Genomic DNA, 576,716 nt, shown 5'->3' on the forward strand with positions numbered 1-576,716 from the left:
TAAGGGGTGGGAAGTTCAACGGGGATATTAGATAAGGTTTTTTACTCAGAGAGTGGTTGTTGTGTGGGATGCACTGCCTGAGTCAAAGGTGGAGGCAGATACACTAGTGAAGTTTAAGAGACTACTAGACATGTATATGGAGGAATTTAAGGTGGGGGTTTATATGGGAGGCAGGGTTTGAGGGTCAGCACAACATTGTGGGCCACAGGGCCTGTAATGTGCTGTACTATTCTATGTTCTATCTTGAGCCCAATGCATTGAGGAATTCATGAAAAAGGCACACCAGTGACTATATTCATCAGGAGTGTGAGGATATTTGGTATGTCACCAAAGACTCTAGTGGGTTTTATCAGACGTACCATGGAGAGCATTCTGACTGATTACGTCAGCGCCTGATATGGAGCCTCCAATGTGCAGAATGGAAAGAGGCTGCAGAAGCTTATAGACTCAGGCAGCTTCATCACGGGCACAACCTTCCCCACCATAGATGGCATCTTCAAAGGCAGTGCTTCAGGAAGGCTGCATCCATCATTAAGTACCCTCACCATGCAGCAAATGCTCTCTTCTTATTAATACCATCGGGGAGAAGGTTCAGGAGCTGGAAGACACTCCACATTTTAGAAGCAGCTTCTTCCCCTCTGCCATCAGATTTCTGAACACTTCACTATTCCTCTTTTGCAGTATTTATCTGTCTATCTATCAGTCTATGTAACATACAGTCATTTTTATACCTTGCACAGTACTGACACCATAAAACAATAAATGTCACATTATATATGTCAATGATAATAAATCTTGATTCTGATTCTGAATGAATAATGTTTTTACAAACCAGAGTTGAAAGGTGACAGATGAAAGGTAATTTTTTAAAATAGCTTGAATTTTACCGCTATATACTATGGTTTCATCTAAACTATGGAATCTGTAGTGTGTTGTGCAATATAGCGTATATAGGTACAACACACAGTTCCAACAGCCTGGGTTCAAGACCGACCTCAGGTGCTGACTGAGTTTGAACATTCACCCTGTGACTGCTTGGATTTCCTGCAGGTGCTCCAATTTCCTTCCACATCCCAAAGACAAACAGGTTTGTAACTTAATTGTCTACTGCAAATTGCCCCTAACTTGTAGATGAACAGTAAAATCTGTGGGGGGTGGGGGGGGGGGGGTTGGAGATGATTAGAATGTCAGCACTAATGGATTAAAATGGAATTAATGTAGAATTAATGTTAATGGGGGCTTTATCAACAGCATAGACTCAATGGTCTGAAAACTCTATCTCAGAATTTATGATTCTACAATCTATTTCCACACATTTTACCATAAGATATCCCAAAGGTTTAGATATTAAGCACCAAATAAAATTCGGTGGATGAGGGTGGCAACACAATGATTAAAGTTAGTAAGCAAGAAAACCATACCTGGACTCAAGATCAAATGGACAAATCAAATCCCCCCAGAAGATTTAAATACAATTGATTGATCTGGAATTTTTTGAAGTATTATTTCCTTGAAATAACTCAGTTGTCAATTTAAAAATATCTGTTCCATGTTAGAGAGCAAACTACTCGTTTAGCCAAAAGTAATTTTGTTAATTCTGAAATGCCATCCAAAACAGACTAACAAATTGCTTCATTCAAGAGTAATTAAGGATAGGCAAGAGATGCTGGCCTTGCAAGTGAAACCCACATGCTGTCTAAGAATAATAAAAATGTAGGTATCTGAATTTAGCAGAATGCCTGGTTTTTGACTCTGAAAACATGGCAGTGTAGTGGTGAGCATAAGGACTTTGTATGTTCTCCCCATGACTGTATGGATTTCCTCAGGTGCTCTGCTTTCTTTCCACATTACAAAGGGGTATAAATTGCTCACATGGGTGTAATTGGGCAGTGCAGGCTTGTGGGCCAGAAGAGCCTGTTACTGAGCTCTATCTCTAAATAAAATAAATAAAACTATACATATACACTCTACAATAGCAAATTGCGGCACAAAGGTCAGTCACATAATTCCTATATCTCATCTATTTTTGTTCTGTCTGAGCAGCTGCAGTTTAGAATACACATACAGTATATTAGAATTTAATTCAAGAATATAATTACTTTCAATGCAGAAACATTGCCATAAATCAAAATACTGATCTGAATGCAATTGGCTACCTTCTGAAAATGAAAAAATGTGAGAGGCATTCTGTAATAAAATTGCCACTGTTTTAAGAGATCTGAAGTTTATTAATTACTAACTTAAGTGTTTTAAGATAGGTAAATAAATGTATCCATTTGTAAAATATGCTTTTATAAATTCATTATTGATCTGCTTCATCATCTTCTGTTTAAAATCAATAGTTCTAATACAAGTTAGTTTGAAACTAGTCATGAGTGGGTTATTTTCTCTGTTTTCTAGTTAAAGAAACATATAGAATGTGTTTCATTTAAGGTTATTTCCCCTTGGAAACAGATGACAAGCTGTTTGATCTTTCACAAAATAAAGTTTCTGGAATCATTGACTTGGACAGCTTTTCAGATCAATAAATTTATTTTTCTTTATTTGTTGCAGCTGACTCAACCAACATAGATTAAGTTTTGGGACTACAGTTTTCTGCTTCCAATATGAAAATCCAATTACATACCAATGCTTTTTTTTAATTAAAAATTTAGATTCAGTAAATTCAATCTGACAAAATGCAAATTTTACAGAGAATGTAGGTCACATTAAATGCCGGTAGTATGTTAAAAACAATAAAACCATAAGAAATGTTATAAATACAGCTGTTAAATTATACATGGCACTGTCTGAGAGACTGAAATACAAAGATAATACTGCTTTTTTAAAAAATGTGTTTATTCATAAGAAATTATTTGAATGATGTTATTTCTTCTTGCAAACTTTTCAGAGTTTTAAGATCATTACTCTCAATATGTTTTGATTGCTGGCTGGGTAAAATTCCATTTTTATTTCAAGAGTATTGTTTTTTTTACTGGTGTTAAAGGATCAGTTTGTGCACGTGCTGCATATTCGGATTAAGGACATGACTGAATCACATGCCGTTTTTATTACATGGGATTATGGGATTTTCTGGAAATTTTAGTCAAGTCTAAGGGACTCACATTCCATCCTTCTTTATGTGAAAACCATAAACTAGTTGATCAAATTGATACTCGAGCTAGAATGTGGTTGCTTTTCCCTAAGGGGAGGAGCTGGAAGAATGATTGGAAAATGAAGTAATTCATGAATGTGCTTGCTAAAATGCCTAAGAGAAGTGCATATGATGTGATATTCATGAAAACACAAATATGTATTTACAAACATGGAACAACTCCATACATTAAGTGAAAAACTTACGCATGTACTTTTTGTTTCCATTCGCAGTTACATTTGTTACATGTTTTGAAACAGTAGTATTGGCAGAATACAATCCATGTAGCTGTTGAACTAAATTATACCAATTTCCTAACATTTTAGAAGATACAGTATATTACCTTAAAACAAATACCACTTGAGTAAAAACCCAAATGTGATAGCTTAGATTCCACATATGATATCCCCTGTTCAAAACGGCAGATTAATGTGCAAAGTCCTGAAATTTAAAGAGTGGCACATTCATAGTGATAATGTGGCTATTTTAAAATCACATAATCGATTTTTCCAAAATATCGTGCTTCATAGTTTTACCAAATTTCCTCAGAGATGTTCTGTACATGGTTCATGAAATGCTGACTAAAATAATATTTGATATATATTTTAAAGTACTTTGGTTTGAAATTTAAGTGAGAATTGAATTGCAGAAAATTATTGCATTGAGAATGAAACTTCTTTAGTAGACATTTAGAGCGTTTGACTTCGTTCTTTCTGCTTTATGGAATATACCTTCTCATGAATGCTTTTATTTCAATAATTACATTGGATAGTACATAGCATTTATGATGGATTATGAACACAGTTCAGTTTATCTTAATTAGTTCCCAGTTTTATTTTATTCAAATATATTTGACAAATAATTTACAAGTTTTCATTTAATATTCATTATACCATCATTCTTAATAGCATCAATTCCTGTGCCAATGATGTCTAATATTGCACTTAGCAGCCTCTGTCTGTAATTCAACCAGCCATTAAGTTGGGACATTTAAGTATGTTTCAGACAAATAACAGGTCTTAGTTTAAAAAAAATCTGCTTCAGGACTACTTTGTACAATCCATATTGGTGGTTCATTAAGGTTGTTTCCTCACATTTGGGACATCACCCAGCATGAAAATAGTGCAGATAGTGCTATGTGAGTGAAGCAGATGGTCACAGATGCTATAAAGTCTTTGCCTTCCAAGCTCATTCTCCATTTAAAGTTCCCTTCCTGAATCACATGCCAATACCTTGCTGAGAAAACTGACAGAGAGCCTGCTTCCAAACATCTGTCAATTCTATTCTATATTTGTCAGCTGAGACATGTCCAAGAATAGACTGGATTGAGCTGTCCTCTGATTGTCTTTGACAGTTTGCAAAAATTACTGGATTCTTTCTACCACTATTCCGCATTGCAAATCTTGAGATGTGGATATCATTACCCAAGAAAACATTATAAGTACAAGTATTGGGCTTCTTTTATTCAACAAAATTTATTTAATTATTAACATCCTAATGAAATTCCAACATAACCACAAAAAACTGTAAACTCATTTAACCTTACAGCAGATATTTTGTGTGGAGGTACTTAAGCTGTTGCTTGCAGGCATTTTATGAATGTTATGCATGAATGATCTAATTTATCACATATTGGTTTACATATTCTACAAACCCCAGTGGATCTTAAGATGGCCTAGTGAAAGATCAACTTGAAAGTTACATTCTGTCTTTTTTTTTGTTATCTTGTTTTTAATCTCTTTCTCAGTTCTAATAAAGCTTTTTTAACCAGAAACATTACTTCTTTCTTTTCATAGATGTTGCCCGACCAGTTGAGTACTTCCAATATTTTCTATTTTTATTTTGGATTTCCAGCATCCTACAACATTAGTCTTGAATGTAGTTGTTGTTTCAATAACTGCAGTGATTTGATTATGTTATCATTTCCATTTAAATGTTACCACAAAATAGTCCAATGTACGTAAAATTTTAGAGAATAAAAATGAATTATGAACCTGAAGTGACATCATTCATTCTGTAGAATATCTGCCTTATTTGTAAGTTAACATTTTAAACTAATAAAATAAACCAGAAACATGTGCAATGATTGCATGAATTGTCTTCTTGTCCATCTTATAATTGTGCTGGAAACTGGTTGGTGTCATAGTATTGCACATGGAGTGCTTAAGGATTGCTAATTCCTTTCACATCAAGTATTCATCAATCAGAATCAGTATCAGGTTTATTATTACTGACTATTATAATGTGAAATTTATTGTTTCAGGGCAGCAGAATGGTGCAAAGACATAAAAATTATTATAAGTTACAAAATACATAATAAGTGTCAAAAAGAAATAACAAGGTAGAAAATCAGAAAGCTGATGGTGATAGGGAAGACGCTGTTGTGAAATTGTTGAGTATGGGTCTTCAGGCACTGTTACCTCCTCCCCAATGATGGTGATGTTGGTTAATCCCATAATGGAGACGGTTGGTCCCATGATGAAGCTGGCTAAGTCTACAACCCTTTGTGGTGTCTTGCAATCGTATGCATTGGAGCCTCAAATTTCATATGCTGATTTTTTCAAATGTTGAAATAATACTTGCGTCACTTAGGTTAGAATTTCACAAGAACATGCCTAAAAAGAATATTTTACATAGTTGCATGTCCCTAGATGCTTCATGGCAGTAAAATCAAACAAATTTTAAAGCTGAGGCATGTTTGGAGACATTATGGATGCAATATTGTATTTTAAGGAGAGAGGTCGAAGTGGGGAAGTGTTTGGGGAGAGAGATGATGAAGGATATATAGCACGTGCTTGAATCGAGACGCTAATTGCATATGATGCCCAGTAAAAGGCAGAACAAGTACAAGGAGATGAAGGGTCTACTTTGGTTCCCAAACACAGTCATCGACTGGAGAACAATTAAAGTGGAGGAAATGTAGGAGGCCAGACTGAAATAATTTAATGTTCAGTGTTATCAGAGACTACTGAAATTGGGAAGGGTATGATCACAAAGTAATTTGTAAACAGAGATGAGATATTAAGTTTATGTCATGTCAGTTATAATCCTGTGCTCACTGTAGTCCATTTAGTGAAGTAAACCCTTCATCCAGCATTCCTATAGGCAGTTTAACATTTTTCATTACTCTGTTGTTAGACACAAAGAGAGAACTAGTTCTGACTAAACTTTTCACTGATGCTGCAGATTCCATTGGACTGCAGTTGAAAATCGTTGTACAATAATGAGAAATAGCAATAGTTCTGGAAAATGAGCAGGATTTTGCGAAATTGCTCTTGTGGTGAAAACATGGACATGACATCTGATTCAGAATCACTTTGATAGATTTTTTTTTTTGATGAAGTAACCCAGAAGACCGATGAAGGCAGGATGATGGACATTGCCTAAATGAACTTCAGTAAGACCCTTGACAATATTCCACATGGTTGCTTATCCAGAAGTTTAAGGGACATTGTATCCAAGGCAAGCTGGCTAATTGGACCTAAAATTGGTTCTGTGATAAGAGACAGAGGCTGGTGGTGGGAGCCTATAACCAGTGGTGTCATGCAAGGAATGGTGCTGAGGTTCTTGTTGCTTATGATATATATTAACAAACTGGATGTGAATGTAGGAGGAATGCTTAGTAGGTCTGCAAATGACATGAAATTGGTGATGTTGTGGAATGTGAGAAAGTTGACCTAAGGCTACAGCAGATCAGTTAGAAAGTTGGGCAGGGACTTGGCAGATGGAATTTAATCCTCACAGATGAAGTGAAATTAGGTTCAGAGGAAGAAACAAGAATTTGATATAATGGACCATTTTCAGAGATGGACCTAAATACAGTAGTATTGCCAATTAGATAACATCTATGCCATCGATTACCTTTGGTCTCATAATGAAATACTAACCAAAAGAGTTTGCTTCAGAATGAAATTGGACTATTGTGACAGCTTTATCCGGTATAATTATATTTACCATATTGGCATAAATGGGTTCCTGTGACTACACTCACTAAACACCATGTTGACCTCAAAGTCAAGGGTTTCAGTGGATGAAAATACTAAAAGTCAAGTAGTATAAGATTCCAATATTCTTATAAATCTAATAACCTAATAAATCTGATTCAGAAATCTAGTTTTTTGAAGACTGAGGTAACGAAGATTTAGATCAGGGACTTGGATGGCTGGTCTCCAATCAGCTTAAAAGGAATCCCTGTGTGAACGCAGAACAATGAGAATGTCCAACTGATAAAAAGACTAATTACAGATTTAGGAAGAGACGATATTATTTGCTTGAAATCTCATAATTTTCAACCAGAAATTTGCATTTCTGATGTGTGTCTGTATAAAGTGGACATACTTGCCAGGGAACAGCAGATGTGCAAAGATCAGGGTTGCTGATAATGCTTTTATGTTGCAACTACTATCAGTCAACCTAGGCAAGCTAATAACACGGCTTCCTTTATTGAAAACAGTCATTTGATCTAAACTGTATTATATGGTACAACAATATAAAAAGGTCATAGCACATGGTATCACCATTTCCAATGGGGCACAATACAACAGCAAAAAAAATTTCATCTTCTTATTCAGTATGATTGAGAAAGTGTAACCTGCTTAAGGCAGGCTGTGCAGGGAGACCAAACTGGTTTTGAGTGGGGCCCCTGGATGAACCTTGCACTTACGTGCATAATAAGGTTGTGCCTAATACCCAAGGTAAAATAGACAGTACAAATCAATCAACACACATCAAAGTTGCTGGTGAACGCAGCAGGCCAGGCAGCATCTGTAGGAAGAGGTGCAGTCGACATTTCAGGCCGAGACCCTTCGTCAGGACTAACTGAAGGAAGAGTGAGTAAGGGATTTGAAAGTAGGAGGGGGAGGGGGGAGATCCAAAATGATAGGAGAAGACAGGAGGGGGAGGGATGGAGCCAAGAGCTGGACAGGTGATAGGCAAAAGGGGATACGAGAGGATCATGGGACAGGAGGTCTGGGAAGAAGGACAAGGGGAGGGAGACCCAAAGGATGGGCAAGAGGTATATTAAAGGGGACAGAGGGAGAAAAAGGAGAGTGAGAGAAAGAATGTGTGCATAAAAATAAGTAACAGATGGGGTACGAGGGGGAGGTGGGGCCTTAGCGGAAGTTAGAGAAGTCGATGTTCATGCCATCAGGTTGGAGGCTACCCAGACGGAATATAAGGTGTTGTTCCTCCAACCTGAGTGTGGCTTCATCTTTACAGTAGAGGAGGCCATGGATAGACATGTCAGAATGGGAATGGGATGTGGAATTTAAATGTGTGGCCACTGGGAGATCCTGCTTTCTCTGGCGGACAGAGCGTAGATGTTCAGCAAAGCGGTCTCCCAGTCTGCGTCGGGTCTTGCCAATATATAAAAGGCCACATCAGGAGCACCGGACGCAGTATATCACCCCAGTCGACTCACAGGTGAAGTGTTGCCTCACCTGGAAGGACTGTTTAGAGCCCTGAATGGTGGTAAGGGAGGAAGTGTAAGGGCATGTGTAGCACTTTTTCCGCTTCCATGGATAAGTGCCAGGAGGGAAATCAGTGGGGAGGGATGGGGGGGACGAATGGACAAGGGAGTTGTGTAGGGAGCGATCCCTGCGGAATGCAGGGGGGGGGGAGGGAAAGATGTGCTTAGTGGTGGAATCCCGTTGGAGGTGGCGGAAGTTATGGAGAATAATATGTTGGACCTGGAGGCTGGTGGGGTGGTAGGTGAGGACCAGGGGAACCCTATTCCTAGTGGGGTGGTGGGAGGATGGAGTGAGAGCAGATGTACGTGAAATGGGGGAGATGCGTTTAAGAGCAGAGTTGATAGTGGAGGAAGGGAAGCCCCTATCTTTAAAAAAGGAAGACATCTCCCTCGTCCTAGAATGAAAGGCCTCATTCTGAGAGCAGATGTGGCGGAGACGGAGGAATTGCGAGAAGGGGATGGTGTTTTTGCAAGAGACAGGGTGAGAAGAGGAATAGTCCAGATAGCTGTGAGAGTCAGTAGGCTTATAGTAGACATTAGTGGATAAGCTGTCTCCAGAGACAGAGACAGAAAGATCTAGAAAGGGGAGGGAGGTGTCGGAAATGGACCAGGTAAACTTGAGGGCAGGGTGAAAGTTGGAGGCAAAGTTAATAAAGTCAACGAGTTCTGCATGCGTGCAGGAAGCAGCGCCAATGCAGTCGTCGATGTAGCGAAGGAAAGGTGGGGGACAGATACCAGAATAGGCACGGAACATAGATTGTTCCACAAACCCAACAAAAAGGCAGGCATAGCTAGGACCCACACGGGTGCCCATAGCTACACCTTTAGTTTGGAGGAAGTAGGAGGAGCCAAAGGAGAAATTATTAAGAGTAAGGACTAATTCCGCTAGACGGAGCAGAGTGGTGGTAGAGGGGAACTGATTAGTACAAATCAATGTTCGCACACACACAGACCCTATCCGCGTGTTCTCCAACATTCCAGCAAGTAGAGGGTAGAGGAAACTGAGGTCAGTTTGCAGAGGGAGCAAGGGGATGAGGTTCCTCAGGAAAAGAGAGGAATAAGGAAAGGATAAGGGGCATGGTGGGGCGCAGTACATTCCAGGAGGGAGAAATGGAAGGATAGCCATTTGGCAGGGGTAGGTGGCCCTGATGATTAAAGCAGCCTGCTAGTTCAGGATTGAGAGTTTCCATCATTCAAATAAAAGGCCTACCGCTGGAGATAGCGATTGGGTTCCATGAGCTATAGGTCCCACCTGTAGGGTTGGGATGTGGGAGGACTAGTCAACAGGAAAGTATTACTTCTAAACTAAGGGAGCTTAGTTGCCAGTTGTCATGAGACGACTTTAGAACCACAGACTCTTGCACTAATAGGGGAAAGGATATCTGACAGGTGAGAGGTTTGCGAGATGGTGCTCTCCTTCTGCCAGGGGTTCAGTGTGCTCCTGTGCACACTAATGCCTTAAGTGGAAAATCCTACAAAAGGTAGTGGACCAACCCAGTACATCATGGGTAAACCACTGAGCACATCTACATGAAACATTGAAATAGAAAAGCAGTATCCATCATCAAAATCCTCACCACCCAGGCCATGCTCTTTTTCCCGCTGCTGCCATCAGGTAGAAGGTACAGGTGCACAGGACTCACACCACCAGGTTCAAGAACAGTTACTACCACTCACCCATCAGGCTCTTGAACAAAAGGCGATAACTACACTCATTTAAGGATTCTTATCTTGTTATTTCATGCTCATTATTTATTGCTATTTATTTACATCTGCATTTTCACAGTTTGTTTACAGTTTACAGTTCCTGATGCTTTCAGTTTACAGATCCTGTTTAGAGTTACTGTTCTATAGGTTTGCTAAGTATGCCCACAGAAAAAGAATCTCAGGGTTGTATGGTGTCATGTATGTACTCTGATAATAAATTTTACTTTGAACTTTGGTGCATGGACTCAAGGCTCTCAATAACATCCTTTGAGTGGAAATGAGCCAGCAGCAATGAACAGAGGTCAGGGAGAATGTTGCATTTTCTCAGGGAAGCTTTGAACACACCCTTGAAACAACTTCTCTTTCCACCTGGTAATCTCTTCACAAGACAGAGCTTGGAATAGTATTTGTGAAGTCTTCCATGTTCTCTAGGGCCTATTTGTATCCTGACTGAAGCATCTTGAGTTTTGATTCTTGATGGCATGCTGACACAGCCATTAGAGTGCAAACTGAGAGTGGAAAAGGAGCAAACAAGAAGTGTCAGTGAAGTAAAACTGCTGTAGATATTGCTCCGGCAATCCGCAGTTTTTGAAGCTCCACCTAGTGGCTGGTGTTCATCTGTGCAACCGTGAAGGTTTGTGTTAATAAATTAGCAGATAAAGCAGCCAAGTACAATACTGTATATGTGTCTTAGGCACATGAAAGAAATCTGTTAAGCAAAGATGCTTTCAAAAATAATGAAATGAAACATTTCTGAATATCAAGAATTTACTATAAAAAGCAGTAAACAGTAAAAAAAAACTAAATCAAATCAAAAGCAGTAAAAGACTAAATCAAATCAAAATTTGGTGTGACAACCCTTTGCCTTTAAAGCTGCATCAAATCTCTTAGGTGCACCTTCATGTAGTTTTATAAGAAAATCGGCTGGTATGTTGTTCCAAGCATCTTGCAGAACTTGCCACAGTTCTTCTTTGGACTTTGGCTGTCTTGCTTGCTTCTGTCTCTCCAGGTAGTCTCGGACAGCCTTAGTGTTGTTGAGATCAGGGCTCTGTGGAGACCATACCATCTGAAACCATATAAAAAAAGTCTAGGGTGCGTAAGACTTTTACACAGTACTGTACATAGAGAACATAGCACCGTATGAAAAAGGCACAACATTATCTGTCCTACATGGCCATTAAGATTTTGGTGCATCTTCTACCTCTATGCTATTTTCCTGCATATTTCCCATAGTCCTTGACTCACTTAACATCCAGAAATCTACCTATCTTTGTTTTGAATTAACTGAATAACTGAACATCCAGAACATGCCAGGTTAGAACATTCCAAGGATTCACTATGCTCTGTATGAAGAATCCTGACCCAAAATGACCTGTCCCTTATTCTGAAATTTTGCATCCTATTTTCAGACTACTCAATCAGGAGAAACATCTACCATGCTACCAGCTTGTCAAACCCTGTATGAATTTTATAATGAGATCTCCTCTCATTCTTCTAAACTCAAGAGAATAAAGTTTCTTCTAGGGAAGGCAGTCATGGCAGGAATAAAAATGCCAAAGAGTAGAAAATGGTTTCTGTGAAACATGCGGAAGTCATGTAACAGACTGCAGAAATGAATTTCATGGACAGTATTAACTATTCTTGCATAGGGGAAATCAGAATAGACTGGAAATCCACTTCATTCCTTATCCATTTGAAAGTCAAAATCTGGCTCACTGGCCAACCTATTGTCATCTTATTTCTGCTTGGTGGATTTAGTTGCAATTACCAGAGTTCTCCAAAAATAGGCAAAGAAGTCCACTAAAATCAGGAAAGCTTAACCATGGGTAAAAAAATATGGGGAAAGCACCCTGGAAGATTTTTAGATGGAGTTAATGTCCTGGAAGGGCGGAAAGAGGTTCATACAGTATGTAGCAGTTGGGGAATAGTCTATGAATTCAGTCCCATTAAAATTTAACCTCAGTTGTGTGTGCTTAACATAAAATATGCTTCCTGCTCTATGAAACGTAAACACAGTATAGCTACTATATTGTACACTAAGAGCAAGTGATCAAGGATGAATTTATACCCTGATCTCTCTTGAGAGTGAGAAATAAAGACTTTCATATAATGTCTTCAATAACCTCTGAGCACTCCAATGTATTTTCCTGGCAAAGTGCAATCTTTAAAGTATAGTCACTATTGAAAAAGAAAAAAACACAGCATCAAATTTATGCACACGTCCCCAAAACAGCCCTGACATAAAATGAATAGATATTGTTTCTGATTAGTTATGTTGATTTAGGGATAAATATTTTCTGGATCAGCAGGAACAAAGACAGCTGCCCTTCAAAATTGTGCCAAGGGATGGTTTGTTTATGAGTTGTGACCAAGTACGAAGTCTTTTTTCCTTTTCACAGATGCAGCCTGACCTGTTGAATGTTTCATGTATTTTCTATTCTGCATTTCAACTTTCTTGCACCCGCCAATTTTTGATTTTTTTTAAAAATTTCTATTCTTTACCTATTCCATTGAGAACAGATTAGACCTGACGTAACACCTTCTCTATCATTATACTGGTGGTCTGTCCTTCCAGTCCCTTGCACAATCTACTATCAGTTCACAGATGTATCACCAGATTCACCATTGTCTTGCCAGTCATCAGTGCCCCTCGCTAAGTAAATTTTGTGGGCTGTCATCTTGTGCAAATCTAGACATTCTCCAAAAGTCCAACACGATCTCCTTTCTGCTGCTTTCCAAGCAGCAATCCCATTTGGAATGGTTTGTATTTCTTGCTTGCAACATTAACATCCAGCATATTATATTGGACCTATTTATGTTAACTTCATTCTTATCTCATTCATTCTGTTCTCCACTAGCTTCTTCAAGTTTCCCAGTGGAAGAAAGTCTCTTCCTTCTACCCAAACCCATTTCCAATTTTCATCAGGATATCTGAGAACAAAGTTCTTGCTGCTTCATGCGGTTTCCTTACTTCCGTCATTTTGACTACAGACAAATACATTATTGATCTCTCTCACATCCCACATCCCTCTGTCTTCCCCCCCCCACTCTCATTTCTTAGCTCCTCAATCAGACTTCATTCCTGCCACAGCAGTGAAACAGTTCTATCAAAGTAACAAGTGTATGCCTTCATGAAATACCTGCAGTTTAAAGGTTAATTCCAATGTAGCCAGAATATCCCAAGAACTGTCTTCCCTTCCTATTTGGACTACAACACATTGCAATTACTTTTAACACATACAAAAACCTGGATGAACTATGTAGGTCAGACAGCATCTATTGAGAGGAATAAAGATTTGATGTTTCAGGCCGAGACCCTTCATCAGTACTGGAAAGGAAGGGGGAAGAAGCCAGAATAAGAAAGTGGGCGAGGGAAAGGAGTATAAACTAGAAGGTGATAGGTGAAGCCAGGTAAGGGAGAAGGTAGGCGGATGGGGTAAGGGAGATGAATAAGAAGTTAGGAGGTGATAGGATGGAAAGGTAATGAAACGTTACAAAGCATTTATCAGCAATATTATCAGATGTTGAGTCACACAAGAAAATATTTGATAATGTGTGCAAAATCTTGGTCAAAGAGGTAGGCTTATAATACATCTGAAAATATGGGGCAAGGGTGAGAGGGGATCATGGTGCACCAGTACTTGTTCTTCAAGCTACACAGTTAACCAATTCTTAACAGGGCATATATAGCTTAGTTGGAGCTATGTTGTGTAAACACGTGGCAGGTACAATCACTTAAAAATATTTTAAGAATAGTAGTCTTCAAAATATCATCCTTATTTTCTCCCAATGCTCCGGTTTCCTCCCACAGTCCAAAGACATACCTGTTAGCAGGTCAATTGATCATTATAAATTGCCCAGTGATGAGGTTAGGTTTAAATTGAGGGTACTCGGGGGTTGCTGAACGGTGGGGTTCAAAGGGCTAGAATGGCTTATTCCATGCTGTATCTCTAAATAAAATAAAATGCCCAATTGTAGAAGAAGCAACTCTAAAGATTACCAACTCATGTAGCAAGTATTTTGTCCTAGTGACAAAATAAAAGCCAATACTAACATTGGGGACACTTGGTTTGATGGAGGAGCTCTGACTATAATAAAAGCAAGGCAATGGTTGTTTACAGTGCTTAAAGATCCTGTCAACTGTAGAAGATTTACAAATATGTCATATACTCATCAATCATTGAATTTATGCCCATATTTTTCAATTTAGTTAATTCAATAAAATTAGGCAAATCCTTTCTCTGCATCTGTAAGTAGCGCTGCCTTACTGTCAAGGTCAATTGGGAGATTTTTTTTTACAACCTCCACTTAATAGCACTCTTTATATTTCTCTGAACCCAAGAAGCATGCCTAGCCTGTGATCCTAAACTAGATTAGGCTTAAACTTCAAACCATCCCCTATAGTAAAAATGCAGAATAAAAGATTTCACTGCAATAATATTTTGTGAAAAAATTCCCTAAGCCTAATGCTTTATGATAATACAATTTTTGTCAGGAAGTAGAGGAAGTTTCACCCAAAAGCAGAGCAGCAGAGATGATTCAGCAGTGAACACCACTTTTAAGAATAGACTGCAAAATATCAAGGATGAGGGGGCACAAAACAAGAGAGAATTGAAACTAAATACACCAGGCAACAAGACAGACAAAATGTTGGAGGAACTCAGCAGGCCAGGCAGCATCTTTGGGAAAAAAGTACTGTCAACATTTCAGGCCAGAACCAACAGGATAAGCTTTAGGCAGAAGGAAGGAAAGTGCCAATCAACTAGCTAAGGCCAACTGCTATCATGAATGAACAAGGACTATGGAAGAAAACTGGGGTTAAATAGGCCGCAGGTGATGAGTCTGAACAAGTTGGGTGGAAACTGGGAGGTGCCTCCATGTGCAGGCTAGGAGGTGTTAGTGGGAGTAGACCTGCTAATGTTAGGGATTTTGGGAAGCTTGACAATAAGCTATGACACACAGTTAATCAATTCTTAACAAGAAAGATATGATTTAAATATAGATAAGACCCATCCATGTTCCCTAGCCTGTGATCCGAACTTGATGAGATGAGGTTTAACTTGCCTTTCTTAACAAAATTAACTCCATTTACTGAGACTGAATTTCATTGTTATTTTCTGTAAATAAAAACAAAAATAGTTTATTATATTAACTTTCAGTGGTTAGTAACTCAAATTCTAGTTGCTGTTGAAGGCACCTTATATTAGCACAGTTACGAAGGCATTAACAATATTCAGGAAATATGTGTAAATTGCAAATCAAAGTTTAAAGTAAATTTATTATCAAAGTACATATATGTTACCATATAATACCCTAAGATTCATTTTCTTGCGGACATACGCAATAGGTCCATAATAGAATAATAACAATAATGTTTGGGTTGAGTTATTCTTCAACCTTGGTAATTTACTTGCAGATGTTTCATCACTATGCGAGGAGTCTCCTTGTATAGTGACAAAACTTTTGCAAGTAATTTACCAAGATCAGAGAACAACTCAATCCAACCATCAACCACCTGAGCAACACATTTTCCAAATTATTTCCAGTAACCATAATAGAATCGATGAAAGACTGCACCAAACTGGGTGTTCAGCCAGTGTGGAAAAGACAACGAACTGTGCAAATGCAAAAATAAAAAATATTTATTATAAATAAATAGGCAATAAATATCAAGAACATGAGATGAAGACTCTTTGAAAGTGAGTCACTAGCCTGTGGGAACATTTCAGTGATGATGATTGAAGAGTAATAGCTGTTCCTGAACCAGGTGATGTGAGTCCTGAGGCTCCTGTACCTTCTTCCTGATGGCAGCAGTGAGAAGTCAGTATGTCCTGGGTGGTGGTGATCCCTGATAATGGATGCTGCTTTTCTGCGACAACAATTTGTCTAGATGTGCTCAGTAGTAAGGAGGGCTCTTCCCACGATGGACTGGGCCATATCCATTACTTTTTGGGGGATTTTCCGTTTAAGGGCATTGGTGTTTCCATACCTGGCTGTGATTCAGCCAGTCAATATATTCTCCACTACACAGCTCTAGAAGTTTATCAAAGTTTTAGATGTCATGCTGAATCTTCACAAACTCTTAAGGAAGTAGAGGCACTGATGTGCTTTCTTTGTAATTGCTCTTAGGTGATTGACCCAGGACAGGTCCTCCAAAATAATAACTTTTAAATTTGCTGACCCTCTTTCTCCTCTGATCCTCCATTAAGGGCTGGCTCATGAACCTCTGTATTCCACCTCCTGATGACAATAATCAGTTTCTTGGTCTTGCTGTTATTGAGTAAGAGGATGTTCTTATGGCGCCACTCAGCCAGATTTTCAATCTCCCTACTGTACGTTGATTCATTGCCATCTTTGATTCAGCCAGTGACAGTGGAGTTGTCAGCAAACGTGAAAGTGAGTAGAGCAGGGGGCTAAGCACACAGCGTTGTGGTGCACCATTGCTGTTGGAGATTGTGGAGATGTTGCTGAGCTGACTGGTGTCTGCAAGTGAAGCAATTGAACATCCAATTGTACAAGGAGGTATTGAGGCCAAGGTCTTGAAGCTTATTGATTAGTTTTGAGGGGATGATTGTATTGAATGCCACTGCAGTCAATAAAGGGCATATTGATGAATGCATCTTTGTTGTCCTGTTGTTACAGATTTGAGTGAAGTCAAAGAGATGGCATCTGCTATGGATCTGTTGCTCTGGCAGGCAAAATAGAGCAGATCCAAATTGCTTCTTAGGCAGGAGTTGATATGTTTCCTCACCAACCTCTCAAAACACTTCATCACTGTTGATGTTAGTGCTACTGGAGGATATTGGACCATGCGCATGTTAGATATGGCAGGTTTAAGGCAGATTACCACATTAATGCTAATCAGTTTTAACATATACCAATTGTGCATGTATTTCCACCTCCAGCACAACATTTGGTCTGATAATAATCAATGTATTATTAACCATTTATCTACTGTTAAGTCATTTGATGATCAACTGGACATTAATAGAATCAAAGGCACAATGTTTGAATCCTTACTTCATGTTTTTCCTCAATTACATGCTTATATTCAATTAGACTACACTTAACTTTAGCCTTAATATCAGACCCTACCACCCAGACCACCTGCATCTTTACCAACTCTTCCCTTTCTCATCTCTACCCCAAATTTCTGTTTTCTTATTATATACATACAGCTGTTCTTCAATCCCCTATGTATGATTCCCCAAATATGTATACAACATGTTTTGGGATTGCAGTACAACCTGGCTGTTGACCAGCAATTATAATGAAGCATCATATCCTACAAATGATATTGATTTGGAATGAGGCATTTGCAGTACCAAGATTCAAGATTGTATGATGTACACTAGTGTAAAGGGGAACAAAATAATTGTTACTGTAGATCAAGTGCGAAGATTGATTGGTTGCTGTGGAGGTGCTTCATCCAAATAATAATGGAAAGACAAGGAAATGATTTCAGTAATATGATACCAAAAAAAAGTTAAAGAACACAACAATAATAATAGAAATCACATAAGATATAATAAATACATAAGATAGCTTATAAACAGAGATTAATTGTATGTTCATAAAGTGACGCTAGGCACAGGAGAATCTGTCTGTACAAAAGGTGACTGACAGAAAATGATTAAGTAATGGACGCCGTAACCTACGCAAGTGGCTTATGTGCGTTGTGAGCATTTATACTTGTGCATTTGTGTGTCTGCGTCGCTCTGCAATTCGTGCATGTCGCACATGCGCACACACCTGCCCGTGCAAGGGTCATGGTCATGGTAGTCTTTCTTGGGGTAAACAAGTTTAATGCGAGCGTCTTTTTTCATAAAGTGAAATGTGTCCTCCATAATTTCGGAGGTCTGTAAAACTTTATGGAGAGCATTGCAGGCAGAGTTCCTTCCCTGCCCTTCAGTCGCCCAATGGGAAGCTATTGCAGCGTAGGAGGAAATGCGATGCTACCAAGCGGACCAATCACAGTTGTTGTGGTCTGAGTTGCCGCGACACGCAGCTACATTTTGGGAGAGGTGTGCGTCAGGCTATGGCGTAGGGATCTGCGTAGGCACTGCATAGGGTTCGCGGCTACGCCGTACCTACGGCGTCAATTTGACACACAAGTATGAATCAGCCTTTAGTGGGTGGAGGTGTTGATCGGCCTTACTGCTTAGGAAAGTAAATGTTTTTGAGCCTGGTGCTCCTGGCATCAATGCTACATAGCCTCCTCCCTGATGGGATTGGGACAAATAGCCATGAACACAGTGGGTGGAATCCTTCATGATGTTACTGGCCCTTTTCAGGCACCTTTCTGTATATATGTCCTTGATTGTGGGTAAGCTATGGCGGTGATGCATGGGCACTTTTACCTACCTGTCGTACAATCTTCCTGTCTGCCACAGTGCAGTCTCCATACCACGCAGTGATGCAGCTTGTTAGGATATTTCTGCAGAATGACGTGAGTATAAGATCTGCATAGACCAGCTTCTACAGCCTCGGCAGAATATAGAGGTGTTGGTGATCCTTCCCGTTTGTGTATAATGTGTTCTGGGACAATCAGAGGTACTGCAAGATGTGCACTCCCAGGAGAGTGAAACTACTCACGGTTTCCACTGCTGTGGTGCCTATATAAGGAGGAGTCCGAGTGATGCGAGTTCTCACTTTGAAAGAATTTGTAGACAAAACCCTCAAACCCTCTACTAATTCTTTCTCAACCTTGAAAATTAAGTATTTCTTGGTCCACCATGTACAAATGAAATCAGCGTCTGGAAGCAGAAGCTTATTATATTCAAGGTTCTTCTTAAGGGAAGTATCTTCCTATTTGGGAAGCAAAAAAGTTCCACTTCACTCAGTAGTTGCAGTAGAAAGTGCAGAGATCCTTTCAATCATCTGACTTCATAATATCTGGCATTGTGACAGCCCTATCCTCCCTCAGAGGTGCTGAAGAGGAATGGCCCATGGTGACACACTAACTAATTGCGATTTGATACCTCAGAAGCCAGTACAAAGCTGACTCCTTGCAGAAAGGATTCTGAGATACACCCTGCCGATGTGCTGGGACACATCATCAGTGACGTAACCTGGGGTCGCCAGGTGTTTCAGTTCTTTCAACATCATACACCCTCGCCCAGGCGACCCAGCCGGGGGTTGATCAGACCCTAGCTTGTGTCCCAGCAGCACTGGCCCACAGGTATCCCCTCCTGATCCATGGCCATCTGGAGTCTCTCTCAGCGGCCTCTGTGATGGTCCTGATAGCTTTCCTCTTGCCAGCTCCAGTGATGCCAAGTAGGGTATAGACTCTGCAGAGTGAGCGGCCGACAGAATCCCTGCACCCTACTTCAATGGGCTCGCAGTGAGCCTTCCAGCCTTGTCCCCAGCACTGCTCCACCAGCTCCTGGTACTTGGCCCACTTCCGCTCATTCGCCTCCTCAATGCCCTCCTCCCAGGGGACTGTCAACTCGATGAGGATAGCCTGCTTCGAGGACACTGAAGAAAGGACCACATCCGGCCTTAGTGAAGTTGTTGCTATTTGGTCGGGAAACCTCAACTGCCCCCCCCAGGTCAACTTGAAGCAGCCACTCTGCTGCGGTGCTAAGCAGGCCCGATGATGATGCTGGTCTGGGCTGACGTAGGGGCTGTGCTCCGGCTCTGACAAAGGAGATGTTCTTCCTCTGACCACTCTGTTTGCTGGTGGTCATGGCCATCGCAATGCTCTCTGCCACTGCCTTCAGCACCTAGTCATGACGCCACCAGTAGCGTCCTTCCCCCAGGGCTTTAGGGCAGCTGCTAAGGATGTGCTCCAATGATCCTCTTCCTGGACAGCGAGGACGTGCTGGTGTATTGCTCTTACCCCAGACATGGAGGTTTGCAGGGCCTGGCAAGACATCATAGACAGCCTGGATCCTAAATGCAAAGGTTGAATATTGCAATCTAAAGTAGAGATGTTCTCTCAAATAATAATGGAAACACAGAGAAATATTTGGGAATAACAAGATACTCATGTTGTTCAAACTTAAGACTGGAGGCAATTGATTCAACTGGTAGAGAATTTATTCAAAATATTTTTAGGTGCACTATTTATTTGGTCAAACAAAGTTTCAAGTTTAGTTGCCGATTTGTACAATAACGTGGCACTGCCTTCATACCAAGGGCCGTGAGACTTCAGCTAGGTGTCTCAGTCTTAGAGGAATCAAAATTATATCCATTTTCATTTGAGTCATTTACCACAAAATTGCACATTTCAAAGCTGTTTTAGCAAATGTTTTGACATCTAAACCCATTAAAAGGCTTGTTAGCAGCTTCAGAAGCATTGCTATGATGATTATAAATTCCTCATGATAGGATGTTGTTATTCATCATAGTAATGAAGTCACATTCATAAGAATTGCGAGTTTGAAGCTTATGTCTACATTCTTTTGTTAGCAATGTAAATTATGATGACATATATTCACAGCTACAATGAAAGATGGAGTATATCAATTACAAAATCTTTTATTTATTTTTCCTGCACTGATTTCCTTTTTCTCATGTGCTGCAAAGGTTGAAAGGTGGTAGCAAACTCAGTCCTGGAATTTGGGAAGACTGGGAAAGGATGGATTCTGATGGAGGAAGGAGATGAAAATAAGTGCTATGCCCAGCTACCTGCTGTGTACCTGGCCTCTCTCCACATGGTCAGCCCTTACCAACATTCCTGCTCATTATAGACTTTGCCTTTGTGCCCATCCCTCCCTTTGGATCCAGACCCTACCCTTGTCCAACTATTCTCTTTGCGCCCATTTCCTTCCTTCCACACATCTGGCCACTGCACTCCATTAACACTGCCACCAGCTACCTCAACTGGTGTCCAGGCAAGAACAAAACACCTCCCCCTCCACATCCCGCCACATGTCGGGTTTGTCCCATTATGCCCTATACCAGACGCTCCCTCAACCTGGAAATTTGCCATATCCCCACTGATCCTCACCAGTTACAGATGCACCAAGCAAAGCATCCTTTCTGAAGCTCCACAACTTGGTATGTTCTGCTCTGAAATTACAGAGTTGTGAACACAGCCCAGTCTATCATGAAAACCTGCCTCTCCTCCATTGACTCTGTCTACATTTTCCACTGCCTTGGGAAAGCAGTCAACATAATTAAAGGCTCTTCCCTACTTGATCTTTCATCCTCTTCCCCTTGCATTGGACAGAAGATACAAAAGCTTGAAAACACACACCACCAAGCACAAGACATCTAAGAGCTTTGCCGCCCTTGTCAGACCCTCCTTTTGTGCACATCCCACTCCCTTCTTGGTCAGTCTTAACTCTCAGCTGGAGCTGTATCATTTCCACACACCCTAACCTCTACTTGCTTACTTGGACCCTATGCTTGCTCAAACCCAACAGTACGAGCATGCCTGGCCCTCCCCTCACGCATACGCAGCCCAAATCTCGTGTCTTGTTTGTGTCTGTGCCAGGCTTCTCTGCTTATGCACAGCCCCACACATTCCTTATCTCCCCTCCTAACCACACCCTTCCAGTGTGCTATTTACCCTTCCTTGTGCCCAACTGCTCCATGCATGTCCATCCACTACCTTCCCATGAATCTGGTCATCTAGGCCAGTCACAACTTATAATCCTAGCCCTCTACCTGCCCCATTCCTACCTCCATTTCTATGTGTACAAAGCATACCTTTTTGCCCTGAACAACCCCACATATCTATTCTTTCCTTCAGATCCAGAATCTTGCATGCCTTGATTCACGGCGCTACCTACCAATTCCTTCTACAAATGTGCCGACACTTCCAGATGCCTGCCACCAAGTACCCGTGTTTGACAGCCCCCTTCTGCCCAGCTCCCTCCTCCATGCCCAGAATAACCCCTTAAATCCTCACCCCTTCTCCAGATCCTCCTGGTGTTTCACCACTCGCATGTGTGCAAACCCTCCTCGTGCACCAGCTCCAGCATCAGGCCAAGTCACCCAATATTCCCCCTCTTGCAGAGCATCCACCTTGCCAGAAATCCCTCACCACCCTGGCCCTAGCCTGCAGACCCAGTCCTTCCTCCTCCTGCCGATAGACATGCCCCTTATCTTGAGCCTGGTTTCTCCTCTTGTGTTCCTCCCCTCTCTGGGTGCCTCATACATATCCATCACTTCCCCAAGTGCTCAGTCTCTCCTATTGCATCAAGCCCTCACCATCCACTTTCTCCTTATTGAACCTTGTTCTACATCCACTGACTAACCAAGTTAGACATCCAATTCTCTTGTTCCCAGTGGCTCAACATGGGTCCAGCCCCAATTTGCATCTGCCTTGCCTCTCTCATGTACATTTTCTCCCTCTTTCCAGCTCTTTTGACTTTGTACAGCCACTTCCTAGCTTCCCATATCCCTGTGATCTTCCATTCATCACCACCTTTCCTGCTTTATATCCACCCTGCTTTGGTGCGAAGTCGTTTCCCTCCTTTGCCGCCCCCCAAGCTCACTGTTCACTTGACCCCTCCTCCTTCCCTCTTGTCTAGCTGTCCAGCACAATCCCTAACCATACTTGTTTGCTCCCCTTGTGATGGGTGCTCCCTTAATTTCTAGCTCCTCCTTTAGTTCTCCCACCACTGAACATGCCTAACACCAATAGCAAGGCCATGTGCCCACTCTCCCATGTAACTCACCCTGATGCTTCTGCTCAGCCCCATCTCTCTCTCTCTCTCTCTCACGTACAGCTCCTCCTGACCTGGCCAATGTCTCCCCTCCACGTGCTCCACCTATCCCCTACATCTGTGTCCATTCCTCCTCCTCGGTTTCAATCATTGCATCTTGCCACCCCCTTTCACGTCCAGCAGTTTCCCTCATGATCTGCTGTGCTTCATAGGCACATCATTGTGCCCACATTTTGCCCCTCATTTTCTGACTGTCTTTGGCACCCAACTCTTCACCTCATGCAACCCCCCACCCCACATGGCCCCTCCATTCCTTTTCCTTCAGCCCCTACTCCCTTGCCTAGCCATTTGCACATGGCACCTTCCCTCCTGCCATGTCCCTCTCTTAGTGCCCAGGTTTTTCACCCAGCCCCTTCCTCTCATACCCACCACTTTACACCGGGCCCTACCCCTCCTGTCCAGCCCTTTGCACTCAGCCCCTTCCTTTGTGCCCACCGCCTCGTACCCGACCCTTTGTGCCCAACCCCACCCCTCTTGCCCGCCCCCGCCTCCTCCTCGCGCACCCCGGATGTTCATCGTGTACACTCTGGGAAACATGGCGACTGCAGAATAATGGGAGAAGCACCGGGAGACCGGCGCCGTCCCGGAACAAGGTGCAAGTCTATGTCCACGGGCCAGAGGTAAAATTATAGCCGGTTGCCCGGCAGGGATGAGTTGGCCCTCCCCGGGAGGCGGCGCCAAGTGTTTGTGCCGCGGTTTGCTGGTACCCGGCCGGTTGTGCGGTGACGTGTGGCTGGGGTTTCGTCTGCTTGTGACAGGAGCATTGTTCGCACCAAACGTTTTTTAAAGCGAAGGGAAATTAATTTCCCGACCACCATTTGCAGACAAAGAGCGCCGTGAAGGATTAGTCCACTGACAACGTACATGTGCGTGGGCTTGAGATTTATTTGCCTGTATTTACCGTTGGAGAACAGGTGCAGTCCATTTGGGAGCTATTTGTTGGGCTTGATAATCTTATTTTAACCAGTGAGTCGCATTTCTCTTATCATTAAGTATCTTTGTATTTTAATTTGTACCGATGGACAAACGTATCTTTAAAAAATGATATGTTTCTTTATATTTTGCTATCTTGCTTTCTCCTCCTTTATATGTAGTAACCCTTTTTGATCGGGTCTGAATTGTTCTGAAATAAGCTTTATCCAGTGACCGCGGGCGTCATGCAGTTTGCTTATCACATAGTGCACTATAATTCATTTAATTTTACTGCTTAAAGTAGGAAAGTTTTTAATGTATAGTGAGAAGCATATGAATTTGTTTATCAAAGTTTCAAGAAAAGATTTCGAAAATTGGGTTGAAAATCAAAATTAGACATCAGATACTGGAAATCTGAAGCAAAAGTGGAAGGTGCTAGAAACACTCAGTGGCCAGGCAGTTAACATTTCAGATGAAGTCTTTTTTCACCTGTACTGCCTGACCTGCTGAGCTTTTTGAGCATTTTCCATAGAAAAAGTTTTTCTTTGCAGGATTGAGGTAACAAATGTAGAAGAAGGATGAATGCATCTTGTGAATAGATGCAGGATAATTCTTTTAATTTGCAATATCTTTGCCCAGGTTGTTTTATTTATACTGTATTAATTTCTGTCTTTTTCGCTGTGATTCTAGTTATGGTAGTTGAATTTGATATTGTCATCTGTAGTTAGAGTTTTGTATTACCACGTGTACTTTGAACATTAATCAAAATGACTTTAAATTACTTAAGCTTCAGGATTTCCTTATGCTTTTTGCATGGGAATGTGCTGCGGGTGTTTACAATATTAAAATTAACTTGTTAAACATTGTCAATTACTGTTTGTATTTGAGACTTGATTGTACACATTCTATTTCAATTAATATTAAAAATTGGACGCAATTTGAATCAGGGAAACAGAAGTTTTGTATTTCAGCAAGGATAATAGACACCTTGAAATGTAACTATGGAAATTCATAGGGCTAGGAGGATGGGGTCTACCCCATAGTTTACAAAGAATATTGTATATGGATCGATTTATTTGGTCTAGGAAAAACAGCAGTGTGTACTGTACTGTGGTTGGCACCAACCCATATTTCCCCTGAATATTAAGTGTCATGTGGCTTGTGATTATGTCATAGTTTGTATCTGAAAACATTGATGTTTTCGTGCTTCCATTGGCTTACTTAAAGTGATACCAATATATTGGATTTGCCCTGTCTAAAAGGTTATATTCTTGCCAAGTTTTCAAGAATGTTGAAGAAGGGAGGGTACCATTGTTCGTATCTGGAACTGGCTTATTATTGTCACGTGTGCTGAGGTACAGTGACGTGCTTGTCTCGCCTACTGTTCATACAGATCAAATCATTACAAAGCGCATACAAGGTAAAATAATCACAGAATGTGGAACAAAGTGCAGCAGCTATATAGAACGTGCAGTGCAGGTAGACAATAAGCCACAAGAACGTGAAGAGGTAGATTATGAATTCAAGAGTTTGTTCTAGGAACTGTTGAATAGTCTTATAATAGTGGGTTAGAAGCTGTCCTAGAGCCTGGTAGCAGGTGCTGTCAAGATTTTGTACTTTGTCCAATGGAAGAGGGTAGAAGAGAGAACGTCGAGGGTGGGTTTGGTCTTTGATTATTCTGGCTGCCTTACGGATGTAGTGAAAAATATAGATAGTCCAGGAAGAAAGGCTGAACAATAGAACATAGAAATTTACAGCACATTACAGGCCCTTCGGCCCACAATATTGTGCCGCCATGTAACTTACTCTAGAGACTGCCTAGAATGTCCCTAGAGCATAGCCCTCTATTTTTCTAAGCTCCATGTACCTATCAAAGAGGCTCTTAAAAGACCCTGTTGTATCCGCCAGCAGTGCATTCCACACACTCATCACTCTGTGTGGAAAAACTTACCCCTGACATCCCCTTGGTACCTATCTCCAAGCACCTTAAAACTATGCCCCCTCAGGTTAGCTATTTCAGCCCTGGGAAAAAGCCTCTGACTATCCACACGATCAATGCCCCTCATCATCTTGTACACCTCTATTAGGTCACCTCTCATCCTCGGTTGCTCCAAGGGGAACAGGCCAAGTAAACTGAACCTATTCTCATAAGGTACGCCCTCCAATTTGGGCAACATACTTGTAAATCTCCTCTGCACTCTGGTTTTGTGATGTGCTCAGCCGTCTCCACAACTCTCCAGTTTCTTTTGGTCACAAGCAGAACAGTCACCATATCAAGCTTTGATGTATCCAGATAGGATGCTTTCTATGGTGCATCAATAAAAGTGGGTATGGGTTGACAGGGATATACGGAATTTCTTCAACCTCCTGAGGAAGTCCAGGTGTTGGTGAACTTTCCTGCTTTGGCAAAGACAGGCTTTTTATGATGTTTAGTCAAAGGAACTTAAAACTCTCAACTTCAGCATTGTTGATGAAGACAGGAACATGTGCAGCACCTCACATCTTGAAGTCAATGACCTCTAAGATGGCATAATTTGCAATCTTACAGATGGAAAAAAAGTTTATAAATTAAGTAATTAAAGGAATCATCCAAGCAAATCTGATCAAAGTTTAAGGTTTGAGAAAATTAAGAGAGGCACATGCAAGGCAAAAACAGTGCAAGATACTAGTGGGAGATACAAATCACAGAAAATGAGAATGGAACTGGGAAATATAAATTGATAAAAATTATCAATTCATTAGAACAGCTCTTGAAATTATTTAAGAAAACCAATGAGTCAAAGACAAATGAATTCTGCCAAAGGCATAAACTAGGAAATAATGAATAAAGAGTTGGAGGCTAATTTGAAATTAAGGAATAGGCATGCACGGGGCCAATAAAGGAGAGGATGAGCAAAGGTGAAGTTTAGTAAAGAAGACAAAAAGGAACTATAACAATTGTGAAGGAATATAAAGAATAGAAAAACTACTTTGTACATGCATAGAGATATTGGACCATAAATGATTACAGAATTACCTCATTGGTAACAACAATTACTTCCCCTTGGAGTTATCAGGAGTACTCTTTGGTATAGTTGAAGTCAGAAGTTTACATACAACTTAGCCAAATACATTTAAACTCAGTTTTTCACAATTCCTGACATTTAATCCTAGAAAACATTCCCCGCCTTAGGTCAGTTAGGATCACTACTTTATTTTAAGAATGTGAAATGTCAGAATAATAGTAGAGAGAATGATTTATTTCAGCTTTTATTTCTTTCATCACTTTCCCACTGGGTCAGAAGTTTACATACACTTTGTTAGTATTTGGTAGCATTGCCTTTAAATTGTTTAACTTAGGTCAAACGTTTTGAGTAGCCTTCCACAAGCTTCTCACAGTAATTTGCTGGAATTTTGTTCCATTCCTCCAGACAGAATTGGTGTAACTGAGTCAGGTTTGTGGGCCTTCTTGCTCGCACATGCTTTTTCAGTTCCGCCCACAAATTTTCTATCAGATTGAGGTCAGGGCGTTGTGTTGGCCACTCCAATACCTTGACTTTGTTGCCCTTAAGCAATTTTGCTACAACTTTGGAGGTATGCTTGGGGTCATTGCCCATTTGGAAGACCCATTTGCGACCGAGCTTTAACTTCCTAGCTGATGTCTTCAGATGTTGCTTCAATATATCCGTATAATTTTCCTTCTTCATGATGCCATCTATTTTGTGAAGTGCACCAGTCCCTCCTGTAGCAAAGCACCCCCACAACATGATGCTGCCACCCCCATGCTTCACGGTTAGGATGGTGTTCTTCGGCTTGCAAGCCTCACCCTTTTTCCTCCAAGCATAACGATGGTCATTATGGCCAAACAATTCAATTTTTGTTTCATCAGACCAGAGGACATTTCTCCAAAATGTAAGATCTTTGTTCCCATGTGCACTTGCAAACTGTAGTCTGGCTTTTTAATGGCAATTTTGGAGCAGTGGCTTCTTCCTTGCTGAGCAGCCTTTCAGGTTATGTCGATATAGGAACACACACACAATGCTGGTAGAACACAGCAGGCCAGGCAGCATCTATAGGAAAAGGTACAGTCGACGTTTCGGCCTGAAACATCGACTGTACCTCTTCCTATAGATGCTGCCTGGCCTGCTGTGTTCTACTAGCATTTTGTGTGTGTTGCTTGAATTTCCAGCATCTGCAGATTTTCTCGTGATGTCGATATAGGACTCGTTTTACTGTGGATATGGATACTTGTCTACCTGTTTCCTCCAGTATCTTCACAAGGTCCTTTGCTGTTGTTCTGGGATTGATGTGCACTTTTTGTGCCAAAGTATGTTCATTTCTAGGAGACGGAATGCATCTCCTTCCTGAGCGGTATGAAGGCTGCGTAGTCCCATGGTGTTTATACTTGCGTACTATTGTTCGTACAGATGAAAGTAGTACCTTCAGGCATTTGAAAATTGCTCCCAAGGATGAACCAGACTTGTGGAGGTCCACAGTTTTTTTTTCTGAGGTCTTGGCTGATTTCTTTTGATTTTGCTTGTAAACTTCTGACCCACAGGAATTGTGATACAGTCAATTAAAAGTGAAATAATCTGTAAACAATTGTTGGAATTACTCATGTCAGGCACAAAGTAGATGTCCTCAATGTCTTGCCAAAACTATAGTTTGCTATATGAAATCTGTGGAGTGGTTGAACAATGAGTTTTAATGACTTCAACCTTAGTGTATGTAAACTTCTGACTACCAAGAAGATTAATAGGATAAATATAAGAAAATAATGAGAAAATTAAATAATTTTGCATTACTGTTTCACTGAAAGATTAATAGTTTTATTGTGGCTTGCACAGAAAATGAAACTCAACCTTTTTCTTTGGAATTACTGTACCTCTCATCTACCGCACTGCATCATCCAGAACTTGGATGCATGTAACTTAACTTGTACATCACCCCTTTATTTGCTGACCTTCATTGGCTAATCGTTGACCAGTGGCTGAGTTTTAAAATCTAAATTTTAAGGTAATATCTTGCCTTCTCCCATTATCTCGACAACTTCCTGCGGTGTCATAGTCCTCTGATGGGGGTACCTACAGTCAAGTCAGTCCTGTAATTTCCTCCCTTCCCTTTACTCGAAAGATATTCCTTAAAACTCTCTTGACCAAGCATTTGTCCATCTAGACAAATTTCAAATTTTGTTTGGTAGCACTCTTCTTCCACTAAAAGCAGTATATACACACTATCCTCGTTATATGCGTCTTCAGGTCAAATTTAACCAATTTCCCCTGGGATCAATAAAGTAGGACTACTACTACTACTACTACTACTTCAGACAATGCGGATTCACGGTTATGCAAGAAACCTATTTCTACCAATATCTCCTTATATGCGTCCAAAACTCAGTTATGCGAGGAGTACTGCTTTCCCGCCAATACAAGTCAGGTGCGCGCACCTCACAGTCTCACTCCCGCCAGTCTCACACTGGTTTTGGCAAGGTGTGGATGCGCGATCTTGCGCTCTTAAACTTTTGCTGGTTTTACCTACGGTGCAGTGACTTTGTGCTTGAAATATTTAACTATGCTTCCTAAGCGTCCGATGTCATGTCCTGGCCATCAGCCATGTGGCAGAGAACCACTTTTAACACTTGGAAAAAAAGTTGGAAATTATAAACAGCACGGCATCAGCTGAAGGTAACACAACTCTGGGACGCTATTGCCAGGAACAGAATCTTGCCTTTAAAGTTCTTTTGTTGCTTGACAATGCGCCAGCCCATCCTAAACATTTGGACGGCATTCATCCTAACATAGCAGTGCGCTTCCTGCTGCTTAACACAACATCGCTGATTCAACCACTCAACCAAGGTGTGATCCACATTCAAGGTGTACGTTTTTTTTACGGCGAACTATCTCTCAGATGCTGTAAGCAACAGACAATTTTGTAAATCCCGGGAGTTTACCAACAGTGAGGGAGTGGTGGAAGACAGAACACATGGCACAAATGGCAATGGACATGGACCCAAGTTTAGAACGGAGTCAACACTTCAGTCGTTCCCTGCCATCAACCCTTCTTCCCTACAAGGAAATTTATGCTGAAAAACAAAATGCTGCCAAGCAAACAACCCTCACCACTTTCTTCAAATTGGTGTCATCTCTTACTGCCGGCAGTTCTAAGAGTTCTGTGAGTCTTCCTTCACCCCTTGCTGTGCTTGATATTATCCTGACGACCACAACCATCCTCCTTATCCATGTAAAGTTGCCCGACACCACAACAACCACTCATCTCCCGGAGCGAACACACCTGCCACTGTTGGTGAGTACTGTATACCCTAAGATGTTAACTTTCTATGATTTATTACATTCAATATTACCTTAAATTGATGAAATATAATACAAATGTTGTCTTGTGGTACTGCTTTTGTGTTGTATTGGTATAAAAATGTGAATAAATTACAGATAAAACATATTTAGGAAGCCCTCTGGAACGCATCCCTATTTTCTCCATTTAAATAACTATTCACATTATGTGATTTCACATTATGCATCGACTGCGAGGAATGTATCCCCTGCATATAACGAGGATAGGGTGTAAATGAAAAATTGTAGCATTGGAGGTGAAAAGTAGGGAGATGTGGGAGCAGGATATTTGAATAGGCTACATAAGAAGCAGAAATGATTTATTTCTAAGGCTACTAAGAAGTAAAAATGATGTCTCCCATCCACTACATAATGTACTGGGTGGGCACAGGAGTACATTCAGCCAGAGACTCATTCCACCGAGATGCAACACAGAGCGTCATAGGAAGTCATTCCTGCCTATGGCCATCAAACGTTACAATTCCTCCCTTGGGAGGTCAGACACCCTGAGCCAATAGGCTGGTCCTGGACTTATTTCCTGGCATAATTTACATTTTACTATTTAACTAGTTATGGTTTTATTACTATTTATTATTTATGGTGCAACTGTAACGAAAACCAATTTCCCCCGGGAACAATAAAGTATGACTATGAAACACCATTATACTTTAATTAAGATATTCATCAGTGAAGGGTGGGGCTGAGTTAACTGAACTCTCCTGTCAGCTAATACTGGTCCGTTATCTTGAAAAGGAAGGGAGTTCTTTTTTTTTAAAAAAACAGAAAAACACTGGACAGTTAGCCTAATATCACTGATGGATGAAAGCAACCTTTATTGAAATATATAAAAGAAAGTGACCTACTGAATATGATGAAATCAGTCAAAATAAATTTCAAAAATGAAGAATATTCTTTGTTCACGATTCTAAGTAGTGAAAAGAAGATGGAACAAAACAGTATTTGTAAAATCAGCATATAGGACGGCAATTGAAAATCTGGCTGAATGGTGCCTCAACATCAACCTCTTACTCTATGTCGGCAAGACCAAGGAGCTGATTATTGACCTCAGGAGGAGGAGAAGGAGGATTAGAGCTGGAAAGGGCCAGGAACTTCAAATTCTTCGGTGGTATTATTTTGGAGGACCTGGCATGGGCCCAGCACCTAAGTGCAATTACAAAGAAAGCACGACAGCACCTCTATTTCCTTAGGAATTTGCAAAGATTTGGCATGACATCTAAAACTTTTACAAATTTCTATAAATGTGTAGTGGAGAGTATATTGACTGGCTATATCACAGCCTGGTATGGAAACACCAATGCCCTTGAATGGAAAAATCCTCCAAAAAGTAATGGATATGACCCAGTCCATTGTGGGTAAAGCCCTCCCCACTATTGAGCATATCTACATAAAATATTGTTGCAGGAGGCAGGAGGCAGCATCCATCATTAGGCACCCACACCACCCAGGACATGCTCTCTTCTCGCTGCTGCCATCAGGAAGAAGATACAGGAGTTCAGGACTCACTGCCATCATGTTCAGAAACTGCTGTTACCCCTCAACCATCTTGAACCAAAGGGGATAACTTGCATCAACTTCACTTGTGCCATCATTGAAATGTTCCCACAACCTATGGACTTGTCATCTCATGTTCTCAATATTTATTTAGTATTTGCAGTTTGTCATTTTTTGCACATTGGTTGAACGCCCAAGTTGGTGAGGGCTTTCGTTAATTTTTTTTATGGTTACTATTTTATTGTAGATTTATTGAGTGTGCCTGCAAGAAAATGAATCTCAGAGTTGTAGATGGTGACATATGTACTTTGATAATAAATTTACTTTGAACTTGAATTTTCAGAATGCTTTGACCTTTAATTCATGGTCTCAGCACCATCTCTTTGCCTCCACAAATGCTACTAGTCCCACAGAATACCTCCAGCTATTTATTTATTGCTTCAGATTCCAGCATTTGTAGTTTTTTCTGTCTCCGGAATATGTACAATAGGTTTGGGGTCAAAAGAATTTTAGTGACATACTCACAAATCAAGAAACAATGATACAGAGATGCTCTAAATTTGAAATAAGAACATATTGCTGAAACTACTCAGCAGGCCAGGCAGTATCTGTGGAGAGTGGAATGGAATGAACATTTTAGGTGAACTGTTCTTCTTCTTTGTTGAGTATCTCCAGTATTTTTATTTAAAGTAGTAAAACAGGATGGCAAATGCAAACAAGAAAATAAAAAGCTGAAACTGAACTTTGGTGGAATTGCATCAAAAATCAGACCCCTTAGAAACTTAGTGATAGAGCATATACAGTACGGATACAGGCACTTTCGCCCAATAAGCCCATGCTAACCACGGAGCCATGCAGCTGTACCCATCAACTGGCATTTGGCCCCTATCCCTCCAAGCTTTGCCCTTATCCAAGTGCTTGTTTAATGATACTATAGTATCTGCTCAACCCTTCCTTTAGCAGCTCACTCCATATATTCACCACACTCCGCGTGGAAAAAGTTGCCCCAGGCTCTTCGAAATTTTGCCCCCATGACCCTAAACTTATTTTCCCCTAGTTTTGGACTTGCTTACTCTGGGGGTGGTGGGAGAAGAGTACCCCTGTCCACCTTATCTATGCCTCTCATAATAGTAAACACTTGCATTGTTGCCCCTCATTCTCCTTCATTCCAAGGCATTAAGACCTAACCTGACCGACCTCTTCCTATTTCTCAGGCCTTTTAGTCTTGGTGACATCCTTGTACATCTTCTTTGCACTCTTTCCAGTTCAATCGTGTCTTTTTCTTATAATGAGGCAGCCAAAACTGTTCACAGTAATGCAAAGTGTGGCCTCGCCAATGACTTGTCCAACTACAACATAGTGTTCAAATTCCTATAGTCAGTGTCTGACTGATGAAGGCCAGTGTGCTAAGTGCCCTTTTCACCACCCTGTTCATGTTTGACATAGCTTTTAACAAAGCTCTGCACTTGTATTCCTGAATCCTCTTATTCCATTACACTCCCTCGTGCCCTGCCGTTAATGGTATCATTCCTGTGCTGGTTTGACTATCCAAAGTGCATCACCTCACATTTATCTGTATTGAAATTCCATTTGCTACTCCTCTGTCCATTTCCCTAATAGATCAAGATCCCCCTGTAATTTATGCTAACCTTCTTGAATATCACTAACAAACCCGTAATTTTATGTTGTCCACAAAATTGATTAAAGTGAGAATAGAACTTATGTCTTATCTCTGTATTAAAACAAAAATGGCTTAAATACATCCTGTAGATTAAAGTACAAAAACAAATCTTTGAAAAGTAATACCAAAGCAGAATGGTTGCAGTCATCAAGAACACGTGAAAAGGGTGACACTGTTTGATTTAGAAAAGACAATAGGAATAGTGAAAGATAATCAAATGGAAATCATTCAAATTTATAAAGAGGGTTGTTAGGCCAGAGTAAGGAAATTGCATGAGGACAGTCCAAGGTTAGAATCCTAAACTTAGTGCAGTAACTGGAGAAATGAGAGACTGCAGATGCTGGAAATCTTGAGTAACATACTCAATGCTGGAGGAACTCTGCAGGTCAGACAGGATCTATAGAGGGAAGTAAGCATTTAACATTTTGTGTTTTTGTCAGAACTGGAAAGGAAGAAGGGAGAAGCCAGAATAAAAGAGGAGGGGGAGAGGGGAATAGCACATGCCAGTAGATGATAGGTGACTCCAGATGAGAGGGGGAAGGCAGGAGGGGGGTGGTGGTGGAACAGTAAATAATGTGAGAAGTTGGGAAGCTGATAGGTGAGGGGGCAAAGGGCTGAACAGAAAGGAAATTGATAGAACAGTACATGATGGGATGAAGGGAAGCAGGTGGCGAACCAGAGAGAGGAAGGTGATGGACAATCCATGTGGTTCAAGTTAGGAGCACTATGAAATACTCTCCACTTGCCGAAGTGTATGAAGCTCCAGCACCATTCAAAAAGCATTCATCATTCAAGACGAAGCTGCCTGCTTTATTGGTACACCATCCACCATTCTAAACATTTGCTTGCACGAGAGATTAAGCAGATGCTGGAAATCTTTGAGCAACATACACAAAATGCGGGAGGATCTCAGCAAGTCAGGCAGCATCTATGGAGGGACATAGATAGATGATAATTTGGGCCAAGACCCTTCATCATGACTTCCATAGACGCTGCTTGATTAGCTGAGTTCCTCCTGTGTTTTGTGTGTGTTGCTAAACATTAATTTCTTACATCATTGGAACTCAGTGGCTCAAGTATGTACTATCTACATTATGCACTGTCATTGCACGTGTCTACTAATTCAAAGCACCTCACAAATCCACAGCTTCTACCACCGAGGAGGACAAAGGCTTCAGGCACATGGAAACACCACCACCTGTATGTTCCCCTCCCATTTGCGCACTATTCTGATGTGGGAATATATCATTCAGACTAAGTCCTATAACCTCCTACCCTATAGCACTGTTGGAATATCTACACCAGGATGACTACAGTAATTCAAGTAAGCAACATCTAAATCCTGAAAATGAGTGAAATAAAATGGTTAATACCCCCCCCATCCTAATTGGAGCACAAGAACTTGATAGTGTAAGGAGGTTAGCTGTAGAGAAAAGCACCAAGTCATACCTCTGGCTGCTCACCCTCCCCCTTGAGAACCTTCTGCAGCTGCTCTGAGACATCCTGGATCCGAACACCTGGGGTGCAACACACCTCCTGACTTCTCTTTTGCGGCCACAGAATCTCCTGCCGGACCCTCCTAACTATCATTGATTCATTATAGAGCCTAATGGCCGAGGGTAAGAATGACCTCATGGAGCACTCTTTGGAGCAGCGCAGTTGTCTTAGTCTATGACTAAAAGTGGTCTTCTGTTCATCCAAGGTGGCATGCAAAGGGTGGGAAACATTGTCCAGTGTTGCCAGGATTTTCTGTAGGGTACTACTACAGCTTTCAGTCTGTCCATTTTGACTCCTATAACAAGCCAGCCTTCCTAATCACTTTATTGAGCAATCTATTAAACAATAGATAGTAGGGGCTGGAGGGTTGACATACTCCCACAATAAAAAGGAGTGGGATTGCTAAATTTAGTGCCTTTAGAGCAAGATGCATAAAAACAAAAAAAAAAACAAGCTTATTTATGTTATAAAAACCTTAATGCAACAAAAATGTAGAAGTAAAATTCATATTTAAAAAAAACTGGTTAATAAACTCAAAAACATTCCTGGGTGCTTTCTAACTACATAAAAAGCAGGAATATGACTTGGAATATGACCTATTGGTGTCGATCTGCCTCTCTACCAGAGGACTTCAGGCTCAGACCCCGGGAATAATTGTTAAACACAGTTTACTTAAATTTATTGTTTATTGGCAAACTTGCATCTCAGTTGATACTACAGAGCCCCCGCTCATAGAGCCTGGAAAATCACTGTCCGGTGCTGCTTGTTAAACATTCGTTATCACACAGTACTCTGATTATTGCCAGACATCTTTGATTAGTGGTTACAGAAAAACAGCTTTCTTATGCAACAAGCACTCCTTTGTTCCTTGCAACATTGTTCTCACAGCGCAACTTAGTCAAGCTGCAAATGTCATTCAGGTTTTAGACTTTTTAATTCTGCAGATAATTCCTCATTGGGGCCAAAAGGGTGATCTATATGCTCATTGCTACATTTGATCTGTTTAACTCCATGGAAATATCTATTTTATTTATAGTTAAAAGTAAATGCCAATATGGAATGATAAGTGTAGTGTTAAGTATTTGCAGTTGTTTACAGGCCTTTGGTTTTCTGTTTTCAGAATTAAAACAAATCTCTTGGTACTAATGGCTTATTGCATCATTTGTTAATGTAATTTATTTTAATGAAAAAAAGCAAACATGCAAGGTGTTGCAAACATGTTTTGGTTATTTGTGCTCAGTGTTAAATTGGATATAAATAATTTCATTCAAGTGAGTGTAGTCATGAAATTGAGAAAACCAAATGATACTTTCCCAAATGTACACTTAAACAAAATATAACATTGTACGTAGGATTTGGATTCTATTATAGATTGCATTAAGTATATTAATGCACTGTTTAAAAGTCTGTAATAGCATCTTGGGTATTGCAAAATCCCACCAATGGAGATTGTTCTAGTGATTGCCCTGACTCATAACAATGAGAAAAATGCTTGCTGGTGATTTTAGCTGAGCTGTTACTGTTGATTATGCTTTCAGATTAACAATGAGGAAATTGTCAATGTGTCCACCAACATCCTTAAGCAGTCACTGTTGAAGAATCTGCCTGTTTGGATGGTTGTAAAGATAGCATAAGAGTTGTTCTTTATACCCCTATGAATACTTTACCAAAAGACTTACCAAGTAAAAATTGCATTTTTTTTTCCCAGTGTGATCCTGTTTTCAGTCCCTCTGTGCCTCTGAGAAGCTGCTAGACCTTTCTGAACTGCTGTGGATTATGTCTTATGTTGGCAATTGCTCCTCTAATGCTGCTTAAATTTAGGTGCATGAATTTCACTCATTGGCAAAGGAAACATTGTTAATTCATAACTATCAGGAGGTTGTGTGACTTGGAAAATTATCTTGATTTCTTGTGATTTTGCTATTGTCCATTGAGGTTCTAGAATTTAATGATTGCTGAAAAATTGTTGGCAGTTTATCATGGTGTGTACTTAAGGCCACAATACTCCGATGGTAAACATTAAATAGGTCCCAATGTAACAGAATGTCTCAACCCCCCCCCCCACCCTGACACACTGTAGATTTATGCTTTTGCAACATTGCTAAAACCGTGTTCTTCCAGACAATGGGGAGTAACTCATTACGGTTGCTGCCTTGTGTTTCCAATAAAGTGCTCGAATTGGAAACTGAGCAATCCGTTGTTGTAGTATCTTCAGTGCCTGAGCTGTTCTCAAATCTGTGGTATTTATGAGTAATTAGGAATGTAATTGAATTTTGTGGTTGGCAAATAGCTTTAAACTTGCCCTTTCAATTGAATAGGTTGTTGAAGAAGCAACCAGAGATGATTAGAATTAAGCTGCTGTTCTGAAGGATTTTAGAAGAGTTGTCCTTACCTGTGATAACTGTTGTCCATTAATAACAACAAGTTTCCTTCAACCCATGTATAAATCCAGCAACTGGAGAATATTCCCTTTTTACCCATTGCCACTAATTTTACTGGGTTCCTTTGTGCTACTTGCATTTGGAATTCTGCCTTGAAGTCTCAGTGGAATTCTACATTTCTGTTAATGTTTTTTTTTTAAAAAAATGTCTTGTGATCTGATTTGAGGTTGAATTTTCTAAGTGGAACCCAAATCGATGACATAATGATGGGTATTAATCATCATGATCAGTGACACCTGTCATAATTTTCCTGATAACTGAGAATTTTCCTGTTGATTGAGAGTAAACTACCACAGTGGTAATAGATTTCTTCCTTTTCATTTACAAGTTGTATCCAGATATTTTAAACCTTACTGGATGGATACAGTAGGCATGCCATCAGCTCAACTTCTTTAGAACTTTGAGGAGATTTGTAATGTTACCAAAGACTTGCAAATTTCTATAGATGTATGGGTGTATTCTGAATAGTTGCATTACTACCAGGAATGGAGACGCAGGAACATGAGAGGCTTATCTGATGATGCTTGGTTTTTGCTTGGCTCTGATCCATCTTTATGTTCTCCATGCATCACTTGATAGTCATGAGCATAATAGGAAGATATTGATATTCCTTTACCCATAATTTTTTCAACTATAGCATACTAATAAACTTTAAAATTTAAATTGTAATGCAATGCATTTGAGCACAAGTTAATTCATAACTAAATTTTTAAGGTTAATAAATATGATTAGCAGATTTGCATAACTCCATTAACGAATGAACCCAGAAGGAAAATCCCCTTCAGTACTTGGCCAATAAAATAAATATTGAAAAAAAGACAGATGTTTTATTAAAATAAAGGATATTAACTACTTCTTGATTATAATTGGACATTTGTTGCAAAGCCACTGTCTTAGTTATCAATCTTGTTTGGGTCAGACTGTTTGAAAGTACATTTCTCCACAAAGATGCTACATTTCCTGCACATATTATCCTTTGGCATGCAGTCTGATGTTGGGTACTGTAAGACACTTATTTATCTTTTCAAAAATGTTCATGCATCCCATGACCTTTAGGAAGTCAGTCCACTCGTATGAGTCAGTACTGATAGTCTTCAAAAGAAACTTCAAATGGAATTGTGCAATCAGCTGTTCTGTTATTAAAAATGAAGCCTAAACTTGCATTGCTATGCCAGCATTAATTCTTTATCCCTAATTGTCTCTGGACGGAACAGAGTAAGTGGGGCAAAACAAAAAGCCATATCTGGTAAGGGTGGCAGATTTCTTCCGTTTCTAATTGGGTTTTTAATAATAAGCCAGTCATTTTATAACTACCATTACTTAGAAAAGTTACTAAGAAGAACCTTTTCTGGCCATTACATATGTGAGTGTTGGATTCTGGCCCCAGCGTGTCAGTGATCATTAAATTCTGTGGTAAGTAATTGGAATACAGGAAGAATGAAATGAGATCAGTGTATGATCAGTGCTGATAGGTGCTTGATGGTTGGCTCAGACTTAGCAGCCAAAGGCTGTGCTGTACAACTCTTGACTCCAAGGCAATTTCTATTTAGAGTGTTACATTGGTGAAAGAGAACTGTACAAGCTGTTATTGTATACACAGTTGAAACAATTTTCTTTATGTTGATTTTCAAAATGCAGGACTTCAGTAAGTAACTGGAAATTAAATACCCAGCTTTATGAATTACAGTATTGGGAACATGAATGAGAGAAATGAAGGGTTAATTCAACAAATAGGAAATATTGCATGTAATTTAGCAATACCAAGTCTAGAAGTAATGTGCAACAAAGAATGTCTACTTGAGGTTATAGGAAATTATGTGGCTAAAATGTAATAAATAAAATAAAAATCGTACTGGTTGGCATGCTGATTAGAAATGTGAGCAAAAATAGTTTGAACAATTGAAAGATTTTCGTTGCTCTCTCAGAGGAAGAGGAAGAAATTAAGATTTCGTGTTTTAACTGTGTAGTCTGAGAGGCATGGGGTTTTTGCAAGAATGTGCCACCAACTATGTGTCTTTCCTCTTGCTCCTCTAGTGTTGCCATTTCAAGTAACTTAGTCTATTATGACTGTAACATACAGTGGATTCTGGTTAATTGGGACAGCTGCTTATTTTGGACAACTCTAAAAGAACAAAAACAAATTGAGAACTTTCAAATCCCTTACTCACTCTTCCTTCAGTTAGTCCTGACGAAGGGTCTCGGCCTGAAACGTCGACTGCACCTCTTCCTACAGATGCTGCCTGGCCTGCTGCGTTCACCAGCAACTTTGATGTGTGTTGCTTGAATTTCCAGCATCTGCAGAATTCCTGTTGTTTGAGAATTTAGCCAGGATTCCCTTTGTTTATTTGTGACACTATGCTATTTAATAGGGGCAGGAGACTGCTGCCAAACAGTTACTAACTAGCATCAGACGTGTGTACTTGTGCAGCTGTAGACGCTGCACCGTGCTTAGTCCAAACAATTTTTAAATAGAATCAGTTACACGCACGTCTGTTTAAAAAGCAGTGATTTTTGTCACTGATAGCTGGTGAGAAATAAGCAGTAAGGCAATTCAAAACTGATTTGCTCACTGTTTTTTCAAGCATTCAGGCTGGAGATGTCAGAAACAGCTAGGAGTGAAAATGAAATGATTTCACTACTTCAACAAGTTAGGAACTACAAAGAATTTGAAGGCATCAACAATCATCTTGAATGTTACAATGAAAATGAAGATTTGGAGGATGCAGTCACCGAAAGCATTGTATGAAGGCAGCACACTGGGTATCTGTGCTGATTTTGTTCATTTACAGTCAATCAAATGAACATGTACACTATACAAATTATTCTGTTGATAATTATTAGGAATTAATACAGAAAAAGGATCTGGTGCTTTCCCGGTTTATATGACAAATAAACTCTTCTCTGGCTTCTAGCGGGAGATCAATACCTGTACCTGGTAAAAGCTAATGTAGAGTTTGATAGTACTGTAGTAATATTAATAGTATTCTAATTTCTTATGTATTTCATTTAAATACACAATTTTTATACCTTTATAACAATTTCCATGAAACTTTGGCTAATTGGAGCAGCTACTTAATTGAGCCAAAATGTACTGGTCCGGATGTGTCCCAACTAACTAGAATCTATTGTGTTTTATTTTAAGCTGTTACCCTCCTGTTGAATTCAGATCAAATGCAGAACTGAGAGGCCTAAGGTCAAGGATCAGCACTAATAGTAAAAGCGAAGAGGAGAGCAGATTGTCAAACCTACTTTGATCTTTGCAGAGTACCTTGTGATATTTATTCAAGATACAAATGAGACATAAAACTTGATCAGTTATTGTGTATACTGTATATGCTCACAGAATGTTCACAGATTTGTTTGCACTACATTTTCTCCAGCCTGCCTCCTATAGTAATTCCATTCCATTCTCCCAGTTCCTTTTCAGAATCGGATTGTTTTTTTTAATTACTGCATACTGTATGTCATGAAATTTGTTTTTCATGGCAGGAGTAATATCCACTACATAAATATCTAAGTAAATAGTACAAAAAGAATGAAAAAATAGTGAGGTCGTGTTCATGGACGGTTCAGAAATCTGATGGTGGAGGGGAACAAGCTGTTCCTAAGATAATGTGAGTGTCTTCAGGTGCTAGTACCTCTTCCTTGATGATAGTGATGAGAAGAATGGCATGGTATGTGGGGCGCCACAGTAGTGTAGTGTTTAGCATAACACTATTACAGTGCAATGACCCGGGCTCAATTCCCGCAGCTCTCTGTAAGGAGTTTGTACGTTCTCCCCATGACCATGTGAGTTTCCTTCAGGTTCTCCAGTTTCCTCCCACATTCCAAAGACTTGTGAATCAGTAGGTTAATTGATATCATATGGGTACAATTGAGCAGTGCAGGTCTGTTGGGTGGAATGTCCTGTTACCGTGCTGTGTGTATCTAAATTAAATTTAAAATTTAAAGAGTGCACGTCCTGGATACTGAGGGTCCTCACTGATTTATGTTGCTACCTTGAGGCATTACCTTTTGAAAATATCCTCGATGCTAAAGAGGCTAGTGCCCATGATGGAGCTAGCTGAGTTTACAACCCTCTGGAGCATTGGTGCCTCCAAACCAGATGGTGATGCAACCAGTCAGAATGCTTTTCACAATATATCTATAGAAATTTTATAGAATCTGCTGATAAACCAAATTCCTCAAACTCATAATGAAATATAGTCACTAGTGTGCCTTCTTCGTAATTACATCAATATGTTGGCTCCAGGATAGATCTTCACAGATATTGAGACCCATGTATGTGAAATTGCTCATCTTCTCTCTTCTACAGACCCCTTGATGAGAACTGCTGTGTGTGCTCCCAGTTTCCCCTGTTCACACCCAAACAACAAGAACACGTTTTTCTTTTGTTTAAACAACTTTACTTTCAATGTCTCAGTTCAATACCTAAGGGCCACCACCTTTTCATCCCACAATTCCCTCTTCTCCTCCCACGCACACACGCATAACAGGAAGAGTGCACATACATACTAAATATTTACATAGTCCAAATGAACAGAACTCAACAATCTCTCATCCTTTTTATGTATATATTAAAAATTAAATGTGAAAAAATTTAAAGACAATTCAAATGTCCAAACAATTCAAATGACCATTAGGATATGAGAATTAGTTCTAACACTTGATGTTAATGCCATTCTTAAGGTAACAAATGTCTTCACTAAATGCCTTTAACATCACAAGCTCCCTCCTTTGTGAGGCAGTCAGCTAGTTGTTCCTTTGATGTTGACCATAGCACGTGATGAATTTTCTGTGCTTGGACAAGTTCTTTGATGCTGCTTATCTCTAGACGAACACTCTTCTCTGTAAGTGATTTGCTGGCATTAACCAAAGAGTAGTTGTCTGTGACACAAATTATTTGTAGATTGTTCTACCTTGAGTCACCATGGAAAAGCTCAGAATAGAGTGTGGCCAGAAAAACAGCATTGTCAATACCTTCAGACGTTGCAAGGGTTTCTCTCACCAGTGTACTCTGTACAACTCTTTGGATTATTTTTGATTGCCAATAGAGTGGTGAAAATTTATCCTCTTCTCCCATCAGTACAATAAAATGTCCCCCTTGAGTATCTCCATCAGGAAGATTTCTAAGTGGGGCATCACCGAAGACAATGAGACTCAGTGTACTATCTTTTCCAAGCTGTTGAAACTTCAAGACTACTTTTTCAGATTGAATTCTATGCAGCACAGGTGTCCCCCACTTTTTGAACGTTCGCTTTACGAAACCTCACTGTTACGAAAGACCTACATTAGTACCCTGTTTTCGCTTTCAGAAGATGTTTTCACTGTTACGAAAAAAAATCAGCGTGGCGTGTGATAAAAGGCAGCGCGTGCCCCGAGCAGCCACTCTCCCCTGGATTCGGAACAGCATTGCTTTAACACGTGCCTGTGAGCAGCCGTTAGCAAGATGAGTTCTATGGTATCGGAAAAGCCTCAAAGAGCTCGTAAGGGTATTACACTTAGCATAAAACTAGACATAATTAAGAGTTTCGATCGTGGTGAACGAAGTAAGGACTAAGTGGGTTTGGCTTGTGGAAGTTGACGAACATGATGTTGAAGAGGTTTTGGCGTCCCATGACCAAGAGCTGACAGATGAAGAGCTGATGCACTTGAACAGAAAAGGATAACAATCAAAACCAAATGCAGTAGTGAACTGAACGTGAAGCAACTGCGTGAGATTTTCACTGCAATGATAAAGTACGACTTTCATTTTGAAAGGGTACGTAGGTTTAGGGGATATTTGGAAGATGGTTTGAGTGTTTACAAAGAACTGTGTGATAGAAAAATACACGAGGCTCAGCAGTCAAGCAAGCCTTCCACATCAGCCACAGCAGACGACGAACCTCGACCTTCGACATCGAGGCGGGCAGAGATAGAAGAAGATGACCTGCCTGCCCTAATGGAAGCAGACGATGATGAGATGACACCCCAGTGTCCCACCACCCCAACCCCCAGGCCACGGACAGATACCGATACGTGGAGAATGCAGCAGTAGTCGGGAGGCACACAGCGCGTCTTTAAGAAAAAAGCTGAACTAAACATGCTAATTAATTAGGTGCTGCCCGACAGGTAATTGTGGACCCAGATCAGAGACGACGCAATCGGAAATCGGCACGAATCTGGGTCGACAATTACGTGCCAGGCGGCACCTAGTTAATTAGCATGTTTGTTTTGGCTTTTTTCTTAAAGATGTGCTGTGTGCCTCCCAGCTACCACTGTACCCCTGCATGCTTCGCAGATCGGTATCGGTTGGTGGCCTGGAGGTTGGGGGGCCACCACACCACCCCAACCTCCGACTCAGCCTAACACACCATCATCAGTGTGCTTGGCGCTGAACCAATTCCAGTAAGTGATACTACACTGTACATACCTTATTTCTACTTTATATCTGCTGTGTATTTTTATGTGTTATTTGGTATGATTTGGCAGCTTCATAGCTTAAAGGTTACTGGAGAGCGCTTGCGCCGTGTTTTTGCCAATAGCGCTTGCATGAGATTTTCGCTACAGAGATCAGTGCAGTAATGATTGTGGAAAAGTATTTCTACTTTATATAGGCTGTGTATTTATCATACCATTCCCGCTTTTACTATATGTTACTATTATTTTAGGTTTTATGTGTTGTTTGGCATGATTTCGTGGGTTATTTTTGGGTCTGTGAACGCTCATAAAATTTTCCCATATAAATAAATGGTAATTGCTTCTTCGCTTTATAACATTTCAGCTTACGAACCGTTTCATAGGAACGCTGTACCTTCGGATGGCGGGGGAAACTTGTATCTTGTTTGTCTCATGTAAGGTTTGTATTGTGGCATTTTTTGTTCTGGATGCCAATCTGCAGGAATCAAACATGATGTCAGGTCTGCTGTACCTTGCCACCCATAGAACCTGATCTATCTTTGACCCAAGTTGCTCAGCTTCAGCTTCAAGAGCTGAGGGGTGCATCCTGTAGTGTGGCACATGAGGATTCCATGCAGATTGTCTGAAGATTCCTGATGTCTTGGTGCAGTTGTACTATCCTATCAACAGCAAAGGTGTCTATCCCTACATAGCAGAATCTGTCATGTTCCTCCCATCCAACCTGAAAGGTTGACTTTTGCTGATGGATTACTGTTGTGGCAAAGTTTTGTGAACCTCTCCATATAAAGTCATCTACATGACAGGCAAGTACTCCAATCACATGATATCCTCAATCTTGCCAGTTAAAAACGGCTGAATGTACCTGTGACTTCTTTCCCCCTGTTTTGAATATTATTTCCTTGACTTTTTTATACCAGTAGAGTGATGCATCTGCTAGACCATACACATACTTTTGGAATTTCCACCCTATTCCTTCGCTTCTGGCTTCAGGAGGGGGTTTAATGTAAATGTCAGGTGACAGCTACATTCCCTGTAAGAATTTGGACTTTGTATGTCCATGCAATAGGGTTGCAAATGCTTTTGATGTATCACTGAGAGAAGTACTCAGAGAGACCCTGATGCACATGTTGGCGAATCTTTTTGGAGTTATTCTATGTTCAGTTCCTCAAAACCTCTAGCCACCAGGTGTGCTTTTGGTAAAATTCTTGTCTGGGTTCCTTTCAGGTTGCACACACATCTTGTAAAGACTGTCTTTAGGCCAATGTCTCTGGCTTCCTCAAACACTCCATTATTTCTCCAACTTCTGATTTCATCCCGTTTTGCAGATTTCAATTGACACCTATTTGAGTACTGGAACATCTTCATCTTAACATTTCTCAGAAGGTCCAGTGTGATCTACACCTGATTTTATATGAAGTCTGTCTACACATGCATGCCAACTGACCATGCAGTGTCAGCTACTGTAACTCGTTCCAGATAATTCAAGTTGTACCAACTTTTGTTTTTTCCAGGGGCTTTACCTACTTGTCCTAAGACTTCAGCTTTGTATGAGATACCAGTGTCTTTGTCTACTAATCTCACAGTTTGTCCTGTTTTAAGACTGAAACTTCCATGTTGTCTTTGCACGTAATAACTTCTGTTCAGGCAAGCCTGTTGAGCCCCCAACTGCACTGTCTTCTGCATTGTCTGTGCCACCATTGTGTGACTCTGTTGGGTCCTTAGCTGCACAGTTCTCGTCCCTGTCTGTTCTATGTGACCCTGTGCCAGGTAAGTGCTTTTTATTTTTTGAGTCATTCTTCATGGAGTTTTGATGGTCTCCAGTTTGTACTTTACATAGTCTGGATAGATATACTCTCACTTATGTACCTCCATGTCTCACAAATACCACAACTCCATCCTAACCAATGACAACTCCAGGGCCTTTGCATTTTGTACAGTCTGTTCTTTTGTAATACATTTTGTCCCCGGTGTCATTTCTGTCATTTGTAGGATGGACCTATGCCCTCAGTACTCTCCAAATTCTCTCTGAACACTCTGCTTCAGTGACTGCTTTCTTGGTGCAAGCAGTGCTGAAATATGTTTCCCAAACCGTTCACTCCTTGTAGTGCCCTCCAGAGCAGGTGGTTTGTCAACCAGTGCAGAGGGAGGGTTTGGATTATGGCCAAACACCACTTGATATGGACTGTAGCCACGTACATTATGCATGGTATTCTTCGCCATAAGAGCCCAGTCCAGGGCTGTGTTCCAATCACAGCCATTGCTTTTCTTTACCTTCAGCATTATTTCAGTAAGCATTTGATTGTGTTGCTCTGGGAGTCCACTACTGCAAGGACCTGTATGCCGCTGTTGTCTTTGTTTCAATGTTAAAGTTCTCTGCCATATCTCTGAATTCATCATTATTAAATTCATCACCATTACCACTAAATACTTTCTGAGATGGGCTATGCACACTTATCCAGGAATGGATGAAGTTTGTTACTGTCTCTGAGAGTCTCTTTGTATTTACAATGCTACCAGCGCTGAAATGTGTGAACTCTACACTGATCATTGATATAGAGATACCACATTCCTTGCTTTAGTTCATGTAGGTTGCAGCTACTGTTTCATTCTATTCAGATGCTAGTGGCAGACTAACCACAGGCTTGCTTGGGCTTTCTAAACTTTTGGCACATCTCACAGCTATTAATTATCTGCCTTAGAATGAAAAAATAATCTGCATCTTTGTTTCCTAAACTCCTGAGCGATTTTTGAAGTCGATATCAATTGAAGCATGTCCAAACAACTTGTGAAATTTGAGCAACACTTTGCATTTCTCATCTATGGTCATGTTTTGTGTGACAGTTAGTACTTCATTCTCACATTGGTTCTCAGTAATGTCTTTATCTAGAATGTTCTCACAATAATGTCCAGAGCTGTTGAACTCAAGAGACAATGGCCGTTGAAACATCACTGCTTTGTCATTCTTCATATCCAATACTGCCTCTGCTTTCTTAGGGAAGATTTACTCAAGAGTAATGGAATGTTCACTGGTACCACCTCCATTTCAATGTAACATTATGTCCACCCTATTTTTGTGGGAATTTTCACTCTTGGTGGAATGTACAATCTTTCTGTCTCCAAAATTGAATGCTTTGTTACTTGGTGTACCTGTGTTCATCAGTTTCTGTGCTTCATTATGGTTTAGTTCACTTCATAGCTTTCAAGCCATTTTTCTCCAAACACTGTATGTGTGCATGCTGTATCAATAACAGTAGATCCTTGAGATTCTATCATTAAAATCTCTGCCTCAGTTTTCTCTGCATTAGTAAGTGATTCCTTTGCAAACAAGGTGATATGGCACTCTTCAACATCTTCAAATTTGTTATTTTCTAGCTTCACTTGTTCAGTTCTGTGCAGATAGTTTCTTGCCCAGTGGTAAATACTTTGATATACCACACATTTTGATCTCCTACCGTACTTGTTTATTGGATTTGTGCCAGATAATGGTACCCTTGTCTGGTCCCTCTGTGACCTATGCTTGCTATACCCTTGTTTCTGTTCAGTGAAATATGCCGTTTCCTGACTCAAACTAATTCCCACTGTTGTCTTAGTGGCCTTTTCTCCAAAAATCATTTCCAGCGCTGATTTCATAAATGCAAATATAAGTTCTGTGCATGCAGTTAACAGTAGCTATCTGTCCTTTATGTCTAGCCATGCAGTATCCATCAATTTAAAAGCTAATCCAGTGTCAGGAAGTTCCATTTTGTATATACGCTTGCAACTGTACTTTTTTAAATCAATAATGTAATCAGCCTTATTTTTAGAATTGTCTCTGTAAATTTTGTCGAAGTCTGAATATGCCTCATAAATCAGATCCTTTTCTTCAAAAAAGTAGTCAAGTGTATTTATTAGCAAATTCATACCACAATCTTTGTTCACGTCTTCCACTGAAATTCCCATCACGGTCTCTCTCACTCTTCCCGAAAGGGACAACACAACAGCCAAGGCCTACGTTGTCTTCTCTAGTTCCGTATCACGAGTCCATATTCCAATTTCATTTTTCCAGTTTTCGTAAGGCTTGCTCTCGTCAAATGCCGGCAGGATCCTGTAATTGGAAACAACCCTCTGTTACCATTGTTAACGCCCAAACAACAAGGACATGTTTTTCTTTTGTTTAAACAACTTTACTTTCAATGTAACACACACAAAATGCTGGAGGAACTCAGCAGGCCAGGCAGCATCTATGGAAAAAAATATAGTTGACATTTTGGGCCAAAACCCTTCAGCAGGACTGGAGAAAAAAGCCAAAGAGTAGAGTTCCTCCAGCATTTTGTGTGTGTTGCTCGGACTTCCAGCATCTGCAGATTTTCTCTTGTTTACTTTCAATGTCTCAGTTGAATACATGAGGACCGCCAGCTTTACATCCCACAGTTCCCTCTTCTCCCGTGCGTACTAAATACTAATATAGTCCACATGAACAGAACTCAACAACCCTTTGTAAAATTCACAATCAGCTTCTTGGTATTACTGCTGTTGTGTACAAGGTTGTTCTTGTGACACCACTCAATTTGCTGATCTAAGTCGCTCCTGTATTCCTACACCTCTGCTCCTTGACAGAGAAAACTTTTCTTTGGTTCTTGACTACCGAATCATATTCAGTGGATCATTCTTCACAATTTCCACAGCACCAACAAGATTCAACCACAAGTTTGCGTGTTCTTCTTTCCTCTATTCATAGTATTTTGAAGTTACTGTTTCCTTTTGCGACTTCTTAGTTTTTCACCCTGACTAACAGCTCTCTAACTTGTACCACATTCCCATGCAACTGGAGGAGAAGCAACACCTGTACTTTCATTTCTTGCTTTTCCACCATGTAGGGTCCTAAACAGCCTAAACAGTCTTCAAGTGAATCAGCAATTCTTCCAGTCAGTGTGCTGTATTCAGTGTTCACAATATCTTTTCCTGTACTTTGGAGAAGCCAACTGCAGATTGCTCAAAGGCAACACCCTTGAGATTCTTGATGTTTGCTAGTGTATGTCAGCAAGTTAGACCGGTGGGGAAAAATTTAAAAGGAGAGCATTTTTCTTCAGCGGTTTGATCGAGGCACAACTGAGAAGGCACGTGGACGTCAGCGAGTTAGACCAGTGGGAAGAATTTAAAAAGAAGACAGCTTTATAGAGCGGGTGCCAGAGTATGGGGGGCTTTGGCTCAATGGGGCTTCAGCGATAATGGGTCGAGGTGAGGTAAGTTACTTGTGAAGAATAGGAATAGGGAGTATGTCTGCGAGGCCATTGTAGTGTACTGGGTGTCAGATATGGGATGTCTGGGAGACTCCCAGCCTCCCAGATGACCACATCTGCACCAGGTGCGTCGAGCTGCAGCTCCTTAGGGACCAGGTTAGGAGATGCAGCTTGATGACCTTTGTCTGGTCAAGGAAAGTGAGGAGGTGATAAGATAGGAGCTATTGGCAAGTCTTCACACCGGGACCTCAGGAGACAGAGAAGTGGGTAACAGTCAGGAGAGGGAAGGTTAAGAGTCAGATGCTAGAGAATACCCCTGTGGCTGTCCCCCTTAAAAATCAGTACTCCTGTTTGAGTACTGTTGGGGGAGATGGCCTACCTGGGGGAAGCAACAGTGGCTGGTCCTGTGGCTCAGAAGGGTAGGGAAAGGAAGAGGATGGCAGCAGTGAAAGGGGACTCTATAGTTAGGAACTCAGACAGGCAATTCTGTGGATGCAGGAAAGAAACATGGATGGTAGTTTGCCTCCCAGGTGCCAGAGTCTGAGATGTTTCTGATCATGTCCACAATATCCTGAAGTGGGAAGGTGAACAGCCAAAGGTCGTGGTACATAGCACCAATGACATTGGTAGGAAAAGGGAGGAGGTCCTGAAAACAGACTACAGGGAATTAGGAAAGAAGCTGAGAAGCAGGACCACAAGTGTAGTGATCACGGGATTACTGCCTGTGACATGTGACAGTAAGTATAGGAATAGAGTAAGCTGGAGGATAAATGCGTGGCTGAGAGATTGAAGTAGGGGGCAGGAATTCAGATTTCTGGATCATTGGGACCTCTTTTGAGGCAGGTGTGACCTGTACAATAAGAATGGGTTGCACTTGAATCTGAGGGGGACCAATATCCTGGCACTGAGGTTTGCTAAGGCTATTGGGTCAAGTTTAGACTATAATTGCCAGGGGGTGGGAACCCAATTGAAGAGATGGAGGAAGGGATGGTTGGCTTACAAATAGAGAAAGCTTTTAGGCAATGTGAGAGAGGGAGGATTGGCAGGTGATAAAGAAGGGATGCGTTCAGACTGATGGTTTGAGATGTGTCTATTTTAATGCAAGGAGTATCATGAACAAAGCAAATGAGCTTAGAGCGTGGATTAGTACTTGGAGCTATGATGTTGTGGCCATTACAGAGACTTGGATGGCTCAGGGGCGGGAATGGCTACTTAGAGTGCCAGGCTTTATGTTTCAGAAAGGACGGGGGGGGGGCAAAAGAGGTGGGGGCATGGCACTGTTGATCAGAAATAGTGTCACGGCCGTAGAAAAGGAGGAAGTCATGGAAGGATTGTCTGCTGAGTCTCTGTGGGTGGAATTTAGAAACAGGAAGGGGTCAATAACTCTACTGGGTGTTTTTATAGACCACCCAATAGTAACAGGGACATCGAGGAGCAGATAGGGAGACAAGCTCTGGGACAGTGCAATAATAACAGGATTGTTGTGATGGGAGATTTTAATTTCCCCAATATTGATTGTCATCTCCCTAGAACAAGGGGCTTAGATGGGGTGGAGTTTGTTAGGTGTGTTCAGGAAAGTTTCTTGACACAACGTATAGATAAGCCTACAAGAGGAGAGGCTGTACTTGATCTGGTATTGGTCAGGTGTCAGGTCTGTCAGTGGGGGAGCATTTTGGAGATAGTGATCACAATTCTATCTTCTTTACCATAGCTTTGGAGAGGGATAGGAGCAGACAAGTTAGGAAAGCGTTTAGTTGGAGTAAGGGGAAATATGAAGCTGTCAGGCAGGAATTTGGAAGTACAGTCGGCCCTCCGTATCCGCGGGGGTTTGGTTCCAGGACCCTCTGCGGATACCAAGTTCCGCAGATGCTCAAGTCGGGTATATAAAGTGGCGTAGTATTTGCATATGTAATGCTCAGTTCTATCAACCCACGTTCGTCTAGGGGAAACCGCCGTCTGCCTGCCAAACTGTGTCTCACATTTGCGTAGATGCTATGTATGCACCCCAGCACAAACCCACAATGTACGTTTAGACGATTACATTTTATAAATTCTTCTGTGACTATGGGGTTAGTCATAGTCATACTTTATTGATCCCGGGGGAAATTGGTTTTTGTTACAGTTGCACCATAAATAAATAGTAATAAAACCATAAATAGTTAAATAGTAATATGTAAATTATGTCAGTAAATTATGAAGTAAGTCCAGGACCAGCCTATTGGCTCAGGGTGTCTGACCCGCCAAGGGAAGAGTTGTAAAGTTTGATGGCCACAGGCAGGAATGACTTCCTATGACGCTCTGTGTTGCATCTTGGTGGAATGAGTCTCTGGCTGAATGTACTCCTGTGTTCACCCAGTACATTATGTAGTGGATGGGAGACATTTTCCAAGATGGCATGCAACTTAGACAGCATCCTCTTTTCAGTGAGAGAGTCCAGTTCCATCCCCACAACGTCACTGGCCTTACGAATGAGTTTGTTGATTCTATTGCTGTCTGCTACCCTCAGCCTGCTGCCCCAGCACACAACAGCAAACATGATAGCACTGGCCACCACAGACTCGTAGAACATCCTCAGCATCGTCTGGCAGATGTTAAAGGACCTCAGTCTCCTCAGGAAATAGAGAAGGCTCTAACCCTTCTTGTAGACAGCCTCAGTGTTCTTTGACCAGTTAGTAGAAAAACAAAAATATAAAATAAAAAGCATCAGGAATAGAGATTATACAGTTCGTGCACACGTTGGAGCTCAGGCAATATCCTCGGTCCACCATTCGATTTCCTTCGAACTTTATGACCCTCGGACTGGGACCAACCTCAGTGGTCTACCAGAGCACTTCCCGCACGTCCTCCCTCTTCGCTTCTCGCCGATCTTCCCGCGCACTCACTCAGGTTCCCACACATACAGATAGAATAACATAACTTCCATTGGTTAATTCCCAGTTATCTACAATTATAACCTAAACATTTCAGCTACAATGAACATTACCTCATCAGTCAACATTACAGAGAAGCCATTTCATTATAACACTTCAGAGAAGCCATTTTATTATTAGCAGTTAACAGTTAACATTACAGTTAATATTACTGAGAACCCTACATTCTCCTCCCACCGAATTTAGTCATGCCCTCATGACGTTCAGATAATTCGCCAACCCTTTTTGCAAAACACAGAGCCCAATCCAAGTGCAGAAAGCAGTGATATAACTCCCCAAAACAATAGAGATCACACCCTGCTCCCCAGGTGCTACAAAGGCCAACCTCTCCGGGGGGTTCCTAATCCTCTGAGACCTCCGTACCCCCTCTTCTAGCTCCTCCAGCTCATCCGCTACTGGGGACACTTTGGGGCTACCTGGCGAAACCTCCCGCGATCTGTCACTCAAACCCCTCTGCAACTCGGAGCCCCCTGCCTCGGGTTCGGGCCTCCCTCCCTCTCCTTCAGAGTCCTGCTGCATTCCCTGTTGCCCACCAATAGCACCCCTCACCTCACCTGATGCAGTGGGAGAAGGGCCTGGATTCTCTTCCTCCGTCATGGGGAAGTTAGCGAACGGCAGCATGTACTACTCATCCGAATCATCATCTTCCAAATCAGTATCCCTTTCCGGGACTGGGCCTGGCCCAGTCTCTTTCTCGGTGGGCCGTCTCTTCCATCGCCCCACGCTTCTGCAAAGTCCTCGTACTAGATGTAGACTCCAAGTTGGGTTCTAGGTTTACCTGCACCTTTTGTCCCAGGGGCAGCAGGTGGTTCCGATGGAGAATCTTGACAGGCCCCTTCCCATCCTCAGGCCTCACCCGGAAAACCAGTAGGTTTGGCATCTGACTTTCCACTACACAGGGTGCGGCCACCCAGCGGTCAGCCAACTTGTGCATTCCAGGTAAACCCAAATTCCTTATGAGGACTCGGTCTCCCGGCAGGAGTTGGTAGAACTTCACTTTCTGGTCATACCTCCTCTTATTTCCCCACAGGTATAGCACACCTCCTGCCACTCACATTCTCTCCGAAAGTGTCTCTCTTTCAGTTATAGTACACGCTACTGGCCCCCCCACCACTGGCAGCCCTGGGGGGGGGGGGCCTGCCTACCGAACCCTCAGTTCTCAGCTCAGCCACCACCTCCTTTATCAATTCCCGGGTGGAGCCGGCTCCACTCACTTCACCACCAGGGGCTACACCTGAGGATTTCACCCTACTGACGGAGTCCTCCCATGGCCTCAACGCGTTTTCATCCCCCCTCACATCTCTGATCAGCTGAATGAATGTTGGAGGAGGGAGCATTTTATAAGACTGCCAGAAACTCCAAGCAATCTTGTCCTCAGCCTGGACACTCCTGGTTACCTGATCCATCTGTTCAGCCCGAATGAACCACCGGCGCTGCAGCCCATTAAGCTGTCTCTCTAGCCGAAAAAGGTACACAGAGAGCTTCTCACCCTGCTCCTGACGCATGTTTTGAAACTCCCCGAGGAACTCCCTGAGGAGCTCCTGGTCAACCCAAAAGCACTTTCCAAGGCCTCCAGGTAGTCGTCCAGAGTGGCCAAAGGCTGGTTAGCCCTCACGCCTTGCACTACCCCAGCCGCCATTCCCCGCAAACTTTCAACCAATCTCTTTTCGCTTTTCCTCATCTGAGCACTGCCACTCACTTAACAACTGCAACGTCTGCCCATGTCTCATAATCCTCTTCACCGTCAGGCGTGGGTGTTATCCCCGAGAAAATTCTTAGCTTCTGGCGGGGCCCTCGCCAGGGAGGTAATTGCAGATGCCAACTCGGAACTCTTGCCTTTCGCTGGGAAACTGGAACTAACCCAATTTTCCCAATCTGACCACTCCTTCCCTTCATCCCTCAGTACCGAGAGAATTCGTTCCCTAAGATCCCCTCCCTCATCCGCTGACGACTCAGCTCGCTGAGCTCCGACCCCTCCCTCCCCAACAATTTGCAGGCGCCATGGTCCCACCTCCCCTGAGACGCCAATCTGCTCTGGCAACTCTGCCCCTCCTATGTCCTCGCTTGTCTGCACCAACACTATGTCTGTTCCTGCCTCAAAATCAAACTTCTGCAATACAATCTCCACTTTGCCAACATCTTTAACCCCACTCAAACCTCGAAGTAACACTTCATCCGATACACTAGCCTCCACCCCCCTCAACATGCATGCATTGCTCTCTGCCACCCTTGCACCCGCACAGCATCACCGAAATTCAGCTGTCGCCATCACAACTGTACTTTAAGCCGAGCGGCCACACAACATGTACAGAATTCAATCCCAGACGAGCCCCCCACAAATGTAACACTCAGCTGTATCAACCCATGTCCGTCTAGGAAAAACCGCCGTCTGCCCGCCAAAGTGTGTCTCACGTTGCGTAAATGCTGTGTATGCACCCCGGCACAAACCCACAACGTAAAATATCAGTCAGTACACAATGTACGTTTAAACGATTACACTTTATAAATTCTACTGACTATGGGGTTAGTAGAGAAACAAAAATATAAAATAAAAAGGCGCCAAGAATAGAGATTATGCAGTTCGTACACACGTTGGAGCTCATGCAACGACCTGGATGTGGAAGTGGAGGGATGGGTTAGTAAATTTGCCGATGACACAAAGGTTGGGGGTGTTGTGGATAGTGTGGACGGCTGTCAGGGGTTACAACGGGTCATCAATACAGTGTAATGGCTTTCATTAACCATGGAATTGAGTTCAAGAACTGAGAGGTAATGTTATAGCCATATAGGTCACTGGTCAGACCCCACTTTAGAGTCTGTGCTCAGTTCTTGTCATCTCACTACAGGAAGGATGTGGAAACTATAGAAAGGGTGCGGAGGAGATTTACAAGGATGTTGCCTGGATTGCAGAGCATGCCTTCTAAGAATAGTTTGAGCGAACTTGGCCTTTTCTCCTTGGAGCAACGGAGGATGAGAGGTGACCTGATAGAGGTTTATAAGATTATGAGAGGGATTGATCGTGTGGATAGTCAGAGGCTTTTTCCCAGGGCTGAAATGGCTAAAATCAGAGGGCACAGTTTTAAGGTGCTTGGAAGTAGGTACAGAGGAGGTGTCAGGGGTAAATTTTTTATGCAGAGGTTGGTGAGTGGGTGGAATGGCCTGCCAGTGACGATGGTGGAGCCGGATACAATAGGGTTGTTTAACCTTGGATAGGTACATGTAGCTTGGAAAAGTAGAGGGCTATGGGTAACCCAAGGTAACTTCTAAAGTAAATCGATGCTCGGCACAGCTTTGGGAGCCAAAGGGTTGTACTGTAGGTTTTCTATGTTTCTAGCTTCATTTCAATTCTGAACTGCCTGTGACCTCATGCAGTCCTACAATCAAATATAATGCAAGTCTGAGGTGCAACACCTCACCTTCCATCTGGTGCATTGCAGCTTCCTGCACAATTTTGTATTATTCAAATTTGGGTAACTTATTTTCTCTTCAAATCAGAACTTGCTCCTTTTGCTATCAGCCATTGTGATATTGGCTCCGTTTTTCTTCCATGTTATATGTGGATAACAGCTCTTCTGAACTGCCTCTATTAACCTATTTTACTCTTGACTCATCCCCATGGTAACTTCAGCCTCATTCTATTGCAGATATTCCCTCTGTCCTGTCTATCTCCCATGCCACTTTCTCTGCAAATTAAACCATCTGTTTACCTCTTACTAGTTCTAACAGAGGACCTTCATCTTGAAACTCTAACCATGCTCTTTACAGTTCTATTAAGTATTTCAAGTCTTCTGGCCAAATAACCCTATTTGCTGTGAGATAACAAGGGTACTTTACTGTAAAAGGCATTTCCTGTTAAACTGTTGCACCTTCCTGTCTAAGCTATAACCTAGCTTTCTTTATAGCATGCTGGCAGTTTAAAAAATTAAAAATGCAACAATGAATGTAATTGATTAGATTAGATTATGAGGACACGCAGTCCTCTTGTATTGTCATTTAGTAATGCATGCATTAAGAAATGATACAATATTCCTCCGGTGTGATATCACAGAACACAGGACAGACCAAGACTGAAAAACTGACAAAAACCACATAATTATAACATATAATTACAACAGTGCAAACAATACCATAACCTGATGAAGAACAGACCATGGGCACGGTAAAAAAATGTTCAAAGTCTCTCAAAAGTCCCACATCTCATGCAGACGGGAGAAGGAAGAAAACTCTTCCTGCCATGCCCGACCACAGTCGGACTCTGAGTCGTCTGAAAACTTCGAGTCTCTGACCAGCCCTCCGACTCCAAGCACCATTTCTGCCGAGTGCTTCGACCCCCAGCCCCGGCTGCCAGCAGCAGGCAAAGCCGAGGATTTTGGGGCCTTCCCTCCAAAGATTCTCAATCGCACAGTAGCAGCGGCAGCGAACCAGGCATTTCAGAAGTTTCTCCAGATGTTCCTCTGTGCTTCTCATGGCTGTCTCCATCAAATCAGAATTGTGCACGGTACCCTATTTAACAAATACGATATAATTTCACTGGAGAGGCTGCGCGCGCTGTGTTGCGCCGCCATCTTCTCCTCCTCCTCATACCTTGGTCTGTTGCTGTTGGGGTTGTCAATGAGGGAAGTGACTTTCAGATTCGAATCTGATTGAGAAGTGGAATTCATGGAAACATGCCTCCTTTTATCATGGTATAGTTGGGATGACCGAATTGATGGCTTTGTAGCCAAGTTTGTGTACGATACAAGGATACGTGGAAGGGCAAAGGTAGTGTTGAGGCAGCAGGGAGTCTGAAGAAAGACTTGGAGAGATTGGAAGAATGGGCAAAGAAGTGGCAGATAGAATGCAGTTTAGTTTTGTTATTGGTAGAAAGAATAAAGGTGTGGAATATTTTCTAAATAGGCAACGATTTCAGAAATCAGAGGTGCAAAGGGACTTGAGAATCCCTAAAGGTTAAGTTACAGGTTGAGTCAGTAGTAAGTAAGGTAAATACAATGTTAGAATTCATTTCCAGAGGACTAGATTATAAAATCAAGAATATACTCCTGAAACATTATAAATGTATTGGTTGGACTGCATTTGGCATATTGTGAGTAGTTTTGGTTCCAATATCTAAGAGGGAATATACTAGAGGAAGTTTACAAGAATGATCCAAGGAATGAAAGGGGTAATGTATGCTGAGTGTTTAATGCCTCTGGGCCTGCTTGTACTCACTGGAGTTCAGAAGAATGGTGGGGGGCAGGGAATCTCATTGAAACCTGCTGAATATTGTGCACTTGAAGAGAATGTTTTCAAAAGTGGGAGAGCCTAGGACTAGAAGGCCCAGCCTCAGAACCAAAACTGTCCTTTCAGAATAGAGATGAGGGATCATAAGGTGGTGGATCTTTAGAACTCATTGCCATAGACAGTTGTGGAGATCAAGTCGTTGAGTACATTTAGAGCAGAGGTTGATAGATCTTGATTAGTAAGGGTGTCAGAGGTTACAGGAAGAAGGCAGGAGAATGGTGTTAAGAGGGATAATAAATCAGCCAATGGAGCAGACCCTGGGCAAAGTGGCCTAATTCTGTTCCTGTGGTCTTCTAGTTATTAAACACTAACTACCAAACAGACTTATCAAAGAGGATTCAGGGGCAAGAGTGTCCAATGCACTTGTAAACTAATTTCTGCTCCAGGAACTTTGTGATTTAAACCTGTTGTCTGCCAACGTGTCTGCACTCCTGTGCGTGCACACGCACACACAAACCAGTGATACTTGAGACTTTGAAAGAATTATTGTCAATATAATGGTAGTTTTAAAAAATAAACACCCTAACCACCTTATGTAACATTATTGAAAGATGTTTCTGCACAGATTATTCTTAATTCTTTCTCTCTGAATTTGATTGAATTGAATTTACTTTATTACTTACATCCTTCATATACATGGAGTAAAAATCTTTACGTTATGTCTCCATTTAAATGTGCAATTTATAGTAATTTGTAATAAATAGTATGTACAACAGACAGTCAATATAACATATAAGTACAATTGTATCAGCATGAATTAATCAGTCTGATGGCCTGGTTGAAGAAGCTATCCTGGAACCTGCTGGTCCTGGCTTTTATGCTGCGGTACAATTTCCCGGATGGTAGCAGCTGGAAAAGTTTATGGTTGGGGTGACTTGGGTCCCCAATGATCCTTTGGGCCCTTTTCACACACCTGTCTTTGTAAATGTCCTGAATAGTGGGAAGTTCACATCTACAGATGCCCTGGGCTATCCGTGCCACTCTGCAGAGCCTTGCAATTAAGAGAAGTACAGTTCCCATAACAGGCAGTGATGCAGCCAGACAGGATGCTCTCATTTGTGTCCCTGTAGAAAGTTCTTCAGATTTGGGGGCCCGTACCAAACTAGTTCAACCATTTGAGGAGAAAGAGGCGCTGCTGTGCCTTTTTCACTACACAGCCGGTATGTACAGACCATGTGAGGTCCTAGGTGATGTGTATGCTGAGGAACTTAAAGCTGTTCACCCTCTCAACCCCAGATCCACTGATGTCAATAGGGGTTAGCCTGTCTCCATTCCTCCTGTAGTCCACAACCAGCTCCTTTGTTTTTGTGACATTGAGGGAGAGGTTGTTTTCTTGACACCACTGTGTCAGGGTGATGACTTCTTGTCTGTGGGCTGCCTCGTTACAATTTGAGATTAGGCCAATCAATACACATCAAAGCTGATTTCTTAGTTCATGCTGTGGTGATCGCGTGCAGGTGTCTTATCAGTGTAATATGTTATTGGGCTTGTTTGTAAGTACATAATGAACTGGCATGTTTTAAGTTATGGGGGGGGATGGTGGATGTTGGAGTGATGGAGGGAACAGAGTGGTACAGATGGTAAAGCTGCTGCCTCACAGTTCCAGTAAACCTGGTTCATTCTGACCTTCAGTGATATCTGTGTGAAGTTCCTATATTCTCATTATGATGGCATGGTTTTCCCCAGGTAGTATGGTTTGATCACACATCCCAAAGATATACATTTCTGTAAGTTCTCTGTATTGAGTGATAGAATCTGGAAGGGGGGTTAATGAATGAGTTTGGGAGAATAAAATGTGATTTAGTGTAAATGAGTGCCTGATGGTTGGTGTGGACTTGGTGAGCTGCAGAGTCTGTTTTGTTGCTCTATAAATAACAAAGGGAACTTCTGTGATGCTGTGGAAATCAAGTGGCACAGATCACTCATATGCCCTTAATTTTCTCAAATTGAGAGGTGTGGAAAATGTAAGATCTGGTCATCCAACACAAATTTTAAAGTAATGTTGGTTAATTGTACACTTAAGTGTTTGTAATATGTTGAGAGTCTGAAGAAGGATCTCGGCCTGAAATGTCGACTGTTTATTCATTTCCATTAACGTTACCTGGACCTCAGTTTCTCCAGCATTTTGTGTGTTGCTTTGGAATTACAGCATCTTCAGACATTCTTGTGTTTTTAACTTTTGTGTTTTAATCTATTTTTAAATTTTTACTTAATGCTTCAGTTTCTGTCATTTTAAATGTTTCAGAATGCGAGTGTCAGCCTTGAAAGGAACTAAAGCTCCGCCTGCACTTCACCTTCTGTCAAAGCCTGTCAGGAGAGTTTTCAGGTGGCAATATTGACAGAAATCACTGATTGTGAATGTACATTCACTTTAAAGAAAGAGCGAGGTTTTACAATTGAGTTTATTCTAGGATATATTGCCGGAATATATTCTCTTCCCAAAAGATTGTAAAAATGGACTGGGGGGTAGGGTGGTATTTATAATTTTTGACCAAATAGATTAAGTAATTTAGTTGTATTTTACAAATTACGGTGGGTTCTTAAATCTTTGGTGTAAATTTTGCTGTGATCGTTTTAACACATGCACGGTGGCCGTTAATATCGACATAGGTTTCCATTTTCTTTCTTTCTATCTTTTGCTTTTCCAGTAATTTTCTTAGACCTGGAATGTCATCTTCCTGTTTTTTGACATCAAGCATGATATTTCAGGTTTACTAATTTACATATGCATGGATTTGCAAATTTGTTTTCATAGCTCCCCCCCCCCCCCAAATGAACTTTGATATTTAATGATAGCAGTGAACAGGAAAAGGCCTGTCATCTGAAGATGTTGTGCCAAATGAAGCTAATAATAATTAAACAAATCCCTTCTGTCTTCATATGGTCATATTTTGCCCTGCACTTCTCCTTTGAACTTTTCCCCACTCACCTTAAATGCATGGCCTCTAAATATCAAATTCTAGAGCCTTGAAACTGATACCGGCTGTCAACTCCATCTGTTCCTCGCACAATTTTGTAGACTTCCATCAGGTCTCCCTTCAACCTCCTCTGCTCCAGAGAAAACAACCCTAGACTATTCAACCTTTCCTTTTAGCATATGCCCTTTAATTTAACTGGTAAACTTATTCTATACCCTTCCCAAAGCCTCCACATCTTTCCCCTCATGCACTGACCAGAAGAGTGCAATACTCCAGATATGGTTGAATCAGACTTCTACAAAGCTACAACATAACTTCATAGATCTTAAACTATCAACTTATGTGGCCACCTTCAGCGAACTATGAACTTGGACGCCAAGATCCTTCTCTGTATTAGCACTGTTAAGGATCCTGCCATTAACTTTGTTCTTCCCCTTTGTACTTATCTCTCCAAGTGCAACACTTCCTAATTGGAGTCATACAGCACAGAAACAGACCCATGGCCAGTTTAAAGTCAGACCACTTTTACTGCTGGCAATTTAAAAAAAATTGTTCTAAATAGTTAACCTTTCTGTTCATTGGTGCGGCTGAGGAAGGAGTATTCATTTGGCAAATATGAATTTTTATTGTTGAAGTTTTGATGTCTTCTAATGCTCAAGTTGTTATTGCTAATTTATATAGAAATTCTTATTTCTTGAATGTGCAAATTGAAATTGGTTTGATATCAAGCATTTGAATATCTTATCTAAACTAGACTGCTTGAATAAAATGAATCAAAATATGAACTTGTAAAATATCATTAGCATTAATTATCTGTTCAGGTGTTCATTAAGATGTATGGAATAACACTTGCATTGAATCCACTTTTAACCCATTGAAGACAAAGACATTTGCACATATCAAATGAGTTACTTAAATGTGTGTAATTCAACAGAGGATGCATTTCCAATTTAAATTTAGGTTGCACATTAATCATGTGTTGATTACTTGGTGTATAAGAGAAAAAACAACTGTAAATAAATCTAAATTAACAATATATGCCTAACATTGCCTTCACAAAAAGACACCTGTGCAATCATTGTGAACAACTTTTCCAGCTGTCTGGAAGTATGATTGGTAGATTTTAATAGTAGCAGTCATTCTAACTTGTGAAAGTTCCTCTGTAGCAATTGCAGATGATGATTCAAGCAAATGCCAACCTGGATGTGATGAAGCATGAATACAGAGAGGGCAAAGACAGTTGTTTCTGCTGTCAAAGAAAATATTGTAAATCTACTGATATTGAAAATAACAAAAGAATAGAACTGGAAAACCACAGTCTAAATATCCTGTGTACATTACATTTATCATTATTCTGTCTGAATGAGTATAATTGGAAATAGTTTATTATTGACTCATGTACCAAGATACAGTGAAAGTCTTGTCTTGCATACACTTCATAGAGATTATATCATTACACAGTGCATTTAGGTAGTACAAGGTCAAACAATCTGAGAATGCAACAGCTACTGAGAAAGCGCACTGCAGGTAGACAATAAAGTGCAAGAATATAATGAGGTAGGTTGTGATGTCAAGAATCTGTTTTATTATACTAGAGAACCATTTAATTATTCTTAAAATAGTGGGGTAGATGCTGCCCTTGAGCCTGGTGGTGCATGCTTTTGGGCTGTTGTACATTCTGCCTAATGGAAGAGGGCAAGAAGAGGGAATGTCCATGCAGGGCGGGGTCCTTGATCATATTGGCGGCTTTTCTGAGGCAGCAAGTAGTATAGACAGAGTCCAGAGTAACACATACATAATGCTGGAGGAACACAGTAGGTAAGGCAGCATCTATAAAGAGGAATAAACAGTAGGCATTTCAGGTTGAGACCATTTATTAGCACTAGAAAGGAAAGGGAAAGAAGCCAGAATAGGAAAATGTACTTCCCTGGTGCCCCTCCTTCCCTTTCTTCCATGGTCCACTCTCGTCTTATTTCAGATTCCTCCTCCTTCAGCCTTTTTTTTTTACCTTTTCTATCTATCACCTCCCAGCTTCTCAATTCATCTCCACTTCCCCACCCATCTACCATCCCCCTCATCTGGTTTCACCTAACACCTCCTAGCTTGTACTTCTTCCCCTCCATCCACCTTCTTATTCTCATTTCTTCCCCTTTTCTATCCAGTCCCAATGAAGAATCTCAGCCTGAAATGTCAACTGTTTATTCCTTTCCACAGGTGCTGCCTGACCTGCTGAGTTCCTCCACAATTTTGTGTGTTACTCTTCCTGCATCTGTGGAACCTCTTGTTTATAGACAGAGTTCATTGAGGAGTGGCTGGTTTCTGTGATCTGCTGAGCTATTCTGCAGTTTTGTGCGGTCACATGGAGAGCAGTTGCCTTACCAAGCTGCTAAGCATGGAGTTAGGTGGATCGAGAACATGAAATGAAGAGCCTTTGAAAGTTGGTCCATAGGTTGTGGGAACATTTCAGTAATGGGGCAAGTGAAGTTGATTGAAGTTATCCCTTTTAGTTCAAGAGCCTGATGGTCGAGGGGTAATAACTGTTCCTGAACCTAGTGTTGTGAATTCTGAGGTTCCTTTATCACCTTCTTGATGACTGGTTGATGGTGGTCCCTGAAGATGGACGCTACTTTCCTGCAACAGCATTCGGTGTAGATGTGCTGACTGGTGGGAAGGGCTTTACCCATGATGAACTGGGCCATATCAACTACTTTTTGTAGGAGAGCAGAGTGGGAGAAAGGAAAGGAGGAGGGGCACCAAGGGGAGGTGATAGGCAGGTTTGGAAAAGTGGTAAGAGGCAATTAACTGTGAATTGCACAGTAATGTCAACTGGTCATTCTTGTATTTTCCCCCTTAATAAAATTCTCCTGACTTGATTTGCTGGTCCTACTACGAGTATGTACAGTCTCACCTTGTGGCTGCAACAAAGGTAGTAAGTAGTTCCTTTTGGGTTAAAGTGGCAGGTGCCTAATGTTGATCATTTATAGTAGCTTCCTGTATGGCATATACAAGTGTAATTCTGTGGTGTGAGGACAGATGTTGATATAATTTGTTCTTCAAAGCTCAGTGATAGTAGAAGATTACCAGAGCTGGGTGTGAATCTTGGAGATGAAAGTAAGCCCATATGTTATACCAGTAAGAAATTAGATAACACAACCAGTAGAAACAGGTTGACTCAACATTGTTTGTGATGTGACCACATTGCTAAATACTGTAACTAATATTCATCACTGAGGAGTAGTGTTTCATAATGGAAACCAAGTGTTCTCGAGTGTCTTATCTTTCCCCTGCAGAGTACAGGTCTGCAGCAGTCTGTCATAGATGGCATTTTTGTCTGGCAGAACATCATCATTCATCAGCTCTAAGCTCATTGATATCTGCTATTCTTTGTCCAGTAGGACTTGATTATAAAGTTGGTGTTGGTATTGCAATTCCCTTCGTAATCTTGAGTCTCCTCATTTCCTGAGCTGCCTTTGAACCAAAATCCCTCAAATTTCTATTCTACTCCAAGTTTTGCCATTGTTTATCCATAAATGGAAATACAGTTGAGAGATAAATTACCAATAATCTAAAAAAATGGTAGAACAGTCTTAAGAGCTTGAATTGTTTACTTCTTTTCATGCATTCTTATCTGGATTCATTTGTCTGTAATCTTTGAACTATTTTGCATCATTGGGTTAACTAAAATGAGATGTGTGCTAATTAGAAGGAATGTGGAAAATCATTTAGCAGGAAACATTGAAATACTCTGTTAAGTGAGCAGACAGATGGGCTTAATTCAGTGGGGTATTGATCTGAGTGCTTGAATCCATATATGGGGAACCTTTTAAGGTCATGGCACAAAGGCTTGCTTGGAAGGGATAATTGATTTAATTTGGAATTTGTAAGTGATGTCAATCTACTGTACTAATTTTGCTTTGCAGAATTTATTTAAATTGTTTGATATACTTTCCATATTAATTAGTAATGTTTAATTTGTTCATACCAAATAAAGTGAAGATTAAAGTTTATTTATCTGAATTCATTTGAATCAGAACCAATAAACTCTAATTATCTTTAATTGCTATCAATGTTGCATATCACTTTGTTTTTATTAGCATTTGGTTGTGCAGTAGTCCATGACGTTCATTTTATGAAATGTTATAATACCAACTGTATTTATACTTATCTGTAAGATATGACCTATGTTTCTTCATCAAGGTTGTATTCAGTGGTTGGAATAGGGAGAGATTTATTATGCAGTGCAGATCATCAGATCCTCCTTTATGTTGTTAATATGTTTTTGATATCTTGTACATGGAGAAAGTCGTAGTACAGAAAATTCATATTTGTACAACAAGCAAAGTTGTTCTTTCATTCAGAGTTTTTCAACAGAAACCTTCAAGCTAAAAAAATGATATAAATATATCATTTAGCTATTTGAAGACCTTAAAGATAATTTTGCTCATCTGTAAACTAGAATATTATTTCAACCTGTAATTTCCAATTCAGCGAAGAGTAAATGAGCAATAAACAATTTATGATAAAGTGAAGTATGATAATGAGCACTTTTAGTTCATGTTTTATCATTCTGGACATACATGCTTATATGCCATGTGCAATTTGTATTAATTATTCATGGGGTGACAACATTCTTCCTTTGGGAGCATTGTGGGGAATACTTGACCAAGTTGTTCAACTATCCTTAATCCTTCTTGGGGAAAAACAATATAATAATACAATATTGGGTTGGGATACTTTATAGATGTTTCTGGAACTGCTGATTGTTTTGGCGTGTTCTGCTTTTATTATAGATAAGCAAAGAATTGTGTTTTACCTAACAGAGCTAGAATCAAATTTGGCCCACAGTAAATCACCTTTGATCATCAATTACTTCATGGTTTCATATGCCATCTATTCACAGGATTCTGTTCTCATTAAGAGGCACTGCCCATCTAGAGCTCCTATTTCTCCCTCCTCTCCATAATCTCCTTCCCACTTCCACCGCTTGACCTACCTCCAATTTAACCCAGTTGCCCCGACCTAAATATTCTTCTGTATCCAAAGTAGATTATAATTTTAAAAACGCAAACAACGGGAATTCTGCAGATGCTGGAAATTCACGCCACCTCCAACGGGATCCCACCACTAAGCACATCTTTCCCTCCCCCCCCCCCCCCCCCCGGCTTTCCACAGGGATCGCTCCCTCCGCGACTCCCTTGTTCATTCGTCCTCCCCATCCCCCCCCCCACTGATCTCCCTCCTGGCACTTATCCTTGTAAGCGGAACAAGTGCTACACATGCCCTTACACTTCCTCCCTTACCACCATTCAGGGCCCCAAACAGTCCTTCCAGGTGAGGCGACACTTCACCTGTGAGTCGGCTGGGGTGATATACTGCGTCCGGTGCTCCTGATGTGGCCTTCTATATATTGGTGAGACCCGACGCAGACTGGGAGACGGCTTTGCTGAACACCTACGCTCTGTCTGCCAGAGAAAGCAGGATCTCCAAGTGGCCACACATTTTAATTCCACATCCCGTTCCCATTCTGACATGTCTATCCACGGCCTCCTCTACTGTAAAGATGAAGCCACACTCAGGTTGGAGGAACAACACCTTATATTCCGTCTGGGTAGTCTCCAACCTGATGGCATGAACATCGACTTCTCCAACTTCCGCTAATGCCCCACCTCCCCCTCATACCCCATCCTTTATTTATTGTTATGCACACATTCTTTCTGTCACTCTCCTCTGTCCCTCTGACTATTCCCCTTGCCCATCCTCTGGTTCCCCCCCTCCCCCTTGTCTTTCTCCCCGGACTTCCTGTCCCATGATCCTCTCATATCCCCTTTGCCAATCACCTGTCCAGCTCTTGGCTCCATCCCTCCTCCTCCTGTCTTCTCGTATCATTTTGGATCTCCCCCTCCCCCTCCCACTTTCAAATCTCTTACTAACTCTTCCTTCAGTTAGTCCTGACGAAGGGTCTCGGCCTGAAACGTCAACTGTACCTCTTCCTAGAGATGCTGCCTGGCCTGCTGCGTTCACCAGCAACTTTGATGTGTGTTGCTAGATTATAATTTGCTCCTTTTGTCCAGAAACCTAATGTCCTCCATCATCATTCTCTTTCTAATTTTCCCTGTCCACCTCACCTCCAGCTGTCACCACTGAGTGGATCTGGTCTTGATCTCTGGTCTCAATGCAGTGCTCTTTCAGTAGCACCAAACAGAAACTTGTAGCTGTGAGCGTAAGGGTGCAAATTCGTTACTTCCAAGTCAGTCATCAATATCTCCTACTGTGGCCATCTGGTGTAACCGTTTGGGTGCATTACAATTTCTTGGCCTGGATACATTCTCCAAACTAAAGCACCAATTTTAGCTCTATGGATCTTTGAAATAGGGATTCTCACATGGAGAGTTTCTTGTTTCTCTTCTGAAAACGTAAGGAAAGAGACTGTTAATAACTTCAACAAAAAATGTAAGGGAGACTAAAAGCGTTATTTCAGAAATATTTTATTATGTCTTACTTTTCTCTCCACAGACGCTGCTTGAATGTTTTTACTCAAGCTGCATTTACTCAATAGAGCTCAATTAGTTTCAATGCTAAAATGCCATGGATGTTTGTGAAACTTTTAACACTTAATGTCGTCTGCGCACAATTACATAATTATAATCATGATATAAGCAATCTATAATTTGTTCAAATATTACTCAGTTGCTATAATTTTTGCTGTATTTCTACATATTATTGCAGAGTTCATTTTTTACCTTTGCACTGTAGTGCTATAATTCTCAGTATAAATTGCCTTTTTTCAGTCTTGGAAATACAAAAGCTCTCCATACATTGCAGGGATAGTAGATACTATGGCAGAAGCATAATAAATTTGAAAGTAACCTTGTGTGTGTAAAAAAAAATATGTAAGTACATAAATGTGGGTCTCAGTCACCTTGTTATCTGCAGCAAAGTACATTCGTTTATACTCATGGTAAATAAGAAATAATGAACTCATCTGTGATGAGTTGAGTTCCTACAGCATTTTGTTTGTATTACTCATCTATGATGCTGGCCAGAGTGAAAAAGATCTATCCCAGGAAATTTGGATTTACATGTGAAGCATGTGGAATGTTAGTCGATTAGTAATTATTTGCTTCAGTCAAGAGAGAGTTGCAAGTGTGCATGCATAACCATGGCAATTTAGCAGAACTAAAGTTCTGATTACTTAAGATTTTTTTTTACATAAAATATATCTTCTCTATCTTGTGAAGCTACTGTAAGATAAAAGACAACAAATTGTTTATGGATGTAGTGGGCATATGAAGCAATGAGTAAGATTAGCTCTGGGGAAATGTCATTAATTTCAAACATTATCTCTACTTCCCTCTTCCTGGATGCTGATTATTTCAAGCAATATCTGTCCAAACTTTTAACACAATTAAACTTCACTTTGGTTATTGCCTTTCATGCCACAAGGATTTCCTGATCACAATCAAGAGAAAATCTGCAGATGCTGGAAACAAATAGTTCCACCAACATTTTGTGTGTGTTACAAGGATTTCCCAGCTTGTTTCACAGACAATAACTTCTGTGAAGTGTTGTCTTTTGTAGACTACCACAAGAACCTAATTTGCATTAGCATGCAAATAGCAAGAGCAATCACAGATTAAACTAATGTTAATTAAAAGATGCATTTGTTTTTATTAAAACATACATACTTTATTCATATGCTGCAAATATAATTGGTTGATATTCATTTACCATAAAATTTAAAAATTCTCTTATATTGCGTTAATGCAACTTAATTTCCTCCTTAGATGATACACTTATTAAGTTTTTGAGAGTCCAGTGATGCAGGAAACTGGGTAGTTGTCTTGCACAAAGTTTCAGTGTGTCCTACATTTGTTCCTGCATCCTAGAATGTATCTGTGAGCATCATTCACTTTTGAACATTTGCTTTATACTGGAATCTTAACAAAATTCAGGCAGACCAGAGTATGTCTTTCACCAAGATGATGATCTTCCAGCAGCAGTGTGCATTCCCAGGAACCAACTGTAGATTGCCAAACCCTTTGTTACACAGCTGTTGGGATGAATGTTGGTAAGGACCCTTGCATCTTTTTCCAGACCATGACAAGTACATTCTACAGAGGCGGATGATTGCCTTGTGTCAAGTGCAACGTACACTGAGAGTAAGACTCCGAACAGTATTGGCAGGATCTGATGGGAGGCCATCTTTCAATCAACATTAGTTTAATCTGTGGTTGCTCTTGCTGTTTGCATGCTAATGCAATGTACAATTAGGTTCTTGTGGTAGTCTGCAAAAGACAGCACTTCATGGAAGTTATTGTCTATGAAACAAGCTGGAAAATCCTTGTAACACACACAAAATGCTGGTGGAACTATTTGTTTCCAGCATCTGCAGATTTTCTCTTGATTGTGATCGGGAAATCCTTGTGGCATGAAAGGCAATACCCAAAGTGAAGTTTAATTGTTTTAAAAGTTTGGACAGATATTGCTTGAAATACTCAGCATCCAGGAAGAGGGAAGTAGAGATAATGTTTGAAATTAATGACTTTTCCCCAGAACTAAATTTACTCATTGCTTCATATGCCCACTACATCCATTAGTCATAGCCAGGTGTGGTCTTAGTGCTTGTTAATGAGTTTTGACAATGAGTCATTCTGTCAAGTGTTTTTGATTGTGCACCTGAGAAACTTTCTTTCAGGATCCATTGTGCCCTTCTGGAGGCAGGTCTGTAGAATGTTCCAAGATGATCACTGCCTGATGGACCTGTGATCGAGGGTGTTCTTCCACAGAAACATTTTTGTGTACTGCAACTGAGAGCAATTAAATGGAAGATCATGTGGCAATGAGAGGAGGCACATTCTTCACCACAGTGAGAATGGGTAGGACCTCAGCATAAAGTGACACTATTCTGGCATCTTCCCCCTTCCATTTCAGTCCCAAAGAAGGGCCTTGGTCCAAAATGTTGACTGTTTATTCATTTCCATAGATGCTGCCTGGCCTGCTGTTTTCCTCCAGCATTTTGTATGCGTTGCTTTGTATTTCCAGCAACTGCAGACTTTCTCTCATGTTTATAAAGTGATAATTGATGTTTGTGTTGTTTTGGTTTTAAGCACAACTTGATGTAGTGGTATATAAAGGTGGCTGTCATGATGAGGGCAATGTTGTGTTTAATTTTCTCTTGTTCCCTGGAGGCTTGTGCATGGCAGCTAGTTGAGCATATGTCATCTTCCACCTGAGAACCGCAGCATGATGTCGGGCACTTCAGCCTAACTTGCCTATGCCTTGTAACCTATCCACTTCCTCCCAGTTATCAACATTTTAAATTGATAGATTTTGTTACTGACTTGCCTAACTGAAACTAAAGTGTTTTCCTCCTCAATTTAGCCAGCCCAGTTCTAATTCCAAGCACATCTTCAAAATTCTTTCTTGGTTTTTTTCTGTTGTAGAGGAAATAGTTGGAGTATTTTGAGTTTCTTTCTAACAATAGTTTTTTTTCCTCAGATACAAAATCTTCTCTATGCTAGGAATGTTTTTAGATGTTTATATGCTAATATTTTATTTGTTAGAACATCCATTTCATTGCAGCCAATTACTTTAAGTGTTACTCATGTTTCATCAGCAACTACAGGGGAAAAGCTTAGAAAGACTAATAGGAAAATCACCAGTTAACCTGCTGTGATATCTTGGTTGTTGAATATACAGTGGCATACAAAAGTTTGGGCACCCCTGGTCAAAATTTCTGTTACTGTGAATAGTTAAATGAGTAGAAGATGAACTGATCTCCAAAAGTCATAAAGTTAAAGATGAAACATTCTTTTCAACATTTTAAGCAAGATTAGTATATTATTTTTGTTTTGTACAATTTTAGAATGAAAAAAAGGAAAGGAACACCATGCAAAAGTTTGGGCACCCCAAGAGATTTGAGCTCTCAGATAACTTTTACCAAGGTCTCAGACCTTAATTAGCTTATTAGGGCTATGGCTTATTCAGTCATCGTTAGGAAAGGCCAGGTGATGCAAATTTCAAAGCTGACTCCTCAAACCTTGTCCCAACAATCAGCAGCCATGGGCTCCTCTAAGCAGCTGCCTAGCACTCTGAAAATTAAAATAAATGATGCCCACAAAGCAGCAGAAGGCTATAAGAAGATAGCAGAGCATTTTCAGGCAGCTGTTTCCTCAGTTCGTAATGTAATTAAGAAATGGCAGTTAACAGGAGCGGTGAAGGTCAAGTTGAGGTCTGGAAGACCAAGAACACTTTCCAAGAGAACTGCTCATAGGATTGCTAGAAAGGCAAATCAAAACACCTGTTTGACTGCAAAAGACCTTCAGGAAGACTTAGCAGACTCTGGAGTGGTGGTGCACTGTTGTACTGTGCAGCAACACCTGCGCAAATGTGACCTTCATGGAAGAGTCATCAGAAGAAAACCTTTCCTGTGTCCTCACCACAAAATTCAGCATCAGAAGTTTGCAAAGGAACATCTAAACAAGCCTGATGCATTTTGGGAACAAGTCCTGTGGACTGATGAAGTTAAAATAGAACTTTTTGGGTGCAATGAGCAAGGGTATGTTTGGAGAAAAAAGGGTGCAGAATTTCATGAAAAGAGCCCCTCTCCAACTGTTAAGCACGGGGGTGGATCGATCATGCTTTGGGCTTGTGTTGCAGCCAGTGGCATGGGGAACATTTCATTGATAGAGGGAAGAATGAATTCAATTAAATACCAGCAAATTCTGGAAGCAAGCATCACACCGTCTGTAAAAAAAAAAAGCTGAAGATGAAAAGAGGATGCCTTCTACAACAGGATAATGATCCTAAACACACCTCAAAATCCACAATGGACTACATCAAAAGGCGCAAGCTGAAGGTTTTGCCATGGCCCTCACTGCCCCCCAACCTAAACATCTTCGAAAATCTGTGGATAAACTTCAAAAGAGCAGTGCATGCAAGACGGCCCAAGAATCTCATAGAACTAGAGGCCTTTTGCAAGGAAGAATGGGCTAAAATCCCCCCAAACAAGAATTGAAAGACTCTTAGCTGGCTACAGAAAGCGTTTACAAGCTGTGATACTTGCCAAAGGAGGTGTTACTAAGTACTGACCGTGCAGGGTGCCCAAACTTTTGCTTCGGGCCCTTTTCCTTTTTTGATTTTTGAAACTGTAAAAGATGGAAATAAAAAAGTAATCTTAAAATATTAAAGAAATGTGTCATCTTTAACTTTATGCCTTTTGGAAATCAGGTCATCTTTTACTTGCTTAGCTATTTATAGTAACAGAAATTTTGACCAGTGGTGCCCAAACTTTTGCATACCACTGTAGGTTGGTTAGAATATGCCAATGTAGTTGAATTTGGACTTTAAGTGATTTAATAACTTTTCAAATACCTTCCCCCTAATTCTGAATTTCAAAAAAATTATTGTTAAAAAGTCTTTTTCCCCATGAGGTTCTCTTCAAGTAATTACGTATTTGAACTCTTCAGTCAGAGTGAAGTCACACCCTTTATATCATTAAAATGTTCTATCAATTGACTTTATCCCCCACTTAAATTTGCATTATGTCCTCTTTGAATAAAGTTGCACTTGTTAAACGACTGTTCATTTTCCTGACTTATCATAATCAACCAGTGTATTTCATTGCTCTCCACACCGTCAAAACTAGCTTGTTATTAACAAAAAAATAGTATTGTGCTCCTACACTGTTAAATCTCGGGAATAAAAAATGTATCTGCCTTTGACATTTCATATACCCCGCTTCTAGTAATTCTGAAGAAACATTGTGGATAGATGTGACTGCAATAGTGTAACAAGGTGGTAGTGATTGTGCAAGAATAGGTTTACTCTTAATGAAGTCAGCGAAAATATCAAGTGGTATAAAACTACCTGAATATATTACTTACGAATTACATGCAAATTTACCCCATAATAAAGGAAAAGAGATTTGGTCTTCACGAAAGCAGTATTTGCAGTATCTGATACCTGTGGAATCTATGTTGTTTTCAAATTCTCACACTGCCAAAGTGTGGCTGACTGCTATGATGCAAAGTAATATATAATCTTCCCCCAAAAACAAGTGTTATATTTTAAACAAATGTTATTTAAAGTTGGGTTAGTTTGAACAAATGAAGAAACTTGAATTATGGTGGTTATTTCATACACCTTCATGTTTCTTTGGCAGTTGGAGGTTATAAATCATGTAGGCTACACATTATCACTTATTGTTGAAAGTATGATGATTAACAAAGTGTCTTTTTCATTGTTTTAATATGCCTAGTCAACACTGTAAACAAATGGGAAGAATATCAGTCTATTCTGAACTTGGATCTTTTTCCTGTCTCAGTGTTATCAGATAAAGCACAAACTGTATACATTTTGATTAAATTTCATGTTATTTGATAAGACTGAATCAAGTACAGAAATGCATTAAACTTCCCCTGCAGTAATGTTGGGTAGTTTTAAAACTCTTGGACTTAACCCACTGTTAATCATTATGACTTCATCAACAGTTTAGACACTTCTGTGTTGTTGCAGCATCTATGGAAAAGAATAAACAGAACTGGAGAAAAAAGATGAGTTAAAAGTAAGAAGGTGGGGGAGGGGAGGAAGAAATACAAGATACTGCAGGTGATAGGTGAAACCGGAAAGGGTGAAGTAAAGAGCTGGGAAGTCGAGTGGTGTAAAAGATACAGGGCTGGAGAAGGGGGAATCTGACAGGAGAGGACAGAAGGCCATGAAGAAAGGGAAGGGGGAGGAGACCAGAGAGAGGTGACGGGCAGGTAAGGAGATGGGGGGAGAAAGGAAACTGGGAATGAGGAATGGTGAGGGAGGGTGGGGCATTACCGGAAGTTCAAGAAATTAATGTTCATGCCACTAGGTTGGAGGCTACCCAGACAAAATAAGGTGTTGCTCCTCCAACCTGAGTGTGGCCTCATCATGGCAATAGAGGAGGCAATGGACTGACATATCGGAGTGGGAAGTGGAATTAAAGTGGGTGGCCACTGGGGATCCTGTTTTTTCTGGCAGATGGAGTGTAGGTGCTTGGCGAAGCAGTCTCCCAATCTACGCCAGGTCTCACTGATATAGTGGAGGTCACCCCAGGAGCATGGGATACAGTAAATGACCCCAACAGACTTGCAGGTGAAGTGGTCGCCTCATCTGGAAGGACTGTTTGAGGCCCTGAATGGTAGTAAGGGAGGAGGTGTTGGGGCAGGTGAGGCACTTGCTCCGCTTGCAAAAATAAGTGCCAGGAGGGAGATTAGTGGGAGGGATGAATGGACAAGAGAGTTGCATAGGGAGCAATCCCTGCGGAAAGCAGAAAGTGGGGGGAGGGGAAGATGTGTTTAGTGGTGGGATCCAATTGGAGATGCTGGAAGTTATGGAGAATTATGTGATGGATATGGAGCTGGTGGAGTGGTAGGTAAGGACTTTATCCCTAGTGAGGTGGTGGAAGGATGGAGTGAAGGCAGGCATGTGCGAAATGGAAGAGATATGGTGAGGGCAGTGTTGATGGTGGAGGAAAGGAAGCCTCTTTTTTTTGAAGGAGGACATCTCCTTAGTTCTGGAATGAAAAGCCTCATCCTGAGAGAAGAGGCGGCGGAGTTGGAGGAATTGAGAAAAAGGGATGGCATGAGTGATAAGAGGTATAGTCCAGGTAACTGCGAGAGTCGGTGGGATTATAAAAGACATCAGTAGATAAGCTGTCTCCAGAGATAGAGATAAAGAGATCGAGGAAGGGGAGGGAGGTGTCAGAAATGAACCAGCTAAATTTGAGGACAGGGTGGAAGTTGGAGGCAAAGTTGATGAAGTCGACGAGCTCCCCATGGGTGCAGAAAGCAGCACCAATGTAGTCATTGACATAGTGTAGAAAAAGTTGGGGAGTGATACCAGTGTAGGCTTAGAACCAAGACTGTTCCACGTAGCTGACAAAAAGGCAGGCATATCTGAGACCCATCTGAGTCCCTTTTGTTTGAAGGAAGTGGGAGGGGCCGAAAATTATTGAGAGTGAGGTCCAGTTCCGCCAGATGGAAGAGAGTGGTGGTGGAGGGGAACTGCTTGTGCCTGGTGTCCAGAAAGAACCAAACAGCTTTGAGGCCTTCCTGGTGGGGGATAGAGGTGTATAGGAACTGAACATCCATAGAGAAAATAAGATGATTGGGTCCAGAGAACTTGAATTCTTTGAAAAGATCAAGAGTGTGTGAAGTGTCATGGATATAGGGAGGAAGGGACTGATCCAGGGAGATTAAACTGAGTGGAGGTATGCAGATGTAAGTTCAGTGGGGCAGGAACAAACAGAATCAATGGGCCTACCTGGACAGGCAAGTTCGTGGATCTTGGGTAGGAGGTGGAAACGGGAGGTACGGGTTGAGGGAACTATGAGCTTGGTGGTAGTGGATGGGAGATCCCCAGAGTTAATAAAATCGATGGTGTGGGAGACGTTGGCCTGCTACCTCTTAGTGGGGTCCTGTTTGAGGGGTAAGTAAGAGGAGGTGTCTGACAATTGTTGCCTGGCCTCAGGAAGGTAGGGGTCAGTCTGCCAGACTACTACAGCAACTCTCTTTGATGGTGTGGTTAGGTTTAGAGTGGAGAGCAGTGCATTTGGAAGGAGTAAGGTTGGAATTGGGGAGAGAAGTGGTGAAGTCAAGATAGTTGATGTCTCATTGGCAGTTAACAATGAAAAGATCCAGAACAGGCAGAAGACCAGAGTAAGGTGCCCAGGAAGAGGAGGTTTGAAGACTGGAGAAGGGGTCATCGGTGCAAGGTAGAGAATCCCCGCCAAAGAAGTAGGCAGGGAGAAGAGGCGACAGAAAAAGAGCTCTGCGTCAAGGCGGGCACAGAACTCAGTGAGGTGTGGGCACAGGGGGACAAAGGTGAGGCTCTTAATTAGGACAGAACATTCTGCCTGAGAGAGGGAAAGGTCAGAGGGGATGGTAATGGCCTGGCACAGATGAGAGCTGGGATCAGGGGATGGGGGGTGGGTTGGGGGAAGGGGTTTTGTAGTATCAAAGGAGCAGGGAGAGTTGGGGTTTTCAGGAAAGGTGGAGTGAAAGTGAGATGGACCATGCAAGAGCTGGTAGTGGGACCTGAGAGACATGGGATTATAGAGTGGTGGTAAGAGAAGGAAGGATGGTGGTTCCAGCGGCAGCGTGTAAAGTCCCGGCCTGGAGGTGCCATCGGTCAGGACTGGAGTTGTTCCATCCTCCCACTTTTTACTTTCTGCAGGGATTGCTGTCTATGCACCTCCCTTGTGCATTCGTCCCACCCCACTGATCTCCTTCTTGGCACTTATCCTTGCAAGCAGAACAAGTGCTACCTCTGTCCCTACACCACCTCCTTCACTACAATTCAGGGCCCCAAACAGTCCTTCCAGATGAGGTGACACTTCACCTTTGAGTCTTTTGGGATCATCTACTGTATCTGGTGCTCCCGGTATGGCCTCCTGTATACCAATGAGACCCAACGTAGATTAGGAGACCAGTTCGGCGAAAACCCACACTGCATCCACCAGAAAAAGTAGGATCTCCCACTGGCTACCCACTTTAATTCCACTTTCCATTCCCATTCCTACATGTCAGACCATGACCTACACTCAGGTTGGAGGAGCCACACCTTGTATTCTGTCCAGGCAAAGTGGTCTCCTAATCTACGTCGGCTTGAAGTGCCTCCAACCTGACAGCATGAACATTGATTTCTCAAACTCCCAGTAATGGCCCCCCCCTGCCCCAACATTCCCCATTCCTATTTTCCTCTCTTACCTTATCCCCTTACTCCTATCACCTCTCTCTGGTGCTCCTCTCTCTTCCCTTTCTTCCATGGCCTTCTGTAATCTCCTATCAGATTCTCCCTTCTCCAGCCCTTTATCTCTTTCACCAATCAACTTCCCAGCTCTTTACTTCACTCTCTTCCCCCACACCCCCCGGTTTCAACTAACACTTACTACCTTGTATTTCTTCCTTCCTCTCCCCCCCCCCCCCACCATCTTATTCTGACTTCTCTTCTTTTTTTCTCGAGCGGTCTTGGCCCGAAACGTTGACTGTTTACTCTTTTCCATAGATGCTGCTTGGCCTGATGAATTCCTCTAGCATTTTATGTGAGTTTCTTGTCATGGTTTGGAGGTTTGCATACCTCAATGACCCGGAGAACTATGCTGGGGTCTGGGCCTTATTCGTTGGCTCTTGGTAGGACTACCCATGCCAAACAGTTCAAAGGATAGAAGCCAGACTAAGAGTGGTCCATTGGTCCTCCAAGTTCGGTCGTTCAGCCTAAGGCTGGTCAGACTGGTCAAACAGAACTATTATGGAAATAACAATGAAGAATCCTTCTACGTCTGTGATGTAGAACCTTCATTGCTGCCCTAAACGCCAGCAGGCATACCAAGCAGTAAGTAAGTAATTAGTTAAAATTTAAAGTGCAGTGCTCTATATTTCCTTAGTAACTGTGTAGAATGCTTATCCCACTCAAACTGCGAGAGAGTTAGAAGCAGTAGGTTTCACTTGGTGATGAGCTACTACTAATTTTCATTTTTATTTACTGAATATTTGGAATTACTGTACTTATTTTAGCAAAGGAGCAATAACAGGGAAGGGCTGCTCATGATATTGCACACCTGTCGGGTATGCAAAATATTGACACTGTGCTGTAGCAAGTTGCATATAAGAAGTATTGCCACCTCTAATGACAGTGAAGCTAGCTTTAAGAAGACGTGGAAAATACAGGATTAGAGAATCCTATGCTTGAAAATATGCACAAAAAAGTCATTTTTTCAAGGGTCATGTGCCAGTTAGCCTGAGTCTGCTGAGATTGATTTTCTTATATATATGATTGGCAAGCATTAGATGCTGAAATATCCTAATCCTTTTGCACAATCACATGCAATGTTGTGCAAAAAGTGGAAACTTCAAAGTTCCATGCTCTTGAATTATTGATTTTTTGCAGGATCTGCTGTTTTGAGTCTTGCATGGATTTGGGCCATTTTGGTTGAGGCATGGGAGTAAATTGCCATGTGAATATTGTACTAACAGATGTAGACATCAGATATGAAGGATGTTGCACCAGCCTTATTTATTGATCACTTTTTTAGACAAAATTCATTTGTCTGATATACCAAATCATTGTAAAAGAATTCTCAGCCCAAGTTCCATTACATTTATTGAAGCCTATACATTAGCAATAGTAATTATTCTAGCTCTTATTTGTGCTCCATCTTCAGTTCTCAATCTTGTGGTTTTCTGGCAGTTATTTTGCTGAAGAATTATTGTATTTATTTGAGACATTATAATGCTTTGTCCAGAGAGGTAATACTCATCTGGAATCTCCTTCTAGATAAATGTACTGTACTTCCCAAGATGTTAATATCAGCAGATAGCATTGCTTAGATTTTTCTTTCTGAGGAAAATATATCCATTAAATAACAGCTTTATGTCTGCTTGTGTTTAGTTGATGTGAGCACAAAGAATTAAATTGTGTGATGCACCTTTCTTTTTTATGATCCTGTCATGCTATTTTTTGTTGTTGAAGGATAATGGTAGATTGCAATGAATACGTATTTCAGTCTCTGAAAGAAATACCTTTTGTATGTGCATCAGTCTCCTGCAATGTGAAATGACTGAATTGAATATAACTTCATTTCTCATGTTTATCCCTGCATTAACTGTTTGATCTCCATAAAAAGCAATGAAAAGAATAATCTTTTAATTTTGAGAAAGAAATTGCTCTAAGAAATTACTTTGAATATAAAAAGTCAAAATGCAGGTAAAACTTAGCGGATCAGGCACCGTCTGTGAAGGGAAATGGGTAGTAGACATATCGATTTGAGATCTTTTATCTTTTAATACAAATTAGATTGTAGATTTAAGAAGTTAACAAATTGAGAATGAAACATGAGGATATCTTTAAGATTATCCAGTTGAATTGGGTCATTATTACATACTGTGAATTCTGGTTAATTGTGTTGTCAGTTAATTGGGGCAGCTGCTATTTGAGACAACTCTTTAAGAACAAAAACTAATTGAAAAAATTGTGGTGGTTCCCTTCGTTTATTTGGAACATTATGCTGCTTAATAGGGGCAGGAAACTGTTGCCAAAGAGCTTCTAACTCGCGACAGTTGCATGCACTTTTGTGACTGTTAAACACCACACCGTGCTTTGAGCAAACAGTTTTTAAATAGAATTAGTTGTACATTGTGTTCAAAATGGAGTGATTTTTGTCACTGATAGTTGGCAAGAAATAAGCAGTGAGACAATTCAGAACTGTTTATCTCACTGCAGTTTCAAGCATTCGGGCGTGGAGATGCCAGAAACAGGTGGGAGTGAAAATGAAATAATTTGACTACTTCAAGTTAGGAACTAAAATAATTTGAAGGTATTGACAATTATCTTGAATGTTACAATGAAAATGAAGATTTGGAGGATACAATTGTAAAAAGCATTGTATGAAGGCAGTCCATTTTCTGCACTAAGTGTCTGTGCTGGTTTTGTTAATTTACAGTAAATCAAAAGAACATTGATGTGTACCCTGGATGAATTCCCCTGCCAATAACTTTTAGAAACTATAGTTTTATAGTACTGTAGGAGTATTGGTAGTCTTTTCTAATTTATTCTGTATTTTATTTAAATACATGATTTGTGACTCATGTTTTTTAATACCTTTTTAATTATTTCCATGCAACTCTGATTAATTGGGACAACTGCTTAACTGAGCCAAAATGTACTGGTCCTGATATGTCCCAATTAACTGAACCCACTGTAGTTCAAATCTATGCTGAATATGCCCTCTTGATTTTAACAGAAAAGAGTGAGTGGATGGGCTAATAGACCTTCTGCAGGCAACAGATTGGTATTTAAATATTATAGTGAAACTATAATTAAAGACTATATTAGAATCAGAATCAGGTTTATTATCACTTGCATGTGTTGTGAAATTTGTTAACTTAGCAGTAGTTCAATACGATACATAATATAGAAGAAAAAATAAGTAAATCAATTACAGTATATGTATATTGAAAGATTAAAATCATGCAAAAACCAGAAATAATATATATTAAAAAAAATGAGGTAGTGTTCAAGGTTTCAATGTCCATTTAAGAATCGAGTGGCAGAGGGGAAGAAGCTGTTCCTGAATCACTGAGTGTGTGCCTTCAGGCTTCTGTACCTCCTACTTGATGGTAACAGTGAGAAAAGAGCATGCCCCGGGTGCTGGAGGTCCTTAATATTGGACGCTGCCTTTCTGAGACACCGCTCCTTGAAGATATCCTGCGTACTTTGTAGGCCAGTACCCAAGATGGAGCCGACTAAGTTTACAACCCTCTGCAGCTTCTTCCGGTCTTGTGCAGTAGCCCCCCCCCAATACCAGACAGTGATGCAGCCTGTCAGAATGCTCTCCATAGTACATCAAGTTTTTGAGTGTATTTGTTGACAATACCATCTCTTCAAACTCCTAATGAAGTATACACTGTCATGCCTTCTTTATAACTGCATTGCTATGTTGTGATCAGGTTAGGTCATCAGGGATCTTGACATCCAGGAACTTGAAACTGCTCACTCTCCCTGCTTCTGATCCCTCTGAGGATTGGTATGTGCTCCTTCGTCTTACCCTTCCGGAAGTCCACAATCAGCTCTTTCGTCTTACTGATGTTGAGTGCCAGGTTGCTGCTGTATCACCACTCTACTAGTTGGCATATCTTGCTCCTGTATGCCCTCTCATCACCATCTGTGATTCTACCAGCAATGGTTGTATCATCAGCAAATTTATAGATGGTATTTCAGCTATGCTTAGCGACACAGTCATGAGTATAGAGCGAGTAGAGCAGTGGGCTAAGCACACACCCCTGAGGTGCATCAGTGTTGATCCTCAGTGTGAAGGAGATGTTATCACCAATCCGCACAGATTGTGGTCTTCCCGTTAGGAAGTCGAAGTTCCAATTGCAGAGGGAGATACAGAGGCCCAGGTTCTGTAAATTCTCAATCAGGATTGTGGGAATGATGGTATTAAATGCTGAGCTATAGGCGATGAACAGCATCCTGATGTAGGTTTTTTTTTGTTGTCCAGATGGTCTAAATCTGTGTGAAGAGCCATTGAGATTCATCTGCCATTGACCCACTGTGGCAATAGGCAAATTGCAATGGGTCCAGGTTCTTGCTAAGGCAGGAATTCAGTCTAGTCATGACAACTCTCAAAGCATTTAGTCACTGTAGATGTGAGTGCTACTGGGCGATAGTCATTAAGGCAGCTCACATTATTCTTAGGCATTGGTATAATTGTTGCCTTTTTGAAGCAAGTGGAAACTACCGCCCGTAGCAGTGAGAGGTTGAAAATGTCCTTGAAGACACCCGCCAGTTGGTTGGCACAAGTTTCGGAGCCTTACCAGGTACTCCATCGGGACCTTGCGAGGGTTCACCCGCTTTAAAGACAGCCTAACATCGGCCTCTGAGGCAGAGATCACAAGGTCAGCAGGAGGAATCTTCACAGTAGTTTTATTCTCCCTTTCAAAGCGGGCATAGAAGGCATTGAGTTCATCTGGTAGTGAAGCATTGCTTCCATTCATGCTATTGGATTTCACTTTGTAGGAAGTAATGTCTTGCGAGCCCTGCCAGAGTTGTTGTACATCCGATTTCCCCTCCAACCTTGTTCAGAATTGTCTCTTCACCCTTGAAATAAATAGCCCTCCACGAATGATACCTTGGTTTTTGGTACAGGCCTGGGTCGCCAGACTTGAATGCCACAAATCCAGCATTCAGCAGATAATGTACCTCCTGGTTCATCCACAGCTTTTGGTTTGGGAATGTGCAGTATGTCTTTGTAGGCACACACTCATCCACACAGGTTTTAATGCAGTCAGTAAAAACTGCAGAATACTCATCCAGGTTCGAAAATGAATTATATTCAACTCTTGTTTAAAAACTTCAAATAACCAGGTTTGAAGATGAATTGTATTCGACTCCTGTCAAAAACTTCAAATAACCATGTGGTTAAGCACTGATTCAGTTTATCTCCTTCATCCACTTCATTCTTGCCAGGTGTGTCCATTAGTATTTTTAGAGTTTGAATGCTATCTTTCACTTATTAAACATGGTTTAGTATGGATTGTTGTTTAGCTTTGGATACAAGCAGATAGAGACTGCATTGTTTGCTGAGGAGTTGCAAATTAAACTAAATGTTGTTCAATGTTCAGAGAACATCCCCAATCCTGACCTTTTGAAGCATTTGAAGAATGTGTTGGACACTCCAAGGAAGTCTTGTACTGATATCTTATGGCTGGGATGTTTGATCTACAACAGCCACGACCATCTGTTAGTTTTGCTAGCTAAGTCTTCAACTGTTGGAGGGTTTGCTCCATGGTTCCCGTTGACTTTATGTTCATTTAGGTTTCTTAATCTCGCACTTGGTCAAATGCCGTTATGATGAGAAAGGGCAGTCACTCTCATCTCGTGTTCTGAATCCAGATCTTTAATCTACGTTTGTATCAAGGCTTAGATAATGTTTGCTTTCGAGTGGTCTTGGCAAAACCCAAACTAGGCATCAGTGAGTGGTTATTGGCTATTAAGTACTACATGATACTATGGATGATAATACCTTCCATCACTTTGCTGTTGATTGGAGATTAATTAGGCTGAATATGTCCTAGTTGTTGTGGTCGGGATAAATCTGGGCTATTTTTGTCCTTGTCAGGTAGGTGCCATTGTTGTATTAATACTGGGAGAGTTTGATTTGATATGTTCTGGAGTGCAATTTCTCAGTTCTTCCGCTGAGTTATTTTCTGATCCTATAACCTTTGGTGTCAACCTCGAAATAGTCATCAACATCATAAAGCTAGTAGTAGTACTTGAAGATTTTTAATTTAGTACAATATTTTATATGTCAATTTAAATGGATATGGAATATTTTGTGATCCCACAATAGACCCATCTGTTCAAATAAAGAACAAATATTATAATCAGTTCTGGCCTCCCCATTATAGGAAGAATGTGGATGTTTGAGAGAAGATGCAGAGGAGATTTACCAGGATGCTGCCTGGATTAGAGAACATGTATAATGAGGAAAGGTTGAGCGAGGTAGGGTTTATCTGCTTGGAGCAAAGGAGGATGAGCGGTGACTTGATAGGGGTGTGTAAGGTTATAAGAAGCATAGATAGAGTGGATGATCAGCACCATTTTTCCTAGGTGGCATGGTTAATACCAGAGGATATCCTGTTAATGTGAGTGGAGGAAAGTTTAATGGAAATGTCAGAGGTAAGGTTTTTTTTAAACACAGAGATTGGTAGGTGCCTGGAACACACTGCTGAATATGGTGGTAGAGGCTCATATGTTAAAGACACTTAAGAGACTTTTTGATAGGCACATAGATGAAAGAAAAATGCAGTATTATGGGCCATATATGAGGGAAGGATTAGATTGATTGCAAAGTCGATTAAAAGTTCAGGTGAAGGGCCCATACTGTGCTATAATTTTTTTATGTTCACTTAATAGCATTAAACACAACCATTTTCATCTTTTCACTAATACTGATAGATATGTTGTGTATTTATTGTAAACCTAACCTTAATTTTAAATTAGCACTTATATTGCCCATAGTGGATTGCTGGGCTACTCTATTGGCACCCCACAAGAAGTTGATAAACCCAGCAATAATTACTGATTGCAAGATTCACCAAATTTGGTGATTAGAAAAGCAGTAAAGATTGGTCACTTAGAGTCATATAGTCAAAGAAAAGTTCAGCATAGAAACAGGCCCTTCTGGTCAATAACAAACAACAGAAATTCTGCAGATGCTGGAAATTCAAGCAACACACATCAAAGTTGCTGGTGAACGCAGCAGGCCAGGCAGCACCTCTAGGAAGAGGTGCAGTTGACGTTTCAGGCCGAGACCCTTCGTCAGGACTAACTGAAGGAAGAGTGAGTAAGGGATTTGAAAGTTGGAGGGGGAGGGGGAGATCCAAAATGATAGGAGAAGACAGGAGGGGGAGGGATGGAGCCAAGAGCTGGACAGGTGATTGGCAAAAGGGGATACGAGAGGATCATGGGACAGGAGGTCCGGGAAGAAAGACAAGGGGGGGGGGACCCAGAGGATGGGCAAGAGGTATATTCAGAGGGACAGAGGGAGAAAAAGGAGAGTGAGAGAAAGAATGTGTGCATAAAAATAAGTAACAGATGGGGTACGAGGGGGCGGTGGGGCCTAGCGGAAGTTAGAGAAGTCGATGTTCATGCCATCAGGTTGGAGGCTACCCAGACGGAATATAAGGTGTTGTTCCTCCAACCTGAGTGTGGCTTCATCTTTACAGTAGAGGAGGTCGTGGATAGACATGTCAGAATGAGAATGGGATGTGGAATTAAAATGTGTGGCCACTGGGAGATCCTGCTTTCTCTGGCGGACAGAGCGTAGATGTTCAGCAGAGCGGTCTCCCAGTCTGCGTCGGGTCTCACCAATATATAAAAGGCCACATTGGGAGCACCGGACGCAGTGTATCACCCCAGTCGACTCACAGGTGAAGTGTTGCCTCACCTCAGCGAGTTCCGTGTTCGCCACGATGCGGAACTTTTCTTAGGCCGTCTCCGTCTCCGAGCCTACTTCTTCGGCAAGGACTCTTCCACCCCCACCGATGACCCCTTCTCCCATCTTCAACCCTCCTCTTCTTCATGGACACCCCGCTCTGGTCTTCTGCCTGCTCTGGATCTCTTTATCGCTAATTGCTGACGGGACATCAACCGTCTCGACTTCACCGCACCTTGTCCCCATTCCAACCTCACTCCTTCCGAACACTCTGCTCTCCACTCCCTCCGCACTAATCCTAACCTTATTATTAAACCCGCCGATAACGGGGGTGCTGTTGTAGTCTGGCGTACTGACCTCTACCTTGCCGAGGCACAGCGACAACTCGCGGATACCTCCTCTTATTTACCCCTCGATCGTGACCCCACTAAGGAGCACCAGGCCATTGTCTCCCACACCATCACCGACTTTATCCGCTCAGGGGATCTCCCATCCACTGCTACCAACCTTATAGTTCCCACACCCCGCACTTCCCGTTTCTACCTCCTACCCAAGATCCACAAACCTGCCTGTCCTGGCCGACCTATTGTCTCAGCTTGCTCCTGCCCCACCGAACTCATTTCTGCATACCTCGACACTGTTTTATCACCCCTTGTTCAATCCCTTCCGACCTATGTTCGTGACACTTCTCACGCTCTTAAACTTTTCGATGATTTTAAGTTCCCTGGCCCTCACCGCTTTATTTTCACCATGGATGTCCAGTCCTTATATACTTCCATCCCCCATCAGGAAGGTCTCAAAGCTGTACGCTTCTTTTTGGATTCCAGACCTAATCAGTTCCCCTCTACCACCACTCTGCTCCGTCTAGCGGAATTAGTCCTTACTCTTAATAATTTCTCCTTTGGCTCCTCCCACTTCCTCCAAACTAAAGGTGTAGCTATGGGCACCCGTATGGGTCCTAGCTATGCCTGCCTTTTTGTTGGGTTTGTGGAACAATCTATGTTCCGTGCCTATTCTGGTATCTGTCCCCCACTTTTCCTTCGCTACATCGACGACTGCATTGGCGCTGCTTCCTGCATGCATGCAGAACTCGTTGACTTTATTAACTTTGCCTCCAACTCTCACCCTGCCCTCAAGTTTACCTGGTCCATTTCCGACACCTCCCTCCCCTTTCTAGATCTTTCTGTCTCTGTCTCTGGAGACAGCTTATCCACGGATGTCTACTAGAAGCCTACTGACTCTCACAGTTATCTGGACTATTCCTCTTCTCACCCTGTCTCTTGCAAAAACGCCATCCCCTTCTCGCAATTCCTCCGTCTCCGCCGCATCTGCTCTCAGGATGAGGCTTTTCATTCTAGGACGAGGGAGATGTCTTCCTTTTTTAAAGAAAGGGGCTTCCCTTCCTCCACTATCAACTCTGCTCTTAAACGCATCTCCCCCATTTCACGTACATCTGCTCTCACTCCATCTTCCCGCCACCCCACTAGGAATAGGGTTACCCTGGTCCTCACCTACCACCCCACCAACCTCTGGGTCCAACATATTATTCTCCGTAACTTCCGCCACCTCCAACGGGATCCCACCACTAAGCACATCTTTCCCTCCCCCCCGCTCTCTGCATTCCGCAGGGATCGCTCCCTACACAACTCCCTTGTCCATTCGTCCCCCCCATCCCTCCCCACTGATCTCCCTCCTGGCACTTATCCGTGTAAGCGGAACAAGTGCTACACATGCCCTTACACTTCCTCCCTTACCACCATTCAGGGCCCCAAACAGTCCTTCCAGGTGAGGCAACACTTCACCTGTGAGTCGACTGGGGTGATATACTGCGTCCGGTGCTCCCGATGTGGCCTTTTATATATTGGCAAGACCCGACGCAGACTGGGAGACCGCTTTGCTGAACATCTACGCTCTGTCCGCCAGAGAAAGCAGGATCTCCCAGTGGCCACACATTTTAATTCCACATCCCATTCCCATTCTGACATGTCTATCCACGGCCTCCTCTACTGTAAAGATGAAGCCACACTCAGGTTGGAGGAACAACACCTTATATTCCGTCTGGGTAGCCTCCAACCTGATGGCATGAACATCGACTTCTCTAACTTCCGCTAGGCCCCACCTTCCCCTCGTACCCCATCTGTTACTTATTTTTATGCACACATTCTTTCTCTCACTCTCCTTTTTCTCCCTCTGTCCCTCTGAATATACCTCTTGCCCATCCTCTGGGTACACCCCCCCTTGTCTTTCTTCCCAGACCTCCTGTCCCATGATCCTCTTGTATCCCCTTTTGCCTATCACCTGTCCAGCTCTTGGCTCCATCCCTCCCCCTCCTGTCTTATCTTATCATTTTGGATTTCCCCCTTCCCCTCCAACTTTCAAATCCCTTACTCACTCTTCCTTCAGTTAGTCCTGACGAAGGGTCTCGGCCTGAAACGTCGACTGCACCTCTTCCTAGAGATGCTGCCTGGCCTGCTGCGTTCACCAGCAACTTTGATGCGTGTTCCTTCTGGTCAATGCTGAGCCATTTCAATTGCCTACTCCCATCAGCCTGCACTGGGTCCATAGCTCTCCATACTCCTACTATCCATGTACCTATCCAAACTTCTCTTAAATGTTGAAATCAATTTTGCATGCACCACTTGTGCTGGCAGCTCACGGCCCTCTAAGTGAAGACGTTTCCCCTCATGTTCCCCTTAAACATTTCACCCTTAACCCATGACCCCTAGTTGTCCCACCCAACCTCAGTGGGGGGAAAAAATTGCTTGCGTTTACCCTATCTATACCCCTGATAATTGATTATACCTCTGTCAAATCTCCTCTCAATCTTCTACTTTACAAAAAATGAAGTCCTAACCAATTCAATTTTTCCATATAACTCAGGCCCTCCAGACTCAGCAAGATCCTTGTAAATTTTCTCTGTACTTTTTCAACCTTCTTTACATCTGTCCTGTAGGTAGGTGACCAAAACGGCAAATAATACTCCAAATTAGGCCTCACCAATGCCCTGTACAACTTCAACATAACATTCCTTCTCCTGTACTTAATACTTTGATTTATAAAGGCTGATGATAAATGCTTTCTTTATGACCCTATTTACCCGTGATGTCACTGTCATTTCAATGAATTATGGATCTGTATTCCCAGATCCCTTTGTTCTACCACACTCTTCAGTGCCCTACCATTCACTGTGTAAGACCTACCCTGGTTGCTCCTACCAAAGTGCAACACCTCACACTTATCTGCATTAAGTTCCATCTGCCATTTCTCAGCCCAATTTTCCAGCTGGTCCAGATTCCACTGCAAGCCATGATAGTCTTCCTCGCTGACGACTATACCCCCAATCTTGGGTGTCATCTGTAAATTTGCTGATTCAGTTAACCACATTATCATCTAGATTGTTGATATAGATGACAATCAACAATGAACCTAGTACCAATCCCTGCGGCACTCCAGTCACAGGCCTCCAGTCAGAGAGGCAACCATCTACTACCACTCTCTGGCTTCTCCCACAAACTCCACGTCTAATCCAATTTATTGCCTCATGTTGAATGCCAAGCGATTGAACCTTTTTGACCAATTCCCATGTGGGCCCTTGTCAGATGCCCTACTAAAGTCCATGGAGCCAACTTCACTGCCTTACCTTCATCAACTTTCCTAGCAACTTCTTCAAAAAATCTAAGATTGCTTAGACATGACCTATGACACATGAAGCCATGCTGACTGTCCTTAATCAGTCCATGTCTATCCAAATACTCATATATCCTGTCCCTTAGAATAACTTCTAATAACTTCACACTACTGATGGAAGGCTCATCAGCCTATAATTTCCTGTTTTATTTTTAGAGCCTTTCCTAAACCGTGGAACAACATTAGCTTTCCTCCTCTATTTTACCTGTCACTAAGGATGATTTAAATATCTCTGCTACGGCCCAGGAAATTTCCGCACTTGCCTATCATAGGGCCCGAGGAAACAGGCTTATAGAGTCCTGGTTTGCCTTAAAACAGCAAACACCTTCTCCTCTGTAATCTGTACAGAATCCATGAAGTTGATGCTGTTTTGCCTTACTTCTATAGAATCTGTGTCCATCTCTTGAGTAAATACGGATGCACAAAAATGCATTTAAGATCCTCCCTGTCTCATTTGGATCCATGGATGGATTACCATTCTGATCTTCCAAAGACAACACACACAAAATGCTGGAGGAACTCAGCAGGCCAAACAGCATCTATGGAAAAGGGTAGAGCCGACATTTCAGGCCAGACTTTTCAGCAGGACTGGAGAAAAAAAGATGAGGGGTAGAGTTAAAAAGTAGGGAGAAACACAAGAGGACAGGTGAAACTTGGAGGGGGATGGTTGATGTAGAGAGCTGGGAAGTTGATTGGTGAAAGGGATACAAAGTTGGAGAAGAGGGAATCTAATAGAAGGCAGAAGGCCATGGAAGAAAGAAAAACGGGGAGGAGCATCAGAGGGAGATGATGGGCGGTCAAGGATATAAGATGAGAGATGGAAAAAGGGGTGGAGAATGGTGAAGGAGGGGTAGGGGCATGACTGGAAGTTTGAGAAATTGATGTTCATGCAATCAGGTTGGAGGCTACCCAGACGAAATATAAGATGTTGTTCCTCCAACCAGATTGTGGCCTCATCACGACAGTGGAGGAGGCCATGGATAGACATATCGGAATGAGAATGGGAAATGGAATTAAAATAGGTGGCCACTGGGCGATCTCACTTTTTTTGGTGGACGAAGCATCAGTGCTTGGTGAAGGGGTCTCCCAATTTATGTCGGGTCTCACTGATATACAGGAGGCCACAACAGGAGCAAAGAACACAGTATATGACCCCAACAGATTCACAGTTGAAGTGTCGTCTCACTTGGAAAGACTGTTTGGGGTGGTGAATGGTAGTGAGGTAGGAGGTGTAGGGGCAAGTGTGCACTTGCTCCGCTTTCAAGGATAAGTACCAGGAGGGAGATCAGTGGGGAGGGACAAATGGACAAGGGAGTCATGTAGGGAGAGGGAGTGAAAGCAGAAAGTGGGTGGGGGGAGAAAGATTTGCTTGGTGGTGGGATCTCATTGAAGGTGGTGGAAGTTGCAGAGAACTATGTGCTGGATGCGGACGCTGGTGGGGTAGTAACCTACCCCTGATAGGGTGGCGGGAGGATGGGGTGGGAACAGATGTGCGTGAAATGGAAGAGATGCAGTGGGGGGGCAGCATTGATGGTGGAGGAAGGGAAGCTGCTTTCTTTGAAGAAGAAAGAAATCTCCTTTGCTCTGGAATGAAAAACCTCATCCTAGGAGCAGGTGCAGCAGAGATGGTGGAACTAAGAGAAGGAGATGGATCTTTTACAAACAAGAGTGGGAGGAGGTATACTCCAGGTAGCCATGAGGGTCCTTGGGTTTGTAATGGACATCAGTAGATAAGCTGTCTCTATAGATAGAGACAGAGAGATTGAGAAAGGGGAGGGAGGTATTGAAAATGGATCAGGTAAACTTGAGGGCAGGGTGGAAGTTGGAAGTGAAGTGAGTGAAACAGATGAGTTCCGCATGAGTGCAGGAAGCAGCACCGATATAGTCATCCCCCAACCCCAACTCCAACCCTGTGCTACATCAACAATCGCACCTCTCCCCCTCCCGGTTTCACCTATCACTTCGGATTTCTCCCACATTTTTGCTCTACCCTCATCTTTTTTTCTCCAGTCCTGCTGAAGGGTCTCGGCCTGAAACATCAACTGTACTCTTTTTCCATAGATGCTGCTTGGCCTGCCGAGTTCCTCCAGCATTTTGTGTGTGTTGCTTGAATTTCCAGCATCTGTAGATTTTTTTCTTGTTCGATCTTCCAAAGGACCAATTTTCTTCCTTGCAGTTCTTTTGCTCTTAACGTGTCTGTAGAATTCCTTAGGATTCTCCTTCATTTTGTCTGCTAAGGCAAATTCATACATTCTTTTAGCCCTCCTGACTTTCTTAAAGGTTCATTTCCATTTCTTGTACTCCATCAGCCCCTCATTTATTTCTACTTGCCTATACTTGCAATGCATCTCCATTTTTCTTCTTAACCAGGGTTTCAATATTTCTTGAAATCCAAGGTTTCCTACACCTGTTATCTTTAATTTTTATTCTGACAGGGTGCATACAAGCTTTGATTTTCAAAATTTTACTTTTGAAGACCTCCCACTTACTAAGTACATCTTTGCCAGAAAACAGCCTGCCCCAATCTATACTTGCCAGATCCTTTCTGATACCATCAAAATTGTCCTTTCTCCAATTCTGGATCTCAACCCACAGACCAGACCCTTTTTTTGCATATTTAATTTGAAACTAATGGCATTGTTATCACTAGATACAAAGTGTTCACTCACACAAACTACTGTCACCTGTCCTGTCTCAGTTCCCAATAGCAGATCAAGTATTGCACATACTCTTGTCGGGACTTCTATGTACTGATTAAGAAAACTTTACTGAAACATTTGACAAACTCTATCCCATCTAGTCCTTTTACAACATGGGAGTCCCAGTCAATATGTGAAAAGTTAAAATCACCTAACATAACAACCTTATGTTTCTTGCAATAGTCTACAGCTAATCTCAGAAAATCTTAACAGTTTTTTTCACTTTAGTTTTACAGTTGGCTTTTTGATATGTGAAATCTTGTAAACTTGGACATTGGTAATACAATTTTCTCTACCTTCTAGACTCTGCTAAACACCTCTCCTGGCTCTGCTCCTTCAAAATACCTATTTGTTTTAGTTTACATTGTAAAGTACTGAATTACAGTAAAAATAATTGAAGGATATGTTTCCCATGTTCGTGTGCAGTGAGGCATGGACTCTGTTCAGAAATGGGCCAATAAGTAGCTGGAAGCAACATCACCATAAAAATGCTGGTCATTCCAGCAAGAGAGGGTCCATCTACTCGACCTGCCATTGACAAGGTTTATCATTGCTAAATTTTCCATCATTAATGTTCTTTAGGTTTGGTGGGTGTGGGGGAAAATACCATTGACCAGGAACTCAAGTGACCAGCCACAAATTTTGTGGCAGCAAGAGCTGCCCAAGTATCCAGTGACAAGTGATTCTCCTCATGCCATTCTAAGGACTTTTCACCATTTTCAAAGTACTGATCAGGAGCATGATGCAAAATTCTCCACGTTTCTGGAAGCGAGCAACATCAACAACCCTTCAGACACAGAAATAGGACTCTTGATTGGCATTCCATCAACCATCATAAACATCTATTCCTTCCAACATTAGTGCACATTATTTGTAGTTTGTAACACTGACAAAAGGGAATGTATTTACTCTCAGGTTATTTCAATTGCACTTCCCAAACCTGCAACCTCAACTACCAAAAAGGACTAGGGCAGTAAATGCATAGAAACAGCTACTAGTTCCCCTCCAAGTGGCACACTATCTTAGCTTTGAAATATAACAGAGTTCCTTGAATGTTATTTGTAAATTGTGGAATAGCATACTGTGGCATAGCAGTCAGCGTAATGGTATTACAGCGCCGGTGTCCAGGGCTCAATTCCCATTGCTAGCTGTAAGGAGCTTGTACATTCTCCCCATAACCACATAAGTTTTCTCCGGAGACTCAGCTTTCCTTCCACATTCAAAAGACATATGGGTTAGTAGGTTAATTGATCACATGGGTGTAATTAGGCAGCGTGAGCTTGTTGGGCTAGAAGTGCAGTATCTCTAAATTACAATAAATATACTCAACAACAGTTGACTGCCTTTACCAGAGAGGCTACAGTGGTTCATGAAGAATGCTTGCCACCACTTTCTTGAGGGCAATTAGAGATGGGAAATAAATGTTACCCTTGCCAAAGATATCCAGTCCTTACTTGCTATCCGCACTGGTCCCATCCCTGCACTTTTTTAAAACTCCTTTGTGGATTCATAATTCTGCTCATAAAACTATGGCCCTACTATGAAGTGGAGCAACTCTCAAGTAGCAACAAGACTACTGGCAAAACTTCCAAGGGTTTGCCTCCAGATCACCCAAATGACTTTGTGGCAATTGATGATGTTACAAGCCCTCTGAATTAAATGCCTCTGGGCAATTCAGAAAGATTTAAAATACTTTAAACTTTATAAAATAAAATTAAAAGCATGTTAAAGTGATATAAATTAATTAAAATTATTTAAATTGCATAAAGTAATCTAAAGTTCTTGCCTGCATTTCCTCTTTCAATTAAATTTAGAGCCCTTATTCAAATTAACAATGTAGCACTACCTCTATGGCAAGCATGAAGTGAGCAAAGTGCATCTGATGTTTGTGCTCTATGGATGATGAGCCAAGATATGAACTTCTGTTTGTCATAGGGTAATACTGCATGTGCAGACACAGAGGTCAGGGACAAACGAACCCGGAGTCTGCATTTATATGATGGCTGTCTACGGAATTACCAAATAATGAGTGGTAGAATTCAGCCCATGGAATATTTTCATTTATATTCCACCTTTCTCTACCTTTTGTAGTGAAATGTGATTTGTAGTCACAACTATAATGCTGAAAACATAGCAAGCAATTTATACACAATCATGTTCTGACAAAATCCAATGTGATAATAGCTAATAAAAGATATAATTTGTCTATCAGTGCTGATCACCCCATCCTTGACTAAGCTGTTCCACCATGAACACAATCCGTTATGAGTCAGTGTGATGCTTTCAGATCAGGTCATGCATACCACATGCCTCCGCCGCATTGCTCAGGTGTGTTTCTGGGGTACAGGGGCCAACGACCCTTGTGCCTATTCTCTTAAGCAGCAGTAAACCATCTGATTGGCCTATCAGAGTTCTCTTTGGGAACTAGTTGGCTTAATCAGCATTTCTGATCTGGCTATTGTTCACGATTGCACTTAATTTTAAAAAAATGTTATAGTACCTGTGCCAGCTTGAGAGAATAGGCAAATAGTGGCTTTAACATTCTATCTGTAAGACTACACCTCCAACAGCTCAGTGCACCTGAATTTTAAGGCCTGCATCTCCTGAACTGATACCCTCTGACTCAGAGGTAACAGAAGTGCTACCCACTGGGGAAATTAATGATGTGTTATTTACTTTGTTCTTGCATTCATTATACTTTTATAAGGCATGAACTAGTGACTAAGTACAGCTGTTTCTGGTTGACAGGCGTTTATGTGCTTGCAGCATCCATTTAAAAATTGACATTAATACAAGTGTATAGCAGTCACGACTTTTGGCAACGTTAAGTAACTGTTGGTTTTAAAAGTGCTCATTTTAAATGACACAGACTACAAAAGAATGCTTGCTTCAGGAACATCAGAAACAGGAGGAGAAGTATGGCTCTTCAACCCTTCTCTGCCATTTAGTAAGACCACCACTGATTTAATCTGGCATCAGCTGCATTTTTCTACCCTTTTTTAAAGCACTCTATACCAGCGGTCCCCAACCACAGGGCCACAAAGCATGTGCTACCGGGCCGCGAGGAAATGATATGAGTCAGCTGCACCTTTCCTCATTCCCTGTCACACACTATTGAACTTGAGGGTTGCCAACTGTCCCGTATTTGCCGGGACATCCCGTATATTGGGCTAAATTGGTTTGTCCCGTATTTCCCCCGCTAAGGTAAAGCGTTCCTGTGAAACCTTTCGTGTCGAAATGGCGTGAAGCAAAGAAGCAATTACCATTAATTTATATGGGAAAAATTTTTGAGCGCTCCCAGAACCAAAAAATAACCTAACAAATCATACCAAATAACACATAAAACCGAAAATAAATAACACTAACATATAGTAAAAGCAGGAATGATATGATAAATACACAGCCTATATAAAGTAGAAATAATGTATGTACAGTATAGTCGGGAAAATGAAGGCAAAACCGATTTGTGAGGAAAAAAATCGGCACGTACGCGCATGCACACATCACACGCGCATGTCACTCATGCTCACACAGGTGCCTGCGCAAGGCTTCATGGTCATGGAAGGCTTTCCTGGGATAAAGTGTCCCAGGATTTGACTACTACTTTTGTCCCTTATTTGGAAGTGGAACACCGCAGCCCCCCCCCCCCCCTGCGGTCGGTCAGTCTGCAAGAATATTGTCAATATTAAACTGGTCCGCGGTGCAAGAAAGGTTGGGTGACTCCTGCTTTATACCCATGTCTATCTCAGAATTAAATTTATTGTTTTTTTTCCACAGTTCCCTTGGGTAGAGAATAAAAAAATATGAGACTCTGGATAAAGAAGTTCTATTTCATTTCCTTATTATGTGGGAACCCCTAATTATAAATCTGTACCACTTGCTGAATCTTTATATTTCAGCAAGATTATTATGCATTTTTCTAACTCTCAATGAGTATGTACACAATCTGCTCAACCTTTCCAAATGAGGCATTCCCTTTATCCCAGGTATTTACCCAGTAAACCTTCTGTAAGCTAGCTTCATTGCAAGTTTATACTTTTAAAAAGGAAATAAAAACTATATACATTCCTCCAGGTGTGGTCAAAAGCAGACTCTTTACATTTGTAACAAGACGTGCCAATCTTTACACTCCATTCTGTTTGCAATAAATGCTCGTATTTTATTTGTCTGTACTGACAGTACATGTTAACTTTATGATTTGTGTATAAGGGCACCTAGATCCCCCTCTGTTCAGGCAATCTGTTCTTTTTTCATTTAAGCAATCTTCTGCTCTGCTGTTCCTCCTACCAGATTTGATAGTTTTGCATTACCTGAGATTGAATTCCATCTGCAAGAATGGGTCCCAGCTATGCCTGCCTGTTGTTGGCTACGTGGAACAGTCTATATCCCAAGTCTACACTAGTGATCATCCTGCACTTTTCCAATGTTACGTTGACTACTGCATTGGTGCTACTTCCTGCACTCATGCTGAACTCATTGACTTCATCCACTTTGCCTCCAACTTCCACCCTGCCCTCAAATTTAACTTGACCATTTCTGACACCCTCCTCCCCTTTCTCGATCTCACTGTCTCTGTCTCCAGAGACGGCCTATCCACTGATGTCTATTGTAAACCCACAGACTCTCACAGCTACCTGCACTATACATCTTCCCACCCTGTTACTTGTAAAACCGCCATCCCCTTCCCTCAATTCCTCCGCCTCCGCTGCATCTGCTCTCAGGATGAGGCTTTTCATTCTAGAATAAAGGAGATGTCCTCCTTTTTCAATGAAAGCAGCTTTCCTTCCTCCACCATCAATGCTGCCCTCACCACATCTCTTCCATTTCATGCACGTATGCTCCTACTCCATCCTCCCACCACTCTACCATGGAGAGGTTTGCTGTTGTCCTCACCTGCCACCCCACCCTCCGTATCGAGCACATAATTTACTGAAACTTCCGCCATCTCCAATGGGATCCCACCACTAAGCACATCTTTCCTTCCTTCTCCCCGCCCCCCACCCACACTTTCTGGTTTCCACAGAGATCCCTCCCTACATGACTTCCTTGTCCCTTCCCACTGATCTCCCTCCTGGCACTTATCCTTGCAAGTGGAACAAGTGCTACACCTGCCCCTACACCTCCTCCCTCATTACCATTCAGAGGAGACCATTTCACCAAGCACCTGCGCTCTTTCTGCCTGAAAAAACGGGATTTCCCAGTGGCCACCCATTTTAATTCCACTTCCCATTCCCATTCTGATACGTCTATCCAAGGCCACCTCCACTGTCATGGTGAGGCCACACTTAGGTTGAAGGAACAACACCTGGTATTTCGTTTGGGTAACCTCCAGCATGATGGCATGAACATCGATTTCTCTAACTTCTGGTAATGCCCCCCACCCCCTTCACTATTTCCCATCCCCTTTTCCCTCTCTCACTTTATCCCCTTGCCCGCCCATCGCATCCCTGTGGTGCTCCTCCCCCTCTTCTGCCTCTTTTACCAATTTACTTCCCAGCTCGTTATTTCATCCCCACCCCCTTCAGGTTTCACCTATCATTTTGTGTTTCTCTCTCCCCTCTCCCCCCCGCCTCCCCACCTTTTAAATCTACTCCTCAGCTTTTTTCTCCAGTCCTGCTGAAGGGTTTTGGCTGGAAACTTTGACTGCTCTTTTCCTAGATGCTGCACATTTTTCTGTTTGCACAAGAATTTTTTTTCCCACATTGTGCCACGTAGCATAGACATGGAACTATAAGTCCACCATGTCAATGTTAACCATCAACTACTGTATCTATCTATACTTAGCCCATTTATTTATTCAACCAATGTGTATTCCTTTGCAGACTCTGTCTTCCATATAGCTTGCATTTCCATCTATGTTTGTATTATCAGCAAATGTGGCTGCAACATACTAAATTCCCTTCTGCCATTAGTACAAGATTGTAAGCAGTTGACACCCTAATGCTGATCCACGCATTCCACTAATTACAGCTCGCCAACCTAAAGATGACTCACTTATCCTTGTCCCTTTTTATTAGCTAGCCAAACCTCTTATCTTAGCTGAAATATTATTACCCCAGTGCTATAAGTTCTTAGCTTGTTTACTGCTCCTCTGTACTAGTAACCTAACCCAGGTATTCTGGATGTACATATGCATTACATCTGTTGGTTCCTCTTCATCCATTATGTTCTCAAAGAACTCTGAAAAATGTGTTGGATATTGTGATTTTCTGAGCGTCCTGCCAATATTTCCTTTCATAATCATTTCTAGCACTTTCTTCCAGGTTGTAGCTCAGATTTGTTTTTTTTTAAGGTTTGTAGCAATGGTTTTGGGGGCAGAGAGTGGAGGTAGAGGTTACGTTAGGGTTCAGGGATGTGGGCAGTTGGATGTCAAGACATAGTTTGTATGTTCTTGTCAGAATAAGAGGAAAGGCTAACAGGTTAAGGGAACCTTGCTTTTCAAGGAATATTGAGGCCCTGGTTAAGAACAAGAAAGTGGTGTAGAGCAGGTTTAGGCAGCAAGAAACAAATGAGTTGCTTGACAGGTGTGAGAAATGTAACAGAATGCTTAAGAAGGAAATCAGGGCTAAAAGAAAGCATGAGGTTGCTCTGGCAGACAAGGTGAAGGAGAATCCAAGGGTTTCTACAGATATATTAAGGCAAAAAGATAACAAGAGACAAAATTGGAATTGTTACTCTTGAAGGTGAGCACGGCGATCTACATATGGAGCTGAAAGAAATGGGGGGGGGTGTCTTAAATGGGTGTTTTGCATCTTTATTTACTTGGGAGATGGGTACAGAGTCAAGAGAACGGAGGCAAAACAACACTGGGTAGATGGGCCATATATGGATTACAAAAGAGGTGTTTACTGTGTTGAGGGAAATTTGGGTGGATGAATCCCCAGGGGCTGAGCAGGTGTTCCCTCAGACCTTGTGGGAACCAAGTACAGAAATGACAGGGCCCTGACAGAGGATTTGAAATGTCCTTAGCCATGGGTGAACTGCCGACGGATTGGGAGATAGCTAATGTAGTTTCATTGTTTAAGAATGGCTCTCAGTATAAGCCAGAAATGTGGGGGTGTTAGTGGCTGAGACAACTGCAACTTGATTGAGATACATCCACTATTGGCATGCCACATCCCCTCCAAGAGAGTAAACTGAAAGTGAATTAAGAAAGGTACTGGATGATGCCACTGAAGTTTTCAAGGTTAGAATGCATGGAGACTGAAGGAATTTTTTCCAAGGTTGAATGGAGCCCTTGATCAAAACCAGTGGTCGCAGGAGCCAAGAAGAATGGGTCTGTCAGGATCGGTGCTGATTTTAAGGTTACCATCAACCCAGTGCTGAAAGTAGATCAATACCCTCTACCCAGGATAGAGGATAGTTTTGCAAACTTTTCTGGAGGAAAACACTTCAGCAAAGTAGACTTACCTAATGCCTACCTAGAGATATTGATAGAAGAGGAGTCCAAAGTGGTTCTCACCATAAACGCTCACAAGGGGCTTTATCACTATAATAGACTTATTTTTGGAATAGCATCTGCACCTGCACTCTGGCAGAAAACTATGGACCAGGAGCTGCAAGGCTGTCCAGGCACACAGTTTAACCTGTTAAGAGATTATTGTTACTGGTAAGGGTAACAAAGACCTTTGCAAATGGAACAAGTGCCACACCTGCCCCTAGACCTCCTTCCTCACTACCATTCAGGGCCCCAAACAGCTCTTCCAGGTGAGGTGACACTTCACCTGCGAGCCCATCTACTGTGTCTGGTGCTACTGGTGTAAACTCCTGTATATCAGTGAGACCTGACATAGATTGGAAGACTGCTTCGTCAAGCACCTTTGCTCTGACCACCACAAAAAGCAGGATTTCCCTGTGGCCATCCATTTCAAATCTACTTCCTATCCCTATTCTGATATGTCAGTCTATTGTCTTCTTTACTGCCACGATGAGGCCACACTCAGATTGGAGGAACCACACCTTATGATCCGTCTGGGTAGCCTCCAAACTGATGGCATGAACATTGATTTCTGGAACTTCAGTAATTACCCTCCCTTCTCTCCTTCACCATTCCCCATTCTTGTTTCCCTCTCATGCTTTCTCTTCTTACCTGCCCATCACCTCCCTCTGGTGCTCCTCCCCCTTCCCCTTCTTTCCATGGTCTTCTGTCGTCTCCTATCAGATTCCCCCTTTCTCCAGGTCTTTATCTCTTTTACCAATGAACTTTCCAGCTCTTTACTTCACCCTCTCCCCCTAAACTGGTTTCACCTGTAAAGCGCTGTAAGGTTTCACTGCTAATGTAATGGTTTCTGTGTAGCAGCAATGTTTGGGTTGTGACTGGAGATAATGGGGCTTTGGAATGTGGGGCTATCCAATGAGAGGGATGTTGTTCTTTCTTGTGGGTCCGGGAGCAGGGATTTGGTGGTCTTTTGCTGGGGAGAGATGAGGAGAGAAGACGTGAATGGAGAGAGTTAGTAGACTACCGAACGGAGTGGACTTGGAGCGAGGGTCCGAAGGTCAGCGACATTTGAAGGAGGTCGATTGTGGACGAACGGCCTTATCAGTGAGCTCCAATGTTGCATATTAGACTGTTTCTTGAGAAAGGGCCCTTTTTTGTTTGCTTCTTTACTAACCATATAGTCAAATTAAGAATTATAAAGCATAATTGTTTAATCATATATTGTGTACTGTTTGTTATTTCGCAGTGCTGATTTGTGACAGGGGACACATCACACAGCATCCACCCAAACAAGATTTCTTAAGTTTGGCCAGGCTGAGGGCTGTCTTCCCCTAGATTAAGCCGCTAGCCGAACCGAGAGTTACACACCTATCACCTGCCACCTTGTACTACTTCCTCCCCTCCCACATCTTCTTATTCTGACTTCTTCCTCCTTTTTTCCCAGTCCTGATGGAGTCACAGCCCGACTGTTTACTCTTTTCTATTGATGCTGCTTGGTCGCTGAGTTCCTCCAGCATTTTGTGTGTGTGATCCTTCTCATAAAGTCTTTATTTTTCATTTGAGGTTTTTAATTAATTTTAATTTTAATAAAATCCGTTTTAAAAGTAAATGAGAAACAGTTAACCTGCATCAAAGGTTAAAACAGGTATTTTCATTCTCCTTTTAGAAAGCGAGTTATGTTTTTTGCACTCAGTTTTAAAATTCAGTCAGGGATTATACATGCTTGTAGATATTCTTTGACTTGAGCAGTGCTTTTAAAATTTTGAAAATTAATAACAAGTGACTTATGGAATGTGATTACTGGTTCCAAAATAATGTGCAACTATTTATTATTTTCTGAAGCTTTTAAATAACACACAAAACTAGAGGAACTCAGTGGGTTAGGCAGCAGTAAATGGAGAGAAAATGCGGACTTTCCATTTCCTTACATCGATGCTGCCAGACTGGCTGAGTTCCTGCAGGTTTAGTACGTTACTTCAAATTCCAGCAGCTGCAGTATCTAGTGTGTAGTTGTTAAATAATTTGTTAACATAATGGCTACTTCTGGTGCACACACTTTGGAAGAATAAGGCCAGAGATCCTACTAACCCTAATGGTGCCTTTCACCCATATCTGAATCTTCTGGAAGCCAGGTTGTGGATTTTAAAAACAGAATTGCTAACAAAAGATCTAGGTGATATATAGACAGAAAAGGTTGTATTTTGTATAATACATGTTAGGTGCTCCACATTGTGTCCTTAAGTAGAAGATAGAATGGTACAATGTCCACACAAATCATTTGACCAAACCAGATCAACCCTATCTTCATGCCCATGGCCCATAATCACCCCATTCCCTGATCATCCATGTGCCTATCTAAATAACTCCCAAATATTGCTATCCTTTCTGCTTCCACCTCCTGTGGCAGCTGCTTCCAGGCAGCTATCATTCCGTGTAGGAAAAAAATGCCTTGCAAATCTCATTTAAACTTTCACCCTGTCACATTAAATCTATGTACTATTAACCTTTGACATTATTTCCCTGGGAAATAGACTCTGACCACCTACCCTATCTATGCCTTTCATAACCATTCCATTTCCATCTGTATTTTACCGATGAGTATACTGGGATGTGCTTCTGCAACTCTTAATTGTTAATGCTTGGAAGATTTTCCTGTATTTTTTTGTCATGACAACTAATAGCAACTGGAATTTTGACTGGCCAGGCACTGTAGAATAATATTCCTAGTAATTGCCCATGTGTGTGAAACTGGAAAATATAGAATTTGTGGCAGGTATCTTACATCCTTGGAACCATATCACAGTCAGTGTGTTTGAAGAGGAAAGAGTAATAATTTGGCAGGAAGAAACTTCAATTCTCAGTCCTACAGTTATTGGTAATTACTTTTTTACTTGGATAAAGTACAAATGAACTGAGTGCTGCTTAATGCATTTCATTAGCAATTCCAGCAGTAAATTTGTATAGATTGTGATCTTGGCAAGATACGTTGCTCCACACTTTATTTTTAATCACACAAAGACAAATTTATTGGACTAGATTAAATTACTGTGCATTTAGATACTCTCAGGTGGTTTTAACCACATCAAAATTCATAACGTAATTTTAATACTTAGGACTCTGCCATCGATTAGCTTGCAGCTTATAGTAGCAATTTAAAAAAGGTTTAAGTTTTACAATATACATTTTTGATCACATTTGATTATTTTACTTTTTTGGGAGGGACAGAGGGGGGGAATGGAGAAATGTAAGGTGTCAAGAAAAATTGCATTTTCATAAATTTTATTGTGACTGTTACAAAAAGTATTGCAGCAGGAAATTCCTATGTGAGATTTCAAAATGTGTTTAATAAAGATGTTAATTCTGTACTTAATAATGAATGTATAATGTAGTTTAAATTGTAATTAATTATCCTACTATTAAGCTGTATGTATTTGTACCTTTTTTAGCCTGTAAAGTGCAATTAACAAATAATATTGAGTGGCTAGATGATGCAGATCAGAATCCTGGCTTTAGCACAGATATTTTGGCTTTGGCATTGTCTGTTACATATTTTTTATTCTGTATTTAAACACTGAGTCCTGATATATTTACCCTAATAATTTTGTAAGTGTGTGGAATGCAAATAATGGATGTAAAAGATCAAAATGAAAGTGGAGTTATTGACAAACTTAACAGCAGGATACGGATTCTTGAAAAGCCAGTTCCTACCAGGCGTTCAGACATATTGACAGGCTGATGGTAAGGTGTGAGGATACAACAGCAGCAAAGGCTGTGGATCTTTGGGTATAATCTTCAGGAATCTGGATGCAGAAGGAGAGGTTGACCATCAAGTCACATAGCAAAGTTACACCTTGTGTAGAGGGTGAGTGAGATTAACAATTTCAAAGCAAAAATTTGACACTGTCAGAATGAGGAGACAGGGGGCAATGTGCATGAAGAGAGTGTAGTATGATAGAAGAAAGCAAAATAGGGTCTTGTGACAGAGGGATACTTGGTGACGTATTATAGCAGGCTTTGAGCCCTAGTTTGAGTTCTTGACTAAGCTTTTCATTTTATGATATCCTGGATCCTGGAAACTTATGGAACAGTTATTAGTTTTAAATGGATCATTCCCTTATGTTGTGAGAGCCCAACTTCAAGATTGTATAATATTATATTCTGTACATATGTGTAAAGACAATGAAATGTTACTCTGGAGTTAATGCTGCAGAAAAAAGCACAAAAAATATATAACTCAATAATAATAAACTGATTTGGAAAATTCACAAAGAAAAATAAGAACTGAAATGACAAATTTCAGAAAACATTATGTACATTGAAATGCGCTTAGATTAACACTACTTAGGGCAGAAGGGGGAAGAGGAATAAGAGACATTAAGAATCTACACAGCAATCAGATAAAACTTCTAAAAATATAATTTCATCAACGAAAACAGGAATCAGCACTCCACAGAAGCATGTGTGATTTTGAGAACAAGTATACACCACTAAACTTAAATGAGACCACAACCCAGAAAAATGTAATACACTATCACTATTGAAGAAAAAGTCAACTAGTGGAAGAGCATGACCCTTCGTGGAAGATATCCCCACGATCTGAGCTGATATGATAATCCATAATAACCATCAGGATATAATTATACCGAATAAATAAGCAAGACAACTTGTTTAATAGATATAGCCTTTCCAAACACACACAACTTACAGAAATTAATAAGTGAAAAACACCAGAAATATGCTGAATTAAAAGAGGAAATTGGAAGACTTTGGAACATGAGCAAGGATTATATTGTCCCGATAGTAATATCTACAACTGGTGTCACCCCAAAGGCGCTTTACAATAGCATTGAACAATTAGAGCTACATAGGTCTATGTAAATATCTAGAAAACCACAATACTAGACACTACTAGAATAGTCCAAAAGTTCCTAGCAATTGACAAATGAGTGTGTTTGGCTACGTCCGTACCTCAGGTCTTATCAACTTGAGCTGAGAAAAAAATAAATAATAAAAATAGCAATAAATATAAATACATAAGATAACTTGTATAAATAAATTAATTGAATGTCCATAAAGTGATGCTAGGCTATATGTAAGGTGACTGATATGAAATAAAAGTGGTGGAGTTGGTGGGTGGAGGTGTTGATCAGCCTTACTACTTGGGGAAAGTAAAGGTTTTTGAGTCTAGTGGGGCTGGTGAGATTGCTACGTAGCCTCATCCCTGATGGGAATAGGACAAATAGTCCATGAGCAGCGTGTGTGGGATCCTTCATGATGTTACTGGCTATTTTTTGATACCTTTCAGTATATGTCCTTGATGGCAGGTAGTCTGGTGCCAGTGATGTGTTGGGCAGTTTTGACTGCTCATTGTAGAGTCTTCGTGTCACCGTGTGTTTCTGTATCAAGCAGTGATGCAATTTGTTAGGATGCTCTTTACTATGCATATCATAGTAAATTTTACTTGCCTCTTTATTTTGAAGTAATTTGCTTCTTCAGCATCTTTACTGATACAAAGTTGGTCGATATGTGATATGTAACTATAAGTCTATAAATTAACAACTTTGTTCAATTAAACTTTCTCCTGCCCATCATATTAGCATTAATATTAAAGCTAAAATTGTTAAACAATTAAGAAATAATAGGATGCACAGTTTGAATCAAATATACCATATTTCTTGATCATATGCAATTCAAGATTTATATTAGCAGTGCACTTTTGATTTCCAGCTGGTAATGCCAATGCATGTTCAAAATCCAAGTCTTTAAACTGTTTAACATCTGAAAATTTTACTCTTCCAAAGGCCTTACAAGAACTTAATTCACTTATCTCTTTCTTGGATTTCTTTTCCCTGAACTAATATGAAAATATTTTGATCATCAAGCTGGTATTAATGAAATACAGATTCACATTAGATTGAGTGGTGGGCTATTAAAGGAGTCCCTCAGCATTCTGGGAGGATGAAACATCTTTAGTCCTTTTCACAGAGATGAGATGTTACACTTTGTACTTCAGACTATGTCCTGAATGATTGAATTTAATTTGCTTTGATGTTAGTTTGTAATAAATATTCATAATCTAAAAGAGCAATATATTAAGATTTTTCTTAATCCTTGTAGCTTGGTAATGTATTGAAATGTATTTTAGTAGTTCAAAAATAAAAATACTTATGCTTTTTGTCGATTTGTTGTTTTATGAAGCCTTAAAATTACTTACAAATCCATAATTCTGTGAGTAATTAATTGCATTTTTGTGTCTAAGATATTTTGACAAAACTTCTTTTGGCAGTTTGGTAATTCAGTACCCTTGGGACCTTGGACTAAAAAATGTTCTGCATTAGTGGACATTACTCTTATTAATGCCTAAACACATTTTTCTTTTTCTTTTTAACTACTGCACAGTATAATTTCCAGTGAATTTGGTGAGATTAAAGGAAGCAGGAAATATACAGCCATTCTGAATCCCAGCTATTTATATTTTTGAGCCCTGGTGTTATGAGCCTCAATACGAGCTCCAGCCCATAGTGAGGGCCCAGCCACACTTCAGATACCTGGTTGTGGTCCCTTGCAGTCTAGATTCCCAGCCCCATGAATGAGCCAGATATGGAACCATTGGAATTTCTAAATAATCTACTGCTAGATAATCAGACATTTACTGCGTAACTAATTACTTAATTTTTGGATTTATTTTCTCTTGTAAATCTTTCATTGTAATCAGTGCTATTGATGGCAATCATAGAAAAGTAACCATGTGCATGTTTGTATTTTTAATGATTTTCCAAATGGAATATTTGATACCTGAATACTGTACTTATCACATGAAAGATTTTTTTTGACAAAACATGACAACTTTATTGTGGCTGCAAACTAGCTTTTGTAGGAAATTACTTTTGTTTTCAGTCTTCCTACTAATGAAGTCATTTTGCCACTGTGTTTTGAAGAAAGGTTAAGGTTCCTTTGATTTACTGAGCTAAAGTTTCTTTAAGGTAATGGGAATGTAATTGTCATGGGTAATGTTGATTTATCTAGTACTATTGAGTCATGTACTATTGAGTCACACACTATTACTGGTGAACCAGAATCAAAATCAAGTTTATTAGCACTGTGAAATTTGTTGTTTTGAGGCAGCCATACCATGCAAAGGCATAAATTTACAATAAACTATGAAATAAATAGTTCAGAAGAAAAGGAATAATATGACAGTATTCACAGATCATTCAGAAATTTGATGATGGAAGGGAAGAAACTATTGTTGAGTGTGGGTCTTGAGGCTACTGTACCACCTCCCTGATGCTCGTAAGAAGAAAAGGACGTGTCTGGGATGGTAAGGGTCCGTAATGTTGGATACTTGAGGCAACACCACTGAAAGATGTCCATAATGGTAGGAAGAGTTGTGCCGGTGGTGGAACTGGCTTAGGTTGCAACCTTCTGCAGTTTCTTCTGATCCTGTGCATTGGAGTCTCCATACCAGGCTATGGCGCTATAAATCAGAATACTCTCCATTGTGTAATTATAGATATTTGAAAGTCTGTGGTGATATACCAAATCTCTTCAAATTTCTAATAAATTAGAGCCACTGGAGTGCCTTCATGATTGTACCATTGTGACAGATCCTTTGAGGTGCTGAGATCCAGGAACTTGAAGCTGTTCACCCTTTCCCCCACTGTCCCCTCAATGAAGACTGGTGTATGTCCTCCCAACTTTCTCTTTCTGAAGTCCACACTCAATTCCTTGGTCTTGCTATGTTGCCTGCAAAGTTGTTGTTTGTGATTTAGCTCAACCAGTTGTACACCTTGTTGCCATCTGAGGTTTTTAGCAGCAACAGTAGTCTTCTTCTTCTTCATGTGCCTTGTGCATTACATGCTTGGGCGATCATGGCTCTCCACATCGAACAATCCCTCGCAGCGTCAATGATATCTCGCACACCTAGCTCTGTTAGTTCTTTCACAGTGTCCATATATTTTCTTCTTTGTCTTCCTCTACCGTGTTTCCCAGGCATGCAGCCTTGTAATGTAAGGTAAACACGAGGAAATCTGCAGATGCTGGAATTTCAAGCAACACACATAAAAGTTGCTGGTGAACGCAGCGGGCCAGGCAGCATCTCTAGGAAGAGGTACAGTCGATGTTTCGGGCCGAGACCCTTCGTCAGGACTAACTGAAAGAAGAACTTGTAAGAGATTTGAAAATGGGAGGGGGAGATCCGAAATGATAGGAGAAGACAGGAGGGGGAGGGATGGTGCCAAGAGCTGGACAGTTGATTGGCAAAAAGGATATGCAAGGATCATGGGACGGGAGGCCTAGGGAGAAAGAAAGGGGGAGGGGGGAAGCCCAGAGGATGGGCAAAGAGTATAGTGAGAGGGACAGAGGGAGAAAAAGGAGAGAGAGAAAAAGAATATATATATTCAGGAACATTGGAGTACTGTCTCATTAGTTACCCTATCTCTATATGATGGTTTCGGCATTCTTCTAAGAAACCACATTTTTGTTGCTTCTAAGTTTCTTTGGAGTTCTGGTGTTATAGTCTATGTTTCGGAAGCATACAGCAAAATTGACCAGATGTAACATTTTAGTAACCTAAGCCTTGTTGTCATAGAAATGTGTCTGTTGGTAAAAATGGGTTTCATTTTTTGGAAGTTGGTTTTGGCAATGGCAATTCTTCTTTTTATTTCTACTTTACTTCTAGCATCTTGTGATATAAAGCTACCAAGGTAATTAAAGCTGGTCTTTTGTTCAGTCTCTTAGTTACTGATGTACAATTGGCAGATGGGAGTATCCTGCTGTTTTGATATTACCGTACATTTGGTTTTTTTATGGTTGATGGTTAGATCAAAATCTGCCCTTGTTTGTACTACTTTGTCTAGGAGGATTTGTAGGTCTTCTGCAGCACTTGCTGTTAGGGTGGTATCGTCTGCATATCTTAGATTGTTGATGTTAACACCTCCAATTTTTATCCCATCTAGGTCTATTTCTCTGAGAATCATTTCACTATAGATATTAAATAATTCTGGTGAGGCAACGCATCCCTGTCTAACTCCTTTTTGAATTTTAATCCAGCTGCTTATGTTATCATCAATTTTTACGTCTGCCGTTTTTGATTCCAATATAAATTGAAGCAGTTGTTGGTCCCTTCTGTCAATGTTTAGTTTAGCGAGAATTTGAAATAATTTTTCATGTTGCACTTCGTTGAATGCTTAGTGAAATTAGTAAAACATAAAAAGACATCATTTTGATATTCAATTACCCTTTCTGAAAGCATTCGCAGTATGAAAATTGTGTTCGTAGTTCCTCTATCCTCAATAAACCCATATTGCAGTTTAGAAGTTTCTGGGCTTAACTTGTTTTTAATTTGACTCAGAACAATTCTCAACAAAATCTTTATTATGTGACTCATAAGACTGATTGTTCTATAATTTTCACAGTCAATAGTTCCAAGAATTTTTGGCAGTTATAAATACTGATATCAAGAGATGTCAGGCAATACACCAGACTCATACATGCCATTAAACAGTTCAAAAAGAATACCTATGCCCAGATCTTCTAGGGCTTGTATCATTTCCACTGAAATTCCATCAGGTCCAGTGGCTTTACCATGTTTCATGCTTTTCATTGTTTTAGTTATTTCTTCTCTGGTAATAGGTGGGCCAGAATTAGGGCGTTTAATATCTGGGGGTTCCCCTCTATTATCTTCAAAAAGCTGCTCTATATACTGAATCCACTTCTCACATACTTTATCTGGGTTGTTAGTATGGATCCGTCTGCTGATCTTATGCATCCTGTAGAGGAGTTTTCTTAATTCCAGTAATTTCCTTAATTTTCTTGCGCATTTCTTTGCTGTTGTTAATATGGCCTTCTACTTCATTGCATTTTTAATTCAGCCACTCTTCCTTTGCAATATTGCACAATTGTCTGGTCTGTCTGTCCAGCTCTCTGTATTGCACTTCATTATTCTTCACTAACCTTCTTTGTTCCATCAGATCTAGAATTTCTTGGGTTATCCACCCCTTGTTGGTGTGTTGGATTTCTTGTACTGGGATTATCTCCTCTGCTGATTGCTGTATAGCATATTTAAATCTGTCCCAAATCGGTGTTGTTATGTTTTCGTTGAGGTGTTCTTCTACGGTTGTTTTGAATTGTTGCTTAAGTATGCTATCATTTTTAAGTTCTCCCAACATATACTTTCTCTTTTTTCCACATTTCAGTTTCTTTAATTTTGTTTTAATGGTAGCTATTACTGGATGGTGATCTGAACCTCAGTCTGCTCCTGGGTAGGCTTTAGAATTTGTGATAGTATTTCTAAAGTGTTCATTGATGGTAATGAAATCTATCTGATTCCTTGTTCTATCTCCAGGGCTAATCCAAGTACACAGTCTATGTGGATGGTTTTTATACCAAGTATTGGTGATCACTTGGTTGTTTCTGACACACCAATCAGTGAACCTTTCTCCATTTTCATTTTTCTCCCCTAATCCAAAATGTCCTATGATATTATCAACCGTTTCCTGTCCAACTTTGGAGTTGAAATCTCCCATGACTAATTTTATATCTTGAGATTTACATTGCTCATAAGCACTGTCGAAATCTTCATAAAACTTGTTGATATCTTCTTCTTCCACATCATTTGTTGGCGCATAGGCTTGGATTATGCTACTGTTAAAAGGGTTACCCCTTAATTTAACTAAAAGCGGCCAATCGGATATCGCCCAATATCCCATAAGACATTTTGATACTTGTTTATTTAAAATAATTCCAACTCCATACATATGCTGTTGACCTCTAGAATACATTATCAGAGAACTATTCTTAGTGAATTTGCTACCGTTGGTCCATCTAATTTCTGACAGGCCGAAGATATCAACTTCCAACCTTTTCATTTCATTTAATGTGTTGTCCAACTCTCCTTTCTGGTAAAGTGTACGGATATTCCATGTTGCTACCCTTAGCCTTTCCCTATTGCTTACAGTCTCTGGATGACACCTAACCTTTGCTGTTGTTGTACAAAGGCAATCCTCCACCAAAGCTTGGAATCCATCTTCCTGCTGCCGAAGACTTCAGTGATTTTAGGTGACACCACCACCATTGGTCTGATTATTTTTCCGGTGCCAAGCACTTACCATAGACAGAGCTCCTTCAGCAAGACAGGGTGCACCCGGACCCAAGTCCTACATGAAGGTGGAGTTGTCTTTGGTGGTAGAAGCTCTATAATCGCTATTGGTTTTTCCTGATATTTAGTCAGGACCCAACCACCCCATACACTCCCAACAGTAGTATAATTGGCAAATTTATAAATGGTGTTTGAGCTGTGCTAAACCCACAGTCATGAGTATGGACAGAGTAGATCAGTGGGTTAAGCACGATTCATTGAGATGTGTCTTTCTTGATTATCAGCAGGGATATGATGTTATCACCAATTTGTATTGATCATGGTTTTCTGATGAGGAAGTTGAGGATCCAGTTGCAAAGTGAGGTACCGAGGCCTCAGGTTTAGAAGCTTGGTGACTAATACTGAGGAGTGATGGTATTGAGCCATAGTAGTCGTGCATCAGATTGTATCTCTAACTTCACAAAGAATTTCCCTTTTGCTTTCATGTAGCACAGGACTGCTTTGAATTGGTGGACTGGACTGTATTCAGGGATTCATATTTGAATCTGGATGAGTCTGCTGCATTTGGTACCGATTTCACTAAAACCTGTGTGGATGAGTATGTGCCTGCAAAAACTTACTGTACGTTCCCAAACCAAAAGCTGTGGATGAACCAGGAAGTTCATCGCCTGCTGAAGGCTAGATCTGTGGCAGTTAATTCTGGCAACAGAGGCCTGTACCAGAAAACCAGATATGATTTGTGGAGGGCTATTTCAAGGGCGAAAAGACAATTTCGAACAAGGATGGAGACGATATCAGATGCACGGCAACTCTGGCAGGGTCTGCAAGACATTACTTCCTACAAAGCGAAACCCAATAGTATGAATGGCAGTGATGCTTCGCTACCAGATGAACTCAACACCTTCTATGCACGCTTTGAAAGAGAGAACACAATTACTGCTGTGAAGATCCCTGCTGCACCTGATAACCCTTTGATCTCTGTCTCAGAAGCCAATGTTAGACTGTCTTTAAAGAGAGTGAACCCTCGCAAGGCAGAGGGTTCCTAGTAAGGCTCTGAAAACCTGTGCCAGCCAACCAGCGGGAGTATTCAAGGACATTTTCAACTTCTCACTGCTACGGGCAGAAGTTACCATTTGCTTCAAAAAGGCAACAATTATACCAGTGCCTCAGAAGAATAATGTGAGCTGCCTTAATGACATTCGCCCGGTAGCACTCACATCGACAGTGATGAAATGCTTTGAGAGGTTGGTCATAACTAGACTGAACTCCTGCCTCAGCAAGAACCTGGACCCATTGCAATTTTCCTATCACCACAATAGGTCAATGGTACACACAATCTCAATGGCTCTCCACACGGCTTTAGATCACCTGGACAACACAAACACCTACGTCAGGATGCTGTTCATCAACTATAGCTCAGCATTTAATACCATCGTTCCCACAATCATGATTGAGAAGTTGCAGGACCTGGGCCTCTGTACCTCCCTCTGCAATTGAATCCTCAACTTCCAAACAGGAAGACTACAGTCTGCAGATCGGTGATATCATATCCTCCTTGCTGACAATCAACACTGCGCACCTCAGGGGTGTGTGCTTAGCCCACTGCTCTACTCTCTATATACACATGACTGTGTGGCTAGGTACAGCTCAAATACCATTCACAAATTTGCTGATGATACAGCCATTGTTGGTAGAATCTCAGGTGGTGATGAGAGGGCATACAGGAGTGAGATATGCCAGCTAGTGGAGTGGTCCCACAGCAACAACCTGGCACTCAATGTCTGTAAGACAAAAGAGCTGATTGTGGGCTTCAGGAAGGGTAAGACGAAGGAACACATACCAATCCTCATAGAATGATCAGAAGTGGAGAGAATGAGCAGCTCCAAGTTCCTGGGTGTCAACATCTCTGAGAATCTAACCTGGTCCCAACATATTGATGTAGTTTTAAAGAAGGCAAGGCAGTGGCTATACTTTATTAGGAGTTTTACAAGATTTGGCATGTCAACAAATACACTCCAAAACTTCTATAGTTATACTGTGGAGAGCATGCTGACAGGCTGCATCACTGTCTGGTATGGAAGGGCTACTGCACAGGACTGAAAGAAGCTGCAGTAGGTTGTAAATCCAGTCAGCTGTATCTTGGGCACTAGCCTACAAAGTACCCAGGACACCTTTAGGGAGTGGTGTTTCAAAAAAGCAGCGTCCATTATTAAAGGACCTCCAGCACCCAGGGCATGCCCTTTTCTCACTGTTACCATCAGGTAGGAGGTACAGAAGCCTGAAGGCACACACTCAGCAATTCAGGAACAGTTTCTTCCTCTCTGCCATCCGATTCCTAAGTGGACATTGAAGCTTTGGACCCTACCTCACTTTCTTTTTTAATGCACAATATTTCTGTTTTTGCACATTTTTAAAATCTTTTCAATATACGTAATTGATTTACTTGTTTATTATTATGTTTTGTTTTATTTATTATTTTTTATCTCTTTGCTATTATGTATTGCATTGAACTGCTGCTGCTAAGTTAACAAATTGCAGGTCATATGCTGGTGATAATAAACCTGATCCTGATGGCCTTCTGTAGGACATTGCTGGATGACTTGTAGGATTCTGGTTTGTTGGTTTGAATGCTGTAGAACTAGCCTTCAGCATCTGTGAATCTCCTTGTCCATCCAGGACTTCTGGCTTGGGGGAATATTAGTATGTTCTTGAAAGCATGCAGGTCAAGTCTGATGGCCATGACAAGTTCGTTCAGGTCCCTGCCTGTGGCCCAGTCCACTGGTTTAAAGCAGTTCTGTAAATACTGCCGTGCCTTCCTTGGCCGTACCCTCACAGTCCTCAACACTGATGCTGCAGTCTTCAGTGTCTGCTTATATGCCAGGAGTAGAGGTGCAGGGCAGCCAAGTGATTGCAGAATGACAGAGTAGGTGCTGTCCCCTTACCTTCACCATCTTACAGTTGTGTCATCTAATGTATCTGCCGGAGGAGATCTCTGCAATCATTCTGGTGATAAATCTGAACAGGAATGTAACAGAAATTTATTAATCTTGTATGTGATTTGAAATGTATGCCATGCGGTTTTAAGTCATTTTATCCCTTTGTTTTCATTTTGAAATGTGCTATTTCTTTGCAGTGAGAGTAGCAAATGCTGGAAATATTGAGTGGGTAAAGGAGTATTGATTGAGAGAGACAAATAATGTTTTTGGTTGATGGTCTTCCATAACTTATTGAGTGTTCCTAATCTGATGCATGGTAGTGCACAACCGAAATTTTTTTTTCCCAGTGAATCTATTTGCATAAAGGAAAAAAATATATCTATTGTATCTGTGTGGATATCCTGCTGCTTGAAAGGATTTTGTTTAGAGAGGAACTACTGCATTGAGAAATTTGCTGTAACCTCCTGTTAAAGGCGTTTACTAAGTAATCAGGTAACAGTGATTTAAGAGTGAGCTTTGGCCACTATACTGTGATTTTAGAATCCTTCTGCTGATGGTCTGGAACAGTATTAGAACACAGAACGATACAGGACTGCTTTGGCGTTTGGCCCACGATGTTGTGCTTACCTTTTAATATACTCCAAGATCAATTTAGGGCGTCCCTCCCACACACAGCTTTAGTGCCATATTTGTGTTTGCTGATGACACCACTGGCCAAAGATGGTGACGAATAAGCATGTAGGATAGACATTGAAAATCTGGCTGAGTGGTGCCACAACAACCTCTCACTCAATGTTTGGAAGACCATGGAGCTGATTGTTGGCTTCAGGAGGAGGAAACAGGAGGTCCATGAGCCAGTCTTCATCAGAGGTAAAGAGGGTCAGCAACTTCAGATCTCAGATGATCTGTCCTGGGTGCAGCACCATTATGAAGAAAGCATGGCAGTGCCTCTATTTTCTTAGTAGTTTGCAAAAGATTTGGCATGACATCTAAAACTTAACAAACTTCTGTGGATGTGTGGTGGAGAGTATATTGACTGATTACCTCACAGCCTGGTATGGAAACAGCAGTGCCCTTGAACGGAAAATCCTACATGAAGTAGTAGATACACCCCAATCCATCACAGGTAAAGCCCTCCTCACCAGTGCACACATCTACACGAGGTGTTGTTGCAGGAAAGCAGCATGTGTCATCAAGGACCCCACCATCCAGGCCACACTCTTTTCTTGCTGATGCCATCAGGAAGAAAGTACAGGATCCTCAGGACCCTCACCACCAAGTTCAGGAACAGTCAACCATCTGACTCTTGAATCAAAGGAGATAACTTCACTTGCCCCATCGCTAAACTGTTCCCACAGCCCATGAACTCACTTTCAAGGATTTTTTATCTCATGGTTTCGGTATTTATTGCTGATCCGTTTATTTATTATTATTATTTTCTTTTGTATTTGCAGAGTTTGTTGTCTTTTGCACAGGGGTTGTTTGCCTGACCTGTTGGATGTGATCTTTTATTGATTCTGTTGTGCTTCTTGTATTTACTGTGAATGCTCAAAAAAATTAATCTTAGTGTTATATAGGGTGGCATATATGTACTTTGATAATAAATTTACTTTGAACTTTTCTTTCATCCCTGTGCCTATGTAAGAGTCTGTTAAATATCTCTGTTGTATCAGCCTCTGTCACTAACCCTGACAGCACGTTCCACATCAGCCCTCTACAATTTCCTCCAATCACCTTAAAGTCACACCTTCTCATATTAGCTATTTCTGCCTTGGGATAAAGACAAGAATATTTTTGAATAAAGATCTTACTGAAGCAACTTAAGTACAGTCACAATGTGTGTTTTGATTAACCATTTTTACTTAAATACTGTCTAGCTCAAGATGTTAATGATTACAGTTCAAGATTTAAGGTTGTTTAATGTCATTTCCACTGCACAAGTGTAAAGGAGAATGAAATAATTGTTACTCTGGATCTAATGCAGCACAAGCAAACACAAAAGATAAAGAATACAATAATAATAAAACAGAATAAATAAAAAAAACATGCCTTATATACATTAATTCTGTGTCCATAAGTGATGCTGGGCTATATGTGAGATGACTGACAGAAAATAGTAACACAGTGGTGGAGTTAGTGGGTGGGTGGAGGTATTGAGCCTTACTGCTTGGTGAAAGTAACTGCTTTTCAGTCTGATAGGCCTGGCATGGATACTCCCTGACAGGAGTAGGGCAAACAGTCCATGAGCAGACTGTGTGGGATCCTTCATGATGATACTGCTCTTTTTCCAGCACCTTTCTACATATATGTCCTTGATGACGGATAGGCCTATACTGGTGATGCATCGAGCAGTTTTGACTACCCATTATAGAGCTTTCCTGTCTGCTGTAGTGTGCAATTTCCAGAACAAACGGTGATACAGCTTGTCAGGATGTTCTGTACTGTACATCTGTAGAATTAATCCTCAAAATCAGGATCAGCCTGAAGACTTAAAGTTGTGGTCTTCCATTATGGGAATAGTATTTTGTTAATGCACAGCACTTTCTGTGTGAAACTGAACTTAGATTTGGGAGAACAAAATAGCTATAAGCAAACAAGAATGTCAGTGAATTAGTATTGAGATGAAGGTGCAGATTTCCATTTGGGGAATAAAGTAATGAGTAAGTTTGTAGCCAGTGGACTGAATTTATTTACCAAAATGAGATACCCTTAAACCTTCAACCAGAATGTAAAAAAATTGCTGTGATACTGATGTGTTAATTGGAGATGAAACTGTACATGGTTGGTAGCACAAAATGGGAAAACAAATTGGCAGTTTATTTTATGGCTTCCCTGGTATAATTCTTGTTGACTTCACAGAAGAGGTGGCCAGGCATAGAGTAAGGGCAGGCTGCTTATTAGCCTTTACCTACTTTGATCCACCAGATCCAAGCTCTGAGTGAAACTGGCCTTGCTGTGCATTATTAAAACACCAAATGTGTGGGTGGCAGTGCAGTGCATGAATCTGCATTTATCAAGATAATAACACACTTGAAATTTCAAATCAGGAAATAAAAGTGTTGACAAGATTGAGGAAAAATTACTCGTGGTTTTTGTTAGTCTGCAATGTGTTTTGATATTCATAAATTGTAGTTTGCTTTTGTGCGCTACTCTTGTATTCTGGAAAACGATGTTGGAGAGATAGCTTTGGGGGACAAGGAAATGGCAGATGAACTGAATAAGTATTTTGCATCAGTCTTCACTGTGAAAGACACTAGCAGTATGGTAGAAATTAGCAGTATGGTAGTAGGTGTCAGGGGTCATGAAGTGTGTGAAGTTACCAATAGCAGAGAGAAGATTCTTGGTAAACTGAAAGGTCTGAAGGTAGAAAAGTCATCTGGACCAGATGGTGTACACCCCAGAGTTCTGAAAGAGGTGGCTGAAGAGATTGTGGAGGTATTAGTAATGATCCTTCAAGAATCTCGAGATTGTGGAATGGTTCTGGAAGCTTAAAAGATTGCAAATGTCACTCCACTCTTCAAGAAGGGAGAGAGACAGAAGAAAGGAAACTATAGACCAGTTAGTCTGACCTCAGTGGTTGGGAAGATGTTGGAGTTGATTATCGAGGATGAGGTCTTGGGCTACTTGGAGGCACATAGTAAAACAGGCTGTGGTCAGCATGGTGTCCTCAAGAGAAAAATCTTGCCTGACAAATCTTTTGGAATCGTTTGAAGAAATAATAAGCTGTATAGACAAAGGAGAATCAGTTGGTGTTGTGTACTTGGATTTTCAGAAGGCCTTTGACAAGGTAATGCACATGAGGCTGCTAAACTAGCTACAAGGCCGTAGTATTACAGGGAAGATTCTAGCATGGATAAAGCAGTGGATAATTAGCAGGAGGCAAAGAATAGGAATAAAGGGAGTCTTTTCTAGTTGGTTGCTGGTGACCAATGGTGTTCCACAGGGGCCTGTGTTGGGACCAATTCTTTTTATGTTATATGTCAATGATTTGGGTGATGGAATTGACGGCTTTGTTGCAGAGTTTGCAGACAATATGAACATATGTGGCCGGACAGGTGATTTTTAGGAAGTAGAGAGGCTACAAGAGAACTTAGATTAGGAGAATGACAAAGAAGTGGCAGTATCGGGAAGTGTATGGTCATGCACTAGGCAGCAGAAATGAAAGGGTTGACTGTTTTCTAAATGGAGAGAAAATACGAAAAACTGAGTTGCAAAGGGATTTGGGAGTCCTTTTGCAAGATTCCATAAAAGTTAATTTTCAGGTTGAGTCTGTGATGAGAAAGGCAAATGCAATTTTAGCATTCATTGCAAGAGGAGTAGCATATAAAATCAAAGATATAACACTGAAACTTTATAAGGCATACGTGAGGCCTCACTTGGAGTATTTGGAGCAGTTTTGGGCCTCTTTGAAAGGATATGCTGAAATTGGAGAAGGTTCAAAGGAGGTTGATGAAAATTATACCAAGATTGAATAGCTTGTCATGTGAAGAATGTTTGATGGCTCTTCGCATGTACTCACTAGAATTCGGGGGGGGGGGGGGTGACCTCAGTGAAACTTATCACATGGTGAAAGGCCTTGGTAGAGTGGATGTGGAGAGGATGTTTCCTGTGGTGGGAGAGTCTGAGACCAGAGGACATAGCCTCAGAATAGAGGGGTGTCCTTTTTAGTAAAGAGGTGAGGAGAAAACCCTTTAGCCAGAGAGTGGCGAATCTGTGGAATTTTTTGGCACAGCTAACTGTGGAGCCAAGTTAGAGAATTATGTTGAGTGGCAAATGGATATCAAATCAGTGGTGATGCATTTTTAGAAAGTCAAATCAGCATGGGACTTATACTATGAATGGTAGTGCCCTAGAGAGACAATGAAACAAAAGGATCGTACATAGCTGATTCAAAGCTGTGTCACATGTAGACAGGTCGTTGCAAAAGGTGTTTAATATGCTGGCCTTAATCAGAGCACTGAATATAGAAGTTGGGACATAATGTTGCAGTGGGACAAGTTTGAAGCCATACTTGGAGTACTGTGTACAATTTTGGTTGCCTTATTATAGAAAAGACATGGTTAAAATGGAAAGAGTGCATATAAAATTTATTAGGACCAGAGGGCTTGAATTATAGGAAGAGGTTGACTAGCCTAGGTCTTTATTCCTTGAAACACAGAGGAATAAGGGGCAAACCTAAAGAAGTGTTTAAATTATGTGAGGCATAGATAAGTCTTTTCCCTAGGATAGGTGACTACAAAGTAAGGGCATAGATTAGGGTTGGAGGGGAAATATTTTTAAAAAACACCTAGGAAGCAACTTTTCATGCAGAAAGTGGTGAGTATATGGAATAAGATGCCAGAAAGTGGTCGATGCATGTAAGAGATGCTTGGGAAATTGGGAGAAGCTTGGTGGATGCCATGATCCACTAAGATTATGGTGGGTCTTGGTGGATCTTTTGGACTTGTTGAGCCAAAGGGACTGTATCCATACTGTATTGCTCTATGACTTGAAGTGACAATACTTCTCAATTTTTTTAAAAAGTCAGAGATAGTTCATTCCGTTCTAAGTTATAAATCTTTATTACTGCTAAACAAGACCTCTGGTACTCAAAATTAACTGTTTTAAATGAGGTACCTCATTTCTTGACATTTTAACTGTTGTTTGAAACTTAAATTTTCTGACTTCTATTCCCACCTACTATATCCTTTGTAACCTCTCTTTATTTGATTTCTGTTGATACTGAATTAAATATTCAAAATTCTGCTTCCTGGTTAGGGTCCCTTATTCAATGAGGATTCCTCAGCTTGATTGGTTGTTACCCAGTTCTCCCAGGTCCTAGATCCTTTTGAAGGAGTCTTGCCATTTTAGATCTTTCCATGATGTAAGATTTCAGGTAATAAAACCTGAATCTGAAGTCTCAGAATTAAGAGCATTATTAGTTAAATTGAACTAACTCTTAACTACTCCTTACATTAATTTTATTACTTAATATTGCAAAGTCTCTTGTGTCTACACTTTGAATGTAATTTAGGTTTCATTGTGACCCAAATGCAGAAATTGCCTTACAGATGTGGATGTGATTTCTATAAATTAAATTTTGTGAAGGTAGAAACAATGTTTTAAAACCATGCAGAAACAGGAAAATAATATATCTGTGTAATACATTTACCTTCATACAAGAAAATCAGCCATAAACATGCTGTGTTGATTGTTCTTTGTATAGTTCTTAGAACTTGAAATTCAACATTGATGCACCCATTAATGATGCTGATAGGCCAACACCAGAGCTAGAATGTTAAAATACCATTAAATATTTACTGAAACTGAGTATATGATTAATTTCTCCATTAATGCTGATTGGGTTATTTTTCTTTCATCTGTTGGGATGATGGTTACAAGGAAATATGCAAGGCCTAGTAGAATTTGCTGTCAGCAGTTGTCAATTACTGTAAATTGTGTAGTAAGCCTGAACTTGTATTTTGTACATTTGCATTGTCAACTTGAATTCTCAATACTTGACAGCAAGATTGAGTGAGGCATCAGACTTTTTCAGATATCCCTCCAAATCCACAGGTGGATGTGGTGAACATGCCTCACCTGTAAAACAGTTGGAACAAAAAATTTGACAACAGATAAACCACATCCCCAGATAAGCTTGGCTGCCAAAAACATTGAATGCCCCTGATATTCAAAACCTTCAGAAGCTATTAAAAATCGATTACTTAAATGTTCAAAAGTTTTTAAAATTCTAAGTAAACTAAAGCACTTGAAACACATGAATAATTTTAAACAACTAAATTCACTGTAGATTATTTAATGCTGGTCTTAGTCCTTCTCTCCATTTAGTTGAATTGCTTTTACAGATCATTGGTAGGAAATTTCCAGAGTTTGCATTTGGGTTTCATGAGGAATCTAGTGCCGGTGCATAGTCAAGTAAAAGCTGACGAGAAGCATCATCTTCCCCATAATCTTTGGCTCATCTCATCCTTCAGAAACATGACAAAGATTTTCTCATTCAATTATTGGATGTTTAGAATATTAATAATACATTTATAGTTGTAAACAGCAGGCGGTTACTTTTTCTTTGTTCTAAAGTCATGTACTGTTTATGTTCATTGAGGCATTCGGATAAAATGGCAGAGGTAACAAAAGAATTCATTGTGTAGAATGATCCCAGTGATTTTAATAAATAACATTACATCAGCACAAACTCTAGCACAGTGAAATCTGAGCAGAATTAGCTCTCCATGTTGCCAGTTCTCAGTTACTAACTGTAACAGATGTACAGTACTGCCAAACATCTAGAATTGATAATAAAATGATAGCTCCTCTCTTGAGGAAACAAAGTTGCCATTCTGTCACTCAGTGCTTTTCATTTGCATGTTAAGCTGCTTCAGACTTCAGAAATCTCTGAAGTATGATCTTGCATATCAGCTTGAAGACCTTGACAGTTGATAGGGGTTTATTACTTTCAATATCAGCTTAAATGCATACTTCTGGTTACTTCTGATAGATATTTGTACCTCTACATAGCTAACTCTGGGAGGAACTGTAAAAGCCAAATGCTGACAGGAGCATTCTATTCATGATGCCAAGCCAACTGAAACTTGCATCATGTACTCCATACAGAGTGACAATGTCAGATGGCAAAGCAAGAAGACAGTAGTTTGTTTTGTTTGTCAGTTGCTGGAATCTGCAGATTTGGATGAGTGTCATTCTGAAATGATCGGATTGGTTAACATCGAAGATGCTGTCTGGAAGTATAATGCAGATATTTTTGAAATTCAGCACATGTGAATTTTATTGATTAATCCTGCAGTGTCCTGTCGCAGAGTGTAGAACTGGCTTTCCTGCAAAAACATTATTCAGGGGGATTTTATGGAGGGTACTGTAGGTTTTTAAAAAAACTTACATTATTTCCCAGGTGAGTAATCTTTAATGTAAAGTTGGTAATTAATTTTGCTTGAGAATTGTATATGCTTGGCAGAAGAGATTCACTAGGATTTTGCCTGGATTGGTGGACTTCAATTATGGGGCAAGATTGTTTTCCTTGGAGCAAAGGAAGCTGAGACCGTGAGAAACATTGTTAGGATAGAGTTAAAATCTTTCCCCATTGTAAGGGTGTATATATAAAAAAACAAATGGCCTGGGGGAGGGGGGGGGTGGAGATTTAAGGTGAGAGAAAGAAGTTTTATTTTTACACAATCTGCTGGAGGAGGTGGTAGAATCAATTACTATGATTAACAGGCATTTAAACAGACATTTAAAATGGCAAGGCATGGAGGGATACATCCTTTTGCAGGCAAATGGGATGAGTGTTGGTGTTAAAAAAGTTGGTATGGATGTGGTAGACCAAAGGGCCTGATTTTGCACTGTATGGTGCTGTGACTCAGTATTACGAGAAGATACTGGTGATGTTTCGGATGGATCTTAATTAAATTAATGTTTCAAAGACTTTCTTTTGTAGTAAATTTGTCAACAAGAGCTGAACTACACAATATTGAAAGAGATCAGTTAGTGACTGGATCAAAGCATAAAAATCCAGACAATGAAGTTCTGCAACTTTAGAATTCCATTCCTGAAAATTTAATTGTCTGAAAAATCTTACCGTGTCAATATTACCGGTATTTTCATTGGTATGTTCATGTGAGTTACTGTATTCAGTGATGAACTTGTTCAAGTGGACTTATTGATAAAACTAGTCCTATGTGTATTGCTCTCAAAATATCAAATACAAGCAGAACATACAAATATAAAATATTTGTCATCATTAGTGTGACAACAAAAGTCTCACTGAGAGTAAAGTTGGTATGTTTATTTTCCTTTCCTTGAACTGTTATGAATACACACCAAAGTTTATAATTTCACTTGCACATTTCTTCAGTTATATGATCTACAATAACAATACCATTTAGAAATTGTTATTTTAAAACTTTTAAAATATTAATATTAATATTTTTTGTTTTTCTGAAATGCTTCATTTATTTCAATCTGTCTGTTACACTTTCATTAATAGTAAACCAATGAATGCACATAAATAAGCAACAGGTCTCGTCCTTTATTCTTAAAGTCCAAAATTACGGTTACCAATTTACTTATCAGTGATAATCCCTGCTCAAAATGACCATGGCACACAAAAGGATTTTTCAGATTATTGCTAATTAGGGCAGAGGAGAAGTTTGCCACCCTGCCCTATACACTGTGTGGCTGGGTTTTGCTGTAACTCCATTTACACGTTTACAGATGAACAACTTTTATAGGCCATATGTCAAATAACAGTGAGTCAGTGTCCAGGAAGGGTATGACATAGACAACAATCTTTCCCTTAATGTCAGCAAAACATAGCAATTGGTCAAGTTCAGGAAAGTAGCAGTGCACATGTTCCTGTTTACATCAATGGTGCTGAGGGCAGGAGAGTTGAGAACTTCAGGTTCCTAGGAATGAAAATCACCAACAGCCTATCCTGCTCCAACCATGTAGAGACCACAGCCAAAAAAGCTCACTAGTGGCTGTACTTGCTCAGGCTAAAAAAGAATTTGGCATGTCCTCTTTGACCCTTTCCATGTTTTTTCAATGCATCAGAGAAAGCATCCTTGGTGTACCAACTGCTCTGCCCATCACTGCAAGAAACTGCAGAGAGTTGTGGACACAACTCAGCATGTGAAGGAAATCAGCATCCCCTCCTTGGACTAGGTCTGCACTTCTGACTGCCTTGGTAAAGCAGGGGGTAAAACTCAAAGAGCCACCCACCCACCCCAGATGTTCTCTCTTCTCTTCAATCGCAACAAGTGGAAGATACAAAAGCAACATGTCAGCAGGATCAAGGGCAACTTCTATACCACTGTTGAGACTATTGAACAGTTCCCTAGCACAATAAGAAGGAATCTGCCTCATTTTGGCCTTGCACCTTATGCTGCACCTTCACTGTAACTGTAATAATTTATTCTGCATCCTGTTATTAGTCATAGTCATACTTTATTGATCCCGAGGGAGATTGGGTTTCGTTACAGTTGCACCAACCAAGAATAGAGTATAGATATAGCAATATAAAACTATAAATAATTAAATAATAATATGTAAATTATGCCAAGAAATAAGTCCAGAACCAGCCTATTGGCTCAGGGTGTCTGACCCTCCAAGGGAGGAGTTGTAAAGTTTGATGGCCACAGGCAGGAATGATTTCCTATGACGCTCAGTGCTGCATCTCGTTGGAGTGAGTCTCTGGCTAAATGTACTGCTGTGCCCAACCAGTACATTATGTAGTGGATGGGAGACATTGTCCAAAATGGCATGCAACTTGGACAACATCCTCTTTTCAGACACCTTTAACCTTTAACCTTTCACTATTTCAATGAAATGTTGTTATGAAGTTACCTGTATGAATCTTTCCCTTAAGACAATTGTCTTTCTGTATAAGACAATTTTTCACTTTTCCTTAATACATGTGCCAATAGTAAAACAATTTACTATTAAACGAATAGTACCAAAAGCACATAAAACTGATAAGTAAGAACAATTAGTACAAGTGGAGCAAGAAGAAATTATTTCTGCCATTCATAAGATTGAATGACTGTATGTATATCAGATTTTGAATTTAATAATATTATGGGAGCTCATTCTTGGGTAGTTGTTGTTCGTAAGTCAGGTGCCCTGACTATTCTGTTATCATTATAATGTCCACTAACCAATTTATGAAACAAAGTTTCCAGTTTGATATCCCCTTCATGAATCCAAGCTAACTCTGTCCAGTACTTAGCATCCTATAACAGTTTCCATAAACTAGTTTTCTTAAGCATGATCCCTAATACTGACATCAGGCTATTTGGTTCCTGCTATCCTGTTGTTTCTCTCCCTTGTTTCTTGAGTTGTTAAATTGCATTAGTAATCTATGGAAACTGTTCTAGAATTGACGGAATTGTGGAAGGTGGCAATTAGTGTGTTTACTGTCTCTGTAGACACCTTTCTTGAAACTTTAGGATGTGGGCCATCTGCTCTTGTGGATTTATTGATTTTCGGTCCCATTGTTTTTTAATGAAAAACTATGGGGAAGATATCTTTAAACGCAAACAACAGGAATTCTGCAGATGCTGGAAATTCAAGCAACACATCAAAGTTGCTGGTGAACGCAGCAGGCCAGGCAGCATCTGTAGGAAGAGGTGCGGTCGACGTTTCAGGCTGAGACCTTTCGTCAGGACTAATGAAGTTATAATGAAGCGCAATAGGCCTTCATGGCAATATAGATCAAAATTCCATTTTCATATGTGAAATGACTGCAGAATTTAGCTTCGCTTGTTTTTTTTTATAAGTATCTTGAGAAAAGGTCTTTGGGGGGGAGAATATGGTGTTGACCTTTAGCAAAGCTTATGAAATAGCTGTGACATTTCATGGAAGGATGTTTGGAACAAGATTGTTCACTATGCAATTACAATGCCCTCCTACCTAATTTCAGTGACTAACAGCAAACAGTTATTTTCTCGAAATACCCAAGAAACTTCTACCCATTATTGACCAAAGCATTTTCATCGTAGAACTGTATTTCAGTTGAAACATTATAAAAGCTTTAATATTGTTGATTGTCTGTGTAGGGTGATGTAATGGGTGACAGATGACACATCATATTCTTCATGATGGAAATTGTTGTGCATAATTCACAAACACTATCATTCAGTTGACGTGACGTAATGATGTCAGTGTATGGTGACTGTATTTGTTTTTTTCATAATAGAGGTAAAGGGCTGCGTCTTTTGCTGAGCACACAAAATGACTCTCACATGTTTTATTTACAAAATCCTCCTTGGTACTTTTGATGCTGTCGGATGATTCCAGAGTTACTCAATGAAATGTCAGCCAATACAGTCGCTCTGAAGCTGCCAGAGTTCTGGGAGCAGCGCACTACCGCATAGTTTGCACAAGCAGAAGCCCAGTTCGCACTGCGAAAAATCACCAATAGCAAGTTTTCCTATGTCGTAGCATCGCTAAGTAGTTCCATTGCAGCCAGAGTGGTGAGTCTACCAGAAGACCCTCCTGCACATGATAAATGTGTCACTCTGACTCTCGGACTGTCTGAATCTGAGAGAGTCAAACAGTTGCTCCCCTTGCCTGCCTTGGGTAACGCTCAGCCTTCAAACTAATGGAGCACATGCTATCTTTCCTAGGCAAATACCATCCTTGTTTTAATTTTAAAGAATTCTTTATGCAACAACTACCTGATCAAGTTCACACAGCCCTCGCTAATATGCCCATGAAGTTCTATGGGGAGCTTGCTAAAATGGCTGATAATCTACACTCAGCTAGTCAAAGGTCCATCATTCCTCCTTTTCCTATCTCAATAAGCCCTGTCAGCAGAGCCTCCAGCAGACTCACACCCGTGACTCTGAACCAGACAATGTTTTTACCACACACATCTTAGCACGAGTGCCAGGAAGTGCCGATTGCCATGCAGCTTTGACAGTACTAATGCGTCAGGATATCGCAGAACTGTAAACATCTTGCGTTCCAGCTGCCGTGGTAGTCTGTTGTTCATTACGGGCCCCCTATCAGGGTGATACTTCATGTGTGGCACAAGTGCACAAGAGAGTGTGTTGCCAGTATCGCCTGCTGAGAGAGTAACGGACCTTCATTAGAGGCCACCAATGGCAGTAGGATAGGGACTTCTGGGGCATGACACATAATACTTTTGTTAGCTCCGCACAATGACTTTGTCTAGTGCACACAATTCATTTGCCTGCTGAGCAAAATCCCAAACCTCACCAAGCCCACATTTTCCATTTCAGTCACAAACAATGGGGTTGAGCACCACAATTGGCTCACCAGTCTACGTTCATGTATGTAGTCTAGACTCTGAAAAGCTGGCCAGTGTGAAAGTTGAGTGAAAATGGAAACGCTTGTCATTGTATGCAGGTTGAATAGCCCTTTGGCTTCACCCCTCTACGTGGTCCCTAAGCCCGATGGTGGATGCTGTCCATGCAACTATTACTGCTGCCTTAATAAGGCCACCACCCCTAATCATCACTCAGTCCTGCGTATTCAAGACTTTTCGGCACGTTTAACTGGAACAGTAATTTTTTTCTGAAGTGGTCTTAGTCAGGGGCTACCATCAGTTTGGCCTGCATGCACAGGCAATGTTCTCAAAACTGCTGTTATAGCCCTGTTTAGCTTATTTGAGTTTCTGCACATGTGCATGCTGTTTGGGCTGAAAAATTTCGACTTTCCAGTGACTAGTGTACTGTGTGTTAGAAGACTCAGATTTTCTTTTTGTTTATCTGGAAGTCATATTTCCAAGTCCGAACACTTATCACATCTCAACACACTTCTTGTGCTTGAGCCAACTGGGCTAGTTATTAACCTTGCTAAATGCCAGTTCAGGTAGTCCACTATTGACTTTCTTGGCCACCACATCTCCACAGAAGGTGCAACACCCTGCTGTCAAGTCATCATGATTATAGACTTTCCAATGCCCCACACTACCAAAGCATTGCAAGAGTTTTTAGGTATGGTGAATTCATTACGCAAGTTGTTGAACTAATGCTTCCCTTGTATATTGCCCTTAAACACAGTGCCCCTAATCACATGCTTGCATAGTCAGCGGACATGATCAGCATTTGACAACACCAAACGAGCTGTTTTGAACATGACTCTTTTGTTCCCCAACGCACTTATAGCCTTCGCTACAGACACCTCAGACTATGCTGTGGGTTCTGTGGTTGGTTGGAGGTGTCTGGCAGCCACTCACCTTCTTTAGCTGGCAGCCTCCCCTACCCCCCACCCCCACCGGCGAGGAAATCAATGTGTTTGACCATGAGTTTCTCAGTCTCTGTCTGGTTTTCCAATATTTTAATTTTCTTTTGGAGGGTCTGCATTTCATGGCCTTCATTGACCACATCCCATTTTGCACACAGTGACCAAAGCATCAGATCCTTGGTCTGCACCGACCCAGAGATCTGGGCTTGTAGGACAGCAGTTACAGGCCTGCAGTTGACTGACATCAAGTTCAGGAATGCAGGACTTTCTCTCTTGTGCAATATCTTTATCAGTTACCCTTGCCCCACAGTACCTGCAAATTGGAGACATACTGTTTTTAATTCTATTAATGTTCTCTTGCATCTGGGCAGGAAGGCTTCACAGAAACTGGTTGCTTTAAAGTTTATATGGCATAGCCTTAGGAAGAACATGCAAAACTGGTGTGCAGCCTGTGTTAAGTGTCAACAAGCAAAAATTAACTATCACATTCAGGCACCTTTTGAGGTCCCTGAGCGATGGTTTGATCATGTCAATGTGGAAGTGGTTGACCCTCTCCACCACTCTCCACCCCACGGCTTCACACATCTCCTTACCGTGGTGGATCGTACGACCAAGTGGCCTGAGGTCGTCCCTCCAGCATGGACGTTGGCTGAGGTGTTCAGTTCAGCACCCTATCTGATATTTCTTTCAACCGCAGTCCCCAATTCATGTTCAGACCTTAAACTGCATCACACCACAGCGAATCACCGGCACTCCAATAACCTGTGTGAAGCAAGCAGTTTCACTGTTGCTTAAAAGCTGTTCTGAGAGCCTCCCTGATGATGAATGTTGGCTGATCATTTCCCATGGGTCCTGCTGGGACCCAGAATGGCTCCAAAAGAGGACCTGCAGTCCTCCACAGTTGAGTTTGTGTATGGCAGCTGCTACAGGTACCAGGTGAATTTATTCCTGATGCCACAACTGCCTGGTCAGTGTCTCAGCAGCCTTCTGCTCTCCTCAGTAAACTCAATTCTTTTACACCTTTTCCTACTTCCCATCATGGCATACAGCACTTGTGGGTTCCAGTTGACCTACATTCTATTTTGTTCCTATTTGTCCACCATGATGCATGTCAATATCCCCTTAAACCCTCTAAGATGGCTTGTTTTGCATTTTGGGACAGAGCAAAAAGACTCTTATTGTAGGTAGGAAGGGTAAACCTGAATGGTATATCTGTGAATCATTTACACTTTGAGACTATACTGTCAATTCTTTCATAATTTAGATCTCCAGTTTGTCAATAACACCTTCCCATTTTAATGTGTATGCATCTGAATCTTTATTCTTAAATGACAGAAAACAAAAACTGAACTGCCATTTTTTGGATATATTGGCCATTTTTGCTTCAAAATGAATAATTATTTTGTATATTGAAGCTTTTATATACATTCACCTAAGGAAAGATGATTAAAATGCTAATAAGCTGGGCGTTGTGTAGTTCTCTAAGATTGTAAGCTATAAGTAGTTCATTATTGGGTTAAGGAGGTTGGTGGGCTTGGACACTCAGCAGGAATTGACTGGCATAAGCCTCTTCCTTGGCCTGTGAACAAAAAGCAGAAGAACTCTTAAAGGTTCATAAACAGAAAGTTATAAGCTTTTCTCAAGTGCCAAAGATCAAAATGTAAAGGATCTAATGCAATTTATTTTGTATAGCAACTCAGATCATTGTAGCTGGGAATCATTGCATATTTTATATTATTATATGAAGAGAAGGAGCTTTGAGCAACAGCCAGTCAGAGGGACGAGAAGCTTGAGAGAACGTAATTCACTCAGGTTCACTGATCTGAGTATTAAAAGCAGCGACTTGTGGCACTTTTTTTGAGCTTTGAGCAGTGGCTTTAGAGGCTTTAGCTCTTTGAGGCTTCAGTGAGCTTCAGGCAGAGAAGGCAAAAACGAAAAGCTGTAGGTAGAGTTCTTCTTTCCCTCCCCCATCTCTTTACATTTGCTCAGTTACAACAGTAGAGATGTCAGGCAGGTCAGTAGAATGCTCCTCTTGTGGAATGTGGGAAGGCAGGGAAACCTCCAGTCCGCTTTAAGGAGTTGGAGTTGGAACTGGAACTGGGTGAACTCCGGATCATTTAGGAGACTGAAGATGTGATAGATAGGACAGAATGAGAGACAGTCCAAGGTTCAGGACAAAGGAAAATGGGTGACAGTCAGTGGTTATAGAGCCAGTGCAGAATACCCCTGTGGCCTTCCCCCTTAACAACAGGTATATCACTTTGTTAGGGGTATGACCTACCAGAGGAAAGTCACAGCAGTCAGGTCTCTCACACTGAGTCTGACTCTGACTGTGACTCAGGGAAGTGGGGAGAAGAGGTGAGATGCAGTGGTAGAAGATTCCTTAGGGGAGCAGAAAGGATATTCTGTGGGCGAAAACGAGATTCTCAGAGAGTATGTTGCCTCCCAAGTGCCAGAGTCTGGGACATCTTGGATCAAGCCCTCAGCGTTCTTAAGTGGGAGGGTGAACAGCCAGAGGTTACGATCCATGTAGGTACCAATGATATTTGTAGGAAGAGTGATGAGGTTCTGCAAAGGGAGTTCAGGGAGTTAGGTGCTAAGTAAAAGGGTAGCACCTCCAGGGTTGTGATCTCAGGATTGCTACCTGTGCCACATGCTTGTAAAGCCAGAAATAGGAAGATTATACAGTTTAACTCATGGCTAAGTATTTGCTGTAGGAGGGAGGAGAGGATATAAGATTTTTGGAACTTTGGGCTACCTTCCAGGAAAGGTGGGACCTGTACATAAGAGACGGTTTGCACCTGAACTGGAAGGGGACTAATATCCTAGCGAGAAGGTTTGCTAATGCTGCACAGGAATGGGGACCAGAGTGCCAGAATAGTTAGTAGAGAGGTTGTGGAGCGAGGTGCTGTTAAGATTTCAGACAGTCAGGAATCAGAAGATTGGGCGACCATTGTCCGGAGATGCGTATATTTCAATGCAAGAAATATCTTAGCAAAGGCAGATGAGCTCAGGCATAGATCAAGACCTGAAATTATGATATTGTAGCCATTAGTGAGACTTGGTTGCAGGAGGGGCAGGACTGGCAGCTCAGTATTCTGAGGTTCAGTTGTTATAGACATGACAGAATGGGAGGGATTAAAGGAGGAGGGGTGGGGGTACTAGTCACAATAGTGCTCTGTCAGGACAGACTGGAGAACCCTTCTAGTGAGATGTCGTGGGTGAAACTGAGAAATAGGAAAAGAACAATCACATTAATGGGGCTATATCACAGACCACCCAACAGTAGGTTCAGAGGAGCACATTTATATAAGAGAGATCAGAGACTGTTGCAAGAAACATAAGGTTGCTACAGGAGGTGATTTTAACTTTGCACGTATTGACTGGGACTCCCATTCTGTAAAAGGATTAGATGGGACAGAGTTTGTTAAATGTGTTCAGGAAAGTTTCCTTAATCAGTGCATAGATTGTCCCAACAAGAGAGTGTGCAATGCTTCATCTGCTATTAAGGAATGGAACAGGACAGGTGACAGAAGTCTGTATAGGGGTACACTTTACATCTAGTGACCACAATGCCATTAATTTTAAAGTAAGTATACAAAAATATAGGTCTGTTCTGTGGATTGAGACTTTAACTTGGAGAAAGGCCAATTTTGATTTTATTAGAAATGATCTGGCAAGTGTGGATCAGGACAGGCTGTTTTCAGGCAGTGGTGTACTTGGTAAGTGGGAGGCCTTTGAAAATGAAATTTTGAGAGTACAATGCTGGTATGTGCCTGTCAGAATAAAAGGTAAAGTGTAGGAACCCTGGTTTTCAAGAGGTATTGAAGGCCTGGTTAAGAGAAAAAAGGAGGTGCATAGCAGTATAGGCAGGTAGGAACAAATGAAGTGCTTATGGAGTATAAGAAATGCAGATGACACTTAAGAAAGGAATCAGGAGGGCTAAAAGAAGACAAGTTGTTCTAGCAGACAGGTGAAGGAGAATCCTAAGGGATTCTGCAGATATGTTAAGAGCAAAAGAATTGCAAGGGACAGAATGTGCCCACTGGAAGATCAGAATGGTAATCCATGTGTGGAGCCAAAAGAGATGGGAGAGATCTTAAATGGATCATTTGCGTTTATATTTACTCGAGAGATGGATGCAGAGTCTTTAGAAGTGAGGCAAAGCAGCAGCAAGGTCATAGACTCTGTACAGATTACAGAGGAAAAGCTGTCCTGAGGCAAATCAGGTCGATAAATCCCCAGGGCCTGACAAGGCGTTCCCTTGGACGCTACAGGAGGCAAGTGCAGAAATTGTAGAGGCCCTAGCAGATATATTTAAATCACCCTTAGTGACAGGAGAAGTACCGGAGGATTGGAGGATAGCCTGTGTTGTTCCGCATTTTAAAAAGGGCTCCAAACATAAATCAGGAAATTGTAGGCCAGAGAGTCTGACATCATTTGTGGGAAAGTTATTGGAAGGTAGTCTAAGGCCAGGATATATAAGCATTTGGATAGACGTGGACTGATTAAGGACAGTCAGCATGGCTTCATGTGTCGTAGGTCACGTCTAACCAATCTTAGAGTTTTTCAAGGAAGTTACCAGGAAAATGGATGAAGGCAAAGCAGTGGATGTTTTCTACATGGACTTCAGCAAAGCATTTGACAAGGTCTTGCAAGGGAGGTTGTTCAAGAAGATTCAGTCGCTTGGCATTCAGGAGAAGGTAATAAATTGGATTAGACATTGACCTTGTTGGAGAAGCCAGAAAGTGATAGTAGTTGTTTGCCTCTCTGACTGGAGGCCTGTGATGAGTGGAGTGCCTCAGGGATCGGTGCTGGGTCCATTCTTGTTTGTCATCTATGTTAATGATTTGGATGATAATATGGTTAACTAGATAAGCAGATTTGCAGATGACACCAAGATTGGGGGTGTAGTGGGCAACAAGGAAGGCTATCATGGCTTGTAGAGGGATCTGGATCAGCTGGAAAAATGGGCTGAAAAATGACGTGGAATTTAATGCAGACAAGTGCAAGGTGTTGCACTTCGATAGGACCAACCAGGGTAGGCCTTACACAGTGAACGTAGGGCACTGAGGTGTGTGGTAGAATAAAGGGATCTGGGAATACAGATCAATAATTTCTTTGGCAGGGACTCGGCCTGAAACGTTGACTGTACATTTTTTCCATGGATGCTGCCTGGCCTGCCGAGTTCCTCCAGCACTTTGTGTGTGTGTGTGTGTGTGTGTGTGTGTTGCTCCATCTGTCCTATTGCCTATTTATTTCCTTGTACCCATTTTTTCAAACAAGCTATTAAAAATCCCAGCCAGATTCTGCTATCCAAATGTACTGACTAATGTGACAATCAGAATTATTGACAGTGATTAAAATTTACCAGTTTAACAAAAAACTGTAATAAAGCATTATTTCAAAACATTCTTGACTTCCATTTTCTTTCATGCTAGTTGTTGTATGCATTTTCTTTCATCAAATGTGTGCGTTCAATGGCCTATATTTAAGGCTTTGAATAAATAAAAGGTTACATATAGACAATTTTTTTTCACTGACTTACTTTGTAAATGGAGATTGTTTATTCAAAACAATAGAAGTCTACTCCTGCATGTTACAAGTGCATATCAAGAAGATGTGTGTCGTCAACCCATGAGATTCTGGTCTTTTTCATGTGTCCTTTGCCATTCTGACGGTGGCTTTGCCAGGACCGATCAGCCAGTCTGCTTGGACTGATACCAGCTTGGTAAAGTGATGCTGATCACAGCTGATTGTTCTATGTCCAGAGCTGATCATGCTCTGCAGCCTGTTCCATTGATAGTTAGCGACCTTCCGTCGGTTATGCTATAACTACTGTGGAAGCACAAGAACACGCAAGGATGCATAAAAGGTAACCCATTGATTTTTGAACATGACATAACAATTTATAATTTTGTTGTAGGCTTCATCATTGTATTGCAGCCAAGCAATCATAGGATCATAGTGCCATACAACATATAAATAGATCCCTTAGCCTAGCTCTTCCATGATGACCAGTTCCTACCCAAGTTGGTCACATTTACCTATGTTCAGTCCATATCCCTCTAAATCTTTTTTATCCATGAACCTGCCCAAATGTCTTTTAAACATTGTGATTGTTCCTGCCTCTACCACAGTCATAGTCATACTTTATTGATCCCTGGGGAAATTGGTTTTCATTACAATTGCACCATAAATAATTAAATAGTAATAAACCATAAATAATTAAATAGTAATATGTAAATTATGCCAGGAAATAAGTCCAGGACCAGCCTATTGGCTCAGGGTGTCTGATCTCCAAAGGAGGAGTTGTAAAGTTTGATGGCAACAGGCAGGAATGACTTCCTATGTCGCTCTGTGTTGCATCTCGGTGGAATGAGTCTCTGGCTGAATGTACCCCTGTGCCCAACTAGTACATTATGTAGTGGATGGGAGACATTGTCCAAGATGGCATGCAACTTGGACAGCATCCTCTTTTCAGATGCCACTGTCAGAGAGTCCAGTTCCATCCCCACAACATCACTGGCCTTATGAATGAGTTTGTTGATTCTGTTGGTGTCTGCTACCCTCAGCCTGCTGCCCCAGCACACAACAACAAACATGATCGCACTGGCCACCACAGACTCGTAGAACATCCTCAGCATCGTCCGGCAGATGTTAAAGGACCTCAGTCTCCTCAGGAAATAGAGATGGCTCTGACCCTTATAGACAGCCTCAGTTTTCCTTGACCAGTCCAGTTTATTGTCAATTCGTATCCACAGGTATTTGTCATCCTCCACCATGTCCACACTGACTCCCTGGATGGAAACAGGGGTCACCAGTGCCTTAGCTCTCCTCAGGTCTACCACCAGCTCCTTAATCTTTTTCACATTAAGCTGCAGATAATTCTGCTCACACCATGTGACAAAGTTTCCTACTGTACTCAGCCCCATCTCCCTTGCTGATGCATCCAACTATGGCAGTCATCAGACAACTTCTGAAGATGACAAGACTCTGTGCAGTAGTTGAAGTCCGAGGTGTAAATGGTGAAGAGAAAGGGAGACAAGACAGTCCCCTGTGGAGCCCCAGTGCTGCTGATCACTCTGTTGGACACACAGTGTTTCAAGCACACGTACTGTGGTCTGCCAGTCAGGTAATCAAGAATCCATGACACCAGGAAAGCATCCACCTGCATCACTGTCAGCTTCTCCCCCAGCAGAGCAGGGCTTCTTCTAGCAGCTCATTTCATACACCCACCACCCTCTAATTGGAAAACTCTGATCCCCTGTAAATCTGCTCCATCTCACCTTAAATCTCTACCCTGATTTCCCAACCCTGGGGAAAGGACTCTGAACTTTGATCCTGCCTATGCCCCTCTTGATTTTATACACCTCTCTATGATGTGTGATCTGTGTGTTGATACCTCTGTTTCTCATATGATGTAAAGAAGGTTTCCATGCAACTTGCTCTATGCATTGTTAAATCCTCTTTCTATACCAGCTAAAATTCTAAAGATCCTGAATCAACAGTTGACAGTAATCAGATTTAGCTAGCTACCTAATAAACTATATATCTACTGTTAACCACAATTTGAAAGGACTTGTAAGTAAAAGGCAAACTTATATAAAATGCAAGCTGCAAAATTTAATTCAGCCCAGAAAGCAATCAAACCCTAAACCTTAAAATAGCTGTACTCACTGAAATCCCAAATTTTCTACTCTGAACAAGGGGTACTATGTCTACTTATTAGAATTAGATCCTGCAGTTTTTAGAATTTCATTCTAACTTAGCCTCCCGTCTATTACTATTGATAGATGGAGATTTCATTTGAAGATTTCACCCTGAAATATATTTCTTAATAAGTTGTGTTTGGGTATCTTACTGCGATGAAATTGCAACTGGGAATTTTGAAAATATTTTCTGAAATTATCAATACTACCTGATTTACTGATTTACTGTAATAAATAATTAATACAAGAAATAATGGTTAAGCTTAATTTAAAGACCAAGTGAGCATTGCATACGGTGGATATGTTAGTACTCCTGATCACCCACACTGAAAAATCTTTTAAAAAGGAACACTCATTTTCCTACCACCTACTTAACTGAGATCTGTATGAAAATTGCCTTGTATGGAATTTGTCATAATCTGTGTATCTGAATGATCAGCCTATATAGAATTGTTCATTTACTCTGCATCTGCCTAAAGCTTAATTCTGAACCAGATATCCCATCATCGTAGAGATGAGGGAAATTCTGTGGGGAAATCACCTGAGAAGGGAAAGTTAATTACTTCAATTTAAATTGGATTACCTTGGACCTCTTGTCATATTTCTATTCATGTATTTAAATACATGTAAAATAAAGTGAAAACATCATGATTTATGAAGAAATTATTACTGGTTGTTTGTCCTCCCTTGAACTGCTTTGTGCATATTGGTTTGATGCAGCCAGCAGGTGTTGCAGATTCCCTTTTTTCCATGGCTCCCTGACAAGGCTATGGAACTAACTGTTCTATTTAAAACAAAACTGGGGAGAGGGAAACAGATATATGTGAGATGTTTCCTTGCATCTTGTTCAGTTCTTCAACTGTTAGGTTTGATTGGTGCTTCATCTGAAGCTTCTGTTTAATTGATGGATTACTTGAAGCTGCTGTCTGGAAATGCCCAGCACTGCTATAGTGTTGCCAAAAGGAAATATTTTTGGCTATGAGCAAGATATTGTGTTCTGTAGTATCATGTGATGCATAGATTATCAAGATAAATGGCCCACAACACAATATATTTTGCACTATCTCACACATAGAATACCTTGTTTTTTTTTGCAGATGGAATGCAGTCCAGATGAGCAGTATAAGTTCTTTTGTTGATATTGGTTTTCTAGCATTTTGAAGGTAAGTGTTTTATATGAAATCTAATTTACAGTAAGAATTTTAAGTATTTTGTAATTGTTTGCAATATTTTCACTTAAAACAGCATTTTACCTGGGATAAGCTTCCTATTTTGTATTAATTCATAATGAATTTTATAATACACATGTTTTATCAATGTAGTCATTGAAATTTTTAATGCTTTGACTCTACCCTGCTTGTCTAGAAAGTGAAGATTCATGGCAGAATATTTCACACCCTCCCTGTGTTTTCTTAGCTTTAAGTTTTAGATGTGAATATTATATATATCCATACCAACTCTTGGAATCTAATTATTGCTCTGGACTTGAGTGAAGAAGTTTTATTGTAGCATAAAAGATATTGACAAATTTTCGAAAACAAAATGTAATTAATTTTATTTCATGTGCTTCTCATCTTCATTTGATTTGTATAGTTTTTAAAATGTGTCAGCATAATTTCTAGACCATTCATAAGTGAAGTAATTAATGCATAATAGTTGGCAAAAGTACCAAAAAAATACAACCGCAGACAAAACCAAATTTAAAAGAATCGTTTTCATTCCCCTTGGGATGTCCACAATTGCAGAAAACTCTAATTTATCACAGTGAGTACAATAGAATCTTGGAGATTCCTCATGGGTATTTCCAGAAATATGGATCACAACCAGCTTGCGAATGTATGTGACAATACTGTAAAATAGTACTTTATCAATGTCTTTAGCGCTGTTCCCTTATAAACAGATCTGCTAGAGTAAAAGCACTTTTCATCTTGTGTTGCATCTTGCAGACAATGGTGACAATCCAAATTGAATTTTTATGACCTTTATTGATATAGTTGGGCTCATTACAAGAGAGAAAGACTTGCATTTATAAAGCAATTTTCAAGATCTCAGAATATAAGGCCATAAGACATAGGATCAGAATTCGGCACATTGAGTCTGTTCTGCCATTCCATTATAACTGATATATTATCCCTCTCAAGACCACTCTCTGCCTTCCCTTTGTAATTTTTGACTCCCTTACTAATCAAGAATTTATCAAGCTCTGCTTTAATATGCCAAATATTTGGCCTCCACAACCATCTATGGCAATTAATTCCATATATTCACCACCTCTGACTAAAGAAGTTCCTCCTCATCTCTGTTCTGAGGCTGTGCCCTCTGGTCCTAGACTCCCCCCTATAGGAAACATTGTCCGCATATCCACTCTATCTAGTCCTTCCAAGATGTGATAGGTTTCAATGAGAACCAACCTCTCCTATTCTTCTAAACTCCTGCAAGTACAGGTCCAGAGCTCAAACACTTGTCATGAGTTAACCCTTACATTCTCAGGATAATTCTCATGAAACTCATCTGGACACACTCTAATGCCAGCACATCTTTTCTTAGATAAGTGGCCCAAAGCTGCTCACAATTCTCCAAGTGCAGTCTGATCAATGTCTTAAAACCTCAGAATTACATCTTTGCTTTTATAATTCTAGTCCTCTCAAAATAAGTGCTAACATTGCATTTGCCTTCCTTACCACTGACTCAACTTGCAAGTTAATCTTTAGGAAATCCTGCACTAGGACTTGCAAATCCATTTGCACCTCTGATTTCTGAATTTACTCACCATTTGGAAAACAGTCTACACCTCTATTCCTTTTACCAAAGTACATGACCATGCACTTTCCAACATCATATTCCATCTGCCTCTTCTTTGCCCATTTTCCTAATCTGTCTTAAGTCCTGCTACAGACTCGCTGCTTCTTCAATATCTTTGTATTGTCTGCAAATGTGACCACCAAGCCGTCATTGACATCATCCAAATCATTGACATATACTGTAACATGAAAAGAAGCAGTCCCAACTCCACTCACTCCAGAGCACTATTAGTCACCAGCAGCCGACCAGCAAAGGCCCCCTTTGTTCCTAGTCTTTACCTCCTTCCAGTCAACTAATTTTCTAGCCATGCTAGTATCATTCCTGTAATACCATGGGCTCTTGTTTAGCGGTGTCATATGCCAGCGATCCCCAACCACCAGGCTGCAAAGCATGTGCTACCGGGCCGTGAGGAAACAATATGAGTCAGCTGCAGCTTTCCTCATTCCCTGTCACACACTTTTGAACTTGACCATGGGGCTGCCAACTGTCCCGTATTTGCCGGGACATCCAGTATATTGGGCTAAATTGGTTTGTCCCATATGGGACCGGCCTTGACCCGTATTTCCCCCGCTAAGGTAGAGCTTTCCTATGAAACCTTTCACGCTGAAATGGCGTAAAGCGAAGAAACAGTTACCATTAATTTATATGGGAAAAATTTTTGAGCATTCCCAGACCCAAAAAAAACCTACCAAATCATACCAAGTAACACATAAAACCAAAAATAACACTAACATATAGTAAAAGCAGGAATGATATGATAATTACACAGCCTATATAAAGTAGAAATAATGTATGTACCGTGTAGTCGGGAAGATTAAGCCAAAACCGATTTGTGGAAAAAAACTGGCACGTACACACATGCGCATGTCACGTATGCGCACGTCACGCATGTGCACACAGGTGCCCGTGCAAGGCTTCATGGTCATGGTAGTCTTTCCTGGGGTAAACACAAGTGTCCCGGGATTTGACTGCTACTTTTGTCCCTTATTTGGAAGAGAGAAAATTGGCAACTCTAACTGTAAAAGTCATGTTGAGGTGAGTTTATCCCTACTTGAACACCCCCCCACCCCCTCGTTGGGCTGGTCCGCAAGAATATTGTCAATATTAAACCGGTCCGTGGTACAAAAAAGGTTGGGGACCCCTGTCATATACGACACTTTGTCAAAGGGATTCTGAAAGTCCAAATAAACAACATCCACTGACTGTCCTTTCTCGCAGTTCTACACTGTACACTGATGCACACTGAATCAACGTGTGTACAGACTGACCCATCCACAGGCCTATCACTCTGCTTCCCATCCCCTTGCTAAGTTGATTAAACCCTCCCTAACAGCTCTAGCAAACCTGTCTGCAAGGATATTGGTCCCTTTTGAGTTCAGGTATAACCTTTCTTTTTTTGTACCTTAGACTGTTTTACACCTAATAAGGAATGTGATTCCTATTGCATTAACAGCAAGTATGTTGACCAGTTTGTGTACAATAAGCTCTAATAATTACAAGTACAGAGATGCAAAAGATGCTCAATCTTGAGCAACACACACAAAATGCTGAGGAACTCAGCAGGATATGAAAAGTTGACTTTTCACGTCAAGGCACCGCATCAGGAGTCACATAGTAAAGGTCTCTGCCTGACATATCAAATATTCACTTCCCGCCCATAGATGCTGTCTGATCTACTGAGTTCCTCCAGCAATTGGTGTGTATTGTTCATGAAAAGTAGACACAATTTAGTGATATTAAATGAGGGACGAATGTTGCCCAGCCTTATTCAAAATATGTCCAATAAGAATTTTTTTGCCCATGTGAAACTCCAGGCAGGCCTGCTTTAAGCATCTCATCTGAAAGTACATCTCCAATACAACACTGAAATCTCGCCAGAGATGTTTGTGCTCCAGTATCTGGAATGGAACTTGAACCCACAACCATTCAGAGTCATAGAGCTGTACGGCACAGAAATGGATACTTCAACCCACCATGTCCAAGCTAGTCATTTTTGTCTATTTATGCTTATATAATTTTCCCACATTAGGTCCATGTCCTTCTATGTCTTGCTTATTTAGGTATCAAATGTCCCTTAAATATAGTGATTGTATCTGACTCCATCGCCTCCTTGAGCAGAGAGTTCCAGATATCAAACACTTTTAAACTCCATCTTACCATAAACCTCTACCTTCTGCTGAAAAGCTATACATTAAACCATAGGTTAACCTAAAAATCTGTAGATATAAACATGGGTTTTATACCATTGAAGATATGCATAACATTATTAAGGTAATCATGGATCCTAAATTCTAGATGTGCAAAATGGCAAACAAAAAATGAGTTTGAATAAAATGTTTGATATTCCCATATTGATCTTGAAGTATGTAGTTAACACTGAGCTATTGCGATAACTGTAACCATCTAGACTGTATTCATTAACTAGCAGCACATTATTCCCATGTATTGTTCTAGATAATATCCTAAAATATTCTTAAATTGTTATTTAAGTCTTGCTGCTGGTCTTTGGCTTGTTTTAAATACTACTCTGCCACTTTTTATAGCTTCTATTCCAAATGATGTTAGTTCTGCAGATGGGAAAATCTACTGATCACAAGCCTACAGACAAATCACAAGCTAGCAAGCTTACCTTGTACATTCCCTCACCCTCCATTTCCTTCCTAATAAGGAAAAAAACACAGAATGTGAGCCAAGTGCGGGAAGATGGGACTAGCATAAATGGATAAATTTATGTTCCTCAATTCCCGAGGAAACATTGGATTGCGTAGAGGGAGAGACAAGCAAGCAGGGGCAGTTGGCTCATTTTTCACGCTACAGTTTCCGTGGAGACATTGGATTGCATAGAGGGGGAGAGAGTTTTAAGAAAAGGTGAGTGGGGCATTTCACAAGGAAGCATAGATTTTCACGTAATTAGCACTTGGCAAGGTCCAATAAAAAGAAGTTGGGTTTAAGCGGAGTGCCCATTGAGTGAGATGGCCAATGTTGGAGTGGGGAGCTGAAGCTTTGCTCATCAAGGCTTCGAAGCAGAACCATAGGCCACAGGTAGATTTTTTTCATTACTTATTCTTTCTTTCTTTGTTCTTACACATTTAGGGCAGTAGGAATGCCAAGCAGGGTAGGGGAATGCTACTCTTATGGGATGTAAGAAAGCAGAGAGATCTCCCGTGTCCCTGACAACTACACCTGCTGGAAGTGGAAGATCTCTGGATCATTCAGGAGGCTGAGGGGATGATGGACAGGACATACAGGGAGATAGTTATACCCAAAGTGCAGGACACAGGTGACTGGGTGAATGTCAGGAAGGGTACCCCTGTGGCTGTTCCCCTCTACAGCAAGTATACCACTTTGAATACTGTTGGGGGGAATGAGCTAGCAGTGGAAAGACACAGCGTTTAGGTCTCTGGCACTGAGTCTGGTTCTGTGGCACTGAAGGGAAGGGGGCAAAGAGGAGAGTTGTAATGATAGGAGATCCATTAGTTAGGGGAAACAGAAAGGAAGATCTATGAACAAGAATGAGATTCCCGGATGGTGTGTTGCCTCCTGGGTGCCAGGGTCATGGACATCTCAGATTAAGAGGACAGCATTCTTAAGCAGGAAGTTCAGTAGCCTGAGGTCGTGGTCCACATCGGTACCAATGACTTGGGTAGGAGGAGTGATGAGGTCCTATAAAGTGAGTTCAGGGAGTTCAGTGATGTTAAAGAACAGGATCTTCAGGGCTGTGATCACAGTGTTGCTACCTGTGCTATTGTAAACATAACTTTGCTGGATCAAATAACGACAGCACAGAAAGATCGTTACTTAACTTTTCACTCATTTATTTCTTCGAGCTCAGCCGGCGAGTGAATTTGGACCCGACATCTGGGAGAGAATCGTTCTCATCTCCCTGGTGGTTCAACAAGTTCACTGCCTGATGTCAGAGTTGTCAGAAGTTATAAGGCCATCGATACAAAAGAGCAATCAATTTGATAAGCATTCCAGCCATGTCAATAGACTATTGATACAAAGAACAATCAGTTTGATAACCATTCCGGCTAAGTCAATGGACTATTGATACAAAAGAACAATTAGTTTGATAGACACTCCAGCCACCTTAATTAAAGAAAGGAATGTCCTACCTGGTTTGTTGGAGCCACAGCTTAATTATAAAGATAAGAACATACATCAAATTTATGCTTTAATTAAGAAAGGAATGTTCTGTCTAATTTCCATCAGGTACTGCCTTTTGTCAAAATTAAAAGGTGTGAAAAGCCCAGAGACATCTTATGTGGATCTGGGTGAACTTTAACCCTTATCTTGCTCCAAAGAAAGCAGCTGTGAGACATTATTCAAATACATTGCAGTCACAGACATAGTCAGTACTTAATCCATTGTGTGCAGGAATCGAGAATCCCCCATTCCCTTAAACTTTATCACTTTGTACTAGTGAGGCCGGAAATAGGAAGATCATACAGTTGAACATGTGGCTAAGGAGGTGGTACAGGAGGGAGGGCTTCAGATTTTTGGATCATTGAGCTGTCTTCCAGGGAAGGTGAGAGCTGTAAAGAGGGAACGGTTTGCAGCTGAACTGGAGAGGAACTAATATCCTAGCATCATACATCAAAGTTGCTGGTGAACGCAGCAGGCCAGGCAGCATCTGTAGGAAGAGGTGCAGTCGACGTTTCAGGCCGAGACCCTTCGTCAGGACTAACTGAAGGAAGAGTGAGTAAGGGATTTGAAAGTTGGAGGGGGAGGGGGAGATCCAAAATGATAGGAGAAGACAGGAGGGGGAGGGATAGAGCCAAGAGCTGGACAGGTGATAGGCAAAAGGGGATACGAGAGGATCATGGGACAGGAGGTCCGGGAAGAAAGACAAGGGGGGGGTCCCAGAGGATGGGCAAGAGGTATATTCAGAGGGACAGAGGGAGAAAAAGGAGAGTGAGAGAAAGAATGTGTGCATAAAAATAAATAACAGATGGGGTACGAGGGGGAGGTGGGGCCTTAGCAGAAGTTAGAGAAGTCGATGTTCATGCCATCAGGTTGGAGGCTACCCAGACGGAATATAAGGTGTTGTTCCTCCAACCTGAGTGTGGCTTCATGTTTACAGTAGAGGAGGCCGTGGATAGACATGTCAGAATGGGAATGGGATGTGGAATTAAAATGTGTGGCCACTGGGAGATCCTGCTTTCTCTGGCGGACAGAGCGTAGATGTTCAGCAAAGCGGTCTCCCAGTCTGCGTCAGGTCTCACCAATATATAAAAGGCCACATCGGACATGCTTTGTCTGTGCTAGAATCTTTCCTGTAATACCATGGGCTCGTAACTGTTAAGACGGAGGTGTAACGTAAAGATTTTTACTCCTCATGTATGTGAAGGATGTAAGAAATAAAAGTCAATTCAATTCAATTCAAGCAGGCTCATGTCTGGCACCTTGTCAAAGGCCTTCTGAAAATTCAAGTACACAACATCAACTGATTCTCCTTTGTTTATCCTGCTTGTTATTTCTTCAAAGAATTCCAACGGATTTGTCAGGGAAGATTTTCCATACTGTCTGGGACATATTTTATCATGTGCTTCCAAGTACCCTAAGACCTCATCCTTAACTGAGGCTGAGGCTGTCTACAAGAAAGGACAGAGCCGTCTCTATTTCCTGAGGAGACTGAGGTCCTTTAACATCTGCCGGACGATGCTGAGGATGTTCTACGAGTCTGTGGTGGCCAGTGCTATCATCTTTGCTGTTGTGTGCTGGGGCAGCAGGCTGAGGGTAGCAGACACCAACAGAATCAACAAACTCACTCGTAAGGCCAGTGATGTTGTGGGGATAGAACTGGACTCTCTCACAGTGGTGTCTGAAAAGGGGATGCTGTCTAACTTGCATGCCATCTTGGTCAATGTCTCCCATCCACTACATAATGTACTGTGTGGGCACTGGAAGTACATTCAGCCAGAGACTCATTGCACCGAGATGCAACACAGAGCGTCATAGGAAGTCATTCCTGCCTGTTGCCGTCAAACTTTACAACTCCTCCCTTGGAGGGTCAGACACCCTGAGCCGATAGGCTGGTCTGGACTTATTTCATAATTTACTGGCATAATTTACATATTGCTATTTAACTATTTATGGTTCTTTTATTATTTATGGTGCAACTGTAACGAACACCAATTTCCCCTGGGATCAATAAAGTATGACTATGACTAATAATTGACTCCAACATCTTCCCAACCACTGAGGTCAAACTAACTGGCCTATAGTTTCCTTTTTTCTGACTCTTTCCCTTCTTGAAAAGTGGAGTGACATTTTCAGTTTTCCAGTCTTCAGGAACCATTCCAGAATCTAGTGATTCTTGAAAGATCAGTACTAATGCCACCAAGATCTCTTCAGTTACCTCTTTCAGAACTCTCGTGTGTGCACCATCTGGTCGAAGTGACTTACTACCTTCAGACCTTTCACTTTTCTAAGAACCGTGTTTCTAGTTATGGTTACTTCTCTTACTTCATGACCTCTGACACCTGCAACTTCCACCATTCTGCTAGTATCTTCCACCCTGAAGACTGGTGCAAAATATCTGTTCAGTTCATCTGCTATTTCCTTGTCCTCCATTAGTACCTCTCCAGCATCATTTTCCAGTGGTCCAATATCCACTCTTGCCTCTCTTTTACAATTTATGTATCTGAAGAAACTTCTGGAATCCTGTTTAATATTATTGGCTAACTTACTTTCGTATTCCAACTTTACCTTAATTATGCTTTAGTTGCCTTCTGTTGGTTTTTAAAAGTTTCCCAATCTGTTAACTTCCCACTAATTTTTGTTCTGTTATTTGCCCTCTCTTTGGCTTTTATATTGGCGTTGACTTCTCTTGTTAGTGAGGGTTGTGTCATCTTTGCTTTAGAATTTAAGCTGGACTTTGATAGGCTCTTGATAAGTCAGGATATGAAAGGTTATGGGAAGAAAGCTGGAGAATAGGGTTGGTAGGGAAATGAATTAGCCATAATGAAATGGTGGAAAGACTTGATGGGCTGAATGGCCTGTTACATGCTTCATGGATATCTTGTGACTGTCTTATGAGGATGATGTAATGGTCTTGCAGAGGTCACATGACCTGTTCTCAACAGGTATATAAAAGGGAGACCCCTGGTGTCGCAGGTTTTTTTTCAGTTTAGTTTTGTGTTAGATACTCTGTTTTGCTGCGTATTCGGCTGATGACTCAGTTTTGTTTTAAAGTGTAGTTCTACTTTCTATCGTAAATAGTATTGGAGAGTGAAGACCTTACCAAAATACAGGAATTCGCCAAATCGAGTAAAGCCGATATCGTTTGGTGGTTTTGGGGAGGATCGACCTTTATTGAATCTTTGTTCCAGTAAAAGTGACCTGCAACTGAGATATCTCCTGCAAAGGTAGAAAGGATAGTGCAGTGTCTATTCGTCAGAGGAAAAGGTCAGTTCCTTTAAACCGTTTTATTTCCGTCGTCGTGAATCCTGCAGACAAGGCAGGTTCTGGCTGGGATCAGCAGTAACGTGACGTCTTCAAGGAGTTCTTCAGGAAAGTTTCTCTTAATTGACTGTATAAATCTCTTGGACTTTCGAATTCACCATTCTAAGAACTGTGTTCGAATTTACCACTTTAAGAACTGTTTTCGCATTTACCCTTTTAAGAACTGTTCCAGAGTTTGAAGGTGTCCTCAGTGCTGGGGAGGCTAGTGCTCATGATGGAGCTAGCTGAGTTTACAACTTCTGGTAGCCTTTTCTGATCCTGTACAGTGGCCCCTCCATACCAGACGGTAATGCATCCAGTTAGATTTCTCTCCATGGTACATATCTAGAAATTTGTGAGCATCTTTGGTGGCATACAAAGTCTCCTCAAAATCCGAAAGAAATATAGCTTCTGTTTTGCTTTCCTTGTGTTTGCATCAATACGTTGGGCTCAGGATAGATCTTCAGAGAAGTTGACACCCAGGAACTGAGACTACGCACCCTTTCCACTGCTGATCTCTCGATGAAGATCCCCTTGGTGGGTGTTCCTTCAATCTACCCTTCCTGAAGTCCATAATCAATTCCTTGGTCTTACTTGCATCCATAATGGATGAGAGGGATGATTCTATGTGACTCCTGTCCAAACTTTCTGCAGATTTTTCTAAGTGGGGGCTGGAATCACTACCTGAAAGAGTTGTAGAGGCAGAAATGTATTTGGACAGGTACTTTCAGTACTACGAGCCTGTGAGGGCACCAGGATTGATCATTGGCAAGGAGGAGATGTTATTTCTGCTCGCATAGACTATGGTCTCCCAGTGAGGAAGGCAAGGTTCCAGTTGCAGAGGGAGGTAGAAAGGCCCAGAATTTAGAACTTGTTGATTAGAACTGAGGTGTGATGGTGTTGAATGATGAGCTGTAATTAATAAACAGAAACCTGAGGTCAGTATTGCTATTGTCCAAGTAATGCAAGGCTAAGTATAGAGCCAGTAAGACTGCATCTGCTGTAGACCTATTGTGGTGAAAGGCAAATTGCTACTTGCCCGAGTCCTTGCTTAGGCTGCAGTTAATTCTAGTCACGACCAACCTCTCAAAGCACTTTTTCACAGTAGATGTGAGTATTACTGGGCGATAGTCGTTGAGCCACCTCACCCTGCTCTTTTTGGGCACTGTCACGCAAGATTGTCAGCCTTTTGAAGCAGATGGGAACCTCTGACTGCAGCAGTGAGAGATTGAAGTTATCCTTGAATACTCACACCAGTAGGTTGGCAGAGATTTTCAGAGCCCTACCTGATACAGCATCAGTGTCTGATGCTTTACAAGGATTCAACCTCGAATGATGTTCTGACATCTGCCATCGAGATGGAGATCAGAGGGTCAACAGATGCTGCAATAATTTGCACAGGTATAGTTTATTCTTCTTTTCAAAGTGTGCATAAAAGGCATGAGCTCGACTGGGAGTGAAGCAACACAGCCATTCATGATGTTAGGTGTTGATTTGTAGGCAGTAATGGCCTGCAAATCCTGCCAGAGCTGACGTGCATCAGGATGCCATCTCTAACCTCAGTTGGAATTGTTTGTTTGCTCTTAAAATTGCCTTTCACAGGTCGTAGCTGGACTTCTTGTATAGTTCTGGATCACCCGTCTTCAGTGCCATAGGTCTAGCCGCAGCAAACTAGAATTCTCTTGGTTTATCCACAGCTTTTGGTTTGAGTAGGCCCTGTTTGTTCTCAATGGCACACACTCATCCACACAGGTCTTATTGAAGTCAGTGACAACTCTGGTGTAGTCATTCAGGTATGAAGATGAACCCCTGAATATTGTCCAGTCCACTGATTCAAATCAGTCCTATAAGTGCTCTTCCGTCTCCCTTGACCATACCTTCCTGGTCCTCACCAATCGGTCTTTAGCCTCTTCCTTTTAGCTGGAACTAGAAGTACAGCCAGGTTATTGAACTTTTCTGAAATGTGGTTATTCTAAGATGCAGCTACATCAAGAGCAGGGAACATAATCATGTCAGAAACTAACAAAGTGGCTGGAGATTATCTCTATGCCAATTAAAATGTTTAGAGGTATTCAAAAATAAGTAGAGGGATGGTGCAGTGTACCAGTGCAACTTTCAGGAAAAAAAATGGAGCTGTGTTTTCAGTACTTATTGCAAACAAGCTCAGAGGTTATACTTTCTCTAAATTGGATGCTATGCTTGTGTTTAAAAATTATTGTAACTGATCTGACAGTTTGTTTGGTGTGGGCCAAAGGCCTCTTACCTGCAGTCACTGTCCATAATCAGTTCTCACTCAGATATACTAGGTCTGATGCAAAGATATGATTATACTGATCTGAAGCATTCTGTGCTCCATTGGCATAATCTGGTTTGCAACATAGTCTACGGTGGTGAACTGAACCAGTATCCCAAAATGTTCCTGAAAGCGTCAACAATTAGTAAAGCCCTGTCCCACCTATGCTAGTTGTCAATGTTGTGAGGACTCTTCAATTTTATTCAACATGCAGTAATTATATTTTTTGAAACATGAGAAGATTATTAAAAAGTAAATCTTTCTAATTAATAATTTAAAGCATTAAGCCATATTGAACAAAGAAGACGTTTCTTTCCCTTTGCATTGTTCTCTCCAGCCCTACCTTCTCTGATCAGATGAATAGGATTTCAGATCCTCTGCTATATACCGGCATCCAATTACTATGGCAGAACTTCTCATTGATTACAGCATCCATCATTGTTGAACAAGATTAAGATTTCCATGTTGTTCATGCCTTTAGAATTTTAGGCATTCAACATAAAGTCTGGTCCTGTTTTCCTGTACTTTTTGTTTTCTGGATGATGTGGATTAAAAAAAAACATCAATGCAACAATTCACAATTTTAAAGTTCCAAGTAAATTTATTATCAAAGTTTGTCAATGTCACCATATATTACCCTGAGATTTATTTTCTTGTGGGTATTCACAGCAAATACAAAGAAACACAATAGAATCAATGAAAAACTGCATGCAACAAAGACAAGCAGCTAATGTGCAAAGGACAACAAATTGTGTAAATAGAAAAAAAACACAAAATAATAATAAATAAATCAATAATATCAAAAAATATGTTGTAGAGTCCTTAGGTTGTGGAATTAGTTCATTGTTGGGGTGAGTGAAGCTATTCTCTCCAGTCTAAGAGCCTTATGGTTGACGGGTAATAACTGTTTCTGAGCCTGGTGGTGTGGGTCCTGAGGCTCCTGTACCTCCTTGCTGATGGCAACAGTGATTGACTGGTTGGTGGGGGTCCCTAATGATGGACGCTCCGTTCCTGTGACAGTGCTCCCTGTAAATGTGCTCAATGATGGGGAGTGCATTACCCATGATAGACTGGGCTTTATTCACTACTTTCTGTAGGCTTTTCCATTCATTGGCATTGGTGTTTCCATACAGGCTGTGATGCAACCTGTCACTATACTGCCCAATGCACACCTATAGAGGTTTACCAGAGTTTTAGATGATGTGCTGAAACTTCACAAACTTATAAGAAAGTTGAGGCACTGCTGTGATTTCTTTGTAATAACACTTGTGTACTGGGGCCCAGGACAGATCTTCTGAAATAGTAACACTAAGGAATTTTAAATTACTGATCCTCTTCATGTATGATCCCTGCTGAGGACTGGTTTATGGACCTCTGGTTTGTTCCTCCTGTTGTCAATAATCAGCTACTTGGTGTTGCTGGCATTGAGTGAGAAGTTGTTGTGGCACCATTCTGCCAGATTTCAATCTTCCTCCTCTATGCTGATCCACCAGTGATCTGGCCAACAACAGTAGTGTCATCAGCAAACTTAAATGTGCTTCAACTGTGTCTCACAGCCCTAAGTATAAAGCAGGTAGAGCAGGGAGTAAGCACACAGTCATGTGGTGTATCTGTGTTGATGGAGGTTGTGGAGGAGATATTGTTGCCAATCCAGAATGACTGGGATCCTCAAGTGAGGAAATTGAGGATCCAAATGCACAAGGAGGTATTGAGGTCAAGGTCTTGGAGCTAATTGATTTGTTTTGACAGGATAATAGTAATGAATACAAAGCTGTAGTCAATGAAGTCCTGATGTGTGCATCTTCGCTCTCCGGATGTTCCAGGGTTGAGTGAAGAGCCAGTGAAATGGCATCTGCTGTCGATTTATGGGGCCGATAAGCAAATGGGAGTGAATCCATGTCACTCCTTGGGCAAGAGTTGATATGTTTCATCACCAACCTCTCAAAACACTTCATCGCTGTGGATGTAAGAGCTACTGGGTGAAAGTCTTTGAGGCAGGTTACCATGTTATTCTTGGGCACTGGTATAATTGAAGCCTACTGGAAGCAGGTGGGTACCTCAGACTGCTGAAGCAAGGGGCTAAATGTATTAGTGAACACTCCAGCGGATTGATTAGTATTGGTCTTCAGTACTCAGTGTCTGAGCCAGGTGCTTTCCGTGGGTTCACTGTCCAAAAGGATGCTCTCACTTCAACTTTAGAGACAGAAAATAAAAGGTTGTCAGGGGCTGTAGGAATTTGTGAAGGTGCATCCATGTTTTGTCAGTCAAAGTGAACATGAAAGGCATGAGCTCATCTGTGAGTGAAACCTTGTTGTCACATATGTTGCTTGGTTTTGTATTGTAGGAGGTGATAGCATTTAAATCTTGCCACAGCTGTTGAACGTCCTTCTATGGTTCAAGTTTGGTCTGGAATTGCCACTTCGCATGTGAGCTGAATTTGCGGAGGTCGTACCTAGTCTAGACTTTATGTAATTTTTCTCTTATTACAAAATGATGGATATATATATTATAATTCATATCTTAATACATTTGTTTTTTCAAAAGAAATTTGGTTCTGAATATGAATGGTTAAATGTATTTTACTGTTTAATGAAAACAGTAATTTTACACGGCACCAAAGGCCATTTCATTAATGTAAAACTGCGGCAATTACTGTGTAATTCAATAACTGTAACATTTCACTTAAAAGTAGATATTATGGACACTTAAAAAGTTTGCAGAATTAGCTTAAGTAAATGTGGATTTGTAAAAAGTAAATAACATTTTGTTTTAATACAATTGGTAAAGAAGAGCCAATAGGTGTGGTTTACTTGTCCAAAGTCACAAGTAACAGGTTAGTGTGCAAAATTGAGCTATGTGCATTGGGGTAATGTAATGGCATAGGGATAGGAAACAGTGAATAGGATTCAAGGAAGCCATAACTGGTGGGAGTTGCAGGAAACTGTGCTTCAGTGCCAGCCATTTATGTTTCTTATCAATAATTTGGATGATGGAACTAAATGTATTTCATTTTGTCCATGAAACTAAAATGGGTGGATTATGAATTGTGAAGGACTTTAAAGCTTCTAAGAGGCTGGGCACAAACACGACTGATGCAATTTATAAACTGAATAAATAGATGTTATTACATTATTAAGAAAAGCTATTAGATTTAGTTAAGCGATTAAAAGATAAGCTAATACAATGTAATAACGAGGGACTAAATGATTTAAGAATACTTTTGAACAATGTAACATTTGACTAAACACAGATAATTCAAGCTGTTTGTCTTTTGTCCTAGAATCTCTTGTTTTCCTTTCAAATGAATGGAAATGTTTGTACATCAGGTCCAACCCAGCATATAGATAGATATGTTTAAAAGCAGATTTTCCTATCTTTAAGTGCTGAGCAATTGGCATAGCTTGTTGCAAAGTACTGATCCCCATGAGGTTTTCATTTTGGAGCACAGTCAAGAAATGGAGAGAGGGAAGTACTAGCAAGTTCTGGGTTTCTGCACTTGTGTGCCTGGATATGGGAACATGAGGTATACCATCTACTACAGCTGTTTCCCCACTAGGTGCATATTGTTGAGGACCTGATATACAGTGAGAACTCACTATTTATAATGCTCTTTGGATTATCTGACACATCTTAAGCTTGTAATCTCAAATATTACCTTATGTCTATCATGGGCATGAATTGTGATAAGCAAAGCTTATGCAGCTTGTACCTGTAGATCTTGTTATGTGCACTTATTAACAAAGCTGAATGAAAATATATTTTATCAGCCAGTCTATCTGATTTGGTGTCATTTCCCTGATCAGAGGTAGACATTTTGATTATTGCTGTAGGGCCATCTAGACCTCATTAAGAGACAAAATAGTCAAGCATCTTAATTGGTTTTGATTGACAGAACTTTTCAGCACCTGTTTAGATATATTCTGATTTAGTTTTTGTGATGGCCTAATCCAGGTCCAAGGGAAATGTCTGTTCTGCAAGGATGATGCAGACATTCCACCCTGCAAAAACTCATTTCAGGGAGTTAGCACCCCTGCCCCCTACAACCACATATCCCCCCCCCCCCCCCCCCGGTTGACCTCCAAGGGTGTATGTAATACTTTGTTTAGTGATTTTGTTTAATCTGTAAACCAAGTTGGGTATATGCAGAAAATGTGACATTAAAATATGTACTTAAATTATATTATATTATCATGTTTATTCTATTACAACTTTAAGCAAGTCTACAGGGAGTTTGACCTCATCACGTAGGACATCAATAGAGTAGCTCCTTAGCAGCTAGCCAGCTAGTTTAAATAACGTTAGCTATGCTAATGAATGAATGATACCTGTTAAACTCACCTCAACATGTCTTTTACATTTTAACCCACCATAGGCAATAGAAAAGTCATTGTTGTAAACAGTGCAGCGAGCAACACTGTCATTATTTTTGAGGTCGACTGTAAAGCCCGCCCATAGAGAAAACTGATAGGTCTACTTAGCATGAAGAGAGATCAATCAGGATGCTAGCACTTCCACTCCCTCTCAGAAAAATCAATTTCCAGGATATTGTATATAACTTCCGGGCATGAGGGAGCTGCTCTCAATATGCAGGAGACTCCCGAAACTTCTGGGAGAGGTGGGATGTCTGCTGATGTGTACACAGTTTATTTTGAAGTTCAAAGTACATTTATTATCTAAGTATATATTATATACAACCTTGAGATTCATCTCCCAACAGGCAACCACAACACAAAGAAGCCCAGTAGAACCCATTTTAAAAAAAGATCATTAAACACCCAATCTGCAGGAAAAAAAAACAAATCGTGCAAACAATAAAAGTAAGGAAATAACATTCAGAACTGAAGTTCATGAAAGTGAGTCCACGGCCACAAAGCCAGCCATCACTGCAGCCAATCCAGGAGGCCATTAGTTGCAGGCCACAGCCTTAGTTCTGCATAAAGATGAGTAAACCTCAAGGAGCAGTGAGCTGATCACTGGCCCAGCCCTCGCCTCTGACCCCAACACCCTGACCTTTTCAATCTGGCCCAGCAGCAAACTCGGGTCATTCCTTGCTTTCAGATCTGGGCCTAGGACCTGCCACTTCGACTCTCTCTCGCCTCGATTCTGCTGCATCAAATTGCCTCTGAGTCCAAACATTGACTCATTCCATGCTCTTGTGTCCAGGCTCCACCACCTCAATTTGGCATGTACGCACCATGCTGCAACTGTCCCGCAACTTCGAGACTTCATTTCACACTGCCAGAATGACAGGTGGTACATGCACTTCAAAAGCTCAACTCCGGAAGGGAATTACAAGCTATTCATTGATTGTATCTGGAAAAAAGTGTGTTTAATGCAGTAATTGGTAGTTTTGTTTGCTACCAGCAAGTTGTCACTGTGTTTCACCATTATACATTAATGATCTGGAAGAGGGGACTGAATGTAGTGTATCTAAGTTTGCTGATAATACTAAATTGAGTGGAAAAGCAAAATTGTGCAGAAGATACGGAGAGTCTGCAGAGGGATATAGATGGGTTAAGTGAGTGGGCAAGGGTCTGGCGGATGGAGTACAATGTTGGTAAATGCGAGGTCATCCACTGTGGAAGGAAAAATGAAAGAACAGATTATTATTTAAATAGTAAATTAAATAATAATGCTTGTGCATAAATCACAAAAGGTTGGTTTGCAGGTGCAGCGGGAAGCTATCAAGAAGGCAAATGGAATGTTGGCCTTCATTGCTAGAGGGATTGAAGTTAAGAGCAGGGAGGTCATGCTGCAACTGTACAGGGTACTGGTGAGGCCACATCTGGAGTATTACATGCAGTTCTGGTCTCCTTACTTGAGGAAGGATATACTGACTTCGGAGGCAGTGCAGAGGAGGTTCAGTAGGTTGATTTCAGAGATGAGGGGGTTAGACTATTAGGAGAGATTGAGTCACTTGGGACTGTACTTGCTGGAATTCAGAAGAACGAGAAGAGATCTTATGGAAACAGATGAAATTATGATAGGGATAGATAAGATAGAGGCAGAAAAGATGTTTCCACTAGTAGGTGAGACTAGAACTAGGGGACATAGCCTCAAGATTTGGGGGAGTAAATTTAGGACGGAGATGAGGAGGAACTGCTTTTCCCAGAGAGTGTTGTATCTGTGGAATTCTCTGCCCTATGAAGCAGTGGAGGCTACAAATATATTTAAGACAAATTTGGGTAGAATTTGCATAGTAGGGGAATTAAGGGTTATGGGTGAAAGGCTGGTAGGTGGAGATGAGTCCATGGCCAAATCAGCCATGATCTTATTGAATAGTGGCACAGGCTCAAAGGGCCAAATGGCCTACTCCTGCTCCTATTTCTTATGTTCTTATGTAAGTACAAAATATTTATAATTAGTGATTTAAGTGCATTTATGATTGGCTTGTAACACTTGTAGCAGTTTTACTATTCTTGTTTGGTTCTATTTTGTTATTGGAAATACATTTTACCTTTGTTTATCCAACATCACCACTTTGTTGTTTGTATTTTGACTTTGATGACCTGTAGTCTCCATCTCTTAATATTGTTACTTATCTAGCATCAAGTCATTCTAGATGTATCAGAATTTTTGCCAAATAAAATCAAGCAGACTGAAAATATTGTTTTTGGTCAATAGGATAAACTTGGCACTCTTAACACAAACCTTAATTCCCTTCTCTCCACACCATTGAGATTGAATGAGATGGTGGAAAATACTGGGATTCTGTTAATCAGCAAGGCTAGTTGAATCCACCTGTATATAATAACCACATCTGATCTTGCTTCATACTATAAAACACTTGATCTTTATCTTTTACCAGACTTCTATCCGCATTTTTCTGTTAACTCCAATATATATGCATACTGTATAAATCTTTCCTGTCCTCACTGGTTCCACATTTGTCGATGTAGTCATTAAGTGACGTTTCCCTCACACTATGTATTCCTATTTGGCTTTATTGCATTCTAACTGTGCAACTGTCTTAATTTAAGATTCATCCACCCTTCAGTTCATAGACTCCAATCCTTTGTGAATCCTTAACAAAAAAAAACAGAATTCTGGAAGATCTCAGCATCTATGCAGGCAAAACCATTTCATGTCGAGACCCTGCATCAGGACTGAAAGAGAAGAGAAAGTATTGCCAATATATAGCAGCACAAGTGGGGATGGGATACAGATGTGGAGAGTGCAGGGATGTTGGGTAGAGATGAGTGAGTGGTAAGTGGAACCAGGTGAGGAAGGGAATTACGGAGGTGAGTAAAGGGGGAAAGAAACTATGTGGATGGATGAATTTGTTGGCTGGTGGAAAGGAGGGAGAGCATATAGTGTGTATGTTTCCTTTTCCTTCTTTTCCCTTTTCCTTCTCCCAGGGCCTCCTGTCCCTTGATCCTCTCATATCCCTTTTGCCAATCAACTGTCCAGCTCTTGGCTCCATCCCTCCCCCTCCTGTATTCTCCTATCATTTTGGATCTCCCCCTCCCCCTCCCACTTTCAAATCTCTTACTAGCTCTTCCTTCAGTTAGTCCTGACGAAGGGTCTCGGCCCGAAACGTCGACTGTACCTCTTCCTAGAGATGCTGCCTGGCCTGCTGCGTTCATCAGCAACTTTGATGTGTGTTGCTTGAATTTCCAGCATCTGCAGAATTCCTCGAGTGTGTTACCTTTAACTGGAATATTCAATGTTCATACCTTGTTTTCCAAATTGTGTTTAGCCTCTCCATAGTAATGGAAAATGTTAATGACATACAGATCAGTCTGGGAGTGGGAAGGGGAGTGAAAATAATAATGAACCGGAAGCTCAAGATGTCCGTTGAGGACAGAATGCTGGTGCTCCACAAAATAGTCCTCTTGTCTAGTCCATTTGTTTCAGCAACATAGAGGAGATCCAATTACAGTATGTGCATTGAATGTAGTAAACCAGGATGGGAGAGGTGCAGGTGAAGCTTTGCTTCATTTGGAAAGTGCCAGAGAAGGTATGGATTAGATTAGGATAGATGAGTGCATGAGAAGGAGAATGGTCCCTGTGGGTGGAGCTGGGAGAGAGGAGATCAGGGTAATGGAATAATGCTGGCACTGACAAATAACAGAAGATGCTGTGTTAAATCATCCTCAAAGGGTGATGGAATGAAAGATGAGAACCAAGGAGACTCTTTGCTGTTCTATATTAAGTGGGAGGGGAGAGAATATGAACAGATATGCAAGAAATAGATGAGGTAGAAGTTGGAGACTCACCATCATTGATGACAAAGGTGAATCTACTTCTCATTATCCATGCTTTCTGAGTATTCTTATCCATGTTCTTTTTCATTTTCAGCTAAAAGAAAACCTTCCCAGCATATATTTTAAACAAGCTTTTAGTTTTCTTTCAAATTCTGCTCATTGTGAACTTCATTGTCACTGTAATCTTTTTATCTACCATTGAATCTGTAACATAATAAATACTGCAGATGCTGAAAAAATCCAGAGCAACACACACACACACACACACACACACACACACACACACACACACACACACACACACACACCATGCTGGAGGAACTCAGCAGGTCAGGCAGCATCTATGGAAATGAAAGAATAGTCGACATTTTGGGCTGTTTATTTATTTCTGTAGAATTTGTATGTTGCAGTGGATCTTCAGATTTTTTTCTCCATTAAATAAAATTAAAGTAAGTATTATTTGTTAACCAATATTTACTGAAGTAATTGCTAACCAATTTTCAGGAATAATTCAGTTTTTATGCATGAAGTTAAAATGTTAGCTACCACCTTCTAGTTGTTACTATGCAGTTCAGAAATAAACTTGGATATGGTTATATGCATTGTTAAAGAGCATTTTCATGCAGTAATTGTTTTATCTGCTCAAGTTTTGCAGCATATACTAAATGCAAACCTATCTAATTCATAATTCATCTGTTTTAGGATGAGTTTTTGGTTTTGTACTTGTTAAAGCATACAAGCAAGAACTGAAATATGTAAAAATATTAAGGCAATATACTATAGATTCTGGAAACCCAAAATTGCAGTAGATTTTGGGTACGTTCAGACTTTTATCTATGAAAAGTGAAGGAATTACTAGACTGGACTTCATTACCTGATATCACCCATCATGAACCTTGTTGAGCTGCAGCTTAAAATGATGAACACACAACTATTTTATATTAACTAACCTGAAATAGTCTCTGTGTAATTCACCAATTATCAGAGGGAGAGGGGCTTCATTTTGAGCAGCAATTAGCACTGAACTCCTTGGTGATGTGCCTTACCTCGGTTCTATTGTTTGGGATGATGCGACTTCATACTCACCTTCCACCCTCAGAAAAAGATGCAGCTGAACCAGTCGTATTTTGAGTGAAAGCATAAATATGAGCACAGAGAATTCCACTGCATTTCTGGGCAGAATTGATGGAAGTAGCATAAAGAATTAGGGAATTTATTACATGAATTGGATTATATCCAAAACTATGTCCACTTGAGTATTTCATGATTTATTATGGTGGTTCAGGATTCGATTCAGAATCAGAATCAAGTTTAATATCGCAGACATATGTCATGAAATTTCTTGTTTTGAGGCAGAAGTACATTGCAATATATAATAATTTTACAGATCTATAAATTGCAAAAGAAATTTACAATACTTTGCGAAAGTCTTAGGGACGTATATATAGCTAGGGTGCCTAAGACTTTTGCACAGCACTTCAGTGATTTTATGTATTGCACTGTACCGCTGCCACTAAAAAAATCATGAAATATGTGAGTGATGATAAACCTGATTCTGATATAGGTCTCTGTTGTGGACTGAGAGTGGGAAGGGAACAAGGAGAGGGGAATGAATCATGTTTGAGAAAAGGGAAAGGGAGAGGGGAGGGAGTGGGAATCACCAGAGAGACATTCTGTAAAGATAAATAAACCAGTTGCTTGGAATCAAGTGACTTTGCCTGGTGTCTCAGGGCTGGATATGTCTCCACCCTCAACCCCCCTCCCCCCGCCACAGTACTACTCTGCCACCTGTCCCACACCCCTCCCCTGGCACACTGCCCTCGCCAATCCCAACAAACTTTGCTCCTGCCAGGTGAACAATCTCGCTCCACGTTGACAAATACAGTACTGTACAAAGGTCTTAGACACCCTAGCTGTATATATGTGCTGAAGACTTTTGTACAGTACTGTATACAGAATATAAAATAAATTAAATCTGCAGTGCAAAACGTGAGCAAAAAAGAAAATAAAATAGTAAGGTAGTATACATGAGTTCGTTGTCCATTCAGAATCTGGCAGAAGGGCAGAAGCTGATGCTAAAATGTTCAGTGTGTCTTCAGACTCCTGCACCACCTTCTTGATAGTAGCAATGAGAAGAAAGCATGTCCTGGGTGACTGGGATCCTTATTGATAGATGCTGCCTTTTTGAGGCATTGCTTTTTGAAGATGTCCTCATTGCCGAGGAGGCTAGTGCCCATGATGGAGATGGCTAAGTTTCCAACTTTCTGCAGGTTCTTGCAGTTCTGTGCTGAGACCCCTCCATACCAAATGGTAATGCAACCAGCTAGAATGTTTTCCGCAGTAGGCTGTAGAAATTTGCATGAGTCTTTAGTAACATACCAAATCTCCTCAGACTCCTAATGAAATATAGCTGCTGTCATGCCTTTTTTCTAATTGCATCGGTATGTTAGGACCAGGATAGATCTTCAAAGCTGTTGACTCCCAGCAACCTGGAACTGTTCCCCCTTTCCACTTGCTGATCACTCAGTGACGACTGGTATGTTTTATTTTGACTTCCCCTTCCTAAAATCCACAGTCCATTCCTTGGCCGTAATGATGTTGAGTGAAGGTTGTTGTTGCAACACCACTTAACCAGCTGATCTATTTCACTTCTGAATCCTCATCACCATCTGAAATTCTGCCATCAATAGTTGTGTCATCAGTGAATTTATAGATGGAGCATGAGCTGTGCCCAGCCACACGTGTGTGTTTAGAGAGAGTAGAGCAGTGGGCTCAGCATGCATCCTTGAGGTGCACCAGTGTTGATTCTGAATTGCAAGAGGTAGAGGTCCTTGCTAAGGCATGAGCTGGTTCTGGCCATGATCAGCTTCTCAAAGCACTTCATCACAGTATATGTGATTGCTTTTGGGCGATAGTTGCTGAGGCAGCTCACCCTTTTATTGGGCACTGCTATTATTGTCGCACCTTTGAAGCAAGTGGGGACATCCAGCTACAGCAGTGAAGGATTGACGATGTCTTTGAACACTCCTGCCAGTTGGTTTGCATAGGTTTTCAATGCCCTATGAGATACACCATCAGAGCCTGAATCCTTGTGAGGGTTCATTCTCTTGAAAGATGTTCTGATGTCAACCTCTAAGACAGAAGTCACAAGGTTACACAAGGTAAATTGAATTCATGTTCAATATGAAATACCGACATTCCCTACATTCATTAGTGGTATGGTTCTACCGAACACATGCTGTAGAAAGAGGTTTTCAAATATCATTCAATTTTTTAGACAATCAGTTATTGAAAGGAGCATTTGAAAATGATTTGAAATGAACATTTCATCTCCCATCAGGTAGACCTTAAGCCTCTGTTTCTTTCTTTGATAACAGACCCAACTATTTTCCCTTCACCACTACCACCCTCCTACATTTGAGAGAACTGATATTCTCCCTTAACAATTGTTCTTTCAGCTGTTCCCATTTTTTTCAGACTAAAGGTATATGAGCATTCACATGGGCCCAAGTGATCTGATTTTTCATTGGCTATGTGAGTCAATCTCTGTTCCAAACCTATGCTGGTAATGATCCCCAACTCTTTCTCTGTTACATTGACAACTTCACCACTAACTTCTACCCCACCCTTAAATTCACTTGGTTCATCTCTGACACCTCTCTCTCCCCTTTCTTGATCTGTCTCTACATCCAGAACAGATTATCCACCAACATCTGGTACAAATTCACAACGACGTCCATAATTACTTAGACTACATCTCTTCTCATCCTGTCTTTTGCAAGAATACTCTTCTCTTTTAGTTTTTCCGTCTCCACTGCATCTGCTCTTGCAATGAGTCTTTCATTTCAAGAACATCCATGATACTCTCTCTTTGTCAGAAAACTGCTATCAATGAAGCCCTCAAACACATTTCCACCATTTCCTGCATGTCCGCTCTCACCTCATTCCTATCCCCAATGTAACACGGATGGGGCTCTTCTTGTCCTTGCCTAACACCTCACTAGTCTCCATACAACACATCATTCTCCACAACCATATCTCCATCACAATCCCATCACTAGGCATATCTTCCCCTTTCTGTTTTCCACAGGGATCACTCTCTCCACAATTCCCTTCTCCACTTGTCCCTCCCTACTGATCCTCCAGTAGGTACTTATCGCTGCTTTTGTACTAAGTGTTACACCTGTCCCTGCACCTCCTACTTCAGCACCATTCAGGGTACTAAACAGTCCTTTCAGGTGAATCTACACTTCACACACTGGGATCATTTATTATATTTAGTGCTCCCAGTGTGGTCTCTTCTACATTGGTGAGACCTGACATACAGTAGATTGGGGGATTGCTTTGTCAATTAACCATGCTGCATCCGTCATAAAAGCCAGTTTAATTCCACTTCCTATTCCCACGCTGAGAAGTCTGTCCATGGCTTCCTCTACTGTCATGTTGAGACCAAAAGCAGATGGGAGGAGCAACACCTCATATTCCATCTTGATATTTTCCAATCCAATGGCAACAATGTTGATTTCTCTAACTTCCGATAATCATGCCCCTGTGTTTTCACCCTCCCTCTTTGTTTTCCTTTATCCCTCTGGCCTACTTACCTCTTCTCTTTCCATCTCATGAACTGCCCAAAACCAACAACAGTCAGCCCTCTTTATCCATGGGGGATTGGTTCTGGGACCCCCCCCCCACACACACAGATAGCAACAAACGCGGATGCTCAAGTCCTTTAATAATCTATCTCAGTGCAGGTGGACTTTAGGACCCGGGGGAGCTCTGGACCTGCCGCCTGCAGCTGCTGCTGAATCCGCAGCTTTTCTGTTCTGTTGACGGAAAACGATCACAATTGAAAATAAAGTGGAAATAATAAAGCGATCGGAAATAGGTGAAGCGTCATTGCAAAAGCATTAGGCTACAGTCAGTCAACGATCGGAACAATTTTAAAGGATAAAGTGAGAATAATGGAGCATGTGAAAGGTCCTGCCCTGATGGAAGCTACAGTTATTACTGAGCAATGCAGTGGTTTAATTATTGAAATACATATGTTTCTTAAGTGTTTTATATGCATAGAATGGTAAAATATTTACTACATACTAAGACAAACATTTGACTAACTGACGCTAAATAATACCGGATGTACCTGTTTGGACTTGCGTACAAATCCGACTTAAAGACTGCCTGTACTTTAAATCATCTCTAGATTACTTATAGTACCTAATACAATGTAAATGCTATGTAAATAGTTGTTATACTGTATTGTTTAGGGAATAATAACAAGAAAAAAAGTCTGTACATGCTCAAAGAACGAGTGCTGGAGACAGAACTTCTGGGTTTTCCCAATCCGCGGTTGGTTGAATCTGTGCATGCGGAACCCACGGATAAGGAGGGCCGACTGTACTTCTTTTTTGCCCCCCACCTCCTTCCTTTTATTCCATCGTCTACTGTCTTCTCTTATCATATTCCTCCTCCTTCATCTATCCCCTTCCGGTTTCTCACATTACTCTCTGCCCTCCTATCTTCCCCTTCTCACTTGGATTCACGTATCACTCAAGGGTTCATGCTCCCCACCTTCCTCCCACACTCTTATTCTGATTTTTGCCTGCTTTCTTCCCTTCCTGGCAAAGGGTCTCATCCTGAAATGTCTTTCTCATTATTCCCCTCTATGGAGAAAATGAATAAAATCCATGTACTGCATTCAGGGTTCATGATGTGTTCTCCTTTATTTGGAAAAGCACCTTCATTCTCTCTGCAGGGCTGACACAGATCTCCATGTCATCTGTCACTTTAGTTTTGCATCCCATTCCCACCCTGAGCTATATACTTGTGGGCTCCCATACTTGTGTAATCTGCTCAACATAAATTTGATGAACTATGCCTTATCTTTGACTTGTTGCACCTTCCTTTTTCAATATCAAATTCTTAAATCACAATCAAGTCATTTTCCCTATCTTTATCAGAACTGACTGACCATTTCTTCTGTAGGTGATCTTTCTGTGATATTAGTTAAGGTTTATTTACCCCCTCTCCATTAATATCCTTGACCTGCTGAGCATTTTCTGCAGCCCTGCATTTTGCACCTTTTCACATTCCTTTGTATTTTCACTAACTGCACTGATAAATGTTGTTCATATTCTCTCTTTTTTTTAAGCTGGCTCATTAACTGGATAACCTCCGGAATTTATTCCCAAAGCAAACATCTCACTCTGTCTGACGTGTTTCCTTTTCCTATCCATCCCCCTGTCCACTTTTCGTGCAGCACAAATCTAACTTGCTTTTTTTTTTCTCTGCCTCAGTTCTGAGGAAGGGTTTTTGAACTGAGATATTAACTTCAGCTCTTTCCAAAGATGCTCTCTGTCCTTCTTTGTGTTTCCAGCATTTTCTGTATGTTTTTATTTCAGTGATTTGCTTTGAGGTTAGCTTGGTTAATGTTTTCTATACTCACCTGCAAATCCAATGATACCAAAGGTCTGTTCTCATCATAATGTATGAGATATGTATGCATTTAATATTTTTTGTATTTCATATATTCTGCTTGCATTGCCCTATTTTAAATATAAATGTATTACATCCTAAAAGTTCCCTATTATATTTTTGATTTACACTAATATGATGCAGATGTCCTCTTTTTCATGGTAAGATGATTGATGGACAGCTTTTCATATTCTGACCCCCAATATTTTTGTAGGTCTATTAGAATGGTCCAGTATGTTTGGAAAGAAGAAGAAGCGCCTTGAAATCTCTGCACCCTCTAACTTTGAACATCGGGTTCATACTGGATTTGACCATCATGAGCAGAAATTCACAGGACTTCCTCAGCAATGGCAGAGCTTGCTCGCAGATACAGCAAATCGGCCAAAACCTATGGTTGACCCATCATGTATCACACCTATACAGCTAGCACCTATGAAGGTACAATGTTTTGTTCATTATCATGTAGTATCTGTTTAGTTTTGCATTTATTCATTATATTGAGAATCCATCTGCCCTTAGTATAATGTAACTATTGAGCAATTACAATTTATAACTTGAAGTGAATGATATCTAAGTAATAACCTAGGCTTAATCATTGTTCTACTTGTAACTCGGGTAATTTGCCACATAATAGTGTAAAAGTATAATATAATTGGTTTGCATGCACATCTACGAAATTAGAAAGTGGGTAATACTGCTGTGCTAATGTGGAGGTTCTGTGTCCTTGTTATTGTACCTCAAGTTAGATTAAGGTGGTGAGGAATGTTGATAATTTCAGATTTCCTGCTACAAGCCTAAGAGTAGTGGGATTGGAGATAACTGTTTGGCTTTGCCTATGTCAGGTACATAAACTGTAATATGATTAGACAGACATGACAAAGTTTTTTTGTTATCCACTGCAGGTGGTTATTGGTCATTTTTGTAGGCTGCTCCAAAGCATTATCCCTTTGCAGAATGAAATTAAGTAAAAGATAGCTCATGGCTATCATTGTGAGCTACAATGAAAAAAACCATTCAACAATATTCAAACAGTAGTATTCTTGCATACAAATATTCATGTTCAAGCTCCTAATGTTTTTAATTCAATTAGTTGCTTTTCAGCTCATGGATGTAAGTTCTTCAATAGAACACGTAGTTATATCTTAAGTAGACTGTTGTTGTTATTGCTTTTATATGATCTTATAATTTGACATGTCTCAAAAGATGTATTTAGACAGGAACGTAATAATTGATTGGGGGAGGCTGCTTTCAGATGAAGAAATGGAAGTCTGGCAAGTGAGAGACTTGAAAAAGAAGTAGGGATGTTCCTGTTAGAGTGAAGAGCAAGGCTGACGGGATTAAGGAACCCTGGTTCATGAAGGATATGGAGCCTTTCAATAGGAGACAGGTACATGTTAGGTGACAGGAAAGTAGCAGCTTTGACAGGAAAGGTAAAGGAGAAATCTCAGATCTTATGAGTATACAAAGAGCAGAAAAGTAACGAGAGAATCGAGACCCGAGATAATCTATGTGATTGTCTGTGTGTGGACGTAGACAGCCACGTGTCCATAGGAGATAGGCATGATCTTAAATGAATCTTTCCTTGCCTATGTTTATGACAGAGTAGGTCATGGAAGCTCAGGATTTCGGGAAAGAGTTCAGTGGTGTCATGAAATATGTCCACATTACGAAACAGGTACTGCAGGTGATCTCAAGGTACATAAAGGTGGATATATCCCTGGGACCTGACCAAGTGTATCCTAGGATATTGGGAGGCGATAGCAAAGAAAAGACTGGGCCCTGGCAGAGATAATTGTATCATTATGAGCAAAGGATGAGATACTGGAAAACTTGAGGGCAGTTAATGTCACAAACAAGAGGAAATTTGCAGATGCTGCAAATCTGAACAACACACACAAAATGCTGGAGGAACTCAGCAGACCAGGCAGCATCTATGGAAAAAAATACAGTTGAGCCGAAACCCTGCCGAAGATGCTGCCTGGCCTTCTGAGTTCCTCCAGCATTTTGTGTGTGTTGGGTGACTAATGTTGTGCCTTTATTTAAGAAGCATTGCAAGGGGAGCTAGGGATCTATAGGCTGATGAGGCTACTATCAGTGAAGAGAAAGTTACTAAATGAGATAAAGAGAGGCAGGATCTGCCAGTGGTCACCCATTTCAATTCCACTTCCCATTCTCATTCTGACATGTCAGTCCATGGCCTCCTCTACAGCCACAATAAGGCCATATTCTGGTTGGAGGAGGTACACCTTATAGTCCTCCAACTTGATGGCATGAACGTCAATTTCTCGAATTTCTGGTAATGCCCCCCCACCTCTCCTTCATTTCCCATTACCATTTTACCATTTCCTTCTCTCACCTTATTTCCTTACATGTCGATCAGCTCCGTCTGGTGCTGTTTACCCTTTTCTTTCTTCCATGGTCTTCTGTCCTTTCCTGTCAGATTCCCCCTTCTCCACCCCTGTATCTCTTTCATCAATCAACGTTCTAGCTCTTTACTTCACCCCTTCCCTTCCCAGTGTCACCTATCAACTTGTGTTTCTTCTTTCCCTCCTTCCATCTTTTTTTGTCCAGTCATGATGAAGGGTCTCAACCTGAAATGTCGACTGTATTCTTTTCTGTAGATACTGCCTAGCCTCCTGAGTTCCTCCAGCATTTTGTGTGTGTAGCTTGGAAAGGCAAGGACTGATAAAGTAGAGTCAGCATTATTTTGTTCATAGGAAATGTGCCTCATAACTTTGGAGTGATAGAGCCATTGAACATTACAGCACAGAAACAACATCTCTGGACCATCTAGTTCATGCCTAACTTTAAATCTGCCTAGACCCATTGACTTGGATCATAGCCCTCCATAACCCTCCCATCCATGTACCTATTCAAATTTCTCTTAAGTTTTGAAATTGAACCCACATCCACATATGCTGGCAACTGGCTCCATGCATTCACCATCCTCTGAATGAAGAAGTTCCCACTCAATGTTCCCCTTAAACATTTCACCTTTCAGCCTTGACTCATAAGCTCTATTTGTAGTCTCATCCAACCTCAGTGGAAAAAGCCTGCTTGTATTTACCCCATCTATACCTCTCATAATTTTGTATACCTCTAGCAAATCTCTGCTCATTCTCCTTCTGCAAGGAACCTATTCAACCTTTCCCTATAACTCAGGTCCTCAAGTCCTGGAAACATCTTTGTAAATTTTCTCTGTACTGTTTCGACCTTATTGACATCTTTCTGGTAGGTAGGTGACCAGGCATACAATACTCCAAATTAGACCTCACTAGCATCTTATCCAACATCAACATAACATCGCAACTCCTGTACTCAGTACTTTGATTTATGAAAACCAAAATGCCCAAAACTCTCTCACAGCCCTGTTCACCTATGATGCCACTTTCAAGGAATTATAAATCTTTATTCCTAGGTCGTTCTGTTTTGCCAAACTCCTCAGAGCCCTACCACTCACTGTGTAAGTCCTACCCTGGTTTGTCCTCCCAAAGTGCAACAGCTCACAGTTGTCTGCATTAAATTCCATCTGCCATTTTTTCAGCCCATTTTACCAGCTGGTCCAGAACCTGCTGCAAGCTTTGATAGTTTTCCTCACAATATACTATGCCCCCAATCTTAATGTTGTCCACAAATTTGCTGATCCAGTTTACTACATTATAGATAACAACCAACAATGCACCAAATCCTGTCCCACACCACTCGTCACAGGCCTCCAGTCAGAGAAGCAACCATCTATTATCACACTGTGGCTTCTCCTGTGAAGCCAATGTCTAATCCAATTTACTACCTCATCTTAAATGCCAAGCAACTCAGTCTCCAATGCAGGACCTTGTCAAATGCCTTGCTATAATCTATGTGGACAACATCCACTGCCTTGCCTTCATCAATTTTCCTGGTAACTTCCTCAAACAACTCTTAAGATTGGTTAGACATGATCTACCATACACAGAGCTATGTTAACTATTCCTAACCAGTCTCTGAATATCCAAATATTTCAATATCTGGTCCCTTAGAATACCTTCCAATAACTTAATAATGATAAACAAAACTCTGCAGATGCTGGGGTGAAAGCAACACTCACAACATGCTGGAGGAACTCAGCAGGTCAGGCAGCATCCGTGGAAACAATCAGTCAACGTTTCAGGCCGGAACCCTTCAGCAGGACTGAAGAGGGAAGGGGCAGAGGCCCTATTAAGAAGGTGGGGGGAGGGTGGGAAGGAGAAGGCTGGTAGGTTCCAGGTGAAAAACCAGTAAGGGGAAAGATAAAGGGGTGGGGGAGGGGAAGCAGGGAGGTGATAAGCAAGAAAGGTGAAGAAGGAATTGGGGAAAACACAATGGGTAGTAGAAGGAGGTGGAACCATGAGGGAGGTGATAGGCAGCTGGGAGAGGGGGCAGAGTGAAATAGGGATAGGGGAAGGGAGGGGGAGGGAATTACCGGAAGTTGGAGAATTCTATGTTCATACCAAGGGGCTGGAGACTACCTAGATGGTATATGAGGTGTTGCTCCTCCAACCTGAGTTTAGCCTCATCATGGCAGTAGAGGAGGCCATGTATGGACATATCCGAACGGGAGTAGGAAGCAGAGTTGAAGTGGGTGGCAACCGGGAGATCCTGTCTGTTGTGGCGGACGGAGTGGAGGTGCTCGACGAAGCGGTCCCCCAATCTGCGTCGGCTTAATAATGATGTCAGACTCACTGGCCTATAATTTCCCAGCTTATTCTTAGAGCCTTTCTTAAACAACAGAAGAACATTTGCTACCCTCCAGTCCTCTGGCACCTCACCCGTGGTCAAGAATGTTTTAAATATCTCTGCTAGGCCTCCTGAAATTTCTGCACTAGCTTCCCACAAGGTCCAAGAGAACACCTTGTCAGGCCCTGGGGATTTATCCACCTTAATTTGCCTCCAAGACAGCAAACATAGAAACATAGAAAATAGGTGCAGGAGTAGGCCATTCGGCCCTTCAAGCCTGCACACGCATTCAGTATGATCATGGCTGATCATCCAACTCAGAACCCTGTACCAGCCTTCCCTCCATACCCCCTGATCCCTTTAGCCCCAAGGGCCATATCTAACTCCCTCTTAAATATAGCCAATGAACTGGCCTCAACTGTTTCCTGTGGCAGACAATTCCACAGATTCACCACTCTCTGAAGAAGTTTTTCCTAATCTCAGTCCTAAAAGGCTTCCCCTTTATCCTCAAACTGTGACCCCTCGTTCTGGACTTCCCCAACATTGGGAACAATCTTCCTGCATCTAGCCTGTCCAATCCCTTTAGGATTTTATACATTTCAATCAGATCCCCCCTCAATCTTCTAAATTCCAACGAGTATAAGCCTAGTTCATCCAGTCTTTCATCATATGAAAGTCCTACCATCCCAGGAATCAATCTGGTGAACTTTCTTTGTACTCCCTCTATGGCAAGGATGTCTTTCCTCAGATTAGGGGACCAAAACTGCACACAATACTCCAGGTGTGGGCTCACCAAGGCCTTGTACAACTGCAGTAGTACCTCCCTGCTCCTGTGCTCGAATCCTCTTGCTATAAATGCCAGCATACCATTTGCCTTTTTCACCACCTGCTGTACCTGCATGCCCACTTTCAATGACTGGTATATAATGACACCCAGGTCTCGTTGCACCTCCCCTTTTCCTAATCGGCCACCATTCAGATAATAATCTGTTTTCCTGTTTTTGCCACCAAAGTGGATAACTTCACATTTATCCACATTAAATTGCATCTGCCATGAATTTGCCCACTCACCTAACCTATCCAAGTCACCCTGCATCCTCTTAGCATCCTCCTCACAGCTAACACTGCCGCCCAGCTTCGTGTCATCCGCAAACTTGGAGATGCTGCATTTAATTCCCTCATCTAAGTCATTAATATATATTGTAAACAACTGGGGTCCCAGCTCTGAGTCTTGCAGTACCCCACTAGTCACTGCCTGCCATTCTGAAAAGTTCCCGTTTATTCTCACTCTTTGCTTCCTGTCTGCCAACCAATTCTCTATCCACATCAATACCTTACCCCCAATACCGGGTGCTTTAAGTTTGCACACTAATTTCCTGTGTGGGACCTTGTCAAAAGCCTTTTGAAAATCTAAATATATCTCATGTGTAATCTGTATGCGGTCCATGACCTTGCTGCTACTTTGCCTCACTTATATAGTTACTGTGTTCATCTCCTAAGTAAGTATAGATGCAAAAAATCCATTTAAGAGCTCCCCCATCTTATTCAGCTCTATGCATAGATGACCAGTCTGATCTTCCAGATCCAGAGGGCCAAGTTTGTAACCTGCTATCCTTTTGCTCTTACTATTTCAGTAGAAGCCCTTGGAATTCTTGTTCACATTGTCTGCTAAAGTAACCTCATGCCTCCTTTTAGCCATCCTGATTTCCTTCTTAAGTATTCTTTGCATTACTTATACTCTTCGAGTATCTCATTTGCTCCTTCCTACCTATGTCTGCTATGCACCTCATCCTACTTCTTAACCAGGGCCTCAAAATCTTTCAAAAACCAAGTTTCCTTAAACGTGTTCTCTTTGCCTTTTATTCTGAGAGAAACATACAAACTCTATACTCACTTTTGAAAGCGTCCTACATACCAAGTATATCTTTGTCAGAAAACAACCTGTCCCAATCTACACTTGCCAGATCCTTTCTGATGCCATCAAAATTGGTCTTTCTCCAATTTAAAATCTCAACCAGAGGATCAGACTGATCATTTTCCATAACTATCTTGAAACTAATAGCATTATGATCACTAGATGCAAAGTGTTCCCTTGCACAAACTTCTGTCACCTGCCTTATCTCATTCCCTAATAGGAGATTTAATGTCACACTTTCTCTGGTTGTGACCTCTATGTACTGATTAAAGGAACTTTCGTGAACACATTTGACAAACTATCCCATCCAACCTTTTTCAGTCAATATGTTTAAAGTTAAAATCACCTTCTTATCACAACCTTGTGTTTCCTTGAACAATCTGCAATCTCTACAAATTTGCTCCTCTAAATCCTACTAACTGTTGAGTGGTCTACAATCTAATTCAATTAACACGATCATCCCTTTCTTATTCCTTAATTCCACCCATATAGTCTCGATAGATGAGCTCTCCAGTCTGTCCTGTCTGACCACTGCTGTGATATTTTCCCTGACTGGTATTGCTATCTCTCCCATTCTATCATGTCTAAAACAACAAAACCCTGAAACATTGAGCTACCGGTCCTGCCCCTCTATGTTTCTCACCAATGGCTTCAATGTCATAATTCCACCTACCAATCCATGCCCTAATCTCATCTGCCTTTCCTACAATACTCCTTGCATTGAATTATACACAATTCACAACATTAGTTCCAGCATGCTCAGCCTTTTGATTTCTGACTTTGTATTTAAACTTAACAATATTTTTCCCCATAACCACAACACTACCTGCTCTGGTGCTCTGGTTTCCATCCTCCTGCAACTCTGGGTTAAACTCTTCCCACCCCCTCTCCCCACCCTTTGTGAAGCACTAGCAAACCTTCGCACAAGGATATTGGAGCTGCTCCAGTCCAGGTGCAAACTGTCCCATCTGTACAGGTCCTACCTTTGCTAGAAGACAGCCCAATGGTCCAAAAATCTGAAGCCATCCCTCCTGCACCAACTCCTTAGCCATGTGAAAAACTGTACGTTCTTCTTAGTTCTAGCCTCACTAGCACGAGGCATGGGTGGCAGTACTGCGATCACAACCTTGAACTCTCTGAATTTACTTTGAAGGTTCTTCTCACCCTTCCTATCTAAATCATTGGTACCAACATAGACCACGACCTCTGGCTGCTCATCCTCCCACTTAAGAATACCGTCGACTCAATCTGAGATGTCCCTGAACTCGGCATCCGGGAGGCAGCAAACCATCCGTGAATCTCATTTTTGTCCACAGAATCTCCTGTCTGTTGCTCCAAAGAGTGAATCCTCTATCTCGATAGCTCACCACTTCTACCCCCACCTCTCTTCACTTATGAGCCCCAGAGTCAGACAATGTGCAGAGACCTGACTGCTTTAGCTTTCCTCTGCTCGGTCATCCCCCCCCCCCCAACCCCCAACTGTATCTAAAGCGGTATACCTGTTGTTGAGAGGATGGCAAAAGGCGTACTCTGCACTGGCTTCCTATCCCCTTTCCCCCTCTTGATGGTCACCAAATTTACATGTGTTCTTCACATTGCATGTAACTACCTCCCTGTATCACTTGCTGATCATTTCCTCTGTATCATTGTTGATCAACCCCTCAGCCTCCCAAATGATCTTGAATTCATTTAACTCCAGCTCCAGTTCCTTAACACGGTCTGAAACAAGCTGCAGCTTGATGCATTTCTTGCAGGGGTAGTCAGGTCTCACTGCCTTTTCATATCCTGCAAGAAAAGCATTCCACTATCCTGTCTGGCATCCCCACTGCTCTAACTGCACAATAAGAGAGAAAGAGAATTAAACAAAAAAAAATGTACCTGCAGTCCCCGCCTCTTCTTGCCAAAGCTTCTTTGAGCCAAATCCTCAACTTCCCACTCTAACACTGGTGGATATATGGAATGAGCTGCAAGAGGAAGTAGTAGAGGCTGACAAAGTTGCAACATTTAAAAGGTATGTGGATAAGAAAGGTTTAGAGGGATATGGGCCAAACACAGGCCAATTCGACTGGCTCAGGTAGGTCACTTTGGCAGTGTCGGCGTATTGGGCTGAAGGAGCTGCTTCTATGCCAACTGGATAACTAGTAGATAAGCATAAATGTTTTAGTCATAGAAGACATTTGTTGCTGCATGTTCATATTAATGGATATTCTTCAAAAGTGACAGTATATGTTCAGCCAAACTTATCTGGTATCATAACAGCATAGTGTCTTTTATATGAAAATACAACAAGCATCCTAAAGCTGAAAAGAGAAAGAGGAGTCTATGATATTTTTCAGAGCAACACAAGTTTTCTTTGGGTGCTGACCAGTCTGAGGGGTAGAACGTAGCCCTGTTTTATGTGCTAAGTACAATAAAGTAATATTTGCTTATTCAACTCTGTTTCTGAAATCCAGTTTCATTGAATACTGGTGTAGAGAAATCCAAAATTCTAACCCTTTGAATGAAGAAGTTTCTCTTTTACCCTGACCATTGACTGCTAATTTTGAGACTGATTCTATGCTTCAAATCTCCCAGCATCTACGCTACAACAATGTGTAAGATTTTATCTTTTAATGAGATTATCTCTTATACTTCTAAAATATGGATCATCTCTCATTCTTTGAAAAAATAGAGATATAGACAGTCTCCCTTTAGAACAATCTCCTAGTTGCAAAGACTCTAGTGAATAATATCAACAGCTTACAAATCCTGCCAGAGGTGAAGTGACCTAAACTCCACATAATTTTATCAGCTGTAGTCTTACCGAGACTTGTATTATTATATTAAAGATTTTTACTCTTGTATTACGATTCTTTTGTCATAAATGAAAATCAAGAAGAGAACTGTATATGTTATAAATATGAAATAAAGATAGAAAATTTTGAAAAAAGCTCAGCAGTTCTGGCAGCATCTGAGGGGGAGAAAGAACCACAGATCAGCCCCTAACTCAACTCTCTATACAGTAACAACTGCGTGGCCAGATTCTGTTCTAAGAATATCTACAAGTTTAAAGTTGATACCTCCATGGTGGGACATATCTCAAATAATTATGAGTCGAAGTACTGGAAGGAGATAGAGAGCTAAGTAACATGGGTCATGATGACAACTTTTCCCTCAATGTTAGCAAAACAAAAAAAGCTGATCATTGACTTCAGGAAGTGGACTCTGGTAAACATACTCAACTCTACGTTATTGCTGTTGAGGTAGAGAGGGTTGAGGGCTTCAAGTTCCTCGGGGTGAACACCAATGGCCTGTCCTGGTCCAATGAAGTTGATGCCACAGCCAAGAAAGCTCACCAGTGCTTCTGCTTCCTCAGCTAACTAAAAAAATTTATCACGTCTCTATTGATTCTTCACAATTTTTACCGAGGCATCGTAAAAGAAACATTTTAACTGGATGCTTGATGGCTTTGTATGGCAACTTCTCTGTACGTGACTGCAAGAAACTGTAGAGAGATGTGAACACGTAGATTGAACAATATAGCATGGAATGTGTCCTTCAGTTTATATAGGTTGAGTCAACCTGTATAAACCTACTCTACAATCAATCTAATCCCTCCCTCATACATAGACCAGAACCCTCCAATTCTCCTTCATTCATGAGCCAATCTAAGAATTTCTTAAACATCTGTAATGTGTTGGCTTCAGAATCAGTATCAGGTTTAATATCACCAGCATATGTCGTGAAATTTGTTAAGTTTGCAGCAGGAGTACAATGCAACACATGGTAAACATAGAAAAAAACTGAATTACGGTAAGTGTGTGTGTTTATGTGTGTATATAATGTGTGTGTGTGTGCGTGTATATGTGTATGTATATTAAATAGTTATGTTAAAATAAGTATTGCAAAAAACAGAAATTTTTTTTAAAAAAGCATTGAGGTAGGTTTCATAGGTTCAGTGTCCATTTAGAAATCAGATAGCAGAGGGAAAGAAGCCATTTCTGAATCACAGTGTATGCTTTCAGGCTTCTGTACCTCCTTCCTGATGGTAACAATGAGATGAGGGCATGTCCTCGGTGGTGGGGGTCCTTAATGATGAACGCTGCCTTCCTTAGGCACCAGTCCTTGAAGATGTGTTGAATACTACAGAGGCTAGTACCCATGATAGAGCTGACTAATTTAACAACTTTCTGCAACTTCAGTTCTGTGTAGTAGCACCCCCCCCCCATACCAGACAGTGATGCAGACAGTACATCTGTAGAAATTTTCGAGTATTTTAGGTGACAAACTAAATCTCCTCAAACTCCTGATGAAATATAGCCACTGTCTTGCTTTCTTTATAACTGCATCAATATGTTGCAACCAGGTGGTGTCCTCAGAGATATTGATGCCCAGGAACTTGAAATTGCTTACCCTCTCCACTTCTGATCGCTCTGTGAGGATTAGTTCATGTTCCCTCACTCAACCTTTTCTGAAGTCCACAATCAGCTTTTTGGTCTTACTAACAATGAGTATAAGTATGAGGTTGTTGCTACCCCACCACTGAACTAGCTGAGATATCTCACTCCTGTATGCGCTCTCGTCACCATCTGAAATTTTGCCATCAATGTTTGTATCATCGGCAAAATTACAGATGGCATTTGAACTATGCCTAGCCACCCAGTCATGGGTGTAGAGAGAGTAGAGCAGTGGGCTAAGCACACATCCCTGTGGTGCACCAGTATTAATTGTCAGTGAGGTGGAGGTGTTATTACCAATCCACACAAACTATGGTCTTCCTGTTAGGAAGGTGAGGATCCAGTTGCAGGGGAGGTACAAAGGCCAATGTTCTGTAGCTTTTTGATCAGGACTGTAGGAATGATGGTGCTAAAAGCTAAGCTATAGTCAGTAAACAGCATCCTAACATAGGTATTTGTATTGTACAGTTGATCCAAGTCAGCGTTGAGAGCCATTGAGATTTTGTCTGTTGTAGACCTAATGTGGCGATAGGCCAATTGCAGTGGGTCCAGGTCCTTCCTGAGAAGGGTGTTGAGTCTAGCTATGACGAACTTCTCAAAGCGTTTCATCACCGTAGATGTGAGTGCTACTGGATGATAGTTGTTGAGGCAGCTCATGTTGCCCTTCTTGGGCACTGGTATAATTTTTGCCCTTTTGAAGAAGGTGGGAACTTTCGACTGTTGCAATGAGAAATTGAAATGTCTTTAAACACCCCCACCAGTTGGTTGGCACAAGTTTTGAGAGCCTTACCAGGTACTCCATTGGGGCCTATCGCCTTGCAAGGATCCACCCTCCTAAAAGACAGTGTGACGTCAGCCTCTGTGACAGAGATCACAGGGTCACCAGATGCAGCAGGGATCATCATAGCTATAGCTTAATTCTTCCTTTCAAAACAAGCATAAAAGGCATTGAGCTCATCTGGAAGTGAAGCATCACTGTTGTTCATGCTGTGTTTTGCATTGTAGGAAGTAATAGCTTGCAAACACTGCCAGAGTTGACGTGTATCTGTTGTTGCCACTAACTTCTCTCAAAACTGTCTCTTAGCTCTTGAAATAGGTCTCTGCAGGTCACACCTGGTTTTTTTATGTAGACCTGGGTCACCAGATTTAAATGCCACAGATTTAGCCCTCAGCAGTGATGGTCTGGGCCGAATCCATTACTTTTTGCAGGATTTTCCATTCCAGGGCTTTGGTGTTTCCATACCAGGCTGTGATGCAGCTAGTCAATATACTCTCTACCACACTTCTATAGAAGTTGGTCAGAGTTATAGATGTCGTGCCGAATCATGGCAAATTCCAAAGGAAGTGGAGGTACTGCCATATTTTCTTCGTAGTTGCTCTTACGTGCTGGGTCCAGGCCAGGTCCTCTGAAATGATAATACAATTTAAACTTGCTGACCAGCTCCACCCCAGATCTTCTTGGCAATCAATATGTAGCACACTCTACAACCAACAACTCCCTAGCTATGTTGGTTCCTGGGTCATCCCTTGAGTTCATGCTTGGATCTGTACTTTACAATAACAGTATACAGTAGACATACATTCTATACTGAGTTGAGTTTATAGCTAAGCAGAGAGGAATACTGTGTATTTAAAATTTCAATGATACATCTATACACTCAGTATGCTATTCAACAGCATCGTAAATATTAAATTTTCCCATTCAAGCCTAAATATTTAATGGCTGTGGAGGATCTCTTACTCTTGTGGATAACATCTTTCCTTGCCCGGGGGGTGGGGGGGATGCAGTCTGCTTGGCAGGTGAGTCTTGTGGGTGTGAAACAACCTTGAATAATATCATCACAGGAACAGCACAGCCAGTGAGTTGTTGGTTATGGAGTGTGCTGCATGCACCATATATCAGCTACAAATTTCTTATTCAGTGTCCGTGTAGTGTGTTCTGCTGACATTGCTCACAATATGTTTTTTAGATTCTGGACAAACCTTTCCACCAAGCCATTTGTAGCTGGGTGGTACGGTGCGGATGTTATATGTCTTATTCCATTCATTTTCAGGAATGATTGAGACTGTTCAGCAATAAACTGTGGTCCATTGTCACAAAGTGTTCTGGATCCACCAGTCTTTGAGAAGAGCCTTCTCAACATATGAACAGTGTGCAAGGCTGCAGTGGAGGCTATTGGGGATACTTCTGCCCACTTCGTAGCTGTATCCACTATTACCAAGAAATTTGTGCCCATGAATGGTCTGGCAAAATCCACATGAACCGCATTTCCAGGGATAGAGAGGCACTGTTCTTGGCATCTTCTGGACATGCTGGTATTCTGAACAAAGCGTAGCAAGCTGCTTGCTCTGTTGATCTGTCCTAAATACCAGACAAAGCTTCGAGCCAATGCTTTCAATTTGATATGCCTAGATGACTGGCATGTAGTTCCTCTAACACTTTAGCTCTCAGCTTGGATGGTGCATCAACTCTCAGTCCCACATAAGGCAACCACCATCAAGGACAAGTTTATCTCCACACTAGTAAAACAATTTCTGCTGCACATTCCAGCCATTTTATTTTGCTATGTAGACCTAAGACATTTGTGGCGTCTTCTGGTTTTCCTTTGGATCATCTCTGCCATAATAAGGAGATTTTCAATTTGCATTAGGGAGAATGCGTCAAGAGGAATGTCCTTTTTGTACAATGTTCAGGTATTTTCTTTTCCAAAGGTAAATGGGACAATCCATCAGCATTTCAGTGATTCTTCATGAATTTGATGTTGTAATTGTGACTTCCAAGAAACAGAGCCCATTTCTGCATTCACGCTGCTGTTGTTAGTGGAACACCCTTCTGTGGATTGAACATGGAAACAAATGCTTGATCATCAGCGATGAGGGTAAACTCTCTCCAATACAGGTATTGGTTGAAACATTTTATACCCCAAACCAGACTCAAGGCTTATCTGTCAAACTGTGTGTAATTTTTCTCTGCAGCAGTAAGGGAATGCGATGCAGAGGCTATGAGGTATTCTCTTCCATCATTCATAACATGTGACATGAGTGCCCTATACCATAATGCAAGGTGTCACAGGCAAACTTCACTGGACAACATAGATCATAATGTGTGAGTACAGTGTCTGACGTCACCATTTCTTTTATCTTTTGAAAGCCACCTCACACTACTTTGTCCATTGTCATTTATTCCCAATCTGTCGTGATGAGTTCAAGGGTTGGAACACAGTAGCCAGGTTCAGCAGGAATCTGTGAATTGATAAATCCTAAAAAGGACCGCAACTGTTGACACCCAAGATCATCCACCACTGCTTAAATTTTCTCAGCACACTTGTGTAATCGTGTAATCAGTGGTGTGACCACAGTAGGTGATGCTTGGTTTAAAGAACTTGTACTTACTACATCATGCTCTGAGCCTATAATCTTCTAATCTTTTTAATAGTTTTGAGATTTTGGAGATGATCCTTGTCATCATCATCATCGGTAGCAATAATGTCATCCAGGTAACACTAAGCCCCTGGGCAACCTAGCAGCACCTGGTTCATTGCTTTCTGCCGGAGTGCAGGTGTGGATGGTGCTTCAAAAATAAGCCTATTGTAATAATTATCCCTCTGGTAAGTGTTTATGGTGAGAAACACTTTGGACTCTTTTTCCATCTGCAAGTACGCCTCCACTAAGTCCACTTTGCTGAGGTGTTGTCCTTCAGAAGGGCTTGCAAAGATGTCCTTTATCCTGGGCAGAGGGTATTGGTCTACTTTGAGTACTGGGATGATGGTAACCTTAAAATCACCACAGATCCTAACAGACCCATCCTTCTTTGTTACTGGGATCAGTGGTAGTGCTTATGGGCTCCACTCAATCTTGAAAAGAATTCCTTCAGCCTCCATGTGATCTAGCTCACTGACTGCTTTATCATTGATGGTATCAGGAACTGGTGGGCTTTGCAAAACTGGGTATGGCAATTTCACTTAACACTATTTTACTCTTAATATGTTTGAGTTTTCCAATGCCATCCTTGATGTGGTGGCATCATCCAGTACCGTGCTTAATTCACTTTCAGTTGATTATTGCAGGGGATGTGGCATGCAAACGCTGGATGGATCTCCATTCAAGTAGTAGTTGTCTCAGCCAATCAAGGCCCCTCAATTCTGGTCCTCCAGTTTTTACCACATAAAAGCCCAATGTGGCTTGTTAGTTGCCGTATTTCACTATTATGAATGTTATTCCTACAAGAGTTATATTTTCTCCAATATAAGTTCTTAGTTGGCTCTCTGAAGTCTTCATTTCAGTATCTTTGAAATGCCATTCAAACTCATTTTGTGGAATAACTGAAACAGCCGAGCCACTGTCCAATTCAATTTTAATTAATTTGCTATTCACTTCTGGTATAAGCCATGTTTCTTCTCTCTTTTAGTTTTCACATTGTAAATCGTAAACCTGCCTGGTCCTGTGTCACTCTCATCATTATCAAATTTTTCACCAACGGCATGCAGATATTAGTACTCTTTTTGAAACAGCAACTTGACTTTTTATCTTTATCTCTTCCCTGTGCAGTTCATTTATTTTGGTCTGCCTGCTATACTCTTTGCATGTGTCCTACTTTGTTGCTGTTTCTGTAAGCTTCGTCTATCAACCTGCACTGACCTGGTGCATGTGAGCCCCTGCCACAACAGTAACACAATTTGTTTGGCCCAGCAGGTTTCTGGTTAAACATTGTAATTTTGTTCACACTGACTTTCATTCCTGACTGCAACTCAATTGCACCTCTGTTTGCTGTTTCCATTGCTCTTTTAAATGTGAATTGTGCTTTAGTTAGGAGCAACGTTTGAATGCTTTTGTGTAAGATTCTACAAACTGAACAATCTCTCAGTACATCATTAAGCCTGTTACTGAAAGGCAACCCTCAAACAATTTCTTCAATTCAGGCATGTGAGCTGAAATGGACTTCCCTTCAAAGGTTTAAAGGTCCAATTTAGTGTCAGAGAAATGTATATAATATGCATCCTGAAATGCTTTTTCTTCGTAAACATCCACAAAAACAGAGAAGTGCCCCAAAGAGTGAATGACAGATAAACTTCCTTTTAATTTTACTTCTGAAACCTAAAGTGTTCTTCAATCAGCAATGGTTTTGGTTCTAAATGTTCCTGCATTACTTTCATGCTATCAGCAAAGCTCATTTTGACTGATTTGGTTGGAGCAGCCAAACTAATTTGCAACTTTACTTGCTTCAAAATACTGCTCAATTCACCCAGTTACTTGTTACGCAATCAAACGTGTCTTTCTTTTCAATAAAGCCTGCCATTACTGCTTTTTTGATTTATTACTATTGCTCAGTACTCATTGTTTATGAACCCGTGAATTTCGTCTGTCTTGTGCTTTATTTTCTAACTATACCAGCTCTCTTTCCCCCTTCCAAAGGACAAAGCGTGATGCATGTTTTTTTTAAACTCCAACACCTTGCTGCGTTTCAACTGGTAGGTAGTTGCCTCAAGTTTGTTTTAAAACTTCCTCGTCACCATGGTTATGTTTTGTATCTCCAGAAACTAATCGAAAGAAAGTCACGGGAGTTGGGACACATTTAGGCTACTTGGTTTTACTTTCCTGTTCTTTAGTGAGATGCTTACATATGATGTGGTGGCATAATGACATACACCATTCATGTACTTCATACATATCAACTGTAATGAATTATGTAAACACCAAAGAATGCTTAATTAAACAACACACATAAAAGTTGCTGGTGAACGCAGCAGGCCAGGCAGCATCTCCAGGAAGAGGTGCAGTCGACGTTTCAGGCTGAGACCCTTCGTCAGGACTAACTGAAGGAAGAGTTAGTAAGAGATTTGAAAGTGGGAAGGGGAGGGGGAGATCCGAAATAATAGGAGAAGACAGGAGGAGGAAGGATGGAGCCAAGAGCTGGACAGGTGATTGGCAAAAGGGATATGAGAGGATCATGGGACAGGAGGCCTAGGGAGAAAAAAAAGGGGAGGGGGGAAATCCCAGAGGATGGGCAATGGGTATAGTGAGAGGGACAGAGGGAGAAAAAGGAGAGAGAGAAAAAGAATGTGTCTATATAAATAAATAACGGATGGGGTACGAGGGGAAAGTGGGGCATTAGCGGAAGTTTGAGAAGTCAGTGTTCATGCCATCAGGTTGGAGGCTACCCAGACGGAATATAAGGTGTTGTTCCTTAAACTTCTCATGTGTGGCACCTTGTCAAAGGTCTTCTGAAAAATCCAAGTACGTCCTTAGTCTATCCTGCTTGTTATTGCTTCAAAGAATTCCAATGGATTTGTCAGGCAAGATTTTTCCTTGAGGAAGCTTTGCTGACTACGGCCTATTGCCTCCAAGTTCCTGGAAAGCACGTCCTTAACAGTTGATTTCAACATCTTCCCCCCACTGAAGTCAGACTAACTGGCCTATAATTTATTTTCTTCTGCCTTTCTTCCTTCTTGAAGAGTGGAGTGACATTTGTAATTTTCCAGTCTTCCTGAACTTTCCAGAATTCTTCCAGAGTAAGTTATTTTGGCTTCAAATGATTATCACCATATAGTTAAAATGCTTAAAAACAAATCGCCAAAAAAGGCATCAAAATCTGGATTCATTTATCCATGCTCCTGGATCCTCTCCTACCTTTTCATAAGCTTCTATGCAAACTGTCATTTGGGGTTTCCCTTTAACAAATTGTACTTACATCAAATAATTAATATGATCAAATTTCCCATAACACTTAATAGGAACACTTGAATTTTTTTTTAAAACTGTCACTGAGCCACATCTTGACATACTAGTGTAATGTTCAAGGCCTTTGTCAAGAAAGCTATTTTTAAGGAGCCTCTAAAGTAGTTTATGGAGGAAATCCCAGAGCTTAGAGTCTTTCTGCTGAAGCCAAGGCTGCCAGAGGTGATGTGGTTGAAGTTGGGGACTGTTAAGAGGCCTAAATTAGAGGAATACTGTGATTTGGATGGTTTGAAAGAGACAACAAGTTTTTATCTGGCTGATTACAATTATTAATGAATGGTGAGATCTTGGAGGGCTGTTAAATTTAACACAAGTATTGACTGATAATTAGCAAGGCCTTTTGTTTTGGTTTTTATTTTTTAAAGTTCTGAATTAAGATAAGTGATCTTAATGCATTGAAAATGCTAGAATTTAAATATAAAATTCAACATGTAAACTTACTAGAGCATGCTTTGTCCAGATTGATTTCTGCATGTTATAAGGTGATGGTATAGTTTCTAAACAGCTGCTCAAGGCAAAGTAGAAGCCCCTTAGTACATTGCATTAGGATACAGTTTCTGTTCCTGGAAAGCATTAAGCAGAGAATGGAAGTCATGTGCGTGCTATTAAGTTTCAGTTTACAAGAGAGCTACTGTATTACAAATTCATGATTAGTGGGTCGCATGAATTCTGTGAAAATATATATTTTTTAATTACAGGATTCCCTTTATGGTTGAATTGAAGGATTAGTACTCTCAACACATTCTGCAACCCGAAATTGCATGCTTTTGTTTATGGTAGAATTAATATTTGCGCTGATATAAGCTGAGTGCCCGGTGCAGATGTAACTGTCTATTGGCAACATGACAATGCTATAAAAACTTGTGAGCTGGCAGAAGAGGCATTTTCGAATCCTTCAAAATTGCTACCCCTGTCTGCATAATTTTAGTTTTGTATTTGTATTGTGACTTAAATTTTCATCTTCAGTAAGGGTAATCAAAGTTGAAGGTAATTGTTGCCATAAATAATGGTTTTGGCTAGTGTAGGACAGCAGTGCTTTCTTGGTTGTCGCAAAAAACACGAGAACTCCAAAGTGTATCAGCTATTTGGTGCCGAACAAGGTCCAGAGGTTCTTGTGTACCTCAATGATTGTACTTAACAAGTGCAACAATGGCATGCAGAACTGCTTGATCCATTGTTGCCTAAGTCTTTGGGTGATAGCATTTATATTGTATAAAAGTGGTGTGAAAACATCTGCCTTCAAGAATCTGGAATATCTGCCTGCATGAAGGCATAATAGTCACATTGCTGTCTTTTTCTATAACTAAATAGCCCCCTGCTGTACTCACTGTACACCCATGATTGTGTAGCCAAGTTTCCATGAAACTCAATATATAAGTTTGCTGATGACACAACAATTGTAGGCCGTATCTCGGGTAATGATGAGTTTGAGTACAGAGAGGAAAATAAGAACCTGGTAGCATGGTGCGAAGACAGTAACCTATCCCTCAACGTCAGCAAGACGAAGGAATTGGTTGTTGACTTCAGAAGGAGTAGCGGATCGTATAACCCAATTTGCATCGATGGTGCGCAAGTGGAACAGGTCAAAAGCTTTAAGTTCCTCGGGGTCAATATCACAAATGACCTGACTTGGTCCAACCAAGCAGAGATCACTGCCAAGAAGGCCCACCAGCGCCTTTACTTCCTAGGAAAACTGAAGAAATTTGGCCTGTCCCCTAAAACCCTCACTAATTTTTATAGATGCACTGTAGAAAGCATTCTTCTAGGGTGCATCACAACCTGGTATGGAAGTTGTCCTGTCCAAGACTGAAAGAAGCTGCAGACGATCGTGAACACGGTGCAGCACATCACACAAACTAATCTTCCGTCCGTGGACTCACTTTACACTGCACACTGTCGGAGTAGTGCTGCCAGGATAATCAAGGACACGGCCCACCCAGCGAACACACTTTTTGTCCCTCTTCCCTCTGGGGGAAGGTTCAGGAGCTTGAAGACTCGTACGGCCAGATTTGGGAACAGCTTCTTTCCAACTATGATAAGACTGCTGAAGGGATCCTGACCTGGATCTGGGCCGTACCCTCCAAATATCCAGACCTGCCTCTTGGTTTTTTTGCACTACCTTACTTCCCATGTTTCTATTTTCTATTTATGATTTATAATTTAAATGTTTAATATTTACTAATTTTAATTATTTTTAATATTTAATATTTGTAATCCAGGGAGTGTGAAGCGCAGAATCAAATATCGCTGATGATTGTACGTTCTGGTACCAATTGTTTGGTGACTATAAAGTATAAATATAATTTGAGGTGGACACATCAGCTTGATAACTTTCTGTGTTTAGAAATGACCATTAACACTTTAGGCAAAGTTCATTTGAGATGGTTGAAATTTGTATGTATTTTATAATTTCACAGTCCCTCAGTAATGATTGAGTGTTGCCCAGGTTACTTGCTATTGTCCAAGTCGTGCATTATTTTTTCTAATTTGTTTTGTAAATGATGTAATTTTGTCAACGATTTTTGTAAAGGAGAAAAATGAACTAAGGCTGCCCTCTAGAGGTCTCCAGTTTAATTCAAGTCTACCACAATATTTTAAAGTAGTTCCGATCAGATCACTTTCACCTATTTTCTGTTCTGTTTAACCACCACTGAATATAAATCTTCAGATTCTTATCCTCTTGTTAAGTCCATTTGTTGACATTTCCTTGACAATTCTCAATGTTGTTTCAGTCTTGTGTTTTAATTTGCATTACTTGAAAAATGTTAGAAGTAAATTGCATTAATACATATCATAAAATAATTGGATAAATACTAGAAGGTGAAAAATAATTGTAGGGTTCGGTGGAAGAATTGGGAAGTATGACAACTCAATACTTCTGCCAAACCATGTAGAGGCATAATGATCTTACTTTCTTTACTTGTGCTGAAACAGCATGATTCTTTTGAAGGTAGTAAAGCTGGGGATGAGAAGAATGTGATGGAAATGTGGAGATGAGCAGAGAAAATAAATGCTGAGAAAGGCAGTATATAAATTAGTGGGAGTGAGAATTTGAGCAACGTAGCAATTGGTTATACTGGGAAGTGGAATGCAGCCTTGTTGGTATAGATAGCTATGCTGTGGATTTGAATGTAGTCAATAGGTCTTTGAAATCTCTTATTACCTTACTGAGAAAAATTAGAAGAGGCATAAATTGACATTGAATTCGAGTTGAGGCGTGTGATCTTGGGATAAAAGAGGACTATAGTTTTGTCGTTTCTTTATTTTGTTAAGGTCTGTCTTTTTAGATAAGGTATAGACCAAGCAAGATCAATTGACATTAAGAGAAAAGAACTTTCAAGATTGTATGATAGTTTGCAAAATTCAAAGCTTAATGGTTGATTTTGTAAAGATACTCCAATGCTGAAAAGGGATTGTATTTCAGACAGGGAAATTAGATGGTCAGCAGTTTAGTTACTTTGGGTGAATGTAAAAGACATACAATGAACTCAGGAGGGGCATATAAGAAAGAAACTGAGAAGCAAGTCCCAGGATGAGATTGTGGGTAATCTTCACAGAATTTTAACTTGGTGAGAAGGGGAACTTGGCAAGGCAATTGAATAATTGGTCTGTGCTGAAATGATGAAGGAGCCCATGGGGAATTTGAACTTGATGGAGTGGAAGAAAAAAATCATTGTGATGTAAGGTGACATTAGTTAATGGTTCATAAAAAATCCATTTCAAGATAAATGTGGAGTAGAGGGCCGTCTTATTTAAAAGAGTTTAAGGCAATATTTTGCTTCGTGTGCTTTCAGACTGGAATCAGTTATATCACCATAACATGGTCTGAAAGCAGCAAGTATAGTGGCTGTGTTTTATAAACGCAACGGTTTGGAAAGAGTAAAGGCTTCACCATCAAAAGTGGAAGAGAGGGAATGCTCAAGCAAATTATGAAAGTTCATTACTTTTGCAAACTGGAAGTGAAGTGTTGACAATTAACTTCAAATACCATCATACCCTCAGTACGAATCAACAATCTCCAAAACCTGGGTCTGTGACTTCCTCATCAAGAGATCAGTCAGTGTGGATTGGAAATAACATCTCCACCTGGTTGACAGTCAACACCGACGCATTTCAAGAATATGTACTTAGCTGACTGTTCTGCTCTCTCTACACACATGACTCTGTGGCTAGGCACAGCTCAAACATCATCTATAAATTTGCTGATGACACAACTATTAATTGGCAGAATCTCAGATGATGACAAGGAGGCAGACAGGAGTGAGGTACGTCAGCTAGTTAAGTGGTGTGACAACAGCTTTGCACACAATGTCAGTAAGACCAAGGAATTGATTGTGGACTTCAGGAAGGGGAAGTCAAGGGAACACATCGAGGTATCACCAGTGAAAAAGATGAGCAGTTTCAAGTTCCTAGGTGTCAGCATCTCTGAAGATCTATGCTGGGCCTAACATATTGATGCAATTACAAAGCAGGCACAACTGCAGCTTAATTAAGAGTTTGAGGGGAATTGGTGTGTCACCAAAGACTCTCATGAATTTCTCCAGATGTACAGTGGAGGGCATTCCAACTGGTTGTATTATTGTCTGGTATGGAGGGGGTTACTGCACAGGAACAGGAAAAAGCTGCAGAAAGTTGCCAACACATCCAGCCTCATCTTGGGCACTAGTGTCCCTGTCATCGAGAGCATCTTCAAAAGGTGATGTCTCAAAAGGGCAACATCCATAATTAAGGACACCCATCACTTCGGACATGCCCTCCTCTCATTGCTACCATCAAGGAGGAGGTGCAAAAGCCTGAAGACACACACTCAGTGTTTTAGGAGCAACTTCTGCCCCTCTACCATCGGACTTCTGAACAACCAATAATAGTTGTGTCATCAGCAAATATATATATATATATATATATATGTGTGTGTGTGTGTTTGGTCTTGGCCCAAAACAAAGTTTTTTTATTCCCATCCATTGATGCTGCCTGACTTGTTGAGTTCCTCCAGCATTTTTGTGTTTCTTGATTAAATTGATAAATTAATTTATTATTGTAACATGTACTGATGTACAGTGGAAAAACTTGCATAGAGTTCGTACAGACCAATTCATTACACATTACATTGAGGTAGTACAAGGTAGTAACAGAATGCAGAATAAAGCATTACAGTTACAGAGAAAGTGCAGTGCATATAGACAATAAGGTACAACGTCATTACAAGGTAGTTTGTGAAGTCAAAACTCTTTATTGTACCAGGGACTCATTCAGTAGTCTTATAAAAGTAAGATAGGAGCTGTCTTTAGGATAGAACAGTACGATAAAAGCTGTCTTTAGGAAGAACAGTAGGATAGAAGCCTGGTGGTAGGCACTTTCAAGCTTTTGTATCTTCTGCTTGATGTGTCACTAGAGAAGAGAGAACATCCAGGGTGCTTGGGGTCTTTGATTATGCTGGCTGCTTTACCGAGGCAGTGAGAAGTAGACAGAGCCCATGGAGGGGAAGCTGGTTTCTGTGATGTGCTGAGTTGTATCCGCAACACTCTGTAGTTTCTTGTGGTCACAGAGAGAGCAATTACCGTAACAAGCTGCGGTGAACCAGTAAAAGTTGATGTAGTTCAAAGGAGACATACCAGATTTCTTTAGATTCTTGAGGATGTAGAGGCACAAGTGAGCTTTCTTGGCAAGAAAGCTTCCCTACATGGTTGGACTAGGACAAGTGATTGGTGATGTTCACCTTGGAAATTGTAGCTCTTGACCTCAGCGGCACTGATGCAGCTAGGAGTATGTGGATCCTCTTCTACTTCCCTTCCTGAAGTCAATGAACAGCTATTTTGTTTTGCTGACATTGAGGAAAAGGTTGTTGTCATGATACCATATTATTAGGTGTTATAACTCCTTCCTGTAATCCAGTTCATCATTATATGAGATACAGCCAACTATGTCGGTATTATCTACAAACTTGTAGATAGAGTTGGAGCAGCATTTGGCCATGCAGTTGTGTACAAACAATGGAGCAGGGGGGTTGAGTGTTTAGAAAAATCATGGTGAAAGTGTTGTTACTCCCCATTCTTACTGTTTGTGGCTTGTTGGTCACAAAGTCAGGAATCTAGTTGCAAAGGGAGGTGTTTGGGGATGAGTTTGTTTTGAATGTTTTCACTGTCAAAATATTCCAGAGATGAGTGTAGGGCCATGGAAATTAGCATCAAGTCAGGAAACCAGTTATAATTGATTCCTTGGCAACACACACAAGTTGCTGGAGGAACTCAGCAGGCCAGGCAGCATGTATGGAAATGGGGTGACGTAAAGAGCCAAGAAGTTGATTGGTGAAAGAGATAAAGGGCTGGAGAAGGAGGAATCTGATAGGAGAGGATAGAAGACCATGGAAGAAAGAGAAGGAGGAGGAGCACCAGAGGGAAGTGATGGGCAGGTAAGGATATAAGATGAGAGGGAAACCGGGATGGGAAATGGTGAAGGAGAGGGGATGGTGTGCAGTTACCAGAAGTTCGAGAAATGGATGTTCATGCCATCAGGTTGGAGGCTAGCCAGATGGAATATAAGATGTTGCTCCTCCAATCTGAGATTGGCCTCATTGTGGGAGTAGAAGAGACCATTGACTGACATGTCGGAATGTGAATGGAAAGTAGAATTTAAATAGGTGCATACCAGGAGATCCCGCTTTGTCTCGTGAAGCTTTCTCCTAATCTATGTTGGGTCTCACTGATACAGGAGGCCACACTTGGAGCGCTAGATACAGTTGATGACCCCAACAGACTTGCAGGTGAAGTATCGCCTCACCTGGAAGGACTTTTAGGGGCCTTGAATGGCAGTGAGGGAGGAGGTACAGGTACCAGCTACTTAGAATCATAGTTCATGCTCTAAGCCTACACTGGTATCACTCCCCAGCTCTTCTTACACTACATTGACAACTGCATTGGTGTTGCTTTTTGTGCCCATGCTAAGCTCGTCGATTTCATCAATTTTGCCTCCAACTTCCACTCTGCCCTCAAATTTACTTGGTCCATTTCTGACACCTCCCTCCCCTTTCTCGATCTTTCTGCCTCCATCTCTGAAGATGGTTTATCTACTGATATCTTTGATAAACCTACTGATACTCACAGCTACCTGGACTATACTTCTTCCTGCCCTGTCACCTGTAAAAATACCTTCTCTCAGTTCCTCCATCTCCACAGTCATCAATGTAGTATAGAAAGAGTTGGACCTGGAACATGGACTGTTCCACATAGCCAACAAAAAGGCAGGCATAGGGGGGACCCATCTGAATGCCTGCAGCTATACCTTTCATTTGAAGGAAGTGGAAGGAGCTGAAGGAGAAATTATTGAGGGTGAGGGCCAGTTCTGCCACATGGAGGGGAGTGGTGGTGGAGGGGAACTGGTTGGGTCTGTTGTCCAGAAAGAAACAGAGTGCTTTAAGGCCCTTCTGATGAGGATGGTGGTGTATAGGGACTGGGCATCCATAATGAAAATGAGACAATCGGGGCCGGGGCGTCATTGAAAAACATAAGCATTCTCGTGTTTGTGTTTATAACTGATTCCTTGTTTACTTTCATTGACTTGACTCACTTAGTATGGCTGTTTGAATGAATAATGCTGTCAGTTCAATTTTTGTTTATCAATAAGTAAACTTTGTAAAGCTGCCCACAACATTGACTCTAAACTGTATCTCAAACTAATTTATGAATTTCCTGAAAACTTTGTGGATTTCCTGAAAAGTTTGAACATATCAGTGGATATGGCTTACTCCCTGTTTTGAAGTACTTTAGTGCACATAGTCACAGTGAGAAAGGAAACTAGAGTCACCATCACTATCAATTCTGCCCTGCCTGGCATTTGCTAATATGGAAATAGTTTTGAGTAGATTTTATCTACTTTGATCTGGATGGCTAACGATTAGGAGTATAGGACTGACTTAAAATACAACCAGAATTGATCCAATTTCTATTGTGGCACAGACTCTTTCCAAGAGTTAAACAAATGTCTTTTTATTGTTTCCATTCTTTTCCCATTCAAACAGTGGTAAACGATATGCCACAGGGGTCAGTGCTGGGCCCACAACTGTTCATGATATACATTAACGATCTGGAAGAGGGAATCGAGTGTAGTATACACCCTATCCTCATTAAATGTGAAGGATATGTTCCTCAAAGTTGACGCATAATGTGAACAATTATTTAAATGGAGAAAATAGGGATGCGTTCCAGAGGGCTTCCTAAATATGTTTTATCTGTAACTTATTCACATTTTTATACCAATACGACACAAAAGCAGTACTAGAAGACAACATTTGTACTATACTTAATCAATTTAAGGTAATATTCAATGTAATAAATCATAGAAAGTTAACATCCTCTGGTGTACAGTACTCACCAACAGTGGCAGGTGTTTTTGCTCTGGGAGATGAGTGGTTGTCGGGCAGCTTTACATAGATAAGGTGGATGGCTATGGTCGTCAGGATCATATCAAGCACAGCAAGGGGTGAAGGAAGATTCACAGAACTCTTATTAGAACTGCCGGCAGCAGAATGATTACAGCGATTTGCATAAAGTGGTGAGGGTTGTTTGCTTGGCAGCATTTTGTTTTTCAGCGTAAATTTACTTGTAGGGAAGAAGGATTGACGACAAGGAACGACTGAAATGCTGACTCCATTCTAAATGTGGGTCCGTGTCCATCGCTATTTGTGCCAAGCATTCCGACTTCCACCATTCCCTCACCATTGGTAAACTCCCGGGATTTTCAAAATTGTCTGTTGCTTGCAGCATCTGAGAGATAGTTCGCTGTAAAAAAAAATACATACACCTTGAATGTGGATTACACCTTGGTCGAGTGGTTGAATCAGTGATGTTGTGTTAAGCGGCAGGAAACTCACTGTTACGTTAGGATGAATGCTGTCCAAATGTTTAGGATGGGCTGGCGCATTGTCAAGCAACAAAAGAACTTTAAAGGCAAGATTCTGTTCCCAGCAGTAGCGTCCCAGAGCTGTGTTACATTCAGCTGATGTCGCGCTGTTTATAATTTCCAACTTTTTTTTCAAGTGTTAAAGCGGTTCTCTGCCGCTCGGCTGACAGCCCAAGACATGACATCGGGCGCTTAGGAGGCATAGTTAAATATTTCAAGTGCAAAATCACTGCACCATAGGTAAAACCAACAAAAGTTTAAGATCACGCATCCACACCTTGCCAAAACCAATGCGAGAGTGGCAGGAGTGAAATTGTGAGGCACGCGTACCTGACTTGTATTGGTGGGAAAGCGGTACTTCTCATCCCAACAGTGAGTCTCTGAAGCATGCACATGTGACTTGTGTTGGCGGGAAGGCAGTGCTCCTCGCATAACTGTGAATTTTGGACGCATATAATGAGGCTAGGGTGTATCTAAGTTTGCTGATGACACTAAATTGAGTGGAAAAGCAAATTGTGCAGAGGATACGGAGAGTCTACAGAGGGTTATGGATAGGTTAAGTGAGTGGGCAAAGGTCTGGCAGATGGAGTACAATGTTAGTAAATGTGAAGTTATCCATTTTGGAAGAAAAAAATGGAAGATCATATTATTTAAATGATAAATGATTGCAGCATGGTGTTGTGCAGAAGGACTTGGGATTGCCTGTGCATGAATCTCAAAAGGATGGTTTGCAAGTGCAGTAGGCTATTAAGAAGCCTTCATTGCTCAAGGGATTGAATGTAAGAGCAGGAAGGTTATACTTCAACTGTATGGGGTACTGGTGAGACCGCATCTGGAGTACTGTGCGCAGTTCTGGTCTCCTTACTTGAGGAAGGATATACTGGCTTTGGAGGCGGTGCAGAGGAGGTTCACTAGGTTCAGTCCAGAGATGAAGGGGTTAGACTATGAGTAGAGATTGAGTTGCCTGGGACTGTACTTGTTGGAATTCAGAAGAATGAGAGGAGAAAGAGACAGATAAGATAGAGGCAGGAAAGCTGTTTTCACTGGTAGGTGAGACTGGAACTAGGGGACATAGCCTCAAGATTCAGGGGAGTGAATTTAGGACAGAGATGAGGAGGAACTGCTTTTCCTAAAGAATGGTGAATCTGTGGAATTCTCTGCCCAGTGAAGCAGTGGATGCTACCTCAGTAAATGTATTTAAGACAAGGTTGATTTTTGCATGGTAGGGGAATTAAGGGTTGTGGGAAAAAGGCAGGTAGGTGGAGATGAGTCCGTGGTCAGATCAGCCGTGATCTTATTGAATGGCAGAGCAGGCTTGATGGACCAGATGGCCTACTCCTGCTCCTATTTCTTACATTCTTAAATAAAGATGCTATTACCTTCTGCATTAATTATCAGATTCTTAAATTCAGCCTTATAAATAAATTTTATTTATTCCCTTCTATCTGAGTTAAAAATCCTAAAACCTTCCATGCCAACATTAGAAAATAAAACAGGAAGTAAGACTAAATGACACAGGGAAATAAAATAGGCAAGAATCAAACCAATCGCTATTATTAGATAGTACTCAGTTAATAGTGTTTTGCAACATGGTTCAGTCTATTGAGATGTTTTTATTTATTAGCCTGTCTCTAAGAATTAATCATGACTCTAAGTCCTGATGAAGAGTGTGGCCCAAAACATTGATTATTCATTCCTCTACATAGGTGCTGCCTGACCAGCTGAGTTCCTCTAGCACTTTGTGTGTGAGGCCTCAGTGTTATTTGTGGAGATATGAGATGGAAAAATTGCAAAGTCAGCTTAGCTTTTTAACAATATGTTCAACAGCAATGTTTCTAGCAACTTTATTAGATATTTGGAAGCCTAATCCAGTGGTCCCCAACCACTGGGCCGCAAAGCATGTGCTACCAGGCTGTGGGCCGTGAGGAAACGATATGATTTGGCGGTATGAGTCAGCTGCACCTTTCCTCATTCCCGGTCACGCCCACTGTTGAACTTTAACGCATGCGAGGTCATCAGTGACCCAGGACGTGCAAAGGAATGGGTCCGTGACCCATTTGTGAATGTCCCCAGTGAATCATTCATGTCAGCGCGGGGAAAAGTTCAACTGTTCGAGCTTGCAAATGATGGTGGGCTGGAAAGTATGTTTGACATAACATCTGTGCCAGCGTTCTTGATCAAAGTCAAGGCTGAATATCCTGAGATAGCCACGAAAGCACTGAAAACGTTGCTTCCATTTCCAAAATCATATCACTGTGAAGCGGCGTTTTCTGCAATGAATGCAACAAAAACTAAATTGCGAAATAGACTGGACATAAGGAACCCCCTTTGAGTATCGCTGTCTCCCATCACCCCTCGACGGGACTGTGTTTTTGCAGGAAAACAAGCCCAGGGCTCCCACTGATTCAGTGATATTGGTGTGTTGCAATGATTTTATATGTTCATACGAGGAAAATATGCGCTGTGTGTTTAACATCCAAACGTTACTTAAAATGTTATGATGCTATTGACTTATAAGTGACTTATAATTCAGTGGTCCCCAACCTCTGGGCCACGAAGAATGCCAGCGGTACAGCAGTAGCCAGAACGCACCCAGCACATCTTTAAGTAAAAAGCCGAAATAAGCAAGCTAATTAATTAGGTGCCAATTGCGTCGCCTCTGATCTGGGCCGACATTTACGTGCTGGGCAGCACCTAATCAGTCGGCTTGTTTATTTCGGCTTTTTACTTAAAGATGTGCTGGGTACGTTCCGGCCACCGCTGTACCGCTGCATTCTTTGCGACAATGTATCGGCCCGCAGCCCAGATGTTTGGGACCACTGTTGACTTTCCACTATATTCATATCTATTCATATATTTATCACTATATAATTGACATCACTATATTCATGTGAGGAAAATATGCGCTGTGTGTTTAATATTAAATTCATTAGATAAACCCCTTTAGAAACAAAATTGAGTATATTAGCCACTGATAAGTGACTTGTAGTTGACTTATCACCTATATTCTCGTTGTGATTAACACCCACCCCCCCCCACCACTCCACCGGTCAGCCGGTGTAAAAAAGGTTGGGGACCCCTGGTCTAATCAAGCTAGCATCCTTGTATTTATATGGTGTCTTTCAAACTTCATCCCAAAGTCTCTGTAGCCAATGAAGTACTTTTGAAATGTTACCTTTTTCTTTTTCAATCTTTTTATTAGTTTCAGAAAATATAAACATGACATGGTAGTAATACAAAGTTATTGGGAATACATTGTTATAATTAACATGAGTAGATATAAAACTAAAGAAATGATTGACAAAACTCCCAATCATAAAGGATATCAATGAATAATACAAAACAAAGAGAAATAACAAGACAAAAATCATGAAAAAGGAAAAAAAAACTTCCCTGCAAAAAAGACTGATCTAAACAGAATTAATTAACTAAACTGAAAAAAAAGACCTGGGCTGTATTAACATCACAAAAAATGGGAGAAATGAAAAACCTTAGTATCAGCGACTCCGTTCCTCCTAACCAACATTACAGAGAAGAAAAATAAGTTTGGAAATGGTCAAATTACATCATATGAAAATGCTGAATAAATGGCCTCCAAGTCTTTTCGAATTTAATGGAAGGATCATAAACTACACTTCTAATCTTTTCCAAATTTAAACACAACAGAGTTTGCGAGAACCAGTGAAATATAGTAGGGAGGTTGATATCTTTCCAATTCGACAAAATGGATCTTCTAGCCATTAAAGTAAGAAATGCAATCATCCGATGAGCTGAAGAGGTTAAATGATTTAATTCTATCATTGGTAGGCCAAAAATAGCAGTAATTGGGTGAAGTTGTAAGTCTATATTCAAAACCGTTGAAATAATATCAAAAATGTCTTCCCAATATTTTTTCAACAAAGGACATGACCAAAACATGTGAGTTAAAGAAGCTATCTCGGAATGACATCTATCACAAATAGGATTTATATAAGAGTAATAACGAGATAATTTATCTTTGGACATATGAGCCCTGTGCACTACTTTAAACTGTATCAACACATGCGTAGCACATATAGAGGACGAATTAACTAATTGAAGAATGTTTTCCCATTTTTCAATTGGTATAATAATCTTAAGTTCTCTTTCCCAATCAGTTTTAATTTTATTAGATACATCAGGGCATAAATTCATAATTATATTATAAATAATTGCTACAACACCTTTCTGAGAGAGGTTTAAATCTAAAATTTTTTCCAAAATATCCATTGGATAAGGGTGTGGAAAATTAGGAGAAACAGTAATTAAAAAGTTTCTAATCTGTAGATATCTAAAAAAGTGAGATATAGGTAAATTATATTTATTAGATAGTTGATCAAAGGACATAAAACAATTATCCAAAAGTAAATCATAAAAACATACTATAGCTTTGACTTTCCAATCTAAATAAGCTTGATCCATAGTGGAAGGTTGAAAAAAGAAATTAGATATAATAGGACTTGCTAAAATAAATTGATTCAACCCAAAAAATTTTGGAAATTGAAACCATATACGTAAAGTATGTTTAACAATTGGATTACTCATTTGTTTATACAATTTAGATAAAGTGAAAGGAAGCGATGTCCCTAAAACCAAACCCAAAGAAAACCCTTGTAATGAATTACATTCAAGATTTACCCAATGTGGACTTGAAATTGCATCCAAGTCTCGTAACCAAAATTTTAAATATTGAATATTAATTGCCCAATAATAAAATCTAAAATTTGGGAGGGCTAACCCCCGCTCTTTTTTAGATTTTTGTAAGTACCTTTTACCTAGTCTAGGATTTTTGTTCTGCCATATATATGAAGAAATTTTTGAGTCAACATTATCAAAAAAAGATTTTGGAATAAAAATTGGAACCGATTGAAATACATATAGAAATTTAGGCAAAATAATCATCTTAATAGCATTAATCCGACCAATCAAAGACAAAGATATTGGTGACCATTTAGTAAACAAAAGTTTAATCTGATCAATTAGAGGTAAAAAATTAGCTCTAAATAAATCTTTATACTCTTTCGTAATTGTAATCCCTAAATATATAAAAGAGTCAGTAACGAAACGTTATCATTAATGTAACATCCAGATGCCACAGCCAACTTGAAAATAGCAAGTTTCCACAAACTTCTATACAATAATGTCAGGATTACTAGTTCTAATATTGACCAGGACATTAGGGATTACTCTCCTCTTCAAACTAGTGCAATAATAGTCTTTTCAAGTACCTGGGAAATTACCTATGGCTTCAATTTAATATCTCATCCAGAAGATTATTCACTGTTATGGCTACTGTAAATTATCAATAGGCCATTTCAATAGGTTGAAAATCTGTTATGAATAGGTACTATTCTTGAGTGACAGTTCATTCAGTCTCAGAGTGTGAATGGTAGGTTAATTGCTTTAAGTGGGCCTTTCAACCATACTGATGAATAATGTGTCTTTTTCTTTACTGCATAATGCATTTTTTCTGATTTTTATCTGGGGGAAAAAACTGCTCAAGTTCACAGTTCTCCTAAATAACAATGAAGCTATTAAAATGCTACACACTATCTTATCTTTCAAAGCACACAAGATGACTACACACTAATCTAATACAGTGTACTGTGATGCACTTTGATTATTAATTGAATCGTTATTTCTAAATAATAGTTTGAAAAGACTCCCAGATGATTCTTTTTCATTTGAATTTGAATTTATATAAATCTTACATCGATCCCACAATATGAGAGAGTAAAAATCTTTGCGTAATTACCCCATCACAATGTACAGACATGTGAATTTATAAGTCTAATGGCTTGTAGAAAAAAGCTGTCCTGTAGCTTGTTGGTTCTGGCTTTAATGCTGCGGTACCGTTTGCCAGACAGAAGCAGCTGAAATGGTTTATGGTTGGGGTGACTGGTGCCCCTGATGATCTTCCAGGCCTTCTTTCTGCACCTGCTGCTGTAAATGTCATCACTTGAGGGAAGTTCTTGTCCACAGATGCTCTGGGCTGTCCGTACTGCTCTCTGCAGTGCCCAGCAATCAAGGTTAGTGCAGTTCCCATACCAGGCGGTTATACAGCCAGTCATGATGCTCTCAATGGTGCCCCTGTAGAAGGTCTTGAGGATCTGGGAGCCCATTCCAAACTACTTCAGTCACCTGAGGTGGAAGAGATGCTACTGTGCTTTTTTTGCCACAAAGCTGGTGTGTACAGTCCAGGTGAGATCTTCAGTGATGTATATATCAAGGAACTTGAAACTACTCATCCTATCAACTTTAGTCCCATTGATGTTGATCGGGGCGAGCCTGTCTCCGTTCCTTCTGTAATCCACGATCACCTCTTTTGAAGGACAGGTTGTTACCTTCGTACCACTATGTCAGGGTGTTAACCCTGTCCTCTATAGGTTGTCTCATCACCACTATATAAACACTGCTTGAGGAGAAGTGTCTGCACTGTGCAGGCGCGTTTAAAAACAGACCACCATATACAGCGGGCAGCGGAGTGAGAGGGAGCAGAGTGGGATGCCTTTGGTTCAACAGGCTTCGGCGAGAACAGGTAGAGGCCAGGATAGGTTCTGGTAAGTTTTTTGTTCAGTTTGTTTAGAATAGAGAGAATGCCAGGCAGGATGTTGGAATGCTCCTCTTGCAGGATGTGGGAAGTCAGGGAGCCCTCCGGTGTCCCTGACAACGATACCTGCAAGAAGTGCATCCAGCTGCAGCTCCTAACAAACCGCGTTAGGGAACTGGAGCAGGAGCTGGATGACCTCCAGATCATTCGGGAGAATGAGAAGGTTATAGATAGTAGCTACAGGGAGGTAGTTACATCAAAGGAGCAGAGCACAGGAAATTGGGTCTCTGTCAGGCGAGGGAAGGGGAAAGGGCTTTCAGAGCAGGGTTCCCCTGTGGCTATTCCCCTCAACAACAAGTATACAGCATTGGATACTGTTGGGAGGGGTGACTTACCTGGACAAGCTGCAGCAGCCAGATCTCTGGCACTGAGTCTGGTTCTGCAGTGCAGAAGGGAGGGTGGAAAAAGAGGAGAGCGGTAGTGATAGGGGACCCGATAGTTAGTGGTACAGATAGGAGGTTCTGTGGTCGTGATAAAGAATCCTGGATGGTTTGTTGCCTCCCAGGTGCCAGGGTCAAGGATGTCTCTGATCGCTTGCATGACATTCTGTAGTGGGAGGGTGATCAGCCAGATGTCGTGGTGCACATCGGTTCCAATGACATAGCAAGGAAGAGTGAGGAGGTCCTGGAGAGTGAATGTAGAGAGCTTGGTAGGAAGTTGAAAAGCAGGACCTTGAGGTGGTAATCTCAGGATTGCTACCTGTGCCACGTGCTAAGAATAGGATGCTGTGAAGGATGAACAAGTGGCTGAGGAACTGGTGTAGGGGGCAGGGTTTCAGATTTCAGGATCATTGGGACCTCTTCTGAGGCAGGTGGGACCTGTAGTAGAGAGACGGGTTACACTTGAACTACAAGGGGACCAATATTCTTTCAGGGAGGTTTGTTAGTGCTATGGGGGAGGCTTTAAACTAGATTTGCAGGGGAATGGGAACCAGAGTGCCAGAGCTGACAGTGGGGCTGGGGTGAAAATAAATGATGTTAAAAGTTCAAGCAAAGCCGCAAATAGAAAGGTTGTGAGTGGTGGTAAGAATCTTCTGAGGTGTATATATTTCAATGCTAGGAGTATTGCAGGGAAGGCAGATGAGTTGAGGGCGTGGATTGACACGTGGAATTATGACATTATAGCAATTAGTGAAACTTGGCTACAGGAGGGGCAGGACTGGCAGCTTAATATTCCAGGGTTCCGATGTTTCAGATGTGATAGAGGCAGAGGAATGAAAGTGGGGAGGGGGGGGGGGTAGCATTGCTTGTCAGGGAAAATATTACAGCAGTGCTCAGGCAGGACAGATGAGAGGGCTTGTCTACTGAGTCCTTATGGGTGGAGCTGAGAAACAGGAAAGGTATGGCCACATTAGTGGGGTTGTATTATAGACCACCCAATAGTCAGCAAGAATTGGAGGAGCAAATCTGCAGAGAGATAGCAGGCAACTGCAGGAAACATAAAGTTGTGGTGGTAGGGGATTTTAATTTTCCACATATTAATTGGGACTCCCATACTGTTAGGGGTCTAGATGGATTAGAGTTTGTAAAATGTGTTCAGGAAAGTTTTCTAAATCAATATATAGAGGTACCAACTAGAGAGGATGCAATATTAGATCTCCTATTAGGAAATGAGTTAGGACAGGTGATGGAAGTATGTGTAGGAGAACACTTTGGTTCTAGTGATCATAACACCATTAGTTTCAACTTGATCATGGATAAAGTTAGATCTGGTCCTAGGGTTGAGGTTCTAAACTGGAAGAAGGCCAAATATGAAGAAATGGGAAAGGATCTAAAAAGCGTGGATTGGGACAGGTTATTCTCTGGTGAGGATGTGATCGGTAAGTGGGAAGCCTTCAAAGGAGAAATTTTGAGAGCGCAGAGCTTGTATGTTCCTGTCAGGATTAAAGGCAAAGTGAATAGGAATAAGGGACCTTGGTTCTCAAGGAATATTACAGCTCTGATAAAGAATAAGAGAAAGTTGTATGACATGTATAGGAAACAGGGAGTAAATAAGGTGCTTAAGGAGTATAAAAAGTGCAAGAAAATACTTAAGAAGGAAATCAGGAGGGCTAAAAGAAGACATGAGGTTGCCTTGGCAGTCAAAATGAAGGATAATCCAAAGAGCTTTTACAGGTATATTAAAAGTAAAAGGATTGTAAGGGATAAAATTGGTCCTCTTGAAGATCAGAGTGGTCGGCTATGTGCGGAACTAAAAGAAATGGGGGAGATCTTAAATGGGTTTTTTGCGTCTGTATTTACTAAGGAAACTGGCATGAAGTCTATGGAATTAAGGGAAACAAGTAGTGAGATCATGGAAACTGTACAAATTGAAAAGGAGGAGGTGCTTGCTATCTTGAGGTAAATTAAAGTGGATAAATCCCCAGGACCTGACAGGGTATTCCCTCGGACCTTGAAGGAGACTAGTATTGAAGTTGCAGGGGCCCTGGCAGATATACTTAAAATGTCGGTGTCTACGGGTGAGGTGCTGGAGGATTGGAGAATGGCTCGTGTTGTTCCGTTGTTTAAAAAAGGATCAAAAAGTAATCCGGGAAATTATAGGCTGGTAAATTTGATGTCGCTAGTGGGTAAGTTATTGGAGGGAGTACTAAGAGACAGAATCTACAAGCATTTGGATAGACAGGGACTTATTAGGGAGAGTCAACATGGCTTTGTGCGTGGTAGGTCATGTTTGACCAATCTATTGGAGTTTTTCGAGGAGGTTACCAGAAAAGTGGATGAAGGGAAGGCAGTGAATGTTGTCTACGTGGACTTCAGTAAGGCCTTTGACAAGGTCCCGCATGGGAGGTTAGTTAGGAAAATTCAGTCGCTAGGTATACATGGAGAGGTGGTAAATTGGATTAGACATTGGCTCAATGGAAGAAGGCAAAGAGTGGTGGTAGAGAATTGCTTCTCTGAGTGGAGGCCTGTGACTAGTGGTGTGCCACAGGCATCATTGCTGGGTCCATTGTTATTTGTCATCTATATCAATGATCTGGATGATAATGTGGTAAATTGGATCAGCAAATTTGCTGATGATACAAAGATTGGAGGTGTAGTGGACAGTGAGGAAAGTTTCCAAAGCTTGCAGAGGGATTTGGGCCAGCTGGAAAAATGGGCTGAAAAATGGCAGAGGAGTTTAATACAGACAAGTGTGAAGTATTGCACTTTGGAAGGACAAACCAAGGTAGAACATATAGGGTAAATGGTAAGGCATTGAGGAGTGCAGTAGAACAGAGGGATCTGGGAATACAGATACAAAATTCCCTAAAAGTGGCATCACAGGTAGGGTCGTAAAGAGAGCTTTTGGTACATTGGCCTTTATTAATCAAAGTATTGAGTATAAGACCTGGAATGTTATGATGAGGTTGTATCAGGCAGTGATGAGGCCGAATCTGGAGTATTGTTTTCAGTTTTGGTCACCAAATTACAGGAAGGATATTAATAAGTTTGAAAGAGTGCAGAGAAGGTTTACAAGGATGTTACCGGGACTTGAGAAACTCAGTTACAGAGAAAGGTTGAATAGGTTAGGGCTTTATTCCCTGGAGCATAGAAGAATGAGGGGAGATTTGATAGAGGTATATAAAATTATGATGAGTATAGATAGAGTGAATGCAAGCAGGCTTTTTCCACTGAGACAAGGGGAGAAAAAAACCAAAGGACATGGGTTAAGGGTGAAGGGGGAAAAGTTTAAAGAGAACATTTGGGGGGGGGCTTCTTCACACAGAGAGTGGTGGGAGTGTGGAATGAGCTGCCAGACGAGGTGGTAAATGTGGGTTCTTTTTTAACATTTAAGAATAAATTGGACAGATACATGGATGGGAGGTGTATGGAGGGATATGGTCCATATGCAGGTCAGTGGGACTAGGCAGAAAATGGTTCAGCACAGCCAAGAAGGGCCAAAAGGCCTATTTCTGTGCTGTAGTTTTTCTGTGGTTTCAATGGTTTCACTAGAAATAAGACCGATCAAAGTCGTGTCATCTGCAAATTTGATCAACAGATTGGAGTTGTGTGTGGCAGCAGAGCTGTGGTGTAAAGGGAGTAGAGAAGGGGACTCAGGATACAACCTTGGGGGGGCACCTGTGTTAAGAGGCAGAGGTAAAGGAGCCCATCCTTACCACCTATTGGCAATCTGAAAGGAAGTCTCGGATCCAGCTGCACATGGTGAGGTCCAAACAGAGGTTGCTGAGCTTCCTATCAAGTCTGGAGGGAATTATGTTGTTAAATGCTGAACTGTAATCCAAGAACAGATTACTTTCTCAAAATCGTCGGACTTCAATGTATTTTATGTTGAAGTTTCATGAGAAGTACTGCATGATTAGTATCTTAATTAACTGAGACAAAATAGAATCAGTATCTTAGTACAGATGGAAAAAAATGCCATTTGAGGGCTTAATTCAGATTTATTGAAAATTCTTTTCTTCACTCACAAATCATAACTGTGAATATCTGGTGAGTGACAGCAGCAGCAAAAATATAGAGTACCTCAAACTGTAACCTCAAGGTTCAGCATATCTACATTCTACTACCACAAACAAACCAGAGGAACAACTCTGAATTATTGAGGAATGCAGGAGGATGTGCTAGGAGCAGCATCAGGCACATTTAAAAAAAAGAGATAATAAGATGGTGAGGCTATATGCAGGAGCATTACAGATGTGCGGAACAGTCTACAGTAAACAGTCAAATGATCTCACAATCACGGAATCAATTCAAAGCTCTGCATTTCTCTGTCATAAATGGTGGTGAATGATTGAACAGTTAATGGGATTAAAGGAAGACTCCAAAATAATCCCCATCATCAATAATGGAGGCCCAACATGTGAGTGCTAAAGACAAGGCCAAAACATCCCCAAACAGGTTCCATTAGAAATACGAAATAGATTATCGATGTCAGCATCTTCTGCCAGTTTGATCTGGTCCATGTGCTGTATAGAGCAAAGGCTCTGGGTCCAGATATCATCCAGCTACAGTAATGAAAGTTTGTGTTAGGGCATTTTTGGGGTTAAAAGTAAAGTAAATATTGACTTAAGCAACCAACCTTTAGTTCTGAATAGGCATTAAAGATTAAATCTAACATGCAACTCTGAACAATGGGTTCCTAAGAATTGTGAACCAAGTTACTAGGAAGACAGCACAGTTAATTGTAAGGCAACTTATTTGTGTGTATTTGGGTAGTTCAAAGAGAACATTGTAAATATAGATTTCTTTAAAATCTCCTGAATTTTTCTTTGATCTTTAGCACATAAAATGTTGTGTAGGGCTGGACCAAGCAGACCTTTTTCCACTGAAAGGGTCTCCATCTGATGCTGGCTGTATTACACTTTGTTGAATAAAGAGGCTGCTTCATTACGAACAGTACTTCTCTCTAGTGACTTAATTCACACAACAACATTTGATGTCTGGGGTGGGATACCTTCTTGGGAAGAATGAATTCAATTAAATACCAGCAAATTCTGAAAGCAAACATCACACCGTCTGTAAAAAAACCAAAGATGAAAAGAGGATGGCTTCCACAACAGGATAATGAACCTAGACACACCTCAAAATCAATGGACTACCTCAAGAGGCGCAAGCTGAAGGTTTTGCCATGGCCCTCGCAGTCCCCTGACCTAAACATCATCGAAAATCTGTGGATAGACCTCAAAAGAGCAGTGCATGCTAGACGGCCCAAGAATCTCACAGAACTAGAAGCCTTTTGCAAGGAAGAATGGGTGAAAATCCCCTAAACAAGAATTGAAAAACTCTTAAAGCTGGCTACAAAAAGCGTTTACAAGCTGTGATACTTGCCAAAGGGGATGTTACTAAGTACTGCCATGCAGGGTGCCCAAACTTTTGCTTCAGGCCCTTTTCCTTTTTTGTTAGTTTGAAACTGTAAAAGATGGAAATAAAAAAATTTTCTTGCTTAAAATATTAAAGGAATGTGTCATCTTTAACTTTTTGCCTTTTGGAAATCAGTTCATCTTTTACTCGCATAGCTATTCACAGTAACAGAAATTTTGACCGGGGTGCCCAAACTTTTGCATGCCACTGTAGATGCACATAAGTGGCAGTTGCAGAGTACATGTTCTGTGGTTTTAAGTATGTGCTGTTTAATTGGTGCCTGTCATTTATATTTCGCATAGCGTGGGAATTAGTGTGCCGTTATTTCAGGGAGAGGTTTACCCGGATATATCTGTCAGAATGGCAGCTATTGAGGTTAGGCAATGTCAAGTCGAGAGCCCTGATGATCTGAACTGACCCTTGACCCTGATCATAAGCCCTTCACCCCCCCCGGGGAAAAACAGAGCATTTTATCAGAGTTGCCCTCATTTAAAGTCGCATGTGGGAATTCAGAGTTCTGACGCAAGCTCAATGAAATGGTTGAAATTCACCAGATGCATCCTAAAAGATATATATGCGTTGGTAAAAGCAAAGTGCATGTGGAATATGTGGGACATTATGGCCCAGGGGTTGCAGGATGGTACATGGGCAACTACTGGGAATGTCAGCAATGAAGAAAGATACTGCTTTTTTAAAGGAGAAGTGAGGTAGCCACTGTGGGGAGGTGAGAGTAATTGGGGAACAATAATGGCAATGATTCAAAGAGCTGATAAGACAGCCATGGATTATGCAGAACATAAATATCAAGTGTATGAGGAGTATTCAGGGTTGGATAATACAGGGGGGGGGCGGGCGGCACGGCGGTGGAGATGACCCAGTCTTCCTAAAAATGTTGATAAAGGATCTGAGCTCAGCCCACCAGGAAGTTTTAGATTTGGGGATAGCGGTGGGGTTGACCTACTCTGTGATAGTTTCATGGGTCAGTGAAATAGACCAAAGGAAGTGCAGGAGAAATTGTGAAGTGGTTATAGTGGATGCAGCTACTGTGATGTCACAGAGGGTTTGCTTTGTGTCCCAGCAACCAGGGCACTGAGCAAAGGACTTCCTGGACCAGGCATAAATCAGTAAAGGAGCTGATGTGCTACAGATGTGGTCTATAGGAACCTGTTAGACCAGAAGACATAGGAGAAGAATTAGGCCACTCAGCCCATCAAGTCCACTCCGCCATTTTATTATGACTGATCCCAGATCCTATTCAACCCACTACATCTACCTACTCACCATATCCCTTAATGCCCCGACCAATCAGGAATCTACTGACTTCCACTTTAAATCTACCCACGAGTTTGGCTTCAACTGCCGTCTGTGGTATAGCATTCCACGGATTCACAACTGTTAGGCAAAAAAATTTCCCCTTCTGTTCTAAAAGGTCACCCTCAATTTTGAGGCTGTGCCCTCTAGTTCTGCATACCCCCACCAGAGGAAACATCCTCTCCACACCCACCTTATCCAGTCCTTGCAACACTCGGTAGGTTTCAATGTACTCTTCTGAATTCCGGTGAGTACAGGCCCAAAGCTGCCAAACACTCCTCATATCTTAACCCTTTCATTCCCAGAATCATCCCCGTGATCCTCCTCTGGGCTCTCTCTAATAACAACACATCCTTTCTGAGATAAGAGGCCCAAAACAATACTCCAAGTGCAGCCTGACTGGCGCCTTATAAAATTTCAGCATTATCTCCTTGTTTTTATATTCTATCCCCCTGGAAATAAATGCCAACATTGCTTTTTCCTACTTTACCACAGACTCAGCCTGTGAATTAACCTTCTAGGAGTCTTGCACAAGGACATCTAAGTCCCTTTGCACCCCCGATGACTGAATTGTTATATGGTTAAAAACTGACACAACAGCTTTTCAGATTACAGTGAAGGAACTAAAGCACAAGGGGTTACTAAGAGAGACCCTGCCAACAATTAACTCGCCTATATGGCCAGCATAGATGCTCGATGAATCTTATCGGTTCTTACCACCCTTAATAAGACCACGCTGAGATTGCATCGTATTGTGGCAAGCTCCACAACAATCCTATATGGCCTGTCTCCAGAACATAATTTTTTTTCAGTCCTGGATATTGCTAATGGATTTTGGGGTTTCCCTTGGCATCTGAGTCCCAAGACCGATTTTCTTTCACCCTGGGTGGGCAGCAGTATACAGGGACCAGACTTCCCCAGGGATTCCACAATAGCCGAGCCATTTTTCATAAGGTCACAACACAGACTTTGGAAAAGCTCAACTGAATGCCCTAACAACTTGCGTTCCAGAAATAACCATGCCCTTGGTGAAGCTGTTCCCGTATAGAGGCAACACTGACACCTAGGTGACAAGGTGGTAAGTTTCCCAGTTATGTTCTGTCCATACAAAACAGGAAAAAATCCAGCCTGATTATTTAGTTACCTGACCCTTATTTATTCAAAATAATGAAAACTGTGGTTGATAACTTCGTCAGACTGTATTAACTCACAAATAACTGCTCTGTAAACAATTGATCATCTCCTGACCTGTAGTGAGTAACTTGCTTCATGATGTTCAAAAGGCTTTTAATCATCTACATTACAGAAATACAAAACATAATGGAAAACTCTCTATTAATCTGGATTAGTGCAGCTCCAATAAGACTCAAGGTGCTCAACATCATCCAGACTTGATTGATGCCTCATCCACCATTCTAAATATTCATCCCCTCCACCAGTGATTAACATTTACAAAGCGCAAAGTGCATTGCAACTACTTACCCAAGTGACTGGTAGCAACCCCATCCATAACCAAGCAGGCCAAGAGCAGAGGTGTATAGGAACTTGAAGATTCCAATCCAAGTTATTAGATATCATTCTAAACTGGAAACATATTGTTTGATCTTCATCATTGCTGGGTCTAAACCTTGGAACTCCATACTCAAAACATTTGTGAGAGTTCACCAAAGTAACTGCTTTGGGCCAATAAATAAGAGTCAGGTGACTAAATCATCAGACTGGATTTTTTCCTGCTTTGTATGAACAGGAGTTAACTGGGAAACTTTCCATCTTGTTAACGAGGTGCCAGTGTTGCAACTATACAGGAACAGCGCTTGTTACCTGGTCCCATAACCTTTGCCGTATCCAATTCATCACCTTGTCAAGTGCAGTTGGGGATAGGCAACAATGGTGTTCATCTTGGCAGTGATGCCCAGGTCCTGGAAAATTAGTAATAAGAAAACAACAATAATAATAAGCATGAACTTGTCAATGTCTGAATTCAAATTTCCCTTTATTATATCTATTTTTGGCACTGGAGCTTTGAAGTTGAAACCATGAAGCTAATTCAGGAGTTCAGAAGTTTATACTGCTGACATGTTTGACTTAGCTTTTGAGAAGTTCTATACAGAACTATCAATGTATGGGATTATTTTTATTTAGACTAGTGAAGATCGTGATCTTTTTTAAACTGAAAGATGTTTTGAAAATCTTTTAACATGCGTAGTTTATGGTTGAATGACGATGATTATGATGGTCTTCAATCATAACGATCATGACAAGAACCGCATTGCAGTGTATATTTGTCAGCAAATCAAAAACAGCAAATGCTAGAAATCTGAAAGAAAACAACAGGTCAGGCATTGTGGGAACGGATACAGTTCCATGTCAGATCAAAGACCTTCCTTCAGAAAGAAAAGTTAATTATTAGTAATTTGATTATTACATCATTAGGGTACTCATCTACAACATTTAATTCTTTAGTTTTAAGTAATTTTATATGTATATTTGGTGACGTGAAAGTGTGGTATCAAAAATCAAATCTTGAGTTACGGTGCTGTATAGGTTCTATGCTTTTATCAAAACATGAAAACATACATTTGGTTCGCACATTTGGTCAGAAAGGATCTTAGTTTGAGTCTTCTAGAAAGTACAATCTCCGTATTATTCTGACATATGCAATGATCTGTAATTCATGAGCCAGGAGATGTATCAGAACTACAGTAATATGGAACACGCACAAAATGCTGGAGGAATTCAGCAGGCCAGGCAGCATCCATGGAAGAAAGTACAGTCAACATTTTGGGCTGAGTCTCTTTGGCAGGAGTCTCCCGAAACGTTGACTGGACTTTTTCCATAGATGCTACCTGACCTGCAGAGTTCCATCAGCATTTTGTGTGTGTTGCTTGGATTTCCAGCATCTGCAGATTTTCTCTTGTTTACAGTAGTAAGGAAATTGTATTTCTAACAATACCTAAACCAAGATCCCTGATTAAATTTGGTTAAATATTAGATGCCTTGTATGGGTTACAGCAAGACACTTGAAAAGTGTCTAGACATTTTATTGTAACTGACTTGACTATTCAATATTATACATTTAATAAGTGAAAATCAATAAATTTCAGATATTGGAAATTTAAAATAACAGAGAATGTTGGTTAAGCTGCATCTATGTAAAGAGAAAGCAGTTGATGTTTCTAATGAAAGTTCTTTGATCAGAAGTGTTAATTCTGCTTCTCTTTCCACTATGCTATTTGACCTGCTGGATGTTTCCAACATTCTGCTTTCATCTCACATTTAATAAACAAACAAGATGGTTTGTAATTGTTAAACAGACTTCTGTATAGAAAAATGTAAAGTGGTATCTTCTGTTAGTAAGAATAAGGGGACTCTGGATAATATGTTTTTAATGAGGTAAAGGCCAGGATGACTTTCAAGGTAGCAAAACAAATTACTAGGAGCAACTGTGCAGGTTAATAGTCACAAAGAAAAACAAATATAGTAATAGGATTTATCTACAGCAGCTTTTCTCAACCTTTTTGCCTTGGAGGAAACCTTGAAATAATTTTCAGGTCTCAAGGAACTCCTGCATAAAAATTATTATATCTACAGCTCGTGGAACATTAGGTTGATTTGTAAACTGTTTTTCAGTGTATCACACAAGATCTATAAGAAATAAGGTGGATGATCTTGTTGTACAGCTACAGATTGGCAGGTATGATATTGTGGCCATCACTGAGACCTGGCTAAAGGATGCATGTCTCTGGGAGCTGAACGTCCAAGGATACGCGGTGTATCGGAAGGATAGGAAGGTAGGCAGAGGGGGAGGCGTGGCTTTATTGGTAAGAAATGATATTAAATCATTAGAAAGAGGTGATATGGGATCGGAAGGTGCAGAATCTTTATGGGTTGAGCTAAGGAATAGCAGGGGTAAAAGGACCCTAATGCCAGTTATTTATAGGCTTCCAAACAGCTGCAGGGAGGTGGACTACAAATTACAACTGGAAATAGAAAAGGCTTGTCAGAAGGGCAGTGTTGTGATAATTGTGGGGGATTTTAACATGCGAGTAGATTGGAAAAATCAGCTCGGCACTGGATCTCAAGAGAGAGAATTTGTAGAATGTCTGCGAGATGGCTTTTTAGAACAGCTTGTTGTTGAGCCCACTAGGGGATCGGCTGTACTGGATTGGGTATTGTGTAATGAACCGGAGGTGATTGGAGAGATTGAGGTGAAGGAGCCCTTGGGAGGCAGTGATCATAACATAATTGAGTTCACTGTGAAATTAGAAAAAGAGAAGCCGAAATCTGATGTGTCGGTGTTTCAGTGGAGTAAAGGAAACTACAGTGGCATGAGAGAGGAACTGGCCAAAGTTGACTGGAAAGAGACACTGGCGGGAAAGACGGCAGAGCAGCAGTGGCTGGAGTTTATGCGAGAAATGAGGAATGTGCAAGACAGGTATATTCCAAAAAAGAAGAAATTTTTGAGTGGAAAAAGGATGCAACCGTGGTTGACAAGAGAAGTCAAAGCCAAAGTTAAAGCTAAGGAGAGGGCATACAAGGAAGCAAAAATTAGTGGGAAGACAGAGGATTGGGAAGTCTTTAAAACCTTACAAAAGGAAACCAAGAAGGTCATTAAGAGAGAAAAGATTAACTATGAAAGGAAACTAGCAAATAATATCAAAGAGGATACTAAAAGCTTTTTCAAGTATATAAAGAGTAAAAGACAGGTGAGAGTAGATATAGGACCAATAGAAAATGATACTGGAGAAATTGTAATGGGAGATGAGGAGATGGCAGAGGAACTGAACAAGTATTTTGCATCAGTCTTCACTGAGGAAGACAGCAGGATACTGGACACTCAAGGGTAGCAGGGAAGAGAAGTGTGCGCAGTCACAATTACGACAGAGAAAGTACTCAGGAAGCTGAATAGGCTAAAGGTCGATAAATCTCCTGGACCAGATGGAATGCACCCTCGTGTTCTGAAGGAAGTAGCTGTGAAGATTGCGGAGGCATTAGCGATGATCTTTCAAAAGTCGATAGATTCTGGCATGGTTCCGGAAGACTGGAAGATTGCAAATGTCACTCCGCTATTTAAGAAGGGGGCAAAGAAGCAAAAAGGAAATTATAGACCTGTTAGCTTGATGTTGGTGGTTGGGAAGTTGTTGGAGTTGATTGTCAAGGATGAGGTTACAGAGTACCTGGAGGCATATGACAAGATAGGCAGAACTCAGCATGGATTCCTTAAAGGAAAATCCTGCCTGACAAACCTATTACAATTTTTTGAGGAAATTACCAGTAGGCTAGACAAGGGAGATGCAGTGGATGTTGTATATTTGAATTTTCAGAAGGCCTTTGACAAGGTGCCACACATGAGGCTGCTTAACAAGATAAGAGCCCATGGAATTACAGGAAAGTTACATACGTGGATAGAGCGTTGGCTGATTGGCAGGAAACAGAGAGGGAATAATGGGATCCTATTCTGGTTGGCTGCCGGTTACCAGTGGTGTTCCACAGGGATCAGTGTTGGGGCCACTTCTTTTTACATTGTACATCAACGATTTGGATTATGGAATAGATGGCTTTGTGGCTAAGTTTGCTGACAATAGGAAGATAGGTGGAGGGGCCGGTAGTGCTGAGGAAACGGAGAGTCTGCAGAGAGACTTGGATAGATTGGAAGAATGGGCAGAGAAGTGGCAAATGAAGTACAATGTTGGAAAGTGTATGGTTATGGACTTTGGCAGAAAAAATAAACGGGCAGACTATTATTTAAATGGGGAAAGAATTCAAAGTTCTGAGGTGCAACAGGACTTGGGAGTCCTCGTACAGGATTCCCTTAAAGTTAACCTCCAGGTTGAGTCGGTAGTGAAGAACGCGAATGCAATGTTGGCATTCATTTCTAGAGGAATAGAGTATAGGAGCAGGGATGTGATGTTGAGGCTCTATAAGGCGCTGGTGAGACCTCACTTGGAGTACTGTGGGCAGTTTTGGTCTCCTTATTTAAGAAAGGATGTGCTGACGTTGGAGAGGGTACAGAGAAGATTCACTAGAATGATTCCGGGAATGAGACGGTTAACATATGAGGAACGTTTGTCCGCTCTTGGACTGTATTCCTTGGAGTTTAGAAGAATGAGGGGAGACCTCATAGAAACATTTCGAATGTTAAAAGGCATGGACAGAGTGGATGTGGCAAAGTTGTTTCCCATGATGGGGGAGTCTAGTACGAGAGGGCATGACTTCAGGATTGAAGGGCGCCCTTTCAGAACAGAAATGCGAAAAAATTTTTTTAGTCAGAGGGTGGTGAATCTATGGAATTTGTTGCCACGGGCAGCAGCGGAGGCCAAGTCATTGGGTGTATTTAAGGCAGAGATTGATAGGTATCTGAGTAGCCAGGGCATCAAAGGTTATGGTGAGAAGGCGGAGCAGTGGGGCTAAATAGGTTAAAATGGATCAGCTCATGATAAAATGGCGGAGCAGACTCAATGGGCCGAATGGCCTACTTCTGCTCCTTTGTCTTATGGTCTTATCTCTTCAGCATTTTGTGACATGTCGTCAAAACATTGACTTAACATACTATTTGAGAGTCAAATCTTTTCAATTTCTCATACTGTATCTTGTCCTAGCATTTCATCCACTATGATTTTACATGCTGGCATTATTAGGTTCTCAACAACCATATGATTTTTCCTTTTCTGGGTCATAAGTTCTGCTACTAAATAACTTGCTTCTTGATGTCTTTCACTGACTGTGACTTTATTAACAAGCTTTACCCTGTTTTGAGATTCTAAAAGCAGCTTAAAATAATCAGCACTTTTACAAGTCATAAGTCAGTCGGCGGCGTGTAAGGGGAAGATGGGGGAGCTGATGGGGGAGGCAATATGGGAGGGCGAGGCTAACGTCACAGCCCAAGTTGGGCAAGTCCATTCAATGCTCAGAATACACACTTCATGCTCTTCATCAGCCTACCCTCCTTCCCTCGTGCAATATCGCACTCACCAATTATCAACAACCTCCCCTATCTCGCATCAAAAACTGAGAATGGACTCAACCAAATAACGCGATCCAACTGCACAATGCCATACTGGACTAAGAGACCTCTAATGAGATTATAACAGGGCTTCTCGGTCCCTGCCCGACACTGCGAGTGCCCAGTTGAGAAACCCTGATCTAAAGAGACAAACAAAAATAAGAATAAAGAAATTGTGTAAAATTTGGATACAGTTTTGATTGAACTTTAATTGATGAGTCCTTGGACTGTATACTATGAACAGTGTGAGGCACCTTGAAAGAGTGCAAGAATATATTTACTGGAAGGAGTGACCTAGTAGTGTTTAATGATTCATTAACAACCAAATGTGAACAAAATGCTGTACTACTTTTCAGTAGCCATGTTAAAGCTACCAAAACTTTTGTTCAGAGTTGCTTATCAGCTGGGTTCTATTGTGCATAAGACCCAAGGCGTCAGGCTACTTGAAAAAGCCTGGAGCACAAATGGGGAGGAAGATGGAGCCTAGAGTTGGCCTAGCAGAGTCAGGAGTGGCATCAGGGATCCAGGAGATGAACGCACCATTAGTTGTGGATGAGGTCATCAGAAAAAGGTAATGGAAGGAATAAGGAGCACTGGAAGGCACAAATTTCCTTGGCTCTGTTTGGGGTGGGAAGAATATTCAGAACATTAGGGCAGGGAAGTAATGGAGTATCAGGCATTCAATTAAGTTCTTAAAGCCAGTGGTAGAAGGGGAATTACTGATTGGAGCAAACACCAAGCAAAATACCCGGAGGACTGACTTACCCCTAGCAATGTTGCTTGCAGATGGTTGGATAAATTTGGTCACCTTTAACTATCACCCATAACTCCCAGTTAAGATCAGCATCTGTGTGATTCCCCTATGGCATAATTTGCTCCAGGTAATTTAGAAGTCAAGTCAGGATTGCATTGCGCAGCATTTAATATCACAATACATTTCTAATTCTGATTTTAATGCCAAACATTTTCATTCCCATTCCCATTCCAACATGTCAGTCAGTGTCTTCCTCTTGTGCCACATTGAGGCCACCCTTGGGATGCAGGAGCAACAACTTGTTTTCCATCTGGGTAGCCTCCAACCTGATGGAATATCCATTTCTCCTTCTGATAAAACAAATATTTCCTCCCCCTCCCCCGATGCCCCTCCCCCTTCCCTTTCTCCTATAGTTCACTCTGCTCTCTTGTCAGATTCCTTCCTCTCTGACCCTTTACCTTTTCTATCCACCTTGCTTCACCTATCACCTAATTAAACTCCTTCCCCTCTCCCACCTTTTTATTCTGGTTCTTCCCCTTTCCGTTCCCATTCTGAAGAAGGTTCTTGACCCAAAACGTTGACTTTTGTTTCATTTCCATAGATGCTTCCTGACCTGCTGAGATCCCCCAGCATTCTGAGTGTGTAGCATCTTAGTGTATCCATATCAGACACCTAATGGACTTGGTTCAATTTTGTGGGAGTACTCCAGGCATGCAAAAAGGATTTGATTGCAGTTTGTGATAGGTTTTAAATAAGTGTGTGTAGTGCAGAATGGGTCATGTGAAAGAGCTCCTTGTTTAATGTTTCCCCATTTGAATAACCCGAATGGTCAGTATTTAACCCAGAAGGGAATATAAGAGTTATTTAAAAAGTGATGAGAATGTGGAATGTTGAGTAGTTGACATATCTGACATACATTTAAGGTTAAATTTGATGGCTATGCTGTTGGGGAGGTCAGTGAAATAGGGTGGAAGGCAACTGCTATGCAGCATGAATGAATCGAACCAAATTTGATTTTTTTTTATATACTGCAAAAGCTGTAATAGAATTTCAGTCCAGCCAATCCTTATCTCTTGTTTGTAAAACACTTTCTCCACCTCTCTCTTATATTACTTCCAATGACAGTGCTTAAAGCTGGTACAAATCTGAGTCAGCAAATTGAGGATTTAAATTACACTCCAAAGATTTGCAGGGATACTATAGATCTGTAGTGGAATGTTACATTGCCAGAAATACTGCGTCTTGACGAATTGTTGAGCAGAAACTCCTGTTGCCCTCTCAAGTGTATGTATGTGATCTCAAGTTGCTGTTCAAAGAAGAGGAGAGGAATTTTCCTGGTGTTCTGCTGAGCCTTTATCCCACTGACAATACCTGAAAGAAAATAATTTATTTATTTGTATACAAATTCATATCATTGTTTGTGTACAACCTTCCTACAGTATGTATATTAAGTTGTAACAATGACAACACCTTAAAAGTAATCATCCATCAGTTATTTTGGGATACCTGAGATTTATCTTTCTCCTTATTCAATCTCAAGTGAGCATTTATTGGCCATTTTTAGTTGACCTTAAACAAAGTGGCTTCCTTCATTATTTCAGAGCAGTTAAGTTAACCAGTTGGCTGTGGACCAGGAGTCACATTTTCACCTGGCTGATCAAGATAATCAGTTTCCTGATCACCATTACTGACTTTTCTTTTAATTCAAGAGTTATTTAATTACCTAATTTTAAATTTTCCAGTTGCTGCCTTAGTGGAATCTGTGTGTCTAAGTCAAATGTTCAGGAACTTTACCACTCTGCAGTACACTGTAATATGTTGTTTTTCCCCTTAGTATCTAAGATTGAAATGTTTCAGCAATGCTATATCTCCTGTTACTTCATGCTGCTTCTCCTGACCTGTCCCTACCTATTTAGCTGTTTAGTCTATGATGTCTAATATAGTGTATTCTATAACTGAAAGGCCACAGTATATTCTTTAACCTATGGAATCACTGACCATTAAAACTCAATTCCCAAGTTCCAATGCGACCAATTGCTTTTAACCAGGCAGAAAACCTCTCACTTTTCAAAACCATTAAATATCCTGTCCATGTCAAAAAAAAACATACTCACAATTAGACCGCTTTGCTGAACACCTACGCTCTGTCTGCCAGAGAAAGCAGGATCTCCCAGTGGCCACACATTTTAATTCCACATCCCATTCCCATTCTGACATGTCTGTCCACGGCCTCCTCTACTGTAAAGATGAAGCCACACTCAGGTTGGAGGAACAACACCTTATATTCCGTCTGGGTAGCCTCCAACCTGATGGCATGAACATCGACTTCTCTGGCTTCCGCTAGTGCCCCGCCACCCCATCTGTTACTTATTTTTATACACACATTCTTTCTCTCACTCTCCTTTTTCTCCCTCTGTCCCTCTGAATATACCCCTTGCCCATCCTCTGGGTCCCCCCCCCCCGTCTTTCTTCCCGGACCTCCTGTCCCATGATCCTCTTGTATCCCTTTTGCCAATCAACTGTCCAGCTCTTGGCTCCATCCCCTCCCCCTCCTGTCTTCTCCTATCATTTTGGATCTCCCCCTCCCCCTCCAACTTTCAAATCCCTTACTCACTCTTCCTTCAGTTAGTCCTGATGAAGGGTCTCAGCCTGAAACGTCGACTGCACCTCTTCCTAGAGATGCTGCCTTGCCTGCTGCGTTCACCAGCAACTTTTATGTGTGTTGCTCACAATTAAGCTGTCCTTTATTACCTATTGTCTAACCTTATGACACGCTTAAGCCCTGACCGTTGCCTTCAAATGTTACAAATGAATGTTTCCAGTTTGTTTTCCACCCTGCTGAAGGTGAATTTCACATCTTGTGTGGTAGTGTCTTTTATTGTCTGATGAACTGGACCATCTTCCTTCCATCCAGTTTAGTGTGAGAGTTTGGCATGATTCAAATCCATTCTCACAAGAGGCAATAATTTCTCTTCCCTGCCTTGTACAGTCATCTGCATATTATCCCATAGCAATATCATTCCACAGGAATAAGGTCAGATTTTATAATGTCAAAGACACCTAATTATACTTTGTAATTTATGTAGTGACATTGTTAAATCACCAAGCATGACAATTAAGCATACTGTGCAGTAATCTTATCTTTGAGAACTGTGAATGTCATGGTTGTCAGTGAGCTAGTTGGTCTCTGGCATTCTTTCCTTTGTTACGTACCCCGTAACTGGGTTGCCAAACCAGCAGAAATGGATCACTCAGTTGGAGTCTGAATTACTAGAGCTAAGAAAGTTTTATTAAAGAAACAAGCAACACAGTAATCGAAAGGATAATAAATGCAACAGTTCAGCAATGATAAATACACATGTGCACAGAATTAAGATAACAGCATCAATCAAGCTCTATCGTTGTCTAGGGGTAAATGACCAATTTCAAAGTGACACAAAAGTCCAGTTCGATTTAGTTCAGTTTGCAGTAATCGTTGCCATGGCGATGGACAAAGTGGGGGGGGAGGGAGAGAGGGAACGAGAACGACTAATCATTCAGAAACGGCTTCCAGTCACAGATCGGCGATATTGCTCACAAGCAGCTTTCGGGCGGGTCCTTTGTGATGTCACGTGAGGTCACTGACTGTGATCCCTCCTCCAGATGCGGTCAATCCTCTGCAGTGAACCTGGTACCCAAGCGAGGGTGGACACACACTAGGTTCCCGCTGATCGTACCTTTCCACCCTGTGCGTTTAAGGCTGATCCCCCGATCAGCCGTCGAAGAGCTTCCCACCGACTCGTGAGAGGCGCACCACTTCCAGGATCTCATTACCTCGGGTGTCGTGTGTGTGTCCTGCCTTAGCGGACCTGTCCCTTTTTATCCCTCTGCTGGGGTATCACCTGTCCATCACTTCAAACAGTTCAGGGTTCAAAGGGGGAGCCGCTCCAGACAGCTCTCTCTCCCGTCCCTTCATTACAAATTTCCAGATCACCTGTCCATCACTTCAAACAATTCAGGGTTCAAAGGGGGAGCCGCTCTAGACAGCTCTCTCTCCCGTCCCTTCATTACACATCTCCAGATGCTGCTTCATTGTTCCTTATCTCTCCTTCCCCTGAGGACAGGTGGCAGACCAACTGCTGATGCCACTGATGCTAGCCCAGGCTAGCAAACATCTTAATTTATGTGTATTCTCGTCACACCTTCCACATCTGTATAGGTCACAGGGTTCTGCAGGAGTTCTGCCTTCAACTACCTGTAGAACTGTTTCTTATTCCTTGGAAGAATTATGGTGCTTCCAATCCAGGAATACCATGTGTTTACAGTTAATTAACTATGGAATCTCCTTGTCATTCTCATAAAATGAGTTCTGGTTATTCTTGGTAGTGAAGCCAAGAGTCTCTTTGTAATTCCCATTTATAGCGGACCTCTTGACAGTCCGTATGCTCCGGACATTCTAAGACTCCTTTTGACTGAGTGTTGATAGATTCTCTGTGAGGTGCCACCTCTGTGGGATTAACCACCTTTCATTCTCAAAACCCATTACCTTGACTAGATCTTTAATTCATTTCTTCAATGTTCCTTGCCTGGAATCTATTTCTGCCCCAGTTTTCATTTATTAAATGCCGTGGGACCTTTAGAATTTGAGAGAAAATACATAAAAATAATCCATTGGTTGTAAAGAAATTGGAGAGAACTTGAGATCCCAGAAGATGTCTTAATCTTGCAAGTTTGCTCTTAAACCAAGCAACAAATCAATTTAAAGTGACAAAGGCAAAATTTATTTAATGCATCTAACTTTTCCATTGCAATGTGGTTGGAACCTGTTGAAGAAAATTGGAGCCTAATGGTTTTTAATAGTTGTTTTGGCTGTACAGATATTGACTAGGTGAACAGTTGGTAAAGAACTTCTCAAATGAAACCAAAATATCAGAAATACTGTCATTATTAGGAATAGTGCTACAGCTCTTTGGTCATCAAATATTTTTGTAAGCAGCTTTAAGTGTCACTTTCCACTGTTTTCTGTAAAATTTTATGCTTACTGTTTGCTTTATTGGCACAAGTACATTTTTCCCACTTAAAGTATTAATGAAGTAATTGAATCCACTTGTTGTCATGCATACTATTTCAATTAATTTTGATCTTTCAACTCTTTCAAGAAATTACTTGTTAGTGGGTAGGAAGGATCTGGTTGTTTAAGTACATGGTATCACTGCTTTACAGGACAGTTGAATTAAAACCTGTTCAACTATAGCAGTTGGAGCTTCAGCCATCCTATCTCTGAAGTTCCCTCTGTAAAGTCCTCTTCCTTTTTAATTTGCTGTTAAAGATCCTCAAAATTTATTGTATTTTCTGGGGTTTCAGTTATTCTTGAGGTCTTGTTTCCCATGGTATCAATTTCTATTTTCTATATGCATCAGATGTTTTTGAAGAAGTCTTTCTGCATCAAAAATATTGGGCTTAAAATTGTTCCCTGTGCAAAAATAAGTGGAGAGGTACTGTGAAGTAAGATCAGCAAGATTGCTTAGAAGCCTTTCTTTTGCAAGTTCCCAGCATAGCAGATGGTGGAAATGACAGAAGTAATCTTTTAGATAGCACGTTAGAGGTGGTGGGAAAAGAGAGGGAGAAGAGATGATCAGTGGAGAGACAGGGAAATCTAGAAGCGCATGGATGAGATTTAGAAGTGGGAAGGGTCTTGGAGGAGATTTTATTTCAATTCATTTTCAATGTTACGGACCCTGCTGATACAACTAACACTTATTCCAACTCCTAATTTCATTTGGACGGTGAGTCTTGTTAGTCCATTTTAGAGGGTATTTAAGAGATTAACAAAAATGTGCAAAGTATCAGTAATAGTACTAAATTGTTGAACATGGAAAATATCTAGTTCGCAAATGACATTTAGGGAATGAAATCTGCATTGTGTCCAGTGATTCTGTGCCATTATGTTGTACTCACCACTCAAACTGCAGCAGTCCAAGAACCAGCTCACCACCATAGCCTCAAAAACAGTTAGAGATGGTCTGGAATTATTAGCTTGCTCATGATTCCTCTTTCCCTTGTTTCAATAGTATAAAAATCTTTTTAAATGCTTGTAAATGTTAATTAAAAAGAATGGTTGAATATTACATTACAAAACGTGTGTGTGTGTGTGTGCGCGCGTGCCTAAGACTTTTCCACAGTCCTGTGTTTATCAACATGGAGCAGAGAGCACGTTTGTAAATCTGGCAGGAGCAAAGGATGTTGGGAATGGTGAGGGTGGAGTGCTGTGGGAGGGGTTTGGGACAGGTGGCAGATATGTGTCAGAGCCAGGGGGAGGGTTGGGATGCAGTGAGTGCAGGGACACCCAGCCCTGAGACACCAAGCAAGGTAATTTGATTCCAAACAATCAATTTATTGATCATTATAAAATGTCTCTCTGGTATGGGAAATCACGTCATATGAACAAAAGTAAAACTGATCCCTGTGTCATTTATGTAAGGAAATGACAGAAGCATTTAAAATGAGGCCTGCAAAAACTTGGCTGTTCGTCTAGAATGGCAAAAAATGTACTTTATACATTTGGTATTTAATTTATGCAGCATAATTGATAAGAGGTCTTAAAAGGGTAAAGTTATTAATTCAACACAGCTATCCATTATAGCTACTTTGTTTGTCTGACTCATGTTCAATAGCCTAGAGGAGATCATGTATTTCTGCAACCAGAAAAAAATTCCATTACAGTTTATCATTAAAAAACAGACTTCTCAAATTGTCTTGTGACAAATCGTCATTATGACTGAAATCTAACACCAAGAGCTGTTCCAAAAGTAATAAAACTAACCTCTTAAAACATTTGACTTCAATTTATTTATATGAAATGTTTTGAATCACAGATATTTAAAGCTAGATGATACTTGCCAATTCACATCTACCCTTTGCCCTTAGTTCTTAGCTCTGTCCAATGTGCTTTTGAATGAAGAAGTATTTTTTAATATATTTGTGCATAAAACATAGTTTACTTGAAGCCGCCAAAAGTTTTATTCCTAGAACTCATTGACAATCAGTAACACAAATAAAAATTGTTAAAATGTGGAGAATAGCATTAGGTTAAAAGGGTTTCCATTGTGTGAATGATTTTTAGAAAAGAATACAGAAAATTGAAAAAAAAATCAAAACTTCAGAACATTTCTTTCAAACATAAGAACATAAAAAATAGGAGGAGGAGCAGGAGGTCCATTGAACCTGCTCCACAATTCAAAAAGATCATGACTGATCAGGCCTGGACTCAGGGCCACTCACCTGCCTTTTCCCCATTTCCCTGCTAGACATAAATCAATCTAATAGTGTCTTATATGTTGAGGTAGCTTCTACTATTTTTCTATAATTCCAGATTTACTACTATCTAGGAAAAGCAGTTTCTCCACACTTAATCTATTCCTCCAAATCTTGTAATGTCCCTTTGTTCTAGTTTCACATACGAGTTGAAATAACTTTCCTGCCTCTATTTTATCTATGTTTTTCATAATTTTATATGCTTCATAAAATCCCCTCTCATTCCACTGAATTCCAGCGAGTATAGTCCCAGGCAACTCAATCTCTCCTCATGGGCTAATATCCACATCTTCAGAATAAACTTTGTGAACCTGCTGTGTACTACCCCAGAAATCTGTACATCTTTCCTTAAGTATGGAGACCAAAACCATATACAGTTGCAGGTTAATTTTCCTCTATACACAATCCCTCTGGCAATGAAAGCCAACATTCCAGGTGTCTCCTTGATAACCTGCTGTAAATCAACCTTTGTAATTTGTGCACGAGTTATCACAAATTTTTCTGTGCAAAAGCATGTTGCAGTCCTACACCATTTAAGTAATAATCTGATTTTATGTTTTTCCTTCCAAAGTGGCTGACTTTGCAGTTACCAATATGGTACTTCATCTGCCATTCCTTGCCTACTGACTTAATCGATCTATATCTCTCTGCAGACTCCCCACACTGTTTGCACAGTTTGCTTTTCCATTCAGTTTAGTGTCTTCAGCAATCTTTACATTAAACTAGACAAACTCATAATTCACATTTTAATTAACTTCATATTCAGTCTGTAAATTAAGATTAGAGACAGACGAGACTGTGACTGCTTTGTCAGGTAATATTGAATGTTTCAATTAAATCCTGCACAGTACATTAAGAGAACAATACAAACCTACAAAATTAATTAAAATACAACTGATTCAGAGCCATGACTTATTAAGTTAAATAAATTTATTTTTGTAGTCTTTTTGCATTTAATTATTATCAAACTTAGCAAGTGTAGAAAATAATATATGGGTTACATATTTAAACACCATGCCCAAAAGCTTTGTTCTGTGACAACCAAGTATTTGCTAACTTGCCAACTGCCTCACATATTTTTGCTACAATTCTGAATGAGAGGCATTGATCGTGTGGATAGTCAGAGGCCTTTTCCCAGGGCTGAAATGGCTAGCATGAGAGGGCATAGTTTTAAGGTGCTTGGAGATAGGTACAGAGGAGATGTCAGGGGTAAGTTTTTTACGAAGAGAGTGGTCAGTGAGTGGAATGGGCTGCCGGTGGAGGTGGAAACAGTAAGGTCTTTTAAAAGACTCTTGGATAGGTACATTGAGCTTAGAGAAATAGAGGGCTATGGGTAAGCCTAGGTAGTTCTAAGGTAAGGACATGTTCAGCACAGCTTTGTGGGCCAAAGCTCCTGTATTGTGCTGTAGTTTTTCTATGTTTCTAATGATTTAGCATTCTCTAATCATTGTCACTGTTTCTGACAGCATTCTTAACCTATCCAGCACATAGTGAGAGATTTGGACAGGAGAAAGTGATCCATTTGAGGCAAGATTTTGTTTAACCAAAGTCTCCACAATTTTTGTGGTGGTTAGTGTAGAAGAGCACTACTTGCAAAGACCGGTGGAGTTTTTTTTTAAGTGTCCAAAAATATTTCTTTATCCAGCTTTTATTCAAACTGATTTTTGAGCCGTGATCCAACATTTGTGGCAACTTGCACTGCATACTTGATAGCCATTTACTATATTACAATAAGTGATTGCACCTGATAATTATTTCATTGGCTGTAAGGCAATTTAGGAAATTCTAACATTATGTAAGGCATTCTATAAATTCAAGCAACACACATCAAAGTTGCTGGTGAACGCAGCACACCAGGCAGCATCTCTAGGAAGAGGTACAGTCGACGTTTCAGGCCGAGACCCTTCGTCAGGACTAACTGAAGGAAGAGTTAGTAAGAGATTTGAAAGTGGGAGGGGGAGGGGGAGATCCAAAATGATAGGAGAAGACAGGAGGGGGAGGGATGGAGCCAAGAGCTGGACAGGTGATAGGCAAAAGGGGATATGAGAGGATCATGGGACAGGAGGCCCGGGGAGAAAGACAAGGCGGGGGGGACCCAGAGGATGGACAAGGGGTATAGTCAGACGGACAGAGGGAGAAAAAGGAGAGTGAGAGAAAGAATGTGTGTATAAAAATAAATAACAGATGGGGTACGAGGGGGAGGTGGGGCATTAACGGAAGTTAGAGAAGTCAATGTTCATGCCATCAGGTTGGAGGCTACCCAGACGGGAATATAAGGTGTTGTTCCTCCAACCTGAGTGTGGCTTCATCTTTAGAGTAGAGGAGGCTGTGGATAGACATATCAGAATAGGAATGGGATGTGGAATTAAAATGTGTGGCCACTGGGAGATCCTGCTTTCTCTGGCAGACAGAGCGCAGGTGTTCAGCAAAGCGGTCTCCCAGTCTGCGTCGGGTCTCGCCAATATATAGAAGGCCACATGGGGAGCACCGGACGCAGTATATCACCCCAGCCGACTCACAGGTGAAGTGTTGCCTCACCTGGAAGGACTGTCTGGGGCCCTGAATGGTGGTAAGGGAGGAAGTGTAAGGGCATGTGTAGCACTTGTTCCGCTTACAAGGATAAGTGCCAGGAGGGAGATCAGTGGGGAGGGATGGGGGGGATGAATGGACAATGGACAAGGGAGTCGCGTAGGGAGCGATCCCTGTGGAAAGCAGAGTGGGGGGAGGGAAAGATGTGCTTAGTGGTGGGATCCCATTGAAGGTGGCGGAAGTTACGGAGAATAATATGTTGGACCCGGAGGCTGGTTGAGTGGTAGGTGAAGACCAGGGGATCCCTATTCCTAGTGGGGTGGCGGCAGGATGGAGTGAGAGCAGATGTGCGTGAAATGGGGGAGATGTGTTTGAGAGCAGAGTTGATGGTGGAGGAAGGGAAGCCCCTTTCTTTGAAAAAGGAGGACATCTCCCTCATCCTGGAATGAAAAGCCTCATCCTGAGAGCAGATGCGGCGGAGACGGAGGAATTGCGAGAAGGGGATGGCATTTTTGCAAGAGACAGGGTGAGAAGAGGAATAGTCCAGATATCTGTGAGAGTCAGTAGGCTTGTAGTAGACATCAGTGGATAAGCTGTCACCAGAGATAGAGACAGAAAGATCTAGAAAGGGGAGGGAGGTGTCGGAAATGGACCAGGTAACCTTGTGGGCAGGGTGAAAGTTGGAGGCAAAGTTAATAAAGTCAATGAGCTCAGCATGTGTGCGGGAAGTAGCGCCAATGCAGTCGTCGATGTAGCGAAGGAAAAGTGGGGGACAGATACCAGAATAGGCACGGAACATAGATTGTTTCACAGAGCCAACAAAAAGGCAGGCATAGCTAGGACCCATACGGGTGCCCATAGCTACACCTTTAGTTTGGAGGAAGTGGGAGGAGCCAAAGGAGAAATTATTAAGAGTAAGGACTAATTCCGCTAGACGGAGCAGAGTGGTGGTAGAGGGGAACTGATTAGGTCTGGAATCCAAAAAGGAGCGGAGAGCTTTGAGACCTTCCTGATGGGGGATGGAAGTATATAGGGACTGGACATCCATGGTGAAAATAAAGCAGTGGGGGCCAGGGAACTTAAAATCATCGAAAAGTTTAAGATCGTGAGAAGTGTCACGAACATAGGTAGAAAGGGATTGAACAAGGGGGGATAAAACCGTCTCGAGGTATGCAGAAACGAGTTCAGTGGGGCAGGAACAAGCTGAGACAGTGGGTCTGCCAGGACAGGCAGGTTTGTGGATCTTGGGTAGGAGGTAGAAACGGGAAGTGTGAGGTGTGGGAACTATAAGGTTGGTAGCAGTGGATGGGAGATCCCCTGAGCGGATAAAGTCGGTGATGGTGTGGGAGACAATGGCCTGGTGCTCCTTAGTGGGGTCACTATCGAGGGGTAAATAAGAGGAGGTATCTGCGAGTTGTCGCTGTGCCTCGGCAAGGTAGAGGTCAGTATGCCAGTCTACAACAGCACCCCCCTTATCGGCGGGTTTAATAGTAAGGTTAGGATTAGTGCGGAGGGAGTGGAGAGCAGAGCGTTCCGAAGGAGTGAGGTTGGAATAGGGACAAGGTGCGGTGAAGTCGAGACGGTTGATGTCCCGTCGGCAGTTAGCAACGTTGTTTGTGTTCTATAAATACAAGTTATTTTTCTTTCTTATGTCCCCAGAAAAGACCTGAAAATTGAACTAGAGACCAGATTTTTAAAATTGGATTAAAATACTAATTCATATAAAGTCAAGCAACTCTCAACTGAGTCTATGCCATGCATGAAGTACCTACGTTACTCTTTTTGTTACTTTTCTACTTTTCCTCATATTTCCATCAACTCAACCTCCACCCACTCCACCAATTCTGTCACTCTCATCTACACACTCATGGTAATTCACAGTAGCCAATCAATCAACCAACCAACCAACCTGCATAGACTTGGGATGGGGAGGGAAAGGTGAACCATATGGAGCCATGTTCTCCTTGCTGTCAGAAGGAGAATTTGCAAGCTCCACACAGACAACACTGAAGATCAATATATAGTTCACGTAACTAGAACTGTGATGCAGCATCTTTCTTACCTGCACCGTATCTTAAATTCTTAAATTGCAGGATGGTAATGAGCAATAAACAATATTGAAAATCAAACAATTTCTAATAAAGGCACAACCAAAAACTGCATACAGAATAATACTTTAATATCCTTTAAGGTAAAAGTGAATATTGTTTTTGCTTTATGCTGTTGATAACTATATTTAATTTTGTGCTTGTGTTAAAACTTGGTACATTAATCTCATGGACCTCTCCTACTTAATTTGCATTACAATTTATCCCTTGGATACAACTTTTGTTAACTTAGGCAATGTTCTCTAGTTAAAATTAGACAATATGAACGACATGGTGATTTTATGCTTAGAAAAACTTTTAAATTATTCTTTAATGTGATCAGTTAATGTGGAATGGACTAATATTTGATAGCATACCAGAAAACAGAAAATACTGGAAACACACAAAAAGCTCTTGATGAAGGTTATCTGCTAAAATCCTTACTTGATCATTTTGTTCTTCAGATAGTGAATGATGTGTTCTTCCAGCATTTCAACTTCAAGTAGAGCTTGAAGATTTGGGACAGAGAAAAGATTTTTTTTGTGTAAGAGGAACATCATCACTGACATAACCTATATCTCAGGGAGTGAGAATAGATTCATACTTCCCTGATTGCCAGTTATCTCAATTAATTCAGACCAAAAGGATAGATTAAGCAGGAAAGATAGAGTAGATCATTAAATACAGTGTAGACAAAGAGAAACTTCAACAGCTTGATATTTCAAAATTATTAATATGCATGAACTTTTGTAATAGTCTATCAGATAAACTGTATTCTTGGTAAAGGAATGCATTTTAACTTTAAAGCATTATTTGTTGTGTTCTAATGCTAAATACCTTTTAAATTATAGCATCTGTCTGTATTAACTGATTTACTTTTTGTTACAGACTATAGTCAGAGGAAACAGAGCATGGAAAGACACTTCTTTAAATGGCCTGTTGGAAGAGTTCAATGATATTTCCGTAACTCGCTCAAACTCTCTACGTAGGGAGAGTCCTCCTGCTGCACCACAGATAAATTCAAACCATAGCCCTTGCAGTCCTGAAGAAAATGGCTTCACCCATTATTATCTTAAACATACATATGATATTGAATCTTCAAAAGATTTTACAGCAGGGAAGTTCAAAGAACAGAGAAATCATACAGGAGACTGGGATAGATACTACATGTATAATAAAGCAGCTCAACAAAATGGCCAGGATTTGAACAGAGCTCGATCGGTGGAAACATATTACTTAGAAGATAATGTACAAAAGGCAGATTTTGGTAGGTTGCCACCAGACTACCATGCATATATGGTGTCAAAGATTAGGCCAACAGATCACATTATGACAAGCAGGGATTCCTCAGGAGCTCAAAGGTCACCACTAAGTCACAGGAGACACCTACAAGCTGCACCTTCTAGAACTGTTTCTCAACGAGAAGCTCCTACAGAAAAATTGGAATATCAAGAAAAAGACTTGGGTCCAGAACCACAAAGGGAAGATTTAGATAAACGACCAAAGTCATCCTATGTCACACCAACAAGTCCTCAACCTACAATGAGACAAAGATCAAAATCAGGATCTGGACTGCAAGAACCAAGTATGCTAAACACAGCCAGTGCATTTAAGTCACCTCGACCCACTGGGCATTCATATAATTCATACACTTATCCCAGGCTGTCTGAGACGACGGCTGTAGCATGCATTCCTAAGGTAAATGCCAAATACATATGCAGACACCTCTGTGTGTCACTGTAGGCGTGATTTCTCTAGATTTCTTATCTCCGTAGCTGCAATTTTGCACCCTCTTTTGACTGATTTATTGGTGATTGTGCTGTTTTCATGTTGAAACAAATGCTTTATTTTAAAGATTCAATAATTTAGCCATAATTGCTTTAAAAAGCACTCAAAAAGGTAAGTTGGATAAGTTAGTCTTTTTATTCATATATAGTTAGATGAAAGAGATTATTAGTATTCTAATGAATCTAAAAAGATGTCCCACTGTAAGGTGTTTTCAAAGTTCAAAGTAAATTTTATTATCAAAGTACATATAGGTTACCATTTACAACCCTGAAATCCATTTATTGTGGACATTACTCAGCAAATCAATAGAATAGTAACTATAACAGGATCAGTGAAAGACAACCAGAGTGCAGAAGACAATGAACTGTGCAAATATAAATAATTAGCAATAAATAATGAGATAGAAGAGTCCTTAAAGTGAGATCATTGGTTGTGGGAACATCTGACTATTGGGGCAAGTGAGTGTAGTTATTCCCTGTTATTCAAGAACCTGATGAATGTGGGGCAGTAATTGTTCTTGAACCTGGTGATGCGAGTCCTGAGGATCTTGTATAACTGGAGAGTGCACCCTAGCAGTTGTATGTAACAAGCAAGTAAAGCAGGTACCTTGCAGAGCGAAAAGAGGACATGACCTGGGTGGTGGGGATTCTGATGATGGATGCTGCTTTTCTGCGACAGCATTTCGTGTAGATGTGCTCAATGGTTGGGATGGCTTTATCTATGATGTACTAGGCCAAATCCACTGCCATTTGGAGGATTTTCCATTCATAGGCATTGGCATTAATGATTTAGTAATATTTAGATATTGTGCTGTGCATCACATTAATATTTTGCAAGTCAAAGATATTTTACATACTGCTTTTATTTTTTTCACATTCATCAATCAATGGTTCTCACCAGGTGATGCATCTGGTTCATGCCCTCACAGCAACCAATTTTTCCTGCTTCCTTGAAAATTGTATTCCTAAGTAATGCTGGATGCAATTGTGAGCTAATCGTGCTGTAATGAACAGACAAAAGCCGTATTTTGCTCCTCCAGTATGTCATGTTCAGTCTATGTTTAACAGATTGTTTTGAATGCAGTTACCACAAGATCTTTTGTTGAGAATAAAGATCATGCAATTCTTCCCTGCCATCCTTTGGTCACCAGAGATGATTCTGTAGAACAGCTGGGAAGCCAGATTAAGAAATCTGTTCCTGAGTTTCTAGCAATCTTGCTCTGATATGCAGAACTCATTTGCAATGAGTGACAAAAATACTCTTTGGCAGGCAGGTCCACTGATACTTCTGTTGTACTTTAAACTTAATAAAATAAACTGAGATGTTTGAAAGATTGGATTAAATATTGTAAAGGTATGTTATGACAGGGTAAAGAGAGAGGTTGAAGACTTTTTGAAAATGAAAAGTGGTATAGCAAAAGGTGAGCTTCATAGCACAGTGCATAGAAAGCTGAAGGCACTGCTGCCAACACTGAAATAATATATAATTTGGGGATGCATATGAGGCCAAGACTGGAGGAGTGCAAATATTTTGGATGATTATGTATTGAGAGAAAACAGCAGAGTTTTGGATGGTAAGGCCGTCAAGGGATTTGAAAACTTTGTTCTTATATTGTTCTAAAAATGATAGGGCTACTCAGTAAGCTAAAACAGAAATTGTATCTGGCAAATCTTTGAGCAATCTACAGTTTACAATAGTTCACCAGTTCTGAGCATTTTTCTTCCACATTTATTGCAGCTTTTCTATGTGAGATTTTGCTTATTCTATATAACTAGTGCCACTTCCATTCTTTATTCTCCTCTACTGAATCTACTGATAAAATAGCTTTGAGGCGACTGTGATTTTCTTACATTATTCACTATTGTATGCAAAAGAGAATCCATCATGTGTGATCTGAAATAGGGTAGAGATGATGATGATATGTGTTATAGGTGAGCTCCATTCACGCTCTATCTGATGTGTGCGTACTCACTTTCAGACAGTTATGGAACCTCATCCATTACTACCACCTCAGCAACATAGGGGATGAGCGGATTTTATCACATGCCATTGCCACATCTGACATTTCTCCATTCATTAGATTAGACATCCAATTTGAGGCCTTCCTGGCAAATTTATTTTTTAGCTAGACATTGTTGGATTAAACATTAGCTTACATTGTATTGAACTTCCATTTGCAGTGGTGATTCTGTACTGTAGCTGCTTCTGAACATTTCAATTGACTGCAGTGGAACAGAATTTCAGAAGTGAGTATGTTGTAAAGTCACTGCTATGTAATACAAGAAAGTGAAGGTGATACTTCAACCCATTATCTCTAACGTTCCCTGAAAAATCTTATACTGAAATTGAATTTAATTCTGGACATGGCGTGGATTCCGGGGCTGTAAATCCAAGAATGCATTTTGGAAATTGGGCAAGAACACATGAATTTGCTTGGGGCGGGGGGGCAGGGGATAAAAGTAGATATTCTTTTCTTTCTTGTACCTATCAAAACATATTTATCACTGGACTTTTAACCCTATTGATATTCAAATAAAAACTATGTTAAGATTAGATTGCATCTATCATTGGAGCACCTAGCTTACCATACCAGACCATGATGCAACGACTCTGGATACTTTCAATACTAAATTTGAAGAAGTTTGTTAGAGTGTTAACTTTTTGAGAGAGCCATGGTTTTCAGAGATATTGGAAACTTGGTTCAGAAAAAGAAAGATATGTACAATAAATATAGGCAGCATGAAGTAAATGAAGTGCTTGAGGAATATAAAGAATGTAAAAAGAATATTAAGAAAGAAATTAGAAAGGCTAAAAGAAGATATGAGGTTGCTTTGGCAAGTAAGGTGAAAATAAGTCCAGAGTGTTTCTACAGTTATATTAATAGCAAAAGGATAGTGAGAGATAAAATTGGTCCCTTAGAGAATCAGAGTGGACAGCTATGTGCGGAGCCAAAAGAGATGGGGGAGATTCTGAACAATTTCTTTTCTTCGGTATTCACCAAGGAGAAGGATATTGAATTGTGTAAGATAAGGGAAACAGGTAGGGAAGTTATGGAAACTATGATGATTAAAGAAGAGGAAGTACTGGCACTTTTAAGGAATATAAAAGTGGATAAGCCTCCGGGTCCTGACAAGATATTCCCTAGGACCTTGAGGGAAGTTAGTGTGGAAATAGCAGGGGCTCTGACAGAAATATTTCAAATGTCATTAGAAATGGGGATGGTGCCAGAGGATTGGCATATTGCTCATGTTGTTCCATTGTTTAAAAAGGGTTTTAAGTGTAAACCTAACAATTATCGGCCTGTGAGTTTGACGTCAGTGGTGGGTAAATTGATGGAGAGTATTCCTAGAGATGGTATATATATTATTATCTGGATAGACAGGGTCTGATTAGGAACAGTCAACATGGACTTGTGCATGGAAGGTCATGTTTGACAAATCTTATTGAATTTTTTGAAGCGGTTACTAGGAAAATTGATGGGGGTAAAGCGGTGGATGTTGTCTATATGGACTTCAGTAAGGCCTTTGACAAGGTTCCACACGGAATGTTAGTTAGGAAGGTTCAATCGTTAGGTATTAATATTGAGGTAGTAAAATGGATTCAGCTGTGGCTGGATGGGAGATGCCAGAGAGTAGTGGTGAATAACTGTTTGTCAGATTGGAGGCCCGTGACTAGTAGTGTGCCTCAGGGATCTGTACTGGGTCCGATGTTGTTTGTCATATACATTAATGATCTGGATGATGGGGTGGTAAATTGGATTAGTAAGTATGCAGATGATGCTAAGATAGATGGCGTTGTGGATAATGAAGTAGGTTTTCAAAGCTTGCAGAGAGATTTAGGCCAGTTAGAAGAGTGGGCTGAAAGATGGCAGATGGAGTTTAATGCTGATAAATGTGAGATGCTGCATTTTGGTAGGACTAATCAAAATAGGACATACATGGTAAATGGTAAATGGTAGGGCACTGAAGAATGCAGTAGAACAGAGGGATCTAGGAATAATGGTGCATAGTTCCCTGAAGGTGGAATCTCATGTGGATAGAGTGGTGAAGAAAGCTTTTGGTATGCTGGCCTTTATAAATCAGAGCATTGAGTATAGGGGTTGGGATGTAATGTTGAATTTGTACAAGGCATTGGTAAGGCCACATTTGGAGTATTGTGTACAGTTCTGGTCACCAAATTATAGGAAAGATGTCAACAAAATTGAGAGAATACAGAGAAGATTTACTAGAATGTTACCTGGGTTTCATCACCTAAGTTACAGAGAAAGGTTGAACATGTTGGGTCTTTATTCTTTGGAGCGTAGAAGGTTGAGGGGGGACTTGATAGAGGTATTTAAAATTATGAGGGGGATAGAGTTGACGTGGATAGGCTTTTTCCATTGAGAGTGGGGGAGAGTCAAACAAGAGGACATGTTGAGGGTTAAAGGGCAAAAGCTTAGGGGTAACATGAGGGGGAACTTCTTTACTCAGAGAGTGGTAGCTGCGTGGAACGAGCTTCCAGCAGAAGTGGTTGAGGCTGGTTCGATGTTGCTATTTAAAGGTAAATTGGATGGCCATATGAACAGGAAAGGAATGGAAGGTTATGGTCTGAGTGCAGGTCAGTGGGACTAGGTGAGAGTAAGAGTTCGGCACGGACTAGAAGGGCCGAGATGGCCTGTTTCCGTGCTGTAATTGTTATATGGTTACATGTTGTGACAAGCAGAACCTCCTTAACCTCCTTTAAAAAAGAGCCTCTCCTTCCACTTCCTGAAGTAAACAACCAACTCTAGTTTTGTTGACATTGTGTGTGTGTGTGTGTGTGTGATATATATATGTATATACATACATACACACACACACACATATATATATATATATATATACACACGCGCGTACGTGTGTGTATAAATGACAGAACTGTCATTTGAAGGTGGAATTGAAGTTGAAGTTGTGCTTAGGGATACAGTCATATGTATATAGAGAGCAGAACAAGGGATAAGCATGCACCTTTGGTTGTACCTGTATTGATGATCAGTAAGAAGGACATTTTGTTCTCAATCCTCACTGAAATCTGCCAATGAGGAAGTCGAGTATCCAGTTGCAGAGGGAGGTGTGGAGGCGTAGGTCTTGAAGCTTGATGATGAGATTGGATGAGATGATTGTCTTAAACACCAAATGAAAGTTGTTGAGCAATAGCCTAGTGGTTGAGTTCCTTTTGTCCAGATAGTTCAGAACATAGTAAAGAGCCAGAGAAATCTCATCTGAACTTTATCCTTGGGTAGAAACGTCATATACCAGAGAATATGCATTCGAGGTGAGAGAGAGAAAGTTGAGACGAAATTTGGTGGAACAAGTTTTTTACAGAAAGTGGTAGGTGCCTGGAATGGACTGCCAAGAGTAATGGTGGAATCAGATGCAATGTTGGAGTTTAAGCTGCTTTTAAATAGGTACATGGATATGCAGGATGTGGAGGCATGTGAATCATGTAGAGGAAGAAGAGATTTGGTATTCTGTTTGATACATAAATCATGAGCCAAAGAGCTTGCTCCAGTGCTGTACTATTCTGTGTTCTATATTCTGAGGTTCATGGCTTGAAATCGTATACAAGGCAGCTTGTTTCCTTTTGCTAGTAACGGCTGCTGCAGTTTCTCATATACATGATCTAGCATTGCAGAAATAACACCAAGACTTCATTGCACTCTGCATACTCTAAAGTACCAACCGAATTTAGTTAATTTTGTAGTGTACTGTATTTAAATTGCATAGCATATAAGGAAAGCATGTACTGTATAGCCAAATTTCTATGCCATATATAATTTTCAAAATTAGATTCTGTAAACCAAATATTAACACCTGTACCATCAATTTGCGTATCGATGGCAGGTCTTGCACCTGGAAGCAAGCTTCGATAAGTTGCCGCACATGAGGCTGCTCATAAAGATAAGAACCCATGGTATTACTGGCAAGATTCTAATGCAGCTGACTGGCAGAAGGCAAAGAGGAGGAATAAGGGGGGCTTTTCTGCTCTGCTGCCGGTGACTAATGGTGATCTGCCGGGGTGGATGTTTGTACCACTACTTTTCACATTATGTATTAATGATTTGGATGATTAAATAGCTAGCTTTGTGGCCGATGATACACAAAGATGGGTAAAGGGGAAGGTAGTGTTGAGGAAGCAGGGAGTCTGCGAAAGGACTTAGACAGATCAGGAGAATGAGCAAAGTAGCAGCAGTTGGAATTCAGTGTAGGGAAGTGTATGGTCATGCATTTTGATAGAAGTGTAGACTTTTTTATATGGGGAGTGAATTCAGAATTTGAAGGTGCAAAGGGACTTGGGAGTCCTCGTGCAGGATTCCTTAAAAGTTAACTTGCAGGTTGAGTCAGTAGTAAAGAAGGTAGATGCAATAACAGCATTCATTTTGAAAGAACTAGAATATAAAAGCAAGGATGTAATACTGAGGCTTCAGAAGGCATTTATCAGACCACATTTGGAGTATTGTGAGCAGTTTTGGGCTCATATCTAAAAAAAAATGTGCTGGCATTGGAGAGGACCAGAGGAGATTATGAGAATGAATCCAGGAATGACAGTATTAACATATAAGGAGTGTGTGATGGGATTGAGAAGGAAAATAAATCAGATATGATTGAAAGGCAGAACAGACCCATTGTATCAAATGGCCTAATTCTGCTCCTGTGTCTTAAAACAGATATTTTATTTAATATTTGATTATGATTGCAACAATTTCAGTAGTTAATGTGGAGAAATTATGTTAACATTGAAATATGGTTTACTTAAGTGACTAAAATTTATTTCTTTGTAATTGGACACTGGGGAAAGCATGTCAAAAATTTTGAAATTTTTTAGCTTATTAAGCAATTCAGAGATAATTGTGCATGTATATATGGATTATGTGATTAGAAGCAAAGTGTGGTCAATACTCATTTGTTTTTATATTAAGTGTAAATATCAGTATATGAATGATATTTTTCATTGATTTTCAGAGGTAAATGAATGAAAATTATTTAGCCATTTCACACATTAGGTTTCAGTCACAGTGTTTTTAATTTAGTGGCAGACATCAAGAGAACATATAGAGACAGGAACACATTTTAGGTCGTCGTTGCTCAAGTTCAAGTTTATTGTCATTTAACCGTATACACGTATACTACCAAATAAAACAACATTCCTCCAGAACAAGGTGCACACACAGTACATAATAACTCATACACAGCTCATAAAGTACTGCAGAAACTCTGGCTCCTAACACATCAACATAATTATTTGTTTTCATTTAAGTCATATAAATATCCAGAATGGAGGACAGCAGGTGACTAGTGCCTGTTCATCATTAGCAACCTAACATCTACGCCAAGGAGTTTGATTTTTTTTTTCTCCTATTTCCATGGACCTTATTTCTTTGCTATTTTAGATGGGCTGTGCTTCTTTTAACTTGTTTTGCAGTTCTCGTCAGCTGGCAGAAACTCCTTTCACACCGGTACAGACAGATTTCTTATGTATCTCCAGCCATATCAACCTCCCACTCCTTATCAACACAGACATCTACTGCTTCATCCAGTTTAGGAGACTGTTATCTTAGTTTCTAGGTAGCAACAAGGGGAGCATAAAAATGGTAAGTATACACTTAGTCTCTGTTTACAAGATTAAAACAGTAAATTTCTGAATCTTCTACCACAATGGTAGTCCAAAAAAAAGTCACGTAACTTCAAACAAATAACCAGTAGCGCAAGCTTCTTTAAAAATGCTGATACTAGATACTGTTAGGAGCAGGAGAGAAAATATAGATCAGTGTCTCTGAATTAATAATAAACTTTAAATGCAGTGTTGGGCTTTTATTTTGCTGTCATAGGGCATCTGACATTGTTTGCAGTTGGGCTTTCCCTGGCTTTTAAAAGATTTTTGTGTCACCTGTTATATGCACGTGGTGTCAAATTAGGTACAAAAAGGGGGGAAATAGTTTACATTTTATATTGTAAAAGTAATACAAATTGTAAATTGCAGGAATAGCATTTGTAACCATTAATTTTCAATAAATAAATAGGTTTTTGTCCCTTAATGGTTGTTACATCTTTAGCAAAATATTTAAATTTCAAAAGGCAGTACTGTACTTCATCTGGCAAGTCTAGCTGGTAAATGCTGAGCAGATACAGTAACTGTTAGATCTTGCAGTGGTGAGATGATGATTCTGTGGAGCTCACAGTGAGTTAGCCATCTCAAATAACAAGGTTTGGAACCATGCATCTATTCCATAGCTGAAGTACTGTACATTTTGTAAATGAATATTTATGTATTGAGATAAAGCATGGAATAGGCCCTTCTGGCTCTCCAAGCCACACCATCTGGACTAATCACAGGAGAATTTACAATGACCAATTAAAGTACCAGCTGGTATGTCTTTGGACTGTGGGAAGAAATTGGAGCACTGGAGGAAACCCACACGGTCACAGGAAGAACATACAAACTCCTTACAGGCAGCGGTGGGAATCCTCAGGTTTGTTGAATACCTTTTGAAACTTATCCCCTACTATCTCTTCCTATCTCAGATGCTTCTTCAATTGATAGATTAGATTATACAGGTACCAGTATCTGAGGGGTACTGATATCAATATTACCTTGAAAGGAAGTTATGCGCAGCTAGAAATGTACTTATGAGCACTTAAGCTCCACCCTGCCTCCATGTTGGCATTTATTGCCCTAAGCACACATTTTCCATTTATTTTTAGTTCTGGTGATACTTGTATCTGTATAATCTAGCAACTGAAGAAACCTCTGAGATATGAAAAGATAGTATATTAAAGGAGAAGTTTCATCAAACATGAAGAAAGACAGCCTTTCAGCAGGTTCCAGATTTTTTATAAACTAATCATACTTATTATACAGCCTTAGAAACACAATCAGTAGGATATTTTTAAAAGCAGTTTGCAATTATAACAGATATTTTATATCACAGAATACTGCTGTTGATTACCCCACAACCATCAGGCTCTTGAATGTTCACTTGCCCATCCATTGAAATGTTCCCACAGCCAATGATCTCACTTGAAGGACTCTTTATCTTATTATTTCATGTTCTCGGAATGTATTTTTATTTATTTATAGCTGCACTTGCACAGTTTGTTGTCTTCTGCACTCCAGTTGATCTTTCACTGATCATGTTATTGTTACTATTCCATAGATTAGCTGAGAATGCCTGCAGGAAAATGAATCTCGAGGTTGTATACGGTGACATATATGTACTTTGATAATGAAACTTACTTTGAGCATAGAACTTTTTGGTGTAGATTGTTATCTGGTGTAGAAAAAACAGCAGCCATCAGGAACATCTTCCCTGTATCTCTTCCTTGTATCTAGTCTGTCTAGTCCTGTTAGAATTGTGCAGGTTTCTGTGAAACCCCCTCTCATTCTTATATACTCCAAATTTACCAAGCCATGAATCATTCTACTAAATCTTTGCTCCACCCTCTCTACGGCAGGAACATCCTTTCTCAGAAAAGGAGATCAAAACTCTAGACCAGGGGTTCCCAATCTGGGGTACATAAACTGCCCACCTAATGGTATTGGTCCATGACATTAAAAAATCCCTTCTCTAGACCAGAACCCTAGTGGTCCTATACAACTGTAGCAAGACATCTTACTTCTGTAGTCAAATCCTCTTAGAGCATCAATTTATCTTCCTAAATGCTTGCTGCACCTAAATGTTTGCTTTCTGTGATTGATATACAAGGAGACCCAGGTCCTTTTTGCAGTTTAGCTCTATTCAGATGACCTATTTTTGTGCTTGTAGAACCGATGCCGATAACCTCACAGTTAGCCATGTTAAAACTGCATCAGCCGTGCATTTTCCCACTCACCCAACTGACCAAAATCACACTAGGTCCTCTTTGTAGCCTATTCACAGCTGATACTATTCTTCTACCCACTCTACCCACCTTATATCACTTGCAAACTTAGATGTTGCTTTCAGATCGCTAATATGATGAAGTCAACTCTTGAACTTACAATCTACCTCTTTTCACTTAACTGTCTATCTGTACTGGACTCTCTCTGTACTGTACCACTTTATTCTGCCTTCTGTTAGGGTTTAACCTTGTACTACCTCAATGCATTGTGGTAATAAATTGTTCTGTATGGACTGTATGCAAGAGCAGTTTTACACTGTACCTCAGTGAATGTGGCAATATTAAACCATTTATCGGCTTAATTTGCCACTTTAACCAAATCGTTGATATATATTGTAAGTAGCTGTGGCCCAGGAATGGATACTTTCTGCAAGCATCCCAGTGGCCACTTCCTGACAATAGAAAAAGGACACATTTACTCTTTTTTTTTGTTTGTCAACAAATTATTGATCTATATCAGTATATCACCTCCAATCCCATGTGCATTAACTTTGCATACTGCTGGTTATATCTTAAAACATTCTTTTTGATAAACCTTTGCTGTCTTTTCCAGTCCTATTAATATTTTCCATGTGTTCTTTTATTACATCTTTTATAGTGAATTTTAGTATTTCTTCAATACTAAATTTGGCTCAGTGGTCTGTAATTCTGTTTTTTTTTATTTTATTAAATAGTGGGATTACATTTCCCATTCTTCAACCTGCAGAATTAGAAATGTCTAACACTTTTCCTGTATATATGTAGCAAATATTTGTTTATTTCCTTACATTACTAGGATGGTAAATACAAATTTAAACATGTTTGGATTGAAACATCTCCAAGAGAAAACATGCAAGATGAATATATTATAGCTGTCCTATTTCTGAAAAGCATGGATGACTTGTGGGCAATGGAGACCATAAGCAACTCTCTTTTATTCATCAGATTGTTGACTGTAAAATTATGCCTTTTAGGTGACTAATTTAAAATAATATTAAGACTGCTGATTTTTATATTGGTTCACAACACTTTTTTTAAACCAGGAAGTGCAAATCTGTGGCCAACTATACTGCAGTGTTTGTACAGTCATAAGTAATTCATAGATGCATTATCGTTCACATGCAAACAATGGCAAACACACTGTTCATTTACATGTGTCATTTTCTTGAGCTAAGAAGTAGAAGAAAATTAACATTTGTTCCAGTTCAGTAGCTACATTTTAGTCTAAAAATGTAGGAACAGAGTCCTTTAACCTAGCCCATTTTTATCAGTTAACATTAAAACAAATTAGCAACATATTTTCTGCCTTTAACCTTGTCTATTATTCACATTCACAAACATTAAGTCAGAATGTGTGTGCGAAGTATAGATCCATACCTATACTGATATGGAGCAATACCAAAGTATTTATCCATATTCAGGAATCAAAAAGTAGAGCATAGTGGGACTAATACTCTGAGCTGCATATATTTCAATGCCAGGAGTATTGTAGGAAATGCGGATGAGCTAAGGGCATGGATCAGCGTGTATAATTGTGATATTGTAGCCATTAATGAAACCTGGTTGCAGGAGGGGTAGGACTGGCAGCTTGATGTTCCAGGGTTCCATTGTTTTAGACATGATAAGGTGGGAGGCATGACATTACTAGTCAGGGAAGATCTCACAGCAGTGCTCAGACTGGAGAGCTCATCTAGTGAGGCTTTGTGGGTAGAACTGAGAAGTAACGCAGACATGACCATGTTAATGAGATTATATTACAGACCACCCAACAGTCCACAGGATTTAGAAAAGCAAATTTGTAGAGAGAACTCCAGAGTGTTGAAAAAAAATAAGGTTGTGATAGGTGATTTTAACTTTCCACATATTGACTGGAACTCTCATAGTGTAAAAGGGTTGGATAGGAAAGAGTCTGTCAAATGCATTCAGGGAAGTTTCCTTAATCAGTACATAGAAGTCCCAATTGGAGAGAGTGCGGTACTAGATCTATTAGGGGATGAGACAGAGCAGATGACAGAAGTTTGTACATGGGAACACTACATCTAGTGATCATAATACCATTAGTTTCAAAGTATTGTGGAAAAGGATAGGTCTGGTCCTCAGGTTGAGATTCTAAATTGGAGAAAGGCCAATTTTGATGGTATCAGAAAGGATCCATAAGGAGGCCTCCAAAAGTGAAATTTTGAGAGCACAGTGTTTGTATGTTCCTCTTGGAATTAGTGGCAAGGATAACAGGTTTAGGGAACCTTGGTTTTCAAAAGATAATGAAGGAGGTACATAGCAGGTAGAGGCAGGTAGGAACGAATGAGGGACTTGAGAGGTATAAGACATGCAAGAGAACACTAAAGAAGGAAATTATGAGGGCTAAAAGGAGAACAAAGGACAAAATTAGTCATCTGGCAGATAACAGTGTAATCTGTGCCTTGAGCTGAAAGAGATAAGGGAGACTGTCAAAGCTTGCAGCAGGATCTGGACCAGCTGGAAAAATGGACTGAAAATGGCAGCTGGAAATTAACGCAGACAAGTGTGAGGTGTTGCACTTTGGGAGGGCCAATCAGGGTAGGTCTTACACAGTGAGCGGTAGGGCAAGGAGTGCAGCAGACCAAAGGGGTCTAGGAATACAGATCCATAATTCCTTGAAAGTGGAATTTTGGCATATTGGCCTTCATAAATCAATGTATTGATTACGGGAGTTGGGATGTTATGTTGAAATTGTATAAGATGGTGGTGAGGCATAATCTGGAGTATTGTGTACAGTTTTGGTCACCTACCTACAGGAAAGATGTAAGTAAGATTGGAAGAGTACAGAGAAAATTTACAAAGATCTTGCCAGGACTTGAAAACCTAAATTATAGGAAAAGGTTGAATAGGTTAGGAATTTATTCCCTCGAACATAGAAGATTGAGGGGAGATTTGTTAGAGGTATACAAAAATATGAGGGGTATAGAGAGGATATATGCAACTAGGCTTTTCCCACAGAGTTTGGGTGAGACTGCAGCTGGAGGTCATAGATTTAGGGTGAAAGATGAAATTTTTTAAGTGGAGCATGAGAGGGAACTTCATGCACAGGGTGGTGAGAGTGTGGAATGAGCTGCCAGTGGAAATGGTGGATGCAGGTTTGATTTCAACACTTAAAAGAAATATAAATAGGTACATGGATGGGAGGGGTAAAGTCTGGATGCAGAATGATGCATGGCCCAGATGGGTCAAAGTACCTATTTCTATGCTGTAGTGTTTATTCAATACCATGCATAATATGTGTCAGCTTGATGTATGTATTGTCATACCATTCATATCACCCATAGATGCTGCAGGTGACCATTTTTATCAGGTAAATACTCATTTTTGCCTTGACATTAAGGATCACTTACAAATGTACTGTTAATTATATATTACACAGGCAAGCTGCTCCAAAAGGCAATGTATCTAATTGGTGCTGTCAGTGTGGTGATATCAGAATCAGTGAATATAATTCACCAGTTTAACTAACTTCATGTTTATTATTCCTAAATCAGATTGTGCTGTAGTTGCTTTCAGTTTAATGACTTTTTCTGTTGCTAAAGGATGAACATTTTAATTATTTTTGTTATGTACTTGAGATAGAAATTGATATGAAGTTCAAATGCAAGTCATAACTTAATCTCAAAATTAAATTAGCTTGAAAAAATAGATCTAGTGCTTTCCCAATGTATGTGACGTATAAACTTTTCTCAGGCTTCCAGCCGGGTACAAGTATTGATTATAAGTTCCGATGCCAAGTTCTGCCTTCTTCATCAGGGATAATGCCTGGGCATGTCTAGTCCTATGGCTGTTGTGAATGGTACCACCAATTTCTCAGGGAGCACAGGAGGTGTATCTGTTTGGCTTACCTGGAGAAATCAGCGGTAGAAGAACACTACATTCAAAATGGCCATAGGATTTACTTTGGCACAAAACTCTTGCGCCATGCCAGTGGCTTTTGGGACCGCCCAGTAAAGGAAGCCTTTGAAATAAAACTAGAGGAAAAGAATTTTAACAAAGATGAAGGGCTTGCTCTAAGTAAACTGGAATTCAATTGTAAATAAGGTGGGAGATTGAAAACCTGATTGGATGAGGACTAGTCAATCAGGAAGGACAGACAACGGGGGTATAATACCACTGGACTAGACATGCCCAGGCATCATCTCTGATGAAGATGGCAGAGTTTGTTATCGAAACATCGGTTGTAATCTATACCTGTACACGGCTGGAAGCCCAAGAAGAGTTTATTCATTGAATTAGACAATCTTGTGTGGATCACTATTAACAGCTTATAACTACCAATTGTATGTATATCTTTTGTCTTCCTTGATCATTTTCTTCCAAAAGAAATCATTCTTAAACAGTATAGGCTTTAGGTATGTCACAGAAACTACTGGTTAACCTTCTTCACCCAGTTATTTTTTTATTTCACAGTCAATACACACCTAGAAGCAGGCATTTTGGCCAAATTAATCAATACTGACACCTTGTGCAACTTCTCCAAATTCAAAATCAGCATACAGCCATAAAGAATTGCTTAAATATTATGATTCCATCTAATGCAAATATATTTCAATTATGAAATGGCAAAAGGATATAACAATGTTAGTCAGGAAATTTAATCCAATGGTGGCAAGTTTGAGGAAGTGAAAACATCAGGGTAAGACAACACTAAGCAGCTGATGAATAAAAGTAATTTTTCTCCTCCCTCCAATCTTTTGAACTAGGTTGATAACTTAGTTTCAGTGCTATAAAAATACTGAATCAATTCAATTTAATCATGTCTTTGGGCTAAAATTAAATTATTGCACCAAGACCCATTCAACTAAATGCTCATTAACTGACATTGGTGTGCATTGGTAGTATTTTTACCTTCTTGGCCGGTGAAATTGTGAAAGTTTTCAACACTAATGTATGTATCAAATGGCATTTGGGACATCAGTAGCAGACACTTACTCTCTCGGGTTTTGGCTGCAGAGTGAAATGTATTCACTGACACAAATGTGGCAGCTGTGAGTGGCATCAGTAGAATGCATTCTAACCCCAGATAAATTGTGTGAGGTCTGGAGTGTGAAGGTTGATGTTTTTACTAGGATGAGACAGCAGAAGGAAAGGCTGAAACTTTCTTTCTGGGCATTGGTTACCTTCTATTACTTGATCCCAATATTGGATAGGTTTTCATTTGCTGCCTCTCAACAGATGCATTTGTCTAGTAGAAACGCTAATTCAATTTTTGTGCTTAAACTGGGATTAGGAGTGGTCTCTTTTAATTTGCCATGGAGTACTTCTTCATAAGTTTAAATATGTATGACAGATCATTTATTTATTTTGTCAGTTCCAACAAAAAATAGCCCCATATTTTTAAACTTTTCATTATATGTATATTTTCTTTTGCCAGGCAACATTTTAAAGAGTATATCACACCATTTTATTGTTGTAGAGGACTTTCTTGTTCAATGTAGTTTAAAGTTACATACGGTGTCTAATCTGTATTTACATAAGATTTTAAACTGATTCATGATTACATCTCAGGTCTTATGTCTAAAACTACTTGCCATTGAATTTAGTTTGCCATTTTTCAATTTCTCATCTAAGTTGCTACCGTTAAAGTGTAGTTAACTTGAATCTCTAACCCCACTCTGCTGACACATTATCCATATTTTCTCCATTTAAGGTTTTTTTAAATCTTTATTAACTGAAACTTTATACTTCAAATTAACTGATGACATTACACTGGTGGTGCACATCACCAACAACAATGAGACAGCCAACAGAGAGGAGGTGAAAGAGCTTGATGCTTCGTACCAAGCAAAAAAACCACTTCCTTAATATCATCAAGATAAAGGAAATGGTTATCGATTTCAGGAAAACCCGCACCACTCTCGCCCCTCTTCACGTGGACAGCATAGCATTGGAAACTGTGAGCAGTTTCAAACTCCTGGCAGTGCACATCTCACACCACCTCGCATGGTTCCAGAACACATGCTCCACTACCAGAAAGCTTGCCAATATCTCTTCTTTCTAAGGAGGCTGAAGTGAGTTTGTCTTTGCTCATCAATATTCATGAACTTCTACAGATAAGCAGTTGAGAGTATCCTAACATGCTGCATCATTATGAGATACGGAAACTGCACTGTGGTGGACAGAAATACTCTACAATGGGTAGTTAAGGCTGCCCAATAAATCACCGATATCAGCTTACCCGTCATTAAGGATATATATATATATATACTGAAAGGTGCTTGAAAATAGCTAGCAAGATCATAAAGGACCCATCAGGGAAGAGGCTATGCATTATACATGCCACAACTGCCATACTCAAAAGCAGTTACTTTCCCCAAGTCGTCAGGATGTTCAACACCTCCATTCATTAACCCACTCCACCACCAATGCACATCCCCTAGCATCACTTTATGTACATAATATCAGTATTTATATATAATAGTTACTTGTACGTTGTGATTTATAGGATGTTTTTTATTTTCATATCTATTGTATTTTTAATGCTGCATCGGACTTGGAATAACAATCATTTTAAATGATAAAAATGATCTTGAATCTTAAACTGATAATGAATTCCAACTGCTGCTTTACCCCTTTCACTATTTTACCAACATCATCTGTGGTTTCCTTTGATCCTCAAAATTATTTTAATATTATCTTCAAACTTGGGTATCTCTGCATTTAGCCTAATATCAAAATCATTATTATTAACAAAATTAAGTAATAATTGAATATTGTGTGATAACATCATGCACACTTCAGAATTCTGCAGGAGTATTTTAGTCAAGTCAAGTTCATGTTTAATTATCATTCAACCATACATGAATAGAGACAAATGAAACAAAGTCCCCCTGGAGCCAAGGTGCAAAACACATTACCAACAGCACACTGCACATAGCACAAATAGTTACAATTTATAAAAAAATTATATTGCCCATGTCCCCAAGTGGCACAATTGGCATGGCATGGTAAGTTGTCCAGAACCAAGTTGTTCTTCCAATGAGTGAACACCGGAGGGCAGCACCAAGTGAACATTGAACAGCACTGGAGTGCTTGCTTGTGACTTAGAAAGAATAAAATAGCTCTCTACCCATCACCTAATTCCATAATTATCTCCAACATTCTCTTCGCTAAAATATTTTGAAAGTTCAAATCTGAGGCCTTTTCCTATTCAAAGGCAGTATATTCAGTTTTTACTAATCATCTCGTTGAACTATTCACAAGGTGTTATTTCTTACCAAATTGTAATGTCCAGCAACATAGCAGGACTATTGCCTTTTCTACTTTATAATAGCAAAGCTCTTTAGGGGTGGGGTGTGGGGGAAAATAGAGCCTGAAAATTCATCTGTATTTTTATGATGTTAAAGCACTATGAGCAATCTGTCTAACACAGTTTTTAAAAGCTCCTAAAACAAAACATGAGCAGTAGTTCCAAAGCAACACTATCAAACTCCCATGTGATGCTAATATTTCATTGAATTGAATTATCTATATTAACAGGATCTTTCTTTGCAGTCATGATGACATGAGTTAATCCTCAAAGAGTCACACCACAGTACAACTAATGCTCTTTCTGAAATTGAGAATTGTTGGCAAGGAGTGAGTATGTGTGACACTGGCAAAGTGAAAGAACCTGCAACAGTTTCTGGAAAACTGTAAGCAATGGCAAAAGGACTTGTGACAAGAAGTTGCTAAGGAGGTCTCCAGAAAAGAATTGGTAGTCTGCACTATTGGGAACCCTGTAGTGCTGCCAAGTGGCATTGCTAACTCTGAAAACAGAAAATTACATTGAGTAAAAATGGATGGGAAGTCTATGGTCTGGCTGCAAGTCAATGGGACTAGGCAACGTAATAGTTCAGCATGGACTAGATGAGCCGATGGGCCTGTTTCTGTTCTGTAGTGTTCTTTGGCTATAAAAATCAGAGTATGGAATTTTGTAATCAGAGTAATTAGCATAACTATCCAGTGTGCATTTAATTTCATTTTAACATAAATTTATATTGGATATACAGGACTAAAAGAACTTATCTTGCCTAACAGTCTTCTTCCAATCAACCTTCTTCCATCCACAATTATTAGCATAACCAACTCCCTGCAGCTTACCTAACCTCTTCATAAATATGGTCGCCTCAGTCATGAATTGCCTTGACTGTCCTCTATAGTAGTAAATTATACATCCTTACCAGTCTAGGGGTGCAGATTTTTCTAATTTAACATTTTCTTTCACATTTTGGTAGCAAATGTACATTGACTAACTGGGTTGAGTGGAGCAAATGTCTGCCTGCTAATCTCCCATAATTATAAGAGAAAGTGTGTGTGGTCACACCCTGTCTAAGGATTCTGTAACTTTTTTATTTTGTTTAGCTATCAACTTTGGGGTTGACACTACTAGAAATATTGTTGAAGACATTTTCTGTATGAAATAAGCAAGAGTATCAGTCTTGAAGGATGTGTTTGCTTGAATAAAATCCTCAATGATTAGAAATACTCAATACAGACAGTTGTAAATGTAGATTAACGTCTTTCACCAGTCTAATTATATTTTGACATGTCTTGTATTAAAATTATAGACCATGTTTTCTGCTTCTTGTGCATAGATGTAAAGGATAAGTCAGAAGAAGCATAGAAAGGAAAATAGGGTGGGAGTATTATGCGTGCACTGGAAGATGCAGTGGTGCTAGAAAGTTTGTGAACCCTGTTGAATTTTCTCTATTTCTCCATAAATATGACCTAAAATGTGATCAGATCTTCACGTAAGTTCTAAAGCTAAATAAAGAGAGCCCAGTCAAATAAATAACACTAAGATATTATACTTGTTCATTTACTTATTGAGAAAAATGATCCAATATTATATGTATTCGTTGGAATAAGTATGTGACCTGTTGGATAATGCCTTCTACAAAAGTTATTTGGAGTCAGGTGTGCCAATCAATGAATTGAGATTGGAGCTGTCAGCTGTTGAGGTGCTCTGCCCTATAAAAAAGACACACAAAGTCAGGTTACTGACAGAGCCCACTCTTCTCAAGAAAGATCTATTTATGTGCACCATGCCTCAATCAGAACAACTTTCAGAGGACCTTAGAAGAAGAATTGTAGAGATGCATGAAGCTGGAAAGGCTACAAAAGTATTTCTGAAGACCTGAATGTTCATTCGTCCATAGTGAGAGTAATTGTCTACAAATGGAGGAAACGCAGTGCTGTTGCTACTGTCCTTAGGAGTGGGTATCCTGCAAAGATCACACCAAGAGCACAACATGCAACGCAGGAGGTGAAAAAGAACTCAAGGGTAATAGCAGAAGACTTGTAGTAATCTCTAGAACGTGCTAAAGTCTCTGTTCACATGTCCATTATAAGAACAACACTGAACAAGAATGGTGCTCATGGAAGCCACTGCTCTCCAGAAAAACATTGCTGCAGGTCTCAAGTTTGCAGAAGCGCACCTAGATGTTCTGTGGACAGATGAGACAAATGTTGAACTTTTTGGCAGAAATTTACATTGCAATGTTTGGATTAAAAAGGGCACTGCACACCAACACCAAAGCCTCATCCCAGCTGTGAAACATGATGGAAGGAGCATCATGGTTTGGGGCTGTGTTGCTGCCTCAGGGCCTGGACAGCTTGCAGTTGTTGAGGGGACAATGAATTCAAATTGTATCACGACATTACAGGAGAATGTCAGGGTAGCAGACTGTCACCTGAAACTTAATAGAAGTTGAATAATGCAACGAGACAATGATCCGAAAGACAAGAGTAAATTCAACAACAGAATGGTTTAAAAAGAAGAAAATGTGTGTTTTGGAATGGCCGAGTCAAAGTCCTGACCGTAATCCTATAGAAATGTTGTGGAAGGACATGAAGCAAGCAGTTCATGCAAGGAAGCCCACCAGCATCCCGGAGATGAAGCAGTTTTGTAAGGAGGAATGGCCTAAAATTCCTCCAAACTGATGTACAGGACTGACCAACATTTACTGGAAATGTTTGGGTGAAGTTATTGTTGTACAAGGGGGTCACACCAGTTACTGAAAGCATAGGTTCACATACTTTTTCCAACAAATTCATGTAATATTGGATCATTTTTCTCAATAAGTAAATGAACAAGTATAATGCTTCTTGTGTTACTTGTTTAATTGGGTTCTTTTTATCTAGTTTTAGGACTTGCCTGAAGATCTGATCACATTTTAGGTCATATTTACAGAGAAATAGAGATAATTCTACAGGGTTCACAAACTTTCTAGCACCACTGTATCTGATAAATCATTCCACTTAAGTCATGGTCATTTGCTCTCTGTTACAAATATTTACTTACAACAATGTGTTTTGCTGGATGCTGATTTCTTTATTCATATTTGTAACAGATTTAGCTATTTAATAAGATTCCATTCCAGGCCCCATGGTGGCACTGCTTACTGGTTTCTGTTACTGCTCTGTTTCTGAGTCGTCATTTTTTTAATCTTATCTTTTCTTCAAGTGACACAACACTGCGTTGCTATGGTGACATCCAGCAAAAGAATTGCTGAGCACACAAATGACCATTTTTTAATCTATTGCTAATTAATGGGAATGACTTTCCCCTGGATATGTTCTGTGACTTAACTTACACTTGAGTTTACTGTTAGATATTTGGTCCTCTTACTAAAGGCAGTCTGTTGCCTTAAAGAGAATGTTGGGGGGTTGGGGGGGTGGAATGCACCTGGTAAATTAATAAATGCACTCTGCAGCATCAAGCTGTTCCATTTTCCTGAGCCTCTGAAAATAATCTGCACTGTTGACTAGGTCGTAAATGTAGTCTGTATTTACAAGTTGCAAAAGGTTTTCCTTGGGGAGTGAGTCAGTCTCAAAATCTGTAAATACGTTTAATGGAAAATGAATAGTAATACGATGAAGTAGAATAGGAGCACGTTACACATTTTTCCTAACCAGTCACAAGTTAGTGTGCTAGTGCAGCAATTGACTGAAACAGCCAAGCATTTTGTTGTAACATAGTAGGGGCTCTGTGGTAACAGCTATAGAATAGTCTTTTTTTCAGTACTTTCTTTCTCAATAGAACTGGGGACAATCGCCTTATACTGTATTTCATGCATATATCTTTAATTTGTAAATGTGTGGGAGAAATCTATAACATATATTTGTATTTTAATTCACTTTCTTTTTAAATAATAAACCTGATTTGACGAAGCTATCAAAATGTACTTACTATTTGTGTTGGTCTCAGTAATGCAGAGCTAAAAGTAAAGCTTTGATTGTCCTCTATTTGGTTCTCTGTTTCCAAGAAATTCAGCAAATATGAATTTGTTTCAATTGTTTTTGAAATCAGGGGAAGAGAAAAAAGCCATTTTCATGTAAAACTTTGGTTGAAATTATACTGTAAATGATAAAAGATGATTGGGATAAACAAATTTAATAAGTATTAAACAGTGTATTATATTAGTTACAAATCTTCAATTTGTTCCACTCATCCATTTAATTTAGCTCATTTTTAATTCAATTCATACTTTGCAGCATTTCTCGGGCTATAGGAGTATAGTCTGTTTCCAGCTTTCACAATATTTTGGAGGTGTGTTTTTAAAAATATATCTCAATTTTGTTTTACGGTTAAGAATTATCCACCACCTACATGGCACAGTTACCTATCAACATTCTTAGGGTTGAGAATTCAAAATGTGTGGAATTAAAACAAAAGATATTTGAGCTTAAAGCTCCATGCAGACTTGTAAGTTCTTGAATGTTTTCCCTGTCAGATAAAAAATTATAGGAATTGTATGCTTCTGAACTATAATGACTAAGAGGCTAAATTATATTTCAGCTTTTAGGATTGAGATTTTAATACAATAATGGAATTCAGTAATAACAGTTGTCTGTCTTTATATTTACACTCCTCATCTTCCTATCCTTAAGTTGCATGCCCTTCATGCTAAGAAGGGTAATGGTTGACTGACTTCAACATCCACACCGATAGTGCAGTGAAAAAAATTACTCAAATGTGTAGAGAAGCAGTTTGCCAATTACCTTCTTTTTATTCATGGCTGTTTTTCAATTGATAATTGTGCATAGCAATGCAATTTAGGCTCAGTAAAGGCAGAGCACCCAAACGTTTAGTTATGGGCCTTTGTATGTACATAATGGCTTGTACATAATGGCTTTGATAAGTTTCCAAACCCATAAAAATGCAATGGGTGGAAAATAATAAGAAATATAAGCACAAATAGGAGTGATATTTCTTAGGACAGATTATAAAATTTCAGGGCTACAGTTTGGATACCACTGAAGAAGAGTTTTAGATGTAGGCTTGAAAAGCACTAATATGTGTGATGCATGTTGATAGTTGGTTTGTTGTTTCAAGCCATTCAGTTGCATCTCAATGTGTTTCTTAAACATTTTTCTAATATTATAGGCACGATTTATTATACTACAGTGTATTTTAGAGAGCTGCAGAAGTATTTATCAAGAAAAATTATTTTTCTGACAAATGGGATGAATCTGAGGGACAAAAAGCTATATTGCTCTCATTTTTTTCAGTTTCAGGTAGAGAATTATTTCTGCTTCAAAAATCTTAACTTCTCAATGATAATTTCTAAATTGACTTCAAAGTGCAATATGATTTAAGGCTTTGGACACTCTGTACTCTCCACTGTAACACCAAATTGCAATGACAAATCGATGCTGCAGCATTTCTTTTCTGCAGCCTTAGCATAAACTACGCGAATGGTGTTCCACCGCAGAATTCAATTTCACAGTTCAGTTGGGTCCTTGATTACTCTGCCAAATTCAGATTTATGAGCATTTAACTAACATGGATCAAATGACTCTTGGCAGACAGCCAGTAGTAGTGCTGACAATTGATAGCAGTGTTGTATCTTATGTCCTGTCCATCCTGTAAGCACTGCTGGTGAAATTGATTGATTAAATGAATCAGTGGTTGTAATTATGTACAATTGTGATACATCATGAGGCTGTGCCTAAGGTCTTCAATTGAGTCTGTATACATTTATCACAAAGAGGTTATATCACGTTCACAGGGATTATTAGCTTTGCAGCAAGCAATACATGAGTATAATTGGATTATCCATTAGTTTTTTTGTATTATAGGTGGATTATGAAAAACCACAAAGGGGTATAAGTCCTCAAATGACTGGGTCAGACACCTATCCTCGAGGCCCATCAAAACTACCTCAGTATCCAGCTAACCCCACCTACGCAACATCTAGCCATTATTTTTCATCATCATATTCCAAAACATCTCAGTACCACAATACGCCTCTTCAGTCGAATTTTCAATATGTTAACCAAGGTGCTTACCAGTATCCAAGCTGGAGTTCTTCAGTACAGCAGCAGCCCACACGTGTGTCCCATGAGCAGTTCAGAGCTGCTCTGCAGCTCGTGGTAAATGCTGGAGATCCACGCGAGTATTTAGAAAACTTCATCAAGATCGGAGAGGGCTCCACAGGCATCGTTTGCATTGTAACAGAGAAGCACACTGGGAAACAAGTGGCAGTGAAGAAGATGGACCTAAGGAAACAGCAGAGGCGGGAGCTGCTATTTAATGAGGTTAGAGGAAATCTCTATTCATATCTGAAAATATGATGATACAGAATAATACCAAAATTGATATTGATCCATGAGTAGATCAAGTTAGTTTGATGTGATAATTTTTCTGACCTAGATGACAGTTTATCATAGTCAAAGGTGCACACTGAAGGTCGAATGTGTTCCCAGCTCTTTCTGGTATACGAGAGTACGGATACTGTATATGTAACAGAAATGACTTGGGTGATTAATGTATAAATTCCCATTCATCATTTCTACACATCTGTTAATGTATATTTAGAATTACAGCTTATTGCTTTGTTCATCAGTATTTGCAATCAAATGGTAAGCATGTACAGCGTTCATAAGTAAAAGTTATCTCCTAATTTTCATTTAATTATTAAATTGCAAAAGCTCTGACATTGGTTTCTGAGGATGGTAACATCTGGTTTTTTAAATTTAATGCAAAATTTGTTTTGCTCTCTTACAAACAGCAATTGAAACTGGTAATAATACAATTATTTCAGGTATTTAAATTATTTTCTGGGTAAAAGTTTAAAAATTACCAACTTAATGTTGGAACTGCATCAACAACAAAAGTCTTTAAATACTCTAAATATAAGGCAAAGGCAGAAATTTTAAACGTTCAGTGGCTTAGTAAGTTGGGGATGTAAAACTATTGGCAATGAGGTTTCTGAAAAGTTTAACTTCCTTCTGTTTACTGGATGTTAAGGAATCTTTTGTGTTTCAAGCATTTAACATTTGTTTGTTTGAAACAAACATGTTTTGATATTCCATCATTATTTTGTCTGAATCTTCCACCTGCCTCCCCAGCAACCTCCTCATCCTTACTGTCAATTCTGCAGCCTTGTAAGCTGGCATCATTAATTTTGTCTCCCGTAGTTAACCTAGAAAAGGAATTTTATTTTTAGGAAAGAGATTAGGCTTGGAGTTATTAAACTGATTTCTTCCACGCTATCATTTTGTCCAGCCTTATCACTGTAACCTCAGTCAGACGTGCATCTGTCGATAAGACCATAAGATTGAAGTGGAATAGGCCATTCACCCCGTCAAAATTGCTTCACCATTCAAGGCTGATCTGGGTTTATTTCTTCTCTCAATCCCATTCTCTTGCCTTCTCCCATAACCCTTAATCCTCTTGCCAATCAAGAACTTATCTCTGCCTTAATGCCTGCACAGACTTCTGTGGCAACACATTCCACAGATTCACCATCCTCTGGCTAAATAATATTCCTCTGCATTTAATTTCTAAAGGTATGTCTCTTTATTCTGAGGCTGTAAAAATGTCTATTTTGTCTCCTTCCTCTAAGCTGCCTGTTAGCTCCTCAAAGAATGCCAATGGATTTGTCAAGCAAAATCTCCCCTTCACAAAATCTTGCTTTCACCCTATTTTCGTCGTTTCCTTCAAAGTACTCCAAAATTTCATCTTTAATAATGGACTCTAAAATCTTTCTGACCACTAAGGTCAAGCTAACCTGTCTATACTCTCTTGACTTTTGCCTCCCTCCCTTAAACAGGGAATCATATCTACAGTTTTCCAATCCTCTAGGCCACGGCTCTCCCTCTCCTCCCACCGCCCCAGACTCCAGCAATTCTTGAAAGATCATTACCACTGCTTCTTCAGTCTCTTTAGCCACCTCCTTCAGAGTGTAATCCATCTGGTCCAGATGATATATCCATTTATCCATCTTCAGACCTTTCCCTGGGCCTTCCTTAGTAATGGCCATTACATTCACCTCTACCCGTCTCTTGAATTTCTGGTATGTACGGTGAAGAATGACTCAAAGTACCTATTCAGTTCCTCTGTCATTTCTCTGTTTCCTCTTTTCAGAGGAACTGGTGAGCACTTTGAGTCAGTCTAGTGAAAAATGGCACTCCAATGTCATTTTCTAATGATCCATTAACCACTCTTTCCTTTCTGCTACCCTTTAAGTATCTATTTTCCCAAGTTTTCTTTTTCTTTTATATTATTGGATGAGGATATGTTTACCCTCGTATTTCATTTTTTAAGCCATTCTTTGTTTTTAAAGGCTTCCCACTAGTCTTCACCATAATGTATGCCTTCTCATTTGTTTTTAATGCTGTTATTGACCTCCCTTATCACCCATGGTTGCCTTTTCCTCTCCTTAGTATGCTGCTGCTGCTTCCTTGGAATTAAATTCATTTGTGTCTCTGAGATTACCTGTAGAAACTCCTGCCATTAGCTACTCCACTGTCCTTTCAATCAACTCTAGCCAGCTCCTCCCTCCTGTTTTTTCTGGTTCCCTTTACTCAACTATAAGATTTCAGTTTCTTCCTCTCAGACTGCAGGGTTAATTCTATCATATTATTGTCACTGCACCTCTAGGGTTCCTTCATCTTAAGCATTCTAATTAAATTTGCCTCATTACACAACACCCAATGCAGAATTGCCCATTCCCTAGTGGGCTTAACTGCAAACTGCTCTGAAAATCTATTTTGTAGACATTCCACAAATACCTATTTTTGGAGTCCACTACAGCCCTGCTCACAAAGATTGTACATGTTATGATCCTATATTGCTGTTTGCTATCAAGCCACCCATTTCTGACATCCAGTTTTCTATGTCCTTTGTTCATTTGCCCTTCTTATATGTTCTGTAATATGGAATGCTATCCCTAAGTGCTTCCTCTTCATCCTAAACCTCTTACCAGCTTTCTCAAAATTCAGTTCTGTGATTTAACTTTCAGACTCTTCTTCTAATCCCTCTTCTTTTTTTTTGCTTAGTGTCAACTATTTTGTGATTGTGTTGGGACATTTTGTTTTTGATCCCAAAGATCACTTTGGGATCCATTGCTCTGGTAATGTTAAATACCTTTTACTGTAGTGAAAGGTAAATAAAAGTAAAATAACAAAACTTTGTAAATTAGGAAGTAATTTAATAGTGAAATTATATGAAGGCAGAAATTTGAAGTTACAGAGATGGAAGGACTAATGTGAAAGGACAAGGCAGCACACTATAACTGTTTCAGTTTTGCAGAATCTAGCTGAGCAGAGAGACCTGTCCTTAAGCGTAAACCTTTATGACTGGCATGAGAAGTTATTGAGGTAATTATTTTTAAAAAGCTCTGATTTTAGTGATTTTATTATGAGAGGAGTAGAGTGTAAAAGTAAATAAACTAGAACATTGTGGCCCAAATATTGCAGTCAGCGATGAAGTTAAAACACTCACCACTGGCCTTGCAAAATATTCCCCATAATAATTTTACAATCTCTGAGCCATGGATTTCAACTTCCCCAGTGTCAGTTGCTATTCAGCATCAGTTTGAAAAGGTCTAGCATCTAGCAATTGTGATGTTATAAAATATTTAACTTGGAATGGAAGCCACAGATGCTAGAACTCTTAAGGAATACACACAAAGTGCTGGAGGAACTCAGCAGGTCATGCAGCAGCAATAGAGAGGGTCACACAGTCGATGTTTTGAGCTAAGACCCGAAATTCCTCCAGCACTTTATGTGCATTCCTGTTGTAAGGGATGTCACCAGTTTTCATTCAATCTTTAAATATTTTACAAAGTTCCAAACAAAGGAATAAACTGGCAAATAGTTGATGTAGAAGTGAATATTTTAACAATAAACATATCTAGAAGTAGGATAGTACTTCAAAATCCATTACTTTTTTAAAGATATTACAATCAACAACATAAAATGAGTGTCTAAGTGAGAATGAATTTGTTCATCAGTAATTATGGCCTAGTACACTTGGAAATCTTACTTAGACTTTATTCAAGAATAAGTTTAATTTTCAGGTCATTGTGTAGTCTATAGATGCCTTAAGTTTTGATTCACAGTTCACTGTGCAAGAGGACATCAACCCATTTGTTCTAGTTCTCACCATATTCTCATCAAATCTACCTCCCCCCACCCACCACCACCAGCCCAACGCTAATAGCTTCTATCATTCACCTATACACAGGAGGAATTTACAGCAGCCAGTTAGTTAATCTACCATTCCAAATGTGTTTGGGCTAAGGGTGGAAACTGGAGAACCCAGGGAAAACCCATGAGGTCACAAAATCCACATAGACAAATCCCAAGATCAGGATTGAATCCAGGTCTCTGATGTTGTGACACACAGTTCTACTAGCTGCCCCACTGTGATAAGCATCATTATCTAGTGGCAAATCAACTTCAGAAACCATTCATTTTGATAGAATAGGATTTTAAGGTAGTATTTAATTACAAATTAGACCTGAAGAATATTGAGAAATGCCAGCAGTTTCACCTGAATGTTAGTCTTTTTATGAAATCCGAAATTGAGTGCCAATTTGTCACAATTATACTGACGAGTCTACCCACTGAACCTTGCCAGATTAGGCCTAGAGCAGGGTCAACTGCTCCATTCAACTCATTCAGAACGAAAAGAAAGATGGGTAGGTTTTGGGTGATAATTTTTTTCAGTGAATTGAGTCTGCTTAATTTGTAAGCATTTGAGTCAGATATTCACAAGCTTATTATTTGAGAAATTTATCAGCTGATTTTGGATGAAGCTGTCAAAGTACTTTCAAACCCCATTTCCAGAAAAGTTGGGATATTTTCCAAAATGCAATAAAAACAAAAATCTGTGATACGTTAATTCATGTGAACCTTTATTTAACTGACAAAAGTACAAAGAAAAGATTTTCAATAGTTTTACTGACCAACTTAATTGTATTTTGTAAATATACACAAATTTAGAATTTAATGGCGGAATTATCACAGATTTTTGTTTTTATTGCATTTTGGAAAATATCCCAACTTTTCTAGAAATAGGGTTTGTACATGGGAGTGGCTTGTTAAAGCCTTGCTACATGATCTATTGCATGTAGAAGCTGGGCATTGCTCTCCATCCAGACTGCAAGACCAGTGGCTATGGGTGACTTATTACAGCTAGGATATGCTAGAATGTTGAGATGTTACTTAACCTGTACTACCTAATGTCTCTAACTCTGAGAAGAGAAAGGTCTAAAAATATATCCATTGTCCAAATAAATTGGCTTTGCTTGCAAAAACATGTGATCAGTGCTGGGTAAAATAAATTACTATATGTATAATCCTAATTTACAATGCCTTGTCTTAAACAATACTCACATTACAGTCATAAATATAATGGGAATTTTGCTTCCTGGGTGCTACCAAGTTTTAGAATCCTGCAAGAAGACAGAAGTTTTTAGCTTCCAGTACATTTATTATCAAGGAACACATAAGTTATACAACTTTGAGATTTGCTTGCTCGCAGATAACCACAAAGCAAGAAACCCTAAAGAACCCAATTTTTAAAAAAGGTTTAAAAAAATAAAAACAATCTTTGATGCACAAGAGAGAAAAAAAAACACAAACCTTGTAAACAATTGAAGCAAACAATAGCATTCTAAACCAAAATTGAGTCCTCAGATCTGAACCCCCGAGCAGCCTGGAGTAGGCCCAAAGCCTCACTTAACAGTTCATCTTATTGGCAGCCATGGAGCACAGCAGCCAGGACAGTCTTCATAGCCTTAGTGCCATCGCGGAGAATGAGCAAAATTGGCTCTCACCCTGACTGATACCCTACTTTTCAGTCTATCTGGGCCGACATTTAAATTGACCAAACAACAGAGCAGCAAAAGGCTCCAATGCCCTGGAGAGAGGAGTGGAGATCGCGGAGAGGGAGTGAAATCAGTTCTCGCCTCCGGTCTGGGCCAGTGTTTAAATCGTCTAAACCTCGCACTAGGACTGTTCTTCACTGGTGATATTTTTGATTGTTTTCCAAGACCAAAATTTAGTATTGGATCTCATATCTGTCACAATTCCCATGTTTATGTTGAGGAATATCTCCCCTAATACTATTTATATTGACTGATATTTTAAGCACTTTAATGTCTTTTCCTATATTTGGAGAATATTTAATATTATATTAATTGTGCATACGAATGACAGCTAAGCCAGAGTATATGGCTAACAATTTTTTTCTTCAGCTGTTTGGTGAACAGAGTCTACTCTGTTCCGCTGCACCATCCCAACACCATGTACGTCCCACGAAGGAACTGCATTTCAACATGCAACATCCTGCCATTGCAGGGAGTGTTCCCTCTTGAGATCAAGGTGGTCTTTACCAATGAGTAAATAGGGACATATTCTGCAAAAAGTGACAAGCAGAATCACTGATAGGAAATTCTAGCCCAACAAATCTCTCAGATAATCTCTCATATGGAACATTTGGCTTTTGTTTTCTTTTTTCTTTTCCTAATTCTCTTAAGTCAAACAAGTCTCTTAAGATTTAAGAGATTTCAGTAAATGTCTTTCCTTTAATTCTTCAAGATTTAATAATCATTTGATGTTGATATGAGGGTGAAGATTACAGTGGTTATTGACAGTTTTGTTAGATTGTTTCAAAATCCCAAGAAAATATTTACCATTCCCTTTTCCCAAAGCTAGATTGTGTTCTTCAGCATGATACTTTAATAATTTAATAATCCATGACTGGAAAGTGTCTGCCTTGAGCATGTCTAGTCATTTGCATCCTACTAATGTACCACCATGTTTTGTATTCTAGATGCTGTTTCAGTTTTATGGGGAATATCACTTTAGATCAAAAATATAAACATAAATTTAAAATATCATAACATATATACTGTCTGTTTAGTACTTTTATAATTTGCTTCAGCAATGTATTACTTTCTAACATTGTCTTTGTTAATTCTGAAGGTTGTCATTATGCGGGATTACCATCATGAAAATGTTGTGGACATGTACAACAGTTATCTGGTTGGAGATGAATTATGGGTTGTTATGGAGTTTCTGGAAGGTGGTGCTTTGACAGACATTGTTACACATACAAGGTTTGCTTTCAAATCTCTAAATTTTATTTCTCATAACTAATTAATTTTACAATCTTCAATCTATATTGCTTTGATTATAGTTAATTGAAAAAATGTAAAATTTGAACCCTATGAAATTAATCTGAATTACTTGATCCATGATGATAGTATTAAATGAACCTGCCATGGGAGGCTAATAACAGTTCCTATAATGTTGCTTTCATTTATCCATTTACATGAGTGAAGTACACTGAAATTATATGTTTGATGGTTATAGTTGGTAGAATCAAAGTGCTACAATAGTAAAAATTAAAAATGATGGAAATGCTTATGTTTAAAACATATTGTCTTAGCAGTGAAAATACAATGAGACCATGCATCCAGCATTTAATCCTAGTCGGTTTTTTGAAGATATTTGAAGTTTGTCAGTTTTTTGAAGGTTACTTGCTTTGATGGAGGGGGGAGGTATGAGGTTTTGAAATGGCCTTTTATCATACTGTATTAGTGGATACTGTATAAAGTATTTTGTTGACTGTAGATTAGATACCAGCAATATTGTTTATTATTCTTAAAATATAAATAAATCCCTCTCCAGATAGTTAATCAGAATAATGAGGAAGGTGCTGCATGGTCTGAGGTAATGTCTTTTGGATGAGATGCTAAACCGAGTAATTGATTATTCTCTTGGTAATGTAAAAGATTCCTAGGCTCAGTTTTGAAGGGATTTGGTGCTTTATGATATTATCAAAAATTAATGAACAGTTTTAAAAAGAACTGATGCTTTTTGTGGTATTGTGCAGACTAGTTGTGGTATTTTCTGCATTACAACAGCAATTGCATTTCAGAATTTGTCAGCTGATAAGTGCTTTGTGTCATCTCAGGGCTTAAAAGGCACCATATAAACACAAGTCTATCTAGGTGTAGATAGAAAGATTCTATATATTATGTGTTTTGAGCATTGGCTTTACTCAAAGCCTGCTGTGCTAGTATGGCACTGGACAGAATACATAATAAAAATACTTTATTTGGTAATGTCAAAAGAGTTGTTAGAGAACCATATATCACAGAAAAAGGCCTTTTGATCCATCGAGTCTGTGTCAAACATCCGTTTACACTAATTCAATTTTACAATAATCTCATTTTATTCTTTCATGTTCCAATCAACTCCCTCCCTCCAGATACCACCATTTGAGAGCAATTTACAGTGGCCATTAATCTACTAGTTTTGTCTTAAAGTGAGGAAACCGGAGCACTTGAAGAAAACCTTCATGGCCACAGTGTGAACATGCAAACTGCGCACATATAGCACCAGAGATTAGGATTGTGCCAAGGTGGCTAGAGCTGTGAGGCAGTTGCTTTGCTAGCTGCACCACTCTGCTGTTCCATAATTATTTCTGATGCACAGGGCCAGAGAGTGCTAGATTAAGCCCGTGACCTGGAATCTCAATCTGTGGTTTGCCCACATTTGTGCCTAACAGTATTACTGTCTAGTTGGTAACTGGGACTCATGTAGTGAATTATGAGTACTGTGTCCCAGGAAGATTTCCAAAATAGATGCATCAAAACTTGGTCAACTGTAAAATCTGTAAGTCACATATTTGGGAGATATTTAAAAGCAATGAACAAACCTTTTTTAAAAAAAGTCAAGCTAAAACATTTAATTAACAACCCTAAACCAATCTCAATTAAGCCAATGCGAAGGAAGTAGTTGCTCCTTTCTCTGTTGCTATTTTCGGGTGACTTTGAATGAAGGTGGCCTGCAGATAATGAATACTGAGCTGAACTGAAAATGGACTCTTCGATTTTGTGTTCTTTTTTCTCGTTTGTACTTTCTTATTGCCATTTGTGCAATTTGGTTTTTTTTGCATGTGGAGTCAGGGGTTGATGTTCTTGCTGTTTGCATGGCTTATTTTTTTTGCTCATGGGGGTTGATGTTCCTGTTTCCATTTGCGCAGTTTGCTTTTTGTACAGCAGGGTGGGTGTTGATATTTTTGTTGTCATTTGCACAATTTGTTTTCTTTGCATGTGGGCATTGATGTTCTTGTTGCCGTTTGCGCAAAAAGCTTTTATTGGGTATGGTAGGGTTGATGTTTTTCTTTTAATAGGTTCCATGGTTTTCTTTCTTGGTTTTCTTTGTTTCTTGGCTGTCTATGGAGGAGACAAATCTCAGGGTTGTATACTGCATACGTACTTTGATAATAAATATATATTTGAATCCAATGAACCCTTTGACCTTCCCCTTACTTCTCAAACTGCAAGTATATAATTATTATTGAAATCAAGGGGGCTTTGAATAGTGATAGTATAATGCTGAAGATCACCAAAGCATGACCTATCAAGTGTCTGCCTGACAGAGAACTTGCAGATTGTGCTTTCCAAATATGCTAATAAATCCCTGAATCCCACTTTTTTTTCAGCAAGTTTGCAAAATTACAAGACATACAATTGTTTAAACATCCTAGTGATTTTGACTGAAACTATTGGCAAGCCTCAGCACAATGCTGCTTTTGTATTATTACATTGATGTCAACCCAGTTTTGGCTCACTTACAGACTTGTGTGTCATTTGAGCCTGTAAAGTGGTGTAACTGAATAGAAGTGTCATTATCTAAGGTGATACTTGTTTCCAAGCAGATCATTGTCCAAACAAAATAACTGTTGAAATGTATTCAAGTCTGAGGAACACGGTTCCGTTATTGTAAAATTACTCCCTTTGCTCTATTACAGAATTACAAATAAAAATCTATAATGGGACAAAGCATGACAGACAGGACATTTAGTTGTGTAAGAGGTTTACGAAGCTTTCTTACTGCAGAAGTCTCATGGAAGCAACCATAAGCTTCCAAGATATTGCTTTGAACAGAATTTTACTGTAGCTTCTTACTACAATTGTATTATCCCTTGTCATTCCTACAGTAGTCATTCTACAAGAGAAGTCAAAGCCAAAGTTAAAGTAAAGGAGAGGGCATACAAGGAACCAAAAATTAGTGGGAAGACAGAGGATTGGGAAGTTTTTAAAACCTTACAAAAGGAAACCAAGAAGGTCATTAAGAGAGAAAAGATTAACTATGAAAGGAAACTAACAAATAATATCAAAGAGGATACTAAAAGCTTTTTCAAGTATATAAAGAGTAAAAGACAGGTGAGAGTAGATATAGGACCGATAGAAAATGATACTGGAGAAATTGTAATGGGAAATGAGATGGCAGAGGAACTGAACAAGTATTTTGCATCAGTCTTCACTGAGGAAGACAGCAGGATACTGGACACTGAAGGGTGGCAGGGAAGAGAAGTGTGCGCAGTCAAAATTACGACAGAGAAAGTACTCAGGAAGCTGAATAGGCTAAAGGTCGATAAATCTCCTGGACCAGATGGAATGCACCCTCGTGTTCTGAAGGAAGTAGCTGTGAAGATTGCGGAGGCATTAGCGATGATCTTTCAAAAGTCGATAGATTCTGGCATGGTTCCGGAAGACTGGAAGATTGCAAATGTCACTCCGCTATTTAAGAAGGGGGCAAGGAAGCAAAAAGGAAATTATAGACCTGTTAGCTTGACGTCAGTGGTTGGGAAGTTGTTGGAGTTGATTGTCAAGGATGAGGTTACAGAGTACCTGGAGGCATATGACAAGATAGGCAGAACTCAGCATGGATTCCTTAAAGGAAAATCTTGCCTGACAAACCTATTACAATTTTTTGAGGAAATTACCAGTACGCTAGACAAGGGAGATGCAGTGGATGTTGTATATTTGGATTTTCAGAAGGCCTTTGACAAGGTGCCACACATGAGGCTACTTAACAAGATAAGAGCCCATGGAATTACAGGAAAGTTACATACATGGATAGAGCGTTGGCTGATTGGCAGGAAACAGAGAGTGGGAATAAAGGGATCCTATTCTGGTTGGCTGCCGGTTACCAGTGGTGTTCCACAGGGATCAGTGTTGGGGCCGGTTCTTTTTACATTGTACATCAACGATCTGGATTATGGAATAGATGGCTTTGTGGCTAAGTTTGCTGACGATACGAAGATAGGTGGAGGGGCCGGTAGTGCTGAGGAAACGGAGAGTCTGCAGAGAGACTTGGATAGATTGAAAGAATGGGCAGAGAAGTGGCAAATGAAGTACAATGTTGGAAAGTGTATGGTTATGGACTTTGGCAGAAAAAATAAACGGGCAGACTATTATTTAAATGGGGAAAGAATTCAAAGTTCTGAGATGCAACAGGACTTGGGAGTCCTTGTACAGGATTCCTTTAAAGTTAACCTCCAGGTTGAGTCAGTAGTGAAGAAGGGGAATGCAATGTTGGCATTCATTTCTGGAGGAATAGAGTATAGGAGCAGGGATGTGATGTTGAGGCTCTATAAGGCGCTGGTGAGACCTTATTTGGAGTACTGTGGGCAGTTTTGGTCTCCTTATTTAAGAAAGGATGTGCTGACGTTGGAGAGGGTACAGAGAAGATTCACGAGAATGATTCCTGGAATGAGAGGGTTAACATATGAGGAACGTTTGTCCGCTCTTGGACTGTATTCCTTGGAGTTTAGAAGAATGAGGGGAGACCTCATAGAAACATTTCGAATGTTGCAAGGCATGGACAGAGTGGATGTGGCAAAGTTGTTTCCCATGATGGGGGAGTCTAGTACGAGAGGGCATGACTTCAGGATTGAAGGGCACCCTTTCAGAACAGAAATGCGAAGAAATTTTTTTAGTCAGAGGGTGGTGAATCTATGAAATTTGTTGCCACGGGCAGCAGTGGAGGCCAAGTCATTAGACGTATTTAAGGCAGAGATTGATAAGTATCTGAGTAGCCAGGGCATCAAAGGTTATGGTGAGAAGGCGGAGCAGTGGGACTAAATAGGATAAAATGGATCAGCTCATGATAAAATGGCGGAACAGACTCGATGGGCCAAATGGCCTACTTCTGCTCCTTTGCCTTATGGTCTTATGGTCTTAGTTTTATTCCTATAGTTCGGAGAAATATTGATGTCATTTATGAGGATTCCAGGGCCACTGTGGCAACTGTCTGAGTCTCCATTACAGCACTTTGCCATTCAATTGAATCTACTTTGGCCCCATGGCATCATCTTGTCATTCCATCCAACCTCTGATAACTGCTGTGATTGCTGCAACCTTATTGTGATAGATTGCATAAGTCGCTGAATGATATTGGTTCCACACTTAAGCCTTGAGTAAAGGCAAAGGAAGACAACACCAAATCTGATTATCATCCTTAAGTTTTCAGAAAGTTAGAATTTTACACAAATCATTAGCTACCTTCTGATTCATGCTTCTAATCTGATCTCTAAGATTTCGTATGGACATGACCTCCAAGCTAATAGCTGCAAAAATGGTTCCTCCATGAGAAGAAAGTGGCTAACCCTCTTGATTCTAGGGTTGAGCTAGGTGCAGGCATGTGGAGAGCGGTGAAGTTGAATTTGCTTTAGGGAGACAGGATGGGTTACAGTGCAAAAGCTAGAAGTGATAGGGTGGATCGTGTAGTGCTACCGTTGAAGGATATTTGTGATGAAGCCATAGGGAGTTTTAGAATTAACATGTACTTGGGATCAGCAAAAATTGTGCTTAAGCAAGGAAGCTGGAGAGAATACGTACATCAGGTAATATGTCCCTGCTGTGTCTCTAACCATGGTAACCTCCACATCTGATCACTGCCAATACCACTTTTCAAAGAAAGTGACTTCATGGAGTCAAGCCTTACCCTTCCAGTTAAGTCCTGCTACTGCCTGGTGTTCTATCCTTGTGCAGGAAAAGGAACATAAGTGATTATGTATAATTATATGTTATAAACCACTTGGTTAAAGAACTGTGTTTTGAGTTATTAGTGATGCCTATGAAGGATAAAAGAGTATGAGTTGTTTAAATGTTGGTCTACAGCTAAATGGGTAGTTGAATTACATAAGGATGTGAAGATGATTGGTGGAACAATTAGTATGCAGAGTGCTACAGGATTCAGACCCTGGCTACTTGATTCATGCCAGACAGGATCTGAATATAAGGGACAGTTCAGATTGTAGCAGAACTATATTTTAGTAAAATTTTGCAGTAGGATCAGTTCGAGATTATTGGTTTGGTATATGGCTTATGTCCTCTGTACTTGATCAGTAGTTGGTGTTTCAAGCTTGTTTTTGAAACTCTTATATTTTCAGAGATGATTGGGACAGATAAGGAAAACATTATAAGTACTCTGTTTTGGTTTGGGTTTAGTTATATTGACCATGGTTATGTTGGCTTCTAATGTTGAACCCAAACAAACCTCTTCAGGGATGGAATCTCACCATGATCTCTTCAGTTATTCTGAACTGGATCTGTATTCAGGAATCAGGATTCCAATGGTGTTAATGGTCAGCAATTACACTATGACATGGATATTTTTCCCATCTCAAAGGGAACTGTGTTAATTTAGAGCTTCACAAAAATTCCAATTAATTAGCTTTTTTATATTTTAACTTCCATGTTCTTGAGTGTAATGATGGAACAATTGAGTAATATATAGGATTTTCTGTAAAATTTCACTAGTAATAAACTGGTGAAGTAGATTGACTGTGAGATTGAAGGTAGAAAGAGCATTTTAACAACTTTGAGTTTACTGATTGAAGATATCACAACTTCATTTGCACAGTTGTAAAGATCAAATTGGACAATTTTTAAAATAGTTTTGAAAGATTTTTACTCTGTGCTTAGTACTGATTGTCTCCATTATATCTGTCAATATATTTGTTTTTTTTCCAAATATCTTTGGGTCTTCCAAGATTGGAGTCTCCTCAGGAAGTTACCACTAATTAGTGTTAACTGGAAGGAAGCTATTCTTCTGGAGCAGTCAGATTATTCTGTTAAGTTTCTTTTATGCCAACAAGGTGCTATGTGTTATCTGGAAAACATTACAGAGCTCAGAACCTTCGTTCATTGCAGAGGTTTGGGTTTGGGTACTGCTTAACAGTTTAGTCCATGAATTCTGAGAGATAATTTATCATTTTCAAGGCTAATTTATTGTAAAATGGGACTTGATTTTATCAACTAGTAAATAATGGATTTAGTTATCTCATCTTAGTTAAAGGATTTTGCTGCTACAACTTGCTGATAATCATTGCTTTGAGAGGCATCAAAACTCAGCAAGCATTTACTTCTGTTTTTTTGGTTCATATGGTGGAAGGGAACAATTTAAATGTATAGAAGTGTTTGTTGAGTTAACAAAATATGAATGCAGAGTAAATTCTTTTTGTAGTATGTACTTTCAGCAGTAATATATAATTTTGGAATGTCTTTCACATAGTATTTGTCCAACAACAAAGGTAAGTCATTACTTGGAGTTATTTTTTTGGCAAGGCTCCAATAAATCTTTCTTCTGGACATTAAAAGTAAAGTATGATAGTAGTTTAAGAAAGCAAACCAGAAAAATCAATAATGTACACTTGCCAATGTTTTATACTTCCCTTTTATACTTTAAGATTATAATAATTATATATGCTTTTTTTTGTCTTTGTAATCTTTTCTTTATTTCACCCGTTCATCTCACATTTCACCTATACTGGGTTTTTCAAACAGATGGTCTCTTAGACCATATGGCTTACACACAGAACCATTTCCCAGTAGGTTAACAAATCTTTCTTGCATTACATGCCAAGCACAATGGTTGTGATTGTCATAATGATTTATGCTATAATTATAAATCCTAATGATCAGCATTTCTTTGCAGTGGATGTACAATGTAAATGATGTAGATCCTTCTGATCTTGCCCTGAACATATTTTTTAATCCTAACTTATTTCAGTTTATTCTGTACTATATTTTATTATGTGCAATGTTTGTATAAATGTTTCGAAATTTTAAACCTGACATTAAAACGTAGTAGAGCCACCTGCTGAAATGTTTGAGCGTTACTAGCAGTGAAAAGAAATCTGAACCAACGTCAGAAATTCTGAGCAGGCCATTTGATAAGGAATAGAAAAAATAATGGAAGGAGTGATGGCCGTAAGTTTTGACCCATGTCGAATTTCCAATTTCATACATCAACCTTGGTAAAAATGAGTGGTTAGAGAAGTTACTGAATGTAAGAATAAGTGCAGTTAGTAAAGGATAGTGGTAGTTGATCCCCTGTTCAAGCAAGAATTGAAATGCACTGAGACTATGTGGGTGTGAAATGAGGGTATAGGGGGATTGGATGTCCCTGTGGTGATGAGCCAGCTGTCACCAGAAAATTAGAAATTGTCCAATTGTTGAGTACAAAAGGGAATGGAGTCAAAATAGAGATAATATGTCTTTAAGGCCAGTGCAGACTGACTTCATTGGTCCAGCAGTAGCACATAGGCAAGAGATAGTAGCAGACTGATAGGGTTGGGTGACTGAGGCTATTGTCTGTTGAGGGAAGAATTCTTCAGGAAATTGAGTCAAGGACTGCTTTCCAACATGTGTATTTCTCTTTTCCAGGTTTTTCCTAATTATCTGGTTTAATTTTGTTAAATCTTTGTTAAGCTGTTGGATATGACTGGATATTAATGATTTTACACTGGCTGATTGATGGAAAATTTATAATAGGTTGACAATTACATCAGATTTTAAACAAGTAAAATGGTGCTGAACAATGAGAATGTTTCTTTAGAAAGTCTCACCACTTGCTCAACCAACTCACAACCCACTTTTTCCCCCATCACACTTGGTCACTTGTGTTGAGCACATTTCCCCAAATAAAAGGCATACAAGTAGCCTTTGCAGAGGAAATGCCAGTGAAATGTGTTTTAAACTCTGCAAATGATCTTGAAATCTTATTTATCTCTCTTAATCACTTGGATAGTGATTTATAAAGTTTATTTATGTTGGGTGAGCTGCAGGTAGAATCTGTTCTTTCACGTGGTGCAGAATTTAAGACTCTTAAAACCCATTTTGTTGTGATTTATACACTTGTTGGGGTGATGGTTATAACTACTGGGTGATAAATTTAAGCACTGGGTGTGGATATAAGCACTGAGCAATGGGTGTGAGCTCTGGATGATGGATGTGAGCTCTGGATGGTGGGTGTGAGCTCTGGATGGTGGGTGTGAACTCTGGATGATGAGTGTGAGCTCTGGATGATGGGTGTGAGCTCTGGATGATGGGTGTGAGCTCTGGATGGTGGGTGTGAGCTCTGGATGGTGGGTGTGAGCTCTGGATGATAGACGTGATCTCTGGATGATGGATATAAGCACTGAGTAATGGGTGATGGGTGTAAGGTCTGGGTGATGGGTGTGAGGTCTGGTTGATGGATATAAGCACTGAGTAATGGGTGATGGGTGTGAGGTCTGGGTGATGGATATAAGCACTGAGTGATGGGTGTGAGGTCTGTGTGATGGATATAAGCACTGAGTGATGGGTGTGAGGTCTGTGTGATGGATATAAGCACTGAGTAGTGGGTGATGGGTGTGAGGTCTGGGTGATGGATAGATGTGAGTACTGGGTGATGGGTGTAAAGTCTGGGTGAAGGGTGTAAGGTCTGGGTGATGGATAGATGTGAGTATGGTGCTGGGTTGATGGATATGAGGTCTGGCCAATGGGTGAGAGGTCTGGCCGGTGGGTGTAGGTGATGAGTGTGAGGTCTGGATGATGGATAAATGTGAGTACTAGGTGATGGGTGTGAGCACTGAGTGATAGTTGTAAGCTCTGGGTGACAGATAGATGCGAGTACTGGGTGATGGATATAAGCACTAAATGATGAGTGACGGATGTAAGGTCTGGGTGATGGGTGTGACGTCTGGCTGATAGATGTGAGTACTGGATGATGGATGTGAGTACTGGATGATGGATGTGAGCACTGGGTGATGGATGTGAGCACTGGGTGATGGATATGAGTACTGAGTGATGGATGTGAGTACTGAGTGATGGATGTGAGTACTGGGTGATGGATATGAGGTCTGGGTGATGGGTATTATCACTGAATGATAGCTGATGGATGTAAGTCCTGGTGATGGATAGATGTGAGTACTGGGTGATTAGTGTGAGATTTGGTTGATGGATAGATGTGAGTACTAGGTGATGGGTGTGAGGTCTGGGTGATGGGTGTGAGTAAAGGGCGATGGATGTGAGGTCTGGGCGATGGGTCTGAGGTCTGGGTGATGGGTATTATCACTGAGGGATAGCTGATGGATGTAAGTCCTGGTGATGGATAGATGTGAGTACTGGGTGATGGATAAATGTGAGTGCTGGGTGATTGGTGTGAGATTTGGTTGATGGATAAATGTGAGTACGAGGTGATGGATGTGAGGTCTGGGTGATGGGTGTAAAGTCTGGGTGATGGATAGATGTGAGATCTGGGCGATGGATGTGAGGTCTGGGCGATGCGTGTGAGCACTGGCCGATGGATGTGACATCTGGGCAATGGATCTAAATACTGGGTGATGGAACATTCCTTCATTTGTTAAACATTTGAATGTCAGGACCTTCTGGCTATGTTATGTAAGCCAAACTCCTGAGCCTCAAACAATATCTGCTAACTCCTGGTACTGAAGTACCCTACCCATGGTTATAATTTCTGAGTGAGACTGCTGATCACTGTGAAATTGTAAGGTGTTTTCAGGTGGCTTGGTACTTTCCTAGCTTTCCCATCACTGAGCCCTTATCAAAATGGAACCTCAACCTATTCTAGGTTCTAAAGATCAAAAACAGTATAATTAACCTTATTCAGTTTGTGGCCCGGGGTTTTTTTTCCAGTTGAAGCTGGAGAGGTTTTGAAATAATGTATCAAAATGTTCAGATTGACAGTGGCAGAAGAGAAGAGAAACAGCAAAGGGTTGGGATAGAGGTAAGAGTTTTTTTGTTTTGGAACAGAATCCAATAATATGTCTATGACATTGATAATGATAACTTCAGCAAATGAGCTGGAGTAAAAAGCTATTATTGACATTGGAGAAAATAGTTGTAATCATGTTTGTTTCTTTTATCCAATTGCAGAATGAATGAAGAACAAATAGCAACTGTTTGCTTGTCTGTTTTGAAAGCTCTAGCATACCTTCATTCTCAGGGAGTTATCCATCGGGATATAAAGAGTGACTCTATACTTCTCACCAGTGATGGAAGGGTAAGCAATATTTTTACTTCTCATAATGCTGATCTATAATTTTATATCTTAAATGGACACTGACAAAATTAACAAATGAGAAAATGTGCAGATTCTGGAAATCTGACCAATGTACACAAAATGCTGGAGGAACACAGCAGGCTTGACAGCATCTATGGAAAAGAGTAAACAGTTGATGTTACAAGCCGAGACCCTTCATCAGGACTGATAAAATTTATATTATTTTGTATCTTTCGTAAGCTGCAAAAAATATTGTTTTTCTCTCAATAGTTGTAGTTCAGCCTGTCTGAAATTTTCAGGAAATGGAAATGAAAAAGCTTCTTTTTCTTAAATATAGTAAAGTGATCAACTATTTACTTCTATCTTTTTAGATTAAATTGTCAGATTTTGGCTTTTGTGCTCAAGTGTCAAAAGAAGTTCCTAGGAGGAAGTCACTAGTTGGGACACCATACTGGATGGCACCAGAGGTCATTTCTAGATTACCATATGGAACTGAGGTAAGGATGAGATTGCACAACAGATTTCCAACCAAAGTGCATGCGGCTTCTCTCTATGTTATAAACTTGTAGTCGAATATCATTCAGTTCTTTGAAACTATTTGCATGAGGAATCAAACACGGTGAATTATTATATCCTAAATTCCATCCTAACTACTGTAGCAATACGTCATCATTGGTGTATTAGATTATGATTACATATTTTGATGGATGAAATTAAATTGTCATCTTTTAGGTAGACATATGGTCTCTTGGTGTCATGGTAATAGAAATGGTGGATGGGGAGCCACCATACTTTAATGAACCACCACTTCAGGCCATGAGGAGAATACGAGACAATCTTCCTCCAAGGCTAAAGGATGTGCACAAGGTAGAATTTTTATATTTTTTTCTTTCAAAAGATTTTATAGAATTTACCTTCTTGATGAATAGAAATCACTTTAAGTCACAGCAATGTCTGAACAGTAAGGATGAGTGCAAAACACACTTATGGCCTAGATTTTAAGTCTCTGGTATTTCAACTTTCAAATGTCATTCACATTTGACTGACACATTGACTTAAGTGAAGATCCCATCTATTGGAATACTACAAATAGAGAAATGATTCAAAAGGAACCAACCGTGCTTTCTGAAAACTTACTTGGAGGTCTTTTGGGAGAATTGCAGTTTGAGGTAACAACTTCTCTCTTCCATTTGAAGAAAATTGTTTGGAAATTATGAAGGATTGCTACTGGAAAGGTCTTTGTTTTAGCATAGAGCAAAATGAAATGAAAAGGCTATTGAAGGCACTGTTCTGCCACTTGGTCCCTGACTTTTGTACTGCAGTGGATTGTGGAAGTATTTTTCCCTCTTCTACCTCTACCTGGCTTTTACCTGATTCTTCCTTATCAAATGATAACTCTTCCTTATGCCCTGCCTTTGCAGTATCTTTTCTGTATGTCCAAATAGTAAAATATGCAGAATACTATAATGATATGATAGACTGAAAGTATACCTGGACATCCTACAGTCCAAACGCTTAAGCTTCAATAATAGTTCATGTAGTCAGTCCTATGATACTAATTACACTTTAGCCATTCAATCCAGAAATAGTTAATGTACTACCTTTATTTCAGGACGACAAGCATCAAAGTGCCAAAACCCTGTTACCTCAGTACAGAGTTCCAGTTAGATTCCACATAAAATATGGTGTTTTGTTCATTAAAAGAGTTGCTTTGCTAATCCACCAAATGATATTCAGGACAGACTTTGCTTATATTCCCACTGATATAATGTACGAAGTGATGGTCTGTTAAGGTGGCGATTTAGGAAGAAAGAGTGAACCTATTTCATTTAATAGGAAGTTCATTGGAAGAGAGCTCAGTTTTAATATTACAACATGGCCATTCACCAGTGATTTTAGAAAACATGTCTCCACACAAAGGACAGTAGTATATGAAATGTTCTGCTCCAAAAAGAGAATAGTGAGGCTCAGTTGAATAATCTCAAAACGGATTGTTTTTAGGTAAGGATATTAAGGGTTGTGGACCTAAGTTAGATGGGCTGATGCCCAAATTAGTCATGATCTAATTTAAAGATGACATATTCCTTTAATATTTTAAGCAAGAAAACTTTTTTATTTCCATCTTTTACAGTTTTTAAATAACAAAAAAGGAAAAGGGCCTGAAGCAAAAGTTTGGGCACCATGCATTGGCAGTACTTAGTAACACCCCCTTTGGCAGGTATCACAGCTTGTAACCGCTTTTTGTAGCTAGCTAAGAGTCTTTCAATTCTTGTTTGGAGGGTTTTCACCCATTCTTCCTTGCAAAAGGCTTCTAGTTCTGTGAGATTCTTGGGCCATCTTGCATGTGAGGTCTATCCGTAGATTCTCGATGATGTTTAGGTCAGGGGACTGTGAGGGCCATGGCAAAAGCTTCAGCTTGCACCTCTTGAGGTAGTCCATTGTGGATTTTGAGGTGTGTTTAGGTTCATTATCCTGTTGTAGAAGCCATCCTCTTTTCATTTTCGACGTTTTACAGACAGTGTGATGTTTGCTTCCAGAATTTTCTGCTACTTAATTGAATTCATTCTTCTCTCTACCGGTTAACGTTCCCCGTGCCGCTGGCTGCAACACAAGCCCAAAGCATGATCAATCCACCCCCGTGCTTAACAGTTGGAGAGGGGTTCTTTTCATGAAATTCTGCACCCTTTTTTCTCCAAACATGCCTTTGCTCATTGCAGCCAAAAAGTTCTCTTTTAACTTCATCAGTCCACAGGACTTGTTTCCAAAATGCATCAGGCTTGTTTAGATGTTCCTTTGAATCTTTTGAATAGAACCTTTTGGTTGCAATGAGCAAAGGTATGTTTGGAGAAAAGAGGGTGCAGAATTTCATGAAAAGAACCCCTCTCCAACTGTTAAGCACAGGGGTGGATCGATCATTCTTTGAGCTTTTGTTGCAGCCAGTGGCATGAAACATTTCACTGGTTGAGGGAAGAATGAATTCAATTAAATACCAGAAAATTCTGGAAGAAAACATCACACTGTCTGTAAAAAAAAACCGAAGATGAAAAGAGGGTGGCTTCTACAACAGGATAATGAACCAAAACACACGTCAAAATCCACAATGGACTACCTCAAGAGGTGCAAGCTGAAAGTTTTGCCATGGCCCTCACAGTCCCCTGGCCGAAACATCATCGAGAATCTGTGGATAGATTCTCAAAAGAGTAGTGCATGCAAGATGGCCCAAGAATCTCACAGAACTAGAAGCTTTTTGCAAGGAAGAATGGACGAAAATCCCCCAAACAAGAATTGAAAGATTCTTAGCTGGCTACAAAAAGCGTTTACAAGCTGTGATACTTGCCAAAGGGGGTGTACTGCCATACAGGGTGCCCAAACATTTGCTTTGGGCCCTTTCCTTTTTCTGTTATTTTGAAACTGTAAAAGATGGAAATAAAAATTTTCTTGCTTAAAATATTAAAGAAATGTGTCATTTTTAACTTCATGCCTTTTGGAAATCGGGTCAGCTTTTACTCGCTTAGCTATTCACAGTAACAGAAATTTTGACCGGGGTGCCCAAACTTTTGCGTGCCTGTGTGTGTGTGTAATATATATATGTATATTTGTGTGTGTGATTAGATGGAAACTTTTTATGGACTGGATAAATATGTGGCATGAACTACTACACTTAACTAATGAAGTAATATACTTAGGTTAAGGAAGTTAAACCCTTAAGACCATAAGACATGAGAGTAGAATTGGCCCATTCTGTAAAATTTATTTTAAAAGTTAATTGTGTATATGTTAAATATTTCTGAATTTCACATTTTGGGATCTTTTGTTTAATGTTTGTTTCTCCTGATATGCTTTAGGCTTCATCAGTGCTGCGAGGATTCTTGGACTTGATGTTAGTGAGGGATCCTTTACAAAGAGCATCTGCACAGGAATTATTAAAACATCCATTCCTCAAGTTTGCTGGACCCCCATCCTGCATTGTACCTCTTATGAGACAATATAGATATCGTTGAATGAAGTGGATTTAAGAATGTCTTAGCACAGTATTTGAATAAAAATTAAGCACTTGATAGCCATCAGGAAATGTGAATGAAGAATATTAAAAGATGTGACGCCAAAACAGATTATGCTCTCTCTTGAAGTCTGTGGCTGGGCAAAAATACACAAAGCAAAATAAAAGGAATTTACAAAATCTGTTGTATACCAGCTCCCTGAGCTACTATTTTCCTATTTCAGAGTTACAGTGCTGGAGTATAAGGGTAATTGTGAGAAATCACCTTTATGATATGGCTGAACTGACTTTGAGTACTATCTTTTTGAACATATTTTCCTTGGAGGGTCAGTTTGCCTTTCACCATGTGCCAGGATTGATGTTCACATCAGGATGTAATGCTCTGACTGTGTAACAGATTATAGCACATTCAGGACTCTTTGAGAGAATTTTGCTCAGTAAAATGTGTGGAATTTGTATTTCTCTAAAATTGTGACTCTTTCTTTGGTAAGCACTTTTCTTCCACACTGGCTGTGCAATGTGTTCTAATTGGATTTGTATCTTACTGACATTTCTTTTCTGATAAACTAACAGTATTTTGTGGTGAAGTAACTGTTGTAATAGCAAACAGTATTGAGAGGAATTTTTTTCAGGGATATTAACTTGATGTGGGTGGGTGGGTTAGAAAGGGAAAATGCTTTGAGTTGCAGAGATTAACAAACTTGTTCAATACAGGTTAACCAAAACAGATTGTTTCTGACTTGAGGCACTCTAATGAATCTGTTCAATTTGATAAATTAAGTTTTGTTTAATCACATGTTACTTAATGATTTTTTAAAAATATTTTTGCGGCTTTCTACTTGTCAGTGAATGGTTATAGCATTAATCTAAATGTGATGTTTGTTGAGCGTGATTGCATGTTTTAACAGTCATGCAAAGTTTGATGGAAAATTAGTAAGCCCTAGTGCAGTGTGGTGTGAAACTTGTGTGTTACAGAGGAAATAAATAATGCTGGTTATTTATTAAAAATAAATGTCTTTATTTTTAAGTTCAATGGTTGCGAAACACGACTTTCAAAATTTAATGTATAAAATGATGTCACGTATAACTCATCGAACATGTGATCAAGTGCTAAATATTGGTTCAGATTTTGCAATTAAAAGAATATCAGTATGGAAGCTGAAAATAACTATCATTTTGGTGCACTTAAAAGTTTAACAAAGGAATTCTGGAACAGTTATCAATGATTTAGCAATCCTCCACAGATTGTGCTGGTTTGTGCAGCTCTTCATATGGTCAGGGGAAATCAGTGAATGGACAAAATTCTAGGTACATTGGATTAGCTTTACTGTAAATAACTTAAAAATGGTGGTTTGGTGTAAAGTTGTAGGCATAAGTAAAATGTAAGAACATACTAAATCTTTATTATTTCTTAACTATCATTGAAACCAAGTTTAATTCCCTTTGACTAAATTGTCAATATAAAATAGACCTGATCTCATTGTCTTATACCAGTGATGAACATGGATCTGCGTACCTATTCTCCAGTTCCTTTCTTTAATTGCATCCCTGTAGTTTAATAGTTTAAATTATTTAGGTACTTTTACTTACCACTTTAGTTTAAAATATGAAATAATTTAATTGTTATCTTTAATCATAATTAACCTTCATGTCAGCAACACTTAAAGACTATTAAATCACTCTCTAAAGTTCAATAGCCGGCAAAGCTGGGGTGCAAAGCTGTTTTTCTCACTGTCAAAAGCTTTCAGAACTGTTTTGGGGTTCTCACTGTACCACTGGAGACTCTGCAGCTATCCAGACCATGGTACTGGTAAGAGAATAGTTCTGGGCTAGCAAATTAGGCCTTTGAATCAGGACCAAGCAAGTATAGGCATAGGAATTCATGGACAGTGATTCCAGACGGGGAGCACCAGATCAATAAAATCTCACCCCAGTGGGTATTAAAATTTATGTTTTGCCAGGGTTTGTTTACAATATTTCGACTTCCTCCTTATGAAAAAGATCATTTTTATTTTTCAGTTAGTAAAATGTTTAAAATATCACTGAAAACGTGCCTTTTTCTCCATTTGGTTTGATGTCTGTATTATTTCCATGTGATTAATTATTCATCCAGTTGATAATATCACAGATGGTGAATGCCAAGGAGTTTCTTAAAGTGACGCCTGACAACCATTATCAAAATAGAAAGAAGGCAGGCAGTGTTCCAGCGACCACAAGTACTTTTTTTTCAGGTCACAGGTGAGTACTGCTGTTTTGCTACTAACTATGAAGGACAGAACATTGTTTTGTAGGCAGTATTATCTTCACTTTCATGGAAAACTGTTATACAGTTGGGAAAGTAAACAGTAAAGTTGGCGTATTGTCATGATCTGAGTAATTATTCTGAGAGTTTTTGAATAATTTTAAATGCACCATTTATACAATATGAATATTATCTGTGTGATTCAATTTTGTGTGTTTTACTTATTTTAATATTTATCTTCTCTTGAATACCATGTTCATAGAAACATTTCTTAACTCAGTCCAGTAGGTTCAAAACAATGGCTGTAAACTGGGGTTTGAAAACATTTTGCATTTCTGAAGCGTGGCAGTGTTGAAATGTTGGAGAATATAACGACTGTTTGTGTTGCTGTTAATTACAAGAAAATAGTGATCCTTATTTCTAGTGAAAAAACAATTACATTTTGCCCTCCATGTATATTCTGATTACTTACAGGAAAATGTTTCTCAGGATGTATTTTAATATGTTAGTACATTTTCAAACAGATAAGTGCCTATTTCTTATGAAATTCATTACATTGTTCTAGGCCCTATGGAATACGTTCCACATTCCATCTAACTAGCAACTCCTCTCTTCCATTTTATTATGTCCTGTCACCCAAATTTCTCTTCAGCAAGCTGAGAAAAAACTGTCAGGCAAATATTGCTCCTTGTTCTGGTAAACGCTTCTAATTCCATAACTAGTACTTTAAATAATTTTTTCAGGTTGGCTTTGCAATTTATTACTGGTACCTCAATTTCCTTTGGTAATTTAATCTTGTTGTTCTGTCCAGCTGGATAATACATCTTTTGAGATGATATATATTTCAAAAGAGTAAAATAGATTAAAAAACATTTATTAAACCAATATTTTTCTAATTGTCAGATTTAACAGAACAAATGGGATAATAAGAGTGAGGAAATAATTAAGATCAGTAAGTAAAATATAGAAACTAAATTGGAACTAAAGGCTAACAGGTTCCCTGGAAATGATGGGCTACACTTTGGGATGCTAGAGGAGGTAATTGATGCATTTGGTTGTGGTCTAACGGATTCCTTAGATTTTAAATTCAAGGGAATTGAACAATGAATTTCAAAGCCTCAGGTTAGTAATAAAAATATATACTATTTTCTTCAACTGCAAAACATATGGTGACAGTATTCTACTCCAGGAAGGATCTATCATTGATTGCCAAGAAGATTTTGCAATACCATAATTGTAAATTTGATAAAGACAATTCTCTTCTGAATCATCCTGTGATCCATTACACATACACATACATACACATATATACACACACACACACACACACACACACACACACACACACACACAGTTAATGATTACACCATACATTATTGACTTTTTACTCAGAGTGAAATGAGTAATAAAAATAATTATTCAAAAATAATGTATTAGTCATTAGTATTGTGACAAATGTGCTCACCCACACTGATGTTCTTTTGTTAATACAGTACGATCTTTCTCCTTGTGTAACAAATCACAATTTATAATATAAATATGTGCTTTCAGATTTAAAATAACTTTCACTGATCTTATATGTACATATACGGTATCTGTTAAGACGAATAATTGTAGTCTAAATGACAGGTTCTCACATAAAGGCAACACAACCAGCAAGACAATGATTGAAATAAAAACAAAAGTTAAAGTACATTTGACACTTTAAAGTATGGAGGAAAAAAAAACAGGTTAATATAATTCTTTCCACGACCCCAGAGTGCTTCAAATCTCTTTCCATATCATGCTGCAATGTAGGAAGAGCAGCAAACGGGTCTACCCTACATTTCGAAAGCAATATGATATTGACAAGAAGATCTATTTTATGAACTTAATTGAAGGACAAAGTTTGACCAGTATAATAAGGAGTGGCTCCCTTATCCTCTTTAAAGTATTGTTATGTCCATCTGAGAGAGAAATAATAATATAGTTTCATTGTTCAACGCCCCCTCAAAACTAAACTAAAATATCAGTCTGGATTTTTCAACTACCAAGAGTGAATTCACAACCTGCAGCCATGTTTTTTAAAAGAGGTTAAAATCTCAAAATTGTATTCCTCAATTGTGTTCATTACAAGTTGGGTATAAAAGTGCAAATCTATCTATATGAATAAATCTGTGGCATAGATTCCTCCTGATATAGCAATAAAGCAATATAGAACTCAAAGTCTTTCAATCTTCTTAGCCATCAAGTTTGTAACTGTCTAGCTCGTTACTTTAATCCATAAGACCATAATACATAAGAGCAGAATTGGCCATTTAGCCCATTGAGTAACTTCCACCATTCCATTGTGGCTGATTTATTAAATCTCTTAAACCCATTCTCCTGCCTTCTCCCCGTAATGCTTGACACCCTTACTAATCAAGAACCTATCAATCTCTGCATTAAATTTACCCAATGACTTGGCCTCCACAGTCACCTGGTAATGAACTCTATAGGTTCTCAATTCTCTGGCAAAAGAGGTTCTTTCTCATCTCTGTCCTAAAGGGACTTACTTCTGTTCTGAGAATGATACCTCCACTCATAGACTCACCCACTATAGGAAGCATCCACTTCATGCCCGCTCTATCTCGGCCTTTTGTTAATTATGTAACAAAATTATAAAGAAGCTGATACATTTGAATTTTTGTTTCCTGATGCTCCCAAAGGTCAGAAGATTTTTTTGTATGTTTTATTCACAAATGTTTCATTCTAATTGTATTGAAAAGTGTTTTAACTTTCTTTTACAAGTGTGGATTAATTAATGCAATACTATAGGAAATAACAGGTATATAGCTAGGAGGTAATAATCAGCACTAACAAACAAAAATAATGCAAGCAGAAGCATTGTAAAGGAAGAACTGCACAAACTGTTCAACTGTGGTAAACTGGCCCAACTGCAGTGAGAGAATGCCAGAAAACAATCAGAAAATTAAACAAGAATTTCACTGTCAAATGCCATCTTATTTGAAAATTTAATCTCATCATAAAAATCAAAGGGCAGAATCACAATACTGAGTGCATGCATTGCTATATTGGATTTAACTCAAAGTTTTGGGGTCATTTCCCACCAAAATTATGCACTTGCCCTGTTGTTAAATGGATTATACCATGAGTGTTGCTAGAGAAATATTATCTTAAATAAATGTATTTGGAATAATATTTTAATATTTATTATTACTCAGCCCCTCAAGCCCCCCACTTGATGATAACAAATATATCCCTTTTGCAGGGTAGACTTACTGAATTTCAAATATTCCCCCATACTATTGATAGAATCAAAAACGTTCTTCAGAATCAAATACCTTTTTTTAAAAAAAAATTTAAGCAGGGATATACTTGTTCAGAGGTGGTTCAAAGAAGGTTCACTGGGCTGATGTCTGGGATGAAAGAATTGATTTGTGAGGAAATGATGAGTAATGCAAGATCATTCTCACTAAACTGGGTAAGAATGGGAGGAAATTTTATTGAAATGTATGATTCTGAGAATCCACCTTCCCACATGGAGGAATCCAAGACTAGAAGACATTGTTTCAGAATGAAGGATTAAGGATAGTTTCTATCTATTTTTATGAGACTTCCGAATAGATATTTTGTTCATTGAAAATGAACTACTGATCTCTGAATCTACCTTGTCATGGGCCTTGCATCTTATTTGTCTACCTGCACTGCACTTATTCTGTAATTGTAACTTTCTATTCTGTATTCTGTTACTGCTTTTCCTTTTGTGCTAACCTGATATACTTATGTTTGGAATGAATGATCTGTTTGGATGGTAAATCAAGCTTTTCATTGTATGTCAGTATGTGTCAATGATAAACCACTTAGCAATTGTTCACTTAAAAGAGTGATGGGGGGGGGGTATTTCACACAAGGATTGTGAATCTTAGAAATCTCCGCTCTAGAAAGTTTGAGCCCTAGACCTTTAATATACTCAAGGCTGAAATAGATGCATTTTGGTCTGCAGATAGTTAGGGCATCTAATAGGAAAGTCACTGAGAACAATTTCTGATCTTAATTGAAAGTTGGAACAAGCTTCACGGATTGCTGCTCTCTAACTCCTAGTTTTAGTGAAACGTAAGAAAAAGTTGGTAGAACACAAACATCCGCAATTTTGATACTGAGATGGAGGAAAATACTGAATCAGGCAGGGTAGTCGAACTGTTTCTCACAGTTGTTGCAGTTAGTTAAACAGAATCCAAATTAAGGAGAGTTTTAACATTTTGTAGATTCAAGGCTCACACTGGGGATCTGTTCTGCATAATTCCCATAGATACATGAACACAAAATAAAATCTTATGTCCCTTCAACTAACGTACACTTAAGGGAAACCTGGCCGCGCAAGTCATTCTGTAGCGCAATGATGTCCTAGTCATTTGGTCCTCAACAATATTTCACGTATGCTTGGAATAAATGTAGATATTCATCAAAGCTTTAAAGCTCGAGCAAACTGCTTCCCAAATTGGAAAAAGCAAAATTACTCTGTGAATCCAAGAAGCCGTGTTTATCAAAGTTAAATAAACCGGTTTTAGTTTATTTCAAGAGCAGACTTGCGTTCAAGATCATAAAACTGAACAACTAGTTTTTTTCTCTCTTATAGTTTTGTCTGAAAGAATAATGAGAAGAAATGCAAGTACCAAAATATTACATTATGATTCGATGTAGGAATGCTTGGGCCATCTACGTTGTTTTAGCAAATAGCGTGTGAATGAATGAGTCTGTTTCTAAACAATTGGAGCAATGAGAGTTCCTTACACTAATTAATACTACTTACACTCAAATTAGTTTACTAATCTTGCGTTACTTTTAATGATTTAGTTGATATTTTGCATTTGTTTGTACTGTGATGTGATTGCTGGGGATTCTGGTTTTGAAGCAGATATTGTGCTCATCACTATTTAAAGAAGCGCGCCTGAGTATATACAGTAAGATGCCGCGCGTTTATTTGCATGTTCGCGTTCCCCGGAAGTTTGAAAAAGTATTCTCTGAAATAATTCTTTGTTGCTTAACATTACTATGCAGCAGCTGCCGTGCTGTTCGCTGGGAGGTTCGGTCCAACTCGATCGGACCTCTTTACATGTGCTTGTACTCGGATCTGTCTCTGGGTATTTGAATTTGGCTGGTAGCCGTAAGTTTATGGTGAATATGATAAACCGACAGAATCACCACGATGACGAGGCCCAGTGTCAGCCCCAGTATAAGGGGGAGAGTCTCCTCTAACTGTTCCTGTTGGTCCACTACACAGGCAGAGGCTGTAAGTAAAATGAGAGATAAATATTAAACGCAGAATCTGAAAACCTGAAGGGATCTGTCTTTTAAATAGCAGCAGCTATGTTTATACTTCCAATGTTTAATATACTTTCAATGTGCTTTAAAATGCTAGACATGACTGAGCGCATTCCCTTTGCTGTATGGTTATACACGTTACTTTCTCCAAAACGGGATACTGGCAGGAAAGAATATTTGAAAGAAAAGGGAGTTTTAAAAGGACTACAAGAGGCTAGTGGATTAAACAGTCTTTACCTTCGCTGAATATGAAGTCCCGCTTGAGGCCGAAAGGCTGGATATGAATTTGAGATAGGAGAACGGCAACGACTTTCTGGTGATCACTGGAGATGAGGGAAATTGTTTCCTGGGCCTCGCACTTGTACGATTTACCAAGCGGAGTCACGAACAGAGAAAGGTGGCGTGAAGTGGCTGTGTGCTTCCCAACTGCAGGGGGAAAAAGGGGACAAATTCTTGCTGAAACTGTATTAGAAGAATATCATTGATCACAGCGGCCGAGAGAATGCGATGTCCAGATATTAAATAGCCTAATGTTGGCTAAATGATACAATATTTACAAAATTTGTAGCTACAAACCCAGTCTTGATGAAAGGTCTCGACGCGAAAAGTAGACTTTTTTTAACCACAGATTGTGTCTAGCCTGCTGAGTTCCTCCAGCATTGTGTGTGTTCTACTACAAATTCAAGCCGTTTACAAACTAAATGCACTTGTATGTCTGTGTAATATTTCATCCATGCTCGGTAGTCACTAGCTTGCGTAAAGGGGTGATATTATCCTTGTGTGTAGTAATGCAATAATGTGGTAATGCATGACATTCTTTGTCGTTTTTAATCAGTCCAACGTTTTATTTCTAGGTGGATGTAACACCAGTTTGTGTAATTGATAATTTGTACCACAAATGTTATCAATGCCCCAGTTTTGAGCGATTCTAAAAAGGTACATCTTTTAGTACTCGATATATTATGCTGTGTTATTTTTCTTCTACTGTTATTCCGATTTTTTTTTTGTACCATTGTGGCTATTTTTACATACCTACTCAGAAATGGTAGTGAATTTCATTGGCTAGATAACAGTGCAGCATTCGACAGGAGACTTTAGACAGCTATTACAAGAACTAACCCCCAAAACAAATATTGCACCAGACTTCCTGTTAGTGGTGAACGAAAACTGTCACCGGTTGGTAGGAATTAATCCTGACACTAAACATGATAAAGCATAAACTTCAATAGTCCCACAGCTCTAACAAAAGTGTGCTCATACTCAGTCTCCCTGTCATTTAATTGTAAGCAGTGTGCGAATAACAATCTAATGAAATAACTTACGGTTGGCTGCATCTTTAAAGTGGCTGGATTCAGATAAATCATAAACGAACTGAATCTTATTGACTTTCCAGAAGTGTTCTTGCCTTGTAGATATATTGCGGGTCTCCTATAAGAAGTTTATGGACAACTATCATTATTACATATACGGCTTTCTTTAAAATAAAATCACAGTGGAGGATTTTAAATGAAAGGAATGGCAAACTGAAAGGAATGACAAAGTCGCTTGGCGACTTTGACGCAGGATTATGAATCTTGGCGTGTTTTCTAATATTTACTATTGACCAGCTTGTTTAGGTTTGTGGCATGTACAAATATTAACGAACTGCGTCCGTTGATTACCGTATGAGTTACAAGGTCCTGGAATCCTCGGCTACTCAGAGAATGGATTTTCTTTCTATAAACCGTATTATTATTTGTATGAACTTTGGCTGTAATTCACAGGCATTTTTTTTTACCTGCACAAAGTAGAGTTTAAAACTGTATGTGCCGTCGGCCCAGGAAATCTGCAGTTCAGATTCGTTGCTCCCACATCTTCCTCTAACTTCTGCACTTCGTGGAATTGAAATGTCTGCTTGTTCTGTAATGAGCTAAGACCAAATGAAAGGTCAAACGTTTACATTATAAAGCATTGTGTGTTAAACAAGTCTTTGAGGGGTGAAATGTCATGATGAACTAGGCCAATTGAATCAATTAAGTGTTTTAAAAAAGCGGTTATCTTAAAATCATAGCTTCAATGCACATTGTTTTTCAATGTAAGTGATTAATTCGTTTCCTCATGCTTATATCAACTAGGAAATGATCAAAGATCTGGGTAGGTATGTTGCCTTACATCTACATAGTTACTGGCCCGTGCATCGTAGGCGACAATAAATTTTGCTGCAAACTCCGCCATCAGACACGTTGTTCCATTTTCCCGAACCACAAAAATATCTTTATAGGGATCAGTGGAAAGACCCGAAAGATTCTCGGTCTCCTGTTCCGCACCGACCCCCTGAAGGATATCTGCGAAAGTGACAAAATGTCTCTCATTTCTCCAAAGGCTTGATAAAACATTTTGATATTTAGACACAATTTCCTCCATAATTATGCAAAAATCAGAAATGAGTCTGTTAAAAAAAGGGGAACAACCCGGAGTGTCAGTGATTGCATTAGTACAATGACAGTCAACCTATCTTGTATGTATTAATAATTTGTGTTATTCTGCAAAATAGTTTGTTGAAGGGATGGCAGTATTTTGCCTTTTGCAAAAGGGAGATCGAAGCAAATACAGTCTAAACCCTGCAAGAGCGTGGATAGGCGAATTGCATTTTAATATCACAAGCAGTAACAGTCCAGTTTCGTGCACTCTGTTGGTGTATAGATACTTAACAGCTATTGATATTGGGTTCTGACATAAACAAGTTTCTGCCCCAAATTTTTCAGACATTCATCTCATATACAAATATTTTCTCGTAGGTTGTCCTTTATCTAGTGTCCGAGAAGTTCTCTGGATTTGTCTCTTTGAAGACTATCAAATGATCACTATAAACCGAACAAAATACAAATAAGCCAAGTAAACGTTATTAGGGGCAAACGTTTAATATTAATCCGGAAAATACGTTTCAGTACCCAAGAGGTTAATGTGCATAAAATGCTCATCTGGAAGATTTTGATACGGCAAAAATCCCATTTCAATGGCAAAAGCTTTAAATAGTGCTTTGAATATTCTGACGAAGGGTTCATTCACATGCATTAGAATTGTTTGAAAATGTTCTTGACATCTCTAGGTTTTATGCAGCATGCCTGTGTGTGTGTACTTACTGAGAAGGAAGGCCAGTACATGGAGTGCTGGGGTGAAGTGATGCTTCCTGCTTGTTTCCATGCTGTGCTGGAGCTCCGGTGGTCCGCAGTGCTGACTGAGCTTTATCCTGGAGCGAACGACTTCGCTAATACTGTACCTGGTCAGAAATGAAACGGCTCAGATTCGCACTGAACCTGCGATCAGGCGTTCCGTCGAGTGGTGTCCCAGTGCCGGAAATGTGGTTTGTGGCGGACGAGTGTCGAATGATTTTGAAATACGCAGAGCAGTGCTGAGGAATTCCAGAGTGGATTCTTTGGTGCAGTGTGACTATCAGAGAGCAGCGCCCCAGCTCCGTGGCAAAGGGTTTCGTGGGATCGCGTACTGTATCGCTCCGGGCTCTGCGGCGGAGCTTGAAGTGTTTTTTATATCTAAGCGACGCTCCAAGACTTTGCAATAGAACTGGGGGTCTGGGTTTCGTGGGTGTGTTGCGCTCCAAGTCTCTCCTGTGAACTGTGGTTTAGGTCGCTGCCGCCAGAATTGTGCGCAGAGCAATGCTCGAGGCGCTCCAGTGGCGAGGGCTCTGCGGCGGAGTTGCGATCAGAGCTTTTCAGTGGCGCTCTGAACAGGGTTCCGTCGCGGAGCTGCGGTTCGGGTTTCCTAATGGTGCTCTGAACACGGACGGCTCAGTGGTGAAGGCGTGTTCTTTGAGCATTACCCCTTGGAGCGAGCTAAACTGCGCCAACGCATAGCCAAGGGTCGCGGCTGTCTGAGTCGTCAACAAACCCACACACTCGTACAGTTTTAATATATGGAAAAGTATGAGTTTCAGCTACACACAATTTGGAAAGGATTATTTCTAATTGGCACAGATTTAGCCTACGCGAATTGCACCGTTCCCGATTTTGGGTTTTCGCTAAATTTTCCAAACGCGCATGAATAATGGTAAAAATATCCTAAATACAGTATTGCCATGGAATGAATTATAAACAGCTCCAGAATAGTGTAATATGTCTTGGACTTAAGCGTGTTCTGTTTCATCTCTCAGCAGCCGCTAACATTTCACTGCATGATCTTGTATAATTTCCCATTTCTAACACACTGGCAGCAAGAGCGTATCAATCGGCAGCCCTCCCATTAAGCAAACTCCACCAATTCACGCTGCAGTACTAATTGGACAGTTTTCTTCTATCCATCAAATAATTTATAAAATACATCTCTTCCAAAATAGATTTAGTAAAATAACTGTCAATTTTTTTATGCAAGATTACTTTGAGAGCTTGAGCAATATTGTCACCTGAAAATATTTAAATATATCATTAAGATGCATTTATACAATTTAAGACCATACAAAGGAAAAGGCCCTTCGGTCTATGTTATCTGTGCCGAACATGATGCCAATTTAAATTAAATTTCCTGTGCCTGCACATGATCCATATCTCTCTCTTCCTTGCATGCTTATGGCTATAACTGTCTCTTAAATGCTTTTATATCTGTTTCTACCATTATCCATGCAGCCCTTTCTAGGCACCTAACACTCAGTTTAAAAAAAGGCTTACCGCGCATGTCTCCTTTAAACTTTCCCCCTCTCACCTTAAATGCAAGTCGTTTAGTATTTGACATTTCTACTCGAGAAAAAAATCCTGACTGTCTAGAAATATAGAAAAGCTACAGCGCAATACAGGCCCTTCGGCCCACAATGCTGTGCCGAACACGTACTTTAGAAATTACCTAGGGTTACCCATGGCCCGCTATTTTTCTAAGCTCCATGTACCTATCCAGGAGTCTCTTAAAAGACCCTATCGTATCTGCCTCCACCACTGTCGCCGGCAGCCCATTCCACGCACTCACCACTCACTGCATAAAAAAAATTACCCCTGACATCTCCTTTGTACCGACTTCCAAGCACCTTAAACTGTGCTCTTGTGTTAGCCACTTCAACCCTGGGAAAACGCCTCTGACTATCCACACGATCAATGCCTCTCATCATATTATACACCTCTATCAGGTCACCTCTCAACCTCTGCCTCTCCAAGGAGAAAAGGCCAAGTTCACTCAACCTATTTTCATAAGGCATGCTCCCCAATGCAGGCAACATCCCTGTAAATCTCCTCTGCACCCTTTCTATAGTTTCCACATCCTTCTTGTAGTGAGGTGACCAGAGCTGAGCACAGTATTCCAAGTGGGGTCTGACTAGGGTCCTATTTAGCTGTAAAATTATCTCTCTGCTCTTAAACTCAATACCATGGTTGATGAAGGCCAATGCACTGTATGCTTTCTTAACAGGGTCAACCTGCGCAGTGGCTTTAAGCGTCCTATGGACTCGGACCCCAAGATCCCTCTGATCTCCCACACTGCCAAGAGTCTTACCTTTAATTCTATATTCTGCCATCATATTTGACCTACCAAAATGAACCACCTCACACTTATCTGGGTTGAACTCCATCTGCCACTCCTCAGCCCAGTTATCGATGTCCCTCTGTAACCTGTGACAACCCTCAATACTATCCACAGCACCCCCAACCTTTATGTCATCAGCAAATTTACTAACCCATCCTTCCACTTTCTCATCCAGGTCATTTATAAAAATCATAAAGAGAAGGGGTCCCAGAACAGATCCCTGAGGCACACCACTGGTCACTGACCTCCATGCAGAATATGACCTGTCTACAACCATTCTTTTCCTTCTGTGGGCAAGCCAATTCTGGATCCACAAAGCAAGGTCCCCTTGGATCCCGTGCTTCCTTGCTTTCTCAATCAAACTTGCATGGGGCATCTTATCAAATGCCTTGCTGAAATCCATTACACTACATCTACTGCTCTACCTTCATCAATGTGTTTAGTCACATCCTAAAAATATACAATCAGGCTTGTAAGGCACGACCAGCCTTTGACAAAACCATGCTGACTATTAATAATAATCATATTATGCCTCTCCAAATATTCATAAATCCAGCCTCTCAGGATCTTCTCCATCAATTTACCAACCACTGAAGTAAGACTCACTGGTCTGTAATTTCCTGGGCTATCTCTACTCCCTTTCTTGAATAAGGGAACAACATCTGCAACCCTACAATCCTCCGGAACCTCTCCCGTCTCCATTGATACTTTATACTTTATTTTCGCCAAACAATTGGTACTAGAACGTACAATCATCACAGCAATATTTGATTCTGCCCTTCCCACTCCCTGGATTACAAATATTAAATATTAAAAATAGTTAAAATTAGTAAATATTAAACATTTAAATTATAAATCATAAATAGAAAATAGAAAAATGGGAAGTAAGGTAGTGCAAAAAAATGGAGAGGCAGGTCTGGATATTTGGAGGGTATGGCCCAGATCCAGGTCAGGATCTGTTCACCTGTCTTATCACAGTTGGAAAGAAGTTGTTCCCAAATCTGGACGTACGAGTCTTCAAGCTCCTGAGCCTTCTCCCAGAGGGAAGAGGGATAAAAAGTGTGTTGGCTGGGTGGGTCGTGCCCTTGATTATCCTGGCAGCACTTCTCCGACAGTGATGATGCAAAGATAATTGCCAGAGGCTCAACAATCTCCTCCCTCGCTTCCCACAGTAGCCTGGGGTATATCTCATCCTGTCTGGTGACTTATCCAACTTGATGCTTGCCAAGTGCTCCAGCGTATCCTCTTTCTTACTGTCTATATGCTCAAGCTTTTCACTCCACTGTAAGTCATCCCTACAATCGCCAAGATCCTTTTCCGTAGTGAATATTGAAGTAAAGTATTCATTAAATACTTCTGCACACTTTGCCACTGTTGTGCTTGATTGGTCTATCCTATCTGTACCTCACATAATTTTATAAACTTCTGTCAGGTCTCCCATCAAGCCTCCAGAGAAAACAGCCCAATTTTGTCTAACCTCCCCTTATAGCTCATACCTTCTAAATCATGCAGAATTCTGGTAAGCTTCTTCCGCACTCTTTCCAAAACCTCCACGTCCTTTCTGTGATGGGATGATCGAAATGCATGCAATCCTGTAAGAGGCCTAACCTGCATTTTGTGCAGTTGCAGCATGATTTTTAGACTCATAGTCAAAGCCCAAACAGTGAATGGAAACATCTCATATCTTCTTTGCTATCCTATCTACTTCTAGGGCATCACACGTAAAAGTTGCTGGTGAATGCAGCAGGCCAGGCAGCATCTCTAGGAAGAGGTGCAGTCGACGTTTCAGGCCGAGACCCTTCGTCAGGACTAACTGAAGGAAGAGTGAGTAAGGGACTCTTACTCACTCTTCCTTCAGTTAGTCCTGACGAAGGGTCTCGGCCTGAAACGTCGACTGCACCTCTTCCTAGAGATGCTGCCTGGCCTGCTGCGTTCACCAGCAACTTTTATGTGTATTGCTTGAATTTCCAGCATCTGCAGAATTCCTGTTGTTTACTTCTAGGGCATGATTAGGTAGTTATGGACTTTGACCGCTAAGATCCCACTGTACATAAATGCCTTTAGGTTCCTTTGCATTCACTATGTACTTTCCCCTTGCATTTGATATCCCAAAGCTCAATATCTCACACTTGTCCAGATTAAACTCCATTTGCCATTTCTTCAAGCATACCAGCAACTGATCAACATCTTGCAAAACCCTTGGATAGCCTTCTTCACTGTTTACAACTCTACCAATATGCAAACTTACTATCCCACCTATCTATATTCTCATCCAAGTCACTTATATTACATATATCACAAACAACGGAGGTCCCAGCACTGATGTTTTAAGATGCTACTAGCCATCGACTTCCAGCCAGAATAACACGTTTCCACCACTACCTTAATCTTCTATGGGCAAGCTGATTCCGAATCCAAATTTCCAAATCACTATGGATCTCATGCATCTTAATCTTCTGGATTAGCCTTCTATTATAAACCTTGTCAGATTAAAGTCCATTTAGACAATATCCACTGTACTACCCTCATCAGTCAGTTCTGTCACCACCTCAAAAAAACTCAAGTTTGTAATCATGACCTGTCTCATATAAAGCCATACTGACTGTCCCTAAACAGAATGGTTTCCTAAAAGTGTGTAAATTCTGTCTCTAAAAATGCTCTCCAGTAGCTTCCCTACCACTGATATGAAGCGCACCAGCCTATAATTTCCTAGAGTATCACTATTTCCCTTGAACAAACATTGACTATTCTCCAGTCCTCCAGGATCTGGCCTGTTGAGAGTGAATATGCAACAATCTTTGTCAAAGGCCCATTGAGAGTGATTTTGCAACAATCTTTGTCAAAGGCCCAGCAATCTCACCCTTCGCCTCTTTCAGTAACTAGGCATAGATCCCGCCAAGCCCTGGACTCTTACGCACCCTAATGTTCTTGGAAACAGCAAAACCTCCCTCTTGATATCAAATACCCCAACATATTAGCATTATCATCGAGTAGTCTAGCCTCTCCTTAGTTATCTGCTTATTTCTAATGTGATTATAAAACGCCTTGTGATTCTCTTTAATCCTACTCACTCAGAACATTATGTAGCTCCTTTTGGCCCTCCTAATTCCCTGGAAAATTTATTAAGATGAAGGCAGTGCACTGAGTTATTGTTATATTTACTCTTCAGTTGTTAGAAATAGGGAAATCAGAGCTGTCTTCTCAGGTACTCAGCTATTCACTCTAATTTAGGGGATCCCAACCTTTTCTATGCTGTGCACCAATACCATTTAGTAAGGGGTCTGTGGACCCCAGGTTGGGAAACCATGCTCTAGACATCTCAATCCAATCATCCTCTCTCCTTTCCTTTCCACAGGTACAGCCTGAGCCACTGAGTTTCTTCATCATCTTGTTTTTTGCTTAAATTCTCACAGTTAATGTAAACAGAAAAATTTAATGACTTGTAGGCCTTGCCTGTAATAATTGAAGACTGATGCTTTCAGCCAAAGATAGCACCATGGAGCACAACGCTGCACTAATATTTTTTTTTTGCTGCTTCACACATATTTTCCCACACAAAACTTTCAGTACATAATAACATCAGCAGAATTGCACACAAAATAATCATCTTTGAAAGAACTGGAAAAAGAGAAAATATTCAAGGCAAATGTATTGTACATTTCTTATTTGGACTGTTTATGGAGGTGCACTTTAAGCATATGGATGTCATATTCACATGTACATTAGTGTGCTTAACAATTATAAAGGGGAGTGGGTGTGCTTAAGCAATCCAGTTTGTTCTAGTAAAAGGCCAGCATGGGTATGCATGGTCTCCTTTGCTCTATTCTTTTACACCTAGAACATAGAGCAGTAGAGCAGATCACACTGCTAGTTTAACCTGCATGTCTGCATGCATGTGGTCTATGTCCTGCAATTCTCTGCCTGTTCATGTCCCTGTTCAAATGCCTCTTAAACTTGCTATTGTACCTGCTTCATTAGTTGGATATAGTTAGCTTAAAAGCAGTATTTTCAGTTAAACTAGGTTTAACCCCTCCTACTTTCAAATCTCTTACTAGCTCTTCTTTCAGTTAGTCCTGACGAAGGGTCTCGGCCCAAAACGTCGACTGTACCTCTTCCTAGAGATGCTGCCTGGCCTGCTGCGTTCACCAGCAACTTTGATGTGTGTTGCTTGAACTTTCAGCACCTGCAGATTTCCTCGTGTTTACCTAGTTTTGTGTTGAAGTCAGTTGCACCTAAATCTTCTTACTTAAAGGGTTCAGTTCACACTTTACATCTTTGGTGGTTGGGATGTTATTGGCACATTGAGGAAGATTTTTTTTTTCCCAGTTGTAGTGTGGTGTGATATTACAGGAAGATTCTTTCTATTGCCTCTTACCACCAAGGCCAGGTCTGGTGATGGCCTGAGAAATCTTGCCACTTCAGAGGTTTCAAAGGTACATTTAATGGCAGAAAAATGTATACAATATACATCCTGAAATACTTTTTCTTTGGAGACATTACAGTCAAGAGGGCAACTTCTGCTGTTTTGAATTAATTGGGTGTTACTGTTGATGCAAGTACTGAGTCCACACTTGATTCTGTTGATGCTAAATTTGTTGGCAACTTATGATTGTTGCACTGACTGGAGAGGTTCTGCTGAAAACGAACTCTTAGATTTTACCAGCCACCAGTCTCCTTGAAGGTTCCTTACCTCGGTATCTCTAAAATAGTTGTGAAGTTGCCAGGTTTCTATTTATTAGGAAGCTGACAAGATCAGGCCTAGTGCACTTAGGTAATTTTATTCTCTGTTAATTTCAATATTTTTGTGGAGGTAAAACCAGATTCTTCCAATCTCCTGGATTTCTTATTTCTCTTTGGAAAAAGCATGAGTTACTTGGGTCCACTTTAGGGATTTGCTTACATTGTAGTGCAGCACTGAAGTACTGCTGCACAGTCTTTCAAAAGAGATATTAAATCCAGGGCTACATCTACTTTCTCAGTGGACTAACCCTACTGTTCAGGGTAATATTTATCCTCAATCAACAAAAGCGGTTATCATTAGCACATAAGTGATGCAATGCACAAATTGGCTGCCGTTTTCCAATATTATGCCAGTGACTGCATGCTAAACCATTTTACTTGTAAGCTGCTTTGTGAGACTTGGGGTCATGAATGAAATAATATCACTTCTATGAATATTTTAGTGTGTGGCTAATAACAATGATACTGCAAGATTATTAGGTTGAGGCTTCGAAGACATGATTGAAATTCCCTTGGCAGAACATTGATGACTAATATTTGGTGCTGCATGACACAAATAATGGAACAACTGAGTGGATATTTAAAGGTAAGGTACATTTTCTCATGCTTTTATATAATTCCCAAAATAATGTGCAGTAGCATTCCTAATGTTCCCTAATTCAACTGAGTATAAAAACTGGTGAAAAGCAAATTAGGTCTACCAGCATCAGACAGGACAAAATAACAGATTGACAAGTTCTCATGCAGGATTTTGAGTTGATCTTTATTCTTTCTCTGTTGTTTTTTCTCTGTTAGTAACTGTTAATTATCTCCTGTCCCTTTCTTTTTCAGTATACTCATCTCCATAGCATCTCCTGTCTCTTTTTTTCAGTATACTTGTCTCCATACATCTCCAAATACACAAACTTTAAGTAAAAATCAGTCTGCTGAAGGAATTCAGTCGGTCAGGCAGCATCTGTGGAAGCAAGGGGATAGTTATGTTTCAGGTCAAGACTGTGCATCAAGACTGAGTGTAAAATGGTAATAATCTGTGTAGAAGGGGAGAGGTAAGGCAGGAAGGGGCAAATGGATCCAACTGAGGAAGGGTTGATGGGTGGAACTAGGTGAGGGAGGGAGGGTGGAGATAGCAACTGAGACTGGGAGGGAATTCATGGATCAACAAAGGACAGCAGTTGATGGAATCTAATAAGAAAGGAAGATAGTGAGTGGAAGCAGAAAGTTATTTTGCCATTCAAGAAGTTGTAAAAATATGGCACAGAATCCACGCCAGATCTTGCCAGTTGTCATTGGCATGACTGCAGAGCATTAATAATGTATTGCATCGTCACAGACACATATTTAGGTAGGAAAATGGATATAAGAAAAATGAAAAGTTATGGGCTGTGTAGGAGGGAAAAGTTAGACTATTCATGAAGTAGGTTTATATAGGTTGGCAAAACATCATAAGCCAAAGAGCCCAAATTGTGCTACACTGTTCTATGTTCCAATGTTGTAGAACAAACAATACAGTCTATTAAATGTATGCTAGTGTTTCAATTCATAAAGTAAATTATTTATTTCCCTTTAAAGATATTTTATAGATTTTGACTCTATGATATTTCTGGCAGAAAATCTGTGGATGAACTGTCTTTCTGAAAAAAGTTATGTTTCCCCAACATTGCATTAAATTTAACGCCTTCGGTCTGAATCGTTTATTCTGTTTCTGGTCCACAGATATGGCTGATCTGCTGGGTATTTCTAATATTTTCCATTTTTTTAATGTTCTAAATACTACCTTTCAACCAGTGGAAATAAGATACTTTGATTTATGTTTTGGTAATCCTTTGTAATCTTCAAGGGCTCTATTTGATCCTTTTCTAACCTTTCCAGCACTCATGAGAAAAGCTGTAATCTTACAAATCCCTTTGCATCACTTCAATCTCTTATCCTGGGTTACAAGGAAAAGGTGAATATATAATTCAGTGTGGTGTAGTAGTTAAATTAATGGATTAGCAGCCAGATGGTTGAACCATTAATCCAGAAGCATGTTTGAGTCTCACCATGGCAACCAGAGAATTTAAATTCAAGTAATTAAATAAATCTGCAATTTTTTTAAAAAAATGTAAATTGATGGGAAGTATGAAATTGCTGGCTTGTTGAATAAATCTATCTGGTTCACAAATGCTCTTCCTGCAAGGGAACCCCTTCAGCCCACAATTCCCATGCTGACCTTTTTTCCCATCTGCTCTGAACCCACTAGGTCTGTATCTTTCCATGCTATGTCTATTCAAATGTCTGTCTAAATGACTCTCAAGTGTTATCATTATATCTTACTCCATCACCTCCTTTGCTATTGTTCTCAACTCTCACTTAAGCTTATGCCTTCGCATTTTCTACCAGGGGAAAATGATTCCGGCCATGCATCCTATTTTAGCGCCTTATTTATGTACCTCTATCAGGTCACTGTCAAGGCCACATGGCTCTTAGGTTGCTTTAACATTGCTCCTGATAAAGAAGTGGGTTTAATTAACTTTTGTTAAAGGCTATTATAGGTAAGGTTCAAAAATCAGAAAAGTATTAGTATTCATTAGGTATAAATCATATTTAACCAGTCAGAAAATTCAAACTAAGATTTAAATGAAGGAAACCTCAAAACATTTTTTGAAATGAAGCTTAATATTTTCATTATACAGTAAATAAAATTATTGATTTCTGAAGTAAAAAGTTTGCAGCCAAAAGAGATGAAAATTATATGATTAAGCATGGGTATGAGTGTATAATTTAAATATTTTTATTTATGGTTTTAATTTATTAATCTCTGGGCCAGACATCATCTGAAGTACTATATGTGGTACTGCATCTCATGAAGGATGTTGATCTTGGAAACAGGTACGACAAGCATTTACCAGAATATTACAATGGCGTAAAGAGTTAAATAATAATGTTCTACAGATTTCTGTGAGTTAAGGAAATTATTGAAAGGCTGGAGTTCATACACAGATTAACCATGGTGTAACAACAAAGAAACAGGACTGAGATGCTCAGTAGTCAAATCCTGTTCCTATGTGAAAGTGCCTAGAAAAATATGTAGCCATTTGCTTTCTGGATCACAAAATTGTGAGAAAAAGTGAGCACGTCACGGACTTCGTGTTTGTAACACAAGTATGAACCAAGCCGAATAATATAAGCACAGAGGGTGTGAGAAAGTAAATAAGAAGGGAAAAGGGAAAATATATGTTAGACTGACAGACAATGTAAAAAGGAAGACAGTTGTCTTCCATAAGGATATAAAATGACCGGGGGGGGGGAGGGAACAGAGGATGGGCAAGGGGTATAGTCAGAGGGACAGAGAGAGAAAAAGGAGAATTCGCCAGAGAAAGCAGGATCTCCCAGTGGCCACACATTTTAATTCCACGTCCCATTCCCATTCTGACATGTCCATCCACAGCTTCCTCTACTGTAAAGATGAAGCCACACTCAGGTTGGAGGAACAACACTTTATATTCCGTCTGGGTAGCCTCCAACCTGATGGCATGAACATCGACTTCTCTAACTTCCGCTAGTGCCCCACCCCTGCCTAGTGCCCCATCCGTTATTTATTTTTATACACACATTCTTTCTCTCTCTCTCTCTCTCTCTCTCTCTCTCCTTTTTCTCCCTCTCTCTCTCCTTTTTCTCCCTCTCTCTCTCCTTTTTCTCCCTCTCCCTCTCCTTTTTCTCCCTCTGACTATACCCCTTGCCCATCCTCTGCGTTCCCCCCGCCCCCCCGTCTTTCTCCCCAGATCTCCTGTGGCATGATCCTCTCATATCCCTTTTGCCAATCACCTGTCCAGCTCTTGGCTCTATCCCTCCCCCTCCTGTCTTCTCCTATCATTTTGGATCTCCCTCTCCCCCTCTCACTTTCAAATCTCTTACTAACTCTTCTTTCAGTTAGTCCTGACGAAGGGTCTCGGCCTGAAACGTCGACTGAAACTCTTCCAATAGATGCTGCCTGGCCTGCTGTGTTTACCAGCAACTTTGATGTGTGTTGCTTGAATTTCCAGCATCTGTGGAATTCCTGTTGTTACGTTTTTTTGAAAAAATTACTGAGGTAGTTTCATGGGTTCAGTATCCATTCAGAAATCTGATGAGGGAGGGAAAGCAGTTGTTCCTGAAATGTTGAGTGTGTGTCTTCAGGTTCCTGTATCTCCTCCTTATAGAATTGAGAAGAGAGGCATGTCCTAGGTGACAGGGGTCCTTAATGATGGTTGCCACCTTTTTGAGGCATTGCCTTTTGAAGGTGTCCTGGATACGGATGAGGCTAGTGCCCATGATGGAGCTGGCAGTGTTTACAACTTTATGCAGCTTTTATCGATTATGTGCATGCCCCTCCATACTAGATAAGGATGCAACCAGTTTGAATGCTCCCCACAGTACACCTGTGGATGTTTGTGAGTGTCCTTGGTGACATGCCAATTCTCCTCAAACTCTTAGTGAAATATAGATGCTGCCGTGCCGTCTTTGTAATTGCATCAAAATTTTGGGCTCAGGATAGATCTTCAGAGATGTTGACCCCCAGTAACTTAAAATTGCTCACTCTTTCCACTTCTGATCCTTGGAATGAGGACTGGTGTGTGTTCTCTCAACTTCCCTTCCTGGTCCTACTGACATTGAGCTTACTGATATTGAGTACAAGGATATTGCTATGACACCACTCAACCAGCTGATCTAGCTTGCTCTTGTACACCACCTCCATCTAAAATCCTGCCAACAATAGTTATGATGTTGGAAAATTTATAGATGGCATTTGAGCTGTGCCAAGCCACCGAATTATGGGTATAGAGACAGTAGAACATCCTTGAGATGTGCTGGTGTTGATTGTCAGCACGGAGGAAATGTTACTTTTGCTCCATATAGACTGTGGTCTCTGGGTTATCAAGGTCCATGCTTGAGCCAATAACGTAGATTGGATGATGAAGGAGACTTTGCTGAAGAGAATTGAAGTTACAAAGCAGAAATAAGTAATCAGGATGGTATAGTAAATGAAAATTTAAAAAAAACAACTACAGATACTGGAAACCTAAACTAAAGGTAATGATGTCTGGATTACTACCTGAGCTACAAATTCTCTTGGGATAAATATTGAATGTATGGAAAAAAAACTGGTACTGATGCTTTGCAAAATGGGTAGTAATGGGCAATGACAACCAGGGTATGCAATCAAGGGGCCATCTGTAATGACCATCTCCATTTTGAACAAAGTAGGGGAAAAAGATAAAATAATAAAATTGGAAGTATTGTATGAATGCTCTAACAATCATAACTACAGTGGTAAATGAATGCCACATATAGAAATAAATGAGTACAGTCATGACAGAGATGTGATTGAAAATTGACCAAAGCTGAAAAATTAATATTCTAGGATATATACGGTAATTTTAAGAAAACATATAAAATGAAACCGAGGCAGGGTCATTGTTACATTAAGCAAGAAAATAAATGCAGTAGAGAGGAAGGAATCTGAACTCAGAGAATTAAGAAAAAGAATTAGTCTGAAATCGTACAATGTACGAGATATTGTTTATTATATCAATGAGGCAACATGCTATTTTATCTATGTTGTGTAATGAGAAATAATTATCTGATAGTTAAGGGGCCTTTAGGGAATATTAAATGCAATATTATTGAGTTGTGTGTGTTCATATGTATATCTTTATGTACTGCATGTATATGCGTATGTGTGTGTGTATATATATATATATATATATATATATATATATACACACACACACACACACATATACACATAGTATTTGATCAGTCAATATATTCTTCAAGGTACATTTAAATTTACATTTTTATATTTGCAGTATTTTAACAGATGTAAAACAGATGTTATTCAAAACAATAAATGCAATGGAAAACAGATTTCTAAGGATAGAGACAGACCACCAAATAAAGTACATGTACTCAGGAACACAAGAAATTGGAGCAGGAATAGGGCAAGCAGCACTTGAGCCTACTGTCCCATGCTGTAAAATCATGGTTGATGACATAATTCCCACCATCTTCCTCACTCCACTATCACGTACCTTTAATTTTTTTTTTGTAATTTATTTTTTATTGAAGTTCATCATCAAACAAAAATTTCCGTAAGATGTATTTCAGATATTGTACATATATATCATATAGTCATAATTGTCACAAATCTCCACATAATATTTATCTGAGGTATATACTTATAGAAAGGAGCGGAAAGAAAGAACAATCAAAAGAAGAAGACTATGTACATAGTAGGGAGTGATCTTTTTTTTTTGACAAAATATTCATTGATTTGTGAAAATAAAATCAGGCCTATGAGGTGTTATGTAGTTAAGCCACTTTTTCCAGTATGAATAAAATTGTTCCAACTTTTGATTAACAGATGCTGTTATCTTCTCCATTTTGTAAATGTCCATTGTAATTTCCATCCTTACATTTAAATTTGGGCTCTCCTGTGATAACCATTTCCTGGTAAGGGTCTTTTTACCAGCCACCAGCAGTACATTCATTAAATATTTATCTCTTTTCAACCATTCTTGAAGTATATACCCAAAATATACAGTCTTACTCTCTAAGGGTATTTCACATTTAAAGATGTCTTGTAGGGCATTATGTATCCCACTCCAACAGTCTTTGATAACGGGGCATTCCCAGAAAATATGATAATGGTTTGCATGTTGATTTCCACAATTTCTCCAGCAAACGGGGGGGTTACTGAGAGGGTGTAATAAAATATCTTATCAAGTTTTTCCACCCGAAGTCCCTCCATTTCTGTGAACTGGTACAATTCCATTGATACCTCCATATTATTGTCCAATCTTCCTCAGATATTATTATCCCTTCTTCCTTCTCCCATTTTGTTTTAATGTATGAAGTTGAATGTGTTTTAAGATTTGATAAACCCTTATACACACTTTAAATAAAATCCTGGAACCTCAGAATTAACTTTGAGCAGACTCAGTTACTCAACATCCACAGCCCTTCACGTCAGCAAATTTCAAAGATTTTATGACCAACTATGAAATTCTGTTAATGGAAAATTTAATCATTTGAAAATGCAGATAATTTGACATCTGCCTCACTGAATAATGTTTGCACTTTCCAGTCACTGAAGCGGAAGTTCCCACATACCTTGTCTACTCACCAGGATCATGGTTCTGGTGCTTTCTGACCACTTACCGGGATTGGGTTCCTATGTTTCCCTCCAATTGCTGGTGCTTGAGCTCCTATGTTCCCTTGTACTCCCTGGGGCTCTGGTTCTTGTGCTCCCTGTCTGCATGCTAGGCTCCCAATTCCTATCCTTGCTTTAAATTCACCTGGTTCTATCAGCAGTGCTCCCTTAAAATTTACTGTGTTCACTGAATTGTTACTGTGTAACATCATTTTTTGATAAGTGAATTAAAAGTGCATTGAAGTATTAATTAAATGACAAGTCTGAAGGAGGGCTGGGATTACCTGTATTTAGACACTATTATTGGGCTGCCAATGCTAGGGCTTTAATGTTTTGGCAACGGGGGCTCCGGATAACCTAGCCCCTGGGGCTCCCTTGTGGCTATGTATGGAGTCCAACTCTGTTGTCAATTCCTCCTTGCCAGCCATGCTGTTCTCCAAGTTAGAGAGGCCTGGGACTTCAAAAAGTTTGAGTTTTGTTTTGAAAAATTCCATCAGAATTCTAAATCAGATTAGGAGCGTTCTGAATTTCCCAGAGACCACTGTACAAACACCAATCTGTTTCAATCACTCTTTTCTACCCTCATGGTCAGATAAAACCTACCATGCTTGGAGGGAGAAGGGTCTAGTTTCTATTGAAGACCTTTACGTAGAGGGACGGTTTGCAGCACTTAGTCTGCTGAAAGAGAAATTTGAGCTGCCTCATTCGCACTTTTTTCGTTATTTGCAAATTAGACACTACATTCAATCTAAGATTTGTAATTTTGAAATCCTTCCAGGGAAACATATGTTTTTTGATATTTTAAAGAACCCTCCTGACTCCAGGCATCTTGTTTCTAAGTTTGTACGTCTGTTTGATAATTGCACTGTAACGTCTACTGTGAAAATTAGAGACGCCTGGAGAGAGGAGTTGGGCATTGAATTATCTGAAGCTGCCTGGTAGAAGTGTTTGTCTATGATACAGGCTTGCTCTGTTAACAGCAGGCACCAACTGATCCAGTTTAAAGTTGTCCACCCTCTCCATTACTCTAAAGTTAGATTGCACAGGGTTTACCCTTCTGGCTCACCAATGTGTGATAGATGCCAAGGGATGAAAGCCACGTTGTCACACACCTTTTGGTTTTGCCCATTACTGACTGGATTTTGGTCCAAAATATTTGACTGGTACTCAAAGGCCTATAAAAGATCCTTCCCCTTGGAAGCTGGTCTCACTATATTTGGCTGCTCGCATACAACAGTCTCGCTATATTTGGCTGTTTCCCTGCAGCCATACAACAGTCTCTTAAGCTGGGGATGATTGTTGCCAAAAGACTTATCTTGAGGGAATGGAAATCACCTTCTCCCCCTTCCTTTCAGAGATGGATGGCTGGTAATGATCTCAGTCATATAAATGGAGAAACTTAGGTTCTTGAGAACCAATTCAATTAAAAACTTTTTGGCTATCTGGGATCCATTTCTTGCCCAGCTAGACGAGGTCAGGGGCAGATGAGCAATTTCCCCCCAGCTGATTTCTCACGGCCCCCATTTGAGATTTAATGTTTAGTATTTTTGAGCACTTTATACAATAGGCATCCCTCTAATGTTATGTCTTTTTTTTTTGCTTATTTCTTTTCTTATACATGTCTGAGCTGGTATGTTTTTGTTGATCTCATTTTTTTTTTGAAAGTTTTGAAAATGAAGTATTTAAAAAAAAAAAAGGAATTCGAAAAAAAAATGACATTCAACAGTCCAGAAAATGTGCTGGTGTCCCACCAAAGTCATGACAGGATTGGAAATTTCACTGTACTGTTTAAAGAAAACCTCATCCTGTCCCAATGTGGCTAACCCCTTATCGTGAAGCCATAATCCCTTATTCTAAACTACTCAACTTGAGGAAACAAACTTTAAGCATTCCCATATTGCAATGGACTTGTTCAGTCAGTCTCTGATTTTTATATGTCACAATAAGGTGTTAATTTTTTATTCCTAACTCCAGTCCCAGTGAGGGTGGACACTGTCCAAGTAACAATAGTCCTATTACAATGTCTTTTAAGATAGTGCTTGAAAAGATCCAGAAGATTGCAGAATCTGGAGTAATAGATTAGAAACAATTAATTTTTAATCGCTGAGATTAGAACTAGCACATTACAATGTTAGCAAAACAACGAGGTAGAACATCAACATGAGATCAGTGGAATCTAGCAAGATCATATTGTACAAACAAAATTAGGACAGGACACCAATAAAACATGGGATTTGTGAGGGTGGGGGAGAATGTGTATAAGACGAGTCTGTTGATAGCAAGGGAGTGTATTATGTAAATTTCAAAAATATCAGGCAAGATTTTAAGAACATGAATAATAAACCAAAAGCAAAATGAAATTGTCAAGAAAAATACTGCAAAATTGTGAAATGTTCTGCAAGCACTAAGAAATCTCGTTACTGTCTGTAAGGAGTTTGTACATTCTCTCCGTGACTGTGTGGGTCCAAAGGTGTACCAGTTGGTTGGCTAATTGGTCATTTTAAGTTGTCCCGTGATTAGGATAGGATTAACTCATGGGTTGCTGGGTGGTGCGGTTTGAAGTGCCGGAAGGACTTATTCCACACTGTATCTCATTCAATCAATCAACAAGTAAATAGAAATAAAGAAAAGTATAGAAATGAGGTAATTAAGGGATGGGCAGCATAAAATCAGAGACAGCAATACAGAAATGGGTGAAATATTAACTAATTATTGAGCAACGTTTACTGAGAAGCATTCAGTTAGGCATAGCAAGGGTGGGCGAGATTAGAAATTATACAATTTTGTTTCAGTTAAGAGAAATATTAATAAAAAGGTGTAAAACTCTCATGAACAGATTGTATCTGCAAATTTAATAAAAGAGGCAATGTCAGAATTATAATTATACACACTTAATAAAATATTATAGTAATGCAGCATTCTGTCAGTGTTGGCAGGAAGCTAATAGTCTTGTCTATTTAGGAAGGGATGTGGAAACAGACTTAAGGATCTAAGACTACAAATACACAATTCACTAAGTGGTAATACAGGCACAAGGTCATAAAAATGAAAAGGCACAGGTTTATGGTTTATAAGGACAGAATTATCTACTTAAGAAACATGACTGTTGCCGTGAGAAAGTTCTTTTCACAATCCACAACAGGTTGTACATTAAGGGAGTGGAATTCTCTCCTATCATTGAGAAGATCTGTGTTCTTCATAGAGCCTTCACAAGTGCACAAGGGCATTCAGTGACTCCCTTCACTCATGTGGAGGTACCAAGGGCCTGAAGTATCACTTAACCTACACTGAACTCAAAGTATGTTAAATGCATACAGTAGGTTGGTGACCTGTAACAGAGGGCAGACAGAAGAGGAGAGAAACAGTGTGACTCATTGGAAAATTTTGTGGTCAGAAACTGAGAGAATGTGACTTTGACCTTTAATGGAGTGAGCAGACCAGGAATGGGAGCATAAGCGAAGGTAATCTTGCAGAATGTTGTGTAGATTAGTGTTGATAGGCTTGGAAAGCTGAGGTTAGATAAAGTCATGGAGCACCACCGCACAGAAACAGGTCCTTTAGCCCATCCAGTCCATGCTGAACTGTTATTTTGCCTAGTCCATTGACCCACACCTAGACAACATCCCTTCATATCCTTCCCATCCATAAACTTATATAAACTTCTTTTAAATGTTTAAATCAAACCCAATCCACCACTTCTGCTGGCAGCTCATTCTACACTGCACATCTACTCTGCTTAGGTCTTCCAATGGCAGATTTCAATAAGATTCTCCCCCTCGTTCTTTTAAACTCAATGAGTGCAAGTCCAAAGTTATTAAACCCTCCTCATACATTAACAATAACATTGGTTATGAGATTATTCCTCCTCTTTACCATCTCCAACACCAGTACATCCCATCTTTAATATGGGGACCAAAATTGCTAACAACGTTCCAAGTGAGGTCTGACCAATGCCTTATAGAATCTCAGCATCACATCCTCGCTTTTATGTTCTAGTCCTCTCAAAATGAATGCTAACATTGCATATGTCTTCCTTACCACTGTCTCAGCCTGCAAGTTAACCTGCACTAGAACTGAGTTCAAAAACTAGGTAATGATAGAGATCTAGAAGATTATAAGGCTAGCAGGAAGGAGCTTAAGAATGAAATTAGGAGAGCCAGAAGGGGCCATGAAAAGGCTGTGGCGGACAGGATTAAGGAAAACCTGGAGGCATTTTACAAGTATGTGAAGAGCAAGAGGATAAGACATGAGAGAATAGGACCAATCAAGTGTGACAGTGGAAAAGTGTGTATGGAACCAGAGGAGATGGCAGAGGTACTTAATGAATACATTACTTCAGTATTCACTACGGAAAAGGACCTTGGTGATTGTAGTGATGACTTACAGCAGACTGAAAAACTTGAGCATGTAGATATTAAGAAAGAGGATGTGCTGGAGCTTTTGGAAAGCATCAAGTTGGATACGTCAACAGGACCGGACAAGATGTACCCCAGACTACTGTGGGAGGCGAGGGAGGAGATTGCGGAGACTCTGGCAATGATATTTGCATCATCAGTGGGGATGGGAGAGGTTCCGGAGGATTGGAGGGTTACAGATGTTGTTCCCTTATTGAAGAAAGGGATTAGAAATAGCCCAAGAAGTTATAGAGCAGTGAGTCTTACTTCAGTGGTTCATAAGTTGATGGAGAAGATCCTAAGAAGCAGGATTTATGAACATTTGGAGAGGCATAATATAATTAGGAATAGTCAGCATGGTTTTGTCAAAGGCTGGACATACCTTACAAGCCTGATTGAATTTTTTGAAGTTGTGACTAAACACATTGATGAAGGTAGAGCAGTAGATGTAGTGTATATGGATTTCAGCAAGGCATTTGATAAGGTGCCTCATGCAAGTTTGATTGAGAAAGTTTGTTTGAAGGAGGCATGGGATCCAAGGGGACCTTGCTTTGTGGATCCAGAACTGGCTTGCCTACAGAAGGCAAAGAGTGGTTGTAGACAGGTCATATTCTGCATGGAGGTCGGTGACTAGTGGTGTGCCTCAGGGATCTGTTCTGGGACCCCTTCTCTTTATGATTTTTATAAATGGCCTGGATGAGGAAGTGGAAGGATGGGTTAGTAAATTTGCTGATGACATAAAGGTTGGGGGTGCTGTGGATAGTATTGAGGGCTGTCACAGGTTACAGAGGGACATCGATAACTGGGCTGAGGAGTGGCAGATGGAGTTCAACCCAGATAAGTATGAGGTGGTTCATTTTGGTAGGTCAGATATGATGGCAGAATATATTATTAATGGTAAGACTCTTGGCAGTGTGGGAGATCAGAGGAATCTTGGGGTCCGAGTCCATAGGACGCTTAAAGCTGCTGCACAGGTTGACCCTGTGGTTAAGAAAGCATACGGTGCATTCTGATCCCAAGAGATTGTAGACCAATTGTAATCGATTCCTTTTATGGGAGAACGATCAAGTAAATCTCAGCTTTGCTTCAAGGCAAAAAGATCATTCCTTAAATACAGAGACCAAAGTACACCTAATGCTCTAAGCTTCTTCTCCCTGAAACTTTGTGTGGTTGTAGCGAACTCTTGTACTTCAACACTTATGCAATAAAGAGTAACTTGCTATTTGCTGTCCAAATTACTGGGTATAATAAAATGTTAACTCTGCATTTTCTGTGACAGCAATTTTCAGATTCAATAATGTCCTTATATTTGAATAATCTACCATCTACCCACATCTGGCTGTAGTTGAATCTTTTTTGTCCACTCACTTAATGCCTTTACAGTCATTCGAGGACCTTCTGTATCAGCCTGGGAACTCAGTTTTCCTCCTTGTATCATTTGTAAAGGTCAATATGTCACACTCTGCCCTTTTATCTAATTAACTAATGTAGATTCTGCATGCTTATGAATCTATTTTAGGGAATATTTCTGAAAACTATCTTATTGCTGATAGCTAATGGTGTTTCATTTTTAGCTAATGTAGCTATCTGCTTATTGTAAATCTAGATGTTTTAAATGGTAGCAGTTGCAATTATTGTTTGTAATCCTCATTGAATTTCCAATCAGAGCTGTGTCACAAGCATTGTTCACACTTAAGTCAGATCTACAGGAGTGGCGCCCCACACAGACTTCTAATCTGCGCTTTGTAAGGCATGAAAATGCCCGACGCAGTCCTCTCATGGTCTGAGTCAACGTTCCCCCATACAGTGATGTCAGGAGTTCCAAATATCGATGATAATAACTTGCACTCTCTTACTTGTGAAATCTGCTCCATATGGTCATTATTTGAAATTTTGTCAGACAATATAATTTCCTGAATTAGACAATTTGGAACAAAACAGAGGGGTTTTGAGTGATTTTCTTTGTGGTCATACCTATAATCCTTAAAAATGATATAGTGTGGGGTGACCTCAAAATATTGACCTTGGTTAATACCCAGGATCTGTAAGATTCTCCCCCACCACCTACCCAATTCTGTATTAATATGATGGTGCAATACATTATGCCAATGATCTAGTACAGCACTCTATGGAAAGGTTTGTAATGTGTGTTCATTTGTAGGATATGGAAGTTGCTGATAACAATTGTGTAAAATTCACATGTTAGAGATAAATGACTGACACTGGTGAAAGACAGTTAGCATTATTCAAACCCTTCGTTGCAAAAATAGCATACAAACACTTACGCCTTGCATGGTACACTGCCTATCAAGAGATGAGGTGATCATCCCTGTCAGGCTTCTGGCCTTCCTTTATCTTTTGAGTTCAAGACTCAAGGCCTCTAGTTGTAAGTGTTTATCTTTGGCCTCTCTGCAATCCCATGACCTCATGCTGTTCAGGTTTTGTTAAGCAGTTGAATCCTGTTTCCAAGACCCATCTCCCTCCTGTTCCCTCTATTTTCCAGTTAGACTTTATCACATCAGCAGTCCATTCTAGTCATGAACCGTTGAGGCCATTTTCATTCTATTGCAGTTGAATTTAGTTGTCACTCCTTTTTCCACTTGACCAACTGTGTGACAAACTAGTTATTGGTACTTACCCAATCACATACAGAGGAGCGTGGAATGATTGGTTCTGACAGTTCATACAAGAGCCTGATTCTTCGTGCAGGTCTAATATCACTTCATCATATAGATATTTCTCTGCCTTAATCCAGGACTCTAGTTATCTCTTATTACTATTGTAATGGGCAGATCTAATAGCCATTGATGCTCTTGGAGCTAACTCTGGTTGGCTGTCTGTGAATAGTGGTTTTCCGCAGGGGTTGGTGGTAGCACCACTTCTTTTCAAGTTATATGTCAATGATTTGGATTACAGAATTGATGGCTTTGTGGCTGAGTTTGCAGATGATACAAAGTAGGTGGAAGGGAAGATAGTGTTGAGGAAGCAAGTTGTCTGCAGGGCAGACAGATTGGGAAATTGGGTAAAGAAGTGGGAGTGGAATATAGTGTTGGAAAGCATGTGATCATGCACTTTGGCAGAAGGAATAAAGGTGTAGACTATTTTCTAAATGGGAAGAAAATTCAAAAATCAGAGGTGCGAAAGGTCTTGGGAGTCCTCATGCAGGATTCTCTAAAGATTAAATTCCAGGTTGAGTCATTGCATTTGCCTTCCCGACCAATGTTAGCATTCATTTTGAGAGGACTAGAATATAAAAGCAAGGATGTAATGCCAAGGATGCAAGGCATTGGTCTGACTGCACTAGGAGTATTGTGAACAGTTTTGGTATCTAAGAGAGGATGTGCTGGCACTGGAGAGGATCCAGAGGAAGTTCACTTACGAGAATGATTCAGGAACGAAAAGGGTTAATGTACAGTATGAGGAGCATTTGATGACTCTGAACCTCTACTCACTGGAGTTCAGAAGAATGGAGAGGGAGGGGGATCTCACTGAAACCTACCTAATATTGAAAGGCCTAGATAGAGTGGATGTGGAGAGGATGTTTCCTGTGGTGGGGGAGTCGAGGACCAGAGGGCACGACCTCAGAATAGAGGATGGCCATTTAGAACAGCGCTGAGGAGGATTTTTTTTTTGCCAGAGGGTCATATATCTGTGGAAATTATTGCCACAGATGACTATTATGACCAAGTCATTGGCCATATTTAAAATGGAGGTAGATAGGTTCTTGATTATTTAAGGAGTCAAAGGTTTCAGGGAGAAAGCAGGAGAATGGGATTGAGAGGAATAATAAATCTGCCATAATGGAGTGGTGGAACAACTTGATGGGCTGAATGGCCTACTTCTGTTCCCAAGCCATATGTCTTATCTTGGTGGTCATACTCCTTTTATCTGACTCCAACCAGCTAGATACTGTCTCATTACTTCCAATTTATTTGGGTTCTGGCTTTGGATCTTTGTAAAGTGAGCTAATTTCCCAATGTAATACTGTTGTTTAGTGCCACAAAGAGAATATTACACTGGGGTATTTTCCTGATTTCCATAGAAAGTAGATATGTGTGTTTCAATGTATTAAAAATACTTATATTGTAATAATGTTTTATGTTCTATTTGTAATAACATATGCAAAGTGCAAAATCTCATCCTCTGCAATTGTCTAGTTCTTACAAAGCTCTGCATACTAAACGAATGAGTCCTGTGTCACCCATTTTTGCTGAAGAGATGACGTGGGGAAGTGAGGCCTCTGTCGGTCAGGGTCAACCATGGATGTTGCATCCTGGCTGCCTAGATACACCAAGCCAAGGCAGTACAATATGGAGAGCAAGCTGTTGCCCATGTAGCAAGCTCCCCATCTCCATGCAGCTGATGAACCCAAAGGAACATCAGAGACCGATACCAGCTGTGTTTCAGGAGTTGCCAATCAGTGGTGAACTCAACGTAGGACCGCCTTAGGGACTCCAGCTCTGGACTTTTCCCTCCGAGTTTACTCCTGAAGCCTTCCTCATGAGTGGGTATAGCTGCAAGGCAGCAGAGGTTTGAGATCAGAGTTTTCCTGTTAGATGGGCTCCCAACCACGGTCGAAGAGCTCCATCTGCCCAAAGTGACTAGTTTTAAGCCACTAGTAACCCACCTTTGCCCCTTCTCCTGTCAGTAGAGATTGTCAGTAGCTAAGCCACACATGAAGGCCAGGAGCTGGGCTTGGTTGTCAGAGCTATTTGAGGTGCACGCCATTGGGAGCATTTAATAGGTAGTGAGAGCTTGTTCTCATTACCACCCCTGGCGATAACAACAAGTGGTCAAGAGCTCGGAGATATCAGTACTTGGAAAATGTCCTACTTTACTAAAATCTTGTCATAGATTACTACTGCACAGAAGCAGGTTATTCAGCTCATCTAGTCAGTGTCAAACTATTATTCTGCCTAGTCTCATTGACCTGCACTTGGACCATGGCCCTCCAAACCCCTCCCTCCATGTACTTGTCCTAATTTCTCTTAAATGCTGAAATTGGACCTACGTCCACCAATTCCACTGGTAGCTCATTTCACACTCTCACCACCTTCATGTGAAGTTTTCCTTCATGTTCCCCTGAAATATTTCATCTTCCACCCCTAGCCCATTGCCTCTAGTTCTGGTCTCACCCAACTGTCACTGGAAAAAGTCTGCTTGCACTTGCCCTGTCTTTACAAAATTATTTTGTAGAGACAGATGATTGCTTATTGCCTCATACACAATTGCCCTGGACAAGTTGTTGAGGCATTTCCTGAACAACCATTTTCCTTGTTGTGAAAGTGTGTCCATAATGATGTTACATTGAGAGTTCTAGGATGTCAACCCCACAACAGTATAGGATCAGTGCTATGTTACTGAATAAGGATCTTTTGGCATTTACATAGTACTTGGAGGCCCTGGCCTTGTCTTTCATATTTGGAGAGTGCTCTTGAAAGCAATTTAATAATTTGCTGAATTGCACAGTATAGAGAGTATAAACTGCAGGCACACTATGCTACTAGTGATAGGAGTGGATTTTGGATTCCTATCAGGCTCCCGCATAAATAGGCAGCTATGAGTGTGATTGTGTGTTTCGTTTTGTTGGTGTTGCTGAGTGAAAAATATTCCATCAGGCTGTTTATCTGTGCCTTGTAAATGGTAGGAAATCTTTGGGTGGATTGGAATTGAATCATTCACTACCAAATTCCTAGCCACTGATCTGCCTTTTTAAACTCCAAATAATTGATTTTATAAGTCCTGTTAAACTTCTGGTCAATGTTGGCACTTGCTGTGATGTCAATGTTGCGGGATTCAGACTTGGGAATGTAATTACATTTCATGTGTAAGTGGCTAGATTGACCCTTGCTCATATTGGAGATGATCATTGGTTTACTATTATTGCTTTATTGTCATTAGGTACAGTGAAAACTTGACTTGCATGCTATCCATGCAGATCAACTAATTACAATAGTAAACAAGGAAAAACAATGACAGGGTGCCGAATAAAGTGTTACAGTACAGGGAAAGTGAAGTGCATATAGACAGTAGGGTTCAAGGTCACGACAAAGTAGATCGTGAAATCAAGAATCCACCTTATCATACAATAGTCTTATAACAGCAGATAGAAGCTGTGTTTGAGCCCGGGTGGTACCTGCATTCAGACTTGTGTATCTCTACTGTCTGAAGGGAGGGGGGCAAAGAGAGAATAATGGGGTGGGTAGAGTCTTTGGTTATACTGGCTGCAGGTCCATGCAGGGGAGGCTGGTTTCTGCGATGTGTTGAGCTGTGTCCACAATTCTCTGCAGTTTCTTGCGATCATGGGCAGAGCGGTTACCAGATCAAGCAGTGATGCATCCAAATAGGATGTTTTCCATGTTCAGTCAATAAAAATTGGCAAGGGTCAAAGAGGACATGCCAAATTTCTTTAGCATCCTTAGGAAGTAGAGCTGCTCGTGAGCCTCCTAGGCCATAGCATCAATGTGGATTGAATGCTTGTGGTGATGTTCACTCCGAGGAACTTGAAACTCTCAATCCTCTCAATATCAACACCATTGATGTTAAACAGGGGCACGTGCACCACCTTCCGTCTTGAAGTCAATGACCAGTTCTTCTGTTTTGCTGACATGACACCATATTACCATGCTCTCTAAATCCTTCCTGTACCTGGACTCATCAGTATTTGAGATTTGGCCCACTATCATCTGCAAACTTGAAGACAGGAGTCAGAAAAGAATCTGTCTATGCAGTCATGAGGGAATAGAATAGGGGGCCGAGAACACAGGATTGTGAGGCTCCGGTGTTGTATGGCTGTATATCCTTAATGCTAGTGGTCTGTTGGTTAAGAAGTTAAGGATCCCTTTCTAAAGGGAGGTATTGAATACCAGATTTAGGAATTTGAAGATCTACGTATTGTTCTGGCCTAGCCTCATGCACACGTGGATTGCTTCACTTCTCGAGAAAATACAAGTGAAATCCAAAATCGCAGGCAGAAATCTTGCATTAATGGCCAGCTACTTATTGTCAGCATGTAGCAATATTCGTATTTATATTTTCACATGTACTGAAAGAGAGCTCAATGCGGTTTAACAAGTGGAGGAAAGCCCAGACATGGGGTTATTGATGGGAGCTATGTATTCCCCTAACAAAGCAGGGGTAGTCATCAACACGAAACAGAAAATAAACTGAACCAAATAAAAGATAGATGGTATGGTCCATGGTCCAGATATTTTCAAGGAGGTAAGAATAAACTAATTGGCTGAGTCCGGATATTGTCGGCTTTGTACATACATTCCATGCAGGAATTCATTAGAATTCCAGCATGAACATCAGGAACCTTTGCCCAAAATAGGTGAGACCCGTTGCCTTACAAAGAGTAGGCATGTCACACATGACAACATGATAAATAGGAACTAGATAGGGTAGAAGTGAGATTGTGGATCACTTAAGAAATTATCTAGATAATGTAGTTCTTCCTATACCAATTGTGAAGCAGGGATGGGGAACTCCAAGCCAGGCTGAAATGCAGAGGGATGAGGCCCCTCTACCCAGCATCTCATTAGCAAATATGCAGATGCTGAAGAATGAAATTGAGGACCTGAGGGCAAGATTGCTATATCGAAGGAACATGAGAAATTGTTGTGTTTTGTGTTTTACCGAGATGTGACTTACTTAGAGTAACCAAGTACACCGAAGGCTTCTCGATACATATGATGGACAGAACTACCGATTCGGAAAAATCAGATGGTGCAGGTGTGTGTTTCATCATAAACTCTCTGTGGTGCTTCAATGTGGTGGTTTTATCGTACACTTGTTCCTCTGACCTTGAACACCTAACAATCAAATTGTCACTGGATTTACCAAGAGAGCCCTCCTCCATGAATCCTCTCTGCAGTTTAGATACCACCATTGGTTGACTGTAATCAAGCACTTGAGATATTGCATGATGCCGTCACCAGACAAGGAACAGTCCGTCCCGGCGCATTTCAAGTCATAGTCAAGGATTTTATCCAGGCTTGTTTGAAGAAATCCCTCCTCAATTACCATCAGCATATAACCTGTAGCACCAGAGGTCCCACACACTAGACCACTGCTACACTAAAATCACACTTCAGGAAATACAATCACTTGGCTGTCTTCTCCTACCTGCATCCAGGCAGAGGCTAAAGAGAAATAATAATACAAAAAGAAAGAAATAATAATATTAAATAAATAAGCAATAAATATCAAGAATATGAGATGAAGAGTCATTGAAAGTGAGTCCATATGTTGTGGGAACAGTTCAGTGATGGGGTGAGTGAAGTTATCCCCCCTGATTCAGGAGCCTGATGGTTGAGGGACAATAACCATTCCTGAAGCTGGTGGTGTGGGTGCTGAAGTTCCTGTATCACCTTCCTGATGGCAGCATGACCTGGGTGGTGGGGATCCCTGATAATGGATGCTGCTTTCCTGTGACATTGCTCAATAGTGGGCAGGGCTTGACCTGTGATGGACTGAACTGCTATGCAACTACTTTCTGTAGGATTTTCTATTCAAAGGCACCAGCGTTTCCATTCCAAGCCATGATGCAACCAAGCAATATACTCCCCACCTTACATCTATAGAAGTTTGTCAAAGTTTTAGATGTCATGCTGCATCTTCACAAACTTATAAGGAAGTAGAGGTGCTGCTGGGCTTTCTTTGTGATGATTTTTATGTGCTGAAATCAGAAAAGATCCTCTGAAGTGATAACACTGAGGATTTGAGGCAGACCCACTCCTCCTCTGAACCCCCAACGAGGACTGGCTCATGGACGTCAGGTTTCTTCCTCCTGTAGTTAATTATCAGTTCCTTGGTCTTCCTGACCTTGAGTAAAAAGTTGTTTTTGCAGCACCACTCAGCCAGATTTCCAATCTCCCTCCAATATGCTGTAGAGGAGGGGCTAAGCGCACAGCCTTGTGGTATAACTGTGCTGATGGAGATTGTGGAGGAGCTGTTCTTGCCGATCCAAATTGGCTTGGGTCTGCAAGTAAGGAAATAGAGGATCAAATTGCCCAAGGAGGTATGGAGGATAAAGTATTGAGCTTATTGATCAGATTTGAGGGAATGATAGTATTAGATGCCGAGCTGTAGTTGAGAAAGAGCATCCTGATGTATGCATCTTTGCTGTCCAGATGTTCCAGGGTTGAGTGAAGAGCCAATGGAATGGAATCTGCTGCGGACCTGTTGTGCCAGTAGGTAAATTGAAGCAGTTCCAAGTCACTTCTCAGGCAGAAGTTGATCTGTTTCATCACCAACCTCTCAAAGCACTTCATCACGGTGGATATAAATGCTACTGGATGATAGCCATTGAGGCAGGTTGCCATGTTCTTCTTAGGCACCGGTATAATTGAAGCCTTCTTGAAGCAGGTGAGTATTTCAGACTGCTCAAGCAAGAAGTTAAAGATCTCAGTGAACACCCCAGCCACTTTATCAGCACAGGTCTTTAGTTCTTGGCCAGGTACCCCATCTAAGCTATATCCTTCCTATGGGTCCACCCTCCTGATGAATGTTCTCACATTGGCTTCAGAGGCTGAAATCACAGGATCATTGGGGCTGTGGGAGTTTATGATGGCACCTCCATTTTTTGATAGTAAAAGCAAGCATTGAAGGCACTGAGCTTGGCTGGAGTTTGTACCTGGGCAACTTGTAACTTTCTTGGCCGCCAGACTTGAATGCCTCTGATCTGGTCCTCAACAGATTATGGATATCATGGTTCATGTAGGGCTTTGGCATGACATCTAAAACTTTGACAAACTTCTATGGGATGTGTAGTACATCACAGCCTGGTACGGAAACACCAATGCCATTGATCAGGGAATCCTATAATAAGTTCTGGATATGGCCCATGGAGAATAGGTAGATCAGTGTTGAGTATGTTGATAAACTAGGGCATCTCGAGGTAAAGGAGGAAATAGTGTTGGGTTTCTTAAAGAGCATTTGAGCAGGGCCTGATAGGATATACCTCAGGTGATTGAGAGAGGCAAGAGAAGAGATTGCTGTGTCCATGACCAATTTCCTTGTGTCCTCTCAAGCCACAGGCCAGGTCCTGGAGGACTGGTGAGCAGCTAATGTTTTTCCATTATTCAAGGATCGATAGACCGTTGAGACAGGTCAGTGGTAGGAAAGTTGGAGGCAAGAATTCTTTGGGATTGGATTTGGCCTAATTAGAGAGAGGCAAAATGGCTTTGTGCAAGCTCTGCCTTAGTAACTTGATAGAATTTTTTGATGACGGTGATTGATGGAGGTAGAGTTGTGAGTGTTGTCTACATGGATTTTAGTAAGGCATTTGACAAGGTTCCTCAAGGAAGATTCATCCTGAAGATTAAGGTGCATGGGATCCATGGTGAATAGTCTGTTTGGTTTAGAACTGGCTGGTCCATAGAAGACAGAAGGTAATAGTCGAAGGGACTTATTCTAGCTGAAGGTCTGTGATTGGTGGGATCTGTACTGGGACAACTGCTGTTTGTGATGTATATAAATGACTTGGATGAAAGTGTAGATGGCTGGGTTAGTAAGTCTGCAGATGATACCAAGTTTGGTGGTGTTGTGGACAGCATAGAAAATTGGCAATAATTTCAGTGCAGATATGGGTGGAGAAATGGCAGATAGAATTTAACCCAGCCAAATGTGGAGTGTTGCACCTTGATAGGTCAAATGTAAAGAGGCGGTACACTGTTAAGGGCTAGATTGTGTTGATGAGCAGAGGAATCTTGGGGTCAAAATTCTTAGCTCCCTGAATGTGGCTGCACAGATGGATAGGGTGGTTAAAGAAGGCATATGACATGCTTGAGGCATTGAGTTCAAAAGTCAGGAAGTTATATTGCAGATTTATAAAACTCTAGTTAGGCTGCATCTGGAGTAGTGGATACAATTCTGGTCACCTCCATTATAGGAAGGATGATGTTGGAGCTTTGGAGAGCATGCAGAAGGATGTTTACCATGATGCTGCCTAGATTAGAGGGCATATGCTATAATGAGACACTGGCCAAACTTGGGTTGTTTTCTCTGGAGCGGTAGAGCCTGTGGAGAGATCTGATAGAGGTTTGATTATGACAGGCATAGATAGAGTAGAGATGACAATATTTTTTCCAAGTGTTGAAATGTCTAATTCTAGAGGGCGTACATTTAAAGTGAGCGGGGATAATTCTAAAGGTGATAGGAGGGGTAGGCTTTTTACACAGAGTGGTGCTTGCCTGGAATGCGCTGCCTAGGGTGGTGGTAGAGGCAGATACATTGCGGAATTTTAAGAGACATACAGATAGACATGAATGTGAGGACAATAGAAAGCTATGGATATTTTGTAGGTAGAAGAGATTAGTTTAGTTGGCCATTTGTTTATTAATGTAATTGTTTTGCCATAACATTGTGGGCTGAAGGACCTATTATGGTGCTGTGTTCTACTGTACGTACATACTTTGATAATTTTATTTTGAACTTTGATTTTTGAAAAGGAAACCATGTCTCACATAACTCTTAGAATTTTGGAAAATGTGTAGCAAGGACAACCCGGTTGGCGGAACTAAAGGATAAGGAGGAGGAATCTCTTTAAAGTATTCGCATGAAACAGATACCCACAGAACTTCGTACAAAGATGCCTATGAGGTTGGCAACATACCAATCAAGAAGCGTCCAAACAGGTTGTCCTTCCATACGAACCAAGCTATTGGACAAGACCAATGTGGTCTATAAAATTTCATGTGGGAACTGCCACAAATATTATGTTGGCCACACTGGAAGAAAAACTATCCACAAGGATTCATGAACATCAACTGGCTGTAAAGTGGCATGACCAACTCTCCCTCATCTCTACCCATGAAGATCAAGAGGAACACAGAGTCGACTGGGCATCCGTGGAAGTCATGGCGCAAGCAAACACGCAGCATGCAAGAGAATTCCTTGATGTGTGGTTTTCTGCAAACAATTCTGTAAACAGACAAGTAGACTTTGATCCTATTTACGAGTCAATGCGAACGAAATTCCAGACCACTATGCACAAAGTTCGCCACACAACTAATCAGCGATGAGACTTCCTCCCTACATCACAATGGAGTTTCCGTAATGATGTTCAATCAGCTGATTGATAGGAATATAAAGGCCAAGCGTTTCAAGGACACCATAATTAACAGTGCACTGATGATGTCTCGTCATATGGTGATAAAACATTTGCAAGTAAATTGCCAAGGTCAGAGAATGACTCAACCCAACCATCTTAGAATTTTTGATGCAACTAGGAGAATAAGTGAGAGCAAACCTGTTGATGTGATATATGGCTTTGGCTAAGATGCTATGTGGGAGATTATGAAACAGAATTAAAGAATATGGTAAACATGAGGCTTTATTAGGCATTGGCAGACTGCACTTGGAGTATTGTGAGCAGTTTTATGCCCCTTATCTAAGAAAGGATGTGATAGCTTGGAGAAGGTCCATGAGAATGATCCAGGGAAAGGAAGTGTTACATACGATGAGCATTTGATAGTTCTAGGCCTGTACTCACTGGAGTTTGGAAGAATGAGTCTGAAACTCATTGAATATTGACATTTATCTAGATTGCACCTGGAAAAGGTGTTTTCTGCAGGGGGAGAGTCTAGGACCAGAGGGCACAGCTTCGTAATAGAAAGATGTCCCTTTAGAATCGAGGTGAGAAGGGATTTCTTTAGCCAGAGGGTGGTGAATTAGTGAATTCATTATCACAGATGGCTGTAAAGACCAAATCACTGGGTATAGTTAAAGCGGAGGTTGATATATTCTTGATTAGTAAGTCTGTCAAAGGATACGGGTAGAAGGCAGAGAGGGATAATAAATCAGCCAAGATGAAATGGTGGGGCAGGCATGAAGGGCCAAATAGCCTAATTCTGTTCCTATGTTTTATGGTCTAGAACATGTAATGTACTGGAATTAAGTAAAGATCGATTAATAGAGTAGGAATAAATGTGTCACTTTCATATTAGTCAGCTGTGGTTAGTGGTGGTTTGCAGGTTTTGAATTGCAGCCCTAGGTATCCACAATCTTTCAAAAGTCGATTGATTCTGGCATGGTTCCGGAGGACTGGAAGATTGCAAATGTCACTCCGCTATTTAAGAAGGGGGCAAGGAAGCAAAAAGGAAATTATAGACCTGTTAGCTTGACATCGATGGTTGGGAAGTTGTTGGAGTCGATTGTCAAGGATGAGGTTATGGAGTACCTGGAGGCATATGACAAAATAGGCAAAACTCAGCATGGATTCCTTAAAGGAAAATCCTGCCTGACAAACCTATTACAATTTTTTGAGGAAATTACCAGTAGGCTAGACGAGGGAGATGCAGTGGAGTTGTATATTTGGATTTTCAGAAGGCCTTTGACAAGGTGCCACACATGAGGCTACTTAACAAGATAAGAGCCCATGGAATTACAGGAAAGTTACATACGTGGATAGAGCGTTGGCTGATTGGCAGGAAACAGAGAGTGGGAATAAAGGGATCCTATTCTGGTTGGCTGCCGGTTACCAGTGGTGTTCCACAGGGGTCCGTGTTGGAGCCGCTTCTTTTTACATTGTACATCAACGATTTGGATTATGGAATAGATGGCTTTGTGGCTAAGTTTGCTGACGATACGAAGATAGATGGAGGGGCCGGTAGTGCCGAGGAAACGGAGAGTTTGCAGAGAGACTTGGGTAGATTGGAAGAATGGGCAGAGAAGTGGCAAATGAAGTACAATGTTGGAAAGTGTATGGTTATGCACTTTGGCAGAAAAAATAAACGGGCAGACTATTATTTAAATGGGGAAAGAATTCAAAGTTCTGAGATGCAACGGGACTTGGTAGTCCTCGTACAGGACCCTTAAGGTTAACCTCCAGATTGAGTCGGTAGTGAAGAAGGCGAATGCAATGTTGGCATTCATTTCTAGAGGAATAGAGTATAGGAGCAGGGATGTGATGTTGAGGCTCTATAAGGCACTGGTGAGACCTCACTTGGAGTACTGTGGGCAGTTTTGGCCTCCTTATTTAAGAAAGGATGTGCTGACGTTGGAGAGGGTACAGAGAAGATTCACTAGAATGATTCCAGGAATGAGAGGGTTAACATATGAGGAACGTTTGTCCACTCTTGGACTGTATTCCTTGGAGTTTAGAAGAATGAAGGGAGACCTCATAGAAACATTTTGAATGTTGAAAGGCGTGGACAGAGTGGATGTGGCAAAGTTGTTTCCCATGATGGGGGAGTCTAGTACGAGAGGGCATGACTTAAGGATTGAAGGGCACCCATTCAGAACAGAAATGCAAAGAAATTTTTTTAGTCAGAGGGTGGTGAATCTATGGAATTTGTTGCCACGGGCAGCAGTGGAGGCCAAGTCATTGGGTGTATTTAAGGCAGAGATTGATAGGTATCTGAGTAGCCAGGGCATCAAAGGTTATAGTGAGAAAGCAGGGGAGTGGGACTAAATGGGAGAATGGATCAGCTCATGATAAAATGGCGGAGCAGACTCGATGGGCCGAATGGCTGACTTCTGCTCCTTTGTCTTATGGTCTAATCTATAGAATTGAATTGGATTGAAGACATGAAATGTAATGCATAGAACATTTGCTAATGATACAAAAGTGGTGTGGCATATGAGGAGGATGCTGAGAGGTTTCAGGGAGATACAAACAGAGGCAGGATGGAATACAATGTAGAAAAAATGTGAGGCCATGCACGTTGATAGGAAAAAATAGAAAAGTAATGTATGTTGTAAATGATGTGACTGGTGTTGATGTTTAGAGAACTGAGCATCCTTGTAGAAAATCATTGACTGTTAATATATATATATTCAGCAAGCAATTATGAAAGTCAATGACATTTGGCTTTTTTTTGCAAGAGAATTTTGAGTATAAGAGAAGAAAAGACCTGCTGCAATTATGAAGAGACTAAGACTATACTTAGAATGTTGAAATGATATAAAAACTATGAGGGAGTGCCCTGTATGCAAAGCCTCAAGCAGAACATGGGCTTACAGCAGAGGACCAACATACAGAGCGGTCATTGGCATCCAGTAGCTCTTTCTTTCAAATGCATTCTAATGCATTTTATAATAATGAGAATATGAGTTGTGCAAGTAGAAATCATACTGAGAACATGACTTGTAAAGAATCCTTGAAAGTTGGTCCGGAGGTTGCAGACCTAGTTCAGACTGGTGAAACCTAAGGCCTTTGTGCTCTTGCCCAGTGGTAGCATAGCTTGGATGGTGGGGATCATTGATGATGGATGCTGCTTTCTTGTGCAATGCTCCCTATAAATGTACACAATGATGGAAAGGTCTTTGCCTGTGATGGACTGGGCTGTATCCTTCACTTTCTATCCACTGGTGTTTCCATACCAGTCTGTGCGTGTTCAACTAGTTAGGATAATTTCCACCGTGCATCTATAGAAGTTTGGCAAAGCTTTTGCTGAGGTCAAATCTACTCAAACTTCTAAGAAAGTAGAGGCACAGCAGTGCCTTCTTTATGATGTCAGTTATGTCCTAGTCCTAGGACCGATTTCTGATTTGCTATCACCAAGGAATTTCAAGCTGCTGACCTTCTTCACCTCAGTTTAATGAGGACTGGCTCATGGACATGTGACATGATACTCAAGATGATTTCCAGTAGTTTTTGCTGACTGTTAAGTTACTCAGCTTCGTTCCCATGTTTATTCTTCAAAGGATTCGTATCTATATTAACATCTAGGGCAAATAATGTTAAAAAGACCATCAGTAAGAACTGACTAAGAACTAAGGTGAGGATTTACTGCAGAGATTTTAGTTGTCCCAAAAAAATTATAACTAAAGGGTATTGTAGCATCATATGGTAAAATGAATTTCTGACTTAACCAGAGCTGGAGACAATTCCTTCCATCTTGAATAAGTCTTCACCTCAAATGATAAATAAGAATCCACTCTATTTTATTTAAATTTCTTCTTCTTAGTTACTCAGATAGAAACAGGATGTTATTACCCTTTACAAGATGAAATAAGGTAACCAGGATAAATTGGCAATCTGTATTATGAAGAAAATTCATGCAATCTAAAAATGTTCTTATTTGGAAATGTGAGTGCTATGCTTTGCTTTGAGGTGTTGAAGGGCGTAGCCTTCTCTGTGTACTGCATACTACTTAAACCTGCAGGATGATCTGGGCCACTGCGATTAGACGAAGTTAATGTCTTTATGAAGAAACAGGGCAACATTTCTGAGGGACTAGCTAGAGGGAGCAGGAATCAGGTCAGCATGTCTGTGTTATCACAATAAAGCAATTTACTTGAATATTTTCACATAAAAATATCTAAAATAGATCTTGAAAATTTCATCAGGGTTCTCTGTAGATACAAGGCCTTCCCAACTGTGGGGTGATATTAGTTTGAGTACATTGCACAGCAATGCCACCTACATAATTTTTAATTTTGTGCATATTGTTTAAGGACTGTGCAGGGCTCAAAAACTGCTCTTACCTGAAATTTTGATGCCTGTTAGAGGCCATTAGCAGACCACAACGGAGTACAATGCAGCCATTATTCTCAAGGTAGGTTCCTTTTTTATATTTTCATTTGCTATTGAGCCCTATATCACATGCTGAATTTCATAATTGACCCCTGTGGTCAATTCCCATTAAATTCAACTCATAACACTGTCTCATCAATCCCTGGCTATGGAATTTTCCTTGTCCCCCGCCTCCTGGGTTTTTCCTCTGCAGATTGCCCAATGATCATCTCAGCAGTCACCCTAGCACTCCCCACAACAGTTTTCCCTTCTTGGCCAATGCTAATCATCTCACTCTGTGTTTGTCCCCAGTACCTTTCTCCCTTCTCTACTGGTTCCCTGGTTTGGACTCATTGTGATCCTTTATCCTCCATATGTGGGTGAGAATTTCAATAATCAATGAGTAAGAGAAGGAAATTAGGTGGATATTATTGTTCAAGAGGAAGTAAATGGTATTTGTGAATGAGAGGACACAGAAGCAAAATACTCACCTGGGGTAGCAAACCACTTGTTTCTGTACATGAAAATCACTAGGTTTGTTAGTAAAGATACGTGGTCTACTTTTTAACCTAACAAAGAGTTAATGTATATAGTTTCATTCAAAGGGAATGTGATTTCTGCTTTCAGTTCAGTATCATGGTAAAAGGATTAAAAAAACTGATAGGTGAGATTTAAATATGTAGTTGTCAGTATGGAATTGAGAAGGGAAGGCTAGAGATCTGGTAGAGAAAGGACCCTAGAATCATTTGCAATTTAAAATGACATTAAAGAGGATGTGTAATCTGCAATTTAACGGGGATGGGGTTAAGACACAGGAACTGAGTTTGATTGGAAGATGAGCTCGGAGAGAGCATGCACAATGTCAAGAATAGAATGATACTGGGTCAGAGCTAGGGTAGTGGGAGTCACAGCTTAGCTTGTTGAACTATAGGTAGGGGTGGGATGATGCATCATAGGGAACTGAATGCATGTTTCCTACTACTTTTTGACAATAAACCAAATATGGTTTGGGAAGTAAAGCTGACATATTATTCTTCCAGTGATTGACTTGTTCTGGAGCAAAACTTGTAATAAATAATTTCAAGTTTGTTCTTAGTTGCATAAACTATCAGATTGTTTACCTGTTGTAAAACAGTACTCCAGCCAAAATCACTTCTCAATTTTGTTGTTTAATTATAATGGGGTACAGAAACTATAAAATCGTATTAAAGAATCAAGAGAACATTAATTAAGGTTCATAATCTTCTACCTTATAATTTGACAGACAATATAAATATAAAGCACCTTCACCAAATTTCTTTTTCTATATAATATATATTATATATATATTTAAACAAAACCAGTACATGTAAGTGATACTTGTAAAACAGCCTGCTTTTTCAGCAAACCTACTATAGCTAAGTATATAAGCAGTAGGACAGTTATCCAATATAAAACAGCCATTTAAAGACAGTATCTACCAGCAAATAAGATTTCTTTTTAAATCTATATACCCGAGTTGCAAAATTTCGATAATTCCAATGTTTTCACATTGCACTTCATTTCCTTGTGAAAGCAGCAATTCTAGTACCAATCAGTTTTATCAGTGGTACATTAAAAGGACCGTTACAGTAGTATGCAATACATTTCAGTGATACCTACATATACAATACCATAACTGATATGTTGTCAACGCTATCTGTTTTAGAGGATAAAAATGGCTTGCTGGAGAAGAATCCCTCAAAATGGCTGATAACACAAATTTGCATTCCCAGAAACAAATATATTCTTAGCAAGTCTGCAAGTTTTACACAATCACACAGCCCTTAGAATAATTGATATGCCTTAAAACACATTTTGGTCTTAAATGATGGTATAGTCTTAAATACATATTTACAAACAGTATTTCATCATGATATTTTCAACATTACTGTTTTGAGAGCAAGTTTGCCTTCTGTTGTGTAATGTTTTAGTCATTACCGGAAAAACAGAATTTAAGTCATTAAAGTATATTATCAAATAACATCAATTGGCAAGAATGTTTTAAATACTTTTTTAGACACAGATTTGACCCTCTCCTCAAGGCATTACATATTGAAGTAAAATGGTGCATGTAACTGACCCTCGTGCTTTGCTTTAAGCAGTATTATGAAAGGTAGTCTTTTACACTGCAGTTAAAGACATATTGTTATAAATTATCTAGAATTACGCAGTGTTTCACTAGCCAAATGGGCAAAGTTTTGATTTTAAAATTTTACTTCTATATTACCATTCATTTAAAAGGAATGTGATTCATTGACTCTCTGGTCTATAGTGATGTGTATTTTTATTTCATTCTCGCGGACTGGAGTATACAAATCTTTGCTGCTCTAGTCCACACCTCAGAAAATAATATTGAATACCTTATTGTTTATTACTTATTAGAAGTTAATGTTATGCATTCCTGCACCAGTGTAATAACGTAGATTTTGTTTACATTATGTGCTTAGAATATTAAATAGCCTCCCTGATTCAATATCTGTTATTTTTTTAGTTTGAAACAATGTATAAACTTCACTTTGAATCATTTTTTCCCCTTATCTTGATTGTTGTTAGTTATTTTGAAGTGGAAAGCTTATGGACATGTACACATTATTTTCGGAAACTTGCATCTCTCAAAATTTTCAAAAGGATTTCCTTTACAAACAAACCCTTAATAAAGGCCTTTGATCGTAGAGAGTAATGAATGCTGGAAATAAATCATTTCAAATTCATTTACTAGTAACAATTTGGAAGTTTTATATAAATGACAAGAACATTTTTATGACAAACTATTTTAGGCAATCTAATGTTAATGGGCAATAACATTCCTAATTTAATATTAACATGCAAGTAATCCATTGCAAGCTACAAAATAGTTATTAATGCAGTACCATGCAATGAAAACTGTAAAAGGAACATTTACATTAGTATGACATAATTTTTCTATTCTGGAATTATTTTGGTGTGTATAACTGCTGCTTGGCAATGCTTTCACTTACTGTCCTTTAGGTGGTGGTTGGCGTGCCATTTCCTTGAACTAAATTTCTTTTTTTCCTCAAACAATTCTGATCAATGTTTTGCACTTGAAGGGTCAAAATGTCTAGGTAAGATCTTTCTCGTGAAACAATAACTATTCCCTGGATGCTCCAAATTGTAAGTATTATTAAGATTTACAATCTTACATCAGTAGTTGTAGATAGTACAGAGATGCACAGATAGATCATCGTTTTAGTGTATATTCTAGACTGAAAGAGTATATATATATATAGACAATGTTTGCTTTTTGGATGATGTTTACACAGGATAAACAGACTTCTTGGCAAATCAGAAGGTGGTTTATGTCCTAACTTGTACTCCAGTGCACATCATTCATAGTGCTTTGACCTACCCCTACCTCATCCCAGTCCCTGCTTTGCCAGAGTAGCCATTTACCATCTTACAGTGTTAAACCAAATGAAATCATCACTGTCAGCATGGCTTTACTGACTACCTTGGCTAAAAGACCATGATTAAAATAAATTACTTGGAGACGTATTAAATAGAATTAACAATCTTTAAAGTGCTCATGACATTAAAGCCATACATATCAGTGTATGCAGATTTTTTGATACTGAAAATTGATGGCTGCAAAAGATTTGTGAGGTAAGAAAAGATAGCAAAATTGTGGCTAGAATTTGTAGTTTGGGCATCATTATTCATTGTATGCCTGACTGATGTATTGTCTCAATCAGTTTCTGGGGAACTCAGACCACTGTTGCTGGTCTGCGATCCATCTCTGCCTCCAGCTTCACCATCTGCCGCATCTCTTTTGCCTGCGGATGAAAACAAGATCATTCTATTTTACAATTTTAAAATGACAGCCTAAGAATAAAAGTAAATGTTTCTTTTGAAAACACCAAACATTTCAGGTTTTAGATATAGCAGTGCAATTATAACACAATTTCTTCCTAGCCCAAGGAGTTCTTTACTTCTCAAGACTAGGATTCATAATGTTATGTCCATTATCAGAAACTAACACAGACGCTTTTGGCAACAAAATAGGGTTTAAGATTTATTTCATCCAACTAATCACCATTAAACATAGGTACATGACCAACAATAATGACATATGATATTTAGCATATCTTTGAATAGAGTACATCTGTTAAAAGTTCATTAGGAAATAAAGTTAGAGTAACCTGAAAGGACACAACATCATCAGCTGAAGTGCCTGTATTGTGCTGTAATGGACTATGCTCCATGAAATGCTATCATTCTGTGAAGCTGACAGGAAGTTTACGGTCTTAACAGTGTAGATAAGCACAAAAATCATTGTTACTTTCAGTGAGCCAACTGCACTGTACACAGGCGACACTGTGGATTTCCAATTAAATCAATTATCTACAAACAAGCTCCTCTTTAAAGTACACAGAAAATCCTATGCTTAGTTGCACAAGGTTTGAGTAGTTCTTCTACAGGATAATCAACCATAATTGAAATCTATATGGCTGTTAAAAAGTTATAGTTACATGCAAAGTCTTTAAAAAGTTAATTAGAAATTGCTTCTGGGTTTAATAACCATGAGAATTCTTGAAGGTGATAGGCTGCCCAGTTAGTTTGATGATTCTAGTAATACTGGAAAAAGTAGATTTCTAGAACAACAAGTTCATTAAAAATATGGAAGTTTTCTTTGAAGCAATACCACTTACTATTGACCCTCTGCAATGACCGCAACTTTGGGCCACTTATAGACAGAATTGAAAATCAGAAGTGGAGGACAGCTCCCCTCTAATAAAAGAAGATGAATACTTGCCCCATACTGAATATACACATCATCATTATACATCAACTTCAACTGATTAAGGACAACATTAATAAACCGTTAAAGTACTGTCCTTGATCCGCAATAACGCTGGGTTTCTATAGGTCATTTATTTGGGTCTGACACATCACAAACATGGTTTTCTTCTGCTGCATCAGGAACTGTAGCACATAGCAGCCTTTGATAGGACTGACTAAACTGGATTTGGAGTATCACAGACTGATTACATTCCGTTTCATTTGTATTCCCACTCCCTTACTTACTGACTTGTCCTTTGAAAATTATTTGAGTATTCTAGTACCATACTGCTGAAGAACTTGAATACAAGAACACTGAGAACTGGCAGCAGTGATAACTTAAAATTACTTTACATTTACCTCAAATAAACCCCAGTAATCCCATTCCCTTCCTCCTATTTCCTAGAACATAGACAGCACAGTACAGGCCTTTCGAACCATGATGATGTGTCTACCTTTTAACCTACACTAAGATCAATCTAACCCTTCCCTCCTAACAAGACTCCATTTTCTATCATCCATGTCCCAATCTAAGAGTTTCTTACATGTCCCTAATGTATCTGCCTCTACCAGCACCCCTGGCAGGGTGTTCCATGTACCCATCACTCTCTCTGTGGGGGGAAAAACTTACCTCTAACATTGCCCCTATAGTTTCCTCAAATTACCTTAAAATTATGCCCCCTGGTATTAGCCATTTCCACTCCGGGAAAAAGTCTCTTGTCTATCTACTCCATCTGTGCCTCTCAATGTTTTATGCACCTCTATCAAATCGCCTCTCGTTCTCCTTCACTTCAAAAAGTCCTAGCTCACTCAACTTATCCTCATAAGATATGCTCTCTAATCCAGACCTTCCCACGTAAATAACTTCACACTTTTTCAGGTTAAACATCATCTGGCACTTTTCAGCCCAGCTCTGCATCATGATCAATGTCCACTGTAAACTTTGACAACCTTCTACTTCTACACCATCCACAACTACCAAACCTTCATATCATCTGCAAACCTACTAACCCATCCTTCCACTTCCTCATCCAAGCAGTTTATAAAAATCACAAACAGCAGGGACCCTAGAACCGATCTCTACAGAACACCAGTGGCCAATGACCTCCAGGGAGAATACACTCCATCTACAACCACCTGCTGCCTTCTGTGGGCAAGTCAAAATTTTAAATCCACACAGCCACATTTCCCTGACATTCCCATGCCTCCTGACTTTCTGAATGAGCCTATCATGAGGAACTTTATCAAGTGCCTTAATAAAATCTATATATACCCCATGCACTGCTCGATCTGCATCCAGGTGCTTTGTCACATCCTCAAAGAATTCAATTAGGCTTGTGAGTATGACCTGCCCCTCACCGAGCCATGCTGACTATCCCCAATCAGGCTACACTTTTTCAAATGCTCATAAATCCTGTCTCTAAGAATCTTCTCCAATAATTTGCTCACCACTGAAGTAAGCCTCATTGGTCTATAACTCTCAGGGTTAACCTTACTCCCTTTCTTGAACAAAGGAATAACATTTGCCACCTTGCAATCATCTGGTACTACTCCTATTGCCAGTGACGACAGAATGATTATTGTCAAAGGTGCAGCAATCTCTTCCTATGCTTCCTATAGTAAACTCGCCTATATTCTGTCCAGTTCTGAGGACTTATCTATCCTAACATTTTGAAAAAGTTCTAGCGCATTCTCTTTTTTAACCTTGACATGTTCTAGCATATCAGTCTGTTTTATGCTGTCCTCGCAAACATCAAGGTCCCTCTTACTGGTGAATATTGAAGCAAAGTATTCATTAAGGACTTTCACTACTTCCTCCCCCCCTCGCATATGTTTCCTCTTCCATTCCGGATTGGTCTTATCATCAATCTAGTCAACCTCCTGTTCTTCACTTATGTGTAAAATTTCTTAATCCTATCCGCCAAGGCCTTCTCATGCTTCCTTCCAGCTCTCCTAGGTCATTCTTCAGCTCCTTCCTGGCTACCCTGTAACTCTCTAGAGCCCCACCTGAACTTTGCTTCCTAAACCTTAGGTAAACTTCTTACTTCCTGTGACTCGATATCCCACATCTCTTCTGCAGGCATTGGAGAGAGTCTAGAGGAGGTCCATGAGAATGATCCCAGGAATAAAAGGGTTAACGTATGAAGAGCATTTGATGACATGCATTAGAGTTTAGAAAAATGGGGGTGGGGGGAAATCTCATTGAAACTTTAGCCAGAGGGTGGTGAATCTGTGGAATTCATTGCCACAGACGGCTGTTCGGGTCAGTTCACTGTGTATATTTAAGGTGGAGATTGTTTGGTTTTTGATTAATCGGGGTGTCAAAGGTTATAGGGAGAAGGTAGAAGGATGGGGCTGAGAGGGATAATAAATCAGCCATAATGGAATGGCAGAGAAGAATCAATAGGTCGAATGGCCTAATTCTGCTCCTAGGTCTTATGGTCTCTTGTCGACCATTGTTTCTTCATCCTGCCATCCTTTCCCTCCTCAATGGGCAAACCTATCCAGAACTCCCTGTAAGCGCCCCCTTAAAAAGTCTACTTTTCCATTGTGCATGATCCTGAGTGTATCCGTTCCCAAGTTAAGTGTCAAATTTCCTGCCTAAAAGCAGCATAACTCCCCCTCTGCCAAATCAATACTGTCTGCTCCTATTCCAAGCTATGGTAAAGGTCGGGGTGTTGTGGTCACTGTCTTCAAAATGCTCACCCTTATACATCTGCAATTTTTCCCTCTTTCACATATGCCAATTAAACTCTGTTTTGGTTCTTTTTTCTATTAATATACACTACAGGTAATTTACAGAAGCCTATTAATCTACATGGAAAGAAAATACAGCAACTAGAGGTGGTCACAGGGAGAACTTGCAAATTCCTCACAGATACCACCTGTAGTTAGAATCAACAACAGGGGGCCTCAGACTCTGAGAAAGAAGCATCAACTGTTGCACCACCAGGCCTGATAGTAAATAATTAAAACCTAAGTTGCAATGGGTGTACCCTTGTGCACCCTTATAAAGACAGGTTTGGACACTTACACAATAACTCAGAACTAACTTGGAAGGTATCTGTCTGAGTAACTTTAATTTACAGGAAGTTTGAGATTAGCCACATAAAATTCCTGAGAACATATGGGACAAAAACAGGAGAATTAGCTTTGTGGCAACCATTACTCTCTGTGAAGTGTTTCGTTTAGGGACTTAGATTAAGCAGTTGCTGACAAACAAGCCTGATCCACAAATATAATCGATACCATATATGGAATGTAGTAAAAGACCTGAGAGATAGTTGCCAATCCTTTTGTTGATGAGATGCTAAAATCAGCTAGGAAACTTTGAGATAAAAGCAGAAAATGCACCAGAATAGATGAAAGGTTATCCACTTAAAATGTGAACTGTTTCTCCCTCCATGGCTGTCACCTGACCTACTGAGTGTTTCAAGAGTTTTCTGTTTTCATTTCAGGCTTCAAGCAACAACCTATCAATTGATGCCAGAACTTTTCTCAGTCTATTTTAAAGAACTCTGTTAGACAATTCCACAACCTGTGACTTGTCCTAACGCACAAGTCATGAGGAACTGTATCAATTACTTGTGCAGTTAGTATGAATCATGAGGTTGTCCGCTACTACTGTAGCCTAAAGTTCACTTATTTTGCAGTAAGTCAAGTCAGTACTCACTTTTCAGAAGCAATTGTAATGGCCGCATCAACTTTTCATACACAACAGTAAGGCTTACAATATATTGCAATCAGTACTACCCTTTGAAGCTATGGATACTCAGATCAAGATAATGTACTCTAAACCCTGCAGTTTAACATTGTGACCACTCTAAAATGGACTTTATGTTCTTTCTTGTAAAAATTGTGTAATGGATGTTTTTCTTCTGAATGTGGCTTATATAAATCTATGTACCTACCTGTAGTGATGTTCCTGCAAGTAGGCTTTTCATTGCACCTGTGCATATGATAATAAATGTGACGTTCTATTATTGTACATTTAAACACAGGCACAATGAAATGCACCATTTAGATAAGCAGCAAATTTTGAGGATCTGAATTGGGCCGGGACCATTTGGAATGTGGGCTGCTTACGGTTTCAAAGATTATGATAGTGCATTAACCCTGTACACTAAAGAATGCGTGGTCAGGTTCTGCTCTAACTCCATCTGCAAGTTTGAAGGTGATACCTCCATAGCGGGCCATATCTCAAACAACAATGAGTTAGGGTACAGGAAGCAGACAGAGAGCTTAGTAACGTCAGCAAAACAAAGGACCTGGTCATTGACTTCAGGAAATGGGTTGGTACACATGCTCCTATCTACATTAATGGTGTTGAGGCTGACAGTGTTGAAGGTTCTAAGTTCCTAGGAGTGAACATCACCAACAGCCTGTCCTTGTCCAACCACGTAGATGTCATGGCCAAGAAAGGTCACCAACAACTCTAGCGTAAGACAGCATGACAAGGCACTTCAGTGCCTCTACTTTCTTACAAGTTTTCGTAGATTTGACACATCACCAAAAAACTTGACAAACTTCTATGTACACACTGTAAAGTATCCTAACTGATTGCATCATGGCCTGGTATGGAAACACCAATGTCCAGCTATGAAAAAGTAGTGGATACAGCTCAGTCCATCACAGGCAAAACACTTCACACTATTGAGTACCACATGAAAGCAGCATCCAGTCTCACCATCCAGGCCATATCCCTTTCTCACTACTATCATCAGGCAGAAATACAGAAGTCTTAGGTCCCACAACAGCCGGTTCAGGAACAGTTATTACCATCCAAAATCTGGCTCCTGAACTGGCATTGACAACTTCATTCACCACTACTCTAAGCCGATTCCATGACCCACAGACGCATTTTTAAGCACTCTTTTATAACTCATGTTCTTAGTATTATTCTTAATTGCAGTTTGTCTTTTTTGCCTCAGTTGTTTGTCAGTCTTTGTCTGCTTGTGTATAATTTTTCATAAAATTCTATTGTAATTCTTTTTTCCCTCTAAATGCCTGCAAGAAAATGGATTTCCAAGTAGTGTATGGTTACATATACAAACTTTGATAATAAATTTTCTCAGGAGGCTGAAGAAATTTGGCATGACCTCGTCAACACTCATCCGTTTTAACTGATGCACCATATAAAGCATCCTATTTGGCTGCTTAACGGCTTAGCCTGGCAACTGCTCCGCATGTGATCGCAAGAAATTGCAGAGTTTGGACACAGCTCAGCGTGTTACAGAAACCAGCCTTCCCTCAATGGACTCTGTCCGTACTTCTCACTGCCTCAGTAAAGCAGCCAGCATTATCAAAAAAAACCCTAGCCACCCCGAACATTGTATCATCTTCCACCATCCATTGTGCAGAAGAAACAAAAGCCTGAATGTATATTCTACCAGGCTCAAGGACAGCTTCTATGCTGCTGTTTGAATGGCTTCCTAATACGATAAGATGGACTCACTTCACAAAAAACCATAAAATATAGGTGCAGAATTAGGCCCATCAAGTCTGCTCCACCATTTCATCATGGAGGATCCAATTTTCTTCTCGGCCCTAATCTCCTGCCTTTTCCCTGCATCACTTCATGCCCTGACTAATCAAGAATCTATCAACCTCACCTCAAATATACATAATGGCTTGGCTTCCACATCTACTGGTGGCAAAGAATTCCACAAATTCACCACTCTCTGGCTAAAGAAATTCCTCCTCATCTGTTCTAAAAGGTTGCCCCTCTATTCTGAGGCTCTGTTCTTTGGTCTTAGACTCTCCCGCCATAGGAAACATCCCCTCCGCATCCACTCTGTCAAGGCCTTTCATCACTCGATAAGTTTCAATAAGGTCACCCTTTATTCTTCTGAATTCTAATGAATACAGAATACGATCTACCTTGTTATAAGCTTGCACCCATTGTTCACTGTATCACTGTACATATGACAATAATATATCAATTCCAATTACTATTTCTAATTTCTGTTTTAAGACCCATGAATTCAATCATGGACTAAAAGATGCAATTCATATGAAATACAAACTTTCTTACAGTTCCCATAACAAAGAAAATAACTTGCACTGATGGTTGTAACTTGTGTCAATGTTCTTGCAGGTATTATTACCTTTATTACTTCTACTCTCCTCTTGTCCTTAAGATCCCCCCCTACAATATTGTACGACTTTAAATGATTTTATCTGGGACAGATTTTAGCATAAAGTTCATCATCTGTTCATCTAAGTACCAATAATTACAGCCATTTCATCATATAACTAAATATGTATCTAGGTCAGAAAAAAATTTAAAAAGGGAAATGACAAGCTGGACTAATGTTCAAGTAAATTACATAATAAGGCATTTGAACAAATTACATAAAAGATAATGATGCAGGTTTGATCTATTGGGTACTCAAACTATTTACTATTTCCATGATGCTATGATTCATTTTACCCATTTTATTTCCTGAGAATCATTTGAAAATATTCCTGTTACCATGGCATAGTTGAATTATTCTGACATCGAGCAATCAGACAACAGCGACTATATTTCAGGTATGTATGAAAACAATCTAATAGTACAAATTGTGCAAATACTGTTAGCATGTAAACATTTCGATTTATGCAACTCAAGTTCTTACAAGGCTTATAATTCAAAGCAGCTTGTTTTAAATTTTAGAAATGCCATCAGATCATGAAATGTCTCCTCTCTATTAGATGTAGGCTGTAAACTGAAGCATGGGGAACTATTCTGTGCTGCTAAGTTAAGATATGCAGGCTGAATCCTTTGTGCTGTTGAATTTTGTAGCGTGTCCTGGACTCCTGAGAATGCAATGAATATTAGACAAGTCTCTGCAAAGGATGGGAAAACAATCAAATGAAATGGTCTTTAGGTATAACATGATCAGGGAAGTGGATTTCAAATGCATTTGTCCATTTCAGAGAGAGTGTTCTTCCTTGGAATGGAAGTGTTTGAACTAACTACTTATGTTATCACTGTCAAGATGCTCATTGTTCTTCCTTAATTATTCAATGTTTGTGTTAATGAACGTCAGTATGAAAAGGTTTGTATTGTTTGTGCATGCCAGAATTAAATGATTAGTGAAAATATTTCTGCATTCATGATTACAAACAATTTTAGTATGCTTTGGACAATGGCCAGAATTATGGAGGCAATGTGATAAGAGAACTTCTACAGGTGGAACTCTAGATTCTTATCAATCTACTCCCCACATCATAATGGGAGATTGGTAGAAATTTTGTTACTTTTCTTACATACAATCCTGTGCTCTTGAGTACACTTTTTATTGTTGGTTTCATTGTCATGCAAAAGTAATGGTTCCTTAATTGAGAAGTGTTTGTTGTGAAGAGGGAATTATTTTTCACTTTGTTGATAAACTTAACAGTCTGCTACTGGCAAACAAACGACAATTAAAAATAACTATTGCCTGTATGCCAAATTTTAATCAATACTCATCTGCTTATACAATGATGATATTAATGCTACCTTAAATATATTTTATATGGACATTAAATAAATGCTATTAGCAGCTTTCCCAAAGCTAGCATATTTTTCCTACACTGTTTAAATGACAGTCTTTTTCCTTGTAAATTTGGTGTTGGGCTGAACATTCTGTGTGAGTAAGATGAAATGTGCTTTAGTGCCTGAGATGAATGTATAAAGTGGCATATGATTGATTGTTTGTGACTTCAGATAATATGTGGGTGAATAATACTGGGCGATTTAATGTGCAGATGACTGTGCAGGAGAGATAGTGGGTGGATGCATCCAAACATACTAATTTTAAGCTCTGTAATGAAAAGCAACTGCCATAACCTGTCCCCTTTCTATCCCACCCTCCCACCCACCTCTACCTCTGGAAAGCTGAACAAAGACCCCGTCTTTCTTCCTCACTATGTAAAACAACACAGCATTTTTAAATAAGTCAAGCCCGGTGGTATATTTTTTATGAAATGTGATAAAGGAAACCAGTAGAAACAAGTATGTTTAGCAGTGCTGCTAAAATGGATTATTCTCCTGCCACTGAAGTGAAAAAGGGGTGGTAAATTTCAAATGACACATTTCTCTCCAACTTCACTCAGAAAAATGTAAGTGGCAGAAGCACAGAAGGACAACGATGCGTTACCCTCGGGCAGATAAGGCTGCGTTCTGTGCAATAATAACTTTTACTCAAAAGACCAAGAAAAACTCATTCATCTACCTTGAGGCCTCCGGTGATCAGGGTTGACCATGATTGTTCCATCCTGGCTGTCTACGATCAGTTGATACGCAAACCAGGACAGTATGATATGGAGTGCAAGCTACTGCCCATTCAGCAGGCTCCCCCTCTCCACACAGCTGATGAATCCAAAGAACGGCAGATACTGATACAGTTCATCCACCTTACTATGACTTATCACTCAGTCTATTTGTAGTAGCTAGCTAATGTGCGCAAGCTATTGATCTATTTCTGCTATGTGGTAACAATATTTGACAATGGCTGGCAAAATATGTGTCCCTAGAGACTGACTCCTCTATTGACTTACAGAGACACACAGCACAGAAATTGGCCCTAAAGCCAGTTGGTACACGTAGGCCAAAAATCCCATCTATTTCCCTGCATCTGGACCATATCCCTACACCTTTCCAATTCATGTACCTGTCCAAATACCTTTTAATTCCCTCAACCACATCCTCTGGCAGTTTATTGCACATACTGATCATTCTCTGGGTGAAAAAGTTGCCTCTCAGGTTCCAATTAAATCCCTCCCCTCTCATCTTAAACCTTTGTCCACTAGTTTGTGATCCCCAACCACAGGAAAAAGTCTGTGCACATTCATTCTATCTTCCCCTTATAATAAGACCATAAGATATAGGAGCAGAAGTAGGCCATTCAGCCCATTGGGTCTGCTCTGCCATTCAATCATGGGCTGATCCAATTCTTCCAGTCATCCCCACTTCCCTGCCTTCTCTCCATACCCTTTAATGCCCTGGCTAATCAAGAACCTATCTATCTCTGCCTTAAATGCACCTAATGACTTGGCCTCCACAGCCGCTCATGGCAACAAATTCCACAGATCTACAACCCTCTGACTAAAATAATTTCTCTGCACCTCTGTTCTAAATGGACATCCTTCAATACTGAAGTTGTGCCCTCTTGTCCTAGACTCCCCTACCATGGGAACTAACTTTGCCATATGTTATATACTCGCAGAAGATCACCCATCATTCACATATAATCCAATTGTCCTCAACTGCTCTGCCTCTCTCCATAACTCAGTCCCTCAAGTCTCTACATCTTTGTAAATCTCCTCTACACTCTTTCCAACTTAATGGCATTGTTCCTATAGCAGTCTGACAAAAACTGAACACAATATTCCAAACATGGCCTCACCAGTATCTTGTATAACTGCAACATTACAACACAATTTAAAAACTCAGTGCCTCAACTAATGAAGGCCAATGTGCCAAAACTCTTCTTTGCCACCCTGTCTATCTGTGATGCCACTTTAAAGGAACCATGTTCTTATACTCCCAGGTCCCTCTGTTTGACAAACGTTCTCCGGGGCGCCCTACCTTCACTGTGAAAGTCTGACCAAAATGCAACAGCTGCACTCCATTTGCTATTCCTCAGCCCACTTACATGATTACCCAGTTAATCATGACCCCCCTGTAAATCCTGATAAACATCTTTGCTGGAAATGACACTGCCTCCGTTAAGTGTTATCTGCAAACTTACTTTACCATACCTTGTACATCACATCAAAATCATTGCTGGAGATGAAACTAGTAATCGGCTTAGCACTGAGCCCAGAGGAATGCCATTATTGACAAGCCTCCAATCCAAAAAGCAACTCTCCACCATCACCCTCTGCTTTCTACCATTGCGTCAAATCTGTATCCAATTAGCTAACTCTCTCTGAGTCCCGTGTGATCTGACTTTCCATAGAAGGCAACCATGGGGAAACTCATCAAATGTGTTACTCAAATCCATATAGACCACATCTACTATACTGCCCTAACTGACCTTCCTGTTAATTCTTCCAACAACTAAATTAAATTAATGAGATATGATCTCCCTCGCACAAAGCAAAGCATGACTATCCCCTTGACATTGACAGAAATCAAGCACAGACATCTGCTACTCATTAGAATTGGAGTAGAAATTATCCTGGACTCTAAGGGGCAGCCTAACCAAAAATAGAGGTAAAATTCAGGCTGATTCAAAAAGCATCTATTGAAAGGTGAGAGTCGCCAATCCTAAAACCAATATCCTTACAAGACAAATTTTGCTGGCCAAGGGGTTTCCATTTTTACAATAATCTTATCATAACCCATTTAATTCTTCTCAAATTCCCATAATCTACAGCTCACCTACATACCGGGGGTAATTTACAATGGCTATGTACCAGCCTGTATGTTCTTTGAGAAGAAGCAGTAAACCACAGCACCTAGAGGAAACAGAGTCACAAAAGACCCTACAAACTCTGGATATGTAGTACCAGAGGTCCAGAGTTACTGGGGCTGTAAGGCATTAGTTCTACTAGCTGAGCCACTGTAATGCCCATGGTAGCACTACAGCAGCTTCTTACCAATAGCTTGTTCAAGATAGCCCTGTGTATGGCAGTTCAAGTAATGGAAATTCTCACTTACAGAATTTACAAACCACTCCTCAAAAACTGAGATATTGGATAAAAATTCAGACTATAGAATATAAGGGAAAAAAGACAAATTGTCAAAAAAATTACAATTTTGTCAATTTTTGAAAGGATTTGCAATACAAATAGATTTCCAGGAACACAACCCATCCATAACATGGGGGTATACTTGGTAAGATAATATGAGAAACAATTTATAGAAAAGCAAGCTGAAGCATTCAAAAGTGCTCGTGGAATTCAGAAAAATAAAATCCACAAAAAATACAAGAACAAATTAGTCATTCATATGACCATAAGACATGGGAGCCATTTCAGCATGGCTGATCCACTTTCCCCCTCTGTACCATTCTCCTGTCTTTCCCCCATAACCTTTCATGCACTGACTAATCAAAAACCTATCAACCTCTGCCTTAAATACACCCAATGAACTGGCCACCTGAGGCAACGAATTCCACAGATTCACCACACTCTGCCCAAAGAAATATCCCTTCATCTCTGTTCTAAATGGACATCCCTCAATTCTAAGGCTGTGCCCACTGGTCCTAGACTCACCCATGAAAGGAAACATCCCCTCCAAATCCACTTTATCTAGGCCTTTCAACTTTCACTAGGTTTCAAGGAGATTCCCACTCCCCCCCACTGTTCTTTTAAATTCCAGTGAGTATAGGCCCAGAGCCCTCAAATGCTTTTCATACTTCTTTAATCCTGGAATCATTCTCATGAACTTCCTCTGGATGCTTTCTAATATCAACACATCCTTTCTTAGATAAAAGGCTCAAAACTGCTCACAATATTCCAGGTGAGGCCTCACCAGTGCCTTATAAAGCCTACATCCTTATATCTATATTCCAGTCCTCTCGAAATGAATGCTAACATTGCATTTGCCTTCCATAAATCCAACTCAACGTGCAAGTTAACATTTAGGGAATTCCCCACAAGAACATCCAAGTCCCTTGCATCTTATATTTTTGAATTTTCTCCTCATTTAGAAAATAGGTTATTACCTTTTATTCCTTCTACCAAACTGCATGATCATACACTTCTCAACATTGTGTTCCACTTGCCAATTATTTGCCCATTCTCCTAATCAAAGTCTTTCTGCAGCCTCACAGCTTCCCCAACATTACCCTATCTTCATATTGACCGCAAACTTGGCTCCAAAGCCATAAATTCCACCACCTAGATCACTGACATATAACTTAAAAATAAGCCGTCCCAAAACTAACACCTGCAGAACACAACTGGTCACTGGCAGCCAACTAGAAAGGGCTCCCTTTATTCCCACTCTTTGCCTCCTACAAATCAGCCAATCCTCTATCCATGCTAGTATCTTTCCTGTAGTACCATGGGCTCACATCTCGTTAACCAGCCTCATGTGCTGCTCCTTGTCAAAGGCCTTCTGATAATTCAAGTACACAACATCCACCGATTCTCCTTTGTCTATCCTGCCTTCACAATACTACTACTACTTTTGGGCATATCTACCCTGTACCAGCCGAATTGTTTCAACTTTGGCCAGCTCTTCTCTCATGTCTCAATAGTTCCCTTTACTCCACTGTAATACTGATTGATATATCTGACTTTATCTTCTCCCTCCCAAATTGCAGGATGAGTGCTATCAGATTATGATCACTGCCTCCTGAGGGCTCCTTTATCTTAAACTCCATAATCAAATCCAGTTTATTACACAACACCCAATCAAGAATAGCCTTTCCCCTAGTGGGCTCAACCACAAGCTGCTCTAAAATGGCATCTCGTAGGCATTCTACAAATTCTCTCTCTTGGGAACTAGCACCAACCTGGTTTTCCCAATCTACCCGCATATTGAAATTTCCCATGACGATCATAACATTGCCCTTTTGACTTGTGTTTTCTATTTCCCGGTGAAATTTACATCCCATATCCTGGCTACTGTTTGGAGACTTGTGTATAACTTCCATCAGGGTCTTTTAACCTTTGCAGTTTCTTAGCTCTACAAACAAGGATTCTACATACTCCAATCCCATGTGAGCTCTAAGAATTTGATTACATTTTATTTTTAGTCAACAGAACGACTCCACCCCCTCTATCTACGTGCCTGTCCTTTCAATACAATGTGTATCCTCGGATGTTAAGCTCCCAACTATGATCTTTTTTCAGCCACGACTCAATGATGGCCAAAAATGTCATACCTGCCAATTTCCAACTGCGCAGCAAGATCATCTATCCTGTTCTGTATACTGTGTGCATTCAAATATATCCCTTCAGTACGAGATTCGTTACCATTTTTGATTTTGTCCCCAAGTTAAATTGCAACTCATCTGACTGACTGCAATTTTGTCCTATCATCTGCCAGTTTTATTATGAAAAACTGGAATTAAAAAATTAATTGCTGAAAAACAGAACAATATAATAAAAAACATATGCATAAAAAGGAAAAACTGGAAATATGTTTTATTCTGTAAAATTTTATCATGTTGGGCAATCATAGAATGCTAAAATAGTAAATACTCTAGTATGTATTTGGCAGTTATGTGTAAAGTGAGATAAGAGATTATATAACCACATTTAAAATTAAAAAGAACCTAAATCAATCAAACTCAGGTATTTTAATTAAATCAACAAATTTTAAAGTAATTTTGAAAAATGTTCACAAAAACACTTAATAAAAGGTGTAGTTTCACAGAATAAAATATCCATGTTTAAAAAAGGGAAAAATAGCATTTTCATATATGTTTAAACAAATCATCATAGTTAAACCAGTTAGAAGTACAAATAATGAATCCCATTTAATAGTGAAAAAAGATAAATACCTTAATTGTCAACATGGATTTCAAGAGGGTCTCCTTAAATTATTTAAATCATTAACCAGAAATCATAGAAAATATAATGCAGTGGATGTCACTTATTAAGATCTCCAAAAGGCCTATAATAAGGTGCAATGCAACAGTCAAATGAATAATATGACAGCAGGTGGAATTAGAGACAGGAATAGCTAGATAGCTTCATGACAGAGAGAGGTTGGGGATACAAGATGACTATTAATTAGGACAGGCTAGAATTTAGGGCCAACAAAGATCAGCATCTTTGGTTTTACAGACAGGAAAAAATTGCCTAAAGATTGGATTTCTCCTCTATTGGATTTCTCCTCATAATTGTAGATAACTCTCACACTGCCCTAGCCTCCTTTACTCCAGGATGACAAGACCAAACCTAACCAAATCTCTCCTTATTACTCAAGCCTTCCAATCTAGCCAACATTCTCACAAATCTTATATAGTGGAGACAGTCAAATATTTGACAGATCAAGGAATTAAGGGTTATTGGGAACAGGCGCAGAACAGGAGTTGAGGGCAGGGTAGATGAATCATGTAGAATGGGGGGGGGGCAGGTTTGAGACATTCATGTTCCTGTGAAGCACTACGTACTAAGATAGGCATACACCCATACATTACAATCATTATTAAAAATAATCCACTCAGGATGGCTCCAAGCTTCAGTCTCCGTAGGGTCGTGAGGATGGTTTGGAGGGCAGAGAGAGGAGTTGAGGGTCTGGTTAGGGTTTGGGGTCAAGGCCTCCACTCCGCATTTGAAGGCCAAAGGACATCTGTGGACAGATGTTAGGCCAACCAATGCCGTGTATGAAGATTAGTGGGGATGAGGACTGGTGCCACCCCTACCCCTCCCCCCCCACAGGTGAGTGAATGCCCCCCGGGATCAGAAAGACCGGAGGTCCTAACAGGCAGGAGTCACAAGCGCTGGTGACCTCCTAGGTACATGAGTTGGTGAAGCCGGAATTCGAAGCCTAGAGTTCAAGGTCTGCTTTAGTGAGTCTGAAGTTCGAGGCCATGAGTTCATGGTCCTGTCATCAGGAAGTCCTGGGGTCAATATAAAAGATCAAGGTCCGATGGCTAAAGATCAAAAGTCGATTGGAAGTCTAGAAGTCGAGGCCTGATGTCCAAAGCCCTGGGTCGGCAGGACCAATGGGGCAATCAATATGTGTAAATGAGATGGGAGGGAAGAAAGGGACTTGCTTTGTTGTTTGGTTGTTAAGGCAACCGACATTTCACTGTATGTTTCAATGTTCATGTGATAACTAAATGAATCTGAATTTAAAAGATACAAATAAGGAGATATTGGCCAGTGGAATTAAAATGTCAGCAATGCTGCAAGCAGGGACTGTGATTGGGTGTGTAAACTGCCTGAGGTTTCATGTGGACGTTAAACAAAACAAGTGTTAGTGACACACACAAAATTCTGGAAAAACTCAGCAGGCCAGGCAGCATCGACAGAAACAAGTACAGTTGATGTTTTGGGCCGAGCCCCTTCAGCTGGACAGGAACAGTAGTTGATGGCCAGGAAAGATACAGACCAGAGTACTTCACAACCAGGAACAGGGAATGGTATAGTGACAATGCAATCCAACATTTCTCAACACCCTTACTCCCCTCATCTTGTGCTACACCAGCTCAGGAAGAGACCTGGAGAAGGTACAGGGCCAAGGATGGCTCATAACTGGAGAGCAAATGTTCTCTGTGGAGACTGGGACCAGGACTTTCCACAACTGACTGGCACTGGAGCAATAAAATGTAACTACTGTACTGAGTTGATCAAGTAGGGAAGTCACATTCCACATATATGCCCCACAGAGAGCCCCATCACCTTGGTCCAGCAGTGATCTATCAGAGACAGGAAGGAGTGGGGAGGTGTGAGTCAGGACCTGGTTTCTGGGACATCACTTGGATCTGGTAGACACAAGGCTGGAGATTGGTAGGTGTTGGAAGTGCACTCCCCCCAGCCCGCCCAACACCCCCAAGAGGCAGGAGAAGGCCGGTGCTGTTGGGTGCCAATGTTAAAGTCGAATCTGAATAAAACTCGGGAGACCAGCTTCTTATAGTTACAACAGTCTATTGCGCACCCTCCTGCAGAAGTTTGAGACCCAGTTTGTCAGAGGGAAGGCATGTAAGTACTGCCACCATCCAACAAGTGGGCCCACTTAGTCAGGTTACAGCCATATATTTATACATCGTAAGCCCCATACATTACTGTTGCAAGATGTTATTTGAACTGGTATGTCCACCAAGTCTGTTGGTGAAAAACTTAATTACTTAAGTAAGAGAGTCCGCTAAATCAAGGCTTAATGACAGATGGATGTGCTGTCCAGTCCTTATCAGCTATTCCCTTTGCTAGGCCCTGACTTAATTACAGATGTCCTTATCGGTGAGTCCTCCTTCCCCTACTCAAACGAGGGTACAATGTACAAACTCTCAATGTCTCTCTGGAAACCAAGGAGAACTGGTAATGAGCCTGTCTTAGCTAACTGCTGAAGAAAGAGTTTACTTCAGTTCAAAAATTCCTATTCAGTCCCAATTATTCTTTTAGCCAGAGGTTACATGGGTTCAAAATGATTTTTTTATATCCTCAATTCCTCACCAACACCATCTGCTGACTCTACCTTGTGGAGCCATGGTCCACGGGCGGCTTCAACTGGGGCATCGTCAGGTCAAAGTGGTTAAAATACGTAAGATGCAGGAGGAACTCAGCAATCTATGAAGGGGAATAAACAGTTGACAATTCAAATGGAGACCTCTCCTCAGGAATGGAAGGGGCCAGAAGCCAGAATAAGGTACGGGGACGGAGAAGAGTTCAAGTTGGGAAGGTGGGTGAGGGGTTCGGTGTGAGCAACTGGAAGGTGAAAAGTGAAAGTGGTAGAGGACTGATAAATAACAAATCTAATAGGAGAGGACTGGGACCAAGGAAGGAGAAGAACCAGAGGGAGGTGATGGGAAAGTGAGAACAGAACGAGTGAGGGGGGAATTAATTAGTAAATTTAGAAAAATTGAAGCTCCTGCTGTCAGTTTGGAGGCTACCCAGACAGAATATGAGGTGGTGCTCCTCCAACCTCAGAGTGATCTCATTATGGCAGTAGAGGAGGCCGTGAACAGACTTGTCAGTATGAGAATGGGAAGTAGATCCTGACTTTTGTGGTGGACATAGCGAAGGGGTTTAAGGAAGCAGTCCATCAGTCTGTGTCAGGTCTTACCAATGTAGAAGAGGCTGCACCAAATACAACAGATGACCTCGCTCACCTGGAAGGACTGTTTGGGGCTGTGAATGGTGCTGAAGGAGGTAGTGTAGGACAGCTGTAGCACTCTACACACACTTGCAGGGATAAGTGCCAGGAGTGAGATCAGAGAGGAGGGATGAGTGGACAAGGGAGTCACTTAGAGACTCACACAGATCCTCAAGGAGAGCAGACTGGGGGGGGGGCTTGCGGGGTGGGGGAGAAGGATGTGCTTAGTGGCAAGATCCCATTGGAGATGGATGATGTGCTGGATAAGGAGGCTCATGGAGTGATAGGTAAGGACAAGGGGAACCCTATTGCTGTGATGATGGCGGGAGGTTGTGAGGGCAGATGTGTAAGAAATGGAGGAGGGCAGGTGATGGTGGTGGAATGGAAACCCCATTTTTTGAAAAAGCGAGTCCAGCTTGGACGTTCACTAATAGCGCAGAAATCATCAACACTATATCCTGGTAAACATAGTTTCCAAGGTACCGAAAAACCAGCAGCTCACATCCTGTGATGGGGAATGCTGAGTTCCTCTAATAGAACCAAAACTAAACTGCAGCATTTTACCAATGGAAGCACCTTTCTAGAATGGCAGCAATGGTTTCATTTGTGTGCTGAGCCATGGGACCCGTTGACCCAATAGCTGTTGCTGATGGAATCAAGGACTAACGCTGGGCCTACAGATTGAAGAGTCTGTGAACCACAATTATTACTTCTTGCAGCCTCATAATTGCAGGCACTGATTTTATTTAAAATAAACATTTACAGGGGATTTTTTAATGAATATAAAAATCAATGTCAAAGAGAATAATTTTAATTCATATTTAATTCACACTTTCAGCATTATGTACTTAATTTCTTCAGCCTCTAAGTCACAATGTTTAGATTCATTTTCCTGTTATTAAATAACTAACGTGAGCCACGTGTTGTTGATGGTGACAGCACGTGAACAAAATACACCTAGTGTTAACTTGAACCATGAGAAGAACCGCCATGTCCAATTTCCCACTTCAGCAAAATATGGGTGTCAAAACTACAAAATAGGTGTAAAGAGATCCTATTTATAGTTATAACTCTGGTAAAGAGACAAAGGAGTCTTAAAGAGTAAAGGTTGATTGTACTTCATGTGAATAATGCTAGATTAAAAAAAAGCAAACCAAGGATAAAGTTTATCTCCAGAAAACTGGAATAGACAAGTATAGAAGTTATACTAAACCTGTGTTAAACTTCAGTGCAATCCACCCGGAGTTTTGTGTACAAATCTGGCTATTTTATGTAAAGGGTCTAAGAGGCAACTAGACAGGGTGAAAAGAACAATTTACACGACAGAAATGGGTTTATGTCAACCAATAGAGCCTGAATGGGCTGGGTCCCTTTTCACTTGAAAGAGCAGGCTGAAATGTGACCTGATTGAGCTCCTTAAGACTATGAAAGGCTGGGACAACTGCAGATACAGAATGGGTGTTTTTAGTCATGTGGAACAGCAAATTTGGAAGTCAATAACAAAAAAAGAAACAAAAGCATAATTGGATTTCAGAGTTTTTTTTAAGCCAGAAGTTACAATTCCATGCCAGTGACTCTTTCTACTAATAACAAAAGAATGTACACTCAGAGACCACTTTGTTAAGTACAGGAGTGGAATTTTGTGTTGTCTTCTGCCCCTTTTGCCCATCCAGTTCAAAGATGGACATGTTGTGCATTCAGAAATGCTCTTCTGCACACCACTGTTGTAACGTGTGGTTATTTGAGTTACTGCTACCTTGAATCAGTCGGGCCATTCTCCTCTAAACTTTCTCATTAACGAGGTGTTTTCACCCACAGAAGTGCCACTCACTTCTCGCACCATCCTCTGTAAACTCAAGAGACTGTTGTGCGTGAAAAATCCCAGGAGATCACCAGTTCCGGGGTACTCAAACCACCCCAACTAGCCCCAACAATTATTCCAAAGTCAAAGTCACTTCGATCATATTTCTTCCCCATTCTGATGATTGGTCTGAACAAAAATTGAACCTCTTGGCCACATCTGCATGATTGACTAATTAGACATTTGCATTAAAGAGCTGGTGCACAGGGGAACCTAATAAAGTGGCCATTAACATCACCTTCTAATTTTGCAAGAGGATTTCTGTGGTACCTTGTTCTGTATTGAGCATCAAGATGGAAAAATATATCAATCCTATCGATAGCATAAATGAATCGGAAAAAATTTAAACCCAATATCCCAAGCTCTATTTCTATATTTAATTGGAATTTAATACTGGCACGCACATTCCAAAAATCTTTTAGGAAATAACTCTTCCTGTGGAAGTAGCAGGAGATTTATTAGTTTTGTCAAAGGAGTTTGAATTATGCAATACTAATGCCACAAATTCTCCATAGGTCTGATGTAGGATGAGAGCCTGAATTTGTTTTCCTAACTGGATAGAATACTGTACATTGTGTGGTGATTCTTATATAGATTCATAATTTTGCTTATGTTTGTAAATAAATTGCTTAAGTGTTGATTTATTGAGCCCAAACACTCTTTTAAGCAGCTTTTAAAGTCTATTACAAAGATAAAGTTCTCATATAGAAATTGTGAACTCAAAACAGAAATAAAACCACATTAACCTGCATCAAATCAGTCACTCATTATCAACCATCAAAACCTGAAACATTGGTGATCTCCAAATAACTATGAAGAAAACGCTAGCAATAATTCTGGTACCATGGCAACAGTGATCCAATGAAATGGCTCAACAGATACAATCCTAATCTGCATGACTCTTTTTGCTCAGACTGAATCATAACTAATTCAAATCCACCCTCCCCCACAAAGAATGCCACATAAATATTGTGGGCTGAATTTCCAATTTAGTTAAAAATTAAGCTTTTCATTGAGAGTGTTCAAAGTGTTGACTCTGAGTTAGTTATGATAATCCTAAAACAAGACTGGTATTAGGATAAACACTAATATGTTTCTTGATGACAGCACACAGAATGATTTCACTGTTTAGCTATCATATACATGTTTGGAAACTACTTCAAAGGCTGTCATAGATTTTTTTCTGTTCTAAGCATAGAGATGTATAGAGAGAACCAAGGTCAGCTCACAGAGAGTAGGGAATGACCAACCAGTGCTCCTGTTGTCACTGCCACCCAGAATGGTGGATGTGTTGAGCAATTGGGTGCAAGTAAATATGTTACGTGGAAGAAACTGCCATCTTTAAGAGTGATGCCGTGATAGCCTCTCAATCACAAACAACAGAAAACAGCATATAAAAATAGATGGGTTAGGGTGGTTTTGCTGCTAAACAAATATTAGGTGGAAATTCTGCCCATAGGCCTGGCTATGAATTATACTCCATAATTGGAATGAATTCTCTACACTGAAAAAGGTAAATGAGATTCAACAGCATTGCATCACCAAAGAATTAGGAACCATTGCCAAGATTAGCAGAGTTTCAAAATTTACTAAGATCATAATAATTATCTTATTGGTCTGGAGTTACACTGAACAGGTAATAGTGTCTCAAAAAAGGGATCAGAAAGTACGATTAAATCCTCCCCACAATGGGCGTTCCTAACACCATCTCAGGGATTGCTGCTATGGTCATCTGATGGCTGTAGAGTATTTTTCTGGATAGGGACATCAACAGCCTTGATATCACCATTTTGCATTTCTACCATTCTTAATACATGGCATGGTGGGGTGACCTGAGTTTCCGTTGCCCATTTCCTGATCACATGGAGGAAATGGAATGGAAATTGATATAAGAGTTGAGAAGCAGAAGGAGCCCGTCCACTGCCTCCTCTTATTGCCCTTCTCTATGACATAGTAAGTACCACGGAGGAAAATCCAACTGCCACCAGTAAGAAGCAACAGGACAGAAGCCATAAACAGATGGCATAACATTGACCTGCAGCTGCTATTAACTTGCTTGTAATGTTCATGTATAGCCTATTTGGGAACTATGGCACTTTGTAATAACATGGCAGAAAAAATGAAAGAAATGGGCCCCATGCTAACTGAGGGAGCTAGGCCACTCCTTCTTAGAAACCGTTTCTTTGTTGACTACCATGCTCATAATACAAGGATTATGAACGAAATTGCTGGATGGGTCGTTTTTACAAATGTTTTATAATGAAAGTGTGGTATGGGTCATGCTGACTGCAGTGCTGGTTGGGAAGAGAGTATCTCTTGGATCATTCACATCCTTGGCTATGAGTGGGCAATATGCCACCACATCTACTCCAGACTTGGTTGACAAAGTTATCACACGTTTGGATTTGAGTTGCAGAAGGTAATACATCAGCAAAGGCTTTCTTCTATCAGTGTTCTATATCTATACAAGGATATCTCAAAGGTGTCAGGTCAAGGAAAATAGAACACACTGGGAACAGATCTCATACATTGATTATTTACACGTTGAGAGTTGAAACTAACAGACTGAATAAGACCATAAGATGTAGAAGCAGGATTACTCCACTCAGTCCATCGAGCTTTCTCCATCTTTCCATCATGGCTGATTTATTATGTCTCTCAACCCCATTCTCCCGCCTTCTCCCCATCACCTTTAATGCCTTTACTAGCCAAAAATCTATCAACCTCTGCTTGCCCTCCATAGCCGTCTGTGACAATGAATTCCACAGATTCGCCACCCTCTGGCTAAAGAAATTCCTCTCTCATCTCTGTTCTAAATGGATGTCCCTCTATTCTGAAAGCTGTGCCTCTGGTCCTAGACTCCCCCACTATGGGAAACATCCTCTCCACATCCAAACTATCTAGGACTTTCAATATTCAACAGGTTTCAATGAGATCCCCCCTCCCTGCCTTCTAACTTCCAGTGAGTACAGGCCCAGAACATAAGAAATAGGAGCAGGAGTAGGCCATCGGGACCATCAAGCCTGCTCCACCATTCAATAGGATCATGGCTGATCTGGCCATGGACTCATCTCCACCTACCTGCCTATTCCCATAACCTTTAATTCTCCTACTATGCAAAAATCTATCCAACCTTGTAAATATATTTACTGAGTAGTCTCCACTGCTTCATTGGGCAGAGAACTTCACAGACTCACCACTCTCTGGGAAAAGCAGTTCCTCCCCATCTCCGTCCTAAATCTACTCCTCCGAATCTTGAGGCTATGTCCCCTTGATCTAGTCTCCCTTACCAGTGGAAACAACTTTCCTGCCTCTATCTTATCTATCTCTTTCATAATTTTATATGTTTCTAAAAGATCTGAATTCCAGTGAGTACAGTCCCAGGTACTCAGTCTTTCCTCATAATCTAACACCCCCATATCTGGAATCAACCTGGTGAACCTCCTCTGCATTGCCTCCAAAGGCAGTATAACCTTCCTCAAAGTGAGGAGACCAGAACTGAATGTAGTACTCCAGATGCGGCCTCACCAGTTGCAGCATAACCTTGCTCGTAAATTCAGTCCCTCTAGGAATGAATGGCAACATTCCATTTGCCTTCTTGATAGCCAGCTGCACCTACAAACCAACCTTTTGTGATTCATGCACAAGCACTCCCAAGTCCCTCTGCACAGCTGTGTGCTGCAAGGTGCAGATTATTATTTAAATTGTAAATTTTTTTACCATTTCAATAATAATCTGCTTTCATTTTTCCTTTGCGAGTGGATGACCTTGCAGTTACCAACATTGTACTCCATCCGCCAGACCCTTGCCCACTCACTTAACCTATCTATATCTCTCCATATCTTCTGCGCAATTTGCTTTTCCACTTAATTCAGTATCATCAGCAAACTTAGATACACTACACTCGGTCCCCTCTTCCAGATCATTAATGTATATCGTGAACAGTTGCAGGCTTCGCAGCACACCACTCACCACTGATTGCCAACCAGAGTAACACCCATGTATCCCAACTCTCTGCTTTCTATTAGTTAACCAATCGGCTATCCATGCCAATACATCACCCCCAACTCTATTCATCCTTATCTTATGGATAAGTCTTTTATGCAGCACCTTATCAAACACCCTCTAGAAATCAAAGTAAACAACATCAATCCGTTCCCCTCTATTCACTGCACTCGCTATATCCTCAAAGAACTCCAGCAAGTTTGTCAAACAGGACCTGCCTTTGCTGAATCCATGCTACATCTGCTTGATGGATCCATTTCTTTCCAGATGCCTCGCTATTTCTCCTTTAATGATAGCTTCAAGCATTTTCCCAACTTTACCTGCCTTTTGCCTACATCCTTTTTTGAACAATGGCATAACATTTGGTGTCTTCACATCTGTCGGGAACTGCCCAGAGTCCAGAGAATTTTGCTAAATTATCTAAGCTTCAACTATAACCTCTGCCATTTCTTTCAGTACCCTGGGATGCATTCCATCAGGACCAGAGGTCTTATCTATCTTCAGGCCCACGAGTTTGCTCAGTACAGAATCATCAAACAATCTTCATACGGCAACCATTTCATTTCTGGAATCCTTCTCACCAACCTTCTCTTGACCTTCTCCAATGCCAGCACATCTTTTATTAGATAAGGGGTCTAAAACTACTCACAATACTAAGTGTGGTATGACCAATGCCTTACAAGTCCTCTGCATCACATCCTTGTTCTTATCTTGTAGTCCTATTGAAATGAATGTTAACATTGCACTTGTCTTCCTCAACACTGACCCAACCAACATGTTAACTTTTTGGGAATCCTGCACAGGACTTCCAAATCCTTTCACACCTATTTTCTCTCCCTATTTTTTTTTTTCAGTTGTCTTCTGTTGTTTTTTAATAGCTACCCAATCCTCTAACTCTCCCAGTAATATTTGGTCTAATATATGCCCTCCCTTTTGCCTTTATGCTTTCTTTGACTTCCCTTGGCAGTTATGGTTTCCTCATCCACCCTTTAGAATACTTCTTTATCTCCGGGATGTATTTATCCTGCACCTTCCAAATTGCTCCCCAGAAACTCCAGCTGTTGCTGTTCTGCTGTTATCCCCGCGAGTGTCCCCTTCCAATCAATTCTGGCCAGCTCCTCTCTCATGCCTCTGTAATTCCCTTTACACAACTGTAATACCAGTACGTCTGACTTTTATCTTCTCCCTTTCAAATGCAGGATGAATTCCATTATATTATAATCATTGACTCCCAACCCAAGGGTTCCTTTCCCTTAAGCCCCCTAATCAAATCTGGTTCATTACGTAACACCCAATCCAGAATAGCTGATCCCTTAGTGGACTCATCCACAATCCGCTCTAAAAAGGCCTCTCGTAGGCATTCTGCAAATTCCCAAAGGCAGAGGTTGATAGATTCTTGATTAGTCAGGAGATGAAGGGTTACAGGGGAAAGGCAGGAGACTGGGGCTGAGGGAAATGGATCAGCCATGATGAAACGGCAAAGCAGACGTGATGGGCCAATTCCGTATAAGCTGAAGGTCATCCAGCTGCAGCTCCAGTTCCTTAACATGGTCTCTGAGGAACTGCAGCTCAATGTACTTTGTGCAGGTGTAGTTATCAGGGAGGCAGGGGATCTCCCAGTATTCTCACATTTCATACGAAGATAGACTCAGCCAGCCCCTAGAGCTATTCTCACTGCACTAACTGACAAAGAATGCAAAGAAGGAACTTACCAAAAACTTACCTTGCCCAAGCCCAGGAAAAGCTGAAAGCTCTTGAAAACTCCTTTTTAATTGGTCATTGTAAATTGTCCCGTAATTAGGTTAAGGTTAAATTGGGGTTGTCAGGATTGCTGGGGCAGTGCAGCTTAATAAACTGGAAAGGTCTACTTAGCCCTGTATCTCTAAATAAATAAAGATCACCTACCTTATTCAATATACTGCGTGCATTCAAATATTACACCCTCAGTCCTGTATTCATCATCCTTTTCAATTTGGCCCCCCTTTTCAAGTTACACTTCAATTCATCCCACTGACTGCAATTTTGCTCTTTCATCTGCTCTCCATCCTCTTCGCTAACTCCCTATACTCACTGCACAGGACCTCTTCCCCCTTTCTACCCATGTCATTGATGCCAATATGCACCACAACCTTTAGCTGCTCATCTTCCCTCTTCAGAATCTTCTGCAGCCACTCTGAGACATTATTGACTCTAGCACCTGACAGGCAACACAGCAATGTTCCAAACTGTATGTGAAATTGATCATGCAAAAAGCAGCCACACCATGTGATTCCACTGTCCAATCAGGGTAACAGTAAGAATTAAAAACAGTAATACTAATAATTGAATGTTCCTATTTCAAGTTGCTTTCGTGAGTACATTAGAAATTGTAGTGGTGGTAGCTCACCTTTTGGATTGATAAAGGACAATTTGGCAAACTCTAGATGAGTTTGTAACACTAAAATTGACATTTTCTCCTAAAACTTGCTATGTTTTTTCTTAACAACACACACAAAATGCAGGAGGAACTCAGCAGGTCAGGCAGCATCTATGGAAAAGAGTAGAGCGTTGATGTTTTGGGCCAAGACCTTCATCAGGACTCTCATTCGTCTCAGGATTCTGCTACATGTACTGATGAAAATGCACGGCATAGCAAGCTGCAGCGGTGGTGCTTCTTAGCATTGAATTACCACAGAACTTCTGTATAAACCATGTTCAGGCATGTGCCTATTAGACAGAACTGTCTTAACTGGCCATAATGGAACCTTGCCAAAATGACCAAGCTTGAGAATCATCCTCAAATGAATGGATATATTCCTTAATGCAAACAATATTCTGGAGGCTGAAGGATAAGGTAATGTTGTGACAATCACAAAACAATGATACGAGAACATAAAAAGAAACATTTCTGACTGAAAATGGGATACAAACAATGACATGTTGACAAATCTTCATGTATCATTCAGTGAGAAATATGTTGTTTTGTAGAAACTAGAAAATTACTTCAATGCAATTGTGTTAGAAAGAATTTAAAGTAGTAAGCAAGTTGTCAGAAGTAGGATGTGATAATTGGTGAGTACATTATTTCAAAGATGAATTTTTGAGGGCAGATAATTTTGAGAAGAATTCCCTACACAATTGTATGTCTGACAGAGTTAAATAAAGCCCAGCATACATCATGGAAGATACTGCAAACTGCATTTTGCTTCAAGCTGTTGCTTTCATGTCTATGGTACCTCTAGACGATGGGAGTACACACTGTGGCTCAAGGAACAGTTCTTCTGCTACAGGAAGAAGGCAGCTAGCAAAATGCTTGTGATTTAACCATTTTGAAGACAGCATCAAGTAGTTTAATGTCTCAAGATGTAAGTATCTTAAATTGCTGCCAAGCAAATAAACTATTATGCATTTGAGTATATATATTTAGTGCTGTCTGAGGTACTTGCATATTTTCCTTGTGACCACATAAGTTTTATCTGGGTGTTCTAGTCATCCTAGAGATGTGCAGGTGATGGGATAATTTGATATTGTAAATTGCCTGTGGGGTGTAGGTGAATAGTCAAATCCCTGGAAAGTTGATGGGGATGCGGTAGAATAGGTTATAGGGGAAATTAATGCAGGAACAGTATTTCACTGTGAGTCAAGTTGTACGGCATAGAAGCAGGTCCTTCAGTTCACCAAATCCATTCTGCCCAACCATACAAATTCCATTTTGGTCTGTATCCTTCCACGTCTTACCTATTTAAATACCTGTCTAAATGCCTCTTAAATGTAGTGATTGTATCTGATTCCTCCATCTCCTCAAGAAATATATCAGAGAAGTATGTACAATATATCAAGAAATAGTTGACAGCAGTGACTACCACAAAGGCTATATGACCAGACATATCCAAGCTGAAGTGCTGAAGACGAACCAAGCTCTTCAAATACAGTTACAACACTGACATCTACCTGAGTATGGAAACTTCCCCAGTTATGTCCTGTTCATCACATCCAATCTGGCTAATTGCTGTCCATTTTCATCACAGCATCACCCACAGCTTCATCTTGCAGCACTTACAATGACCTGTACTCTGAAGTACAGTGTGGTTTGTCAGGATCACTGGGCCCCAGGCCTATTTCAGACTAAGGTCCAAATGTGGACCCAAGAACTGAATTGCTGAGGTGAGGTATGAGTGACAGTATCTCACATTCAGGCGGCTTTTGACCCAGCTGTAGCTACAAGGAGTCCTGTAAAAATTGCAATGAAGAAAACACATCTACATTTTAGTTTGAACTCAAGGCCATGACTAGGTCTGGAGCTGAGTGATACATCTACAGATGTACTGTGGAGAACATTCTGATAGGCTGCATCACTATCTCATATGGGGGGGGGGAGCTACTGCACAGGATCGAAAGAAGCTACAGAAAGTTGTAAAATTAGTCAGATCCATCCTGGGGTACTAGCCTCCACAGTTTCAAAGACACCTTCAAGGAGATGTGCCTCGAAACGTGGAATCCATTATTGAGTACCCTCATCACCCAGGACAGGACCTCTTCTCACCGTTACCATCAGGAAGGAGGTACAGAAGCCTGAAGGTACACTAAGCGATTCAGAAACAGCTTTTTCCCCTTTGCCATCTGATTTCTAAATAGATATTGAACCCATGAAAACAACCTCACTTTTTAAAAATTTTTTCTGTTTTTGTTAATTCAAATTCAACTATTTAATATACATACATATATATTTACAGTAATTCATTTTTTTCTATATTCATCATGTATTACATTGTACTGCTGCAACTAAGTTAACAAATTTGACTGCATATGCCAGTGATATTAAACCTAATTTTGATCCTTTCAACCCCAAACTGAGCACTGATGAGCAGATTATAGAAAAGCACAGTAAGTTTTGTACAACAGCACTATTAATACCCATGAGGGGTCAATCACTGTAAGGTGCAAGTCATCTGAGCTTCAAACATTACTGCAAAAGCACCTCAGGTTGTTGTCCTAGTGCCATTTTCATTGTCCCACTGACCATTTGCAGTTACTTCATTAGATCATGGCTCATTACATAAAACTGACCTTAATCTGAAATGATCTGGAATTTTTCAAAGACCCCCTCCATCTAGGCCAGGCCCTTTTCTCACCACTGCCATTGGGCAGGAGGTACAGAAGCCTTAGGCCCCACGCCCACCAGGTTCAGGAAGAGTTATTACTGTACGATCATCAGGCTCTTGAACCAGTGTGAATAACTTCATTCACTTCTACTGTGAAACGTTTGTATGACCTTCAGACTCACTTTCAAAGATTCTTTAGAGCTCAAGTTCTCAGTATTAATTTATTTATCTGCATAGTTTGTATTCTTTGCACATTGGTTGTTTGGCAGTCTTTTTCTGTTTATATGTACTTTTCTGTAAAATTCTAATTGTATTCCTTTAACCTGTAAATGCCTGCAAGAAAATGAATCTCAAGGTAGCATACACGTACTTAATATATTTATTATAAACATTCACATTGAACTTTGCCCTATATATGTTGACAGGATCTTGTATCATTTAGTGCCATCACATGGGCAGGCCAGAGAAGTGTTGCTAGCTGGCAATGTTATCCTCTCAGGCTTTAATAATGATCAGACCTGTTAAGGATTTTAAAAGTTTCCAAATATTCGTGACCATTGGAGCTGATTGGCAGAGTGAAAACTGCTGTTCTAATATCAGAAACATTGGACAACAATCGAAAAGGTCAGTGAAATAATTTTTTAAAAGGTTTAAAATTGTAGATATTTTAAAGAATTAAAACACTACTAAGCATCTAAAAACTTACAAGTAAACTCAGGTAAGATTTCATTTACTTATTGTTACCTGTGTCACTTGCAGCTATTTCTACCTATTCAATAGGCTTGAGGTTTCTGGACCAGATCTAGCCTCTCACGTTCCCAGTTCTGATGAAGAGATGAAGACCGGAAATGTTGGCTATTTGTTTTTTCATAAATGCTGCTTTATTTGCTGAGATTTACAGCATTTTCTGTTTGTTCTTTGGGTCTAATGTAACCCAGATTCAAGAGGGTAGACTTCTAAGGTTATGTGTTGGAGAACCATAGCAAATTATATTCTGCTGGTGGAGTCCAGTCCAGTAGGCTCCTCTTTGCTGCTGTGGAACTGCAAGCAAAGAACAGTCAGGAAGTTGCTGTGGAAATCCAAATCTGATGGCATTTCTGCTGAGAAATTTCCACAGCTCAATTAGCTCTGGCTCAGTTGAGTTGTGGTACATAATTGGTATCAATCACATAGGTGGGAAAGGGATGAGGTCTTGAAAAGACAATATAAGGAGTTGGGTAGAAAGCTGGAAAGCAGGACCTCAAGGGTAGTAATCTCAAGGGATTGCTGCTTGTGCCACATACCATGTGCCAATGAGGGTAAGAATAGGATGCTTAGGCAGATGAATGCATGGCTGAGCAATTGGTGCCGGGGGCAGTGTTTCAGAATTGTGGATCACTGGGATCTCTTCTGGGGAAGATCTGACCCTTTACCAAAAAGAAGCTTGCACCTGAGCTCAAGGGAGACCAATATCCTTGTGGATACATATGCAAGAGATGTTGGTAAGGGTTTATAATAATTTGGTGAGTGGATGGGAACTGGACTGAGGATGGGGCAGTTAGCACACAAGTAGATGCAGTGTGTAGTGGAACTGTGAGGAAGGACAGGCAGCTGATAAGGCAAAATTGCAGTCAGTGGGATGGGTTGAAGTACATATTCAAAATAAACAGTAGCTTCAACAAATTGGAAAAATGAGGATGAAGTAAAAGGGACAAGAGTGCAAGAAAAGATATGAAAGTCTACAGAATAAATAAAAAGACAAAAAATTTAGAAAGGGGTAAGAATTTAACTTCTGGTAACATAGCGGTAAAATTGAAAATAATGATGAAACTGAACTGAAAGTGATATATTTGAACGAATTGCAAAAAAAGCAGTCCTTTTCTGGAATGTACTGCTCACCTCCATGCTATGAGAAAAGTATGACGAGAAAAATGCCCATTGCCTGTTCCATTCTTTCCTTGGCCAGTTTATCATGGCTGGCAGGCACCCTATCATAGCAGACAAAATACATCAAAGGGAAAATTAAGGACTACTCCCTTCATCCTTGGTGCGTGGAACTTGCGTGCACTGTTAGTGTCAATGGTAACAGACATCAGAGGAAAACTGCTCTAATAGGGAGAGAGCTAGCCCAATATAACATCGATATTGCAACCCTAAGTGAAACCTGACTTGCAGGAAAGGGCAAATTTTATGAAAAGGTTGCAGGATACACATTCTTATGGAACAGAAGAGGAAATTAAGATCGGCATGAGGCTGGGGTTCAGTTTTGCAGAGATCGCTAGCAAACTTGCTGAACCTCCAAAGGGCATGAATGACTAGCTCATGACAATGAAAATCCCTCTGTCACATGGTAGGAAGCATGTCCACATTGTCAACATTTAGGCCCCAACCATGACGAATCCAGGTGATGTCAACAACAAGTTCTATGAAGAACTGCACTCAATTATTGCAAATGATCCCAAAGCGCACAAGCTTATCATCCTTATGATTTCAAAAGAAGAGTCAGCTCTGACAGCACCTGCTGGGATGGGGTCATTGGGAAATATGATGTTAGCCACTGCAACAGCAGCGATCTTCTACTATTCCAGACATGTGCTGAACATGAATTGTTGATCACCAATACCGTCTTCCATTTTCCCATCCGTAACAGAACTTCATGGATGTATCGCTGCTCTAAGCACTAACATTTAATTGACTATATCATAGTCAGGATGAAAGACTGGCAGGATGTCTCCTCAGCATTAAGTGGCAAGACAGAATCTTTGACACTGAGGTGCTTACCAAGGCAGGTCTGCCCAGTATCTACACCATCCTGACACAGTCCCAGTTATGCTGAACAGGTTGTGTAGTTCATCTGCCAGACCACCGGCTGCCTAAGAGACTGCTTTACGATGAACTACAAAAAAGAATGCATTCCTGTGGAAGCCAAAGAAAACACTATAAAGACTCCCTGAAAACTTCACTAAAAGGGTTCAGCATCAACCCAGACACCTAGGAAAAGATCACCCAGGATTGGGTTGAGTACACTCCTCCCTTTGTAAGGGTGCAGTGACATGAGGCAGAAAGACACTTGCAGCAAAGACGTAGGGTGGTCAGGATAGCCCGAGCCAGCAACCTGCAACCAACGTGGTTGCCATCTTTTGTCCGCACTGCCAAAGAACTTTTGAACAGGGATGGCCTCTGCATATCCACACACGAGTCCAGCTCCTACAAATCGCAGATGACTACGGTGGTTCTCATCGTTGCACGATGGACAAATGAAGATTGCACTTGGAACATTGTGAGCAGTTTGGGGCCCCTTACCTAAGAAAGGTTGTGGTGGCATTGGAGAGGATCCAGAGGAGGTTCACGGGAATGATCTTCCGAATGAAAGGGTTAACCTGCGAGGAGTGTTTGCTGGCTCTGGGCCTGTACTAGCTGAAGTTTAAAAGAATGACGGGGATCTCAATGAAACCTATGGAGAGGATGCTTCGTATAGTGGGGGAGTCTGGGTTCTGAGGGCACAAATTCAGAATAGAAGGATGTCCTTTTATAACAGAGTTGAGGAGGAATTTCTTTATCCAGAGGGTGGTGAATCTGTGGAATTCCTTGCCACAGACAGCTGTGGAGGCCAAGTCATTAGTATATTTAAATTGAAGGTTGATTATTAAGAGTGTCAAAGGTTACAGGGAGAAAGCAGGAGAATGGGGTTAATAGGGATAATAAATCAGCTGTGATGGAATGGCAGAGCAGACTCGATGGGCCAGAGAGCTGAATTCTGCTCTCATATCTTATGGCCAAAAACTGTACTCCTTATATAGACTCATCAAGACCTGTATTCAAATTCTCTTGTTATAAAGGCCAATGTGCCATTTGCCTTTAAAACACTAGATCTGCCTGCATATTAATTTTCAGTAACTTGTACACAAAGTTCAAAGTCAATTTATTATTGTGACAAAACAGGTTGGCAATGTTAATTCTCCCACTAACCTTGCCCCTTTACCCAGTTAGTCACTCCTCCTCATTCTGTCCCTGGTCTAGTTTCCTTACTAGTTCACACACTTTGCCCTTCCATTCTACAGTTCCTGAGAGTTCACCACTTACGCACCCCAACATTAAAGCAATCGCTAGCTTGGCTAATCAAAACAATCCCTTCAGTTAATATGCTCTACTGGTTTATAACTCAAAAAATAAAGATTCTAGACACAGGCATTCGAAACAGTTTCATTTATTTTCCCTCCCACTGTTACATCAGTTTGCGGACAGCAGAAAGTCTTCAAAAGACCCAAGGATCAGCTTGGGACATCCTAAAATAACGCCTGGGTTAGTGGGAGCAGGCACTCTACACCCTACGCAGGCAGATTTAAACTTTTGGCTTTGCCGAGGTGTGGAGGTTGGTTTTAACGGTTATATTGGAAAGTTAATGACAGAGTGTGTCATGGAGAAAGCCTCCGTATATTTGTAAATTTTGTTTTCATTTGTCTATTTGTAAATACTTTTTTTCTTCACAACTTTTGCTTTTTTTTTTACCTGGCACTGAATAAAACCCCTTTGTATTAACGTGCTGTTGCGGCTTACCATCTGTTTTTTTTCAACTGGTGACCCTTGTTTGGCCCTCTTACCCACACCAGATAGCAAGGTGTGACAATTATCAAAGTATGCATATGTCATCATATGCAACCTTGAGAATCATTTCTTGTGGACAAACTCAGTAATTGAAAGGAACACAATTTAATCAATGAAAGTCTGCACCCAACAGGACGAAAAAGACAACCAATGTGCAAAAGACAACAAATTGCAAATACAAAAGAAAAATATAATAATTATTAGTAGTAGTAGTATTATTATTGTTGTTATTAACAATAAGACACAGAGACCTAGAAAGTGAGTGTCTAGGTGTGGGAACAGTTCCATGATGGAGCGAGTGACGTTATACCCTCTGGTTCAAGAACGTGATGGTTGAGGGGAATAACCATTCCTGAATCTGGTGGTGTGTGTCCTGAGGCTCCTGTACCACGTTCCTTATGGCAGCAGCAAGAACAGTACATGACCTGGGTGGTGCGAGTTCTTGATAATGGATACTGATTTCCAGCAACAGTTCTCCGTGAAGATGTGCTCAACGGAGGAGATGGGCTGGGCCATATTCACTATATTTTGTAGGATTTTCTGTTCAAGGGCATTGGTGTTTCCATACCAGACTTTGATGCAACCAGTTAATATATTCTCCACCACACATCTATAGAAGTTTGTCAAAGATTTAGATGTCAATCTTCACAAACTTCTAAGGATGTAGAGGTGTTGCCATGATTTCTTCATAATGACATTAGGTGCTAGACCCTGGACAGATTCCCTGAAATGATAATACTGGTTCTTGGACCTCTGGTTTCCATCTCCTGAAGTTAATAATCAGACCATAAGACATCGGAGCAGAATTAGGTCATTTGGCCCATTGAATCTGCTCCTCCATTCAATCATGGCTGATCCTTCTGTTCTCTTCCTCAGCCCCATTCACTGATCTTCTTCACTTTACCTTTGATGTTGTGGCCAATCAAAAACCTATCAATCTCTGTCTTAAATGCACTCAATGACCTGGCCTCCACAGCTGCATGTGGTAACAAATTCACCACCCTCTGGCAAAAGAAATTTCTCCGCATCTCTGTTTTAAATTGATGCCCCTTTATCCTGAGGCTGTGCCCTCTTGTCCTAGACTCCCCACCATGGGAAACATCCTTTCCATATCTACTCTATTTATCCTCTCAATATTTGAAACATTTTAATGAGATTCCCCTTCATCCTTCTAAGTTCCAGCGAGTACAGCCCAGAGCCATCAAACGTTCTTTATATGATAACTCTTTCACCCCTGGAATCATCCTTGTGAACCTCCTCTGAACCCTCTCCAATGCCAGCACATCTTTTCTTAGATGAGGAGCCCAAAACTGTTCACAATACTCAAAGTGAGGCCTCACCAGTGCCTTATAAATCTTCTGCATCACATCTCTGATCTTATATTGTCGACCTCTTGAAATGAATGCTGACACTGCACTTGTCTTCATTGCTCTTGCTGACCTTGTGTGAGAGGTTGTTGTTGCACACTCAGCCAGATTTTCAGTCTCCCTCTTATAAACTACTTTGTCACAACCTTTGATTTGGCCAACAATATTCATGCCATCAGCAAACTTAAGCACAACATTGGAGCAGTGCTTAGCCTCACAGTCATAAATGTAAAGCATAATGACACATCAGCATCATCCAAATCCTGATCACTTAAAAAATATCTGGCTTTTCTATTTTGCGCAACAAAATAGATGATTTCATATTTTTCCATATTATGGCCATGTTTTCGCCTATACAATCAGACTGTCTACATCCCATTGAAACCTCCTCTCTCATCACAATCCACCTAGTTTTTTTTGTATCTAACTTGCAAGAATTTTGTTTTCTCCTCTCAGTGAAACTGCTTATATAGACTGTGTATGGCAGGGTCATAGTCATAGTCGTACTTTATTGATCCTGGGGGAAATTCGTTTTCGTTACAGTTGCACCATAAATAATAAATAGTAATAACACCATAAATAGTTTCAATAGTAATATGTAAATTATGCCAGGAAATAAGTCCAAATAAGAGGCACAAGCACCAATGCCTGTAGTACCCCACTTGGCAATCTGAGAAAGATCTGACCATTTCCTGTCCTATAGCCAATTCTTTCATTCTATGTCAAGATTACGCCCACAGCCCTTGTGCTCTATTGACCAACCTCCTATGCAGGACCTCATTGAAAGCGATCTGAAAACCTAACCTTTGATGTGTGGTCTCACTAAATGCCTTCAGCAAATGCCAACAATTCAGTGGCTCCACTGCTAGAATTTCCCAGCTGGTTCCAGCCCAGATGAGTTCACAGTGAGATACACAGCATGGAAGCAGTCCTTTGACAAACTGATTCTGCACCAACTATCATCAACCCAGTTTATTCTCCCATGTACCAAAGGCACGTTACAGTCAACCTACCAACCCACACATTTTTTGAACATGGGAGGAAACAGGAGCACCTGGTGCAGTCAAGGGAGAAAATACAAATTCCATGCAGACAGCTCCACAGGTTAGGATTGAACCCAGGTCATGGGAGATGTGAGACAGTAATGTAACAGATTTGTTATTGTGGTCTCATTCTGGCTTATTTGTATGAATTTAATTTCTATATTAAATGTAATCTTCAATTCTATTTGAAATCTAAAAGACAAATTACAAACTCCCCACCTGGATAGGGTTTTGGCAAATTGCATAATCCCCCTATGAGTCGTGTTGGAAATTTGCGTTTCATTGAAATAACTAGTTTACAGTCAGGCAAGAGTTGATCATAAATAATAGTTATTGAATCATAAAGTGTATTTGCTCAATACTGTAGACAGTGCAAAAAATAACCAATGTGCCTTTGTTAAAAATATGGTTACTTTAGATAATAGTTTTACATTTTAATACAGATGAACTATATTATTCCCCATTTATTAACCAAAGTTAAATTTTAAATGTCAATCTTTCATTTTGTCCCACTGAACACTTCTCGTGAGATTGCTAAATAAATATAGTAAGACAGAATTGTGGATCCTGTCACAGGGTATACTTAATAGCCGATTAACTTGGAATTCTGTTCACAAAGTGGTGAATTACTGATAACATCCCAAGTCCAGAAAAGGGGAAAAAAAAAACTCCATGGATAATTGTTCTCTCTTTTGCACCAAAATTTTCAAACTTTCCATCATTGAATGTAAAATCTAATTTTAATCAATGCGTGATCAACTCTATCTGTATATGAAGTACTGTCAAAATTAAACAACGGATTTGATTGTTGCTTGGTAATTAAGAACAGTCCTACCTTGAATGCCAGACCCTGCATGACATGATTTCAGCAGCTGTTTGTACAAAAATAATAGTGATTACAAATCAAAAATGTATACAAAATGAAATGCCAGTGTTCATTAACATGTTTTTAAAATGCACTCTATATTTGAACTTCAATGGTAAAAATAACAAAGTTAATATGAAACTACTTTATAAGCATTCTGGCTAAACATTCACTGGTGGAGTAACAAATAATTCATAAAGATGATCTATTTGATAAGGTGCTATGAATGATGAATGGACAATAAAAAAACTATACAGGTGAAGGCTAAGAAGGGATGTTACCATCTGTGTGCTGCCACGATCAACTAAAACTCAGAGATGAATTGTGCTGAGAATTAAGCTACACATCTCTATACAAAAGTAAGTTTGCAGTTTGAGGACAGAGATGAGCTCCTACCACCAAGCTGATGAAAAATAAAATATTACACTTCCGAAGCATTTTTAGAAGAAAATGTTTGAAACACTGATGAAAGTAAACAGATTTGAGAAGTTTTGCATCATACAATAAACATCAATTAACTTTGGATTTTCTGTGTATGTTATAACAGCACAAGATGAGGAATTCTAATAATAAATCAACTTTTAAGGATTACAACATTTGAAAATGTCTAATCTGCAATGTTTCTTTAATTGTGCCTCCGCACCTCCAGTGAGAGTCGGTGGCCCGATCAATACATGGCTGCAAACTGTTTGCTGGGAATGAGGTGTCAGGATAGAACATAGTAATCTGATGAATTTGCTGTGTTGTTAGGCATTTACTTGCTTTTGTTTCACAGTCCATCATGGTAAATGAGCTCAGCAGAAAATTCAGGCAGTGTGAACATAATACAGGGGATTAAAATTCATCCTGTGATCGCACTAAATACATTGCAGAATAGAAATTGTGTGTTGCACCCTCACTCAGAAATTCTTTCCATGACACCAGAAACTGTGCACGAAATGCTGATAGACTATCAATGCTACTGAACTTTTGAGGAGTTATGTATTGGTTCAATGTGGGCATGGGTTCATACTGCCTTGGTCTTTGTTTCTGATGATATTTTTGAGGGACTCCCTGATGTCTAGATAGTGCTCCCTCTCTCTCTCTCTTTCCCTTCCTCAAGGTTGTGACTCCATGTGGGCCTGAAGTTCAATAAGCAACTTGGAATTCCAATGCCCAACCATGCCTTCCTGCTAGTAATGATAAATAGCTGAGACCTTTATAGATGAGCCCTTGTTCTGCTCTTGTACTTCCACAGCATAGCAACCAGGAGAAGGAACACTGGCTGCTTTCCTACTTCTTCCACCCCCTAACATAGAGATAGTAGGGAAACTACAGTGATCTGCCAGCTTAGTTTAGACTGGAGATTGAACTTGGTATAGGTCTGTGCAGTACAACACGACTAATGACGCACAACTAATAATTATGGGGCAGATTTAATGATAGATTGTGTCAATTTGAAATAAAATGTATTTTATTTCAAAAACTGGAGTATGCTTAATTTATATAAATATCCTCTTTTTCATAAAAGGAATTTTCCTGCATAAGTAACTGCAAGAAAAATCATGAGATAACTTTTCTTCCCTCAGTTGACCAGACTGTAAACTGACAGATTAGACTGTCAAACCATTTCAGAATCCTTTAGGAAATTTAGTTTCTTTTAAATCAGCTTGATCAACATTAGGTCACAATCTCCCCTCAGCCACATTATTGTCCAGGCAAAGAGGAAAATGTACCTCCTTATGTTTCCTTGGGGCAGCACTGTGAAAAACTTCCAAAGCCTAGAGAAGTATAGAAAGTACAAGACTGAAATTAAATGACAAATCAAGAAGTTAACTTGGATGCATGAACAAGAATTTTGAGGAAAAAATGAAAGGAAATCTTAAGATATATTATAAGTATAAGAAAGGAAAAGGAAAATAAAAGGTAATTTTTATTACAGGCAAAAATGGTAGTTCCCTATAAAGGCAGGAGAAATGTGTATTTCTAAATGAATTCTTTGTGCCAATCTTCTAAAACGTAGACATTGAGATTAACTATATAAAACATTTAAATGATACACAGAAAAGGAGAGCACATTAAGAGATTTTGATTCTATAATTGTAAATAAACGTATAGGCATGAATAAGATGTATCCCTAGATGTTAAAAGATTCAGGAAGGAAACAACACAGAATATAACTATCAATTTTAATTATATTACAGCTAAAGATATGATGCTGCAGAAATGTTGTATTAATTGTTTAATACATGAGAAATTGATAGGCCCATTTGGCTGATCTTACATGAGTGGTGGCAAAATTATTGGAGCAAATATGGGAGCCAGCAGTAAAGCATCAATTAGAGAAGTTAATCACTAACGGGTTAGCTAAAGGAAAGTTATGGCCTGACTATGGTGAATGAACTTTTTAAGCACACAATTAAGAGAGATTGTACTGGGTTTGATGAGGTTTTTATGGATTCTGCCAAGTGTTCGACAAAGTTAGATGTGGAAAATGGATCAGGAAAGTAAAATCCACTGAGATGAAAGGGAAAATGGCAAGTTGCATTAGAAATTAAGTCAATGGAAGGAAAGGAAAAGATAATAGCCATAGGAGTTTCAGTGACTAGACAGCCATGTGTATTACTAGGTCCTTTACTATCTTGGCATATTTTAATGACAGATTTAAATTTAGGGATAATTATTAAGAAGATTGCCAAGGATACCTGGATTGGCAGTGTGTTAGTCAAGACAAAAGTTCCAGGCTGCGGAATGAAGTTGTCAGGACAGAAAAATAGCAAATGGAATTCATTCCAGAGATTTGTTAAGTTATGCACTAGGAGAGGGCAAACAAGATAATAGCAGAATTGTAAAAGAATGCAGGGATTTTGTGAAAAGATTTCCAAATGTAATTGGTTGGCAATTTTGGTTAGAAGGCATAAGGTTTGAAGAGCTATCAACCTAGAAGCCCACAGGCTGAGCTAAGGAGTGGAAGTAACTGAAAAACATTTTTGCTTGCGAGAATATGATGTGCCCAATGGCCACCATAAATTTCCACGAATCTCTACTCAAGATTTTATGCATAATTCTACAGTGGCTTTCTACTAGTTGGAAGTAATTGAGACTGCAATAATAAATGCCCAGAAGAATTACCAGAAGCCTTATACTGGTAGCTCTTATTTGCACCTCATTACAAATGTATTAACATTTTTTCTCCAAATGCAAAACTATGAAATTGCATCATGAAATATTAAGAGGAACACACACATGAAATATTAAAACAATCTTGAAATGTTTGTCTGAAAATTACATTTTTTAAGATATCTTCCCTATTTATAAATTTATTCAACTACTTTAATGATCTGTGACAAATATCATATTTTCATGTTGAAGGCAAAATACACACTGTTCTATTGAGTTCATAGCTGCAGTATACTCTTACAAGAAGTAATACTTCTTTTTAATATTAAAGCTTGACAGCTTTCAAAAGTGAACAAACTGTTCAAATGCTAATTATAAAGATTACAAGAACATTGAGGAAATACCATTCTCCAGCAGCTTCGTACACAAGAGACAGAAATGCACTTGAATCTAATACCACATTACCATTAAGTGATAACTTGCATTGATTGTCTATACAATGTTCAGGAAAAAGATTACACTCAATAATTCACACTGTGCTTTCTAGTTGAATCCTTTTGTTTTGATTCATCAAAGAACAAAGGTGTCACATGTTCCAGCGCCAAGGTTCTTTAGTGAGGCAGTAATTAAATTAATCTTGTTTTTTTGTGTTGTTCATCCTTTGTGTTTTTGACAGAAGAAAGAGAAACAAGACTCACAGAATAAACAACTCTTTGTGTAACAATCTACTTAACCACTTGCTAGCCCTAATTGTTTGGCATGCACGTTATTTTCATGAGTGAATACCTTTGCATCAGTGACTGAGAATTGGTGAATATGAGTTTCACATCAATAATCACATTAGCACGCAGAAAAGTACGGAATGTTGATTAGGGAAGGTGATCCTTTTTTGGTTCCCTTATTGTAAGACAGTCTAATTTTACATACATTTAATATTTAGTACCTCTACCTGATCATTTTGTTTCTCCAAGCCTTCCAGTTGTTCAAGCTGAGCTTTTTTCAATTGGTCCATTTCCTTGGATTGCTTCATTGCAAGCTGAAAAGATGAAAATGCTGCCGTTTTATTGAACATAAGACATTATTGGCTGTAGATTATATTTTGCTGACGCACATAAATGAGTAACAGCTATCTAAAGTCTATTGCTAAGACCTTGCATCAGATATCTTGAACTGGTTTTGTTATTTAGAATGCTCCAGCAATATTAAGTAGAGGAAGCTGCTTTATATTCATGGGGACTGTCCTAATAACATCCGTGAGCAGAAAAATACCAGCAACTGGCAGTTGTTTTAAATATATAAAATTTACCAGCACTTGCTTCTGAAATGGTTAAATAGACAGTAGTATTGTTAAACAAGAATGATTTATGAACAGATAACATTCTGTTTATTGGAATACTTAATACATAGAAATCATCTCAATCATGACTGTGCTGAAGAATGAAGATTCAATCTGATTAAAACAACTTCAAGGCATTTGATGTATAGATAGAGAGCAGTTCCCTTTTTTGTTAGACTGTTAGCTGATTGCCAGACAGACAGACATAACATGAAGAACAATGGATATTCCAATTCCATCTCCCTTATAACTGCTCCAAGCATTCATTCTCAATTCAGAAAGAATTTACAAATGCTTAATCCAATCTTGTATATCATAATCAACATTCAGAATGTCACCACTTCTACCATGGAGAAACCAAGGACTGGAAAATTACCTTTCTTCTGTAATGAGTACCTCACTGAGTTTCTCATCAATACTCTAATACAACTCCTGCTACTTCAACAATTTTAATTTGTTTAATTTTGATTTTCTGATAGAACTCTTCCTTAAATTTAACTGTTGTTCATTCAGTGCCATTAATACAGTAAGCTGTCATAAAATCTTTCATGAAAATGGTACAGGACATCAACTAAACAATCTGAAATTGTTAAAAAATGCTACCCTTTGTAATGCTGCTTAAAAAAAACAACTGGATGGTTGTATAATCACATCTGGCTCACTAATCGTCCTTCAGGGAAGAACATTTGCCATCTTTCCCAAGTCCAGATGCATTAATCCAAAGCACTCCTCAGCTTAGGTGTAGTTATAAATGTGCAACAACTTCTAGCATTGCCAGCAACATTCTTGTTCCATAAATAATAAAAGAAACAACCATCTCAAAGAGGTACGGTTCAAGGAATGTCTTTAGAGAAGATATGGGGAGTCTCATGATTGTATTCCAAGCAGCTGGAACTTTGAAAGAATGGCTGCAAAGAAAAAAGTGAAAGATATTGATGATAAACAGGAGAAATTTTCCTCCAAATTTGGAGGAATATGGAAATGTGAAGGACCATGGATAACTTAAAATTTTCTGACCTGGGCTGCAAGCCAGTGTTAGTGAACACAAGGGTGATGGTTGAACAAGATACATTGTAAGCTAGAAGATGAACAGCAAACGAGAGGAATGAAGGATAGAAAATAATAAGTTAGACACGAGAGGACTAAGACATGAGTCTGGAAATAACAAAGACATGGAGGAAAATTTCAAATAAACACATCTAATTGATCCCCGATGGCCCTTCAATCACAACAATGACCTTTGCAACTTGGTCACCTTTCCATGAGTTGGTAGGTACTAATGATGGGAGCACCAGAAACTGGGGCATTTGTGGGATTGTGGATGGGCAGGGAACACATAAAGATCCCTATGCTCCTTGGTAAGGGAATTTATTTTAAGTAGTAACACACAAAGGAAGCCATAATGGGAATCTGATCTGATACAGCTGGTTCTATAGCGATACCAAAGAACAGCCTCATTGCCCCATATCCAGCTACCTTACCTTTCTGACTGCTATCCTTCTGGGCCACGGGAGCCTTCTTTGCCATGTGTAATATTCTCTATTTCTTCCCATTTTGCTATGGATCCCAGACTTCTTCGGTTTCTCCAAATTACTTTCTTTACTCATTTCCATTGTTATTTATCTTGCACTTCTGTCACTTAATAATCTCTCTACTTCCACTTAATTTCAGGCCGCGGTCTTCTTTCTGCCTGCATACCATAACTTTACTCCCCTGTTTAACATACTCATCTGTTACATCTCTAGTCATGGTCTACCTGTTTTATTTCATATTGGTAAAATCATCAGAATTTAATTTTACCATAACCAATGGCCCTGACCTCACAAAGTACAAAAGAATTGTGTCAAATGTTTGTGGATCAGATGACATTTCTTGCTGGGCAAGTTGCATGGACAAGTTGTCACTCTAGCAAATGTAAGGTAATGATAAAAACATAAGTAATAAATGAACACAGAAACAGTTCTAAACCTGTTCACCTCTGCTTTGAATGAATATGAGTCAGCCTCTACAGCCAATGGTATTAAGTAAATGCAATTATACACTGTGGCATACCCGTTTCCTTTCCTCCAGGAATTTTTTTGTGTTGCTGCTGTTCAGTTCCCTGACTCGCCTGAAAAGAAAATATTCAGAACCTTTGAATGGAGTTATGGTGCAATTTTCAACAGTAACTGCGCTCTATGAAACAGTGCAACTATAGTAAAGAAATGAAAACAATTCATGAATTCCTGTACTTGAAGACTGTTAAAGTTTTTTTCCCCAGATGTAAAGACCTTACTGGATTTTGTTGCTTTTTGAAACATTGGCTCAGAAACCCCACAATAGATAGTAACAATCAAAGTAAACTTTGAGGCTAAATTTAAATCTTCCGCTCATTAATGGTGACACAGTGCTATAGTAGGTAGTGCTGCCACCTCACAATTTCGGGGAGGAGGGTTTGATTCCAACACCTGGTGCTGTATGATGGAATTTGCAGGTTATCCCTGTGCCTTTGTGAGTTTTCATTTTACTCCCGCAATCCAAATATAAGTAATTGTCAAGTTAATTGGTTATTGTAATTTACCCTTAATATATATAGGTGGATTATAGGAGAATCGAAGTGGAGTAGATGGTCACAGGGAAGAGAATAGATTACAGGAGAAGTAACAAGGGGTTTGGGAATAATGGGTTTGCTCTTATCGTTGGTATACTCATGTTGGAACAAATGATCTCCCGGTCTCTTTCAATGTAGTAAGAAAATATGATAAATAACAAAGGCAAGTAAATTAAACTCTGTTTATTCATCAGGAATTTCAGACTATGCAGCAGTAAAGCATATTCTTCCTTTGAAAAGTCTTCTTACAATCACCTTGTCATAAAACATCCAAGTATAGAATATTTTGATTATATTTACAAGAGATTCACTTGCCTTTCCCTTTCAGCTTTATTTTTGATACTTTTATCATGGCTTATGGCCTTGCTGTTCTCCATGGAACTCTTGGCTTGACTAGCACGCATTTCCTTGCTGTGCCTTTGTCATAAACAGAGAGAGAGAAAATAAATCAATAGCAAACATTAGTCCTAGTGTGTAGCTAAAACATTGAGGAGGCCAGACTCACAATGACTGATTTATTTGCAAAACAACTTTATGCAGTCCACAAATATGATCCATCCAATCACTTGGCATTTTAATTATCTGCTCCCAAATTTGGGACTCTGACGCAATTCGAATGAAACTCAGCTGACACTTGAGGAACATGACCTCTATCCCTCACCAACCTTGAGGTACATACCACCAGTCTTAAGGACCACTTGCATGGATATGGTCCTTGATGATATGATAAAGATGAACTCCTGATATCTCAGTCTACCTCACTATGGCCTTTTGTACTTTATTTGTCTACCTGCAATGTGGTATGTCATAGAGACTCCTATGACATACAGTTTCTGCCCCTCTGTTACCCGATTCCTAAATGGACATTGAACCCATGAACATAACCTCAGTTTATTAGTGCTGCTTTTGCACTATTTTTAATTTAACTATTTAATCTGCACATATAATATAAATAACTTACCGTAATTGATTTACCTATTTATATATTTTTCCTATGCTATCATTTGTTGTATTGTACTGCTGCTGTTAACAAATTTCACGCCATATGCCAGTGATAATAAACTTGATTCTGATTCCATATTTTGCTTTCAGTTTTCTCTCCCTTTTGTATATCCTCAATTAAGTTACGTAAAGAATGCTTTTTCTGGTGTCACGCAGACACAAGCTTTTAACTGTATCATGGTATATGTGAGACTAATAAATCAAATACCAATGATATCCTTTCAGTCTCCATACTAAGTTTAACAACTAAAGCTCCTAACCCAAACCCTAGTTAATGCTGACAAGATGGTTGTGTTATTCTGTTTCTTTCCTTACTCCACACTTTTCTTTAGTATCATTTGTTTTGTTATTTAATCTGCCTTTTGTTCCATACCACAGAGTTTTCCTTCGATATTTCTCTCTCTCCCTTACCAATTCTTTCACCCTGTACTTGCTAAATACCTCTACATGCAGTATCTGCAAACAGTTCCTGGTTCTGACAAACTGAGGTGTTCACCCTATTTTACTTGGCATAGTTGTTGACTTGAGCTGCTCATATCTTCCAGCCTTGTCTGCCTAAGTTCAGATTTCTAGCATTTAGCTTTTTTCATCAATGATATGACGGGTAAATGGGAATTGTAAAACTATCATCTGAAACTGTTGAACTCAAGTTGCATTCAAGTTGAATTCAGACAGCTGTGATGTGTTCAGTTGAATGATTCAGTATTGTTCCTGGAGGCTAGATTGACCTTCACTGAAGCAGTGTAGGAATTCAAAGAGGAATGGATGGGAAAATTAAATTCAAAGGTGACTGGAAGCTTGGAAACAGAATAAAGTGCTTTGCAAATCACCATTATATCCCATCCTGTGTTATACAGTTTGTAGATAACATAAATGTGAAACATGAACCTTTCAGACATGCTGTTAAACTTGCAGGATCTAATTGTGTCAGGTAAAGCTTAATGTAGACACATTCACTAAATTCCATTTTTGTATGCAAGGAAACTGTAATAGAAATATTTTTTTCACTTTGTAAAGATACAACAAAACTTTATTCTGCATCATTTCTGTATTTGCAAAACTGGGTAAATGTTTGTTATTTCACACAATGTCAGCAAGCCAAGTGGGGAGGGGGGAGGGGAGAATTCCTGCAAGTTGTAAAGGGGAAATTTCAGAATTGTGGCCCAGTGATGGTGAAAAAATGGCAGCGTATTTGTAAGTCATGATATCATGTGATACAGAAACCTAACAAGAAGTGGTGTTCCCAAATGCTCAAATAAGATAAACAAAACTGGTATTTGTAATGAGAGGAGCAAAGCGATCAGAAACTATTCAGCAAATAATGCTCTGCCTGTGGAAACCTACAGACTGAGTAAGAATGGCAAAATTTGTCATTCATTTTTTGGGGTTTCATGGATGTCTGTGAAGAGCAAAACATTCAGGTTGTAAACTGAATATGTTCTCTGATATGAAATCGAACCATTGAAAACGTAATGAGTGGCATGTGACTGTTTTCGGTACTGGGATCCCAACTTTATATATTTTCAGTAAAAATCTTGGATAGAAGCACTGAAGATATGAATACTAAATTTTCTGATGTCACAAAATTAGGTTGGAAAGCAAATTATCAAGAGGATGTAGCAAGACTACGAAGATAGGCTAAGATCTAATAAATGTAGTATAATATGGGAAAATGTTAAGCTGTTTATCTGAAAAATATAAAAAGAATGGAGAATTTAAATGTTGAGAGATTACAAAGCTCTGAGACACAAAGGGATCAAATACAGAATCCACAAAAGGCCACAGTGCTGATATTCAGAGAAGTGAACAGGACGTAATTGGCTACTGGTAGAGGAACTTAGTAAATAATATGGGGAGGTTATGCTTCAGTAAAATAGCACTTTTTGAAAAATTCATAGTCAGTTGGTTAAGCTGGGTCACTGCTTAGCATTAACATTTTTTCTCCAACTACTTGTAGGTGGGGCTTATTTTAACCCACCCTTGAAAGGACGTTATGTTGTTCAGGGTCAGGTGAATGGCAGATCTATTTCCTACTTACTAAGCAGATCTGTGGCTATACAGGTAACTCAGTGCAGGCGGCAACTCATAACAATTAGAGATTTGAGAATTTTATCTTGAGAACTGTTTGTCACTTAAACAGCTGAGAAATGCAGCTGCAATTCACACAGCAGAAGATGTCTGCAGCCCCAGAGTAGCTGGTAAACCCATCCCACCAATCTCCCAAATGGTGGTTCATATGTAAGGGCAGAACACAAGTTGGGCATTTCCATGTTGGGGAGGATTTGTCTCACCATCTCTGTTGACGTGTTTTGGCTTTGAATGTTCTTTATAATATGGTATGTCACTGGAAAATGAAAATTTAATACTGCACAACATATAACTAACTTGTTGAAAATTTCTGCATTTTTAAACATTTAATTAATGTCAAAAGATGTTAAGATTGTATTGAATACAATTAAATGATCAAAGTGCTGCCTAATTATAACTTCATGACCAGTTGTATCTTAATCTCCTGAGATTTTAAACTGTGTTTTAATGAAAACTGCGGACCAGGTAAGAACAACCTCAATTGTGACAGAATGAAATCAATCATGCATTAAGAGCTATATTCTGGTGCTATTTAGTTTTTGATACATGACAGCCCTGCATTATGTCCGGTTTATGGCTTTTTGTGAAGAACATTTTCATTTTTGCTGATTTGCTTGGTTGAGTCGTGTTTGAAATACTTAAATTATTAAGAGTATCAGATAATCAGTATTAAACAACAGATATTAATGCCCAATATTCAGAATGTTCCTGAACAAAGAAATGCAACCTGACTGTTCCCTTATACAATTCCCAAATACCAGTAATTAAGATACAATTATACAAAAGATCAAAGATAATTTTATTTAATTCAACAGATAATGATACCTTTTGTTCTGCAATGATGAATACAATTTTAATGTAGTGAATTGGAGGACGAACATCTCTTTAGAATAAAGGTTAGATTACTGTGGATGAAGGGGGATTTATATAGTCAAATTTAGGAATATGAACAAATTGATAACTTTAAAAATGAGGTATGTACAACAGCTCCTTTTTATGCATTTCTGTGAGAACTATTGATATTTTACAATTATAGGTAAATTCCAGATTACTTTATTCCTGCAATTTTGTTCCTTGTTTTGTAGGCATGTTACATCAATGTGGGTGTGGATAGAATGGATAGGAAAAACACATTTTCATTAAAAAAATAACATGGTTGGGGGTTCTTGGATCTTAAGCAACTCTTTGAAGGATTAAAAGAGAATTGAGAAGAAATATTCTTAATGAGACGATGGTGAGAGTATGGAACAATACCCAACAAACGGAAAGGTAGAAGTTCCCATCATATTCTAAAGGTTTTTGTGTATGTACTTGAAGGGCTATATTGGTCTAATGCCAATAGTAAGAAATTGGATTATGCTGGGTAACTTAGATACTTTGGGCAGAGTAATCTTCTTCTCTGCAATGAAATGCTATGATATTATGATTTTAAATGATTTCTAAGAGCAAATTCACATCTGCATGTAATTCCATATTTGTGATGTGTTAATTCAAAAATAATCAGTATTGAACAACACATCCCTTAGTGCTCAATATTCAGAACGTTCCTGAACAAAGAAATGCAAACTGACCTTTCACTTGTACAAGTCCCAAATACCTGTGATCAAAAATTATTTCTTTGCAATGGTAATTTGGTTTGGAATTGCAACATTGCTGCTTTACTGGATTTAATCTGAAACTGGGTTCAATAGGTCTAACAATTTGTGTAGTGCTACCCACACAAACTTTTATCATGTTGTTAAACTCCATGTAAATGTGCTGCCCTAATCAGATTTGCCCCACAAGTGAACCAAGTCCCATTTTAACCGTGAGTGACCTTGCACATGTGAGCAAGTGTTTGGAAACTAGGCATTTGAATCCTGTTGGTCATGGCATGCACTGAGTAGCAGTTGGGCAGCTGGGGATGATCCAAAGGCTGTATGGAGCCAAGTGCAGGAGATGATAAACAAAAAGAGCATCAACATTGTTGGCAAAATGTGCCTACAGCCAGGTTATACTTCAGTTCCCAACTGATCTCTATAGCAAAACTAGCAAAAATTACAAATCTCTATTGTAATATTTCCTTAACGCCACGCATAGGAAGTTGAAATTATTGTATGCATAGCAAACTCATGTCTCAGAACAAATGGGGCTGTTTCTTTGCTTGTACTGAGCACATCTTGAGACCAAGTCATTATTGTTTAGTTTCTAGCTGTAGAAACATGATCTAAAGGAAGGTTCTGAGAGTGGGAATTTATTGGACTATTCTGCCAATTTGTTTCAATCTCTGTTTCCGGATATTCTACCTCAGCCTCCCGATATTGAAAGAGCTCATAGAATTTTCACTTCGAACTCTCAGATTTCAGGTAAAGCACGGCCAATTTTGGTCAATTTTCTTCACTTTAAAGTTAAAGACCAAATCATAAAACGTGCAAGGAAACAGAGAGTTTTTAAATTTAAGGGTTCCGAGATACATTTTTACGAAGATTATCCACGGGAAGTTATGGAACAACAGATCAAATTTGTTCCAGCTATGAAGATAGCCCATGCAAAGGGATTATTTCCATCACTCCGCTACCCTGCCCGATTATAAATTATTTCCTAAAGATTCTACTCCACGTGTTGTTTTGGATCCCCAAGCGGCATTGGGCTATGTTAATTCTATCTTGGAGGTGGCTGACATGTCAAGGATATTAGGTTCACTGAATAATTTTCTTGGCTTTGAAGATTTCTGATATGTTGAAGACATCCTTTGATTGATGGACTATTTAAAGAAGAGGTGAACTTCTTGGTTTGACTAATAAATGACTTCTCTGAAGTCTGTTTGGTATGCGGAGTGAATTAACACAGCGGACAGATTGTTAACTGGTTTGATTATCTGCTTCTTTCTTCCTTTTCTTTCATTAATTACATGATAGTTTTTATAGTTTATATAGACTTTTTCTTATATAGTGAGGAGTGTTTAGAAATAGATAATTAGCTTTAGTTTTATTGTAAAATCTGGTAGTAAACCAAAGGAATAATGGCATCGATTTTCTCTTGTTAGAGATTATATTGTTTAGGTCTAATAGTATTGCTTTGACGTCTCTGGAGACTGTTTTTGCATTCCCTAGTTTATTTTCAATGATTAATTATAAACATCTTTTTTTTCTCTGCTGGGCTTTCTTATCTTAGGGTCATGTGTTTTCTTTGTAAAGGGGAGGGGGGAAATTGAGAGAAAAAACTTTTAAATCACTATTTAAATTGAGCGGCATGCGAAGTTCTGCTTCTTTTTCTTCTTTCTCTGGAGATGCATTCCAGCCTTTTCTCTCTTTTTGCTGGATTTCTACCTTTTGGGATGGTGGGAGGATTGTTTTTTTTTGTATTTTGGGGTTTATTGCAGGATTTTTTCCAGATTTTTTTACATACATTCTGTATTTTTCCTCATTATGGAGTTTCGGAGCATGCGTGTTTTCTATATGGTTATTCTCATCACCGCCATCTTTGATTAGCCCGCGATGGTATACGTCTATTTCCATGTTAAAAACAATATTCTATGATAGTTAAACAGATAAACGTTATTAGTTGGAACATACGTGGCTGGAATCACCCTATTAAGCGAAAGAAGACTTTTAAAATTATTAATCGATTCCAGCCCAATATAATTTTTGTTCAAGAAACCTGTATCATAACGGGCGATCAAAATAGATTTTTTAAAACGTGGAAGGGCCTTCAATACCATGCTACTTGTCAAAATAAAACAAAGGGGTATCTATTTTTATTAAATCTAATATTTTATTTATTCAAGAAGACATCGTCTCAGATATCAATGGTAGATTTTTAATTGTTAAAGGAACAATTTGTAATAGAAAAGTTATCCTGGTTAATCTATATGGACCTAATGTAGATGATCCTTTTTTTTTAAAAAATGTATTTGGTTTATTACCAGACTTAAATGAATATATTTTGCTGATGGGAGGTGACTCCAACTGTTGTCTAAATCCTTTGATTGACAAGAGTTCAACCAATCAGCAGCTTCCGAGTTGTTCAGCATCACTTATTAATTCCTTTTTAATTGATCATGGTTTGATTGAAATTTGGAGAAATCTACATCCTAATGATAGAGATTATTCTTTTTATTCACATGTCCATAAAAAATATTCGAGAATGATTATTTTATAGCTGATTTCCGATTTTTGTCCGAAGTCCAGAGATGTGAATATGATGCTATTGTTGTTTCGGATCATGCACCTTTAAACTTAACTTTTGAATTGAATGATGTTAGTAATGTAAACTTGCCTTGGAGTTTTCCAGAAAATTTATTACAAAGCTCAGACTTTGTCAAATTTATAGAGATTCAGATAAAAGATTTTTTTCTTTTTAATAATACGGGAGATGTGTCAAAATTGATTATATGGGATACATTTAAAGCATATTTGCGAGGTCAGATAATCTCCTATTTAGCTAAGCTTAAGAAACAGACAAAAATAGAGTTACATAGGATTTCAAAACAAATTAAAGACTTGGATAACACTTACGCAGTTTCTCCTAATACTGATTTATTTAAACAAAGGGTTGAACTTCAATCACAATATAATTTACTATTAACTTATCCTATTGAAAAAAACTTGCTTAAATTAAAAAGTCAATTTTATGTGTTTGGAGATAAAAGTAATAAGCTATTAGCATCCCAACTAAAGGCAGTTAGAGCTAAAAGACAGATTTTAAAAATTCGTAAGGGAGATGGTAGTTCAGCTTGTAATTATGAAGATATAAAATTTTTCAAGACTATTACAGTGACTCCATAAATCTCAGTTTCCAGCTGATCCTTCTAAAATGAATGCCTTTTTACAAAAGACCGATTTTCCTAGAATATCTGTTGAATATCAACAAATTCTTGATGCTCCTTTTACTGAAAAAGAAATTCAGAAAACTATTCTTTCAATGCAATCTGGTAAAGCTCCTGGACTGGATGGTTTTTCAGTAGGATTTTATAAAAAATTTGAAGATTTGCTTACTCCTTATATGTTGGAAATGCTTAAAGATTATTTTTTTGTTAGGAGAGTTACCTTATGAAGCTTCTTTCTCTTTAATTCTTAAGAAAGATAAAGACCCTACTGATTGTGCTTCATATAGACCTATCTCATTATTAAATGTGGATGCTAAAATTCTTTCAAAAATAACGGCTAAACAGTTGGAGAATATACTAGCTAAAATTATTTCTCAGGACCAAACAGGTTTTATAAAAGGCTGTCATTCCTTTTCTAATACTCGGAGACTGGTAAATGTTATATACTCATCCCTCTTGAAGACTCCCCACTGTGTTGTTTCTCTTGATGCTGAAAAGGCATTTGATAGAGTTGAATGGAAATACTTATTTAACGTTTTAGAGAAATTTAACTTTTAATTTTAATAAGTGGATTAGAATGATATATAAAAGCCCTACTGCCACTGTTATTACTAATAACTGCAGATCCCCCTTTTTCGACTTTCGCGGGGTACGAGACAAGGATGTCCATTAAGTCCTTTGTTATTTAATTTGGTGCTGGAACGTTTGGCTATTGCACTTCGTGAAGCTAAGGATATTCAAGGAATTTCCGTAAATGGGACTATTTATAAGATTTCCCTTTATGCTGATGATCTCTTAGTTTATGTTTCGAATCCTGAAGAATCTATTCCTAGTTTATTGAAATTATTAAATGAATTTGGAAAGTTTTCAGGATGTAAATTAAACCTGCATAGAAGTGAATTATTTCCTTTAAATTATTCTGCTTCTATATATGATGACATTCCTTTTAAAATTACGGATTCTTTTAAATATTTAGGTATTATCATCACTAAAAATTATGGAGACCTTTATAAAGCTAATTTAGTTCCCTTAGTGGATTTTATGAAGCAATTATTTTCTAGATGGAATCCACTAACACTTTCGTTAGCCGGTCAAATTCATGCAGCTAAAATGATGACTTCACCAAAATTTTTATATGTATTTCAAAATATTCCTATTTTTCTAACTAAGTTTTTTGATCAGGTTGATTCTATTATTTCACCGTTTGTTTGGAATAATAAAAGACCAAGAATTGGAAAATATCATTTACAAAAATTAAAAAAGGATAGAGGTCTTGCTTTGCCTAATTTAAGAATGTATTATTGGGCAGTTAATATATGTTATGCGTGTTCTTGGTTATATTGGACCACTTAGTGATCCTACCTCTTCTCTTTGGAGGAATAAAGAAATTTATTCCTTTATGGATCTGTTTCAAGAAGGCTGATTGATGTCCTTTGAAAAATTAGTAACTAAATATTCTCTCTCATACTCACACTTTTTGCAATATCTTCAGGTCAGACATTTCTTACAAGAATATTTAAGTAGTTTTCCATATGTACAAAATTCTGACCGGTTAGACATTATTTTAATAATGAACCCTTTAGTGAAAGGCTTCATTGGGAAAATTTATTATTTACTATTACAACAAGATAATTATCCTTTACTTAAAGATTAAGCAAGATTGGGAAAGAGAGCTTAACATGACCTTGATAACAGAGGATTGGTTGCAAATTTTGAAGTTGGTTAACTCTTCTTTGATTTGTGCCAGTCACTCTTTAATTCAATTTAAAACTGTACATTGTTATTATTTGACAAAGGAGAGACTGTCTAAAATATTTCCTAATGTTAATAGTCAGTGTGATAGATGTAAAACTGAGACAGCTACATTGACACATATGTTTTGGTTGTGTTCCGTATGGAAGCAGTTTTGGAAATCTTTTTCTACAATTTCCAAAGCTTTAAAAATTAATTTACAACCTAATAAAGTGACAGTTTTGTTCAGTATAATCCCTCAATATATTCACGGTGTTTCTATATCAGACCAATATGTAATTGCATTTGTCACACTATTGGCCAGAAGGGCTATTTTATTAAAATACAAAAATGCTTCTGCTCCACTTTGATACAATGGTTTTCCCAGGTGATGTTATGTCTTAGTTTGGAGAAAATCAGAAGTCGAACTTTTGATCCTCGATTTGACTTTGAGAGAAGGTGAGGCTCTTTTGTCCGCTGTTATCATTTGATTCGAGTTAATTAAGATGGTCCCCTTCTGATTCTTGGGTAAATGGATTTGGTTGGCGGATTGATGTCTTTCTTTTATGGAAGCTTGTATGGCGTATAGCTCCGGGTTTGTGCGCCAAATGGGTTTTTTTGGTCTTTTTTTTGTTAGAGTTTTTTTTTGTTTTAGTTAGTAGGGGTTCTTTTTCCTCCTTTCTTTTTTCCAAAAAAATAGCTTTAACATTTTGTTTTTTATTATTATTGATAATATTGATAATATGCCACAGTAAACAGTTGAGCAGTTCATTGGCTATATTTAAGAGGGAGTTAGATATGGCCTTTGTGGCTAAAGGGATCAGGGGGTATGGGGGGGAAGGCTGGTATAGGGTTCTGAGTTGGATGATCAGCCATGATCATACTGAATGGCAGTGCAGGCTCGAAGGGCCAAATGGCCTACTCCAGCACCTATTTTCTATGTTTCTATGTTTATATATTATTTAACTTGGTTGATAGTTTAACTCGTTGTACATATTGATATGTTGACTTGATTACTTCAATTTTTTTTGTTGTTGATTTTCAATAATAATTAATAAAAAGATTTTTAAAAAAAAGCAAGACATCACTATTCCCCTTAGTTTAATCATTGCCATTAACCAACAGTCTAACTACTATTACAGCACCTACATTAATAGCAGATATTTATTCCAAATAACCATATTATGGCAATGATGGACAATGTAACAGATGGTGTCCACAGAGGGATGTTAAAGAATCTTTAACGGGAGGTGCTTTGGTTTTTGCTACCACTTCTAATTTTCGGTAAAGAATCAGATAATCCAACAACCTTCCAAGGATTAGAGTGCAGTCACAGAAATTCCAGGCCAAGGTGCTTTAAACTTGATACATACCTATCATGAATAAGTTTCAGATGCTGGCTTTGTTGCTCATGCATACTAATGAGCAGTTTCTTTAACAAATCACATTGCTGGCTCAGGTGAAGATCCCTCAGCTCCTGTTCTTCTGTACAATGCATATTTAACATTTCTGACCACTCCTTGGTCTGTTGAGTAACAATCTCTTTTACCTGTTGAAAGAAATATCATAGATCATATACCACTGCAACTGAAGTGCATCCACACTCAGTGGCCACTTTATTAGGTCATCTGCTCGTAAACGCAAATATCTAATCAGTCAATCATGTGGCAGCAACTCAATGCATAAAAGCATGCAGACACAGTCAGGAAGTTCAGTTGTTGTTCAGACCAAACATCAAAATAGGAAAGAAACATGATCTACTTGAACGACTGTGGAATGATTGTTGGTGCCAGACTCGGTGGTTTGAGTATCTCAGAAACAACAGTCTCTAGAGTTTGCACAGAAATGTGCAAAAAACAAAAAGAAACCAAAAAAAACAAAAAAAAAATCCAATGAGCAACAGTTCTGTGGATAAAAATGCCTTGTTAATGAGAGGGGTCTGAGGAGAATGGACAGGCTGGTTCAAACTTACAGAAAGGTGACAGTAACTCAAATAACCATGTATTACAACAGTAGTGTGCAGAAGAGCATCTCTGAATGCATAACACATTGAACCTTGAAGTGGATAGGCTACAGAAGCAGAAGGTCATGAGTGTACTCAAGTACATTCAGTGGCCACTTTATTAGGTACCCACTGAATGTATAAAAATGCCAGGCTGCCAATTGGAATCATGGACTTCCAACATATTCACCTAGATGTAACACTGTGCTTTGGAGAACTATATGACAGAATTGCTATTGGCAGATTTTAAATATGCACAAATAAACAACTTTCAATTTTACATCCATTTTTCACAGGGCAAATGTTCTGATGAAGATTTAAGTGGGTGCACGTAGGGGGAGCAAAAATAACACAGGAATATTTTCCAATAAACCACAGGAATGCAAGGAATTGATAGCTATCTACTTCATCTGCTGAATAGGCAGTAGTGGATAGCCAGTTCTTAAAATGGCAGCTACAGAGAGTTTAATTCAATAAAATAATAAAAGTATCCTGGGCTGTTATTGTCAGATGCATGGAGATACATAGAAAATCTTGCCTTGCACATTGCTCATACAACTCCACCATTTACATTGGCCAGCTGGCTGTGAAAGGACAGGGGCTAGCAAATGGTTCCTGTAAAAACCCAGAGCTAAACAAATGCCAAGGAAACGAAGGATACTAGGAAGATTGGCTACATCTGGGGACAACTTGAAAGACTGGCCCAGGACAGATGACTCTGGAGAGCTGCTGTCAGTGGCCCATGCCCCAGTAAGGGTGATGGGCTTAAGAAGAATACTGTTCATATCGATGAAAGCATCACAGCAGTGCATTGAGGTAATAAAACGTAAAACAATAGTACAGGGCAAAATGAAGTGTGACAGGTGCAGAGAAAGTGTCGTGCAGGTAGACAGTAAGGTACAAGGCCATAATGAGGTACATTACAAGGTCAAGAGTCTATCTTATTGTACTAGGCAGATGTTCAATCATCTTATAAGAGTGGGACAGAAGCAGGCTTGAGCCTAGCAGTACCTGCTTACAGATCAATATTTATCACATAGAAAATCATTTCTGACCCAAAACATTAATCATGCAAGTAATGGTGTCCATTTGTGGTACCCTGAAATTCAGTTCTATTTCTGCTCCAGTATCAAACAGTTCTAATGACATAACTAGAATATCCAGGCAAATAAAGACTCTCCCTCTCAAAGTGAATTGGATGACCAAGTAGCCACGTTAATGAAAGCCATGATGAAGAACATGAAGATTTATTCAGGTTCTCACTGGAGTAGGATAAATGTGCAAGTAAAATCAAAAAGCAATCCAGTCCTTTTTGCATTAGAAAGACAGTTGTATACTGCCCTGATACTGTCTGATTAAACAATCGGGACTTTTCTTAAAATGAAGAATTAACGTTTGTGGGTATGTTCAGTAAATGATCCTATATCTTTTCTATCAACAGACTTATAAGTATGTTTCTTGCATGATAAGAATAGATCTTGTGATTTTCTGATTTGCCAGACTTCTTTTCAGTCAGAGTAACCTGCTGATGTTAATTGCTAAAATAACTAAGCCTGCAGGTCCATATTTTTCCGATATCTAACAGCAGTATTATTACAGCTTAGCTAGATCAATCAAAAAGATTAAAACACCTTCTTTAGTGCCGTTCAGATTTTTATGAATTTCACTGCATGGTAAATCATCAGCCTCAATTTTTACCCTCTAGAGATAGAAAGTGGATCTAGAATCTGGAATTTGCTGTTGGCAATTTTAGCTATTAACTTCTCTTTGTTATATCATGCAGTAACGAGTGACTTTTTTCCCCTAAAAGCAAGAGAAATCCAAATGCAAAATACATAAACTTAAACCTAATAGCCTTTCCACACAATATAACAAAAAGTTTGTAATAACAAAACTAAGTGAGAAGCCTTTAAAAGCCAGCAGAAAGTAATTAAAAAAGCAATAAGCAGAACAAAGCTGCAACATGAAGGGAAGCTAACTAATAATGTTAAAGAAGATATCAAAAGTTTTTTCAGATATATAAAGAGTAAAAAGAGTCAAGAGTGGGCATTGGACCGCTGGAAAATAACACTGGAGTGGTAGTAATGGGGAATAATTAAATGGTGGAAAATCTGAATAAATATTCTGCATTAATCTTCACCTTGGAAGACCTTAACAGCATGCCAGAAATTTGACTCCTCCTTTCCATCTTCACTCAATTTAGGCCTTTCAATATTCAATAGCTTTCAATGAGATCACCCCTATTCTTCTAAATTCAAGTGAATACAGGCCCGGAGCCGTCAAACTCTCCTCATATGTTAACTCTTCCATTCCTGGAGTTATTTTTGTGAACCTCCTCTGAACCCTCACATTCTTAGATAAGGGGCCCAAAATTGCTCACAATACTCCACGTGTAGTCTGATCAGTGCCTTATTAATCCTCAGCATTGGAGAGCATCCAGAGGACATTTAGAAGAATGATCCTGAGAACGGAGGTTTTAATAAATGAGAAGCCTTTGATGGCTCCGAGCCTGTACTTGCTGGAGTTTAGGAAGAATGAGGAGGGATCTCACTGAATCCTATTGAATATTGAAAGATATAGTAGACGTGGAGAGAATGTTTCCAATAGTAGAAGAGTCTAGGACCAGAGCCACAGTCTCTGAATAAAAGAGGTGTCCCTTTATAACAGAAATCAGGAGGAATTCCTTTAGTGAGAGGGTGGTGAATCTGTGGAATTCATTACAACAGATAGCTGTGGAGGCTAAGTTATTGGGTATATTTAAAGTGGAGGTTGATAGGTTCTTGATTAGTTCGGGCATCGAAGTTATGGGGAGAAAGCAGGAGAATGGGGTTAAGAGGGATAATAAATCAGACATGATAGAATGGCAGAACAGATGATGGGTCAAACGGCCTAATTCTGCTCCTACATCTTATGATTACGTGCGCATTTGGATCTTTATAATGCACAACTGGTTTTTGACTTATTGGTGGAATACTTATGGTCCGTGCAAATTGAGTTCTTATCTACATTTCAATTTATTCTCTTTCATTATGTATAAAACACAATTTCAATCTACTAACTAGCTTAAAATTCAACTTTGCACTACCTTTAATTTGTGGTCTGAAGATAAGGTTTCTATTTTGTTCTCGGTTTCTTTCTTCAAATCAACACAATTATTTTCTCTGAAAAATAAGGAAATAAAGTTAATAATAATAAACTTATTATCCTTTTCCATCTGAATCTAAATGCACTGGCTTATCTCAAGTGCATATCAAAAAGCAATTTTATAAACAAGTTCAGAAACACAATAGTCAAGGTATTTAACTGTGTCTGAAAGGTAACTTAATGCAGTTTCGTTTGAGAGAACAATACTGTAAAAAAATACTAACAAATGGGGCCCATTCAATAGATCTTTGTGTGCTTCAACACAAATCAGGGAAGGCCAGGTGTAAATTCGGATCACAAGGTGGGAATGTAGAATGGTCAGTGGGTCAGGCTTAGGCAATAAGTCATGGTGGAGGGAGGCAGAGGCTGGATGTCTTGAGAGAAAATTGTGGCAAAAAAGTGACAATTCTTGTTTACTGACAGTCTAAGCATTTAAGGCATTGAAAAAGATTTGTAGCTGGGCTTGAGGATGCTGTTGTTGAGTGGCTCACCAAGCTGGCTTGTTAGCTTGCAGACATTTCGTTACCCGGCTAAGTAACATCATCCCTCTTCAGCGTCAAGTTGTCAGTCCAGAGCCAAGGGCCAATTCATACCTGATTACATGCGCCAATCAATGAGGATGACATTAATTCTACATAACGGTCGACTAACTCAGCCGGGACAACAATTATCACCTAATTGGATTTTAACGAACCAATCGCGGAATACATAATCAGTAACCAATAGAAATGGCACATATACCCATACATATATACACACAAATGGACTAATTACAGGACACATAAAAGACGAACATGTAGATCATCAACATTTCATTCGAAGTTGCACTGATGATGTTGCCTAGCTGGGTAACGAAATGTCTGCAAGCTAACAAGCCAGCTCAGCCAGCCACTCAACAATAACAGTTTAAGCATTTTTAATTATCTATGTCCCATGCAATGATACTATTTAAAAGTCAAACAAGCACTGCATTTCTTACAGTTCTCTGCTGCCCTACTATTTATTCCAGAACTTATTGACATTGAAGTTTGAGCCTTTCTTGCATCTTCAGAGACTTTTCTGCACATTATTTAATTCCAATGTGCACTATAAATTCCTCATGTTAGAGTAAATGAAGATAGACTACACATGTTACCCATCACAAGGCTATAAAGAAGAAAGACTCATTATCCAAAATGTTATCTACCTATTTCACGGAGACACACACTCAGAATCAGGTTTCTGTATGTCTAAGCAATGTAAATTTCATCATAACCGTTCTGAGACATGCAATTTTTTTGAATATAGTCTCACACTTGTCTTGCATAGGCGTGCCCACAATGAAAGTCACAGCCACACAATGTATTTTGGTGATGATCTGGGAATGATTGAGCAATTGGCAATGTGCTCAAGTTCTGTGACATTGCTTTGACCCTTAGAGTAGTAGTAAGTGTGATGGTCCCATTTTAATACTAGGGCTCTGCTCTGATTGCTAGAGATTGCTGATAGCCAAATAGTACATTGACGTGAAGAATGCGTGAGGTGAATGGTAATGTGTGAAGTTGTGCAATTAGATCCTAGAATTCCTCACTTGCAGACCTCAGTCAGCTTGGATTGGCAAAAACATCTCTCCACAATCTCCATGAGCACAGGAGCACCACAGGGATGTGTACTTAGCCCCCTGCTCTATTCGCTTTACACCTGTGACTGTGTGGCTAAATACAGCTCCAACACCATATGCAAGTTTGCTGATGATACCACTGTTGGGGGCCGTATCAAAGGTGGTTATAAATCAGCATACAGGAGGGAGATTGAAAATCTGGCTGAGTGGTGTCATAAGAACTTCTCACTCAATGTTAATAAGACCAAGGAACTGAATGTAGACTCCAGGAGAGGGAAAGCAGAGGTCCATGAACCAGTAATCATTGGAGGATCAGAGGAGGAGAGGACCTGTAACTTTAAATTCCTGGGAGTCACTATCTCAGAGGACCTGTCCTGGAGCCACCATATACTTCGTAATTGCAAAGAAAGCACAACAGCACCTCTACTTCCTCAGGAGTCTGCGAAGATTCGGCACGTCATCAAAAACCTTCACAAACTTCTATAGACGTGTGGTGCAAAATGTGCTGACTGGCTGCATTACGGCCTGGTATGGGAACACCAATGCCTTTGAGCAGAAAATCCGACAAAAGATAGTGGATTCAGCCCAGTGCATCATGGATAAAAATCTCCCAACCATTGAGCACATCAACATGAAACATTGCTGTAGAAAAGTAGCACCCATCATCAGAGATCCTCACCACCCAGGCCATGCTCTTTCCTCGCTGCTGCCATCGGGTAGAAGGTACAAGTGCCTCAGGACTCGTACCACCAGGTTCAAGAACAGCCTACTAACCCTCAACCATCAGGCTCTTGAATATTTCTAGTGTTCCCACAACTGACAATCTCATTTTAAGGATTCCTTATCTTGGTTATTTCATGCTCTCATTGTGCATTGCTATTTATTTCTATCCACATTTGCACAGTTGATGTTCATTGATCCTGTTTATAGTTACTGTTCTATCAATTTGCTAAGTTGCCCACAGAAAAAGGATCTCAGTGTTGTATGTGGTGACAGGTATGTACTCTGATAATTAATTCTACATTGAACTTTTTGATTTTGAAGACATTGGCAGATGGTACTCAATGACACTTTCAATTACTTTGATTGCACATGGACTTTAAACTTCTTGCAACACCATAACCTTAGGGGTGCACTCTTTGTATTCACTGCTGTTTCTGCCTTTTCCCACTGACAATTCGTGGCACGTCTGTACGACTTCTATAGTAGAGAACCACGTCAACCACTCCAAACTATGCTGAAAAATCTGGCTACTATTTTAATCTACTTTTGGTCATATCGGTCAGCAAGCAGCAAATCTCTATAGAATAATGTCCAGCACTTGTTGCAGCCCCAGGGCACCACCACAGATGGAGGCTGAAAATTGTAGCTGGCTGGGTTGATTTAATGTTAACCACTCACCAGACTGGATCTCATGGTTCTGCAGCAGCTCACAAATGACCGTGTCAAATCAACGTGTTTATAAAGGTTAGAGCACAACTTTATTTATTTATTGAGATGCATCATGGAATAGGCCCTTCTGGCCCTTCATGTTTCCTGCAACAGGTTAAACTGTTGCAAAAGTACTGTGAGTCCACATTTCTCCAGTTCAGCCTCTATTTATGCGTTACCCTACTGTCGAGTGAATTAAAGGGGGAGGGGGTGAAACTAAAGCCTGAGCTGTGGAGCAAACACTATCACATCTAGCAAAATGCCTCACCACCAGACCTCACCAACAGGCACCAGGACCTCGTCTGGCTGGCGGTGAGAGGGGCCCTCCCTGTCAGATCTCTCCTGTACGCCTAGAACGTCGCCTCCACACCCCGCCGCCCACGGGCCTGTGACCCACCTCTTTGCACACTGTGGGTTCGCAGAGAGGGTGTGGAGGAGGATGGACGGGCTAGTGTCACGTTTCATCCCCAGCAGCTGTGTAACAGAGGACTCTCTGATCTATGGGCTGTTCCCGGGGACGCACATGGAGACCAACATCCGGTGCTGCTGGCAGATCATCAACTCGGTGAAAGACGCTCTTTGGTCGGCCCGAAATTTGATGATCTACCAGCACATGGAGATGTCCGTGGCAGAATGCTGCCGACTGGCACATTCTCGGCTGCAGGAGTACGTGCTGAGGGACGCACTGAAACTCGGTGCAGCCACCGCAAGGGCCCGGTGGGGAAGGACCACAGTTCAGGGTTCTTCTCCCACAGGAGTGTGAGGGGTCGGGTGACGGGGAGTATACCCCTCAACAATGATGTGGTAAGGTGAACAACTGGAGGGCCACGTGGGTAGCCAAAAGTACGGATATGTAGAGACCGTAAGGGAAACATCTGTAAAGGATTGAGAGTCATTGAATGGTTTACTGTACAGTGTATATAATTTTATTTTTGAATAAAGTATATTTTGAAAATTTTAAAAAATTTCATCGCATTGACTAACACTTACTGCTACTGGCTGAGGAAGCAGCACTTTGCTTTCTATAGAGGTTAGTTTTCAGGAAAGATCTGCACACAGCAATGTAAAAAGGTTTCAGATTAGTCCCAACAGAATAAAGGGTACAATAAGAGGCTGTAGTGAGTCACTGGGCCAATTGCCCTCCAGTCAGAATAGGACAGGATATGCAGATGCAAGTTTCACTCAGAACAAGGTCCTACTCAACAAATAATCTGCTGGAAGAACGCAGTGTCTCAGGCATCATCATGGAGAGGAAAGGAATTATTGCAGGCTTTCACCCCCAAAACATCAACAGTTCCATTCTTTCCAGAGACTGTTTGAAATGTGACATTTTTATCCAGCAGTTTTTTTTGTGGCTCCAGCACCTGCAGTCTCTTGTGTCTCCAATGCCTTAAACTTTGCTTCAAAGGACTCAGACTTTACCCATCCACTGGCAGCAACCTCATAATTCCCTCACCCCATACCTCCTGTTTCTACCTGCTTCCCAAGATCTATAAACCTGCCCATGCAGGTAGACACATTATTTCTGTTTGTTCCTGCCCCACTGAACTCATATCTGCATATCTCGACTCAGTTTTATCTCCCTGGTTCAGTCCCTTCCTACCTATATCCGTGACACCTCTCACACTCTTGATCTTTTCAATGACTTCACGTTCCCTGGCCCCCATCATCTGACTTTCACTATGAATGTCCAGTACCTATACATGTCACCCCCAACCCCACCCCCATCAGGAAGGCCTCAAAGCTCTCCACTATTTTCTGGACATCAGTCCCAAACAGTTCCCCTCCACCACCACTCTCCTCCATCTGGTGGAATCGGTCCTCACTCTAAATAATTTCTCCTTCAGCTTTCCCACTTCCTTCAAACAAAAGCTGTAGCCATGGGCATACTCAGCTATGTCTGCCTTTTTGTCAACGACATGGAACAGTCTATGTTCCAAGCTGACACTGGTATCACTCCTCAACTTTTCCTCTGCTACATTGATGAGTACATCCACCTCACCAGGGATAGGGTTCTTCTTGTCCACCCCCCCAACGGGAACCCACCATCAAGCTCATCTTTTCCTCCCCCTCCCAAGCACCCACATCACCGAAGACCTCACATGGTCTGCACACACTAGCTCTTTCACCTCAGACAGTTGAAGAAGTTTGGTATGGGCCCCCAAATCCTAAGAATTTTCTACAGGGGCACAACTGAGAGCATCTTGACTGGCTGCATCACCGCCTGGTATGGGAACTGTACCTCCCTTAATCGCAGGATTCTGCAGAGAGTGGTGTGGACAGCCCAGCGCATCTGTAATTGTGAACTTCCCGTGATTGAGGACACTTACAAGGACAGGTGTGAAAAAAGGATTGTTGGGGACCCAAGTCACCCCAACCACAATCTATTCCAACTGCTACCATCTGGGAAGTGGTACTGCAGCATAAAAGCCAGGACCAACAGGCTCCGGGACAGCTTCTTCCGCCAGGCCATGAAACTGATGAACTCACACTGACTTGAGTGTATATTACTCTATATTACATCGACTGTTCTATTTATTATAAATTACTATGATTGCACATGGCACATTTAGGTGGAGACTTAACAAAGATTTTTACTCCTCATGTATGTGAAGGGTGTAAGAAATAACATCAATTCATTTTTTCAATTCATTTCTGCTTTTCACAGGGATCGCTCCCTATGTGACTCCCTCATCCATTCATCACTCCCCACTGATCGCCCTCCTGGCACTTGTCCTTGCAAGCAGAACAAGTGCCACACCTGCCCCTACACCTCCTCCCTCACTACCATTCAGTGCCCCAAACAGTCCTTCCACATGAGGTGACACTTCACCTGTGAGTCTGTTGGAGTCATCTACTGTATCCAGTGCTCCCGGTGTGGCCTCCTGTGTATCAGTGAGACCTGAAGTAGACTGGGAGGCCACTTCGCCAAGTACCTACGCTCTGTCCACCAGAAAAAGCAGCATCTCCCGGTGGCCGGCCACCCTCCTCACTGCTACATCCCATTACCATATGTCAGTCCATGGACTCCCCTACTGCCGTGATGAGGCCACACTCAGGTTGGAGGAGCAACACCTCACAGAGGGATCAGAAGGGGAGAGAGTGAGCGGTAAAAAGTTCCTGGGCCTCAAGATCTCCGAGGACCTAACTTGGCCCCAACATATTGACGCAGTTATAAAGAAGGCAAGACAGCAACTTTACTTCATTAGGAGTTTGAAGAGATTTGGTATGTCAAAAAGTACAAACACTTCAATAGATGTACTGTGGAGAGCATTCTGACAAGCCGCATCACTGTATAGTATGGGGGGGGGGCTACTGCACAGATGCACAGAACTGAAAGACACTGCAGAGGGTTGTACCAGCCTACAAAGTACCCAGGACATCTTCAAGGAGTGGTGTTTCAGAAAGGCAGCGTCCATTATTAAGGACATCCAGCACCCAAGGCATGCCCTTTTCTCACCGTTACCATCAGGTGGGAGGTACAGCAGCCTGAAGGCACACACTCAGTGATTTAGGAACAGCTTCTTCCCCTCTACCATCTGATTCCTAAATGGACATTGAACCCTTGAACACTACCTCACCTTTTTTAATATATATTATTTCTTGTTTTCTCACAATTTTTAATCTATTCAATATATGTATATTGTAATTGATTTACTTATTTAATTATTGTAATTATTTTTTCTTCTTTTATATTATGTATTGCATTGAATTGCTGCTGCTAAGTTAACAAATTTCACGACACATGCCGGTGATAATAAACCTGACTCTGATTCTGATTATATTCCATCTGGGTAGCCTTCAACCTGATGGCATGAACATCGATTTCTCCAACCTCTGGTAATTGGCCTCTCCCCTTCACCATTCCCCATATCCATTTCCCTCTCTCACCTGATTGCTTTACCTGTCCATCACCTCCCACTAGTGCTCCTCCCCCTTCCATTTCTTCCATGGCCTCATGTCCGCTCCAATCAGATTCCCCCTTTATCTCTGTCACCAATTGACCTCCCAGCTCTTTACTTCACCCCTCCCCTGGGTTTCACTTATCACCTACTTCCTTGTACTTCATCCTCCCCTCCCCCACCTTCTCTTTTTTCCAGTCCTGATGAAGGGTCTCAGCCTGAAACATCGACTGTTTACTCTTTTCCATAGTTGTTGCCTGGCCTGCTGAGTTCCCCCAGCATTTTGTCTGTATTACAGACTTTAATGAGACAGACTGCAAGTGGTAACCGTTAAAACATTTAGTGCAAAAGTAGGCCTGTCAGAAAGGAAACATGAAATATTGGGAAGCATATCCAGCTCTAACCTTGTACAAGGCTTAGTCAGGAGCCTAGAATCTATACTTCTCTGCATCGGTGGCTAGTTTCATTTAAACATGAAGTTACAATCATACAGTGTCTGATTGTCACCGTCTCTACTCTACTGTGATGCAGGCAGAAGCCTCACAATACCTGAGAACTGCAGTAGAAGTTCAGACAGTTATCATCATGGCTCCAAGAACCCAGCAGCGTTTCACAGCTGTCCCAAAACCTACCCTCCAACAAATTACAATGATGGCTGATATACCATTTAGGGGGTGTAGTGGTCACTCAGCTGTCCACCACGTGGCCATTCCACCTCAGAGTGACCGCTCTTCTGCTCCGACCCTGCTGCCCGAACAGCAGCTTTGCCACTTACTGCCAAACAGCCAGCAAGCCCACACCACTGCCACTCATACCAAGAAGGTGCCATCTGAAACTGGACTGTAGAGAACTGCTTGAGATCATCCTACAAGCACATTCAAGCCTTTTCCTCTGTCGAGCAACAACCTCCACCAGCCATGCTACAGATAACAACACCAACTAAAGTTGTGAAGCCACAGATGGATGTAGGATTGACATGTATTTTGTAGGGCTGTCAAAGAGTTAAGCAAATGAATTTTATTCAGATTTATAACTAATAAAAGTTCTGTTTGCATCTTTTTGAAATTTCTTTTAATTTTACTTAATTATTAACAATAAAATAAATTTATTTTACTTTATTCCTCTAGCATTTTGTGTGTTACTCTGGATGTCCAGCATCTGCAGAACCTTACTGTATGTGCTAATAATTTACTAAGCAAATTTATTTTTCCACATACAGATTGGTAGATGCTTGTAATGCTCTGTCAGGGGAGGGGCAAGAGCAGATATGTTTGCTCTCTGCTCTATGAGGTGGAGTTGGGGAAAATCAAATGTGTCAACTCATTTCTGACCACGACACTGACAGTTCTCCTTGGTGAGTACGGGGAGGGGTATGGCTGCTCTGACATGACACTGGAGGTGCTAGATCAGGAGTTAAAGGGAAGAAGGGAAGCCCTCCACCTTCTGGGATAAGAAAGCCACAGAGGCAATTAATGTAGCAATTTGTGGGAGGGGCATGTATTGGAGGTAATAGCCAAAAGTCCTCCCCTCAGGATGTAAAAACCTAATTTATTTGACATGTTGTGAAAATCAAATCCCTTCACAAATGCACACCTTAATTAACCATCACAACCTCAATGTAGTCTGGCCACATTTTAACCATACATTTTAACCACATAATCCTCTACTGCATCCTCCACAGACATTAACTATTCCTCAGATAGCACTTCAGCATCTGGGACATTTGAGCCCCAAGGGGATACATGAGACTTTCAGCAGCAAATGAGCTGCTCCAAGAGTGTTATAGACTTCTAGTGTAGGCAAACATCCTGAGGATGAGGACGCAGTGTAGGAAATGCATTTCAAACTGCAGTAGGATATGTGGAGATTGCAAATAGTGTTTCTAAAATTCTTATTTCTATTACCCAGAGGTAACTTAGGTGGGACAAAGGTAAGATCAGGGATGTCCTGGGGGGGTGGGGGGTGTGGAGGCAGCTGGACTTGTACTCTACTACTGATTGAACAGGTGAATGGAAAATCACAACTTTGTTGAAACCTGGATGAAAATACCACCTAAAGCAGTTACTACCTATACTCATGTAAAATTGCTGTTAACTTGAGGATAGGCAAGACTTTGTTTATCCATATTCTGTATATTAATGCAAACATCCAAAAGAAATCTAAATAAAATAATTCAACAGATTATATAAATTATGATGGTCTCATACTGAAAAGAATCCTGTATGAGCTAAGCCAACATCCCATTTCCAGGTCAGCACACATTTTGAATACCATGACCAATTATAAAACGACTTCTAATACGCAGTTAACACAAATGGTACAATATGCTTTTCCCCAGAAATCTTAAGCACAGGCCAGAGATATGCAAATAATTTCCATCAAAATCACAGCATGAGATAAAACTCTAAATGGGATTATTCTTTCAGATGTTCCATAGAGTCTGCATTGTAGAAGCAGATCATTTGCTGCAAATGTCTATGCTTTTCACAAAATAATTTCCACTTCTCTCTATCTAACCATGACAGCATGGTTTTATTAGTTTCTTCTTGACGCATATCTTGCATGCTATCAAGACCAATATGCTGCTGGCACTTTTCGAAGGGTCTGCTGTTTATGGGCAATGCAGGACGGTTTCAGATTAATCTGAATAGAGGGCACAAGAAGCAGCTGCAGAGATAAATGCATGAAACTGCTCAAAGTTCTCCATGCTATTTTCAATCCTTAACAGTTGCTGCAGCATCCGGAAGATAATCCTTTGGATTAAATTCATAAATAGCATGTGCACTGTTCTTCGTCACTTCAGCTGCGCCCCTCAACATATTAAATGTAGAGCTGCTTGGTTATATAAGTACAAGATATCTTCTGTGTCGTGTACGCACTTACTGAAGAATATCATTCCATTAAGCTCCTTACCCCTTTTTCTTGATTGCCTTTTCTAAGGTCTTCTCTTGGGTTAATTTTTCCTTGTCATGCTGCGCCACCAGCTTGTCCATTTGCGTACAATGTGATTTCTGAGTGGCACTATGTTCCTGGAATAAAAATAGCCTCAAATGAACAAAAATCAAACAAAGAATTGAAACTAAATGATTTCAATGTTTTAATATTAAAAAGTGTTCAGTGACATGCTGAAAGAACTGACGGCAGTAAAAATACACACCTATATAACGAGTTGCTTTAGATTTATGGTTGTGACAACCTAACTGCAGAGCACTGATCTGTGTATATATTTCAATTAGGCCATAAGACCATTAGATATAGGAACAGAACTAGGCCATTTGGTCCATCGAGTCTGCTCCGCCATTTCATCATGGCTGATCCAACTTTATCTCAGCCTCAATCTCCTGCCTTCTCCCCATATCCCTTCATGCCCTGACTAATCAAAGTTTATCAATCTCTGCGTTAAATATACATAAAGGCTTGGCCTCCACATCTGGCTAGAGAAATTCCTTCTCATCTCCATTCTAAAAGCACACCCTTCTATTCTGAGGTTGGGTCCCCTGGTCTTAGACTCTCCCACCATAGTAAATATCATCTCTATCAAGGCCTTTCACCATTCGATGGATTTCAATGAAGTCACCCTTATTCTTCTGAATTCTACTGAATGCAGACCCAGGACATCTAGTGCTCTAATATTCTCAAATGCCACATATTTTGCATTAAATATAGAAAACACAGAAAACTTACAGCACAGTACAGGCCCTTCGGCCCACAAAGCTGTGCCAAACATGTCTTTACTTGAGAAATTACCTAGGGTTACCCATAGCCCTCTATTTTTCTGAGCTCCATGTACCTGTCCAGGAGTTTCTTAAAAGACCCTATTGTATCCGCCTCCACTACCGTTGCTGGCAGCCCATTCCACGCACTCACCACCCTCTGCGTAAAAAACTTACCCCTGATATCTCCTGATATATGCTGAGATTTTAAAAAGATCCCTCATAAAGTGAAAGCATTTTGTATAATATCTTTTCTAGTTAGCGTTGTGCTGGGTTTTCCATACCATGCTCTCATCCCCAAGACAATGGAAATGAAGATGGAAAGGGGCGTACAAAGGATAACCAACATCAGAGTGGTTATTTACCACTATCACCAGAGACAATTATTCTTACTCGAAATAATTAAATCTGGGCAATTAAAGTTCAAAGTTCAAAATACATATATTATCAAAGTATGTATACTATATACAACCTTGAGATTCCTCTCCTTATAGGCAGCCACAAAACAAAGAAACCCAATAGAACCCATTAAAAAGGGAAGACTGTCAAACACCCAATGTGCAAAAAAAAACAAATCATGCAAGCAATACAAGTAAGCAAATAACTTCGAGAACTGAAGTTCACAAAAGTGAGTCCACAGCCACAAAGCCAGTCACAGCCAATCCAGGAGCCTGTTATTTGTAGGTCACAGCCTCAGTTCAGCACAGAGACGAGTAAATTTCACAGAGCAGCGAGCTAGATACCGGACCATTCCTCTCCTTCAGCCCCAAGATCCTGACTTTTTCAATCTGGCATGAATTGGCCAAATTGGCCAAACAGCAGGTCATTCCTCGCTCTTGGACCTGGGACACCCTGCCTCAATTCGCCCCATACACACCACACCACAATCGTCCTGCACTTTCGAGACTTCAGTTCACACGGCAAAAATGCCAGGTTCTACAGGCGGTTCAAAAACAGGCTATTGATTGCAGTGATCATTTCTGAGAAAAAGGATGAGTAATAAAGTAGGTAATAGTTGTGTCTGCTGCCAGCATGTCGTCACTGTGCTTCACCCGCGCAATCTTAAACCAAAATTAACTATAAACATTTACTAATGTATTCCCATTGAATAACTGCAATTTACAAACAGAATACAATACAAAACAGTTTAAAAAGAATCCTTTCTTCATTTAGTGTTCAAAGTAAATTTATTATCAAAGTACATACATGTCAGCACATACAATCCTGAGATTTGTTTTCTTGTGGGCATAATCAGTAGATCAAAGAACCATAATAGAAACAATGAAAGATCACACCTAGCAGGGTGGACAACCAACCGATATACAAAGGACAGCGAACGGTGCAAATACCAAAGAAAAAAATAACAGTATGTACAAATAAGCAATAAATAGAGAACGTGAGATGAAGAGTCCTTGAAAAGAAGTCCAGATATTGTACTGTGGTCAACCGAAGACAAGAAAGTAATTCTGATTGAGCTGACTGTGCCGTGGGAGGAGGGATGGGAAGAGGCTCACCAGAGAAAGGCCTTGAAGTACCAGCCCTTAGTGTAGGAGTATAAGGATAAGGGATGGCAGGCATGGTTGTTCCCTGTGGAGATCGGCTGCAGAGGTTTCCCAGCCAAATCAGCATGGCGGTTGTTGTCAGATCTGGGCCTGGACGACAAGAGCAAAAAAAACAAGCAGCTCGTAGGATGGGGGAAGAGGCAGAATGAGCCTCTTGTTGGATTTGGCCACCACTGCTGGCCCACCAACTGGAGAGTGTCGTGGTTAAGGGTCGAAACACTCGGTGAAGGTTGGGAACCACCTGATGACATCTGCTCCTGGCTGAAGGCTACGGTTACCGTTTAAGTTAACCGGAGAATGCACCCGAACAGGTGTATGTAACAAGATCAAAGAACCATAATAGAATCAATGAAAGATCACACCTAGCAGGGTGGACAAACAACCAATATACAAAAGACAACGAATGGTGCAAATACCAAAGAAAAAAATAATAACAGTATGTACAAATAAGCAATAAATAGAGAACGTGAGATGAAGAGTCCTTGAAAAGAAGTCCAGAATCAGAATCAGGTTTAATATCACCAGCATATATCGTGAAATTTATTGTTGTGCCGCAGCAGTACATTGCAAAACATGATAATAAAAACTAAATTACAGCGAGTATATATTTTTTAAGAGTTAAATTAAATAAGTCATGCAGAAAGAGTAAAAAAAAGGAGTGAGGTATTGTTCAAGTTCAATGTTCATTCAGAAATTGCATGGCAGAAGGGAAGAAGCTGTTTCTGAATTGTTGAGTGTGTGCCTTCAGGCTCCTGTATCTCCTTCCTGATGGTACCAATGGGAAAAAGACACGTCCTGGGTGGTGCGGGTCCTTAGTGACACATTGCTCCTTGAAGATGTCTTGGATGCTGCAGATGATGGAGCTGACCTTAGTTCACAACTTTCTGCAGTTTATTTTGAACCTGTGCAGTGGCCCCTGCTCTACACCAGACAGCGATGCAGCCGTTTGAATGCTCTCCACGGTACATCTGCAGGAACTTGTGTGTGGCTTTGGTGACACACCAAATCTCCTCAAACTCCCAATGAAATATTACCACTGCCTTGCCTTCTTTATAACTGTATTGATATGTTGGGACCAGGATATAGTCTTAGAGATACTGACACCTAGGAACTTGAAATTGCTCACCCTTTCCAATACTGATTCCTCAATGAGGACTGGTGTATGTTCCTTCACCTTACCCTGTCTGAAGTCCACAATCAATACTTTGGTCTTACTGATGTTGAGTGCAAGGTTGTTGCTGCCATGCCACTCAACCAGCTGACCCATCTCACTCTTGTATGCCTTCTTGTCACCTTCTAAAAGTTTTCCAACAATAGTTGTGTCATCATCAAATTTACAGATGGCATTTGCACTCTGCCTAGCCACACAGTCATGGGTACAGAGAGAGTAGAAAAATGGGCTAAGCACACATCCCTGAGGTGCGCCAGTGTTGATTATCAGCAAGGTGGAGATGTTATTTCCGACCCACACAGACTGTGGTCTTCCTGTGAGGAAGTCAAGGATCCAGTTGCAGAGGGAGGAACAAAAGCCCAGGTTTTGGAGCTTTTTGATCCGAGCTGTAAGAATGATTGTCTTAAATGCTGAGGTTTAGTCAATAAATAAGAGCCTACCATAAGTATTAGTATTGTACAGATGATCCAAATTTGCTGACGATACAACCATTGTTGGCAGAATCTCAGGTGGTGACGAGAGGGCATACAGGAGTGAACAGCCAATGAGATCACATCCACTCTAGACCTATTGTGGCGATGGGCAAATTGCAGTGAGTCCTGGTCCTTACGTAGGCAGGAGTTGATTCTAGCCATAACTAACCTCTCAAAGCACTTCATTACTGTAGATGTGAGTGCTACTGGGCAATCATCGTTAAGGCAGCTCACCTTGCTTTTTTTGGGCACTGGTGTGATTGTTGCCCTTTTGAAGCAAATGGGAACTTCTGACTGTAGTGGAAATGTCTCTGAACACATCCACCAGTTGGTTGCCACAGGTTTTCAGAGCCCTACAAGGGTATACCAAGTTGCCTTGCATGGGTTCACGCTCTTAAAGGACATTCTGACGTCAGTCAGCAAGACAGGAAACACAGGCTCACTAGTTGCTGCAGGTATCCTCATAGTCGTAGTTTTATTCCCCCTTTCAATGGTCCATAAAAGGTGTTGAGCTCATCTGGGAGTGAAGCATCCATCATTATGGTCCATAGGTTGTGGGAACAGTTCAGAGATGAGGCAAGTGAAGGTAAGTGAAGTTATCCTTACTGGTTCAAAAACCCGATGGCTGAGAGGTAATAACTGCTCTTGAACCTGGTGGTGGTGAGACCTGAGGCTCCTGTACCTTCATCTTGCTGAAGCAACAGGATGAGAGCATGAGCAGGGTGGTGGGGGTCCCTGAAGATAGATGCTGCGCTCCTGCGTCAGCACTCTGTGTATATGTGCTCAATGATGGGGAGAGCTTTACCCATGATGGACTCGGCCATACCCATTACTTTTTGTAGGGTTTTCGATTCAAGGGCATTGGTGTTTCCACACCAGGCTCCAATACAACCAGTCAATGTACTCCCCACCGCACATCCACAGAAGTTTGACAGAGTTTTTATGTTATGCTGAATCTTCGCAAACTCTCAGGAAGTAGAGGCGCTGCTGTGCTTTTTTCATAATTGCACTTGTGTGCTGGGCCCAGGGCAGTTCCTCTAAAACACTGACACCGAGGAATTTAAAGTTGTTAAACTGCTCCACCTCTGATCCCCCAATGGGAACTGGCTCATGGATCTCCTGTTTTCCTCCTCCTGAAGTCAATAATCAGTTCTTTGCCTTGCTAACATTAGGAGAGAGGTTGTTGTCGTGCCATCACTGAGCCAGATTTTCAATCTCCCTCCAATGTGCTAATTTGTCACCACCTTTGATTGGGTCAACGACCTGTAATTTGTCTGTAATCTGTATACAGTGGGAATCAGATCAGTCTGAGGCTAGGTCTACACTACGCCGGATAATTTTGAAAACGCTGGTTTCGAGTAAAAATGATAGGTGTTCACACTAAGCGTTTTTCAAAATATCTCCGTCCACATTAGACTGATATTTGGGCGAATCTCCTCCTAATGGGCACGCGCAGGACACACAGAAAACAAGCGAAGAGGAAACGGTATACTTGGTGCGCGTTTGTCCAGTTACAGACCAGAAAAACTTAAAAGGAGTTGCTCTTGGCTCTCACGCAGGAGGACTTAAAACTAAAAAAAAATACTGGAGCGTATGGAGGCAACCGACATGGAGTTCACGGACAGTATGACCCGGCTGACGATGAACATTGAAAAACTGACTAACTCTGTTGCATTAATAAAGCTCCTTGTTAAATGTATAAAATATGTCTGCATCAGTGTTATCTTGTATTTCCATACAATGTTACATTAGGCTGTTACACATCTATTGTCAGAGAGGTAAGTGCATAAATAGGTAAAGCACCTTCATACATGCAAGGACAGAAAACAGGACAAAGTGAGAGAACTTATTTATTCAGTAAGCTATGGGTCAAAGTATTTGGTGAGTACATTTCTAACTCTTCTGGCTTTAGTCTCTTTGCCGTCTGTTTTGAAGTTGTTACAGTTCTGCGAAGCGCAGAATCAAATATCGCTGTGATGATTGTACGCTCTAGTATCAATTGTTTGGTGACAATAAAGTAGTAATAATAATAATAAGAAGAAAACATGAAATGCCACGCTGTCGCCATCTGTTCCAGCACGTCATGACAGCGGTTTTAAAAAGCTCCGGTTACCCCATACATACTGCAATGGATATTAGGCGTATTCAGATTTATTTACTCTGGAGACCGTTTATGAAAATCTCCGTTTTCGGGGGCTAAAAAGGCCGTTTCAGTGTGGACGGAGGGTCAAAACAAAGAGAAAAAGCTTCATTTTCAAAATTATCCGGCGTAGTGTGGACGTAGCCTGAGTGAGTCAGCAGTCACAACACATTGTTTTATTTAGTGCCTTAAAATATAGGTCCGGTGTGGTGAACCTTTTTGAGAGCAAGTACTCAAAGTGGTGATAATCTAAAATGTTCTCTTGCATGCCATGGTAATTTTGAGCAAAGATTATCATAGCTTAATGAATTTGCAACTATAGGCATTTTTTAAAGGAGAAAGGTGTCCTGTTGTCTATTTGTCACGCTGCCAGAACAGTGCTGCCAGGATAATCAAAGGCACGACCCACTCAGCCAACACACTTTCCGTCCCTCTTCCCTCCGGGAGAAGGCTCAGGAGCTTGAAGATTCATACGGCCAGATTTGGGAACAGCTTCTTTCCAACTCTGATAAGACTGCTGAATGGATCCTGACCTGGATCTGGGCCATACCCTCCAAATACCCAGACCTGCCTCTCGGTTTTTTTGCACTACCTTACTTTCCATTTTCTATTTTCTGTTTATGATTTATAATTTAAATTTTTAATATTTACTATCAATCTGTACTCCAGGGAACGCGAAGCGCAGAATCAAATATCGCTGCGATGATTGTACGTTCTAGTATCAACTGTTTGGCAACAATGAAGTATAAAGTATTTATATGTATGCATTGTTTTACTATGAAAAAAATTACAACAGAGGCAGATTGAAATAAGTGAAGCATTTTAGAAAACATCAAAAATTATTAATATGTAAAATTATTTTTAAACTGAAAACTTTTCTTTTTATGTTTTCTTTATTGAAAATTGTCTAAATAGTATTGCTATTATACTACATATATTGCATAATAAATGCAAAAATAAAATTATAAGCTTTGGTGCATATTCATAAAAGATCAACGAATGGAAAATAAAGACATTTTACTCTCACTAAGACTTTTGCTGCTGCATTAATAATGAGCAATATTTTATATCTAGTTTGTACTTCGTTATTTCAAGAGTAACACTCATTGCATTTCTTTCACCAGTAGGTCTACACCTATAATTACACTTGACCAAGTTCATCACTGAAAACAATGACTCATGTGAATATGTCAATGAAAATACTGTTAATGTGGCCACTGCAAAATTTTTCTGAGAGTGAAAAGTTTCAGGAATGGAATTCCAGAGTTTCAGAATCTGGATTTTTATGTTTTGATCCAGTCACTAACTAATGTCTTTCAATATTTTCTAGTTCAGTTCTTAATTCAACAGGCTGACAAAATTTTGCCCGAAACTGAGCTGCTTTGCAAATCAATCAAGTGCATTTCAAGATTATCCACATTAATCCACTGTAACATTTCCAAAACAGTTCGTCTCATGTTACAGTCTTCATATTTAATCAATTTTGCAGTTTCTTCAAGTGAGCTTAGTGAATCGTAAAGAAAACTGTCCAACAGTTGAAACAATGATGGTCAAATTTGGGAGTAGGAAATATTTAAAAGTGCCATTTTTGGCATCATGTTTAAAAGCCTTGGAAGTCAAATTGGAAGTATTTAAGCATGATGCCGAAAATGTCATTTTTACCTACTTCCCAAACCTAATACATGACATATATTGAAATTCCTGAACAAAAAGATATTCAAAGCCTTCCAATGCAATTTTTGACCATCAGTAGTTCAACTAGGAAATGTCAGCCTGATAGAGATACCCGCATGATGAGTAACCTCCCAGGTGCCAGGGTACGGGATGTCTCAGATCAGGAGCAGAGTGTTCTGAAAGGAGAGGGTGACCAGTTCAAAGTCTTGGTACATGTTGGTACTAATGATATAGGTAGAAAAAGGGAGGAGGGTCCCGAGGAGAGAATTCAGGGTGTTAGGTAGGAAGCTGAAAGGAAGGACCTCCAGGGTAGTAATCTCAGGATTGCTGCCTGTGCCACATGCTAGCGAGTGCAAGAATAGCATGATCAGGCGTATTAATGTGTGGCTGAAAGACTGGTGTAGGGGGCAGGGATTCAGATTCCTGGATCACTGGGGCCTCTTCTGGGGGAGGTAAGAACCTGTACAAAAAGGCCGGGTTACTACTGAACCCAAAGAGGTCTAATATCCTAGCAGGCACATTTAATAGAGCTATAAGGGAGGGTTTAAACTAATTTGGCAGGGGGATGGGAACCGGAGTGATAGGGCCGAGGATGGGGAAAACAGAAATAAATCAAAGATGGCGTGCAACAGAGATTATGGAAAAAACAGGCAGGAGATGAGGCTTGATCAAAGCCAGTGGCATGAGTTACAGGGCAATAGAGGCATGGTGAAGTTAAAACAGAAAGCAACAAATATTGGACTGAGTGTTGTATTTGAATGCACGCAGCACAAGGAATAAAATGGACAATCTTGAAATTCAGCTACAGATTGGCAAGTATGACGTTGCGGCCATCTCTGAAATTTGGCTAAAGGATGGCTGCCATTGGGAGCTGAACGTCCAAAGATACATGGTACATCAGAACGATAAGTTAGCAGGCAGAGGGGGTGGTGTGACTCTATGTCTAAGAAATAACATTAAATCATTGGAAAGGGATGACATAGGATTGGAAGGGGTAGAGTCTCTATGGGTTGAGTTAAGACATGGTAAGAGTAAAAGACCCTAATGGCAGTTGTATACAGGCCTCCAAACAGCAGCCGGGATGTAGATTACAAATTACAGCAGGAGATAGAAAAGGCGTATCAGAAAGCCAATGCAATGATAATCGCTGGGGATTCTAACATGAAAGCGGATTGGGAAAACCAGATCAGTTTTGGACCTCAAGAGAGAGAATTTGTCGAATGTCTAAGAGATGGCTTTTTAGAACAGCTTGTTGTTGGGGCCACTAGGGGATTGCTGTGCTGGATTGGGTGTTGTGCAATGACCTGGAGGTGCTAAGAGAGCTTAAGGTTAAGAAACCTTTAGAGAACAGTGATCACAACATGATTGAGTTCACTTTGAAATTTGAGGGGGAAAAATTAAAATCCAATATGTTGGTATTTCAGTGGAATAAAGGAAATTACAATGGCAAGAGAGGGGAACTGGCCAAAGTTGACTGGAAAGGGACATTTGCAGGAAAGACAGCAGAGCTGCAATAGCTGGAGTGTCTGCAAAAAATGAGGGAAGTGCAAGACAGATATTTTCCAAATAAGAAGAAATTTACAAAGGGAAGAAGGATACTACCATGGCTGACAAGTGAAGTCAGAGCTACTGGGAAGATAGAGGATTGGAGAGCTTTTAAAAACTTGCAGAAGGAAATTAAGAAGGTCATTCGGAAGGAAAAGATGAATTATGAGAGGAAGCTGGTGACTAATATCAAAGAAGATACTAAAAGCTTTTTTAAATACATAAAGGGTAAAAGAGAGTTGATGGTAGGTATCAGATCAATACAAAATAACGCTGGAGATATTGTAATGAGAGATGCAGAGATGGCAGAGGAACTGAGCGTGTATTTTGCATCAGTCTTCACAGTGGAATACATCTGCAGTATACCGGACATTCAAGACAGTCAGGGAAGTGAAGTTTGTGCAGTGAAAATTACGACTGAGAAGGTGTTCAGAAAGCTTAATGGTCTGAGGGTGGATAAATCTCCTAGATCTGACGGAATGCACCCCTGGGTTCTGAAGGAAGTAGCTGGAGAGACTGCAGAGGCATTAACAATGATCTTTCAAGAATCTACAGATTCTGGCATTGTACCGGATGACCGGAAAATTGCAAATGTTACTCCGCTATTTAAGAGGGGTGGGAGGCAGCAGAAAGGAAACTATAGACCTGTTAGCCTGACACCAGTGGTTGGGAAGTTGTTGAAATTGATTGTTAGGGATGAGATTACGGTGTACCTGGAGGCACATGACAAGATAGGCCGAAGCCAGCATGGTTTCCTGCCTGTCAAACCTACTGCAATTCTTTGAGAAAATTACAAGCAGGGTAGACAAAGAAGATGCATAGATGTGGTGTACTTGGATTTTCAGAAGGGCTTCGTCAAGGTGCCGCATATGAGGCTGCTTAGCAAGATAAGAGCCCGTCGAATTACAGGGAAGTTACTAGCATGGGTGGAACTTTGGCTGGTCGGCAGAAAACAGAGAGTGGGAATAAGGGGATCCTGTTCTGGCTGGTGGCTGGTTGCCAGTTACCAGTGGAGGTCCACAGGGGTCAATGTTGGGATCGCTGCTTTTTACGATGCATGTCAGTGATTTGGACTACGGTATTAATGGATTTGTGGTTAAATTTGCCGATGATACAAAGATAGGTGGAGGAATGAGTAGTGTTGAGGAAACAGGGAGCCTGCAGAGAGACTTAGATAGTTTAGGGGAATGGGCAAAGAAGTGGCAAATGAAATACAATGTTGGAAAGTGAATGGTCATGCACTTTGGTGGAAGAAACAAACAGGCAGACTATTATTTAGATAGACAGAGAATTCAAAATGTAGAGATGCGAAGGGACTTGGGAGTCCTTGTACAAGATATCCTAAAGGTTAATCTCCAGGTTGAGTCAGTTGTGAAGAAGGCGAATGCAATGTTGCCATTAATTTCTAGAGGTATAGAATATAAGAGCAGGGATGTGATGTTGAGGCTCTATAAGGCACTCATGAGACCACACTTGGAGTATTGTGTGCAGTTCTGGGCTCCTTATTTTAGAAAGGATATACTGACACTGGAGACGGTTCAGAGAAGATTCACGAGAGTGATTCCAGGAATGAAAGGGTTACTGTGTGAGGAACGTCTGGCAGCTCTTGGAGTTCAGGAGAATGAGGGGGAATCTCATAGAAACATTCGGAATGTTAAAAGACTTGAACAGATTAGATATAGCAAAGTTATTTCCCATTGTAGGGGATTCTAGGACAAGAGGGCACGATTTTAGGATTGAAGGATGTCCTGTTAGAACTGAGTTACAGAGGAATTACTTTTGTCAGAGGGTGGTGATTCTGTGGAATCTGCTGCCATGAGCAGCTGTGGAGGCCAAGTCATTGGGTGTATTTAAGGCAGAGATAGATAGGTTCTTGATTAGCCAGGGCATCAAAGGGTATGGGGTGAAAGCAGGGGAGTGGGGGATGACTGGAAGAATTGGATCAGCCCATGACTGAATGGCGGAGCAGACTCGACGGGCTGGATGGCCTACTTCTACTCATATATCTTATGGTCTAACTAATGAACAATTTTCCATAGGTTCGCAATCCCTGTGTAGGGATTCATCATTGAAGGATCTTCAGCTTCATCAAAAAGGAGGTGCTTATACAAAAACCATAGAAAGATCGAAATGAGAGAGAGAAATCGTGGAATTGTGCAATGTAACTCACAACATAACTAGATACCAAAATGATTGTCACAGTGCAAAGAGTGACGTTGGCCAGACTGATGTCAGTACAGTATTGTTCAGTAGAATACAGGAAGGTTAATGTACAGGAAGTAATGGCAAATACCGCTAATTTCTGGAAATATAGCATAAGCCAAGTAGTAAATCAAGGTAATTTAAAGCAGACTTTGTATTTCCATAGGTGTGATCATTCTTTACTGCTTTCATTTTACCTTCAGCTATTAATGCAATTTGAAATTATAATTCTCTCCCAATAGCTGCCAGAGTAAACCTGGATTCTTAAAACAGTTACAATTTTAAAAAAGAATAAACTTCAAACTAAAATGAACAGACCTTGAGGTGTGCAAGATCAAGAGACTATCTCATAATTATAGGAAAGGCACAAGCTTCTAGGAATATTTTCTTTCATTACATTTCAGCTTTGGTTACAACAATGGGACACTGATAACAATAGTAAGTGAATTGTCGTCATCAAATAGATCAAATTATGCAGAGCACAATACGTTAAATCACAATCCATGCAGTGAGTGAGTTAGATAAAGACTCTCTCCACTGGGTACAGCAATTCCAATGCAAATTGTACTAACTTCAAAAAGCATATACTCTTTTGTTTCTCAGTTTACGCACAAACTTATTTGCATGCTGATGTATGGTAAGTCCACCAACAGGATAATCAGACAATGTCTAAAAAGGAAACATTCTTTAAAAATAAAAATTTACATTTTGTTCATTTATTTACAGTGGTAACTTGGAGAAGTTGGCTTAAAATTATTAATTTGTTCTAAATAAATTGTAGTACAATCTGCTCCAATTTATCTTGATCAATTCTGAAAGGAACACAAACCAATCTTTATAGAGGGATCAGAAGTGGAGAGGATGAGCAATTTCATGTTCCTGGGTGTCAGTATCTCTGAGGACATAACCTGGATGCAACAAATTGTTGCAGCTATAAAGAAGGCAAGACAGCGGCTATACTTTATTTGGAGTTTGAGTTTATTTGGTTTGTCACCTAAAGCACTTGAAAACTTCTAAAGATGTACTGTAGAGAGCATTCTGACTGGCTACATCACCATCTGGTATGGGGGGGGGTTGGTTATGGGCTACAGCACAGGATTGAAGTAAGTTGCAGAAAGTTGTAAAATTAGTCAGCTCCATCATGGGTACTAGCCTCCATACTATCCAAGATAGCATGAATGGCAGCAAAGCTTCACTACCAGATAAACTCAATGCCTTCTATGCCCACTTTGAAAGGCAGAACACAACTACAGCTATGAAGATCCCTGCTGCACCTGATGACCGTGTGATCTCTGTCTCAGAGGCCGATGTTAGACTGTCTTTAAAGAAGGTGAACCCTCACAAGGCAGAAGGTCCAGATGGAGTACCAGGTAAGGCCCCGAAAACCTGTGCCAACCAACTGGCGGGAGTATTCAAGGGCATTTTCAAACTCTCTCTGCTACAGGCGGAAATTCCCACTTGCTTCAAAAAGGCAACAATTATACCAGTGCCTAAGAAGAATAATGTGAGCTGCCTAAATGACTCTAGCCCGGTAGCACTCACATCAACAGTGATTAAATGCTTTGAAAGGTGGTGATGAGAAGGCGTACAGGAGCGAGATATGCCAACTAGTGGAGTGGTGCTGCAGCAACAACCTGGCACTCAACGTCAGTAAGATGAAAGAGCAGATTGTGGCCTTCAGAAAGGGTAAGATGAAGGAACACATACCAATCCACATAAAGGGATCAGAAGTGGAGAGAGTGAGCAGTTTAAAGTTCCTGGGTGTCAACATCTCTGAGGATCTAACCTGGTCCAAACATATAGATGTAGTTATAAAGAAAGCAAGACAGTGGCTATACTTCATTAGGAGTTTGAAGCGATTTGGCATGTCAACAAATACACTCAAAAACTTCTATAGATGTACCGTGGAGAGCATTCTGACAGGCTGCATCACTGTATGGTATGGAGGGGCTACTGCACAGGACTGAAAGAAGCTGCAGAGGGTTGTAAATCTAGTCAGCTCCATTTTGGGCACCAGCCTACAAAGTACCCGGGACATCTTCAGGGAACGCTGTCTCAGAAAAGCAGCGTCCATTATTATGGACCTCCAGCACCCAGGGCATACCCTTTTCTCGCTGCTACCATTGGGTAGGAGATACAAAAGCCTCAAGGCACACACTCAGCGATTCAGGAGCAGCTTCTTCCCCTCTGCCATCCAATTCCTAAATGGACATTGAACCCTTAGACACTGCCTTTTTTTAAAATATACAGTATTTCTGATTTTTGTACATTTTTTAATCTATTCAATATACGTACACTGTAATTGATTTATTTATTTATGTAGTATTATTGCTATTTTTATTTTATTAATTATCTTTTTTTCTCTTCTATATAATGTATTGCATTGAACTGCTTCTGCTAAGTTAACAAATTGCACGTCACATGCCGGTGATAATAAATCTGATTCTGATATTTTCAAGGATTGGTTCCTCAGGAAGGCTGTGCCCATCATTAAAACCCCACCATCCCAGGACTTGCCCTCTTCTCATTGTTACCATCAGTAAGGAGGCATAGAAGCCTGAAGGCAATTCAAGAAGCTGAATTCAGCAATTCAAGAACAGTTTTTTCCCTTCTGACACCTGATTTCTAAATGGACATTGAACCATGAACTTTTATATTATTTCTGTTTTTGCACTACTTATATAATTACTGTAATTCTGTTTTTTTTTCTTTATTTATCATGCATTGCACTGCTGTCACAAAGTTAACAAACTTCACAACGTACAGCGGTAACATTAAAACCTGATTCTGATTCAGGTGCATTTTACATTTACCAACATCTTTGACCACAAGTCCATCAGGCAGTGTTCAGCACGGAATGTCCTGAAGACACTGCAGCAGAAGGACTCAACGGACACCATGGGGTGGTTCCTAAGCAGACTGCCCAGACTGTCTGGCAGACCTCACCAACATGCACCAGACCTTGCCTGGCTGGCAGTGAGAGGGTCCCTCCCAGTGCAATCTTTCCTGTATGCCAGGACCATCACTCCCACTGTGCGCTGCCCGTAGTGGGGAGGAGATGGTAGCTCACCTCTTTTCAGACTGTGGGAAGGTGGAGAAAGATGTTGTGGTTAATCCCGACCAGCTGAATGACAGAGGGCTGTCTTCTCTACGGGTTGTTTGCAGGCTCACACACAGAGATAGCCATCAAATACTGCTGGCACATCATCAACTTGGAAAAAGGCGCCCTTCGGTCTCCCCAAAAGTTGTTGGTCTGCCAGCACATCGAGATGCCGGCGGGGGAATGCTGCCGACTGCCACATTCCAGGCCGGAGTAGGTGCTGAGGGACGTAGCGAAGCTCGGTGCAGTCACCCACAGGGGCTCGGTGGGGAAGGACTACAGTGTAGGGTTTCTTTGCTACTGGAGAAGGAGGGGCGGGTTGGGTGAGGAAGCCCCTCAATTATTGTAGTAGTTAGTATACCACAACACAGGGGCACGAGTGGCAGTAATGCTATTGATGTGCAGGAATGTAACAGAATAGCACGCAAACCATTGATATGAATGTAAAGAATGAAAATGCATTGTATGGTTTATGCTTGTAAGTTTTTTTTATTATGAATAAAGTTTCTCTTGTTTAAAAATAAATTAAAACGAAAAAAAAACACACTATGTCCCGGGCCCAGCATTTAGATGCAATCACAAGCAGGGCACACCAGCTTTTACTTCCTTAGGTTAAGGAGGTTTGGCTTGTCACCAAACAATCTTAACGAACATCTGCAGGTTTTTATTTGCATTTAAGGGACATTTAACAGACTCTTAGACAGGCACATGGACATGAGAAAAATGGAGGTTTATGGGCCGTGTCAGAGGCAAGGGTAGACTGTTCATGAAGTGGGCTTATGTAGGTCAGTACAACATCACGGGCCAAAGGAACCACATGATCTTCTCCAAGGATTGCCACCTAGCTGTGGTCTGAGTCTCTGAGATCCCAAGAGCCAACGCATCTAGAGTTCAGGCATTTGGCACTTAGCTCCTGGTAGGGTCACCCACAGTGGTAGGGTCAAAGGGTCTCAATGGTGGAGTTGGTAGAAACAATGACACATCACAAAGGCAGTGCATGAGTAGGAAGGCTTTATCAGTGAAGCACAAGCGTTCTCCAGTAAGGGAATACACCCCAACATCACGGATCAAATCCCATGATGATCATCAAGTGGCGAAGGGGGCAAGACTCCAAGATCAGGATCCATGGTGTTGGGTTTATGAAAGGCAACTGAAGGAGGAGAAGAGTGGTTATTCTTGCATACAGTGCACCAGATCAGCCTCTATAGCCACCTGATGACCCACCAATGGAAAACCCCTTTGGAGAATATCATACCCGATTGCAATGATCGTACTACTGCTACTATTACAACTACCACTGCTGTGCTGTACAGTTCAATGTACTGTTTGGAGTATCCGGACTGGTTGCATCATGGTCTCGGATGGCAATTCAAAGGAGGAGAAACATATGTAGCTGCAGAGAGGAGTGGTAAACGTGGTTAACTTGGTGAAGTGCCCAATACACCACAGGCACATCAATCCCCACGATCAGCAGTATCTGCAGGAAACGCTGCCTCAAGAAAGCAATAACCATCATCAAAGATCCCTTCATTTGAGTCATGCCATCATCTTGTAGCTAATACCGGGCAGGTGGTACAGAAACCTGAAGTCCCACACTGCCAAGTTCAAGAACAGTCACTTCCCTTCAATTCTTTAAACAACTGACACAACCCTAATCAGTACTACAGTTCAGCAACTCCAGGCCAGTCCGATCACATTGCACTTTCTTTGTTCTGATTGTGTCCTTTCTTGTAAACTTGTTTTAGATCTAATTTATGGCTTTATTGTGAATGCTGTTTAGGCAATGTTGTGTGACTGTGAAACTGCTGCAATTAACTTTTTCCATTGCAGCTGAGCATACGTGCAGTTGTGCATATGACAATGTACTAGGCTTTGACTTCGTAAAACACTTGTTTAAGTGGCCTTTTACCTAAAAGAAACAATTTACATTTTTTGGGATTTCCAGGGACCTGCACTTTGTGCATATTCTCAACGATTTTTAACTCACAGGGAAGAGGGTGAATAAAAAAAAATGACTCAGAATGAGAAAATTCGTGACTAGGACTTTCAATTAAAACCTACCCAAAATGTTGTATAAGCAGTGGTTAAGTTGACAACTGAGTCATGTGAAGGCAGTGGAGTGTGCCACTGTCATCTACAGCAAAAGGATGTCACGCTCGCTGATTCATCTGAGCAGTTAGAGGAAATATGAATGCAATTGCAAAATCAATTACTTTCCGATGAGCACTTTATTCAAAGCTCTCACTATGCCTCCTCAGAGTATCAATCACAGACATTCAACGTGCAGACATCTCCAGCCTTCTCCACATCATGCTTCTCTGTCAAATGGTACATTTCACCCAGCCACAGCACTCTCAACAGTTACTCATGTTGACTTGATGTTAATGATGAGCAAAGTAAAACCACATGCATAATGATTTAAACATCTCTTACCCAGACGGTTCTATCTCATGCTTTTGGTCTCTATCTATTCACTCAAAATACACCCTCAAATCTCACTCACATGGCTTTTGTAAATACAAAAGCTCTAGATAGAGGCAGAGAATGGGACATGGCCCACAATCTGTCTTGAGGGAAGAGGCAGAGGCACTGGCACTGGCACTGAAGGTCAGAATGCCTTTTATCTTCAACTTGTAAATTATACATCAACTTGTACTGTTTCAAGTTTGTTAATTATATATCAACCACAAATATTAATTTGTTAACCTCAAATGATAAAAAGTGTGCCCGACTATCAGAGATACACACCGGACAGTTACTTTGTAAGAAAAGTAAATCCTCATCAATCCACAGGACACTCAACCCTCACTCATGTTGACTTCACGTTAATGGTGAAGAAAATCGCATGCATAAGATTTGAAACACTTCTACCAGGCCTGTAAGCATTCTGTAGAACATAGCTTGGGAGCACAATGATGGTTCTCTTTAAGGGTGCGTTGCCATGGCAGTCATGCAGATCATGCACAAAATGAAATGCTCAAGCAGTGGTAAAGCCATCAGAATACATTTTGCCGATGTTCACTCTACTCACCGTAATGGGCAGAAACGGTGCTTGGAGGGGGTACTACAATCCAATCCAAGCTCTCATCTGCCAGTGCAAAAACTGCAGGATCACTGGCAAAGAGGCATTTAAAACTCCCTTCATCATGGGTGAGGTGCCAGAGGATGGAGGATAATAAATATTGCTCCACTGTTCAAGACAGGAACAATGGGCACCAGGTAGGACATGCAGAGAAGTAGTTACACCCAAGAAGCAGGACATAGAAAACTGGGTGACTGCCAGGAAAGGGAAAGGGGTGAAACAGCTCTGTGGCCATCCCCCTCAACAACAGGGGTACCACTTTGGATACCTTTGAGGGGGTGGGGGGGAATGACCTAGCAGAGGACAGCGATCAGGTCTCGGGCACCGAATCTGAGTCTGTAACTCAGAAGGGGTGGGGTTAGGAAGAGGAGGCGAGCTGTGCTGATAGGGGATTCATTAGTTAGGGGAACAGCAAGGTGTCTCTGTGGACGGAAATGAGATTCCCAGATGGCGTGTTGCCTCCCAGGTGCCAGGGTTCAGGAGATCTCAGGTCAAGTCCTCCGCATTCTTAAGTTGGAGGGTGAGCTGCCAGTGGACGTGGTCCATGTAGGTACCAATGTCATAGGCAGGAAGGGTGATGAGTTTCTGCAATGTGAGTTCAGGGGGTTAGGTGCTAAGTTAAAGGACAGGGGCTCCAGGGTTGTGCTCTCAGGTTGTGCTATCTGTGCCATGAGCTAGTGAGGTCAGAACTAGAAAGATGATATACCTAATTGTCATTGAACAGATGGTGGTGAGCCACTTCTTGAACTAATGGACTCCTTCTGGTGATGGTACTATTGCATAAATTTGAGTTCCAAGATGTAGATCCAGCAAAGATGAAGGAAAAGCTAATTTTCTTCCAAGTCAGGATGTGTGTTACCTGAAGAGAGTGGCAATATTCTTCATAATGTAGACATTGTGAGTTTGGGAGGTGCAGTCAGAAAAGCCAAGATTAGTGATGGTAATGCATTTTGCAGATGGTACTAACTGTGCACTGGTGGAGGAAAAGAACGCGTAGGGTCATGATGGTGGTTCAATTATTGAAATTAGATGTTTTTATCATGAATTACATCAAGTTTCTTAAGAGGTTGTTGGGATCTGTACTCATCTATGCCAGCAGATAAATGGGATAAGTGTTGATGGGCAACATGCTCAGAATGGATAGGTGAACCAAAGGGGCTTCTTTCTGTGTTGTACAATTCTGATTCGGAGAATTGTAGTAGCGAATTCGAAAGGATATCTATTCAAATAATTGGTAGCAGCTGAAATAAAACACTCCACAGACATGATTTAGACGTTTTAAAGACAATGAAATATATTAGTGTAATTTAAACTCTTTTCCTTACACGTCTGCCTATTTAAACTGTTCAAGGCAGAGGTGCAAACAACACCTCTAATTCCACAGTCACAATATGTGGCCTTTGTGGCCAAATCCATCAACTTTCACACTTATTATTAAAGACCAAAGATCACGGATTTGATAGGTTAATACACACTCAAAAATGGTTCCATATGTTAATGGTTCCATATTAGGTCGGGACACTTGGTGACATGATGTTTCTGTTCAGAACAATGACTTTCAGGTGGCCTGCCAATTAGCAGCTCAGATGATACTCAACAAAACTTAATTTGTACTTTGCTGACCCACTTGACCTGTAACCATATTATTACTTCTGTCTTTGCACAAACAGACAGTAAGGACTGTTTAATAATACTGAATCTTCAAAAGGACACCAAGAATAAGAGCACATAACTCAATGATCCAGATACATTGATAAAGGTTTCATGAATAGATCCATAATGCCATAAGCCAATGGCAATGAATCATTCTTATCAGATGATCCAAAAACTTCAGTCAATGAGGGCTGCAAGTTGCAGTTACAGTGAATATTTAATCCTCTCTACAGATTAGTTCCCTTTAACAAAGGACTCCTTAAATTGATACTTTGATTTCTGACCTATAATCCATCAATAGGTGGAACATGAATAAAATCTTAGATTCTTCGGATATTTGGACATGCGTAGCACCTCAGTTTACTTAGCCTGAAAGAGTTTTAAATAATGCATTGATAATTCCTTCCCACCCCCTTCCACCCTCATTCATGCTGCTCCTCCACAAGATTGATTGACGCTGTAGACTCTAGCTTAACTGAGCTAACTCAGAGATGTTGGTGCTAGCCTCTGCCAGGATTGCAACAGGTTTCTACCCCTGGCTGTGAACCCAAGAAACAGATGCCTTGGCATACAGGTGCCAAGTGAACTCATCCCCGATTCACCCTCTGCACCTGAAGGGGAAATTATTTTGCAGAGCAAAGAATGCAGTAGTGGAAAGCCAAACGACTGATGGCAAGAAATGGAGACTTCTTGACCTGTTGAGTTCCTCCAGTATTTTGTGTGCCTTGGTATGGGTTTAGTATCCAGTTGGCCAAGATTAATTTAAGTGCACTGAAGGGAAGAGGCAATGAGGGTGCTTACCTCTCAGTGGGGTTTGGCAGCCCATAGCAGGAAAATTTGCTCATGTGGATGTGGAATCAGGACAATGTCAGAAACAAGAAGAAAAGATAACTGATTTCAGGATTAACCCTATATGCAAAATATTCTTGAAAATGTAATAGATACTGCAAAGACCAAACACTGGCCTGCCACCTTGCTCTCCTGTTGTGCTGACAGAACCGGTGCTGGCAGAGAGCAAGGGTACTTAGGCAAAACATTTGTACTGTCACATTTCAGTGGCACAGCGCATGGAGTTTGTCAATGACATCAACTGAAGGGGAAGCTAAACATGTTGCTGAAAACTTTGTAAATGCTTGCAATCACAATTGTAACTATGTTTTAGGCTTTGGTAGGTCTCACCCAATGCTTTACTAAATAAAGTTAGAAAGCAGATGGAAAACATATCCAACTGTTTGTATAACTGGAGAAGATTTTAAAATGGTGTAATTATACCACTGCTGTAATTTCTGTCTCTTTTCTACAGTTTCATCTCATCTGTTAAATGATTTTCGAGGGTTATTTGGTTTTAGCAAAAAAAAAAGGACATTTGGGAAGCTGTAAAACAACATTTAGTGCCATCAGTTCGATACTGATTTCTGGAATGAGTGTTGTTTGCTATTTCCAACTATTTAATATATTTCTGTGCAAGTTGCATTGCAGTTGCAACACGTTCCTTCACCGCTGACTTTATGCTTGGTTTTCCCTTTGGGAATTTTCCAACATTGTTGAATTGCAAAAGAAAACTGCAGTCTGCTCGGTCATGCAGAACCTAAGGCAAATGACATCTGCTTGCTAGTTCCCATATGGCAACATACGGATTGAGTTTCATATTCTATCATGTGTGAAAAAAATCGGAGCCCGTGCAAACATCACTTTACAAAGAAAAACATCTGAATAGTGCAAATTAATCAAATTATAGCATTTCGTAGCACATGATGAGGCCATTTACTGCATTGAATTCATGTTGGCTCTGTGTAAGAATGGTCCAGTCAGCTCTGGTCTGCAGTCCCCGAACAGTCCACGCAAACCATTAAATGCCATGGATTTATTATAGACGGCCACTGGCATATTTACTGACATTACTAGTACAGTTCTGTAACAAATCATGAATTTCTTCTGGAACAAATACTTTGATTTGCCTCCTTTTGCATAACTGGTGCCACTACCAGGACATGTTCTCATCTCATTTCTACCATTAGGGAGGAGGTACAGGAGCCCAAAGACACATGATCAACATTCCAGGAACATCTCTCCCACCTCTGCCATTAGATTCCAGAGTAGTTCATGACTTCAAAATAACTCACTATTTTACTCTATTTTTGCATTATTTATTTTTTATACTTCTAATGCAACATAGTAATTTATTATCCACTGTATTGGACTGTACCGCTACTGCAAAACAACCAATTTCATGACATATGTTAGTGATAATAAACCGGATTCTGAATCATAATGGTAACAGAGGAAGCAGTGCTTCTGAAAATGTGCAAATCACTCAGTCCCTTAACCTATGTCAACAGGAAAGCTTTCTTTCTAACTCGGTATATGGATTACTGGCATCCAGCACCTCAAGGTCAGAGCCACTTCTGTCTGAGTTATCACAAGACACCTTTATGACAGTGCACTTTACCACCAAAGTAGTTTCTGACCCCGAAAGAGCGGTCTCCTACTTGTTTCCATGGAAGCAAATAGATCGTTTGAAGACACGGCACTCTGCAGTTAACTTGGATATGATTGGAGCATCTATTTCATAGGTCCATTTGCATTCCAAATAGTAAATGAGTGCATCACTGGTATGCTGAGCAACTGTCAAGTTGTACACACATCACAGCTGCCCGCATTAAGACCAAAAGACATAGGAGCAGAATTAGACCATCTGGCCTATTGAGTCTGCTCCGCTATTCAATCACGGCTGATCCTTTTTTTCCTCTCCTCAGCCCCATTCCCTGGTCTTCTCCCCGTAACCTTTGATGCTGTGTCCAATCAAGAATCTATCAATCTCTGTCTTATATGCACCTAAAGATCTAGCCTGTGGTAACAAATTCACCACCCTCTGGCTAAAGACATTTCCATTCATCTGTTTTAAATGGACACCCCTCTCCTGAGGCTGTGCTCTCCTGTCCTAGACTCCCCCACCATGGGAAACATACTTTCCACATCCACTCTGTCTAGGGCTTAGAATATTTGAAAGATTTCAATGAGATCCCCCCCCCACCCAATCCTTCTAAATTCCAGCTAGTATAGATCCAGAGTCATCAAACATTCCTAATATGATAACCCTTTCATTCCCAGAATCATCCTTGTGAACCTCCTCTGGACCCCCTCCAGTGTCAGCACATCTTTTCTAAGATGAGGGGCCCAAAATTGTTCACAATACTCAAGGTGAGGCCTCATTAGTGCCTTATAAATCCTCAGCATCACATCCCTGTTCTTGTATTCTGGACCACTTGAAATGAATGCTAACATTGCATTTACCTTCTTCATAACCTACTGCAACTTAAGTTCCTCACGACTTAACCTATAAGTTAACCTGTAGGGTCTTCTGCACAAGGACTCCCAAGTCCCTTTGCATTTCAGATTTTTGGATTTTCTCCCCGTACAGAGAATAGTCCGCACATTTATTTCGTCTACCAAAGTGCATGACCATGCATTTTTCAACATTGTGTTTCATTTGCTACTTTCTTGCCCATTCTCCTAATTTCTCTAAGCCCTCTTCCAGCCTACCTGTTTCCTCAACGTTACCTTCCCCTCCACCAATCTTCACATCATCTGCAAACTTGGCAAAAAGCCACCTATTCCATCATCTAAATCATTGATATACAGCATAAAAATAAGTGATCCCAACTCCAACCCCTGCAGAACACTGCTAGTCATTGTCAACCAACCTGAAAAGGATCCTTTTGTTCTTTCTCGCTGCCTCCTACCAATCAGCCAATGGTCTGACAATGCTAGTAACTTTCCTGTAATACCACAGGCTCTTAACTTGGTAGGCAGCCTCATGTGTGGTACCTTGTCAAAGGCCTTCTGAAAGTTCAAATACACAACATCCACTGCATCCCCTTTATCTATCCTACTTGTAACCTCCTCAAAGAATTCCAACAGGTTTGTCAGGCAGGATTTTCCCTTCAAGAAACCATGCTGACTTTGTCCTGTGTCATCAAGTACTCCATAACCGCATCCTTAACAACTGGCTTCAACATCTTCCCAACCACTGAGGACAGGCTACCTGGTCTATAAATTCCTTTCTGCTGCCTTCCTCCTATCTTAAAGGGTGGAATGACATTTGCAATTTTCCAGTCCTCCGGAACCATGCCAGTATGATGATATTTGAAAGATCACTACTTATCTGGTTCAGGTGACTTATGCACATTCAGGTTTTGCAGCTTTTTGAGCACCTTCTCCCTTGTAATAGTAACTGCACTCAATTCTCTTCCCTCACACCCTTCAACACCTGGAAAACTGCTAGTGTCTTCCACAGTGAAGACTGATGCAAAATACTCATTTAGATCATCTGCCATCTCCATGTCCCCATTATTGCTCCAGCCTCATTTTCTAGCGGTCCTATATCCACTCTCATCTCTCTTTTATTTTTTATATACTTGAAGAAGCTTTTTCTATCCACGTTGATATTGTTTGCTAGCTTGCTTTCACATTTCATCTTTTCCCTCTTAATTATTCTTTTAGTTGCTCTGTTTTAAAAAGCTTCCCAATCCTAAATCTTCCCGCTAATTTTTATTTTGTTGTATGCCCTCCCTTTTGCTTTTGCATTAGCTTGACTGTCCTTGTCAGTCATGGCTGTACTACATTGCCGTTTGAATATTTCTTTGTTTTTGGAATACACCTATCCTGAACCTTCCTTATTTTTCCCAGAAACTCAAGCCATTGCTGCCCTGCTGTCACCTCTGCCAGCATTTCCTTCCAATTTACTTTGGCCATCCCCTCTCTCATACCACTGTAGTTTCCTTTACTCCACTGAAGTACTGCTACATCAGACTTTACTTTCTCCTTATCAAACTTCAAACTGAATTCAATCATATTGTGATTGCTGTCTCCTAAGGATTCCTTTACCTTAAGCTCCCTAATTGCCTCTGGTTCGTTACCTAACACCTAATGCACTGTACCACTGAAACGTGACAGTGCAAATGTTTTGCTAAGTACTCTTCTTCTTCTCTGCCAGCACCCATTCTGTTGGCACAACAGGAGAGCAAAGTGGCAGGTCAATATTTGGTCTTTGCAGTATATATTACATTTTCAACATTATTTTGGATGTAGGGCTGATCCTGAAATCAATTATCTTTTCTTCTTGTTTCTGACATTGTCCTGATTCCACATCCAAATGAGCAATTTGCTTTTTTACCATACGTCCTATCTGGAGTCCCTTCATTCCAGTTCCCATTGCCATGCCAAATTAGTTTAAATCCTTCCCGACAGCTCTAACAAACCTGCCCACAAGACTATTGGTCCCCTTCTGGTTCAGGTGCAACACATCCATTTTGTACAGATCCCACATCCCCCAGAAGAGAGTGGGGGGTCATGATGTAATATGACCATGCTACTTTATCTTACCAGGGTAATGTATGTGGATGGAACCTCTGGATGCCACAAGATGACTGAGTGACACCGCAGGGCCTTCTCTGCCATTCCATGCCATCCTCATACTGCAGGACTTCTCTTGCTTACCACATCTTAACTCTGTGTACATCTTGTCTCATCCCTCTACAAATACAACACCTTTGACTGGAAGTTCCCCCGTGCCAGTAAAGCACTCCGGATGCCTTTGATAGAAGCTGCACACCTTTCCTAAACAACGTGTTCACCAAGCTACTTCTCAGCAAACATTTGTGTGCATATGTGTACTCCTGTCTTACCATAATGCCTTCGATTGACATCTTAAACTAAACTTCAAGCTTCTCCATTTGGGAAATTTGCATCTTTGTTTTCACATTTCTCCATAGCTATCCCTCCCACTCTCTCTGTACCTTTTGCTGGCCTCTGTAGTCCCCAGCAACTAGAAGCACAAACGCAAGTAAGATCAGAGTATCTAATACATCTGAGATGATGCCTGTGGAATGTGATGTTATGCATTTTGGGAGTACATATGAGGCTAGGACATGCAAAATGAAAGGTAAGGTCCTAAGTAACAAAGGGATGACAAGCAGATAAGTGATGAAGAAGGCATATGGACTAATATTTTTCATTTGATAGGGCACTGAGTCCAAGAGCAGTGAGGTTATTGGACATAGTTCTGCTGCACTAAAACTGGATGTGGAGCAGAGTAAATGATGAAATCTGCTGTGCAATGCTGGTGGCATCTTTACAGCTAGTGGCTGTTGTTCCTCAGGGACACTTTAGGAAGGGTAGAAGTTGGACGATCATTGTAGTCAAAGTAGGAACAAAATGACAGGGAAGAATGAAGCAGATGATCCCAAGATCTGGCACTGACTCCTGCTGGGACTGAAAGTGCAGGTATCTACCCCTATTGGACTTCTGCATATCGCTACAGTGGGCTTCTTTATCTTGGGGGGAAAAATAAACAGGTTCATAGCACAAGGATATACAATCTGTAAAACATGATCTGAATAACTTTACAGGCAATTGTGCATCAGACAGTTATATACCATGTAAGGTCACTGTTCTCTCTTTGAGCCACAAACTTCAATGATATGCCATTAAAATACTTAATAGAATGTAAAAGAGAGTCTATTGTAAGTGAACACAGTGCATTATTGAGAGGTACAGGTGCTTCTTTTCATTTTCCTTCACCTGGTAACATGATCAGCTATTTCTAGCAGTGAATGCAGATGATGAGGTATCTGATTACAATGATCATGTGCAGTGGCTGAAGAACAAAACTGAGGACCTGAGGGCAAGATTGCTCTATCGAAGGGAAATGAGAGATTGTTGTGTTCTATGTTTAACTGAGACGTGGCTTACTCCCAGAATGCCAGATAGACAATCAGACCTGAAGGCTTCACAATTGACAGGGTGAACCAAACTGCTGATTCGGAAAAGGCAGAAGATGGAGGTGTGTGTTTCATGATAAACTCTCGGGTAATGCTCTGATGTGGCAGTTTAATCAAACTCATGTTTCCCCGACCTTGTACACCTAACAGTTAAACGTCGTTCATTCTATTTTTCCAAGAGATGATGCCATAACCAAACAAGAAACAATCCACCCCAACTTATTTCAAATCATAGTTAGGGACTTAATAAGGCTTGTTTGAAGAAATCCTTGCCCAATTACCATCAGCATATAACCTGTAGCATGAGAGGTCCCAACACATTAGATCATAGCAATGTTAAGATAAGGAATGCCTACCATTCCATGCCCAGATTGTACTTTGGGAAATCTGATCACTTGTCTGTCCTTCTCCTATCTGCATACAGGCAAAGGCTAAAGAGCAAGGCTCCAGAGATTAGGACAACAGAGAGGTGTTCGGGGGAAGGCAGAGGAGTGGTTATGGAATTGTTTCGAGTTGGTGGACTGGGCCATATTCAAGGACTCATCTGTGGATCTGAAAGAATACACTATGGTTGTCATGAACTTTATAAAAACTGTTGTATTCGAGCGTGTCCCTACAAAATCCTCCCCAGTCAGAAGCCAAAGGTGACCCATGAGATCCACAATCTGTTGTGGGACAAATTAGAGGCATTCAAGTCTGGAGCCCAAGAAGATTACATCCAGGTACAATCTCCAGAAAGTCACCTCACGGGCAGAGTGGCAAATCCGGACTAAACTTGAATCAATGAAGGATGCTCAACAGTTGTGGCAGGGCTAGAATGCTACTACCTCTTATAAAGAAAAATCAAATGACATAGGTGACAACAGGGCTTCACTTTCAGATGTGCTCAATACCTTCTATGCTCACTTTAACCATCAAAACATGGAGGAATCATCATGAACTCCCTCAGACCCTGGACGATTCTGTGATTTCAGTCTCTGAGGTCGATATGCAAGCATCCTTCAGGAGGGTGAAACCACGAAAAGGTCCGGCCCAGATGGAGTTCCTGGCCAAGTACTAATGACCTGTGCTGATCAATCGGCCAGACTGTTCACTAATATTTTTAAGCTCTTGCTTCGGTAGTCTGAGGTACTCACCTTCTTCAAGCAGGCTTCAGTTATATCGGTGCCTAGGAAGAATGTGGAAACCTGCCTCAATGACTATCATCCTCTAGCATCTACATCCATAGTGATGAAGTGTTTTGAGAGGTTGGTGATGAAACATATCAACTCCTGCCTGAGAAATGACTTGGATCAGCTCCAATTTACCTACTGTATAACAGGTCCACAGCAGATGCCATCTCACTGGCTCTTCACTCAACTCTGGAACATCTGGATAGCAAAGATGCCTACATCAGGATGCTGTTTATCAACTACAGCTTGGCATTCAATACCATCATCCCCTCAAAACTAACCAATAAGCTACACACACGAAATTCTGGAGGAACTCAGCAGGCCAGGGAGCATCTGTGGAAAAGACCAAAAAGTCAACGTTTTGGACCGAGACACTTCATCAGGACTGGAAAGGAAGGGAAGAAGTCAGAATAAGGTAGGTGGAGGAGCGAAAGTAGTACAATGTAGCAGGTGATTGGTGAAACCCGGAGAGGGGGAGGGGGTGAAATAAACAGCAGGAAAGTTGATTGGTTAAAGAGATAAAGGACCGAAAAAGGGGCAATCTGATAGAAGAGGGCAGAAGACCATAAAAGAAAGGGAAGGGGAGGAGCACCAGAGGGAAGTGATGGGCAGGCAAGAAGGTGAGAGGGAGAAACAGATATGGGAATGGTGAAGGTATGGTGGTGCAATTACCAAAAGTTTGAGAATCAATGCACATGCCATCAGGTTGGAGGCTACCCAGACAGAATATAAGGTGTTGCTCATCCAACCTGAGTGTGATCTCATGAGGAAGCCATGGATTGACATGTCCGAATTGGAATGGGAATTAGAATTGAAATAGGCAGCCACAGGGAAATCGCGTTCTTTATGGTGGATGGAGTGAAGGTGCTTGATGAAATGGTCTCCCAATCTACATCAGGCCTCACTGATATACAGGAGATCATATCAGGAGCAGCAGATACAGTAGGTGACCACAACAGACTCACAGGTGAAGTGTTGCCTCATATGGGAGGACTGTGTGGGGCCCTGAATGGTAGTGAGGGAGGAGGTGTAGAGGCAGGCGTGGCATTTGTTCTGCTTGCAAGGATAAATGCCAGGAGAGAGATCAGTGGGCAGGGACGAACGGACAAGAGAGTCGCGTAGGAAGCGATCACTGCGGAAAGTGAAAAGTGGAGGGGAGGGAAAACCATTGGAGATGGTGGAAGTTATGAAGAATTATGTGCTGGATGTGGAGGCTTGTGGCATGGTAGGTGAGGACAAGAGGAACCCTATCCCTGGAGTGGCGGCAGGAGGATGGGGTGAGAGCAGATGTGCACAAAATGGAAGAGATGCCAATGAGGGCAGTGTTGATGGTGGAGCTACCCTCACCCACATCTCTTCCATTTTCAGCTTACTTTCAAGGACTCTTCATCTCACATTCTCAATATTTATTGCTTATTTATTTATTATCATTATTTCTTTATTTTTGTATTTGCACAGTTTACTGTCTTTTACACACTAGTAGAACACCCAGTTGGTGTGGTCTTTCATTGATTTTATCATGGTTATTGTTCTAATGTGGATTTTATGAGTATGACCCCAGGAAAATGAATCTCAGGGTTGCATATATGTGCTTCCATAATTAACTTATCTTGAACTTTATCCCTGTTCTTCTGTTGCCCTGTGTGGGTTGCTCAAAGTCAAACAATGCTTTACTTCTCTGCATGCCTTCCTCATGCAGCATTTGTTTTCACTACATTGAAGGACACTGGGGCACGCTGTCCTCCCATGAAGCCAGCAGTCATTTACTTCTGGGAATTTTCTTTTCTGTCCCAATAGCAGTGTCAGTGATGCTTTCCCCTAGCCTAAAAGGCTACTGCAATGCACTACTTCCCAACATTCCACTCTCAAGGACAAACTTTCGCCAAGTTCACCTGAAACATTAACATGAGTGCTGACCCATGAAATTAAAGCAAGGTCAGCACTCGGTGCTATTTAGACATGATTCATGCTTGAAGTGTCTCTGCAGTACCATTGTTTGTCACTATGACTGAGAAAATCTGGACTGCTCCTCAGACCGTTGTTATAACAAATGCATAAACCTTTTCCTTTTGTCATTAAATCTAACTTCTACACTGTAATATTAAGCATTTACAGTCACAGCTTTCAGCCTTCAAATCCATGTTAATAATGTTCATAGTGAATGGCCCTGAAGGTCAGCACATTCACTCAGTGAATAATCTTCCAACAGAGAATAAGGAGGATCCCAGCTCAATCCACGATCTGTAACTTGATCTCATTTAATTCAGGTAAATGGATTAAGATACCAGAAAAAGCTCCTCTGTACATTTATAATAAAAATATAGAAAATCTGCATTACTGTGATAAAGCAAATAGAGCCTTGTTCAAAGGACAGGCCAGAACACTGCAGCATTCTCTCAGCACTTCATCATGCATTCAACTTCCTCAACTGGCTTTGGAAAAGATTGGGAGGCAGTTGGAGGCCAGCTGATGTCAAAACCTTGAGGTACGGAACAGATGGGTAAAGTTGGAAAAATAAAATTAAAAAACATTTGGTCTAATATTGCTTTAAAATCTTTTATCCTTTGTTCAAGTTATTGCTAGCTAGAATTAAGTACATGACAGAATTGGTCGCTTGAATAAATGCAATTGTGACCTAATACATTTTTTTCTGCTGCATGAAACACCTTTTATTAACGTTGAAAAGCTGATGAAAATGTTGATCTTATTAAACGGATATCCAAGTCTGATTTTTATCACTGGTTCACAGTGCATCTGCTCAGCAATACATTAAAACACTCCGGCATAGATTGTGACGTCTAGGTATATTTCTCAGCGATGTACAAGTGCTCCACACTGTTTGCGGTCTACACATGCACAGGTGGACTTTTACATACCCCAAAAAAGTGCAACAAATGGCAGCCAGCAACACCTACAAACTTTGTATGCGAAAGAAATATTAATGATGCATACATACCTTGGCATGCCTTTTCTTTAATGCACTCAGCTCTTTTTGTTGTTTCTTCTGCAGTTTTAAATAGGCCTACAATAACAAATAATGAAACAATTTGTTTGCAGTTGAAAAAGGAACATAATCACAATGAGAATCCCAGATTATGTCCTTTTTCGATTTAAAATGATCATAATCCATTATTCCATTGCTTTGTTGTAACAGCAACCTAATTGTTTTTATGCTTTCCTTTGCAAACTGGTCATTATTTTCATTTTATTCACTGCACACAAAAATGACAAGGTTATAAAAAAGGACATGCAGTTTTCTTTTTACCTTTAACAGTACTGACAGTCTTAATGAGCTCTATGTCGTTCTAACCAATAGCCTGATGCATATTTTCTTCACATTGAGATACAAAAATAAATATTATTACTGCAAGGATGCTTAAACCTTATTGCATGAGCCCTAAACCAATAAAGATTAAAACAAGAATACAAATTTACATGTATAAACAAAATGCCCTCAGTATGTCTTTTCCACTGGTTTCTTCCTTACCCTATTAATAACTATTAACCTACTCCAACCCAATTCCTCATTCTGTAAAAAAAATTAATCATTTTACCTCCATAACCCTATTATACATTAAATTTTACTGAATAAAATGAGCAACAAAACTCATGCTCTCAGCCTGCATTGGAACAAGCAATCTATTCAACTGAATTATGATTGACCATGTTTTGTCATGTAAGGCTGTGACATGCATCAGCCAGTAAAGTAACTGGGAGAGTGACCCATGTAATTGATGTTAACCAGATGATTAAGGGTACATTTAATATGAGTAGTTAAATGTATAGAAAACAAGAGAGAAAGGATTGGTGATTTATTCTGATAGATTCAGATGAGAAAAGATGGGCGCTAAAATGACCAGAACAGATTTGTTGTGTTGAAAGACCTGCTTTGGTGCTGTACATCCTAAGTGATTCCCTGGAAACAAAATCTCCCTCTTTTTTTGTCAAGCCTACTAAAAGATGGTTTTCTATTTCAGAGAACAATTTTCTTTCAGATCTTCCCAACATCACTTTGAGGTAGGATTAAAGGGTAGGAATTCAGAATTAGGTAAGCATAAACCAAACACAGCGCAGAATAAATGGCAGCTTGCCAACAGCGGAGAAAAATTATGTGAAGGCTTGCAAAACAAATTATATATACTAAATCACAGATCCTTTCTCTCTTGAATATACTGAGCCATTTAGGTCACATGTGATCTTAATCATCTTAATGACTGGTTCTGGCTAGAATCAGTCATACGGGTTACTTTCTCAGACAATGCTCAATATAAATGAGCACGTGGCATAGTATTAAACATTCCTCAATAGTAACTACACTTCAAAAGAACATGATTGGCCTTGATACTCTGGAACTATAAGAAGCGCGAGGTCTTAAGTTGGGAATCTCCCATGATCTTGAATACTGCAGCAGCATCAATAGTTTAAACTTTCCATATGGCGGATACCTGTATCTCTACCGCAATCAATACTGAGATCATCAGCCCTGTGATCTCTAGCCAAAACTCGAAGTAACTTGTTTCCTCTTTTGATGTTCAGAATGCTAACTTGCCACTCCATTGGCTTCTCTAGGTTTTAAATCCTGACCAGCACTATATAAATCATTCCAAGAGATTATTGCCTCAACTTTCATAGCCTCAAGACAACATAAAATGAAGTCTGGACAATAGCATTCAATTTTACTTTGTTTTTGTGCTTTAATGAAGACCCACTCTCTGACATGAAGATTTTATGATACTGATTGAAGATGGAAAAATATTGCATGATTATCAAGAAAGAGAACCTTTTGATCATTTGCTCAGTTTATATGATTAACAGTTTAGCACCACCCACGAGGAAGGTCACAAATTTCAGATTATTTACAACATTTGGCTCTCTGTATTTGACCTGTGGCCTGTGCTTTGTGCAAAAGTCACATCAGGGATACATTAGGCCTTGGTGCTTCCTTTTGAGAAGTTATATCTAATAAAATATGTATTTCTGTTTGGTAACATTCAATTATCACAGATCCAGCCGTACTGTGATGCCACAGCCACGGTAAATGTAACATATTGCCTCTTGACACAGAGAAGTAATAGATCCTTGACTACTAACAGTTTGATAGGAGATGCTCCTGTTCATTGGATTGGTGCTCAGCGAGGCAAAAGGAAAGGTATCATGTGACATATTAATATAACATCAAAATAATTGTAGTTTCTAAAATATTGCATCAAAATTACCTTCATTTGCTTTAAATCCTCAATATTCACCTGAGGTACCAGTGTTATATCTGGGAGGGATGGAGTGGTGGGAGGGGAAAAAAAAATCAAACACTCATTATTAAGCACATCTAAAACACTTTCTCAATTATATTAACAATTAAATTAGACTGCATTGCAAGGATATAAAAGACTTACTTATGATATTAAGATATTTCATGGCTAACAGTAAGTGCACTTGGGAAATTAAGGATGGAGATCAGCAACCCATAGGACTCATGTTTACTTCTGTGGTGCTCACCTGGATTAGAGCTCAACCTTCCAAACTATGTGACAATATTAATAACTTTGTTGGAGTTTGGCCACTTAAACTCAGGGAGTTGCTTCATGCTGTTTTACATTTAAAATATTTACATATAGTTACTTATCTACCCGGGAGATAAAAACATTGTATGTTTTGTTTTCCAGGTGAAATATTTTCAATTACTTATTTCCCCCTATTTTATCTGTAGTAAAGAATTCAAAAGGTATGTGAAAATTATAAGCACCTGAAATTGGTAAGCATCCTGTAACGTCTTCTAATATTTTCTAATAATCTTCTATTAATTATATAATAGTTTAAATACTAGCTACACACACCATTTTGTTGATCAGAGGTCTATGAATTCTGAAATTGAAATAGGCTGCACTGTAACTATGCAACCTTTCACAAATATTCTGAACTGTGTTTGGTCACCACAGCTACAATGGTGGTGCCAAAGACAGCTGTGGGCATTTATATTAACTTTTATACTGGAGTGGTTGTAACAGTAATAGGCAGATCGCACAAGCATCTCATAAGCCAGTTATAATTGCCACTGTGAGTAAATGAGCCAGAAAAGGATCCAGTTTTGCAACATCTTTTCCACTGTCTTCTGGTCAAATAATAATATCTAACCCATACTTAAAATTATTAAACATAGAACAGTACAGGCCCTTCGGCCCACAATGTTGTGCCGACCCTTAAACCCTGCCTCCCATATAACCCTCTACCTTAAATTCCTCCATATTCCTGTCTAGTAGTCTCTTAAATTTCACTAGTGTATCTGCCTCCACCACTGACTCAGGCAGTGCATTCCATGCACCAACCACTCTCTGAGTAAAAAACCTTCCCCTAATATCCCCCTTGAACTTCCCACCCCTTACCTTAAAGCCATGTCCTCTTGTATTGAGCAGTGGTGCCCTGGGGAAGAGGCGCTGGCTATCCACTCTTATCTATTCCTCTTATTATCTTTTACACCTCTATCATGTCTCCTCTCATCCTCCTTCTCCAAAGAATAAAGCCCTAGCTCCCTTAATCTCTGATCATAATCCATCCTCTCTAAACCAGGTAGCATCCTGGTGAATCTCCTCCGTACCCTTTCCAATGCTTCCACATCCTTCCTATAGTGAGGCGACCAGAACTGGACACAGTACTCGAAGTGTGGCCTAATCAGAGTTTTATAGAGCTGTATCATTACCCCGTGACTCTTAAACTCTATCTCTCAACCTATGAAAGCTAACACTCCATAAGCTTTCTTAACTACCCTATCCACCTGTGAGGCAACTTTCAGGGATCTGTGAACATGTACCCCCAGATCCCTCTGCTCCTCCACACTACCAAGTATCCTGCCATTTACTTTGTACTCTGCCTTGGAGTTTGTCCTTCCAAAGTGTACCACCTCACACTTCTCCGGGCTGAACGCCATCTGCCACTTCTCAGCCCACTTCTGCATCCTATCAATGTCTCTCTGCAATCTTCGACAAATCCTCTACACTATCCACAACACCACCCACCTTTGTGTTGTCTACAAACTTGCCAACCCACCCTTCTACCCCCACATCCAGGTCGTTAATAAAAATCATGAAAAGTAGAGGTCCCAGAACCAATCCTTGTGGGACACCACTAGTCACAACCCTCCAATCCAAATGTACTCCCTCCACCACAACCCTTTGCTTTCTGCAGGCAAGCCAATTCTGAATCCACCTGGCCAAACTTCCCTGGATCCCATGCCTTCTGACTTTCTGAATAAGCCTACTGTGTGGAACCTTGTCAAATGCCTTACTGAAATCCATGTAAATCACATCCACTGCACTACCCTCATCTATATGCCTGGTCACCTCCTCAAAGAACTCTATCAGGCTTGTTAGATACGATCTGCCCTTCACAAAGCCATGCTGACTGTCCCTATCAGATCATGATTCTCTAAATGTCCATAGATCCTATCTCTAAGAAACTTTTCCAACAGCTTTCCCACCACTGACGTAAGGCTTACTGGTCTATAATTACCCGGACTACCCCTACTACCTTTTTTGAAATAGGGGACAACATTTGCCTCCCTCCAATCCTCTGGTACCATTCCCGTGGACAATGAAGACATAAGGATCCTTGCCAGAGGCTCAGCAATCTCTTCCCTCGCCTCGTGGAGTAGCCTGGGGAATATTCCGTCAGGCCCCAAGGACTTATCCGTCCTAATGTATTTTAACAACTCCAACACCTCCTCTCTCTTAATATCAACATGCTCCAGAACATCAACCTCACTCATATTGTCCACACCATCATCAAGTTTCCTCTCATTGGTGAATACCGAAGAGAAGTATTCATTGAGGACCTCGCTCACTTCCACAGCCTCCAGGCACATCTTCCCACCTTTATCTCTAATTGGTCCTATCTTCACTCCTGCCAACCTTTTGTTCTTCACATAATTGAAGAATGCCTTGGGGTTTTCCTTTACCCTACTCGCCAAGGCCTTCTCATGCCCCTTTCTTGCTCTCCTCAGCCCCTTCTTAAGCTCCTTTCTTGCTACCCTATATTCCTCAATAGACCCATCTGATCCTTGCTTCCTAAACCTCACGTATGCTGCCTTCTTCCACCTGACTAGATTCTTCACCTCACTTGTCACTCATGGTTCCTTCACCCTACCATTCTTTATCTCCTCACTGGGACAAATTTATCCCCAACATCCTGCAAGAGATCCCTAAACAATGACCACATGTCCATAGTACATTTTCCTGCAAAAACATCATCCCAATTCACACCCGCAAGTTCTAGCCTTATAGCCTCATAATTTGCCCTTCCCCAATTAAAAATTTCCCTGTCCTCTCTGATTCTATCCTTTTCCATGATAGTGCTAAAGGCCAGGGAGCGGTGGTCACTGTCCCCCAGTTGCTCACCCACTGAGAGATCTGTGACCTGACCCGGTTCGTTACCTAATACTAAATCTAGCATGGCATTCCCCCTAGTTGGCCTGTCAACATACTGTGACAGGAATCCGTCCTGGTCACACTTAACAAACTCTGCCCCATCTAAACTATTGGGACTAATCAGGTGCCAATGAATATTAGAAAAGTTAAAGTCACCCATGATAACAACCCTGTTATTTTTGCACCTTTCCAAAATCTGCCTCCCAATCTGCTCCTCTGTATCTGCTGCTACCAGGGGGCCTATAGAATACCCCCAGTAGAGTAACTGCTCCCTTCCTGTTCCTGACTTCCACCCATACTGACTCAAAAGAGGATCCTGCTACATTACCCACCCTTTCTGTAGCTGTAATAGTATCCCTGACCAGTAATGCCACCTCTCCTCCCCTTTTCCCCCCTTTCTATCCCTTTTAAAGCACTGAAATCCAGGAATATTGAGAATCCATTCCTGCCCTGGTGCCAGCCAAGTCTCTGTAATGGCCACTACATCATAATTCCATGTATGTATCCAAGCTCTCAGTTCATCACCTTCGTTCCTGATGCTTCTTGCATTGAAGTACATGCACTTTAGCCCTTCTACCTTACTATCTTTACATCCTTTATTCTGTTTCTCTTTTTTCCTCAAAGCCTCTTTCTATGTTAGATCTGGCTTTACTCCATGTAGTATACTTGCAGTTCTCGCATGACCTTTATCCTCCTCCACCTCACTATCTGCTCTAACACTCTGGTTCCCCTCCCCCTGCAAATCTAGTTTAAACCCCCGGAGCAGCACTAGCAAACCTTCCCGCAAGGATGTTAGTCCCTTCCAGCTCAGGTGCAACTCGTCCCATCGGAACAGGTCCCACCTTCCCTGGAACAAGGCCCGATTGTCCAGAAACATGAAGCCCTCCCTCCTGCACCAACTCCTTAGCCACGTATTTAGCTGCATTATCTTCCTATTGTATTGAACTGTGGTTAATGCCGTGAAGGAAACCAATGCAGTCATCTGTTTGAGTGATGATTCAGTGTAGGTAAGTGTAGATATATATTTTAACATGATGGCAGAATCAAGAGAAAGCTCCATTCAACATTTTGCTGTAACAGATCACTTGCTTTTGTATTAGCTTGGGTCTTGGCTTGCTGGAAAATCAATGGAAAATTCAGGGCACTTAGTCTGAAATTTTAATTGTCTTCGGAGTCTGGTGGTAGCTATATATAAATACTCTACAGAAACGCAGAAAATTGAGTGAAAAGTATCTGGACAATGGACCATTTCCCAAATCTGAAGGTAAAAGGAATATTATTGCCCAGAAGTCCTGCTCAATATTCACAGTCATAATGATGATATGTTTTAATCTAAGAGCGTACAAAACAATTGATGATAAATTCTTCAAAGATAGATTACTCTCTTGGTTGTCACCTTTCTTAGCATCATTTCCAACCCCTTGGCCAGAAGTCGAGTTCTGCCTCAGTTCTGAGCTGGTTTGTGGTGTTACACTTGCTTTGGTGGTATTAGTTCTCCCTTTTTTGTCATTTTTGGTGTTGTCATTTGGCACATCCGCTATATCACTCTAGAAATTTAATCAGACAACATACAATATGTGATAAAACAATAGATATATTTGACGAAGATATGTTTCCAAAACGTGCCTCCTCAGAAACTGAGGAATAATCTACACAGTTTATCACTTCACATGAAATCAAGGCCTATGACACCAGTTGCTCTCCGTTTATTACAGTTGACAGGGAAAGCATTCAAAGCACATTAACCCATACAAGTACCCTCAGCAGGAAACCTGACTCAAAAAAATCTGCAGATGCTGGAAATCCAAATCCCCATCTTTTAACTCAAGCACCTCACACCTTCCCTCTCAGTCCTGAAGAAGGGTCTCGACCCAAAACATCAACTGTTTACTCTTTTCCATAGATGCTGCCTGCCTGCTGAGTTCTTCCAGCATTTTGTTGGTGTTACTTAGGAAATCTGACTGTTTCCTGTCCTGCTAGTTACCCAACAGATTCAGAGATACATAGGTTCTGTAAGGGCAAGAAAATGCTCAGATGTCTCATCAATGTTGTTTAAATGGTTCAAGGTACTTGAACAGCAGGTCTGCTCTCTGTAACATATTGCCTTTGGAATTAGGACTCATTGCCATTGCTATAGGGCTTAAGGGATAGTGCATTTTGTCATCAGTAATGGTAGCTTCATGAAGCAAGTGGTCCACATCTGGCTGCCATCCATTTATCTTGATGTGCCATTTTGCATGTCTCAGAATGTAAGAGCTAATGCACAGTAACTTGCAACCTTGAATTGAAGTGGATTACTTTCAGCAGAGATTATTTACCATTTATTCATCCATAAGTTCTAGTCCTGAATATTCAAAGCAGCCAATTAGGATATTTCTCTTCTTATCAAATTCAACTTTTTCCTGAAAATGTAAACACTTTTGACCTAACCTTTGGTTCTACCTTGTTGCCTACTTTATAATTGCTCTGTACTGCTCTGTAATATTGCCTTCCACTCATATGTTCAACTCTTTCTGATTCATTCACTTAGCCCCAGTGACCTGAGCACACTGACGGTGAAAAAGGGATTTTATCCATGCTTACTTCTCTCTAGATTCCAATTCCAACCCCAGCTTCGGCCACTGCCCCTGTACGACTATGCTTGTCCTGCACTTGCTTAAAACCTTTTGTTCAAGTACTATAATGCTATTGGTTAGACTCCTCAGAATTCATTTTTGGTACTTTCTTTCTCTTTTTTGACATCCATACCCTGACCTTCATTAACATTAGCTATGGACACAAATTGCTTATCTAACACAAGGCCATCAGATATAGGGGCAGAATTAGGCAATTCAGTCTATCAAATCAGTTTTGCTATTTCATCATGGCTAATTTATTTCCCTTTCAACCCCATTCTCTTGCCTCCTCCCCCTAACTTTTGACACCCTCATTAATTTAGAACCTATCAACCACTACTTTAAACGTATCCAATAACTTGACCTTTGCAGCCATCTGCGGCAATGAATTCCACAGATTTATCACTCTCTGACCAAAGAAATTCCACCTTATCTCTGTTCTAAAGCGACATCCTTCTATAACATTATAACATTGTTATACAGGTGCTGGAAGCTTTTAGCTTGGAACCTATGTTCCCTCTAAGCTGTGTGCATGCACACATGTTTTTCAACCAGCGCACAAAGGAAATTAATGTGCGCACAAAAGGTTAGTTACCTAAAATAATGCAGTAATTAATTATACTTATTGAAAATAATCTTTTAGCTAAATGTTTCCATTAACTAGTTAGTCAGTTTTTCAAATACCACAAGGCACATCACTAATTTACGTCACCTCACCTTTCCTGTTCCAGTTTGTACAGCTGCATCACGGCGGCAGCCACTTTTGGCGGACAGTGTTCATATCGTAAAGTTTACAAAGATCTATTTCAAATTCTGTAGATAGCTTACTATATTTTTATTGACAAAGATCAGTCAAATGACCCTGCGGCTAAATACTGTCACAAGAAATTGATAAACATCACATACAAAGTAGCTTTACAGGTTTTAAGTGATATCTCTGATGAACTGGCTGCACTGTGCAAGATTCTGCAAAAGAGTGGCCTGACACCGATTGATTCACTTCATATTGCGCAAGGCAAAATTAACAAGATAAGAAAGCAGTATCTGGGAGACAATGTTTCGGGGAGTGACAAAGTTAAAGTTTTGCTAAGCCAACAACGTGAAGAAAACGTCACAAGTTCGCTGTTGACTTTTATAAATAGTCTTTCTGTTCATTTACAAGAAAGGTTTACTGAAGATGAGGTGCAAGAATGGTCAGCTTTTGATTTCTCCGCAATTGCAGATTATAACTTCACATTTGGCGAAGAACAAGTTAATGCCTTATGTCTAAAATATCGTGATTTTCTAGCTGAAAATACTGTAATAGTTAGACAGTTAAATGATTTCAAATTTTCTGTGCAAGAAAAAATTAAACCCAAACTAATTTCTAACTTTGCTCAAACTGTGGCATTTGTACTTCAAAATGAACAGTTTTGCGACTTTGCACAGTTGATGGACATTGGGGGAAACTTTCTTGTGTCTAGTGCGGACTGTGAGCGAGGTTTTAGCCTAACGAATCAACCAAAAACAAGCTGAGAAACCATTTAGGTGAATGTTATTTGGATATGTTAATGAGAATCAAAAGCTATCAAGTGGATGGAAGTTCTATTAGCCTAGAGTTTACAAAGAATGGGTAAATGCCAAAGACAGGACAGAGAAAAAATAACTGAGTGACTTAAATATGTATGTTATTTTGTTGTTATTCTGTGCAGTTCTACGTCAAGTATTTTGTAAACTTACATAAACTGTGCCATGTGCGCATTCAGTGCGCACATACTTTTGTCACAGGAAAAAAATATGCACAACCTAAGATTTTTGTACACACTGACTACTAAAAATTAGAGGGAACATTGCTTGAAACCCAACAGAAAATAAAGGCAGGAACTGCATTTAGTCTCTGGCTAAAATCTCCATGCTCTTGCCATTAATCCTATACTCCTATCTGGTTCCATCTTAAAGTTGAGTTTAACAGCTTTGATCTTCTACTTGTCGGAGCTGAGCTGAATACCACAGTTCCTTTTCTGTATCAAGATCACCTGTCTACATCCCCAAAATCCCTGTTTGTTCTAACCAATTCCTTAGAAGACTGCTGCCAAAGTACTCACCCAATTTGTTTTACTAATGTACTTCCACTTTTCAACACATCAGTTTTTGGTCTACTGACTATTCTTTACTTGTAAGTATTGCCATGTTTTATTAAATATAATAAGTACAACTACAAGCTCACTGATCATGTTGATAATCCATTCATTAATGCAACTGAAAAAAAATCTCAAACTTCTCCTCTCCCTCTGGCGCCAAAACATTCAGATTGGCAATCCACATTATTTGTTTTTTCTTCTCCAACTCCTTTGCCTCCTTACTTTATTCAACCCCTTTAAAATGTACTTCAACTTCAAAAGCAAATTTACCTCAGATCCAACTGTTTTATGACCAGACTTTTATTGCCTCTTCTGACATTTATACAAAAGGCTCAATGCCCACTCCTTTTGATTTTCTTTGTGTGTAACCTTTAAGTACCTTTCTAAGTTATGTGCATTTTTAGTGGTAAGTTTTTTCATGACCAGGTACAATAGAGATGCAAGGAAATAGTGTACATATGTTCCTTCCATCAATATACAATGGATTCTAGTTATTAGTTAATCAGTTAATTGGGGAGCACATTATATGGGACCACTCTTAAAGAACAAAAACTAATTAAAAAAATAGCCAGGATTCCTTTTCTTTTTGTGGAACACCATGCTGCTTAATTGGGATGGTAGACTGCTGCTGAGCAGTTTCTAACTAGCATCAGTTGTGTGAACTTCCGTGGCCTTTAGACACTAGACCGTGCTTAGAGTGAAAAGTTTTTAAATAGCATCATTTGCTTGTGTTTGTGACCAAAAAGCAGTGACTTTTGTCATTACTAATTAGCGAGAAATAAGCAGCAAGACAATTTAGAACTGTTTTGCTCACTGGAGTTTCAATCATTCAGGCTTAGAAATGCCAGAAACGGCCGGGAGTGAGAATGAAATGATTTCACTAATTCAACAATTTTGGAACTACAAAGGATTTGACGGTATTGATAATCATCTTGAATGTTACAATAAAAATGGAGGATATAATCATCAAAAGCATTGTATGAAGGCGGTCCATTATCTGCACTAGGTATCTGGGATAATTATCTTCATTTACAGTCAATCAAAAGAACAGGCAGCGTCTTGGTTGTCTGGTGCGTCCGACGACAACAGTGAAAGCTGTGTGGGAGAGCTTTAAAGTGGAAAAGCTGTTGAGCTGGGACAGTTCCATGCTAGCAGCCTTGGAAGTCCAGATCCAGGGGTAGAAGCAGTCATCACAAACTGGAGTCTTCCTTGGTAACATGTTGATGACTATTCCTTCTTCTGTGTCTTTTCATGCCTTCACTCTCCTCAAAGTGTTGCAGTACCACCTTCTTGGCCATTGGATCTCACTGTTGATCTCATCCGCCCAGTCCGCCAGAGCTAACTTCACATACTAGGACAGGCCTGTCCCCATTTCGTCAGGGTAAGAGGCCTGCCTGTCAAAGCTGTGCACCAGGTTGTGATCATTGTTGCTTACAAACGGCTACTTTGAGCCACAGGTGAGAACTGACTGTCCAGTCAGGACCAGAGATGAGTAAGTGGCCTCAGAATGGACACAACAAGCCCCTTCACCAAAGGTGCGCCCCCTCCCTGAACACCCTATACATGGCAGTGTACGTTAGATGAATGCCTCCGTCAATAACTAATAGGAACTAATGCATAGTTTTATAGTACTGTAGTAGCATTGGTCGTGTTCTAATTAATTCTGCATTTCAGTTAAATACATAATTTGCTACAGAGTTAAACAGTAGTTTGTCTTTTTTAAACGATTTTACCTATTTCCATGAAACTTAAGTTAATCGAAGCAGCCGCTTAAATGGGCCAAAATGTACTGGTCCCCATGTCCCAATTAACCATAATCCACTATATTTGATATACTGGTTGGATAATAATGTAACTGTCATAATGATAATTAATGAATCAATTGCTCCACCAATTAATTGCAACCTGGCAACAATGTTGATTTAGTTAGTCCTGCAGAGAAATATTTCAAAACAACTGAACTCAAAGTGTATGAGAGAGTTCATTGTGTCAGTATTGTAAATGAATGCAAATAGATCTAGTTGGAATTTAACATTTCCTTGAGCCCCATGAAGATAAATTTATTTCTTGCATTTTTTTTTTGTCTTTCTCTTATCCAACAAATCATGTTCAGGCATTATTCTGGGACAGTCTGCAGTATCGTACCCTGGAGACCATTTCTCTCACAAGAATGATAGTCAGGTTGAGGAATGTCAACCAGAGATCAAACGTACTCCATGTTGTGCAGGAGCCAAAGCAGGGAGAAGAGGTAGCTGTATTTTTTTTGTTTGAACATCATTAGTTTCTTCCTTTTATAAACTGTGACTAATCAGCAAATAGCAATGAAATCTTAACTGGACTGTGAGAACAAACTGCAAAATCTGTGGATTTTATAATTTATAAATATACTGTAACTCCACAGCAACAGCTCTTTGCAATTCCATCAATAATTATATCATTCACATTGTTATTCCTCTCCACGCCTTGTGGTGCATCCGTGGCAACATTGCCAATGCTTTAGCACTTTGTCTGTTTTTAATGAGGCCGAGTTGCTAACTCAATGCTCAGCCCAGCATGGATGGAAAGCGTGCAAGGAGCTGGCTGGATTTGAACCGGGACCACTCGTCTCAAAGTCCGGCACTGATGCCACTACACTACTAGCTGGCAAACGTCATTCACATGACACTATCAAATTTGTACTGCATTGTAGTTTGGTACAACTGCAAATGTACCACAATGGCATCTAGAAGGTAGATAAGAAGAATATCTAACCATTATGACCCTTTATGAATATTTAACCATTATGAAAGCTAAAATCTTTAATAAAAAGATTTGACTTTTGTTCTTCAACATATTGAATTGATACTTGAAGGCAAAGTGAGTGCATTTTCTTTGTCTAATATACAGTGCTTATAAAAATATTCATCCCCTTTGGAAGGTCTCACGTTTTATTGTTTTGCAACATTGAATCACGGTGGATTTAATTTGGCTTTTTTTTTGACCCTGATCAACAGAAAAAGACTCTTTCATGTCAAAGTAAAAACTGATCTCTACAAAGTGATCTACATAAATCACACATATAAAACACAAAATAATTGATTGCTTAAGTACTCACCATCCCCCTTTAATTTGACACACCAAATCATCACTGGTGCAGCCAATTGGTTTTAGAAATCACATAATCAGTTAAATGGAGATCTGTTTTTGGAGAGCTGTGTGCAGCCAACTGATTGTAGTGAAAAAATACACCTGTATCTGGAAGATCCAACTGCTGGGTGGATCTGTATCCTGGCAAAAACAACACCATGAAGACAAAAGAACATTCCAAGTAACTCCACGAAAAGGTTATTGAAAAGCACAAGTCAGGAGATGGATACAAAAAAATTTCAAGTCACTGAATATCCCTTGGAGTACAGTTAGGTCAATCATCAGGAAATGGAAAGAATATGGCGCAGCTGTAAATCAGTCTTGAGCAGGCTGTCCTCAAAAACTGAGTGACCATGCAAGAAAGGGACTAGTGAGGGAGGCCACCGAGAGACCTACGACAACTCTGGAGAAATTACAAGCTTCAGTGATTGGGATGGGAGATACTGTGCATATAACTGTTGACTGGGTGCTTCATCAGTCGTAGCTTTATGGAAGAGTGGCAAAAAGAAAGCCATTGTTGGAAAAAAAACTCACATGAAATCCTGGCTAGAGTTTGCCAGAAGTCAGCTGGAAGAAGGTTCTATGATCTGATGAAACCAGCATTAAGCTTTTTGGCCATCAGACTAAACGCTATGCGTGGCATAAGCCAAATGCCATACATCATCAAAAACACACTATCCCGACTGTGAAGCATGATGATGGCTGCATCATGCTGTGGGGGTGCTTCACTGCAGCAGGCCTTCGAAAGCTTGTGAAGGTAGAGGGTAAAATGAATGCAGCAAAATATAGGGAAATCCTGGAGGAAAACCTGATGCAGTCTGCAAGAAAACTGCGAATTGGGAGAAGATTTGTTTTCCAACAAGACAATGACCCCAAATATAAAGCTAAAGCTACATAGAAATGGCTTAAAAAGAACAAAGTTAATGTCCTGGAGTGGCCAAGTCAGAGTCCAGACCTCAATCCAATTGAGAATTTGTGGCTGAACTTAAAAAAAGCTGTTCACTCACGACCCACATGCAATCTGACAGAGCTTGAGCAATTTTGTAAAGAAGAAAGGGGAAAAATTGCAGTGTCCAGATGTGCAAAGCTGATAGAGACCTATCCACACAGACTAAAGACTATAATTGCTGCCAAAGCTGTATCTACTAAAAACTGACTTGAAAGGGGTGAGTTATTATGCAATCAATAAATTCTGTGTTTAAAAATTGTAATTAATTTAGATCACTTTGTAGAAATCTGTTTTCACTTTGCCACGAAAGAGTCTTTCTTGCTGATCAGTGTCAAAAAAGCCAAATTAAATCCAGTGTAATTCAATGTTGTAAAACAATAAAACATGAAAACTTCCAAGGGAATTGAATACTTTTTATAGGCGCTATGTAAGACCATAAGATATAGGAGCAAAATGAGGCTATTCAGTCCATTGGTCAGCTCCACCATTTGATGATGGTTGATGTACTTTCCCTTTCAACTCCATTCCCCTACACTCTCCCTGTAATCTTCGAAGCCTGACTATTTAAGGACTTGTCAATCTCCACTTTAAATATATCCAATGATTTGACCTCTATAGCCACAGATTCTACAGATTTGCCACCCTCCGGCTAAAGAAATTCCTCCTGATCTCTGTTCTAAAGTGACATCCTTCTGTTCTGAGGCAGTACCCTCTTGCCCTAGGCTCTCCTACAACTGGAAATATCTTCTCCATGTGCACTTAATCTAGGCCTTTCAATATTCAGTAGGTTTCAATAAGATCTCCCTTCATTCTTCTGAACTCCAGTTGAGTACAGGTCCAGAGCCGTCAAATGTTCCTCATACCTAAACTCTTTCATTCCCAGGATCATTCTTGTAAATCTCATTTTATAAGATAAAATTATTTGGTGACTTTCATTGGCTTATAGCAACAGTTTCGAAAATATAGCTTGTTCAAATATTCCAAATGAAAGAAAATATACTTCTTGCTAATCAACTGCACAAAAAATAATATTTAAATATTGTTACATACAGTTTCAATTCCCATAGCCCTCATTTGGTCAGCCCTCTTTTCCATCACAGACAAAAATTTCTTCGGATCTGACAGAGCATCAACGATATCTATTGGTGACAGAAGCACATAAAGGCAACTTAAAAAAAGACAATTTCTATTGTTGAAGCATGCAAATTAAATACAAAAATTACTTAACATCTTTCATGACCCCTGGATGTCGCAAAATATTTCATAGATATTTCAAATGTATTCATTTTTGTAATTATTTCAAGCCCCACAAACATCCACATAATATTTGTCAAGGGAAAAAAATGATGGAAAGGTTAGCAGTGATACCTTGCAGATCAAATTAGTTTATTTTATAGAATGCAGTACACCTTCCATATTGACCTGGACTCTCCACCTAGATTTTGTTCCTACGATGCTGGAATGGGATTTGAATATACAATCCTTACAACCGAGTGCACAACCCAAGACTTCGGAGCGGCCCGGCAGTACAGCACTATGACAGCACAATGCTATTATATCGGCAGCAACCTGGGTTAGATTCCCTCTGCTGTCTATCTGTAAGGAATTTGTATGTTTTCACCGTGACCATGACGGTTTCCTCTGTGTGCTCCGGTTTCCTCCCACATTCCAAAGGCATGGATTAATTGGTTACATGGGTGTAACTGGACAGTATGGGGTGGTTGGGCCTGTTACTGTGCTGTATCTCTAAATCTAATTCAAATCAACATACAATTCTGGAAACCAAACAAACATTATTGAAAAAACCCACATGCACTGTAAATAGATCTTAAAGCATAGGTATAAAGATTTATAAAGGTATTTCAGAATATGGTTAGTAGTGATGGGGTGCAGGTTGAAGAAATATTGAAGTAATTAAAGATAGAGGAATTCTTGGAGGTACCTTCTGAGATGGTTGAAGAAAATGAGAATTATGGCAAGGTCTTGTGAGCATTTAACAAAAAGTAATTTTTAAGCACTTGGCTGCTGTGATATTGATAAGCCAATATATTGAATTAGGACAAGGGGTATTGCAACACAGAATATGGACAACAGAGATTCACAGAAAGCAGAATGGGAGGCTGGACTGGCAAACACTAGCAGTGACCAAGTTTGACATTAAGGTAGCATTTGGATAGAGAGTCGTATCAAAGAAGCTTGATAAAATTAGCCAATGGGAACTGAGGACTTCACTTTGCAGGGACAAACTGTATGTCCTACAATGTACGTTGGTTATGGGTACTGAGGGTCAATTCATCCCTGCTCTTTGATTTCCACTTGGTCTAAATCCTGTAACTCTCTATACAACATCACTGTGAGAATAAATTAGGTTTCGCCATCATTTTCTCAACAGTAATTTGGGATGGACTTGTCAGTGAGCTCTGCAATCCACAGATACTGTAGATACACTTTTATTGACCCAAACTGCAATGTGCCCATTCCCATTCAATAAATACAGCAAATATATAATCTGCACAAAAGTTTTTCTAAACTGCTGTGTTTGTTTTACAGAACACAAGCACATCATTACAAATAAAATAACTAACCTGCTTAGCTAAATATTCACATGGCTGATTTAGCAAAGATCATACGTAATTGACTCAAGTACACAACATTGCTTATTTCCATTTGCATTAAGTTAATTGGTCATAGCTGGATGGTGATAAAAATGCTACAAGTACTTTAGAATGCATGACAAGTGAAAAGATAGAATATGTTAATTTATTCACGGTGTTGTAGTACATGGAAACAGACTCTACAGTCCATCAAATTTGTATCAATCATCAAGCAAGCATCCATTTATACTAATCCAATACTATATTTATATTTGTTCTACATTCTAATCCATCCCCACTACCAACACCACCCCTCCCAAGGTTCTTCCACTCACTTACACATGGAGCTCAATTTACAGATGTCAATTAAACTATCAGCCTGCACTTCTGCAAAAGGAAACACAGAAACATAGAACATAGGTGCAGGAGTAGGCCATTCGGCCCTTTGAGCCTGCACCGCCATTCAGTATGCTCATGGCTGATCATCCAACTCAGAACCCTGTACCAGCCTTCCCCCCACACCCCCTGATCCCTTTAGCCACAAGGGCCATATCTAACTCCCTCTTAAATATAGCCAATGAACTGGCCTCAACTGTTTCCTGTGGCAGAAAATTCCACAGATTCACCACTCTCTGTGTGAAGAAGTTTTTCCTAATCTCGGTCCTAAAAGGCTTCTCCTTTATCCTCAAACTATGACCCCTTGTTCCGGACTTCCCCAACATCGGGAACAATCTTCCTGCATCTAGCCTGTGCAATCTCTTTAGGATTTTATACGTTTCAATAAGATCCCCCCTCAATCTTCTAAATTCCAATGAGTATAAGCCTAGTCGATCCAGTCTTTCATCATATGAAAGTCCTGCCATCCCAGGAATCAATCTGGTGAACCTTCTTTGTACTCCCTCTATGGCAAAGATGTCTTTCCTCAGATTAGGGGACCAAAACTGCACACAATACTCCAGGTGTGGTCTCACCAAGGCCTTGTAGAACTGCAGTAGTACCTCCCTGCTCCTGGAATTGAATCCTCTTGCTATGAATGCCAGCATACCATTCGCCTTTTTCACCACCTGCTGTACCTGCATGCCCACTTTCAATGACTGGTGTATAATGTCACCCAGGTCTTGTTGCACCTCCCCTTTTCCTAATTGGCCACCAGTCAGATAATAATCTGTTTTCCTGTTTTTGCCACCAAAGTGGATAACCTCACATTTATCCACATTAAATTGCATCTGCCATGAATTTGCCCACTCACCTAACCTATCCAAGTCACCCTGCATCCTCTTAGCATCCTCCTCATAGCTAACACTGCCGCCCAGCTTCGTGTCATCCGCAAACTTGGAGATGCTGCATTTAATTCCCTCATCTAAGTCATTAATATATATTGTAAAGAACTGGGGTCCCAGCTCTGAGCCTTGCGGTACCCCACTAGTCACTGCCTGCCATTCTGAAAAGTCCCGTTTATTCCCACTCTTTGCTTCCTGTCTGCCAACCAATTCTCTATCCACATCAATACCTTACCCCCAATACAGTGTGCTTTAAGTTTGCACACTAATCTCCTGTGTGGGACCTTTCAAAAGCCTTTTGAAAATCCAAATATACCACATCCACTGATTCTCCTCTATCCACTCTACTAGTTACATCCTCAAAAAATTCTGAGATTCGTCAGACATGATTTGCCTTTCACAAATCCATGTTGACTTTGTCCGATGATTTCACCACTTTCCAAATGTGTTGTTATCACATCTTTGATAACTGACTCTAGCATTTTCCCCACCACCGATGTCAGGCTAACCAGTCTATAATTCCCCGGTTTCTCTCTCCCTCCTTTTTTAAAAAGTGGGGTTACATTAGCCACCCTCCAATCCTCAGGAACTAGTCCAGAATCTAAAGAGTTCCGAAAAATTATCACTAATGCATCCACTATTTCTTGGGCTACTTCCTTAAGCACTCTGGGATGTAGACCATCTGGCCCTGGGGATTTATCTGCCTTTAATCCCTTCAATTTACCTAACACCACTTCCCTACTAAGATGTATTTCCCTCAGTTCCTCCACCTCACTGGACCCTCTGTCCCCTACTATTTCCGGAAGATTATTTACATCCCCCTTAGTGAAGACAGAACCAAAGTAGTTATTCAATTGTTCTGCCATGTCCTTGCTCCCCATAATCAATTCACCTGTTTCTGTCTGTAGGGGACCTACATTTGCCTTAACCAATCTTTTTCTTTTCACATATCTATAAAAGCTTTTAGAGTCAGTTTTTATGTTCCCAGCCAGTTTTCTCTCACGATCTTTTTTCCCCTTCCTAATTAAGCCCTTTGTCCTCCTCTGCTGGACTCTGAATTTCTCACGGTCCTCAGGTGAGCCACTTTTTCTGGCTAATTTGTATGCTTCTTCTTTGGAATTGATACAACACACGAGGGAACCTGGAGGAAACCTGCACAGTCGCAGGGAGAACGTGCAAGCTTCACATAGTACTGAGCTCCAAATGAAACCTGGGTCACCTACAACTATTGTATGACACCTCTACTAGCTGTGCCCCCTGAATTTGTTGACTTCAGTTCAGGACTCAGTTGTTAAAAATATAAACAACAGAACTGGCGTCACCATGAAGAGTCGAACATGAATCAAGTCCATAAGGACATGATTGGAGCTTTTAACTAGCACTAATCTGTACTTTTAGAAAGGCCACCATGCAAGGAAGAGGTGGTGAGGTTGAAAGAGGAACTATCTTTTATTTGCAAACAATAGACAAAAGTAACTACAGACTTCTTTACTTCGCATCTGATTAAATGAATAACACATTACAATGAGGTAGGTACTTACATTATTTAATTTTTCATAAAAATATCTTACTAGCCTATATATATTAACTTGCACAACATCCAAAAGTACTTAATGGTCAATGGAATTTTTAAAGAGTTTTTAGACCTTTTTTTTTAAACAAACTAAAAAAGAACGTAGCTATTTTCCCACAGTGAGGTTTCATAATTATTTCCGGTTAAGATAGCACTGGTGAAGCTCAGCGACTACTTGTTGGTGGCAAATAAAACAAAGAAAACAACTACATACTTTCTGAACACACTTTTGCAGCAGTTAATGACCACTGCAAACAATAGCCCCTACTTCCTTGTCAAGAGCTATGCTGTTGAACCGCCTGTGCGACCTGTCATTTTTGTGGTGTGAGTGGAAGTCTTGCAGGTGAAGGACGGTTGCAGCACGGCGTGTACAGGCCAAATCGAGGCAGCAGGGCCTGGCCCAGAGACCGAGAAACGAGCCAAAGCATGGCCATTTCTGGAGTGGACTTGAAGGCAATTTGATGTGACAGAACTGAGGCAAGATGAGCAGAGATGAGGTGGAGCTTAGGCCCGAGAGGGAGAAAGACCCAAGGTTTGACTGATTTAAGCACCAAGCCGAATTGGAAAGGTCAGGGTGTCAAGGCTGGAGGCCACAGGTGACCCAGTTCAGCTTGCTGTGCCGTGAGGTTTACTCATCTCTGCGCTGAACTGAGTCTGTGGCCTGTAACTGATGGGCTTCTGAATCAGCTGCAATGATGCCTGGCCATGGATTCACGTTTACCACTTCAGTTCTGAATGCTATTTGTTTACTTTCATTGTTTGCGCGATTTGTTTGTTTCTCTCTGCAATTTGGGTGTTTGATGGTTTTCTTTTGTTTCATGGGTTCTATTGGGTTTCTTTGTTTTGTGGCTGTCAGCAAGGAGACAAATCTCAAGGTTGTATAAAGCATACATACTTGGATGACAAATGTACTTTGAACTTTGATAACCAGATCATCTGCCGTAATGATGTTTAATGATGGGCCAAGCACTCAACAGGGCAATGTGGATAATGCCTCCACACTTTTCCACACACTATCAATGCATCTTTTCTAGCCATTCAAGATAGCAGATGGGAAGTTCGAGGTATCATCTCATCCAAATGGCAGCGCTTTCAGTACCACACCACTCATTCAGAATATTAACTGATATGTGCTTGCATCTTAGTATGAAACTAAAACCCACAGCTTTCTGACTCAGAAACAAAATGACATTTTTCCATTACGTGGGTGTTAAAGAACAAGAGTGGGCAGCTTTACAATACAATTACCGATATCCTCTGCAATTTTGAATTTGTTCCTGTGATAAAGTAGCAATTACAGTTTGACAATCTGCTAAACTCACCTCCAAAACCATCTGGAACATAGGTTTTAAGTACAATATTACAGAAGACAGTAGGCAACGATAGAGGCTTATTGCCTTCATTTCTGAGGGATATGTGCCTGTAGCCAGCTTGCAGACCATCCAAAGGTAAGATTCTCTGACCAATCAACTTATTGCTGTCATCATAAACAGCTATCCTCAACACTGCGAGGTCAGGCAGAATTACCTGCAAGATAACAAGTTTTATATTTGTTGGTACTGCAGAAACATAATCATCTGTCTAGTTTAAAAAACACAATTGCATATTTTTCCACTTGTGAATTATTACTTAAAATCATAGGACAGAAGAATAAGACTCTTCAGCCTGCTCCATTTAAAAATAATATGTTTCGATAAAACACCTGTTGTCCTTCACAGGAAAAACTCTTCAACCTTTCCCCACAAGATCATCCTTCCTCACCCAGATCATTCCAGTGAATCTTCTTTGAACCATCTTCAATGATAATGTGCCTTTCCTCAAAATAAAAGGATCAAAAACAGTATACCACATACAGAGGACTCTGATGAGGTCTGGTATAGTCATAGTGAACCTCCCTATTTTTATGCTCCAATATCCCTGAAATTATTCCATTAGCCTTTCTGATTACTTGCTGCAACTGTACGTTGCAGTTCCGCATTTCACGTAGAGGGTCTTCAAAACCTTTCATTCTGCAGCTTTCTATGATCCTTCTCCATTTAAATGATAGTGCTTTTCCATTCCTCTTTCCAAAGTAAGCAACTTCATATTTTTCTACGTTATTAATTTGCTGACATTTTGACAACTCACTTAAATCATCAACTTCATCATTGAAATAGTTTGCATCCTCCTCACAGGTTCTCATCTCACCTATTATTGTATCACCTGCATACCTAGCTACTACGTCATTGGTCATGCCTAGCAGTGATCCCTAGGTCACCTCACCTGTTACAAATTATCAATCCTGAAAGTGACAATTTTATTTGACCTTCTGCATCTTGCTTGTGGGCCAGTCCTCTGTTGATGCTAATTCATAAACTCCAGTACCATGCATGCTTATCTTTGGAATTTATGTTGTGTTCAACAAGTAATCTTGTTGAATGCCTTTTGAAATGTCCAAATATATTATATCAACTGGCTCTCCTCTATCTACTTTGGCTGATACTCATGGTGCTCAAATAAATTTGTCCAACATGATTTCCCATTCATGAAGCCATGCTATGTTTGACCAGATTAGGACTTTAACACTTACTCTGCTCTTAGCTCCTTAATAATTGATACTAATATTTTTACAATAATACCTCGAGCTAAATGTTAGCTGCTTTATGCTTTTCACCCTTTTTGAATAAGATCATCACCTTGGGAGTTTTCCAATCCACTGGCACCTCTCCAGTATCTGAGGAATTCTGGAAGATTACAATTACTGCATTCATTATCACTAGGGCCATTTCTTTTGGAGACCTAGGGTGCAAACCTAGGCTCCCCTTCCCTCTGCTAGTCTGCAGGGCAAGGCGTAGTACCTGCTTAGCCCTCCAGTCAGAGTCCCGTGAAGCCATCGGTGATGGATAACCGTATGAGCAGCTGGTGCATATCACAAGCCATGTTATGTGACCACAGATGCTAGGCAGACAGAGAATGGCTGGGGCCAACAGCCTTATAAAGACAGTGGCCAGAAGGGCAATGGCAAACCAGTTATGCAGAAAAATTTGCAAAGAACAATTATGGTCATGGAAAGAACATGACTGCCCATGTCAGATGACATGGCACATAACAAACAAGAAGTGATGATGGTATTTAATTCCTCCTGCTTAATATTATTTATTATTAATGCAATATTTGTCACATCCTTCACCATAAAAACTGACACAAAATACCTAATAAACTCCTTTTTAATGAGTTCACACAATTCTAAGTGTCAGCATCTTATTTTCTTAAAGGAAACATGCTGAGTATTTGTCATGTCCTTGCCTAGTTAAAATAAGCAGAGTTCCATCACCAATACATTAACAAATAAAATGACCCAGTTCCTTTGCTGGCCATCCCACAGGCCACTCAGACACCCAGAGACCCACTTGAAATACTTGGAATAAAAAAAAGTACAGGTGCTGGATGTCTATGACAAATAAAAGTGGAAGCACTCAGTAAGTCAGACAGCGTTAGCAGGGAGAGAAAAGGAACTCATATTTTGGGTCTAGAATTTTTTTAACAGAACCAGGAAAATGAGAAAACAAGCTTGTTAAATTGCAGAGAGAGTGAGTGTTGGATAAAACAGAGGGATTAGCTGTGATGGGCTCAGATTAGAGTTGTCAAGGTAGCAATTGTTCTTAAAATAAACATCTGAAAACAGAAATGAGGAGGATAAAAACTGAAAAGGAAAAATACAACCACACCTGTACAAAAAAATAGAAAACATTTTAAATTCTTTCTAAGGTTGTGGCTTAGTGGATCTGTCCTAAATCTGACAATGATTTAAGAACTCAGGATGGAGGTTGAAGCTTTGGGCAGATGTCAAGTAGAGCATGTCAGTTGTTCTTCTGGTACTGAGGATTTGGTCATCTATACGAAAATGAGTAGCTTGCAGTGAATGTCAAATGGAGGGTTAATAGGCTGCTCACCACAATATTAGTCATTTGGGGCACGAGCAAAAGATGTAAATAAGGCTTCTGTGCGGAGGCAAGGATATTCTGAGAGGTGACGCCTAATCCAATCTAGGTTATCAGCAGACTCCAATAATTCCTCTGAGCCAGTTTCCTATTTATGCTACCACTGGCAGACTCGGGCATTTTGTGATTTAATCCAGTGCCGTTGAAGGCAACTCCAGCATTCCTTTCATCAACGTCTGCACCGACACATCGAAAAGGTTTTGAGGAAATAATAATGAAGATCGATAAGGGTTGAGCATGCTGACACCATGGATGTTAGTAAAGCATTTGTCAAGGTCCCTCATGGCTAGATGTCCTGGCAGGTTAAGCCACATGCATTCCACAATCAGTTGATAAATTGGATCTTAGATTGGCTTGGTCACAGAAGACAGAGGGTAATGGTGGAAAGGTGTTATTCTGCTAAGAGGTCTGTCACTAGTGGTGTTCTGCATGGCAAGTCTATTGTTGTAATACACAAATGATTTGGATTTAAAGAAATTTACTAGGCAATTACTTTTAACATAGAGAGTGGAATGTTCTGCCAGGGCAGGTGGTAGAAGCAGACATCACATCAATGTTTAACAGGTGTTTAAATAAACACAGGAATAGGCACGCGATAAGGGCATATGTATAAACTGCAAGCAGGTGGAATGAATTTAATTTGCCATTTTGGTCAGCACAGACATTGCAGGCTAGAGAGCCTATCCCTGTGCTGTACTGTTCTATGTTCTATGCTTAGATCTCAATCAGGTGAGCCACACGTTTTTCTTTCAAAAATCTAGTTGGTCCTTTTTAATTAATTCAAGTATCTCTATGTGCGTCCATGATTTTTTGCTGAGTATTGTTTCTAAATGCTTTCCCACAACTGAGGTTAAACTGACTGTAGTTGCTTGGCATGCCCTTACATCCTCTTGTTAACCAAGGATGCTGCAACTGTTTTTTTTCCTTCACTGGATTCAACAGAAACCCACCCCAAATTCATTCTGCCAATTTTAACCCCAGATGGTGAAGACATCAAACTCTATTCTTCCTTTGTGGATAGTCAGCACTACTTTCTGAGACATCTTTTGCTTTGTATCTCAATATAGTTTTTACTCTTTTTACCTGTCACCTGCAGAATCGGATGGTGACTAGAATGCGTACTGTAATATATCTTTAGTCCAATTTTTAATGCAAGCATTAAAATGGAAAATATATCAAAGGGGACAAGTTAAGCATGCAGCATATTCAAAATTTAAGATTCAAGATTATTTAATGTCATTTCTAATGTAAAAGAGAACAAAATATTTGCTACTTCAGATCTGATGCAAAACCAAAAAAAATCACAATAAGATAAAAAAAAAGAATTAATATAAATAAAGATGATACCTTATACATATAGATTGATTTTATGTACATAAAGTGATGCTACATACTGGGATATCTGTACATAAGGTGACTCTGACAGGAAATGATAAAGTAGGGTTGATGGGGATGTGGTGGGTGGGTTTGTAGGTGGGGGTGTTGATCAATCTTACTGCCTGGGAAAAATAACTGTTTTTGAGTCTGGTGGTCCTGGTGTGGATGCTACATAGCCTCCTCCCTGATGGGAGTGGAATAAACAGTCCATAAGCAGGGTGTGTGAGATTCTTCATGATTTTACTGGCCTTTTTTTTCTGGCATCTTTCTGTATATATGTCTTTGGTGGTGGGTAGGCTGGAGCCAGTGATGCTTTGGGCAGATTTGACTACCCATTGCAGGCTTTCCTCTTCACTGCAGTGGTTTTAGTACCATGCAGTGATGTGGCATGTTAGAAAGCTCTCTACTGTGCATCTATGGAAGATTGTCATAATGATGTACATAGTCCAGTTCTCTGCAGATTTCTTAGAAAGTAGAGGCATTGTTGAGCTTTCTTGATTGTGTAAGATGTGTCCTGAGACATTACAGATTCACCAGGGGACATGCTTATGGTTACGCTTCACAGGTTCTCCATAACAAATCTGTCACTGATTTTTCTTTTTGCTTTCTTTTGGTCTGCTTCAGGATATTCAGCCAAAATGAAGAGCAAGCAAAATAAATCATATTAGATTAGATTTGATTGGATTAGATTAGATTCAACTTTATTGTCATTGTGCTGAGTACAGATGCAAAGCCAATGAAATGCAGTTGGCATCTGACTAGAAATGCAAAGAATAGAGTTATCTACAAAATAAATCATATCCAGGTGACCACTGGTTAAATTTCTGCCGAGCACTGCATCAGATTGATTGGGTGGTCAGAGGGCACAGGATTCGAACACTTTGCAAAAGCCAATGAGGGAATGAGGAGATCATTTTTAAGGTCAGCAGTGTTAGGATTTGAAATGCAGGCATCCGAAAACACAAAAGCAGATTCAAAGAAATGGCATCTCTGCTTATAAAGAAAACATCTACATGACAATGTAATAAGGGGATAGAACTCAGAAACAAGACTAAACAAGTGCTCTTCCAGAAACCAAGAACAGTCATAAAGGCCTGAATATCCTCTTTCAGAGGCTACATATTCTTATGACTGACATAAGTGGAGAAAAATTATAATCCCGTTTAAAGATCCAACAATAACACTAGAAATAAGTATTAGATTTATGATTTACCTTCCGAAATACAAATGGTTCCTCACTATAAACTGGGTTCAAACCATTGTTCATGACCATACGTGTTCGGAATTCTTTTCGAATTGTGTCAGTGGGTAGACCATACATATCTACTTCTACGTACGTACCAACTTTCTTATCTGATAAAAACTGGCCTGATATCACCTAGAAAAGAGGAGTATATTAACTGTGAATTACACCTCGAAATATCAGACATCAATATTAAACAGAGAATTCAACTGATTTTTATTTAGTTCATTAATGTTGCATGAAGGTGCAGTTTGGCAGGCCACTACAAACATTTAGCAAACCTTAATTTTGCACTACTTGTCTGCAATCTCCAGGGAATTCTGAAAATATCTGTAGCTTTCACTGGAGTTCATTTTGGACTAGCATACAGTTGCTGGTTGGCTTCTCCTTGTACCTTTACTTTGATAAAGGGGACTATATCTCCAATTTCCTCGCTGGATTGAAGCTTTAAGCGACTTTCATTCTGCCACTTTCTCAACTTTGGTGAGCTTGACAGAGAGAAGCCCAAATCTATTTCCCATTGTAGACGAGCTAAGAGACAGAGAAAGGGAGGGATGGGGCATTTTTACTGCCGTATATAGAAGCAAGGCTTTTAACTTCCCAGTTTACCTATTACAGATAATCATTATCAAAATGGCATATGATGCAAATTTCCCCATTTGAAACACTTGATAATACAGATTCATTAACTTTTTGCATGCAGCTAAAGATATTTAGCACCAAGGATGGATTAAAACAGGTGAAGATGTGATGCTGAATCTTGCAGAAGGAAAACACATTACACAAACTATGTTTTGGAAATTTATACATCAGTTTTTTTTCCAAATAAAATTGAAAACAATTAAAACAAGATTCTGTAAGAAGCTGAGTGAGAGAAAATACCATCAAAAATGCAGCCTTCTTTTTCTATCTCATTTGTTTTGACAGACCTTGATGTGCATTGCTGTTTGTCAGCTTTGATTAGATTTCAGAAGCTGGCTTACTAAATGTCATATGTATTTGAATTTGAAGTTGATGACAAGACAATTAAGAAATGATACTAGTTCCTTATTTACCTGTACAGAACAGGTAGCTGCAATTACGCCATCCACAGGGGTCTCAGAGAATGGATCAAAAGTCCGATCTGGTCGACGCATGAAATCAGGCTTCAGCAGATAACTATTAGTTTAAAAGGAATTCCAAAGGCGGTGACATTAAAATAAGCAGATGTCTTAACACACACACGCTGCCTAAGAGCTCTGGCAATTCTCTACATAAATAAGTGTTATGAACAATTTTAAGAGTACTTATGGCAATAACAACCAAATCAAACGTGGATGCATTTCAGCGGAGCACTGTTTTATTTACGTCAACTTAAAGTATCAAAGTAAAAATTATGGACTTGTAGTATTCACAACAGAGGAATTTGCAGATTCCTGTGCTTTGTAGGATGTGACACAAATCTAAATGACAAGGAAACTCTCTGCTCACATCTGAAACCAACTCATCTGCTGTATTTCTCATGTTGTAGGAATCTGGTCGGTGTGCCCTCAGACAAATTAGGATCTGCTGCAGATACCATGTTGAAATGATGGGATCAGTTCCTCCTAAAAATGTTCTGACTATTTTTTGTTGTGGGAGGTGACCCACAATGATTTGTAAATCCCCATAAAACAACATAATCCAGAGAAGTAACGGCAGTAATCACTTGGGATCTGAACCAGATACTTGTGCTTCTTACACATGTATTTATTCAACCTACACAAAGGAGAACTGAGTGAACACTAGCTGAAAAGCACCTCAGCACACTGAGCTGTTTATTTTCCCCAATAAATTAAGTTAAACCTTGCTCTCATTGTTATTAAGTCATTTTGCACTATTATATAAAAATTAAAATTAATATATGACGCATGCTCTACTTCAGTGGACCACAATGCATGAAAGTGATATATAACTTCTCTCCCTCCCCTGCATTTTGTCCTTGTATACCTTTGCTGTCACTCCACTTCCTGTTTTGCTGCTCACAATTATTCCTTGCCACCTAAACTGACGCCTTGCACAAAAGTCAAATGTCCCAGCCCAACTTGGCAGAGCCCTTTGCTGATTTCAAATGAATAAGAGTTGAGAAGCTGCGACGAATGTGAGTAGTCACCTGAAACCTTAATCTGCCATCGTCTCCAGCACACTGGTTCAATGGCACTGTATGAAATTTAACTCAGACACTTTCACTGTTATATTAACTACTGAATGGTAACTAACTTAAATTCATTAATGAAAACTTTTATTTAACCATTGATTATATCATGACAGAATCTGACTGTTTGAAATCTTGAAAGATACCATTTCTTTTAATCTCATTGAATGTCTGTCCTCTAAAGAGAAACTATGAGTTTCATCATAGGTCTACTAAAAGCTCTTAAAATTATATGCAAAGGAACCCACTCAAAAATTTACAATTGTTTTTGAATGATCCCCTTGCCCTCCCTTCCCCAAGCATTCTCAACAATAATTTTATAAAGGGTTCCTTATTCAATGCATTTAGGCCCTCTCATTTCCATACAAACTGCAAAGCAGATCTTTGCAATAAGGCCATTTTGATTTGTCTCACGACTGTATTAGTCACAAATACAGACTGAATTAAAACTGCACTGTTAATGGCTGCAAGGAAGTTATCTGAGGTTTTTATTAGTTATTTATACTTCATTTCCATTGAAGTCATATTGTTAGATTATTAGCAACTCAGAGCAACCTTTCGTCTGATGGCTGATTCAAAATACACCACCTGGTCAGTGTCAGTTCTGTGGAATACAGTATCATCACACTTCCTGGGTTATATGATTGGTCTAGATAATAATGGTGCCACCAGACAAAATTATGACTTTTGAAAGCCTGGGAAGCAGAAATCAGTGGGTATAATATCCCTACTTTTATCTCATGTCTTGAATCTCAAAATTTTCATCTCACTCTTCACTTGAAACATCAGCAACTTTCTGAACCCCAGGAGTATTCTAGTTCGGTGAATCTTCTTAAATGTACGTGTCCAGTACAGTTCAAATTTAACAAAGAATTTTTAGAAAATGTGTTGCGTTCATACAGCAATCAAAAATGTTCATATTAAATCATTCCTCACAGCTAATATAAGTGCCCAATGAACGGAACAGAGTACATTTGGAAGAGAGTCTCAGCGTGAAACGTTGAATATTTACTTTTTTCCATAGATACTGTCTGTCCTGCTAAATTCTTCTAGCATTTCATGTGTGTTGCTTTGGATTTCCAGCATCTCCAGATTTTCTTGTGTTTATGAGAGTACATATGGTCTAAGCAACCAATTCCACTTGATAAAAATTCAAAGTAGATGACTGGAACTCCGTGATATTAAATAACTGCTTGCATAAGCTATGGAGAGCATGAACTGTGTTTATATTTAGATCTGCAGCAATGCAGTTTTTTTAAAAAAAAGTATTTCCAACTGTAGGCAGGTCACAGCAATGATAATTTACTCACCCACATGATCCATTGTATTCAAACTTTCCCTGATTTAATTGCATGGCCAAATCTGTTACATAATATATAACAATGCCAAATTAGATCTTATGTGAGGAAGAAAAACAAAATACAAGTTTTAAAGGAAAATTATTGGAAATTGTAATGATAAAAGTTTCATCTTAAATTTACCATTGAAATATAAATAATTTATAGAAAATAAGCATTAGTTTTAATTTAAAACACAGCTAACTTCAATCAAGTATTAATTAGTCTGTTTTATATTAAAACCAGGACAACTTCCACCAAAAAAAAGAGACAGATATTTGGAAACTAAATTGCAGTTAGAATACTGTAATTGATACTTAAAAGCAATGTAAATGATAAGAATAAAGATCACCTCTCATTAGATGCTGTGAGGATAGTACGTGTTAACATAATTATATTAATAATGAGTTTAACATAGGAGACTGTAATTAAAATCAAAAGAAATTCATCCATTGTTGTATGGATTAAAAGCAATATAACAAATCACATGCCCAATAAACACTACTTCTGAAACAGGTTTTAAATAAATTATGATCTATTGAACCAAGTGGGAAGTAATTGTGAGAACTTCCCACAATTTAATTCTCCAGTAAAAGTTAATAGACTTCACTAATACTGGAACATCTGGGCCAAAGTGCCTGCAACATAGCGCACAGGAACATTCACTCTCATAAGTAATCATATTTTATTTTCTGGAAATAGCTCATTGATTGAATAAAGAGATGAATGATGCGCGATTTTACAAGCACAGAGTGCGCATCATAGAAAGCTTTTAGCAGACAGTTTGTGATTGCCTATCCTTCCAAGTTTCCCATGATAAAAATCGTATACTTTACAATTCTCACAATGCACCAACCATGGAATCAGGCACTGTGTTTATAAAACGCATGGTGAGACATTTGGATTGAACCACACATAGCTGCAAATAGCAAAAAAAAAGGACATTGCGTTCCTCACCAAAAAAAAACTACTGTTTCAGTTCTGTATATTCCTCCTCTAAAATGCTGGGAATTGTTTTCTGGTTTCTAAAGATTCTGAAGAATGTATTGGCAAAAAGTTGTGTGCTAAGATAAACTTGCAATGGAATAGTGCAAATGATACCTATTTAATTCTTCCAATTGTGTTCCAAATGTGCCTTGATCAGCACTGTAAACGAAATCTGCCTGTATACAATGCTTAATCAAAACAGTGACCATGAAATAAACCATACAATTTTTCATTTGTGTAATGCAGCAGTTTAGCACTTCATTTTCATGGCTTCCTGGGTTTGGATGCTTAATTTTGTGCTGTGTGAATGACTGCCAAAGGAAATGCCACTGGTAAATGATTGTACTTTATCCAGGGCATCTGTTTCAGAGCAGCTTCCTAAATCCTGTATTGACAATCCGGCTGGCTGGACAACAGTTTGTACCTGGGGTCTGGAAGTTCAGTGAGACCATCTGGCAGCCTGCGTTCCAGAAAATCTGCGGCATGTAATTACTGGAATCCACTCGTCCTCCCTTGGGGTAAATACGACTCATTTGTCGCTTATTATAACTGTGAAGCTCATTAAGGAAAATGGAGCAAAAACAGCTGCAGCTGCATGTATGCACACACCCAGGCTTTATACTCTCATTATTATTTATTCTGCTTACTTTACCAACCACTTCAATAACTACTTTGGTCCTGTTTTGCATTGGTGTGATGTTCCAGTAAATATTCAAATATTACTTCAAGGCATTCAAGACCATGTAATCAGGACTTATGTTGTGCATAACATTTTGTTTTAACAGTTGCACTGACAAATTGCTGAATTTGCCTAATGTCAACAATGTGTGTGATTTGAAACATTCACAAGGGTCCGGTTTTGCTGAGAGGAACCAGGAGCACCCAACAGCATTCAGTTAATCAAGCACAAATCTAACAAACAAATTCCGGTGACCAGAGACTTCAGGGTAGCCCATATTTTGTTGTGGTTATTTTGTATTTCATACAGGTTGGAAATTGTTAAGTTGTGAGCAGCCCAACTTCTATGGAGTCCTTGAGAGCTTTGACATTGATCTCTTTAGGTTGTTACAAGACTAGAATGCCTGTAAGACATAATAAATCTCTCCCATTTTCTAATTTATGACTGTGACTTGCTACGTTTCATGTTTAATTAAGAATGTTAATCTAAATCAAAAGCATAAGAGGGAGAAAAAAGAGACAAACTTACAAATATAAATAAGCTGTAATTATTTTTAAGGGCAAAGAGCTGTTTGTCAGACAATCATAAATTGAGTTTCCTGCCTGTTGCACCTTGCACCTTTTACAGTGGCTGTCAATTACAATGCTGTTACTGCCTTTCATCTTAACCCTGGTACCTTTGTTCTTTCTAATAATTCACTTTCTGAGCTCTTGCTTGATGTGAATTGTTTTCCTCATATTATTTCCAAACACAGTCTACAGCCACATGAGGCAGCATCACAGCAAATTCTAAATCACAGAACAACTGCTTTCATCTTCAAAAAAATTACCTCTCATTTGCAGAATTACTCTTAATCCACACTGGTCACATGCTACATATTCTGCCATTTCAGTCTGTTGATGCAGAGCTAATAGGATAATGACCTTTTATCCCAAAGTTTTTAGAATTCAAATCTAAGGATTTGATGCTTTTTGATACAAATTTTCAGTCAGACCACATCTGTTGTTTTACTTTGGACACTGAACCTCAAGCAAGCTACGGAGGGTTTTTAACAGCACAAATACCAGAAAGGTAAGAATAAAAAAGCTTCAAGCATTACTTAAGAAAACTTGTTATAAGCCATAAGCCTGTAATATCAATGGTTCACCCACTCCACTGCTTCAGGTTCAGAGGCAGCTTGTCTTTGTACACAGGAGTTTCATCATCAGCAAAGAAACTCCAGATGGATGATTCAAAAATTTAAGCTGTTACTTTCTGACACTATTAGCAGACAAAGATGAAGGACTGAAGGTCCGGACACCACCTATCTTAACGGTTGGAGCCCTGTCTGTGTGTGAGGGGGTGGTGGGTGGGAAAGGGGCTTATTTGGCTGTCATTGTTGTGTTTTGTTCTGTTGTTGTTGTTGATGCTGCTTATTTGTTCTGCTGAACACTGTGGGCATGCTAAGCTGGTGCTGGAATGTGTGGTGATACCTGCAGGTTGCCCCCAACACGTCCTTAGGTCATGCTGATTTTTAGGGGCGGAACAATAGCATAGTAGTTAGCATAACACTTTGGGGTACCAGTGACCCAGGCTCAATTCCCACTGCTGCCGTAAGGAGCCTGTATGTTCGCCTCGTGACTGCATGGGCTTCCTCCGGGTACTCCCGCAGTCCAAAGACGCTCCTGTTGGTAGGTTAATTAGTCATTGTAAATTCTCTCATGATTAGGCTAGGATTTAATCGGGGGTTTGCTGGGTGGCGTGGCTCAAAGGGCTGGAAGGGCCTATTTCATGCTGTATATCAATAATACAAATAATTAACGCAAACAGTGAAAGGTGCTGTTTGCATTAATTTTTAAATTATTGTATGTTTTAAATCTGAATCTGAGGATTTTCCAGATAAGAAAATTGGTCAGTTCCAACCAACAACCCTGAGGCCGACATGAACACAACGTGAAGTTGATGAGGTGGCAAATGCAGGAATCCTTAAGTGTTCCTGAAAACCCTGTGCCAAGAAATTAGAGGATAGACTGGCATGTTCCCATCGCCCCTTGGCAATTTTTTTTCATCAATACACCATAGGAAGCATTCCATCTGGATGTATCATATAGCAACTGCTCTGCCTGTGACAACATGCAGAGAGCTGTGGACCCAGCCCAATACATCGAGGAAACCATGTCCTCCTCTCCATGGACTCTGTCTACACTTCTTGTTGCGTCAGTGAAGCATAATCAAAGACATTCTCTGTTCTCCCCTCTTCCATCAGGAAGAAGATACAAAAGACTGAAAACTCCACGAGGTTCAAAGAGAGCTTCTACCCCACTGTTGTAAGCCTATTGAATAATTTACCTATATGATAAGATAGACTCTTGACTTCACAATCTTACACCTTATTGTCTACCTTCACTTTCATTGCAGGCACTACCAACCCTGCAAACAGCATCTTCCAAATGCACCCTTCTGGAAAGCGCTACAAGGCTATGAAATCAAAAACTTCACGCCATCCTTAAAAGTTTCTCCCCCACAAGGTAGTCAGTCTGATCAACCATTCCAGTTAGCACACCCACCCCCTCTCTCTACCACACCTGTCACTGCACTGCATTGTAAACACTTTAAACTATCATGCTGTTTACAGTGTAAATGCATATTGGTATTTACATATTTATGCACATTTTATTCCTTCTCGGTACTTCAACCTCCAACTATATTTCTATATGATTCATAATTCTTTATAATTGTTGAACGTTATTGTTTTTTGTTGCATGTCGTGCCCTGAGCAACACACCACAGCAAATTCCCAATACGTGGAAGTGCATTTGGCAAATAAAGTTGATCCGTGATCATTTCTCTGTAGCTCTCACACTTAAATTCTGTTATTGTTTTACCCTGCACTACTTCAATGCACTGTGTGCTGTCTAGTGAATTGATCTGTACGCACGACAAGCTGTCACTGCCCTCGGGACATGTGACAATAAACCAATTCCAATTACAATGGAAAGTACATAGGCCTGTTCACTTCATATGCACTAAATGGAAAATCAAGGCACAGAAAATAGTGAGAGAGGCAAGATAATTTATCTCTAATACTTGGTATTCCACATTAGTGTAAATTAGTGATCAACCAGTTGCTTCACCAGGACAGTAGCCTTCATCCATGTTGTAATGTAGAAAGAGTTGTTTCTTATCATTAAATGAGTTACAACAGTCTGTGGTCATTGGAAGCTTACAACATGATACAAAAGCACATGCAAATTCTACAGCATTTGTTTCTCAGTCACTCAGCTCGTTAGGTAATTACCAAATGTACAGTTTTGTTAAAAGCACCACAAAAGATACTTGACAAACTCTATCGCATGAGTCTTCAGATATCCCAGTCCAACCGATTCATTAAATGAAGACATGTTGTAGTGAATATTTCGCTCTGGAAAAATAAGAATTCATAAAGGCAGATTAAGAACCATTTAACGGCCAAACAGAAAACACAGTCATGACTCTTGCTGTGAACAAGACCAGGAGAAGTGAAATGGTTCAAATTGTTTTTTCTGTATCAATGCTAGGTTTTTCTACCTTGCCTCAAACCTTCCCAATATTTGCATTTGATCACCATCTGAATGCTCTCTGCTGGGTCTTGTTAGCATGAACAGTGAGTCAATTCAATTGATTTCATTAGTCCAGCATTTGGGATTAAAAAGAAGAATTATGAACAATAGGCTTACACCTATTATCACCATATCTGATTGATTCTCAAATATATATTTCCCACCCACTCCCCAGGTCCCTTGGTATCTAAACATGTCTCAGGTCGCATTTTGAAAATCCTTATTTGCTGCACATCCATAGACTTATGGTGCTCATCTTTCAAAGTTAAAAGAAAAAATATCAGCAAAAAAAGTCACAGAAAATTTGGGTTTTATTGTTGTTCAATGTAGCCTAGTGCCTCCAGAACGTACTTTCATTTCCTTGGATGCTGCCTGACCTGCTGAGTTCCTCCAGCATTTTGCGTGTTGCATTGGATTTCCAGCAACTGCAGATTTTCTCATCTCTGTGTACTGCTATGCATGTTCAGTATACACACAGAACTATATATAAATCCTACGCATCACATAATGTGAAGAACTGCATGTCAGTCACTGTGAGATGTGTAAATTCACCGCAATCTGCAATGCACCAAACTGGTGCAGTGAGTACCATTGTGAATAGATTAAGGAAAAAAAAGATTTACAGCCAATGATGGACAACAGATATTTTTCAGTAAAAATTGTTAACCAGAAGCTGTTTTAATTTAATACTATACCTGTACAATTACTGATCATTTAATATCAGGGTTATATGTTTTTCCTACTGCTTTCTTTATCATACTTCTGCCCAGTGAAGTAAAGAAAGACATACATTTAAAAAAAACTGCAAGAGGTAAAAATGCTGAAGTAAATCAAAACACAAAATTGTGTGCAGAATGCAATATGATTGAGGAAACTGGTGTCTTTGCTGCCATCAAGTGGCAAGCATGTACAAGTTACATTCAACAGAAGAAAATATAAACCAGGATTTTCAGCATTTAATACGGCTACGTATTATGTCACTTTCTAGAATGTGAACCAGAACAACTCAAAGACCCTTATTCCACCTCACGGTGGACTAAAAATTTACTTGCTCCAAAATCAGTACTTACAACGCTCTTTATTGTGTTGGTGCTGTTTTACGATGCTGAAAATGTACAAGAGTGCAGGCAAAATTTATCTTCACAAACACTTCCCCGTGTCACCTGGTATGCTGAAACCAAAATCTAAAGCAGTATTATACATCTGTCAGCATTTAGGCCTAAAGGGGACCTATGAAACTTGCACACATTGGCTTATACAGTGTGTTCTGCTTCAAAAGGTGGCAGAGGAATATACAGGAGAAGGGAGGAGCTGTAGTCCAAGTTTAACAGATTGGAACCTGCAAATTTTAATGCATTAGGTCCAGAATGAGAAAAAGGTAATTTTTTTCTGGGATGGCAGAGGAACTGAATGCGTATGTTGCATCAGTCTTCACTGTGGAAGATGTCTGCAGTATACTGGGCATTCAAGAGTGTCAGGAAAGTGAAGTTTGTGCAGTGAAAATTACGACTCAAAAGGTGCTCAGGAAGCTCAGTGGTCTGAGGGTGGATAAATCTCCTGGACCTGATGGAATGCACCCTCAGGTTCTGAAGGAAGTAGCTGGAGAGATTACAGAGGCATTAACGATGATCTTTCAGGAATTTATAGATTCTGGCATTGTACCGGATGACTGGAAAATTGCAAATGTTACTCCGGTATTTAAGAAGGGTGAAAGGCAGCAGAAAGGAAACTATAGACTTGTTAGCCTGACATCAGTGGTTGGGAAGTTGTTGGAATCGATTGTTAGGGTTGAGATTACGGTGTACCTCAAGGCATATGACAAGACAGGCCAAAGCCAGCATGGTTTCCTGAAAGGAAAATCCTGCCTGACAAACCTACTGCAATTCTTTGAGGAAATTACAAGCAAGGTTGACAAAGGAGATGTAGTAAACGTGGTGTACTTGGATTCTCAGGAGGCTTTTGACAAGGTGCCACACATGAGGCTGCTTGGCAAGATAAGAGTCCATGGAATTACAGGGAAGTTACTAGCATGGGTGGAGCATTGGCTGGTCGGCAGAAACAGAGAGTGGGAATAAAGGGATCCTATTCTGGCTGGCTGCCGGTTACCAGTGGAGTTCCACAGGGGTCGGTGCTGGGACCACTGCTTTTAACGAAGCATGTCAATGATTTACAGTACGATAATAATGGATTTGTGGCTAAATTTGCCAATGATACAAAGATAGGTGGAGGAGGGGGTAGTGTTGAGAAAACAAGAGAGCCTGCGGAGAGACTTAGATAGTTTAGGGGAATGGGCAAAGAAGTGGCAAATGAAATACAACGTTGGAAAGTGTATTGTCGTGCACTTTGGTGGAAGAAATAAACAGGCAGACTATAATTTAGATGGGGAGAGAATTCAAAATGCAGAGATGCAAAGGGACTTGGGAGTCCTTGTGCAAGATACCCTAAAGGTTAACCCCCAGGTTGAGTCAGTTGTGAAGAAGGCCAATGCAATGTTGGCATTCATTTCTAGAGGTATAGAATATAAGAGCAGGGATGTGATGTTGAGGCTCTATAAGGCACTTCTGAGACCACACTTGGAGTGTTGTGTGCAGTTTTGGGGTCCTTATTTTAGAAAGGATATACTGACATTGGAGAGGGTTCAGAGAAGATTCACAAGAATGATTCCAGGAATGAAAGGGTCATCTGGCAGCTCTTGGGCTGTATTCCCTGGAGTTCAGGAGAATGAGGGAGGATCTCATAGAAACATTTCAAATGTTAAAAGGCCTGAACAGATTAGCTATGGCAAAGTTATTTCCCATGGTAGGGGGGTCTAGGACAAGAGGGCACGACTTCAGGATTGAAGGATGTCCTTTTAGAACTGAGATGCGGGAAATTACTTTAGCCAGAGGGTGGTAAATCTGTGGAATTTGTTACCACGAGCAGCTGTGGAGGCCAAGTCATTGGGTGTATTTAAGGCAGAGATAGATAGGTTCTTGATTAGCCAGGGCATCAATGGGTATGGGATGAAAGCGGGGATGACTGGAAGAATTGGATCAGCCCATGATTGAGTGGCGAAACAGACTCTATAGGCTGAATGGCCTACTTCTGCTCCTATATCTTATGGTCTTATGGTGCCTGAAGGCCCTATGGGGCAAAACCCAGGTACAGGAACTCACTTCAAAAAAACAACCCCCTCCCCCAATCACCACCAAAAAGTATGGAGCAGCAGAGGAAAAATTACTGATCTCATCAACATATTATCTGTGGAAGAACTCAATGAGTGCAGCAGCATTAGTGGAGGAAAGAAATTGTCCAGGTTTCTGGTAGAACTGAGAGTGGAGAGTGAGATGGTCAGCATAAAGACAGGAAGGGGAATGACAAAAGAGGACTTGTGGACTGAGAAGGTTGCAAGATGACAGGAAGGTGGTGCCAGATAGGGGAGATAAGTAAGGGCAAAGTTGGAAGGCTGTGGAGGCAGACAAAGAGAGAGCGAGCAAGAAAAAGGGAAAAGAAAAACAACAGGATGAGGGACTTGTCAGTTGTAGCTGGACGGGAATAAACGTACTGATTGTGTCAGCAAGCCAAACAGCAAGTGCACGAAGTAGCACTGCCCGAGAATAAGGACATGAGGTGGAAGCATTTGGTAGAAGTTACTAGGGACGCACTCTCAAATATATGGTGCATACCCTGCCTGTCAGGCTTAACCTATGAGCTGACAAGGAGTAAAGAAGCATCCATTTCAAACATCTTGTTGAAGATCACGCAGAATCAGAAGAGCATCATTTTTACTGTCAAGGTGATCAGCACTTAGATGTCTATCACTGGCAACACACCAACAACAGTGAAAGCACCTGATGAAGCAAGTTTCTAATTTCATTGAGATACAGACCAAGCCAAACAAAGACTACGTGACTCTAACACTTTAGTCTGATGCTTTCCAGAAACTGGATACCTACCCATCGCTAGTACAGTCTATGTGAGCAAGCTGCAATTCTGTGAGAATAGAGGATGCCTCACAGGATCCACAGGGAATGGACAGCTGCTTTCTGGGAGGTTTTCCCAGGGGTGGCAGGAATATGTAGGCCATCACAGCAAATCTCGACCTCTCTGTCTGTCTGCTCCAAAGAGAATCCAAGTGGTATTGTGGGGATCTGAAGCAGTCTCCACTTGAGATTTCAACTCCTTGTACTGGTCCCTGGGTAATGTTCTTGCAAGTCCCTTGCAATCAGCTTCCTAGGCAGAGACAGCTCCAGGTGTAAAGCAGTCCTTACAGGGAGAAACCCACATGAGTGTGTTTCAGTGGCATATGTTCATCCAGTTCCACGAAAAGGAGGAACCATTAAGCAGAGGGGATGTACCTCAACATCAAGGCTAGATCATTAGGAAGCCAGTATAATAAGGAAGCATTAGTGTCACTGGATTGGCTGAAAAATTTACAACTTAGTTTCATTGTCAATGTTTTGCTTTTTCCAAGATTATTAACTCATGTTCTCAGTATTATTTGCACAATTTGCCTTCTTTCACAAATTGTTTCTTTGTCAGTCTTTCTTTTAGTTTTTCATAAATTCTATTGTGATTCTTTACTTTCCTGTAAATGCCTGCAAGAAAATACTGTGAATACCATGGAATACTGTTGAAAATAATCTTTTTTGTGCTGGATAGGGTAGTTTTCTTTTTCCATTTTAATACACAATCTGACAAAGAAACGTTTGGCAAAACACTGAGTGGAAATGTTCAAGAAAAAATTACTTAGCAGAGCCTTAATGTGATGCAAAGCTACAAATTTAACCCATGCAAAAACGTAAACAGAGATTGTAATGCTCAAATCACATAAATACTAAATCCTTTGCTTTCATTGTAATAACAGGGAAAGTGGTAACTCAACTTTGAAGGTACCACTGTGGCCAATATCTGCAATAATAACCATGGGACAAGGAATGCAATGTTGTTTCCCGATTCAGAAACATTCTGAGGGAAGGCCTCCCTCTCAGACAGTGCAAGGTCTTTTTCACTATTATCATAGGGGATTAAACTCAGAACCCACATATTAGCATAGATGCCAAAGCCTTGGAGAGGATGCAGAAAAAAATTATAAGAATGCTTCCAGAAGGGTGGACTTCAGTCATATGGATTGTCTGCAGAAGCTGGGATTGTGTTCCTTGGAACAGAGGAGGTCAAGATGGGATTCAACAGCAGTGTTTAAAATCGCAAAGAAACTCTGAAGACCAGAGAGAAACTGTTCCTATTGTCTCTGGGGTCAAAAGCCAGGAAAAGTGACTGGAAAAAGAAGTAAGAATGACAAGAAGGAAAGGTTTAAGCATTGAGCAGTTTGCATCTGGAATATAGAAGAACATTAACGGCTTATAAAGAAGTTTGAGGATGAGGATAAATACCTGAGAGTAAGAAAACTGTATGACTATGGACAGAAGGTAGTGAGAGGGCAGTCAGACAGGACTAGTTAAATTGTCCTTGTGTACATTAATCACAGAACCTATGAGCTATCTGGTCTCTACTTGTGCTGTAACTTTTGTCTGATTTTTTAGAAAGAAGTACAAATCTTAAAAACAGTAGCCACATGTGTTCTTACTAAAAAATGAATCAGGATCAGGTTTAATATCACTGGCATGTGTCATGGAACTTTTGAACTTAGCAGCTGCAGTACAATGTAAAACATGATAAATATTGAAAAAAGTATTATAGTAAATATATATATATAGTAGTTAAATTAAAATATGTGGTGCAAAAATAGTAATAAAAAAGTAATGAGGTAGTGTTCATGGGTTCAATGTCCATTTAGAAATCGGATGGCTGAGGGGAAGAAGCTGTGCTTGAGTCATTAAGTATATGCCTTTAGGCTTCTGTACCTCCCTCTTGATGGTAATCATGAGAAAGGGGCATATCCTGGGTGGTGGGGGTCCTTAATGATCGATGCTGCCTTCCAGAGGCACCACTCCTTAAAGATGTCTTGGATACTATGGTTAATACCCAAGATGGAGCTGACGAATTTTACAACATCCTATAACTTCTTTCGATCCTGTGCTGTAGACCCCCCCACCCCCGCCCCATACCAGACAGCAATGAAGCCTGTCAGAATGCTCTCCGTGATATATCTGTAGAAATTTTCGAGTGCTTTAGGTGACAAACCAAATCTCCTCAAACTCCTAATGAAATATAGCTGCTGTCTTGCCTTCTTCATCACTGCATCATTATGTTGGGACCAGGTTAGATCCTCAGAGATCTTGACACCCAGGAACTTGAAATTGCTCACTCTCTCCACTTCTGATCCCTCTGTGAGGATTGGTTCGTGTTCCCTCGTCCTACCCTTTCTGAAGTCTACAATCATCTCTTTGGTCTTACTGATGTTGGTTGCAAGTTGTTGCTGTGACACCACTCAACTAGCCGGTATAGCTCACTCCTGTACGCCCTCTCATCTCTATCTGAGATACTGCCAACAATGGTTGTATTGTCAGCAAATTTCTACATGGCATTTGAGCTGTGCCTAGCCACACAGTCACGGGTGTAGAGAGAGTAGAGCAGAGGATTAAGTACACATCCCTGAGGTGCGCCAGTTTTTTTTTGTCAGTGCAGATGAGATGTTATTACTAATCTGCACAGATTGTGGTCTTCCAGTTAGGAAATCGAGTATCCAATTGCAGAGGGAAGTACAGACGCTCAACTCCTGTAGCTTTTTCATCAGGACTGTAAGAAAAAAGCTGGTAAATGCTGAGTTATTGTCAGTGAACAGCATCCTGAGATTGGTATTTGCACTGTCCAGGTGTTCCAAGGCCACATGGAGAATCACTGAGACAAACATGTGAAGAAGGAACACTGCATCTCAACCAGCCAGAGAAACTTAGCCATTACATGTCACAGTCCATTTATAAACTCACATTTCTGTTAATTAAAAAAAACTGTAGGAGTTCTCTGCACTAGTGTTAATAGCGAATATCACACCACAGTGCTGTTTCATCATTATAGTCACCTTCTTAGAAGAAGAAAAAAAATCACATAGCAGACTGAGTAATTCTAGATTGATGATATTTAAATAAAGCTTTGATTCATACAAAAATCATCTCTATTTTCTTTTGGGAGCTTCAGGGAGAACTACACGTGGATGCATCCAGGTGAAACAACCAAACCAAAATGTTGCAAAGCATTCTGGGATCTAGATCATGACTTCAACTGAATCCATTAAATACTTGAGGCTGTTATTTCCTACACAAAGGAAGTGTATTATTGTAAAAGCATTTCATTCGAACTGAAAATCAGAAAAAGAGTTCAGACCCTAGAAATCTTAATGAAAAACAGGAAACACTGGCAGCATCTGTGGGAAAAGATACATAGCTTATAGTTAACATTTTACATCAGAAACCTTCATCAGAACTGATTCATGATACTTATGAAGGGTCCAGACCTGAAATGTTAACTGTTTCCCCGTCAAAGTTCAAAGTACATATGCGTCACCATATACAACCTTGAGATTCATTTTCTTGTGGACATTCACATTAAATACACAGAAATACAACAGAATCAATGAAAGATTACACCCAGTTAGATGGACAAACTCCAATATGCAGGAGACAACAAACTGTGCAAATACAAAAAGAAACATAACAATAATAATAAATAAATAAGCAATAAATATCGAGAACATGAGATGTAGAGTCCTTTAAAGTGCGTCTATAGGTTGTGGGAACAGTTCTGTGATGGAGTGAGTGACGTTGAATGAAGTTATCCTCTGGTTCAAGAGCCTGATGGTTGAGGGGTAATAACTGTTTATGAACCTGGTGGTGTGGGTCTTGAGGCTTTTGTATCTCCTTCCTGATGGCTGCAGCGAGAAGAAAACATGGCCTGTATGGTGGGGGTTCTCGATGATTGGTGCTGCTATCCTTTGAAAGCACTCCATGTAGATGTGCTCAGTGGTTGGAAGGGCTTTACCTGAGATGGACTGGGCTGTAGCTACTACTTTTTGTAGGCTTTTCCATTCAAAGGCATTGATGTTTCCATACCAGGCTGAGATACAGCCAGTTAATATACCCTCCACAGCACATCTATAGAAGATTGTCTAAGTATTAGATGACATGCCAAATCCTCACAAACTTCTAAGAAAGTAGAGGTACTGCTGTGCTTTCTTTCAAATGGCACTTAAGCGCGGTCCCCAGGACAGATCCTCTGAAATGACAACACCGAACCGAGAAATTTAAAGTTGCTGACCACTTCTAATCCTCTGATGAGAACTGGCTCATGGACCTCTGGTTTCCTCTTCCTGTAGTCAATAATCAGCTCTTGGTCTTGCTGACATTGAGTGAGAGGTTGTTGCCGTGGCACCACTCAGCCAGATTTTCACCTACCCCCTATATGCTGATTTATCACCACTTTTGATTCAGCCAATGACAACGGTGTCTCCAGCAAACTTAAATATGGCATTGGAGCTGTTCTTAGCCTCACAGTCATAAGTATAAGGTGAGTCAAGTAGCAAACTAGCACATGGCCTTGTGCTGCGTAAGTGCTGATGGTGATTGTGGAGGAGATGTTGTTGCCAATCCAAACTGACTGGGGTCCAAATGTGAAGAAGTCAAGGATCCAATTGCACAAGGAGGTATTGAGGTCGAGCTCTTGAAGGTTATTGATCAGTTTTGAGAGGATGATAGTTTTGAAAGCCAAGCTGTAGTCAATGAAGAGCATCCTGATGTATACATCTTCATGTTCCAAGGTTGAGTGAATAGCCAATGAAATGGCATCTGCAATTGACCTGTTGTGAAGTAACGGTACGCAAATTGAAGCGGATTTAAGTCACTTCTCAGGCAGGAGTTGATATGCTTCATCACCAACTTCTCAAAGCACTTCATCACAGTGGATGATACTCATTGAGGAAGGTTACCATATTCTTCTTAGGAACTGGTATACATGAAGACTGTTTGAAGCAGGTGGATTCCTCTGACTGCTGAAGAGATAGGTGAAAGATATCAGTGAACACACCAGCCAGTTGATCAGAACAGATCTTTAGAACTTGGCCAGATACCCCATCTGGGCTGGATGCTTTCTGTGGGTTCATCCTCCTGAAGGATGCTCTAATTCCGGCCTCAGAGACTGAAATCACAGGATCTTTGGGGGCTGTGAGAGTTCATGAAGTTGCCTCCATGTCTTGATGGTTAAAATGAGCATAAGAGGCATTGAGCTCATCTGGGAGCAAAGCCTTGTTGTCACCTATGTTGCTTGGTCTCACTTTGTAAGAGGTGATAGCACTCAAGCCCTGCCATAGCTGTCAAGTGCCCTTCACTGATTCAAGTTTGGTCTGGAATCTCCACTTCGTTTTCTGCTACTGTCTGACCTGCTGAGCATTTTCTATATCTATTCCTCTCTGTTTACAGTTGAATTTCAATCGCATTATGCTGAAAACAGTTCTTTGTGATTGATTTTGTAGGATTATAATGTTTCATTTGGCTTCTTATTTTGGTCCTAAGCCATTAGGTGCAACCAAGAAGATTCTGCACTAGCAGTAAACTAAAATCTTCAATTTCCTTCCCTTCCTGAATGAAATCAAAGAATGTAGTAAGGCTAACCAGTGGCACATTGACAGTAAACAGAAGAGAAAATAGGAGACATTATTATATATGCACAGAAGAGTATGTGTGCTAAATTTCATTAAGTATTCATGCTTTTGAGTAGAATATATTTGAGTTCAAAGACAAAAATTCAGCTCACAGGAATGATGCTTAATGCCTTGTTCATTCCATTGAGAAATTTACTTCAAAAATCCTCTCAGATGTGGACAATATGCTTCTTGTACACGATGCTCACCTATACTTCCAAGGTAAGCAGAAATGGATATTTAAATCAAGATTGGTATTAACTTCAAATTGAGAATTAAGATACTGTAGGTAGTTATAGGCATAAGACCATGCTAATTTACTAACTGAAATATGTAACTTCTATCTTCATACATTCATTCCCACCTTTGAACGCCACTGAATGCTTTAACAACTGTTGCATACCTTCTGCTGTCTTAAAGCCTTGAAACTTCACCGGTTGTGCATAGTTGACCATGGCAGATAAGTAAGGATGTATATTTGTGGTGGCACCAACGTATGTATAAGATGATACCCATGCCTGTTCATCTTCAACAGTTATTGTTCCCTGTAAAATAAAATAGAGAAACTTTTAAGCAGTTTTTTAAAATCGCAAAGTAGTTAATATTTGGCTTTCTAGAAGACACATGAATTTTTAAACAATCTCATTCCGAAAACTTGATTTTAACAATGATCTTAAATGTAAATCTCAATGGCCGTGATCGATTACAAATTGAATATCATTTGTAAATGAGCAAAAAATAACAATTACTTAAGATATTTAGAGATATTCATGAGGGCAGCAAAATGGCACAGTTAGTAGAAATGCAGCCTCACAGTTCCAGAAACCTGGGTTGAATCCCAGCCTCTGGTGTCTTCTGCACAAAGGTTACATGCACCCCATAACCACATGGGGTTACTCCCAAAGAAGAATGAATTGGTAGGTTTATTGACCATTGTAAACTGCCCCTGTACAAAAAACTGTAGAACCCAGGGAGAATTGCAGGAAGAACGTAGGAAGAATAAAATAAGTTCAGGTAAGATTGGTGTGAAAATGTGTGCTTTATGGTTGACGTGGAGTCAGAAGGCTGAAACAGCTACTTATGTAACTGTGACCTTAAGTAATTACAATTTTTAAAAATACATAAAACAGCTAAAAATAGTAAGTTATAATATTTTTCTTCCTCACAAATGTAAAATCTCTATACTTGATTTTTACTGTTCTAAAGTTCCAAAGTATTGAGAAATTCCAGCTGGGTTTTGCTCCATCACTCAGCTCCAGGTGTAGGTCAATGGTGGTGCACACTAGCAACGTTCAGCCAGTATATATGGGTGTCCTGAACTCACTGGGACTTAGCAGAGTATGCGTCCCATGCAGAAAAATTGGCAAAAAAAATCATAGTCTGGGTGATCTTAAAAGTTTGATGTTATATGTTTGACAAATCTTATTGAATTTTTTGAAGAGGTTACTAGGAAAGTTGATGAGGGTAAAGCAGTGGATGTTGTCTATATGGACTTCAGTAAGGCCTTTGACAAGGTTCCACACAGAAGGTTAGTTAGGAAGGTTCAATCGTTAGGTATTAATATTGAAGTAGTAAAATGGATTCAGCAGTGGCTGGATGGGAGATGCCAGAGAGTAGTGCTGGATAACTGTTTGTCAGATTGGAGGCCAGTGACTAGTGGCGTGCCTCAGGGATCTGTACTGGGTCCAATGTTGTTTGTCATATACATTAATGATCTGGATGATGGGGTGGTAAATTGGATTAGTAAGTATGCAGATGATACTGAGATAGCTGGAGTTGTGGATAATGAAGCAGGTTTTCAAAACATGCAGAGAGATTTAGGCCAGTTAGAAGAGTGAGCTGAAAGATGGAGTTTAATGCTAATAAATGTGAGGTGCTACATTTTGGTAGGACTAATCAAAATAGGACATACATGGTAAATGGTAGGGCATTGAAGAATGCAGTAGAACAGAGGGACCTAGGAATAATGGTACATAGTTCCCTGAAGGTGGAATCTCACGTGGATAGGGTGGTGAAGAAAGCTTTTGGTATGCTGGCCTTTATAAATCAGAGTATTGAGTATAGGAATTGGGATGTAATGTTGAAATTGTACAAGGCATTGGTGAGGCCAAATTTGGGGTATTGTGTACAGCTTTGGTCACCGAATTATAGGAAAGATGTCAACAAAATTGAGGGAGTACAGAGAAGGTTTACTAGAATGTTAACTGGGTTTCATCACCTAAGTTACAGAGAAAGGTTGAACAAGTTGGGTCTTTATTCTTTGGAACATAGAAGGTTGAGGGGGGACTTGATAGAGGTATTTAAAATTATGAAGGGGGTAGATAGAGTTGACGTGGATAGGCTTTTTCCATTGAGAGTGGGGGAGATTCAAACAAGAGGACATGAGTTGAGAGTTAAAGGGCAAAAGTTTAGGGGTAACATGAGGGGGAACTTCTTTACTCAGCGAGTGGTAGCTGTGTGGAACGAGCTTCCAGCAGAAGTGGTTGAGGCAGGTTCGATGTTGTCGTTTAAAGTTAAATTGGACAGCTATATGGACAGGAAAGGAATGGAGGGTTATGGGCTGAGTGCAGGTCGGTGGGACTAGGTGAGAGTAAGAGTTCAGCATGGACTAGAAGGGCCGATATGGCCTGTTTCCGTGCTGTAATTGTTATATGGTTATATATATGTGGTTAAAATAAACTCAATTATATATTCAGTTATGCTACGAATGGATCAGAAAAGAGCTGACTAAACGTGTGCACATTTAGTATCTACTATTCAAGTGCACAACCTATAATCATTTACATTTAAACTAGAACACAGAACATAGAGAACAGTACAACACAGTACAGCCCATGATGTTGCGCTAACACTTTAACCTACTTGAAGATCAATCTAATCCTTCCCTCCCACACAGTCCTCCATTTTCTTACACCTATGTGCCAACTAACACTTGAAAGCAAAGGATATGGGGAGTATCTGCCACAGTTTGTCCATGTTTTATGCCTTGGTACAAATGGTGGTGAATTTGCAGCATCCGGCACTTTATTTGCCCTGGTTCCTACAAAGTCGCAGTTGTACAACACCATGCAACTGAGATCCGAATGATTTAATATCTATGCCTTCTCGCACATTTAATTCTTAGACATCTCAGTAGAAACAACTTCTCTTTGACTATTTTTAAAAATTTGTCCTCTCTGGCAAGGGATCAGGAACAAATGTTGAGAAGCATTTGTATATCGTTATGATGGGAGTGGTTCACCATATCCTTCCATCTGTTGTTCCATACAAAACAAGACACTGACTTACATTCAAATTTGTTGACATTCTTTCTTAAAGAATATGCTCACCAGACTGCAACAAAGGTAAGATGGACGAGGAACTCTTTCATGGCATCTTTGTTGCATCATAACAAGGAGTTAGTGGCAGTAACACCTCCACAGTGAAAAATAAAATTGGGTAAAATATTCATGCAAGTCAGCTCTTATGCCTCTCTCCGCAGTTGGAAAAATATTTACATTGCTGCAGGACTGAGTGCCATTGCTTTCAAGGCATGTAACGACACAGGTTATCAAAGTGCAAAGTAAATTTTGTTATCAAAGTACATATCTGTCACCATACACAACCCTGAGATTCATTTTCCTGTGAGCATACTCAGCAAAACTATAAAATAGTAACCTTAACAGGATTAACAAATGATCAACCCGAGTGCAAAAGACAACAAATGCAAACATAAATAAATAAATAAATAGCAATTACATGAGATAAAGAGATAAAGAGTCCTTAAAGTGAGATCATTGGTTGTGGGATACATCTCAATGATGGGGCAAGCAGGTATAATTAACTCCTTTTATTCAACAGCCTGATGGTTGAAGGGTAGTAATTGTCTTGAACCTGGTGGTGTGAGTCCTGAGAGTCTTGTACCTTCTATGTAATGGCAGCAATGAGAAGAGAACATGGCCTGGATGGTGGGGGTCTCCAATGATGGATGCTGCTTTGCTATGACGTTTCATGTGGATCTGCTCAAAGGTTTGGGAGCATTTTACGCGTGATGTACTGAGCCAAATCCACCACCTTTTGTAGGACTTTCCATTCAAAGGCAATGGTGTTTCCATATCAGGCCGCAATGCAACCAGTCAGTACATTCTTCACTACTCATCTATAGTAAGTTTGTCAAAGTTTTAGATGTCATGCCAAATCTCTGTAATGTCCTAAGGAAACAGAGGCGCTGTCATCTTCTCTCCCCAATTACACTTGTGTGTTGGATCTAGGACAGATCTCCTGAAATAGCGACACCCATGAATTTAAAGTTGTTAACCCTCTCAACCTCTGATCCTCCAGTGAGGACTGGCAAAGAGTCCTCTGGTTTCTCTCTCTAGTCTACAATTAGTTCCTTGGTCTTGCTGACATTGAGTGAGAGGTGGTTGTTACAGGCATACTTGCTAAAAGGTTTCTGAAAGAAAAGGAATTATAACCACTAGATGTATGCATCACACAGCAGCCTTTGAGGTCAACTAACGAAGGTATCCCATGGGCCACAGTTTGGACTAAAGGAGAACCACATGTACCTTCAATGTCTCTATTTTAAGCTCTACATTAGCTTATTCACTGTTAATTTTTAGCAGTTTGTGAATTGCTATTGACAGAGGAGAAGCAAAAAGAAATTTGGCTATCCTTAGATAATCTTTAATAGGGTCAACAAATGATGATCTGTAATTAGTACACATCAATTTTGATTTCAATTTAAATAACTTAAACATATTCATAAAAAAGGTTTTCAACTCCTTCTGTAATTAGGCACAAATAAAAGACTTCTGGCTTTGATAACTGAGATGGAGATAGACTTGGAGTAGAATTACACATTTTAGTGATGGCCTTGCAATCTGGATGTACCTACAAACAAACCTATTTTTTTCTGCAAGGATATATAAAATATCGAATTTCAGGAAAGAAGCAAAATACTTCGAGATCACTTCAAGAGCAGGGCTGAGGACAAGCAGAACTGCAGTGACATGAGTAATCTGCAATGATACTTTCTAGTGTAGAATGAATGACAAAAAAGAGAAGTTGATTTAAAGAAAAAAGTACTAAAGTTTCACCAAACAAAACTCACCTTTTTGTTATTTTCCTGTTCAGCATCTTCAATTACCTACAAAAATAAAAAGGCACTCTATTTTTGTTCCTCTCTCACCAAGCAATTAAAATGATCAAAATTTATTTGGATAGGAAAAGGTGTGCAAGGAAATTGCGAAGTTTACAGCTGATAGGTGGAAGGACAGGTTGGATTGTGGAGGCAGGAAGGCTGCAGAAGGATTTGGACCGGTCAGCAGACTAGGTAAAGAAATGGCAGATGGAATGCAATGTAGGGAATTCAGAATTCAGAATTCAGAATCAGGTTTATTATGACCGACTTGTGAAGTGAAATTTGTTAACTTAGCCGCGGCAGTTCAATGCAATACATAATCAAGCAGAGAAAAAAAAATGAAAAAAATAATAATCAATTACGAAGAACTGAATAGATTTTTTAAAATGTGCACAAACAGAAATACTGTATATTAAAAAAAAGTGAGGTAGTGTCCGAAGAGTCAATGTCCATTTAGGAATTGGATGACAGAGGAGAAGCTGTTCCTGAATGGTTGAGTGTGTGCCTTCAGGCTTCTGTACCTCCTACCTGATGGTAACAGTGAGAAACAGGCATGCCCTGGGTGCTGGAGGTCCTTAATAATGGACGCTGCCTTTCTGAGACACTGTTCCCTAAAGATGTCCTGGGTACTTTGTATGCTAGTACCCAAGATGGAGCTGACTAGATTTACAACCTTCTGCAGCTTCTTTCGGTCCTGTGCAGTAGCCCCTCCGTACTAGACAGTGATGCAGCCTGTCAGAATGCTCTCCACGGTACAACTATAGAAGTTTTTGAGTGTATTTGTTGACATGTCAAATCTCTTCAAACTCCTAATAAAGTATAGCTGCTGTCTTGCCTTTGTATACTCATGCACTTTGATAGAAGGAATAACAGTGTAAACTATTTTTCTAAATGGGAGAGAATTCAGAATTCCAAGGTGAAAAAGGATTTGAAGCAACATTTTAACAGTAAATGCACAAGCAGCTAACAAGTGCATTGAGGGGAAACAGTTACATAACTTAGATGCATGATGTGAACATATCAATCCACCGTTATTGGAGTTAAACCTACATGTGTTAAGGTGCACTAAAATATTAGAATATATGTCTCCATTAGACATTCTGAGAGTTTGATAATTTAAAAAACTCACCTTCTTCACACTATTGGCATTTGCCTCTTTCTCCTGACTAACGTCATCTGCAGAAAGCTCACCATTGATTTTCAATTCAGGGTGGGCCTCTTCATCTTGGTTAACTACACGAGGAGCAAACATCATTACTACTCATATCTAATGAATTACACAAGTATTGTAAGACTGGGAACTTAGAAAGCAATTTTAATTTATAACACACCAAATCCAAATGAGTCTGTTTCAATTCACTGCAAGTTATAATTTTGTATGGAATGTATATACGATGCATACTCTTCATCAACTGTTTTAAAATCTTGATCCTCTCTGTCTCAGTATAGTGTTTTACCGCTTCAACATCTTTAAAACAACTGCAGATTACACTGTCAATGTATTACCACATCAAAGGCAAAAGGCCTTAAGCAGTAAAATTGCGAACAGTGCAAAATAAATTCTAAAGTCTGAGCACTATTCCCACAGTTTCAAGAAAATGAGAAAATAACTATTTTTCCCCCTTCATGACCTGTGATCCTCTAATGAAGTCCCAAGAGCACATGTAATCCCTGAGAATGGAATTTTGTCAATCAGCACAATCAACTGTAGTTAATCCAAATTCTAGGAACGGTGACAATTTAATGCTCATATGGAAGTCTGTTCAGATGTCAAACTTATTTCTTCCAGATGCAGGAAAAATGTTCAATTAGCCTAATCTTCATGTCAAATAGATTGCTGCAAAGGGGAACTGCAAGTACATTTTTAATGGGCAAAAAAAAAACAACTGATATTAAACAAGAAGCCACAGCATACCAATGGCACAAATAAAATAATGTTAATTATATGGAAGATTTAGCAGCAGGACTGGAAGACATTACCCATTTGGAAAAGATAAACATTCTGAGTATTCAGATGTACTAACGACAACTGAATATTCTAATATGTACTTTCCACTTTCATTAAAATGCCACTTCATAGATGAAGTTTGCCAAGTCTACACCTTCCTGTTGCAACTAATTGTGCAAAACCATGATGGTCAATTTGACTGCACATTCTTCAAAATCAGACTGCAGTTTTGAAGACAGAACTTTTTACATTTAAGGTTGCTCAAATAATAAAGGGTACTCAGACACTTCCTTTAATTTGCTCTTTATTTGTGCATACACATCTATAAAATCAAATCCAGTGAAGAACTGATTTTAGGGTGTGTTATAAAATGAATTTTTTATAATTTTAACACCGGAAAAGAGGGTGGTGCAGTTACATTGATTGATGCTGCTATAATATTAGTAAAACAAAATTAAACAAACATGCAAGTTTACTAGTCAGTTAAAAGATTTACATTGAAAAAATTTCTTAAAAGAAGCATATTCTCTGAAAGTTCATTCATTGGTTATCCCAACACCTTCTAACATGCAGAAATTTAACTTCTCAGTAGCCACACTAGTACAGTAGTTTAAGACTGGCATGTAATAGAAGATTTGGTATCACATATAATGAACTCATTGAATTTTTATGGAAGTTGCCAAACAGCTCTTTTCATTTTCACAGCCAAGCTTCAATGTAAACAAAGTGGATTCTGATTCACTGGAGTTAGGTAATTTCAACTTTAAGAATATTTAAGAACAAATTTGAAAACCTGACATGAACCCGATTACCTTGTTCACATATTTTGACCACACTCTGATGTTTTCATACATCAAATTCAAAGTGATTTTTAGAATAATTTTAGACAAATTCACTTCTACAAATATACAGATTTGTGCAATGTATATTAGTAAACTTGGCCTAAATCCTCATTATGATTCACTGCACAGGTGTTCCAATTCAAACAAGGTACATAATGCAAGGTATATTAGTCAATGGAATTAGGATAGAGTGCAACAAAGACTTAAAAATATGTTTTAAATATGACTTTTAGAAACATATATTTAAAAATATCAAATAAATATTAAAATTAGGTATATATTTGGTATTGCTTCATCAAAGAAGTGATATAATGATTCAATAGTAATGCATTTGTAATATCTTTCTTTCTGATGATAAAAAACTTGGTAATATACTTAGATAAATAGAAATTGCAAGTTTCTTTAGAGTTGCTGAAATAATTTGTTCTGAGTTTCAGGCTTGGTAGCTAAGAGCCAGCTTAGCGCACTGTAATGTGTCACTTTTGACAAGATTGGAAAGAACCCCAAGGCTACTAAAAGATAGGATAAACCAGTTTTTATTAGATCTGTTAATTATCCACAGCTACTTTCCTTACCAGATATTGGAGATAGGTCATCTAGAAATGTAGGACAAGAAAAAATTACAACCATTCAAACTAAATTGTTAATTGTTCTTGTGCTCAATAATTTTTATATAATCAAAGTCATCTTTTAAAAGCATAGTTACCATTTTCTGTTTCTTCTTCGTTTTCATCTTCCAACATACCAGCAGGACTGGATGCTTCCCCACCTTCCATCAAACTTTTAAATGTTTCAAGCTGCTCTAAAAATGAAATTAATTTATAAACTGTTAGAACAGTGATTAATCCGTAGACTAGTAAATGTACTTGCAGAGACAGCATTTTCATGAACATTTAGATTAGTCTCCAGGAGACCACTGGACTGATTGAAGACACTGCTTTCAGATATAGTATGTGTGCAAAGTTCTTCAATTCTCTCTCCAAATGCCCATCCTTCTGAGCCTCATTATTTTCCTCCTTGAAGATGCACTTTAAAACCTATCCTTTTGACAACATTTTTGGACAAACGTATTGTGGCCTACTGCCACAATAGGTCAACGGCGGACGTAATCTCAATGGTTCTCCACGCGGCTTTATACCACCCAAACATGCAAACACCTATGTCAGGATGCTGTTCATCGACTATAGCTCAGCTTTTAAAAACATCATTCCCACAATCCTGATCGAGAAGTTGCAGAACCTGGGCCTCTGTACCTCCCTCTGCAATTGGATCCTAGACTTCCCAACTGGAAGACCACAATCTGTGTGGATTGGTGATAACATATCTTCCTCACTGACAATCAACAGGGGTGCACCTCAGGGGTGTGTGCTTAGCCCACTGCTCTACTCTTTATATACACATGACTGTGTGGCTAGGCATAGCTCAAATACCATCTATAAATTTGCTGACAATACAATCATTGTTGGTAGAATCTCAGATGGTGACGAGAGGGCATACAGGAGTGAGATATGCCAACTAGTGGAGTGGTGCTGCAGCAACAACCTGGCACTCAATGTCAGTAAGATGAAAGAGCTGATTGTGAACTTCAAGAAGGGTAAGATGAAGAAACAGATACCAATCCTCACAGAGGGATCAGAAGTGGAGAGAGTGAGCAGCTTCAAGTTCCTGGGTGTCAACATCTCTGAGGATCTAACCAGGTCCCAACATATCGATGTAGTCATAAAGAAGGCAAGACAGCGGCTATACTTTATTAGGAGTTTGAAGAGATTTGGCATGTCAACAAATACACTCAAAAACTTCTATAGTTGTACAGTGGAGAGCATTCTGACAGGCTGCATCACTGTCTCGTATGGAGGAGCTACTGCACGGGGCTGAAAGAAGCTGCAGAAGGTTTTAAATCTAGTCAGCTCCATCTTGGGTACTAGCCTACAAAGTACCCAGGACATCTTTAGGGAGCAGTGTCTCAGAAAGGCAGCGTCCATTATTAAGGACCTCCAGCACCCAGGACATGATCTTTTCTCACTGTTACCATCAGGTAGGAGGTACAGAAGCCTGAAGGCACACACTCAGCGATTCAGGAACAGATTCTTCCCCTCTGCCATCCGATTCCTAAATGGACATTGTATCTTTGGACACTACATCACTTTTTTTCTAAAGTATACAGTATTTCTGTTTTAGTATGTCTTTTAAAATCTATTCAATATACGTAATTGATTTACGTGTTTATTTTTGTTTTCTCTGCTAGATTGTGTATTGCATTGAACTGCTGCTGCTAAGTTAACAAATTTCACGTCACATGCCGGTGATAATAAACCTGATTCTGATTAATATTGCTTTATGTGTCTAGTGTTAAATTTTGCTTGATCAACACCCAAAACTATGTTCAAGGCACAACATAAATGTCCTGATGACGTCTCGGCCAGAAATGTCGACTGTTTACTCTTTCTCACAGGTGCTGCCTGACCTGCTGAGTTCCTCCAGCTTTTTGTACGTTTGCTCTGGATTTCCAGCGTCTGCAGATTTTCCCATAATTGTGCACCATAAATGATGTTTGTTTACTTATTCTAACTGGTGACCCAAGTACAGGGATGGAAGGGGCTGGTCATGACTGTGTGTAGGGAATAGGTGTCAAGGTCACTCTAGCCACCTACAGGGTAGGGTTTGGGGGCTGCTGCTTGAAAATTCCAAAGGAGAAAAGCTGCAACAGTTAAATGCCCATCCTAACACCTACTTAACACTGGTTCTTGTGCCAGATGCCATGGCCTTGGTCCTTAGGAATTGCAAAAGGTTGGTATGCAGGTGCAGCAGACTATCAAGAAGGCAAATGCAATGTTGGCGTTCATTGCTAGAGAGACTGAATTGAACAGCAGGGAGGTTATGCTGCAACTGTACAGGGTACTGGTGAGAGCTGCGTGCAGTTCTGGTCTTCTTACTTGAGGAAGGATATACTGGTCTTAGAGGCAGTGCAGAGGAGTTTCACCAGATTGATTCCAGAGATGAAGGGGTTAGACTATGAGGAGAGATTGAGTGTCTAGTACTGTACTCACTGGAATTCAGAAGAATGAGAGGAGACCTTATAGAGACATATAAAATTATAAAAGGAATAGATAAGATCGAGGCAGGAAAGTTGTTTCCACTAATAGGTGAGACTAGAACTAGCAGACGTGGCCTCAAGATTTGGGGGAGTAAATTTAGATTATGAGAACACTCAGTCCTCTTTTATTGTCATTTAGAAATGCATACATGCATTAAGAAATGATACAATGTTTCTCCGGAGTGATATCACAGAAAACAGGACAAACCAAAGACTAACACTGACAGAACCACATAATTATAACATATAGTTACAGCAGTGCAAAGCAATACCATAATTTTATGAAGAACAAACCGTGGGCACAGTAAAAAAAGTCTCAAAGTCCCGAAGTCGATCAACTCCCGAGTCCCCGATAGCAGGCGGCAAAAGGGAGAAACTCCCTGCCATAAACCTCCAGGCACCGTCAACTTGCCAATGCCTTGGAAGCAGCCAACCACAGCCGACACTGAGTCCGTCCATCCGAAAACTTCGAGCCTCCGACCAGCCCCTCCGATACAGCCTCCCAAGCGCCATCCTCTGCCGAGCGCCTTTGACCTAGCCCCAGCCGCTGAAACAAGCAAAGCTGAGGATTCAGGGCCTTCTGCTTGGGAGATTCCAGTTACCACACAGTAGCAGCGGCAGCGAAATAGGCATTTCAGAAGTTTTCCAGATGTTCCTCCGTAATCTCACGTCCATCTCCATCAAATCAGAATTGTGCATGGTCCCCTACTTGACAGATATCATTCACCGGAGAGGCCGCACGCACTGCTGTTGCGCCGCCATCTTCTCCTCCAGAATTTAGGACAGAGATGAGGAGGAACTGCTTTTCCCAAAGAGTGGTGAATCTGTGGAATACTGTACCCAATGAAGCAGTGGAGGCTAAATCAGTAAATATATGAAGACAAGGTTGGATAGATTTTTGCACAGTAGAGAAATTAAGGGTTATGAAGAAAAGGCAGGTAGGTGGAGATGAGTCCATGGTCAGATCAGCCATGATATTATTGAATGGTGGAGAGCAGGATCAACAGGCCAGATGGCCTACTTCTGCTCCTATTTCCTATGTTCAAATATTCACCACTAACCTGCCTTGAAGTAATGATAAAATAAGCTTCATAAGCAATATAAAAACTTGCATTTGCACAAGCAGATTCAATTGTCTACAGGCCACACACGTGGAATTTAAAATCAAGGAAGTGTCATTCAAGCACGTATTGCAGACTTAATGTAACCAATAACAGGTCTTAAATTTATCTTGATGATTATTACTTATTGCAATTGACTTGTGTAGCACAGAAAATGCTTTTGCTGCTGCTTGTATGAAGGGAGGGGGAGGGATTTCAATGTTCCTATCATTCTATGTTTTTTGTGGTTCGTGGATGTCTGTGATGGGGACAAATTTCAGGTTTATACTGTATACGTACTCACTACCCCACTTTTTTTAATATATGGTATTTCTGTTTTTGCACGTTTTAAAAAATCTATTCAATATACTTAATTGATTTACTTGTTTATTTATTATTATTATTTTTATTTTATGTATTATTATTATTATTATTTTTCTCTAACAAATTTCAGGTCACATGCCGGTGATAAAAAACCTGATTCTGATATTAGATGTACTGCACTTTGAAACACTGAACACAGGCAAAAGGAATGGGAGTATTCCCGCAGAACTCTCAAGCTTTCCCCTTCATTCAATATCATGGGCTTCTCTGCTCAAGGCTTCAATTTTTCTGTACCAATTCCCTATAGCCCTCGGTTCCCTGAGCTTTGGAAAGTCTTTAACTGCCTCCAGTGAGTGATCTTCATTAACCTACGCAATCAACTGGTTTAAAATGTGCCCGAATTTTTTTTTCTCTGCAAATCAAAATAATTAATTTTTTTTCTGGGGGAGAAAAACAAACTACTTCAGATTCCAAGGCAATTTATTAAGTGGGACTGGCTATTGAGCAGGCATTTGAGAGGAAGGGCAACTGAAGCTCACTCATGGGTGAGTAAAGGTGCAAGTTCTGATGATAAAAGCATGGAGACGCAACAAGGAGAAAACAATATACAGTAATTGCAAACCGAAGATACTCTATCAGCCAACTCTCAGTACAGGTTTCCCCCGCCATCCGACGGTAGAGCGTTCCTATGAAACGGTTCGTAAGCCAGAATGTCGTAAAGCAAAGAAGCAATTACCATTTATTTATATGGAAAAATTTTGTGAGCGTTCACAGACCCAAAAATAACCTACCAAATCATGCCAAATAACACATAAAACCTAAAATAACAGTAACATAAAGTAAAAGCAGGAATGATATGATAAATACACAGCCTATATAAAGTAGAAATACTTTTCCACAATCATTGCCTGAACTGTTCGCCGTAGTGGAAATCTCACGCAAGCGCTCTCAGCAAAAACACGGCGCAAGCGCTCTCCAGTAACCTTTAAGCTAATGAGCTGCCAAATAACACGTAAAAATACACAGCCTATATAAAGTAGAAATAATGTATGTACAGTGTAGTATCACTTACGGGAATCCGGAAGACAGCTGATGATGGTGTGTTAGGCTGAGTCGTCGGAGGTTGGGGTGGTGCAGTGGCCCCCACCCTCCAGGGAGCGAACCGATACCGATCCGTGAAGCATGCAGTGGTACAGCGGTAGCTGGGAGGCACATAGGACATCTTTAAGAAAAAAGCCGAAATAAACATGCTAATTAATTAGGTGCCGCCCGGCATGTAATTGTCAGCCCAGATCAGAGGCGATTGCCGATTGCATCGCCTCTGATCTGGGCCGACAATTACATGCCGGGCGGCACCTAATTAATTAGCATGTTTACTTCGGCTTTTTTCTTAAAGATGTGCTGTGTGCCTCCCAGCTACCACTGCATTCTCCGCGAATCGATATCTGTCCGCGGCCCGGGGGTTGGGGTGGTGGGAGGTAGAGGAGACTGGGGTGTCATCTCATCGTCGTCTGTTTCCATTAGGGCAGGCAGGTCATCTTCTTCTATCTCTGCCTGCCTCGATGTCGAAGGTCAAGGTTCGTCGTCGCTGTGGCTGACGTGGACCGCTTGAAAAACGACAGTATGCTTGACTGCTTAGCCTTGTGCGTTTTTCTATCATACCATTCTTTGTAAGGACTCAAACCATTTTGCAAATATGCCCTAAACCGATGTACCCTTTCAAAATTAAAGTCGTACTTTATCATTACTCTTTCGGTTTCGATTGTTATCCTTTCCTCTTCCAACTGCATCAGCTCTTCATCTATCAGTTCTTGGTCATGGGATGCCAAAACCTCTTCAACATCATCTTCGTCAGCTTCCACAAGCTAAACTCACTTTGTCCTTACTTCGTTCACCACGATCGAAACGCTTAATTATGTCTAGTTTTACGCTAAGTGTAACACCCTTACGAGCTCTTTTAGGCTTTTCTGATACCTTAGAACTCATCTTGCTAACGGCTGCTCACAGGCACGTGTTTAAGCTATGCCGGCGAGAATGCAGTTCCGAATCTGGGGGAGAGCGGCTGCTCGGGGCGCACGCTGCTTTATTTTTCATGCACTGCCTTTATCGCACGCTGCTTTTTTTTCGTAACAGTGAAAACACCTTCTGTTAGCGAAAACAGGGAACTAATGTAGGTCTTTCATAACAGTAAGGTTTGGTAAAGCGAACGTTTGAAAAGCGGGGGACACCTGTATGCTAAAACTTTGCTTAGTTACTTTATCAGATGTTTGAGTCACCGAGGTATAAAGCAAGAAAATATACTCATTTTAACGGTCAGCTAGATTTGTTTTAATCGAAGTTTCACTCTGCAACATTTTAAATTTATTTTGTCAGGGTTAATTTACAATCTCCTGTTCTTTCAGCTTTTCTATCTAAAAAACAATCTAGAGGTTAGCCTATTCATTGCTCATCCACTACACCTGCTCTCATCTGGAGAGGGACCACGGCACAAAATTCCTCAGGTAAGACAGCTGCAAACTATTTGACATGGGCTGTGGCAATGTAGGGTTTACTGACTGTGAGCAGCAAGCCCTGCCCTCAAAAACCAAGAGAAACATTAAGTGGCACTCAGGGAATTTGGAATTGATAAATGAGAGCCAGCACTAATTTGTTTATGGCAAATTCTGATGGACCAATCCAAGTAACTGTTCTGATGAGATAACAGAAGAGGTTGTGGAAGGGAATGCAGTGTTAGTCCTGTGCAAGACTCTCTTTTCCACTTCTGTGCCAAATCCCTTATACCTGAATTTTCTTTTATTTCAAATTATACTTTATTCAAAAATAAAATGATGTACAATAAACCATTCAATGACTCTCAATTCTTTACAGATGTTTCCATTACGGTCTATACATTTCCACACTTTTAGCCACCCACGTGGCACTCTGTTGTTTCACCTTTCGATACCATTGTTGAGGGGTATACTCCCCGCCACCCGACCCCTCCCACTCCCGCAGGAGAAGAACCCTAAACCGTGGACCTTCCCCACCGGGCCCTTGCGGTGGCTGCACCAAGTTTCAGTGCGTCCGTCAGCACGTACTCCTGCAGCCGAGAATGTGCCAGTCGGCAGCATTCTCCCACGGACATTTCCATGTGCTGGTAGATCATCAAGTTTCCGGCCAACCAAAGAGCGTCTTTCACCGAGTTGATGATCTGCCAGCAGCACCGGATGTTAGTCTCCATGTGAGTCCCCGAGAACAGCCCGTAGATCAGAGAGTCCTCTGTTACGCAGCTGGGGCTGAAGCATGACACTAGCCCGTCCATGCTCCTCCACACCCTCTCTGCGAACTCACAGTGTGCAAAGAAGTGGGTCACAGACTCCTCCTCACTGCAGTCCTTCCGTGGGCAGTGGGGTGTGGAGATGACGTTCCAGGCATACAGGAAGGATTTGACTGGGAGGGCCCCTCTCACCGCCAGCCAGGCGAGGTTCTGGTGCCTGTTGGTGAGGTCTGGCAATGAGGCATTTTGCCAGATGAACTGGATGGTTTGCTCAGGGAATCACCCCACTGTGTACATCACTTCCTTCTCCTGCAGTGCCTGCAGGACATTACGTGCCGACCACTGCCTGATGGCCCTGTGGTCAAAGGCGTTGTCCTGGAAGAACTTTTCTACGAAGGACAGGTATGGCGGCAATGATCAGCTGACTGGGGCATTGCGCGGGAGTGGGGCCAGACCCATCCTTCGTAGCCAGGGCGACAGGCTTATACCTAAATGTTTCAGACACTTATCTATATCCACCTTAAACATCTCTAATGACCTGGCCTCCCACCCTCTACAGCAGAGAATTCCAGATACACATTACCTTTAAGAGAAGAAATTTCAACCTTCCTTAATTTCAAATCAACAGCCTCCCAATTTGCAGCTATGACCCCTTCTTTGAGATTCTCCCTTAGAGAAAACTTATATTTTAACTTAATTAATTGGACGTGGATTTGCATAAAATTTTTCAATTTTATAGATAACTCAGTTTGTTTTAAAGGCAAATACTGAGTCACATGGATAGTAAGATGCTGGAAGAAGATACAGATGAGTTAGCTGAATGGGCAGATATGTAACTGATGAATTTTAATAAGGGAATTGTGGAATTATATCAGTAGAAATAAGGAGAGATGGTCCAGGCTAAATGGCAGAGTTCTCATGAGTGCGCAGGGGCAGCGGAAACCTATGTGCAATCTTAAAATAGAAAGGCAGGCAAAGAGAGGGTCAGGAAAATGTGGGTTTCTGGGATTCATAAACAGAGTTTCAGGAAGTCATGTTGAATTGTGTAGGTTTAGCTGGTTAGGCCAAACCTGGAGTACTATGTCAAGATTTAGCCATTGGTATTCAGGAAAGATGTGAAGGTCCTAGAGGGGTTACAGTAAGGATTTACTAGAATCGTTCCAAGAATGAGAGACTTCAGATACAAGGTTAGAATGGAGAAGATGAGGATGTTCTTCTTGAAAGAAAAATGGTAAACGGAACATAGAAAATAACAAGTGGCTTAGAGAGGATTGATGAAAGGAAACAGCTCCCATAAGCAGATGTTTCCAGGACCAGATTGGGAAAGAAAAATAAATCTGGAGATAGAAGGAAAGCTCAGAGGGTAATTGAGATCTAGAGCCCACTGTCTGTAAGAATGCTGTAAACAGAATCAATCTGTATCTTCACAAGGAAATTGGAAACCAGCTGTAAGGGAATAATTTGCAGAGCAATGACAGAGTAGAGGAACGAGACTGGTGGGATTCTCCTACTAGGGGACAGCAGGCATATTGGGCTAATATGCCTTCTTTTGTATTGTAACAATCTTCTTTAACTATCGATTTAACTTCTGGTCAAGTTATCCCCCCTAGTTTTAACAGTTCAATGACTGTCTCCAAGTCTGTCTGTCTGTCTAGGTACCATATCCGATACAGACTTTGGTGACCATGGTTTTCCATATAGATTTTATCCTTTGTTTTTTGGATGAATTCCATTTCTTCAATGTGTATCCACCTGGCTATGCTCTTGATGTACATAAGCCGAGGTCTTCCTCTAGGTTTACTCCACTCAATCTTTCCAGAGAGTATGAGTTTTTCTAGTTCATCTTTCCACATGATGTGTCCGAGGAATCTGAGTTGTCTTTCTCTTATTGTTGGTATGAGTGATCGAACTGCTTGGGCTCTTCTGAGAACTTCTTCATTTGATGTGTGTGTGGTCCATGATATTTTTAACATTCTCCTGTAGAACCATAATTCAGCTGCTTCTAGTCTCTTTTCCATTGCTGAAGAAATGGTCCAGCATTCACTTCCATAAGTCAGGATAGAATAAATGTAGCACTGCAGTATTCTGTTCTTAGTGTACATGCTCATCTTTCTGTCTGTTAATACAGTCTTCATTTTTTGGAAAGCTTCTTTCGCCATTGGCTATTCTGTATTTGATATCTGTGTTGCACCTGCCATCACTTGTTATTAGGCTGCCAAGATATTTGAATTTGTTGACTTGTTTGATGTTTGTATTTCGGATCTTGATCACACATTGTGGGATGTTTGTCTTTCTGGAGATGACCATGCTTTCTGTCTTCTTGGTGTTGATTGAGAGGCCTCTGCGATTACCTTCTGCTGCCACGATAGTGAGTAGTTCTTGAAGTTTTGTTTCTGAGTCAGCTATTAGTACAATGTCATCAGCATATCTGATGTTATTTATATTATGGCCTCCAACTGTGTATCCTTTAATGTCTTTGATACCTCTCAAGATATTTTCACTATACAGGTTGAATAAGTCTGCTGAAAAGACACAACCTTGCCTGACTCCTCTCATGATAGTCACATACTCATTTACTTCTCCTTCTATTCTGATGGATGCTGTCTGGTCCCAGTACAAGTTTCTTAAGAAACACATATCTTCCCCATCTATGTCAAGATCTTGAAGTATTTTCAGAAGATCTTGCTGTCTGACATTGTCAAAAGCTTTTGTATAGTCAATGAAACATAGGTAGATGTCTTTTTGTACCTGGATGGCTCGTTCACAGATCATCCGTAGCATGAAAATTGCATTTCTGGTTCCAGTGTTTTCCACAAAGCTGCATTGTTCTTCACTGATTTCTGGTTTTACGCAGCGTCTTGCTCTCATCATGATTACTCTGAGAATAATTTTTGCCACGTGGCTCATCAGGCTTATTGCACGATGTAACTCACATTCTGTTGCTCCCTCTTTCTTTGGAAGGGTGATGAACACTGATTTACTTAAATCATCAGGTATCTCCCCATGATCATAGATTTCATTTGCTATTTCTGTTATTTTCTCTATTCCAAAATCTTCTAAGGCCAGTATCATTTCAACAGCAATGTTGTCTGGACCAGTTGCTCTGTTATGTTTTGTTTTAATTACGGCTGCTTGAATTTATGATTTTAGAATGCTAGGTCCTTCAAGATTCTTCTTTCTGTTCGGTTTTTCTCCTCTTCAGTGTTCAAAAAGTTCTTTTATATATTCTGTCCATCTGTTTAGGAATTCCTCTTTGTTCATAATTAAGCTGCCATCTTTTGCCTCGAATCATCCACTTGCTGAGCAAGGTAATTTCCCCGTTAGTTCTCCAAGTACCAAAAAAATTAAAACACATGAACTACTAAAAAGAGTTAAAATTGAAATGGTCAAAAATATTCACATACCTCAAACAACCAAATGTGCCTTTATTAATTTCAATTCTAAATGTTGTAACTTTCCCTCATCCTTCTCCCTCACAATTCACAGAGAAACAGTGGACAATGTTGCAGGGTAACTGCAGAGGTTTACATTCTGTAGCTGAACATTAGTAAAAAATAAATGGCAGTGATGCTGTGGATGGTAGCCAGCAGTGCAGAAGGTCAGAACTTAAGTATCCTCATACAAGCAGGGGAGATCTAAACTAATCAGGGCCAATAAGTCTGGATATAATTACTGGCTTTTTAGCAAAAGATCCAAGCCATCATTTTGTCAATTCCTCGTAATGAGTTAACATCTCTCTTCTGCTAGAAACCTTCAAGCAGTGACTTGTGCATGTACAACATGGATCTCACAAATGGAAGTCACACAGATTATGAGCAAGCAAATTAAAAAAAAACTTTCGCTTTGAAGTAGTCCAATCACAAACAAAAGAAGATCTCCAGATGCTGGAAATCCAAGCAACACACACAAAACGCTGGAGGAACTCAGCAGGCCAAGCAGCAACTATGGAAAAGAGTACAGTCGACGTTTCGGGCCGAGACCCTTCATCAGGACTGGAGAAAAAAAGATGAGGAGTCAGAACCTGCGAAATAGCATGGATTTTTAATTTTAATTTCCTTGAAATCAACAAATTTTAAAATGTCAACTAAATATTGAAACAGTGATGCAGTTAGAGTGTCTAATCTACCAGGCTTTTGAAGTGTTGCACTACTGAATACATTCTCCTATTTTTGTCCACAGTGCTTGGAACTTTGCTCTTTCCCATACAACAGATATTCCATCAATAGCAAGACTTGAGCTCCTTGCTGTCTTACTACCCAAATACAGTCGTGCATTATAACAACAGACCCGTAATCCCTCTGTCCCAATTTATCAATGCTACCTTCACTTCAGCAAAGAAGCATAAATAAGATTGACAGCCACCGGGTTAGCACATTTCTGGGCCTCCCTTCCCACATACTAAAGTGTGGCACTACAGAGTACACTGGAAGTCTGAACTCCCAACTCCAGTTCTAAACTCAGCACCAAACCGAGTGGTGATTCCATAATACACTGAACTGATACACTTTTGTATCAGGCCCATCAGATTTACATCAATCATAGTTAACATGAGTAGTGTTCCCCTTTTCATCTAAATGGAGCTGTCACTTTCATTAAAAAGGTAAGTAAAATTAAGTGGTTTACTTTTCTGTTCTTTTAATTGTACTAATGCCTGTTAAATTTACATAACATGTTTTAAAATATTGTTACTTTAAATAACTTTGAAAGATTAAGATATACTTCAACTGTATCTAATTGTTGCTGATTATCATTAAATACAAACAATTAAAAAGGCTTCAAAACAGCAGGGAAGGCTATGAGGGTGATCTGGGGCAGTGCCTCGGGATTGGCTATCTGAAGCCCACTTGGCTTTCCTATATGTTTCCACCTTGTGGGATGGCCACAGCAGCAAGGTCTTCAGTACAATGAAAGCCGCACAGCAGCAACAAAATAATCTGTGTGGGGATCTTGGGGAAAGCAAACATGAAGTGTGAATTGGATCAAATATGATTCAGCCCATTAACAGAAAAGCAAATGACCTTTGAATGCTGTTTGAAGACTAATACAGACAGTAGCATTATTGGTAATAGTTTTTCTTTCATTGACTTCTGGAACCCAATATTTTGAGCTTAAAAACTAGGTGATTATGTTAGCTATTTCTTTTGGTTAATAACTCCAATGAAAAGAAAGGATGTGGGAAAATGTAAAATGACAGAACAGTTTCCAGATCAGAGAATGATCTTTTTAAACAAAGTGAGTTGAAATTCCTTCTCGCACAGGATAATGAATCATTCAAATTCTCTACCCCGAGGGTTGTGAAGTCTAGTTCACTGTAAGTATTTAAAGTAGAGTTTGACATATTTTTGAGATTGATTGTTTATGCATCCAACACAGAAAAGAAGCCAAGTGCTGGAGAAGGCCAGCCATTATCACATTGCATAGTGGGACAGACTTGCTGGGCCAGGTGGCCTCACCCTTGTCCTATTTTCTCATTTTCTTGTGTACACTTATAGAGTGCTTTTCACAGCCTCAGGAAATCTTTAAGTGTTACATAGCCAAAGAATTATCTTTTCAAGTGTAGTTGTCATTGTAAAGTAAAAACGCACAAGCCAATTTTTGTGCTCAAACTACTACCATTAACAACAATTTGCTTATGGCTACATGAATGATGCTGTGGGAGCCGATATAATGACTTTGAATGATGCTGTGAGATAAAATGTAGTCCAGAATACAGAAATGGCTTTCCTTTTCTTTTAGAATAGATTGAAATTTTACATCCCCCTGCATAAACCTACAAGGAGTGGTTTGAACGTCTCAGCTGGAAGACCTTTAATAATGCCGCACCCACGCCCTGAAATAGTGTACCATTTTGAGTTATAGTATCTGTTTTGATTATTGTATTTAAGCTTCTAAAGTTGGATTTTAACTTCAAACCCTCTGACTCAGAGTCGGCTGTGCCAATGATGTAATAGCTTACCAAAATGATGAACAAATAACATTTTAATCCTCTTCTCATTCCACAGGTACCAACATCACAAAATCTTTCTCAATCAAGTTTGTTCGCTTGAGTATCAGTAACACCACTGTACAAAGATAATTGCTCACCAGCCTCAGACAGTAATGCCATAAAATGTTAATAATTAGGTGAGACTTACTTTTACTCAAACTCCATCATCATAACTCTAGTAGCTAGCTGTAAGCATTCCTGTGAATTTTAATTTATTGGTAATCAAATCACCAATCAAAAGTATTTCTTTATTAAAATAATATAAAGATGTATTTTCTGCAGTTCCAACTTACTTGTTTCTACTTCAGGTTTCAATCTCTTATTTTTGATGAGTATTTTTCTTTTCAGATCATTTGGGGACGGAAGGGGTCGGCCAGCTTCAAGCTGCAAAGCAAAGTAACCGGCTCAACGTTTTGCACCAAGTTTTCAGTTCAACAATTTTAAAATATATTTTCTATGTACATAATAATAACCATACTGGATGGAATTCCAGGGGCTGCTTCAATAAAAGGTCTCCAAAAATGTCTTCACAATACTTAGCCATCTTGTGCTGCTGGGGTTTACTGTAAAATAGGAATATTTAGCATTGTAGAATAGTTACATCACTCAGCTGACAACATTAACGTGACAGCAGAAAACTATTTATCAGACTTTATCCAGACTCTTACCTGCAATGATTTTCAAAAGATAGAATGACAGGGTATTCTGATGTTACAAATGCTGTTTCTTTGATGGCTTGAATTACATCCTGTCAGCAAAACAATACCAAAATACACGTCTTAAAAATTGATTCATTAACTTTCGTTGAATACTCAGAATTCCCATTCTAAAATTTCCAATTTTTTTCTTATCAATCTTCAAATGATCACATTGCAGTCATTAATACTGCTGTTTATCAAATGCATGGAAATCACATCTTCTGTTACATATATTGAAAGGAAAATGATCAAAATGGATAAAAATATTTCATAACTCAACTTAAAAATTGGCAGAGGTCGTGATGATTGATTCAATTACCAAAACATTATTTACTGTTGCAGTTAATGACTTGAAATTAATCCTATCTCTCATATTTCCTGATGACATAGGAGTCCATTTAGCTCATCAAGTAAACAAATAATAATCATGATGGCGCCCAGCTGCGGTCTCCATAGAGGTCAGGGGTCAGATTTAGTTAGGTTTCATTTTGTTTCTTTTTAAGCTCTATAGGGTTGGTTTTGGGGATAAAGAGGGGAGTTAGAGATCAGGTAATGTTTAGGGATAGGGATGAGGAGGAATTAGAGTACAGGGCAGAATTTAAGTCTAACTGTCTGCTCCTGTGTTTGAAGGCCAGCGATGCAGGCGTGGTTGGATATCCGGCCAGCCAACCAGCGAGGACATTTGGTGTCCCATCATTGGTGAGTCTGTTGTTCAAGGCCTGGAGTTTAGGCCCTCATTTACAATTCTTATTCGTCATCATTTACGAGCTTTGGGCCAATACCGAAGATCGAAGACCTAAAGTCGATCGGAGGTCCTTATTGAAGCAAAAAAGGCCGATTGAAGGTCCATATTGAAGCCCAAAGGCTGATCAGAAGTCAAGGCTCAATGATTGGAATCCCAAGTCCGTGAATCTCTTGACCTGGGGAAGTCGTGGCACAGTGTCTACAAATCCACAAGTCCGCTAGAGGCTGAAGATGGCCTGTCCTGGGGTTAGAGGGAGTGCGAGTGTGAGAGAGCGTGAGTGAGTGTGTGTGTGTGTGTGTGTGTGTGTGTGTGTGTGTGTGGCTTGTTTTGCTGTGTTCTGTTAAGCATTGTGGGCATTCTACGATACTATGTTGGCACCAGAATATGTAGCAACACTTGCAGGCTAGCACCAGCACATTCTTGCGTATGTTGGTTGTTACTACTAAAGACACATTTCACTGTTTATTTCAATGTACATGTGATAAATCTAAATCCAGTCTATTCAAGCCACTCTGTTATTGGAATGCAATATCATAAACCAAGGCAGTGTATGCCCCAAGCAGTGTACAAGCTTAAGGAATCATATCCCAAGTCACTATGTTAAAACTCTTGAGAGCTTACCAGGCATCAAAGGCACTTTAAGTGTCTCTGGTGGAGATGAGGAAAAACTATTCAAAGAGGTTTAAAATTGTAAACATTATTTTGATTATATCAAAATATTACAAGTAATTAAAAAAAATAAAGTACAGTTAGTCAAGATTTTATCCCAGGTTTGGGGAACAGTTTGAGAATAGGTCTAGACTCAATGGGCTAAACCAGCGGTCCCCAACCACTGGGCCGTGGACCGGTACGGGGCCACAGAGCATGCGCTACCAGGCCGTGAGGAAACAATATGATTTGGCGATATGAGTCAGCCGCACCTTTCCTCATTCCCTGTCCCGGTCACTGATCAGCCATTACACATGCGAGGTCATGACCCGCGCGTCATCCATGTCAGGGTGGGAAGGAGATCAACTCCTCCAGCTTGCAAATGACGACGGGCTGAAAATTATGTTTGACATAACATCTCTGTTGGCATTCTGGATCAAAGTCCAGGCTAAGTATCCTGAGATAGCCACGAAAGCACTGAAAACGTTGCTTTCATTTCCAACATTTTTCTATGAAGCGGAGTTTTCTGCAATGAATGCAACGAAAACTAAACTGTGGAATAGACTGGACATAAGGATCCCCCTTCGAGTATCGCTGTCTCCCATCACTCCTCGATAGGACCGTGTTGGTGCAGGGAAACAAGCCCAGGGCTCCCACTGATTCAGCGATATTGGTGTGTTGCAATGATTTTATATGTTCATACGGGGGAAATACGTGCTGTGTGTTTAATATCCAAATGTTACTTAAAATGTTATGATGCTATTGACTTATAAGTGACCCTATAACAATTACAGCACAGAAACAGGCCATCTCGGCCCTTCTAGTCCGTGCCGAACGCTACTCCCACCTAGTCCCGCCGACCTGCACACAGCCCATAACCTTCCATTCCTTTCCTGTCCATATACCTATCCAATTTTTCTTTAAATGATAATATCGAACCTGCCTCTACCACTTCTACTGGAAGTTCGTTCAACACTTCAAGCTCCCCTGTCCTCCCCTGATAATTGACTTATCACTGTATTCATGCGAGGAAAATATGCGCTGTGTGTTTAATATTAAATTTGTTAGATAAGCCCTTTTAGAAACAAAATTGAGTGTATTACCCACTTATCACCTATATTCCAGTAGTGATTAACGCCCACCCCCACGAACAGAATTGCCAAAAAGGATTTGCGGGGCGAGAACCGGCAGGTCACGAAGCGCATGCGCACTGGTGCCCGCGCAAGGCTTCATGGCCATTGTAGTCTTTCTGGGTAAACAACGCGTTTGACTGCTATCTTGTCTGTTGGCAACCCTACACCCCCCCCCCCCCCCACCCCGGTCGGCCAGTCCGCAAGAATATTGTCAATATTAAACTGGTCCGCGATGCAAAAAAGGTTGGGGACCTCTGGGTTAAACAGTATACTTTTAAGAAACATGAGAAAATTGATCTTAGACCTTCCACTACCTTATCCAAAATTATATAAAGTATAAAGATTAACAATAAAATTCTGTTAATAATCCACCAAGACCAGCTTTACCTTAAAAAGAATATCTGTGCACATCGCCTTGCCGTGTGTTATTATTGGCTCCTGGTCTTCCCCTTTTCCATCCCAGCAATCTAATTCAATACATCTGATGAAACAAAATAAGCGCTTCAAACAAAATATATTGCCATGAAAGCACGATGCACATAGCATTTAAATTCACAACAACATGTTTAGAATAAGATGCAAGACAAAGTACTAGAGTAGCAACCACAAGTCTAAACTCTGAGTCACAAAGGGATAGAACATGGAAGAGACCTTCTACCTCACTGACTCTGTGCTGACTATTCATTTTTCTGCTAATTCTATAACAACCCATTTTATTTCCTCATTTTCCCATTGATTTCCTCTGAATTTATCTAGCTTCTGCTAACTTATGGTCAAAAGGAAACCTTGTAATCAACATTTGCTGCATTACTTCAAAATACTGCCAAATGTTATTGTCCACAAACATGACACAAGCCATAATTGAAATACAGCCAACTAAAATCATAAGATACATATTTAATGATCACGCTTTTTCATTTAATTTTCCCACAATTTCCTTAAATCTGTCAAAGATATTACTGTGAAATGCATTTGACCTCAGTGTTGCAGGATGGTAGAGTGGTGCAATAGGCAGAGCTTTATCATCACAGCTCCAGCAACCCAGGTTTGATCCTGACCTCAAGTGCTCTCTCAGTAGAGTTTGCATGCTCTCCCTGTGAGGGTTTTCTCTGGGTGCTCTAGTTTTCCCTGATATCACAAAGAAATGCTGGTTGACAGATTAATTGGACACCGAAAATTACCCCTCGTGTAAGATAGTAGAATCGGAGCGATAAGGGAGAGAATTGTTAATAATTTTGAGCCCCATATCAAAGGAAAGATGTGATGGCTCTGGAGAGGATCCAGAGGAGATTAACACGAATGATCCAGGGAATGAAGGGTTTAATGTATCAGTACCATCTGATGCCACTGGACATGTACTTACTAGAGTTCAGAAGAGCAAGGGTATCTTATTGAAACCTGCAAGATACTGAAAGACCTGGAGAGAGTAACAGGAACTTTCCGTTAGTAGCAGAGTTTAGTGTCAGTGGATAGAGCCTCAGAATAAAGGGGCGGCCCTTGTAAACTGAAATGAGGAAGAATTGCTTGAGTCAGAAGATGGTGAATGTGTGGAAATCTTTTGTCACAGAGAGCTGTGAAGGCAAAGTTACTGGGTGCATTTAAGGCAGAGATTGATAGGTTCTTAATTGATAGGGGGTTAAGGGTTATCAGAAAAAGGCAGGAAAAAAGGGTTGATAAAAAAAAGCCATGATTGAATTCTGTTTCTATGATCTTATTGGTTTTTGGGTGATGGGATTTGTTGAAGATTTGATGAGCTGAATAGCTTCCTTCTATCCCATAAGAAAACATGAGTTCTTTTAATCAATGGTTTTTCAGAAGCACTCCAATGTAATTAAATAAATGTCACTATCTTGAAAGACAGATAGTTCTTTTATAAAATTGTAGGAATGAAATAACTTATGGCAGCGTTTCTAACAAACATTTTTTATTTGAAATTCCTCATCAGTATTTTACCTGGTTATTACATCAGAGCGAAATTGTCCGCTAACCGGAGAAATTCCGGATGTGACGTACCTTTCCTTTATTTACCAAAAAGCCATAAATGCACTGAATTGGAGCTAAAATCTTCAAACTTGACCTTGTAAAAGCCAATAAACAGTGAACCAGATGCAATAATGATTAAATTCTGCATAGCAGGTCAAGATTTTTACTGCTATGCTGTAGGTATTTCATTTTCGCAGTTCTGTAAGAACAGTCTGTTCTGCTTTTAGCATGTTTGAGTTTGAGCAAAAGATAGGGGGCGATGTTGTTCAACTTAGGAATGCTGTGTCAGTCAATCAGGATGGTGGAATTAGGAGAAGGTTCTAGAGAGTGCTGGGCGAAGAGGTTTTTGTGACGGACACTGCTGTGGGTCAAGGTCTTTTTGGCGGGAGCTGGGAGAAGACAGGAGGAAAGATGGCTAAGGATGCTGTCCCTGTTGCACAAGGTTCTTTGTGCAGATGAATGGCGGCTTCAAGGAGGAAGGACCAATATTTCCATGGGGGAGCCTGTTTGTTCAAGCTGGATTTCATGCGACATTCAGAAGGTGGTGTGTGCTTTCACGCAGACCATGGGTCTAGCACGTGAGTAAAAGACAACTTCAAGATGAATTCCAACTTATGTGCACATTTGGACTAGGTTAACGGTAATAGGTTCTTTTAAATTTTTTTCCTTTTCTTTTTCTACTAACTGCTCAATAAAGCTGACATTTGTAAATAAACTTTCTTTATAATTGTATGCAGTGTACAATCTGTTATTTCTTGTCGATGGTTCATTGCATAGGGACAGTATTGACACAGTATTCACACAGATCACGATTCAGGAGGTCGAAACATCCCAATTTCCTGGTTTTGGTGGAACCCAAGTCATTTCGATCCTAGACGTACGGAATTTGGGAAAGGTGGTTTTCTCACCGCTGAGTCCAGTTGCTGTTAGCAAGGGGCTTACAAGCCGCATCTCTTGAGACGCCCGGTAAAATGAGGTTTCAATTATTTTGTTAACAAAGATCTTATTGCAAGAATTTCCACTGCTGGAAATTGCTGGGCAGTACACCAATATCTTGTCTTTTACTTAAGCTATTATTTCAGAAGTGCTTTGTAATGATCTATTTTGAAATTTGTGCTGGAGGTGCTTTGCAATTGTGAGTATTCTGAACCTGTGACATTCTCCTTCTGCTCAGGAGCATCTGCGCTCTATTGCAGAGTACCAGAACTTTGTGATCATCTAATTTGCAATGCATAACAGCTGTTGCACTTTCAAGGGCAATATTGTTCAAGCTGTCAACCATCTACCAATCAAGACTGATATGGTAAAGCGATTTGACAATTCTTCAGCATCTGTTAGCAAAGAATTAATAGAAATGTTGGAAGGGCTTTAACATCAGTTCAATGTGAGCCAAGATTTCTTTTGAAGGGAAGTCAATAAAACCAGTCACCTTGGAGAATGTGCTCCATTGATTGTTCTGCTTGAGTGCTTAGACACTCCTGAGCAAAAGGAAAATGCCACAGAGTATATAAGTTTGCAATACATTTCCACTACACATCTCAGTCACTTGTGACATTATCCTGCCACGTCTGGTGTGGAAATTGAATCTTATTTATCTGGATCTTTGCTTTTCTAGAACATATATTCAAAATTTTGGTCTCTTATATTGTCTTACATAACAGAATAAAAATGACTGGCAATTGTTTTTCCATACAGTTTATAAGTTGATGGAGACCATAGTTAGAAACAGCTTTCAGTTACATTGCTGGATAAAATGAATCAAGTTGACAAAAAGTCAAAACATTGAAATGCAGTGGAATGAACTTAAAAACAAAGTAATTACTTTTGTTGGAGTCAAGTTGACTCATGAATTATAATATTTTTTAAGTGAATACACTTGCGAACACAAAACTTCAGTCAGACCTCAAAAAGTACACCTGAGTCAGTTAGATCAAGACCACAAGTATAAACTAAAATACTGATTAACAAGGACAATGGAATATGGAAATGTGACCAAGAAAGGTTAATTTTTCAAGAATAATCACAGGAAGAGGAGATAGGAGATAGTAAAGTTAACTGTTTCAATGTGAAATTGAAAAAGAAACACAAACAACCCCTGAAACTACAGTTAGGCAGATCATAAGGATCCAAGGAACTGATCTCAGAACCAGCTCAGAGCATCTTCACCTTTATATTTTGTTCAAGGCCTACAGTACTTTCCAAGGAAGAGATGAGAGGCTGACAAGGCACGAAAGGTAGGACAGGCAATATCAATTAAACAAAAAGACTATCACTAACTGCTATCCTAATTTTTCATAAGAAATGCTGCATACAGCCCAGACACAGGATATACGGTGAAATCCAGTGCTGTGATCTCTTCGTCTAGATCCTGCACTTTGATATTCAGGGGGCCTGGATTCTGTTGTGGGTAGAGGTGAAGAAGAGGCGGTGGAGGATCAATTACAAATGAGTATTACAATGTTGTTAGCTTCCTTAAAAACTCATGCAGAAATAACTTTTTAAAGGTATTCCAAACACATTATGACTAACCTGCATCCGGATAAAAGGACTTGTCTGTACATCTCTACAGAGGATTTGCCTCCAAACTGCCTGCCTATGAGATACGTATTATGAGAGGAACTGATAAAGTAATGGGAGAGAGGTTGGTCCATTTCTTGATACAACTCCAACCGATCAAGGAAGACGGGTGCATTTTCATCTGACATCAGATACCTGCAGAACCCATCACACGACATATTAGCTGCAAAACAAAATTGATAGTTTTAATTCAAATCAGACCACTTGATTCAGAAATCTGTGTCAATGTCGTATTGTACATTAATAAAGCATCTCTAATTAGGTCTGTGCAACCAACCAGAACTGATTAATGTGCTCCAAAGATTTGACTCTATGCTGAAAATGTCACTCTCCCCTTAACAGAAGCCAATGGAAACAATGTCATATGAAGAGCCTAATTCTGTATTCACTGTTGCATCGATTAAAAAAAAACAACCCGGCACATCATAATGCAAAACTATGCATTCTAAGAAGTGATGCAATGACACTTTAAGTACCGCAGTGTATGCGCAGAAATACAATTTCAACTAACTTTTAGTGCTTTCAATTCCACTCTTTAAGGCCAGAACAGAGTTTTATAAAACACCAACCATGACACAGCATATTCCACAGATACTCAAGTTTATTTGTTTTCCTCCCCTTAAATAATGCCCCTGAAAGTCATCCTATGCACAAAATGCAGCTGCTGAAGAATATTGCCACATACATTGTGACGAATGCTGTCTGCTGAATACCTGCATGAAAGTAATAATGCTGCAATATGTAACACTATTGCCCTATTCCATTATCAGAGGACAGCAGCAGGTAAAACTCTTGCAATGGAAATATCATCACCATCTTTATGTACCATGTCGTATGACGTGGGCAATCATGGTCTCATGACCATGACTGTTCTTGGCATATTGTTCTAGAGAAGTGGTTTGCCATTGCCTTCTTCTGCGCAGTGTCTTTACAAGATGGGTGACTCCAGCCATTATCAATACTCTTCAGAGATTGTCTGCCTGGCGTCAGTGGTCTCATACCAGGACTTGTGATATGCACTAGCTGCTCATACCATCTACCACCTGCTCCCACGCTTTCATGTGACCTTGACCGGGGGCTAAGCAGGTCCAAGGGTGACCTGCAGGTTAGTGGAAGGAAGGAGCGCCTTACACCTCCTTTAGTAGAAACATATCTCCACCCCACCACCCAAAGAAAACAATCATTATTTATTGGGCAAAATCTACCAGAAGCAGGAGTAAGGTAATGTACTGCTCTGAGTTGTAAGGAACTGCTTTCCTGCCCTACTGACTGCTTGCTAAGGATGGAAAGAGAACAAAGGATCAAGAAATATAGATACTTAATTCCTTGAAAGGTAGATAGAAAGTGAAGAGAATTTTTGGCATATTGGCCTTTAGAAATCAGAGCACTGAAGTACAGGAGTTGGGACGTTACGTAGAAGTTGCATAAGATGTTGATGAAACCAAATTTGGAGTATTGTGCAGTTCTGGTCACCTACCTACAGGAAAAAACATAAATAAGATTAAGAGTATAGAGAAAATTGACAAGAATGTTGCTGGAACTTGAGGATCTGAGTTTCAGGGAAAGGTTGAATAGGTTAGGACTTTAATGTTCTAAAACGTAAGAGAAAGAGGGGAGGTTTGATAGGAGTATACAAAATTATGAGTGGTATAAATAGAGTAAATGGAAGCAGGCTGTTTCCACTGACGTTGGGTGAGAATAGAACTGGAGGTTATAGGCTATGGGTGAAAGATGAAATATTTAAAGGGAACCTGAGGGAGAATTTCTTCACTTAGAGGGTGGTGCGAGTGTAGAACGAGTTGCCAGTGGAAGTGGTGGATGGATGCTGGCTCAATTGCAACATACAAGAGAAATTTGGATAAGTACGTGGATGGGAGTGGTATTGACGGCTATGGTCCAGGTGAGTCTAGGCAGAATAATAGCTTGACATGGACTAGATGGGCCAAAGGGCTCATGTCTGTACTGTAGCACTCTATAACTAAGAAAACCCAACAATTCAGCAGTAGGGACAATTCCAACATAGTGAATGAGCAAGCATACATGAAGGGGTAGACTATTCCCAAAACAGGAGGTTAGGGGTTTGGAGTCTACCTCGCACCTGTTGAAGTACTGAACCAGCATCTGTCCCTGCCTCTCTAGGGGCTTCAGGTCAAGGCTCTTCCTTCAGGTGGGCATGAAGTTTTCACAGACTGCTGGCACCCAATTTGGGAAGTGTACAGAAAAATGGTTAACTGCAGTGAAAGATCAGCTTTGTTCATGAGACATGTAGTGCAGGAAATCTGCATACAGAGGTCAGCTGGAAACTGTTAGAGATTGCATATATCAGCTGCCAGAAAAGTTGTGAAGCAGCAGTGTTTAGAAGGATAATGAGCTTTACCTCCTCAAGCACTCCTGAAATCTTACTCGAAGATATACTGCTCTTCTGAGAGAATGAAGCTCATTAAAGCCCCCTAAACTTCCTTAGCCCTTCTCTGCCTTTCCCTGGTTGTGCTGGACACCACGGATGAAACTCCCCCAAGAAGTGTTCATCCAGGATTACAACCACTGCTGACTGTAAAGAGACAACTCCCAGCACTTATCAGTAACCAATAATCTCATTTGTACAGGTCAATAGCAAGGACCATTAAGGTAGGCTGTGCCAGAGGCTTTGGGATGAAAAGACATTCTGTATAGTTGGTTCAGTGAGTGCTAATAATTATTTAATTTCTGGCTCTCACCATTCAAGTTTTATCACTGAATCACCATTACATCTTTACACCTTCCGCAGCACTGAAGAATAAAGGAAAATACACTGTCCATCACTAATGCCCAGTTGGGAGTTCAGGGTCATGGGGTGGGGGAGAAAAGAAGAGGGGGTTGGGAAGGATAAACACAGAAAACATGCAGCACAATATAGGCCCTTCGAAACACAAAACTGTGCTGAACATGTCCCTACCTTAGAACTACCTAGGCTTTACCCATAGCCCTCTATTTTTCTAAGCTCCATGTAGCCATCCAGGAGTCTCTTAAAAGGTTCTATCGTTTCCCCCTCCTCTACCGCCGCTGGCAGCCCATTCCACGTACTCACCACTCTCTGCATAAAAAACTAACCCCTGACATCTCCTCTGTACATACTCCCAATCACCTTAAACCTGTGCCCTCTTGTGGCAGCCATTTCAGCCCTGGGAAAAAGCCTCTGACTATCCACACGATCAATGCCTCTCATCATCTTATACACCTCTATCTGGTCACCTCTCATCCTCCGTCGCTCCAAGGAGAAAAGGCCAAGTTCACTCAACCTGTTTTCATAAGGCATGCTCCCCAATCCAGGAAACATCCTTGTAAGTCTTCTCTGCACCCTTTCTATGGTTTCCACATCCTTCCTGTAGTGAGGCAACCAGAACTGAGCATAGTACTCCAAGTGGGGTCTGACCAGGGTCCTATATAGCTGCAACATTATATAAGATTTGATTGATAAATAACGGTTCGATTGATATCTGGGGGTAGGGAAAGATTCGATATGGGCAGAGGGCCACATAAGGCCCAAATAGTTTGAGAGAGGTTAAAGTCTGGAGATCAATGTGTCGTTCGTGGAGGAGAGGTGATCTATGTCAAAGATCAGGTTAATATAGACATCAGAGAGTCCGAGGGTAGTCTTCAATTCTTCAGGACACTTCTACTATCCATGTCTTGTCCAACCAGCAACTGATGTTAGAACTCCTTAGCATATCATTCACCATCACTGCAAGATTTTGCTCACCTCTACTGACGCTATCATACATGAATTTGACACCCTGAGTCCCAACTACAGTATCATATTTGGAATCTCACCTTTCACACACAGTAAACTACAACTCATTCCGAACATTACTGGCTACATAAACACAGAGATTCTACAGATGTTGGAGATCCACAGGAACACACACAAATCCTGTGGGAACTCAGTAGGTCAGGCAGCATCAATGGAAATACTTTATACTTTATTGTCGCCAAACAATTGGTACTAGAACGTACAATCGTCACATCGATATTTGATTCTGCGCTTCACACTCCCTGGATTACAAATATTAACTATTAAAGATATTAAAAATAGTTAAAATTAGTAAATATTAAAAATTTAAATTATAGATCATAAATAGAAAATAGAAAAATGGGAAGTAAGGTAGTGCAAAAAAAAAACCGAGAGGCAGGTCCGGCCCAGACCTGGGTCAGGATCCGTTCAGCAGTCTTATCACAGTTGGAAAGAAGCTGTTCCCAAATCTGACCGTACAAGTCTTCAAGCTCCTGAGCCTTCTCCTGGAGGGAAGAGGGACGAAAAGTCGGTTGGCTGGGTGGGTCATGTCCTTGATTATCCTGGCAGCACTGCTCCAACAGCATGCGGTGTAAAGTGAGTCCACGGACGGAAGATTGGTTTGTGTGATGTGCTGCGCCGTGTTTATGACCTTCCGCAGCTTCTTTCAGTCTTGGACAGGACAACTTCCTTACCAGGTTGTGATGCATCCTAGAAGAATGCTTTCTATGGAGCATCTATAAAAATTAGTGAGGGTTTTAGGGGACAGGCCAAATTTCTTTAGTTTTCTCAGGAAGTAAAGGCGCTGGTGGAAATGAGTAAATGGTCAATATTTCGCGCAGAGACCCTTTCTCCAAGACAGGAAAGAAATGGGGAAAACACCACAGTAAAAAGGTCAGGGGAAGGAGGATGGAAGGAGGATGAGCTGGAAGCTAATAGGCCAGGTTGGTGAGAAAGGTAAAGGGCTGAAGAAGGAGAGTCTGATAGGAGAGGAGAATGGAGGTTGGCAGAAAGGAAAGAAGGTGGGACACCAGAGGGAGGTGATAGGCAGGTGAGGAGAAGAGGCCAAAGTGGGGCTAAAGAAGAGGCAAGGACAGAGAAATTTACATTCATGCCATCAGTTTGGAGGCTACCCAGACGGAATTTGAGGTGTTGCTCCTCCACCCTGAGGGTGGCCTCATCTTGGCAAAAGAGGAAGTCATGGACTGATATGTCAGAACGGGAATGGGGATGGGAATTAAAATAGTTGGCCACTGGGAAATTCTGCTTTTGGGGGATGTAGTGGAGGTGCTTGAAAATGCAGTCCCCCAATTCACGCCAGGTCTCACTAACGTAGTGGAGCACCAGACAGATGACCCCAACAGGGGAGGGAAGAATGGACAAGGGAAGCATGGATGGAGTGATCCCTGTGGAGAGTGGGGAGAAGGTAAAAATGTATTTGGTGGTAGGATCCCAATAAAGACCACTGAAGCTGCTGAGAATGATGCATTGGATGCAAAGGCTCATGGGGTGGTCGGTGAGGACAAGAGGAGCTCTATCCCTGTTAAGGTGGCAGGAAGATGGGGTGAGCGGGGATGTCCAGGAAATGGATGCGATGCAGCTGATGACAGCATCAACACTGGAGAAAGGGAAATCCTGTTCTTTGAAAAAGGAGGACATCCCTGATGTTTTGGAAAGGAAAGGCTCATCCTGGGAACAGATATGCCAGAGACAAACGAAATAAGAAAAGGGAATAGCATTTTTTATGGGAGGCACGGTAGGAAAAGAAATAGTTAAGATAACGATGGGAATCAGTAGGTTTATAAAAGATGTTGGTAGATAGTTTGTCTCCAGAGATGGAGACAGAAAGATTAAGAAAGGGGAGAGATGATCAGAAATGAGCCAAGTGAATTTAAGTACAGGGTGGAAGTTGGAGGCAATGTTGATGAAATTGATGAGCTCAGCATTGATGCATGAAGTTGCACCAATGCAGTCGTCAATGTAGCATAGGAAGAGAAGGGGAGTACTACCAGGAAAGGCTTCGAACATGAACTGTTCCACATAGCCAACAAAAAGGCAGGCATAGCTAGGGCCCTTGCGGGTGCCCATGACAACCCCTTGAGTTAGGAGAAAGTAGGAGGAGCCGAAGGAGAAATTGTTGAGTGTGAGGACCAGTTCCACCAGATGGAGGTGGGTGGTGGTGGAGAGGAATTTGTTGGATCTTTTGTTGAGAAAGATGGGGGATAAAAGTGTATAGGGACTGGACATCCGTGATTTAAATGAGACAGTCAGAGGCAGGGAATTGAACGTTCTTGAGTAGATTGAAAACATGTGAAGTGCTGAGGATGTAGGTGGGAAGGGAATGAACCAAGCATGGTGGAATAGAGTCAAGGTATGCAGACATGATTCAGTGGGGCAGGACCAACCAGAATCTGTTCCTAGGATGAGGCTTTCTTTTCCAGAACTTCAGCGCTTTCGTCCTCCTTCAAAGAATGGGGTTTCCTTTCCTCTACCACTGATGCTGCCCTGACCCAATTATCCTCTACTTCCCGGACGTCCGTGCTCAACCCATCTTCCCCCGCCTTAAGGGGACAGATTGCCTCTACCATCCCATGAGCTTCCGTATCCAATTCTCCACAACTTCCTCCATCTTCTCCCACCAAACATATCTGTACCTCTCCTCCACTCTCTGCTTTCCGCAGGGGTCACTCCTTCATTAATTCCCTTGTCTATTTGTCATTCTCCACTAATCTCCCTCCTGGCACATATCCCTGCAAGTGACAGAAATGCTACATCTTCCCAATCACCTCCTCTCTTACCTTCAGTGCTCCAAACAGCCCTTCCAGATGAGACAACATTTCACCTGCGAATCTGTTGGGGTCATCTATTCTATCCAGTGCTCCCAATATGGCCTCCTCTACATTGGTGAGACCAATTCTTTTATGACCTGCTAAGTTCCTACAGCATTTATGTGTATTGCTTTGGCTACATTCTCTACTGTATTATACCCTTTTCCTTGTAACTCTTCTTCCTTGTTTATTTATTGGAACTTTGGTCTTAAAATTATTGAGCTTTGCCTTATAGTCTCTTCCATGCCTTATCCCATCTTGGCTCAGCTCACTCCTCTGTCCATTTCTGCACCCACCCTGGTGTCAGAACCTTAACTCGCCTACTCTTCCTGCCTTCCTTCTGATTCTCCGTATTTAGCTAACTCCTCCAGGTCAAATTTTGAACAAACATTTGGTCAGCTTCTTCAGATAGTGTAGATTCAGTAATGATGTGATAAAAGATGTATTGCTTAGAAATTCTAATGACCTGTATCATAATTTTGGCCATTGGTACCTTCCCACATGGATAGAAGATTGTCTGACTGGCAGGAGGTAAACAGCAGGAATAAAAGGGGCCTTTACTGGTTGCTGCTCGCCAACTAGCAGTATTCCGCAGGAACATGAGGAATTCTGCAGATGCTGGAAATTCAAGCAACACACATCAAAGTTGCTGGTGAACGCAGCAGGCCAGGCAGCATCTCTAGGAAGAGGTACAGTCGACGTTTCAGGCCGAGACCCTCCGTCAGGACTAACTGAAGGAAGAGCTAGTAAGAGATTTATTCCACAGGAGATGGTAACGGGAGCACTTGTTTTCATGTCATACATCAATAATGTGTATGATGGAAATGATGGCTTTGTGGTTAAGTTTGCGGTCAATACAAAGATAGGTGGAGGGGCAGGTAGTGTTGAGGAAGCAAGAGTCTGAAGAAGGACTTAGACAGATTGGGAGAATGGGGCAAACAAGTAGCAGATGGAATATAGTTCAGGGAAATGTATGGTCATGCACTTTGGTTGAAGGAATAAAGGTGTAGACTATTTTCTAAACAGGGAGAAAATTCAAAAATCAGAGGTGAAAAGGGACTTGGGAGTCCTTGTGCAAGATTTCCTAAAGGCAGGTTGAATTGATGGTAAGGAAGGCAAATGCAATGTTAGCATTCGAAAGGACTAGAATATAAGAGCAAGGATATGATGCTGAGATTTTATAAGGCATTGGTCAGACTGCACTTGAAGCATTGGCCTCTTATCTAAGAAAAGATGCATGGGAGACAGTCCAGCAGAGCTTGACATGAATGATTCTTGGAATAAAAGGATTCTTGGAACAGGGATGGGAAGGAATTTCTTCAGCCAAAAGGTGGTGAATCTGTGGAATTCATTGTCACAGATGGCTGTGGAAGCGAAGTCATTGGCTATATTTAAAGCAGATGTTGATAGGTTTTTGATTAGTCAGCGTGTCAAAAGTTATGGGGAGAAGGCAGGAGAATGGGGTTGAAAGGGATAATAAATCAGCCATGTAGGTATGGCAGAGCAGACACAATGGGGCAGATGTCCTAACTCTACCCTTATGTCTTATGGTCTTATAAAATCACAGCACATTTCCGTAATGGATAAACGATTGCCCAGGCTGAGGACGGCTCCAGAATTTCGGGATATAGTGAAGGAAATGAGAAAAAAAAATGGCCAATACGAATCATATTCAAAGAAGATCACGGCTATTGGGTTGACAATCTTTGAACACTGAAGGGAAATGGGGAATGTTTGGCCTGGGTGCCTGTGAGTGTGTCACTGGATGAGACATGATAGGATGATGCTGAATAATGCTGTACTGAGAAGAACAAGCATCAGAATGGGGAAGAAATGTGACTTTGACGATGGAATGATTGTTGGTGCCAGACGTGGTGGCTTGAGTATCTCAGAAACTGTCGACCCCCTACAATTTTCACACACAACAGCCCCTAGAGTTTACAGAGAATGGTGCAGAATAAAGATCCAGCGGCACTTTGTTAATGAGAGTGGCCAGAGGAGAATGGCCAGACTGGCTCAAGCTGACAGTAAGGTGACGGTAACTCATGAGTCACATGTTACGACAATAATGCGCAGGCGCACGTCTAAACACACAACACATCACATCTTGAGGTGGATGGGCTGTAACAGCAGAAGACCATGAACATATACTCAGTGTATCATTCGGTCATGATGAATGCCAAACCAAAGAGAGTTAAAAAAAAAACATAAGAACATAAGAAATAGGAGCAGGAGTAGGCCATCTGACCCATCGAGCCTGCTCCGCCATTCAATAAGATATGGCTGATCTGACCATGGACTCATCTCCACCTACCTGCCTTTTCCCAATAACCATTAATTCCCCTACTATGCAAAAATCTACACAGTTACATCAATAGGAAGTTGGCTAAAACAGTATGCTTGAAAGGAGGCCTTAAAGGGGAAAGTTGGTGAAAGAATTGGGCAAAGGAATTCCAGATTGTTGAGCCTAGGTACTTGAAGGTAAAGGAATGGGGAAAACAAATGCAGTGGAGAATGCAAAGGTCATCAGAGAAAAGCATATGGGGTTGCAGGAATAAATGGAGTTTTAAAAAAAAGGGAAATTTAAACTTGAGGTAGAAGGGAATGGGAAGCCAAATTCTGCCAGATAAGATTTCAGTGAGATGGTTTGGAGTAGAATAGGGTATGGAGGTCAGGGTATTGTGGGATCTACAGTTTACAGAGATTTGAACCATGGAGACAGCAAAAGGAGGAATGGAGTAAAAAAAATTCAAATGCTGCTAATACTGTTAATCCAAAGGCAAAAATTCTTGGAATTTAGTGGTCAAGCAACATTTGTGAAATTTGAATAAGAATAATATAGATTAGAGTTTTAATGGCAGAGGGTTTGGACTGGGAGGCAGAGGTGAATACTGCTACAGAGATGTAGGTTTTCTATGGAAAAGATAGGAGGTCAGGAATGCAAAGAAAGATTATTCAAGTTTATAAAACTGTGCCATTAAGGAAATGGTTCATCCAGTCAGTTTAATTCAATATCCACTAGATGGCAGATTTCACCAGTGTAGTAAAAACACAAAGTGATATGCTTTATGTTTTATAGAAACCACCACTTGACACTGTGCTTTGAAGACAGGAAAAATGTGGTGGCCTCATTATCAAAGATCCCACATTTGAAACATTTTTGGGTAGTTCAGTAAGTGAGAAAGAGCGCTCAGTTCAAGCTAATTCAGATTTTTGTTCACTTCAACAATCTGCATAAAATGCAATCAACTCAGCATTGTACAGTACAAAAAGAAACTTTTTTTTGGTTGTGTTTTCTTGATTTACAGTATCAGATGGTCTCACCACCTGCAGACAGGAAAATATCATGCCTTAACAACACTGTGATATCAGGTCATAAATTTGTGGAAATGCATGAGGAAATATGGCCCCAAGGTCAAGCTGAAGAACTGAAAGCCGTGGGGCAGAGTGCAAAACTAGCCCAAGTGTCTTGGTCCAAATAATCCAGCGTATGGGAAAATTTGCTGGATGAATAGGAAGATGGGTGGGGAAGGATTTTATTGAGTTTTCACTAAATGAAGTTATAAAAGTTTAAAGTTATTAACTTTAATAGCGGAGGAGTCAATGTGACAGTCCATTTGTTCTACCTCACCTCAACACATTAATGAACCAAAAGCTTTAGTTAATCTTGTTAGCATAAATCAGTGAAGATAAGTCTGGTCAGTGCAAGGATCACCTCATGATAAACCTGCAAAGTTCATCAACTGTAAATTGAGTTAGATCCGGTGTAAAGGTCAGAGAAGGGGGTCAATTGACTGAGTGGAGGTTAGTTGAAAGCTTTTGAAGCCATGGGACAGAATCTCAGGCCACAACTAATGCCATTCAGGACTGAGATGAAAGTTTTCATCTCTCAAAGGGTGGTGAAGTTGCAGAGATCCCTACTGCAGAAAGTTGTGGAGGCCAGTGTGGAAAACAAAAGTTATGAAGGGGATGAGGAGAGAGCGGCAGCATGGCATTGAGATACACGGTCCAATCAGAATGATAGAACAGGATCAAGAGGTCCAAACAGCTTTCTTTACTTGCATTTCTATGTGTTTCAATAAAACACCATCCAAGAACCCGGTACTGCGCATAAGATCGATAACGTTTTGGGGTCAAAAAATCATAGAATCACAAAGCACAGAAATTAGCCATTTCAGTCCATCTCATCCATGCTGAGAGTGAAGCCTACCTACACCAATCCTGGCTGCCTGCAGCAGGCCTATACCCCTCTATATCTATTCTGCCTAAGTTACTGTCCAAATGCCCTTTGAACACTGTAATGGTATCTGACTCTACCACTTCCTCTGGCAGATAACCACCACCCTCTGTGTGAAATAATTAACCCTCAGATCTTCTTTAAATATCTCCCTCTTACCTTAAACTCGTGCTCTCTAGTGAAAGATTCCCTTGCTCTGGGAAAAACACACTAACTTTCTGTCCTTTCTATGACCCTCATAATTTTCTAAACCTTGAAAAGGTCTCTCCCAACCTCCTCCCTACAGTGCAGTGAGAATCATGGGCTTGCTGAGATTTTTCTGATTGCAACTCTTCAAGGAAAATCTTCCAATTAAATTTTAATTTTGGGCAAAGACTAGCAAATCAAGAGAACACTTTTTAATACAAAGGAAGAATATAAACAGTTAAAATCATAACAGACTTTATGTTTGCAACTACGCTCTAGAGGAAGCTTTGATGACTCAGCAGTATATGTATTCATTTTGCAAAACGTACTAAGAGCAGAAAATCATTTTTTTGTTGAAAGGAATTTAGAAAGGCATGCATTTGTAAGTGCTTAATTTTTATTGATAAATTATTGTTTAGAAGATGTGAAAATTAAACCTATGTATAAGTCATGGGCATGTCAAGCATTAGTGGAATGCCCTATGAGCAGATCTAATACTTGACAAACAGGCACTGGAGTTTTTTTTTTCCATTCGGTAACTCTTCTAAATACTAAATACTTTCTCCAACAAAAAGCTTGCTGTGTTGTGAAACTGCTCACCAGGAATTTGTATATTCAAAATGTTGTTCCAAGGGGAACAACTATGCAATAATCATTACAGATATGGAGTCAAAATTTAACACAGCCCAAGAATTCTTACAGGACCTGAAATAATATTTTGAGTGAAGTGTACTATATGAAAGATCGAAAAGACTGGTATCATTTACAAACAAAGTAGTAATTAATCTAATCAGATTAATTGAGAATAAATCTCTTTTTTATTTAAACTCAGGAAAGAGAATCTTACTGTCCTACTCAATTACATACAAGACGAGGCTTGTCTTCGAATCATTCCCCAAGCTTTACAATGGTATGCATACAAATGAAAATGCAACACTTTCCCATTACAATCATTAACATCAAGTGGTTTAGTGTTTGACCATCATTGCATCCACAAGAACCATGCTACATGACTTCAATAATGTGAATTTTTGTGTCCTCTAACCAATGAAAAATAGCCTGTAACTCAAGCACTACTGGGGTGTTGGACAGGTGGAATCATGAGGTGTGCAAACTCTTTCTGTTGCTGATTGCATGTTGTGGCCATGCAAAGGTAACAGAGGAATGTAACCTAATAGCTGAAGCTTCAATATAGAGCACCAGTGTCCACTCAGCATTATACACTAATCGATCTGCTTCATCTATGCACTTCTGGCAAACATCCACAAAGGACTCATGCAACTCCATCAATGTGCTGATGTTCACACACCATCTTGGAACACTTGAGTGTGCTCAAAACTCAGCTTTAACAAACTTAGTTTCTCTCTAGACATCTTTCATGAATCTCCAACAATAAAAAAAACTTTCACTATTAGTTTTCCAGCCACAGTATTTAATATTAAATTGCCACTTTGATTGAATGGAAAAGATTAAATTTTCCATAGTGCTTTTAGTTACTACCATGTGGAAAAACTGCAACTTCTCTCCTTTTAAGGCAGTTCATCTACGAGGCAGTGAATATGTGACTTCCAAGACAAACAGCAGCAATAATAATAGACATATATAATTAAACAAAGCATTATCTTATGGAGATTAGATTAAATCCTAGTGTTAAATGTGGGGTGTTTCACTAATATGAAACGCAGATGAATGCATCTGCATTACAAACAAAATAAAAAGACCTCAGGACCAAAATGTAACAGTTGTGCAAACAAAAAACTGCTGGATAAAACAACAGCAGAAAATGTTTGAAAATTATATACCCCATCACTCAAACTTTACCTTATATTAAGGCAGAGAGTTGCAAGAGAGCTTACCTTGTTTTCTCAGTGTTTCATCTGGTTCATAATTCTCAAGTATCTGCATGGCTCTTTTCGTGTCATAGAAGGGGAACAAAATTTCATTCAGGCGAGGATCTCGTTGATTCTACAGTAAGGAAATGACTGAATTAAAGTGTTTCCCACCAATGTCTTACAACAGAAAAAAATAATAAATGTGCAAGAATTATTATTAAAAGTAAAATATATGTGTGTTTTCCCTTTGGTCATTTGCATTTAATGATAAGGTACAACAGTAAAGATGATAATGAACATAATGCCCAGCATTTCTGCATGCATTTTCTTTAAGTATCATATAAAATGAGCTAAAGTTTGAGAAACATGCAATTTTATCCTTCAAAGCATTCCCTATGTTGTTATGAAAGAGTAAAGCCTTCTGCATGTGCTTACTACAGGTCAGCCATGAAATGAGGTCAGCATTTCAATAAATGAGATTGACTCGATAATTCAAGAACAGCTATTTCAAGATTGGGTGATGATAACCTTATATATTTAGGAATTACATACTCTACTACACCTGTAATAGCTGTAATGGTTTTCAACATCAAAACAGATGGATTTTACAGACTGTGAAATTCAGTAGAAGTTGATCTTTACTGGCATTTTGCCATTGTATCAATGTACAGAAAAGCTGCTTTCATGAGAATATCTAATGCATTTCCTGGTTTTGCTAGTGTTCATTTATCTTACCCTTACCTATTGTGCATGCAAACATGAACGCGTGTGTGTATATACATGCATGTGCACGTGACTTCACTTTGGATTAAGAACAGGGAAAATCTTCAGACCCTTTTCTCAAATATTTGCCAATATCCAAGTATCTTGGCACATTATGAAGGGAAAGGTGTTTTCCGGTGTTATTTTATTTTCCCCTGGATACTCAGCCCACTTCAGAGATAAAACAGAGCTAATAGGTAAGTCACAATTTTCATCAGCCTGCCATTAACTAAAGGTTTTCCATAGAATTATATCATGCCACATTGTCAAACAATTGTAAAAGTGTCCTATTACATATCTTATTCATATTATACTGTATGTTCTAATGCTATAGATTTATGTCAGTGTATCTTCAAATTCACACTGAAACATATAGTTCTAACTTCGGGTGACAAATTATTAATATTTTCTTCTCTCTTTAAAATCACCTGATAATACTTTAGTGGCTATTTAATTATACTTATCATGACAAAAGGATGTCTAATTATAAGTTACAGAATAAATTTTACAAATGTATTTCTTCTTTATATAATAAAAGTTGCTTATATAATTTACATTAAATCACACTGCTATTGCTTTCACAATTACTTTGAAATTTGTGTTATTTCTCAATTCCTTTTGTTTTAGTCAATACTTCTGGTTCAAAGCTTTTTGTTATATTCAGTACTTGGACCAAAGAAGAGCATGACAAGGGAGATTAAAGAAGGCAAAGTAGAACCATGAAATTACTCTGTTATCAACAAATGGAAGAACAAATTATTATCTCACAGGCACAGAGAAGTCAAGGTGGGAATTGGTTATGGCAGGCTAGTCACTAGTTACGAGAGAATCTGATCAGGTGAACTTGGCAAGTGCAATTACGTGTCTTATAACTACATGGAGGCCAAGGGTATTGCTTGCAGATTCAGCAACCCGGGTTCAACCCTGACATCCTATGTGCCTTGTGCAAGTTCCCCTCATCATTGCGTGAGTTTCTTCTGGGTGCTGTGGCTTCCATATACCAAAGAGGTAAGGATAGGTTGGTTATTAGCTGTGTACACTGTCCTTTGTACTCAGGTGAGTGGCAGCAACTGGTGGAGGGAACTGATGGAAATGTGGGAAGAATGAGACGGGATTAATGTCGACGGGTACTTGATGGAAGCATGCACATGGTGAGCTGAAGAGCCTGTTCCTTGACTCTACAACTCCATTAAAAAAGTTAAAAGGTATAATATATTAAGTAAACTAATCAAACACAAATAATGCAAAATTTAATTATCTGGATAGATTTTAAACTAGAGAAGACATAGCAGAAGCACCAGTAAACCCACTGAATGTCTCCTTAAGAGTAGTGGTTCCAACTCCAACAAAATCTCTTTGGAGTGGGGAGTAGTTGAACCCCATAGTTTACAGGAAAAATATTGAGTTAGAAAGTTTACAAAAAGGTAAAACAAATAAAAATGCACTGATGCCCCCTAGGTTTGACTCAATTTCTGAAAAAAGGAGCAGCCTGATAGGCTATCAAGTATTTATTGGAGAGAGGGGCACATATATTACTGAGTATGATCCAGCCCAGCTTTCATCTGAAAAAGTTGGAAAACTCTGCCACAGAGAAAGGGACAACGTCAGGAAGGACAGAACGACAGGCAAGTCTCTTCAACATTAGTGTCAGAACAATTATTGGGATTCCAACTAATAGAGTAAACAAAACAACAAATAACCAGTATGCATTTCAAATGGAAGAAGACTTATTTGGCTAACCTCAAATAAATTCCTTGAAGTAACTAAGGAATATTGGGCAGAGCCAATGCAAACTGTTAAATACTGATATTTCAAAGTAAAGTAGTATAGAGTCATCTCATGACCATGAGTGTGTGTGAAATCAGAGAACAATTAAGAGAATTGTTCAACCTAGCTAGCAAATTGGAAGATATAAAACTTATCTGAGTGCCAACCAAGCCCAGACATACAGTGTTAAGAAGTGTAGGCTTGCTGAACATATCAAACCTTAGACCATTATGTAAAGTTCTGGTGTCAATACCACAAAACAAATATAGAAGAACTGAGGAGGGTGAAAAAAATATTTACAAGTTTAATACCTGAACAGTGAAGTTAATCTTCCAGGAAAGAATGAGTAGCCCTAGTCACTTTTCTCTTATTAAAAACAATTTTGAGATATTTTAAAAATTACAAATGGCTTTGATGGAATACATGCATCAAACGTGTTTCCACTTTCATCAATTATTAAACAAATCTAGATGTCATAAATATAAGCTAGCCATGAAGTCAAAGGAGAACTCTGAAACTGTTAAGGACATTACTGCAAGCAGATGTTAAAGCAATAAGAATCCCTCTAAGTGGGAGATTGAAACAGAAGGTTCGGCTGATAGTTATATGAGTAATGATAGAAGAATGACAGACTCGGCCTTGGTTTGGGCTACCTGGCCTATCTGCAAGCTTTACTCTCAAGGTAGAAAGTGAGTGTTGACAAAGTTGTTTCTTGCACTGGAGTTCTGTGATTCTTTTTGTCCATTACTGAGTGGATGTGGAGCGGATATTTCCTATCATGGGTGATGAAAGGACCAGAATCAGGTTTATTACCACCAACATGTGTCATGAAATTTGTTAACTTAGCAGCAGTAGTTCAATGCAATAGAAGAGAGAAAAAAATAATAAATAAGTAAATCAATTACAGTATATGTATATTGAACAGATTAAAAATCATGCAAAAAAAAACCTGAAACATATATAAAAAAAAAGTGAGGTAGTGTTCACGGGTTCAATGTCCATTTAGGAATCGGAAAACAGAGGGGAAGAAGCTGTTCCTGAATCGCTGAGTGTGTGCCTTCAGACTTCTATATTTCCTACCTGACAGTAACAAGGAGAAAACGGCATGAGGCCAGAGGGCACAGGCTCAGAAAATAGAGACATCCATTTTGAACAGAGATGAAGAGGAATTTCTTTAGCCAGAGGGCAGTGAATCTGTGGAATCTGTCACTGGGTATATTTAAAGCGGAGGTTAATAGATTCCTGATTAGTAAGGGCAATAAAGATTATGGGGAGATGGCAGAAGAAAGGGGTTGAAAGGCATAATAAACCAGCCATGATGGAATGGCAGAGCAGACTCGATGGGCCAAGTGGCCTAATTCTGCTCCTATGTCTTATGATCCTTTGGTCTAAATCCATTTATTTACTTCTTTCGCTTTTATTTGGATTCATTATCTGCATATTGACTTATTGCTGTTTCTCCCCCAAATGCACTAACCTATTTTGGCGGTGGTGTAGGGTAAAGGCATCAGGGTATCTTGTACAAAGCACTTGATGTATGAACCAAAATACATTAGCATTAATTGAGACCTTTGAGTGTCCTCTTGCTATCATAAGCCATGGTAATTATGGTGAATTAATTTCAACTTTCCAGGCTGCATGCCTTGGTTCTTGAGATGCCTAATCAGTTTTGAGCAAATGCAGGGTAAAGCAAAAATCTTGGGAAAATATCCTTCCAGCAACATATTTTAAGTACTTAAATAAACATACATGATATATTTCCCAAACTTAAAAGAAAACATCATTACAATTAAAATCACAGATCAATTCTATTTACTTATGAGGTCTAAATTCTGAAACCTATACAGTGGATTTCGGCCAAGTGAGTCAGGACCAGTATATTTTAGCTCAAGTAAGTGGCTGCCCCAATTAGCCAAAGTTTCATGGAAATCATTAAAAACTATTTAACTAAGTAACGAATTATGTATTTGAATGAAAAACTGACAAAAATTAGAACACTGTCAATACTACCACAATACTATAAAATTATATTAATTCAGAATAGTTATTGGAGAAATTAATCCAGTGTATACTGCTGTGTTCTTTTGATTAACTGTAAATAAACAAAATCAGTGCAGACACCTAGTGTAAGTAATGGACTACTTCATACAATTCTTTCAAAAAATGCATCCTCCAAATCTTCATTTTCATTGTAACATTCAAGATGATTGCCAACATCTTCAAATTCTTCACAGTTCCTAACTTGTTGAAGTAGAGAAATTGTTTCATTTTCACTCTCGGCATCACCAAAACTGGCATCTCCAAGCTTGAATGCTTGAAACCACAGTGAGCAAAACAGTTCTGAATTGTCTTGCTGCTGATTTTTTGGCAACTATCATTGTTTTTAGAACACAAACATACACAACTGACACTACTGAAAAACTGTTTGCTCTAAGTACGATGTAGTGTCTAATGGCAACACAAATGCAAACACTGACATTAGTTAGAAACTTCGGCAACAGTATCCTGCCCAATTAAGGAGCATATTGTCCCAAATAAGTGAAGGGAATGCCAGCTATTTTCTTGATTAGCTTTTGTTCTTTAAGAATTGGCCCAATAAGTAGCTGTCACAATTAACCAAAGGCCCGATTAACTGGAATCAACTGTAGATAGCACTGTATCACACAAGACCAGATGACTTTTCACAAAATATAAACACCTCAAACTATCCTCAAAGATAAACATGGATAATGCAGGATATGAATGACCATTTTTCAGTTCACTTGACCAAAGTACTGCGCACAATGCAGCAGAAGGTAGCGTTTCATGACTATACAGTTTTTTAAAATAAGATCTGAATAAAATAAAAGTGGATGTAAAAAAATACATTATTTTAAAATTTTTCATGCTGGTTTAGATCTACAGTCCACGACATGATGAAGTGGGATTGTAAAGCACAAACATTTGGCATCTTTCTTTAATGTATTTTTTTCTCTGGTAGAGGAGGTAAGTCATTTACAGTAAACACGGAATACCTGAGCACACAGAAAGCCAGAAGAATTGCACATAGATTTATTCAATATTCATATACGAATACTTCAAACAGATAGGATTACAATTCTTCTCATTCTGCTGCTAAAGGAGAGGCAGTAATTCATTTACAATATGAATTGTAAGTTCATATTGTAAATTTGAGGAAGGACATTCTAGCTATTGAGGGAGTGCAGCGTAGGTTCACGAAGTTAATACCCGGGATGGCAGGACTGTCATATGTTGAAAGATTGGAACGACTGGGGTTGTATACACTGGAATTTAGAAGGATGAGAAGGGAAACAACAGGAATTCTGCAGATGCTGGAAATTCAAGCAACACACATCAAAGTTGCTGGTGAACACAGCAGGCCAGGCAGCATCTCTAGGAAGAGGTACAGTCGACGTTTCAGGCCGAGACCCTTCGTCAGGATGAGAGGGGATCTGATTGAAACATATAAGATTATTAAGGGATTGGACACACTAGAGGCAGGAAACATGTTCCTGGTGTTGGGGGAGTCCAGAACCAGAGGTCTCAGTTTAAGAATAAGGGGTAGACAATTTAGAATGGAGTTGAAGAAAAATTTCTTCACACAGAGGGTTGTGGTTCTGTGGAATGCTCTGCCTCAGAAGGCAGTGGAGGCCAATTCTCTGGATTCTTTCAAGAAAGAGTTAGATAGAGCTTTTAAATATAGTGGAGTGAAGGGATATGGGGAGAAGGCAGGAAAAGGGTACTGATTGTGGATGATCAGCCATGATCACAGTGAATGGCAGTGCTGGCTCAAAGGGCTGAATGACCTACTCCTGCACCTATTGTCTGTAATATCTAGATAGGAGATTTCAGCATAAATGGATTCTGCATTTTTTTATGTGAGTTTACTACTCTATAGTATTAGAGCAGCAGAATTAAGATCACAAATTATTTTTAAGAACTTAGCTGAAAACAACATTCACAATAGTAACCCAAGGAACTTCACTAATGTATAAAAAGACATACATTTCCAAATTTCCAACAGATTCAGTATCCACAGAGTAAACATAAAAGCAGCATGCAATACTTGCAAAGCAGAAGCAAATTCAGTCGTGCATGAAATGGTGTTTAATTTTATGCACTTGGCTGTCATTATTGTTACTTCATTGATAGCAAACAAACAAAGGCACAATCCATGCATTACACTCATCAGGAAGCCCTGAGTAGAGCAAACTATTGCAAGCAGAAGCATGACACAGTTAATGAATGAAAGAAGCTTACTTCATTCAGAAAGCTGACTAATTGGTCTACGGTTAAGTAATCAGATTTGTCTCCATTGCTGAAAAGGAATTCAGTAGAAATATAAATTGTTGGCATATTTTTGCATAACTAATTTTTCTAAACAAAAACCTAAGAATACTGCAATTTATTTGTGGTTGCAAATAGCTTCCATTAAACCTAATCTAATGTAAGAGAAGTGATCAGAAACAGTACAAGCTTAACTTTAGTGCACTCTAGAAATCATTGTAAAGTATTATCTTTGTTTAGGATTGCTATACACTGAGAATAAAGTAACAATAATTTTAAAAATCTGAATGTATTTATTGTATTACTCATTTCACAAGATTGTCAAAAACTATCAGCAAACCATTTACTTCATGCATTCCTCCTTTGGAGATATCCTAAGTAGAATATCAGATATATATTTTCTTCCAGAAAGGAACTATCCCTTTTCAGCTACTTCAATAATTTTAATGCTGCAAATCAAGGTATCTACTCATGGTCATTTGGGTTCAATTTCAGGAAAAAAGAAATTCACAATCTGGAAGTCTGACCTAATACTATATTTACATTTCTTGATAACTTAATCTGAGCTTAGAATAGAACAGTACCAAAGAAAGTCTTTATTCTAGTTGAGAGAGTTCAATAAAGATTTTGGGACCCAATCCAATGTCAGCCCCTCATTTCCTGGCTACTTTATAACCCCTAGCCCCCTTTCATGACAGCTGAAGTTCTCAAATGAACATACATCTATCCAAATATAATGGAGAGAATTAGTATGAACAATAAAATTTGGTAACTAACCAGCACACTCCATTAAATTGGCTTTATGTACATGATACAGGGACAGTGAGTAGATAGAAATGAAAACAAGTTTAACACAAATAACAAAAGAATGTTAGAAGGTTTTACTCTCGTAATAAAATGACTAAAATAACAAATTAACTATTACATAGTTTCAATTTCAGGGTTAAGGAGGAGATACTGGAATAAACTTAAATGTCTTTTTAACTAATCTGCCATTCAGGTAAGATCACAATTGTTACAGCAGCTAATAGAAAACAGAAAATGGAGAAAACATCTCTCAGGTCAAGCACACCCATAGAGATGGAAACTAGTAAAAACGTTCAGGCTTTCTCACTCACTCACGATGAAAGATTTGTACCTAATCCTTCACTTCAACTATTTTTTTCCACCCTATCCTCGTATCTGATGATGGACTTGGTGTTGAACAAGTAATTAAGTCCTTCCAGGTGAAGTGGCAATTCACTTGAACTTCACCCAATTTCGTGCATTACATTCAGTGTTCATGATCTGGTCTCCACTTAATGAGCAAAATTAAAAGGAAGGCCGCAGCCACGTTGCAGAACACCACCACACAATATGCATTGGTAAGCCTGAGTCTCCATTTTCCTGTCACTTTAATTATGACCTTCTCTCGTTGAACTTAAAACATAGACCATAATGTCTGTGTAAACTGCACCTCTGTCTGCACATAGTCTATATCCCACCATTCCCTGCCTCCTCAAGTGTCTGTCTAAATGCTGGTTAAATGTTGCTATCGTAGCTACTTCCACTAACTTTCCTGGCAATGCATTTCAGGCACCCATCACTCCCAAGAGGACTATTATTGGAAACCAGACCCAGTGAAAACAACCTCCCATCAACAGAACTAACACTTGGAGAAATCAGTAACGAAGATGAATGAAGCTATGTCATGTCCAGAAAAGACAGCTGATGTTGGAAGCAGAAAACTGTGAAAAGGACTAACACTGCAGAGGACAACGTCAAAAGCCAAGTCAAAAAGGAATTCCCCTGTATCACCAGCAGGTCAGGGTTGATAGATTGTGAGTAGTTACAGCTGCCTCTGAAGATCTTGTCCCTCTTTCATATGATTACCCTTGTCCCTTCTGTTCTCAATAGAGATATAAGACATTTAGTTCTGTTCCCTTTGGTGAGGAATACGAAGGGTTTCCGAAAACACGCTTTTGATGTGCCTTTCAGCTGGCATAATGTGGATTTCTTTATTATTTTGAGGATCTTTTTATATAACTTCCAATAAAAGTGTCTACATCCTTTCTCTTACCAGTTTACATTTACTTTTTGATATAGGACCATTCTGAGATGTTGCAAGTATTTACCAAATGAATTAAGTTAACGTTTTACCTGAATGGATGGGTTAGATAAAAAAAATTTAATTCAGGAGCTGCAAAAAATATTCCAGGTGCTCTCCACACTACACTGATTATTAAAGTTAAATTATATGAATGGTGGTTACATTTTCAATTACACTAGTGCTTTAGTATCACAAGTACTGTTACAAAGGGAATAATTGAGTCAACAATGTCATATGTCATTCTCATTTTAGTGAAGGGATATTTCACAAACAGCATAAATTAGATAAACATTAGAAACTAAATGCTGCACTCTGCCATGAAAAGCGATGGGGAGAAATTTGCCTTTAGTTGCTGATGCTAAACATCTGCAGAGTAATCAAACTTGCAGATGCAAATGCAGCAGGTAGCCAATGCTCTTACAAGTGCTCATTCAGCAGCAGTGACCAAAGACAGATTTGCAACTCCAGTGAATTCTGGACTTCCATAAATGCTGCTCTTTATTTCTACTTCTGCATTAACGATCTGCCTATAGCTTCAGCTAGCTGCTAATTACTGCTCATTCTTAACAGTTTCAAACTTACAGTTTCTTGTACAGCTCTTCAATGTCAGTGCGAGGACATATCTTTTGAGTTAGTGCATAAAACTTATCAAAGGTGAAAACAGCAGGTTCAATTTCGTCATTCTGTAAGAGTGAGAGAGTGTCCTTAGCATTTAATTGATAATTTATTAGTTTATTACAATTATTCATAACATGCTTAGGTAAAATCAATATAAAACTGACATCTTATATATTTTCTTACTAACATACAATAAAAACAGTATCATGATCTGAATTAAAATTATTCATGAGATTGCAGTGAGATCTGGATCCCCACTTGTTTCAATTATAAAAGGCTTGAATTGCATAGGGAATGAGAAATTAGTATCAGAAAGGTATTGTTTATTGCTCTGGGAATTGAATACAAGGATAGTGAGGCAATGATTCAGTTAGAAAGAGCACTGGTGAGATGACAATTGGAGACCTGCATTCAGTTTTGGCTGCCTTGCTTAAAGACAAGTGCCATACTATTGGAAAGAATTCAGAGAAGGTTTGTTAGACTAACTGCTGGAGTTGTCAGGTTGTCTTATCAGAAAGAGTTAGATATGCTGGGCCTGTATAGAGAGAAGACCTAACCGAAACATGAAATTCTAAGGTGAATGTGGAGAAGATGTTTCTTTTAGTGGAAAGTCTCCAATTGGCAATCACAGCTTAAAAATAAGAGATCACCCAATTAAAGCAGAATAAGGTGAAATCTTTTCTGACGGTGACAAGCCATTGAGCTCACTACTACAAAAGATAATGAAAGATAAATTTCTATATTTTTAAGGTAAAGGTCAAAGTATGTATACTATATACAACCCTGTATATCATCTCCTTACAGGCAGCCATAAAACAAAGAAACCTAATAGAACCCATTCAAAAACAGATGGTCAAACACCCAATGTGTAAAAAAAAGAACAAATCATGCAAACAAATAGCATTCAGAACTAAAGTTTAGAAAAGTGAGTTCACAGCCATGAAGCTAGTCATCACTGCAGGCAGTCCAAAAGCCTGTTGGTTGCAAATCGCAGCTTCCGTTCAGAGTAGAGACAAGTAAATCTCGCTTAACAGCAAGTTGAACATTGGCCCGTCCCTCGCCTCTGGCCCCAACACCCTGACCTTTTCAATTTGGCCCACTGCCTGGCTCATTTCTCGCTCTCGGACCCATCCCTGCCACTTCGATAGCTCTTGGGCCTGGGGCCCACTGCCTTGATTCGTCCTGTATCTGCACTTTCCAATATAGCCTGGTGCATAAATCAGTCAAACAATGGCTCATTCTTTGCTCTTGGGATCGGGCCCTGCCACCTCGACTCTGCCTCATCTCAGCTCACTTTGGATCTGCCATTTTGAGTCGGCTCCAAGTCTGCTCCAGCAATGGCCAAACGTTGGCCTCTTGTCTCGCTCTCGGTGTTTTGCTTCCCACAGATGTGGCCTTACCTGCTGAGTATTTCCAGCAAGTGCTGTTCTTATTTGGAAATTTGTTGCTTTGGTTGCAAAGAGATCAGCCCTGATCTTCTGAAAAGGCAGACTTAATTGGCAACATACTTACACACACATGGATTAGGACTAAGAGTAGGCCCCCTTGCTCTGAATTCATATGAGTTTATGCATGTGATCTATTAACTTGCCAGGGTTTTCCTAGTTATTCACCATGACTGCTTGTATTTAGGCTGGAAACCAAACCTGCAGTGCACAAATGTGAGAAAACTGCTACTGAGCTACAGATCATTCCATCTGAGTGATCTGAACAGTTCCATCAGAACTGTTCCCACAACCTATCGACTCACTTTCAAGGACTCTTCATTCTCATGTTCTTGATACTTATTGCTTTTTAATTTTTTTTCCTTTTGTATTTTCACAGCTCATTGTCCTTTGCACTTTGGTTGTTTGTCTGCCATGTTGGTTGCTATCTTTCATTGATTCTATTGAGTTTCTTGGATCTACTGTGTATACCAGTAAAAAAGAATCTCAGGGTTGTATATGGTAACATACATGCATTTTGACAATAAACTTTACTATGAACTTTGAACATACTGCATAGGATATTAACCCAGAATATAGAATGTATACTTGTCTTTTATTGGTTGAGCTCTGCACCTTTGGATTTAAACCTTCAATCCAAAAAAGCGTGCTGATGTCAGAAATGAATGCCACCTTTGCTGAATATTATCAATGCAGCTCATTATTTTTCCTATTCAGCTTGATTCTACAAATAATAATAATTTGCATTTACTCTGTGACTTCAAAGCAGGCATAAAATATAAAATTCTAGAGTTTTAGAGAAACATATTTAAAAGTCATAATTGAAAGAATGACACAAAACATTGTAAAAGGGATCAGTTTCGAAGTTGTAAAATACAGAGGCAAGAGATAAGACTTCCAGAGCATAAAATGGGAAGGGATTAGTGGAAGGGAAGTGTTGGTTGGGGTTGGAGTGGGGGGGGGGGGGGTAGGATTTGAACGAGCAGCGTCCAACAGTGAGGGAAAGGAAGATTGCAGCTTTGGAGATGGTTACACAGGGAGGAAGTGATAAGGACATGGAGTTACAATGCAGCTGTCAGAGAAATTTTAACAGGGTTCTCTATCACTCCATTTTGTCAGTGACTTATGGCCACGGGAACTGGAGGACACTGGGATGATTAGTCAGGGAACTGCTTGCAAACCGAACTACAGATCTGTGTTTCTTCATTCACTGCTCATTGTGCCTGGACTTGGATTTAATCAGTTAGCTGTATTATTACTAAGTGAAGCACAGAGCAAGTGACAGTTAATTGCCTAGCTCCACCTGATGATCTGCACACCTGCATAAAATAATAATTTGTTGCGTTATCCTATATTCGCCTCTGACTACACACGACTAATGTCTTTCTGCTTTAGAGAACTGGGCAGAACCCACTTTTTCTCTGTTTTGCTGCCTGACTGATTCAGAACCATTCAAAATCTACAGATGGTGCACCTGATCTCCCGTCTGAAAGGTGGAATCAGCATTTAGCAAAGGTCGAGCAAAAACATCCTGAATTATGGAGCCATATGCACAAGGTAAACATCCCAAACTTTCCGCCATGAATGGCTGGTGTATGTAATGAGACCTCATTCATGGGGTTGCCACCCTTGATGGTAAAGCGCTCAAAAAGAATTATTGTACTCAGTTTTAAAATTAATCTCGACTACTTTAAGGTATTTTAAATAAATTTATCATTTATTAATTAATTTTGAAAATTATTTTGTTTTAATTATTTGAATCTCTTTTAGTATTTTAAAGAGCTTGATCATTTCTGTACAATGTGTGACTTGGTAAAAGTTCAGACAGGAAGTGCGGTCAGTGACTCAAATCAGTATGATCTGGTTCATTAACACTGATGGCCAAGCACTTGAATCAATCTTTACGTTTATCTTGGATGAAAGAACTTCTTGGAGGTAATTCATAAGTTCAGGACCTTGGCAGCTGAAGCTATTGTTATGAATGGTTGAGCACTGAGAAAGTACAAGAGAATAGAAGTGTAGGTATATACCTAGATATCGTAGATCTGAGAAGATTAAAGGAAATGAGAGAAGGATTGAAGCAGATGACAGTGCCAACCTACTGGCTATTCTAACTAATTATTTTTTCATACTATTTCATTAAATTTGAAAGGCCAAAGGCATTTCAAGAATTCAAATTCTTACCTTGCCACTGGGAAGACCAAGTTCTTTCAATACTTGAAATATCACCTTCTCTGTCTTGCCTGATGCAAAAGTTCTGGTAATACTGGGAAATAAAACAATCAAATACTCAGGGATTTAAACACTTTGGAATTTTAGGATAACTTCCTCACACTAACTTAATTTTGATTGTTCCAATTTTATCGACACTGTCATAATGACTTACATAGAACATAGAAGAGTACAGCACAGGAACAAGCCTTTTGGCCCAAATCTGTGCTGAACATACCACCGAATTTAATAAAACCATTTCTGCCTACACGTGATCCATATCCTTCTATTCTCTGCACATTCAAGTGTCTATCTAAATGCCTCCTAAACACCACTATCGTACCTGTTTCTAACACTTCCCCGGCAGTGTGTTCCAGACACCTGCCACTCTTTAAAAAAACTTGTCCCATACATCTACTTTAACCACAACATTGAGCCATGGAACCCCAAAGTCTGGCACCAAGAAATATCTTCTTCTCTTGAAATTGAGTTCATTGCAAGCCGTGCCCACATGTATTTATGGCCTATTTGTATTGTGTATCTTTCAGCTTTACAAATTTCTGTGACTGTAAATCAGGCTTATGATGCAAAAGGTAATTTGCCCTCATATTATGCACTTTACATTGTGTCTTCTGGTTGCTACATCTAAACTTAAAAGCCACTTGGAATTGATAAGGGAGCAGTTCCTAAGCGCATCCATTAATAAGTGAGTTAAAATTAGTGTCAGCCTGCCATTTTGGCTTAAATATTTGTCAATATGATACAAGTGATTTGACAGCCAGCATAATCTAGCCAATAAAGTCTACTTTGTGAGATGTAGACATTGCTGGCATGGGGGGGCATTTAACATCCATCTATAAATATCCTTTAGGTACTTCAGAGGACAGATAAGAGTCAAACACATAAGTAAGTACGGAAACACATAAAAGCCAAGCCAGATAGGATGACACATTTCTTCTCTTGAAGAGCATCAGTGAATCAGACAGGTTTTTGCAAAAAAACAAATAGCTATGTGGTTAACTATTACTGATCTAATTTTATAATTCCTGATTCATTTCATTACTTAAACTTAAGTTAATTATAGTGGAATTGGTCATTCATCTACATTAATCCCTTGTACTTATGCATCTACATCAATAATCCAGGTTCTATAGTGTCTAGTTTCTCAACCACTGTGCAAATTAATCTGCTTGGTTAGTGAAGTACATCATCTGACAACAAAGGATAGCAGTAACCACCACTTCTGTTTAACATGATAGCTTTTATCTACCCTATTCATTGTTAAGCAACTCTTATCCCCAAGAATAACAAAATTGCTGACATCTACTGTCATTTGCTCGAGTGTTCCTGAATAATTATCAGTAAAAATTTACACATCTAGAAAGTTGCCCATTGCTAATACTAAATGTGCTATGAGTTTCAGGGGTTTTAAAAATGGGAAGCCTTGATTAGTCGGGTTTTCTGTCAGTGAGGGTAACAACGGTCTACAGAATTTTGCCAGCAAAATATTCCTACAGATTTTGATTGAAGTGTTAAAAAGATATTAAATTAGCCAATTTTGAACATGATGCCATATTAAGTATCAGCATAACTTAACTGGCACCATTCTGGTTTCTGAATTGGAAAGTCCTGAATAAACTGAATCAGTCATAGAACAATACTGCAAACAAAGGCTCTTCAGCCCAACAAGTCCATGCCGACCACAGTGCCCATCCAGCTAGTCCCAATTTCCTGCTTTCAGCCCATATCCCACTAAGCCCAGCACCTCCATGTACTTAACGAAGTGTTTCCGAAAGAATACTTTTGTAACTGCCTCAACCATTTCCTCCAGTGGCCTGTTCCATCCTCTGTGTGAAAAAGCTGCTCCTTAGGTCTCTTTTAAATCTTTCCCCCTCTCACTCTAAATTTCTGACCCCTAGTTTTGGACTCCTCTACTCTGGAGCAAAGACTATTTTAAACATTAGTGTAACCTTCCCACTCATTCTCCTATGTTCCAAGGAATAATGATCTAGCTTGGCCAAAGTTTCCCTAAAGCTCGGGCTCTCTAATTCTGCCAACATATTTGCATCTTTTTCCTGCACTCTTTCCACTTTAATCACATCATTCCTATAATAGGGTCACACATCACCTCACAGTTATCAGTACTGAAATCCATTTGCCAATCCTTGGTTCACATTTCTGACTGGTCAAGTTTTAAACTAATCAGGCAATTTGGCAATCGACAAGTGACATTAACATGAATTTCGGTTTAAGAAGAACATCAATAGAGTAAATGGTCAATGGGTTAGAGCAGGGAGCTGAGGCTTTGGCTCAAGAGGTTTCAGTTAGAAGAGGCAGAGGCTAGGTTTAGGTTTCTGTCAAGCTTCTCTTTCTTCCTTTCTTTATTATTGTCCAGGTAGCGCAGTGCTAATAGATCCCAGGACTGTAGTTTGCTCCCCTTGCAAGATATGGGAAGTCTAGAAGACCTTCAGTGTCCCTAATAGCTACATCTGCAAAAACTGCAAATGGCTGCAGCTCCTTACAGACTGTGTGACTGTTAGGAACTGGATGACCTATGGCTCATTCAGGAGAATGAGGAGTTGACATATCAAAGCTACAGGGAAGCAGTCACACTTAGGTTGCAGGAGGCAGGTAGCTGGGATTCTGTCTGGAGAGGGAAAGGGCACAGGTAGAAGGTGCAGAGTACCCCAGTGGCTATTTCCCTCAATAACAAGTATACTCACTTTGATACTGTTGTGTGAGGGAGGGTGGGAAGTTACCAAGGGAAAGTCACAGGAATGAGGTCAACGGCACCGAGTCAGGCTCTATAACTCAGAAGGGAAGCAGGGAGAAGAGGAAAGTAGTGGCGATAGTGAATTCAAAAGTTAGCGGAATAGGTTAGGAGAACATGTGAATGCAAATGAGACTCACAGATGGTATGTTGCCTCCAAGGTGCTAGGGTCAGGGATGTCTCAAATTGGGTTCACACCATTCTTAAGGGGTAGGGTGAGCAGCCAGATGTCAATGTACATATTAGTACCAGTGATATAGCTAGGAAAAGGGATGAGGTTCTGAACAGTGAATGTAGGAAACTAGGAAGCAAACTAAAAAGCAGGGCCTCAAAGGTATTAATCTCTGGATTGCCGCCTATGCCACACGCCAGTGAGGGTAAGAATAGGATGATATTGCAGATGAATGTGTGGTTAAGGAACTGGTGTAGAGTTCAGGGTTTCAGACCCGAGTATCATTGGGATCTCTTCTGGGCAAGGTATGACCTACAGAAAGGGTTCAGGTTACCCCAACGACCTTGAAGGCTAAGCTTGCGAGAGCTGTTGGGAGGGTTTAAACTAAGTTGGCAGGAGGAGGAGGAGGGAACCAGAGTGATAGGTCAAATGATGTAAGTTAAAGCACTGGCACAACACTGTGGGTTGTAGAATCTGTATTGTTCTATACTGTTCTGTATTCTAGAGCCACAATGATCCCCAACTGCCATTTCAGTTACCTCTCGTGCTTCATTCCCCAAAAGTAGGTACTGCACTCTCCCGTGTATAGCCTTCTATATACACTGCCTATAAAAAGTATTCACCCCACCCCCCCTTGGAAGTTTTCATGTTTTACAACACTGAATCACAGTGGATTTAATTTGGCTTTTTTGACACTAATCAACAGAAAAAGACTCTCTCATATCAAAGTGAAAACAGATCTCTACAAAGTGATCTAAGTTAATTACAAATATAAAACACAAAATAATTGATTTCATAAGTATTCACATCACCCCCCCCCCACCTTCAATATGACACAACAAATCATCACTGGTGCAGCCAATTGGTTTTAGAAGTCACATAATTAGTTAAATGGAGATCTGTTTTTGGAGCCCTGTGTGCAATCAAAGTGTTTCAATTGATTGTAGTAAAAATACACCTGTGTCTGGAAGGTCCATCTGTGGTGAGAGGGTATCCCGGTAAGAAGTACACCACAAAGACAAAAGAACACTCCAAGCAACTCCACAAAAAGGTTATTGAAAAGCACAAGTCAGGGGATGGAAACAAGGAAATTTCCAAGTCACTGAATATTCCTTGGAGTACAGTTAAGTCAATCATCAAGAAATGGAAAAAATATGGTACAGCTGTAAATCTGCCTAAAGCAGGCTGTCCTCAAAGACTGAGTGACCGTGCAAGAAGGGGACTAGAGAGGGAGGCCACCAAGAAACCTGTGACAACTCTGGAGGAGTTACAGGCTTCAGTGGCTGAGATGGGAGAGACTGTGCATACAACAACTGTTGCCTGGGTGTTTCACCAGTTGCAGCTTTATGGGACAGAGACAAAGGAAAAGCCACTGTTGAAAAAAAGCTCAAATGAAATCTCAGCTAGAGTTTATCAGAAGGCATGTGGGAGACTCTGAAGTCAGCTGGAAGAAGGTTCTATGGTCTGATGAAAGCAAAATTGAGCTATTTGGCCATTACACTAAACGCCATGCTTGGCATAAACCTAACACCATACATCATCAAAAACACACCATCCCTGCCGTGAAGCATGGTGGTGGCTGCTTCATGCTGTGGGGATGCTTCACTGCAGCAAGCCCTGGAAGGCTTTGAAGATAGAGGGTAAAATGAATGCAGCATAATATAGGGAACTCCTGGAGAAAAATCTGATGCAGTCTGCATGAGAACTGTGACTTGGGAAAAGATCTGTTTTCCAACAAGGCAATTACCCCAAGCATAAAGCCAAAGCTACACGGGAATGCCTTAAAAACAACAAAATTAATGAGCTAGAGTGGCCAAATCAGAGTCCAGACCCTAATCCAATTGAGAATTTGTGGCTGGACCTGAAAAGGGTTGTTCACTCACAATCTCCATGCAATCTGACAGAGCCTGAGCAGTTTTGTAAAGAAGAAAGGGGAAAAATTGCAGTGTCCAGATGTGCAAAGCTGATAGAGACCTACCCAATACAGTAATTGCTGCCAAAGGTGCATCTACTAAAAATTGACTTGAAGGGGGTGAATACTTATGGAATCAATTATTTTCTGTTTTATATTTGTAATTAATTTAGATTACTTTGTTGAGATCTGTTTTTCACTTTGACACAGAAGAGTCTTCTTCTGTTGATCAGTGTCAAAAAAAGCCAAATTAAAGCCACTGTGATTCAGTGTTGTAAAACAATAAAACATGAAAACTTCTGGGGGGGGGGGAATACCTTTTATAGGCACTGTATTGACACAGTAAACTTCTCTGGGCACATTTTACAAATTCCACCCTGTGCAGGCCCTAAACATTGTGGATGGCCCATTCAATAAAAGGAACATTAAAATCTCTCACTATTACAACCTTTTTTGCCAACTATATGTTAAACTTCTCAACACACCTGCTCCTCATGTAGTTTCTGACTTTGGGGAGGGATTACGATACAATTCTACTAGATGATCCTCCCATTCTTGTTTCTAATTTCTATGGCCCCAGTGCTACCCCAAGAATAATCCAAAAAAGTAAGAATACCACACCTTGATCTGTATCTGATGCAGTGTCCTGAACCTAAATGTCAACCTACCCGACAGACTAAATTCTTCCAGTGTTCTATGTTTTCTGCAAAAATGCATAACTGTAGTACAGCGCGATGGGCATCCTACGCTGATAACCTTCGTGTTATTCCTTCCTCAGTCAGCATCACAAACATTAATTATCTGGTCATTATTACATTGCTCTTAGTTTAATAATGGTTCAGTTTTTTTATCACATAACTGCAGTGAGGGGATATCTTTGAGAGGTGATTGATAAGTTCGTGGCCTAAGGTAGAAGGAGTCAATTTTAGAAAATCTAGCACATTTATTTTTCAACATAGTTCCCTCCTACATTCACACACTTAGCCCAGTGGTTGTGGAAGATACGGATGTTGGACCTCCAGAAAGTGTCCACAGCAGGGGTGATTGATAAACTCGTGGTCTAAGGTAGAAGGAGCTGAATTATACAGCTCTCATTATGTGCACATGCAGGTCAACTCTTTGAGTGGTTACGCAGAAAGTATGAAGTTAATAACTCATCTCCTTCTTAGGCTACGAACTTATAAATCACCCCTGATGAGTTATTAACTTCAAGCTTTCTGCATAATCACTCAAGGAGTTGACCTGCATGTGCATGTAACGAGAGCTGTATAACTCATCTCCTTCTACCTTAGGCCACGAACTTAGCAATCACCCCTCGTAAATATAATATTCTTGTAATGTGCACATTAAGATAACATGAGACTGAGAAATGTGCTCCACAAATGCAACACTTTGCATTATTTTGCATCAGACCTGAACACAGAATTTGTATCCCTGATAAAACATACAATTCAGGACTGTAAAAAAAAAAGTGGATGAGATTCTGCCGGGCTTCTCCAGGTTACAGAAGAGACTGCAAGACGCTGGAATCTACAGCAACAAACCACACGCTGGAGGAACACTCAGTGGGTCAAGCAGCAGATAAGGAGGAGGAAAGAATTGTTGACGCCTCAACCCAATTGTCTCGACAGCAGATTGCTTGTTCCCTCAGGTTTGCTGCTGAAATCTCCCGAAGCCCTTGACAAATTAAGAAAATAGGGCTTCTAAGCTTTCCATGACTCTTTCTCCAAAGTCAAAGATCATTACTCGTCACGGGCTTGCAGACTCTTACCACAGACATGTTCCAAGGCCTTTCCAAACAATAAATAGCTGAACTACAATTCAAGTCATTTTGGATGAAGTAAAACAATTGTTTAAAATAAAATAAACTTACAAATGACATGTGCAATGGCCTATCCATTTTAACACAGATATTCAATTTTCCCACACGCTTGATCTATTTTCTCTTTGTATTCTTGAATTAGCACTGTTTCAGTGCTTGCTTCCAAAACACCATAAATATTGTTTATGTGATAGAGTAATAGTACACATTTATTAAACACTTCTCACCTCCTTACTGGAATTTTTCCATTTACATTAGTCAGAAATGATAACCTCATCCAGCTGAAAGAGAAAAAGAAATCATTCATATTATTACTTATTAAAAATCAGTGAGAAAGCAGGACTGAAGCAGCGGGGTTGCTAATGCAGCCACTCATGTGGCTTTAAGTAAGCATCTAATAAAATATGCAGGGTAATAAACTCATGCAAAATCCTATATGTAGCACCATGACCATTCGGAAGGGCTGCAGGATATTCTCAAGGGGGAGGGGGAGTAGCCAGAGGTTGTGGTGCATATTGGCAACAATGACACAGGCAGAAAAGGGAAGTGGCCCTACGCAGTGAGTATTTAGAGTTAGGAAAGAGGGTGAGGAGAAGGACCTCCAAGGTTGTAATCTCCGGATTTCTCCCTGTGCTGCAAGCTAGTGCAGGTAGGAGTGAGTGCCTGCAGAGGTGATGCAGGGGACAGGGTTTCAAGTTCTTCGATCATTGGAACCTTTTCTGGGGAAGAGGTGATCTGTACAAGAGGGACAGGCTACACCTGAACTGGAGGGAAACTAATATCCTGGCCGGAAGGTTTGCTGATGCTTCTAGAGAGAGTTTAAACTAGTTTTGCAGGGGGCTGGGAACTGGAGCCCTAAGTCAGTAAGAGAACAAGCGGACCAGAAGGTAAGTGTCAGGAAAAGTATCGAAAGCCAAAATCAAAGTAACAGGTAAGATGCGTCTGATCATTTGAAGTGTGTATATTTTAATGCCCTGACTGGTATCTTTGTGTCCTCTCTAACCACATGTTGGAGTTAGCTGAATCTGCAGTCTCTCGCAAAGTTCTGAGGGTTGGTGAGCGGCTAATGTTCAACCTCTATTTAAGAAAGGAACAAGGGAAAATCCTGAGAACTATAGATCAGTGAGTCTCATGTCAGTTGTAGGGAGATTGCTGGGGAAAATTCTTAAGGATAGGGTATATGAGCATTTGGAAACCCTCATCCTAATTAGGGAGAGACAGCATGGGTTTGTGCATGGCAGGTCGTGCCATAGCAACTCAATTAAGGTTTTTGACAAGGAGATGAGAGAGATTGATGAGGTTAGGGCAGTGGATATTGTCTACGTGGATTTTACTAAGGCATTTGACAAATGTCCCTCATGGGAGGCTAATCCAGAAGATTAAGATGTATGAGTTCTGTGGCAAACTGGTTGTTTGGATTCAGGATTGGCTTGAGCATAGAAAACAGAGGGTAGTGGTTGAAGGGAGTTATTCAAGCTGGAGGTCTGTAATTAGTGGAGTTCCACAGTGATCTGTGCTGGGACTTTGGCTGTCTGTAATGACCTGGGTGAAAACGTAGTTGGGTGGGTTAATAAATTTGCTGATGATATTGAGATCGGTAGAGTTGTGGATAGTGTAGAAAACTGGCAAAAAGTACAGCATGATATAGACCAGTTGCAGATATGGGCTGAGGAATGGCAGATGGAGTTTAACCCAGATAAATGTGAGGTGTTGCACCTCGGTAGGGCAAATGCAAGAAGACAGTACACTGTTAAGAGCAAGATCCTTAACAGTGTTTCTGAGCAGACATATCTTGGAATCTAAGCTCATAGCTCTTTGAAAGTAGTCACATAAATCAATAAGGTGGTTAAGAAGGCTTATGGAATGCTTGCTTTATTAGTCGAGGCATTGAGTTCCAAAGTCAGGAGGTTATTTCACAACTTTATAAAACTCTGGTTCCGCCACATCTGGGGTATCGCGTACAGTTCTGCTCACCCTGCTATAGGAAGGACGTGGAGGCTTTGAAGAGGGCGCAGAGGAGGTTTACCAGGATGCTGCCTGGTTTGGAGGGCATATGCTATCATGATAGGCTGAATAAACTCAAGTTGTTTTCTGTGGAGCATAAGAGGCTGATGGGGGATCTGATAGAGGTTTACATAATTATAAGCACAGACAGAGTGGACAGGGAGTATGTGCTTCTCAGGATTGAAATGTCTAATACCAGAGGGCATGCATTGAAGGTGAGAGGGCGTAGGTTCAAGAGGAATGTAAGAGGTAAGTTTTTTTCACACAGAGAGCGGTGGGTACCTGGGATGTGCTGCCTGATGTGGTGGTAGAGACAGATACTGTATTAGAGGCTTTTAAGAAACATTTGTATGGGCACATGGATGTAAGGAAGGTGGAAGGATATGGACATGGTGTAGGTAGGATGGATTAGTGCTTGTGTTTTTAATTTGCTTTTTAGTTGCTTCGGCACAACTTTGTGGGCTGAATGGCCTGTTCCTGTGCTGTACTCTTCTATGTTCTATATTCTAAGGGTTCTTCAACTGCTTGTACGGAAACACTAATGCTGTTGTGTTAAATTCCTGTGCAGCCTGCTTTGATGAAATCAAAGCAACATCATACAGCTGTGGTTTAACACTGGAGATACTAATTTTGTAACATGTTTCAAATCAGTTCCTCAGTTCAGCTGGTTTCTTTTTATGTCATCTTACCGTGTACAAATACGATTAACAGTTTATATTACTGTTACCAAGCAGAATACAAGTGTGCATGATGAATACAGTAAACCCAATGTAAAGCAATTACATTGGTTATTATGTTACATAAGGAAATGACTTAAATGGCTTAACTGTTTTGTAAGACATGTCATAGGGCAGACATTGTTCGCTTTGAAGTTGTGGACAATGGATCTCAATCCTTCTACCCAATGCTGAAAGATATGAAAGGAAAGTAACTTTCAGTAAATTCATTTAGCAATATTTGATTCCCTTTTTTCTTTGAACCAGCACGTTCAAAGACTGAATTTTATCATGGTACAATTCCAGTTACTATTTAGCAAACATAATGCACAGCAGAGGAATACCTGTTTACCAGACTTCCAGAAATAAAACTGCTTTAGAGTTTTTTTAAGAAGTTTTTTCCTCCCCCCCAGTTACTACTCAGAGTTCTCTGCTGTTCTAAGAAGTATACGTATGCATGGTGGGTGGGGGAGGGGCGGGCGGAATGCAACAGTGAGCTGGGAGCTAAAGGTAACTGGTTCCTTTTTCCTTATGGCCTTGGAGGAGGCCACTTGAACCCACAGGATTTCAAGGATCAACGTTATTTGCATATACACTTACATGTAATAGGAATTCGTGGCAGCAGTACAGTTCAAAGACATGAAATTACTATCAATTACCAAACATAAATAGTGCAATAACGAAGTAACATTCACAGGTTCATCAACTGCTCAGACATCTGATAATGGAGGGGAAGAAATTGCTTCTGAATCAGTGAATGTGGGTCCTCAGGCTTCTCCCCGCTTTCCCCAATGGTATTAACAAGAAGAGAGCGTGCCCCAGACGGTGAGGGTCCGAAGTGATGGATGTCGCTTTCTTGAAGCAACACCTCTTTAGTTGTTCTCAATGGGGGGAGGGTTGCCTCTATGTTGGAGCTGGCTGAGTCTATGGCCTCTTGCGATCTTGCGCATTAGAGCCTCCACACCAGGCTCTGATGCACATTTTTGGGATGTGGGATGAAAAGGAACTCCCAGTATAAATCCTGACAGTCATAAGAAAACATCTAATCTCTATAGTGACAGCATTATTGGTTAGGACTGAACATGAGATGCTGGGATTAGCAGACTGCTGCTCTTCCCAGTATCACTTAAGGAGCCTATTTCTATATTAGTGCATGATGAGTTTTACGTTGGAAGCTAAGACGTTTATCGAGGGATCCTGCAAGGAAGGGTCAACCATAAACAAAGCTCAATTATAAACACCTATATCAGGATGCTGTTCATCGACTATAGCTCAGTGTTTAACATCATCATTCCTATAGTCCTGATCAATAAGCTATGGAACCTGGGCTTTACCTCACATTGCAATTGGATCCTCGACCATAATCTGTACAGATTGGTACTAATGTCTCCTCCTCGCTGACGATCAACACTGGCCTACCTCAGAGATGTGTGCTTAGCCCACTGCTTTACTCTCTCTATACTGTGTGGCAAGGCATAGCTCAAATTTGCTGATGATACAACCATTGTTGGCAGAATCTCAACTCAAGACGAGAGGGCGTACAGGAGTGAGGTAACAATCTTGCACTCAACATCAGTAAGAACAAAGAGCAGATTGTGGACTTCATAAAGGGTAGGACGAGGGAACACGAACAAATCCTCAAAGAGGGATCAGAAGAGAAAGAGTGAGCAATTTCAAGCTCCTGGGTGTCAGGATCTCTGAGGACCTAACCTGATCCCAACATATCAATACAGCTATAAAGCAGGCAAGACAGCGGCTATATTTCATTAGGAGTTTGAGGAGATTTGGTTTGTCACCTAAGACACTTGAAAACTTCAACAGATGTACTGTGGAGAGCATTCTGACAGGTTGCATCACTGTTTGTTATGGGAGGTGGGGGCTACTGCACAGAACCAAAAGAAGCTACAGAAAGCTGTAATATTAGTCAGCTCTATCTTGGGTACGAGCCTCCGTAATATCCAAGACACCTTCAAGGAGTGGTGCCTGAGAAAGGTGGTGTCCATCATTAAAGACCCCCATCACCCAGGACATGCCCTCTTCCCATTGTTACAATCAGAGAAGAGGTACAGAAACCTGAAGGCACACACTCAGCAACTCAGTGATTCAAGAACATCTTCTTCCCCTCTGCCACTTTGATTTCTAGAAGAACATTGAATCTATGAACACTGCCTCATTTTTATTATTTCCGTTTTTGCACTATTTTTAATTTAACTATTCAATATACATAAACATTCTTACTGTAATTGATTTTTTTCCAAATCATATATAGCACTGTACTGTCACTGCTATGTTAACAAATTTCAGTGAAGAAGGACCCTCTTTAATGACAGCTATACCACAATAAAAAGTACAGCCTGAACAATATGGTCAGTTAGGACCAAGTGTATATAAATAATCAGTCCAGGCCTCACCCTGATCTCAGGACTGTCTGCTTGAAATTTGTATGTTCTCCCTATTATCCTGTGGGTTTCAGCTGGTATATAATGTCCTGTATGAGGAAGTGGAGCGATGGGTTAGTAAATTTGCTGATAACACAAAGGTTGGAGGTGTTGTGGATAGTGTGGAGGGCTGTCAGAGGTTACAGCAGGACATCGATAGGGTGCAAAACTGGGCTGAGAAGTGGCAGATGGAGTTCAACCCAGGTAAGTGTGAAGTGGTTCATTTTGGTAGGTCAAATGTGATGGCAGAATATAGTATTAATGGTAAGACTCTTGGCAGTGTGGAGGTTCAGAGGGATCTTGGGTCCAGAGTCCACAGGACACTCAAAGCCGCGGTGCAGGTTGACAATGCATATGGTGCATTGGCCTTCAGCAACCATGGGATTGAATTCAAGAGCCAAGAGATAACATTACAGCTGTATAGGACCCTGGTCAGACCTCACTTGGAGTACTGTGCTCAGTTCTGGTTACCTCACTACAGGAAGGATGTGGAAACTATAGAAAGGGTGCAGAGGAGACTTACAAGGAATTTGCCTGGATTGGGGAGCATGCCTTATGAGAATAGGTTGAGTGAACTCGGCCTTTTCTCCTTGGAGCGACGGAGGATGAGAGGTGACCTGATAGACATGTATAAGATGATGAGAGGCATTGATCGTGTGGATAGTCAGAGGCTGTTTCCCAGGGCTGTAGTGGCTGACATGAGAGGGCACAGTTTTAAGGTGACTGGAAGCAGGTACGGAGGGGATGTCAGAGGTAAGCTTTCTTTACACAGAGTGTTGAGCGCGTGGAATGGGCTGCTGGCGACGGTGGTGGAGGTGGATACGATAGAATCTTTGAAGAGACTCCTGGATAGGTACATGGAGCTTAGAAAAATAGAGGGCTCTGGGTAACTCTACGTAATTTCTGATGTAAGTACATGTTTGGCTCAGCACTGTGGGCCGAAGGGCCTGTACTGTACTGTAGGTTTTCTATGTTTCTATGGTGTTCCGGTTTCATAGCAGACTAACAGGGCCGTTGGACCACTATGTTTTACCAAACTAATTTAGCTAATGACACCTGATCACTTCTGCTTGCACATTGTTCATATCCTTCCATTCTCTGCATATTCATGTGCCTGTCTTCGAGCCTTTTGAGTATCTCTATCATATCTGTCTCCACTACCATCCCTGGTGGCACACTTCAGGCCACCATCATTCTTCGTGTAGAAGGAACTTGTCCCGCACATCTTTGAACTTTACCCCCTTCCCAGCTGAAATGCAACCTCTCCGGTATAGGACATATTCTATGAAACTAGAACAACAGCTGAAACCCACAGGATAATTGGGGGAACATGCAAAAATTCAAGCAGACAGTCCCTGAGGATCAGAGCGATGCCCAGGCCAATGGAGCTACACTGTGTGCCAAAGGGGTACTGGTGGCAGAAGAACTAAGCTGATGGGATTGAAAAAGAAATTGATAGGTATATGATAAAGTATAGGTAAAGTAAATGAGGAAATGGAATTAATAGGATTACTCTGAGAGCTGGAATAGACTTGATTGGCCAAATGGCATCCTTCTATGTCCCATAAAAGTACAGATAGCACGATGATGCAGTGGCTGCCAAGCTCCAGTGACCCAGGTTTAATCCTGACCTTGGCTGCTGTCCCTCTGGAGTTAACCACATGCTTTTCCACAAGGCACTCCTCCCATGTCATGAAGACAGGTTCATAAGGTTAATTGGCTACTGTCAGCTACCCCTACTGTAAGTGGATTACAGGACAATTAGAATGAGAGTAAAAACAGATTGTAAGGTCAGGGAATGGGGCTCTTGGCATTGCTGTGAGTCAGCAGGAGGGCTCAATGTGTTGAAAGGTCACCATTTGTGTAAGAAACTTCGAGGAAAAAGGTACATAAGGAAATTACCATGGTAAAGGTCATCTTTACTGGTTCCAATTAAAAGAAATTGTGATCGTAGATTGAAAGGAACATGGTGTAGGAAGAAATGAGTTTTCTGAGAGAAAAAAAACACAGCCTGAACTAACGGGATCATCATAGCTCGTGATCTGAGGACAGAGGCAAAGGTTGGTATCTGTGAGGTTGAATACTGTGGAGGGAAGTTCTCCAAAAGAATTGAGGACAGTCTTAAATTCAATGGCCTGACAGTCTGCTATAGTTTTGTGTACACTGTCATCTATTCACCTCTCTAAATGTAAAGGCTTTTGTTTTTGACCCAGTGCGGTCAATTTTTTTTTCATTTCAAAATGCCAAGCAGGTTGCCATTAAAGGTAGCATTTGCTACCTTCAGCTTCATGACATTAATCTTATGATGGCTGGGATCTACTTTTCCCTAAGGCCATCCAAGTTCAATGAAATCAAGCAAGTTTACCTCAAATGACTGATTCTTCTGATCCCTGATCAACTTGTGTTTGTGGTTACACCATCAAGAACATGTAGTTTTGTTTGGTCTTTTTAAAATAAAAGTCAAGTCTGTCAGCTATGGGGATCTGCAAAATGGCACCAATTTTTGTTTAGCAGCTCCTCAGAAAACATCAGTAGTATCTGAAACCCAAGTACAAGAAGCATCAAGCCTGTGTCCCTGACAGTGATGAATTTTCTGGGTGCTACTTTGCTCCTTGTAGATATAGAACAGCAAGTTTAATTATGATGGAGATAATCCTTTCAAAATCCTTCAGCGATTTCCCCACTAGTGTTTCAAAACAAGATAATCTGACAAAGCACTTGGAAGGAGGAAAACAGTGAATGCACACTAAAGTGACCAGCAAATAGGTTATCCCAGAAGAGAGCTGGAAAATATGTACGCTAAAAGGTCTCACGTTTAATGGCTGAACAAATTATTTGCAGTATGCTGGTGAAGGTTAGAAATCAGAGAAAATGCAAAATCATACCCCATTCATATACATATTAAATAAAATGTCAAATGTCCCTAAGATAGGGTGCGTTAGTGTCATTTGATTGGAAAATAGCAACATGTTCACTGTGAGAATATAATTCTCAATACTTCCGATTTATTTAAAGAAAGTGTTAATTATGTGTACCTTGGCAGTTTCGGCACTGTCAGCCACCAGATATGTAAAGCTGATGTTTACCAGATCTGAATCGCAGCAGATACAAAAAATCCTTCCGTCCAGTTCGTTCTCTGCTTTTCCAATTGCTTCAAGTGCAGAAAGTAATTTGGGGTCCTTACACAAGATGAAAAAAAAAGCATTTGTTTATTGGATTATTTTGGGCCACGAAAAAGACAGTTGAACATCCAGAAAATAATTACAGCTAATTGAGCTAAAATTATGCTGTAGATGAAGGGGTTTAAATCATCCTTAAATGCCGTAGGCTGACAGGCAATTCTTTTCTTAACCTCTTCAGTTCCTCTTATGTCTTTCTGATTGCTCAACACTAAACAGCTTTTGCATTCTTTTGTTCTTTCAAACATTCTGTGTGGTTATCTGAAGAGAAAAGGTTACTGTGGCAAATCATAAACACAAAAAAATCTGCAGATGCTGGAAATCCAAGCAACACACACAAAGTGCTGGAGGAACTCAGCAGGTCAGGCAGCATCTATGGAAACTAATAAACAGTCGATGTTTTGGGCTGAGACCCTTCATCAGGACTGGAAAGGAAGGGGGAAGACTCTTGCTAGTATAAGAAGGTGGGTGGAGGGGAAGGAGGATGGCTAGAAGGTGATAGGTGAAGCCAGGTGGATAGGAAAGATAAAAAACTGAAGAGGAAAGAATCTGATTGGAGAGGAGAGCAGACCATAGGAGAAAGGGAAGGAGGAGAGGACTCGGGGGAGGTGATAAGGGTGTGAGTAGATGTAAGAGGCAGAGATGTAAGAAGCTTATTTTGGGATAGAAATTCATTCTTTGTTGTATTCATAAGCGCTTAATATAGTAACACATGTGCTTTTAATTCTCCTGAATATTATACAACATTGTGTATTATCTCATCTTTTACCTTGTTGCAATATCCTTGTATCAACCCATAAAACAAATGACTGAGGTGATTTTTTCACATATTAAGCTGTTACATATGTGACTGAAGGGATAAGTAATCTTTTGAAAACAGTTATAATGCAAATGTTTCTTCACTGCTAAAGAAATTACATCTGTGTAGTATCTCTAAAGTGTAAAAAAAAATGCAAGGGGCATTAGGAAATTGGATTGAGAAGATGAATTTTATCCATTTGATATATTTTAAGCAGCAATGGCCACTGAGGTGGTATAGATCGAGGCAGAAGGGAAATAGGACAGGCCAAGTAAAAGGATATTTCAGAAGGACTGCTACAAAAGATTAAAAGATTAGATGGACAGAAAGAGTTTGATATCTCTACCGGATACTGAGTCAAAAGTCGATGATACTACATTGAGAAAGAACGCGACTCCCAGAAAGACAGCTGTTCTGGATGGACCGTATCATGATGTCAGAAAGGAAGACGACATTTTCAGGATCAGTATGACACAGATTCAAAGTAGTTAGAAATATTGTAGACTATGAGGAGATTTGAGAAGCATGACTTTTGCAGAAAAAATAAATGAGCTAAGAAACCTCACATTTACCCTGTCAAGATGCTTGAGACTGACTTCTCCTAATTTAAATTTATTTTCACCCATTCAATCACCTAACTAGTTTAAGTTTTTAAGAGGCAGTATGCACAAAACAAATCCTTACCTTGCGGATAGTCCCATATCGAATACTGTTTACCATTGAACATTCCAGTACTTGTCCTTCCTTAACATCAAAAATATGCACCAAATTTTCAGTACAAGGATTTCCATCATGCACCACACACAATTTAATTACTTATCAGTGAAACTGATCAAAAACATTTTTGGTTCTAATGTTACAACAAACACCATTGAAGTGCAAAATGTCATTTTAAGATAAATTGCCCTCTGCTTCCCCTGGGGAAAAATGGCTGGAGAGGGGTCAGAGCCACACTGGTCCTACACTAATGAGGTGCTCTTTTCGCTAGTAAAACTAAAGTCAAGATGCAATCTTGCCATCTAGACCAGCACTAAAACCCATGCAGTTTGAGGTCCACCATTGTAAAAAGGTGCAACAAATATCAAATCTGAAAAGAAGACAAACCTCCACAAAACGATGGAGGCAGAATGAAGAATGAAAACATTATAATTTGTTATGTAACACTAGTTGGGCCAGAGATAAAGCCATGTGTGCTGATTTAGGTGCCTATCTATAGTAGGGTTTTGAAGCCAGAGCTACCAATATGCAAACTTATTAAGATGAATCCAAGGATGAGAAACAATAGCTAAAGAAAAAAAAGAGATAAATTCCAATAGAGCAGAAAGGGTAAGGCTGGTGAGTTACTGATGGTAGGTCAATTTATGTACTGTAATAGCCACAAGGAGTCAAAGAAATCACGTAACTCTTATTGGAGATTTGAAAGAAAAAATGTCTTAAATATAAACAGAAAATGTTGGCACACCCAACGCTTTAAGCAGCATTGGTGGAAAGAGGAATTTAAATTTCAGGTTGGTGATCTTACATTGGAATCTGAATAGTTAACACTCTGTCCTTCTCCATGGCTACTGTAGTAAAGTGCGATTTATCAGAGCAAATGGAAAACAGATAAACTATCCGAAGCAGAGGAATACAAGGAGAAGTGCTCATTTTTGTATTGCACCAGCAAAGTCCTCTTACCAATAGGTTTCTTGATGAACTTTTTGGACCCCAATTAAAGATACTGTAAAGGACATTTGTCACTCCCCTTTATAAGAAATCATTTGGAAAAACGTTGCAATAAAATGGATTTGTGGGGCATTTAGGTATTTTACGAACATTACCATTAGTTAAGTCATTTTACCAATGAAACTGCAATATTCAAAATAATATTATATATCATCTAAAACATGTTAATTGAGTAACATATATTGTAGGCACAATGTTAAAATATGAAATAAATTACCTTTCCTTCACTTTTCCAGGTAAGAAAGAATCCAAATTCATCCACTTTAACAAGACAGTTAGGTTCCAACAAGGATGGCTCCTGTTAGAAAAACAATCCTCAACAATAATTCAGTAACTACAACTCCTAACAAAAATGTTTACTGAAAAGCACAGATGGCCATGCATCCAGAACAGCTGTCAAGAGTGACTAATAACAGTGGAGGGAAAGAAAGCTAAGTACAAATGGCTTAATTGAAACTGGCTATCAAGTACCCCCAAAATAGCATGGCTGACTGGCAGGAGGCAAAGAGTGGGATTTTAGGGGGCTTTTCTGGTTGGCTGCCAGTGACTAGTGGTGCCCCACAGGGGGGTGCTGATTCTTTTCATGTTATATACGATGACTTGGGTGACAGTATTGATGGTTTTGTGGCCAAGTTTGTGGATGATACGAAGATAAGCGGAGGGGCAAGCAGTGTTCAGAAAGCAGGGAGTCTGCAGAAGGACCTAAACAGATTGGGAAAATGTGCAATGGAGTGGCAGAGGGAATATACTGCAGGGAAGTGTATGGTCATACACCTTGGTAGAAGGAATAAAGGCAAAGATTATTTTCTAAACAGGGAGAAAATTCAAAAATTAGTGGTGCAAAGGGACTTGGGCGTCCTCATGCAGTATTTGTTAAAGGTTAACTTGCAGGCTGAGTTGGTGGTAAGGTGGGTAAATGCAATGTTAGCACTCATTTCAAGGGGGCTACAATACAAGAGCAAGGATGTAATACTGAGGCTTTATAAGGTATTGTTCAGACCGCATTTAGTATTGTGAGCAGTTTTGGGCCCCTTATCTAAGAAAAGATGTGCTGGCATTGGAGAAGGTTCAAAGGAAACTCATGAAAATGATTCTGTGAATGAAAGTGTTAACAAATGAGGAGAGTTTGATGACTCTGGACCTATACTTGCTGAAGTTTAGAAGAATGAGGGGCGATCTCATTGAAACCTATTGAGTATTGAAAGGTCTGGATAGAGTGGATATCCCGAGGATATTTCCATGGTGGGGGGGTCTAGGACCAGAGCGCACAGCCTCAGAACAGGAGGACGTCTATAAGAGCAGAGATGAGATGAGGAGGAATTGCTTTAGCGAAAGGGTAGTGCATCTGTGGAATTCATTGAAACAGGTGGCTGTGGACACCAAATCATTGAGTATATTTAAAGTGGATGTTGATAGGCTCTTAATTAATCAGGACATCAAAGGTTACAGGAAGAAGGCAGGAGAATGAGGTGGAGAGGGGTAGTAAAATAGCTGTGATGGAATGGCAGATTTGATGGGCCAAATGTCCTAATTCTGCTCCTAGGTCTTATGGTCTAAGTCAAACCTAAAGTCAAATATTTACATTTCTACATTTAAATAAATTAGTATGATATGCATATAAATCAGAATGCTATAACAATGGCAAAAGTTCCATCTTTTACCGTCTTTTCAATAGTTCAGAAATTAAATGTCTCCACAAGATACCCTAAGGGGAAACATGAGCCTTTCTCCTATGTGCAAAACAGTGAATGCTTGTAACATAATGCAATCAAGATATATGTAGGATTTTAAAAAACCATTTACGTACTTAAATTCCATACCTTCCATTTGCTTCGAAAGCAGTTAAGTCATTACAGATGTCTTCTAGTACTACATCCAAGTGGTTATAATTGATTATGCACTGGTTTATAAGTGTTGATAGGTTTCAAGACTACAGCCATTACAGTTAATTGGATGCACACTTCAGGGAAGTACCAGTGAATGGGGTTATGACTACTTTATTGGTATCCCAGTTGACCTCGACAAACCAAGTACAGATGCAAGCAAGGGGGATTCAGAGTTGAATGGTTTTCTTCATAAAGAAGCCTTGTTTTATAAGTTCCTACTGTGTGAACATGAGGAAACTGCATCTGGAGCCAATGAATGCTGCTCAGCGGTCTGCCCGATATTTTCAGATTCTTAATCACATGAGATTCGGCAAATACTGGAAATCTGGAGCATCACACACAAAATATTTAAGGAACTCAGCAAGTCAGACAGCGGCTACAGAGAGGAATAAACATTCAATGTTTTAGGCTGAAACTCTTCATCCGGACTGGAAAGAAAGGAAGAGGACAGAAGCCAGAATAAAAACAAGTGGGAGATGGGGAAGGAGTACAAGCTGGCAGGTGATAGTTGAAGTCAGGTGAGGGAGCAGTTGGGTGGGTGTGTTGTGGAGGGGGCATGAACTAAGAAGCTGTGAGCTGATAAGTAGGAGAGAAAGGGCTGAAGAAGGAATCTAATAGCAGAGGACAGTGAACTATGGAAGAAAGTGAAGGAAAACGGAAACCAGAAGGAGGTGATAGGTAGGTGAGGAGAAGGGGTAACCAGAATGAGGAATAGAAAAAGAGAGAAATGAGGAATAGAAAAAGAGAGAAAGAGGGGAGGTGTATTTCCAGAAGTTGGAGTTTACCCAGATGGAATAGGAGATGATGCTCCACCAAACTGACTTTGGCTTCATTGCACAGTAGAAGTGTCCATGGATAGACATAGTGAAATGAGAATGGGAATCAAATTGAAATGGGTAACCACTGGGAGATCCTGCCTTTTGCAGCAGATAGAGGTTGGTGCTCGACAAAGTGGTTCCCTAATCTGCATTAGGTCTCACCCCTGTAGAGGAGGCTGCATTGTGAGCACCAGATACAACAATGACCCTGACAGACTCATAGGTGGAGAGTCGCCTTATGTGGAAGGACTGACTGAGGCCCTGAATGGTGATGAGGGAAGAGGTACAGGGACAGGTCTAGCACTTGTCACGATTGCAAGGATAAGTGCCAGAAGGGGATCAATGGAGGGGTGGGGGAGGGGGGAATGAGTAAACAAGGGAGTCTTGTAGAGAGCGATCTTTGTGAAAAAGCAGGGGTGTGGGGGTGAGGGTAAGATGTGTTTGGTGATAAGATCCTGTTGGAAGATTGCAGAAGTTACAGCGAATGATGTACTGAATACAGGGTAGTAGGTACGGACAAGGGGAACCCTATTCATCTTATGACGGTGGGAGAATGGGGTGACGGCAGATGTGTGGGAAATGGAGGAGATGCAGATTCAGATTCATTTAATTATCACATATACATAAAACATACAGTGAAATGTGCCATTTGCATTAGCAACCAACACAACCTAACAATGTGCTGGGGCAGCCTGCAAGTGTCACCATACATTCCGGCACTAACATAGCATGTCCACATGAGGGAAATCCCAGGTTTTGAAAAAAGAGGACGTCTCAGATGCTCTAGAATAGAACAGAGGCAGTGGAGAAAGGAGAACTGAGAGAAAGGAGCGGCATCTTTACAAGTGGCAGGTTGAGAAGACATATAGTCAAGGTAGCTATGGAGAGAGTCAGTGGGTCTGTAAAAAGATGTTGGTAGATTATGTCCCCAGGCGTGAAGACGGGGAGGTCAAGAAAGGAGAGAAGTGTGAGAGATGGACCAAGTAAATTTAAGGGCAGTGTGGAAGTTGATTAAATTGACGAGGTCAGCATGGCTGCATGAAGCAGCACCAATTCAGTCATCATTGTAGTAGAAAGAAAGTGGGTGTGCCTTATTAGTGTAGGGTAGGAACGTGAATTGTAGCTGCGGCCCGCCTGAGATTATAGGTTCTGCTTCGGTTACGGACACCCAAATTATGAACCTACTTAGGAACGAGCATTTGGGAGAACTGTAGTGCAAATGGGGGTGGATTTGCTGGCTGCTGTGGGACTATGCGAATCTTCTGCTGGACAGGAACAGGGCAGCTCCACGTGCCCTGCTTCCCAGCCCCAGCCCCTGCACTGAGCCACAACACTCAGGACTGAAATAATCTAAGCAGAGCTGAGACCAGCAAGCAGACTTGATTGCTGTCAGTGAGTCTGCTTAATAGCTGATCTTCCAGCACCTGCTTGCTCTCCCATCACAGTTCTTTCGGTGATCATCTCCTACAGAGTGTTGCTGTACTTTGCCCTTATATGAAAAGTTCAGGTTGTGGACGGTCCTCAAGAATGGAACCCTGATGTAAATTGGGAACTGACTGCATATAACAAATCATAGCTTGCAATATTTTCCCGTTTCTTTCCTTATGATAGGGCTGCAACTACTCTGGAAGGATTAAACAATTTTCATGCACAGAATTGTTTTAGTTCAAGTCTACATGCATACATTATCAGTTATCCATAACCATCATTTTTCCATTGGCATATTTAGAGATAAAAGGTGCATATATAAGGAAGCTTTTACAAATATTTCAGAAATCCAGACTTTTGCTTTCAAAATAATCTGAAGTCAGTGAGACACTACACGTTTAGAGAGACACTTCAGGATTAACTGTTTTCTCTCGGCTGATTAAAGGCAACGCAATACTCCGCCCAGTAACTCTCAGGAATTTCATAAGTCTTGCCCCTTAACCAGTAGTCAGCTAAACTCAGGCTTCTCTTCAACTGTCATCACCTAGGATATTCTGTCCTCTCGCTGCTGTCATCAGGGAGAAGGTACAGGAGCCTTAGGACTCGCACCACCAGGTTCAGGAACAGTTATTACTTCTCAGCCATTGGGCTTTTGAACCAAAGGGGATAATTTCACTCAACTTCACTTGCCCCGACACTGAAGTGTTCCCTCAACCTGTGATCTCACTTTCAAGGACTCTTTATCTCACGTTCTTACTATTTATTGCTTATTTATTTATTATTATGATTTATTCCCTTTTGTATTTGCACAGTTTGTTGTCTCTTGCACATTGGTGGAATGCCCAAGTTGTTGCAGTCTTTCATTGATTCTGTTATGGTTATTATTCCATAGATTTATTGAGTACACCTGCAAGAAAATTAATCTCAGGGTTGTACATGGTAACATATATGTACTTGGATAATAAATTTGCTTTGAACTTTGACCAGCGTAATAACACCGAAAATTGAGTATCATTTCATTCTCTAAGTATCTCCTTGTGCCCAAATGAAGCACAAATGTGTGTTTCCTTTTATAATTATAAAATCTCTCTCTATGCTACATTCAACAAAACTAATTCCTAATACAGCTAACAAAATAAAGACATCAAAGGGATACCGAACTGAAAGAGTAACAGTGAGCAAGGATAATTTCTAGTGCCAATGTCCCTGCAACAATAGATAACTAAAGCAAAGTAAGATCTGGAAATAACAAATGTCTACACTAAATGGGATAATGGAAAGGTACAGTATAACCAATGCTTTTATTCATGACAGTCCCACCACAACATGTCAAATTCTAAAGGAGAGAAATCTATACAGCATTTATCTTAGAGAGGGAAATTGGCCAAGGTTCACATACATTGACAAGATGTACAAAAATAAACTAAAATTATAATGGGCCACCAACCAGCATTTTCATTGTTACTTTATCATGAATACCAGACATAAATCAATACAAATCATCTGCTGTTGTTAGCCCACATTTCAATTAGCCTGAAGTTGCAAATTCCAGACAAAAAATTCCAGAACCTTCACTGCTACAATCAATAAATTGCAGCATTTTAAAATTAATTTCTGTAATGCTGTAGTACTTTAGCCTATTGAGGTTTAATTGATGCCACTGCTTTTGACAAGCCGGTAACCATGAATCACTATTGCCATCACTATCCAATCAATCTATTATTTGCTATTTTCCTATGATGTTCAGCAGAGGGAGTTGTATGACATGTATAGGAAACAGAGGGTAAATCAGGTGCTTGAGGAGTATAAGAAGTGCAAGAAAATACTTAAGAAAGAAATCAGGAGGGCTAAAAGAAGACATGAGGTTGCCTTGGCAGTCAAAGTGAAGGATAATCCAAAGAGCTTTTACAAGTATATTAAGAGCAAAAGGATTGTAAGGGATAAAATTGGTCCTCTTGAAGATCAGAGTGGTCGGCTTTGTGCGGAACCAAAGGAAATGGGGGAGATCTTAAGTAGGTTTTTTGCGTCTGTATTTACTAAGGAAACTGGCATGAAATCTATGGAATTGAGGGAATCAAGTAGTGAGACCATGGAAACTGTACAGATAGAAAAGGAGGAGGTGCTTGCTGTCTTGAGGAAAATTAAAGTGGATAAATCCCCGGGACCTGACAGGGTGTTCCCTCAGACCTTGAAGGAGACTAGTGTTGAAATTGTGGGGGGCCCTGGCAGAAATATTTAAAATGTCGCTGTCTACGGGTGAAGTGCCGGAGGATTGGAGAGTGGCTCATGTTGTTCCGTTGTTTAAAAAAGGATCGAAAAGTAATCCAGGAAATTATAGGCCGGTGAGTTTAACGTCAGTAGTAGGTAAGTTATTGGAGGGAGTACTAAGAGACAGAATCTACAAGCATTTGGATAGACAGGGACTTATTAGGGAGAGTCAACAAGGCTTTGTGCGTGGTAGGTCATGTTTGACCAATCTGTTGGAGTTTTTCGAGGAGGTTACCAGGAAAGTGGATGAAGGGAAGGCAGTGGATATTGTCTACATGGACTTCAGTAAGGCCTTTGACAAGGTCCCGCATGGGAGGTTAGTTAGGAAAATTCAGTCGCTAGGTATACATGGAGAGGTGGTAAATTGGATTAGACATTGGCTCGTTGGAAGAAGCCAGAGAGTGGTGGTAGAGAATTGCTTCTCTGAGTGGAGGCCTGTGACTAGTGGTGTGCCACAGTGCTGGGTCCATTGTTATTTGTCATCTATATCAATGATCTGGATGATAATGTGGTAAATTGGATCAGCAAGTTTGCTGATGATACAAAGATTGGAGGTGTAGTAGACAGTGAGGAAGGTTTTCAGAGCCTGCAGAGTGACTTGGACCAGCTGGAAAAATGGGCTGAAAAATGGCAGATGGAGTTTAATACTGACAAGTGTGAGGTATTGCACGTTGGAAGGACAAACCAACGTAGAACATACAGGGTTAATGGTAAGGCACTGAGGAGTGCAGTGGAACAGAGGGATCTGGGAATACAGATACAAAATTCCCTAAAAGTGGCGTCACAGGTAGATAGGGTCGTAAAGAGAGCTTTTGGTATATTGGCCTTAATTAATCAAAGAATTGAGTATAAGAGCTGGAATGTTATGATGAGGTTGTATAAGGCATTGGTGAGGCCGAATCTGGAGTATTGTGTTCAGTTTTGGTCACCAAATTACAAGAGGGATATAAATAAGGTTGAAAGAGTGCAGAGAAGGTTTACAAGGATGTTGCCGGGACTTGAGAAACTCAGTTACAGAGAAAGGTTGAATAGGTTAGGACTTTATTCCCTGGAGCGTAGAAGAATGAGGGGAGATTTGATAGAGGTATATAAAATTATGATGGGTATAGATAGAGTGAATGCAAGCAGGCTTTTTCCACTGAGGCAAGGGGAGAAAAAAACCAGAGGACATGGGTTAAGGGTGAGGGGGGAAAAGTTTAAAGGGAACATTAGGGGGGGCTTCTTCACACAGAGAGTGGTGGGAGTATGGAATGAGCTGCCAGACGAGGTGGTAAATGCGGGTTCTTTTTTAACATATAAGAATAAATTGGACAGATACATGGATGGGAGGTGTATGGAGGGATATGGTCCGTGTGCAGGTCAGTGGGACTAGGCAGAAAATGGTTCGGCACAGCCAAGAAGGGCCAAAGGGCCTGTTTCTGTGCTGTAGTTTCTATGGTTCTATGGTATGGTTCTAACAAAATGGCTGAATTTTAATAAGGCTGGAAAATGGCACTATTCCAAGAAAAATAAATATTCCAGTTGAAACCAAGAGGAAATGTTGAAAGCCAAGGCTACCTTTAATTAAAAATATCCTTCAATACCTGGCCAAGAATAAAGTTTTAAATTGAAAACTATTCAGTCTCTAGTGCATTAAACATTGCACATTATTCAGGAGAAGTAAGATCTCCTCATGAATGTCTTAAAATATGGATTAAAAGTTATCAGAATCTCTATGTATAACTAATTGATTATTTTACAGTTGTCTAAGTTTGTTGCAGCTAAAATGTATATGAAACACCTTTCTACACGATATTGATGTAATTTTATTCCATGCAATTTTGAAATACAGAGAAATATCTGTGCTAGGTTAGACTCCTATACACTGTGTGCAGTACAAACTCAACTCGTCTCTGACTAAACTCAATTTTGCCTAAAATATGCAAGGCAGTATACTGTACGACCCAACATCTATTTTTTTTTCTTCAGAGAACACCACCATCTAGCATCTATTCAGATAACCAATACACAAATTCATCAAACTTCATTAACATAGACATTGTCAGTACACAACCATACTTAAGATGGAAACAAAATCCTACAATATTAGTTCTGCTATTCTACCTTATTAATTCAGTTTCTTCCTGAAATATTAATATAATTTTCTAATCTCATCTTGTTGCTCTTCAATATTTCATGTTAAGGCAAAAATAGACATAATCAAAGTAAGTAGCAGATTCATCTATATAAAATGGAAATAATGTTGAAAGTTTGTCAAATTTCTGAACATAGTTGTGTCTCAGTGGTATGTGAAATATTGCTAAGAGGCTTAATTTACTGATTTATCATTATAATATAAAGATGGAAAAGTGGCCTTTCAGATAATTTTGCTTTCAGAGAATTAAAACACTAAGAGAGGGGGAAATCTAAGATGAATTCTATCACAGGTTACACTGAAAGATTCTATTCCAATCTGCAATTCCCATAAGCATGAATAATCCAAGCTAGATAAAGAGATGCAAAAGATATGTCAGTTAAACCCAGGACTGGAACAGACTGACAGCTGGTTGACTGTCCGTAGTGAATTGCTGCCAGTTTCAGTGCACATGCCAATGTATTCTGAACATAGAACATAGAGAAGTACAGCATAGTATGGTCATAATGTTGTGCTGACCTAGGTAAACTCTATGATTAACTGCACCCTTTCTACCCTACACAGCCCATAACCTTCCAGCTTAATTAAAATCTATGTGCCTATATAAGAGTCTCCTGAAGTACAGTACTTAAAGTACAAGCCTCAACCACCACCACCATCAGTGCTTTCCATGCATGTTCCACTCTCTGTGCAAAAAAAAACCTATATTTGATACGTCTCCTAAAGATACCTCCACTCACCTAAAACAGATGTCCTCTGGTATTGGCAGTTATTGCCCTGGGAAAAAGGTGCTGGCTGTCCACTCTGTCTCTGCCTTTCATAATCTTATACACCTCTATCAAGTCGCATCCCATCCTTTTTCACTCCAAAGAGAAAAGCCTTAGCTCATTCGGTCTTTTCTTATAAGACATGTTCTGGTAAATCTCCTCTGTACCCTCTCTAAAGCTTTCACATCCTTCTATAATGAGGAGAACAAAACCAAATACAATATTTCAATGTGACCTAAACAGTGTTTTATGGAGCTGCAACATTACCACATGGCACCAGAACTCAATTCCCAACTAATGAAGGCCAACACACTATACATCTTCTTAACCAGAGAACAAAGCAAGTTTAATTTTGGACCCATAGAAAATATGTTTGTCTGTTTTCTTGCCTGCCAAATGGTGATATTCAGAAAATATGGTGAATTTGTTAGTGTGTAAATGAGCAATTGGTTTTATTTTAATGAGTATTAAAATGCTTTTGCTCAAAAGGAAAATGTTCATCCCTGAACTTGCTGACATGCAGTAAAACTACTTGGAGAGATGTGAAATGTGACAAAGCACATGACACTAGGTTTGGGAATGGGGGCTTCTGCTTGCATCTGGACCCCATCGGGACTCATGAGGGGTCCAGATGGAAGGGTCTCAGCTTGAAATGTCGACTGTTTTATCTTTTCCATAGATGTTGCCAGGCCTGCTAAGTTCCTCCAGCATTTTGTGTGTATTACTAGAGACAAGAGGTAAGTAGCTTTGAAGGATCTACAGATTTGGATTCCAAGTTTCCTCTGTTTTTCCACTCTGCTTTCAAGTTCAATCTTCTGAAGTGAATCATTTCACACTTTTTCAGATTGTACTCCATCTGCCATTTCTTCATCCAGCTCTGCATCCTGGCTACGTCATGATGTAACCTATAACAATCTTCTACACTATCCATAACACCACCAACCTCCGTATCATCTGCAGACTTACAAATTCAGTCCTCCACTTCCTCATCCAAGCCATTTATAAAAAAAATCACAGAGTGGGGATCCCAGAAGAAACCCCTGTGCAACACCAGTAATCACCACCCTCTGCCTTCTGTGGCAAGCAAATTCTGAATCCAGTATAAACTCTCCTTTAGTTCATGTGTCTACATAGTGTGTCAGGAATCTGCCCCAACTAAGCCTCTGCATTAAGGAAGTGCCAATCCATATTAGGGAAGTAGATGACAATCTTGACAACAGCCCTGTTATTTTTGCACTTTTCAAAAATCTACCTAGAATCAGAGAGCCATAAACAACTACTGCACAGAAACAGGCCCTTCGGCCCATCTAGCCTGTGCCAAACTTTTATTCTGCTTTATCTCTTAGACCTGCACCTGGACCATAGCCCTCAATACTCTTCTCATCTGTATACTTAACCAAACTTCTCTTAAATTTGAAATTGAACCCATATTCAGCTTACTTAAATGGTCCTCAGTGTCCCAGTTGCTTTTGGGGAGGCCTAGAGAATATTCCCAGTCATGTGATTGCCCCCTTCCTATTTCTGACTTCCAGCCACAATAACTTAGTAGACAATTACTCTATGATATTTTCCCTTTCTGCAGCTGTGATGTTCTCGACTTCCACGCCAGTGCACTGCAGCACGGAAGACAAGAATTTGCTGGAGCCCAGCTACAAACTGGTGGTGTGAGGTCCAAGAAACGGCACAAATGAGTGTCTTGGGCAATTTTATTGTGAATGCAAGACCCTGCTGGACATTGGTAATGTAGAAGACTGCATGTCCGGTTTGCTAGTTCATTGGCGAGACTAACAGCAGGGAAGCTGCATTGCTTGGCTGTTGCGCAGTCAAGCCCTCGTACTGTGTGGTCGCCTGCTGCAGTTGCTAAGGGGAGAAGTGGCTGAAGGTGGTGTGGCACAGAGCAGGGGCCTCTGTGGGAGCACTGAATTCTTTGATGGGTCGGGGGCTGGCCCCTTCTATCAGAGCTGGCCTTCAGTGTTCGCTGGGTAGAAGACAAGCAGGATTGCATTCATCTGCGGCTGCACAATGATGAGTTGTTCTTGCAGAAACAGGTCTCCAGGACAACATCCATGCATCATCAATCTATAGGCCATGACATTCAGTGACTTGGACTATGTTATTTTTTTGTGTGACTGTTATATTTTTTTCTGCTATAGCAACTATATTTGCTATACGTACTATGTGCTATGTGCTGTGTGTGGCTGTGTTTTTTACCGTGGCCCCAGAGGAATGCTGTTTCATTTGGCTGCGTATGGTTGGATGACAATTAAACTTGAACTTTTTTTCTTTATTTCAGGACAGTTGTCAAACCTGTGGGCTAAATATACTAAGTCTCTCTGTGCAGATAGCTATAAATTGCGCTCTGGTGGGTAATGATATTATGAATACTTTATGATGAATAGCTTTCTGTGTAGGCAGTTTTATAAAGTACTTTTAGAGAAAATGATGGTTGAAAAACTTGTTGCATTGAATAAAAACCATTCAGAATGATCAGAAGGGAAGTTTTGGAAATGACTGCTATGGATCAGTTGCCCTGCCCTCTAATGACAGAGATACTGATTCAAGTTCCACTCAATAAACTTAGCAATGAAAATCTAGACTGACAGACTGCACTGAGGGAATGTTGCATTAATGGTCCTTTCAGAGATTAAAGATAAAGAAATTAAATTAAGTTTTCATTTACTCTATTGTGAGTAAGAAAAATTATTTCAGAATATTTGAAGTGAAGTGGTGTTGTTCTCAGAATTTGGGCCTTTATTTGTCCCTCATTCAACACCACCAAAACAAACTGATCATTATCATGTCTTTATTAGTAACACCATATAGCATGCAAATATTCCTGTAATTGGCTCCTTATATTACAAAAATGTCTGCATATTAAAAGCACATTGTGACTGAAAAATGCTTCAGGAGACCCTGAAGTTGAAAAGGGCATTATATAAAAGTTCCTCATTATTATGGATTACTCAGTCTTTATACAAAATGTATAATGAATGAGCCACAGTAACCTCCTCTTAAGATCCCCATCATCAGACACTATTCTTTACAACTCAGTTCACACCATATCAAGACATGACTGAGAGCGCTAGATGCAGCAAAGGATTCACACTGGTTCTAATAATGGAAATGTATGCACCTGATGATCTAGTGCACCCTACTTTACTTATTTGGCTACACTAGCATAATATATGTCAGAGCGAGAGTATCTCACAGCTATGTGTCCACCTTAATCAGCTAATTATTCCCATCAGACTACTAACAATCATCAGCATAGTCATGAACCACTTATAAACAATGCTATTAATTAATCACCAAAAGCCCCCTTACTGTTTCTGTGCTTGCAATTTAACAGGTCAATTTGGTATTGGTCCCAACAAAATGAAAAGAGCTGAATTCCAAAGGCAAGTTATAAGACAGCCTTCAACAGGGCATGGCATAAAGAACCCTCAGAAAAACTGAAGTCTATAGGAATCAACAGTAAACCTCTCCAATGGATAGAGTTATGCCTCACAGGTCGAAGATTGTTGTGGTAACAGGAGGTTAATCATCTCAAGACAAAGCTCATCACCCAAGGGAGGGGTCTGGGGATTGGGGTAGAGGTGGGTCACAGGAAAGGGATACTTGGTTGGCAGATTGTGGATCAAGGCCAGTCACACATTGTTCTTTGTTGAATTAATGCCGGAGAAGTGCTTCCTTCATCCTCATCACCATTTCAAGCAGCTTTTCCTTCTATGACCTTTGCTCATTTTCCCTTTAATGCTCATGGAAATGCCTATGCCTACATCCATGTTTGGAGATAATGGACTCATACAGAAGCATCAAAATTGCTCTGCTACACCTGCCACACTACTTACTGCTAATTCTGGCAACTTGACACAACTGCAGAAAGTACCAGACAATCATTCAATTATAGCAACAGGCAAGGCTCAACTGACAACTAAGTAAAGTAGCTAATGTTTCTTTAAACAGGCATGAGGTTCCTCCTGTGTGGTCAGCTGTGTGACATGGTTTGAAGATCGGAGCTCCCTAATGGTCTTACTGGCATCAAATTAACATTGTAAGTTGAGATAGATGTTCACTGTGCATCTGCTCATCCCTTTAATAGAATAATATCAGTTGTAAATAACTCTACAAATGTGCACCCATGGATCAGACACAATTTTGGAAACAAAGTGCCACTGAAGATGCTCAAAAATATGTTCTATAGATCTGCTTTTGTACTCTATAAGTTGACAAAAGAAAGTGCATTTTAATAATAAACTACCATAGAATTATTTGTTATTACATAGCATTAATATAAGAATAAATTTCCACCATGAGAGCTTCTGGCATAGAACTTTGTTCTCTGAGTGGCTCATTGGGAATTCAACCACACACATGAAGCTCTGTGCCAAAAGCACTTGATAAAAATTTACCCAATAATAAATCAAAGTCGCATAAGGGCATTGATCTTTTTTTTTGTCTGTCGCCAAATTGAGTTTTTCCAATACATTTACACCATTCTGATATTTTGCTTGCTTTTAGAATGTGCATTGTGACTAAATAGCATGGATTAATTTTTTTCCACAGTTTTCCACAATTCATGGTGGTTTTGCTATATTTAGCTACTCTTAATATAGAAGGCCTAATTCCCCAATCAAACAATGCTAAATTGCTATCTCTTCCTAAAATTGAACACAGCAGTGCACATCCTGAGGAAGCCCTTATGCTGTCTAGAGTCATTCTGTGAAATTTGAGCTGTGGGTGAACCAATTATTTTTGTTCTAAAAGTATGCAGAAGGTCAAGATAGAGGGCTGGTGTCACAAGGTTCATTCTATGCAATTGCCTTTTTATGGTTTTGGACACAAGATTACGTGGATCATGCCTGACCATTCAATCTACCTGTTAAGTACATGCTCTTAATAAGTTATAAGTTATAATAACTTATTATAACTCAGACTACATCAAGGAACTGCAGCTGGAGCTGGATGGTCACCAGAAGGGGGAGTAGGCAGTTAGAGTAGGATTCCCCTGTGGTCTTCCCTCCTGAACAACAGACATACCTACATACTCACAAACTCTTTGGATACTGTTGAGGGGGAAATGTTCTTTCAGGGACTAGCAGCAGTAGTCAGGTTTCTGACATGGTAACTGGCTCAGAACGTAGTCAGTCAGGGCAATAGTGATAGACTCAATAGTGAAGGGAACAGACAGGAGATTCTATAGCTGCAGAGATTCTATGTCCAGGTGGTGTGTTGCTTCCTGGGTGCCAAGATCAAGGATATATCTGCGAGGTAATTCTCAATTGGGAAGGCAAACAGCCAGGGGCCTTTATACATGCTGGTACAAATGACATAGATAGAATAAGGGATGAGGTTCTGCAAAATGAGTTGGATACGAAATTAAGAAGCAGGATTTTGAGGGTAGTATCTCCAGATTATTCCCAGTGTCATGAACCAGTAAAATAGAAAGATATTGTGGCTGAGGAGCTGATGCAGGACAGGGATTCAGGTTCTTAGACTATTGGGATCTCTTTTGGGGTAGAAGCTGCTTGTACTTGAACCAAAGAGGTACCCATGTCCTTGTGGGGAAATTAGCCAGTGCAACACTGGTAAGTCCACACTAGATTGATAAGGGGATAAGACTCTGAGCCAAAGCAAGTATTGGATAAAGCAGTAGCCAGGGAGAGCAATTCTAGAAATCATGATAGCTGGGGACACAATAGAGGCAGGGAAAAGAATACCTAGTTAAACAACTGTTATTTCAATGCATGAGGTTTGATGGGTAAGGCAAATGAACTCAGAGCGTGGATTAGCTCTGAGGAGTGGGATGTTACAGCAATGACAGAAACATGGCTGAGAAGGGCAGGACCAGTAGCTCAGTACTTCAGAATACAGATTTTACAGATATGTCAGCGGTACAGCCAAGCGAGAAGGGGCTGCTGACTTTTTGAAAAGGGAGGACATAACAACAGTACTTAAAGATGACATTCTTGGGGAACTTCCAATGAAGCCATATGGGTAGAACTTTGAAAAAGAGAAGGTTCATTCTAGTGGGGTTGTATTACAGACATACCCTCCCTCCAAGTAGTTGGCAGGAATTGAGAAGCAGATATATACAGAAATTGCTCATAATTGTACGAATAACAGGGCTGTATTAGTGGGAGATAGAACATAGAAATCTACAGCACATTACAGGCCTTTCAGCCCATATTGTTGTGCCAACCATGTAACCTACTCTAGAAACTGCCTAGAATTTCCCTAGTGCACACTCCTCTATTTTTCTAAGCTCCATGTACCTGTCTAAGAGACTCTTAAAAGACCCTATTGTATCTGCTTCCACCACCGCCGCCAGCAGCGCATTCTACACACCCACCACTCCCTGTGTGAAAAACTTACCCTGACATCCCCCTTGTATCACAACAGGGGGATGGGAACCAGTGCAGAGAGACAGAGGGGTGTAAAGTGAGGGTAGAAGCAAAAAGTACTAAGGAGAAAAGTAAAAGTGGCAGGCCGACAAATCCAGGGCAAGCATTAAAAAGGGCCACTTTTCAGCATAATTGTATAAGGGCTAAGAGAGTTGTAAAAGAGCGCCTGAAGGCTTTGTGTGTCATTCGTAATAAGGTGGATGAATTGAAAGTGCAGATTGTTATTAATGATTATGATATAGTTGGGATCACAGAGACATGGCTCCAGGGTGACCAAGGATGGGAGCTCAACGTTCAGGGATATTCAATATTCAGGAGGGATAGACATGAAGGAAGGGGAGGTGGGGTGGCGTTGCTGGTTAAGGAAGAGATTAACGCAATAGAAAGGAAGGACATAAGCCGGGAAGATGTGGAATCGATATGGGTAGAGCTGCGTAACATTAAGGGGCAGAAGACGCTGGTGGGAGTTGTGTACAGGCCACCTAACAGTAGTAGTGAGGTCGGAGATGATATTAAACAGGAAATTAGAAATGTGTGCAATAAAGGAACAGCAGTTATAATGGGTGACTTCAATCTACATGTAGATTGGGTGAACCAAATTGGTAAAGGTGCTGAGGAAGAGGATTTCTTGGAATGTATGCGGGATGGTTTTTTGAACCAACATGTCGAGGAACCAACTGGAGAGCAGGCTATTCTGGACTGGGTTTTGAGCAATGAGGAAGGGTTAATTAGCAATCTTGTCGTGAGAGGCCCCTTGGGTAAGAGTGACCATAATATGGTGGAATTCTTCATTAAGATGGAGAGTGACATAGTTAATTCAGAAACAAAGGTTCTGAACTTAGAGGGGTAACTTTGAAGGTATGAGATGTGAATTAGCTAAGATAGACTGGCAAATGACACTTAAAGGATTGACGGTGGATATGCAATGGCAAGCATTTAAAGGTTGCATGGATGAACTACAACAATTGTTCATCCCAGTTTGGCAAAAGAATAAATCAAGGAAGGTAGTGCACCCACGGCTGACAAGAGAAATTAGGGATAGTATCAATTCCAAAGAAGAAGCACACAAATTAGCCAGAGAAAGTGGCTCACCTGAGGACTGGGAGAAATTCAGAGTTCAGCAGAGGAGGACAAAGGGCTTAATTAGGAAGGGGAAAAAAGATTATGAGAGAAAACTGGCAGGCAACATAAAAACGGACTGTAAAAGCTTTTATAGATATGTAAAAAGGAAAAGACTGGTAAAGACAAATGTAGGTCCCCTGCAGACAGAAACAGGTGAATTGATTATGGGGAGCAAGGACATGGCAGACCAATTGAATAATTACTTTGGTTCTGTCTTCACCAAGGAGGACATAAATAATCTTCCAGATATAGTAGGGGACAGAGGGTCCAGTGAGATGGAGGAACTGAGCGAAATACATGTTAGTAGGGATGTGGTGTTAGGTAAATTGAAGGGATTGAAGGCAGATAAATCCGCAGGGCCAGATGGTCTGCATCCTAGAGTGCTTAAGGAAGTAGCCCAAGAAATAGTGGATGCATTAGTGATAAGTTTTCAAACCTCGTTAAATTCTGGACTAGTTCCTGAGGATTGGAGGGTGGCTAATGTAACTCCACTTTTTAAAAAAGGAGGGAGAGAGAAACCGGGGAATTATAGACCGGTTAGCCTAACGTCAGTGGTGGGGAAACTGCTGGAGTCAGTTATCAAGGATGTGATAACAGCACATTTGGAAAGCGGTGAAATGATCGGACAAAGTCAGCATGGATTTGTGAAAGGAAAATCATGTCTGACGAATCTCATAGAATTTTTTGAGGATGTAACTAGTAGAGTGGATAGGGGAGAACCAGTGGATGTGGTATATTTGGATTTTCAAAAGGCTTTTGACAAGGTCCCACACAGGAGATTAGTGTGCAAACTTAAAGCACACGGTATTGGGGGTAAGGTATTGGTGTGGGTGGAGAATTGGTTAGCAGACAGGAAGCAAAGAGTGGGAATAAACGGGACCTTTTCAGAATGGCAGGCGGTGACTAGTGGGGTACCGCAAGGCTCAGTGCTGGGACCCCAGTTGTTTACAACATATGTTAATGACTTGGATGAGGGAATTAAATGCAGCATCTCCAAGTTTGCGGATGACACGAAGCTGGGTGGCAGTGTTAGCTGTGAGGAGGATGCTAAGAGGATGCAGGGTGACTTGGATAGGTTGGGTGAGTGGGCAAGTTCGTGGCAGATGCAATTTAATGTGGATAAATGTGAAGTTATCCACTTTGGTGGCAAAAATAGGAAAACAGATTATTATCTGAATGGTGGCCGATTAGGAAAAGGGGGGGTGCAACGAGACCTGGGTGTCATTATACACCAGTCATTGAAAGTGGGCATGCAGGTACAGCAGGCGGTGAAAAAGGCGAATGGTATGCTGGCATTTATAGCGAGAGGATTCGAGTACAGGAGCAGGGAGGTACTACTGCAGTTGTACAAGGCCTTGGTGAGACCACACCTGGAGTATTGTGTGCAGTTTTGGTCCCCTAATCTGAGGAAAGACATCCTTGCCATAGAGGGAGTACAAAGAAGGTTCACCAGATTGATTCCTGGGATGGCAGGACTTTCATATGAAGAAAGACTGGATGAACTGGGCTTGTACTCGTTGGAATTTAGAAGATTGAGGGGGGATCTGATTGAAACGTATAAGATCCTAAAGGGATTGGACAGGCTAGATGCAGGAAGAAAGTTCCCGATGTTGGGGAAGTCCAGAACGAGAGGCAACAGTTTGAGGATAGAGGGGAAGCCTTTTAGGACCGAGATTAGGAAAAACTTCTTCACACGGAGAGTGGTGAATCTGTGGAATTCTCTGCCACAGGAAACAGTTGAGGCCAGTTCATTGGCTATATTTAAGAGGGAGTTAGATATGGCCCTTGTGGCTACGGGGGTCAGGGGGTATGGAGGGAAGGCTGGGGCGGGATTCTGAGTTGGATGATCAGCCATGATCATAATAAATGGTGGTGCAGGCTCGAAGGGCCGAATGGCCTACTCCTGCACCTATTTTCTATGTTTCTATGTTTCTATGTATCAACTTCCAAGCACCTTAAAACTATGCCCCCTCATGTTAGCCAGTTCAGCCCTGGGAAAAAGCCTCTGGCTACCCACACGATCCATGCCCCTCATCATTTTGTACACCTCTATCAGGTCACCTCTCATCCTCCGTCGCTCCAAGGAGAAAAGGCCAAGTTTACTCAACAAGTGATTTTAATTTCTTTGGTATTGACTGGATTACCCAGAGAGTTAATGGTCCTGAATCTACATACAGAGGACACCACACTTGGTGATGGAATCAATATTGAATCTCCCCTTAGGGAACAAGGCAGGTAACTTAAATTGTAGTCAGGGAGCACTTTGGCTTTAGGGACTATAATTCTATTTGTATTGAGACAGTGATGGAAAAAGGTAGGACAGATCCACAGATTAGCATACTAAACTGGAGTAGGGTTTATTAGGGCAGAATGAGACAGGATCTAGCAGAGGTTGAATGGATGATCCAGTTTGAAGGGAAGGGAACAAATAACAAGTGGGAAGCTTGTAAGAGGATGGTAGCAAAAATCCAGGAGCAACATGTTCCTGTTAGGGCGAAGAGTAAACCTGGTTAAGTTTAGAAAACATTGGCTGCCAAGAGATACTGAGGCTCTGGTCAAAAAAAAAGGAAGCATAAATTCGGTTTAGAAGGTCAGGACTAAAAGAATCCCTTGATTACTTTAAAAAGATTAAGAATACTCAAGAGGGAAAAAAGGAGGGAAAAGAGAGGATATGAGATGGATCCAGCAGCTAAGACTAAGAAAAATCCAAAGAGGTTCTATCACTATATTATGAGTAAAAGGGTAACTGGGGAGAGATTTGGTCCCCTTAGCGAACAGCAGGACTGCCTATGTCTCGGCCCACAGGAGATGGATGGGATTTTTACTGAGTATTTCTCCCCAGTTTATGAAGGAGAAAAGCATAGTTGCTCAAAAAATAAGGAAAACAAGTGATGTTTTGAAAAATATTCAAATTACCAGGAAGGAGGTAGTTATAGCCTTAGATTCATTAAGGTGGATAAATCCCCACAGCTTGAAAGTGAACCTTGGATAATGGGAGGCTCGACGTAAAGGCCCTTGCACAGAGATTTGCTTCATCATTGCCACTGGTGAAGTGCCTGAAGGCTGAAAGGTGGCTAATGTTTGTCCTCTTCTTTAAGGGTAGCAAAGACAAGCCAGGGAACTACAGGCCAGTCAGCCCGATATGAGTAGTGGAAAGTTACTGAAGAAAATTCTGAGAGTCAGGATCTACCAGAATTTGGATAGACATCCTAAAGTTATAAGATGTCATCATGGCTTTGTGCATGGAAAATTGAGTTTGACGAATCTTTCAGAGCTTTTTTTTTGAAGCAGTAACCAAAAAGGGTAGGTGAGGATAGGGCAGTAGAGATCGTCTATCCAGGTTATTGACATGGTCCTTTGTAGTAAGCTGGTCTTGAAGGTTAGGTCCCATGGAATCCAGGGAGAACAAGTCAGATGGATTCAAAATTGCTTCAAGGTAGGGAGCACAGGGTAGGGACTGAAAGTTGTTTGTGGGAATGGAGGCCAGTGGCTGTTGGTATGGTACAGGGATGGGTATTGGGACCCTTATTGATCATGATTTATGCAAGTACTTTGAATGTGAATGGATAAGGCTTGATCAGTAAGCGTACAGATGACACAAAATTTGGAGATTGTTGTTGATAGTGAAGAAGGTTATCATAGATTGCAGGGGAATTTTGATCAGTCAGGGAAGTGGGCCAGGGAGTGGCAAATGGATTTCAGTAAAGATAAGTGTGTGGTGATGCATTTTGGAAAGCCAACCCAACGCTGGACTTGCACTATGAATGTTAAGGCAATAGGGAGTACAACAGAACAGAGGGATCTGAGAGTACAAGTGCACTGTTCATTGAAAGTGGTGTCACAGACAGTGAAAAGGGTGTTTAGCACATTGTCCTTCACCTGTCAGGTCACTGAGTATCGGAGTTGAGAAATTATGTTCCAGCTGTCGTCATTGGTGAGGGTACACTTGGAGTACTGTATACAGTTTTCTTCACTGTTATAGGTAAGGTGTGGTTAAACTGATAAGGATGCAGAAAAGATTTGAAGATGTTGCCAAGACTACATGGTCTGAGTTTTAGGGAGAAGTTGAGCAGGCTGGGTCTTTATTTCTTAGAATGTAGGAGGATGAGAGGTAACAATGGAGGTTTATAACATCATCAAAGGCATAGACAAAGTGTATGGTAGCAGTTTTTCTCCAAAGGAGGCACAGATTTAGGATGAGGGTAAAGATTTAAAAGGGATCTAAGGGGCATTTTATTTTTTCTCTCAGCAGATGATGCATATGATAGAAATGATTGAGGCAGGCACAAAAGTATTATTTAAGAAGCACTAGAAAGGCATAAGCAAGGGCAGGGCTTAGATGGAATGGGTCAAGCACAGGAAATTGGGACTAGATGGGTGGGCACCCTGGTCACCCATAGTAAAATTGCATGAAGCTGTTAGGCCAAAAGGCCTGTATGCACGCTTTTCTACTCTTCTTCATCTTCTTAAGCCTATCACCCCTACTGGGACAGAGGTCACCAATAGCAGATAGCCAGAGTCCTCCATCCTGGGGCGATAGAAGGTTGATCAGCCCTGTGGTTTCCACTTTCACCACCTGACTTCATATGGTGAAGATCCTTTCTCTCCCAGGGATAAGGGTTTTGGAGTTTCTGCTGCCATTGCTGTAGCTCTGGGTTTATATGGGATGGGGTTGCTATCCCCATGCCCAACCCTCCTCCTTTCGCAGCCAAGCTTGTGACCTTCCATGGCGGAGTTTTATATTACTTTGATATTTAAAACCATAGAGCTAATTCTTTTGGTTTTCTCAAACTTTTATACAGTCAACTGAAGTTTAAATAGTAGCCTCAAATTAAGGATACTTTTCTGGCAACAATTTGTTATCTGCAAATGACTCCTGCTTTGCATCAGACATGAGGGTTTGCTCATGTGCAAACCCAATACAAGATGAAGGATCCTGATGAAGGGGTTCAGCCCAAAATGCTAACTCTCCATGATACTGAGTTCCTCCAGCACTCTGTGTGTGTTGCAAACAAGGACTGTTCAACCTCAAAATTTACATTTGCTGCTGACCAAACTGGCATTATTCTGGGATTCTTTATTCCTACATCTTTGGTCTCTGATCTGTCCCTGCTAAACTGGATTGATAATATTCTCAAACTGTGTGCTATTGAACTTAATCTGTATATTCTTCACCTTCCAGGAAGGTCCAGCAAATGACAGTTCAATAACTATTAGCTTGGGGATTTCAGGGTTTCTCAGAATTTTAGGAATGTTTATCTGCCTTCTTTGAATTTTACAGCACTTTAAAGGCATTCATCCAACGTTTTTGAAGGAAGCAATTTTATATGAAGAGATTATTCCTTTTGCTTTAATGAGTTGAAAACTCTTGTTTTTCATATTTAATTTTAGAGTCATTTTTCAATATTATGATTTATTAAATTGAATCTAGAGAATACAACACAAATGGAAGCCAGAGTGGAAAGGTTGGCCCTCATGCCTGCTCTATTATTCAAAAACATTATGGCTAATTTTTTTGTCCAATGTGATTTGCTTATACTAAACCCCATAACTTTTGATTCTCTAACGAAAAATCATTGGTTTTGGTCTCAGACACTGAGGTTTTGATGCTCCCCTGAAGACTAGAGTAAGTTAAAAGAAATTTTAGAAAGCTATTCAACCCAGTGCAATAAAACAATTAGCTACCATTGAATGAGAATACTCTGCATACGAAAGTGGAAGATCCAAATCAGCTGTGGAAAACTCACTGATCATCTTTCAGATTACCTCCTCACTTGTGTGATGTCTTTGTCTTTTTTTGCTGCTTGCTAGGTTTTGTCCATTCATTAGTTTACAGATTGTTTTAAAATTTATGGATGGTCCTTACAGCTTCTCTCTCCTTGGTGCTGAATGGATAAATTCATGGGCTCAGCTATTCTCAATTAGGCCAACAAGATCGTTGCTTTCTGGGGGAGCAGGGGGTGGATGTGAGCTTGAGTTGAATGCATTAAGCAACAAGGTTTTTAGTTTTTAATCACTCCTGATAACACAGGTTGCAAAGGAGAATTCCCAATAAAGCTGAAGAATTAGCTGGAAGATAAACTGCCAGGAGAATGGTTGGTCCCATTTGGAAAGGAGCAGGTGCTGAGCTGGTAAGAGCCCATAGAATCTGGAGAGGGCTTAGTGCTCCATTATAACACTAGTCACAAGGGCCAACCAGTTCTGACCTAAAATGCTTCCATTTACTTCCTGTTATTCATGTTTAAATGGAACAACCACCTTTGCATTTCAACAGGTGGACGTACTTCAATGTGGATCACTTGTGTTAATGAAGAAAAGGCTACATATCCTTTTCAGGTTGTGACTGGCCAAGCAGTGTCAGGAAAAGGCTGTAGAAATTAACACAGCTTTAAGGTTCCATTCTACAAAGGATCTTAATACTGATTTTCTAATTTATTACAAACTGGTATTATGTTGGCACACCACTTCTGCTGAATTTTGATTCATAATCTTTCAAGGCATGCTCTGCAAGTTCAATGAATTTCATACAAATTAGTTGGTTTCTGAGCTGACTCTAAAAATTAAATCCCTTGAGCAAATGGTCTCATTTATTATTTCTTTTCCTTCAAGTTAAAAGGCATTTTCTCCACTTGCTGGATATAATAGTATATAGGGTGTTTATGAAGAGCATATTACAATGTTGCTGCTCCAAGCACCAGAAGCAATAATCTTTCCACTCTGTTTGTCAGACACATAACACTGATGCATTGCTATACAGAATAGGCATGGTTTCATCAGGTAAACAGAGCACCAGAGCATGAAAATAGTGCCTATATGGTGATTTCATTGTGCTGCTATTGGAATATGTACTGAATAAAGCCTGCAATTTATGTGATTTCACAAGGTAAGACCATCAGAGAGAAAAAAAATACTTCTGCCATTTGTGATGGGTCTACTTGGCCTGAGTTTAAAATGGAATCTTATTATGTTAATCATGTTGAAAAAGTCACTTATTTTTAACATGTTACTTACCTCTTCATATCTGTCAAAAACAGCACCTTCTTGCAAAAATGCTGGAACAGGCTTCTGCCACAGAAACTCATAAGCTTTTGCCATGGTTGTTCAGAAACCTGAAACAAAAGCAAATGACTGATTAGTCCTGTGAAAAATTTAGCAACATTGTGAAGATTCTATAGCATGGTGATTAGGTTCAAAGTAAATTCATTATCAACGTACACAATGTTACCATTTCCTAACTTGAGATTCATTTTCTTGCAGGAATTTACAAAAAAATAATGAAATACAATAGAATTTACTAGCAGCCGAAAAGGCTGGATAATCGATCTGGAGACACAAATTTAAGTATCACCCTGTCAGCTTGGAATCTTAAATTCAGTAAACTGAATACTCTATTTAAAAAATGCTATTGCTGACAACAATGACCATGGTAGAGATCTACCTAACTCCTCCAGGAAAGGTAATATGCTGACCAAGTATTATGTGATTACAGACACACAACAATGTGAACTGACCTTTGAGTATGTCTTCACAGTCATACTGTTCCAGCACAGCAAGACTAGGTACAAAGACAATATGACATAGGAGGAAAGTTAAGCCATTTAGCCCATCAAGAATGCTCTGCATTCCCATCGTGGCTGATTTATTTTCCCCCTTAACCCCCCTCTCCTGCCTTTTTCCCATAACTTCTGAGGTCCTTGATAATCAAGAGTCTATCAATCTCCACTTTAAATACACACAATGTCTTAGCCTCCCCAGTTGACTGTGGCAATGAGTTCCACAGGTTCACCACCCTCTGGCTGAAATTCCTCCTTGCCTCTGTTCCAAAGGGTCATCCTTTTATTCCAGGCTGGGCCCTCTGGACTCCCCCACTATTGGAAACATCCTCTCGACGTCCTCTCTATCTAGGCCTTTCAAAATTCAGTAAGCTTTAATGAGATCCTGCCACCACCCCCCCAACCCCCCCATTTTTCTGAACTCTAGCAAGTACAGTCCCAGAGCCATCAGAAATTCCTCATACGCTAAACCTTTCATTCCTGGGATCACTCTCATAAAGCTCCGCTTTACCCACTCCAATGCTAGCACGACCTCTCTCAGATAAGGGGCCCAAAACTGTTCAAGTCCTCCAAATGTGGTCTGATTAATGCCTCAAGAAGTCTTAGCATTACATCCTTGCTTCCATATTCTAGTCCTCTTGAAACCAACGCTATCGTTTATTTTGTGTTTGCCTTCCTCACTACCGACTCAACCTGCAAATTAACCTTTAAGCAATCCTGCACTTGGATTCCCAAGTCCCTTTGACCCTCCAATTTCTGAATTTTCTCCCTGTTTAGAAAATAGTCTACACCTTTATTCCTTCTACCAAGTTGCATGACCATCCCCTTCCTTACAGAGTATTCCGTCTGCCACTTCTTTGCTCTTTCTCCTAATCTGTCCAAGCCCTTCTACAGACTCTCTGCTTCTTCAACACCACCTTCCCCTTCATCTATCTTTGTATCATCTACAAACTTGGCCACAAAGCCATCAAGTCCATCATCCAGATCAGTAACATATAACGTGAAAAGCAATGGACTCAACACTGACCCCTGCCAAACACCACTAGTCATCGGCAGCCAATTAGAGAAAGCCCTCTTTGTTTTTATCAGTATTAGCCTTCTGCCACTCAGAAATCTTCTGCCCAAGCTAGTAACTTTGCTGTAATACCATGAGCTCTTAACTTGTTTATCAGTCTTATGTGCGGCACACCTTGTCCAAGGCCTTCTAAAAATTCAAGTAAACAAGGGTGCTATGGTTGTGTAGCAGTTAGCACGACGCTATTACAGTTTGGGGGTCAGAGTTTGGAATTGAATTCTGGTGTCCTCTGTAAGGAATTTCTGTATGTCTTCCCCATGGAATGTATGCGTTTTTTTTGGGTGCTCCAGCTTCCACCCACAGTCCAAAGATGCATTGATAGGTTAATTGGTTATTGCAAATTGTCCCATGATTAGGTTAAGTTTAAATCGGGGTTGTCAGGGTTTGCTTGGCACTGCAGCATCATGAGCTCTGGCCTCCCTAACATCAAGGAAGTCTTCAGGATGCGATACCTCAAAAAGGTGCCATCCACCATCAAGGACCATCACCCAGAACATGTCCTCTTCTCATTGCTACCATCAAAAAGGTAGTACAGGAGCCTGAAGACACACAAACCTAGGTATTTCACGACATATGTCAGTGATATTAAACCAGGAAACCATACATTGATTTCAGCCCGTTTTACCCTGTGCCTTCAAGTGGCCCAAAACGTAATCCTTAAAAATGGACTCTTAACATCCTGCCAACTACGGACGTCAGGCTAACTGGCCTATAATGTCCAGCCTTTTGCTTCCCTCCCTTCCTAAATAGCAGAGAGGCATTTGCAATTTTCAGTCCTCCAGAACCATTCCAGAATCTCATGATACTCTGAAGTTCATTACTAATGACTCCACTAGATCTTCAGCTAGCTCTTTTAGAACCCTGAGGTTACAGGCCATCTGGTCCAGGTGACTTATCTACCTTCTGCTGGTCTTGTCAGAACGACTGACATCAAGCAATTGAATAAAAATAGTCATTTTGATCCCTTATTTGACCAATCAAATTGTTCAATGCAGCCTACAATGAGAAATGTCGTAACTTTTGGCACAAGCACAACCAAATAATTCTGAATTTCATTTACAGATGTAATAACGTCCTTTCCGTATCCCTTGTATCCTAATACTTAATAGTTTGCAGACCTGAAAGCTCCTAAAAATTAATGGTCACCAAGGCCAGAAAACTCATTAATAACAGGGAAAGAATGGGTGGAATTCTAAGTTTGGTGCTTACAGCCCAGGAATGCATTGATCCTATGGTTGACAAGCGCAGGTTCAAATCCCTCATTTGCTTTTAGGTAATCATTTGTTCTCTAAAAGGAAAATTAATTAAATCCTTTCTCTACTACTAATAGATTATCTGCTGCTACTGGGAGAAAGGAAAATAGAAAGAAGAATAATTCACTCCCCAGTGACAAAGAGAGAGCAAATTTCAATAAAATCAAGAGCAGGTTCCATTCTGTTCTAATGAAGAAAAGTACAAGGTGCAAGTTCACTGGCGATTCAAAAATAGAAAATCCACCAAATTATTATTCAAGACCCCAAGATCCTGATCACACTTGAAATTCATTTTTGCTGCTAGGTATTTGTCCTTTTTCTCCTTTTGATAAGTACAAATGAAATAATGCTGTGGAAATTTTCATTAAGTTTACAAACTGTACTATGCACTTCCCAGACTTGTATTCAGGGCCATTTAAGAGAAGGCAGTAAGAACCCTCACCATTCAGAACATGCCTTCTTCTGAATACTACCCTCAAAGAGGAGTGATAGGAGCTCATATTCAACATTTTTGGAACAGCTTCTTCCCCTGCCATCAGATTCCTGAGAAGTTCATGAACACTACCTCATTATTCCTCCTTTGCACTATTTATTTTTTGTAACTTACCATAATTTGTTTTGCACTGTACTGCAGCAAAACAGCAAATTTCATGGCATATGTCAGTGATATTAAACTTCATTCCAAGCTTCAATAGATTTACAAACTGACATGCACCTAACATACTACATTATGTCACCAATACTGTCAAGTTTTAAGATATGAACTTGTAAATTTATCAAGATAGCCATAATTACTACCGCTTAACTATAGTTATGATAACCGTAATTACCATCTCTCTGGCCCTAAAACATAATGTCATTTTTGTATATTGTTATTCCTTTAGAAAATCTTGGGATTTAAAAAAAATCTAAATATGCAAATAATTTCCATTATTTTGTATCCTTGACTTCTTGACCAACAGGTTGCAATCAGTAAGGATAGGCAGCATCACCTCAGACTCCTATTCATTTACAACACATACATCAAAACATACAGTGAAATGCGTTACTTACGTTACAACCAACACAACCCAAGGATGTGCTGGAGGCAGCTGTTAAGCGTTGCCACACATTCCATTGCCAGCATAGCATGTGCACTATGCTCAGCAGAACAATACAGAAAACACAAGTAACAGAGCAACAACAGTAAAATAACAAACAAGAGAAATAAGTTGTTCATGATGAAACAAGACTTCATCATGAGTCCTGACGAAAGGTCTCGGCCTGAAACATCAACTGTTTACTCTTCTCCATAGATGCTTCCTGGCCTGTTGAGTTCCTTCAGCATTTTGTGTGTGTTGGTTGAATGGCAAAATAAGCCCTGTACCTCCCTCCTACCTACCTACCTACACACGGAGGCCTTCAACCCCAGGACAGGCCGTTTTCATCCTCCATCCTTCAGTGGACTTGGACTTGTAGACATTAGGCCTTTAACCTCTCCAGCAGATTCGCAAACTCAGGCCCTGGCCACTAGGCCTATACTTTGATCAATCTACAGCTTTGATCTTCATTTGCGACCCCAGGACTTGCCAATGACGACAAGTGAGGATCCTAGATGAAGGCTCCGAACACTAGGCCTCGAACTCTGGTCTTGCTAATTTGTGTGCGTAGAAGGTTACTGCCTGCATAGAATTCCAGTCCTGGAACCCACTGACAAATCTCCAACCCTGTGGGGTGGGGCCATCAACCCTCATCTTCACTGGTCTGCTGGCCCGACATTCAACCATGGTTGTCGGAGTACAGAAAGGAACAGAGAGCCTACTGACAAAGTGTCATGACAACAAACTCACCCTCGATGTCAGCACAACAAAATAACTGGTCATGGACTGCAGGAAGGGAGCAGTGCACACCCTCCTGTTTAAATTAAAGGTGCTGACATAGAGAGGGCTAGCTACAAACTCTGAGCCAATACACCATGTAAGTGGGATTGTAATGGATCAGTTCAGTCTGAGCTTCAAGATGCAACACAGTTTCATTTTCATCAATTTCTCTGTCATGATAGGCCTGCAGTGGGAGGCAAATGGGAAGTAGAATGGAATATCTTTGTAGGACTGGAGAGAGAAATAGCATACATGTGATACAAAGATCACTCTTGCACGTTAGCTTAGCTGATTATAAGGTAAGGCTGAGAGAGTTTGTCGGTCTAACTGCGTAGATTATTGGCTGCAGTTTAAATTATTGCAACAAGAACAGATAATAGGTCAGGCAGCAGCTGTGGAAAGAAAAGTATCTATGTTTCAGGTCAAAGACTATAACAACTGGAAAAGGGAGATAGTTTTAAGTTGCGGAGATGACTGGGAGATGGATAGAGAGAAAAAGGGGAATAACTGTGATAGGGTGAGACAAGTCAAATGGATTGAAGTTAGATGGTGATTTTGTTTCTTTATTTGAATTCTGTGCTGTTGGTCATAAAACAGCTGGTCAGGCTGTACTAAAGAGAAAAATACTGAGTGAATTTCAGAGATGGATGACTTAAAGAGAAGCGTAAAGTTCTGATACAGATGGAGAAATTAAGTTACCTGAGGTCTGAGAATTAGCTATCTCATCCAGAAGGAAGATGAGACATTTTTCCTCAAGTTTGTACTGGGCTTCATTGTAAACCATGGGAAGCTACAGACAAATAGGTCTGAGTGGGATTGGGATGAAGAATTAAAGTAGTAGGCTACAGAAAACCCACAGTCACTCGAGGATTGAAGCAAAGCAATCACCTGTCCAGGTTTTGGTTTCTCCAAAGTAGAGGACATCACATTATGAACACCAAATGCAGTACACTAAATTGGAAGAAGTGAAGTGAATTACTGCTTCACCAAGAAAGAATGCTTCAGTCCTTGTAGGGAAGAGAAGAGGCAAAAGGGCAACATAATATTGCATCTGCGGTTACATTTCTGTTTCAGATAGCTAGCAACTGCAGGTTTTTAAAAGATATTTTAAGCTATTGCAAAGCAAAACTGCAACAGCGAAAGACCTACAAGTTCAGAAGAGGTTCAATCACTTAACTGGTTCTGACTTAGATGACCTGACTGAGTAGCTCTAGGGACATAACAATCAGCCTTGGCGCCACTGGATTCAGAAGAAGAATACTGGCTGCATTCCCATCTGTGATCATTATCCAGTAACCCTGGCTGGAATTGTACTTGCTGAGCGAGGTCATGATGAGCCTTTAGAATGATAACCCTTTCAGCCATACAGCTGATCAGCATTTACCAAGACTCACAGTTGAACAGTCCACTCTTGGGAATCAGATTTGTGAATTATGTTCCACCAATGAACTCAATTCCCCCAGATAAGGGGATAAATGAAGAGATTACAAATAAAAGATTGCTTACACTTTATTGATAATTTTTCCAAAGCTCACCCCTCCCTAATTAACCATGTACCTCACTGAGGACTGATGTTCAGTTAACTTCTCAAATCTGCACTTTCCCAAGTTAGCAATAGGATGCAAGAAGTTAATATTTTGTGGAAATTTCAGACAAATGAATTAATCCCACAACGCAAAATGAATTCAAGAAACTGCAATTTGAGCAGCATATATTATCAAGTGATGATCAATTGTAAACTGCAAACAATTCTTATGCTGATTTCCAAGATATACCAACATGTTACCAGAAAGCACTTGAATTGTTACCTTACCAATGATACCATGTGCTCTACCAAGCACATTTGATTCAGGGTACCCACACAGTCATTTTTGCTTCTATTCCTGTTTTGTCTCCATTTTAAGAACATGCACTATATAGCTATTGTAAATCTCACAAGCAGACTCAAAGTCTTTGTTTTTTTATTTAGAGATACAGTAAGGAACGCCTTTTGGCGCATCAAGCTGAGTCACCCTGCAACCCACCGATTTAAACCCATAGCGTAATCACAGGACAATTTACAATTAACCTGTTAACCTTTGCAATTTTTGCTCATTTCTTTCTCAAATCCTGCTAAAACATTGTTTACATTTACATCATTATTATATTGTAATTTGTCCTTTACTGTGCCTATTGTCTTGTTTATTAATTATTGTACTGTCTTGCACTGTTTTGTGCACTTTATGTAGTCACGTGTAGTTCTGAAGTCTAGAGTAGTTTTGTGTTGTTTCATGTAGCACCAGGTCCCGGAGGAACGTTGTTTCGTTTTTACTGTGTACTGTACCAGCAGTTATGGTTGAAATGACAATAAAAGCAACTTGACTTGACTCGAATGGGTATGTCTTTGGGCTGTCAGAGGAAACCACACACACACACCCACAGGAAGAATGTATAAACTTTCTTACAGAGGACGCCAGAATTGAACTCTGAACTCCAACGCCCCTGTAACTGTAATAGCGTAATAGCATCAGAAGGGTACGTATATCACAGCCTCATGAATCATGCAGGGCAAAGTACAGAGAGACTTCCAGCCTGTCAAGCCCATCCCATCTCTTGAGAGAACTGTCCATTTCACCCAGGCACATTTTCCTCTTTTGAGTGTTCATCCAAATCCTTTTTTTTTTTGAAGGTGATTATTGGACTTGCTTCTAGCACAGTTTGGGCAGTGAAATCCAGGTCACGACCAAATGCAGCTGGAAAGTGGTTTCCAGATTTCATTACCTACATTCGTGCAACACAGTAATTATGCTCCTTCTTGGTTCAGTCAAGGGCAGCCAACTGATGGTTCAGGTGCAAACTGTGGAAAAGTTGAGGCCTTTGAACTCAGGCACTTTCTGGTCTGATAGGCCATATTATACATTTCTGGTCTGCAGGTTAATAGCAGCTGCAATCTGAGGCAGCAGACTTTGATCTTATTAGCCATTCATTTATAAAGAAGTACCATCAAGGCATGCAAGTATTCTGTCTGAATGAATTCCACAGGAAGTTTAATTTGTTTTCATTTTATATCTGGTGCTACTAATTTATACACGCCAAAGATTCTGCAATAACGTCACTGCACCATACTCCCTTTTTTAAAAAAAAGTCACAGAAATTCTGTTCATTATTTTTGACTTCTCAGCTGTTTCTGTAAGTCTGTTATTGTTAAAGAGCTGAATCCTGCTGACATATGGCATGGGTGTTGACAGTTATTCGGTACCTTGTCCATAAATAGTTACTGCTCTTCATAAAATTTAGAAAACAGTGGGCACTTAGAAGTAGAAAAATATTGCCGGGCACAATGTTTGAGTAAATTCAAACCATAATTCAATACTATCCTTCATAGGCATAACTGGGGCAAATGTCCAAACACGTGGCTCAAGCACAGCAGAGAACTCTTCACCAGCTAGATGTCTCAAAGATATGATCTTCAATCCCACTACAAATTAGCTTCCTTACCCACCCACTCCCCATCCATCTTTGGCAAGTGCCTGAGGCTGAATTAAATTGCTTGCAACCTTAAATTGAATTTGAGAAAGAGTGTCCTCTAACTTCTGATCTGATCGCCTGGGTCCGAAGTTTCTGCCAACCCACTAATTGCCATAAGCAATTAGCATTTATTAACTTTAGAATATGCCTATTTAGATCATTTAAATACTTTCTCTATTCAGTCCAAATCAAGGGCCACCACTCTCTAAATGACTCCTGCTCTGAATCGGGACTGACACGTCAGCTTTTTCACAGAAATGCTATCTGTCAAATGAGATACTAAGATGACAAATTGGGCAAAACGACTGGTACAATTGCCTGCTTAAATATGCAGACTCCACTTCAAAAGTAGTTTATCAACTTTCAAGTCCTTTAGAATATCCTAAGGACGTATTAAAAAGCAATGTAAATGCAAGACAGAGGAAACCTCTTTGGTTCTAGCTTTAAAGGGACATGTACACATCGACTGTACCTCTTCCTATAGATGCTGCCTGGCCTGCTGCGTTCACTAGCATTTTTTGTGTGTGATGCACAATTAAATGCTGATCCAATTCAGTTATTAATCATGAGAAGTTAACTAGGTTATTCTTAGTATCTGAGCAAACAGCTTAAGCTTTTGTAATGTAGCTCCAATGACACACAAATTGTTTATGATAACTGTGATATGAGTTATTACACTGCAATTACCATTAGGTGGCTATTTTAACAGTAACAGCTAATGTATCATTGCTTACTTTTCAAAAATTTGGTTCTAAATTATAGTGCTGATACTTCTACTTCAATGTTGCATATTTAATACATTAAATCTGAATTGTAGGTGATATGTCTGCAACATATAAATTATACAAATGTCCTTCAAGACGTGCATCGAATTCACAAAGGAAGAACAAAGCAGTTCTTTCCAAACTTATTCTGGGAACAGTCACATAATGAACACTTTTCTCCAGCTGTGAGGAGAAAGATCTAGAAAAAAATTGTTTGCTGTGGCATCACACCTAGGGAATCAGTAGCAGCTGTTATACTGTCAGTATCTTAATTTCATATCCTTTTTAGTAATCATTAATGTCATCAGGAAGTAAACACAAAGAAAGTTAACATACCAGGAATCTATTTGATGAATGAATGAAATCTAGAAGGCAAATTATCCACTGACCGTGGTTTGAGAGGCAACTGAATACAGCATTATTGCCCATGACAATACTGTACATGCAACTATTCTTAAATACAATGTGTTCATGCACTGTGCTCCCCATTCCTTCAGCCATCTGGCTTACCTCAGTTAGCTTAGTGCAATCACAACCCCAGCTTTCCATTTCCCCCTCACCCCAACTGTTACTGTGGGCAAACAAAGGAGCCAAAGAAACCAGAGCAGTCACCCATCACACTTGCAATACAGCAACATCTCAGAATAAATTTCTGCTGCAAATCAAATTACATATTATATCTTTCATTGATAGTCATTATTGGAAATGAATGCTAATGGTCGCAATTACCCTTGTATATCAACACCACAGCTGAAGAGAACAGTACAATGTCCAGTTTCTTTCACAGTCCAAGTGTCACTAAGCAATAACTTCTCTGTAGCTCCTCTCTCCAGATTTCTTCCAACACAGCTCTGTGTTTAGTAGTCTAATCTTTCATTGCGCAGAAATGGGCAGGCTTCCAAACTTGTGCATAATAGCCAATGTCGCAGACAAGACTTCGATATCTTCAGAAGGATATTCCAAACAGTTTAATGATTGTAATTTTTTTTAATCTGCATGAAGACTGCCTATTTGATGTAGTTGGTTCTCAGCCATTCAGCTGCTTTCTATTCACACAAACACACCCAAACAGCTAATAACCAACTGCCCATTTCACTAATCTCCGATCCTATTATCATGCCAGAAAATACACAAACAATGTCAACTCCATGACAATGCATTAGAAGTGCAACTTTTCAGCCTTGGCAGCAACATTTCACTCACAATTGACAAATGTATTTCTTTCATATAAAATCATATTTACTGAGGTAAAAAAAACAAGGCTCAAATAGAACTCAGTGCTTAATGCAAGCAAAATAGTACTCACCACCCACTCACTTTCGAGCTGTCAATCTATAATAACCCAAATCCACAGTGCAAAGTACCATGAATTTTTTGATACGAAATTTTGTGATACAAGGAATAATTTCACCATAGGGGTTTTAATGATATATTTAACACCGAGTTTTTACGTCGGAATGAAAAGCATATTACCATAAAGATCAGAGAGTCAATTCTGATCTCTTGCATTCACTTGTGTCTTTCAAAACGACTTCATATACTGAGTTATAAACATACCATTATCCTTCTTTTCTCAAAGAATATTCTGATTCCAGCGATAGACATGGTTAAACGGTGGCACTCTTGGCTTCAAGCTAGGAAGCTGAAGTTACAAACTCCACTTGAAAACTTAACCACATAACTTCAAAGACTCTTTAAGACAGTAATCTGGGAAATGTCCTCCTACAAATGAGATGTTATGCCAAAGTCCCATTTATCCTCAAATAAAATGCAGAAAATGCTGTAAGCACTCAACAGGTCAGGCAACAACTATGAAGCAAGAAGCATTGTTAAGGTTTCAGGTTGACTTTCCATCGCATTCTGACACAATGTCATCGAACATCAACTCGATATGGTTCTCCACATACAGTATGCTGCCTGACCCGCCGAACAGCATTTTCTATTTTATTTCGTATTTCCAGCAATACAATTTCCTGTTACTGGATTGCCATGTCTATTCTACAGGCGGATTAAAATATATATAACTATCACTTAAAGAAAAGTACTAGAGCTGACCTGAACAAAAATGATCTCTCAGTCAGTACAAAGATAGATTATCTAACAATATATCTCAGTTATGTTTGTGGGTTATTATTTGGGATTTGTTTTCTAAAGGCTCTTTACCATTGTAAATCCGTTCTTTAATGTTGAATGTAATACCGGTCAACGTTAAATTGGTGAAAAGCTTAGTGACTGTGAAACAACAGTTACCTCCCATTACACACTCATTACAAACTAAACAGACTTTGACATTTACTTCAAAACACAGCTGATGGATTGCTTTATGAATTGTCAAACAGTACATTCACATATTAATAGACTTCCCCAGTTGAACATATAAAAACAAGGTAGGTTTGGACACAGTAGTGAAAAGAGGATCAATATTAATGAAAACTACAATTTTGAAACAGAACAAAGAAAATAAGGCATTATTAAGTAAATTAATCTGGTGATACCAATGAAAGACTGAAAATTCCCCTCTTCCTTCCCTGTATTCATGGTCCAGTGTCCTCTCCTATTAGGTTCCTTCTTTAACCTTTTACCTCTTCCACCTATAACCACCCAGCTTCTTGCTTAATTCCTGTTCCTAACCCATCCATCTGACAAGCTTGTAATCTTCCCATCCACCCAAGTTCTTATTCTGACTTCTGCCTCCTCCCTTTCGATCCTGACGAAAGATCTCAGCCTGAAATGCCAACTCTTTATTCCCTCCATGGATACTGCCCGACTTGCTGAGTTTCTCAACAACTTTGTGTGTGCTGCTCAAGATTTTCAGCATCTGCAGAACCTCTTGTGTTTGATCTCAATTATGTCTTGTTTTGAGATTCCTGGTAAGGAAGAACCATTACCCAGAGCATTTCTGTTCCTGGGTAATAATCACTGATCCTGCCCAGACCTTCACACTCGGGATACAGTGGGCTATGGGCTTGAGATGACAATGTCTAACTCAGCCAAATAATCCAGTGCTGCATATCTGATGCTAGGTGCGTCTGATGCTGCTACAAGTAAGTTTTTCTTCACAGTTGTGCATAGATTTACTTGTGCAAGTGAGAAATAATTCAACTTTGACTTTGAAATTACCAATGCTTATTTTCTTGGTTCAACTATGAAGAATCAGTTTCACAAGAAACCTCAGAAGCATAGTACTCTTGAAACTCCAGCCCATTATGAACCTAAACATTCAGAGCGGATAATAGCTGTAGGAGGGAATGGGGAAAACATAACTATGAAAAATGTTTTAAAAAGGACCAAATGTGCAGTACAAAGCACGAGTGAGCTATTTGGGCAGCCTCATACTGGAATCATGTTTGTAATAAGCAAAAAGCAAAACAAAACTTCAAATACAGAAAATTTTAACAGAAAATACTGCAGCGATTCAACAAGTCAGGCAGTTTCAGTAGAGAGAATTCTAATTAAAACTGATATTCCACCAAGAACAAGCTGTTGGAAGAATTCAGCTGGTCAGGCAGCATCAACATCAGCAGAGGATGGTTGATGTTTTGGAGAGAGGCCCTGCAGCAGGATTTAGAGAGTAGAGGGGTGCCAGCCTCTATGAAGAAGTGAGGTGTGTCTTTATATTGACTATCTCCCCTCAATAAAGTCCTGATGCAGGATTTCAGTTGAAAATGTTGACTATCCCTCTCCCTCCACAGATGCTGCATGACCAACTTTCTTCAGCAGTTTGTTCTTGCTCCCAATTCCATCGTCTGCATTTTCTTATGTCTCATTCCAAAGATGCTGCCAGATCTGTTCAATACTTGCTGCACTTTCAGCATATATTACAAATGGAACAAGGTTTTTTTTAAGTATTGCATTCTTGACATTTTCCCCTTTAATTTTGTTTTGTATTTTAAAAACAGTACTTTGCTTTTGCTTTCAAACTTCTTCAGCCTGATGATAGTTGCATATTTTCCTTTATCCTCTGAGATTAGAAAGACGGTCTCTTCAATGAATAGGATACTAACTTAATCGAAGCCCGTATAAAAAAAATCCAGTGTGCATGCATTCCTCTTTAAAACTGTGTGTCTCGGTTGTTATTCCTGATGTGTGATAGAGATCAAATTGCTTGAAGCAGGGTGTGACACTGGGAGTTTGGACAATTACAGCATTACTTTGAGACAAACATCCCCAGTTCTTGATTCCCCATGATCCAATCTAAGTTCTCACCGCATGTCAAATAAACAGTCAAGGACTCAATTATAGCTCTACACGTACCGTATCTACATAAATTATATAATTACAATTTCAATGCCAGACTGATAAATAGCTGAAAGCAAATAGCATTCATTTTACACTACTATGGGTTCATAAGTGTATCTCAGTATTTTCTGTTTCATACAATAACCTATTTCTTCAGCTATGAGCCCATATGGTGAAATCTTTTCCATGCATCAGGGAAGATCTGTAACCTTCCTGGCATGCTAAGCTGCAAAAGATAACGTCAAAACATGACAACTATTACTTAAATTATTTTCGACTTCAAGACTACAATTTTATTTTTGTTGTTTGAAACAGTACAATGGCTCTATAAAAGAAAATGTTTCTATGAGGCACTTACATACCCACAAGCTATTCGGCTGTCTTTTCCAATGAGGATATCAGCAAACATATTACCCAATTTCCACATAATAAGTCCCACAGAGGGTTACATGAAAAAGTTCAATTACCTAACTTGTTTTGCATATCACTATAATGTAACTGCAGTTTTTGACTGATCAAAAAGTCCAAACGTTCAACTTTTTAAGCAAATAATACACAACTGAACTGCGTGGGTTATTACAAGACTGCCAGGTCACACCTTCAATGACACTAATTAGCCTGCATTTTCTATACCATTGCATCTCTCCTGGATGGTTGAGATTTTAAACAATTTTTTCTCAACTCACGAACCTTCATGCAGTTTAACTTCTTGCAGCTATTTCAATTTCTTCAAAACTCAGCTGTAGATTCTGTTAAATTGGGAACATACAATTGTAATCTGTCTTCTTCAGCTACCCACAGTACAAATGTGACCCAACTGCATCTATGCCTACCCTGTAGATAAATGAAAAGAATTTGGAATTGAGCCAATATTATATTTCAAAGTCATTGTTGGCAACTTAAAGGTCCTGCTCTCCACGGAAGCTAAACAACCTTTACTAGGTCTGGAAGTTATGATGCAAGATGTTAGACTGCATTCTGTTGAAGATAGATCTGGTTTTGTCCTTTTTATTAAAAAGGTAGATCCTATGCTTAGCTTTGCTGCAGTTCATCACCAATAAATAAAATAAATGCAATGGCTAATTTCCCCTCCTGGCAAAACAGACTTGACAAGTGAAAATTTATTGGCAAATGTAGTTGGGAGCTGATGACAATGGCTTAATAACAGCTAAGAAATGCTCTGCTGGCAGACAAAATTATTTGTCTTTTATTTGAGTTTTGGGTTGCACAATAATGGTTAAACGTGAAAGAAAGTCATGGCCAAAGTGAATCAGAGAGCAAATTCTCAACATCTCGATGGATTTTGTGACTGTAAGACTACCAAGGCCCCAATCTGGCAACAAGCTATTTATTGTCATAATAAGAATTAACACTAGTGTTGATTTAGCTTTAAGGAGGAAGAATACCAGAAATTATTTTGAAATAAATAAGATAGACAAAATTGCTCTAAAATGATAGAATAGGGAAACAGGAAATTCTGACAGCCTTTGAAAGAGCTCATACATTACTTCAAACCACCAGCAGCCTTCAACAGCAGTAGGGAAATAGGTCTCTAAAAACAGTTGAGTGACAAAGCAAAGAAAAATAAATCTTTTTTTCAGAATCCACAGGCAAAAAAAGAGCTCATAAAGTGCTGCTGTAACTTAGTGAAGAGAGCGAGGGGTGTTTGTGTTTCTTTTGCAAGACGAGCCCTTACAATCCAACAGCATCATTTCACAGTATTCAGTGCAGGAGCATTTTTTTCTGGTCTCATCAAGGCCATTATAATTGCACTAAGACTTCTTTACTGTCACTTGAAAACTTTACACAATACAAACCCAACATTTACCCTCCTAAAGGATTGTTGAACCTGCATGTTGGCTTTAAGTAATTGTGTACAAGGGCACCTTGATTCCACTGGACATCAACATCACCCAATCTCCCAGAAATATATATTTTTTAAAAATCTGCTTTTCTGTTTTTTTGCTCCCAAGTGGACAACTTCAAACATTATATTTGATCCCCTTTTTTACCTAAAAAAAATACCAATTTGCCAAAGAGGAAGCACACTGAAGCTTCTAAACCAGGATGAAAGAAATGACTGAGTGGACTAGGTCTGTATTGATGGAGTCCTGGAGTACAGAAACAGGCTTTCCAGGTATACCGGTAGCAACCAATAAGCACCCACAAACAGCAATCTCATTTTCCCATTCCTCCAACTTCTACCCTACCCCCACCCCAATTCTTCTTCCACCCATCTACACTTGGGGCAATGCACAACAATCAATTAACTATCTATCCAGCATGGAGAAGGAGCCAGTAGCACCCAGAGGAAACTCACATATTCCCTTGTAGAATATGCACGCTCCACAAAGGGTCAGGGTTAGACTCGGTTTCCAAGAACTGTGACACAATAACACCAATATCTGCACCATTTTTCTGACTATTTTCTAGAGTTACTGAACAATGAGAAGAAATTTCATTGAATTTTAACATAATCCTTAGAAGGCGGCATGCAAGAAGCACGCTTTCTCTGACTGTGCATCTTGAAGGGGGGGGGGTGGGTTCACAGAATCTAAATAAAGGGAAAGCAATCCTGTACAAGAAAAGAGGAGAAATCTCATCATATAGAGGGCAATGAAACTTTGAAATTCTCTACCAAGTCATGAAGGCCAAGTCACTGAATTGATTCAAAACAGTGTTTCATAGATTTTTCAGCTATTAAGATAATTAAAAGATATGAGAATAATGCAGGAAATTGACATTAAAGTAGAATATCGATCAGAATCTTGGCAATGGTAGAGCAGACTCAAAAGTGCCAAATGACACACATCAAAGTTGCTGGTGAACGCAGCAGACCAGGCAGCACCTCTAAGAAGAGATACAGTCGACATTTCAGGCCGAGACCCTTCGTCAGGATGATCTTAAGTTCCCTGGCCCCCACCGCTTTATTTTCACCATGGATGTCCAGTCCCTATATACTTCCATCACCCATCAGGAAGGTCTCAAAGCTCTCCGCTTCTTCCTGGATTTCAGACCCAATCAGTTCCCAAATGGCCTGGTCTTGTTCCTAATTTGAATGTTCTTTCCTGAAATCTTGTTATATCTCGATTTGTCCTTTTTTTTCCTCCCCCCATGCCAGATTAAAGATAGTCACACTGAAAAAAAATACTTGATGGTGCTAATATTCTTGAGACAATAAAACATAGCTGTATTTGAAGTAGGATACACCATGATTTTCCATTGGAAGAGTCATTTAGATATTAGAAAATAATGTAATTTGATTATTTTTCATTCAATCATTTATGTATACACAGACACAATATGTATAGAATATGATTTTGCTTACACATCAATACAAATATTCTGGTAAATTCATGCATCTGACTCTCTCATGCACAGGTAGTTGACTTCATCGTGGCTGAGATTTTTGTGGTAATATGATTCCGATCCCCTTTGAGTTCTTAGGCCCCTTTCTCCCTCTCCTTGTTTGCCATAACATGCCACCTCAACATCTACAATGCTACTATTCTTGGGCAGGAAACATCTTCAGCAGTGGTTACAGTGAATGAGCCAGGTTTTGATTAAATTCAGCAACTCTAGAAGGCACCATGAATCTGCAGTCTCGTCTGACTGAAAACAAAATATAGAATGAGCAATAGGACTTGGATTTCTAGTTTATTATCTTCTTTTCCTCATTCTTTACCCCCCACCTACATCATGGATGGCTCTCTATTAGGGCGTGCATAATTGCTCTGGGAATGTGCTTGCTTCCACGCAATTTGTACCTGCTCTCCCTCCATTAGTGGAAACAAACAAATTCTGCTGTGTGTGGATCATGGATTTGTTTTAGTAACAAGATGGTATAGCCACAACAAACTGCAGAGATGTACCACCATCCCAAGATTCCTGAGTTTGAAGAGATACCATGTTGTACAATTAAGCTGGGATCTGCGCGGCCCTGAGAACTAAAGGTACTTAGATCATCATTCTAATTAAACTTTTTAGATATTAAAATCATTTCTGTCAAAAGCTGCCTCAAGGAAACTTAAAGCTCCAATTGATATACATTTATTTGGTGAACGCATCCTCCCCAAAGCCAATGGAAGTGAATGATGAATAATGAACAGCAGGCACTTAGGAGAAAGATTCGAGCTCTGGCTGAATGAAAAACATGGAAGGGGTGAGGCTACTGAAGAAAGGTGCTACACCCAAGAAGGAAGTCAACAAGAAGTCAATCACACCAAAAAAATAAACATACTTTAGATCGAATGGGGATTTAAAAGAAAAACTAAATTAATTCCAATGACTAGAATTAAAACCTAAAAAAAAGTAACTGAGAAGCAAAATACTTATCAGTGATAATCATTCAGTACCATTATTCTGTCAACCCTTTCAGAACCGCACACAGTTTCACACTAATTACTTTGAGATACCAAATGCAGAAGAGGTGCAGCAAAAACAGTGAGGGGAAAATGTCTTTGAAGAGGGAGTGAGAAGACAGGGTCCACACTCCCTGGAATTTATAAGAATGTTTTCATTGAAATATGCAAGATTCCGAAAAAGCTTCAGAAACTTCTGAGAGAGCATTTCCTCTTGTGGGACCAGGAAAGACCGAGGGTTATGAATCTTTGGGTAATACTAATCACAGACTAATTGAGATATATAAACAATGGAGCGTAGAACATTACAGCACAGTACAGCCCTTTTAGCCCACGATATTGTGCCAATGTTGTTCAGAAAACTGGAACAGTTCCAACTTTAAGGGTGCAAGTTATTTCCAAGCTTTAGGGTGGTACCTTACAACATCCACAATTCTTCTTTAAACCTACCAGCAGAAAGGAAAGAAAACTGCCATATCCAGTAACTGGCTTAGCAAAGGATGTTGATATTTGGCCATGCATCTGTGATTATCCATTTAACGCCATAACTTTGTTCATTCTTTGCAAATTTGAACAAATCTTCAAATGTTATTTTCGTTGAAGCATTACTGTCCAATCTGATTCCACAACATTTTAAGGAAGTACATTCAAGATTGCAAAACTGTCTAAAATATAAAATAAAATATTTCCTCTCATGTTTATCATTTCTCTTCCACCCATTCCTCCAATGACCAATGTCTGATGAGGCTGCTTGAAATTTTGCCTGAAAATTAAGATGACTATTTGAAGTTGTTCCATATCAGTCATGTGCAAGCATGACACAGGAAAAGTCAACATAAGCTGTGCTTGTACAATCAAATATGCAATATTCATACAAACAGGGAATGAGAAATGATAATGTGTCCCAGCAAAAATATTATTAAATCTTTGAAATGTTAAAATTAACTAAAATATAAATATATTATTTGATTAAGTTTTACTAGCGATCAATGTTATAACCTGCAGAATCTTTCTTACCAGTGCTTTTTTGATGCGAGTAAAGGAACAGCCCATCTAGTAACCAAACTGCAATTGAGCAAAGTGTTCATGAGGACTGTGCGTACAAACAATTTGTCTTGAATGCAAATGCGTTTCTAAGCAACTTCAAAAGATTTCCTTCATCTACAGGTGCTAGTCTCACCCAGCATTAGATCTATTCCATTTCAAAGGGTGTGAAAGAAAAATGCTAAAGTAACATGAAATATTTTTGATATCTTCAAAATCTACTTTCACACGATCTCCGAGGAAGAGAAGATTCAACAAGTATATTCTGGAACATGTACTTGAATCCCACCTGCAGAGGTAAACTGATGTTAGCCTTGGAGGCAGGAGAAGCTTTATAGTACCATAATCTCAGTACTTATATTGAAAACCCAGCTACAATCAATTGGCTTTGATGTGCAGGCCACGTTGCTTAAATATCCAACACCAGATCCAGACAGAGCCGAGTTTGTGAGAAAAGTTTACCAGGTTCACTGAGGTAAAGAATAAAAAGTTTTTCTCCAGGCCTCCTTGAAAAAATGCAACATTCACATCGACTCCTGGGCATCCTTAGCCCACAACTGCTCAAAGTGTAGAAGAATAATTTGGCCTAATAATGAAGACCTATAGTTCATGCAACAGGAGCATACAGAAGCCCTATGTGAGTGGTGGAAGGAGCAGACCACTTTGGAAGCACCCAATGCAAACCCCTTCTAATTTCTGCAACCACTGCCCAAGTGCGGAAGGCCATGCAGTTCCCTCATGAGCAACTTTGGAACCCACAGCACTGTATTAGCAGCAAGTCATTTACAAACCTGGGAGACTGATCAAGAAGAAACAGACACAAAATTCTGGAGGAACTCAGCAAGTCAAGCAGATTCTATGAAGCGAAACAAAGAGTCAACGTCTGCCACAATGAGGTTGAAGGAGCAACACCTCATATTCCATCTGAATAGTTTCCAACTTGATGACATAAATATCAGTTACTCTAACTTTCAGTAACCACTCTCTTCTGCTTCCCATGCTTCACTTTTTAATGACCAACCACCTCCCACCCCCACCTCACCTATCTGCTTTCCCCCTCACCTGTTATCACCTATCACCTGCCTGCTTGTACTCCTGCCCCTCTCCCACCTTCTTATTCTGGGCTCTGTCACATTCCTTACCAGTCCTTTGAAGGGTCTCGGTCCAAAAGCTTAGAATGTTTATTCAACTCCATAGATTCTGCCTGCCTTACTGAGCTCTTCCAATATTTCGTGTGTGTCGCTCAGGATTGTAGCATCTGCAGAATCTC

At 40.1% G+C, this 576,716-nt stretch overlaps 3 protein-coding genes across 17 annotated transcripts in view; 1 reads left to right on the forward strand and 2 right to left on the reverse strand.

Annotated features, from left to right (window-relative positions):
* Nucleotides 1-23,518: 23,518 nt before the first annotated feature.
* Nucleotides 23,519-268,187, forward strand: pak5 (p21 protein (Cdc42/Rac)-activated kinase 5). 2 transcript variants are annotated; one of them, XM_072267089.1, is made up of 10 exons: nucleotides 23,519-23,607; nucleotides 133,959-134,024; nucleotides 160,295-160,518; nucleotides 221,048-221,857; nucleotides 244,909-245,367; nucleotides 252,049-252,182; nucleotides 263,088-263,214; nucleotides 263,586-263,711; nucleotides 263,947-264,081; nucleotides 267,060-268,187. In XM_072267089.1, the coding sequence occupies exons 3-10, from the start codon at nucleotides 160,315-160,317 to the stop codon at nucleotides 267,213-267,215; spliced, it is 2,151 nt and encodes a 716-aa protein (XP_072123190.1). In that variant the 5' UTR covers nucleotides 23,519-23,607; nucleotides 133,959-134,024; nucleotides 160,295-160,314; the 3' UTR covers nucleotides 267,216-268,187. The 2 variants fall into 2 exon arrangements, with proteins under 2 accessions (XP_072123190.1, XP_072123191.1); XM_072267090.1 differs by lacking the exon at nucleotides 23,519-23,607 and adding an exon at nucleotides 23,876-23,953.
* A 5,816-nt stretch (nucleotides 268,188-274,003) lies between these two features.
* On the reverse strand, nucleotides 274,004-278,185 carry lamp5 (lysosomal associated membrane protein family member 5). Its single transcript, XM_072267091.1, has 6 exons — nucleotides 277,883-278,185; nucleotides 276,912-277,084; nucleotides 276,538-276,669; nucleotides 276,083-276,188; nucleotides 274,998-275,186; nucleotides 274,004-274,726 (listed from the first exon to the last, which is right to left on the reverse strand). Exons 1-6 carry the CDS (start codon nucleotides 277,941-277,943, stop codon nucleotides 274,548-274,550), a joined length of 840 nt encoding a protein of 279 aa, XP_072123192.1. The 5' UTR covers nucleotides 277,944-278,185; the 3' UTR covers nucleotides 274,004-274,547.
* Nucleotides 278,186-314,182: 35,997 nt separating this feature from the next.
* plcb4a (phospholipase C, beta 4a) overlaps nucleotides 314,183-576,716 on the reverse strand; it is a 568,665-nt gene continuing 306,131 nt past the window's right edge. For 12 of the 14 annotated variants that reach the window (XM_072265513.1, XM_072265516.1, XM_072265515.1 and 9 more), the window contains 38 exons: nucleotides 556,803-556,900; nucleotides 533,182-533,262; nucleotides 531,924-531,983; nucleotides 530,297-530,440; nucleotides 524,935-525,014; nucleotides 522,331-522,384; nucleotides 515,401-515,482; nucleotides 511,736-511,836; nucleotides 509,038-509,095; nucleotides 502,273-502,381; nucleotides 489,349-489,559; nucleotides 485,224-485,317; nucleotides 482,281-482,360; nucleotides 482,091-482,175; nucleotides 481,906-481,996; nucleotides 468,559-468,654; nucleotides 468,428-468,448; nucleotides 466,192-466,295; nucleotides 465,033-465,068; nucleotides 460,344-460,485; nucleotides 450,107-450,191; nucleotides 446,537-446,661; nucleotides 445,099-445,150; nucleotides 442,671-442,773; nucleotides 441,586-441,750; nucleotides 436,338-436,542; nucleotides 430,619-430,707; nucleotides 422,155-422,305; nucleotides 417,558-417,607; nucleotides 415,298-415,363; nucleotides 384,986-385,101; nucleotides 375,081-375,156; nucleotides 371,367-371,542; nucleotides 360,681-360,782; nucleotides 359,828-359,885; nucleotides 357,389-357,475; nucleotides 353,311-353,347; nucleotides 314,183-316,838 (listed from right to left, as the gene is read on the reverse strand). In XM_072265513.1, coding sequence (XP_072121614.1) covers nucleotides 316,750-316,838; nucleotides 353,311-353,347; nucleotides 357,389-357,475; nucleotides 359,828-359,885; nucleotides 360,681-360,782; nucleotides 371,367-371,542; nucleotides 375,081-375,156; nucleotides 384,986-385,101; nucleotides 415,298-415,363; nucleotides 417,558-417,607; nucleotides 422,155-422,305; nucleotides 430,619-430,707; nucleotides 436,338-436,542; nucleotides 441,586-441,750; nucleotides 442,671-442,773; nucleotides 445,099-445,150; nucleotides 446,537-446,661; nucleotides 450,107-450,191; nucleotides 460,344-460,485; nucleotides 465,033-465,068; nucleotides 466,192-466,295; nucleotides 468,428-468,448; nucleotides 468,559-468,654; nucleotides 481,906-481,996; nucleotides 482,091-482,175; nucleotides 482,281-482,360; nucleotides 485,224-485,317; nucleotides 489,349-489,559; nucleotides 502,273-502,381; nucleotides 509,038-509,095; nucleotides 511,736-511,836; nucleotides 515,401-515,482; nucleotides 522,331-522,384; nucleotides 524,935-525,014; nucleotides 530,297-530,440; nucleotides 531,924-531,983; nucleotides 533,182-533,262; nucleotides 556,803-556,886 — 3,645 coding nt within the window. In that variant the 5' untranslated portion in view covers nucleotides 556,887-556,900 and the 3' untranslated portion in view covers nucleotides 314,183-316,749. Of the gene's footprint in view, nucleotides 316,839-353,310; nucleotides 353,348-357,388; nucleotides 357,476-359,827; nucleotides 359,886-360,680; nucleotides 360,783-371,366; nucleotides 371,543-375,080; nucleotides 375,157-384,985; nucleotides 385,102-415,297; nucleotides 415,364-417,557; nucleotides 417,608-422,154; nucleotides 422,306-430,618; nucleotides 430,708-436,337; nucleotides 436,543-441,585; nucleotides 441,751-442,670; nucleotides 442,774-445,098; nucleotides 445,151-446,536; nucleotides 446,662-450,106; nucleotides 450,192-460,343; nucleotides 460,486-465,032; nucleotides 465,069-466,191; nucleotides 466,296-468,427; nucleotides 468,449-468,558; nucleotides 468,655-481,905; nucleotides 481,997-482,090; nucleotides 482,176-482,280; nucleotides 482,361-485,223; nucleotides 485,318-489,348; nucleotides 489,560-502,272; nucleotides 502,382-509,037; nucleotides 509,096-511,735; nucleotides 511,837-515,400; nucleotides 515,483-522,330; nucleotides 522,385-524,934; nucleotides 525,015-530,296; nucleotides 530,441-531,923; nucleotides 531,984-533,181; nucleotides 533,263-556,802; nucleotides 556,901-566,531; nucleotides 566,754-576,716 lie in introns of those variants that run through there. The other 2 variants (XM_072265521.1, XM_072265523.1) reach the window with 2 other exon arrangements.

This window comes from Mobula birostris, chromosome 8 (assembly GCF_030028105.1).
Source record: "Mobula birostris isolate sMobBir1 chromosome 8, sMobBir1.hap1, whole genome shotgun sequence".
Classification (NCBI taxonomy): domain Eukaryota; kingdom Metazoa; phylum Chordata; class Chondrichthyes; order Myliobatiformes; family Myliobatidae; genus Mobula; species Mobula birostris.

Bases quoted from the DNA above. Each gene is read 5' to 3' on its own strand.
- pak5 (XM_072267089.1), top strand. From the start codon at position 160,315: ATGTTTGGAAAGAAGAAGAAGCGCCTTGAAATCTCTGCACCCTCTAAC. The intron at 221,858-244,908 runs GTAAATGCCAAA...TTTGTATTATAG, and splicing joins CTGTAGCATGCATTCCTAAG to GTGGATTATGAAAAACCACA. The intron at 252,183-263,087 runs GTTTGCTTTCAA...ATCCAATTGCAG, and splicing joins GACATTGTTACACATACAAG to AATGAATGAAGAACAAATAG.
- lamp5 (XM_072267091.1), bottom strand. From the start codon at position 277,943: ATGGAAACAAGCAGGAAGCATCACTTCACCCCAGCACTCCATGTACTG. The intron at 276,670-276,911 runs GTAAGGCAACAT...ATTTGGTCTTAG, and splicing joins GGGCCAGTAACTATGTAGAT to CTCATTACAGAACAAGCAGA. The intron at 276,189-276,537 runs GTAAAAAAAAAT...AACTTCTTATAG, and splicing joins TTAAACTCTACTTTGTGCAG to GAGACCCGCAATATATCTAC.